Source organism: Callospermophilus lateralis, chromosome 10, assembly GCF_048772815.1.
Source record: "Callospermophilus lateralis isolate mCalLat2 chromosome 10, mCalLat2.hap1, whole genome shotgun sequence".
Lineage (NCBI taxonomy): Eukaryota > Metazoa > Chordata > Mammalia > Rodentia > Sciuridae > Callospermophilus > Callospermophilus lateralis.
Window position 1 is genome coordinate 50,928,328 of NC_135314.1, and position 576,716 is coordinate 51,505,043.

The window sequence follows — 576,716 nt, forward strand, 5'->3', positions numbered from 1 at the left end:
GAGGAGTTCATGGTTAGCTGTCCAGAAACCCAGAAGTGGCAACCATCTTCACAGACCCTGAATAGAAGTAGGCCTCAGTGTGCTCAATGAGAGCAAGACTGTGGCCCTGGGAGTCATTGTGCTTAGGTCATTCAGGAGATCCAATATAAGTGAACCTGTAGACTGATCAGCAGCATTTGCTCAAAGCAAAAAACAGAAGAAAGTTTTGTGTTGTTGTTTCTCCTGCTGCTGCTGCTGCTGCTACTATTATTCTTCAGTGACCTATGAGACGGCCTAGCATTAGTGTCATCAGAGATCCCAAATGAGAGCTTGGAGTATGGCACAGAAAATAAGTGTCTCAATTTTCCAAATGTGATGAAAGACATGAATCTACAGATTAAAACAGCTTAGCAAACCCCAGCAGGAGAAACTCAATGATTCCATGCCCAGACACATGGAGAGCTCTAACCAACCATGGATAAAGGAAAACACCTGCAGTCATCCAGAAGAAAACAATAGCTTATTAACAGATATGGAACCAGTGAAGTGACTGTGGAATTCTTATCCAAACTTATGCAAGATCGAAGGCAGTAAAAATAACATATTTGAAGTACCCAAAGGAAAAACATAGTAAAAATCAACATTTTTCATTTGGAAAAAATTCTTTAGGAATGATAGTAAAATAAATGTAATTTCATAGAGAGAAAAGCTAGGGGACTAGGAAAAGGTGATAGGTCAGATGTATGATTGTTGTATGGATTGGTGCAGAATAATTACAGGACCAAATTAAACATCTAATGATAAAATTTCTCAGGTAAGTAGGACCAAGAAGTGTTATGGATTAAATTCTATCCCCAGAAGACAGGTGTAGGTTCAAAACTCCACACCTAAGGACAAGTTTCTCCCCCCACCCCCAGAATTGTCATTATTTTGGTGTGATCACCTAAGATGAGGTCCTTAGGGGCTAGCTTGAGTTCAGCCTGGCTTGTGTCCTACAAGCAGAGCAGGGCAAGTTTTGATTCAGTGTGACTTATGTCATTCTATGGCTATCTTCTCTTCTGTTCAGTTGATATATGTGATGAAACATTTAAATTTTTGTACCTCTCACTGTGGCTATGTCCTATAGTTATTTCTTGTGGTTCCCACTGGGAGTTCCATTTAATATGAGAAAGGAACACCACCCTGATGCAAATCTGCAGCAGGGCAACTTCCGTAGAGTAGAGAATGATGCTACTGTGCCTCTCCATCCCCACCCCTCAGCTGGTGATGTCACAATGTTACATGCAGATGCACTGTGTGTTCAATACCATACAACACTGTTGGGGTTTTCTGTTACTTTATTCTCTTCCATCTTGTAGAAAAGAAAAAGTGGCACTAGCTTTTATAATTGTCACAAATTTGCTTTATCAGAGATCTTTCTGCCTTCATGGAGATATGAGCTCCTAATTTGGTGTCCTGCAGGTTGACCTGAAAGACTCCCCTCTCACAGGGCACATGTAGTGGCAACCAACTGCCTGGGCTCTTTATAAATTTCTGTTTCTCACAAATGTATACTAAAATTGATGTTCCAAAGATTAACAAAAAGTTGGTTTCAAAATATTCTCCCACTTGGTCCCTCAGGATGGGGCAACATGTGGAACCTCAGGAAAGCTAAGCAGGGATCCAGTTTCCTGAGCAGACTCTTTTGCCAATATTATTGTTAATTAAACCTTGCTGCATTCCCTCAGGGTTGGGTGGCAATATTATGTTTTGATGGAAATGTAGAACAGATGGAGGAAAGTTAAATGAAATCTTACCTTTCACAATGAGGAATGAGGAATGTTCTTTTTTTTTTTTTTTTTTTTTTGGTGGTGGTGCTCGGGATTGAACCCAGGGCCTTGTGCATGCAAGAAAAGTACTCTACCAACTGAGCTATATCCCCTGCCCCAGGAATGTTCTTTATCCCAGATTCCAGATTTGCAGTGGTCTGTGAATCCAGGATAAAGGTCTGAGGGTCTGCAGGGGTGGGGAGGTCTAGCCAGCTCCTCAATGGCTCTCAGCCAGGCCTCCTGAGGCTTTGCTGAGCTGAGGGGAGAGGCCCAGGGCCTGGTGCCTATGTCAGCCTCTAGCTGCCTTATTAGTCCTGCTGTTTGGGAAAGCCTTAGGCACCCCCTTCTACTCCCATTGCATGAAGAAGAGGTGCCAAGTCAGAGCTATCACCTCTGGATGGGCTTTTCTGAGTCACTCCAGCGGGGGTGGACAGGTACCCCGGAGTCCACCCTGAAGGTAATGGGCTCCCTCTAGGCCAACACCCTCTTTCGGTGCTCTTACCTGCTCACTATTCTTGACAGTTATGTATTTTTGTTATTTAAACAAACAGCAGAATAAAGCCAACCACAAGAGTAATCCTGAATCTAATGAGAATCATAATTCAAAATGAGCATTTTCTCCTCTTGGATCTTCAGTTACTTTGCAGATGAGAGGCAGACACTGGTTGCCCAGCAGTAGGGAATCTCAAGACAGATGCAGTGGGGGCCCCTGTCTGGCCCTGGCTTCTTCTCCTGTCCACCCTACCAGTCCTCCTACGCCCTCCCCAACATTCCCAAATGTGAGTTTTGAGGGATGTGGAGACTCTTTAGGCACAGAGCCCTGCCCCACGCACAAACAGCATTGCTCATCATTTTTTTCTTAACTTCAGCCCATAAACTTTCTCAAAGACAGCTCCTGGGTCTACAGCATCAAAATGCCTTTTATCCATGAGTGTTATTCCTCAGAACTCTCTTCCTCTTCCTGGTGTTTCAGCAGGATGCTCACAACAGCATTCTCACCTGCTCCTCCTGGTCCTAGCCCCACAGACAGAGGGACCTTAGGAAACTCCCTGGGACATCCATTCCTGTTCCTCAAATCCTTCTTCAGCTCCTGGAACCCAGAGCAGCAATGCTGAACACTCGGCTGTACAGAATCACCAGGAGCTTTGAAAGATCCATGCTTGAACCCCACCCAAAAATCAGACTTTGCGGGGCAGGCAAAAAGAGCTCTTAGGTAACTAAAATGTGCAGCCTGAACTGGACATGTGCCACATACCTGTGATCGCAGCTACTCAGGAGGCTGAGGCAGGAGGATCACAAGTTCAAGGCCAGCCTCAAAATTTAGCAGGACTCTATCTCAAAATAAAACATTAAAAGGGCTGGGGATGTAGCACAGGGATAGAGCACCCATGGGTTGAATTCCTAGTATGAAAAAGAAGGAAAAATCAGTCAGGGTTTAAGACTACTGGGCTAAAAGGTAAAGGTGAGAGGGCAATGCTTCTCTCCAGAAGCAGGCTGATAGCCAGGAGGAACACAGAATTCACCCATCACCACTTGTCAACCCCCAGGAGTGATCAGGCATGTTACCAGCTGCTGAGACCAGTAGGAGAGAGATATTTGGGTTCAGGATATTCACATGGTCTCAAAGTATACCAATGAAAGGGAAAGGGACCCTTTCTGTTAGGGAGATTCAGCTGGTCTGTCCTAGTCAAGGTGTTAAACCCAGAACCACTAATGCTGGGACAACCTCATGTCAACCTGCCTCTTGAGGTTGATACAGAGGAGATACCACCATCTGTAAAAAATTTTGCCAAAGATGTTTGACCTGAATCTACAATGAGGTTTTAATACTCCAGAACAGCATTTTTCTCAAAAGGTTCTGTGATGAAGTAAGTTTTAGGATGTTGAAAACAGATGTGGTCGTCTCCTGCAGGACTCATCAGGCCTTGGATGCCCTGGGGGACATGGGGATTCTCCAAGGACATGGGGATTCTCCAAGGATGCAAGGTGAGCACAGGATTTCCTAAACAGTTCCCAAGAAATTTTTTTTTTGATCAGATAATTTTTCTCCCAAAATAGTTTCTGATAGACACTGATCTAAGTTCATCTCATTACTTTACAGAAGGGAAAATGAGGTCCAGTATGGCGAGTGATCATACTTAGGGCTCTGTGGGGTATTAGGAGTGGAGCTGGGGTTAGAACCCATTCCTCCACCATCTCAAGGGGACTGGAAAATGGTGTTGGGTGTTTCCCGATGGCTTTTGAAACAGGAGGGGGCAGATACTGGCGACTAAATGGTGGCCTAACTTGTTTCTCCAGTGGATACAGGTCCCACTCCACCCGTTACATGGCGGCCACTCTGCAAGCCCTGAGTTGTGTGCATGACTCCTCCTTCAGCCTCGCTGCCTATGAAGCTCTAGAAATGAGGACATGTGTATCCACGGAGGTGTGGTCCTACCAGCCTGCAGTGCCAGGGCTGTGTGTGGGCAAAGAAATGAACGGGACAGCTTGGCACCAAAGCCACCCACAGGCATGAAGAAGAGAAGAGTATCCTGTCCTGCCTAGGAAATGCTTCACTTATCCTAGCAAATTAAGTGGATATAGTCCCACTTCTCAAAGCAAGCTCTTTACTTTCTGTGCTTGTGGAAAAGATAGTGAATAGAAAATGTTTCTCAGCTAAGAACAGGCCCATGGCAGGCTAGATGAGACTGTTAGCATGGTTTGCTATTTCAGGCTTCAGTGACTAAAAAAAGAAGCCCCAAACCATACAAATAATCATCCATCCATCCACTAACCATCTGCCTATTCACTCATCTGTACATGCAAGAAAAATATGCAAGGAACTGTAAAAGCAGTGGTCTGCTGATACATACATAACCACCTGCTGTCTGGAATCAAAAGTCCTGGCTTGTGGCATTTGCCAATTTCTGTGGTATAATATAATTTACCAATGTGGTGTCACCATCATGGAGATGAGAGAAGGTGCATGGTAGTGTACTTGAACTTGAACATGTAGTGTTCCCACAACAGATAACTTCAAGAGGTCAGAGAATAAAATGCACTAAAGTAACTATGGTGAGTCTTGGATATTGATTACCTTTGTTTTTAAGATAATTTATTTACTCAAAAATTTATACAATGCAATTTGTAATAGCGCTTGTTTTTAACAAGATTGAAAAATTCCCAGAGAATGAGCAGCCAGCTCTCCCAAGCCACCATGAGCCATTTCCAGCACACAGTCCATGTGGGCACAAGCCAGGAAGCTGTTCTTCACTTGGGCAGGTGTGAAGAGGTGATCAAGTGATTAGTGAGTCGCTCCCCGTACATCCACACTGGGGGAGACAGCCGCCTAATCTGTGTCTAAAGCATACAGTTTAAAATGACATCTTCAGTTGTATTGCAAACATGTCCCAAGAATCATTTCAATCCTTACTTTATTTTCCAGGACCACAGGATTCGATTAAATACTGCCTGCTTCTTGAACTACTTTCTTCTCTTGGCTCCTCTGAGCCCCTCACTCTTTTCCTCTGTTAGCTAAAAACAGATTGATATCCAGGTCAAAGGAAATAGCATCCGTGTGGGGGAAAAAGCATTACAGTCGTGGCACACTGAATCAAGGCAGCTCTGAAGAGTGGCCCCTATGGCAAATGCAGAAGATCTTTACAGGAGACGAGAGTCCACACTAGTTGTTTCAGGAGGCAGTTCAGTGGCTGGGCAGAAATCCTGAATTGTAAACGTGTTCTGGTGGGTGATTTAGTGAGGGTACTCCCAATTGCAACCAGGTCTTCTGGATCATTGCTGTGTCTCTGGCACCTAGAACCATGTTTGGTACTTAGTGGGAACTAAGTGATACAATATTTTGGGGCTAGAAGTCCTTTGCCCTAGTGTAAGTTATTTGCCACGCAAATATCTCTGCCTCTCTAAGCCTCAGTTTCCCCTTTATGTACTGTGGCAATAGTTCTTTTCCCTTCTATTTTGTAGGGGGTTGCTGCTGTAAAGTAAGACAAAGTCATGCGGGTGAGACCCTTCCATAGTGCTTGTTTTTGAGCCGTGAAGTCCCGTGAACAAACAGAGGTCAGGAGAACCACTCTTTTTCCACTGCTCCCTCATCCCTGTCACCCCCACTGACCCCAAGAGGCCTGGACGGGAGGAGGGGGGCTGGTGTTGCTAACCTTACCCCAGAGTAAAGGGTGCACTGCCATGTGTACAGCAAGAAGCAGGGGCCTGTCCCTCAAGAGGGCTGTGGTGTTTCTGGATGCCTTTTTAAGCAGAAATCACAGCACATTCTGACTCTGGTCAATGTCTTGGGTAGGTCAGGACAGTTCCTTGTTCATTTTGCTAAGGTCATTAATCTTCTTCCTTTTTAAGAATCAACTGTAATTTTTAAAGAATATTGTGTTGCGCTTTCAAAAGCTCCTTTTATTAAACGCTTCCTTTTCAGGGTTGTGGCCCAGCCACAAGTGTGTGGTTTCATCTGGGAACTGACCAGCCCAGAGGCAGACCAGCCCTCCCGCCTCTGTGTCCCTGTTTGCCTTTGAGGTACCAGGAGTGCCTTCTGTGGTGTGTTTTATAGGAACTGAGAGGACTAGGGAAAGAGAGGGTGATGGAGGATGGAAAGCCTTTCGCAGCGTCTGCTCCCACAGTTATTTACAGAGGAGCAGGAAGCTGGGGCCTGAACAGTCACAGGGTCAGGAAGTAAAGGTCTCCCAGTGGGCTCTGCGGAGGACGGGTGGGAGGTGGGCTTAGAGACGCAGCATCTCGAGCTCCTCCTTCATCTCTGCTCCTCTTTCAGGAGGTCCTGAGGCCTCTGTGGCACACCTCCAGCTGCCCCTGGGCACCTCTCCAGGGCCAACTGCACTCCAAGGATCCCCCCACCTGGGCCCCACTCATCTGGGATAACAGTACATTTTAGGGCACCTTCCAGTCAGATACTGGGAATTTTATGGGCAAAACAATCACCTAAGGGACAGTCCAGTTCAGGAATTTATTAAGCTAGATGAGAAGACAAATGGGACTGCAGAGATATCCCTTAGTGGGGACAGGGGGCCCTTCCTACCTTCAGTGTCTGTTTCTGGGCCTCCATCCATACACCCCAAATTTGCCCTAATGCTACATTCTCCCAATTGCCCAGGGTCCTCACTCCTCCCTCCTTTGCCCCTTCCTGGGGCATCTTACGAGGAGGGTGATTCCGGGCCTGGCCCCACTCTTCCCCCATGCTCCTACTAAGTCTACTGTGACCCCTTCCCTCCTGATACCAAGGCATGGTCTCCTCTTATTCAACTGGCCAAACAAAAAGTTAACAAGTGTCCATGATGTGCCAAGCAGTGTGGTCTGGTGCTGGAAGCACAGAGATGCCACAATTCCTGCCTTCAAGAGTGCCTGGGGGATGTGGGGAAAATGGTTCATTCATACACTGCTGGTGGGACTGCAAATTGGTGCAATCATTCTGGAAAGTAGTATGGAGATGCCTTAGAAAACTTGGAATAGAACCACCACTTGACCCAGCTCCCCAGTATATATCCAAAGGACTTAAAATCAGAATACTATAGGGACACAACCACATCAATGTTTATAACAGCTCAATTCACAATAGCTAAGCTATGGAATCAACCTAGGTGTCCTTCAACAGATGAATGGATAAAGAAAATGTGATATATATATACACACACACACACACACACACACACACACACATACATACATACATATACACATACACACATACATACACACACAATGGAATATCATTTAGTCATAAAGAAGAATAAAATTATGGAACTGGATATTATCATGCTAAATGAAGTAAGCCAATCCCCCCCAAAACCAAAGGCTGAATGTTCTCTCTGATATGCAGACGCTAACACATAATAAGGGGGTGGGAAGAATAGAAGCACATTGGATTAGACAAAGGGGAATGAAGGGAAGGGATGGGGAATGGGAATAGGAAAGACAGTGGAATGAATAGGACATAGCTTTCCCATGTTCATGTATGCACACACCAACAGTGAAACTCCACATCACGTACAACCACAAGAATGGGAAGGTGTACTCTATGTGTGTATAATACCTCAAAATACCCTCTACTGTCATGTGTAACTAAAAAGAACAACAACAAAAAATTACCCTGAGCAGCAGGGGTGGGGCTGAGGGTGGCAGATTTCGCAGGCTTCTGGGCCATGTTAGGTGTCTCCTACACAAACCCTGGGCCCTGGAGCCTGGGGAGGCTCCCGGCAGCACGAGTGCAGCAGTCGGGATGGAATGTAAGTCAGGGCCACTTGTGCTCCTTGCCAGGAGGCCCCACGGAGCACCTCCTTGCTACCAATGTCACCATCCTGTTCTTCTCCTTAACACTTTTCCTATAGCCTCTCATGTGCTCAAATCCTCACTCACGACTCTTCTTAAAACAGGCCCCAACGTTTTTCCCAAGCCTCATGGCCTCCTGCAGGCCAGAGACCATAGGGTGGTACTGGCCACCAGTCCTGGAGCCCCGTGTTCCAAGCCTCTCACTCCCTCAGGAGGTGTCCATCATCACACAGCTTTATCTTACAAGAAATCTTTGACAGAAGAGATTCTCCACCACACTTAAGGGGACACACAAGGTGGCACAGGGGACGGAAAGAGACTCCCAACACCAGCTGAAGGCTTTGAGCTGGGGCCCCACAGAAGAGCAGGTGGTGGAAAGGAGGTGGAGATGGGAGGGGCTGCAGAGGCTCTGGGCACATCCAGGGAAGGCACCCTGGGAAGTGCAAGGACTGGGCTGTTGTTCCTTAATCCTCAAGGGCCACTGTCTAGGTCTGAATTCAGCTTGCTTTCTGCACAGGTGGAGGTGAAGGTGCTCACACAGACCTGAGTTGGGGGGGTGCTCTCTGCGCTTCACACAATTCCCACGTTCTTTCTATTAGTACCAAGACACCCCTACCCAAGACTTCAACCCTCTGGCAGGACCAACAACCTACAACTCCCGGTCCAGACGCCCCAGCCTGAGAAGACTCAGGGCCACCACCCAGGCCCCATCTTGTCTCACCCAAACCATGCCTGTGTGGGCTGATTCCCTGGAACATGAGGATGCTGACTGTGTTCAGAGGTTTGTTTCCCCCTCCGTGTTGAATTGCAGGCTCTGACTAACTCCTTTCTATTGTAGAAGAGGCCAGCAGGGGCCAGAGGTGAGAGTAACTTGCTCACAACAAGTTATTGGCAAGGCAGGTTTCAGAATCCTAGTGGCTGCAGTCCCACCGGAGCCTGGACAGAACACAGCTCACATTTATCTACAGAGTTCAGGTGACTTCCTCATTCCCAGAAAACAGTACCTCCCTGTGTGGAGTTGGGAATCTGGGTGTGGGAGAGAGACTCAGAGGTCAAGTCAAGGTCACACCACCATGCTGTCTCTCACAGGGGCACATTTGGGGGAGGGGTTCTCATCATGTCCTCAAGGAGACATCCTTCACCCTAGTGTGAATAGAGGGGACCCCTTTCAGTGGACACGTGGCTCCCGCTCAGAGCCCTTGCCCAGGCAGTGAGACCTCCTCACCACGTAGGACGTGTCATCAGGATGGAGACGGTCCACGCTCGTCACCGCTATAACTCCAGAATCCAACCAATGCCTGGGGCTGTCACAACTGGGATGCCAACTTGAATTCTTTCCCTCTAAATCTGTGCTCTTTCCATGAAATCCAGCCCCTGTCCCCAGTGAGCAGAGGGTAGCCCTGGAGGAGGTTCACCACACTGGCATCATCCCTGGAAACAGCAGGGCTCTTAGCCCAGGGAGAACACAGGTCACCTGCCACCAAGGGGGCTGAGGCCCTGTCCTTCTTGCTGAGCAGCATCCCTATAGCCTGTCATTGTGTCCAGAGCCATCACAGAATCACTGTGGAACTGTGGGCTCTGGTAGGCATCCGATTTTTGAGTGAAGGGACAGAGGGAAGGATCTTGTTCCCCGCAAACAGCAGATGACCTTCCCTGGGGCTGCCAGGGGATCAGCCTGACACCATGGGGCACGCTGGGCTGTAGCAGACTGGGCAGGGTCAACATGGCAGGCCTACACAAGGAGCCTGAGCCTGGGCTCTCCCACTCTGGGGCGGGGTTGCTAAGGAGCCCCAGACAGGTCAGAGCAGAAGCAGGAAATGCCCAGGGCTAAAGGCCTTTGAGGGGAGAGTGGTTCAGAGGGAAGCCAAAGAGGACAATACAGAGGGGGCTGTGGGCAGCTGGGCCTACAGGGACAGGGCTCCTGTAGTGGACACTGTGGTGTGCTGCCCAGACCCCCATCAGGATGGGACCTTGATGCCCTGGAGTGTTGGCTGCTGATGGCTCAGAGTGAAGTCCTAAGGACTATCCTGGCTGAAGCCCAAACCCTGAGGCCAACGGATGCCCAGTGACTAGACAGGTGAGTGTTAAAGGCCTTGAGGATCCTCCTAGCCCGAGTCCTACCCAGAGTCTAGATAAAACAGCTCATATTTCTACAGAGCTCAGGTAAGGTCCTCATTCCTCTTTGCAAATCTATCCCAGCTCCCTGAGAGGGATGGGCTGAGGCCTGTGTTGGACTCCTGCACAGCTCTCTGCCTGACCCTGCTTCCCTCACCTCCCACAGCACTTCCCGGGACGCTCCTGCACAAGAATCCCCATCTCAGAGTCCATGCACCGGCAACAGCAGAAACCCAGCAGGGAGAGGTGGGAGTGGGATAGGTGCCAGCAAGACAGTGGGAGCCCTAACTGGGACATTTCAAAGCTGTGGGGTGGCAAGAGGCCCCTGGGGAGGGAGACAGGGCTGGGAGGAGAGGTGGAAGGGGAAAACCACCAAAGAGAACTGCCTGCACAAAGAGGGCTACCTGCTGCCCAGGCAGCTCACCTTGCCAGCCCAGGCCCTCTATATACGTCCAGTGGGAAGCCTCGGCCTCAGCTCTACACCTGTGCAAAGCTGTTCTGGGCTCTGGGAACAACCTGGGCTGGGCTGGGCTGGATGGGAGACGAGCCTCCTGGCTTTGACTGAATGTGGGTGAGGTGGTGCCCTGAGTGAGAGCAGGGTACCCTCATGCATGAGCACCAGGGTGGGGCCCAATGACCAGGCACTCCCTGGCTGACCATAGGACTTTCACAAAGGTTCTGGAGTCAGAGGCTGTGGTACTGGGGACCAGCCAGTGTGAGGGAGCGAGGGTGTTCTAGGGACTCCAAGATGCTTTCATATGGGTTACCCCTCCTTCCACTCACAGCAACGCTGGGAGCACAGCGAGCCTTGGAGCCAAGGGGGTTCTCCCAGGGGGTGTTCCATTGGCCCAGGGCATCCAGTGAAGACTGAGGACTGGAAGAGAGTCTTGCCTTCCCATCCAGCCTCTTCCCACAGAGCATAATAGCAATCACACAGAGGCAGTTTTAGCTGGGGGGCAGAGGCTTTGGAGGACAATGATCATGGCCCACAGGCGAACAAGAGCACAGGCACAAAGAGAGAGCAGTGGTTCATGCTGGGGAGGGTGGAGAAGGGACTGCCACCCAGCAGCTGGCACCTGGGTCAAACCTAGCTCAAAAATACAAGCACCTGTATCCACCTACCTTGTGATCTGGCAGTTTTGCTCCTGGATCTACAACATGAAGAACTTCTCGCCAGGGTCACGAAGAGCCAGGACAAGGATGATGGGGCTGGGGTGAGGGCGTGGGCCAGAGGTTTGGGCGTCCATCTACCTGAGCAAGGTGGGGGAAGAAGGGGAGGGCGTTGGAATGGGGAAGCAGAATTGTGGGGGTCTGACAGGTGGTGCTGAGTGGGGAAGGAGGGAGCCTCAGGCATTACCTAGATCAAAACATGAAGACTCCAAACAAGAGTGCCATGCTGAGAACACAGAAGGGTACACAGGACACACATTGGAATGATGGTCTGCTGGGGGCTGGGAGTGGGATGCAGTAGGAAAAGGGAATAAATAATAACAATGGAGGTGCTCACAGGGGACAGTGGTGTGCCATTAATTTGCTTCTGTTGAGGGGCCAGAAAGGCTCCCAGGCCCCACGCCCATGTGATCCTACACAAGCCAGTGCCCAGTGTCAGCAGAAAAGGCCTGTGGGGCTCAGGGTGGGGCTGGGGCGATGTCTGCCTTTCAGGAAGGAGCTCAGGGAGCCAACGGAGCACACACTGGAGAACCTACCTGGCTCCAGGGCTTGCTGCGCTCCCAGCAAGTACCTCTAGGAAGTACCTTGAAGCCCCTAGAACACCCTTGCTTGGCCTCAAAGGCATGCAGAGACCCCTCTGGCTCTGACACTGGGTGTTCTTCAGCTGGCTGCTGACTGTCTGCATGGGGGGGGGGGTCCTCTTCCCCCTCAGAATGGGGGTACAAGTAGACATTCTGTGGGCGCTGAGCTCACCCCCATGGACAGCAGCCTGCACTTCGCTCTAGAAGGTTTTTCTGCCCTGCACAAGCTACTCAGAGAATGGTTGGTCGGGTGCTACTTGGCGTGTCCTGTAGGGCAGCTCCCCTGATCTCTCTGGGAAGGCATTGGGACTCAGCCATTCTCCAGGTGTGACCTAAGGGCTGTGAGTCTGTATACCAAGCAGCTCGGCCTGGGAGGCCCGGAGAGCTGGGCACATGGCCAAAAGCTAAGACAAGACTGCAGCTGGCACAGCTACCAACTGACTGTAAGTGGAGGGGCTGGGGCCCTTGGAGGGAAACTCATTTTCTGCGGGGTCCATATAGCCCTCTAGAGCTAGTCTGCACCCCTCACTTTGCTTGTCCAGAATGTTGTGGGGTTTGGGGGCACACTGTGTGTATTGACAATAAATTTTATGTTTTAGTGTGCATGGACAAAAACTCCAAGTTGGTGAATGTTGGGCTGAGGTCTGCAGGGTTTGCTGAGATCTGGACTCCCTACTATAGCATGGATGAACCCCGCAGTGCTGCTCCAAACAGAGCTGGGGGTAGAGGTGCTGCTCAGAGACCTGGTCAATCAGTTACCCCCACCACCTTGGTTTTACAAAGAAAAACCTAGCCCTAGAGCCGGGAAGGGTTTATCCAAGGAACCCCTGAAAAATTACCCATGAGCTAGGGTGGCTTAGCCCCTGACTGCTTAAGACACACTCAATAGGCTACCAGTGAACTGTGGTCGCCTTTGACCTCTGCATCCCCAGACCTCTGCAGAGTGGGGTGGCTAAAGAGAACAGTGGACAGCCTCCAAACAAGTACCTGGCCGGGCACTGGGCTTAGGGAGATGCTACCAGCACATTGTATGAGCCCCAGATGTCTGTCATTTCTTATTTAAAAAGAATATCTTAAGTAATAATTATCAGAATTCTTCTTACATCTCTGCATTATTTTGTCACTTACCAAGTTCTTATATATCTCTTTTTCTTCTACAACCTTCCTTTGAGCCCATGAAGAGCCCCAGCCCCTGCTTATTACCTATGTCTAGAAATGGGTATGATGTGAACTTGCTTGTCCAAGATGGCTCAGCTAGTGAGAACAGAGGGTGGATTCAGAGATGGGTGCCTGTCTCAGGAGTGTGGCTCTCTCCACTACACCACACTGCCTGCTTGGAGATGTCTGTCCTGCCAAATCCAGATTTAGCCCAATTTCTGGGCCTCCCAAACTAAGATCAGCCGGTCAGAGTTTTAAAATTAGCAAAGGTTTGCCTTTTATTCAAAGCAGGGACCAAGCCCCAGCTGCCCCTGCACCTGGTGTGCACTAGGTCGGGAGCCCACTGCACCAACATGTTATTCTGTGGCTTGAGGAAATGCTGTTGATAGGGAGGCTGTCATCTGCCTGGCTTGACACACATACAAGAATAAACCTCAACAACCAGCCCACAAGCTTTCCAAAGGCCATTATCACTTGTGGAGTGGACCTTGTGTACACACAAAAGATGACAGTATCTGCAAGATGAAAGCAGGCTCTGGAGCTGCTATTATTAGATTACTTTTATTTAGAGAAACAGGGCACCCATTGGGAAAGTTGACGACTCAAAGCCTTCTTGACCTAGATTATATTTCCTTATGTCAGCCACAGCCAATCACAAGCTGAAAAAAGGTCAGCATACTACTTGCCTTAATTGCAAAGAAGTGTAGTTAAAGTGTGTGGCATTAAGATTAATGTTCATTTTGAAACACACAAAATATAGATGAAGATTAAAAGTAACTTAATTTTAGTATCCAGAAATATTCTCTTTTCAGACTTTTGTTCTTTTCATGAAAACCACTCAATAGTGAAAGCGTTCATGAAACAAATTAAGTATAGCACAATTAATTACGATTGCATTACACTGGTTACAACAGGACCCCATGCAGGAACCAGCACTCCAAGATTTGTCAAATGAGGCTTTGCAGGCCTGGCTGGGTTTCCTATGGTGTGTGATTTTGTCATTCACCACAGGTGGTTCAGCCACTGGGGTCAGAGGAGAGGGTGCTCCTGGAGAGGGATCTCAAAAGTAAGTGGGAGATGCTGTTGGGCTTCTGACCATTTTGAACAACGAGTTTATTAATTTTCTTTGCAATAACAAGAGACACTCATAGCTTTAGAAATACTTTAATTATTGAAATTACTGCAGAAAACTCCTTGATTATTGTTATTCTAAAATTCTCTAGCCTTTAATCCATTTCCCTCCCCACACTGAAAAGAATTTTTTTTTTTTTTTTAAATTGTGGTATTTGAAACACATGGCTTTTTAGGAGTTCAACTAATGAAATACAGAACAGGCTTGACCTTCTCCTCTCTTTTATACATACTGAGTTTTATGTGTGTGCATATCTGTTATGTACACAAACTCATACAGACGTTTTAAGAATTACATAGATTTATGTAATTTCCAAAATAAAGGCTCATATCATATAAATCTTATATTTTCCATTTATTTTTTATTTATACTGTAAGCATTTCCTGATGCATTAAATATTCCCTCAAATACGATTTTTAATAAAGTCTTCCATTATGTGGCCACAGCATACATCATCTATTTCGTTATTCAATATTTTAAGTGGCTTCCAGGCTTTTTCATGTTGTGTGTGACTCTGGCCCTGTCTCTTACATTTTCTTACAGTCAATTTCAGAATCAGAACTACCTTCCTAAGGTTTTCATGAGTATAATCAACAGCATATATCAATCCCCCTCATACAGTGCTTTGCTCGAAGCAGGCGCTCAATAACTGGTAGCTATAAATAGGAAACCAAGTAACCGAGAGAAGGACTGACTGTGCCACTGCAGAGGGCTGGGGAGGCCATGCTCCCCTCATCCACTCGGGGCTCAATGGAATGGGGAAGGTGGGGCTGGGAAGCTAGAGGCAGGGGTGGGGCGTGAGGGTGGTCCTGGGGGTGGGGGTGGGGTTGCTCCCAGGAGCAGACAGACCCATCAGTACCTAGAATGAAATCATTCTGCATTTTGAACCGAACAGACACCTACCTCCCTGATGCCCTCGGACACGCCCTCCCTTTGGTCTTAGAGACCCGCTGTGAGGCTGCGACACCTGATCAGATGAAGAGGGGACCTGGATGATATTGATCGCACTCCTCCTTCAGAAGCTTCATGTGGCTGAGTGCTGTTTGGAGAACAGACAACATGAACCACTGTGTTCTCAAAGATTATTTATTAGCTATTCTCATCCATGATGAAAAAAATAAAATGTAAACAAAATTAAAAATAAGATGAAAATCCTACAATATTTCTTGCCCCAGGACATCAGCTCAAGTACAAAATGGGACCCCAGAGCCTTCATGTCTGCAGCTTACCTACAGTAGAAGCCCTCACAAGAAGAAAGACAACCACACTGTAATGTCTGCTCGGGTACAGGGTCTGGTGTAGCATGACAGGAAAGTACAGTGATATATATATATATATTTTTTTAACAGAGACTAGAATAATTAGAAGCCTATGAGCAACACCCCTTCCGAGCCCACTCAGGTGCACCTGGGAACTGCTGGGCTATTCTTTGGAATGAGTCTTCCCAGGCCTGACGGTCGCACTGCATGTCCTTGGGGTGGCCAGTCTCTGTTCTTTGATGGTGGATTTGACTTCTTAGTACAATCAGGTCACCTGGAGTTGGTTTGGATGGATAGGGGATAATGGAATTCTGGGATGTTATTGGGGGATAAAGCTTTAAATGGTACAGCAAGGAAACTTTTATGTGGGCCCCAGCTGGCCCTGGAGGCCTTCCTCAGAGAGGTGGCAATCTTGCAGCCTGTGCCATGCCACATGAGTGTCTTGAGGGAGCACACAGCTCCTGAGGTCAGGACAGGGAAGGCCAGGCCTCCTCCGGAAGCTTCGGCTCTGGACTGCTTGTTAAAATCCTGGCTCCTTCATCCAGAGCTCAGGGGGAACCACAGTGGTACTGTTTATTCTTTCTCATAAAATAGAAGCCTGCCAAGTTAAATTTATATTTGGTCCAAGAAAGGCAGTTTCTCAAAGGATTCTGGCTCCTTGAGGACCTGGGCACCACTTTCTTTCCTTCCCTCTCTTCATATGCTGTCCCAGCCTACAGGAAGATGTCTGTGTGTGCATGCTTCTTGATGCCTGGTCCTCTAAAGGAAGAAGGTCCTGAGCACCAGCAATGCAAAGGCCAGTCTTCACTGGGTGGCCTCAGGACAGTGACCAGCTAGGTGAGAGATCTGCAGTACCATGACCCTGGAGGGTGTCTCTGCAGAGTCTTTCCAGGGGGTGATACTTCCCTGGGGCCTGCCCCAGATCAGAAGCAGGCGGTGCAAATGCACCTAGTCGTCCGGGATGGGGGTGTTGCAGTTCCCGTGGTAGATCTTGACGTGGCCCTCGCAGCGGAAGTAGGCGTCAAAGACGTCGCTGTAGCCATGGTCCCTCCACCAGGTGCACAGCTGCCGGTTCCAGGTACAGTCCAGCACGTGGAAGAGCTCGGGGTGCTCCATGCCGATCATGGTGAAGAAGTCCTGGTCCCCGAGGTGGCCGCGGAAGTGGTACTTGCTGGCCAGCTGCTGCACGTGCGCGGGCTCCAGCAGGCGGCTGTAGAGCGGGGACTGGCGCATGGCCTCCAGGCTCAGCAGCATCACCCCGCTGTTGAAGCCAGGGAGCCCATCGGGGGGAGGGCCCCCCACCCTGGTCGTGGGGTTCTCATGGCGGAACTGCCAGAATGTGTGCCTGTGAAGGGGAAAGGAGAGACTTAGCCCCGTGGAGGTGAGCCTGCCTGTCAGCCCTGCTGTCTGTCTCGCGGCATCCGAGACTCAAAATCTACTTCCCACTACCAGTGAGTGCAGAGCAAGTCTGACCCCAGGTCCCTGACTCCAAGCCCCATGCTGTTCCACCATCTATGCCACCTCAGGATGATGATGTTGGCGTCATTATCTTCATTGTCCTCATCATACACCTATACAGATTTAGCATGTGCTAGGCACTGTTCTGCGTTAGCTTATTTGCTCCCCACAACAACCCTAAGAGATGAGGGCTCTATGAGATGACACATCACTTCATAGTTGAAGAAAATCAGGCACAGAGAGGTTATGTAACTTTCCCAAAGTCACACAGCTGGGAAATAGCAGAATTAGGGGCTAAATCCTATCATCTTCTGGCTCCAAAATCCATATTCTTCAGATGGTAACAACTCAGGCAGAACTTTCTACCTTTGTCTGTGATCTTAAAGAGGAAGAAGGTAGAAAGGAGGAGAGCTCCTGAATGGTGAGCTGTAAAGATATAGGAAGTCAATCTCAGGCTGAAAGAAATCAATTTTCTGCTTTGGAATGACCCTTATTCAGGGAGGCCCAAAGTCTACCATATCTGAGAGGCTGGGCAAGAGCCAGGGACTTGAGACCGCTCTGGACACACACCTATGAATTAGGGTAAAGCAGCTATAGAGAGCCAAGTGGGCCTTGGCTAATTGGGAGGGGATGTCACTTCAATGTCAATCTCCACGTCAGATTTAGAAATCCGGTCTAGGTTCATGGTGTGTTAAAGCCAGAGGGACTGTCTACGTCCTCCATCCAAACACTTCCTTTTGGAGGAGGAAGAAAGAGCTAGAAATCTCCTTTGAGTGACATGGTTACAGTGCTGGCCACTCTGGTTTCTAGCCTCCTTGGTGTCAAGGACTTGTTGCTGCAAGAGTGGGCAGGAGAGGGCTGGGGAGCTGAGCCCACGCCACAGAGAGGAGAGGCCAAGCAGCACCACCCTGCCTTGGATGAAGGAGCAGAGCTGGAGGCCTGCTGTGGGCAGCGAGGGGCAGGGCTGGACCTGGGTCCTCAGAGTAGGGAAGGTATCAAAGCCTCACCCACCTGCTCCCCAGTCTGCAAATGCCACCCCTCTGCCTCTTGCAGAGATACTGACCCCAACCAGTGGCAGGACAGGGTCCGTGTGGTGACATGTGAGGCCGGGTGGAAATCAAAGAGAGCCCCAGCCCAGGGCACCTGCTGCAGGTCCATTCTCCAGATCCAGAGCACTTGTCATGTTGGGGAAGGGACAAGCCTTCCTTGTGGCCTAGCGTTTGATCCTGGTGAGGGAAAAGCTTTCCCTCAGGACACAACACTCAGCCATAATCAGACTGTGAGTGGAGCAGGGCGCTGGCGCCTGCCTGCTGATAACAGCCGCCCTGGCAAAAATAAGCTGCTAGAGCACACTGAGATGCCACGGTCCTTCCAGCCACAGGAGCCTGTGGACGGGATCCCGGTGTTGGGATGCAGTCTGGCAACTGCTTGTTCATTTTGCCATACTTCCTCCAAGTGGTTAATTTCAAGTTAGGATTCTACCGGGCAGATCTAAGCCACCACAGCATGGCAGAGGAGGGACCCTCCACCCAGGGTGCACCCCCACCAACTCGCTCACTCACCTGTCAAGGGGTGGGGACAGGTGCGTCTACCAGAGAGGAAGCATGGAAGCAAGAAGCAGGTCCCGCCCCCCTTCCTTCCGCCCACCCTACCCTCTCCTCTCTTCCCTCCCAGAGGACCCAGAAGAGGGCAGAGCTGGTCCAGCTCCAGGGCCAGGCACAGCAGGGCCTCAGGAAAGACAAAGTGACTGACAAGGGGCAAAGGAAAGTAGGTGTGGGTGAGATAGCACAGCCGCTAGTGGCACGTGGAGCCAGGAAGCAGGACGAGGACATGGTCTTACCACGGCCGAGCCTGTGGCTTCACTGAGCCCTCCATCCCCCACAGAGAGGGTACTAATGGCCTTCAGCCCTTCACCAAGCTGGGGGCAGGCAGGCCACCTATAGCCCTGGGCACCTGCCAACCTCTAGCCAAGACCCGCAGCCTCCTCACACCTTCCCTGCCGGCAGAAGGAGTGATTAAAGGGTGACCTGCTGGGCTCAGAAGGGATGCCAGAGGCTAAGGGGGGAGGACAGAACATCCTCTGAGTGAAGACCACAACCCTGGTGGCTCTCTGGAACATGAAGCCCAGTGTGGCCATACAGGCAGCACCAAGAGGCATTTTATAACAAAGGGCCAGGCCTGGGGCATCAGCACATTATGAACTATCAGGAGCAAAGGAGGGAAAGGAAATTGGAAATTCAAATTTCCCAGTGTGTTTGCCGAAGCAGAAACAGCCTGAAAAGGAACTGATGATCCTTGAAGCACAAAATGATGGTTCACAGTGTTCCAACCATCCCAAGCGAACCCACAAGAACACAGGGCACAGGGCACTCTGGGGAATGGCAGGTGCTCTGTCCTTTATGCCAGCTGCTTCTCCTGGCTGAGCCACACTGGCTCAGGCTCGGGAGAACGACATGATATGGGGATGCGCAAGGGCCAGAGCTCATGCAAGGAGTGCTTCAGTTACGTCGCGGGGCTGTGGGCGCTGGTCTTGCAAGGCGTTGCCATGGCTCCTCACATCTCAGAGGGCGGCAAAGCCCGCTGACATTCTTCTCAGACACTGCTGTCTGCACTGAACAGAGAGAGAACAGAGGTCCTCCGTGTGTCTGAGCCAGAGATTCTAATCTCCAAGGTCCCCTTATTTCTGACCGCCTCAGAACCCACAGGCTAATGTTCTAAGGAGCGGCACTTGGATTTCAATCTCATTTCTGAATTTGGCTGGCACAGCCTGAGGCTAGGGGCACTAGGGATGAGACCATCAGGGGATACAGCTATCGCTGGCACTTCACGGCTCAGGGGGCAAATCCAAGAGCTGCTCCGAGGCAGGTCACAGGGGCCTGGGTCTGACCACATATCTTCATGGGCACTGCCAGTGGCACACTCTGAGGCTGCAGGAAACCTCTGTATGAGTGTGGGTACCTGGCTCTGAATCCTGGAGCTGCCAGAAATTTCTTTGTTTAACTTCCCATGCCCACACCTAGCCACTTTGCCCTAATAGTGTAAACTCTGTGGCTTGTTCCCATCCTCCATGGTCACCCGAAGAGCCACAGCACAAGGGACAAGATTCCTCCCCCTCCTTGGAAATCATCTTAACTAATAATCACTTTAAAAGACCATTAAGACTAATGAACTAGCCTTCATGAAGAAAACCCATCTTTATGGAAAGGGTATTTGAAATAACTTTGAAAAGCAAGTCACTTCCTCCTTGAATCTTTCCCTGATGATCACAGTCGCTGCTCTCAGGGCTCCCACCAGAGGCCCTGGGCAGAGAATCTAATACCCATGATCCCCAGGAGAGAGCACAGGTTTCCCACCACCCTCAATCACAGGCCTCTTGCCTCTGACTTTTCATGACTTACTCCTCATGTGGTCTTCCTTGGACCTCGAGGCTCAAGAGTACCCCCACTGTCACTTCCAAGAAGGCAGAAGCAAGAATGGGAACACATGCTGAGCCCAAACAGTCTGCCTGAAAGTCCACAGGAAGGTTCTAGAAGGCTGTGCTGACTCAGGCTGGCTTCAGACTATAGGCAAAGAAGACTCCATGTTAGGCCTGAGATGCACAAGCGCCACACGAAATGTGGCACGGTGCCTTGCTGGGGCTTTCCCCCCAGGGGTTTTCCAGCCCTGAGTGCAGGTCTCTAGGGAGCATGAGGCTGGACCTCCCCTGGAGGAAGCTCGCTGCCTGCATGCTATCTAATCGGGAAAGCCTGGAAACTGGGAACTTATTTTCCCTGTGCCCACACATCTCTTCCAGGCCCAATTAGCTCTGTTTACCTTGGAAGGCCCCCATTTTCCAGTCCTTAAGAAGAAAGGCCAGGAGTAAAAGGTGATGCTCAGTGGCTGCCCCATGTTCCATCTACCTCAGGTCCTGTGACCTGGGCACACGGGTTCAGAAACCCTCAGGATGCCCTTCTAGCTGGCTAGGTGACAGAGGCTAATTCCTGGGTCCTTCTGAGTAAAGGCTAAGTCAACCTTAGGTATGAATCCTTCCTTGTGATGAAGAAACCCGCCCTGTGATGTCAACCAGGAGAGAACATGGACTTCCTAAAGCTGTCCATTTCCCTCGGGCAAAGAGTCACAGCTGACCTGTGTTAGGATATATTGATAGTGGGGTCTGAAGCAGACTTAGGTGTCCTATTCTGCTGGACAGAGGGTAAGAAATATTCCTGAAGTCACTGGGCTATTCAGTGATAGGACTCAAGGGACCCCTCACAGAAGCACAATTTACCTGAGCATGGAGAAACCAAGAGATGCCTGGTTCACATTCCCATTTAACAAATAAGGAAATTTAGGTTAAATGGCCCTGCCAATAGTTCATTTGTGGACAAACATAAAGGATTTGCCTATAGGAACCCCATATTCCCAGGCAAACCCTTTATGCTTGTCCACATTTCCTGTACTCAGAAAAGGCAACTGTAACCACCACCACCACCATCACCACCATCACCACCATCACCACCATCTCCACCATCTCCACCATCACCAACACCAACACCACTACCATAACCACTACCACCACCACCACCACCAGCACCACCACCACCAGCACCATCACCACCATCTCCACCATCTCCACCATCACCATCACCAACACCAACACCACTACCATAACCACTACCACCACCACCAGCACCAGCACCAGCACCACCACCACCACCATCACCATCACCACCACCATCACTATCAACAAGACCAACACCAGCACCACCACCATCACCATCACCACCATCTCCACCATTACCACCAACAACACCAACACCACTACCACCACCACCACCACCACCACTCCTTGCTCTCAAGACAGGCCCCATGGCACAGTGAGGCAGCGCTCAGAAGACTTTCCCACCCTGCAGGATGGCCCCCTCCACCTCACACATTCCCAGCTGGAAGGAGTGCGTGCCCAAATGACAGGGCTTGCATGGGGTGGTAGAAGGAGAGGACAGCTGGTGGGCCACGTGCCTGCCCTTATCTGTAGAACCTTGTAAGAGACATTTGGGTGGCAAGCACCAGTTCTGTTTGCAGGCCAGCAACTGAGTCTCCAAACTACAAAATCCCTCACAGAAAGACAGAGGGGTCAGCAAGCCCTCTGCTTCCCAGGCTGAAGGGCCCCTGGGTGGAGCTGGAGCCAGGAGCTGGGTGTTAAAACCAGGAGGTCTGGCAGGAGAAGAAAGAAAGTCTGGGGGACAGAGACCCAACAGACAAGCTGCAGGGGTTCATAAGCTTCCTCTAGTCCCTCCCTACCCTCTGGCCCCTCAAGAAGGACGGCCTCCACTCCAGCCTCCACAGGGCCTCTCTCTGCACACTCCTGGCATCTCTGTGCCATCTGCCCAGCCTGGGAATGGGGATTCAGGGGAGGGACAGAACCTGGAGAAAGTCTGAGGGAGAGGGTGAGTGCTGTCTGCTGATTGACAGGATTAACATCCATCCACACACAGGATCAGAACCGACTACGGTCAGCCCAGGGGTTGGAAGGCAATTGTATGCATTCCCAAAATCTGTGTCTTGGAACTTTGTCCCATCGGGGCCTTCGGCTGGGGGAGGGAGATTTTAGACAGGGCACTGGAGTGCAGCTATTACAAGAGCCAAATTTTCTAGAGAGCCACCTCTAGCACCAGCAGAGTGGGCACTTCCTTTTACCCACAAATCCACCCAGCTCTCTGGGGTAGTGTGCTCAGGCGCCAGAGCAAAGTCAGCTCCAAAGGCAGGCACTTACCTCCTCCCACTTCTGCAAATTCAAGATAGTGGGGCCCTGGGAGGAACCTGCTGCTGTTGCCCTGGCATCTGGTATCTCGGGCCCCTTCACAGGGATGCTCCCTATGTGCAGGTGTCTTTGTGTCCACAGTCCTCTTTTTATAAAGACACCAATAATTGGATTAGAGGCCACTTTACTCCAGAATAAACCTGTCTTAATTATATCTGTGATGACCCTACTCCTTCTGTAGTACCAGGGGTCGGAACTTGAGCATACAGAATTCTGGGGGACACAATTCAACCCATAACATGGCAGCAATGAAGACAGAGAAAAACATCACAGCTCACCTTCAACTATTGCCATACCTGAGGATACTGGTGGGGTCCAAAGATGGCAAATTCCCTGCCAGCTGAGAGAATGAGTCATGATGGGCTGGGCAGCCCTGTCTAGGAGGGTATCAGAAGGAGGCAGGCACCCATGGCTGGAGAAGGAAAAGGCAGAGCAGCTCGGAAATGTGGGCCTCGGGTAGTGGCATGGGACAGCCAGCAGGCAGATGTCCAGAGCCCACACGGTGACACGTCCTTGTTCTCCGAGACACAGAGGAGTAACCAGAGGATCCTCAAGAAAAGGAGGGATCAGCTACCAACCCCTGAGCATTTACAGAGCACCTCTATGCCCAGCAGATAGAGGCGTGAGAACACCCTGTATCCCAGAGATGCTGACAGTCAAACAGGGAGATACGATCCCCCATGTGAACTCCCCACAGTGGGACATCTGCAATCCAGAACCTAGAAGGCTGGAGTGGGCCACCAGGCCTATAGGTAACATGGGGGTGGGGTGGGGTGGGGATGGGGTGATATCCCCCATAGGTCAGCAGTGGGCCTCTAGAAGCAGAGGAGTGCATGGCGCTGGGGTTGTGACTCAGTGGTAGAGTGCTTGCCCCTCACTTGTGAGGCACTGGGTTAGATCCTCAGCACCACATAAAAATAAATAAACAAAATGAAGGTATTAAAAAAAAAAAGAAGCATCAGAGGAGTGCAGACTATGTCTATCTGTGCCCATAGGGAGTGGCCTTGCCTATCGCTGTGGGTACTCAGCCACAGAAGGGCCGATGCTACAAACAGGCCTGCCTGCCTGCCAGGCTCCTCTCGGGGTGTGGTGGCACCTCAGCAACCAGCTTCTGTCCACCCAGCCAGTTTGGAGGTTTCTGTTTCATCATATCTTCCTGCTCTGGGAGTCTGGCATGATAAAGGTGACCCACATTGTCTGTGGTTCCCAAAACTGCACCTGCTATGACCAATCTATCTCTGTGGGACTAGAAACTACCATGGTGCTAGAATCCTGGAGGGCAAAGAGCCCTGACAGAAGACCTCTGACCTGCTGTAAGACGGCACTCCAAGTACCAGTGATCCTCCTCTTCTCCAGAGCTCTCTGGTCAGCCTGGGGCCTTCCCAGGGCCAGGCCCAGCCAGGGCCCTGAGCTGCTGCTCCCGGTGGCCCTTGGGAGGTGTCACCTTCCTCCAAAGTTTCAGGCCTCTTCTCACATACCCAGGGAGTAGGCTTGTCTCCTCATGCACAGCTCCCCATGCCTGGCCTGCCTGGGTATCTTGGTCACTCAGATGTCTTCCCACACCTGTCCCGGGAGCTGTGGGGCCTGGGGAATTCACTGTCACGCAATCTCACACACAGCTGCAGTGCAAAGAGGTGCCGAGCTGGGCTGGGCTCTGGGTGGGCTGCATGGGGAGGACCTGGGGAGGGATGGAGGGCAGTGGCTTCCTTCAAGGTGGACAGAGCTAATAACAGCAAAGGCTGGGAGGAGTGGATCTGGGCAATAGATTCAGTCTCTATTGGTGCCAGCAAGAAGAATAGTGATATGAAAAAGTTCAGGTCACTAGCACAGAGTGCAAAGCAGGTATGACAGAATTCTGGAGAGTTCTGACATTTAGCAGGTGGAAGAAGAGGAGCCAGGAAAGATATATGGCCTTGGCAACCCCACCCACCTGTCCCCTACACTGACAACCTGCATGGCTGGTATAGACTCAGGCTTGGGGTTCTTTTTCTGCTGTTGGGATCCTGGAGGAGCCACAGGGCCACATGGACCTTCCAGCTGGATCTGCAGGCCCCAGTGTGCCCACTCCAACTATTTCTCACCTAGCTCTGTGACCCAGGTACCTGGTAGAGGTACCTCCAGCCAACCTTCCTCTCCCACTCCTCATCCTCTTTCAAAATGGTTCTTCTCTAGGCCTTCTCTACCTGGATGATGCCTTTGAAAGCCTTGCACTGGTGATACAAATTGCGTATTTTGGAGAAGTGGCTGCAATGCCATGCAGAGAAAGCAGAAGCCAAAGACCAATCATTGGCCGGGTGAGCACCCTGGCCAGGATTGCCATCCTCAAGGCGGTGACACAAGATCCAGATTCTGCAACATCAGGCCAATGACACAGAGGAGAGGTAGGTAGTGGAGGAAAGGTGGCTGGGGAATAGGCTGAGGCTGAGGCAGCCTCCTTGCACCATAGGGCCCATCTTATTGAAGGGGAGCTGACCTGTGCCCAGAGGTACCTGGCTATCGTCCTGCAAAAGCTGGAGGAAGCAAAAAAGCTGCTGATGAGAGTGAGAGGCCCAAAGGTTAGTGAAAACTGGGACTTCAAAGATGAGGAAAGGATGGAACCACTGGAAATCCAACTCAAAGAGGCTGAGCACACCACAGAGAAGCAGACAGAAGTGTAAAGAGGTGGCTCTTACTTAGCGATTATTGAAGGAGACTTGGAACACACTGTCAGAGTCCCGTTGCCCAGAGATGGATGAGCAGATCAGATTGATGGAGCAGAGCCTGAAGTGTGTGAGTGCCGCTGAAGGAAAGTACTCTCAAAAGGAAAACAAGTGCAAGCAGAGAAAGATTCTTACTGACAAACTCAAGGAGGCAGAGACCTGTGCTGAGTTTGCTGAGAAAACTGGAAAAGACAACTGATGATTTGGAAGATAAGCCGAAATGCACCAAAGAGGAGACCTCTGTACACAGAGGACGCTGGGCCAGACTGCTTGACCTGAATGAGAGCCAGAGCTCCAGGCCCTGCCGCTCCTGCCTCTGGGCTGGACCTGCCTGAAACCACCAGCCCAAGCTGACCTTGACTGAGGACTGATCTTCAACAGGAAGGCTGCTTTCTCTTTTCAACAGTCCTCTTATTCCAACCCCTTGTCTCTTTCACCAAAATGTCTCTGCCTTTTCCCAGAGATTCCAGCTGGGCTAGAGGCTGAGAGCCTCAGAAAAAGGGAATGAGCACCATGCCAAGTGACTTTAAAAGCATGTTGTGATGTCCATATTTTGTAATTGTTTTTTTTTAATTGTAATAGCAATCATCTATGAACCATTCCAAATAATTCCACACCTCTGAGGCAGCAAGCTAATTCCTTTCTCATTTTTGGAAGGTAACTTTCCAGCCTAATCCCTATTATTCTTTCCATAGGATAGAAAAGGTATGGGCCAAACACAGCCCAGGGAAAGACTCTGTTATGGGAAACCTCATTATTGTGCATGAAATACCAGCCAAACCAGAAAGGCCAGGACAAGTTAGCCGAAGACCAAAACCTACACTCTTCAGGTATGTTTTTTGGTTTTTGAATTGGCTTTAAGGTATTTTTGGAAAACTTTATTTTTATTTTTCACTTTTTCCATCAGAAATGAATAAACTAAGAAGGGGAGATTTCTGAGACTCTTCAAATTTTATTTATTTATTTATTTTGTGGTGCTGGGAATTGAACTCAGAGTCTGGCATGTGTTAGGCAAGGGATCTACCACTGAGCTAGATCTCAGACCAAATTTTTGTCCCATTTCTACCCTCTTCCCAACTACTCACAGAAGGGATCATGGGCCTCTCAATGTGGAGGTGACTGCTAAATTGCTCTTCTGCTGTCTTGAAAGAAAGGCTGTTTTTGCCACTGACTTGGCCGTATGAAGCTCATCTCATCACCCTTGTCTGCGTCTGAAGCTGCCGTTCCATTCTGCCATCTCATTGTGTTTGTACAATGTTTATGTACAACATTTTAAAATTTTATATTAACTTGAAACTTTGCTTTTTGGGGGTTGGGATATGCTGGCAGTATGCTGACCTTTCAAAGTTTCTTTCCCCACCAACTCCACTCTGAGCTGAGGTTTCTGTAAGGCCTGCAGGTGCACATTCTGAAGCTTACTGGTTTAATGTACTCTCCTTTGTTGTAGTCTCTTCGGGACAGTTAGGAGAAAGAGAAACCAATAGTGTTTTGATTCTGAATGTTGACGAGTATCCTTTTGAAATAAGGAACCCGTTCCTCCAAAACAAATAAACAAACCAAAAAGACAAGTTGCCCATTTTAAAATTAAAAACAAAATGGTTTGTTTTGGTTCACAGTTCTAGAGGCATAAGGTCTAGGGACCTCATATGGTGATGGCCTTATTGCAGAGAGTCCCAAGGTGCTGCAGAACATCACGTAGCAGGAGACCGGGAGCACATGTGTGCATGTAAACGGCCCACTCTGCCTCTCATTCAAAAGCTCTGATTGTGCAGAATGACATATCAGCAAGCACCAAGGACCTCAATCCCCCATCCACAATAGAAAGCAACCCTGCTGCAGTCTCCTTGGTCCCCAGGGATGCACATGACCCTACTCTCCAGGTGTCCACAGCTGCCTCCCCACCATCCATCACAGCCCTGCAGCTATAGTGTGGCACCTCCTTGCCCATCATTGCTACTCACCACCCACATCCTCTTCCTCTACCCCAGCTATAAGGACACCTCTGCTCCTTCCCTTACCTTGGCCACAGGTCTTCAAACCCCATTTTAGCTATACACTGAGCCCTCCATAAATCTTGTCCCCAGAGGCATCCTGCTCCAGTGATGGGGAGCTAAGACAGATCTCTCTGTGTCAGCAACACCCCGTCCTTACTCTCTGAAACCTTCTCATGGACCCCTTGGGACTCTGGGCCCACCTCTTCCTAGTCTCTGCACCAGCAGATGCTCCTGGATCTTCCTGGCTTCCTCTCTGGTCTAGCTGGCCTGAGGACCTCACCACAAGCTGGAAGCTAAAGAGGGTGAGAACTTGACAGTGTGCAGGAGGTCACAGTGACCTTCGGCAGAGGTGGCCAGTAAAGACCAAGAGGCCATGTAGGTTGGGAGCACATGAAAAGCAGGGAACAGATACAGGGAAGGCAGATGGCATCACTTTGTAAAGAGAGGTCAGAGGGAAGAACGGAATGTACACACCAGAGAAGGGCAGACAGAGACGTATTGGGGAAAGAGCAGGAATGATAACAGTGATGGTTAATATTTAGTGAACACTTATCATATGCCAGGCCCTGTTTGAATACATAACTGCAGAACTCTAATATTTGTATGACCAAATAAGGTCAATCCCATGGTCCCTAGCTTCTAATGAGGAAACTGAGGCAGTAAGAAAACATTAGCTCTAAGATCAGGAAAAGCACAGGAGCCAGGCAGAGGAGGTGCCAAGAAGAGGGGTACCCTGGGGCACATCTGAAGTTAGGGATAGTGAGAGACCTCAGGAGAGTGAGAGGTGAAAGATGAGCTGGGGTGTGAACAGGTTTTGAGGAAGAGAGAATTAGGTGCATGGGTCTCTGGGTAATACTACCAGAAATCAATAACAAGTGAATAAAAGGGTTCTCCAGAGTACTGAGGGCATGAGTGGGGGGTAATGGGTTGATAACTGGAATGTCCCTCATTCATCTTTATGTTTTACTGCATCTGAATGACAAAAGTTACCTTAGAACTGTTGGTTTCAAATGGATAGACTAATGAATGAATGAATGAACAAAGGACTTAGAAATTCTAACACTAGAGGGTAAAAACATAAAAGAGGAGAATGTTGAAGAAAGTGCTGGAATAATAATTTAGAAAGGCAGCTAAGGAGCTGAGTGTGGCAGCCAAACCTATAATCCCAGCTACTTGGCAGGCTGAGACAGAAAGATCACAAGTTCAAGGCTAGCCTGGGAAACTTAATGAGAACATGTCTCAAAATTTAAATAAATGCATAAATAGGACTGGGGATATAGCTTAATGGTAGAGCATCCCTGGGTTCAATGCCCAGAACTAAGAAAGAAAGAAATCATCGAGAGGAGAAGAGGAAGAAGGAAGGGCGGAAAGAAAGAAGAAAAGTAGAAGGAAAGAAGGAAACAAGAAAGGCAGTTGGGGAGAGGAGAATGTGCCCCTGGTCTGTCTGGAGAGCTGATGGGGGTCTTCACTAGAGGGAGCCTCCTGACCTCCCTCAAGGTGAGGACAGAGAAGGTGAGGCAGAGGAGCTGGCCCCATGAGCCCTGGAATCCCCGTCCATAGTCAGATGCCCAGTGTGACACAGGCTAGGCATGAAGAAGCCCAGATGGAACCTGACCCAGGCAGGCCTAACCCTTTGGACATCACCCCTCCTAGCACCAGCCGGAAGACGCCCAGCCTGCTCCCACCAGGGCTTTTATGTTACCATCAGGCAGCAGCTCAATTCTGACGGGAGCAGTGAAGACCTGTGAGCACTTGGGCAGGCCTGGGGCGCAGGCCCCAGCTCAGTGCCCTGGCCCTGCCCTTCCCTGAGTTTAGGCTAAGGGGAGAGATGCTAGTCAGAGTGAAGACAAAGTCAGAGAGTCACCTTCAGAACTGGCTCACTGCTTCCAACAGCCCCACGGCACTAGAGGTCACAGGAGAGAGTGCCTGGAACACACGGTGGAGTGTTTTCCGGGACAGCGAGCAGAACGCAGCAGGAGCGGTAAGGGTGGTTAGGGAGGGGTGTGTGGAATTTAACCTTGAGTCCCCATTTGAACTCAATTCATCCATACCAACACCCTTCACCCTCAGAGATGGGGGTGTTCCCCCCAAGAGCCAAAGGGTGTGGGGTGTCCTGGTGGGGCTCCCTGGACACAAAAGCACAGGATGGCATGGTTCCGCAGCAAGGGCAAGCAGGCTGTGGCGAAGTGTATGGCTTTTCAGGCCCAGAAAAACATCTGAGCAACCTTCCACTCCATCTAAGCAGAACTCCACCTTGGGCTGCCTCTACTTGATGTCCTGAACATCTGTGGCATGGGTCTCAGTCAAGGTAAAAAGAGTAATTGTCGTGCTAACCCCAAATTGAAGATCTCCTACTTGTCAGGCAAGAGCAAAGCACTGCAGGGTAGAGTGATAGGCCAGACCCAGGTCCTGCTGGCAAGAGTCTGTCAAGGGCAGTCCTTCCTAGATGTGCCATGGGTGAGTGGGATCCTCGGGGTCTTGTTAAATGCCAGTTCCTGCCCAGAAGCTGCATCTCTGACATGCTCCCTGGGAATGGCAAGGTCACTACCCGGGGACCCTATCAGGGGAAAAAAGAGACTCTTATCATTTTTATGAAGAGATAAAGATTACAAGACTAACAATGACATAATTTCATTCTGAAATATTAAAAAATTCTCTCTCTCTCTCTCTCTCTCTCTCTCTCTCTCTCTCTCTCTCTCTATCTCTCTCTTTAAAAAAAAAAAAAAAAGAATGTAGGTTCTGGGTGTAGGTGGTCCCAGACCAGGGCTCACATCCCGATCCTCTGCTTATTACGCTGGAAAATGTACTAAAACTCTCTGTGCTTCTAGCTTCTCAACTATAAAGTTTATACAAGGTCACTGGAGGATTTTATGAGGTAATGCAGGTGAAATGCTCAACACATCTGGATGAGATCATGGAAGCCACAGATGCATCAAATTCATTGAGAAACAGTTTTGAATAGCTATCTCATACACACACACACACACACACACACACACACACACACACCCTACCATCTCAGCAGGCACGGGCCACACACCCACCAGCAAAGTGACTTTGGTCAAGCCACTTCCCCTCCTGTTCAAGGGGCTACTTAGCTCAAGGACCCTTTTCAGTTCTGATATCCTCTGCTTTTGTCAGGATTAGGGTTTGCCAGTCATCCAGTCATGAAGCTTGCAGGGGTAAACTTCAAGGGAACATAGTGATTACTGAACTCCAGAGATAGGTCTCTTTTGCATGCCACCAGCATGCAAGTACAATACAGGTTTTGGTGTGTTTTGTTTTGCTTTTAGTTACTTGCTTTGTCAACATTTGTCAACAAAGTCCCGTACTTGTCCAGTGTTATGCATGTGGTTTTCAATAAGCCCCTCAGCCACATGCTGGTGTGTCAAGGCAGCACCCTGTAGGTCACTATACTGACTCATTTCTGTAGAGTCCTAAGTTTAGTCCACTGGTGTCTGTAGGAACAGGTTTCAGGAAATAAGGGTGGACTGCTCCAGGTTTTGTACCTTCATCCTTCTCTCCCTGGAGGTCTTGTTGGATGGTGGCTCACACCTGCCATTTTTACCTCACTATCTGGGCAGCTGGGCAGGAACAGGAGGAAGGGACAGTCAGTTTAGGAATGGCTCCTGTCTCCCCAGAACTTCCTTCTTTGTTATTCTGGCATAAAAAGACAACACTGTGGGAGTGGAAGTCAAAGCACAGAGAGAAAGAAAGACCTCTCCCTACACGTCCTAAGCCAGGGAGCACACTGTCCTACCACCTGCAGCAGAGCTGTGGACACCTGCCCTCCCCAGGTCACAGGTGGCATGGGTGGCACGGACACTGGCCTCAGCTAGGAAGCCCAGCCCCCCTCCCACCCACATGGAGAAGATCCCTGGGGCCTCTACTCAGGTGTCCCAACACCAGAGACCTCTCTCCTTACTCCTTCTCCAAGTCAAGACCTTCCAGACACACAAGTCACTTAAAGTAAGTTTGTTCAGAGCCTGTTGTGAACCAAGCCCTGTGCCTGAAACAAGGGAGAGCGGGAGCGCAGGCGGTACTCAACTTCATATGCATCACCTCAACCCCTCAGGGCCGCCACTGTGGCCAGAATTACTTCCAACTTACAGATGAGGGCTTAAGTAATATGTTCAGGGTCACACAGCCCTCCTGTGAGGCCAGGCCCAGAGGGAAGGTTGCAGGGAAGGAAGAAGTGGCCCTCCAGCTTGGCATTTTGCTTCAGGGGGCACAGCAATGTGAAGCATCTACAGGGTGAGCTCTTGCTAAGTTCAGAGCTGGAGTGAGAAATGACTTCAGAGAATGGTTTCACTTAGGGCTTTTCTTCTCAGGGAAGTTCTGGCTAGTGGAAAAGAAGACAAGAGATGGATCTAAATTTCACCAGGACAGCTCCAACCACCAAGAAGGCTGTGGCAGAGTTGGGGAACAGCAGGTGGCTGGTGTACTCTCTGTCCCAGGAGCAGGTGGAGGTACAAAGCCACTTCTAGGCCCTGCCCTGCCCCACATCCCAAACCTTACAGCTGAAGAAATCTGCAGAGGTCACCTGTGAACACAGAGAATAGAAGCAACTGTAAAAGGACACACTTCCCCAGGCTCACAGGCCCAGGACTCTCCTGCCTCCCTTCCCTGTGCATGCACTTTCTAGGGACATACTTATCCCCTTTTAAACTGGAAATGAGCCCCCTTGGCTTCATGCTGCTTCAGTCTCTTACAAATGATTCTCCTGCACCTCTGCCTTGCCTGGGGTGCTCCCCATGAAAGCGAAGAGAACGTGAACCCGCTCCGGGCCTCTCCCCACTTGTACTCTATTCAAGTGCCGCACAGGTGTGAAACACATGGATGTGCCTAGGGCTGCCTGGAGCTGACAGAGGTGTGCAGTCGATGCTTCTCAGTCCTATCCAGATGGACGATGGGCCTGGGCTTGAACAGAACAGCCAACAGGGATGTGAGTGAAGGTAAATAGTGGAATTTTGAAAGCCAGATGAAAGTTGGCATTAAAATTCGATGCTAGTTCAAGTCACTACCTGAGGACAATAATTAGAATTCTCCGAAAACACCATTGCTGCTGCATGATACCCCACGAGGTTTTCTTCTGGAATTCTCTGCCTGTGTAGGAGGCAGCTTTTCCTCCTTGAGGGCTGGCCACCCTCTCCCTGCCTTTCTCCCCTCAGGGGTTCAGGCTGCAGGACTGCTGACTCAGGAAGAAGGGCCCGACTTGTCCACATCCAAGCCAGCCGGGTGCTTATCTTCATCCAGCCCCCACCCCGTGGAGCCTCATGGCCACATGTCCTGGTGCCATCAAAGGCAGAGTCTGGGCTGCTCTCCAGAGGTCCCTGTGTAGGACTGTCTCGCTGGGGAGGCCACGGAACTTGAAGGCAGCGTTTCCAATACTGGCTTCTCTTCCCTACAGATCTCAGCCTGAAGGAAAAGCATGAAGAAACCCAGAGGTGGACAGGAGGCAAGAGGGAAAGACACCAATGTGCCCAGCACAGCCAGGTCTGGACCCAAGGAGGCTCCCTGTCACCAGCCAGCCCTGCCCCTCTATGCCATGCTGAAACCCACACTCACACCCAGGCCAGCCAGCATCCTCCATATCCCTTCCCCTCAAGGCCTCCTCCTGCCCTCCTGAGAAGCCTGGCCCCTTGCCCAAGACAAGCAGATGCCTGCTGGCACCCATGCAGGCTCAGAGCCGCTGCGCCAGACCTCCTGCCTCTTCTGTTCAGACCAAGCACTCACAGGACTGCAGCTCCCTCAGCCCCACACCCTGAACAGAGCCAGATACCTGTGCAATGTCAGGAAACGATGGAACCAAGCCCTTCGGTCTCACCTTCATGACCTTCCTCAGAGGCCACAAAGAAAGGTCGCCCAAGGGAGCCACAGGCTGGCTACAAGTCCCTTCCTCCCAGTGGCCCTTTCTCTTGAGGCCCCTGCAGGTATTGATTCTTCTCATCTTTGTACCTGCACTGGGGGCTCCTCTCTGCAGACTGGGAAGGCCCTATTGAGGCCATCCTGACTGGAAGGCACAGCTTCTCCCCTGCACACCGAGGCTCAGCTCCAGTCCACCTCTGGGAAGCTTTGCTCAGTAACCCCAGCAGACCTCTGCTCCCCTCTCAGAAGAACAGCTTGGTGAAGAGCACTGCTTCTCCAATCTCACTGTACCCAGGAAAAGTGTGTCTGGAGACCAGGTTAAAATACACACAGGATTTTGTCCCGCTGACAAGCTCTGGCATGATGCCAATGCTGCTGGTCCCCAGGCCGCACCTGTGTGTGGTGAGCCAGGATTCTGAGTGAGGGAAACTGTGTCCTACCCCAGCAATACCAGCACTGACCACTACACCTCCAAAGACCACAGCATGAGGTCTGTGGGAGGCCAAGAGGGTCAAATAGTCCCTGAAACCCAGTGGGCACTCATGGTGCAATTTCTCTTGCTTATGCTTCAGTTCTCTTCCTGGGGAGTGCGCAAGTGCCTCCAAAAACTGCTGAAGATGAAATGAAGGTGAACCCCTCGTAAGCAGCAGGTGGGGGTGAGGGAGTTGCCTTCCTTCCCCTCCAGTGGCTATCTGGCACAGAACCATGCCCCTGAGGTGGGGAAGGTGAGGGAAGGAGAGGCCTGCAGGGCTGTCTCCTGGACCAGGGTCCTCACAGCCGGTTCTGAGTACTCCTGTGTGCCTTGCTGGGGAAGGGGTTGTTTAGACCACGCTGGTGGGAAATCCAAGTGCCTTCTTTACTACTGCATCTAAGTATGAGTAACGAGGCTTGATAACTCTTGTGGGGAGCTGCCACAGAGAAAGTGTCCACACAAGTGCCCGTGGTTCCTAGATCTGCTGTCTCTACGCATCTGTGTGTGCATGCAGGGTAGCCTTCACAGGGGGACACTGCATATCCACTTTGTGAGTCTGATTCTCAAGATCAGCCACTCAACAGAAATGAGGTAGGTGCTTTTAGAAGCCACATTACCTTGGTCTGGCTGGGAAAGATCTACTTAGCAAAATGCTCCACCCCTGCCTTTTCCCTGGCCTTCAGAAACTCAAGCAGCTTCAGAAAAGGTATTGATTATTTCCAGGGAGTGGCAAAGGACTGAGGGACCCCAGCTTAATTTGTTTCGTCTAGTAGTGTCCCCCTAGGGTCTACACCAAAGGCAAGAGGACAATGAAGCTGACGTTGGCAGGCTAAACCCAAGCCTCCCCCATCCTAAGCACAGACAAAAACAACATCTTTAACCTTAATCAGAAAATGTGCTACTGCAACATACTTGGAGGATCACCTAGAGGAGACTGGAGGATGTGGTCTCAGACCCTTTCTGGCAGGGAAACGTGTCACATGGAAGAGAAGGAACATCTAAGTGATAGCATGTATAGTGTGCAGAGGGTTAAGTGGGGAGAAATGACAAGTGAGCCTCAGAAAACATGCTCTGATCCCAGCATATCTCCCAAAATACACACATGCACACATACATACACACACACACAGTGATATACATACATATGTACAGATATGCATACACATGCACACTCATGTAACGGTCAGAGAGACTGACAGACACACGCTTCTCTCTGCCCTTGGGAAACAAATTCCAACTACTCATCTAGTCTGAGGCCTCATTCTTCAGACAGATGTACAAACTGGTGAGGAGGCTATTCCTTCAGCTCTGGCCCTGATAACATTTTCCATAACTATTTACCAGCAGGGCTGAGGTTTATTTTAACAGGCAACTGAAATCTGAGCACTGAGACCCATTTGGTAAAGCCTGGTTTTCATAGAAGATAATTTTTCTTCCATGGATCTGAAAAATGAGAATCTTGATTGAAACTGTAGGTACCTACATAATCAGGAAGGCTGCTCAGTCTTCTGAATTCCAGTGGAATGTGAGTATCTTTGGCTGGAGGTCAGAAAGAATCTAATTGTATAATTTGTTCCCAAACTTCAAAAAAAAAAAAAAAAAAATAGAGATGAAAATGCTAAGACAGTGCCGTGAACATAGACAACCCCTCCAGATTCAGGTCCTTCTGTGTTTTACTTCGTCAGACACCCAAGAAATGCTCCCCTTGGATTCTGTCCTCTGAGAATCCCCATTTCTCCATTGTTTTGAAGAAAAGAACAGGAAAAGCAGGCAGGCTAGTTTTACCTGCCCCTGGGCCAGATCAGTCCCCTGAACTGGACCAGTGATATATTTAAGTTGGAAGCAGCCCTGAAACCAATCTCAGTGCTGGGCTGATTTTTATGTAATAAAACAAATATACATTCATACATACGGGAGCTAACATTTACTAAATGCTTATTACATGCCAGTCACCTTGTAAACAGTTTGTATGCATTATCTCATTTAGTCCTCACAAAAGCTTTGTGACATACATTACAAAACTGGCAATAGTTATGCCAGATGTCTCTACAGCACCATGTACATGCAAGCTCAACTCTTTACAAACTTGTGAGGAGGGAACTATTTATTATAACCCCATTTTATAGATACAGAAACCAAGGCTTGCCAGGTAAAGAATTAGTCAAAGCTGCCTGGCTAGTCCGTGGTGAAGCCTGGATTGCAGACCAGCAGCCTTGCCAGAGCCTCCTGTCACAATACCATGCTCTGCTGCCTCTCAGGGCATGGGGCAAATACAAAACACAGACCTGAGCTTCTCCTCTGAGATGGCACAGTTGCCCCCTGTCTGCCAGGGGAGTGGGGGAGAAGACAACCACACACACAGAGAGAAATCAAGAGGAGCAGAAAGCAAGCTTCCAACCAAATGTTGCTCAGAGAGAAGAACTGAGTAGGTTGAAGAGACTCAAGAAAGGCCTCTGGAAAGTGTAACTTGAGTGATGACAATAAAGAAGCACCAAGAAGTTCCCAAGGCCCAGTACCAGTGGGAGGTGGGGGACAACTCCAGGACCCACAGGCAGCAAAGAGTGACAGAGGAGACAAATACTGTATGACTCCATAAATATGAAATATCTAGAATAGATAATAGAGTATTCACAGAGGCAGAAAGTAGATTAGAGGTAACTGGGGGCTGGGGGAACGGGACACGGAGGACACGGAGAGGTTACTCAGTGGGTACAGAGTTTCTGTTTGGGGTGAAGCAAATATTTTGGAATGGGCCATGGTGATGGTTATAGAACACTGTGAATGAAACTAATGCCAGTAACCACACACTTTAAAATGGCAAGTGCTATGCTATATATTTGAGCGCTTTTATTTTTTTTTATAGTGGCAGAAGACCAGAAGCCTGTTTCACTGGCCCCTGCTGCTGAGTTCTTCCTTTGGGGTCTGACAGTCAGGGCCTTTGTGTCTCATCATAGAATTGGATTGGAATGGAAGCCTTGCTCTCTATCCCCAATGCCACCTGCTCATGGGCTCCCACCAGGCCTCTTTGCCCTCGATCTTGATCTGCAAGTCACCACTGTCCTTCAGTCCCTGCAGCATGCCCCAGAACAGCCTACTACAGTGGACATGTTGCCCTCACCTGGAGGGAGCTCTGCCCCCTGCTGCCCCCCGCTGCAGGTGACTGCTCTACAGCTACCGTGGATACCAGAAGGAAAACTGTGAGCAACATGGAATGTTCTGGAGGCACCCAGGACATATGAAAGGGAGGCGGGCTCTCAAACAACACAGTTTTCTGTGGAAGAGGGTCGGTTTTCTCCGTTCCTCTCCCTTCCCAGGAGATCAAAATAATAAACTCTGAAAGCTAAAGAAATAATCCTGTTCAGATTTTCACGAACAAAGTAGAACCTGGTGTAGGTGCACGGACTGTCTGTGGGGTAACAGCTGGACATGCTTAGACTGCGTCCTTCGCCACCCAGGCATCACAACCAAGAGACACATCCAACAGGTACCACCATAGCACCATGGGACCCAGCAAGGCCACCTGGGGCCTGCACTGACAGCCCAGACATGGACAAGTCTGCTGGAAGTGAAATTCATTATTTAAAATAAACTTGTTCATTCTGTGGGTAACATGTCTTCAACTGCATCAACCTCTACATAGAAAACTGTAAAACATTACGAAACAAATCAAAGAAAACCTAAATATAAAGATGTAACATATTTATAAGTTGAAAAGTAAGTGCTAACAATATTAGTTTTCCTCAAATTGACACACAGCCAATACAATTTTTAAAATGTGCCAATTTTCAACTGACATGTCTTAAATTTAAACGTAAATATAAAAAAAAGAAAACTCAAGAATAGTCAACCCATTCTTGAATACCATCAACAAGATGTGAGAACTTACTCAATATTAAGAGTTTAAATCTACAGGAACTCAAACAGCATTATATTGCCAGTAAGGTTTTAAAAGAGATTAACTACACTAGGAAATCAATAAACAGATTCATTTTTTTATGTAAAATTGACTTTTGATAAAGGTGGTAGTATAGAAAAGATAGCTTTTTAAATAAATAGGACAAGGTCAAATGGATATTGATAGGAAGAAAATAATGAGCTTGATGCCTACTGATTGACACACAATAATTAATTCCAAGGTCAAAAGGGCCAGAAGAGGACTTTTATCTTTTTAGACCTCCACAAAAGTGTCTATTGTAGTCTACCTTAAAATTGATTTGAAGCTGTAACTTATACATTATAGGAGGGCAGGAGAAGTTTCAGGGCACATCCATTATCTTGAGCCCTCTAATGCAAAGGAAAAATAAATATTAAAAGGTCACCATATGTATACTTTAGGTTAATGGAAATATGTTGAGTATTTCGAATTATTAGGATCACTAGCTTTCCTGGTTATTTTTTAAATCAGTGGAATTATTTCTAGAATGCATCTGTATTATAGCCCCTTGCTGTACTCAACTGTTTGTATTTTATCAATGCAAATAAAATATGAATTAATAATTAAAAAAAAAAATAAAATAAACTTGTTCACAAGCCCTTTCCCTGTGTGACTTCTCAAAGACAGAACTACCGGATGCAGGATTAAATGCTGTATTTGTTCAGTAAAAGGGAACTTAAGAAAAAGTTACATTTTAAGTGTGTAGCTCTGGTAAATATTTGGAATCTATTTCTTGCTGGGCATAAATAGAAGAGGGAAGAGAAAAATTCTTCCTGTCTTAAAAAAAAAAGTAAGACAGACTAAATGAAGTACAATAAATATCTTAAAATAAAAGGTTGTGGAAGGTTAGGGGATCTGGAATTCCCACCCCTGCATTCAGCCTTGGAGATGGTGGATGTGAAACAAATCTCCCCACAGCTGCTGTTCAGAGCTGCACACACAGGAGACTGCTCCCGGCAAGGAGTGTTCCTGCCAGGTCTGTCCCCGCCTCTCCTCAGCCCCCAACGACCTGTGGCCCTTTGAGGGCCTGACAGACAGGGCTCGTCTCTGGCTTCCTATTCATGCACTTACACATCTAGCATGGACAGGATCTTGTCTAGAAAGTGTGACCTGTTGGGAATGGAAATGAGTCACAGTGCAGCATTTTGACTGCCAGGAACACCAGATGGCCAGAACAGGGGCAGGGTTTGAGCCCTTTCTCAGGCGGGCCTTTGCAGTCTTCTACCCTGTCATCACAGTGACGTCACGCTCCTGCTCCTCACTTCCTAAGATTAACCCCAGCTCCTCAGCTCAACACAGGAGACTTGTCTGATCTGGTTTGGCCCCTGTCTACCCTCATCCTCAGGCCTCTGGCTTGCTCCCTGGGCTCCACCCAGGCCAAAGTTCCTCAAGTCCCTGGCCAAGGCCTCTTGGCTGCCAAGTCCTGCTCTCCTCTGTCCAACAAGAAATCTCTCCATTAAAACTGAGCCCAGAGGTCACATCCTTGCAGTGTTTACAATAATCCTATGTGTCTCTCTGTCCTATTGAGTTCTTTGGAGACATAGACTGTGTGTTTTTATACTTGAATCCCTGCTGCCTAGCCCAGTACCTGGTTCAAGGCAGAGACACTATCCATATCTACTGACATGAGTTATTCTAACAAACAGCAAGGATAAGCACCCACCCCATTCCCAAGACATGCAGGTTATACCTGGCAGACAAATGGCCCAGGCCTCTGCCAATCTCTGTGAAGGGTTTTGGAACAATCTTAGTAACACCCCAGCCTTGCCACAACCCACAGAACATCTCTTAGCACATCTTGACAGTGAGGCTGTGACTAATAAATACTGTGATCTCTTCAGAGCCTGCCAGCCACTTGCCAGGGCCCAAATGCACGTCACCATATTGGACATAATCTACTTAATTGATTTACAGCCTAGAAATAAACACTGCCTTCACTAAATCTCACAAATCACACTGGGAAAAAGCAGAGTCTCTCTGGCAGGTTGGTATTTATCTCTCAGGGCATCACCATGGTGAAATGGCTAAAAACATCCTGTACTGCAAAACCATTCCCACCCCATGTATTACTTTTTCTAGAAATGTATATAACTCTGACTGCTTTAGGTTAATATTTTTAAATGCTGATTAGATCTGGGAATACTCCATTTATACACTACACATTTTGGTGAGACTTGGATAAAGTATGGTGGTTATAAATGTATCTCTGATCAACATATTCCTGAATAAAAATGAGAACACCTGGTTCTTTATCTTAATAAAACATATAAAATTTATATGTCAGAAAATATGACTGGTGTGTCTGCTTCTACATTTTCCAATAGCTAGGCTATAATGAATGTCTTCTTTTTTTAATTATATGTTTAAAATCTACAATATGATGCTTTCATGTATTTGTAGGTAGTGAAACGGTTATACAGTCAAGCAAATTAACGTCCATCATTTATGGTTACCCATGTATGAGGTAAGAGCACCTAAAATATACACTTTTAGCAAAAGTCCTCAACATAATATAATGCTGACTCTGGTCCCCATGTTATATGTTAGAGCTTTGACTTGTTCATCTGACATAGCTGCCACTTTCTATTCTCTGATATGTAGCTCCTCATTTCCTCACCCCAGCTCCTCCCTTGCTACCTGTGTATTCAACTTTTGTTTGTTTTTTAAAGATTCCACACATATGCAATATCAGGCAGTACTTTTCTTTCTGTCTGGCTTATTAATCTTGTAATGTCTCCAGATTCATCCACACTGTGGCAAATGGCAGGATATCCTTCTTTTTAGAAGTTGAAGAATACCCCATTTTACATATATAAATGTGGTATTTATATGTTGAGAGCCACAGCCGAAGGGGCCCCAGCAAACTTTCAGACTGCCAGCTGATGATTGGCTCACAGCGGCCCCAGCAACATCTAGCTGATTGGCTCCTCTGCGGTGATGCTCATTGGGCTGTTTCCCTGCCCTTTCAGGCCACAGAGCTGCTCACTGGGGGACTTTTTTGGCTCCACCCACACGACCCAGCCAATCGGCCTCAAGAGCAGGAGGATTGTGGGAGGTGGAAGCCCCTGGCCCTGGCTGGTGTTTTGGGGAGTGGCTTGTGGGAAGCCGGTAGTGGCAGTTGGGCTCTGAGGGTTTTTCCTGAGGAGCTGTTTTGTTTGGCGTGTGTGGTTCTAAAAATAAAGTTAGTTTCTCTTGACAAGTGGCTCCTGAATTGTGCCCAGCCAGACTGCAGCATTTATACACATCACATTTCCTGTATCTACTCATCCATCCATGGATGCTGAAGCTGCTTACTTATCTTGGCTACAGGAATGATGTCATAATGAACAGGGAGTGCAGACTTCTTTCCAGGGTGATTTCATTTCCTTAGGGTACAGCTTCGGAAGAGGGGTCACTGGTAATATAGTAGCTCTATTTTTAACTTCTTTAGGAACTCCTTACTGTTTTCCACAATTGCCATATCAGTCTACCTTCCCACCAACATGTACAATAGAATCCATGAAAACAGGTGGCCATGCAGGAAAACTGTGGTTTAGGTCTTGGGCAACTAAAAAAAAAGGTAAAAGAAACGATGCAATCCTGTTCAGTGACCAAACCAGATGGCAGCACAGAATAAAAGAGTGTCCCTGGCATATCTTAGAAGAAGACAGGAGCTGGGGTCTGGCTTCTGATTATGAGCAGAGCCAGAGCCAGCCAATTGAACCCCATAGTCCTGCTCAACCATGTGCTCATGCCCAGCCTCTCTACCCAGGGAAGCATTTGATACTTTAGAAGTTCATTGCTCAAATCTATTCTTTGAAATTCCAAACTTATCTTCCTATAAAACCTATTTTCTACCACTGTTTGGGCTCTTTCTTATACATCACATCTGCATGTGCCTGGTGTTCAGAAGGGGACCTGTAGTGAGAGGAACATGGGAGCTTAGGCACTCTCAATGTGGTAGCCATGAGGGATTCACACTGCATGCACATAAGTGTGTCTGTGGTGGGTGGTGGGGGGTGGGGGGCAGGGTGGGGGGGATGACAGGTAGGGTATCAAGACAGAAAAATGGGGCTCTGAAAACACTAGTAGGGGGAAGGGATTCAATGATAAGAGGTAATAAGCAGAAGCTGAGTCTGAGTCTTAGTCATCATTCCCAGTCTCCTCCTCTGATGAAGTCCTCTTGGAATGACTCTCTTTTCAGGTAGGAATGAAGGTGAGCCGTTCCCTTGGGGGCAGGGGAGGGGGTGCGGGGGCAGCAGGCTCCTACTGCCCTGCTGAAAAGAGGGCCAGTACTCAGCGTTACATTTAAAGATCCTTGTGCATGCTCACATGTCCACTGAGCAGGGATCAAAATCTAAGGTTCCCAAAGGGCCAGGTACTGGGAGGTAGGGTGGGGGATGTCAAAAACCCAGAAACCCTGGGCCATCTGAAAGTAGCAGCCTCTGCTCAGCTGATACTGTGGGTTTTGGAGAGAAGGCAGGCCTAGTATTGTCCTGACTTCCGAGTTTTAAAGAATAGTTATGAAATATCTTGATTGTAAATGTTGATTAAAAAACAAAGGGCAGAGAGGTGGGAGGGAAGGGAGGGGGCAGGGATTAGCAAGGATGTGGAATGTGATAGACATCATTATCCAAAGTACATGTATGAAGACACGAATTGGTGACAACATACTTTATATACAACCAGAGATATGAAACATTGCATTGTATATGTATAATAAGAATTGTAATGCATTCTGCTGTCATTTATTTTTTAAAAAATCAATTAAAAAAAAAAACTCTTTTGCATGGTGCATGAGGTACCACTTCGCAGACTCTTTCCCATCTCTACAATTAGAATAAGTTGATTGGTTCCTTGTTTTCAAGTATAGCTACAGAATCATTTGGGTACGTGTTCAAAATGCAGACCCAGAGGCCCCAGACCAGTTGCAGCAGGATCTCCGGGGAAGAGGACTGGGACCTGTATTTTGAGAGCTCCCTGGGTGATCATGATGTGGTTTCATTGCATGTGGAAGCCCCTGGCCCTGGCTCATTTACATTTCTGCTTTTCACTGACTAGTTAGTGTTTCCCATGAGTAACCAAACATTTACTTTGTCTTATAGCCCTAGCTGACAATGATAAAATAAAATTTAAGAATAATAAAATAATAATACCACAAAAACTATGACCAGGACTTCCAAAACTTTAGTGAACGCTGGTGCCAAGAGTATGAAATTGTGTCTTATCTAAAAGGCTTATGAAACTTTAATATTCTTCTCTATAATATATCACGAGTTTCAACAAACCAATTTCCCCTATTCAATCTTGAGTAAAACTGACACTTCAGGAAAATGCAGTGCCTTTTTGCCTGTGATGTAGAGTACCAAAGTACTCCCCAAGTCCAAGCGTCCCTAGAATATTTACCAAAGTTTAAGAGGCACAAACTTATAAATCTTTATACAGTATTATTTTATTTGATGGAAGCCTAATAGCAAAATGCCACATAAAGTTCATGGCAGGAAGGCTCATGTGCAAAATTAATCAACAGGCTTTTATCTAAATTTCTATTCAAAGGTATGTGAGTTAACTTTGAGGAGCTAAATGTGTTAGATGGGAAGAAAATTATATCAAGAAATTATCCTTTAACAACATACAACTTTAAAAGGTTATTGGCTCAGGAGTGGCTCATTTGTATTTTTCATATAAGAAGCAGTCAACACAAAATTAAGTTCCTGAATTGCTCTAAGGTCTGCTCTGGGCAGCAAGGGCCACCTTTGGAGGGTTCCTCTATTGTGCTTTTTTGCAAGTGAGTAGCTCTGACTCCTCCTGAAATCACAGTGCTCCAAGGGTATGCCTACACATTCACACACTGGCCACAGCGCAATGAACCAGAGGCTGTGCAGCCATAAATTGGGGTCAGAGGATTAGCAGGGATGTCTACGCCATAGCAGCATCCCTGTGGCCATTCTGCCAATGCTGGCTGAAGTGTGAGGCAACCAAGGCATTCCCAGCTTTGCAGGACCTATCTTTTTCTTTTTTGGTGATGCCTATCTTCAGCATGTGATGGCTTGCTTCCAATTTCCCTATTTTCCCTTACTAGTGTCACTACTTTGTGCTTAAGGTTAAAGCATTCCCTTTTCCCAGAATGCTTAAGTTTTATTAAATGTGAGACTTCTGATTAATTCCACTTGGTTTCACAGATGTGCAGCATTTAAGTATTGATTTGAATGCCACAAATATTGATTTTCATGGAGAAGGAATGCTTTAAATTAAACATGGACTCCACATGTCCAACTCCCCAACTTGTCATTATTAATAAAATATTAAATAGGGGCTGGGGATGTGGCTCAAGTGGTAGCGCGCTCGCCTGGCATGCGTGTGGCCCGGGTTCGATCCTCAGCACCACATACAAAGATGTTGTGTCCGCCGAAAACTAAAAAATAAATATTAAAAAAAATTCTCTATCTCTCTCTGTCTGTCTGTCTCTCTCTCTCTCTCTTTAAAAAAAAAAAAAAATCAAAATGGATGGGGACATATCTCAATAACAAAAAGTAAAAATAAAAAAAAATATTAAATAATCAATAAAGTCACTTTATATTATCACTCTGAAAAACAATAAAACCTCTTTGTAAAAGCAAAATATATCTTCATTCCTCATTCACTAATAATGTTCAGGAAGGAGAAATGCTCTTGATTCATTTTGCACTCCCATCCTCAACCACTCCAAGGTTCTGGCCCTACACACATTTCTCTAGTGAGATTATCCTTTTCCTCCCTCTGAGCCTCAAGGTGGTGTCTAAGTTTCATTAGACCAGAACATTCTGGGCTCCAAGGCTCAGTGACTCTCAGTTGTGGTGGGGGAGGGGTGGGAAGAAGGTTCTAGGACTTGCATGAAGACTTGGTGCAACCCAGGTGAGACCCCTGCTGGCAAGGCGTGAAACTGCAGTGCTTCTGTTGAAGAGGAGGGTCTTCAGCCCTGGGCAGGTCTGGGCAGCTCCCTGCAGAGTAGCTTGGGGCCAAGTGGAGGGACGGACCCAATCCCAGCAACAGGAGCCACACATTCTTTGAATCTTTGTTTCACCACTGTCTCAGGCTGCCCCTTTGTGTAGGGACCGACGAGCTGGACAGCCTTCATCCTGAGCCCCAGGATGGAGTTGGGACCCTCAGTACTTCCTCCTCCCAGGCCAAGGAAGTATTCTCCAACCCATCCTCTGAGAAGGGAGCAGGAAGGCAAGGACATTGGAGCCCTGGACCTCTGGCCAAGCATCCCACAGACAACAGATAAACTGCTTCCAGATGATAATAAAAGTCAGAGGCTCCTCAGTGTCTTCTGTTGGTAACAGGAGTAGGAAATAAATCCCCCCACCCCAGGCACCTGGCTTTTGAATGAACTTTCTTCTACAGCTTCACTTCAGCAAGTCTGAATAAGCTGCCTCCACTTGCCTTTCAAAACCAAAGGGCTGCAAGTGCCACAGGCAGAACTGACAATGACATCAGTATTCCCACCAGTCCTCTGGGCCTCCCACTTCAAGCTGAGTTCCAAGCCCAGTCAAGATCTGTAATCCTCATGGCCTCGTGAGCATTCAGTGGAGATGCCACCTCCTTTCTCAAATGAGGAAAATGGAGTTTGGCATGCAGTGGGTGCCAGCCAGTGCTGGGGAGGATCCCTGCATGCAAGAAATAACCTTTCTAGATGGGCAACACGCGTCAGTGCCATGCACCTCTCACAGCTGAACCACACCACCTCGAGATAAGGCTGAAAACATTCCCCCTGACTAGGCCAGCTCTTGCAGGCCTTCTCACACCACTCCCTATATGGGGTCTGGGTTGCTCTCACAGACCTGCAGCTATAGCCAAGGAAGATTCTGGTGACCATAGAGGCAGCCCTGGGTGGACAGGTTGCAAGTCCAGTGTTATATAGGGCTCTTCTATCTATTCTTGTATTTCTTTACTAAATATTATTGTTTTAGTCAGCTTTTTTTTTTTTTTTTAAACCTTTGTGACCAAAAGACCAGATAAGAGTAATTTTGCAGTAGGAAAACATTCTTTTGGGGGCTCATGGTTTCATTAGTCTCAGTCCATTATACGGCCAAGTCCATTCCTTAGGGCCTGAGGTGAGGCAGAACATCATGGTGGAAGGGTGGAGGAAGACAGCTCAGGACATGGCACCAGAAAGTAGAGAGACTCCCCTCACTCCAGACAAACTATATACTCTAAAGGCATGACCCCAATGATCCACCTCCTCCAGCCACACCCTGCCTGCCTAGTTAATCCCCAATGAAGGATTAATGCACTGATTTAGGTTAATACTCTCATAACCCAGTCATTTCACCTCTAAAGCCTCTTGCATTGTCTCGCTCATGAGCTTTTGGGGACACAGCTCACATCCAAACCATAACAATGATAACAGCTCTCTGCATAAATAGTAAATAGAATACAAACGACTACATTTATGAAAACATCTAATCTGAGCAAAATATGAAAAAATCCTAAGACCTGCATATAATTGGAACTTTAAGAACATTTGACTACTATCAAACTGCTGAATCTAATTCTTGTTTTGCTCATTTGAGACTTAGTAAAATATCTCTTTTTTTTACAAAAAAAAACAAAATCTACTTCCTGTTTGTAAAACACATGTTCAAAGCACTTCTCACAGCTGAACCACACCAATATGGAAAACCTCACAAACCACAAAGAAAAAAACAACTCTTACATATAATTCAACCTCCATTTCAAAATCAATCTCTCTCTCTCTCTCTCTCTCTCTCTCTCTCTCTCTCACACACACACACACACACACACACACACACACACAAACTTAGAGTACTCCAGCCTAGGAAAGCAAATCCAAACATTGTTTTCTATAACATGCTACAGATAGTCACTTCCCACAAAGCATTTATTGGTAACAACAATGAAAGCAGCTATCATCTTGTGAGTCAAGCACTATGCTCGGAGCTTTACCTGTATTGTCTTTAGTTCTCACTAAAAGACAAGAGAATTATTACTGTTCCACGCAGTGGAATCTTGGCAGAGCTGGAATTTTAAGTTATCCCTAAGCTACCCCCTAAAACTCTTGCTCTCCGCATTACACTATATTTCTTCTATCCATTTTGCAGATCTCCATTCTTTGATCAGGAGCATAATTTTGAAAGGAAGGCATGGGTGTAGTGCTACCATCAATGTGCAGCTCAGAACCACCTGAGCACCTCACTACCAGCAATGAGCAAGCGGGAATGCCAGGTCTGGTTCTCCCAAGCTGGGGTAGGCATGAATTTTCTTCTTAGGACTATCAGAACAAAGGGATGCAAGCTGGATGATTCAGACTACTGAAAGTTATCACTCCATAGTTCTAGAGGTTGGAGATCAAGGCATCTGAAGGACTGGCTCCTTCTGAATGTTGTGAGACAGTCTTAATAGGCCTCTCCCCTAGCATCTGGTAGTGTGCGGCAATCTTTGCCCTTTCCTGTGTGGCAGAAGCAAAGACCTGATCTCTGCCTTCATCTTCACCTGGTGTTCTCCCTATGTGTGCCTATGTCCAAACTGCCTTTTTTTATAAGGAAACAGCCATATTGGATCAGGGCCCACCTTAATGACCTCATCACAACTAATTGTATCTGCAATGACCCTGTTCCCTAATTAAATAAGATTCGGAGGTAGGATCTCAACACATGAATTTTGGGAAAACACAGTTCAATCTATAACTAAGAGAGGTGTTGGTGGGGGATTGGGGTTGGCTTGTGGGGGAGGGCTTATGTGTGCATTCCACTTGGTTAGGAAGGTTCTCCAGGGCACATGTGCAATGGTACCCAGTATTTCTTGTGAAGGGGTGCACCTGTTATTGTGAATACATGTAAGCAATAGGTGCAGAGATGTGCTAACAGTGACCAGGTATGAGCATTACTGTGCCATCCCTGGCCCACACATTGACCACCATTGGTACCAACTTCAAAACTTTTTTCAGAGAGTCCTGCTGCCTTTAAGTTAGGAAAATTGACAAACAAGGCTTCTAATAATGCCATTCTCATTGAGTATTGAGACTGTATTACCTCAGTTACAACAGAATAGAATTTTTAAAAATATAAATTTAAAGATTTAAAGTAGTAGTCTCACTATATGCTTCTGGGGTGGGTTGGGGGTTGTAAATACAAGCCACCATTTGCTCACCCTGTGAAATCTTGATTATTTGAGTGTGCCTGCTATGCATGCAAAGTGTACATTAAGACTGGCTGTAAGGGCCTTAGGAACTCATTTCTTCTACAGTTTACTTGGCACTGCTGTTGCTGTGTAAGTGCTATGCAAATGATCAAATGATTTGGATGCAATATCTATCAGTAAATTCATATACTAAACCAGTTAAAGTGAGGAAAGGATAATAATGACAATTCTTAAAAACAAGACCATTGCTAATGAAGAAGATCCATGAACTAGAAAACAGAAGCAAGGTTGCTGATAGCTCAGCTCTCTCTTGGCAAAATCTACTTGCCACAGTCTGGCTGGGCACAAATCAGGCGCCACTCAAGCAGGAACAAACTTTATTTCCGAACTCTTACAGCATTCCACGGACACTCCCCGGGAACTCTCCCGAACGCCACCCACACGGCTCCTCCAGGAACACACCACACACCAACCGGAACTCCCTTCCCCGGGCTGCATGCGCACTCACTCTCGGAACCCCGAGAGAATTCAATGGGAACTCCAAAGTAGCGGGCACCCGAGGCAGCAAAAGCCATCCTATTACCAGACAGTAAAGGTCTAATATACAATTGAATACACAACCTGTTTCAATCCAACATCATCTTAATGGCTCGCCTCTCAACCATACTTCTGGTAAAATGCCAGGGGCCATTCCGACTCCTGTGGCTCTCAGCATCCTACTGGGATCCAGGCCGGGTTCTGTGAACTATTACAGCTAAATGCTGGAAAACATGGGGTTTGATAAATGCTGGATGCTTTGGGGTTTCCAGCCCTGGATGATCAGTCTACACCCATCCACTCTGCTCATTCCTGAGGCAACACAGGGCAGGGTCACCAAGCCTAGCCACCCCATCAGGACAGCTCATACATGCATGTCCCAATCACAGTCAAGTGAACATGTGTTTTGGAGTCTGACCTGGGTTTCAGTTACGGTCATGCTGCTCATTGCTATGTCACCAGGGGCAAGAGGCTGTTCCTCTTTGAGCTTAGTTTTGCAATTAAATAGCATTTTATGAGTAGCCTGTATAAGTCAGCCCTCTGTGACTGTGACAAAATGCCTGAGAAAAACAACTTAAAAGGAGAAGAAGATTTATTTTGGCTTATTCAGAGATTCAAGTCCATGGCCACTTGGCCCCATTGCTTTAAGCCTTTAGCCAGGCAGAACATCACAGTGGGGAGGACATGGTAGATACAAGCTGCTCCCTTCATGGCAGCCAGTAAGGAAAGGGGAGAGAGAGACAGGGGCTGGGGACAAAATATACCTTTAAATGCATGCCCCAAGGGACCAACCTCCACCCCCCAAGCCCCACCTCCCAACAGGTGGGGAACCAAGCCTTCAGCACATGAGCCTTGGGAGACAATCTAGATCCAAATTACAGCATAACCTCACACAGCCTGGCCCAAGTCCGTTCTCAGCCAGCAGAATTTCTGGCATTCTTCCCTTCCATGCAAGGATGGAATTCCTCAGGGAAAAATTTCCACCAGATTTGACCACAAATGTGGGATTTAAAGTGAGGTGAGCATCCAGTGGGAGCTCTGAAGACCCTCAACATTTGGTTCTGCCTTCTGACAGGCAAGTAAGAAAGCTGTGGCAGTTTATTTGGGAGGGAGGGGATGGAATACTAAGGGACATTAACACTCTTGTGCCAAGCACTGTTGTAAGAACATTATGTAGTTTTAAATATTTTAATTCTCACAACAGTCCTGTCACTAGGTATTATCCACATTACTACTTAACAGATGAGGAAACCAAGGCACAAAAGTTAGGTGGCCTGCCAAGGTCCCAGAGCCTCTAAATGGTAAAGCCACAACCCACACCCAGGCAGTGTGAACCCAGCACCCATGACCTAGACCACACTACCATGATGCCTTTGCCAGAATCCTCCCTCTTATTAACTGCTTTGGGATGCCCCACTCCTCCTTTTGCTTTGCTGTTCAGTCATTCACTCCAGAAACACCTACTCAGAGACCTGGAATACAGAGTTTGCCCGAGAGGGAAACCTGCACAGGACCTCCAGGACCACATGGTGAGGCAGAAAGGGGTTGGCCTGTAGGAAAGGACTTGAAGGTGTTCATGGCAGTGATATAGGACAAGGGGAGTTCCCAGGCTGTGGCCCTGGAATATCAGGACATGCCCAAATTGGCCATGGATGACAGGGAGGAGGTGGGTGAGGAGAAGCCCCAGGGGCAGGAACAACACAAGCAAAGATAAGAAGGCCATCATTTGGCACAGCCTCTGGAGTAGTGAGCATCCAATTTGGCTGAAGCATGCTGAGTCTGTGCCAGGCCACCAAGGCCTTGAGTGCCAAGTTCTAGGGATTAAAATTCCAAGTGCATTCCAAGATTCAATTAAAGCAAGCAGGTTGAAGATTTACTGTGGAAGCATCTCTGGATTCTGCCCTGTGATGGTGGCAACTTACCATCCTGCAAACACTGCGCCCAATCCCAGTGCTCTCCAGGAAAACTTCACGGGTCACCACCTTCTCTGTCTGCCTCAGGGAATCCTGAATTCAACTGCCTGGATTTGCTTTTCCCAAAAGGAGAGTCACACTGGTGTCCCCACGATGGATAGAGGGCCTAGGGCTTCCAGAGTGACCAATGACTAATGAGACAGACAGTCACAATTAGGACCACATTTAAGTTCTTTACATGCTCTGCCAAGTATAAGTCATTTTGAGCAACTGCTCTGTGTAAGGTACTGAGTCAGGATCTGAGAAGGACAAAGAGAGACCTCTGAATGGGGCACCCAGAAGTACATCACCCAAGGCATGGGGTACCTACTAATTTCCACTTCTCTCCCTATTACAAAATCAGCCATTAACCCCCTGCCACCAGATATCAAACACCCACCCCACCCACCCCAGTTCTGAAGCCACAAGCCAAATCATACTAACCTGTTACCCAGCCTCCCAGGCCACCTAACTGAAACTCCTCCCATGGGTCCCACTAGACTCAAATCATGGTCATTTCCCTAGCACTTGAGATGCATTTGTCCCCCAAAGCCCACAGGCAGTCATGTTATACAACCATGTCAGAAGCAAGAAAAAGCTCCTGCTAATTATAGTGCTGGGAAAACATCCTTTTACATGTTTAATAAAGAAGACCAGGATTGGACATGAATCCTAATCACCCCAAACAAACAGCACCTGATGCTGAAGCTGGCATGATTTAGGACAGCTCTATGCCCTGCATATCTATTAGGCTGTCACTGGGGAATCAAGTCAAATTAAGTAAAAACAGAGAAGAAAGGCAGAACACTGCCTGTTTAGAAGGGGACCTTGTTCCACAGAGAGGGTTGCCAACTATAGCAGGCATGGAAGCCAAGTTTGGGAAGAGACCAGGGTCTGCCCTGGAGACTCTCTCTTGGCTTGAATGGAGGTTGAATTTTGGAATGTGGATGCAGAATTCACCCACCCATTTCCACCTGTCAAAATCCTACCTAGCTGAGGTAGATGTGTGCTTGGTTCCCCCAGTTCCTCCCAGTGAGAGACCAGAAAGGGGGGAGCTAGAAAGCTCTAGGTGTGAGATAAGTTTCTTCAAATCAGAAATCAGATGTGCTGCATGAGATATGTAAGGTAGGAATGCAGCTTCTGGCAGTCAACGCTGGTTAAGGTCATAGTCACCCTGAACTCAGAGCTCATGCTGCAGCTTCCTGGAATCAGAAAAGTAGGGCTAGCTCCTTGTTTAAACTCTGTAATCCCTGGACCTCAACTTAGGGTGTTCCTCATTTAGCTTCTTGGAGGGTTTAGAAACAGCTATGGGGCTGGCAGCAGCTGCCTCTGTACAATGCTAAATGTCTAGCCTGGAACCTGTCCCTTCAACACTGCAAACAAGCTTCAAGCACCTAATCCCCAATATTAATCCTCCTGCTTACTGTACCTGGAGTGATTTCTGTTTCCTACACTGGCCCCTGGCTGATAAACCATGCCCGATAAACCAAGCTGCTCAAAGGCTACAACAATCATGTTGCAAAGGTTGCTGGAAGCAATGCTATTTAAAGGAGTTGCAGAGGTCTCACTTTGTCAAGTGCAGAGTGAGTAGCTCCGTGGCATAGCTTGTGGATGGCCCTCTGTATGTGTTCTCACCCCAGAGCTGAGATGTTTGTGTCTGAGGTTGAGGTGGGAAGGTGTAGGTGCAGGCCGGGCGGGTGAATGCCAGGACAGAGCTCAGTTACCAGGAAGGTAACTACTAGTGCTGGGTCAGAGGGTGAGAGGTCTGATGGGGGAGCTCAGTGTGAAAACTAGATGGGAAGCTGTCTGCAGCCTCCAGAGAGAATGGGTGAAGATAGGTGCCAGTGCCAGTGCCAGTGGTGAGGAGCTGGGCCACCTGGGAGACAGCAGGGAGCTTCAAGTTGAGGCAGTCGGAGCATCAAGCCTTTACCACATGTGCAGCTGGAATGGCTGACGCAGGTTATTTATTAGTGTAGGCTTGGTGGGACTGTATGGCTCAGGCATGGGGAGAACCAGCTGGATCTGGGTATATTGAGTTTTCTTAAGCTGAGGATTCCCTGTCACTCAAGGAGAGGGTGCTGTATTCTGTCAGGTGACATGTATTAAGAGATTTTGAGACTCAGGGCCAAGAACATGTGTTACTATAAACTATATAATCAATTCAAGTTGAATCTATTGACACATCTAAAAAAATGCACAATTGTAAGCAAAATTTCTGGGCATATAGTTCTACTATGTATTTTTCCCTCACACCTCTTATCAGAGTGCTTTAAGCCAGTGCTTCTCAAAATGCATTGTTCATATGAATCACACGGGGATCTCATTAAAATGCAAGAGTCTGCGGTGGGGCCTGAGACTGCATTTCTGGTCCACAGATCACATACTGAGCAACAAGACTCCACACACATCAGTCAAGATGTGAACTATTTACAGGTGCACTGCAAACATCTGTTCCCTGTTCACAGACGGAATGCACAACAGCAAGAGGTAAAGGCGCCTGCCGTGTGCGACAGAGAAGCGGCAGAACTAATGGCTGGCCTACCTCACATCCACTCACAACTTCATTTTCTGCTGTTCTACTCCCTCCTGAAACCCTTGGGAAAATATGACTTAATTTCCCATTTCTGTGGACTCCTAAAACTACACCAAAGGGAAAGCAAAAGGGAAAGGAAAGGAAAAGTGATCGAGCTCTGTCACCAGGACCAGGTAAAGCCTACGCTGGAGACGCACTTGCCTGCTCGTTTGGCCCAGAAGGACTTTTCTCTCTCACGCTTGGTACTCTGGAAGGAAAACAGGCAGAGGACAGCATGTGATCCATGGAGGAGAAATTCAAAGAGCAGGGAGTCACCGAGACTCCCCCAGGGTAAGACTCACCTGGGGTCACACACACATACACACACACACACACACACACACACACCACTGCTGCATGGTGGATGGTGAAAATGGAAAGGTCATGGTTCAAGTCCCTGCCTCCCCCCAGTCCATGCTGCCACCTCAGTGCTTCTGGGAGGGAGACCTCCTGCATGAGGCTGCTGTTCTCAGCCAGCTCCTCCCACCGCCTGCAAGGTGTGGATCTAGAAATGAGATGTCTTGTGTCTTCTCCACAGCCCTGACAGCCCAGCTGCCCTCACTCTGCTCTTCCCATCTACAGAACTCACAGACAGGCCACGTGGAGGGTAGCAGGGTCAGGGTCATGTGGAGAAGTGAAGGCTGCGGCCAAAAGCAGGGCCCACACGAGGAAGAATAGGGGTCCCTGCCCTCTCTCTCCTGTGAGGCTCCTTCCCGGCTCAGTTCCTGTGGGCAGTTGTCACTAAAGGCAACAGTTGAGGATGTTAATCCCAGGCCAACAGGTGTCCCAGGGGGTGACCATCCTGTGCCCACCCAGCACTTGAGGAGCCATTCCCCAGCCCCTGCACCACAGCCTCCAGTCAGAGTAACACTGGGGAATTTCCAGGGCGAACAAATTTACCCAGCTCAGGATAACATCTCTATTTCCTGAGAACTATAGTTTAGTGAGTTCTCCCTACACAGAGCTTGCTGAAGGTTTCTGCTGTGGGCTCCATGTCCTATATGGTGGCTACCAGCAATGAGTCAGATACTGTATGTCCCAGAAGCTTTCTCCTCCTTAACTAAACAGCCCCAGTCCCACCCCTGGAGCCAGCGTTCACCCAGGCACTTCCTGATGCCAGGTCAAGCCTCAGTTCCTCAGGGAAACATGGCCATTTTGACCAGATGCAGGCAGAGGCCCCTGTCCCCAAAGGAACACATATGCTTCTATGAGAAGCAGTGGTGGAGAGGGGCATTTCTAAAGTCCCTTCCAATCTCCTCCAGAACAGATACGTCCCCTGAGGGAAGAGAGCTCCTGGCCATCACTGGCATTACAACACAGAAAGCCACAGGCCCTCCCCAGTCACTTCACCACGGTGTGCAGGAAAGGCTGTGCCAATTAAATGAGACATGGCATGAGGGGAGGAACAGGGAGATACAACTAGACTGCACCCTCAGGAGCATCATGGCTTCCTCACCAACACTGGGCTGTGGCAGGGCACAGGGCCAGCTGGGGAATGAGGCTGGGGATGGTGCCTTTACAGATTTACCAAGGCCCCGTGGACCTGGGCCTCTGGGGCCACGATCTGGGGGCTAAAGGCAGAAAGGAGCTGCAGTGAGTTCAATTCCGTCGGTGCAAACCCTACCAAGTCCAAAGGAGAGGGGCTGGGCTTGCAGTTTGACAGCCCCAATCTCAGAACTCACCGTCATGGATAAAAACAATATCGTGTCCACAATGTTTCAGAATTCCTAAGAAGTTGAGGAAACAAGCTTTCAAGATTGAGCTCCTAGGAGGAGGACTCTTAAAAGAATCATGCTCTGTCCAGGGTCCATTATTAGCCACGTGACACCAGGTGAACCCTTCCCTGCTTTAAGCCTCAGTTTGGTGTTTGAAAAAATGGAGATAACATCTATATAAAGAAATTGACAGAAAGATTCTGTGAGAGATATCACATGATTATCATGCGGACCACAGACTGCTTTATAAGTATGGCTTTAATATTTCTTCTGAGGACAGGCAGTCAAAGGTGTCCAGTAAGGGTTGGGTGGATGGCATGAAACCATTGGGGCTGGAAGGGGCTGGAAACCATGTGAGGACAAAAGGCAATTAAGTATAAATCTGCTCCCAGCCCCCCATGCAGAGGAGGTGCCTGGCACTGGGGAGGCAGCCCTAACCACATCCCCTGACAAGCAGCTGGATCCCACCAAGGCAAGGAGGCCTCAAAGGCCTGTTTCTTCCTTGCTGCCCCAGAACAATGCTGAGTCTCCCAAATGCCTCTTTTGTTTCATGCAGCACAAAAATCACAAACATTTTTTAACTACCCTGTGTTTTCCTAGCTGTTTGCTCTTTTCTCAAAGGTCTTAAGATCACAGAAATCCATCCAAGAACAATAGCCGGTAAGCCTGCCCTGAGCAGTTGAAACAACAGGGCCAGGGGTTCCTGGTTGGAAGCGGCCAGGCAGGAGGGGGGACCAGGGCCTGGGCAGTGGGGGCAGGCTCTGTCCAGGCTCCCCGGGGTGGGAAGTTCCCGCTGAGCCTGCAGGGTTCCTGCTGGGTGACTGGGGCACTGGCTGCACTTCTCCAGGATCAGGTTCCACTCAAAACTCACTGGTCTCTTTTCTCTGAAAATGAAAAGCTTAGATTTCTCCCTTCTTCTAAGGCTTATGTCAAAGGCCCCAAGGACAGGAGGATCTGTTCAAAGGAGGGCAGAGCCTAATGTCCTTCAGAGGACCCTTGCCTTCCCCCTCTGGCACAGCAGCTGCCCCATCCTCCCGGGATGCCTTGCTGCCCCTCTGCTGCTCTGCTTACCCCGCACAGCCACAGAGAGGAAAGCTTGGCTCAGAGCCTTGGGCCTGAATGTCAACAATCTGTGCCTCTGTTTTCTCATCTGGAAAGTGGACGTGATATTTATAGAGTCATCATGAGGATTAAGGGGATACACCTTATGAAGGCTGAGCACAGTTCCTGGCACACAGGGTGCACTCCAATGTTAACTAACTAAAAATAATATTCTACAAGTACAAGCATTCCCGCATTGCCGCGGTTCCTTTAGCAAGCCATTGTTCCTTCTGCATTTTTCTGAAAAAAGCTTGGCTCAACAGCTGTGAAAGTGACCCTGGTTCCTGCTGTAATCTTCTCACTTCATTCCAGATCCCCTGACCTGTGCTCAGTTTCTAGGCTCTGAGTCCTGGAGGGGAGGACAGGCGAGCTCCAGGCAATTGTTACACTGGGAACTTGGAGAAGGAGGGCCGCCTGCCACGGATCCTGCACGCCACCCCCAGCCTGTCCCTTCTGGAGTCAGGGGTCCCAGGACTTCCCTGAACCCTCAGCTGCAGTCAGGCCTGTGTAATCCCCAACATGGGTCTGTGAGGATATCTGGCAAGTGTTGGGTCAAGGTCTCAGCTACATGGCCTCTGAGTGGCACTTGGCCTGCCTTGAGCCCTTCTCCTGGAATCAAATGCCTGGGAACCAGAACATCTTCACCCAGCCACCTATGCTTAGAAATACTGCACTTGCACGAAGACTCATTGAGCCACGGAGGGCCTTGTTCTCCCAGGCCACCAAGCCACCCAATATCCCTTTTTACCCCAAGGTATGGTCTTCCCTCTACTCAGGCTTGCCTGGCCCTGTGTAGCTATATCTCCCTAAGGCTTCTGCACAGAAATGTGGCTGAATGCTGCCCCATCTTGAAATTCAAAGAAAGGTCATAAAATTATGCATAATGGGGTCTGCATAATGCAGAGGAACTGAAGAAACTGGGTCCTGTGTCCGGGACAGGTGGAGACTGCGCCATGACCCTGACTCCCCTGCTCCTTTCCGTCTACTCACACCCTGCAGCTGAGCTCTGCAGACAGTTGCTCTGGGCAGCTTGTTCTGCTGAAAAGCTGCTGAGGGCTCCTTTGCTGCATGGCCCTGACTCACCTGTCCCTACACCCCACTGCAAAGCCCAACTGCCACACTGAAGTGCCCTGTTCCCCAAACCTCCCCTGTACTTTCTAGCCCCTGGAATTTGGGTCTCCTGGACACACGGGTCCTATCCTGAAGAAGGGCACCCAAAACTAGAAAGACCAAGGGCCTACAGCTGTGGCTGGGCAGGAAAAAGTGAGGGGAGTCGGCAGCCTGTGCTCACCTCAGCTCTGCCAGCAACTGGCCCCAAGACCCTGGACAGGGGCTCCCCTCTCCAGGCCTCGGCATCCTCATCTACAAACAGTGGGTGCTGGCCCAGTCACCTCCATAGGCGTCTTCTAGCACCTCGAGAAACTCCAGCCTCCAGGGCCCCAAGCTGTCATCCCCCACCCCTTGTCTTAGTTCAGGATATTACAGCAAAGCTCCAGAGACAGGGTGGCTTATAAGTAACAGATGTTTATCGCTCACAGTCCTGGAGGCCGGGAAGTCCAAGATCAAGGCACTGGAAGCCTGCATGTTTGGTGAGGGCCACTCCTAGTTCACAGCCAGCTGTCTTTTTGCTGTGTCCTCCCAAGGTGGAAGGGTCAGGGAGCTCGGGAAAGGGCTGTCTAGCTCCATCCTCCGACCCCATCATCTCCAAGGGCCCCACCTCCTAACGCCATCACCTTGGGAGTTAGGATTTCAACATATGAATTTGGGGTGGGAGGACATATAAACTCAAGACTGTTACACCTCAGCTGTTTAAAAGGGCTGAGGTTAAAATGCAGATGGGGACCCGGTAAGGCTCTGGTTTCCCCCAACCCATCTCCACCCTCTGGGCTCCAAGCAAGGTAGACAGACTGAGAGCCCAGGGTCTAACAGAAAGCACTCTGTGCCTGAGACTCTGCACTGGGCCCCAGCAGAGCCTACAATGGGCCATAAAGGGCTGGTTCCCAAGGACCTTCTGCTGAACAGCCAGGCTCAACTAACTCCACGGGAAGGGGCAGAGGACCTAGGAAACCACTGGTGGCCCTGAGCACCACAAATTAGCAAGGAAGCTTCCAGAAGGAGGGAGGAATCTTTTATTTTCACATTACTGATAGCACACAACATCACCCCATCAGCATGACAGTGGGGGACACATGCCTCTCCTGGCATCATAGGGCTAGGGAAGGAAGAACAGTTGATAGCCAACATCGCTGTGCCTGGGGCTGTTTGCAGCCCAGCAGTGATACTGCACTTGGGGGGTTCAAAGGCAGATGTGACCAGATGGAAGGGACCTGGGCATCCTCCTGGCTCTGTAATGACCAGCTGAGTGACCTTAAGAAAGTCACTCTTCTCTGGTCTCTTTCTCTTGCACTGAAAAATGAAGGAGCTCCATGAGATGATTTCTGTTCCCTTTCAGCTGTGACATCCTATCATTCCACTAAAAGAGGACCAGATCTAATCAGCTAGAGCTAATTCAACCAGTATTTTTAGGCATCTTCAAAGCGCAAGCTCTAACTAAAAAAAAAAAAAAAAAAAAATCTTGTCTTTTTTTTTTTTTTTTTTCCCCCGAATGGTTGTGAAGGTTACAGGTGAGAAAGGAGTGGAGGAGTCCATTCACTCATCACAGTGGACAAGCCTCCCTTCCCAGCACAAGGGTCTTGCTTGAAGCTCACCAGGGGCAATGCACTCCCCAGAGCTCGCCAACGCAGCCTTGCCAGCCCACCCTTTCCAAGATGGCTGAGGTAATTAGAGCGGGATAAATCTGGATCAATTGTCCCTCTTCCCACTGAGGAGGCTTTGGGGATTCTGGGAGAGTGTGGGGTCCTACTGCCTGAGTCATTAACTTCTGTGCTATAACAGAGAACCCTCCCTGGGACATCTCTGGAGGCAGAAGACAAGTAGTCCTGCTGAGGGCTGAGGGCTGCGTCTGAAGAAGCTCGTCAGCTGAATTATTAATGGGACTCTGAGTACTGCTCAAGTTTCCTGTGACAGATGGCTTGGCAAGCTGATGGTTCTGAGACCAATTAAGAATGAGTGTGGATTCTGAGGCAGCACCACATCCACGAGAGTCTTAAAATGTCTCCAGAAGATACCAAGGAAATTCACAGCCAGCTGTCTCCTGGGACACCAGCAGGATCCAGCAAAGAAGAAGGGATGCCAGAAGCTGCAAGGCCCAGGGCCACTGTCCCCCAGCCCAAGGCATCATCAACCAGAATGCTAATTACAGCAGAGGTCTGGGCCTTCAGAGGTCTCTGGTCTTTGGGCTCCTCGGGGTCTTAAGCCTTAGGAAAATAGTGTGATGTGACAAGAGGGAGCCAGTCCAGAAATTTAAGAAAAGGTAATTTCAACATAGCTAGACAAGACTGTGTGCATCAGGGATTCCCAGGCTCTTTACTACATTCCATGTATCTTGAAGAGGGGAAATATATAATCAGACTTCCATAGTCATGGGTTCTGTGTCCAAGAATTCAACCAACCAGACTGAAAACAGTGGAGGGAAAATATTGTGTTTATACTGAAGATGCACATTTTTTTCTTCTCATTCTTCCCTAAACAATATAGTATAACAACTACTTACACAGCATTTACATTGTGATCATAAGTAATCTAGAACTGATTTAAAGTACATGGTTGGGGGGGGGTTGTGGCTCAGCAGTAGAGTACTTGCCTAGCATGTGCGGGGCACTGGGTTCAATCCTCAGCACCACAAAAAAATAAAATAAAGGTATTAAAAAAATAAATAAAGTACATGGGGTATACGCACAGGTTATATGCAAACACTATGCCATTTTACATAAGGGATTTGAACATCTATAGTTTTAGTGGGATGGGGGATAACTGTTTCTCAAGCTTATGTGATCATGAAACTCTTCTCCAGGTAATGTTCTGGGATTGGCCTTCCATGGAATTTATCTAAGTGTGGCTCTTAGACCACTGACCTCATATATGGATGAAGATATAGATAAGATATATAGGGTGTGAGTGGTTGGTCACACAGTAACCAGATCTCAAGTGGCATCCCTAATGTTAAATGGCAATGTTTCAGGAACTTGGTACCTGCTTTAAAGCAAATTCCAAAGCTTTCTCCAGGTACTAACAAGATGATCTGGACCAGAAAGCTTCCAAGAAAACTATGGATATGAATCCAAGCCACAGGACTCCCCTGAAGTGGAAATGGGTTGCAATAACAGCATAGTGATCTCTGAGACTTTTAAGCCTGGCACCAAATAGCAATGTTTGTCCAAGATACTAATTTGCTTAATATATCTATGCTTTCCCTGCTAGACTGCACTCCCTGGAGCAAGGACCATGCCTGTCTTGTTCATGAATACTTCAGTGTCAGGCCCAGTGCCGGCTAGCAGACATGATACAGAAATATTTGCTGACTAACAGATTAATGAGGTAGTGCTTTAATGTCTACTTCCAAGGACCTAAGACATCTTGAAAATGAGCCCTCTTTTTTCCATAGGCAAGCATCTTATGGAGCTAAGACACCAATGCATCCCTTGGCACAGTGAGGCCACTCTCCCTGTGGGGATATAAACAGGCTCCTGGGATCCCAGCTCCCACTAGAACTCCCATAGTGTAGAAAGGGGCTGGCTCCAGAGAGACTGGAGGCTAGGCCAGCACTTGGGCCACTGTTCATGGATGCAGGACACACTTGATTCTCTATCAAGGATGCAGGGTGTACAAGGCGGCCAAGGTTATCTGAAGTACAGAAGGAAAGAATGATAAGTATAAACAGCATCTGATTTCTTGAAAACCAACTCATTTATTGCACATTTACTAAGCAGTTACTCACAAGGAAAAAGACCAAGTGAAAGGCTGGATTCCCCCCACCAATAAGTTGACAGCCCAGAATAAAAGAAAAGAGGTATGCAGAAGATGACTTGAGCAGACATTAAAGATGTCCAGGCCAAACGCTTCCCCAAGGATAGCGGAGCGTACCTGATTCTGATAGAAGGCTGCACTGACATTGAGTCAGGGGCCTGACAGTGATGCTTCCTTTCCCACTCACCAGCCTTCACCAGAATAGTCCTGAAAATACGAGGTAGGGAGGGCCTGGGCCTGGGTTCTTTTCCCCCATTCCTTCCTCTTGGAGACAGAGGGCTCAGGAGTTAGAAAAGCAGCCCATGGCTGACCCTCCTAACCTTAGGAAGGACCAGGAACCTGTGGAACCTCCTAACCAGGACTGTTCACAGGAGGGGTGAAGGAGGGAGTTGAGGCCTGGAAATGAGCACATAAGCCTGAGGAGCAGGGAGGACAATAGTACTAGCCAAGGAAAAGCAGCAGAGAGCTGTGACAACCATCCTCCTGGCCACCTGAGGGAAGGGACATCCAATCAGAATCTAAGCTCCATCAGTCCCTGGCAGCACCTATTAGACCACAATGATTTTCAACTGAAGTCTTGCTTGAACTAAGTTGAAAAGTCCATGCATATTTCCATCTGCAGGCCAGGACACAGGAACAGACTAACGGCCCTGCTGGCACCATCTGGGAAAAGAGTTTGAGAGCCCCTGTGTTAGGATAGCCCTAGGAAGCTGCTGGAGCTGCCTTCTCACACACCCGCCTCCCAGGACAGCTGGGAGCCTGACCAAGCAATCGTCTTCTCTGACAAGGGAAGAGGCTGGCAGGTGGCAACTGTGGGCAAGAAGACAAAAGAGCCCAGTCCTTTAATCTGCATCACAGCTCAGACTCTTCCCCTTGAAAGTGACAGGGAAAATAGAGTTGTGTGCTCCTGCTTGGAAAGAGGCCTGCAGATGGAAATATGCAAGCAGGCTGCTTTTTCTGGGTGTTTTTTTCTTTTCTTTCTTTTTTCTTTTTTGGTACTAGGGATTGGACCCAGGAGTGCTCTACCACTGAGCTACATTCCCCAGTTCTTTCTGAGACAAGGTCTTACTAAGTTGCTGAGGCTGACCTTGAACTTGCGATCTTCCTGCCTCTGCATCCCAAGTTGCTGGGATTATAATTGTGTGCCACTGTGCCTGGCTAGGCTGCTGTTTCTTGAGGGTTTAATGCCAACATTGGAGCCCTCTGGCTAAACCAAGGGTGGTGCACACCATGCATTTATACACTAAGAACCAGGAACAGGATAGACAGAGGAAAACAACTGTCTTCCCAGGAACCTGGGTAACAAGGATCTAAGAGGGGCCAGGTAGGCAAGGGACACCATGATATTGATTTTTGAGAAGTAAATCCCATTTTTGGGCCAGGGAACACGAGGTTCTGCACAAGAAAGAAGGGCTCCTTCCAAAACAGTGTTCTTAAGGAGTGGGCAGCCATGGTCTTGCCCAGGCTGGTTCATAGGTTGAGGATTCACCGTCTTCTGTTGTTTGGCTTCTGCCTGTTCCTGATCAAAGTACTGGGAGGACCTGGGGGGATGGAGCCTGAGATGAGAGCTTAGATGTGGACAGTTTAACTGTGAGGGGAAAGGGAGAAAGAAATTTTAAAAAAAGGAAAGGCCAATACATGAATATGTTATCCAGACTGGTGCTGTAGTCATGGGCTTTGTGTCCAGCCAGGCTCCAGAAGTGCCCTCCAACTGACCCAGGCCAGAGTGCTGACCACCATACCCAGCCCACGGCTCAAGGCTGCACAGAGACAGCTCACTCCCGGTCCCATTTCCAGGGCACCTGTGCACAAGTGGACTCTCCCAGATGGGAGAAGTCCTTGGGGGCCACTCTGGACTCTCATGGGACTGCTCCCTGCTGTAGCTGAACTTGGAGGTGGGCTGACAGCATCTGATGAGGGCCAAGCTTCTGTCCAAACCATATCACACGTTTATCATATCTGCTGAAAGAAAGGAAGCCCAAAAAAGAGAAACTCAAACATTCCTTCTCTGTTTCTTTCAGGACTTTTCTTGCCTATCAACTCTTTTTTGTCCCTCAGGGTCGGCACTTTTTTTTCTTGGTCTCCAAAGATGCTAAAGGTAAAAGTGAATTCTCAAAGAAATTAAATACCTATTTTCTGCTTTCCCTTTCAACATGTTTTTTGCTATTTGCTTACAGGTTTGTGGGTATAGCCCAATGATACAGCACTTACCTACCAGGTACAAGGCCCTAGGTTCAATCCCCAGCTGCACAAATGAAACAGAAAACAATTGCTTGTATCTCCCTTATGAAATGCCACCTTAAAATTTTTGCAAGTAGATGGACCCTGAGATACAAAATATAAATCAATAAAAACATATGAATTAAAATTTTGATTCAAGCAACTTTCTAGCAAGTTCATGAAAGTCCTTGGAATAAATGAGGAAGAGGTTGTGAGTACCACAAAACCACATCTAAAAATTCTTGCTTTGTAGTCAACAAATGAAAAATGTCAACTGTGACAAATGACCACATCACACACATACCATAAGGTTATTTAAACTTTCTCTTGAGCAAGCTGAAGCAGTTTTCTTTTTCTTTAGTGAGTTGAGTTCCACTCCTAACCCACACACCCTGTGCGACCCCAGGCCAGGCAAGGCCTTGACGAAAGGCTGCCAGACCCAAGCCTGAAGATGCCACGCAAGGTAGACAGGGGGTCAGGCATGGGCTCATTCCCTCCAGCCTCAGGTTCTGGGCGGCTCTCAGGTACAGGTCTCCAGAGGTTTGGAAAGGCACACCTTCTGTGCCTCGAGGAACTCAGGGTCCCCTGGGCAAGGGTAGGTCAGAAGTTACTACTTGTTGGTGACTGAGACACTGCAAAGCTGAAGTGTAAGCTTTTGCAATTATCTAACAGTGAAGAGCTATCCAAAGGGAATTCTCAAATATCTGAAATTATTACGGAAATCATGAAAAAGGTAATTGTACAAATATGGTTCATCCATTCATTCATTCACTTAGCAAGCGTTCACAGAGGCTGTGCGCCTGAGCCTGTGCCCAGTGCTGGAGACAAGAAGGTGATGGAGACTCAATTCCTGTTCTCTAAGAAGGAGCCCATGGATTTGGATGAGACCTTCCAACTTTGACATTCCTCAGTTCTGTGACATTCTTGGCAAAGAGCCAACAGGGCAAAATGATTTAAAATCATCCAGGGGACGGAAGCATGCAGGAACAGAACGTTCACTTTTGAGAAAAGGGAGCTACAGAAAAACAGTCTAGAGGATTCCTCCTTTCCCCCCTCAGTCTGACCCCATCATCCCCTCCCTGGAGAAAAAAGACTGTTCAACAACAACGCCTGTCATCATGCAGCTGGTGGGAGCCAAGGCTCAGGCTCTCAGAAGCCCTGAATCCCACCCTAGCTGTTTCAAGGAAACACTGCGAATCTGAGGAGAGGTGATGTGATTGTTCCACCTGCTATGATGCAATGATGACTTTACAAAGCAGAGGGACCAATACCCTCCCAGGGAAGCAGGAAGAACTAATCCTTCCATCTCCATGTGTTCTCTCCCTTAACTCAATTGCAGCAACCAATACCTGGGTCCATTTTGCAAAATGTTCTTTTTGTGAATTTTCAGAACAAGGCTAGGAAATTAAAAGAAGAGGTCCTGAGAGGCAGAGGTGGGAGGAATATGAGGGGCCTGGGAGAGCATCCACATTCCCCAAGTCTTTGCTTTAGGACAAGCCTTCCCCAATATAGCTTCCCAGTAAATCTGAATGTTCAGAAGTTTGGAAAGAGAGGCCTTGGGAAGGGAGGGACAGCAAAGCTGAAGCAAAGCTTTTGAAATTATTTAACAGTAAAAAGCTATCCAAAGGGAATTCTGAAATGTCTCTGAAATGATTATGTAAATCATCAAAAAGAGTTAATTGTGCAAATGTGTGACTTCCCATCACACAGAATGACAGAATATCAGATCTGTAGGGGAGCTTTGGTATTATTCATCCACCCCCTCATTCCTGTCTAGGAAACCCAAAGTTGGGACAAGTGGAAGAGCCAGCATGCCTGGGCACTTGAGGACTCTAAGCCATGATGGGACTAGGGAGGGCTGACAACACATGGCCTCCCCAGGGCTGGTGGCCAGCGGATTCAGAAACACTCCTGCTCTCACTTTCTAGTGTATAATCCAGGTCTGCTTATGGATAATCAGCCAGGTGCTGACTCCCAGGGAGCAAATAAGTAACAAATGCCTGCCTGTCCCCTAGGGTGTCTTATCTCACAAGCAGGTATCACACCCTACCGGGAAGTCCAAGCCAGGAGCCAGGGTGCATCCTTGACCCCAGAGTGCACTCCTCCTCCTCTACATACCTCCTCCTTAAATCTTACCAGGGCTCCAGGCAGGCAGCATTCACTCCCTTTTGATCTAATCTCCACTGAGGAGCCAGGGTGTCTGGTCCTCCATGCCCAACTCTCCCACCAGGCTCTGACCCGCGCACCTGTGCCTGGACTGGACTCTGGGTTCCCCAAAGCACTCAGGTCATTATACTCACAAGGTTGCCTTTACCTAGAATGTCCTTTCTTCCTGATCCACTTTTACTTGCCTTCTAGGAAGTCACCTCTTCCTGATGTCTCCCCGACTCCCTCTAGTGGGGTTCAGGTCCTCTCCCTTATGTTTAGGGCCCACATCATCTCAGCACTGGTGTTACTTCTTCCTTGAATGCCTCCTCCCTTGTTCTCCAAGTTCCTTGATGGTGGAGACTTTTATTTCTGTCTCTTAAGATCCTAAAACTGTGGCACACAATAAATCCTGGCAGTGACAGAGTGCCTGACCGCATGAGTGAATGCATCCAACGCCACTGAAGGGCCAGTACAAGTGTCTGGTCCCAGCGGCCAACAAAGTAATCCAAATGCCAGCAGAGTCATTTTAATTCTCTTGGAAAGTAAAAGGCAGCTAAGTCATAAAAATTTTTCATCTTTAAAAAATGACTTTATACAGCTCTGACTGCACTTAAGCTTGTTCAATCCTGAAAAAAATACTGTGTGTGGGAAAGGTGGTGTGCTTAGACAGAAAGAGGCGCCATTGAAAGATGTTTCCTACTGGGAAAAGCTGGGTTAGGACATTCATTGGCATTTCTATTTACACTGAAGCTATCTACCTTCTCCTGCCATTATTATTACTGTTTTGGTAATAGCTTTATTGACACATAATTCACCTACCGTGTAATTCATCCTTTTAAAATATAAAATCCAGTGGATTTTATTATATTCAGAGTTGTACACCTACCACACCATCAGTTTTAGGGCATTTTCATCACCTTCAGAAGAAGTCTCATACCCTGCAGCTATCACTCCCCCAAACCTCCTCAGTCACCCACCCCAGTACCATGTAACCACTTGAGCCCGTTCTGGATATTTCACATACATGGAAGCATAGCAAAAGGTCTTTTGTGGTTTTCTTCTTCCACACATTATAATGCTTCCCACATTCATCCATATTGAATGTATCAATTCTTCACTCTTTATAGCCAAATAACTCCATTATACGGATCAACCACATTCTGTTCATCTGTCTGTCAGCTGAAAGGCATTTGGGTTGTTTTCACCTTTTGACTATTGAATAATGCTGACGTGAACATTCACTTGCAAGTTTTCGTGTGGGCATCTACTTGTAGTTGTCTTGGCACTGTGCCCAGGAGCGGAAGGGACAGTAACATGGTGACTCTATGTTTAGTTCCGAGGAGCTGCCAGACTGTAACTATCTCACTTTGTATTCCTACCTGCAGTGAGTGAGGGTTCCAATTTCTCCACATTGTCACCAATGCTTGTAACTCTCTTGCTTTTTTCTATTACAGCCATCCTACTGGGTGTGAATTGGTATCTCAGCGTGGTTTTGGTTCACATTTCCCGATGACTACATGCACAATTTTTCATGAGCTTTTGGGGCCATCTGTATATCCCTCCTACCATTCTTCAGGCTCAGTAACTACTCAGTGTAATGCACTCAATCTCCAGGGTTTCCCAGTAAACCTGTGGTCCCTCTCTGAAGACTGCTGGGTACAGTTCCAATATCACCCACCAGCACTTGTGGAGGCAATTCTAGAGTCACTTTTGAAGGGATCGTGATTCTTTTCAAAAGAGACTACACAGCCTGTGGACTTTCAGAAACTGCTACATAGGGCTGGGCATGGGGCAAAAGTCAGAGATGAGGGTGAAACTTTCTGGCCCTCAAGGACTTCATGATCATGCAGCAGAGACACCAGGTGGAATGAAATTTTAAAAATGCTTTAGCAGAGTAATAAGCAAAGTGCTTTAGGAACAGAGGGCAGGGGAGAGGCGATTCCAACTTAGGGATGGAGTATATCAGCTTTATCAGAACTCAGGGCATGCCATGTTAAGGAATCCACAGGAGCCAGGCCTTGCAGGCAGGAAGAGAAGGGGCACATCAGGCAATCTGAAGGGACCTGATGTGAGTCAGCAATCATGTGAGTGAACAAATGAGCGGGTGCCCACATACAGCTCTCTGTGCACATAATTTCAGGGTGTGAAGAGAGAGGCAAGTGGATGGAGAAGATGCTGAAGCCAAATCAAAAGGGGCCTTCATGCTGTAAATAGGTGAGGATTTGTTCTGCAAGCTACAAGGAAGGAGAAGGGATGCATGGTCTCACTCAGTTGTCTGCAGGCAGGTAGACTCTTCAGTCTGGCTCCATGATCTCATCGGCACTAGCAAGCAAGGGCAGGCACCAGCAAGCAAGGGCAGGCACAGGCTTTGCAGCTGACTTTCCCAAGCAAACCAGAAACTGCACTTGGCCATCCCCAGCATGGCAATACAGCAACAAAGAATGACTTGGAATCTGCTATAGCAGGAAACTGCAAGGAGCTTTTCCCAGAAAGCCCCACTCTGGGGGTTACACACCTTCCCCACTCTGCCCTCCACTTTAGCCACAAGTCCATGTTGCCAAAGACAGCTCAACCTGAGAATCAGAAACCTCCTTCTGAGAAGACTGCCCAAGAGCCAGGACAGGGCTGGAAAGACAGAGCAAAATGAAGTGGCAAATCCCTCCAGTGAATACTAACAATGACCCCAGCATATCCAGGCTACTTTCACCACAAAGGATGTCATAGTAACAAGTAACAAGAACAATGGATTATGCCTGAGGATTGGACCCTCTATTTTCCAGTTCTGTAACTTTGGGCATATTCTGTAGAATGGGCACACTTCTCTCCTGTCTATCCCCTAAGGGCTTCAGTGAATAGATGCAGCAATGAAGGAAGAAGTCCAGGCAGGTGGTCAGCAAGGATCAGGGCCAAGGCAAAAGTTCTGGAAGCCAGTCAGACTTAGGAGAGCCAGGCAAGACAATCTCACTCGTAAGGAACTAAAGAACTCAATGGGGCCCATTAGGGCCAACCTTCCACATCCAGAGGACAGGGGAGCACAATGACCAAGAGCAGGGCTTGGGATGGGGATGTGGCCCAGGGGTAGAGTGCCTACCTATCATGCTTGAGGCCCTGGGTTCAATTCCCATTACTGGCGGTGGGGCGGGGAAAGCAAGGCTCTAAATTTACAGCCTGGTTATTACAGCCTGGCATGTTTTGCCTTCCTCTTCCTCTGCTTCCTCACCTGGAAAATGGGGACAGAAATAGTACTGGCCGCACGGAGTTGGGGAAATTTAATACCTAAGTGCCTAGGATAGTGTTGGCACATAATACACATTTATTAAATATGAGTGGATATTACTCCAAAGTATATTTCTGGTCACCATTAATTTTATACCAGAAGAAAACAAAGTTCTTGAGGTACTAATGACATCAGCCTTCACTGTGGAAATGATAATGTGAGCCTTCTGCATGCAGCAAGTCAGAGCTGAAGAGCCCAGGAGTAATGCTATGTTTTCACTTTCTTTACTTAGAGATTTGGAACTGATACCTACAATCCCAGAAACCCCAGGGAGAAGAATGTGTAAAGATTAATAATAACACAGTAATGATCCCTCACAGAGGTATGTAGCATTTTAAGATATACAGATCTCTAAACACCTGGGGCACACAATATGATTCTCAGTTTCCCAATGAAAAAAGGGAAGAAAGACTTTAATTTGATTTATTTAATGTCATGCATAATTCCTTTCATCAAAACTAGATTTTCTGATTAGCGAGTTCAGAAGTAGCTACATTCTATAAACCAAATCTTCCAGGTAATTGAATTCTAGTGAACCAAATTTTGAAAGATTTCATTCCAAAAGCCCTGCCCAGGTGGAGGCAGTAGGTGGGTGGTGGCCTAACAAGGTGCTAGGAGGCTGACAGAAGGAGGATGGTGCAGACGGAAATCAGGCAGAGCAGGGAGGGGAACTGTGATCTAGAAGGTAGCAGAAGCTCGAGGTGCCCCTCCCGCTGAGCAAGCAAATGGCTGTGGGGCCCTAAAGCCCTGATGAGAAGGGGAAAATTAATTTTTCCTGAATGGCACTGGCGTCACAGCCGCCATCATCTGCAGGTGACGGGCTCTGTCAGCTCTGTGGAGGAAAAAGAGGGGTGGGCTCTGTCTTCCTAATAAGAAGAAAGGAATGTGGAGAATCTTACGGGTGCCTCCAGAGTTCTGGAAGTACAGTTGGCAAACACGTGATCAAGACTGTCAGGAGAGATTGTCCCATAAGTGACAGATATCTACTGAATTTAAAAGAAGGTGTTTCCATCAAGAAAATCAGATCTTCAGTCTAGCATGAAAAGCATTTCAAATTTTAATCACCTCTGCTATAAATAACAACTGTGGGGAGGCACTCTGGGGTTCCAAAGGCTCTCTGGTGCATGTTATGCGACTGCTTACCACGCTGTATTGGTTACTTGGGCAGAGCTCCCTTCCTTATTTTACTAATATGCACATAGGTATTGTCCTAAGCATTTGATGAGTATTAATTCATTTAATAATCTACACAGCCTACTGCCCTCATGAGGAGTGACCCAAGACGATGACCCAAGGCGTAGTGATGCTAAATGGCCAGGACAGAACCATGTAGGTAGGTGAATGGCAGAGCTGGAATTCAAACCCAGGCAATCTGACTCCCACTTTTGCCTATGATCTTTTGACTATGCTCAGAAATTCACCCTCAGTCCAGTTTAAGGCAAGAGAAAGGCAGAGGTCCAGCTTTCTAACCTGACACCTGGGCCCTTTCCCTGGGCAAATACTGGGACCCTACTACCAGAACCTCTGGCAGGCCAGGTTCTCCAAGGGCCCTGAAAATCACTGCAGAATAACAACTCTGCAGCAGAACTCCACACATGCAAAGCTCAAGGCTTTTAAAATCCCTGGAGATTAGTCCAGTTACGTACCAGAGACATCCAGGGTTTTAGTTCATTTTTATTCCAATATAAAATTTCAGCTAACATTTTAAGTGACAATAGAGGCAGTGTGGTCTCAGAGCAGCCATAGAGAAATCGTATGAAGCTAAGATAAATGTCCCATGGCCACAAATCCAGCTGCCATGAAGTTCCAGAGTGCAGAGGCCTTAGAGCTACATACAGCTATTCAAATGTATAGCCCTCAGCTGGCAGGAAACTCAGAAGACACCTAGTCCCTGCCAGGTGGCAGGAAGAAGAAAAAGCAGCTCTTTGGGACAGGACGGCTTGGAAAAGGCTCACAGAAGTTGGGGCACCCTTCTTCAAGCTTCTGATAAAAATCTCATTGTGGTTCTGTGGCTTGAGAGGCCAAGCCCCCGAGCCTACCCACCAGGAAAAATTATAGAATCACAGAATATTTCTGATTTTTCTTCAAATGGACAAGAAAGAATACAAGCAAGGAAGGGAAAGCAAGGGAATGTGTGGTCTGAGCGGCCCCATCTTAGCCAACCCCAAACTAACGCAAAGTCTCTTCTACATACTGCCTTTCTCCAAGCTTCCTTCTTCTGTCCCTTTCTCCTCCTGATAGCCCCAGACATCCTGAAAACCTTGCTGTTTCTGTATCCAGAACAAGAGCATGATCTTTGCTGACCATCATGACCCTGAGGGACATCAGCCCAGGGCAGGGCTCAGGCAAGGCTGGGGAGTGGACACTGCTCATGTGCACACATGGGGTGCTCATGCAAGAGAAGCTTCAAACTTGGACTCTGGCTTCCTGGGTAAGAAACGTGTGTCTGCATAGCCTGTTCCAGAGGGACCTCCTTCCTGCTCTGGAAGACCACCCAAGAGGAAAGGCTTTATGTGCACATTCTCAACTAGCTGGTGCTGAGAAAATGCAGTCTGAAGGGGCGCATGGAAAAGGGCTACCAGCCCTGACAGAAGACAACTCAGAGGGACTGAGGCCTTCTCTGCAAACCCGAACACCTGAACCACTTCTGGGAGGAAGAGCGTGCAGATATGATCTGTGTGGCCTCAGAGTGCAGAAGGGGGGCACTGGGTAAGAACCTCAGGAAGCAAATTTTCAAGTTTAATATTCAGAAATGAATTCCCACAAACTTGTCCAATAATAAAATTATGGACTTCTTTGGAGGTGGGCAGGTCCCTCATTGTGGGAGGTGACTGAGCTGAAATCTGATAAATCAGATGCCCTCAGATTTATCTCCTATTCCCGAGATTCTATAATCATATTTTTTTAAAACCTACCATTGTCTGTTACAGGTAAGAAAGATACCTCAGCTCACTCTTCTCATTTTGCAAAGGGTTTTGAAATCAAGGCAAACAGGAAGTGAGGAGACCCATGCTACCCAAATCTATCTTTCCCTTCCTTCTCCAAACTAAGTCATTCAGCAAGAGGAGGAAGAGTAGGCATTTCAGTAAGAACAAAGAGGTGGCAGAGAGACTTGAAAGAGAGCGAAGCAAAATACCAGTGGTTTCAATTGCCAAGGGCTGGTAACATTGAGGACCTCCACGCCTCCCTGGAGAATCCAGGCTGGCTCTGAACACAGCTCCCAGGCCTCAGCACCAGGAGGTTGACACCCACAGAAAAGACATGACAGTAGAAATAATTTGCTTTGCAATAAGTAACAGAATGAGGTTTCTAGAAATTAAGGGAATCTAAGACTCAGACTAAAGACGCTTCTACCCACAGCAAATCCTTCCTATTACCCTGAATGGATGGAAGGATAGATGCATAGATAGATGGATAAATGGATGGACTTTGGTTGATGAGGGGAGGGAAAGACAGATTTGGGTGCCATGGATCAAGTTAAGTCTTCTCTGTTCTGATTTCTCCTCTACAAAATGAGAAAGGTAAGCTGAAGTGTCTTTCTTAACTCTGGATGGATGGATGGATGGATGGAGGGATGGATGGATGGATGGATGGATGGGTTAATGGATGGATAAATGGGTGGGTGGAAGAATGGAAGGAAGAAAGGCAAGCAGGCATATTCTAATGCGTCCATAATGATAAGAGAAATTTTAATCCAAGCTAGACTGCTGACATAAAAAAATGAAGCCCATGCCCTCTAATAACTAAGCACATTTCCCGTCTGATAAAGAAGCTATGCATGGCCTGACCAGGAAAAATGCACACTAAGATTCTCCAGTGATCCAAAACCCCATGAAAGAGGCTGAGACCAGCCATGCACAGCTCTGTTTAATTGCACACTGATCACAGTACCACCAAGGACATCAGTATGTTGTGAAGAAAAGTGATAAAAAGTGTTCTGGTGGAGAGATCCACAAAGGTTAGGGCAGAAATCCAGCCTCCTCCAAATATGACCATGGACTGTGGCAGGAGGGCCATGTACATGGCTCAAACATCAAGGTAGGAGCTGGAGTGCTCTTAAATAGTTCAATGTAGAGACTGTGAATATCTTTAATGTGCAAGTTCATACTACAAATCCCCAAAGAGGGAACTCAGTGACCCAGGCTGTAGGTGGCTGCCAGACCCTTCAAAAATCTGCTGTTTCCTCATTCAGGAAATATAGGGCAGGGTCTAGTCCCGCCCTAGACCTCAGATGTACAGAGAACAAGCAGGGCACTGAAGCCAGAGATCTAGGTTCTCATGCTGACCAAGTGGCTGAGCGACCCTTTTGGGGTCCAGAGACAGGCTACAATCCAGAAAGGGCACATTCCAAGGAGCAACTTAAGACAACTGAATACTGGAGCTTCAAAAATCTTTAACACCATATTGTTGCAAGCTATTTTCCAATTGTAATTTATAAAACAACACAGGTGGCTACTCACGGTCAGCTCCAATCTGGCCACAGTTTCTGTATCTTTGCCTTTGGACTTTCCACATTGATCTTCTGCACCATGGACAAGGAAATCAAAGCCGTGTTTTTAATTATGGCCAAGGGCTTGCAACTAGCCTGTAACCTCAAAGACCATTAATAGAAAAGGCCAGGAGTAGCTTGACCCAACGCAGGATGTGGTTCATTCCTGCCCGGCCTGCTCCCTTTCTAACCCAGCATACATTCCTTCTGGCTTTGAAGCTAGCCCTACCTCTACAGGAACTGTTCTCTGTTCTGTAAATGTCACCCACTACTGACTATGGTGAAGTAAGTTCTGGGTTGTGCAGGACAGGGAGAAAGGAGAGGGATCTGATTCGGCTAATCTATGCCCGTGCTGTATAACATGTCCATGGCATCAGTTCATTCTCAACTGTCTATTGAACACTCATAAGGATCTAGACAGTGAATCTCAAACAAGGAAGAAAGAAAGGGCACACACTCTTGCATATTAGGATCGGCAGGAGGGTGTTTTCAAATACATCTTTTCTGCCTGCATTGCAACATGAGAGTCACATATCTCCAAGTATGCCAAACAGGGAAATGGAGATATCATTTTACAACCAATACTCTGGGTGTATTCCCATTTTACAGTTGAGGAAACTGAAGCTTTAAAAGGTTTAAGTATGATATTCAGAGTATGGCCAGGAAGTGGTGGAATCAGCAGTCAAACCAGTCCTGTCTGACTTCAAGGTCAGAAACTACCAACATTCCAGTCTATCTATACCAGGGCAATAAGAGCATATGGCTTCCCAGAAAACTTAAGTGACTTATGGTTAGAGTTTATTTCCCTGCCCTTCATGCCATTATTGAAAATAATAACTAAGCTTTAAAACTCCAGATGTATTTAGCACTAGACAATGACTGAAGGGATCAGTTTCAGTCATCCCAGACTAGATTTGAGAGACAGGGAACAGAGAGGTGGGGCAGTGTTTTATTAGTCAGTCCAGAACCCAGACCTCAAAGTGTTCTTCGCCTTGTAAGGGGAGATGCACCTTCACAGGAGGCATCTGTCCTCCAAGCCATGACTGTTGAATGACCTAACATTGGTATTAAGTGTTGAGGAGTGGAGATTACAGCTGGCATGCTGGCCCTCAGGAAGGTTTTACAGAATTGGTGGCATCTCACCTGAACCTCAAAGAATGAGTAGAATGTAATGGAAAGGTAAGATGGAAGAACAGCACTCCAGGTAGAGGGACACCCATGAAAGGCCACAGACATGAATGAGCCCCTGTTTGGAAAACAGTCATTCAGTACTGCTGAAATAAAGGGCACAAACCACGTTGGTAGGAGGAGGTAGGGCTGGGGGGAGGGCAGAACTGTGGAGGCCCCCAAATGTGAGGCTAAGGAGCTTGCCTAGCATACAGCAGGTGCTCAACAAAGTTGGCGAGAGGGAGTCATCAGTTAGTTTGGGGACACAGAAGGCACAGGCTGACTCATGACTGCAGAGCACAGAACTCTTGCTGATCCAAGAGACCATGTCCAGCATGAATGTAAATGAAAGCCAAGTACACAGTCTGTCCAAGAAACATCCAAGAGAGCAAGCCAGGGCCCAGAGTCAGAGTAGACAGTAAGGAAGGTCTGGAGGTACCTCTTAAGTCCCAGGGGAACACAAACACTCTAGAGAAGGCCCAGACCCTCAGCTGTGGGTGTGGGGCCAGGCTTCTAGACTACAAACAGCCTCCAAATTCTAATGTTTCAATTCAGGGAGACTGATTCCACAATTGGTGTGAAGACAGTTCACTTGACATTCAATAGAGACTTTGCTTTGAATTTTGATCTTTTCCCTGGATAGTGACATGCAATTTGATACTCTCTCCATGTACTAGGTAAAGGCAGCAGGCTACAGGTGCCAGTCAGCCACCTAACTTGTAAGGTTAGGCCAATACTCCACAGTGGACTGCTCAACCATGATAGTTGGTAAGTTAGGTGTATTACATGCCTGTTTCCCTTAAGATATCTTCAACCTAAAATGGGTTTATCAGGATAAAACCCCATCATAGGTTGAAAGTCATCTATACTTGTTTGAGGGCAGGGGCTGTGGCTACCATAGTAGTCCGTGGACAATATCTGTCATTCATCACAGCTAAGCTGTCAGTCACCAAGTGAGCCTGGATAAACTGATGTGTTGGGATGCTCCTGGCACTGAGGTCAGGCTCGCATGAATTTCCCAAGCTTCTCTTGGGTGGGGCTGGGACCAGGCCATATCAGTGAGCTCCACATCCCCTGCTGACTTGCCCCAGGAGAGGATCCTCCCAGCTTCTAGACAGAGTCTGCTCTGAATGTGATACAGCCCATCCAAGAGGCAGACGGTGACATTTTCTGAACCCTACACTCTGGGTGGAAGTGATGCCCTCTCTGCAAGGTGGCTTCAGGCTCTCTGGAGCACAGGGAAGCAGGCAAGTCACCCTTTTACAGTCACAGTCACAGGCTGCGAGGTGCAGCCCCAGAGAGATTCTGATGGGTAGTTAATGTGCCCTAAAAGCGATTCTTGGAAATTTTTAGACTGGCCAAAAATCAATGGTGACAACAAAGCATTTACGCCTTTGTGAGGCAGTTGCCTGCCTCCACCTTTCCCCTTGACTTCCTCTGCATGGAATTATAGCCAAATCCCTGTGGTTAGTTCCCAAGATAAGAAAATTAGTCTACAGAGTTAGCACCCCTAATAAAGTTATTCTTTCTATTCGACCCAGTACCAAATTCAAGTTCATGAGCTCCGGAGTTGATGTGGACCACCATGAGATGTGGGGACAGGCCTGGTTTTACAGACTGCATGTACGTCTCCCCAAATTCATATGCTGACATCCTAACCTCCAATGGGATGGTGTTAGGAGGGACTTTGGGGAGATAATATGGTCGAGAGGGTACAGACCTCATGAAAGGCTAGTACTCTGATGAAGAGATGAGACAGCTTGCCTGCCACCATAGGAGGCTACAAGAAGACCCACGTAAACCAGGCAGCAGGCCCTCCCTAGGCATCTGATCTGTCAGCCTCTTGATCTTGGATTTCTCAGCCTCTAGAACTGAGAAACAAATTTTTGGTGTTCATAAGTCACACAGTCTATGTCATTCATTATATCAGTCTGAATTAAGAAACTGGGTAAGTAAGATTCATCTATAGCAGAGGGCAGTGGCATATACCTATACTCCCAATAACTCGGGAGATTGAGACAGAAGAATCACAAGTTCAAGGCCAGCCTCAGCAACTTAGTGAAATCCTGTCTCCAAATAAATAAATAAATAAATAAAAAGGTCTGGGAATATAGCTCAGTGGTAGAATGCCCCTGGGTTCAATCCCAGTACTGCAAAAAAAAAAAAAAAAAAAAAAAAAAAAAAAAAAAAAATTCATTAATAGAGACAAGAGACTTTTACTTTTCACCTTGCAAGTCCAGGTAAATGCCCAATTCTAGCCAATGGTGTTGGACCATCCCAGTGGTTCCAACAGATGATCAGTCCCCAAAAATGGTGTTATGGAGCTCTGCAGTGATTCCAAACACTCACATAGTTGGCTATGTGAGTGACATATTTTACTATGGTAAGAACATGGAGTAAACTTTCCCCTCCCCTCAAGAAGGTCACATCTTACAGACCCATATGTGAGCTACTGATCTCAATTACTGGACTGCAAAACACAGATGGTCCCAACTTACAACAGTTCAATTTAAAATTTTTCGATTTTACAACAGTGCAAAAGCAATATGCATTCAGCAGAAACTATGCTTTGAAATTTGCATGTCCCACGCAGGCAGTACTCTGTTCTCTTGTTATGCTGGGCAGTGGCAGTGAGCCGCAGCTTCCAGCCAGTCCCACTTTCCCATTATGAAGCAAACAACTCTACAGTAGACCATGGTGCTAAGCTAGCAGGTTCCATCAGGTGCCTTCAGTGCATTTTCAACTTACGACATGTTCAATTTATGAGCTTATCAGGCATACCCCCATTGTAAATTTAACAGCATTTGTACCTTATGCCTAAGAGTTTGACAGACACTTAGAGAGCCTGGACTCTGGCAGGGCTACCCTGTGTCAATCCAGAGCTTATACTGAGACAAAGCTACATTGTAAGCCACTTCTTAAAGATACAGAATTTAGGTTGAGATGGGCCAAGCCCTCCCAGCCTTCCAGCTAATCTAAGAAACCTCCCTGCCAATGCCAGCATAGCCCTCAGGTGTTCAAGGGCCTTATCTGTTCTCAGGGATGTCCTGGGGGTGAAAACCATCCCTCTCGAGAGCTGCTCACACAGAGCCACACAGCTCACTTTAACTAGGACTTCACTTTCCCAGAGGACCGCTCCATCCTGGCTGAGCAACAAGACTTTAATAATTCTGAAACTTATTATGTGGTTAGTGTAATTCCTGGGAGATTCATTCTCATTATTCTCCCCACAAAGAAAGACAAAAAAAAAGAAACGAAATCTCTTGGAAAAGCAATAAGCCATGTGATCCGTGAAGCCACATGCTGATCATTTCCTTATTTTAAATCACACCACCAACCTCAGCAGCATCTCTACCCCTCAGCCCTCCACGGCCCCTCCCCTGCCTCATCTTCCCCCCGAGTCTTTCTTCCTTTTTTTTTGTTTTTCACCACCCCTGGCTCTGCCACATCAGGCTTAGGTGGCCCAGGACAGCCCTGGTTTAAACTTGTTGTCCCACTGTGATCACTGATATGAAATGTACCCTATGAGAACCCCAGCTTGCTCTAAGTCTTCTATACCAAATGAAAATCAGAACATCTAGTTACTGGTACAAAAGGAGGAAGAATTAGTTATCCAGGAGAAATGCCACTATGCCTGACTCCAAGACCGGGGAAGTCTCCAGATGGGTCATAGGAGAGAAGAACCTGTGATGACACTAAGGTCATCCTCAAAACCACTGCTAGGAAGGCAGGAAGGTCTGGGGCCTGTGTCCTTGTGGGCTCTGTGAGACAACACTTGATTGTACAGGATGGTGACAGAGACACAGTGACACGAAGCCCCTGTATCACTTCCAGCCTCTCTCTCCCCAGCCTTCCCTTTGGATTCCTTTCCCCCTCCCCTCCCCTCCCCTCCAGTCTTCAACCCCCCAAAGCATCTCTGGACATTGACGGCAGTTCACAGATGCTCTTAAACACATTAAAGCCAACCCAAGAGCCAGCTCCAATAAAAGATGAGTATGGAGAGCTTTTTTATTTTCTTCCTAAATTACGCATCCAGAAAAGAATTTTGCTTGGGGCTTAATGTTTTGTTATTAGGTAAGTCTGAAGTTAATTAGAAAAGCATTTGATAGAATTTTAAATCATCAAAAAAAAAAAAAGTCATCTACTTCAAGGAATGGAAGAAAACATCTGGAAAAAGCAGAGTCTGAGAGGACCTGAAAACTGTCAGTGAGAGTACCGACCCACTGATGACGTCTGAGGTTCCAGGCCAACAGCAAGAAAGGTTTGGCCAAGTTTTTGTCTCAATGAACCTTTAAACTAGATTCTTAGACTGATTCTGGGGCACCAATGTGCTTCATTAGTCAGCAGATCGTGTAATTGTCAATATTTAATAATCAGAGCTTTTACATTAACAATGCAGATCTCTGATTCCTGTCTTAAAGTATGGGTAGAGAGGTGGCCTACGGGACCAAGGTCCCACTCTACATTCCTCCCAAACCCTGCCAACCCTGTTTTAAAGAAAAATAATCAGATGTGACATCTCTGGGCACATATTCAAAACAAATCTAGAAATATTAGGCAAGAGATGGGGTATAGATGGGTTCAATTTCTTTCCCCTCTCTTCAGCAGTCCATTTAAAAATATTTGAAAACTTATATTACTTCCTAGGGGCACTAGGAATTCTGAAATTACACTGCCACGAGCTGTAGCCTGAGCTCTGAATCACAGATGATTTCCTTCTTGGACCTGTTACATGTTACACTCACTAGATGATCACTTTTTCTGCCGAGAGCTAATCAGATGTTCTCTCATTTCATAATTTAAAAAAAAAAAACAACAGTCACCCACTCCATCCTACCTTTAATGGGACGCACTAAGTGGACTGGGGCCTGAGGCTCTTTTCCGGTCTGAGCAGGTGGCTGGCAGGCACCTGCACTTAGAGCTAATCCCATGCAACCCATTTGCTCCACAGATCTAGCTGACAAAGAAAAACCAGCATGTTGTTCCTCCTCCCGGACCATTTCAGTCTCCTCTACAACCAAAGGACTCAAGGACTCTACTCCTTCTTGTCTGCAAAAGCATATCACTTGATCCTTGTACAATGCCCTTCACTTTGGACAGTAGCCATCAGTGAAATATGTGTAGAGAGGTGGCCTATAGACCAAGGTCCCACTCTATATTCCTCCCAAACCCTGCCAACAACCTGGCAGGAGAGAACAGGTACGAGAAATGGGGCACCTCTCCACTGTTCCTCCTAAATACTGTGATCCATCTTTATGTCTTTACCTCACTTAGACCCTATCTTCCACTCTGAAGCAAATACATTATTATGAACATGAAGGTCTTGTTCCCTGCCAGCCCTAGTACAGTGCTGGAATTATATTGCCTTCTCTGTAGTTCCAAGTTCATGATCCTTTGGCCCATCGGGATAGGATGGTCCTGGCAGTCAGGGAAAGGTTCTCCATGCAGACACTGGGCTTCATCTCATTTACAGGGCCAAGGGGAACCACGTGGAGGCAGAGAAGCAGTCAAATGCACCAGAACCTCACTCCACAGTGACTGACGTTAATGCGGCCCCGTGAGTAGTTCTCCACAACTTTACATTTCCGAAAGTCCATCAGGGTTGGCCAGTCTGGCAATGAGTGCTCATATGCAGAGGCAGGGATGCGCAAACATCCAGGCAAATCATTACATACTAAGCAATTCTGGTTTTTAAATAAGCTTCCTCTTCTATAAACAGTGATATAAAAATCCCAATGACAGGGACACCAGGGAAGGCCAGGTTCTGGATCAAAAGGTTCCTATGAACACTCCTTGATGTAGGGGGCAATTCTGCCACCCTAAAACAGAGGATCACAGGGGTTCACATGATAAATAGTAAATGACTGATTTAAAGAAGTCACCCGGTGCAGGAGCAGCAGATAAGGGATTCAATTCAAACCCAAGCTTAGTTTAAAAGCTTGTTATTTCCACAATAACCAATTCTGTTGCCAACCTGGAGGCAAAGGGCTGGGAAGTGAATATCCATTTCATTTTTTCACTTGTAGAAATGCAGGCATGCACTGAAACATGACCTGGGATGGCCGTAGAGCATTTTGAAATTACCCTCCCATCCAGTTGGTCTTGCTTAACTCAGTCCTTTCCACATGCTGTTTGTCACAGAAGGTCCCCTTATACACATGCCACTGTGATTCAATAATGCAGTTTTTCTGGAAAGATGCTTACAGATAAGTCATTTTTGCTGCTTAAATTACAGATGAGGTTCTTTCAGGGAAATATTTATTTAATTTTAAAAAAAAAAGGTTGCACTAATGTGAAAAAGGATGGTCCTCTTGGGCCCCACTGTCCCTTGCTATACCTCAGCTATAGCACCTGCACAGGCTGGCCTCCCAGACAGGTGACCTGGAGAGGTGGTCCCAACAGCTAGGCTGCAAGCTTCTGGAGGTCAGGATTCAGGTTTTCTCTACTGCACAGCCAAGCCCTCTCTGGGTTTTCTACTGGACACTGAGCTCGGCCCACTCTCAGTGTACATCTTAGAGGCTCCACTCATAAAGCAAATGCAAACACCCCTTTCAAGAGATTGTTTAGAGGAAGTAAAGGTCACCCACTTCTTAGCATTTTGAAGGCAGAATATAAAACTGAGGGCACAATACTCAGCAGAGTTTTCAGGTCCTACAGCAGAGTGTCTTTGTGGCCTGTCCAAGGAATATCTCTAAACAGTAGTGCTGACCTGGTATTGGCGTCTATATTAATCCATTTTTCATGTCTATCATGAAATGTCTGAGGTAGAGTAATGTTATAAAGAAAAAAAGTTTAGGGCTGGGGTTGTGGCTCAGTGGTAGGGTGCTTGCCTAGTATGTGTGAGGCACTGGGTTCGATTCTCAGCACCGCATATAAATAAATGAATTTAAAAAATAAAGGTTCACCAACATCTAAAATATATATATATAAAAAGAAAAAAGTTTATTTAGTTAACAATTCTGGAGACTCAAGAGCATAGTGTAGTATTGGTTTGGCTCTAAGGGCCTCATGGTAAATCGCATCACAATGGTGAGAACAGGCATGGGAAGAAGAGATCACATCTTTAAAATAAGGAAGCTAGAGAGAATGAGGGGACTAGGCATGTTCCTTTTTATACCCCTCTCCTGAGAACTCACTATATTCCTGCAAGAACTACCTTAGCTCCTTCTGAAGTCAGCACTTCCAATGACCTAAGGACTCCCAGTAGGCTCCACCTCTTAAAGGTCCACACCACCTCTTACACTGCCACACCCAAGACCAATCCTTGGGGGACAAACCACATCCAAACAATTGCAGCACTGGAGCTTTGTGTCTTTACTACATTTTATCTGCCCTCTCTCCCCTATCCCTCCAGTAAAATCTCCTTGAAAGCAAGAACAATGTTTTCTACTTCACAATTCCTCAAAGCACTGAACCCTGTGGCTCACACATACAATGAGCCCAATAAAAATGAGAACAACGATGTTTCCCATGGATTGTCTTTAAAAAAAAAATCATAAAAAAACCTAAGGTGAAAGAAATTTCTATAAGGAGACCAGTGATGGGACTATAGAGAATTACTTAATGGCCAGCCAACCCACCACTGAGGGAGCTCCCTCTGATTAAACATCTGTTCTCATTTACTCAACAAACATCTCATATATGCCTGGCGCTCAGTCTGCACAGCAGGGGCAGGACACACAGCCTAGCCCCCTCATTCAAACCCTTGCTCATTCTTTCAGGAGACACCTGTGTTGGTGCAATGTGGTGAACCTTTTCTCACTGAACCACTCATCATGTGCAGGCAGGCAGAGGGCAGGAAAGGAGTTGGGTTTTCAGACATGGGAAGCTCTTGCATGTTTAACCCGGTCCTCATCTCAGCCATACATGCACATCTTCAGCAGCTGCCCTCCTAACACCCCACGTCTTCAGATGGCAACAGCCAGGGTGGGGGCGGTGGGGGACAGCCATCAGACAGCAACCACATCACCGGTGTCAAAGTCCCACTTGGATTCTTCCATATATAGCTTTTTTCCTCTCCCTTTAAAATGCACTTTTCATGGATGTCATTAGAAAATAACAACCCACAATAGACTTTCATGTCTTACAGGGAAGACCTGTCCCTTTATGAGTGGTTCCCCAGGGCCACAGCACTGCCTCCAGGTGACGCGGGCTATGTTAAACCAGCCCAGTTTTTAAAGAAAGCACTATTGAAAAAGATGGAGCAGATTTGAACCTATTTTTTCTTGTATTAGGCGCATGGTCTCTGTTCTAGTGCTACTTTGAGTTGCTTTTTGTGCAGGGTGAGAGACAGAGGTTTAATTTCATTTTGCTACATATGGATTTCCAGTTTTGCCAGCACCATTTATTGAATAGGCTACCTTTTCTCCAGTAAATGTTTTTGGCACCTTTGTTTAGTATGACATAACCATACTTATGTGGGTTTGTCTCTGTGTCCTCTGTTCTGTACCATCATCTACATTTGGTGCCAATACCATGCTGTTTTTATTACTATAACTCTGTAGTATAGTTTAAGGTATGGTATTATGATGCCTCCTGCTTCACTTTTCTTGCTAAGGATTGCTTTAGCTATTCTGGGTCTCTTATTTTTCCAAATAAATTTCATGATTGTTTTTTCTATTTCTATGAAGAATGTCACTGGGATTTTAATAGGAATTGCATTAAATCTGAATAATGCTTTGGGTAGTATGGCCATTTTGTCAATATTAATTCTGCCTATCCAGGAGCATGGGAGATCTTTTCATCTTTTGAGGTTTTCTTCAATTTCTTTCTTTAGTGTTCTGTAGTTTTCATTGTAGAGGCCTTCCACCTCTTTTGTTAGATTGATTTCAAGGTTTTTTGTTTGTTTGTTTGTTTGTTTTGTTTTGGGTTTTTTTGAGGCTATTGTGAATGGAGTAGTTTTCCTAATTTCTCTTTCAGTGGATTCATCACTGATGTATAGGAATATTTTTGACTTATGGGTGTTGATTTTATTTCCTGCTACTTTGCTGAATGCATTTATTAGTTCTAGAAGTTTTCTGGTGAATTTTTTTGGATCTTCTAGATATAATAGGCCCAAATCTTCACCACATCAACCTAGGATCTGACTTCCTTAAAAGACTCCTAAAGCACAAGAAGTAAAATCAAGAATTAATAAATGGGATGGATCCAAATTATAAAGCTTCTTCTCAGCAAAGGAAACAATTAACAAAATGAGGAGCGAGCCTACAGATTGGGAGAAAATCTTTACCACAAGCACCTCCAATAAAGCATTAATCTCAAGGATATATAAGGAACTCAAAAACCTTAACACCAAAAAAACACAAATAACCCAATCAATAAATGGGTTAAGGAACTGAAGAGACACTTCACAGAAGAAGAAACACATCGATCAACAAATATATATAAAAAAGTGTTCAAGATCTCTAGCAATTAGAGAAATGTAGATAAAAAATACTCTAAGATTTCATCTCATTCCTGTCAGAATGGCAATCATCAAGAATACAGGCAACAATAAATGTTGGCGAGGATGTGGTGAAAAAGGCACACTCATACATTGCTGGTGGCACTGCAAATTGGTGTAGCCACTCTGGAAAGCAGTATGGAGATTCCTCAGAAAATTGGGAATGGAACCACCATTTGACCCAGATATCCCACTCCTTATTTTATACCCAAAAGACTTAAAATCAGCATACTATAGTGATGCAGCCACATCAAATGTTTATAGCAGCTCAACTCACAATAGCTAGAATATGGAACCAACTTTGGTATCGCTCAATAGATGAACGGATAAAAAAATGTGGTATATATACTCAATGGAATATCACTCAGCTTTAAAAAAGAGTAAAATTATGGCATTTGCCAGTAAATACTTGGAGAATATCATGCTAAGTGAAATAAGCCAATCCCACAAAACCAAAGGCCGAATGTTTTCTCTAATATGCAGATGCTATTTCATAATAAGGCAGGGGGGCCCTAGGGAAGAATAACATTACCTTAGATTAGGTAAAGGGAGTTGATGGGAGGGGAGGGGATATGGGGATAGGAAAGATAGTAGAAAGAAACAGACATTATTACTGTATGTTTATATGTGACCACATGACCAATATAATTCTGCAACATGTACACTCAGAAAAATGAGAAATTATATCCCATCTATGTATGATATATCAAAGTACATAAATGTATCCTACTGTCATAACTAATTAAAACAAATAAAAAAGAAAGAAAGAAAGAAAAAGATGGTATGCTTTCCCTCTTCACTCAGTTTCAACTCTAACAGAAACTGACAGGCTCGATTTTGGATAATTTTTTAAAAAACCAAACACAAGAACAGGACCAAGAAATCCATCTTCAGGTGTTAGAGGATAGAAGAGAATCTAACACCTTTTATCTTCAAGTCCTAGTTTATGCATCCTAAGGCATGGTGGCAGGGCTCTCTGACGAAACCTAGTGAACAATGAATTTATATCAGCTGTAAAGCCTCCCAGACGTGCCAGTTACATGCACATCCTGATTTGAGACAATCTGGAGAGAGATGGAAAATGCTGGCTGGCTAGGCAAGGGAGCCCCCATCTATTTTCCTCTCTCATGCCAACTAATCTATGCTAAGGAACCTTCAGACACAATGACTCCATGGATTCCCACAATGCCCGCAGCTCCTCACCCTGCAATAGCAGGTTTGTTTAAAAAAAACTTACATGACATTCACACATGAAATGGTGTGACACTAAGGATCCGCTTTGAAATAATCTGGGGAAGAGGAAAAGTGAGTGGGATAGAGATGAAATAAGACTGGGTCGGGGCTGGTCATCACGAAGGCTGCATGGAGATTACAATATCAGAGCACCAGAGCATCATATGATTCCCTCTACTTTTGTACATGTTAAAAGTTTTCCATATCAGGCTGGGCTATGGCTCAATGGTAGAGTGCTTGCCTGGCGTGTGTGAGGCATTGGGTTTGATTCTCAGTACCACATAAAACAATAAATAAAGATACTGTGTCCATTTACAAGTAAAAAAAAAAAAAAAAGTTTTCCATAATAAAAAGTAGAAAATGAGTGATCCCAAGAATCTAGCAATGTTTAATTAGTTAGGTATAAGGATGGTCAAGACACGCTGTGAAGGGCTGGAGCTAGCGCAGAGACAGAGTGCTTGCCTAGCATGCACAAGTCCTGGGTCCATATTCAGCACTACAAACAAAGTATTTTTTTTTTTTAAAGATACACAGTAAATGAACCAAAAACAAATGCACAGGGCATATAAAACAGAAATTGATTTACATACACACACCAATAAACTTGTAGAAAATTTCTCAAAAAACAATATGCTGTTAGAGGATTTTTTTAAATAATTGCTTTCATATATATTTTTTTAATTTAAGGAGAGAAGGGGAAAGGTCACAGAGGGCTTAAAAATGAGATGAACATGGCCCATGGCCACAGTCTGGAGTCAGAAAGCAAAGACAGTGGCCATCAGCTCACCCTCTGCACAGGGGAGCAGGACCCGGAGACACCCCCGGCGCAGGGGTGGCAGAAGCAGGCTGCTAGCCCTGGCCCTCTCGGCCTCTCCCCTCTTCCCTTTCCTTCCTCCTCTGCTGTGACTGTACTGAAGTTCTGTGCACACATCTTCCCCTCCTTTGATCTCTTGGTTTTCAATTTTCTCTTGGGACATTAAAATTTCCCTGCTTTTGTAGACTAGTTATTTTCTCATTGTAACACTGTCAGTTTCTGTTTTGCAAATGCCTTATATTGTTTAAGGTATATAGTGAAAGTACCTTCAATTTATGAAGGTAATTTCCTTAGGGGAGGCAGGGAAGGAGGGGAACACAGTACCCACACCCTTGCTAACTTCAAAGAAGCTAGGGAAGACAGCATCCAGCCTTTTGGTCTTCAGAGTAGAAGGAGGGTGATAGGGCAGGGACTTCCTCAAACTGAGAAGGGGGTTCAGATGCCTAGAAGCTAAAAGATTAGCACCAGTTATGTTACCAGTAGCCCTAGTTTTACATACATAGAAACTGAGGTTCAATGATTATACGATTTCCTGGAGTCCTAGAGTTAATTTGTAGCCATCCTAGGACTCTGGATAACACTGCCACTACCACTGCCCAGTGCTGCTCCATATCAGGCACCGAAAACACATCGTCTAATTTAATCTCCCATCAACTCTGCCCTATATTGTGTTGTTCGGTGCTTTAATTTCCATTTTTCAACTAAAGAAACTAATGTTCAGAGAGGTCAAAGACTTGCTCAAGGTCACACAGTGATGGAGAGGCAGCAGTGGGTGCCAGTCCACATCCTTCCTCCCTTCTCCCCTATACTCCTCTGAGAGCTCTGCACCAGTCCTCAGAGTGGGATAAGGCAGCTGTAGAAGCTGGATGAACATTTTCATTCCAAGCTTCTGAAAGGAAGCTAGACTGGTATAGCACTGTCAATTTAAAAACCACGTGGCCTAAAGGATGAAAGAGTGGACACTATTAAAATACTTGACACAAAAGCAAATTCCTGCCTGGTGGCGTATTTGCAGCAGCTGACAGGATTAGCCTGCTGCTCCCTCTGTGAGGGTCTGGGCTCACTCCAGTGCACAGCAGGCATGCGGAGCCAGGAGAAAGCAACCGGAAGCCACCCCACACACAAAAAGCCACCCCCCAAAGCCAACACCCCTCATCAAAGCTGCCACTCAGAAGCTCCTCTGGCCAGCTCCAGGACAGAGTGACAAAAACCCAGGCTCCTCCTCTCTCTCCCCCTCTCCAGGGTCACAAGGAATTCTGTGACCTGAAGCTAAGCCATGCCAGCCCTCCTGACCCCAGAGGTCTCCCCAGTGACCTGGGCCAGTTGGCTCCTGGGTCCTGCAGGCCAGGCAGCTCAGGCCTGGCCTCATTGCGACTCTGAGGGCCGCCTCCTGCCCTTCATTCTCTGGCCCTGTTTTCCCTCACAAGCTTCACTTCTGCACCCTTTGTTCCTGCTCACTCAAGGATCTTGTAGGAAAGCCAGATCCCTCGCTCCTGCTAAAAAGGGAAGGTTTTAAAACTTGGAGAGGGGTAGGGCTGCCAGATTTAGGGAAACTCAAACAGGATATCCCATTAAAGTTAGATTTCAGACAAACCGTAATGATTGTTTAGTATAAAGATGCCCACACAACATTTGGAACAGACTTATGACACAAAACACTACGTCTGTTTTATCTGAAGTTCAGTGCAACTGGTATCCTACAGCTTAACAGGCAGCCCTGTGTGGTGGGGGCGGGTGGAAGTAGCAGGAGTCTAGAAGCACAAATCAACTGGTAAAGAAAACTCAGAATGGAGCTGTGAGGGTCAAGGCAGGAGGGAGGAAGCACCTTTGCTGAGGATCTCTCCACACCAGAAACTCCTCAGTGCATTATTTCATTTGAGTTTTTCAATAATTGTGTGCATTAGATACATTTACCCTCACTTACACATGAAGAAACAGAAGGTCAGAGAATCCAGTGACTAAAGTCTAACTTGCTTCTGCACACACCCCACACCATCTCTGCTGTATCGAGCTGCTTTCCTGATGGTGCAACTGCATAATTTCTATAGGCTGCAAAAAAAAAAAAGGGTCCTGACTTTTCTAATTCATTCATAAGGAAGCAACTTCACATGGCATATATCTGCAAAATATAATTTTTCCATTACAGAGAAAGCACTTGAGTCTTCTCTCCTTTTGGGTATTTATCCCAATCAAGCACATCACCCCCAAAGGACCCATCCAGGGTCTAGCTCTTGAAGAAGAGGCAAAGAAAGAGTCATAGTCAGGAAGTGCAGCATTCCATTGAAGATGACCATGTACCCCAGTTTTCAGATGACAAAGGACAAGGGATGTGTGACCCCATAAAAGATCCTAAGAGAGAAAGCACCCTCCATCACTTTTTTTCCCCCTTGTAGAGGAGACTGAACACAGGAGGGCTTACCCATTCATTGAGTCACATCCCCAGAACTTTTTATTTTTTATTTTGAGACAAGGTCTGGCTAAGTTGCTGGGGCTGGCTTTGAACCTGTGATCCTCCTGCCTCAGCCTCCAGAGCTGCTGGGATTACAGGTATACACACCATGCCTGGCCTCCATCACTATTCTAACAGACTAGAATCTCCATTGTCCAGAAAACAGTTAGCTAGATGTACAATTGGGGAAAAACTTGTAAAAAAGCTATTTGTCAAAAGGACAGTGGGAAATACTTCTCCCCACCTTCCTCTAAGCTTTGAACACTTGTGGCACACAATAGAGAGGAAGAAGTCATAAAAATGACTGGACATGTGCCCTTTTGAAGTACAGTAGCTGTGGGACAAGTGACTATAAAAATGGCATAGTTGGCAAGATCCACGTCTGCTTCTGCCCAGTGGGTTTCCAGACCAGAGCCCGTGGCCTGAGCCAGTCAAGTGGAGCTTCAGTGCTGTTTGTTTTGTTTTTAATTTCCCTTTCCCCTCATGGATGCTAGCAGATCCCACGTACAATAAATAACTTGTCCACACCACACTTGCCACTTAGGGAGACCCCTGGGTCATTGGAGGGCAAAGAATATAGGTGTGGGGTGAGTGGCCACCTCTACAGGAACCCATCAGGAAAGAAGACAGGGCACGGGTCCCACAGACTGTGACGACCAAGACCAGGAGGTGGGGCTGAGGCTGCCTGTGCAAGAGAGGGGCCCTGTTCTACCTGTACTCCCGTGGGCATGGCTTACTCTCCCCATTTCCCACCCTCTTTCTCCTCTAATCCTCCCTCCCACCCCTGCCAGGTGAAAATCCCAAAGCTGCAAATACTGATACCAGCCTTCCAGGACACAGGAGACTCTAGTTTTCTTGTGGAAAAAGGCAAAAATACTCCATTCCTTGTCTGCTGCCAGCCTCAGCAAATAGTAACAATGCATACTTTAAAAGATAATTCCACAGAGCCAGTAGGTGACAGTAGTCTAGGACAGTCATTCCCAGCCTTAATTAGTAGAGGCCTTTAGAAACGATTTGGAGGGGCAAAAGAAGGGTCACATAAAGGAGTCTGAATTTCTGTTCCTTCTGCAAGCCTGTGCCCTGTACACAGCATGCCTGGACACTGCATGGTGGAGGGCTCGCAGTACTCATGGTATCACCATAATAGTAACTGGCTCAATTTCATTTTAAATCCAAAATCTTTCAGATATTTCTTTTGGGAAGGCCAAATAATTAAGTTGATTTAAGTTTCACTGTTTCTAAAAATCTAAGATAGAAATTCTGGCCAACATTATCTAAATTAAGTGTGATGAGGTTTCTAGGTGTTCTCTTGGATTACATGAGAAGATTCCCAACAGGAGCTCGCAGGCTTCCCTAATCCATGGCACTTCAGTCAGCCCAATCTAAACATGTCAGGGGACCAGGAGGAACTGAGCAAGCCCTGGGAGCTCATCTGCAGATAAGCAGCCTCTGGATACAGGGGAAGACAGGAGGGTCAGAAGGTCTGAGACCACCAATGCTAGAGCTGGACAAGGGAGGTCCTGGAGCTCATCTGTTCCTCTGCTCGGAGGGGGAACCCCGGGCTCCTCATGCAGTGGCAGAGCTGCAACTAGCACCTAGGACTTTATGTCTAATGCCCCTATCACCTCCCTACATGGAATCTGGAACTCCAACACAAGATACTATTTACCTGAAGGTAAATTAAGATGGCAGCAATTTGCCTAAAACCCATCCTTGACCCTCCACTGCAGAATAAGATTCCCCTCCCCCCAGTGACTGTGGAGCACTTGGAAAAGGGTTATGTAAGGGAGAACAGCCCACAAGGCCCCAGGAATTATCAGCTCATTCAGAGGCCTTGCAGGAATTTCCTGTTATGTGATTTGAGACTTGCAACTAGCCACCACCAAGTGAAGGCTGTCTCTCCTTCCTCTCCCTTTTTTTTTTTTAATTTAGTTATTGGTTCTTTTTAGTATACATGAAAGCAGAATATACTTTAATTATAAAAGCAAGGAATATATCTTATTCTGGTTAGGATCCCATTCTTAAGGATGTACCTGATGGTGGGATTCACTGTGTTGTTTTCATATATGTACATGGTAAATTATGTCAGATTCATTCCACTGTCTCTCCTTCTCCTATCTCTCCTCCGGGGACACTGGAGCTTTGAGTCACTAGATGCCTGGGCCTGAAGCTCTCTAGTGACTGGGCCTCTCTCTAGGAACGTCCACAGGGAGCCGTCATTGGAGGCTACCCAGAGAACAAGTGGCCTGCAAGCCCAGGGGACAGAGGAATCCCAGCTCTTTCTGAGAAAACTTGGGCAGCTCTGGCGCTGGGTGAGGTGTCACTCTACCTGTTGGAGGATGAGTTAGCAATATGGAACCAAGGCCATGGGACTTAGTTTTCAACAATGCCTGCTTCTGCTCTTCCTCCCTTCCACCGGTAACTATAGTATATAAGCACACACAATACACAAAAGGGTAGGTGCCACATGTACATACCTACCCTGGTGGACAAATAAAGCACAATCCCTCTTATCCTCCCCCAACCACCCTGGCTTTGGGGATCTCTCCTTGGTTTTCCTTATAATTTTGAGCATTCATGTTATGCACCCCCAAAGCCTGCCACTTAGTTCTGGCTATCATCGCCCGTAGCCACCACTGGCTCATTTTGTTGCTATCTAGCATTCAACTAGATGAACACATTTTATTTAGCCATTATGTTGTCTAAAACATATAAGCTGTTTTTAGTTTGGGGCTATACAGAGAATATTCTTTAACACATCTGGCTCCCAGATGTGGAGTTTTTCTGTGACATGCACTTGACAACCAAACTCTGCCTCATGCAGAAGCCGCTTTCACCTAGGCCAGCTCATGCAATCAGTGTTCCCAGGAGATATTGCCTTTCCCTCCTCATAATGCCACCCAACAGCCCCCTCCCCCGCCCCCATCATGTATGAGAGGGGTCATGGCGATTCCAAGGCAAAGAAAGCCCAGTTGGTCACCAGAATGTAGGTTAAAACCTGACACCTCCTCTGCCAGCAAAGTTCAAGATTTTAAACTTCTGAGCTTAACCAGAACCAACAATTGAAACAACTGGGCTTTCCAAATGAAAAATGTCACAATGCCACCCAAAGTATTGGGGCAGCATCTCAGCTTAGGGGCCAAACTGCCTGCCCAGGCTATCCTCAGGAAGTAGGAATGTGTTCCCAAGGCCACAAGTGTGGGAAGAGTGCACACCGCAAACCCCATCTCTGTGGGTGGAAGAAGAGAGGACAGGGTGGGGAGGGGTCTCAGCACTACCTACCTGTACACTGGCTGCATCTCTCTGGCTATGCCAATGATGGCACCTGGCAGGAAATTGTCAAACTCTTCAAACAACTCCCGGATGTTGGTCTTATACTTTAGATCGAGGTCCAGTTGAATGATCCGCTGTATCTCTGGAGGAAGAAGAAAAAAAGAAAGAAAATAAGGCCAGGTGTGGTGGTGCACACCTGTAAGTCCAGAAACTCAGGAGGCTGAGACAGGAGGGTCACAGGTTTGAGGCCAGCCTCAGCAATTTAGTGAGAACTTATCTCAAAATAAAAAAGAGAGAGCTTAGGTTTAGCTCAGTGGTAGGGCTTGTCTCGTATGCTGTCCAGTGTTAAATTGCTCATTTCACTCTCAAGTCTCTGATCTGGATGATACACTATGACACCCCACATAAAACTCAAAAGTGTTCAGTGCTTTCTCTTTGGAGCATGGGGTGTTAACACTCCACAAAAGAGAGAAAGAAAAGACATCACCAGCTTAGGCCCCTCACTAGGGCAGGTGCCTGCAAGCAGAGAGGAGCTAGAGCTGAAGCATGGACTAGAAGGGCCATGCAGATTCCTTAGAGGGGTGCCTGATGCTGAACGATACAGGAGAGCAAGTACTATACCAAGGAAAAGGACTGGGCCTGGGTCAGAACACATGAGCTCAAGTTCCACTTTTGCTGCTGATTAAACCTGCGACCCTTGGAAGGCTGTTTTACTCTCTGAACCTCAGTTGCCCCATCTATTAAAATCGTGAGGGCAGTACTCATCTCATTGAGACAGGGAGGCTGGAGGATGAGTTTGGGGTGTGGGAAATCTTACAGGCTCTAGGAATCCAGAGTCTGGACAGCAGGAGACTCACTAAGGCTTGAAGCATTCAAGGAAGACTTCCTGGAGGAGGACTTACGCTGGGTCCTAAGCATGGGAAAGAAGAGGTTAAGTGACACCCACACCCACTCTAGAACATCAGGGTTCGCCCTTTTGCTCCCTACCACCTTTCCTTGCCTGGCCAGTCATAGCATTACGACTCTCTGAGGACAGGCTACCCTCTGAGGATTGGGACCACATCTTTGGCATCCTGGCCTCCATCCATTGTTCAGGGTTTGGTATTCAGCAAACACTCAGATATGTTTTTGGAATTCAATAGCCAACCTCTAAATTAGTTCACACACACACACACATACACACACACACAAAAAAAAATCACAGCTTATAATTCAAGAAAAACTGATTCATTTGTTCCTTGTTCTATTTTCCTTTGTGACGCAGAATCAAAACCTTAGTTGACATTCTACGTGACTCTTTTAGAAAAGAAAAAAGAAAAACATTATAGCAGATGAGAATCCAGTTGCTCAGGCCAGAGGAAAGCAAGAGGCTGCTGGGCTGCTCTGGCCCTCGCACAAGAGGGCAGGGGAGGGGAGCCGGAGCCTGCCAGGCAGACAGATGTGGATCCTGCTGCCTGCACACTGCAGCCCCCACAGGAGAGGAGTGAAAGGGCTGTTTTCCTTCCTGGACCTAAAAACAACAACAAGAGCGACAACCAAGGAGTCAGGGGGCAGCCTGGAGGTCTGGAAGCCTGTGCAGTGACTGCTGGTCTCGGAGACGGCGCCCTGAACAGGGGGAGGAGGAGAGACAAGCCTTGGCCAGAGCCTCGGGGCGCCTGCTGCCCTCTGAGGAGGCCCTGCACAGAGAGGGAAGGACCGCAGTGGTGACATGAGGAAAGGATGGGAAAGAATGCCCAGGAGTGAAAGCTGCAGTCACCAAGAAGTCATGGTAGACGGGTGGACCATCAAGGGCCAGCCATCTGGGGCTGGGGACACCCCGTGGCACACACATCTCCAGCCATTTATCTTCTTTCTTTGGGTCCATCTCATGTGCCAGGCTCCCACACCCAGGTTTCAGGCAGCTCTTACACATGGAAAAGCCGGGCCACAGAAAGTCCTAGAGAGACAGGGACAGGAGAGTACACCCTCCCCGCAGAGAAATCCCATGGTCCCAGTTCCGCAGATAAGAAGGGTGAGGAATCAGGGCCTTGGGCCAGGAGATGGGGCAGCTTTGAGGATCACAGTGGCAGTTCTGCGGTGTTGACAGGGTTATGAGAGCTGGGGAACCTCAGCCTCCTGGCCCAGGGAGTGCTTCCAGCAACAGCCACGATGGCCACCCAGAAGAACACTTTTCTCAAGGAGTTTCTCGGGGGCCAGCATCGCCCCAGCAAAACAGTTTATTTCCTATAATTGCCCAATACATTAAGCAGAGTTATTCCTTTTCTGAGATGAAAAAACACTGGCCCAAGATCACACAAGAAATCCATGTTGGAGTGGGGCCGCAGCTTCGGTCTGCTTGACTTGAAAGTGAGCACACTCCTTCCAGGGCATCCCAGTTCCCCTTCAGAGAGGTGCTAGGGAGGCACACTTTGGCTCTGCTACGCCACACAGGGGTCCAGGGCTACCAGAAAGGGCCAGGGATGTTGAGAGACAAGAATAATTCTGGGCAGCAAGCTGGTCAAGTATGGATTTTCAGGAAAGTACACAAGGACTTTATGGTAATGTTGCTGTACCTAAAGAAACCTCTGGTGGAAGAGAAGAATCCATCCACTTAATCCTAATGAAGTTCTTCATGGGAGTCTCCCACACACCATGTGCACCCTTGGGCCTTTAAGGCCACCTGAGTCCCATTTATTCTACAAGCAGCAGCCTGAATGACTCCCTCCCTGGGCTGTCTGGGTCGGCCCTGGTCACATATTGCCACCTCTTCTTTGTGCCCCTGAATGGCTGCTGTCCCTAGCCGTTGTTCCCTCTGCACCTGCTCACCACTCTTGCACAGAGGAGGGGGTCGTGCCAGGAGCGCAGAGCTAGAGACATCAGATGCTTCCTAAAGAGACCCTGCTCCCTCATCTCGGCAGATTCCTGTCATGTCTTAATGAACCTCTCCATAATCCGTGCACTTTCCCTGCCCTGTGCACACTGGCTGGAAGCGAATCCTGAAAGGTCCCAGGCAGCCTCAGGACCCAGGACTCGGAGGTGCGTTAACCGTACTTACAGTTCCTCATTCCTAGAGCACCATCCAGGAGCCTCTGCAGCTGTCAGCACTGATTCGGGGGTGCTTCACCCAATGAGGTAACTGACTAGGAAGGAAAGCAGCCACAGCTCAACACAAAGAGACCCCTTCACCCTGATGAGAAAGGACAGGCCCAGGCAGGGGACAGAGACCGTTCCTTTTTATTCAGGGAGGCTGGAAGCTTCCCACAGAGCCTGTATTGTCACACAGGCATCTGTCCAGAAGGTATCCTTTTATGAAACTATGAAATCAGATGCCAAGTTGTAACTGTCGACTGCTGAGAGGAGGGCCATGCTTACCAGGAACACTACAATTCATTAGCATGAGACTGCTTAAAGGGACTTGTCCTCTGGTTTCTGGCCATGGTGAAGCCATCTCCATGAGGACTATACCTGAGCAGTTTATTCATAATGATGAAGGTGCTCTGAGGTCAAATTGAGATTGCTGCAGGGAAGGGACAGTCATAGTGATGGCCCAGAGGAGATGCTGGTTGAAAGACAGCTGGTAAAACGGCAGCAGGACCACTGAAATTTAAGGAATGAATGAATGCGACACTTGTTCCCAAAGCCAGGTGGAAATGATATCTATCATGCACAGGGAAGAATGTCTGAGAAAGGCAGACAAGACACCTACAAAACTCAAAATAATGGCCAGCATCCAGGAAGGACATGGATGTGTATAAACAGAATAATCGAGAATGACAGATCTGAACAGACAGCCTGGTAATAACTAAGGCAATCTACCCATTTTACAGGTGGGGAACTGAGGAACAAAGAAAAAGAGGGGCTTGTCAGGGGTCACACAATCAAGTTAAGAGGCAGAGCTGATCTGAGAACTCAGGTCTCTGACTCCCCAGCTGATGCTCTTGTGCTTATTAGACCTCAGCCCATCCTTTCAACATGGGCCATAAACTCCTGGACAGCAGAAAACATAATATTGTGGCCTAAAGGTGCCCAGCACAACCAGCTCATGAGGTATCCACATTATCAGCCCACACAAATGTCAACCTGAAGATAAATAAGGAGTGTAAAAGAAAAGAAGTGAGACGACCACAGGCTCACATCTCACAGCCAGTTCTCTGGAAAGAGAATGTTGTTCTCCCCATTCAACCTCAGGCAGAGATGCTAAGAAATGAACCAATCTTTACACCCCTCTGAGAACATACCTTGAGTTGTGTTAAACTCAAAGGAAGACAGGAGCCAGATCCGACACTGCAGATACTGAGTGGCCCCAGGAGTCACAGGCTCAGTGCCTGGCAAGAGACCCTCAGCCACCAAGAGAAAGATGCTTGTCATCCACCTCCCGGTTCCCTGTTCTAGTCAGACCTGTTTTGTTTCTGGAAAAGTGTTTGCTGCAATGTCCAATTAGTTATACCTTCTAACCAGCCCCTCATGGTTAGAAATTTTCTTATGCATTTGCTTAAATCATATCAATAAGAGTGAAGCATCAATACATGCCAGAGGGAAGCTTTCCACGTGCAGGGTCAGTGCTGCGTGGGCCCCTGGCATCGGAGGCGCACACTTGTGCTGAGCATTCTCCTTGGGTGAACTCCGCTGCCTGCCCTGGAGAGGACAGAACCACATGAGCTCCCCAGATGACAGTCTGGCAACCCACTGAAGTATGCCACCTGAAAGGGGGAAAAGGATCCAGGGCTCTCTGGTCTGACACATAATTCCACTTGTGCTTCAGCTCCAAGGGACACAGTAGAAAATGTGGTCCCCACAATAAGGTGGAGGAGGGAAGAATTCACTGGATTAGACAAAGGGGAATAAAGGGAATGGAGGGGGGATGGGAGTAGGAAAGACAGTGGAACGAACCAGACATAATTTCCCCATGTTCATATATGATACACGATCAGCATAACTCCACATCACGCACAACCACAAGAACGGGAAGTTATACTCCATGTATGTATGATACGACAAAATACCCTCTACTGTCATGTATGACTAAAAAGAATCAATAAGAAAATGCTGTCCTTTCTTCACAAGGGGATGTGTCTGAGGCCCTGTAACGCCAGGCCCTGCTGGGGGGGCACTGACCTGCAGAAGGCCACGTTCATGGCATTCATAAAAGCAGGGAAAGTCCCAATCGACATTCCTGTCCAGAAACTGGCTGGGCCAACTCATCAGCTTCCAATTAAATCAGCCACAAGGCATGTCATCTGACCACGCGTGGAACTACAGCCCAGGGTGAGTGATCAATGACACCGGAATACGAGCAGCACAAGGGAAAAAACCCCAAAGAAAAAAGACGCCTTTCCTTTCCCTCTCCTCCCTCCCCAGAAACAATCCCTGGCAGACACGTCATCTTAACACACACAGAACAACATGTTCAGGAAAGGAAGAAGAGCGAGTAGGACGGCCACCCTGGGAAACAGGCAGGTTCCCCAAGCAGGCAGCTTGCTCCCTTTCTATCTTGAAACCGCTTCGGAGCTTCCCAGGGATAACTACATACCCATCAGAGGGTTTTCACTGGAGAACAGCAGCCCAAGCTTCCATGGGCAGGGAAAGGGTTTGAGAAGACGCGGGAACGATGACAACACTGAGCTATGTGACTCTGGCGTCCTGATACAGCAGACCTGGAAGCAGCTGCCGGGAGAGGGGGCCTGTTTTCTCGGTGTCCACTTTGAAATACTGCAGCCATTTGCCACCTGCTTTATCGTACTCTGGAGCTTTTTAATTGCTGTCTGGCAATACCTCTGTCCTTCAGGAGCCAAAGGGCAAGTGGACGAGGCGGAGACTTCCCCTAACTGAGAGGCTCATGACCCGAGAGAGGCTGTTTTGAGAACCACAGTCCCTGTGTGCCCCACCAGCTACACCAGGACGGCCCCACCCCTCAAGGGGCTCCGAGCACATGACGGATGGATGGCCTGCCGCTGTGATCACAGGCTGGGCTGTGTCTGCAAGGGGATCTGTGCTTAGAATTGGCTGTGGTGGTTCTCACATCCAACAGGAAACTTGGGTGATTTCCCAACTGGCCCTGGCCCTGGCCCTGGCCCTGGCCCTGGCCCTGGCCCTGGCCCTCAAAGTGCCCTTCCCTATTCACTCGCAATGGAAGGCCCAGCTGCAGGGCAGCTGGTGAACTATGGGAATAGCGGCTCTGAAGGAACACAGCAAGAGACACCAAGAGTCCAAGGCTGTGGACACAGATTCCTGGGGCTCCTCCAGCCTGGTCAGAAAAGCACTTCCTCTCCAGGAGCCGGGAGAGGGTGTCTGTATGCCAGGGCTCTGCTGAGGGCTCCTTGTTTCCTGACTCAGCTAATGAGTCTCCCCTGCACTTATGCTAGGGAATATGAGTACCTCCTACTTCCAAAGGAGAAACCTGGGGCTCAGAGAGGTTTGGCAACTTATCTAAGAAGGTCCAATAAGAAATCAATCATAAAAGTGCCTTACTCAACTGTTTGACCCATCACATACAAATTTTTGAGAAAAGTCCTCAGACATGTCTGAAGCTCCCTATTTAAACCCCATTATCTGAGAAAAAGGGAACACCGCAGCCTCTGCCCCTGCAATGTGCCAGGCCGTGGCCGCCCAGGGACTTTGAACATGTCGAGGATTGCCCTCAGCAGACTTGCCCAGGAGAGAAAAGCTTGGAGGAAGGACTATCCCTTTGGCTTTGTGGCTGTCCCCACTAAGAACCCAGATGGCACGAGGAACCTGATGAACTGGGAATGTGTCATCCCAGGAAAGAAGGGGACTCCGTGGGAAGGAGGCTTGTTCAAGCTGCGGATGCTCTTCAAAGATGACTATCCATCCTCACCACTGAAATGTAAATTTGAGCTATTGCTATTTCACCTGAATGTGTACCCTTCCAGTACAGTTTATCTGTCCATCCTGGAGGAGGATAAGTACTGCAGGCCAGCCATCAAGATGAAACAGATCTTATTAGGAATACAGGAACTTCTAAGTGAATTAAATATCCAAGACCCCGCTCAAGCAGAAGCCTACACGATTTACTGCCAAAACAGAGTGGAATATGAGAAAAGGGTTCAAGCACAAGCCAAGAAGTTTGCACCCTCATAGACAGTGACCCTGTGGAATCACAAAAGGAAGGGATTGGTTTGGCAAGAACACCTTTTGCAAATCTCAAGTCGCTTGTGCAGTTATCGGTCCCTGGGAGGGTTGGGCGGGCACCATCTTCCATTTCCGCCACTGGCATGCAGTTCTCAATTTGCTGAATTGCCTCAGTTTTTCATACAGGGTCTCTTCCTTCAGTCTTTTGTATTTTTTTGATTATTATGTAAAATTTGCTTTTATTTTAATATTGATGTCAGTATTTCAATTGCTGTAAAATTATAAACTTTTATACTTGGGTAAACCCCTAGGAGCTAGTTCCTTTGCTTGGATGCAGGCATGCTTCACTGTTCAGAGCTGTCCTAGCTTCCAGCGGGCTGTGTGAAAGTCCCTGTCCCTCCCTCCCACACCCTTCTCTCAGAACCTGGCTGTTGCTAATGCGCCTCTGATCCAAAGTCAGCAGCATCTTGACCTGCACCCCTTCCTTTGTGTTTATATGGCGTTTGTCTGTGTTGCTGTTTAGAGTAAATAAGCTGTTTATATATTTTTTTAATCCCATTTTTTTAAAAACAAGAAAAGCTTCTGCATCAAAGGTGGAAATAGCAGAAAACTTCGTGTCATCAATATGCATTAACTGAGACTTCTATGGACAGAGAAGGGTTCCCCATTCCCACCACCACCTCTCCCAAGACCCTCATTCTCAAGGATTTTGAAGACTACTGGGATTCCCCTTCATTGAACAGAAGCCAAAACCAAACCTCTGGAAAAGAAAGCGTAATGCCACAAATGTAAGCTGAAAGGAAATCTTTAATGACAACTGTCAACATGTATAAATATATCACACTCACAGAATCATCCAAATGCAATGCGAGGTTAGAATTATTATTTCTACTTGCCAAATGAGAAAACAGAGAAATTAAGTGAGGTAATCAAGGACACAGCTGGTAAGCAGAACGCATATTCAAAGTTCCAAAGCCCTGTGCTTGCTCTTCACCCCATGCTCTCCTGCCTTCCGGGTCCCTGGGCGCCAGGATCTGGCCAACAGTCAGCTCTACAGGCTCCACTCAGCCCGGAAGTCCCTGCCTCCAGTGTGCTAATCTATGTTTTCCACATTATCAGCTGGCCCACACCTCTGAGGGAGGGGGAATGCAAAAGGAAATGAAGCTCATAAGAATGATTTATGCAACCTGTTAGCAGTTCTGATAAGAGGTTTGGGGCCAGGAGGTTGATATTAATGATCACAGGCAGTTTTATATATTAGCTATACAACAAAATCTTTCTTGCAGCCCTGCTCACCTCCTCTCAGAATAAATCATGGAAACTGTCAGCAATAGGTCAGCCATAGTGTTGTTGCTAACTCTCAGCTCCTGTTTTGTGAATAAAACAAATTATTATGAAAAGATGTAGTTTTTGCTGCAGAGTAAGGTGGGTCTCCTTTGTCAGTCTTGGCAACTTCAGTGACTAGGTGCAATCATCTGCTTTAGGATTCGATGGAACTCATTTATTCATTTATTTTGATCTTGGCTGGAAAACAAGGGATATATACATACAACACGTAACATCCAGTCTAAATTTTCCTCTCCACTTCTATTGACCGAATGAAATTACAGCTCATACACCTATTTATGAAGTTCAATGTGCAAGGGAAGTGGGATTTTACATCTGAAAATCTTCCATTTCTATGCTATAGATGTCCATGGTCCCTGGTGGCCTTTCCACATGTCTCTCTGGTATCTGCCAGAGACTTTTTTCTTTTTGGTCTCCCAAACCTAGAGTTCCCCTTCCTGTTTGGAACAGTTAGCCTGAGGTAGGCTGTTAGTCTTCAGGAGCCAGCTTTCTTTCAGACTTCTGGAGATGGAAGCCATAGAACCCAATCTTCTTTGGGTGGAATTAACAGATGTTCTCTAAAGATGATTATACCACTGACCTGCCCAAACTGTAAGGGGTCAAATTCCCAACTCCCCATTTGAGGTTCTCTCTGGAGTCATGGGACTCCCATTTCTAACCTCCTGGGCCTGCTCTCTTTCCATTCTAAACACTCCCTCCCCATCACTGGCCCATCTACATTATGGATTTGTGTGAAATTAGGAAAGCTAGCAAAGGTTTCCTCCTTGGGCTCGCAGGTCCTCATGCACACTGGTCAGTGTGCACTCCCAGCTCAGGAAATGAGTGTCAGATCATTTAATCCTTAAAACAACCCCAGGGACAGAAGTACCCATGTGTATTGGGTTCAGCTGCATTTAACAGAACAACATGTAAAGTAACAATGGTCTGAACACACATAAGACTATGGCTAAGCCATTCAGGGAAAGACTGGCTGCTCCACAGGTATCAAGGGTCCAGGCTCCTTCTGCCTTCCCTTTCGGCTGTCCTAGGTCTGGTCTCCATCCTTTAGGTCACCTCATGGGGCTCCTGTAGACTTGGCTGAATTCCAGGGAACAGAAAGGAGGAAGGAGGAAGGACACCTCCTCCTGCTCCCTGCAATGAGGCAGGCCCTGTAGCTGCCTTTCTACAACTCTTCAACATGTCTTCTTGTATCTGGCTGCACAAAATTCAGTCATGGTCATACCTAGCTGCAAGGGAAACTGTGAAGGACATTTTATGGTATAAAGCTGCCCTCAAATAAATGGGACTCACTGATAAATAAAAAAGGGAGAAAGTTGACACAGAGCAGCAACTGCGGCTCCCCACTTCACAGATAAAGAAATAGAAGTCCAAAGAGATCCCATGGTCAATAATGGCAGAACAGGAACAAAGTCCGTGCCATCCAACCTACGCCCAGATCCCTGTACCTTTTTCGAAGTCCCCTTGCAGTGGTGGAGCTGGACTCCTTCTGGTTTAGTCTCCCTGGGGACCTCCATTCAGCTCTCCCCATGCCAAGGTGGCCCACCAGTGAGATCCAGACCTGCCAGCCTCAGTCTCTCACCCCATAGGGCTCCTTTCCTCCCTCACTGCCTCATGCTTCGTACCCTGCCTTACTCCCTGCACGGTGTTTCATGGGCTCCAGGCATGGTCATTTGTAAGAGGGACCAAGTCAGAGAGGGCCAGATCCCAGTGAACTGGGCAGACCCTCAGTAGTATCACAACCCCCAAACTGTTTCTGCAATGCCCACAGGAGTTCTGTGAGTAGGATGCCTTGTTTGGGGACATCCACTCAAGATGGCTGCTATCTCCTGAAACTGTTCTGATGGCAGACCCTGTTCCATGCTGACACTGAAAACACATTTCCTGCAGCTGCCTGGTTGTGTGCATGGAAGCTCATCTGTAGACCTCTAACTACAAATACCTCAGCAAGTACTCACAGCTGCCTTTCAATGTTCTAGCACCTTGGCGACCTCTTTTACATCTCCAATATTTCTGTATTTTGGCAGTAGTTCTTCTTGGTGTAAACTATGAATTTGCCATTTTATTCTAGTATTGAGCTGCCTGTTCCTTCCACCCAGAAGACCCATCCTCCTCCAAAGTGCTTGCAGTCCACCACAATCTTCACACTCAAGGTTAAGGTCTCTTCTGCCTCCTCCAGCTGAGAACAGTTGCTGGATCTATAGGCAAGAGAGTGGTGTGTAGCACTAACATCCTTCCAGTGACGAGAGCTGCCTTCTGGCAGTCCCTAACCACTGTCAAGGACTGGGACCACATGGCAGCAGCAGAAAAGTGGGGCTCTACACCATTCCTGCTGCTCAAAAACCCACATCAGCAACTTTCAAGGAGAAAACCCAGAGTTTCCACTTCATGAACCTGGACATGCCTCTCTGCACCTCAAATGCAAAGAACTACCCATTCACAGATCTTTTGCAGCAAGAGGAAAAATACAGTGGTCATCTATTCAGTGGCAATACCTACCCCTGTGAGATGGTTTGCAAACTGACTAGTCAGAGGTCAAAGAGTTCTTCAGGTTTCCGTGTCTTTTGTCAAAATATCATGCTATAATATTAATTTTTATGTGAATTTTCAAAAAAGGATGAACTATTTACCATTATTGATAAAATGATAAAGTACCTCAATGCCACGCATTATGCTTTTACATCTTACCTCAAATAATCTTCTCAGGTAGGATTTAATGTCCCCATTTCAGTTTCCTCTCCGGGAGATACACCAACACTTCCCTGCTAGCCTCCCTGTCTACTGAGGCCCGAGCAGCCCCTCCTGTTAGGAGTCTGAAGAGAACAAGACAAGGATTGAGGAAATCAAGGACCTGGCCCCTGTGCTGGGCGCCCAGTCTCCCATCTTCACTCAACACGTGAGTTGCTTTCCTATGAAGTATGCTCCCCACTCATTTCCACCAAGAAGCCCCCTTCCAGCTTTTCCCCATAACAGTCCACAACTGAAAAGACTCTGTCTACCAGATTGCATTTGAGCACTAGTTAATTCGTTTCCTTATTTTAATTAAACTTTTAAAGTTTATTTAGTTTTTCTTTTATTTTAATCAAATAAAGCTTACTTGCTTTGATTTTAATTAAAGATTTAAAAGTATAATGTCAAAGTGACAAAACTGCAGCTGAAAACCAAAGGGGAAAAAAGCCTGGTGTAGCGGCACATGCCTGTCATCCCAGCAACTCGTGAGGCTGAGACAGGAGGACTGCAAGCTTAGTGAGCTAAGTTGCTGAAGCTGGCCTTGAACTTGCAGTCTCAAAATAAAACTTTAAAAGAAAAGGCTGGGGATGTAGCTCAGAGGTAGAATCCTCCTGGATTTAATCCCCAGAAGAGAGAAAGTAACCAAGCTTTTAACTCCTAAGTATTTCAGCATGCACTTCCTAAGAAATGAGGACACTTCCTTCCGTGACAGTAGCACAACACCAAAACTGATGCACATCAGTATCTCATCACTAGTCCTATTCAAATTTTGCCAGTTGTCCAAAAACAAAAACAAAATTTCTGGTCCAGGATTACAAATAGTTGTCACATCTCAATAAGTCCCCAATCTTTCCTAGTGTTCTGCCAACTGGGACAATTTAAGGAATTAGGGCCAATTACTAAGTAAAAGGTCCCTTGATTTGGGTTCACCTAAAGTGTCCTTATGACTGGATCTGGGTCAGGCATCTATCAGGAAACTACAGAAGCTGTTGTGTTTGGATGTGAGGTGTCCCCCAAAAGTCCTATGACCATGCAGGTTCAGAAGTGAAATGACTGAATTGTGGGAGCTTGATATAATGAGACCATCCTGGTTTGAATGGACTGGCTGCTGGTAACTGTGAGGAGGTGAGGCATGGCTAGAGGAGATGGGTCCCTGGGGGCTGCCCTGAAAGGGTGCATCTGCCCTATGGTGCACATACACCTCTCCCCATCCACCTGCCTCTCTTTCTCTCTCTCCTTCTCTGCTTGCTCGGACCCAGAGCAAATAAGTTGTGGACTGAGACCTCTGAAACCATGAGTCCCAAAATAAACCTTTCCTCCTCTAAGCTGTTCTTGATGGGTGTTTTGGTCACAGAGACGCAAAGGCGACAGACACAGGAGCCATGCAGTGTTCTCTGTACCCTACCTTACTTCTCAGGAGGCACACCCTTGTCAGTGTGCCACAACACTGGGGATGTTAGTGTTGATTCCTGTTATTATTTTTCTCTTTGCAACAACAGTATTTTGTGGGCAAATGCTTTGAGACTATGACAATAGCCTATTCCTCAACAAAGTTACCTGCTTCCTTGATGTCCATTGATGATTCTTGTCAAAATAAAATATTACCAGGATAGTTGCCTATTGGTGACTTTCTGATGCTTTTGTTCCTACCAAAGTTCATGAGCTGGCATCCTACTGTAAAGCAAAGCTTTCGGGGATCCTCCCTTATGGTGGGCTGCACCAAGCAAAAGATTCCCTGACTGGGAGGTTCTGGTGCTGCCTGAAGGGGAATTGGGCAAGGAGGGAGCATAGAGTTGCTGATGCTGGGGCCTCGTGCCCATCATTTGAGTCGTCAGGGTGCCAATGCCCTCTTGGAAAGTCTCCAGCCACCCCAGGCTATTCTTAAGTCAACTAATAATTAAGTGGGGCAGAACTGTCCATCAGGGCCACTTCTTAGAAGGCAGAACCCTTCCTTTCCCCGTTCTTATTTTTTTTAAACAAGTTACGCAAGGGGCTCTATCTTATTTAATGAAACGGCCTTTGGTAATTTAGGCAAGTGAGAGTATGGTTAGAGCCTTGGCTCACAGGCCTGGCTTTACGTCCACCTATGGGTAAGCCACTTCCCCTGGGCATCAACTGTCCCAGACCAGTAAGACAAAACAGATGCTCTTGGCAACCCTTCCCAGGCCCACCATCCTATAATTCTGAACAGAGGTGGCCTTTCCCCCATGCTCACAACAACCTCTGCCTGTTCTCAGAACAGCACTGATCATATCTGGCACAGCAGACAGCACTGTACTGACCTCACCTGTGCCCAGACTTCTCCACAGCCAAGTGGGCCATGAAGCCCCTACTGTGTATAAGCACCACACCAAGTGCAAAGTTTCAGAATGAATGACATCCTTCCTAGTCTCAAAATGCAAATGCAGCAGGACTTTCATCATCTATTCTCTGACACTGTTTCAATCTTTTCTGGCCCAGATGGTGGCATGCCTGTCCACAAGTCACCCAGCAAACATGGGGAGAGTCTGCTCGTGAGGCGAGCGATAGAGCTGCATAGAGAGGACCATGGCCGTGGAAGGTGGCCTATGGCCATCAGGGGTCTGTGCCTGCCTTATGACTGAGCAGCCATGGTTCTACAGATCACCAGGCTTATGGTGGAGTCTCATGTGGATGCAGCTGAGGCTAGAGTCACTGAAAGACTCATCCAGGCTGGGCATCTAAGATGACAGTGCATATCACTAGCAGTTGATGCTGGATGTCAGGGAGGGGTCAGCTGCACTGCCAACCAAGTGCTTTCATGTGGGCACTCCCTGGGGTTTGGGCTTCCTCCATCATGGCAGCTGGGTTCCAGAGGGAGTTTGCCAAGAACAAGTGTTCCAGGAGACCCAGGCTGAAAGCCCTGAAGTCCTGCAATGTCACTTCTACTATATCTTATTTGTCAAAAACAAGCCACAGAGCCAGCCCAAATTCAGGGAGAGAGAACTATACAAAGGTGGAATACTGGGAGGCATTGTTCATTAGGAAGTCATCTTTGTAGACTACCCTTGCCCCATAATGGAATTATAGATTATTTTAAGTTTTCTCTTTGTACTCGTCCAAGTTTTCTACTACACACACACATTTTTATGATCACAGAAATAAACCTGTGCATATGGATTCTGGGAATAGAGCCCGGTGCCTAGAAATAAATTAATGCATAGAAATAAATTAATACCTGAAACTTTATAATATTGTAATATATATGATTAACAGTGTGTCAAATGTTAATGTACATGTTTATGTGTATCTATATAAACACACATAAGACTAGAAGAAAATATGCTACATCACTGTGATAAATGTGCAATTATTTTTTAATATTTTGCTTTTTTCCAAAATGGCTATGTGCTACTTTTAAATATAAAATATTTTAAAAGGAATTAGTTCATTACCACATAGAAAATGCCGATTTTTAAACCACATATATCAAATTTAAGGCATTTTACCAGGACCTCAACTTTCTGTAGGATTCCTTCTCCAGGTTTCCAGAGTTACCCATTTTTATAATCATTTTCCTCAGTCAAGACCAACTAAAAACTTCTGTCTCCTTCCTGCTTCAACCCAAAATAGTTTAATGGGCTTCCAAATGCATTTTTCAAAGAAAACAAAAACAGCACACTGGGAGTTCCTTCCACCTGATTTCTTTTTCCTGTCATTTATTTCTGTCATTAATTGTGCTTGTGCTCCATTTTGCCCTCTCTCCTCCAGCCAAGTCTGCGGCAATGACAGACACATTGAGGCTCTGAACAGATTGGGAAAACCCTCAAGTCTCCTGGAACGAGTGTTTCTCCCAGAGGCCGCTTTGTAGATGCACAGCACAAGGTCCAAGGGAATCTAACAAAGAGAGGGCAGCCACAAAGACAGGTGAGGAGAGATAAAGACCCCGAGAAGTTCTGTCATCCTCTGTGTCCCTGGAGGTGGTCCAGGCAAGTAATCTCCTCCCATCAGATTTCAATGACTGTCAACCTCACCACAGACAAGGAAGATTACTAAAAATACAGAGACCAGCTAAACCTAACACCAAAAGTAACTACCAAAGGACACAGGTGAGCCTTCTGGAAGAACAGAGGATCTGGGAAGGAGATGCCACAGGTGGGCCTGAATTCACCTGCTGATGCCTGTCTTCCCAAAGGAGGGCAGACTCTGATAGCCAGGCACCAGCTCCATTTGCAGAGTTCTCAGGCACGCATGCTCTGGGAGCCCAGGGAGGCACATCTGTGGAGTCAGTCTGCTATTTTTACCCAGTTACTTTCCAACCATAAACCCACACTTCAGATTTCATTGTTTTGGATGGATTAAGAAATCTGACTTGGCCTTTCTTGTGGTTTAATATCCTGCATTCCTGTATGAAGGAAAAACCTCCCATTTCTATGGAAATAAATAGAAATAGTTCAGGCTGGAGTCCTGAGTGTTGGTATCTTGACTGTCTCTAAACTTACACTGCTCTGAGCAACAGGGGTGCCATGACCCACGTCTTCTCTCCTCCACCACAGCAGCTAGAGGAGCTGAACAAATCTTAAAAGGATTTCCAAATTATTTCAATGGTAAGATCGGGCTGACCATGTTGTCATAAACACTGGACATACATTAAAAGAAAAAGCAGTGCTCCTTTTTTGTGAAAACCAGTTTGAGTTTGGTTTTCTGTTTAAAACTGTCACCTCTGTTCAAATCCTGAGTCCAGTTGTGATTAATGCTTGATAACTTCCATTCTTGTAATATAAACAAAGCCTGTCAAAAGCACTTCTAGCTCTGGCCAAGCTGTGATTTTCTACTCTGGAACTGTATACTTCTGCATCTCATAACAGGTGTGCAATGCAGCCACAAAAAAAGAAAAGAGAAGTTTCTAGAAGGGTTCTATTCAGAAGGAAATACCCCACCACCACCCCCAGAAGGAGAAAATGCTAGAAACATTCTGTTCAGAAGGAAACCAAGAAGCTGACAGCTGGGCACTACAACCCCAAATTTTCTACTGATCCAAGGGAAGTTCCAAGCCAGATCCTCTGAGTGAGCATTTCAACAACAGGGCACAGGGCCAGTGACAGCCTGCATGGTTCTAAGACACCAAATGCCTTTCCTGCTCATGACTGTCTTTGCATGCTTTCAATCAGATGTTTATCATCCTCCTGCACACCAGGAGACTGTTCATGCCCCTGCAGATAAGCAGGGATGAGACAGGCGAGGGCCTTGCTTTCCTGCAACTTAGAGACTAGACAAGATGACTTTAGAGAACAGCAAGTGCTATGGAGAAAATGAAATGGAATGCAGGGCGATACTGTGAGGGCTGCTGACAGGGAAGTTGGGCAGACAGGGAAGGAAGGGCTTTCCCAAAGGTGACACCTGAGCTGAGACCTGAATGATGGGGACACAAGAGCAAAGATCTGGGGAAAGAGAGCACAAAGGGCACTGCTAGTGAAAAATGTGCATTTAGCATATTCAAGTAAAAAAATAAGGAGGGTAACAGCAAGGGAGGCGCAGGGGTGAGCAATGAACAGAGGAGTGAAGCTGTGGCTGGACAGCGGAGCAGCACCCGACCCAATAAGGGGTTCTGGGGACAAGGAAGAGTGATTTGGTGGCCTTCTGGGCTGATTGATGCCCCCACTTTGGTGATTTGGCACCTCTCCGGGCCTTTCTCCCAAACTAGGTGAACAACTGGGAGACCCCACTGGGCACTCTGGCTCTCTAGGCTCTGCTCCCCAGGATGATGGTGCTCAACTTGAGAGATGACACAGAGCTCTCCTATTTAGGGGGCTGCATCTTCCTGCACTTTGGTCCTGACTTCTGTGAGACCATTCCATTCTTATTCTTTTAGGACTTTTCACAAATGCCCATATAAACACTGATTTGCTTGTTTATTTATGGTTGGCCTTTCCCATGAAACTGTAAACTCCATCAGGGCTTGGAATATGCCAAGTAACAATGTTTCATTAACAAGGGAGGACAAAGGGTGGTCTCAAATGACTGTAATGAGCCAAAAAATTCCTAACCTCTAGTATTGTTATTTTCCATGTTTGATATGTTTAGATACACAAATAGTTACGACTGTGCTACAATTGCCTACAGTACTCAGTGCAGTACCCTGCTGCATAGGGTTGTGGCCTAGAGCAACTCACAGCCTAGGTATGTGGTCGGCTACACCACAGAAGTTTGCGTAGGTGCACCTGATGTTTGCCTGGCAAAATTGCCTGATGATATATTTCTCAGAATATACCCCCAACACCAAGCAACACATGACTGTACTTAGCCCAGTGCTGGGCACATTCAACAACTATTATTTTTAAAATGGAGGAAATATGAGACTCTTTCAGAACCAGATCTACATGGTAAGGAGCTACCTCACTTAAGAAATGTAGTATGTTATGGGGCAACTATTAAAAAAAATGCTTTAAGGCAATCAGACTGTGTTTTGGGGGGCCTCGGAGGTGGAGTATCACACGCTGCCAGGGAAGGGATTCCAGAGAAGCACACGCAGGGTGCAATGCTCAGCCTGAGTCCTGGGAACATAAGGGACAAAGCCATTCCAGTATTAAGAGAGCCTGCAGGTGGACAGCACAAAGAGAAGCCATCCAGTGGAAAAGGAAGCTGCCTGGCACTGCGGCAAGGTCCTGGAGACCCCTGGCCAGGGTCACTGGATGGTGGAGGTGCCAGCCTGCCAACCAAAATTGAAAGCATTTTAAATTTTTATAAGCAGGGTAGCAATGCACAGTTGAGCTAGACAGGAACAGAGAGGAGGAGCCACCAAGAGACATGCATAAAGCAGAACAAGTGAGACAGTGACAGTCTGTCAGGGAAATGAGGACGAAGGGAAGTCTCTGACTATTCCTTTGTTTCCAGCTCAGACCACCCACCATTTGCCAAGATTTGGAAAGGGCAAGTTGGGAAGGGAAGACAATCAGCTGTGTGTTGTATAAGTTGGCTTTGACACACCTATCTGATACTCAGATGGAGATGCCCAAGGACAGTGAGGATATGGGTGTGGACTTATTATAATTAGGGTTCAGGTAGACAGGGTAGTAGCAGATGTTACTAGTGTTCACTGACACCCCTTTCTCCTGGTCCTTGCAGTTAGGTGACCATACGATTAGTTCCTGGCAAGTGGACTGGAAGCAGACGTGATGGGTGTTACTTCTGCATCTTGTCAGTAAGAATCCACTGCAGAAGTTCAAGCATTCTTCTCCTGGACCATGTGCTCCAGATGGCATGACCACAAATGGAAGTGGCCTGTCTCCCTGGGTCATTGCTTGAAAGGTGCCTACAGAGTCACTCCACCAGAATGAAATTTGCTTGGGAAAAAATACGCATTAAGCCGCTGGAATTTCAGAGTAGACCTGTTGTGAGAGCCCAGCCTAGCCTAGACTTCCTATTACAGAGGTCATCAGTGTATGGGGAACCACTGAAGTCTAAGATGGATAAGGAGAGCACACAACTTAAAGTTGGAATAATTTTAAGGAGATTTCTTTAATAAGAGCCACCCTTCAGTAATGACCTGTAAAGGGGGAAGAGGCACCCTTGCAGACTCTAGGGTGCATACCATAATCTTGGTTGGAAGAGGGCTATATAGAATGTTTGAAATTGCCTCTCCAGGAAATTCTGATATCTGTTTGCTCATCCTTATCTGAAAATAACTGGTAAGAAATCAGAGAAGAAGCAGATCCTGACTGCAAACCCCAAATCTATTACTCAGACTCAAACACAACCTACAGTGTGCACCAGCAGTATGCCCCTCCCTGACTTCTGACAAGCCGGTATTATCTGATTAATTTCTCCTGTTTATTAAGCCCCCTGTCACTCCCATTTCTTCCAATGCCAATGAGGCAGCAGGGCTGGGGCAGAGCATGACTAATTTGTATCTCACAACACAGGCAGCTCTCTCACTTATGCCTACCTGACAACCCCCAACAAGTTTGGTGTTAGAACTGACAATAGGAATAGCTCAATAAGAAGATGCAAAAGTCACTGTTTCCACAGCAACACTCCTGACCTCACAGAGATCACCCCTCCAGGGTCTGCTGGGAATGGGTTGGGAGGTGAGGACAAAACCAATGGAAGGGACTCTCAAGTCCCTGCCTGGGGGGGGCCAATTTCCAGGCCTGAGGACAGCTGATATCCCTCTCCAGTATGTCAAGAATGCCACCTATACACCAGCATGCTCAGCCAGGGTTCCCCTGTCACAGGTTTTGTCCCTACCTCAGGCTACAGCACATGCTCTCCCGCCAGCCAGACATCTTCTCACCCTCTGTAGATTTTCCACATAGAATTACTTCACCCTCACACTCCACTCCGGGGACAGTGAGCTCCACAAAGCCATGTGCTAGTCTTGCCCATCTTTCATTCCAGGAACTATTTTAAGATGACCTTGAACGAATTCAGGACTCTATCTTGAGCCTTGTACTGTTCATCAAGGAGTGTTAGAAGAAACAGACCTACTAGGCCTGCCAAGGTCATGAGCAGAGACACAGGACAGTAAACAAGGAATGTGAGGAGTCAGCCTCTAACAACCTGGGAAGCAGGATCCAGGGGCCAATCCAAACTTGGTGACCTTCAACAGCGGGTGAGCCTGAAGCCCTGCCATGACAGCATGCTACCTGATCACTCAGGTTCATGGTCAAGAGACTGGCCTCAGTGGTAGCTTCAAAAATGAGGAGATAGAAATGGTGTCTACCTTGACTTGGGAACTGGTTACAGGAGTCTATACATTTGTCAAAACTAACTGACCCATACACTTAAGATCTGTGCATTTCTCTGCATGTAAAAATTTTATCTCAATAGAAAATACAAGGGGTGTAAGTCTGACTCCATTTTCTGGATAATTAACTGTTAACAGCGTTTAAGCCCTCTCCCTCTCTCTTCCCCTTCTGCCCACATGTGGGCAAGCTGGGAAGGAAACCTAGATGCTCCTTCCTTTGGTTCCAGCAGGAGGTTCAAATCAATCAAACCCCAGCTCCCATGGAGCCCTCACCCCAGCCTTACCCCTAATCACCATCAAACCCTCAAGCCACCCTCATTTTGCCTTTCCGTTCTTTCTCATTTTGCCTTTCCGTTCTTTCTCATTTTCAGACAGTTTGAGAGGCTGCCCTGCTCTCCCCAGAAATCCCCATCATGTGGTGTCAAAATTCAAAACAAATCTTGTATGGGGGTCTCTGCTTGTATGTGAAATGGCCAAAACCAAGGGGTAACACACGTACTGCTTCTCTAGCTGGAACCAGCTACATGGACGGCTGGAGTATTCTCATTATAGAGGTGAGAACACCCCCATCCCTGTACTCCAGTGTGCATTTGTCCCTCTCACTGTGTCCACCACTAACATAAGCCAGGCCTTATATTTAGGGGAAACGGAGGAACCCACAGTAGGTCTAAAAGCAGGAATCTGGATATTGCATAGTCTTAAAATATTTCCAGGAAAGAACACACAAGAAACTGGGGTTGTTTCCTGTGACTGAAAGCTGCCTTTGAATTCCAGAAACAAAGAACAAGCCTTCTTCACTGAGGTCAAGACTTGGAATAAGCATCGACAGATAAAAGCAGGTTTTAGACAACATAAGAAAGAATTATCTAGAATCAAAACATGCCTGAAGATGAAAGAAGCTGCCTCTGGTGGTGGCAGCTCCCTGTCACTGGACAAGCTGCTCTCTGGGATCCTATGGGAGACTTGAGAAGTGATGATGGGATGGTGCCTTGGAGTTTTCCCAGTCTTGAAACTCCCTGACCAATTCAACAACTCCCTCATCTCTGCTAAAAACTGCAGTGCTCAACAGCCTGAACAGAAAGGAATATGAGAGTTAAGGACTGGTTTTCAGTCACGTTCTATGTGAACTCAACCTGAATCCTGGCCAGTCAGTTCTCTTAGAGCTTCACATGGGCACAGGAGGTTCAAACCAATCAAACCCTAGTTTCCTGTGTGCACATGCGTGTGAGCATACAAGTGACGGCCAGGAGGGCTGGAGCCACAGTGACTAGAAACAAACCCCAGGATGGATACTGCCAGGACATAAACTCATAATCCATCCCCCCAGGGATAGAAATAGGAACAACCCAGTAAGCAGTTTCCAACTGGAAACTCAATTTCATTGTTCCTCTCAGGGAACTGGAAAATGGCGATTTCCCAAATTTCACTTAGAGTAGTAAAGACATGGCACAAATTTAAAAGCAAGTCAGGGTTACCAATTCCTAGGAGTGGCTTCTGCCTCAGAACCCTGCATCTGCACCCACATGCTGTGTGGCTTATGGGGGGAACCTGAGGATGCCTCCTGCAACTCCTCATCAGCATGGCTCTTCAGGGCCTTTATTTGCTCCTTTCCCTCCCATTCTGTCTCCCCCATATATAGGCAGGGCTGAGTGAACTGGGTGATGGAGCCCCTGCTGACGGACAGGAGAATCTTTCATTAACACTAAGCAGCAGGAGCCCTGAGACAGCATCCCTACCACACTCCATGGAAGAAGAGGAGCAGAGAAGAGGTGCAGGGAGGAGAGGCAGCACAACCTTGATGAGCTGCACAACTCTGTTGCTAACTCCAGCTCCTGACATCTGCACTGAAACCAGGGACAGGAGGGGCACCAGTCCCTCGCTGGCAGGAGAGGTCACTTCTGCCCTGGAGGCCTGGCTCATAGGAGGGCCAAGAAATAAATGGTCACCAAGGTTTGAGGATGAACTGCCCCTCTGGCCTGCCTGGTCCTTGAGACTGAATTCCATGGCCGCAGCCTCCCCCGAGTCCAGAGCCCTTTCCTGTTGCTCTTGTCATCTCATCAATCCCTTTTGAATAATTTCCTGTTCCTTTTTCTTTCTATGGGGCTGTACTCCTCTTCCTGACTCTGTAGGCCCTGGAGATAAGCAAACAAACAGATAAGGGTCAGCCTCGGAGGCTCTCATGGCCCTTCCCAGCCCTCACAGAGCAGGGCCTGTCTGGCCAAGAGCGGTGGCAGTGATCAGAACACACAGTGCCACTGCAAACGTGACCAGACTCATGAACCCACAGCTCTACACATCAAAGCAGACTGGAAAGTCCTGCACTACTACCCCAGCCCTGCAACTCACCTCTGCTTAGCAGGAGTGACAGGTACTCCTCAGCCACACAGGTATTCCCTTAGGAGAAACAGACCCCGATTACTTCTTTCTCAGGAGTTTGTTTCTAAGACATTTCAAACTAAAGACCTTTAGCTATACAAAAGAAGTGATGGAGCTCATCCCTACTCAGCTTATGAGGGTGGACTAAACCAAAATATGAAATGCCCAAATTATTTCAAAGAAGCCAGTTTGGACAAAAGAGTTAAGGGTGGAGCACAAGGCGCAAGATTCTAAAGACATGGCCACATGACAGCACTATCTACATGCAGGTCAGGGGTCTGGAATGAGAGCCCACTCTCTCCAATAAATGAGAAATAAGGTGTTGATTTATTCTGGAAGCACACATAGGGAAAGTTTTGCTTCTCCTGAGGGCTGAGTGCTTTCTCTACTAATTGGGCCAAGTAAATAATGATGATGGCTATGGGGCAAAAGTGTGTCTTTTGCTCCTGTGCATACCTTTATTGTCTTTTCCACCAGACCTATTCTCTGATCTATTTAACCCTAGGCCACAGTCTGCTCATTTGTTTAATTTTGGGTTATTTCAGTGAACACCTCCTCCCACATAACAGGGCTACTTAAGCTCTCCCTTGTGTTATTATTACCCTCATTTTGGAAAAGGCGGCTAGGGCCAGAGGGTAAGCACCTACTGTGATACCTGACAGAGCAGAGTTTGAACCAGCTGGGGTGCCCCACTACCACTCGCACCCTCAACCACACAGCCATGGAGATGGGCAGGGAAGATGCACAAATCACCTCATTTACTCAAAGACAAAGTTAAGCTCTCAGGCTAAATTCTGAGACTAGGTCTTAAAGTGCTTTAGTATTGCTCTTAAGAGCCCTGGTTCTTCAAGATCCAATAAAACATGTTATTACAAACACTGGGATGTAGCATTTCCATTCTAAATGTTCTAAGTCTCAAACCATTCTCCAAATAAATCAAGTGGGCAAGTCTCAGGGCCACAGAGCCAGATCCCAGGAAAGCATGGTGTGTCACCCCCATGCCAACAGCTTATAAACAGCCCTGCAGAGGAAGAAACCTCCTACCTCTCTTCACCCTCCTCCCCACTCCTGGAAACCCAGCAAGAAGCCAAGGTCTGCTTTTCCCATCAGGAGAGAGAAGAGCTTACTCCAAAGAGTCACTGGTGAAAGGAAGGAAATTTAAACAAAAGAACAATAAAAGACCTTGTATTTTTCATTCCTTTATGTGAAATTTGTTTTTTTAGACAACAACTATTTTTGACAATAACAACAATTAGCTCCCCATAAAAGGTCAGAATTAAAATCTAGAGTGGGACTGCCAAACAACGCCCTAGACTCAGATTTATTTAGTAAGGGTCTTTTGGTGTGCTAAAGTGTATACCAAGGATAGAAAAAAATTCAAAATCTATAAAAGAAAAAAAAAATTAATCATGTTACTATAGTTTATATCATGTTTTCTCTACTTCATCTGCTTCTTTTTCTATAAAACTCTGTGAGGTACATATTATTATCCCCATTTTACAAATCAAGAAACTAAAGCTCAGACAGAATAAACAAATGATGGAGTTCTCACATCCAGTTATTGGTAAAGCTAGGTTCAGGTTTGGGACTATAAATCAATCATCTTGTTTCACTTACTGTGTTTCCCACTAAATTCTTGGTACTCAGGCTAAGGTTGGTCTGCTCTTGGGCTCCCTGAGAAATGGCTTCTACCTATTGTGGCTACAGCAAGAAGGCCCAGTTGGAGGAACCCAAAGTCGTCAGGGAGTTTACAGGATTCAGGTGACTCAAGTTCCTCCAAACTGGGATGAAAGCTCAGAACCAGGTGAAGTGATGCACACCTGTAATCCCAGCAACTTGGGAAGGTAGAAGGATCGAAAGTTCAAGGCCAGCCTCTGCAACTTAGTGAGACCCCATCTCAAAATAAAAATTTTAAAGGGCTGGGAATGTAGCTCAGTGGCAACAAGTGGCCATGGATTCAGTCCCTGGTTAGCAAAACAAAAAACAAACAAACAAAAAAAAAAATTAGCTATGGGTACAAATATGAAGAAATTACCAAAAGACTCAGAACATAACTGTTACCTACCCTGGTTCCTACAAAAGGGGAAATTTGGGACCAGCTCAGACTCTACCCCTCAAAACCCTATGACTTGAAGGGAACTAGTGTGAGGGGTAGATGGCCAGAAAACACTTGAAGACCCAAGATGTTCCATAGTTAAAGGGCATTGTGATCCACCTGGTGGACCTAGGCACAGTGAGGCACCTTATTTGGGGAGCAAAACACCAGATTAGATTCTGGATAATATCCTAACATTAAAAGACAGGCTAGATTTATAATCTAGGAAAGAGTTGGAGAAAAAGAAAATAGAAAAAACTTATGGCCTAGTTTGTGCAACACTTTCCAATCCACATAAATTCATTTCTTCTCCATTTTTGACCTATGAGATCACTAGGAACAAAGGCAATCAGCAAAGCAGAATGCACAAAGGGTACTCCCTTAAGACCACCTATGCAGAGCCCTATGTTGGTTCAGTACAAAGAAACAACACACAAGTTTATCAATTTCCTCATTTTTGCAATGACAGATTGTACAGACTGTCACAAAATTGTACAATTTTTCAGATAACACCTTCTAGAAAACAAGTGTGGAATGAGTAAAGGCCTTTGGCAGGCACCATGTATGAGTCCTCCATACCTCAGTTGACTTCTTCTTGGGTTTCAAGCTGTCAAACATCATTAGCTTATAACAAGGGCCAAGAAAATAACACAGGACTTCACTACCTTTGTCTTTATCCAAAAACATTAAATCCCAACTCCCCTTGTTGGTTCTCACTGTACCTCAGACCACCTTAATGGTTTCTCAATTCAAGCAGTTTAAGAAAACCCTCAAAATGGTTCAGAGGAACATCCCTGAGCAGCGTGTGTGCACACACGCACGCACACACACAAACCCTGCAAGTCTTTCTAATTTAGGTCTTCTTTCCCAGAAACAAGGTCAAAATTCCCTCCCCAACCTATACACAGCTTACAAAAATTCTAGTGTTTGAATCTATTATAGGCACTGTGGGCTGGGTAAATATTCAGAGGGAATTTACTAACACTGAAGGCAATACTTACTTCAGTTAAGAAAAAAAATCTGAAGTTACTCTTCAGATCAAAGCCTTCTCACCTTCACTAAAAATATATATAATATTATTATACATACACACACACACACACACACACACACACGGTGTACATTAAAAAGAAGAGTTTCATAGTTTATCACTGTGTCTTAAATAATCATTTCAATTTTATTTTCCCAAATGGAGGCTAGTTTTTATTTTTTTATTATTTTTTTTTAATGGTATGTTCTACAGACTGTACAAATCAAAGGTTCTGAGCAAGGACAGCTTGGCATCCCTCATGTTTGTCCTGTGCAGAGCAGTAACAGCTCAACAAGTGACTTTACTTCCATTAAAGGTGGTGGGGAATGGGAGAAAAGAAAGAAGAGAAAAGGAAAAGGATGGGTGCCCTTCAATACTGAGGACAAAGATCTGTTCTGGGAACTAGAACAATAATCACGGTTTTGGAATGCTCAGTGTCTTTGAACTTAGAATAAAGAATGGAAAAAGCAGCTCAGTTGGGGAATGTTCCATCATGATAATCTGATTAGTGAAACATGAATCTCTGAACACATTTGAGTGCAACTGGGAATGCTGAAGGGGCATGCCCCAGAACCGACATCATGAGGACAGAAAAACCTGCCACTGGTATTTCTGGGTCCTGGTTGCGGGGAAAAGCTATGGTCTAGAGGGGTTTAGAGTTTGGTTCCTTCCCCCTCTTGATTTCGTGGTTACTGAATGGCTATGGTAATAAGGTCAATTTATGCTTTTAAAAAAATCAGCTTCCGACCTTGGTGCGATGTTATAAATTATATGAATTGTCCACTCAGTGGTCATGTGGTCAACAGAACTGCGCAGACTTGGCCTGGGTGGCACTTGGACACCCAGCCTCCCAATACTGAGGAAACGATAGGCCAGGATCTTCATGTTCCTCCCCCTCCCCTTCCTGGTACTTGAAAGTAAGCTCTGGTTCTTGTTGCATACCCATCTCACACCTGAACTACCCCCTCCTTTCACGGCAAGCTCTGAAGCCCCTCTATTGGCTCTTCCTGCCTGTTTCCTATCACTTTGACTCATATCCACAACCTCTTTATTCTTGTGTGACCACCACCTGATCTTTAAGCACTTGAACTGTAAAGACTAGAGGACAATTCCCCATCACTCTGACACCTCTCATGCGAGTTCAACCTCCCCTATCACTTAACAAGTCTGAAGCACTTAGCTCCTCAATGCCTGGAACTACTTCATTAGCTGCCTTCTGCTGTATACTACATTTCCCAGAATTTCAAAGCCACCACAGATCTGTTCCTGGACTAGGTAAAACCCTCTAATGCTAGTTCCCTGACCACAATACTCCTCACTGGGTTTCGATGTGCTTCACAGATCCTCAAGTAGACTCCATTCTTTCAAGTCAATCCCACACGAGAATGAATAAAAAAAGCATTAAGTAGCCAGATGAAAATGCAAATCATGTTGCTCCACAGTTAAAACTCCAGCAAGGGTTGCAAATACCACTGTCCTCAGGAAAAAGTCCCAGATACTTGCCATGGCTATCAAAGCCCCCTGCATCGCTTTATCACAGCTGTAACAAATTAACCATCTGATTAGGCATCGGAGTAATGTCTACACTCAATGGAAATTCTGTGAAGATAGACACAACCTCACTTTTTCTAATTCATATGTCCACAGCACCTAGGCAGGTGGCAACAAGGGCAGCAAATTTGTTCTCACTGAGCCCTCTGGTACCTGAATATATTTCAGAACACTCTGGAATCTCCAATATCTTTCTAGGTGTCTTCTTCAACTGTTGCCACCAACCCTCACCACACACCTCAGGGAGGGGCCTGAAGACTGGGAAAGGGATTCTTTCTGGTCAGAGCAATTGGCTCAAATGGAATCAAGTCTACAGTGGCTCAAGGGGAGAATCTCTGCCTACACTAGGTCAAGGGCAGCAAGTCCCCATCTACATTGGCTCCAGGCAAGTAAGTTCCCATCTACACTGACTCAAGACACACCATGAACAGAAAAGGGAAGCACAGTGATCCAAGTGTTGGACTGGGCTCTTGCTCTTGCCCACAGGCCTCCCTCTTGGGGTTTTTTCGGTTTTCCTACCCGTTCTTTAAACCCGACAGACAGACAGACATACATACATACATACATACATACATACATACATACATACATTTATTTATTTATTTTAAAGCTTGCAACATTGAGTCCATCATCCAATATGTCAAAACAGAAATTTATTAAGACCCAACTCCGCTATCTGAGAGGGGTGCCTACACATGTATCATTATGCAGAAGGCAGCTAATGAAGCAGCTGAGCGGGTGGGGAAAGAGGAAGACCAGCAGCGTTCTCTATACTACTGAAGTTGCCCTACTGCAGACTGACACCAGGATGGTACCCTTTCTCGTGTTAAAAGGAATCCCCTGTGGGACCACAGAGAAATACTTATAGGTCACAGCCACAGTGAAAGGTACAAGAATTAAAATGTTTCACCACAAACATCAACTGAACAGAAGAAAAGATAGTCATAGAAGGACATAACTCACGCTGAATCAAAACTTGTCTTGCTCTCCTTCAAAGGACACAAGCCAGGCTGAACTCAACCTAACACCTAAGGACCTTATCTTGGATAATCACACCATAATAATGACAATGCTGGGGGGAAAAAAAACAAACCAAACCAAACCTTGTCCTTAGGTGTGAAGTTTTGAGCCTAAACCCGTCTTCTGGGGATAATAATTCAATCCATAACAATCCCTTGTTCTACACCTGAGAAATTTTATCATTGGGTGTTGAACAGGGTCCTGTAATTACTCTACACAAATCCATGCAACAATCATACGTCTGTCCTATCACCTTTTCCTAGTCCTCTAGCTTTTCTCTCTATGAAATTATATTTATTTTACTTTCCATCTTCCTGAAGAATTTTTACCAAATGACAAATTTTGATTTTTTTTTACTATATTTTTCCTTTGGGCACTTCAAAATTGTTATTTTTACTGTCTTCAGTCTTGCATAATTTTGCTAAGAATTCCAGAGTCACTTTAATGGTTCGATGTCTGTTAATAAGCTCCCTGTTCTTCTGGATGACTACAAGTGTTTTCTTTAATCCATAGTTGGTCAGGGCTCTCCAGGTGCCTGGGCATGGATTTCATTGAGTTTCTCCTACTGAAGTTTGCTAAGTTATTTTAGTCTGTAGATTCGTGTCCAATGGCCCTCAAGACCTAATAATGGTCTGTGAGGGCCTTCTCTTAGCAGGAGCTGCACCCCTGCGCCACTACACTACTCTCTCTACGCTCTCTGCGCACCGCTAAGCCAGAAACCAACTAAGGATGCTAACTAAAAAAATAAAATAAAATAACAACCCCAACAAAACACCAAAAACAAAAAGCAAAACACAAAACAAACAAACAAAAACCCAAATCAAAAAACCAATAGTAAACCACCACAAACACCAAACACTAACCACCAACCACCAAACGCACTAACTAGCTGGGAGTCCGACAGGTCACCACCAAGAGCTTCCTGTGCTTATGGACAAAAACCCACTCACGGCCACTTTCTTATATACCTGGTTTTTATATTCCCTCACAGTGGCTCCTTGTGAGGGCAGAGCAAGAAATGACCCAGTCACACCTGGGCATATTCCCCAGGGGTCATCTCACTTGGGGCCTCCTGGACCTTTTTGACTTTCATGAGAAGAAGAAAAAACCCCAGAAGCTTTTGTTTCCGTGGGTTATGGAGACTGATATTTACCTATGTAGACATGAAAACCGGTATGATGCCTCAATGGTCTATTCATCTGGAGTCTGAAAATCCATAATAACTTTCAGCTTTTAAAGACCCCGTCATATCTACACTCAAAAGTATTCAATTCCCCTTTCTTCCAACCCACAGTGATTAGGATCCAAGGGATGGGAGCGCTTCACTCACATCGTGATGCTATAACAAAACGCTCTGCTCCCTAAGATGCTCTAGAACTAGGCATTGACACCTGTGGGGTTGAGAGGGAGGGAGCGTCCATCATCATTTCCCCACAAGGTTCTCATCCCATTTCTCACTGGAATCCCCTGGAACACAGCAGGTTGTGGGTTGGTATGTTCAAAGTGATGAGAAATCAAATAGAGAAGCCGACATCCTAGAACCAGCAAGTGTCCTTCCCATTGGGTGAAGAAATGGAGGCATTCCCACCCACCTGGGTCCCTTTCCGCTGCTGTTAACAAAACCCTTTAGACTAGATTATTAGCAATAGAAATCCACTTCCCACCACTGGAGACTGGCAAGTCCAAGGTCAGGTGCCTTGTTGCTGTATCCTCACATGATGGGAGGGGCAGACATGCTGACCACATTCTCTCAAGTCTTGCTTTCTGTTTGTTTTGTGTTTTGTGTTGTTTGGACATACTGGCCATTTAACCCAGGGCCTCGGGCATGTCAGGAAAGTGCTCTACAGATGAAGTACTTCCCTAGTCCCCCAACTTTCCTGGTGGTTTTTTTTCCTTGTTATTGTTTTTATTTTATTTATTTATTTTTTGGAAGACAGTGTCTCACTAATTTGTATCTACATTCCTCAGGTCAGGCTTCAACGTGTGTTCCTCCTGCCTCGGTGTCCTGAGTTGAGAGCATTACAGCCTATTATGGTTTGGGTGTGAGGTGTCCCTGCACAGGCTCCTGTGCTGGTGCAGGAATATTCAGAGGTGAAAAAGTGGGAGTGGGAGCTGTAACTTTATCAGTCCCTCCTACATAGAAAGGACTGGCTGGTCACTGTAGGCAGGTGGGGCATGGCTGGAGGAGGTAGGTCACTGGGGCCATGCCCTGGGTCTGTGACTCCCTGTGACTCCTGCCCCACCCTCTTTCTGTCTCTGCCTCTTTGGTGCCCTCAGGTGAGCAGCTCTCCTCTGCTGGGCCTGTCTTCCCTGATGGGCTGCCTCACCTTGGGCCCAGAACAATGGAGCTGGCCATGTGTGCTCCCAGACCTCTGACCCGTGATCCCCAGGTTCACTTTTCCTCCTCTATGTTGTTCATGTCGGGTGTCTTGACCACAGCAATGGAAAAGCTCATTAAAACACCACCATATGCCACTGCTCCCAGCTTGTGTGTGTGTGTGTGTGTGTGTGTGTGTGTGTGTGTGTGTGTTGGGGATGTGCTTGGAAGTGAACCAGGTCCTTGCACATGCTGGAGAAGGGGTACACATCCCATCCCATGGGTGGAACCCATGGCCTAACCACCTCCTCCAGGCCCACCTCTCAATGCTGTCATGTTGAGGCTGAAGGGTCAACAAGAATTTTGGACAGATACACACATTCCAACCACAGCACCAGACAGACAAGAGCCCAGGGAGTTGGTCCCCACCAGATGTCCCCTGTCAGAGGGGAGTCTTTCAGGTTGACCCGAAGGACACCAGATTAAAAACTCAGATCTCCATGAAGGCAGAAACATCTCCGGTAAAGCAAATTCATGACAATTAAGACTAGGGCCACTTTTGTTTTCTACAAGATGCAGGAGATTCATGTAGCAGAAAACACCAGCTGTGTTCTATGGTACTGAACACACAGTGTCTACACAGGTAACCACTGTGACATCAGCAGCTGAGGGTGTGGGATGGAGAGGCACAGCAGCAGCAGTCTCTACACGACTGAATTTGCCCTGCTGCAGATTCACACCAGGGTCATGTCCCTTTCTCATGTTAAATGGAACCACAAAGAAAGGGAGCTACAGAGAAATACCTAGAGGACAGACCCCAGTGAGAGGTGCAAATACTAAAGTTTTTCACCACAATCAACTAAACAGGAGAAAAGATGGTCACAGAATGGCTTAAGTCATACTGAATCAAAACTTGCCCTGTTCTCCTTATAAGGAAGCAGGCCACACTGAATCAAGACTTCACCTGCTCTCCTTGTAAGGACACAAGCCAGGCTAAAGCAAGAGCTTACCCTAGCCCCTTATGACCCCATCATAAGTAATTACATCATAATACTGCCACTTCAGAAAAAAAGACCTCATCCTTAGGTGTGGAGTTTTTAATCTATTCATGTCTTTGGGGGATATGATTTATTCCATAACATGTCCTGGTCCTACCTGTCTGAGAGTTCTTATCAATGGGGGTTGAATTTTGCTGCATCATTATTTTTTTTATTATATCAGCACTTTTTATTAATTATTTTATTAATTCTATGGTAGCATTGTTTATTTTTATTGGTTGTTCAAAACATTACAAAGCTCATAATATATCATCTTTCATACATTTGACTCAATTGGGTTATGAACTCCCATTTTTACCCCAAATACAAATTGCAGAATCACATCGGTTACACACTCACATTTTTCCATAATGGCATATTAGTGACTGTTGTATTCTGCTACCTTTCCTATCCCCTACTATCCCCCCTCCCCTCCCTCCCATCTTTCCTCTCTACCTCATCTGCTGTTGTTCAATTCTCTCCCTTGTTTCCATCCCCCCTTTCCCCTCACAACCTCTTCTATGTAATTTTGTGTAACATTGAGGGTCTCCTACCACTTCCATATGCTTTCCCTTCTCTCTCCCTTTCTCTCCCCACACTCGTCTTTGTTTAATGTTAATCTTTTCCTCATGCTCTTCCTCCCTGTTCTGTTCTTAGTTGTAAGCATTTGATGCTACGAAACTCTAAGCAATGTTTTCATTGCATTGCACAAACTCTGATATGATGTATTTTAATTTGTTTGGTTCCAGATATTTTCTCAATTTTTCCTTTTAATAGTGAAAACATATCTTAAAGAGCTTAAAAAGATAAAAACAGCCTCTTCTATTTACCTGTCTATTTGTTATTTGTTTATTTTTCTCTTTATCCCTGATGACCAAGTTTCCTTCCAGTATGATTTTTCTGTCTGAAGGACCAATGATTATTTTAGCTAACAAGTCTGCTGGCTCTTAGCTTTACTTTATAAGAAGATATATTTATTTTTCCTTCCTATCTGAAGAACACGTTTGGTATACGGGATTTTGGTTTTACTTTGTTTTTTTCTTTGGGCACTTTAAAAATGTCACTTCACTACCTTCTGTCCTACTTAATTTCTGATAAGAATTCCATAACCACTTAAATGGTTCCCTGTCTGACGTTACGGTATCATTTTGTTCCAGTTGACTTCACGTGTTTTCCTTTATCCTTGGTTTGTAAGTATTCTCAATGTGTCTGGGCATGGACTTCTTTGGGTTTAGCCTACCAAGGTGTGCTGAGCTGTTTAAATCCACAGATTTATGTCTTTCATCACATTTAGAAAATGGAGCCCTAATTTCTTTCTGGGCCATACTCTACCCTCTCATTTTGGATCCCTGATGACATTAACCATAGACCAAGTCACAGGTCCTGAAGCTCTATTTAGTAAAAGTCACAGCAGCAGCTACAAACTTTCTTCTCTCCATTCTTTGCTTGGAGCAAACTCTCTTGATCCTCCAGGTTCACCTACAGGGGGCTTCCTGGGTGCCCACACAGGGCAGCTCTCAGGGCTGTGGTCTTGTTCTCACTGATCACAGAGGCCTGCTTCTGTTCAGAGTCTGTGAAGATGGTTCTTACTTCTGGCTTTTTGGACTGCTAACCCTAAGCTCCTCTGAGTTGTGCACTTGCACTGACCCAAACATCCTTCCCACTCTCCCCATGACAAGGTGTCTTGTTGCTGTGCCCTCACACAATGGGAGGGGCTCAGTGTTGAACACACTCACTCAAGCCCTGCCTTTGTTTGTTTCATTTTATGTTTTGTGTTTTTTGGACAAACTGGCCATTGACACCAGGGCCTCTGTGTTTCAGAAAAGTCCTCTACAACTAAGGTACTTTCCCAGCACTTTTAATTTTTATTTTTTAAGCAGGTCTCACTCTGTTACTCGGGTGGGCTTCCATGTGTGATTCTGGCCTCCTCTCCACCTCTGCCAACACTGTCCCTGCTCAGCATCCATAACTAACACCCAGAACTGAGAACCACTCCTTCCATCAACCAGCAATGGATCTTGGAGACAGTATAATGGTGGCAGACTGGAAAGACACCTTTGGGGTGAATGTCAGGTAGGAGGAAAGCATGAGGCATGCTCTGGAGCCTTTCTCCTCTTTTAACTCTGAATTAATAAGTTGGTTCAAATTTCTTTTATAACTTTGCCACTGTATTAAGAAATAAGGCCCAACTGTGCACAAAATTTTAAATTAAGGGTCACATCAGATGAGAAAATAGAGGTTATTAAAGTGTGCTTTTTAGAGACTAAAATGTCAAAGTAATGAAGAATATTGAATGAGACAAGACTAAATGGATGAAAAGATCTACCTTGCTCTTAGATGGGCAGAATTAATATTATCAAAATGACTATACTGCCAAAAGCACTATATATAGATTTAATGCAATTCTGATCAAAATCCCAACGACATTCCTCATAGAAATAAAAAAACACTCATGAAATTCATCTGGAAAAAATAAGAGACCCAGAATAGCTAAAGCAATCCTTAGCAGGAAGAGTGAGGCGGGTGGTATCACTATACCAGACCTTAAACTATACTACAGAGCAATAGTTAAAAAAAAAAAAAAAAAAAAAACCAGCATGGTATTGGCACCAAAATAGACTGGTAGACCAATGGTGCAGAATAGAGAACACGGAGACTAATCCACAAAATTATAATTATCTTACATTAGACAAAGGTGCCAAAAATATACATTGGAGAAAAGACAGCCTCTTCAACAAATGGTGCTGGGAAAACTGGAAAGCCATATAGAACAAAATTAAATTAAACCCCTATCTCTCACCATGCACAAAGCTCAACTCAAAGTGGATCAAGGACCTAGGAATTAAATGAGACACCCTGTGTCTAATAGAAGAAAAAGTAGGCCCTAATCTCCAGCATGTGGGATTAGGCCCCAACTTCCTTAATAAGACTCCTATAGCACAAGAATTAAAATCAAGAATCAATAAATGGGATGGATTCAAACTAAAAACCTTCTTCTCAGCAATAGAAACAATCTGTAAGGTGAATGGAGAGCCTACATCTTGGGAGCAAATTTTTAGCCCTCACACATTAGATAGAGCACTATTCTCTTGGGTATATAAAGAACTCAAAAAGGTAAACACACACAAAAAAAATTAATAAATGGGCTAAGGAACTAAATAGACACTTCTCAGAAGAGGATATAAAATCAATCAACAATATATTAAAAGAAAATGTTCAACATCTCTAGCAATAGGAGAAATGCAAATCAAAAGTACTCTCAAGATTTCATCTCACTCCAGTTAGAATGGAAGCTATTATGAAAACAAAAAACAATAAGTGTTGGTGAGGATGTGGGGGAAAAGGTAAACCCATACATTGCTGGTGGGACTGCAAATTGGTACAGTAATCTGGAACGCAGTATTGAGATACCTTGGAAAACTGGGAATGGAACCACAGTTTGACCCAGCTATCTTTCTACTCACTGTATACCCAAAAGACTTAAAAACAGTATACTACAGGGACACAGCCACATCAATGTTTATAGCAACACAATTCACAATAGCTAAATTGTGGAACCAAACTAGATGCCCTTCAGTAGATGAATGGATTAATTAAAAAAATGTGATATATATACACAATACAACATTACTCAGCAACAGAAGAGAATAAAATCATGGCATTTGCAGGTAAACGGATAGAGTTGAAGATAATGCTAAGTGAAGTTAGCCAATCCCAAAAAAATAATGCTGAATGTTTTCTCTGATATAAGGAGGCTGATTCATAGTGGGGTGGTGGGGGTGGGGGAGCTGGGAGAAATAGATGAGCTCTAGATAGGGCAGAAGGGTGGGAGGGGAAGGCAGGGGGTATGGGGTTAGAAATGATGGTGGAATGTGATGGACATCATTATCCAAAGTACATGTATGAAGACACGAATTGGTATGAATATACTTTATTTACAAACAGAGATATAAAACATTGTGCTGCATATGTGTAATATGAATCATAATGCATTCTGCTGTCATATATAAGAAATTTTTAGAAGTTTCATGAAAAAAAAGACTAAATGAGCTATAATTTGTCAGCTAAGCAAGTCATTAATTGTCACTTCATGGGCATTTTTAAAAAGCCATAGCACATTTGAGGACAGGCAGAGGAGTCAGCAGAGGGAAAACTCTTTTGTGTGGGAACTAGTTTGTTCTTTCTTTAAGCTAGTGTTGGTCAATTATCTCACGGCCTAACCATCTCAGAGTGAAAAAAAAAATCAATATGCACCAAGGCAATTATGTTCTGCACTTCTTGGTACTGAAATGGCAATGAGTTTTCATGGCCCAATTAGCTTTTAACTTAAAGCAATAACAGCTAGTCTCTATTTTTTTTCTAGAATATTTATTTAAAACAAAAAATGCAAGCCTATTTCAAATTGTTTTAGGGAATCCTAAAAGGATAGGCAGAGAGTCAAATATCAGTGACATGATATTAAAATGTTACTCTGATGTTTATTCTTGGGACACAGTTTTCAGAAAGAAAATATATATATCTGAAGATAACCACAGGCATAAAAAAACAAATTATAGTCCTTAAAAAGGGGAACAATTATATATCTGCTCCACCCAGGCTCACACTCCTTGCTGTTCCCATGTGCCATGAGCTCCACATTGCTCAGTGCAGCCCTTAACTATCACCAGATTTGACACAGCTGATAGCTCTCCCTCAAAATGGTCAACACACCCCTCCACCCCAGACCAGGAGCTCACAGGAAAACAAAGTCACTGTCTCTTCTAAGTACTTTCAGTTTCATTTCTTACATTTAAATCTTTAATCTATTTTGAGTTGATTTTTGCAACTGGGGAGGGAAGTGGGGCCAGTTTTATTCTTATCCAATTTTCCCAGAAACGTTTCTTAAAGAGATTGTTTTCTCCCCAATGTGTTCAATGTGTGTCCTTGCTGCCTTTGTGGAAAATTTGATGGCTGTAAATGGTGTCTTCTCTATCCTGTTCCATTGGTATCTGAGTCTGCTTTCATGCCAGTGTCACGTTGCTTTAGTAATTATTACTTTGTAGTATGCTTGGAATTCATGTAGTATGATACCTCCAGTTTTCTGATTTGATTATTCAGGGTCTTTTGCATTTACATGTAAATTTTAGGATTTTGTTTTCCTGCTTCTATGAAGAAGTCATTGGTACTCTGATAGAGATAGACTGGATCTGTAGTGCTCTGGGTAGAATAGACATTTTAACAATAGCAATTCTACCAATCCATGAAAATGGGATATCTTTCTACTTATATGTGTCCTCTTGAACTTCTTTCCATATTTTTTATAATTTTCATTGTAGAGATCTTTCAGCTCCTACATTATTTAACTTTTCTTTATTATAACAAAAATACTGGTGGCAGGCTAATTTCATTTCAAAAAGTGTTATTTAGCTCCCAGTTTTAGAGGTTGCCTGTCCAAACAGCATGGCACAGGCTCTTGAGGGTGCCCCTTGACTGCATCCTATGATGGAAGGCATGCATGTGTATTTATCTCACTCTGTATGGTCTGTCCCTGTCCCCTTAATAAGCCACCCTTCATGATAGTTTCACTGTAATGACCAAACTTATCTAATTACTTCCCAAAGGCCAAACCTCTAAACAATCTAGTTTTGGATTAAATTTCCATCCTCTTAATACCACTAAAATAAGACTTCAGGATTAAATCCTGCAAGAATTCAGGGAGACAAATCATTTTCAAATCATAGCACCACCTTTATATTCAAAAACAAACAAACAAAAAAGCTAAAAAAGAGATTTCTGGCTATTCTTGCTACAAAAAAAAATGATAAGATGGATATATACTATTTACCCTGATTTGATCATTAGATAATTTATAAATATACCAAAACATCATCTGTAGCCCATAAATATGTACAACTATTACATGTAAATTTAAAAATTAAAGAAAGGAAAGAATCCAGAGTCTTCCCCCCAAGGCCCTGTAGGCATGGGGGTAGGGAGCACCCCATGCTGACTCCCACACACACCAGTTACCTTCAGCAAAAGCTGGGAAAACAGTTAACTTGCTCTAAGACTCCATCACTTGCTAATCATAAGCTTTACCCTCAGCTTTCCCTTATCCAAAAAATCAGACCAGCAGAAGTTGTGACTAATTCATAACAAAATATAACCCAATAACCACTCAATTGCAGCTTGGGGATTCAGTGTATGTCAGATTTACCCAATTCTGTCTGGCTTGGATTACAAAAATTAAATTGCATTTCCTGATTGTGGAGCAACTGTGATGAAACATCCCAGAAGTATGCTTGGAAAAAAAAGGGATGCAAACTCAGGAGACAACAACTAGCACAGGTGATTCATAGAAAGGATGAGTGACTCCAAGTAGGAAGTAGACTCAAAGAGAATGATCACACAAAACAGGACTTCCCTTCCTACACTCCCTGAGGTTCAAAGAAGAACTGATCCGGGAAAAAAAAAAAAAAAAAAAAAATTGCCCTGACATCTCATCATGGGAAGGCTAAAGTCCCAAAGAAGGAATTCTAGGCCATTGTAAGGAAAGGTTATTGAGTCTTTATTAGATAAAGAGTCAAGGGCCTGGAAGTCAGAAGGCTGAGATGTAGGAATATCCCAACCCAAGCCACACTAGAAACAGCAATAATGACAAACACATATATTACTTATTATGTGTCAGGTACCATCTTTTCAAGCCCAGCAATGTTTTCCCAGTGCTCTTAACTATTTAACCATTATACAACACCTAACAAAATCTTTAAACACAAACACCCCTGTCGTCAGAGTTCTTCACAAGGTGTTAGCATCAACAGTTCTTAGGAGCCAATTCAGGAAGTTACTCTTTCATCACAGGGAGCAAAATATTCCTTCCCCTCACCACTAAAAACATTTATCACTATGGAAAATGCAGACAAAAGATGCAGAGTCCTCAGATGGTAGTTCAAAAACCAATTCTCAAGTTAATTAGGAAATACTGGTAGGCATTTTGCCAAGTACACTAGAAAGAACAAACCTCTATAAAAATCAACTGATATCGACTTGCTGCTTGGAAGTGAATTTTGATCATTTACTGCTGCATTACCAGGGACTGAAATCAAACTACAAGGATAAATGGAGATTCGTGGCTGCTCTGTTTAGGCTCAGAAAGTCAAAGCAGGCTAGAAGGAGTGAGTCTGACCCACAGGTGAGGCCCACTGGCAGGACTAGAAGAGGAATCAAACTAAACAATGCAGTCAGCTTCCTTGGTCACTGGCTCAGGGATCTATCATTATCTGGGGAAAGATCCCAAAGATCTTCAAAATAACTAATGTGGCTATGTATACCTGCATATAAAATTAATAATTTCCAACAAATATTCCTGCTACTCTTGTAAAGGTCTAAGTGACAGCGCCTACGGGGATACTGTCTTCCAATCAGGAGTCCAGGCTTTCCCTTGAAGGTGGGTGTCCTGGAAAACTTCAGGTGGCAGAGATCCCCAGCCTTGCAGCAGGCTCATGTTTTACTTAAATTAAGTCCCTGCTCTTCCCTCAGTCTTGTGTGTTTATTGAAAATGACAGCATTGGGCTTATGAACCATGATGGCACTTCCCAAACAGGTGTTTGAGGCCCATATGTCATTTAGGATAACGTAGAAAAGAAATATTCTGGGGTCCAGTTCATTTGGGAAATGCAGGTTAATCAAAGTTAAACAATTTCCTAACTGCATTCTCAAAATCTCCAGTATGACTATATATGCTACGAATCTACAAGAAGGGAGTCGCTGCTCTGTGTTCCCACATATTTTTCCATCTGCTTTTCACATTTCTTATAAGGGCCTCTGGAACATGCAGTGTAGGAAATACTGCTCCACTCCTTACAAATCCAAAGCTCTAGAAGCCTGGAAGGTCACGAAGTGCTGGCCTCATTCATACTGGACCCAAACTCCAGCTCCTCCCAGCCATGCTTCTTGATATGCTTCCTTGTTTGTAAAATAGGATAAAGGACTCTCCCACAAGGGCAATCACATGAGAGAATTCATCAGAGCACACAGCATGGTTCCCTTGTAGTATAGCACCAGTGGAAAGAATGGTGATAAAATTCTATTACTCCCTTGAAATCAAGGTTGGAAATTGCTTTCCCCAGTACTTACCAAAAGATCTGCTACAGGATACAGAACTTGCCTTTCATTGCTACCAATTTGCTTCCTTCCAAGCAAGACCTTTGGTGACCCACAGCTGACTCCTGAACACCTAAAACAGGAACTTGGGGCTACCCCATGCCATGCAGCAAACCTGGAAACTCCTATCTACACTGGGCTGGGAAAAGAGAGTCAGTCAGCTTTGTTCACTGTGGCTTCTTCAGTCTCATCAATCTAAAATGACACAGGCAACAGAAAGAACTGAGGGCCACAAGGGACGCCTGAGCTCCAAGCTCCACCATGCCCTTGTGTTCCACCACTCAGGACCTTCCAGGGCCCGAATCTCCCTGGGTGGTAAAATTTAGGAGAGAAGAAAATAAGATTCTCCCATGGATATGTACAGCAGAAGACATCCAGACTTATCCAGAACACCTTTTCTGAAACCCTACCCAAGACCAACTCCAGATCTGCTTTGTCAAAAATCTCTTTCAGTGCCTATAATTTATTTTAAGAGTCTCTGAGTGCTAGAAACCAAGCAAAGCATTTGAAAAGCCATCCTGGCTCATTCTGATCCTCTCCTTTTTCAGATTCACTGGGCTTGATGATCATAAGCATAATTTCCAGCATCTTATACAAAGCATCAGCTCTGGGTTCCTCTGGGAAAGAGAAGTCAAACTCACTGGCTTTCAAAAATCAATGACTAGACATGGTTAGGACTGTCCAAGAGTACACGTTAGGAAGGGCCTCAGCCCAGCAAAGAGAGAGATTCGATATATCCTGGGAGCCCCCAGCCCACACTCTCAAATCCTCTGCTTTGGGGCATCTATTACAGCAGCTAGTCTCAGAGAGTCTCTCTCAGGCCCCTCCCTTTAAGTCATTCTACCACATCCTCAAATCAGGAAACAAAACTAAGCACCAACTGCCCAGACCTTCTATCCAAATTCTATATTCACTCTACCCCAAGTCCTGTCTTGATGTTATTCCTTGTGGATGATTCATTCCCCTCCTGTCCCCCTGCACTGAGAAACTGCAGTGGCATGTCAGGCTTCTCTTTGACAAGGCTTGTTTTCACACCAGTGGCTTTTTATTCTTAGAGCTACATCAGTAGAATTTCTGTCCTAGCTGGCCCCTCTAGACCCTCTGGCTGCACTGACATACATATTTTAGGACTTGACCAGCCAAGGAAGAAAGGCACCATAACCTGAGGCCTGATGGACCCAAAGCTTTGGCATTCTAATTAATTCCAAGTGAGACATAGCTACTTCTCTGCTTCTCCCTCCATTAAAATACATAACTGAGAATCAACTAGCAACCAAGAGCACAGAGCATAAAGAGATTGATCAAGCCAACTTCAGACTTACTTTGCCTCATTTGTTAGAGCAAAGAACTAGAGGGACATTTGACACGGTGGTGCATACCTGTAATCCCAGCAACTTAAGAGGCTGAGGTAGGAGGATCATTAAGATCAAGTCCAGCCTGAGCAAATTAGCAAGGGCTGAAGTTCAGTGATAGAATGCCCTGGGGTTCATTCCCAGTTCCCACCCCACAACACGCACGCGCGCGCGCACACACACACACACACACACACACACACACACAAACACACCAACACACTAAAGAGACACTCTCCAAAAGCAACATAGAAACAGAAGCTATAAACATGTGCAGTGGCAACACATGCCTGTAATCCCAGCTGCTCAGGAGGTTGAGTCAAGAGGACCATGAGTTCAAAGCCAGCCTCAGCAAAAGTGAGGTGCTAAGCAATTCAGTGAGACCCTGTCTCTAAATAAAATACAAAATAGGGCTAGGGATGTGGCTCAGTGGATGAGTGCCCCTGGGTCCAATCTCCAGTAACAAACAAATAAGCAAACAATAAAATAAAAACATTGAGAACTAATCCTAAAGTTAACAGACAACAGAAAAGGGCAGAAAGACTAGGGACATAGCTCAGTAGTAGATTTCTTGCCTGGCAGGCCTGAGGCCCTGAGTTCAATCCCTAGTACCATTAAAAAAAAAAAAAAAATAGGGCATAGATTGCAAAGTCATCTTAAAGAGCCATCCTTAAGTAGGACCCTGCCCAACAAAAATTGCCAGTAAACCTAACAGAATATGCTATAAAATCTAAAAATGTGCAAATGTACCAATCAAAAGAAAAAAGAGAATATCAAAAGCAAATGCTGTCTAAGCATAACCAGAGGAAAGAAAGACATAACCATGGGCTTAGAGCATTCTGGTCTACTGCCCACCATCTATCTTATTTCTTGAGTTTTCACTCCCATATGTATAGACTTCCCCAAAGGTGAAAACCTGATAGTTCTGAGACCACTGTCCACTTGGGATCCATGAGCCCAAGCTAACAGGATTTCCTAAGACTGTCAGATCTAGAATTCCCAGCCTTCCCCAGCCTTCCCCATGCAGACACATCCACTTGTCATCCTGAAAGAGGAGCAACTTGAGATGAATTCACAGTGAAAGCAGGTCAGGGCTGTTCCTAACTAACACTCTACAGTTTGCATATACTTCATCATGTTATCAAAAAACAACATCTTTTTTTTTTTTTTTACTACGCTGTATCCATGGTAAGAAAAAGATGATATTTTTTGATAATCTTGGAACAAAGGAGGCTTTTACAGGTGTGACACAAAACTCAAAGTCACAAAAGATTGACACATCTAACAACAGAATGTTTCAAAAAAATCTTCATAGAAAAAAAGATAGCTGAAAGACAACTGAAAAAAATGTTTTCAATATGTATCAGGGACAAAAATGCTTATTTTCTTAATAAAATACAGAGCTCATTGAAATTTTTGTAGTTCCAGCTACTCAGAAGGGTGAGGCAAGAGGATCACTTGAGCTCACAAGCTTGAGATCAATCTGAGCAACACAGCAAAACTTTACTGGGGGCGAAAAAAAGCATCCAGGGTATAGGGAAATAGAAACAGGTATAAGCAACACACATACAGGGCAACAACCCATGTAGGGCAACCTGCCAGCATCAAATTTAAAATGCACATGCCCGTCACCCAGCAATTTCATTCTAGGAATTTTTCTAACAAACATACTGAAAAACAAAATAAGTGTGTGTGTATGTATGTGTGTGTGTGTGCGTGTGTGTGTGTGTGTGTGTGTGTGTGTGTGGTGTATTCTTGTTCACAAGTAACATTATAAATATATAATATAAATAAATATTTTAAAATATGGTGGTTATTATCTTATTCACAGTAACTAAAATAATACGGTGGTTTTATCCTGTTCACAAGTAACTATATCAAATATATAAAATGTTACTTGTGAACAAGAAAATAAGCACCATATTATTTTTTCTAAAGTAATTATTATTATTATTATTTGTTCTAATTAGTTATACATGACAGTAGAATGCACTTTGATACATCATACATAGATGGGAGGATAATTTCTCATTCTTTGGGCTGTAAATCATGTAGAATCCCACCAGTTGTATAGCTCTGTATGTACATAGAGTAATAATGTCTGATTCATTCTACTATCCCTCCTACCCCCAGACCCCCTCCTCTCCCTTCACTCCCCTCTACCTAATCTACTCTATTCTTCCCTATCCCCTACTTATTGTGAATTAGCAACTATTTTTTATAGCTTCCTACAGTTACTTTCAAGCTTGTCTTTTGTTTCTTCTAACATGCTCAGTGCACATTTTTTAAAAAATCTGTGTCTGATAATCCCAACATCTGAAGTCTTTGAGGGGTACCTTCTGGCTGTCTCTTGTTTTTGTTGGTTCTCATTCTGTACTTTGTTTTCTTTGCACTTAATTATCAGAGAAAATACTTGGCCTTTGGTTTTGGGCTCATTTCTCTTAGCATGATACTCTCCAGCTCTATCCATTTACTGGCAAATGCCATAATTTCATTCTTCTTTAAGGCTGAATAATATTCTATCATATTTATATACCACATTTTCTTTATCCATTCACATCTGTTGAAGGTCACTGAGATTGGTTCCATAGTTTAGCTATTGAGTGTTGAGCTGCTATAAACATTGATGTGGCTGCATCACTGTAATATGCTGATTTTAAAATTATATATATTCTATACATATATAATATTTATGAAAATCATCTTATTCAACAAAAGACTAGATAAATTAATTATGTGCAATGAAACATTTTATAACTATTAAAAGAATGAGGCATCCCTATGTACACTGATTCAGAACTGTCAACAGGATGTATTGTTAAGTGAAAAAAATGACGTGCAAACCCTTCCAGAGCAGCAGTCAGGATGAGAAGGAGATTTTCTGGTCTATCCTTTTGTACTTCCTGGATTATGAGCCAACAATTTTCAGCCAATTTTGTGTAATAAAAAGGCAAGAAATGAGTAAATTTCACCGATGCAATAGAGCTGCACACACTGATAGCAAAAACATCTATCATGTTATTAGGTGAAGCAAAGCAAGCTGCAGTCAATGTGAAAAGTCAATCTTATTCAATTTAAAAACTTGTGTTGCATGCTGGCATATGTGTGTTTGCAGGTACATACACAAACCCGTTTACAATGTTCCCCTTGAAAAGGAGTAGAATTGGGGTAAGAAAGCAGGTTAGCTTTAAAGATACACATTTTTAAGATTTTCCTTAACTGACTATCCACACTGTTTTGTTTTGATGACTGCATTCCGTATTTCTAAAAGTTCTCTTTCAAATATGCTAGGTCATTTTTTTATAGTTTCCTGCAGTTATTTTCAAGCTTGTCTTTTGTTTCTTCCAACATGGTCAGTGCACATTTTTTTTAAAAATCTGTGTCTGATAATCCCAACATCTAAAGTCTTTGAGGGGCACCTTCTGCTGTCTCTTGTTTTTGTAGGTTCTCATTCTGTACTTTGTTTTCTTTGCACTTAATTATTTGGGGCTGTTTACTGCTCATAGTCCTTAAAAATTATTTATGAGAATGAAGGTGATCAGAACAACTTTCAGTTAAACTCCTCTGGGGTTTCTGGATCATCCAAATCCCTTTTTCCAGATAAGGTCCAGCCCTGAAGTCAGGCTGTCCAAGCTCCAGTACCACTCTCCCACAGGTGCTGCCCCTTGGGGCAGACAGCCTGACCCCTCCAAGCCCAATCTATCCTGTGCGTGAGTTGAGGACTTGTACCTTCTCCCTTCAGCCTTATAGGGGAAAGATGATACACATATTAAGGGCCTGAGCACATGTCTAGATCTAGGGAAGTCTTCTGTAAATTGTGGCATTCATTATTACTATAGCATTTTGCAAGATGAGGACCATAAGACCCAGCTACTGTACTTTGAGGCATTTATCCCAGAGAAGCAAAAATCTGTGTTCACACAAAGACCTTTACACAAATGTCACAGCACCTCTGTTCATTATCACCAAAAACTGGAAACAATCCAGACGTCCCTCTGTGGATGAATGGTTTTGCAAACTGTGCTGCATCCAATCATAGAACACCCAGCTCTAAAAAAGAATGAATTCCTCAAACATGCAGTAACTTTAAGGATTCTCCTGAGAATTATGGTGAGTGAAAAAAAAAAAAAAAAAAAAAAGGCTGATCCCATTTATATAATATTCTTGCAATAACAAATTATAGAAATGGAAAGCAGATTAGTGGTTGTCAAGGGATGGAGAAGTGGGCATGGCTATAAAAGGGTAACATAAGAAATCCTTGTGGGGATGGAAATGTCCTGCACTTAAGACTGTATCAATGGCCATGTCCTACTTGTCCTGTTTATTATATTTCATTAAGATAATACCATGAGGGGAAAGTAAGTAAAAAATATCTGTATTCTTTCTTAAAACTACATGTTAATCTACAATTATTTCAAAACTGAAGGTTTAATTTTGAAAGAGAAAGACTCAAGAGTTAATCAAATGAAACATGCAGCCCTTGTCTTAATACTGATTTGAAAAAACAAATAATAACATTTCTGAGACAAGTGAAGAATGTGAACTCTACGTAAATATTACCATACACTGTTAAATGTGATAAAGATACTGTGTTTGTATTTTAAAAGAGTACTTACCTGTCAGAGGCACTAAAGAATAAAATAAAAAGATGATACCTGGTTTGGGGAGAAGGCAATGTGTGGGAATGGAGATGAAATAAGATAGTTGAGTTGACAACAACTGAAGCTGGATGGTGGGAACAGGGGAATTCATTATGCTCTTCTCTCTAATTTTGTGAATACTTGAAATTTTCCATAAGTAAAAGTGGAGGTGGGAGAAGGCCCAAGAGGATGCTTAATGCCTTGCTTTAAGCCACACCTTCAGTAAGAAGAAAAGACAGGGCTTTAACAGGGTCTTCAGATTCACAGACCACAGGCTGAGCCAGCCCCATTCTGGAAAAACCGCTGAGGGCAGGGCCACAACTGAGGGGTGAAAGGCTGCCCCTGCAGGCTTTGGAAGCCACACAGGTCTAAAAAGCACCACCATGGCTAAACAAGAAAAATATACAACACGGCCACCTCAGATGGAGCCCAGGATGAGTGTGGGAGGGAAGCAAGAAACAAAGCTGAGCCAGGAAGCTGAGGCAGGAGGATCATGAATTCAAAGCCAGCTTCAGCCACTTAGTGAGGTCCTAAGCAACTTAGTGAGACCCTGTCTCTAAGTATATTTTATTTAGAGGGAATGTTTCTCAGTTATTAAGCACCCCTGAGTTCAATCCTCAGTACCAAAAAAACAAAACAAAAACAGAAACAAAAAAAAGTTAAATGGGGACACAAGCTAGTCAAGAGGATCTGGGACTACAACATCTCAAAGGATATCTAATAGCCAGAGGAACTGGCTGGAAAAGAAGAGAAACACAGGCCTGCAATTCAATCCAAGATGGTTAACCAACTGGACCTCGTCATCAGCAATTGCATGGGATGAGTATGGAAACTGAGTATTCTTCCGGGGGACAATGCACTAAAGTAGAGACAAAGAGAAGACGCACCAGGGTCATCAACCCCAGAGGTGCTTGGCAAGTGCACTGGTGTGTGGGACTTGACATCATCCAAAGAGGCAGCAGCCACTGCCCAGCTGAGACCCAGGCTACCCAGCAAACCCCTTGCCCAGGCCTGCGCTGCCCGGCTTCCACTCTTAACCCCCAACCTCAAGCTCTGGCAAACTCCTCCTTACCCCCCTCAAAGCTTCCCCTCTGAACTCTGACATAACTGACAATCTAGTCCATTCTCCATGCAAATCTGCTTCATGGGTCTCCCAAAATCCAGACATAGCCCAAGTCTGCTACACTGACCTCCAACCTCTTGCACTGTGGGTATCCACTCACTTGGGTTCTCTCTCCAATAGGGCAAAACAGTGCACCTACCCTAGTGCATGGCAGAGGAAGCCAGACCCTTCCGTGGTGAGAGGAGGCCTAGAATGCAAGCTGGTAAAACCTCGTGGCAATAATAAAAGCCAGTTGACACCTTTGACTAATGGTCAAGAATTTTAAGAGAATCCTAAAAGGTAAGAATCTAATGTAGGGGGTCAAACTGAAGATGTTACTGTTCAACCAATATGACAACTATTTTTATTGGCAAAGAAAGAGCTTCTAGCATTAAATCAGTAGAAAATGGTCTATGACAGATTACTATTTTTAGCACATTATGACAAATGAGCTCAGCTGTCCTTCAGAAGAAGAGGACTCAAACGCTTCAGATATGCTCTAAAAGAGCTGCCAGAAAATAGTTTTCACTGAAATCACTGGACACATGTTTACAACCTTTGGTCAGTATTTACTCAGATGTTTTCACTCAGGCAAGTTCCTGAATATTTGTTTCTTCCACAGTTTTCTTCCACATGAGAACTCCCGAGCTCATGCCATGCTGAACGCTGTCAGTCAGGGGCATCCTCCGCTAAGCCAGGGGCCAAGTACGTCTGAAACAGGATGGAGAGATGGCCTCCCTGAGGGGCCATGTCTGAAGAAGGTGAGGGAGTGAGCCCAGGGGTATCACTGTGTGTGGCGGGGATGGGGTCCCAGCAAGGGGAGCAGGGGGGAGCGGGCCTGTTGTGGCCCAGTAGAGTACATGAAAGAGCACCCAGGAGCTGAAGCCAGAACCCCTTCAAGGAATGGAGAGAGTGTCAGGCCCAGAGTCACACACAAATGCCTGTAAGGGATATTGCAGGCAGAACAAAATAAGAAACCAAGAGCCCAGGGATCAAAAACCACCCTGAGGACAATAAAATGGCCACACAGAGCATGGTCTGTGGCAGCCAGCCTGCACCTGGATTCTACCTAATCCCTCAACCTACAGGCGAGGATCTGCCTGCCACCTGAGAAGCAGGGCCTTGCCCATGGCTCACAGAAAGGTAGAGGTACCTAAGCTCTGGGAGCTGTAACCTGGTGGCTTTCAGGCACTCAGAAGAGATCTGCTGCTTCCTGTTTCCCAGGATAGCCCTCCAGAAGAGGAGGAATCTCATGTTCAGGCCCAGTCCCCTCAAGAGTTGATATCACCATCCCTTAGTCATCCTCTGGGTCACGCTCCTCTGAAATCCCTGGTTGGTCAACGCCACAAGGTTGCTCCATCAGTAGTGTGCCACCAGAAACACACAAGCCTGTCCCCAGGACCTCTGCCATGACTCAGCAACCAGAAAAAGCCTTCTGACACCTAGACCCAAGGCAAACTCCAGGAATACCCAAAGCTACTTCCAATACCCTCAGAAAGTAATCCAGGTGGACACAACCAGGTGAGTAAAATGCCACCCTCAATTACAGGTGCTATCAGCTATGCTGCAGGGAAAGGGAAGATTGACAGGAAGTGCCTTTTCTCTGACACTACAACAGAGCCACATTCACGAATTTAATTATTATCCTTATTTTAGAGCAGTCTTGTATACAGGGAGTTCAGAGGAACAACCCTCTCTCAGAACAGGAATGGGAATTCCTCAAAAAGGCATTCCGTGGGGTCATTTGAGTTTAAGAAATGCTGAATGTTTTAGTCAGCTTTTTCATTGCTATGACCAAAAGACTCAACAGGTACAACAACAAGTAGAAAAAGTTAATGAGGGGCTCACAGTCCATAGATGGCCAACTCCATTACTCTGGCCCATGGTGAGGCAGAACATCATGCCAGAAGGGTACGGAGTAGGAAAGTAGCTCAGGACATGATGATAAAGAAGCAGAGACAGCTCTCGCACACCCACAATGACCCACCTCCTCCAGCCATACCCTACCTACCTACAGTTACCACCCACTTAAATTCCTATCAGGAGATTAATGCACTGATTAGGTTAAAACTCTCATAACCCAACCATTTTACCTCTAAACTTTCTTGCACTGCCTCACTCATGAGCTTTTGGGGGACACCTCACAGCTGAACCATAATGCTGAGTTACACTAGACTTTTTTTAACCTTAGGACTTCTGGGAGATTTTGATTTGCTGATACTCATTTGACCTTCCAAGAAGAAATGCCCTAAAATTGTCACTTTCAGAGCAACTCTGAGCCAGGTACCAGGACTCTTCACACACCATCCAGTCCGTCTCCCCACATCCCTATTCATCGTCTCCACTTCATGAAAAACTTGCACTCAGAGAAGTTAGATTATTTGCTCAGAGGATTCAGGAATGGCCCAGGGACTCCAAGAGGTTTCTAAGACACTTAGACACATCAGAAACAATGGCAGATGAGAAATTCATGCACCAATTTATCATCAGTTGGGTGCAAAGCAGAACTCTGGGAAAACAAGCAAGAAATGTGACTTAGGCCCAAAGTCTTAGCAAGACCTCACTCTCCTCCAGCCCACGGTAGTATGAAGGGAGAAAAGAGAGAAGAAACAGGGCTCCTTGCCCCCGTCCCACTGAGGTCAGCCCTGGTTTAGCTCATTTCTGCCTCAAGAGTCAAAATAAAATTTCAGAAAGAAGGAAAACCACACTCATGCATGTGACCTCCTACCCAGGTACTGCACCCACTAATAGATAGGGTCCTAGAAGCCAACTGACCTTGCCTTGCTATGGACTCAGGGAGGAAGCAGGCTATCCTCTCCCTATATCAGCCAGCCAGAACAGCAGAGGGCAGAGGGACCACCTGGTCTATCCTCAAGTCACCCAACCTGAAAGCAAGCAGCAGCCACAGGGCTAACTGTGGGAACCAGCACTTCCATACAGGATCAGGGAGTTTAGGAGGCTTTGTGTTGGCTTTCTCCAGTGGTGGTAGGAAAAAGGCCACTCTTGCCCAGGTTCCAGGACGCACACACATCCCATCAGAACATGTCTGTCTCATGCTGGATAAGTGAACATCAACAGTGTCCTGATCTGAGTTCACAACTGCACAAAGTATAAAGTTCTATAAACCAGCCCTGAAAGCCTTCCGTGGCTGATAGGAAAGAACGGTGAAAACACTAAACCCCTCCCATGGCTCGCATGGAACAAAGAAATCCACACTAAATATGGCTTTTACCATATCTGCTGAATTTCACTTAAGGGGGGAAAATAAAGAATTTTAAGGGCCTTGAACAAAAGGCCATGCACTACCTCAAATATAGTTATATCTCTCATTCCCTTGGGAATCAATCTCAATTCAATGTTCAAAAGAAAGCAACCACAGGGGCTAATTCACACAAAAGTGCAAAGGACTGACGGGCAAGTGGTTCCATGGCAGGAATATTTGCACTGGATTTACCGGAACCTGTAGCCCCCATGGGAGCTGAGTGGAAGACTGCCCGCCCCAGCCACTCTCATAACTGCCTCACTTCCTTGTGCTCTGAACCCACAGAGTATCTGAAACTTGCAAGTTAGTAACTGCTCCTGTGGAGCCAGAACAAAGACCCCTCTACAGGACTGGGCTCTCATGGAGAGAGGGAGACTACACAGCTGGGGGCACCCCTTACCTCATCGTCTGTATGTACCGGCTCAGTACACAGAAGCAGATGCACTCTCTGGCTGCTTGAGACCATGAGTCTACCTGAGTCTCCCAGGCTGCCCACAGTGCCCACCCACAGACTCTCAGGAAACTGCAACTGGACCCAACATCTATGCCTCATAGACACATCAGCTTTCCTAAAGCAGAGGTCCATCAGCCTCATCCATGTCAAAAATGCCCACAGAGGCTGTCTCAACCCTCCTCCTGGTCTTCTCTCCACTTCCCATGTGTGCTAATGAACTCAATAATAACGGGAACTACGCTATTTCCCAACACACCACCATAGCCTTTCCCAGCTGCCCATCCCAGCTTCCTGTTCTGTCTGCCTGAACCACTCTCTACCCTGTTTATCACCCTATAAGGCACAACTCAGGTGCCACCTCTTCCATGAAGCCTTCCTCATTCCTGTCAGATGCCTACGACCTTTCCTCATCTGAACCCCCACCTCCACACTGTGTCAGTCTTCAAGTCCTCTGTTCTAATTGTTGGACCCTGCCCTATAACATGAGCCAACAGACTCCCTGAGACTCCCAGAGCAGCTGGCACTGCATCCTGCCAATAGCAGACCCTTGGCCATAGCTGTCTACCAACGCATGCTGACCACAGGACACGACAACCTTCCAGGGTGCATGTGGGACCACAGAAAAGTCTCCTGGGGGACTCTGGCTGGTCTGAGGCACTGCTGATTGTCTGGCGCCTGCATGCCCTGCCCAGGAGGCCCGACCACAACCACAGACCACGCCTCTGGGCCCAGCTTGCCAGGGCAGCTTTCCCCCATGTCACCAGGCTGGAGCCGATGGCTCCTCAGAGCAGTGTGACAATGGGAAGGAAAGCTGGCAGTCCTGAAGGAGCTGCTTTTTGCTCCCTCCAGCTCCAATTGGGCAAAAATGTTTTCCTTTCCACAACATAAAATGCTTCCATTGGTGACAAAGCTAATACCAACAGAAGGAGATAAAAGCCCTGTGGGTGTGAGAGAAGAGCAGAGAGTGGCTTCAGGCTGTGGAGAACACATGGACAGGCTGCTGTGGGAACGACAGAACCAGCCAGCCAGCCACATAACCCCTCAAACAAGCAATGGAAAGACAAACAAGCACTGACCAAAATCCGAGCCAGTATGTCCCGCCTGGCAGGGCTCCTCTGTTCCTCCTGGGGCACCACTCTGCCAATGTGGTTTTGGGTTGCACTGTTCCAAAGGGAGCAGTCAGGGCACACACAACACATGAGACTGCTGATCCCAACCCTGTCCCAGCCAGGTCCCAAGTGCAGGGCTGCAGCAAGAGGGCAAGAAGAGAGGTGCGGAGGCCAAGTTCTACAGTGGTACAGGGGCAGGGACAGGGCCTTAGGTCAGAACATCAGAATGGGCATGGGCAGAGGGATTGGAAACCCAGGGGGAGACCCAGCTCACTCCAGGACTTATCAAAGTGGCCTAAGTCTCAACTTCCCATTTTCCTCTCCTGTCAAGCAAGGTGCCAACTGACTTGAAACTTCTGCAGCTACCTGAACTCCAGGAGAGGTCAGACCCTAATGGACCTAGAAAACTGTATAGAACCTACCCGTACAGACAACACAGAGGGGAGAGGGGAGCTGACACACCCTGGCTTTGTAAAGACCACCTGTGGCCTCATAATTCTACCCTTGTCCTAACAAGACGATCTTTATGCATGTAGCCAACCATCACAGTTTAATTTATGGTATTAGAAAGAAAAGAGTAAGCATCCTGCTAGCTGAAAACAGGGACATGATAAATGGATGAATCAAATTTCATCCATTCATTGAACCATTCCAAAAATTTTCAAAGATTATAACTGTACAGATGTGTGACATTAACTAGAAAAATGATAACATAGTTTTACTTGTATCATTTCCTTCACTTTTAGTTGAAAGGAAAGTTCAATTTCACAGCTCTACATATAAAAAGCTCAGAATGATCTGAATATAAAGAATAACTCCAACTTTGCCTAAATTTTAAAAATGGCATATGTGGGGAAAATGCTAGAAGATGATCAAGGAATTAATATTGATGGTATTTATATGATAGTAAAGAACAGCTTTCTTCTATTGTTGTTTTGTTTTGGTTTTTGTTTGATACTGGGGACTGAACTCAGGGGCACTCAACTACTGAGCCATATCCTCAGCCTTATTTTGTATTTTATTTAGAGACAGGGTCTCACTGAATTGCTTAGTACCTTGCTTTGCTGAGGCTGGCTTTGAACTCACGATCCTCCTGCCTCAGCCTCCCGAGTTGCTGGGATTACAGTCGTGTACCACTGAGCCCAGCTAGCTTTCTTTTGTTTTAATGTTGTTCTCAGATATTTTATGAATGGATGTTACTTTTAAAATAGAATAGTAAGTAAACAGGGCTAGGGGTGGGTTCAGTGGTCCTGGTTTAAGTCCCCTGCACCAGGAAAAAAAAAAAAAAGAATAAAAGTAGTAAATCTATTTTTAAAGTAGTTTAGATACAGAAGGTTGACCCTTATTCTATGGAGGGGAAGAAAAGAGAAGTTGAGACAGAAAGAACCTGCATTTCAGGAACCCTACACAAAAACTCCAGATCCAACCTTCCTGGATGTGGCCCAGGTGCTCAGGTCCCACCCACCCCATCCTCACTCTTAGAAAAAAGAATACTAGAAAACAAATAAAATAGTAGCAGGCTTGGAGGTGCAACACCTGTGACTCAGGAAGCTGACACAGAAGGATCACAAGTTTGAGGTCAGCTTCAGCAACTTAGAAAGACACTCAGTAACTTAGTGAGACCCTGTCTCAAAATAAAAAATAAAAAGGTCTGGTGATGTAGTTCAGTGGTAAAGTGTCGCTGGGTTACATTCACAGTACAAACAAACAAACAAAAAAAAAACCAAGGAAAAAAGAAATGAAACAACCAAAATAGCATGAATGCAGCAATTACTCTAGAACAAAATCATTAACCAAAGCACAGAACAATAATTTCTAAGATTAAAAAAGAAATATAAAAAAAGAATATAATAAAGAACTTCCACTATCTCAAAACAGTACTAATGATGTGAAAACACGGTGTCCTTCCGAAAATTGCAGGAATTCCAAATGACCTACCCAGTAGAAACTTGGCAACTCCACAGAGTGTTGAGCGGCAGCCAGACTTCCTAGTAGAACACGCCCCAGACGCCACAGGAAGCTCCAGTGCTGCCCATTTGTTTTATGACTATCAAGTTTTAGTGATTGTCCCAAAGTCTCCTTTCTTAAGAAGTAGATCTTGGGCATAAGCAAAAATGAATCTCTGGAAGCACATTATCATTCAGCTAAAAAATCCAAAAAGATTGGAAGCTTGGGCTGAAACAACTAGCTGCACCTTCCCATGCCAGCCCCAGGAGGGCCACAGCCCACACATGATGGGTCCCATGATGAACCACCTATTAACCCATGGCAGAGCTCCCACTAGAGCCTGTTCTCTGAAGACATGGCCCCCAAGCAAGCCCAAGCTACCCAGCTAACAAAGTAGGAGAGGGCCAGAATAGCCTTCCTGGCTAACACTTCTCATCATAAAGCCAGGGTGGCCAGGCAACTCTCTAGCTTGTCATCTAGCCCTTCTTTATTTAGCACCTGATTCTCCCCATAACTGGAGAGAGCTGCCATTCACCTCCTGCTGGGCACATCAAAGCACAACCTGGCTTAGAGCTCAGCTCCCAGCAGGCAGGGACCTGGCAGTGGACAGAGGGAGGGAAGGAGGTACCATAAGTTGGGCAACAGGCTTCTTCTTGTACCTCTTGTTGTCCTCTGGCATCAAGGCCAATCACACATGCAGAATGACAGGACTGGTCAGACTAGATCCTTACCACCCTTCTAGCTGAGCCATTTCAAATTGATTAGCCCATGGAACTCTTTGACTAAACAGAATCCTATGCCAAACTCTGATACACAAAGCAAGTCAAGAAAGACACTGAGAAGTAAGATGGGGTGCCAGAGTGGAGTGGGTGATGATGAAACTCATCTTTCCCTGGCCCCCCAGAACAACACAAACCCTAGGGAGATTTTTATGAGCCCTGGATCAGAATGCAGGCTGCAATAGCTCACTGGTGCAGGCCTCAGTCTACAGGTGAGGAAGCTGAGGTCCTGAGAAACAAAGCAGCTCAGCCAAAGGCACATACATGACTGGTCAGAGATGAGACCAGCCTCCCCAAGTCTGAGCGGCCCATGGCACCTGCACCGGGCTGATACAGTGGTCTCATACGGGCCACCTAATGAGAGAGAAGTAGCTGCTATTTGCAGGACTCTAAGCCAGGCAGACCTGGGTTCAAATCCCAGCTCTGCTACTTAGGTGGGTCTATAACCCAAGGCAAGGGAAGCAAATCTTTAGGCAGCCCTACCTGCCACCTCATAGGAATGGGGTAGGATTTGGTGGCTTCACCTCATTTTCTGTAAAGGATCACAAATGCTAGTTCACCCTGTCCTCCTTTCTCCTTCACCCCTGCTTGGTGCCCCTGAGTCCTTGTCTTATAACTAAGAGACCATTCAAAGACCTCCCTGATACTAGAACTCAACTGTGGAGTTTCAGTCAAAACAGATGGGCTTGCTTTTCCCTGCGATATGATATCGCCATCAGGAGGTGAGGTTCAACTCTCACCTCCTAAGTCCCTGGTTGACCAGGCCCTTCTAGTCTGCAAGTGGCTCTTGGCTTCTCCTTTACTTCTGGTCTGCTAAGCCAGAGCAGCAGACCTCTACCAAGTGGCCTGGCTGTCCCCTTGGCTATAAAGTCCTATTGGTTGGGAAATTGTTGGGAAAGCTAATCAACCACAATTAGGAAAACCGCTACCCCAAAATACCCCTTCTCACTGCTAAGAGGCATACAACATGGATGTATGACCAGAAACTAGATGATATCTAGGGCTCCAGAACCAATCAAGGATCACTAGAAAGAGAATCCAAAAGCCAGGGACACCCCACAAATAAGGCCCCTCCAATGTTTCTGGCAAAGGATAATCAACCTGCTAGGAATTCCTCACAAGCTGCAACTATTACAGGCCACACATTATTTCTTCCCTAGAGGGGCAGAAGCCCAGAAACTCCTCTAATGTGCATAAGAATTTCAAAAAAAAAGTTCTACTAGATCCACAATTTGTACCTCACATATCCAGGTTTTATCTTTTTAAAATCAAAAAGGATCACAAATTTAGATGATGGACAACCTAGTGCTACCTGGCATCTTACAGATATGCAAACTAAGCCCTGGGGAAGTGGGGAGCTGTGTGCAAGGGGCAAACTCAGGGCCACAGTCCAGGTCCCCTGTGCCTAGGGACACTACACTGCACAAATCGAACTATGTCTTCATGACCTGACCCCAGGAGCCACAAAAATCAGGGACCACCTTTAATTCTAATTGCAAAAATTGCCCACAGGGCTTGGCTGACTCCTCGCCCTCTCTCACACATCTTAGTAGAGCTCTTCACCTGAGACAGGGTACCAGCCACGCAGGAACCAGGGAAATGCATACAGAATCAGACAACGCAGGGCTGTTGCTCCTCAGTCCATGTTACCTTTGGGCATGATCTGATGCATGGCAACTGAGAGGAAGAAGATGGCATCACTGTAGTAGGTCCCTGAGCCAGCACTGAAGTGTTTCTGCATGGCCTCCACCACAGGGAAGAGCTTGTCCGTCAGCGCAGCAACATCGTGGAAGATGACCTGTAGTGGGGGCAAGAAAACTTCAGCAATCAGCCAATCCGCTCTCACCCTGGGCTCCAAGCACCCAACACAGGTCTGAGCCCAGGAATCAGAAACAGACAAGTCCTCTCCAGGGTCCATGAGAAGATGATGATGGGGATTGGGGTGGGGGCAACTAAGAGCTAAGGAAATGGGGAACAACGAGGCTACACAGAGACTGTTCTACTAAGGGGACGGGGATACCATGGGGGAGGGCAGACAGGGAATGGAAACAGTTCCCAGTTGCCTCTGCTTTTGAACCTCAAGCTGAGTCACACCAAAGGCCAGCTCTGTGCCCAAGGACAGGAAGCGATAAAGCCCCTGATCCTGGAACTCTCAGCCTCAGCATGGCTGGATGGCTAACACTGCTTGGTCACCACCACCTCCTAGTGGCCACTGTACGTGTGCCACAGGCCCATGAGATGCTCCAGTTCTACCTCCCTTGTCCAAAACTGCAAACACTGAGAATACTGGCAACCAGAAAAAGGAACCAGGAAAATGCTGAGCACTGAGGCAGACTTATCTGCCAACTCAACCTGCATTTCTTGAGTGTTCAGAAACTCTGAGGGACTATGAGAAGCGTAAGAAATAACGAGTTGCCACTAACCCTCAAAGCACTTGGAGGTTTGGAGGTGCCACCAGCCACAGCTCTGCAAATTGCTCTCCCACATGCTCTCTGATCCCCATGACAGCCCAAGGCTTCCGAGAGACAGGCATCAGTGTTGTACCTTCCAAATTACAAATGAGGAAGCAGATGCCCAGAGAGGTTCCACTGCCACAGTCACATAGCTAACAAATGCAGAGTCAGGACTTGACTCTGGTGTCCAGATCAGCCCCAGGTTCCTTCCTCTACGAACACATCCTCTCCTGATCAGTGACCAGCAAGGGAGGGAGACGCCGTGTCCTAGAATGATGGTAGACAGGAGTACTGACAGGACCCTCAGTTGGTTTTCCTGCCTGACACTATTCCTGAAAGTTAAAAGTCCATCCCACACCAGCCATAGCCTCGTACGATATCACAATACCATATGCTCTGCTCACATCCGTCTTGCAGGTTTTTCCCATTGCTCCAGGTGCCCCAGAGCACCTGAGTCATTCCTCTACGCCCAACAAGTCAAGAAGCCTGGATGTTTCCCCTCCTTCCTCTGCCCATCTGCTGGTGGCCCCCTCCTCCTGCCCTCTTCCCTGGTACCTGACAGGACAGGACAAGCCTACTAGGTGCCGCCTACATCACCACTACACCAACTCCCAGTCCAAGAATCCACCTGAACAGGTGCCAGCAGCAAAAGGGGAAGCCACATGATCACATGACTGGCCTATTCATGCTGACAGCGGCCCGACCAGCAGCAGAGAAGTCAGCAGTGGGCAGTGCCTGAGAAGTTCTCAGACTGGTGGGCTCCATTCCATCACCTACTGCCCTGGTTTTGAGCCTCCTGCACTCCCTGCACTTCCGAGCCTTAGGTCGTCTTCACAGACCTGAGATGATGCTAAGTTGCTCCACCTACTTTTCCCTAATTGGGGTTCTATTTTTGGTCTTCTCAGAAATATCTCTCTCATTTCTGTTTCTCTTATATCTCTCCTTAACCAATATTTCTCTTAGTTTACATGGTTGCTTTTGTCCTTAGGTCTCCTTAAATTTCTAAAATACTATCAAACTTGGAAAAACATTTATACCACCTTGGTCCTCATTATTCACTAAAACTTGTTTTATATAAACCTTGTTTTGTTTAACCTTGTATTGTTTTATAAAAATCCTTTGGAAATTTCCAGACATTTCTAAGATACTGGTTGAGTTGGCAGATGAGTCCCTTTATCCCTTTTCTGGGCTTTTTGTTGCTGCTGTCATTGCTGCTGTTGGGTTTTTTGTTTCTTTGTTTCACTTTGACCTTTTCATGTCCATGGCCTCACGCCTGAGATGGGGAGTGAAGACCAGTTCCTGCTATTTCCCAATATAAATCCTAAATGACACCCTGTCTGTGACCTCTCTGACAGGCTTACTTCACCTGCTCCAAGCAGCCTTTGCTGTCCCTCTGCAAATGTTCTCCAAATAGACAAAATTCACCTCTCTCTTGCTCTCAAAGCCTCCCATGCACCCTGGTGCCCTCAGCTGCAGCCCAAACTTCCCAGCAACGACTAGGAGCTTCTATAATAGTGGTTTTGCCTACCTCCCAACACTGCCCTTTGGGATTGAACAGAACTGAACCAGGCAAGGGGTATCCACCTGCTGGCCACCCCTTTATATCCTATGTCCTCCTACAGCTGTCCTTGCTCTTCCCATGTCTGGAACTCCTTCTCCCAGCCCCCATCTGCCTGGTAAACTCCTATCCAGTCTTCCAAGCTTCCTCTCCAGCTTCCCATAGCCTCCCACAATCCACCAGGGCCTTCCTGCACCCCATTTCACACAGGGCTTCACCGCTCTTTGGCACTTTCTCCCCAGGTCTTTGTCTCCATATCTGCAGGAGGGGACACTCCTTGAGGTCAGAGGCTGTGACTGCCCCATGCCCTGTGTCCAGACCCTGGCCATATAAATGCAAGGCTATCAACATAAGTTTGCTACAGAACTGCACTTAGGGCAAGTGACTAGGCTTCTCTGCCTCGGCTTCTTCACCGGTAATTTGGGAGTGACAACAACTACCTCCTATGCTGGCCCATAGGGTTATCTGGAACAAGCATCCAGCTCAGGGGTTGTGACACTGCTTTTATTCCTAAGCCTTAGCATCCTGTGCCTGTCCTCTGGTCCCCTGAGTCCCCACTCCTCACAGACCAGTCACAGCTCTGAGCCAGCTTTTCCTCTGAGCCTCATCCCCTCTTCTCCACCACTGGGAGCTGGAATGACACAAGAAGCTGGAAGCTGACCAAAGGGCTCTCACAGAAGAGGAGCCTCTACGTCCATTCAACAGGGAGAGAAAGGCTGCGCACTGTGCACATAGCAGGGCCTGCTGCAGCCACAGCCAAGCTCGGGGAGGTAGAGAGGAATTGGCAGCCAGCGTCCTCCCCACCGGCCCCACATCACCCCAAAGCTTCCCAGGCGACAACTGCATCTATCAGCATTAATAGATTTATGAGGACAAACTGTACTCAGTACATTTGTTCTAAGAGCTGTACTGTGAAGCCTACTCCAATGAATATTTCATGTAATAAATCTACTTAAAGATAAATTAATATGTTCCAGGGAATATACTTATGCAGCAAGAAGCAAATCACAGACACTGCAAGTGTGAATCAAAATGCCCAGTCCTCCCCAAGACAAACAGGTCTGCCAACTGTGACCTGCCTAAGGACGGCATCAGGATCTGGCATACTCTGGAGCCCCCAGACCAGGGCCTGGCGCCTCACCAGGGGCAGCAACAAGTAAAGAGAGGAAAAGAAAGTGAGGGAGCCCGGAGCCCACCCCTTTCCCTTCCTCTTCTTTCAAGTCCCCTAAGGAGCTATAGAAAGAATTACCATACAACCCAGGAAATCAGGAATAAAAAGTGGCTCTCGTACTAAAGGCAGTCAGCCAATGAGACAATGCACAGCAATGGCGTATGCCAAATGAAATTTATAATTTTTAGGGACGTAGTCAAATCATCATTCATAACCTTTATTAATTTATTTATAGACACATACTTAAAATTTAAAACCCTATTTAAAAACATTAGTTTCCCACCCAGCCTATGAAATAATTTCTTTCTGAAATCCTTCACTTGCATCAACAAAAGCACACTTATCCACCTGAGTGAGGCTGACCATCCAGAGCATGTCACCCTCACTAGGCGTCCAGAGGATGGGACGCGGCCCCCAGTGAACCCTGTAGGATGTTGGTACTGGAAGTGCTACCCAAACCCACCACACTGCCACGTTCACAGCAGCAAGACACTGGCTTTTCCATCAGCCTATAATCATATATTTGTAGCCACTTAGTAATCCCCCTTTTATTAGTGATCTTTGAAATGTTTGTTTATAACAATACTTCACACTTATAATTCTGAGGTCTGCCTCCCACCAGAAACAATCAAGTTCGTGTTAAATTTCTCTGCCTCTTTTCTTTTTAATACTGTCCAGGGACTTCTAGAACTATCCAGATTCAGTAATGACTAAAGTTTTTTTCCCCCCTTCAGGCTGAAGTATCCTCAAACTGCACTTCGTTGTTCAAATCAAAGTATATAATGAGAAAGCTGTGTAACTTTAGAAAGAATTCTGGAAAGGCAATTTTCAAGAGTGAGGAGGGAAAAAAAGAGACTGCCTCATACCCCACCACGCACAGCACACTCCAGACAAATCCAACACAGTCCTCCCCAAGACAAACAGGAAGCCCAAGTGATCAGCCACAGTGGAGCCAGAAGTGGGCACCTCAGCCAGCCTGGCCCAGTGCTCACGGGCACAGAGAGCTCTGAGGAGCAAGGCCACAGCTCCTCAAAACATTCACTGGGCATCTAAGGCAGTGCCAAGCCCTTAGTTCACAGTGAGGAAGGTTCATTTATCACCTGGTGAGCCCCACTGGGAGCCAGGTCATGGACACGCTCTCAGAGCCAAGAAGGCAGATGGCAGGAGTTGGCACTGAGCACAGAAAGACACCAGGTTCCCAGGAAAGCCTGAGGTCTGTTTAGTATCTTTCCTTTTACTGTGCCTTTCAGCCATAATATTCTGCCTCACCTCAGGCCCAAAGCAATGAAGCCAATGACCAAGGACCAAAACCTCTGAAACTGAGCCAAAATAAACCTTTCTTCCTTTAAGTTGTTTTTCTCAGGCATTTTGTTCCAGTAACAAAAAGTTAACACAGCTGTTACCAGATTGTCCAGCTGTAGGATCTGTTACCAGACTGTCCAGCTGTAGGATCTTCCTCAGACTCCTTGATTTGTTCTTCTTTGTGTGAGAATCATTCAATGCATGACCTATGACCTCCAAAGAACACTGCAGTTTTACAAGTGACACTCAAAAGGAAGCACCTGAGCAATTCCTGCTTCAGACAGGCAGGCAGGTGGCCTTGGTGGGGGTCCTGCCCACCCTCCCATATGCCATCCCTGTGCAGAGTCTCAGTCCTGACTGGCCCCCTCACTGTTCTCCTGGCTCTCAGGGATGGAGATCCCCATAAGGAATACCTGAGCTCACTCTGCTAAGCTCAGGCCTCAGACCTAGGGCAGACACTACCTGCTCTCCTAGGATCATGAATGTCCCTGTCCAGTGTTCCCCAAGACATACACCTACCTGTAGAGGGAGCACAATGGGAAACCTAAGAGGCACACAGGCCAACCTGTTAATACTCACAAATTTATTTTGATAAATATGTAAAATACTAGAAAAATAAGCAAAATAAAAACATTTTAGTACTTTGATTTCACAGATATTGCCTAAGAAGAGACTAAGGAGAAAAAAGTAAGTCAAAATATATATTAAGTACATAATAATACTGTAGGCAGTTCTAGGATATTGGCAAAAGCCATGAAGGAAACACTTAAATGACCTGACTTTGGAGTCGCTGCTTGTGTCCAGCACTTCCTTCTGTGGACAAGACGATGTGTTTAAAATGTCGAGCACAGTACTAGCAGCCAGGAGGTTCCAGTGACTGAGTCCCCTTCTTCCCCATGTTTCCTAGGTCTCGACGACTGATGTCAGTCCTGAGCCAGCTGACTCTAAAGTCCCCCACTAAACCCCCTCCTCTAAACCCAAGCGGTCACACCTGCCAGAGTGTGCCCAGGACACGCTACTTCTCTAAGCTACTCCAGGACAGGCTCAGCTCTGGCAGACAACAGGCACACAGCATGAGATGGGCACACAACACACTGGCACCTGCTCTTCATGAGACCATAAGGAAATGAAACAAAATATACGTCAGGCAGCAAGGAAGACAAACATGAGCTCATCTGATTCTAACAAATGTGTCCTTCATGAAGGAGGCAGCCAGAGCTTTAGAGGTGAAGTCACTTGTCCAAGGCAACTAGATGGGTGCCTGAGACCCAGACTGAGCGCTAGGCCTTGATGATGTCAGAGCACACAGGTGTCTGGTGGGAGAATAGGCCTCTCTTACTTCCTCACCATGGGTGGGGCTATCACTGAGCATGGTACTGCAAGCTCCCTCCAAAGAGGTAAATATCTCTCGCTGCCTTTAACATTAAACTCCAGTGTAGACAAACTCATCATTCCCCCAACCTAATTGTAAGCCTTTTCCTGGACAGATCCAGAATCCCTGTGCTGTTCACCACCTCCACGAGCTTCCACCTCCCTCCCCAGGCCAGGAGTTCAGCCAGGACAATGACTTCCTCAATGCTATACTCCACACATGGCCAGAGTGATCCTGCAACTTTCACTCGGCCAACACCAGAAGCCTGCCATCAGTGCTCCCTGCCCGCTGTACTCCCCAGGCCCTCCCCACCTGCACCCCGTACCTAGCTTCCTGCCATCTTCTTGCCCAATGTGCTCAAAGCACCTTCTCCGTGAGGTTTCCCTGTCCGTCCAATTAACACTCCCAACAACATGTACTTCTTTAAAAAAAGAACCTGAAACAAAAAAACAGCAAGATGGTAGGACTTCTTTAACCTATATAAGAGGAACAGAGACGTCTTACATTTTTTGTGAAATTTTCTGCTTTGATTTGTTTTATAATGTAAAATTTTAATTCATAAAAAAATAAAATACTACATAAGAGGAGGGAAAGTAGGATCATACGATTTAAGTTGGCTAGAAAAACTCCGTAATGATAACCTGAGGGAGTGAGCATTAAGCACCCTGCCAGGTCCTGATTCTCACAGGTTCTAACTTGTGGGTTCAGGATCATACAGGGTTATGAAGCATTCCTTGAGAAAAATCAAGGAAGGGATCCCAAGAATAATTCAAAAAAAAAGAAAGTTATACACACAAAGATATCATCTGTGGCATTATCTGTAGTACAAAATAATCAGAAACTCACAGAACAGCTTATAAAAGAAATATGACAACAACTGAGGCTACAGTCACATGAACAATAAGCATAAGACTGGCCTGTGATCCCAACAACTCCAGAGGCTGAGGTGGCAGGACACCAAGTTTGAGGCCAGTCTAGCAACTTCATGAGATCCTGTCTCAAAATAAAGCATTAAAAGGGCTGGGGATGTAACTCAGTGCTAGAGTACCCCTGAGTTCAATCCCCAATAACAAAAAAAGAAAAAGATCTAAATAAATAAACAAAAGACAAGATAGCAATATGAAGAAGTTATGCCCTACACCACCACATGTGGACAGTGGACAGAATTCCCCTGCCATGCCAAAATCAGGCCTACAAGAGACAGGAGCTCCAGGGGCACAGGGGGGAAATGAAGATGGTTTGTGAGAACATGACTTAGTGTCAGACCCTTTGCAGAAGCAAGTCAAGAAAGCTCTCCAGAGGTCCCCTCATGCCCACTTCCCTAAGCATCTTCTCTAGATTCTCACAACCCTCTCCCCTCTGCAGGCCCAGGCTGTGTCTCTAAACTGAGCACTGTCCTGGGCCAGTGAGATGCCTATTCTCAGGCTACGACAAATCCTCTCGAGAGTCCCACAAATTAAGTCCAGATGTGCACATGTCCAGAAGAGGGCTCAGAAGCCAACAGTTCCAGAAACCAACAGGTCAAACAACAAGGTGACATTTTATTTCCCAGAGCCAGCTACTTAAGATAAAGCTTCTGCCTTAAAAACAAAACATTTTACTTTGCATTTGCTCTAAAAAAGTTTGCCACTCTCCAAGAGAACCAAGTGAATAAATAACTTCAGTCACTCATGCTTCTGGTCAGAGCAAACACCACTGGCTGAGTCTCAAAAACAGAGAAGGAAAAATAAGAGACCCAGAATAGCCAAAGCAATCCTTAGCAACAAGAGTGAAGCTGGTAGCATTACTATACCAGACTTTAAACTAAACTATACCACAGAACAATAGTAACAAAAACAATGTGGTATTGGCACCAAAATATACTGGTAGAACAATGGTACAGAATAGAGGACACAGAGTCTAACCCACATAACTACAATTATCTTATATTAGACAAAGGCACCAGAAACGTACATTGGAGAAAAGATAGCCTCTTCAACAAATGGTGCTGGGGAAACTGGAAATCCACAAGTAACAAAATGAAATTAAACCTCTATCTCTCACCATGCACAAAACTCAATTCAAAGTGGATCAAGGACTTAGGAATTAAACCAGAGATCTTACACCTAATGGAAGAAAAAGTAGGCCCAAATCTCCATCATGTCGAATTAGACCTCAACTTTCTTAATACAACTCCTTAATAGCACAACTTTCTTAATAGTGCAAAAATTAAAACCAAGAATCAATAAATGGGATGGATTCAAACTAAAAACCATCTTTTCAGCAAAAGAAATAATCAGTGAGGTGAAGAGAGAACCTACAGAATGAGAGCAAATCTTTACTACAAGCACATCAGATAGAGCACTAATCTCTAGGATAAGTAAAGCACTCAAAAACCTTAACACCAAAAAAACAATAACCCAATCAACAAATGGGCCAAGGAACTGAATAGACACTTCTCAGAAGAGGATATACAATCAATCAACAAACATATGAAAAAATGGTCAACATCTCCAGCAATTAGAGAAATGCAAATCAAAACTAAGATTTTATCTCACTCTAGTCAGAATGGCAGTTATCAAGAATACAAACAACAATAAATGTTGGTGAGGATGTGGGGGGAAAGGTACACTCATACACTGCTGGTGAGACTGCAAATTGGTGCAGCCAATCTGGAAAGCAGTTTGGAGATTCCTTGGAAAACCTGGAATGGAACCACTATTTGACCCAGCTATCCCACTCCTCAGTTTATACCCAAAGGACTTAAAAACAGCATACTACAGTAACACAGACATAACAATGTTTACAGCAGCACAATTCACAATAGCTAAATTGTGGAACAAATCCAGATGCCCTTCAGTAGATGAATGGATAGGGAAACTTTGTTATATAAACAATGGAACATTACTCAGCATTAAAAGAGAATAAAATCATGGCATTTGCAGGTAAATGGATGAAGTTGGAGAATATAATGCTAAGTGAAACAAGCCAATCCCAAAAACCCAAAGGCAGAATGTTTTCTTTGATATGATGATTCTGACTCATAATGGCAATGGGGGAAGGGAGCATGGGAGGAATGGAGGAACTTTGGATAGGGCAAAGGGGAGGGAGGGAAAGGGAGGGGGCAAGGGGGTAGGAATGATGGTGGAATGAGTTAGATATCATTGATTCTAACTCAATGAGTTAGACCCTAAGTACATGTATGAAGACACAAATGGTGTGAAAATACTTTGTGTATAGTGACTTGAGAAATTGTGCTCTATATACATAATATGAAATGAATTGCATTCTGCCATCATGTATAACAAATTAGAATAAATAATTAAAAATAAATATTACTCTTAAAAAAAAAAACAGAGAAGGAAACAAAACCGAACTACCTGATGTCACAGCAAAGGCTGTGAGGTAGTACCACGCCTAGCTGTAGAGGATGCTAGTGTGGCTGGAGCGATAGCAACCAGGAGAAGAAGGCAGAGAGGTGGGCAGGGGCCAGAGCCTGCAGACATTACAAACCCATACACAGAAGCTCCTGGCTCTGCAAAGACTCACCCAACTGAATTCACCATTTGGCAGCTCACTTTTCACCATTTGAGGACAGGAGGCCCTGGCCAGGTTGAGTCTTCAACTCTGTTGAGACTTAACAGATGGAAACAAAGTATTCAAATACAGCCCAGGGAAGCCAAAGAGGAACTTCCCACCAGGAAGCACCATCCAAAGCATTCTACAAGGTGGTGGGTGCCTCTGAGGCTGGACAGCATGTCTTTCATACACCCTGTCTATTAGCCCCCTCCTGGCTCAGTAGGCCTGTACCACGACCCGCTTTGCACAAGCCCATTTGAACAGCAAGACATCCACCCACCCACCCCTGTCCCGGTCAGGAACCCGGGACCCTAGACACAATGCAGATGTCAGCAGTGACTGGCCATACCCAGGACTTAGGACTAGAGCCCCAGTCCGCACTGAACACATGTGAAGCTCACTTATAACAGGAAGCCATCTGCCAAGATAACAAACATCTCACTTCCCAGCCTCACAGACCCACTTCTCACTAAGGTATTTCTCAAGTACCATCTTCTCAGGAGCCATTCCCCAGAACTGTGAGCTTCTTCCACTTCTACTGAGATACCTGGAGCTACAGGGTATGATGCTTACTCAGTTGCCCCTGGGCTCAAGCATCATCTCACTCTTACACAACATAGAACACAGCAAAGGATGTGAACTGGGGGATTTCTGTGCAAATAAAGATGAGCCTGAGCTCACACAGCCCAGGTTCAGGCATGGGAACCTGCCCCAGGATCCAAGCCAATGCAGGATAACAGGTGGTGACCCATGGAACAGGACCATGTGACAGTGTGCCAGGGACAGGCATGGCCACAAGACCCAGCCAAGTTTAGGGGTCCTTTACACGCAGGTTCTTTAAACACACTCATTTGCTTTTATCATTGCATCAATATTTTGAGGTAGGTGATATTATTCTGTCCCTTGTATAGATAAGGAAGTAATTCAAAGAAGGTAAATAACCAATCATTGCCTTGCAGTGGAATGAAGAACAGCCAGACCCTGACTAGGCCCAGCTGTAGACTCATTCAAGAAATACACACCACTCTGTCATGAGGTCACACAAGGAGGCAGAAAGAAATTAGACTTGATTTCTACCTCTAAGGCTCCCAGTCTGGCAAATTCACCAACACAGCAGACAAACAAAAAGGATCAGCAGCATCAGAAAAACAGCAGGCCTTCAGAGAAGACAGATCCTCCAAGTGGGATTTTTGAGCTGGACAGTAAACCAGCAGAAAAGAAGGCATCTAGAAAACCTACCATGTGTCTTCTAGACCAGCTTATATAATGGGCCCAGAAATCCTTGCAATAGAAACAGCAGGACTGGCATTGCAGAGTACAGGACCAAGCAGGAGGCAGCAAAGTATTTCCTATAGCACACAGCTCCCACACAAGGTCAGTTGCAAGGGAAGCCTAGGACCAGGAGACAGGCATCAAGCTCAGAGTGGGCAGGAAAGGGCAAAGCAAGGGACAGGGGAGCCATTCAGAATGGCTCTGGGCCTGCATCTTAGGTGGCCCTTCAGCTTCATTTTGGAACCACCACTCAGGGGGCATAAATCATAGCCATTCCTGTATACAAAACACAGGTAACTGCAGGGCACCAAGGTGGATGGGATCCAAAATAAGCATCTGGCTAGGAACAAAAACAGAGTACGAGTAACAGAGACAAGCACTACCCAGAACTATCCCCAGAAGCAAACAAAAGGGACAGTAGGCAGGAAGACAGTGAGGCACAGGAACCCCAGAACCCCAGGTCTGGCTGTAGCCCTGTACAAGTTGTTGGACCTATTTGGGCTCCAACTTCCCCAGGGTAACATAAAGGGACTGGACTCCCTCCAACTGTGACCTCCTGTGACCTGCTGCCAAATGAGGTGGATGGGGTTCAAATATCACAGTCCTCTAACACGTACCAAAGAGAGGCTCCCAGCTGACTCCACAGTGCAGAACCCAGAGGGGGAACCAGAAGAGTGTCCCATGCAGGCTCTGGGATACCCCTGCTCTTCACAGTCCTCTTGGAGGCCCTCGACCGGCTGACAAGGGGACATGGACACATGTGCAAGGCCCCAGCAAGCATAAAGGCACCCCAGCTCTCACACAGCATTCCCTGTTGCAGAGGGTCAAGAACAAGTCACCAAAATAAGCAGGCATTACAAGCATTAAGGCACCATGCTTAAGAGTCAGAGGGCTGGGTTTCAACCTCCACTTGCCACTTGCAGTTGTATAGCTCTGAGCAAGTCACTAGGCCTGCTCTGGCCCAGGAGCCTCACCTGTGCAACCTCTTCCCAGGGGAGAATACTTCCTCCTCCCAGGAAGTAGGATCTAGCAGGGTGCCTGCCACTCAGGAGCCAATGGTGTCAACTGCTGCTATCATTGACAAAGATGACAAAGAGCTGAGAGAGCTTGGGAGAGACTATGCTCCTCATCCCTCATCCTCCTCAGGACTGAGGATCACCTTGGCTTCCAGAAGAGGCCAAGAAACTAAACAGTATCTCACTGGAGATACCAGCCAGGAGGATGTGGTCAGGGCCATCCCAGGGACTATCCCCAAAAGAGGTGAAAATGGCTTCCAGGTCCTCATCCTTTACCCTCCTGTTAAGACAAGGTCTGGAAGGACAGGTGCTTTGCAGCTTCCTAATACCCACTTTACACACACCAGTAAGAAAGCTCCAGGTACCACTCAGAGCTGAAATGTCCCTCCCCACCTGCTACTGTTTCAATAAGTATCCCCCAAACGTCTATGTGGTAAAGGCTTGGTCACCAGTCCATGATAGGGAGAAAGTAGAATCTTTAAGAGGTCTTCGGGTCACAGGCATTGTGCCCTTGAAGAGAACACTGAGACTCCAGCCCCTTCCTCTCCCTCTTTCTATTCCCAGTCATAAAGTAAATAGTTTGCTCCACCATTACCATCTGAGCAACCCCACCAAAGGCCTAAACACAATGGGCACACCTGATCATGGACTGGGATTCTCAAATGATGAGCCAAAATAAACCTTTTCACTTTATGATTATCTCAAGTATTTATTACAGTAACAGACAGCTTGACGAATACACAATCTTGCAGATGAGAAACTGAGGCTCAGAGACACTAGAGTCCTTATCCATGGAAACTAGGACAGGAGAAAGACTAGAACTCAGGATCACCAATCCCCAGGCAGGCTCTGCCCACATATTTAACTGAAAGTGTATGCCAGGGGAAGGGGCAGAAAAGCTCATTAAGACACTGCTTACCAGCTGAAGACTCTGGGCAGATCAGGTAACCTCCCCAGCTGTCTAAGGTAGGAGAGATAGCAGGACCCCTCCCATCTCTCCCAGGCCAGCATCAGCAGCATCGGTGTTTCTTCAAGCTAAGCAAAGGGGATGGTTCTGAAAGAAATCTCCAAAACACCAGAATCTTCCTGGCTGGTCTCAGGCTGAACACATTCTATCAGAGAACTCTTGTCAAGAGGTACAAAGGAGCTTTCTTCACAATCATGGGGCCCTTCTGTATGGCCAAGGGCTCTGAATCCTACAAGTCTGAGAATCTTCTCACAGAATATGTGAGGAGCATCAATGGGGTCTCTCAAGCAGCCCCACCTCGTATTTCCTGTGGCTACAGGACACAGCACATGCTTGCATTTACACATTACTGCCCACTTGCCTGGCATCTATCTCCTCCGGCCCAAAAAGCTTGTGCTAAGTCTTGTGCCACACAAGATCCTGTCCAGCACTACCCACCAGAAACACAGAGTGATGCAGGACACTGCCTCGGGCCTGCAGCCACCTGCAGAGGCAAAGGGTCACCAGGGTGAGGGGGTCAGAGGTGGATCCCCTACACAGAAGACACACAGAGCTTCCTCTTGAGGAGTGAAAGAGTTAAAGAAAGGAGGGAGGATGTATGTTCTGGGGGGAGGAGGCACCTGGGCACAGTCCCACATGTATGAAGTGGTAAGAGGCACACTGCACCTCTAGTTGTGGAGCCCCGGGAGAGCCAGGCACTCCCAAGATGGAAAGGCAGGCAGTCCCTGCTCTGGAGTCCTCCTGCCTTATGATTTTGCCAATCCAGAGAGTCGTACAACCCCTCAGCCAGGCTGTCCCTGCTCTGTCTATCTACCACAGAAATGCATACTCAAAGCCCCAGGAACCCCTGGAACTCTCTGCCCTGTGTCTTCCTGCCCTCCAGACCACAAGTGGGCGGGCACTCAAAAGCCGGGCGGGCACTCAAAAGCCGAGCCGGCACTGTGCCTGAGCCTGTACGGGTTTTCTCAAACCCTAACCAATCCACCTGTCTGCCTATCAGAGCCATCGAAACTCCTCCAGAATCCCACCTGACCAGAACCAAGGAGCCTGACCATGTGGGCAGGTCTCACAGAGCTCATATCCCAGAATGTCACAATGATCTAGCAAGAACAGGGCCACTTCATCACATCCATGAGGTAAGAGCCACAGAATATGAGGCCTGACACCCTGTTCAGGGGGATGAGGCAAGAGCCAGGGCCATGAACAAGCTCTGGGATATGTGGTCTATGTGGAGAGTAGAGGTCTCCCCAGTGGACTGGCCTTTAGAATCATTTGTAGTTTACCCTTGACTAATGCCCAAAAAAGATTTGAGCCATTCATGTGCAATCAGACCAAGAAAACCAATCAAAAACTATCAAGAGAGATAAACAAAACATCAAACACGTCACAATAAACAAGTTTGAATTGGAACCCCCTAGAAATTAAAAAACATTCACAAAGAAAACTCCACCCCACCCCACACACACTCAAAGACCTTCCATGTTGCCTACAAAAGACTACAAGCACAGACTCCAGTTTCACCATCTTGGCAAGAAACTTGCACTGCTCTGAACAGTCGACGGTGAGCCAGGCAAGCGCTGCACTAAGTGGAGGAGTGGTGCTTGTCAGGGGCTCTTCATTCCAGCAGGAAAGAGAAGGCATGAATGAAACTGAAAGTCAACTAAGGCACAGTGTTAGTGCCTGGAAGACGCAACCACGTGTTAAGGGCAGGGGAGGGTCTGAGGAAAGAACTGTAGTTTGGGGAACTGCAGAGGACTCAAAAAAATATGAGGCCCTCCTGAAATAAACCTGGGCCGAAGGCTGTTTTGCAAGCTGCATTGCCCTCCAATTGAATTAACAAGTGTGTGCCTTCTAAAATGCTGAGAAAAGGTTTCCTGCTCCCAGCACACCTACTAGAGTCTGCTAGTAGCAGGTACCACTTACCAGCTGCCTGCCAAGTGCCAGGCCCTGTGCCAACACCTCTTTATCTCACAGCCACCTTGTAAGGTCAAGTGATAGGATGAAGGCTCAGAGGGCCTACATCTAAGCGCCACAATGTTTCCAAATGTCTCAGGCCGGATTTGAACCCAGACTCTAGACATCTCCCTTGCCAACCAAGGACAGACTTTGCCAGAGGCAGAAAGGGCAGTGAGCAAATGTAAGGAGCAAGTGTCTCTGCCCCCAGATACAGGACTGGGGAGGAAAGGAGGGGAGAGAGCACACCTGTTGTCCCAACCTGGGGCCTGGCCTTGGGGTCAGCAGGAGGACAGAGGCCAGACTCTGGGACACTGCAACCCAACAGCAGAGGATTGTTTTAATTGCTTTAACAGGGCTGCTTAACAGTAATCACCCCAAATAAATAAAACAAAGGCTTTAATTTAGAACACATTAAGTTAACAGCAGGCATCTGCCAGCTGACAAGGTCTGAATTAGTTGCTCAAAACAGGTACAAAGGTGTTTCTTGGGGTCAGAGCCTCTAGGTTAAGCCCCCTGTGGGCTCAGGGAGAGGGGTGGAAGGTGATATTGCCACTGGTCTCTGGACAGATCCTCTACAACACACAGGCCAGGGGGAGTGGTCAGGGGAACAAAGGCAAAAGCCCTGGACAGGAAAGGTATGAGAAAGGGCAGGGAATCCTTCCAGAGGGCAGGAGCAGGAAGCCTGGGGTCTGGGCCCCTCAAGCAAGTAAGCTCCCAGGGCAGGGGCTTCCCTCTGCCAGAAAGAGACCTGCACTGGGATACTGGAGATTAGTCAGTGAGGTGGGACTCTGAACCCAATGACAGCTAGGAATCCACAGCTCCAGCTATCAAGCCATCAGACCTGCCAGAGCTGAAAGGAAACCAGGCAAACCATAACACCCTGCCTCTTGAAGACTCTGGACCCAGCTCCCCACTGGTGCCAGTGTACACAGGCCACTCCACCTTCAGGCGGCGCTAACAGGAGCATTTCCTACACCGGAGTCAGAAGGTATGATGGGCCCCCAAAAGAGCTGTGAGGCCACGTGGGCAGCTCCGGACGGTCCCAAGAAGGTGAACCATAAAAGGCAAGGAGGCCTGTCCACTCCAACCTCTGCCGGTGAGGCCAGATCCAATCACCCCAGCTGCCACCTTTTTTTAAGGGCCTTATCAAAGCAGGTTTATAATGGCACAGGAAAGAAAAGACCTCCTACTGTCGCCACAACGACTCCCTCTCTTTAGTCCTTCTCTCTAAAGCCAAGAGGCACAGTCTCAGAAGAAAACAGACGCGCTCCACTGTAGCAGAGGCAACGGCGGAGGCGGAGGCGGAGGCAACACAACCTCGCAGGCCCGGGGATCCCAGCACGCCAACGCGGTGCCACGGCGCCCTCCAGCGGCCGCCGCCGGCCCTACCGCTGCCGGGGGCCCCAAGGAGGCCAAGCCTAGCATGAGCTACACAGCAACACCTCCTCTAGGCCTGGAGGCCAGGTACTGATTGTAGCCATCCCAGTCCTCCCGTGAGGTTTCCAGCTCACAGCTCCCGGGGTCCTCCAGCACAGGACAGCTAGAAAGCTAGCCCCAGGGAGGATTCCGCCTCCTGGTCAGGCGGGGCCTCCCCTCCCCTGTGAATCTGATCCAGAGGAGCAAGGGAGACCTGCTTGGGCCAGGTGAAGAGAAGCGGCAGACTCTGGACCCAACCTTCCAGAAGGGACCCCAGGCTGCTGGTAACACTCAAAACAGAGGAGGGAAGGGCCCAAACTGGTTCCAACCCCTGCTATGAAGCGCTAAGTAAGTCACTGCCCCTCTCTGGCCCTCTCTGGCCCAGGCTTTCAGATTAGCACCTGACGCTGCGCCTGGAGCTTCGGAGTTCCTTTCCCGCTCCCACCCGGGGTCTGCACCCCTCGAGCGGGTAAGAGGGCTCCCAGTACAGCACAGTTTTTGTGCAGAGGGATGCTCTTACCTGGGGTGGTTTAGTAGCGGGATGACACAGATTGCGAGGTGGGTTACCGCCAGCACCCACACCTGTGTGGAGCTGCTGGCTCCTCCTAGTCTGAGCTCAGCTAGTCTAGACCTCTCAGCCTAGGTCTTTCACCCCTCCATCGCCAGTCACAGTGATGGGGTTCCAGAGGTGTAGGTGAAAGCACTTTCACCAACTCCAAAGTGCTGAACAAATGTTATTATTCTTTTAGTCTTCATATTAGCAGTACTCTCATTGATTTGGAGCATCAAATTACTCTGTGCATCTTTCCAAACAGTGTTCTTGAGAGTATGTACAATATCAGAGATATTATAAAAAGTTGCCGCAGTCTCTGGCTGGGCACAAATCATGAGTCTCCACACAGCTTGTAGATTCAAACAGCAATTCTTTATTCCCGAACTCACACCGGCAGTCTACAAACACGTTCTGGGGGAATCCACGTTCTCTGCCCAAATCCACACTCTGCCCAAATCCACTCCTCCTGGGCTTCTATCTCCCGAAATATACTGTCTGACCCTAAGAACTCAAGAGGAACTCAGCAGCAGGATACGCCCTATTCTAAAGGGGGAACACCCTAATCTCCTATTATGCTAAACTGCCCTATTCTAAAGGGGGAACACCCTAATCTCCTATTATGCTAAACTGCCCTAGTCCTTGAGCAAGGTCACCTTTCAGAAGTCCTTCCACTAGACAGCATGGGAGTAAGCTGGCAAGGAGATTGTCATACCTACTTGGCTGATGGCTCCCAGCAAAAAGTCTTTCAGGTAGGCAAGGAAAGTATTTTTTCTTATAAAACACATTTTGGTTAAGTATATATGAAAAATACCAAATACATTAATCCAAATGTATTTATCAACATGTAATCATCTCATCATTAGTCATTAAGGAAAGGCAAATCAAACCCAAAGTAAAATACTCCTTCACATCCACTAGAATGGCTGTAATCAAAAAGATAGTAACCAGTGCTGCTGAAGGTGTGGAGAAATTGGAATACTTTTACACTGCTGGTGGGACCAACCGTTAACTAGTGCAGGTACTTTGGAAAAGTTCAGCAATTATAAAAGGTTAAAAAGTTAACATACAACCCAGCCATTCTATTCTGAGGTCATACCCAAGATATCTGAAAACATATGTCCACTCAAAAACTTACCAAAAAATGTTCACAGCAGCACTATTCATAATAGTCTACAAATGAGAACAACACAAAATTCCATCAGCTCAAGAATGGACAATGTGGTATATCCACACAAAGAAATACTATCCAATTATTAAAAGGAATGGCATGCTACAATGTGGACTTTAAAAACATTATGAAGGACGCCAGACATAAAAGGCTTAATATTGAATGAGTCCATTTATAACAAATATTCAGATTAAATGAATTTATAGACACAAAGCAGATTAGTGACTTCTGGAGACTAGGAGCAGGAGGATGGGAAGTGACTGCTAATGAACAGTTTGTCTGTGAGATGATGAAATGTTCTGGAATGAGTGATCATGGCTCTATAACCTTGTGAGTATACTGAAAACCACTTAACCGTATACTTCAAAGGGAAAAATTTTTAGTATGTGAATTTCATCTCAATCTTTACTTACAAAAAAAGAAATTGTCTCTTTAAAAATGGCCTGGGGGAACAGAGAGCAGCCAGGAAGTCCTGATGAACTGCTGATGCTCAAAGTGAGAACATTTCTATCAGTGCATTAAAGTCCAGCAGAATTGGGCTGGGTTTGTAGCTCAGTGGGAGAGCATTTGCCTGGCATGTGTAAGGCACTAGGTTTGACTTTCAGCACCACTGACAACTTAAAAATAAATAAAATAAAAGTCCACTGACAACTTAAAAAAAATAAAAATAAAAAGTCCAGCAGAATTTACAAACCACCCCTGTATCATTTCATCTGTGACGTCCCTGGTCTATGTTGTGAGATATGCCTTATAATTTCAATACACTTGTGGAAATACCTAGAGTTTATTGCATTTAATACAATAATATATAGTTAATGTATTATAGTTATTCCCTACAGACCTATGATTATAAAATCTCTCAAGAGAAATGTACCTTGGCATACAAACTACTCCAGTTGCTTTCATGAGTATATTAAAATTTAAAAGAGTCCCTAATAAATGTACTTGGTGAAACTCACGCTGTTCTCTAAATGACATAAAATGCCAGCATCATCTCAAAGAGCCTCTCACTTCAGAACACATTTCTAAGATCACCTCTTTCCCAGAATGTCATAACATAGCGAAAGTTTTCTCACAAAGATGTAAGACACCTGTTACTGGGTTATCAGCACCAGTCCCAGTATCACCTGCTTCTCATCAGCCTCCTCAGCAACATAGCCAGCACTGGGGATCCTCACTTTGGGACTTTTCTCAAGCCCCAGCTAGGAGCTTTTTCAAGCCATTCACAAGTTGGTTTGTTTTACGGTGTTGAGATGGAGCCCCAGACCCTCCCATGGTAGGTAAATGCTCTGCCACAGAGCTGTACCCCCAACCCAAGTTTTGCTCTTGCAACAAAAGACCTGGGGTGCCCTCACAACAGAGCTCTAACATCTTTCTGGTCACTCTCAGTGACTCCTAAATACCTCCTCCTGGAATCCAGCAAACACTTGTAAGTGAGGAAAGCTCAGCTGTCTTCTCCTAACTTGTCCTCAAGCATGTGCTACCCAGTTTCAGGACCTGCAAAGGGTGAGCTCTGACAGAAGAGCAGACCATTGAAAACCCTTTCAGGATGTCTTGGGTTTCATCCACACGGCCATCAGTTAGTCCACTACCAATACTTATTGGGAGCCAAAAGGTACCCAGAACCAAGTGGAGATCATAATGGTGCTAGGGAGAGAGACAGCACCTCTGTTTCCATTGTTTCAGACTTCCACTAGGAGAGGGCCCTACCAGACCAACACCCTGGCCTCCTGCACCCACCCTACGCCCCACTCCCCATCATACCCAGACTACTCCTTAAGGCAACAGGAGAAGCTCATTTGATGGGTGAGTTTGGGTGGCATTTCTGCCCCGGGCCCTACCTCTCTTCTTCTCCTACCTGTCCCTTCAGTGAGGCTGGTGGCTGTCCACAACTACCTGCCCCTCCAGAAGTCTGTCTGTTTCTTGGTTCCAGGTTAGGGGCTGCTTGCTCACTGTGTCTGTCACTTTCAGCTCAGAAATAGAGATGGCATTTATGGGTTTCCTAAAACCTGGTAGATAAAGAAGGTTGGGAAGTTCTCTGCCTTCATGGAGTGTATATTCCAGTAGGGAGGAGGCTGGACAGAAGTACAGAGGACATGTGGAGTACTCTAACACGTGGAGACCACTCCCACCTGAGGCCTCTACCTTGCAGTTCTCTGAAGAAATCCCCACTCCCACACAGCTTCCGCCTTCCTTCCTTTAGGCCCTGCTGGCATGTCACCTGTCAGTGGACCTTCCCTGAACAACTCCCCACCTTTAACACCCACACACTCCCTCTCCCTTATCCCAAGGAACTTACCACCATTTGACTCCATCACCCACACCCCCCTCCCAGGACCCCAGAACATAAGCTTCATAAGAGCAGGGATTGTTCTGCTCCTGCTGTTCATAGGTACCCAGCAGAGTGCCTGGCACAGGGTAAGCACTCAAAGACACCTGCTGAATGAATAAACAGATGAATGATGGCTACAAAAGACATGTGCAAGGTGATGGGAAAGATGGAGGCTGGCATGAGAACTGCCTTAGAAAAGGGGTTCAGAAGATGAACAGTCAACATCTGAGAGGATAAATCAGATCAGTGACAGTGCAGGAGAATTACCCATAAATACTGCCATACTCCCGGGAGGGTATCAACAATGGCTGGGTGGGCCTCACAGGGCCCCTACAAGAGATTGGCCACATTGCGGAAGAGGGATGAGATGACCATTGGGTCCTGTCAGTGCCAGACAGGAGGCCTGCTCACTATGATTATTCTCCAAGTCAGCAGAGTAGCACAATGTCATAAGACTGGACCCAAAACCAAAGCCACAGCAGCACTGAGCCAAACTGGACTAAATACAGCAACAGATGTAATGGCTAGAGCTCTGGTAGACATCTTGAATCAAAAAGACAAGGGATACTCCCTAGAGATGGTGAAAAGTGAGCTAGAATGAGCCCCTGTGCCAGTCAGGTATGCCTCCCACTAGACTTTGTTAGATGAAAAATAAGCTCAAATAGGTACAAATCTTATGCTAGTGTAAGCCAGTGTTATGTGGGGTTTTCATGGTATGCTGTCAAACCTAAGAAAAGGAAGATTCATGAAGGAATAAGTCTTGATCTAAGGCTCTACCATGTGAGATTCCACTTGACAGCGTGAGACAGCAGATGGCTCAGAAGCAGAGTGAGCAAAACTCCAAAAGCAGGGACAGACTTTCCTACAGGTCAGGGATGAAAGGCTGGATGAGTTCTAGGATGCTGGAATGATCTGAGTGGAAGGGAGCCAGGATAAAAGTAGTATCTTAGCAAGGTGAAGTAACAGCCTTCCCCAAAAAAGCCTGGATAAAAGAAAGCAGTCAGTCCAATGGTATGGAATGCTTGCTATATGCCAGGATCTGTGCTCCCCTGGCCAGTCTGCAGAGGTCAGAGGCCTGAGCCAGCTCTGAAGGGTCAACAGGAGATACCATGCATTCCCATACCAGCCTGCACAGCTCCATCCAAACAGAGATTCTCAGATCCCACCAGAAAATTCTGACTTTCAGGCTAAGGCAGGGCCCAGGTCTCTACTTTTAATAGGTGCCTCCATGTGATTCTGATACAATTAAAAATGGACTATAGGGTAAAGCAGATCCTTTTCTGGTGCCTGGAACATAGCAGGTTCAGGTGTTTGCTAACAAATACTTCTAGCCTGATATAAGGATAACAAACCGATTTTTAAAACGCTTTCAATAACAGTCAAAACAAGTTTTGGGGGGTATGTAAATGATTTTTAGCTAATATTTAATTAACCAGAATGTAATTAATAATAATGTCATTAATAATGTTTTCTGATCTATCTCTGCAACTATATCAGCTAAAAATGTTTTTGTGTCATTTGAAAATGGCCTGAGAAGAGATCTCTGGGTATAGGTACAAATCTTATGCCAGTTCACCACAGCCCTGCTCTGCATCTTGCAGACATGGTAGAGACCTGAGACTCCCCTCAGGGAGAGGGAGACCCCCAGGTTTCTTCACATGATTGGGTGGCCAAGGAGCTACCTTCCTCTTCCCAAGGTATTCCAGCACACTTTAAGTCAATTCTCTCTCAGAGTAAATTGCTCTCTGGACCTCATTTTACAAAACACAAGTGTTAAAGTGCTTCTAAAGTATGGCACAAAGAGAAAAACGTTGGCTTAGGCCACTGGTCCAGCCTCATCTGGGTCAGTAACTTACCAGGTGGCCTTGGCAAGTTTTTTCACCTTTTGTGCTAGATGCTCTTAAAGATCCTGTCCAGCTCTGACACAGCTTGGTAAGGATTTATACTTTCCTTCTTCCTAATCAATACTGAAAAAAATAATTCTCTTCATATAAAAGTCACTCACATATGTAAAACATAGTGTTAATGCTGGGGACACAGCATCTAAGAGATGTCAAAGTCAATATCCATAAAGAGGTATATAGTCTAGCAAGGTACACAGATAATTAATTTAATAATTATACAAATATCACTGCAATAAACATTAGCAAAGTGTCAGGAGCCGTCCATGGGTTGCATGTGGGTCACTGTGCATAGTAGCCTAATGAGGGGATAGGTCTGGCATTGGGAACCTCCCGTGGCACCCCCACAGAGATTGATCATCTAATGCAGGTGAAGTTTCCCAGAAGTTCTGTCAAAGATCCCTGAGATGGAGTGACCTGCCAAGTTGTCAATCAACCTGCTGACTACAAGACATCAAGAAGCAAGACCCCGCCCTTGAAACCTTATCCCTGCCTTTGATGTACACTCTTAAATAAACCACGGGAGTCTCGTTCCAGAACCCATATAGATTAAATCTATCAGGGGCTTTGCCTTTTGTAAATATATTTCTGAGTATTTGTGTTTTGTGATTCACTAATTTGAGACTTTTAAGTTTTAGAGTGCTTGGATTCTCCTGGGCAGAAAGAAGAACCCCACAATCAGATGCTGGCCGTCAACCCCTGATACCAAAGAAAAGTGTTAGAACTATAAGAGTGTGTAATGGGGGCTCGAGAAATGTTTACCAAGGAAAGAACACTAGAGTTGTGATCTGAGAGCCCAATACCAGTGAATGATGGGGAGGGGAATATTCCAGGCAAAATGAAAGGCATATGTGGAATGAGTGATTCATGAGGTAGAAAGAAGCATTCCAAAGCTATGAAGAATTAAAGTCCCAGATAAGTTGAAGCAAACCTTGTTAGAACCAGACATATAAAGAAAAGATCACCTTTTATCACAAATGTTAGATTCCAAAAATATGAATTCAAAAATAATGGGCACAACATGATCACAGGACTGATAACCCTTAACGCCCATTGCCATCTAGCTAAAAGGCCTCCACCCTCACCACTCATACCTCAACAGGGAGGTAGCAGTTCCTTCAGGTCATATGCAACTGCCTCCAGGCCTTGAGTGAGGGTGGTGGCTGGCAGAACTAGGACCCACAAGGACAGGGGGTGAGAGCAGGAAACACTCCCAAGGCAGGAGCCTGGCTCTCAGGATAGACCCATCTGAGGGCCAATATTTCTAGTCCCAATATTTCTGCCAGACATCATACAAAGAGACAGATGATTAGAGGAAAAGAAGAAGACACACAATTCAGCTGGGGTACCTTGGATAACTCCAAGAATGGTGTGTATCTGAAGAAGGTCAAGATTTGGAATGGAGGGGCTGGGGTTGTGGCTCAGTGGTAGAGCGCTTGCCTAGCATGTGTGAAGCACTGAGTTTGAGTCTCAGCACCCCATACAAATAAGTAAAATAAAGATCCATCGACAACTAAAAAAAAAAGATTTGGAATGGAGAAAGCACCCCAAAAATGGGAAGACATATGCAGAGGTACAAGGGCTAAAACGTGCTGTGCATGCAACAAGAGCCATGGCTGAACTTGGGATAAGGCAGGTAAAGAACTGACTCAGCAGGTGGAAATGACAATGATGGCCTTCAGGGTGGTGTTTATAGACTTGGTCAAATCCCAGATCTGCCCATTCTGGCCCTAGTACAGAATTTTCCTCTGCTCTAGTACAAGACTTCTCAAATGTTAGTGTCCTAAGAATCATCATGGGACAGGCTGACCTACCACAAGAATACAATTAGGTAATTTGGGATAGGCTCCAAGCCAAAACCCCGCATTAGACATTAAGAACCAAAGATACCTCCAGTCACAAGCTCCAGGACCTGGGTTCTTGGCCTTCTCCATCATGAAATCCTAGCCCAGGTGCCCTCCCCTGGCCATGGTGAGTATCCTGATGGGCTAATTTGTCCTGTGCAGGGGACAGAACCTCAATGCAGGAATGAAGAGATATGGAGATTTGGACTTGGCATATCCATAGGGTCTAAAGACATTCCTAGGGAAAGTGAAGGCTGGGTAAAGAGTGGCCAAGAGCCCAAGAAAGAAGGGATATTCTGAGCAAAGGACACAGCTTGTGTAAAGGCACATTCAATACTGTTAAGATATAAAGTGCATGTAGAAGGAAAGCCAGAGAGGCTGGTCAAGTTCAAAGACAGCTGGGACTTGAAACTGGAACTTGAAACTTTAGGCAACAAAAAGCCACTGCACACCCCTGAACCCTACAGGAACCTGGTAGCAGCTCCCCCTTTAGTCACCAAGCTGGACAGGAACAGTAGTGGGACACTACTCTTGCCTCATTCCCCTTCCCCCACCAACATCAATCTCCACTCTAAGATCACCTACTTATTACTCCTATCCAAATATCAGACTTTGGAGCACCTCTGTACAACTACTGGCTCAAAATAAGACAAGCAAGTTGATGAAGGCATCAGAGACTAAAGGCAACAACAATCCCAGAAGGGCAGACCCAGGTGGTGAAGTAAGTGGATGAAGAGGTGGGAGCAGCCACAGAGCAGGTTGGCTCAGCCTGGGGCAAGGCAGGTAACTGTGCTCTCCCCAGATCATATCCGTACCTCTTGGAGCTTTCTCTTCCTCAAAAAGAGGAACCCACAATTTCTCTAAATGGGTTCATGACCCTTGAGAGCAGAGAAGAAAGGGGCACAGGGAGGACAAGAGAAGATTCACACTGGCTTTCACTAGATATGACTGAAATACCTTAAGCACTACAGAGAAGCGCCAGTTCAAATTGGAAGGCTTCCAGAGGCCTCACCAAGACTCTCTTGAGTCGACTGCTCAGATGACTACTGCTGCCTTCAAAAGACCAGTTCCACCCTCAGATGGAACCTATAAAAGAGGTGCAGGCTCTGAAAGCACTATTGAACTGGCAATGCGTGCAAATCGGGGTTTGCTGATTCTCCAGGGGATAGCAATGAAAGCAGGAAGAGGGAAGCCAGACCATCAGTTAAGGCTGCCGCTCCACTTCTGCACCAGTTGAACTCATTGGGCTCTAGCACACACCCCCACACAAGCCCTCCAGCAGGATGTGACAAAGTTAGAGTATGGGCGTCACAAGTGGGCAGTGCCAGGAAGCCCCCAGCTCCGCCAGGTGCTCTGGAGAGCCACCTGGAGTGCTCACTAACCGCAAATGGGCGTGGGCTACACACCAGGAACCCCTAGCTGTGGTCCCGCTCACCTTGCACTTGAAGCCGGCGGCGGGTGGCAGCAGCTCCCGCAGCAGGGCTTTGGCCACCTCGCGGCTGGCCTCCTCACTCACGAAGTGCAGGTTAAGCACTTCGTGCGCCTCGAACTTGGCAAGACGCAGCAGCGAGCGCAGCGCGACGCGAGCCTTGGCCTGAAGTGCGGCATTGTGCTCTGCCTTGGTGAACATCATCAGCAGGTGGTAGTCCACCGGCCCGACCCCGCCGCCCTCCAAGCTCTTGGCTTTTGGGCCTGGGCCCGGCGCCACGGAGCCCCGCGCCACCTCCGGCGCGGGCGACGAGGGCGCGGAGGGGACACCAGCGCGGGACTCCTTCAGCCTCTTGGTGGCGCTGGAGAAGGTCTCGCGGCCCGAGCCTAGGTAATAGAAGGCAAAGACCGCAAGCGCCGCAGCCAGCAGCAACGCGCAGTAGTGAGACCGGACAGCGCCCAGGCGCGCCATGGCCCGAGCACACGGGGGCCAGCCTCGGAGGAGGCCCATGAGCCAAGAGCCAGGGATTCTACAGCCTCCTAACCCCGGCGACAGGAGGCGGCCATGGCGGGGGCGGGGCCGCGCTACCCAGAGCCAGTGACCGGCGTCGAAGCGCGGGAGGCGGGGTCAGGGCGTGCCCAACCGCCGCCGGGTCCTAGGTTCCGAGGGATCAAAGCGCGAGGGCCGGCTAGGTCCACCACGCGAAGTGGGAGGGGTGGACTGAGGACCCAGGCGTGGAGGAGGCCAGCTAGCTGCACAGTCTGTGAGAACCAGCTCCTCGAACTGGTGACTTGGCAAGACAGCAGCGAGCGCAGCGCGACACGGGCCTTGTCCTGAAGAGCGGCATTGTGCTTTGCTAGATGGCGAAGGTGAGCCCTGAGGGAATTGCGCCCAACACAGGACCATCGGTTAGCATAAAGATACACTGGACGCAAGAAGAGGGAAATATTTTCTCTGTACACATTTTCCCCCTAATATTTTGGAGGTTTTATATCCACTCCCACATCCCTTCACATCTTGGATACTAGCTGTGACTAGGGAATTTAACAAGCTCCTTTCCCTTTCATGCCGAAGGAGTAGAGACACCCGAGGTGGAAATCTTACCCCACTTGGCACCTCTGGGACACACCAGAGGTAATCTACGTGAGTGGCCAGTAGGGGGACCTTGCTGCCTAACACATTGTGGTCGTTCAGAGACCCTGAGATTGTGGTATCAACTCGCTTTGTATTATTAAATAGACTTTTACACTTTATAAAGAGCCTAATATGTCCCAGGCAGCTTTGCAAATTCTTAACTGAGGCATACTGACGAAACTGCTCAAGGCACACAGTTGGACACTGCCAACCAGATAGAAACTCATTACTTTAATATTCTAAGAAATGATGAAATACCAAGAGTTCTGAAGTAAACACGTACAGGTATTTGGAAGAGGTGAAGACAAAGTGCATGGGCAGATGCATACATAAATTGTTCTCTGCCACTTTATTACCACGTGCCATTACTTCTGCAAGTGTGAGTGGAATCCACCTTTCTCAAAACTACAGTTTTAACTCTTGTCCTTTCCAATTGGTGCAAGACTTCTGGAAAACATCAGACCTCTGAAACAGGTCTGGCAACAAATTCAATACATAATACTCACACAGCAGAATTACCACAGCTGAGTAGTCATTTGATCCTCCCAACTCCCTGAGATAGAGGGATTTACTAGCAAGGAAACTGAGATTTAGAGAAGTACCCAATCTAGTTGAAAAGTAATGCAGGCAAGATCTCATCACAAGTCCTACTGTTTCCAAAGCCCAAGCTTAACTTAAGCCAATGTCTTTGAAAAACAGTAATTCAAGCTCTGGGTTGTGTACATTTTACCAGCAGTGAAGAGAAGCTCTGGAGTGGACAATGCAGTCTGGAACTCCACTACACCAAGCTGTCAGACTTTAGGTAAGTTAGTGAGTCACTCTGAACCACATTTAAACCCAAATATTCAGGAGGGCTAATATCTGCACCTTATAGAGTTATGAAAGACAAAGAAAAATCAGAACAGTCCCCAACACTTAGTATAGAATAAATCATACTAGAGACTTTACTCATTTATAAAAAAGTCTCTATCCATCATCTACAATAGTTTGGCTACAATAGCTTTTCTGGGGTATTTATAAATACTAACCCCCAAATCTCTTAATAATTGAGTCTCTAAATTATGGAAGAACTTATTCTGGAATTGTGCCTTTTAGTCCACCACCTACACTATCAATAAGTTTTGGGTATAGGTAGGGAACCAAAGGCACAATTCCATAATTTTATCTCACTTATGCTAGAATTTTATACAACGAGCTTTATTTTTCAGATATTTATAACATCACCACTCCTGATATTTATACAAAATAAATAACAAGACCACTTAAATTTTACCTGGGAAGTCAAGAGAATACTCAAAGAGCCTATTTTTATTTTCCATGGTGTAGCTCATGAAAGCTTCTTTCCCTTTCAGTTCTTTGCCCATAAAGAAAAATCAATCTTGTGACTTCCTAAATTGTGCCTTCCTATATTGCTAACTGGAAACAACAGGTTCAAGGCAGCCACTGGGTAGGGTATTCAAAAGATTCATATACCTGCTACCTTACCAATCATAGTAGTACGTGAGGATACAGCATTGAAAAGACAAAAATCTCTGCCCTTTTACAGCATATCTTCTAGAGAAAATAGGACAAATAAGAAAAAAATATGTCAATATGTGCCGCTTTCTTAACTTACACACAGGATATATCTGGGTATATCATAACAGGTCAGTAGACAAAACCCTCCATGTATGTATAATATGTCAAAATACACTCTACTGCCATGCATATCTAAAAAGAACAAATAAAGATGCAAAAAAAAAAAAAAAAAAAAAGAAAGAAAGAAAAAACCTGGTAAACCCCAAACTCAGTTCTAACTTTGACTCGGATCAAGCTGATTTCTAACCAGAGATTAGGCAAGTGGCTTTTCCTGTTGTGTAATCCCCACATCCTTAGATCTGAGAAGATTATCCAACCTCTCCTTCCACTTAAGATTTGGTTTACAGGTCACTGTCTACAGGAATGGTCTTGAAATCTCCCCATCCAGTGTTTGAGCTAGGTACCATCCTGAAGGACTCCACAAGGGCTACCTACCTACTATATATTCAATATATATCCCAGTCCAAGTTTTTCTGCGATAATAAGGAAATATTCCAAGAAAACAGGAGGTATCATCTACTTTTTTATAATCACAATATCTCCAACAACTCAGGACTCTGTTTAATAAGCCTCAAAATTCACACCTGTAATCCCAGTGACTGACTCATAAGGCTGAGGCAGGAGGTAAAGCACCTCTGGTTCAACCCCAGTACAAAAAAAAAAAAAGTTATGTGTATATATCTATCCATTATATATATATATAAAAATCAACAAATATAATCAAATCATATAAATATACGTATCCACCCCTAAGATATATTTGCATAATGTGTGCATATACACACACACACATACATCAACCCATCAAACCAGCATTTTCACTTCAAGGAATTCATCCTAAGAAAATAATTAAGAATGTACTAAAATATTTAGCCACAAGAGTATAGCAAAATTAGAATAAAATGATCATCACTGAAATGGCTAAACTAAAACACTGTTATTTAAAATGTTATATTTAACAAACTACATGTGAAAATTTAAAAAAAAAAAAATTGAGCTAGGCACAGTGGTGTATGCCTGTAGTCCCAGCAGCTCACAAGGCTGAGGCAGGAGAATCAAAAGGTCAAAGCCAGCCTCAGCAAAAAAGCAAGGCACTACAGTGAGACCCTATCTCTAAATAAAATATAAAATGGGGCTAAGGATGTGGCTCGGTGGCCTAGTGCCCCTGAGTTCAATCCCTGGTACACGCCCCCCCAAAAAAAAAACAATTGAGAGAAGCCCTACAGATTTGAAGACTCAAGACATATTAGCCAACTGTGAAGTATAGAACTTATATGTGTTCTATCATCTGCCCTGTTGAAATCAAAAGTTACTAGCCACATTGGGAGATTTTTTTAAAAAAAGAGAGAGAGAGAGAGAGGGAACTTTTTAATATTTTTTTAGTATTCGGTGGACACAACATCTTTGTATGTGGTGCTGAGGATCGAACCCCAGTCACACGCATGCCAGGCGAGCACACTATTGCTTGAGCCACATCCCCAGCCTAATACTGAGCTCTTAAAACATGATACTATGACTGAGGAACTTAACACTGTCTAATTTTAAATAATTAAAATAGTCACATGTGGCTAGTGGGTTCCATTTTGGATAGCACAGGTAGATGATAGAATTATGGATGATCATCTTCATTACTTGATATTTAAATACTTTTCTACAAATAAAATTGTTTTCTCAAAAAATAGGCTGTTTTGCTTTTGTTTAAAACATTCACTATCAATATGTGTTTTCTTCACAGGATTCTTCTGAAAATAAAGCTGAATAAAGCAAGATACATATAAAATTGCATGTGTCTATTTTCAATTAATTTTTAAAAGGAAAGGCAAAAGCAGGCAATTCACTTCATTCTGTTTACAGCTTTCCTTCAATCCTAATTCATACAGAAACATGTTGTTTGTTTTTTTACTAAAAGGGTGGAGTGAGAATGCATTGCCTAGATTAGGAAAGAAAATCCTTCTGTGGTTTCTAGCCAACAAATTAGGGAGCCTAACAGCTCTGTGATCAGAAAGAAGAAAATACTTTAAAATGGATTTCTTCACTGAAATAATTGGCAAATAACATGGATCAAGTTGAAAAGGTTAAAAAGCATACAGTACCTTAAATATAACAGATATGTTTAGAGTGTAGTTCTCAAGAAAGCATTAAAAAAACTATGCCAGAGGTGAGATTTTTATTGACTTATTATTGTAATTTTTCAGCATACAAAGTACTTAATCAAGTATATTTACAATTCTTACATAATGTACATTTTAGAATAACTATAAAGAAAATGTACTTTGCTCCATTTACAATAACAAACTACAGCAAAACTAAATTCATGAATTAGATACAAATACAAATACATAGTAATAAACAGTAAATGGGAGTGTTGGTTATACATTCTTTAAAATAAACCTTTTCACAGGTAACAAGAAATATTACACGTAATAAGTTTTTATGACTGGAATGATCCAAGAATATCACAAAGCACAAGTAAACACTTGTAGAAAAGTAGCTCATCATTTCCAAAAATTAACCTTTAGCCTTTGTGTAACATGGTGCCAACAATCTTTATAATGTAGCAAGCTTTCCCTGTTTAACACACAAAATAGGGACGGGGATTTGAGGAAAACAGAAAAGAGACAGTGAAAACAACCACACAGAGAAAATGGTATGTAATCAAATATTGCCTTGTCCTCACATTCCATTTTAAGTGGATGAATTTACATAAACAGAAAAACCATCTTTATATGTGTCAGTATTTAAACTGAAACCAAGCCTCTTTTAGTTACCTTTCTTTGAAAGCATCAAGGAATTGATAAGTGGTGAATTAAAATTAACTTTTATTAATGTTTTGCATTCAATAATGTTTTTATTACAAAAACGTGGAATGTCCTGCAATCTGATATCTTCAAATCCCAATCTATTCCTTCAAACTTTGTATCAAGGTTCTCCAGAATTATTTGAAGCATTTGTTATTAAACAGGAAAGCTGGCAGTCATTATCAGATTTTGCTGCTTTACAGCGATTTCAAATAATTTCATGATACAAGTAAAGCACCTCTGACTTGTAATCAGTCAGATGTGGGTTATGATGTCAGCTCTGCCACCAACTAGCAAACCAAGTGACCACCTCTGTAAAACAGAGGTGCAAACTAGGATTAAAAAGCAGACAATGCTGAAGCTCTTAAGATTTCAGAAGTCCCTACTGTGAGAATCAGGTGAAATAAAGAAATGTCCAAGTAACATTACAAGTAGTAAAACACACACAAAGAGATGTTTTTATATTTTCACCTTACCCATTCATTTTATTTTTTGAGGAGCCCTGAATCCAAAAAGGATAGTGACTACTAGTCCAGTGCTCTTTTCACCATATCATGCAGTCTGAAGTCATTCTAGACATTCGAGTCTATAAAAAAAAATATCATTTTCTTGCTCTTGTCCATGGTCAAAAGTGCCATCAAACAGAGGAGTTAATTTGACAATATAAGAGTGATTTGGGAATGTCTGATTATTCAAAATGGGTAGTAAATTTAGTCTTAAACACAATTTGGTTCATTGTAACCATACTTAACACATGTAAAATTAAATTTTTAAAATTTATTTAAAATTTCTGATAATGCTAACATTATCAGAAACTGTGAAGTTCTAATTTTTTATACCAAAATGCATTTATAAAAAATTAAATTGAACATAATAAATTAAGTCTGTTTGGAAATGTAAACACCAAAGTTCATTAAAATCTACAGTGAAGACCAGTAGTAATTAGACACACCGTAATACAACAATTCTAGGAAATTTCTGAATTTCTAAGGAGTGTACAAAAAAATAGTTTTTAAAACTTTAGAAATCTGACACATGTAAAATGAAGCTTTGCAAATAACTGCTCAATTACCTTTAGTCTAGCTCTAAAATTAAACTGTACTTTTATAAACTCTGCACAATTGGTGCTATTCCTAATTTGATATCAATCCATTTTTAAGTTAATGAGCTAATGATAATAAGCTAACAATAATTATAAAGAATCAGAAACTAATACCAGCAGATTGGTTATGGAAAAAAATAGAATAATTACAAAGACTAAGAAGCCCAAGAGTATTAACATTTTTTATACTATAATTTCTCATAATACACTGAATAGTTCATAGCATAACACAATTCAGATTTGTTATATACTATATAAAATCTAATGGTAGACACAGCAAATAATACCTAAGAGTCAACCTACCTTGAAACTATTAATTTAAAGCCTTGCTGTTTACTCCATTATTATGCCAAATTTAGTACAGATGGAGTCTCAGCGCCCTCAAAAAAACTAAGCCGCAGAAATGTATTTTAGTATTGCCAGTCTCCCTGCAATATCAAAGATTTAGCTTTCTCTGAAGATATTCAAAACCATGAACATCTTCAGTACACTTCAAATGCATCTCTAACCATTAAATATAAGTAGAAACTAATTACTGAAACAATAACAACTCACGACTCCAGGTAAAGGAGGTAATGGGTCACAAGGAATTGCCCTCACAGCCACAGAGGTTCCAGGGGTGATCTCAAGCACCAGTGGCTGCAGACAAAGGGAACCAGCAGACAGTGTCCTCAGCCAAAGGTCAGGAGCTTTAGGAATGAAGTCTAGAATTCAAAGAGCAGACTCAGCAAAGAAAAAGTGAGGCTTTCTTTTCTCTTCTCCATCTTCCTTTCTTTCGGTTTAACACATCTCTTCCTTGAGTTTTTAAGACAATTAATTTCAAAGGTTGCTCTAATAAAATGCTACAAATAAGACTTGCCTTTAGATAAAGTACTTGTAAAACCAGATGATATGGAACTCTGAGGTTAAATGAAAGATTTAATGTTTCTGCTATGTTGTAATTAAAACACAATGATTTGGAAATTAGCATTTCCTCAGGAGTAACTCAAAAATATATTTCAATCCTTATTTAGTATATAGTGGCAATTATTAATGAGCATTACATATTTGCAATTTGGCAAAATTATGAAATCTCTTTCTGTGATGTGATTTTTTCAATATAATTCCTGCCTAGATACATTCTGATGTGATGTTTAATCAATTTATAAGACTCTTATTAATGGAAAATGTTAAAAAATTATATAATTAAATATAATTTCTCTCTTATACGTTTAAAACCCTTTTATTTAGAAACTGAGTTTCAATAATAATACTAATGTATAATTTCTCAAAAATTAGGTTTAATTGTTGACAATGTTGTAAGGAAACATAAGGTAAATTATTCTATACTGTTAATAAGACATGTTAATCAAAGATGGAATCAAACGAATTTGTAGCATATGAATGGTAAGCTAGTATATTCACAACATTTTGGCACTCAAGAGCCTATGATTGATGTGACCAAACTCTCAAACTATATATATGATATAATTTAAAAGAATGTATACTGTTTACAGTACACAGGATAGATGTAGGAAAAAAAATTTAAAATTCACTACTATATATTTTAATATAAATTGAGGAAAAATGGCCTTTTTTCTCCTTTACACAAAGAAATTTTTCTTTCACCAGAAACAACAGCAAAAATGTATCTTAAAAGGACAAATTTCAGCCAGACTCAGTGGCACACACCTACAATCCCAGAAGCTCCAGAGGCTGAGGCAAGAGGATCACAAGCTCAAAGCCAGCCTCAGCAAAAAGTGAGGCACTAAATGACTCAGTGAGATCCTGTCTCAGTAAAATACAAAATAGGGCTAGGGATGTGGCTCAGTGACCAAGTGCCTCTGGGTTCAATCCTTGGTACCCAAAAGAAAAAAAAAAAGTGGGGGACAAATTTCAACTATAAAAAAAGCCCTACATCATTTTATAAATTGACTTTTCCTTTTAAAGTTATCTTTTGATGAAAGCATAATTTTGCAACAATCAAGTAACCTTTGAAACAGTTTTATTACATTGATAAATTTGTCAAGGTCTTACGACATCACCCAACAATGAAGAGCTGTAACTTTTCAGCAGGAGGGAGAGTTGAAAAAAATAGTAAGAGCTTCTTTGCTTCAGACGATGGAATAAATCTAAATGACTAAACTATGGTCTACTTGTACAGGCATTACGGATGTTAAAATACTGGACAATAACCCATCACCTAAGAACCACAGTGGCATTTAAGAAGCCTATACTCTAGTTCTGGTAACTAAACCGTATGATGTATGTATGGTAACTAGGCTACCAAACCCACCCACTCACCCACACTCATACCTAATTCTGAACCACCAAAAATCATCAGGGAATTTAAAGACAAGGCATATTCTTGAGGCAGGCAGGATAATTGGCTCCACTTGATGCAGACATGCTTGACTGAATGATCCTGGGCATGATGCATGGGGGAAAAGAAATATATATATATGTATCTCAATGCTACCACCAATTGACCCGAAAAAAAAAAAAATTTTTTTTTCCTAACATCTTAAAATCTTGTAACCTAGAGATAGCCTAAACCTAAATTAAACTTTTATCTATAAAAAAATAGCCAGGCTTTTTTTTTTTTAATAAATGAGGTCCTAAAGTAGATTCTTCTCCCAACTATGAGAGATCTATGTTTTAATTTGTAAAAATATGAATGAATGGTAATTTTTTTCCAAACCATTCAATATCTACCAAAATTAGGAAGAATTAAAGCAGTAAAAAGTTGTGAGTTCTTAGCTGTACATATTAGAAAGTTGCCAGATTTTGTATTTTTCTCCTTATTAAAAAAATTCAGAATTTCTGTGAATCTTGCTGGAAACGATTGAGTTTCTCTGGATTATTGGATGCCATTTGTGAAAAATCACGAAAAATGTCCTGGTAAGTTTCATCACCTGCATGAAAGTAAAATAAGAACACTTTTAAAATATGCACAAGTATTAATAAGACAATATTCATTTTTATGACTAATAACTATAATTCATTAAAAAATTGTTCAGGTGAGCATTTTGGGGAGAAGAAAAAAGGCCAACTAAAATAATGCCAGGAAAGTATATAATGAAAGGAAAAAAACTATACCTGAAACAAGCACCTCAGATGCAGCCAGAGGAAAGCTCAAAGTTAGAAAAGAGCATAGATGCAAGTGTTTTAAAGCAATGTAAAGAAACACATTTATTAACACATGAGAAATAAAGATCATTCTAATGAAAGAATAAATATTTCCTTTGGTAAAGGCCAAAAGAAATGATCAAAACCAAATACTAATGTTTCTGATGGATGCAAGTTATTAACAAGACAAACTGACAATCAAGTGGGGGGGAAAGCTTCCTATTATCTTTTAATTAGAATAAATTTAAAGTAAATTTACATGTAATTCTTCACTCAAACTTCAATGCTTAAACTGACACATCTAATCCACTACTTACTAAGCTTATAATAAGCCTAGAAAAGAACTATATAATCATAGTTTCACATTGTCTGAAGGTTTTTGTTCACTGTAGGTCATATAAGCAAGAATGCTATGATAAAATGACAATGAATACTAAAGACATCTGTTAAATTAAAGAAATAAGTATATGAGTATTCAAATATTCTTGTAGAAATAGAAATTATAAATATTGACATTATAGAACTATAGACACATACAAATTAATCCCTCAGATGAAGGATGTTTTCAAGATAAAACATTCATCAAGAATGCTTCTTTCAAAACATTAGCCTTAGACAGATACATGGCATAATCATTCTCAGGATTTTGAGCATAAAATATTATTTTAGATGATTAGTTCTGCAACAGGATTTTGAAATCATTCCCATAAGATAACTTGCATCCATCTTATAACAAACACATTGCTACAGTTGTTAATAGTACTATTAACTTTTGTCAATTTTAAAATTCGAGATTGGTGAAACAATAGATGTCACACCAAAAGCTAGAGAATTAGAAAACTGTTGGGAAAAGAGGATAAAGAGCTAGTAAAAAGACCTAATGACATAACCCAGAATTTTCAATAAAAAATTTAATATTTTTAATATTTAGTTCCTTTCAATATTTAGTCTGTGTAAAAAGAAATTTATTAAAATCTATATATAGTTTTTATTTAACCCTGGAAATTTAATCATGATTTGAAATAATCAGTTAAACCTAATCAATTTACTTTAAAAAGAAAAAGGGTGAGGAGACAAGAAAATTTTAATGGGTTGGCTGAGAGTAACATGGAACCCATGTTATTGTTAATAAAAACTAAAGGTTGATATATTGGAACTGGTAAAACAATCCAATTATACACTTGATTACTTAAAAATTTACTTCCACATTAAAAGACAAACTACAACCTATTCCCATTCTTAACCATTCTAAAAGATATAAACTGAGAAGAGAGCAACTTTAAATAGCAATTAACAAATCATACAAAATATTTCAAAATTTTTCCTATTTTTAGATGTTGAATTAAAATATGTAAAATATTTATTGTAAACATTATAAATATTTTTAAAATACTATTTAAACTAGATAGTCTAGAATTTTACTTTCCAAGAAAGTGTAAAGTGCAGATTATAATACAAAAATACCACACTGATTTTACCATTCAACACCAGAAGTAACTTAAAAGGCACACATTATACATTCAAGAAATAGGAAGAAGACCTAGCAGATGCTAATGCCAAATAGTTTACAAATAGCACCAGATGAGCATTCTTAAGTATTACAACAGTACAATGGCAATATATGGCTTCTACAATTAGCAATGCATATTTTGTATAACAAGCTGTAAGGTTTTTTTTTACAGTTTTCTAGTTTTTGTTTTTAAATCATCTAGTACCTATTACACAAGTACATTTTAGTAGAACCATTGTACCATGCAAAACAAATTATAAGACCTTACATTCACTGAATTAAATGATTCCTTGAAGAAAAATGTTGGTGCTATATTATTAATCATTGGTTTCACTGACTGAATACGTTTAAAAGAGTTAATACAATACAAAAGAAGGTTCCATTTTCACACAAAAAAAATTTTTTGCTAACATTTAGTTTCTAACAAAACATTAAATAATGCACTGTTAATATACTATCTTTCTTAGACCTCAAAATGTGTTGTCAAAAGCAAATGTTACAAGAACAAGTGACTAAGATATTTAATATAGCTAACACAAATTGAACTTCAGTGTGATTATTCAAAGTTTAAACATAATTTTAAGTACTTGGAATTTTTCCCAAGGCAAATATAATTTGTATACACTAGAACATATAAACAAAACTCAGAATATCCTGCCCTGGAATGTTTCCAGAAGTATGTTTGATAATTTATTACAAATGATGAGCAACCGATCACCCAATATTTGTAATGCTAAGCTAAGAATATTCTTTAAATTACTTATCCACATTTTTTTTTCCTTTCAGACAATTAGCTTTTCTATGTCTGGACAGGCAGATCTGAGTTTTTCTAATGTAGACTCATGTGTTTCCACTGATAGTTTAAATTCATTTTTAATTTTTGGTATTCAAAATATCCATCACAACAGCAGTTATGATGATTCAAGACACCAGGACTTTGTCATAATATGAACTCCCTCAAAAGGACAGCAACATGTGGAGACCCACCCCCATAATCCTGTCTTTTCTGGGCTAGCAACAGTTTCTTTCTGCAACTGATTTGATCAATGGTTCTCAAACTCTGCTGTCTAGTACTCTTATAATCAACAGTTGTTCCCTAAAGCAGTGACTCTCAACTGGCTGAGAACTTGCCAACAATCAAGAGGAGTCACAGAGCCAGAAACTGGGAACCACCAAACTGATTTCCAACAACAGAAAGCTGGGTATGCCATATCCCTCACCTCCTCAGGCCTCCTAAGAGTTCTGGAGACTGCTAAAGAACAAATTCTCCCTTCAGTAACAGAGCGCTCTTAACAGTGCCCTGCAAAAGTAGGGAGTCCCAGGTCCTCAGGCTTGTAAATAAAAAGTTCATAAATGGGATTTCCTAGAAATAGGTCCATGATTGCCAAACATTGCATCTGAGTCTTTTAAATGGTAGAAATCTTCATTATCAAAACTGAAAATTCCTGTACCTATAAACTACACAGAGTTCTGAGGTTTTCTATTACTAAGACAATCCAAAAAAATAAAAGAAAAAGAAAAAAGAATCCAAATAAAGCAATCAACCAGTCTCTTTAGAAAAAAAAAAAAAAAAAAAAAAAAATATATATATATATATATATATATATATATATATATATATATATATATATATAGTGATAAGAACAAGAAAACCAAAGAGCTGCTGCTAGAGCCAAATATATCTCTCTACAATTAATAATGGAAAAGAAAGTTACCAGAGAGCAACTGCTGTGCCATTTCACTATGTCACCTGTATAATTTTTTTTCTGCTTTAAATAATAGGCCTTGCAAATGTGTTAAAAATCTCAGTATTGTCGAAATGATCCTCAATCCAAAAAAAGTCTCATTTTATTCTGATTCACACTATTTCCAGAATAAAAGTTGTAACTTTTATACTATTCACACTATTTCCAGAATCCTGACCTATTGTTTAACTTCTAAAATTTGGGAATAATAAAAAAGCTTGTTTTAAAATTAGCCTTTTTTCAAATTTTCATTAAAATAAATTGGAAAAAATAATTTTTTACTGATGAAGGGAAGTTCACATACTTATATATAAATTTATACATAAGTGACAGTGAAAGAGATATTAGAATGCTCTCAAATGATGGAAATAGCCACCCAAGCTATTTGGGTAGAACTAGAAGTAGTAGCAAGAACTTGAAGGTTCTGTCTTTTCAAGCTTACAACTCCAGAGAAGAGTCGTCCACTGACCTTCTGACTAATCAATTGGGAAAACTTCATCAGCAAACACCTTAAGGAAAGAGCAACTGACCAAACATTAAAGTTTAAAATTTCAGGAAAAAAAAATTGTTTAACTTAAAATCTTGAAGTTCACTGTTATCTCACAAATATCAGATCATATCCTTTGATTAATTTTTATTTTAAAGTGCTTAAACACAAAGGCCTCAAAAATGGCCTATTAATACTATCACTTAAGTATATCTGTTACAAAATTATAACTTATTTAAAGTCCAACATTCAAGTTTAAAACAAATGGGTGAAATCTAGAATTAACACTAGAGCTTCACCCAAAACAGCATTCTTACATCTTGGAATATCATGAGCAAATAATACATATGATCCATAGGATTAGAGTTGGACTCCCTAGATTACAAGTATCTAGCTGAAATGCCTCTATTCTCAAAGTCCTTACTTATTCCCCATTAAATCAGGCCAAAAATGAGCAATAAACAGACAGTCCTCTGAGAAAAGAATGACCCACTGATACATTATATATGAATCTAGTTAAAATAAAGCAAATGGATGAAGCTAGTACAGAAATCTTAAAACACTTCAACAGAAAGAGGAAATTATATTACCAGGTCACTTTAAAAATGAAGTTACCAATATTCAATTTTTTTAAAAATCAAAAATATACTAATATAAACTGAACATTTAAAGTATTTTAGTCATAAATTCATGAATTGTTTTACTAATATGTATATGAATTTGAAACTAAAGATTCAATAAATATTCTTTTCTTTGTGAAGAACGTCTAATCAGCACGTGTTCATAAAAGAGGAATATGATCAGCAATGCCCTCCTTTCCATGACATCTCAACTTTGCTGAAAATTACTCAGAACAAAGTTTTAGGTGATCATGAGTTGAAATTTCTCTAATGTCTACTTTGTCATTGGGTTCACAAAATGCTGTTCTAAAAACTTCCACTTATCCAACAGATATTTTACAATTACTTGGGGCAAAGCTAAAGATATAAATGAGACCTTATTTTTCATGATTTTAAATAACTCCACTCCCATTATAGACTTTTAACCTACTGGTACATTGTTACTTTAAATCTTCAACTCATCTTTATATGGAATAGAAAACTTTTTGATTAACCTTTCCTTGTTATTTTCCATACTGATATTTTGTATGCAGACATATGGTGATTTGTTGTTTTTCTTTTTCTTTCCCTGAACACAATGTATAGAAATTCCCTGAATAACAGAAAGAAAGTAACTTTGTTATATTCACTAAAAAAAAATTCCAAAAAGAAATCAAATAATTTGCTGCTGTAAGTATATAGAAAGTATTTTCATCATTCCATTCAGGTCACTGGAATGTATGTGGAAGACATCTGTACAGCAGATGAGGAAGTCAACAGCCAAAGTGAAACACAGCAAATGTGCACTGTAATAGAAATAGCTGTGGATTCTCAAGGGGCTAGGATCAGCCTCCCAAGAATTCAGAAGGTACAGATATAGCTAACAACTCAAAATTTACAAGTAGGTTATAAAAATTCTATAGTATCACATTAAAGAACTATGAACTATGAATCTTCCAATTGTAAACTGATAAATTCCTGAATGCATTTCTTATACTGCATTTCAGTATGGTTATTAGTGGAATATTGACCTGGCTGTCCATAAAGTCCTTCTGATTCCCGCATTTCTTCGTTCATTCTTGCTAAACGTAACCTGAAATTAAATAAAATAATCTTTTAGATGAAGGTATGTGTGAATCATATAAGCAGGTAATATATGTGCTGATGTAATTTTTTCCCCTTTACCAATATTTGCCAGTATGACAAATTGGCTTTTTAGTTTATAAGACCCAGTTATCTCAGATACAATATCTCCAGACTTCAGAGAATTCCTGGCTTCTCCAACAAACTATCAAATTATAAGTGCCAACTGTTGAAATTATTCTTCTAAATTTGTAAGCAATGTTTACTCTTAAGTGGGTAGTTTACAATGTATAAATAGCACGTTACCTCTAAATACTGGGAACATATTTTTTGACATCCAAAAACTGTAATAAATGACTATAGGTTATGAAAATTCTTCCAAGATTACCATATTGGCTTTACATTCTTTGGGGGTTATTCTTCCTGACAGAAGACATATAGCATTGGATGAAGAGGACAAATATCCCCTCCCCCCGCTGCTTTTTTTAAACTAACTTTAAACAACATTTTAAAATAGTAAAATTTTCTCTTGGGTACCTCTCTTTTCCTTTGTACTCCTTGCCTGGCCTTCTGGGCCACCATCTACTGCTTTCCCAGACCTCTATCACTCTAGGAACTGCAGCATCTGACGTGTGCTTTGCCTGTCATCAAAGTTCCACAATTCCCTTCCTTTCCTCTCTCAACCACTAGAGGAATTAATGATAGCTTCATAAATCTTCCTTTAATATGTAGATTTTTAGAGAGGGAAGAGTGTTTTGTTTTGTTTTGTTTGTGGTGCTGGGGACCGAACTCAGGGCTGGCCTTGTGCATGCTAGGCAAGCACTCTACCAACGGAGCTATATCCCCAACCCCTGGAACTTTTTTTTATAGGAATTTTTTTTTTATATAGGAATTGCCTGGGAAGCTACATCCAGAGTAAGTTTCTCCATGCTGTTTCAATCTTTTCTTTTTAGTAACTATTTTTTTTTCCTACTCTAAATCTAGAATGGCATCATAATAGATCTACATTTTCCTACAGTAGTTTCCACAATAGCAATAACTCCTCCAGTGGGAAAAGTGTGCTCTGCTGTTTTGTTTTCTAATTTGGCAGTTGTTAGGGAGAGTGACACAAGGCAAGCCAGAAATCCTCATTGGGAGCTTGGGAGCTCAGGAGCTCAAGGCAGTCATGGGAGTCAGTAATGTGAAAGGGCTTCTACTCTAATGAGAGGGGAAACACCAATTTAGAGCTTCATGTAGTCCAGAGTAGAGTGAGTTAAGTGACTTAATATAAAATATACTTCTGCTATCCATATAGCAATGAAAAACAGGTGACAATCACATTTCCAGATTCCAAGTATAACAAAATATTTTGAACTAATATATAAATCAAATTAAAACCTCAAAATTCTTTTTTTAAGTATTTATTTTTTAGTTATAGGTAGATGCAATATCTTTATTTTTATGTGGTGCTGAGGATCAAACCCAGTGCCTCATGCATGTTAGGCGAGCGCTCTACCTCTGAGCCACAACCTCAGCCCTAAAACCTCAAAATTCTTTAATAGATCACATTAAATTTTATTCAAATCCTCAAAAACATGTATTTTTATCTTAAAAATCAATCAAGTATTTATGTAAATAATTTTTGGAGGAGGAGAGAAAAGGGACACTGGGAATTGAATCTAGGTATGCTTTACCACTGAGCTACATCTCCAGCCCTTTGCCCTTTTTGTTTTTTATTTTAAGATGGGCCCTTATTAATTTGCTTAGGGCCTTGATAAGTTGCCAAGGCTGGCCTTGAACTTGTGATTCTTCTGCCCCAGCTTCTCAAATTGTTGGGATTAAAAGTCTGTACCACCATGTCCAGCTCATGTAAATAATTGTGGTTTTTTTTTTTAATTTGTTCTAATTAGTTATACATGACAACAGAATGCATTTCGGTTCATTGTACACAAATGGAGCACAGCTTTTCATTTCTCTGGTAGTATACAACGTAGAGTTGCACCATATGTGCAGTCATACATGTACCTAGGGTAATGATGTACGTCTCATTCCACCATCTTTCCTATCTCCATGGCCCCTCTGCCCCTTTCCCTCTACTTTACCCAATTAAAGTTCCCCCATTCTTCCCATGCCCATCTCCCTCCATTATGGATCAGCATCCACTTATCAGGGAGAACATTTGGCCTTTGGGTTTTGGGGACTGGCTTACTTCGCTTAGCATGATGTTCTCCAACTCCATCCATTTTCCTGCAAATGCCATAATTTTATTCTCTTTTAATGCTGAGTAATATTCCATTGTGTATATATACACTACAGTTTCTTTATCCATTCATCTATTCAAGGGCATCTAGGTTGCTTCCACAGTTTAGCTATTGTGAATTGAGCTGCTATGAACATTGATATGGCTGCATCACTGTAACATGCTGATTTTAAGTCCTTTGGGTATGGACCAAGGAGTAGGAAAGCTGGGTCAAATGGTGGTTCCATTCCAGATTTTTTTAAGGAATCTCCATACTGCTTTCCAGAGTGGTTGCACCAATTTATAGTCCCACCAGCAACGTATGAGCGTACCTTTTTCCCCACATCCTTGTCAACACTTATTGTTGCTTGTATTCTTGATAATCCCATTCTGAGTGGAGTGAAATGAAATTTTAAGAGTACTTTTGATTCACATTTCTCTAATTACTAATGAAGTTGAACATTTCTTCATAAATTTGTTGATCGATTGTATATTTTCTTCTGTGAAGCGTGTGTTCATTTCCTTAGTCCATTTATTAACTGGGTTATTTATTCTTTTGGTGTTGAGTTTTTTGAGTTCTTTATGTATCTTGGAAATTAGTGCTCTATCTGGTGTACATGTAGTAAAGATGTTCTCCCAGTGTGTGGGCTTGCTCTTAACATTGTTGATTGTTTCCTTTGCTGAGAAGAAGCTTTTTTACTTTGAATCCATCCCATTTATTAATTCTTGATTTTATTTCTTGCCATTTAGGAGTTTTGTTAAGGAAGTCAGGACCTAATCCGACATGATGTAGATATGGACCTACTTGCTCTTTATTAGGCACAGGATCTCTGCCTTATTCCTAGGTCCTTGATCCACTTTGAGTTTTGTGCAAGGTGAAAGACAGTGGTTTAATTTCAAATTGCTGCATATGGATTTCCAGTTTTCCCAGCACTATTTGTAGAAGAGGCTATCTTTTTGCCAATGTATATTTTTGGCACCTCCCCGCCCCATATTTCTAAATATTACCACCCAAAGGCAATGCAACCTCACAAGTTACTAACATCAGTGGAGCTGCCCTCCCTACTTATAATCCTCAAATTCTCAAGGTAGGACAATCATTACCTATTATATTACCAATCCCAACTCCAACCTAGTACTATACTGAGAGTTAAAGAAAAGATTTCAAAGAAGTCACTGATTTGGTTTCTACTGATCAGGCAATGTAGCAAAAGTGGCTAAGAGTCAAAATTCTTAGTTTCAAGTGAATTCAGAAATCACTCACTGATTTCTCAAATTATCTGTAATTTGGCATCCTTATCTATGAGGATAATAAGAAAATCTTTGCTATAACTACTCTTCTGAAAGGGTTAATATCTAGACTATATAAAGAACTCAAAAAAACTAAACACCAAAAAACAAATATCCCAAATAATAAATAGGCAGTAAATCAAACAGACACTTCTAAAAAGAAGAAACACAAATGGCCAACAAATATATGAAAAAATGTTTAACATCATTAGCAATTTGGGAAATGCAAATCAAAACTACACTAAGATTTCATCTCACACCAGGCAGAATGGCAGTCATCAAGAATACAAAGAATAACAAATGCTGGAGAGGATATGGAGAAAAAAATAGCAATTTTACACTGTTGGTGGAACTGTAAATTAGTTCAACTACTATGGAAATCAGTACGGAGGTTCCTCACAAGACCAGGCATGAAACTACCATATGACCCAGCTATACCACTCCTTGGTATTTATCCTAAGGAATTAAAAGTCAGCACGCTATGATGATATGTGAAGACCCCTGTTTATACCAGCACAATTTCAATAGCCAAACTATGGAACTAGCCTAGATATTCATCAGTATATTAATGGATCAAAATAATGTAATATATATAAATAATAGAGTTTAATTCAGTCATAAAGAAAAATGATGTCATTTGCAGAAAAATGAACAGAACTAGAGACCATTGTGTTTATCAAATAAACTCAGAACATCATGAGTCTCATGCTTTCTCATATGTGGAAGCTAAAGAGGAAAAAGGAAAAGAGGGCAGGGATCTCATAAAAATCAAAGAGAGATCAGAAGAATAAATGAAAGGGACCAGGGAGTGGGATGAAAGGAGGGAGAGAGAAAGAGGAAGGGAGTGATATTGGCCAAATTATATTGTTATATTGTATGCATGTATAAATATGAAACAACAAATCCCACCATTATGTACAATAAAATATATAAATATATTGGTATAATGTACCAATAAAATATGTGAAAAAATAAAGATAATGAAAGTAATATTGCTTTACCTCAATGGAAAAGTGCCTGCCTAGCATGTGAAAGGACATGGATTTGACCCCCACTACTAGGAGTTGTTGTGAGAACCAAAACAGTTTGTGCATTTGACATGCTGAGAGAAGTACATGGTACAGAACAAATACCAACCACAATTAAAATTCAGAAAAGCATGAATCTCTGTGTTAACACCCTGTATAAGTAACATACTGCATGGGAAATAATCAAGTAGAAAAGAAATACTTACAAAGTTACTATATCAGCATTGGCCGCATCCACAGCTATGCTCAAAGGGTCTTTCCCTTCTTCATCAGTGGCATGCTGATTGGCACCTCGCTTTAGGAATAAACATACCTGCCTGTTTAAGGAAACAGTGTTTTTGAAATATTGCCAAGAAGAATAAAAATAATATTAATCTTAAAAAATAAAAAGCTTAAAGAAACATTTCATTATAAAATTCTTGATTCATTCTACAAATGTGTAATGAACACTGGTTTTCATTATAAAAATTGACCAAGATCAATGTACATTTTGAAATATTTTCATTTATATAATCTTTTTTTTTTTTAGAGAGAGAGAGAGACAGAGACAGAGACAGAGAGAATTTTTTTAATATTTATTTTTTAGTTATCGGCGGACACAACATCTTTGTTTTTTTGTATGTGGTGCTGAGAATCGAACCCGGGCCGCTCACATGCCAGGCAAGCTCGCTACCGCTTGAGCCACATCCCCAGCCCACATTTATATAATCTTATACAATCTGGTGCACAGTGGGATATATAAATTATGGCCCATATCTTTAAAGAATATCATTTAAAAAGTATACAGATTTTGAGAAACTTAAAGAAAGGTCAGTCAAAGCCATTATTTGAGAATAAAGGAAGGTCAAGGCTGATAAAATAAGACCTTGCTGACTTTCAAATTAAAGTTTAACATTAATTTTAACTACTTAAAGAATTTAATTATCTAGTGAAGACTGTAATAGGTGAGATAGTGAATTTAATATTTTTCATCCTTTTTTAAAATGTATGCAATAGTCAATATGCCTGCCTTATTGATAAAATGTACCCAAAAAGACTAAGAACCATCTAATGGCCCAGAAAAATAACCCAAAATCAGTCACCTCATGGATATGTTTTTATGTTATGTATCAATTTTAGCAAGTTTTCAAACTGATAATCTCATGCTGTGTCTGGAAAACAAGCACATTCATTCGTGTTGTAGTTTTGATGAGAGCAAACTAAACTGATCTTTTTCCCATGGTCATGTCTGTATCTTTGGGTGTTATTTAAACAGAAGCAACATAAGAAGAAAAATCAACATGGCATTTTATCCAGCTGCTGAGTGACTTAAAATGTGAACCCCAACAATGTCAAGCACATTGGTCTGTGGTATAGAACCATTTTTATCTGATCTTTCCTATCTTAGAAGCAATAGTAGACTGAGCAAAATAATGATATCTTCCAGCCAGAGGATTTGAGAATTGATGTGGATTGAATATATTTTTTTCAAGTGTTATAAATTGTGTGATATTTTCAATATATGAAAATCTTCACAAGAAACTAATTTTGTAGCATTAAAAAAGTCAACACTTGTGCAATGCGAAGTTTGTGAAGCTTCTGCTGATGAATTAAAATATACATGCTCAGTTTATTTTTTAATCAATCTTTGTTGATAAAGGGAAAGAAAATAAGTCATAATAAAAATAAAAGATGTTATTTTAAAAAATAAAAAAAGAACAGCTTCTTGCCCATCTAGGAAATAATAACTAGAATAAAATGGTAAGAAGTTTATTTAAAAATCAATTGCCTATGACACAAAGTTTTGGTATAAAGCCAACATCTTTCCCTCATTCATACTTTATAATACAAAGTACATTTTCATGGCTTTATTGTCCTATGAGTCTTTTTTTTTTAAAAAGAGAGAGAGAGAGAGAGAGAGAGAGAGAGAAAGAATTTTTTTATTATTTATTTTTTAGTTTTCGGCGGACACAACATCTTTGTTTGTATGTGCTGCTGAGAATCGAACTCGGGCCGCACGCATGCCAGGCGAGCGCGCTACCGCTTGAGCCACATCCGCTTGAGCCACATCCCCAGCCCATCCTACAAGTCTTAACACTGATTCAAAAGCCATAATGTCATTTGCCCAAACCACAAATTTACTTCATAATTTACCTAGCTACCCCACATAAAAATTAAAAATTCCAAAGTTACAAAATTCTGCAAAAGTAGAATTGTGGGTGTGTGCACTATGTAGATATTGTATATGAACATGCATTAATACACAAACACAGACTTAAGTTGTCTAACAAAACCACCACAATTGTAAGAACCAAGGAGGTTAAATACTAAAACTGTTCTATAAGTTAAGGTCAACATAAGCTTTGAAATTTTCTTGTCTGGAAACTAACTGTAGTTTGTTTTTATTTCTGAAAAAAAAAAAAAAAAAAAAACTTGGAACTTTCAAATTTCAACAGAACAATTATTAGTCATAGAAATATATCTCCTTGCAAACTAATGATCTCAACCTGAGAAAAAGCAAAACATTATTTCAAAATAATTTTTCAAATAACATCTACCTAAATATTTAAACACTATAGTTACCCTGTGTGCCCTAAGACAGTGGCATGGTGTAGTGGTCCCCGCCCTTGGACATCTCTTTGGTTCACATTAGCACCATTCTGTAGGAGGAACTCACATGTCACCAAAGAGCCCTTAAAGAGAAAAAGAGGATAATGATGTTCAAATGCAAACAATAAGAAACAGTAATACATTTATATTTAAAAACAGCATAATGCCAGGTGTGGTGGTGCAAGCCTGTAATCCCAGGTACTAAGGAGGTTGAGGCAGGAAGGTGACAAGTTCAGCCTGGGCAACTTGACAAGAAAACCCTCTCTCAAAATAGCATAAAAAGGGTTTGGGATGCAGCTCATTGGTAGAGCACTTGCCTACCATATGCTAAGCCCTGAGTTCAATCCCCAATAGCCATTCCCCACATCCACCCACAAGTATTTTCATTTACTTTATTCAAATAGAACTTCGATTTATTCTCCCATACAAAAAATACTGCCCAGCAAAAGCAAATAAATGATAGTTTATATTATTTTCTTCCCCAAAACTATTTCTAATAGGGATTTATTAATAGTTGACTACTTTCATTATCAAAATTCTCTTCCATTAAGCAAAACAAAACAAAAACAACTAAAATAATCAATTTTGATGCCCAGGACTTACTACTTAGTACTCAAAGGTTCATTTTCTTTTTGGAACATAAAGCTACTTTTTTTTTTTTTTAATTTTGTTTAGTTGTTGATGGGCTTTTATTTTTATTTATTTATATGTGGCACTAAGGATCAAACCCAGTGCCTCTCACATGGTAGGGAAGTGCTCTACTACTGAGCCACAACCCCAGTCCACAAAGGTTTATTTTCTAAGCCATCTCTTAAAACAAAAAATTAAAAATACACACACACACACAAAGCCAGTTCAAAAAGCCAAGTTCAAAACTTATACTATTTTATATTTTACTATCAATGAAAACCTCAATGTATAAATTCATACCCCTAATACAGCCTGAATAAGTGGTGTTGCTTTGTTTTCCTCTGAGTTAGCCCAATTCACATCGGCACCATGAGCCAAAGCCTCAGCCATTTTTGGAAGGTTTTTTTCATATGAAGCCCTATAAAGCTGAAGTCCTGGATTAAGATGTTTAGAGTCGAGAAACCCAGAAGAATCTTGCCTTTCTCCTTCTGAAAAGCAAACACAAATACATTAATAAAGATGAATTCTTGGCAAGAAAGGGGTGAATTGTTTAACAGGTATAGTGTTTCAGATTTATAAAATGAAAAAAGAGTTTTGTGGATGAATGGTGGCAATGGTGGCACAAAGTGAATGCATTAGATTATAGATTTAAAAATTAGTTGACATGGCTAATTTTATGTTGTGTGCATTTTACCACAGTTTTTTTTTAAAAAGTGAACTCTTCCGCTTACCACAATGTGAAAATTGTGACATAAGAAACCACTAATCTATCACAATAAGCTTATAGCAGATTTTCACATAAATTCTTATTTCCTATAGACTAATCATTGAACATTCAACCTTCTCTCATAAAGACATCAACTGGTATGCTAGGCCAACTCAATAGATAGTCTAATTACTCTGTTAACCTTGGCTACATTTTCAATAAGCATGGATTCAGGAAGCGGCAAGAATCCCTAAAGAATTTCAACACTAGATAAATCTCATTTCATTTCTAGATAATCCAGTACCATCACAATTTGCACTGTAATCAGTTCAAATCATATGAAGAATGCTTTCTCTCCTGAGAATTCCACAAGATCAAAATCACTGAACTCACAGAAGAGAGAATAAAGACAGAAGAAAGCACTGGTCAGAGGAAAAACTTAATGGAGAAGTCATTGCTGATCTCCTTTATCTGTTAAGAAAAGATAGCCACAAGGAAAGATAAAGACAAGAAAAGATAGCCACAAGGAAAGATAAAGATAAGATACACAGTGCTTGTGGGTTAAAAATTATCCTTAGCAATTGGGAAGGCATTCTGAGAATACATCATGAGACCTGGAAGACTGTACCACTCAGAGAGAATTTTCAAATATGAAGAGAAATAGTTGCTTTCTTGTTTAACAGTTTTATTCCTCACTTACTACCTTCTAAATGACTAACCACTTCTTTATAAACTATTTAATCAAGAGAAGGCACTTACCAAATGCAAACTAGACCAATTAACACAAATTCCATCAAAACTCACCAGGCTCATATAAACTACTGGCTGACACCATGGAGGGCAGAGATTCTCTCCCATCATCAGAGCTCTGCTGGATCCCACTGTCATTACTTTTGACTGTTTTAAAAAAAAAATCAGCTAGTGATTAAAGTTCACATCATTTAGATAGCAAACTCCCGCAACCAACAAGGTTTTAAAATGAGCTCTTACATGTCAACATGAACTTAGCCACCACTAGTAAAATACATTTAGTACAATTTTAATCCATCTGAACACTTAGCTTATTGTAATATAAGTCAATCACAAAGCCTGAAAATAAACTTATTTTCAGAGTTTTGACATCTCATTCCCCATAAATTGTTAGGAGTAGTAAAGAGCTTAATTTATTGCATGACTAAAAGTAATGTGTAATTCTGAGACAATGGGTAACATCTAGAGAAATGGCCACACCGCACAATGACCACTGCACAGACTTGGAATGCTCCCAAGAGCAGTACTTACTACTACGCAGTTTTGAAGAAGTATCAAAGTAGGAGAAGAGTGAATCTAGCTCATCAGGACAGAACAGAGACTCCCGCCTGGCCTCGTCGCTATTTACAGCAACCACTGGGGACATGCAAGTTAGCAAAGCACAAAGCAGGCCATAAGAAGGGAAAAGGGCAGGAGAACACGTTACTGGGAAAAATTTAGGAGGAAAAAATAGGAAGGAAATCAGGTAGTTAATCAGATACTTAGGGCTTCTGGCATGATAGATTTATAATTCCCCTCTCCCCTTGTATTTTAAGCAGTTTTATTCCTTTGAATATACACATTACCTAGAAATGTGAACTATCTTGGCATTATTTAAATTTAACTGTTTGAAAGACATAGAAATCCAGTTTTTCCTTTGAATTTAGGGAAAAAATAGGTTTTTAGCATTTAAGATACCTACAATGGCTATTAATTCAGAGATGACTGACTTCACTCAAGAAAATTTATATTCACAACAAGGGAGTTGTAATACCTGAACTTTGGGTAGATGCTCTGACTTGGTCAGCAGGCCCAAGTTTAGAAATGCTCAGCCTCTTTTCTTCACAACCTTTGGAGACAATCTTTTTTTCCTGCTCAGGAGGTGATGATGATATAGAATATTTATCCACAAATTTCCTTTCCACATACTTTGCTCTGATATATGCCTCCTTCTCCTGTCTGGTATACATAAAAATGTCATGATCCCTTAGCACAGCTAAGTATTTTCAATGAATGTAATATTAATAAAAACTGAACCTGTGACATGATATAGCATGTTTCCCTTCCAAATATTTAATGAACTGACTTCACAGTCAAATGAAAAATAATAACCTAACTGAAAAATCAGAAGTATTAATGTTACATTGTTTTATTTTCTTAATATTGTGCACATTTATTTCTATATATGCACTCTCATTCTATTTGCAGAATAAAAAAATTAGGAAAACTATAAAAATTTATAGAAATTTATTTCATTTTTACTGACATACTCAACTATCACTACTACTGATGGTCATAATTTTCAAAAAATAACTACTTTAAAATTAGTTATTTTTAAATTAGCAATCCTAATTTATAGGGGAGAAAGATGTCACAATTTAAACTTCTGATTTATGATACAATCATAAAATAGCGAATCTATTCTACAGTTTTTCTTACACATGTCCTTCTAAAATGCTTTCATCTTTGGTTGAAATAGGATATTTCAAGGCTTAAACTAACTCAGTCATGCTTTAGCAAATATTAAGATTCTGATTTAATTGACAGCGACTTAGACAGCTAAAAATCTCAAAATAGGATTATGGCAAATAAAATATAATGCCAAATAAAATAAAATTAATGCCAAAATAAAGAATCCTAATAACTAAAAACAGCATCAACAACAAAAATTATGTGCCTTAAAGCACTGACTTCTGGCTACTGTTTCAATAGCGTCCTTACATAGGACTGGAAGAGTAATTTCAGACACACCAGAGCTGCCTTTTTTCATTTTTGATTCTTCAATGTCATAATACCATGAATGAAGTATGTGGTTAACAAACATTTGTGGAACCAAGTCAAACAATGTAAAAGTATTCATTGTAGGTAGTAGAATCTTGATCATTGGAGATTTCTTTTCAAATGCCTGCCACTTATAAGACTTTGGACACTTTTATAGCTAAAAGCTTTTACATTTTTACATCAAAATTTCATTTTTTATACCTTTATTTTATTTATTTATTTTTATGTGGTGCTGAATATCGAAGCCAAGGCTTCACATCTGCTAGGGGAGCACTCTAACACTGAACCACAACCCCAGCCCTCGATATTTCATTTTTTAAGAGTCTTTCTCATCCAAGGACTACAGTTGATTATCTGCTTAATAAAATATATAATATACCCAAAACAGAGATAGTCACATTTGAACTGTCACAATTACTTTTAACTTTCTGTCTTGATGTGGACTATAGTGAAATAAAATCATAGCTATATTACTGATTTGGGGGGCAGAACATTGAGAGAACTGAAACAATACCTTTGTCCTGGTTGTGGTTTCTTTATTCCCATTTTTTCCACATTGGCTTCATAAACACGATTTATAACATCATTCCCCAATTCACACATAAGCTGTTTAGCAGGAAAACAAATGAGCAAACTATAAATTAAAATTCATTCAACAAAATTTACAGTTAAAAATAAACTGAGAAGTGAGAATATTATTACTTTGCCATTGTTCATCAGAATACCTTCCCTAGGACATTACCACTCTTACTAAATTCTAACCACACACACATGCGCACACACACATACCTGTCTATCTATCTACATATCACAACTACTGTGTCTATATGTCCATAGTAGGGCAAGAAGTGTGACAACAAGCCTTACCTATACAGTTAGCTATAGTTAGCACTAGCCAGTCTTAGTACAATAATTTAAGATTAAGTATCTAGTCTTTTCAGTTTTCTCCTTCCACTTCCTAGAAACAGACAAATCCATCAAAGGTACAGCTTTATTGAAATTATTTTTGGACTTTTCCCTCTCCTTGGTTCTACTTCCAAATAATGACTGGTTCCTTGGTGTATGTTCCAAAATCTCAGATTTTCCTTTGTATCTGCACATTCACCTCTTTAATTCAGTTTGAGCTTTCCTCACCTCACTAACAAATCATATCTGTAGCCTCTCGGTGAATCATACTGCATCTAGTTGTGCCCGATTCCAGGCTTGATCATCAGGCCAAACATGCTTACTATGCCAAGATACAGATCATGCAAATGCTTTTCTGAAAAATCACATCTGGGTAAGAGAGATATTGCATACATATTAGGATGACACAATCAGTGATTGCAGAGAACAAAGTCAAGATGTCGGGACATGTGAGTTGATGAAAGAGGGGAAAGGCCTAGGATGAGACAGGAAGAAGATAAAAATATGATCTAGACCCAAGAATGGGAGCAAAGCCTGATAAAGGCACCCTCAGCAAGGAGGCACTAAGCAGACAGGAAAAAAAAAAAAAAAAACCTTATCCTTTCTCTTTCCTGTTCCATACTCATGAGCCCTTTCAGAATCTTTTTTCTTTTGCGGGGGTACTGGGAATTGAACTCAGGGTCACTTGACCACTGAGCCACATCCCCAGCCCTATTTTGTATTTTATTTAGAGACAGAGTCTCACTGAGTTGCTTAGTGTCTCACCATTGCTGAGGCTGGCTTTGAACTTGAGATCCTCCTGCCTTAGCCTCCCGAGCTGCTGGGATTACAGGCATGCACCACCACGCCGGGCCCCTTTCAGAATCTTTTTATTCTGTGATGTCCTTCTTCTGTCATGACATCCTCTCCTTGCTTCTATTACTTCTCCCTTTATCTCAATTTTTCTCCCCTAGGCTGGGAATGTGGCTTAGTGGTAGAGCATTTGCATGGCATAGGTAATGCCCTGGGTTCAATCCCTAGTACCACTAAAAAGGGAGAGAGGGAAACCAATTTCTCTCCTCTGACTCCATAAGCCCTGCTATCCTTTATAAAATTTAAATGTGCTTTTACTTCTTTGAGCAATTATTACTTCTAGTTTGGGGGAATTTTGTGTTTGTCTGTTTTCAGTGCTGGGGACTGAACCCAGGGCTTTGTTCATATTAGGCAAGCACTCCACCACAAAGCTAGATCCCCAGTCTGGAATGGATGATTTTGTCATAGGAATGAAGAATAATAAAGAATGCATTATTAATGATATTTTTATATTATTGACCTAGAGCACATTTTTCATTTTAAAAATAAAGGTACTATTATATGTTAGCCTTTTAAAAAAATCCATGCTAGGACTGTAAGAAAATAGATATATCATTGGATGAGAACTAGCAGAATAGAAATCAACCCTATGTACAAAAATTTATCATAAGGCAAAGGAGAAATAGCAAAATGATAAGAAAATATTGTTCAGTAACTGATGTTTAAAAAATTGGGTAAGAATTTGGAACACATTTCATACTATCCACTAAAGAAATTCACACACTATAATTAAAGTTTATAAAATATCCTCATAAAAATAAGTTAATGTCACCAAATTCTATTTTAAAAAAATAAATTATAGGAATTCTTATTTTTCAAAATTTTAGATTTATATGCTATTATTCTATCATTTTCTTCAGCAATTTTAAGATACTACAAAAGGATGCAATAAAAGACAAAGACTATTTGGCAAAGTGATTACCATTTTGGGTACTTTTTCTTCCTTTTGCTTGTTATTTCAAAGCTTATCTTTAATATGTGTGTTTTTGGGTTACTTGTTTTGTTTGTTTGTGGTACTGGGGATCTAATGCAGGGGCACTCTACCACTAAGCTACATACATCCTGAGCCCTTTTTATTCTTTGAGACACAATCTAACTAATTTGTTGAGGATCTTGCTAAGTTGCTCAGGCTGGTCTCCAACTTAAAATCTTCCTGTCCCAGCCTCCTAAGTAGCTGGGATTATAGACATGTGCCAATACGCTTAGCACATGTTATTTCAATTAAACAATAATTAAAGGCTTACAAGCCTTATCTAAGTTGCAACCAATTAATTGTTCCTTTCTCCTATGTATACTTGCCTAGGAAAAGATTTATAGAATAAAGAAATATCAAATCAAATGTAATCTCAGTATTGTGGCATGCTAATCCCTTTAGTAATACCATCTGACTTTTATTTCTTCCCCAGGAATCCTTTTAATATTCTATTTACTGTCCTACTTACAGTCTTTTAAATTTAAATTTTACTTACCTGCATCTCTATAACTTGTCTCATTTGTATAGGGGAAAATTTCATTTTCTTCTAGAAAGGCCAGACTCATATTTAACGCTCTAATACTAATAATGCTTTCATTTAAAAAATTGGACTAAATGGCAGGTGCTTGTATCTGTCATCTAACATCTTTATTTATATTTGCATTCTTTCCCCAAAAATGACTTTAAGTTTTGCAACAGTAGGGAACCCATCTTCTAATAGATTTCTATCCCTCCATTATGGATGGCACAGTATCTGGTGAATTCATTGAAAAAAGAAGCCAATAATCAGACAGTAAAGTTTTAAATAACTCAAAATTGAAGTAGACTATTTTCTTTTTAATTTATATGTAATTACTCTAATTTGCTCAAAAAGTTTCGGCCATCTTTTAACATCAGATGGATGTGTTTCACACAATTTTTCTTAATTTTCTAAATTGATTCCACTGAATTTTTATCACACACAAAGTAAATGTAGAAATAAGATTTCTGCCCCTCACCCCTCACTTTCTTGTCCTCTGAATTCGTAACAATTCATAGAAACTAACTAAATAGGGCTCTACTTTACAAAACAATGTATCATTTTTATTTACATGTTTACATAATAATTTCACAAAGTAAATTTCTTACTTTACATAACTGACAGATTTACCAGGTTTTCAATGGATAAATACATTAAAAACAAAATTCTGAGACAGAAAAAAATGTATACTCCAATCTTTAATCTATTTTCAACAATAAGGTAATTTAGACATGGAAATGAAAGAGTATATACTATTAACTGCTAGGAATTTTGTAATCTTATCTGAAACTAAATTACTGTGACATTTTCATAGATATAAACCTTAGACCAAAAAAAAAAAAAAAAAGAATGTCTTGGTTTGATGACTCCTATACTAACAAATAGAATAATTCACTGTGGAGTTTATCTATTATATTTTAATAGGAATTTGATTATAAAAGGTTAAAATTGTGGCACAGAAAAAAAGACTGCATTATTAATATAAAACTATCAAATCTTGCACATTTATGAAATTTATTAAAGTATTTTTTTTGAAAAACCATAAAAATATAGAAACACTGGTTTTGTAAAAGAGTAAATTGACTAAAGATTTAAGAGTTCTACATACACTTAACAATTTCAAAAATCTAATATAAAAACACCAGATTTTCCAAAATAACCTCATATGTAGTGTAGTACAAGTTAGTTCATCCATAACAACAGTAACTCAGATTTGTAAACCAAGATTCTGAAATCATCACTTTTATGTGAAAATAAATATTTTCACGCAAATATTCATTTTACCTTTAAAAGTTCAGGCTCCCAGGTATCTAAAGTTAAAGATCGTACTTTTGAAAAATGAACCCCAAGACTCCTATATTAGGGGGAAAAAAAAAGACTGCATTATTAATATGAAACTATCAAGTCTCTTCTCGAATATTTATGAAAACACTTTTTCTCTTTTAGAATGGCAAAACCCCTAACTACAGCCTTCAAAACACATGCAAACAGGGATTGATCTCCTGGTTAGTAATGAATGGTGAACTAAAGTCCTCAAAAGCACTTCACACAAACCAGAATTTTATCTGCTTTACAGATAAATGGTACAAAAATACAAAACAGTAGTAAATTAGAGAAATGGAAAAAATCTTCTCACAAATGGAACACAATTAACTTTTTTTTCTTTTATTTTACAATGTGTTTATCCAAAAGAAGTCTCTCACTCTAGACAGACAACCCACCGATGAATTCCAGAGCACTCGATACACAAGGTGATGCCCAAGTTGATGCTGGCCCACCGCGGATCTGCCAGACCACAGTCGCAACAGCTGGCGTTTCCAGGGATACACTGGACCCGCTGCAGTGCACTTTCTCCTTTCAATAATTTCTCTTTTGACTCATTTCCAGAATCGAGGCTTCCTGTTGATGGAGATGATTTCTTATCCAGCTTCTACAAGAATTAAGAATTATTTGTTTTTTAATTAAAAAGAAAAAAGACGGCAACATTATGTTGCATGCTACATGCTCCAAACAAAAGCTTCCAGTCCCTAAGTTTTAAAGGTCTATGCTGGGTATAATCCAAGCACTCTTCTAGGCCCCAGAGACTGAGGGGTGAAAAGATACATGCTCCTCTATCAATGGACTTTCAATCTAGTGAGGAAGAACAGAAACATTTAAAATCATATATAATGACAAACACAATAAACATATGTACAAGGCATGAAGGCAAAAAGAAAGGGGAGCACTAGATTAACATGCAGGATACAAGACAAAGACTACTAAACAAAGACATAAGACTACTAAAACTCAAGATAAAATAATATGTTACGCCACACTCTTCCAAGGTATTCAATTAACTATAAGCAAATTAATCACTACAGTGAATAATTAGACAATGTATGTTCTTATATAGTTAAGTACTGAAGAACAGATTGATCACATAATTATGATTACAAAGTGACTCAAATTTTAAAAATGATTAAAAATTTCAAGAGATATTATGTGAACCAGGTTGATAAGCAAAAAGTCACCTTGTTAAGTGCACAGCAAAACTGACACCAAAATATAATAGTATTTAATAAGCAATTTTTTATACAAGTAAAAAAAAAATGACCATACACAAAGATGGGGTTCACAGGTTCTAAGAAATTAAAGATAGGATCTATACAAAAGGTTTCCGGATTTAAAAACAGTCAACATTAACAAAACAATATGTTAGTACAGGAATGGCAAAACCCCTAACTATAGCCTTCAAAACATGCAAATTTGGTTCTTATTTTGTCCTTCCTGAAACTCAGCTTCATAGCCATTTGGTAGGGCTGAGCAAGGTAAGTGTAGAGATATTGTATTTCAGAGATGACTGAGCTGTATGAGTCAATCTGCACGGGACAATCTATGTAACAGCACAACTCTGGGTAAGCAGGATGTCTGCACAGGGAGGCAGTCCTGCAAGGAAGATAAAACCTGACAAGGACGAGGATGGTATCTAAGGCGTATCACCTTACTGAGGTGTCAGAACCTGAGAAGGGTAAAAGAGCATCAGAGCAGGGCTGAGAGGATATGTCTAGGGGCAGATGGCAGCTGAGAAAATATTGCTTATGCACCAGGGGATTAACCAAAATGGATACATAGAAATAAACATAAATGGGAGCCATATTTTTCACTGCTAAGAAAAGCACTATTTATTTGGAAAAGGAGAAAGCCTAGAATAAATCCTGTTATAGTAAATGAGAGCTGGAGGTACCGATAGACATCCTAATGGTTTTCAATATAAATAAAGAAACCTAGATGTAAATTATGTATATGCACACAAATTCTTGGCTTCTAAATATCATTCTCCACCAAAAAGAACTATATCTTTGCAATCAATTTCAGGCTGGTGCAGAGAAAGTATGAAAAGATGAGCTTGGAGCATTTTGTCATGCTAGGAAGAAGTACTCAATGAGCAACAGAGACAAATCAAAAGAATACAGAAGACTCCAGGGCTAAGGTTGTGGCTCAGTGGTAGAGCACTAACATAGCACGTGCGAGGCCCTGGGTTAGATCCTCAGCACCACATATAAATAAGTAAATTAAATAAAGATATTGTGTCCAACTATAACCAAAAAATAAATATTTTAAAAAGAATACAGAAGACTTCAAATTTGGGTCAATATGGGCAAAATAAGTAATGATAGTAATGAATAATATCACTTTGAATAAAACAGGAATACATACTAAAATAATTAAATTTTGACATAAATTAAAGCTGAATAAAGAAATATTTATAATCTTGAAGATCCTCCCCAACAAAATATGTATTATCTACCAAAGTTAAAAAGAATGACCTTAGACTAAAGAAGAATAGTAAGATAATACCTTTATCAAAGTTAACCTTACCAGTAATGAGACAAATCAAAATCATGTGGGCTATGGCTGTAGCTCAGTGGCAGAGTGCTTGCCCAGCATGCATGAGGCAGCAAGTTTGATACTCAACACCACATAAAAATAAACAAATAAAATAAAGGCATTCTGTCCCTCTATAACCATATATTTTTAAAAATCATGTGCCATTTGAAAGGACGCAGTAAGAACATAGTAGTTTTTCACCCAGTACTAAAAAAGAGAGTGAGTGAGAGACAGACGAGAGAGAGGAGGAGGAGGAGGAGGAAGAAGGGGATAGAGGAAGTTCAAGTTAACACTGAAGAACTTTTCTTGTAGTAGGGGGATTAAACCCAGGGGCACTTTACTGCTTAGTTACATCCGCAAATCACAGAATCTCACTAAGTGGCTCAGGCTATCCTTGGATTTGGGCGCCTCCTGCCTCAGCCTTCCCAGTTCCTGGGATTATAGGCTTGTGCCACCATGCCTGGCACACAGTATCATTTATATAATGAACCTGCTTAAGTTGCATAACCTCACAAGTAAAAATCAGATAAATCTAAATGAAACATTCTACAAAATAACTAGTCTGTAATTTTCAAAACTAAAAGATCAAGAAGGTCAAATTGGGGTCTAGGGTTGTAGTTCAGTGAAGAGTGTTGCCTAGCATGTGTGAGGAACTGGGTTCAATTCTCAGCACCACATATAAATAAGTAAAATAAAGTCCATCGACAACTAAAAAATATTAAAAAAAAAAAAAAAAAAGAAGAAGAAGAAGAAGAAGGTCAAATTGGGCTGGGAATGAAGCTCAATGGTAGAATACTTGCCTACCATGTGTTACACCATAGGTTCAACACCAGTACTGAAAAAGAGAGTGAGTGAGAGACAGAGAAGGAGGAGGAGGAAGGGGAAGAAGGAAGTTCAAGTTAACACTGAAGAACTTTTCCTGTCTAAAGAAGACTTAAGAGACATGACAACTAAAACTACTGAATTTCTGCAGTGAATCTTTTCGCTATAAAGAACATTATTGGGACAACTGTTTAAATCTGAATGATACTTGAGAATTAAATAGAAATAATGTATCAAGGCTCATGTCTTAACTTGGATAGCTTTACCATGATTATGCAGGAGATATCTTGGGTTGTGAGAGTACTCATTAAAGTTATGAAGAATGATGAGGCATCATGTTGGCAACCTATTCTCGAGGGATTGAGAAGGGAAAGGTTATTTGTAGTGTACTTAGAACTTGTATGTAAATTTGAGATTATTTCAAAGTTTTAAAATATAGCTGGACATAGAGGCACATTTCAGCAACTTAGGAGGCTAAGGCAGGAGGATCCCAAGTTAAAGGCCAGACTCAGCAACTTAGAAAGACCCTGTCTCAAAATAAAAAATAAAACAAGGGCTGGGGATGTACCTCAGTGGTTGAGTGCCCCTTGGTTCAATAGCCAGTATCACAAAGATAGATAGATAGATAGATAGATAGATAGATAGATAGATAGATAGATAGATAGATCTGTTTTATCAGAACATGTTTGATAATATTCTGAGAGATCTGAAAAATATTATAAGCAATAATCATACAGGAAAAGGATGTCAGTCTTATAATGCAGAAATCATGTTGGTTCCTTTCCTAATTTTTGTCTATATGCTAATGTTTTTATACCACATTAGAGAAGCTAAGTACCGTAATACAGCATAACTGGGCAAGCCACCTCAAAGAATATAGCACTGAACGTGATGCCCACCCATGAAAGTTGAAGGGATGATTGTTTAAGAAACAGATTTCAGGGTCCCCTCCCTAATCCTATGCCATTAATGGACTACCCTCTATACATAAACACAAATGACCAAAAGCTTAGTCATGGGAGTAAAACATCTCGAAACGGAGTTCACCTGAAAGGTGAAAGGTAGGGAACTAGTATATATTTACATACTGAATGTTGAGATACCCAATCCCTTACCTCTATATGGGAGATCTGAGAATTTTCTATGGAAAACCATACCGGGCAAAAAAGACTCCAAAGATCCTGACTATGATTGTTGCTTAACAAACATTTTACACTTAGGACATGCTTTCAGTCAACAAAGTGCTATCTATCTATGTGTTCAGAAGTTCTAAGAAATATGCAGTCCTAACTTATCATCATGAGCAAATTACCACAGTCAAGGAAAACATCCAACACAATGGTTCTCTATCTTGGCTGCTCATGGAAATCACCTTGGAAGCTTTTCAAAATATTGACTCCTGGGTCCCATTCCATTCAATTGTTCTGGGATATACCAAAGCACTGAAAAATTTTTAAAGCTCCCCAAGTTATACACAGTGTACAGTGAAGGCTAACAACTACAGCTCTAACACTGCATCCATATCTAAATAACAGGTCTATTTTTAAAAACATTCAGTGAACAAAAAAAAACTCTTGGAAATTAAATATATGCTAGGAACATGGAAATATTCAACAGGTTAATAAGAGTGAGATTTCCCAGAAAAAATGAAACAAAGAAAGCACACACACACACATTACAACAAAATCACAATACCAGCCCATAAATTCCAGAGAGAGAAAACAGAGAAATTGAAGAGGAAAAATACAAAATATCAGTAATAAGAAAAGCTCTACAAAAATAAAAACATAAAAAAATAAATAAAACAAAAAACTCTAATGGCAACACTGGGAACTTTTTTATTTTTCTCTTTTTTTTTCTTTAACAAAACAAACAAAAATACAATGCTATTATTTTCAACCTAAAAATTCCATACCCAGCCAAACTATCAAACAAACCTGAAGACAGAATAAAGACATTATCATGAATGCATAGAGTCACAAATGCCTCACTTTCAGGATATACTTGAGAAAGTATGAAGTTTTTCTTAAGTCAAAAAAGAGAAAGAAATGGAATATGGGAAAAAAAAAAAAGACAACAGAAATGGTTGTATAAGAAAACCCCAGACTAACAGGTATGCTGCAAGGCTTAAGGGGCATTCATCCAAACTAAAGAAGTATGATTCAGGTGACAGACTAAATATCATACTGAGGGTGAACTTCACCAACAAGTCTCTGCTATATTCCCATCAGTTGTATCCTACCATGGTCAGGTGAACTAGGCTATTGAAATTCCTACTCTCTCTGTCTTAATGTTTTGATCAAGTGAATTCCCCCATTTCCTGCTCAGGAAGATATTTGCTTTGATCTACTCTTGGGAGTCACAAATTGATTATAATGAGCTCTGAAATATAACTTGGAGAGTACTCCCTCCCTTTCCCTAACCATACTTCTAACAGTTGTCTATCACCTGTGTCCTGCCAGATGACCCAATGGCAGTGAGTTTCATTTTTCAAGATTTACTTGTGCATGGCCTTGCCCAAAAGAGTTTGCAGATTCTTTGGGAACCTGAAGCCAGAGTATAGCCCACGACTGTATACTCAGTTTATCTTTCCCAGAGAGCCTTCAACAAAGAGACAATGATTCATTTTTGCTTTTACTCAGTTTTAACCTTAAAAACCTTTCATGATAATTATTCTATTTTATTATTCATTAAAATTGTAAAATATTTTGGGGAAAAACCAAGATATTAGAATGCCTATTCCAACCTGGAAAATATATTCAAATATTAAAACAAAGATATATTCAAATATCAAAATAAAATGATACATAAAATCAAGAGAAATAAAAGATGGATGGTGGAAGGAGACCTTCATTGTTATACAAAATACATGAATGAAGATGTGAGGAAAAAAAAATAGTGTTACCCTAGATTAATTAGCTAGAGAGAAGTGATGGGAAGGAGGGAAGGGGTTGGAGAGATAGAAAGGATAGTAGAATGAAACAGACATTATTATTACTGTGTGTATATATGTGAATGCATGACCAGTGTGATTCTACAACCTGTATACTCAAAAAAAATAAGATATTATATCCCATCTGATTGAAATGAATGGTATGTCAAGGTCATTGTACTGTCATGTGTAACTAATTAAAACAAAAATAAATAAATAAAAGACTGATAATGAAAAAAATAGAGAGAAATAAAAGACAATGCATCTAGATTTTAAAAACTCACTTAAATTACATAAAATCACCCTCCATAAAAAAGGATGTTATAATTATATAAAAGTGAAACTAAAATGTAAAGCTTTTAGACAAAATAACACTTCTACTAACCTCTGATTCATCACCCTTTTCTCTATAAGCAGTTGCAATACTGGTCTGAACAGCCTTAATCCATGCCTGGCGCAGCTTTTCAGAATCTGCCTGGAGCATACAACTCCTAAAAGGAAATAAAATATTGTTTTCTCAGAAACTAAATTAACCAAAAAGAAAAGTAAAAACAAAGGAAACTTATAGCTTTACTTTTTGTCCACTTCGCTATTTAATAATTTATCTAGCAAAAAATAATTTCTGTTGAAAGGTTTTATTTTATATATCTTTAGGACTAAGTACCTTTAAAAGAATTCAAAGTACCAATGAAATGAATTCTCTCTTGAAAACAAATCATTCATCACTGCACATTAAATCAAAGTAAATAAACTTCTAAATTTAGCATAACCTTAACACTAACTTTTTAAATTGGAGACAGTATGAAATGATGGTTGATATGTGATTGTATCTTATTATCATAATAGCTGAAATTTTTTTATTATGGGCATATAAATCATCTTTACAGATTTCAAGGAATATGAAATAAGGGAAGAGTTACATAAGTATCTGCTTGTAATATCTGTAATCATTAATTATTGACACTTATTTTTAAAACATTTTTTTTTAATTCAACACACTCATGAATCAAACACAAATTTCTCTATTCTGGGAAGTTTTTTAAGACCTACTACAGAAAATAAAAGCAATTTTGAAATCCTACAGAATAACTTACTTTGTTGGAGAGACTACCTCAAAGCAGAACCGTCTTTCTATGTCTTCACAATGCTTTACTGTGCAAAGCCTGAGATCTTCAACTACTACCGTGGGGTTATCCTACAATAAGGAAACAGAACTTACACATTTATCCACTTAGTTTTTAAATAATACTACCACCAACAATTACACACTTTAAAATATTACTTAGAGTAAATGATCTAATTGTAAAGATTTATATTTATCTTAACTGTTGATACAGATGAGGCTATTGACACAGATAAAAATAATGGAAGTAATTCTGTCCTATTAATTATTTTATCTGCCTCCCCAAATTATCATAGATTAAGTGAAGCAGTATATATAAAGAGGTTGGTCCAATGCTTGACACTTAGTAGATACTCAATAAATGTTCTTCCATTTTTATTCATATCCATTATTCTCTTAGTCTCCACTCATATATTACTTTTATAGCTTTTTTTAAAGCTTCTTTCCCCCAAAAGAGAAGCCTTTAACAACTCATGTTTTAGACAGCTCAAAGGTAAGACATTTATAAATCCTTCTTAAACTATCTAAGAAAATAAGAAATATTTTATCACTTCCTAGTGCTTAATAAATAACACAAAATTAAGTTTATCAGAGTAGAAGAAACCATGAACTAGCTAGATAAAGAATTTATAAAATACTAACCTGTTACTATAGAACATAGCAAGTAAAATTTCACGTGTCATCTCAAGACTGCAGTAAATATTTGAAATTTACAGTTTACAGAATAACATTCATAAAAACTAACTAGATGAAAATCAAGTCATTAATTACAAATAGTTTCAATAATTTTTAATATTCTCAAATCTTAAGTAATCTCAGAATGCCTTTCTAAAAGTAAAAATACCTCACCCTTAAAACAAGGTTCAGAAAAACAAACATACAAATACGTTGTTAATAGATTGAAGGGTTTCTATTTAAATTACTTGGAACTTGCATTTTAATTAATGTTATTTTTAACCTTTCAAGATTATCACCATTGGCCCTAAGATGATATTTCTTAAAAGACACATTCTTGCCAGGCACAGCAGCGCACACCAGTAATCTCAGTGGCTCAAGAGGCTGAGGCAGGAAGATCACAAATTCAAATCCAGTCTCAACAATTTATCAAGGACCTCAGCTACTTAATGAGACCCTATTTTAAAATAAAAAATAAAAAAGTGGGATGTAGCTCAGTGATTAAGCACCCCTAGGTTCAATCCCCAGTACCAAAAAAAAAAAGAACACATTCTCCCCTTCAGTCTCAAAACAGTGCCATGCAATGGTGGTGGTATTTCCATCATACAACTAGACAAAGACATAAGGAAATGAAAGTAACAATCCTAGGTAGGGCACAGAAAAGTCCATCCCAAAACTAGGAATTAAGAATTCAAAATTCAAAGCCACTCGCTTTTAAGGATCAAATGTTGTAGTTTCCACACCAAAGTCTTCTTATACATGCCCAAACATAAAACTAATGCACAATAATTTTATACATAGGTATTTATGGATTTCAGTGCTCATCAAAACAAACAGATAAAGAATTTTTAAAAATTGAGGACTACCACCCACCTTAAACTTTTTCTGGTAAACCAGTTGATTATTCTGTATTGAAAACCAGCGTCTAAATAAAGACAAAATAGATTAAGTTTTCATAAACAGGATTTACTTCTGGTTTTGGTAGAAATGAAATATTGAGAAAGCACTGGAAATCAGTTTATAATAATTACATATTGAGAAATGTACTGTTTTGCTTAATATAAACCAATAGCAAAGTGTAATAACTACTGAAGATACAAAACAAGCATCTTAAAACCACAGATTAGGAAAGTAAAATTGCTATATTTTGATTTATTTTATGTCATAAATTTATATTTTAACAAAAGCTGTTATTGTTTATAATATCACCAAATAATAAATGTTTTAAGTATAAATTAACAGTTTTTTGAGGTTCTTCAAAAATAACTGAATCTTCCCCCCAAATAATTATATTCTTTATAAAGTTAAAATGAACTTATAGGACAAATATAAATATCCACTTATATATATTAAAACATTACAATAAATGCTGCTTTATTGTCAACATTTCAGGAGATAATTCAGCAAGTGTTAATTTGATAAGCAAAACAGAAAACTAATCCTTTTCAACCGGTATCAAACAGGAGATAATCACCAATTAACATGGTCTTACTTTCATATAAAATACTTCAAAGCAAAACAATCAAAGTTATTACTACAAACAATTCACCCAGCTATTTATATGGTTCTGCTTATTATTGTAAATTATCAGGAAAGCAACTTAATTGCAATTTTCTTTAGAAGAAAAAGCTAAGCTATGTATGCCATACTTACTAATTCTAATTTATTAAAACACCAAAAAGACCTAAAGACTTATAAAAAAAAAAAAAATCACAGCCAAAAGCCATTCACAAAAAGGAAGCAAAACTTCTCATTAAGCATGAAAGGTAAAACACTAATAAAACTTGAGTCATTATTTTAAAATTAGTTTCATGTGAGATGATTTTTATCATAACATTAGTTATTAATCTATTAGCAGATAGAGATTCTACCTTTTCGTTGGTACTAATACAAAGCATTAGAAAATTATATTTAGATATCTAGAATTTCTATTTTTAAAAATTTAGTTACTTCTCCAAAGCTGAGAAAATTATTAGGAGATGCTTTTTCATTTTTAGGACTTTTACTAGATAGATCATTAAGTTTTCTCACCACTTAAAAAGGTATAACCTTTTTATTATTAAAATAGAGAGATTTGTTAAATAAGCATCTAGACAAAACAATGTGGGTTGCCTCTAGATCCAAATCATCAAGAGGCAGGCTAGAAAAGGAAGAACTTCTGGGTGCCTTGGTTTGGGGACAGATAGCTGGTTAGAAATGTTAAAAGAAACACCTACACACACAGAATGGTGCAGCCCTGCCACACGGGATGACATGCAATGGAAACCATCTCTAACACTGATGGAAGAGCTCTCTGAAAAAATCATTTGAAGGAGGTGGATAAGCAATATTTTTTAAAAAATCTTAAGTTTTATATCACAATGATTCTATTATATAATTTGATAAAAACTAGATTGTTTCATTAACCAATGGAAAAACACCCATATAAACCATGTAAACTTTTCATGCTTCTGAGGTTTTCAAAAAATAAATGTCTTTTCACCTATTGCATCTTAGGATAACAACAAGATACTACATAAAAACTTGTATTTTTTGTCAAAGGCCATTCCCAATTATTAATTCTATGGACCCTATATACTTTTAAATTCCTGTTTCCCTACCATTCATCTGCTTCTAGATGTCAGTCTCACATCATCAGGTTTTATACACTCAGTAAAGACAAAATAAATTCATCTGAATTTGACATCTCCTAAGGAAAAAAAGGTATGTAGTATATCCTAGGTTGAAAAAAAAATTAATTAAAAATATCTGAACACCTGTGACACTATCTCACCTCCAATGCCAATAAAAATAAAAAATAAAATTGACCAAGCTTTTAATCAGATAAGTAAAATATTTTTTTATTATTCTGACAGAATAATCCTAGTTGCTTTTAATATTTCTCAGAAAAAGAAATATGAGACAAACAGTTTATGATCTATGGAATATAAAAAATACTTAATAATTTAAGAAACTGAAAGTATTTCTAAAAATAATTAAATCCAGAAGAGAGAAACTTTGGAAAGCTTTGTGCTAACAATATTACACAGTATTCTAAAAAATTAGTTTTTTGTGCTTAAAACTGAGGACAAAGCCAAACAAAATATAAGACAGTGTGTAAAACAAAAAAATTGTTCATTAAAATAAAACAATAAGATACCATTTATATCTGTCTCAAATTGAGTATAAATAGATCAAAATATTAAAATTTATTAAAATTTAAATATTAAATTTTACGTATCAATGAAAGCTTCCAGATGACAAAATATGGGCAATAAATATATATACATATATATTTATATACACATATATAAATATATCTTTTACCATGTTTGATGCAGAACCACACTTGAAATCAAAAACATGGATAAAAGCTAAACTTCTGAATCTGTAGAAGCTTTATTACTAAAAACTATACAAATGATGGGTTCATGTGCATATTCATATAGGTGGCAAACAAGTAAACAATTAACAAAATAAAAGCTTAAATACATATGCACCTTTATTTTAAATTCAATTTGTTTTTTCACAGAGAGAAAAATGTGGGAAACAAAGAAAACCTAGGGACTGACAATGTATTCTTTCAACATAATATGGTTGTTACCAAAGGAATTAATTCTAATTACTACACAGGTTTTTAAAGAGTTTGCTGGTTTATTTCATATTTACATATACATGATTGTGTGTATATATGTATGACCTAAATGTATTCATATTACTCAATCTGCAACTTTGGGTAATTATAAACACATCAAATGTTCTTTTACAGATTAAAACAAATTGAGGATATGGGCGATTAAAAGGTATAATTCCATTTCTCAAATAAAATGCTTATATTTTCTTCCCAATTTAAAATATAGAGAGACTTTTTTTCCATTGCAAGTAATCCTACTGAAATGCAGGTTAATGATGAGCTTTCTCGTGCCAAAGAAAAAACTGGAGTAAGATGAGGGTAAAGGGAAGGAAGCCATTTGGTACCTGATATGATCGGGCTTTTTCCTGTCATGTGAAAAAATGGGGGAGGATTAAAACATAAGGGAAAGGTGGTAAAAGAATGAAAACGCAAATGTGCAAAATAAGCAAAGGACTAGCATGATACGAAAATAAAGCAAGAATTAAAAGAACAAGCTTAAGCTTATAACCTAACAAAACAGTCAAAAGTATCTACTGCATTTTATTATGAACACAAGCATTTGTAGAATTAATTCCAACTCTTAGGAATCTGAAATGCTAATATTTTAGAAATATTCAAAAACTTGCTTCAAAGTATTACCTTACAAAAAGTTCTGGTAGGACTTAGTGTACTTCTTTATTGTTATTTTCTGACTCTGTGATCATGACTATAAAATACAGATAGTATTGCCACATCTTATTAAGATGCTCCTAAAAATTAAGGGAAATGATCACTGGAGATACTTCTAAATAAACCTAGGACAAACAGAAACTTTTCATAAGAAAAGTGGAGTCACTAATGAAGAATTTCAAAGATCACAGAGATTACTCAAAAAAGCCTCCCACCTGCCCAGACTCATTTTCATCAAATGACAGCAGAGATTCTCTAAGGCCACATATTAAGTATGATTCCTCTTTAATTGATGTATATTTATATTTATTTTAAAACAAAAAGGCAATAAAAACAAAACATATCTATACCAGCAGTGTATAGAACACTTTGCTTTTAAAAACTTTTATGTTCTTAGGTGTATTTTCTAGTTCAAAAGACTTCAGCTTCTTTATTAATCTTCACAAGTTATTACTAAATAAATTATGCTGACATTTACTTATTTTCCATGTTCTCATCTTTCCTATTTATTATGAAGAACACAAGAAAAACATAAGCTCTAACAGTCCACTAGGCTAAGCCTGAAGTGAATCTGCCATATTGAAAAAAGTAACTTGATGAGGAAAAATAATTGTAGCCGACTTCACAAGTGTTCAGAAAATATATACAGTTGTCCCTTGGTATCTGTGGGGGATTAATTCCAGGATTCCCTCTCAGATATCAAATTCTGTGATGCTTGGGTTCTTTTACATAACCTACACATCTCCCTAAGTACATATATACAGATACACACACACACACACATTTAATTTTCTTTTTATTTATTTATTTTTTAGTTTTCGGTGGACACAAACATCTTTATTTTATTTTTATGTGGTGCTGAGGATTGAACCCAGTGTCCCGCACATTCCAGGAGAGCGCATTACCGCTTGAGCCACATCCCCAGCCCTAATTTTCTTTTTAAGAGACAGAATCTCGCTATATTGACCAGGCTGGCATCAAACTCCTAGCCTAAGCAATCCTCCACCTCAGCCTCTTGAGTAGCTGGGATTACATCCATGCCACTTTGCCTGGCTCTCCCAGCCACCTCTATATAGCTTAAAATATATAATATAATGTAAATGCGATATAAATATTGTTTAAGAAATAATGAAAAGAAAAAAAAGTTTGTATATGTACAGTATAGACTTAATTTTTTTTTCCCAAATACTCACATACTTGTGTGTGTGTGTGTGTGTGTGTGTGTGTGTGTGTATTTTGGTACTGGGGATTTAACACAAGAGTGCTCAGTTATCAAGCAACATCCCTAGACCTTTTTTATAGTTTATTTAGAGACAGGGCCTCGCTAAATTGCTAAGACTGGCTTTGAACTTGTGATCCTCCTGTGGCAGCCTCCCAAGATGCTGGGATTACAGGCATGGACCCCCACACTCAGCTCCAAATAGTTTTGATCCACAGTTGGTTGAATTCATGGATGTGAATGCACAGATATGTAGGGCCAACTGTATTACAGAGGTGTATAATTTGGAGACATCAGAAATTAGAAATCTAAAAACCAATCATTTCAGCAATCCATATATGATCTAAAATTTTTAATTCCTATGCTATTTGGGTCATATCAAACAAAATAAATCAATTTGTTAAATTTCATATAATAGACTATTTCTTTCAAAAAAGATGTAATTTATGAAGGATGGATGAGGTTTTAAAACTATTCAGGAATATCTACATACCATAATTCCATAAAATTATTATATGTTTGGTACCTTACAGAAACTAAAAAAAAAAATTCCCTGAAACTAATTAAACAATCCTTAAAAGAAAAAAACAAACTGAAGCAGTGAGTAGAAAAAGCTTTATATCTGAATAGCTAGATTCTTAGACATTTTTTAAATTAAGGCATAAATATCACAAGTACATAGTTTTACTCAGAGGCCAACAGAATATAATAAATCAAGCTGAATGGAGAACTAATTAGAGAAGGAGGGTAGACTCTAAGCCAAACATGAAAAAGGAAAAATTATTTGTAAGTATTTCCTGAGACTGGATTTTTTGGTAAATCTCATTGAAGAAATTTAGATACATTCTGAATTTGTAATATTAAAAAGCAGAAGGAAATTCTAAACAACATTTAATAGATTGTTCTTCTCTCTTCTTCCTTTCATAGAATTCCTTATTGCTATGATTTAGATATGATTTGTCCCCCCAGAGGTTATGTGCTAGAAACCTGGTCCCCAGTATGGCAGTATTGAGGCAAGGTGGCACATGCCTGTAATCCCAAAGACTCAGAAGGCTGAGGAAGGAAGATCACAAATTTCCAGGCCAGTATTTGCAGCTTAGCAAGACCATATCTCAATTTAAAAAATAAAAAAGGACTAGAGATGTAGCTCAGTGTTGTAAAACAAACCTGGGTTCAATCTCCAGTACCAAAAAAAGAAAAAAAGTTTGGACTTAGTGTTAGGTAATGAGGTCACTGGGAAAAGAATTGATGCTGGTCTTTTGGACTAAGTCAATTCCCAGGAAAGTGGGCTGTTATAACAGAGAAGACTGGATCATTCCTACTCTCTGGCTTCATCTCATCATAGGATCCGGGCACGCTCCTGCCACTGTGATACCATCCATCATGAGGTCCTCACCAGAGGCAACCCAACTTTACAACATGAGCCTCCAAAACTGTGAGCTAAATACATCTTTCTCAACCATTTCTTTAAAGGTCCATTTCTTTATTGAAAATTAGGATGTTAAATTATAATCTATAATTTTAATCAATAACTATCACTACATATAAATGGTACCTCCTCTAAAAAGCAGCCTAATTTCCAAAGGCAATATCTTTTTCCACTTTGCAAATTGTAGGCAACATGTCTACAATTGAGGATTTAACAGTTACTCCCTATTCAATTTTATTTGTATTTTAATATCCATGTCAATTAATAAAATTCATTAAAGAAAATGAAGAAGTCCACACTTAAACCAAAATTAATTTTCTTCTACTGCCCTAAATGGCAATGCAATTTTCCCCTAACACTTAATGTACATGCAGTCTGAGACCATTTCTCATTGAAATATTCCATGGAAGTTCATTTCTTTTCTTAACATAATACTATATTTCTATGTATTTACTATAATTTCATTTTGTCAAACTTTAAGGAGGTTGTTTTGAAGTCTGAAAGTTAAAATCAATTCTAACATTATATATTAAAATCATGTTGGTGGAATAATCTTTATTACTTTAAGATTCACCAATCAAATTATTTTTTAAATTTCCTAGTCTAGCTAAAGAAATTTTCCATTAAAGATTCAAAATATTATTCATTTTTAGAGCTTGGAAAACATAATTTAACTCTTCATTTTTACTTTATAAAAATTAGAAACATTTCTAACCAAATCGTTTTAGTTAGACCTCCTATATTCATGAATTATTTTAAAGAGGTTTACTACTGAATATAATAATTATTTTCCACTTTATATTTAATTTTATATAAAGAAAATTATTCCAAATAAAACCAAGTAACACTTAAGAATTGGGAAATATCAAATGCTCAATAAATCACTGACATCTGATGAATTTTTTTATATAACCTCAAACCTAAGAAATAAAAATAAGTGCACTAGGACAATAAAACATTAAGTGTTTCTATTTAAATTAGCAAAACTGTATACTAAATTATACTTAGCAAGGAAAGTCTATTTATTTTGTTAATGCCCTTTTTTAAAAAAAAAAACAAAACCAACCTTCTCTATCACTACATGAATTCATACCTTGTTTGAATAATAAAATATGTACATTTCAACCAAGAATATAATAGTAAATCAATTACCCAGAATCTGAACACTAGTCAAAATTATAGCAAAATTTTCTGACTACATTTTGTTGGGAGTAAGGTGGATATCCTTAAGTAAAAGATCACTGATATTCAGAAGAATGATTCTGAGTCAAGCAATCTTTTGCTGCTTTAAAGTCTAAAATTATTTTGCTTTGTTTTATATATATAGAAAAAAGTAGTTTCTTATACATTCATTCTGGGTTCAATGGGTACAATGCCCAGTACAAAAAAAAATAATAATCAAATAAAATTCCTCGGCCAACACTAAGTAAAAATTTATATAAACATCAGAGAGAGGAGGAACCAAAAGAAAAAAAGCTCTCACTTATTCTATTCATCAATTATATTCAATACATAATTTGTACTGCAATCTATTTTGTTAACAAATATTGGAGGTAGCGCACATTCAAAATTTATTGTGATGACCTAGTCACTATAGACTAAGCATTATAAATACTCTCCTTGGTTCCTCCTTTAAGCCTTGCTTGAATTTTAGAATTAAGAATTAACCTTTTCATTTTTCACCTGCTTCTGCGAGCCTTCTTTTTTCAATGAACTAGGTTCAAGAAAGTTACTATGGAATTTACAGACTTAGAATTATAAAGAAAGAGTTGCCAGATCACAGAGAAAGTCAGAAAACTGCAAATATGGAAGGAGCAAGACAAGCATTTCAAGTGTATTACCTGTTCCAAGTTTTGAAGGCATTGCTGGCTCGTTTGAACAGGTATCCTTCCATAACAATGCCATTTGCAGCATCTACGTTGTATTCTAACTTGGAATCATCACTGGAGAAATCCTAGACAAAATAACACATAGAAGTTCATGTGATTTATGTTACACAGAAAAATAAATGTATCCTAGGGAAAAAGTTCAAAAGGGGGGAAAACTAGTTTCTATTAAAAACTGTTATGACAATATTGATAAGAAATGGGTAGGGGAAACTAAATGCTTAATAATTGAGGAATGCTTCAACATATTAAAATATTTCAACTCAGTTGACTGATGTGTAATGATGGTGTAAAAACAGATGGTTGTATAGAATATACTGTAAAAGAGAAAACAATATAAATTGTATTGAAAGTAAAAATAATAAGCATACAAACAGACAAGGCCAACAACTAAATATTACACTGGATATTATGTTTAAAACTGCTTTCATTTTATCCCAGTATTTTATAGTGATATGTGTTAATTTTTAAAAGAACTATGGATATATTTAAATGTGATTATTTAAATCTACCACTATTTTCTAAATATATTGCTACCATGGCAGTTTTTTTAATCTAATAGGAGTAATAACTCTACTATTTAGGAAGTTCAGAAATAAAAGAATTATGAATTTTTTTTCCTAAAATAATATTTGGTTTTGCAAAGAAGAAAGACCTTAAGACCACAGTTTGAAGTGGGGATACTAAACTCACTTTTTTTTATGAAGACTATGGAATCACTCATAGTCTTGTCCAATCATTCTAATTACTCAAGTCTATATTGAATGCAATTCAAACTTTCAATTCTCCTCCAAAGATTCACACAGTTTGGAAACCAGAAATCCAATTATTTAAAATATTTCCTAGTAAATTCCAAAGTATTTTCGATAAAACTGCAAGATTGCTCCTCTCACATCAAATTTAAAACTCTAAAAATCAGTCTCAGAACTTTCAAAGTCACTCCTGCACCAATGATTAAAATTAGAATGCTACCTGTCTTGAGAAACATTTTGGCAGAGGCTGGATGACCACCTGCTGAGAGCTGAGATGTGAAGGACCTGCATTGGAGGGGAGGCAGAGTGAGAATCACCCAAGAGCCTTCTAAATCTGTCTACTAAGATGTGAAAAGGAAATAGATCGAGTTCAGATTTTTAAAAATTAAATAAATCTGATATCTTTCAAACTTTAACCATAAAAAGACATACTATAAAATAATAAAATGAAGCAGAATCTATGTCATTACATTTTCTCTTTTTTCCTTGAAAAACAAATCAGAGAAACTTCAATTTCTTCATTTAAAATTTAATTTATGCTATAATTTACTTTTTACTTTTATTTTTACTTCAAGATGATGGGGATTGAACCCAGAGCTTTGCACATGCTCAGCAAGCACTCTACCACTGAGCCACATCCCCAATATTAGGCCATAATCTATTTAATTATGCAGATCAGATTTAAGATAGTAATAGAAATAATTGACTTTTGTAACATTCTAAAGGTTTTATGTGTAACATCTGCAATTTTTTTTTTTTTTTTTAACAACCTTGATGCTACTTAAAACATAAAATAATGGGGCTGGAGGCACAAAACCTTCTAGGCACAAAGCCCTGGGTTTAATCTCCAGCGCTGCAAAAATATAAATAAAATAAAATATAAAATAAGTCTTCCTTGGATGTGCAATGCATTACAAGTAAGTGATTCTCTATTTCTCAATTATATTTCTTGAGACAAATTGTCTTAATTACTACTAATATCTATTAATATTTAAAGTACCTAAAAAGTGATAGATTACAGTATTTAAAATGTAAAAGAATTCATAATGTAAGCAATTAATAATGTTGTGTGAAACATACACTGTTAGAATATCTCTGAATCCATTAGTGATCTGACAAGTAGGAAGGAATATCCAAAGGCAAAAGATTAAGTAAATGAAAACTGGAAGCCAAACAGGCAAACAGCAAGGAATTCCACTTTCACCTTGAGGGCATTTGCTATCAGGAGGACTGGCTCTTTCATGTGGAGTTCCAGGAATAGAAGGGAAGCTAAAAGATGCTTTTCTATTGAAATTGCAAGCAAGACAAGACAGACCATTAATACTATTTACCTTTGAGATTATGATAAAGATTCTAGCCAATAAGATGACAACAACAATAACAACAACAACAACAACACACACATACACACACACACACACACAAGTAAAGACTTGAAACAAAGTAGCATAACTTGTGGATAAGATTTTGTACACATAACATTCAAAACAATCCAGGGATAAATCACTATTAAAAGGGAATAAGCAAGATTACTAGTTTGCAAAATCACTACAGAAAAATAAAATTTAACCTAATATAATAACAGAAGGAAACAGTGAGAAAATAAATTTTTAGACAATAACAAAAAAAAGAGTTTCAGCACTGTTAGTGATCAAAGCAACACAACCTGACATTTCTTAATGACTTCTCTGAGGAAAAGAACATAAAATAATATTGAAAAGTGTCCAGGATTGTAATATTGAATTTATTATTTACCTAGCCATAATGTTGTGAGGACAAATGTGATAATCTTGTTCTGATCTTTCATTTCCTCATAACACATGAATACAAATAGTAAATTTGTGAACGAATAGGAAATACATCATAAAGAAACAACCCAAAGTCAGGTATGATGGCACATGCTTGTCATCTCAGCTACTCAGGAGCCTGCGGGAAGAGGATTGCAAGTCTAAGGCCAGTATGAGCAACTTAGTGAGACCCTGTTTTGAAATAAAAAAATAAAAAGGACTCTGATTTGGCTCAGTGGTAGATCACCCCTGGGTTCATTCCCTATTACCCCCCCCCCGCAAAAAAAAAAAAAAAAAAACATTCACAAGAAAATGTGCAATCTAAGTTTAGGACTAAATCTAACAAAATATACAAGAAAATCATAAAACCTTATGAAAGAAAGAAAGAAAAGAAAAAGAAAATAGAGAACACCACACAGTCATGAATTAAACAATATTATAAAACAAAGATATCATTTTTCTCTCAAATTGATTTGTAGTTCTAATGTAATCTCAATCAAAATGACAAAGGCTGTTTTTATGGAACCTGAAGAGTGGCTACCGAAATTTACATGGAAATGCAAAACTAGTGTGATTCATTTTTTAAAAAGAAGTCAGAAAGTTACATATCAAGACTTACTATAAAGCTAATGTCTAAGACAGCACAGTATTGGCATAATTAAGACAAAAGACTAAAAGAATAGAGACCCTGAAAAACAGCTTCAGATATATGGAACATGAGGTATAACACAGGCTATACGACAAAACAGTGTGGAAGGAAACTTTTTAATAACTAATCTGCATCAACTAGCTACCAATGGAAGAGTAAAAGTACCTACCATCATATACAAAAACCCAATTACACATGGATTAGAAATCTAAGCATGAAAAACAAATCTATGCAGGAGAGAACTTTATGATCTTAGGATGGGAAGGATTTATTGAATAAGACACAAAAAGCACCAAACATAAGACTGAAAAGCTGTACGAAAATTTAAAACATATACATGCCTCAAAGGGGCATATATCCAGAACATAACAAAGGATTTAAAGAACAAGCCACCTGGCAGGAAAAAAAAAAAAAAAAGAGAAAGACTAATAGATATTTCACAAATAGGCTCCCAAGTGACCAACAGATACAGGGTAAGGGAATTGAACTCACTAGTCACTAAAGATGTATAAATTAAAACCACAATGAAATGCCCTTATCTACCCACTAAATGGGTAAAAAATTAAAGCCCTCTCAATACAATGAGATGGCAAGGAGCACAGTACACTCTCAGTACTGCCTGCCAAGAATGGTGCAACATTGAAAAACAGTTCAGCATTATCTACTAAGGGTGAACATACATATTCTCTCTGATACAGTTTCACTTCTAGGTATAAATCCATCGTAAATGTTACATATACTCTAAGATGCGAATATGAATGTCCTTTCCATCATTTTTTCTTCAACTCATCAATGCAATTCTTTAAAAATTCTAAATAATTACATTAAATATACTGTCCCTTAAATTTTAGTTGACTAGATTTTTTTGTTTTATTTTGTGTGTGTGTGTGTGTGTGTGTGTGTGTGTGTGTGTGTTTTGTTTTGTTTTGCTTTTACCTGTAATGCAGCCTTGCGTCAGCATTTAAGGGCAGAAAAAAAGTAAGTATTTATAATTAGCAAAAATGCCACTATTTTCTTTAAAGGAAAACAGTTGTATATGTTTTAAATTAAATTAATCTCAGATTTAAAACTTAACCAGTTTGGGTCCTTCAGTACAACACTGAATTATGTACTCAATTGGGAAAGATATTAAAAGATATAAACTATCCATTAAATGATTTTAACTTAAGCAAATATTCTCATATTTCTGCAAACACCATGATCTTTCATTTTAAATAAAAATGACTGGTCTCCGTATTTAACAATCTTTTAATGGGAATGTCATTAAAACAAGTTGCTCATCCAAATATGATATTGTACCTACTAAATATACCGAATTTTTATTCACCAAATTTAAAGTTACTCAACCAAAGGTTAATCTAACTTTAAAGAAAATATAAAGTCTCATCTGACAATAACTTGAAAGTAACTAATTTAAAGATAGTCTGGTAGAAAAAAAATTCTTTATTTTTAAAATATGATTTCTCTTTAGCATAAATAATCCATCAAATTTTCCTTATTTTTATTACTGATTTTGTTTTTATTTTTTCCCATTTACATCTTTTATGTCAAATCAAGTCCACAGTATTCAAAATTCTAAATAAACCATAACAAAAGTTCATTTACTCATCAATACCAAAAGAACAAATTTAAAGAAGGGAGAAAGCATCTTGTCATATACTTGTATTATTGCATTCAACTTCTCTCTCCTTTTATTTTCAGACTGCTTCCCAAGAAACATTATTGACTATATAAGATAAAATATTATTCGGGTGAGTTTCAGGCATGTCACACTCAACTGCTTCAGCATGAAGGAATAAAAACTATTTAATACTGGAAATTTCATTTTTAAAAACATATTTTTCAAAAATACTAGTTTAGCTAGTAGGAAATTTAACAAGCTATGCAAGTTAAACATCATTCAGCACCACATGAGGTGGGAGTGCTGCCTAGGGTGACTGGCCCTGGGAAGTCCTTAACATTGAAACTGAGCACACACACGCCACCCCACACACCGCCCCTTCACACACACACACGCACACACACTTCATAGAAGGGTGGTGGTACCCAAAAAATGAATAGTGTTTTAAATGCTAAGGGCCATCTTTTAATTTAGTTAAAGCCCTGAGAGATTAGGTTCTGAATAAACTGGTTTAAGAGCCTGACTTTAAAATATTTTGATCTGAAATGATAATAAAACATATACCTTAATATCTGAAAACTATTTCACTTTTTGTGAAAAGAAAATTTATGAAATTATGTAAGAATGCAAAGAATTTGTTCCAGCACTAAGGTACCTTGCTTATGTCAATACTAATCAAACAACCAACTAAAATGGAAATTAATCTTCTTAAACTTTTCCTCTCAAGTACCTTTTGTTGAATGGTGGAATGTTTTTGCTCCATTTCTCTTTTCTCTTTTGCTGCATCCACAACAAGTCGATCTAACTGTAAAAGCAGAAAAAGAAAAAAATTGTAGGCATAAAAAAATCAAAGAAAAGAAAAGGTATGAGCATTTTTCCAAACCATATTCCAAGTTATTTTGTAGATAAACAGCAATATGTCACTCGATTGAAATTTACCTAAAATGATATTTTAGCTAAAATTTAAAGTAGAAGTTCCTATTTTTATGGTATTAAATCCTTTTCGAGAAGATCCATGTCTCAGCAAGGAAAAGAATTTTGAGTACAGTCAGGGTGCCAAGCACACATGATAGGAGGCCTCCTCCTGGCCCCTGCAGTGATGTGTCAAGTCCTTGAATAAGAAAAATTACTCTAGTTTAAGTTGCTTATGTATCCTCTCAAGTAAATTCTGCAAGTTATAATCAAAGTTATAAAAAAGAGACAATGGTAATTTTTCCCCAAACAGCAAAAAGTAGTGCAGCTAAATTAGTGCTGTCAGCTTTACAAGTTCATAATAACGGATATGCCTGATCATTCAAGATGCTTCATGATTTCAAGTTGGCTTCCTAATGGTATAAGCAAATCTAAAAGGTACAAAACAATTAACTAAATAAAAGCAATGATGATGATGATGATACTAATAAGTAATTAATAGTCCCTGAGTTTTAGATGGTATTATCTACCACTGAATTATTGAAAGAATATCCTAACCTGCCCCCTCCAAACAGACCATATTATTCCACACACACTAAGGAAGTGTGACTTATCAGATGCTTTTCAAGGGCCTACAAATTTGTTTGATGTCTGTGAGGGCAAGAAGGAGGAAATTAAGTAAAACTGAAATTAATAAAAGTCTAATATATATAATGATTTCAATTTGCCAACTCCAATTTAATTCATAGTCTTTATAAATTATATTTAATGTACGGTAAGGTTACAGTCCAGTGTATGATAAATTGTTTTTTTGTTGTTGTTGTTTTTTAAGTTTTTGATTACTGTATTACTTTAATACAACCAATCAGTGTTCATCATCAGAACATGAAAATACAAAGAATAAGTTGTTTTGATATCCCTGTGTCTTTAGCCACAAAGAAGATTATCAGTAAATAAAAAATAAATCCAGTAGAGCAAGTTTGAAAGGCTGAATGAAACAGGCATCATGGGTTCTTTTCTCATATGAGAACTCCATCAGAGTTTAACCAGTAAGGGTGCGGTCACTCCCCCGTGGTATGCTGGTTAGCTCAGAAGCAGTGGCCTGAGGGGCTGACCCCTCGTACCATCCCCTAGAGCACATCCGCGGCTGGCCTATTGTAAGGAATGCCTAGAACCTAGGAAGGCCTTACCTTCCCCTAAGTCTGTACTGTCTATATCTTCCTACAACACCCTACCTCCCCACTATATGATAAAAAAAAGACCAGCTATTTCTAATATCTACTTTCTCCTTCTTCCTTAACAATAGAACCCCCAAATTATAGCATTCTGGTATTAAGGCTGTATTTCCCAGGTTTCCTTGTAGTGAATGTGAACTTATGACTAAGCACTGGCCATTGGGAGGTATATAAAGTAACAAGTACAAGGAAATGTCCTTAAGGAGGCAGAATGTGTCTTTCTTTCCCTTTTCCTCTGATGTTAACTGGTCTTTTTAGTATGATGGCTAGAGCTTGATCAGCCATTTTGAATCATGAGATAGAAGCAAATTATGTACATATGGGTCCTGAGAATCAAGTGACTGGCCATCATACCATGCATTTGATTTTTAGAAGACTTTGACTTCTTTTAGAAGAAATGAAATTCTGTGTTAGCTACAGTATTCTCAATTTTCTATCCCTTACAAACAAACCTTATCCCAACTGATATACACAGGGCACATAGTTAACAGTCTGGTGACTTGTTCTTTCTTTCCAAAGTTATTAGAGATGATGTGTGATTCACAGCACAAGCCATACTTGCCATACTGCCCCCACACCATCTCCACATGCATCACACACACATACTTTGGTTAGTGATTGCAATTCTCATTTCACTCTGTTTCTCCAATTTCCCTAAACTCTGTTTTTCATCCTTAATCACCTCCCTTCAAAAAGTATACTGAACCATCTTGGGAAAGAATACCACCTAAAAAGTTCAAGAAAACTCATCGATCAATAAATAACAATGTCCCTAGGGGTTGGAGGTGTGGTGCAGTACTAGAAAACTTGCCTAGCTCACTGTAGGCCTTGGGGCTCATCCCTAGTATCAACAACAAAAAAGAGGGGACTTCAAACATATTTAACATAAAATTCTGATCAAAAGTAAAAATTAATTTCTATACATATAATATTCTTATGCACATACTTAATTCTAAAACACACAGATACCCAAATATGTCTGTGTGCAATGAAAATTTTTCAGCTGTATAATTCTAAGTTTCTAAAATGCCACTATTCAAATACCAAAATATAACTTTTAGAAAAATGAAAGCAAGTCAGAACAATAAAACTCAATTAATCAAATATAAGAAATTTAAAAATAAATCCAGCTATGTGTCCTTAAAAATAGACACATTATTATTACATTCTCCTTTTTAGTACCCTCAGATAAAATCTATAGCATAAGATTATTTTTACCTTTAATTTCATCCTTGGTTACACATTTAACCCATGTATATAGATTCTGCTATAGAATCAAACTTCTTTATTAAGTAAATGAAAAATCAAATCACCCAATATGCTGAATTTCTTTCAAATACAAATATCAAGGGCTGGGGATGTGGCTCAGTGGTAGAACTGCTTGCCTAGCATGCATAAGGCCCAGAGTTCAATCCCCAGCACCACCACCCCCCCAAAAAAAATCATATATAATACAGAATCAAAAAATACAGTTCAACATTACCTGTGCTCCAAGATCTTTCATGTAGGGCCCAAGTTCACTAAATAGATCATATCCTTGATGAAAGAAGGCCAAATGGGCATACATAAAGGATAACATCTAAAAGGGAAAAAAAGTGTCATTTTAAAATCAATTCCTTAGGTAAGTATTTGGGACTTTTTTAAGTCTTGATCCTATTGAATGTTTAAAATTTATTGTACAAGTACTCAAAATGTAAAGCCTACTTAAAAGTAACTAAGTCATTTTTCTTAAGAGTATTTATTAAATATTTGCAAATACTATCAGAAAAAAATATATATTTAAAATTTTTTCCAGTGGTTTAAAATTTTAACAATGCCCAAACTTTTAGTTGTTTTATGTTTTATATAGATGATCAAATTTTGTTTATTTTATTCAAATAATCAAATTTTTAATAACTTCACTATCTTTCTAGGAACAATAAAAAATATCAATATGTTCCTTGAAATCAATTCACTGGCAAACCTTAAGCAAATAAGACACAAAAAGATAAGAAGCGGAAATACATAAAGCTCTTAAAGCAATCACAAACACTTTATAACCTACAAGATCATTAATAACAACGTAAAGTAGGGAATGCTCAGTTTGTTTCTCAAGATACCAAAAATAAACTGAGTCAATATACTTTGCCAACATTGAAATTTCTTTATATTCATTCCACAAGTTCAAAACTGACATTAAGGGTTGAGCTATTTTTTCCAAGTTTTTCTATATTTTACTTAGCCAAAAGAGAAAAATTATTTTTATTTTTATTAAGTTTTACATGGAAAGGAATTTTATAATTAAATGTGAAATATTAAGAAAATATTCAAACATTCATGTTATTTTTAGCAATCTCAAGCATCTGTTTAATTCTCTGAAACCTAAAGTAGGTCACAAGGTCCTTAATTCTCAAGAATCCTCCACAGAAAATTCTGTTTCTAGGAGAAAAAAACAATTATACAAAAGTTGAAAACACAAAACTCACAAAAAGAGAAGCATTCTAGAATTAGATCATGGTAATGAGTACATAACTTTATGAATATAATTTTAAAAACACACAAAGTTCTTTTTAAAAAGAGGATAGGCAGAAATTAATAGCTAGGACTACAAAAAATGTAAAATCTGCCTATACATCAAAACTCATATTAAAAGATAAATGACAAACTAGGAAAAAAAATATAACAATGAGTTAATAACTTTAAGTAAGGGATGCTACAAATCAATACGAAAAAAATGAATACTCTAACAGAATAAGAGAAAAAGAACATATTACAAGTTATGCAAGTGGCCAAAACAGTATGGTAAAAAAATGCTGAAACTCATTTGAATTAATGAAATGAAAAATTCAAAAATGAGATCACAATTTCTATCTACCAATCAGGGAAGAGAGAGGAAAACTGTAATGCATGGAGAAATGTTTATACACACACACACTATTAGTGGAAATATTATATAACCTTTGAAATTAAACAATATTTTTTAAAAACCTTACCGAATGTTTAACCTCTGTAAGTAATCCCTTCTCTATAAATCTATCCTAAAGCAATAATCAAATTACTCATTAGAATGATCACTAAAATGCTATGTTTTAATGTCAAAAACAAGGAAATTACTTAAGTATTCACTCATAGGTAAAGGTAATCTACAGGACACTCCATGTGAGTAAACTGAAACCTGCACAGCATATCAAGTCTTACCACCTGTTTTTGGATGGCCCGTAAGCTAAGAATGGCTTTTATGTTTTTAAATAATTGGAAGAAAAATGAAAAGAACATAGGAAATTCATGATATATAGAGATTATATGAAATTCAAATTTTTGTGTCCATAAGTAAATGGCTTATTGGAAACACAGCCATAACTATTCATTTATATATGAACCTATATCTGCTCTCTCATTACAAGGGCACAGCAAAGTAACAGCAACAGAGATCACAAGGCCTGTAAAACCTATCATATTTACTACCCTAGCTTTTACCCCCCCACACACAAAAAAATAAAAAGTTTATTCATCCCTAGTACATTTAAGTGGCAGAATTCTACCTGACAAAAAAAGCCATCATTAAATATTACTGTCCACCCATTACTGTCAATCTGGAAAACAAGCAGAGTATAAACAGCGTTTAAAAACAGTAAGTATAACCTAATTACCTGGTAAGATACAACATGAATAATAACAAAGTTTAGGGAAAATCTAGGTGAGAACATTTAAGTACGTAGTTTTGGAAGAGAAAAAAAAAATTATCTGCTAACAAATTCAAAGAGAACGTATTATTTTGAAAGTTCTCAAAAAAGAGTGCCACACCACATCTATACCATCCCGCTGCTCACTTTCTAGTTGGCTTTAAGATCAAAGGAGGAGGCAGGGATTAAGAAATATATATCATTGTCACTGGAGACAAAAAGGTTAAGGAAAAAACAAAACAAACCAAAAAACAGTGATCCTCAAATTTCATCCCATTCATTTTGTAACTGGACACCAAAGAACAAACCCAAAAACTGACACATCAACTTTAAGGAAAAAATTATCCAAATGATACTACTTACTTAACTACTCAATCTCAAATATTTTAAAAGTCTATTTTATGTGTTGTACATATACTAAATGCTCAATGCAATTTGGTGAATAACAATTATAAAAAAGATGAAAAGACAAAACTCAAGTTTATTTACAGAGAAATATGCAAAATTATAGAGAAATATGCAAACACTTTAAAATAATTATGCAGAATTTTTTTTTTTTTTTTTTTTTTTTTTGGTACTAGGGATTGAACCTAGAGGCTATACCACTGACTAAATCACCAGCCCTTTATTTTGAGACAGGGTCTTGCCAGTTTGCTGAGGCTGGCCTCAAACTTGTGATCCTTCTGCCTTAGCCTTCCAAATTTCTGGGATTACAGGCATCTGATGATGAAGACTGATTGGTTGTATTAAAGTAATACAGTAATCAAAACTTGAAAAAAAAAAAAAAAAAAGCAATTTACCATACCCTGGACTGTAACCTTACCTTACATTTCAGAATTTGCTTTGAAATGTATAAAAATGAAATACTATAGCTTTTAGGTTTTGAATTTTCTCTCATTCCTATTCTTAGAATTTTTTTGCACAAGGAAAATTCTGAAATATTCTCATAGGCTTTTACACAAACCATTTGCAGTTACCCACCAAATAGCACTGAGCATTTAGTATATGTACAGTGCTGTATTAAAATAATAGAAAATAAATGCATTCACAGTGCATTAATAGATGAGGCACATAAACTACAACATGAAGGAAACACAATAAGTCATTTCTGTGATATAAGATATACAAATAAAGACCAAAAATAGCAATTATCAATCAACCAAGTATGTATATACTAGATGCTGCTATAAATTACCTGGTAAGTAATTATATAGTTTTACATTAAAATATTTAAAACATTATTTCAATTAATATCTTACTGATTTTAGGATTTCTGATCTCCTTTTTGATTGAAGAACATTAATCTAAAGAAAAATACACTTGGTTAATCATTTATGCATTATTTAAGAAACTAAACCATTTTTCAATATTGTAAAAACTGTTAGGTATCCTGATGGTTTAATACTTTTCCAAAATAAGACCAAAGCACAAGTTTTTAATATTTTGACCCTTTTTCTGCAAAAAGTTAAGATGAACATACCAACAAAATTCTCAACCATTTTTAACTCAATAAAAACTTGGCTATTTAAATTATAATATCCAAGCGATAGAACTATTTTGATATTTGAATTCTGAGAATTCCATATTTTACTGATCCTCCTTATCTATCTGCACATCAACATACAGCCTGATTGCAAATTCTTCTCACTGTATCACCATATCCTCTACTCTAGACAGTTGAAATAGTCTATGAACTAGTCTCTGCTTCCCCTCAACTCTGTACAATCCATGATCCACGTGGGCACCAGAATGATCTTTGGAAAATATAAATAAGACCATATAATTTAAAACCCTCTATGTTCCAGGTTGTGTCAGGCAAGGCCCAATGTGATAAGGTCCTAGCCTCCCTCTCCAACTAGCTTTCAATTACTTTCCCCCTGTTGGGCTGCAGTTGCAGCCACAGTCCAAGACCTCCCTCCCACCAGCTTGCCTCTGTACTAGCTCTTCTGTCTATATTCTGGATGTGCTGCTTTCATGGGCTTGAGGCTCTCTCTTACTACTCAGCCCTTAACTACATCATCCTCCAAAGGTCTAATGCAGTCCCTAGCACACTGTCTAGCACATTGGCGTGATTAATTTTACCCACAGCATTTAAAACTACCATATGTTCCCTTATTGTTCCCCCGCCCCACGCTGAAGTATTAGTTCCATAAGATCAGGATCTTTGCCTTAATCTTAGCTTTAGTCCCCCAGGCAGCACACATTAAGTACTCAATTCCTTAAATAAAATAATGGACCTTAAATATTGTAATTAGACTAAACTTAACAAAAGACAAGTAACCAATAGATTTGCATGTCATGGGATCTCTCGACTCTAGAATCATTTACTCTTTGCTAGTACTGTTAAAAATTTATTAATAATTATTATTAATATATCCTTCCTGCTGAATTCTCTACTTTATAATTTTAAAGCTTTGACTAGAAAACAAAAAAAGAACAAGAAAAATCTATATAACCTTCTAAAAGCCTAAATAACCTCAGTGCTCTCTGCCACTGAGGTACATCCCAGTCCATTTTATTTTTTGAGACAGTATCTCACTAAGTTATACAAGCTGATCTCAAACTTGCAATCCTCCTGCCTCAGTCTCTGAAGTAGCTGGGATCACAGGTGTGTGCCACCATGCTCTGTTCTAAATAACTTCTTTTAATTAAGCATTCGTTTCTTTTGCATGTCTATTTCAAACCCCACTGAGTTTTGAGCTCGAATATTAATGTTCAATAGAAATAGAAGCAGAGAAGCCTAAGATACAAACTTTGAAAACTATTAAAACTGTTAGAAGTACCTGTTTTATATGCTTTTTTTTTTTTCTATTTGGAAACAAAAAACTGCATTTGCATTCTTGAAAAAACAGTACATCCAAACAGAGACATTAAAGCATAATAAACTTTATATCTTTGGATATTTATTACTATTCTATAGTCACAAAATAAAGTGAAACAACAGTTCTCATCAGAAAAATCAAATATTTTTCTGAGGCGGAGAGAGGTTTGAACACCAAAGGAAATGGATAATTTATGAGGTGTAAGTTTGAAAGTATTGAATATTTTAGCTAAACTCCCCTCACATGTAAAAATTCATAGCATTAAGTATTTTGCTCTTTCAAAAAAAAGTTTATTACCTATCTGTTTTTCAACCACTGGACTAGAAGTTAGGGATACAATCTTGGAATAGAAAAGATACATAAATACATCTTTACAGTAAATGTGCAAAGTGATCTAAATGCAGTAGAGGCAAGAATGATTCATTCTTGGAGAAATCTGCATAATACTGACCATAGGGATGACAGTCAGTGACAGGGCAGGTAAAGTCACTGTTAGGAAGGCCAATTGTACAAGAATACCTCAATGCTCCATACACAAAACAGCAAAGATAAGGAAAATCAGTTTAAGAGGTAAATGAAGGGCGTTTCCAGAGTAGTTTGTAGCTAGATATGCTAATTTAGAATAAAAATGGCTAGTATGATTCTCCCATTTTGAACTTGTAAGAGGCTAAGTGAAAGGAAAAGACAGAGAAGCATTTTTAGAAGGCGACAGATTTTAGTTTTAGACACACTGAGAATGGGGCACTTCTGTTAAAAAATAGATTTTTTTTCTTCCATGTACAGGTTGAGCAATTCAAGCAAGGGACATGATGAGGATGTCAAAGAATAAGAAAGTAAGAAAAGAAGAGAGATGACCAAAGATTAAACCCCAAAAAGAAGACTGAGAATTACAGACAAAGGAGAGAAGGCTGAGAAACAAATTGAAACTGAAAAAAAACAGAAGTTAGAGGAGAACCTAAAAGGGGTTTAAGGAAATCAAGGCAAAAATATATTTCAAAAAGGAGGATATGGTCTACCATCTCAATGACACAGAAGAGCCAAGTAGGATAAAAATTAAAATATGCCTAAGGAATAAGACCTTTGTATGAGCCACTTCAGAGAAGTGTCAGAGGTGGTGGACTCACATTGTGGCAGGAAAGGGTATGAAAATGAGGTAGGATACAGGACAGAGCAAACACAGATTGACTCTATTCTACAGAAGCCTTTTACCCACAAACGGAGTATACTGCATTTTAAAAAATTTAACCTTCCACCTACTGAAAAGAAATTTAACTAGAAAAAAAAATCTTAAAGTTCAGTTTCTACTGTTTTGCCAAGTTTCTGTATACAGATAAATATTTTTTAAGAAATACCCTATAATCATCTTTTTTTTTTAAAGAGAGAGAGATGAGAGAGAGAGAGAGAGAGAGAGAGAGAGAGAGAGAGAATTTTTTAATATTTATTTATTTTAGTTCTCGGCGGACACAACATCTTTGTTTGTATGTGGTGCTGAGGATCGAACCCGGGCCGCACGCATGCCAGGCGAGCGCGCTGCCGCTTGAGCCACATCCCCAGCCCTATAATCATCTTGAAGTCAACAATCTGTAAAGACATCACTGTTCCGTAAAAGGAGATCTGGACGAGGGAATTCCCTAAGCTTTTAAGCTTTAAACTCCATGATGAAGCAATATAATGTACATATGAAATAATATCTTATGCCTTCATTTTTCATGTGTCTTGAATTCCTTTGGAAACCTACTACATTCAAACTAGTTTTAATTATACATTGGACAAAAGATCACAAGGAATGTACCAAATATGGATCTCTAGGGTGTTTTGTTTTGTTTTGTTTTGTTGTTATGGTTTTTGTGGAGCTGGAAGTCAAAACCAGGGCCTCGAGCATGCTATGTAAGAGTTCTATCATGGAACTACAACCCTGGCCCCAGATCTCTGATTTTTAAAAGTAGTATCTAATGCAAAAATATGAGAACACTACTTCCAGAAATATTTTTCTTTTGGCAATACAGTGAGCCTTAATACCTGTAAGAATCTACTCTATAGAAATAATCAGAAATGTGGCAAAGGATGTATATATAAAGATGCTAACATAAAATTAATAAAAATTATATTTTCACTATTACCAGAAAAAGACTGGCAATATTCTAAAAGTCTGATAGTCATCTATTAATCAAATTGACCTATCAACTCCATAGAATAAAATATATATAGCAATTTAAAATGCTTTTTAAAAACATTCCAAAATAGGGGAGGTTATAATTAAGTTAAAAGAAGAATTCGAAATCAAAGACATACATGTCCACACACATGGGTGTATGTGTACACACAAAAACATTTAGACAGGTGAATTTTTTTCACAAAAGATCACAATTTAATTCTAAACTCAGTGAAAATGCTATTTATTCTTTTTAGTCCAATCAAACACAACACCCTATTTAGTAAAACTGAAAACATATAATAAAATACATACCTGAAGCACATAGTCAAGGGCTATGTGTCGAAAACACTTTCTTGTGGCTGTCAGAATGTTTGTGGCTTCCTCAACTTCATGCTGCTTATTTCTTTGTACTTGAGCATTTTTTACTAATGCATTTTCTTTCTCTTCACTGACTTTTTCAAACTGCTTCTTGGCATCTTTGAATTTTCTAAGATCTCTAAAAAATAAAAACAATGAAGCTTTCATGAAACTTTCTTGATCAAAAACTTTGACAAAATAGCTTTCGAATTTAATTCTTATGTTCCTCCAATTATTTATTTAATTGTGCACTGATATTCACTAGCTCTTCCAACTAAAATGTATATTATTTTCCACTAAGGGGTTGAGTATCCTTTTCAGAAGTATGCCTATGACCAAAAGAGTTTCAGATTTCATAGTTTCCTGTTTGGGGGAATATCTGTATAGACTTTAGGCATTCCTAATTCAAAAGTCCAAACCCCAGTGTTCAAAAAGTTTCAGATTTCAGATTTGGAGTATTTCAAATTTTAGATTAGGAGTATTTCAGATTTTAGATTAGGTATGCTCTACCTGTATATGTAAGTCCTGATACTGCAAGCTTACATTTTATTGTAGAAATCTATATAACTTGAGGTAAAATTGTATAATGTCAAATTAACATAACAAAAACAAAGTAAATTTTTTTCTGAAAATAAATTCATAGGCATGTGCCATGATTTTATCAGATAATTTTTAAATAGTAATATACATAGCACACTTGTATAAAATGATGATTCCAAAATCCTTTCCCAAATATTACAATTCATTAGTCTTTGTGATTAATCCTGGAAAGTTGAAGGGCTTTTTTTTTTGGGGTGGGGGGTTATTTTGTTTGTAGACACACCTTCATTTTACTGCTACAAGGAAGTATCAGGTCAAAGGACACCAATAAGTTTCACACACACACACATACACACACACACACCAGTTTCTAAAAGAATTATAGCAGTGACAGCCAACCACATCCCTTTCAATATTAAATGTGAAATCCTTGATTTGATAATGATTTTAGGTACCTAATATAACATCTCTTCACTTTCACTATTAGGGAATTAGATAAAATAACTTGCAGATGAAAGGTTTTTTAATTATAATAAAATATATCTAAAAGAGACTTTCTACACTCTCTAACAAAGATGACATAAATTTTTATGTATACATTCTATGAGGACAGTCTGAGTGTTAATCTATTATGAAGTAATTATAAAGATTGTCAGGGCTGGGGACATAGCTCAGTTAGTAGAATGGTTGCCTTGCATGCACAAGACTCTAGGTTCAATCCTTAGCACAACCAAAACAACAACAACAAAAAAAGAGTCTGAGATATCATCTCCAGGATAAACTCTTAATACTATTCTGTTACTATTCACATCTTATAATCTCTATAATTTATTCTGACTGCAATATTATAATCTTATAAAAGTCTCAGGAATTAAAAGAGGAAAAACTACATTATTAACATGGGAAGACTTTTTTAAATTTTTTGTTCAGTTTTATTTCACATACAAAATGTGATAACTGACATAAAAGGTCACATAACACAAAGTATGTGCTTCCACAACTCATTCTCACATATTACATTGATCTTCTCTTCAAAGAAAAATACCACAGAACAAGAGATAACTTAGTTTTCTCATGGTTAACTAATAGTATTTTAACCACATTTGAGTTTTATGTATATACATAGGTATATACATAAACGTATTTTTATAGATAGATACATATAAAGGCTACTATATTTCTAATTTACACCCATAACAGCCTTAGCTATGTATTTGGAACACATACTCATGATATAAATGATTCACTGAAAGACATGCTATCTGATTCCCTTATATTATTAACTCAGGAAAAAAATGCCATATTCATTACACAAAGCAAACAAAAACTCCAATATTTTCAGTATTTTATTGTCCATAATTTTGTTCAAGATACCAATCCCCAGATGTACTCATTAACTGGTTATTTTTCCTTCCTCTTCACTGCAACTAACTTACTCTTTAACAAAGTTCTGAAGTTGTGCTTTAATTGATCTCTGAGTTTGGTCAAACAGGATCTAAAAGATAAAATATAACATTGGGTAATTAGAAACATAAACAAAATAATTTTCTTGTAGTTTTATAAATATGACATCAATATTCCAAATCTAATAACACCCATATTTCTTCTTATAAAGACAACAAAAGATTTAAAAAAGAAGTTCAAGCCAATTTTAAGCTAATTTCATTTGTCTCAAAAATAAACATGCTTCTATTTACAAAGGAAAATAAAGCTTCTTTAACACTGAAATAGAATGCTCAAACAGTACAGTGGCCTGTTTCCTTAATTCTAATGCAGGCTTTGGATGACAACCAAAAAAAAAAGAATATAAATTCTACTCCTTCCACAGCTGATATTTCTTACACCAATATATGGAAGCACCGCATAAGCAAACAACTCTAGAACTGCCTGATACCTTAATTAGAAATTACTTTTGGAAAGACTAAAGGGTGTAAATAAATTTTTTAAAAATTGTTTCGCTTATTTTCATGGGTGCTTTGTAATTATACATAATGAGATTCATTATGCCATATTTGTACGTGAACAATTTGATCAACCTAACATCTTCCCTTTCCCTCTCATCTTCCCTCCCCTGAAGTACTTACTCTACTGATCTCTCTTTTATTATATTATTATATTATCATTTTAATTAACGTGTTATGATTATAAATGGAAAAGCTATATATATGTATATACATGCTGTGTGTATATGTGTGTGTGTATATATATATATATATATATATGTATGTATAATGTATATGTATATGTATATGTAAAACTTGGTGGTATATTCAAACATGGACACAGCATAATTTGGTAGCTTTTACTACTCAGTACTTCCCCATACCCTCCCTTTTTCCCTCCCTCTCAAACCCCTTCCTCCACTCTTTTTGTCTTCCTTCTATTTTTGTCAAATTCACTCCTCTTTTTTTTATAAATTCCTTTTTTTTTCCATATCTCCACATGAGAGAAAACATTTGACTCTTATCTTTCTGAGTCTGGCTTATTTCACTTAGCATGATTTTCACCAGTCCCATCCACTTATCAAATGATAAGGTGATATATTTTTAATTCAAGTAAAAACTATAAAATCCTTTGGGTTAAAAAAAAATCACTAAGATTAGAGCCAAGAATAAAGTCTTATTCCTAAGGACAATATTTTGCCCTACTTAAATGATATTCCATACTTTTAACAGTGTTTGCTCTGATTATGGTAAATTTCACAGGACTTGTCACTGGAATTCCAAGTACTTCACAATTTACAGAATTATTTCATTCAGAGTTTGAAAAAGAGATCATGAACAGAAAAAAAATCAATATTCAAAACAAGAAAAATTCCTGTGTCCTTCCATTAATTAAAAATAGCACCACAATTTCATTCTCTCCAAATCTGGACTTAGTACAGGGTTGTAAACTCTGTCATTTATTTCTAAGAAGAGAATGACTTTTTTCTGTTATATTAAACCCAAAGTAAGCAGAAGAGAGGAAATAATTAAGTATCAAAGCAGAAATCACCTAGTTAAAAAACAGAAAATCAATATAGAAAAGTCAGTGAAATCAAAAGTTGGTTCTTTGAAATTATAAAACTGATAAATCTCTAGCCAAAGTGTTCAGAAAGAAAGATAATGACAAATACTTTGAATACTAACAATAGAGGTTACTTCACAGCAGGTTGTTTAGGTTTTAAAAGATAACCTATGGGGGTGGGGCACAACTGTAAGTCTATTACTTGAACTGAAAATGGACACATCCTTCAAAGACAAAACTACCAAAGCTAATGCAAGAAGAAACTGATAACATTAGCAAAATTAAAGAAATAGATCTATAAAGTTATGCACTTACATAAAACATAGCAATCCCACTGCTAAAGAAATAAAAACTTAGGTTCACACAAACACCTGTACACAAAACTTATGGCAGTTTCATTCCAAAAAACAATGGAAGCAACCCAGTGTCCTTCAACCATGGAACAGAGAGACTATGGTACATTCATACAATGGATTTCTACTCAGCAATAAAAAGGAACAACTATTAATGCAGACAACATAGATGAATCACAATGCATTTTGCTAGGTAAAATACAAACCATATGATTTTTTTGTGTGGGGATGGGTCTCACTGAGTTGACTAGTGCCTCACTTTTCCTGAGGTTGGCTTTGAACTTAAAATCCTCCTATCTCAGCTTCCCATGCCACTAGGATTAAAGACATGCGCCACTGTGCCTGGCCAAACTGTATGATTTATATGGCATTTAAGAAAAGATAAAACTGTAGGAATCAGCAATTTCCAGTAGAAGGAGATTAGGGGAAGGGTTGACTGGTACAGGTGAGGAAGAGTAATGGGAAGACATTCTGAGGATTGATGGACTGTTGTGCATCTTGATTGTGGTGTGGAGATCCAAATATATGCATCTGTCAGAGCCATAAAGTTATATATTGAAAGAAATCCATTTTTTTACATTTAAAATTAAAATAACTACAAAAGATGAAAAACATAAGCATAAATATTAACACAGAGATTTTCTAAGTCCATTAAGAAATAACATGAATAACTAGGTTGATTGAAAAGAAACATTAAGAAGTATAAACCAACAAAACACAATACCCATGCTCCTCAAGAAACACTAGCAACATTCTTATGAAAATCAACCATCTAGTAGTAGGGCATAAACTAAGCATATGGCATTACATGGAACATACTGACTGACTTCAATGAAATTAAGTTATACTATAAATTAACATTAGGAAGAGTGAACTACTGACACAAGGCAATAATATAAATAAATCTCAAAAATTTCACTCCAAGCAAAAGAAGTCACACATGAAGTTCTAGGAAAAATAAAACTACTTTATGGAAGAAAATCATATTAGCACTTACATTTGGGGGTGTAGGCTGGGACTCCCCAATAAGAGGTATGAGAGAAACTTGGATAATGGTAATGAGTTATATCTTTAAAAGGATGAGTTACAAAAGTGCATGCATTTGTCAAAATTCATTGAATGGTACACTTAAGATTTTTACATTTAATTTTATTTTAATTTGACTTCAAGAAATATAAAAATAAAACTCAAAGTATGCATAGAAGTGCATTTAAGAGTAAAGTATAGCACTGTCTATAAGTTATTTTGTACTACATCAGTTACAAGTAGATTGATGCCTGCATAGAAGGATGAATAAATGGATAAATGTGTGATACAGCAAATAAAACATAATGTAAATGCCCATTGTAAAACTTATTCAACTTCTAATTAAAAAGTACCAGTGGGGAAAAAGTTACACATACACCCAGCCAAAATAATAATAAAAAAAAAAAACCTACAGAAAAACAGCTTTACTGCTGAAAATTACCAAACATTTATTGAAGAGAGAATAAAAATGCTACACAAACTCTTCAAAAAAATTGTATCAGAAAAAGTATTCTTATGAGGAACAAAACCAAAGACACTGTAAAAAAAAGAAAGCTACAAACCACTATCCCTCATGAACATAGATACCAAAATTCTTTATATGATAATGAAATTCAGCAATATATAAATAAGTATAATATATCATAAATTGGGATTTATCCCAAGAATGCAAAATTGATTTAACATTCAAAAATCTATCACTATAATTCAACAAATTAACAGACTTAAAAAGAAACTATATAACACAGAAAAACATAGCAAAAATTCTAATATCCATTCCAGACTTTAAAAATTAAAAAAAAAAAAAAAAGGAAAACTCTCAAGGATCTAGGAATGTAAAGGGACTTCCTTAATCCAAGAAAAAGTATGTATGGAAAAACCTCTAGCTAACATGGTATTTTATGGCAGAAAGGTATTTACATCCTAACGTCTATCTAACATTGCACTAGAAATTCTAGTAATGTAATCAATCAAGAAATAAAAGCATAGAAGCTAGAAAGGAAGAATATGAAACTATCTTTATCCACAGATATGATCAATTATATGGAAAATACTATGGAATCTACCAAAATATACTAGTCAGTTTAGCAAAGTTGCAGAAACAAGTTAATGTAGAAAAATGGGCTGAATCTGTATACTAGCAATGACCAATTGAAAACTGGACTTTAAAAAATACTGTTGACAATAGCATCAAAAAAAAACAAACAGGAAATCCTTAGGGACAAATATGATGAAAATATGCAAGTCTTATAGAGTAACTACTACAAAACATACTCAGAAATTAAAGAAAGCAAATAAATATATTGTTTTCATGGATTAGAAGACTCAATGTTAGTAAGATGTTAATTCTCACTAAATTAACCTATAGATTCAATGGAATCCCAGACCTAGAATAGTCAAAAGATCTTTGAAAAAGAGGAACAAAGTTGGAATACCCATACTATCTTATTTCAAGACTTAATATGAAAGTTACAGTACTCCAGGCAGTATGGTATTGGTGTAAAGATAGCAAAAAGATCAATGAAACAGAAATGACCCACACATGCAATTTTTTTTTTAAATAAAAGGTAACATAGGGAGAAGATAATTTATTGAACAAATGCTGTTGGAACAAACAACAAGAGGGCCATATGAGAGAAGGGGTAAGAATTTCAACACTTTCCATGGGACATACACAAAATTTTGCTCCCAATGGATCACAGATCTAAACTTCTAAAAGAAAGCATCAAACAAAATCTTAGTGAGTTGGGTTAGGAAAACACAAATTAAGATTATGGAAGAAAATAAAAATAAATTGAATTTGCCAAAATTAAAAACTTTTGTGCTTCAAAGATATTGCTACAAAAATGAAAAAGGCAAGCCAAAGCTTAGGAGAAAATATCTATAACACATATTTGACAAAAGACATGTCTGGGGTACAGTATAGAAAAAACTCTTGCAACTCAATAATAAAATAATTCATTTTTAAATGGGCAAAAGAAGATCTACGAAAACCAGATAAACGTTCATCATTATTTATTAAGAAAATTAAAATTAAAAAAAAGAAAATTCAAATTAAAACCATAATCATTTTTTAAAGTGACCATATAATTTACTAATGAGCATATGGAACAACTAGAACTCTCCCACACACTGATGGTATCAAGTGGTACAATCAACTTTGGAAAACAATTTCCAAATTTCTCAAGTTTTCTTTAATTTCTTTTAAGATAAAATTTCTAAGAAATTTAACATACAAAATATTATGATAAACACTTATAAAGGAAATTCTTTTCTCTCAGCAATGTTTTATAATTCTTTTATAAAAACTATATTACCTGTACAAGTTGTAAATATTTACACATAACCCTTTTTACAACTAGCCAGTCTACCCCTAGCTATTTACACAAATAAATATTTACAGATTTTTACATATATTCTTATAAGTAACTTCACCAGTAACAGCAAAAACCTGGAAATGGGCTAAAGAAGACTAGGGGTTCAGTGGTACAGCACTTGCCTAGAATATACAGAGCCCTGAGTTTGATACCCAGTACTGGGGGGTTGGGGAGTTTAAAAAAAAAAAAAAAAACGCTGAAAACAAATCACATAATTGTGTTCACATGACTAAAATATGTCCACAGATTCTTTTTTTTTTTTTCCCCTTCAAGTCTGGGGTCTTAATCTGTTGCCCAGCTTGGCCACAAACTCCTGGATTCATGCAATACACCCACCTCAACCACCTGGGTAGCTGGGACTACAGGTGCATGCCATTGCTCCAGGCATTTTGACACTCCTTCCTTCCAAAGAAGATGCTATTTCTCTCCTTCAGTGTGGGCTAGACATAGTGACTTACTTCCACCAAACAGTAATATTGGAAGTGACAACGTGTGGCTTCTGAGACCCGATTGTAAACAGTATTGATGTTTCCTCTTTATGCTTGCTCTTAGGTCATCTGTTTGGAAAGTAACCAGCTTCCATGTAATGAAAGCACTCAAGCACCCCTGAAAACATGGCCTTGGTGAGGAACTGAGGCATCTGGCCAAGAGCCATGTGAGTGAAATATCTTGGAATTGGATCCTCCCAGACCCAGTGAAGACTATGACTGTAGACCAACCAACATCTTGACAGAAATCTCACAAAAGATCCAGAGCCAGAGCCCAAATTCCTTGCCAAGAAACTATGAGAATATATGTTTTTGTCTAAACCAATGAGTTTTGAGTTAATCTGTTAAACAACAATAGATAACTAATAAATTCATCAACATATGAATGAAGAAGCAAATTGATCTACCTATACAATGCAATAATTAAGCAAAATAAAAAGGATCTATACACAGTGGAATATTACTTAGCCACAAAGAAGAATGAAATTATGGCATTTGCTGGTAAGTGGATGGACTGGAGATTATAATGCTAAGTGAAATATACCAATCCCAAAAAAACAAAGACCGAATGATCTGATATGCGAATGCTAACACAAAATAACTGGGGAATATAAGTTCACTGGATTAGACAAAGGGGAGTAAAAGGGAGGGGGAGGGATGGGCAATAGGAAAGTAGAATGAATTGGACATAACTTCCCTATGCTCATATATGAACATACTACCAGTGAAACTCCACATCATGTGCAACCACAAGAATGGGAAGTTATACTCCCTGTATGTATAACATGTCAAAAAACACTCTACTGTCATGTATAACTAAAAAGAGACTGAGTCTCATAATTACATTGAGTGAAAGATACCAAAACAATTTCCATTTACACACAATTATAGAAAATGCAAACTAATCAATATTTGATAGAAAGTAGATAAGTGATTGACAAGAAAGGAGTTAAAAAAACGAGAAGACAATGGTTGTGCAACTGAAGTGATTCTGCAATCTGTATATGGGGTAAAAATGGGAGCTCATATCCCACTTGAATCAAAGTGTGAAATATGATATATCAAGAACTATGTAATGTTTTGAACAACCTACAATAAAAATTAATTTAAAAAAAAAATGAGAAGAATTACTAAGCAGTAAAAGAAAACGCTGGGGCATGATTGTTACATTCATTAATTATGGTGATTGTATACATCATGGAGTTATATATGTCAAAACTTTTAGAACTGTATACTTTATGAATTTGTCATTTATTCCTCAATAAAGCTGTAAAAACAATCAATATATTCCAAAAGAAAAAACATTTTTGTGTGTTTTATTATCACCGTTTTAAAATCTTATGAACATTATTATCTACATCCTCCAAAACACAGGGTTACCAAAATCAAATTTTATATACCTTTGAGTAGAGTGAGAAGTATTTCAGGAAATTATCAATAATCTAACCTATGTATTTCCTTTTCTTTTTTTTTCCCCAGATGGGGTTTGGATCTGTTGCTCAAGCTGGTCTCAAACTCCTAGACTCCTGCCTCAGCCTCCCAAGCAGTTGGAACTACAGGCATGTGCCACCATGCTCTATTTTAGCATATATATATGCTAAAATATATAATACACATCTCCATTTATACACACACACACACACACACACACACACACACACATCTCCATTAGAGGGGGGGAAAGTATGGTGCTAACTATAAAGTACAAAAATATTTTATTATAATGTACAAAATTATAAAGTACAAAATTAGGCAACTAAGTAAAAGCTCTGTCTCCTACTTACCAATTTCAGGCCATCCAGCTACCCAACAGCTAACTCCAGTCTGCTGGTGTCTCAATTCCTAAGTCACTATCAATCTATACCTTGCTAAAGAGAATCCACAGCATTTCTTTTTATATGCTAAAAGTAAACATCTATAAAAACCACTAACAGAAAAGTTAATGTTCCATTCCGCTTCTGGAAATTCACAGTATTACTCCTAGCAACAAATGCATGACAAATAATCAACAAAATGTCATTTGACCCATCTGCTAATTATATAAAACTTTACTAAAGTGCATAGAATAAGACATAACTATTTAAAACTAACAGCTCATACTCAAGTTCATACTCAAGCTCATACCCCATTCATGTTCGAACCCAGTTAAAGCAATAATATCTCTGCTGTATTTAGGAAAGGATGAAAGCTGAGATGTACTTCACAGATGACAGACCATCCACTCCAGGAAGTTTACTATAAAAACAGGTTACATATCCATAGTTAGCATTAGCCTTGTTTCCAATTCTTATCATTTATTTAGGTGCCACTGGCTCTAGGAATAAATTTTGGTAGTTTAAAGTCTTTTTGATTCATTTAAATATTATTTAGCTTCTACAGCACTCTCTTCTGATGATTCTACATGGCAATCATTCCTGTCTCTTCCAGAAAGTGCAGAAAACAAGGCTATCCCTATGGATCCATTGAAACTTTTGGTTAATCTCATTAGACTTAAAATAAATCAAAAGGACTCTTTCTTTATTATCATCAGGAAAAGGTTCCAATAAGTAAACAAATGCTTATTATTTGTTTTACTTTTTCTACACCTCTGTACTAATCTGTTTCTCTAACCACTTCTTTCCTCACTCCTAGGGCAGTGGTTTTTCCACTGTCTTAGGCAAGTACTGAAATCAGATAGAAAAATCAATAGAACACAAACACCCAAGCTTGTGGAAGAAAGGTAAAATTCCTCTGTATTTTTAATAAGTCTTCTAGGTGGTAACTGTTATGCAAAGGTTGAGACAAACTGCTCTACCCCAAGGTTCTCAAATTGGTTGCACAATGGAATAGCCTGAGGAATTTTTAAATATCTAGATGTTGAGATTATTAGAAACACTGAAGAGAATGAGGAATTCGCATTTTTAAATTCTGATTTAAAAATTGAATCTCCACGAATGCATAAGCATCATCTACATCACCTGGTGCTTGTTAGAAATGGAGAATCAAGAGTCTGCATTTACCTTGATCAACAGGTATCTTGTTTACTGAAGGCAGCACACTGTTTATCAAACTGACCTGCCCACTGGAATGACCGAAGAGGTTTAAAACTGGTGAATTCTTGGTTCTTAATTCCCAAAGGTTCTGATTTTTATTTGGCCAGATTGCAACTGGTTCATCTACCACCACTTTGCTGAGATGAATTCAAGAATGGCAGCTATATCACTAACTCACTTTTTCTAAAGTGGAAAGGGTATTCTCTTCAGTGGATATCATGGCAAACACAGTCCCTGGAAGTGGGCAAAAATAACGTAGTCCTGAGGAGCAGAGGTCAACACATTTCTTCTGTAAAGGTCTAGACAGTAATAAGTTAGGCTTATAGGCCATGTGGTCTCTACCACAATTACTTGATCCTGCTGCTAGAAGTCACAAGTAGCCATGGACAATACAAAAATAAATGAGTATAGCTGTGTTACAATAAAAATTTATATGCAAAAAATAAAGCCAGCTACACATTAAGAAGTCTGACACATTGCTGGGGAGAAGGGCCAAAAGCAGAGAGAAAAGTCTTAGGGGATGAAGAGATTCCAAAAACTAAAGAAATCCAGCCAACTCCAGCCTCCCTAGAGGAGGTATCAGAAACACTGGCTTCTTCAGACACAGACAAGCCACCTAGCCAACACCAGCTAGGAGAGAGGAAAACTACCCCTCCAAAGTTCTGGCCAAATAAATTATGGTGATTGTTTTGAGTTACTGTTTAGGGATGATTGTTAAACAGTAAATAACATGTTGACAGTCATATACAAAATAGTGATGTTTGTAAGTTTTGTGGTGATTTTAAAAGTTGTAATCCATTTGGTAACTATTTGGAAGTTTACTGCTGTTGAAATTGTATTTTGATACTATTTATATGACTTCCTCTCTTAACTTTCTGAATATACTAATTTTCACTCTGACAAAAGCATATTTCTATCCCCTGAATAACCCATTTGAATTATTCAAAATTATTTAAATTTTTAATTACAATTTGTCATCATTTCTTGTCCTTATTTTTCACATTTTGCCTACTAACAAAGTATATGTGGTTGATGCCTTAGCATCACCATTATTTGGTATTAAGTGTTCCTACTAGAATATATTGATTTTATTTTTTTTCAGCAGTTACTTCTTAGATACTATTATGGATTTTTATGTTAATTAACCAAACTCTGGCTCTTCATAAAATTTCATCGTTTTCATTTTTAGTTATTAAAAATGGCAAATACAGAAATGCAGAATCAAGCATCTGCATTTACCAGGATCAAGAGGTATCTTGTTTACTGAAGACAACACACTGTTTATCAAACCAATCTGCACCCTGGAATGAACCAGGGAAGTCAATGAAGATGAAATTAGATGCACATATATTCAAATAGGTTAGAGGCCATTATAGATTCAAAAGTATTTTTGGAAATTTGATTTTCTGGGCTGGGGCTCAGCGGTAGCACACTTGCCTGGCATGTGTGAGGCACTGGGTTCGATTCTCAATACCACATAAAATAAATAAAGGTCTATCAACAACTATAAAAGAAAAATTAAAAAAGGAAATTTGATTTTCTGATCATGCATACAAGTAATATTCACTGGATTGACTAAAATGAATTAATATTTTGCCTTATTTACTGAATGTTTAATTTTACAATCTCTCAATAAACTTAAAACATTTTAAGAATGTACAAAATTACACACAATATATATTATGTACTTAATTTCTAAACCTTAAGACATACACTATCACGTTTCATCTTTTAAAAGATTTAATTTAGGACTGGGAATGTGGCTCAAGCAGTAGCGCGATCGCCTAGCATGCGTGCGGCCTAGGTTTGATCCTCACCACCACATAGAAAGATGATGCATCCGCCGAAAACTAAAAATTAAATATTAAAAAATTCTCTCTCTCTCTCTCTCTCTCTCTCTCTCTCTCTCTCTCTCTCAAAAAAAAAAAAAAGATTTATTTTACTATTGTTTTCCTACTATGATGAACAACCTTTTCATTAAACACTTACCTTCATTATGAAAGTCATTTCATTCAGAAGACAAAAAAATAGTTCAAAATCCTCTTCTTCAACCTAAATCTCTTTTTACATCAAAAATTTATTAAATAAAACAATGGCATAAGCAAATCATACAGAAATGTTAACAGAAAATGGCCATTTCATACAGAAAAAGATTTGTACTCTTAAGTCTACAAAAATACAAAATAAGAAAGTTCTTCTATGAGATTGGTTACAACATCAGAATCAAGCAGCTAGTTACAACATTACCCAGTTAAGAACTAGAGCCAGAGTGGTTCATACAACTGTATAACTGTACAATATACCAACCTACAAGGAAAAAAAAGTCAAGAATTTTGTTAATTTTTAAAAAAAGGAAGAAAAAAGAAAAGGTGCCATATTTGAATAAAAAATTAACAGATGCATTTGATGGCACCAGGAAAAACAGCAATAATCACTAACCCTGAAGACTACTACCTTAAAAAGGTGCTCTGTGAGATTCTACACATTAGTAACTGTTCAAGTCAACACCAGTAGTTAAAATCTCTGAACACATTATCTTGAAAATATGTTCATTGTTTTGCAAAGTAACAAAATTTCTAAGGATCAAGTTTTGAAGATGCTAAAGAAAAACTCTGAAACAAAGATATTCCAGACACATCAAAATGATAAATGAATCTAAACAAGTTATTTGAAACATTCAGTTTAATCTGTTACTGGATTTTTATAAAGAAATGGTATGAAATAATACTCTTCACTATTTCATACAGAAATACACTGGCTTCCAAAGAAAGAATTTGCTGAAGTTTATGAGTTACAGATAGAATTCAAAAAGCTTGGGAGGAATATTTCTCAACTTTTTTTCCTTCTGGGGACTGAACTCAGGGCCTTGAGCATATTAGGCAAACATTCTACCATTGAGCTACACCCTCAGTCCACACTTTAAAAATCTTGATCAGAAATTGCTTGAAGCCATTTCATGCATGAGACTGATCTTCCTTCCTTCCTTCCTTCCTTCTTTTAGTTTTTTAAGTTACATTCATGGAAGCAAGTTTTTCAATTAATCTTTTTAAAATTTAGGAGTGTTACATATACTAGATATAAAAACATGTTTACGTGTATGTATGTATACATGTGTAAATGTATATAATGTGTATATTTATATGTGTGTGTATATACACACACATATATAATATATATACACATATAATATATATATATACACACACAAACACATAAGTATATATAAAAGCCTCCATAACACTGTGCTTTATTTTAATATAGTTAATGAACACTATTTTCAGTAACACCCGTATATCCTTAGGTTCCCCCTGCAGTTTCAACCTTCAGTTTCAATCTCTACCATGAGATGAAAGGTCAGGAAGCACTGAGACTACTGTTTCTCATCACCTAAAATCATTAGTTAAGTGAATGAGTGGACATCTCTAGCATGGAAAATCTAACAACGAACAAACAAAAAAATACCAAACAGGAGTACACATTTTCAGACTTTATGCAGAAAATCATCTTTAAGGTTTTATTCAATGAAGATGATAATCACACAAATACTTCAAGTTCCTTACACCAGCAGTAAATGACAATCCAAGAATCATCAGTGAGGTCAAAAAACTATTCTAGTTCCAGGAAAACACATCAGTTTTCAAACCAACTCTAATGTCTAGTGGAATATAGCATACAGTGACCTGTCTTGGAAAACTGTGTGTTGGCATCTTACAAAGATTTTGAAGACCAATCCCAGAAAGTTCTCATTCTAAAGGAATAAGGAAAAGTTCTATCCATTTTTACAGAGGAAATAAATCACAAGATTATCCAGTAACTTAAAAAAACTAAATGATTTGTATTATCTAACCCTAATGTATATTTGATCTTTCCTTGACTAATAACCCAGGTAGTTCTATTATTTTCATACATTTATTTAAGTTCACAAAGTCATTCACAAACAACATCTCTGAAAATCCAGACTTTCATTATAATGCAAACTGATGTACCAAAACTCCAGAGTTAAAAGGTATTACAGAATGTAAAGCAGGTTCCACTGATTATTATCTTTTAGAAAGCACTTTTTTCTTTAAGTCTCCTTTATTGTGAAATGCTATATAATTACAATTCCATTGTACAGCATGCTACTAAAATAAAGCACTTTATATAAATAGGTTTTAATAAGACTGTAAGATTATATTTAAACACTTTAATAATCAAAAAGCTTAATAGTTTTAGAATTTTTATAATTAAAAATAAACTAGAAACACTCTTCATTTTACAGAGAAATGTAAAGCTTAGAAAAATTAAGTGACTCCCCCAAAAAGAGAATTATATAAGTACTGGGGATATAAACCTAAACAAGATGTGTGGTCCCTATACCCAGTCTAATTAAGGTAAAGCAAAATAGTGCTATCATGAGAGAAAAGCTTTGCCACATATTAGAATTCTGGTTCAAGTATACTGGGAAAATTGAAAATAATAGTTAACAAAAAACAAAAGACCAGATAATACAGTCAAGACAGCAAATAAGAAGGAAAGAACTGTAGAGGGATATAGTCAGCTGGTAGAGTGCTTGCCTCCCACACACAAAGCCCTGGGTTCAATCCCCAGCACTATCAAAAAACAGAAGAAGAAGAAGAAGGAAGAAGGAAGAAGGAAGAAGAAAGAAGAAAGAAGAAAGAAGAAAGAAGAAAGAAGAAAGAAGAAAGAAGAAGAAGAAGAAGAAGAAGAAGAAGAAGAAGAAGAAGAAGAAGAAGAAGAAGAAAGAAGAAGGAGGAGGAGGAGGAGGAGGAGGAGAAGGAGAAGAAGGAGAAGGAGAAGGAGAAGAAGAAGGAGAAGAAGAAGAAGGAGGAGGAGGAGGAGGAGGAGGAGGAGGAGAAGGAGAAGAAGGAGAAGAAGGAGAAGGAGAAGGAGAAGGAGGAGAAGGAGAAGGAGAAGGAGGAGAAGGAGAAGGAGGAGAAGGAGAAGAAGGAGAAGGAGAAGAAGGAGAAGAAGAGGAGCAAGAACAAAAAGAAGGAAAAAAACAATGGCTCACAATTTCACTGCTATATCTATTCACAGGCAAATGCCTGACATGCTGTTATAGGAATAAAGGAATAAAATTAGAAAGGCACTAGACATCTGGTGTAACATCAGACACAGTTCTCCATGCATACAGGTGTAAATGTAAGTACAAAAGTTCACCAAGAGGCAGGCAGTGATTTGCCCTTAGTGAACAAATTACCTTTCTAAAACAATGTGAATTTTACAGTCAACAGAGATTCTGCAGTCTCTGTAGCTCAAGGAATAGTTAAAAAATAATAATGATAAAAGATTAAATGCTCTTGTCTATTTGTTGTGCTTTGTTATTTGTTTAACAAATCTTTATTAATTATATGACTGTTGAAAACCATTAGGAGTTTTTATAAATGTATAACCTCAGTCTACCCTGCCACAAGTAAATCCCACCAACCACGTACTCGTTTAGGTAGTAAGTACCAACTGGGGATATAGCTCAATTGATACAGTGCTTGCCTTACACGCACAAGGCCCTGTTTTCAATCCTCAGCACCACAAAAAAAAAGAAAAGAAAGAAATGAACAAACAATAAGTACATATATTTAAGACCATATATGTTGACACATATATGTGTATAAACGTATATATTGTCTCTGTGTGATTATAAAGGGAGGGTAAAGTGATAGAAAGTGATCATTGGGTTTAGAAGTTTTGAGAAGTAGTGACCTAAATGAAGTGAAGAAGAAGGAATATTGTGAAGAAATCTGCCACACATGTAGCTGAAAGAACATTCTATGCAGAATGGCAGCAAATACAAAGGCCCTGAGATGAGCATTATTTCATGTTTGAAGACCAGCCAAGAACTAGAGTGGCCAGGCCCAGAACAGAGTAGAGATAAGATCAGAGAGTTTTGAGCAGGAAATTGATCATATAGGGTTTGGTATGCTCTGGGTCAGATATTATTCTGAATGAACTGGGGAACCATGGGAGCAGAGCAGTGTTGTAGATTCATTTATATATTTCAAAGCTTGTTCTGGCTTCTGTCTCCAGAACTTACTTCAGAAGGGCAAGAAGAGGAGCAGAGACACAAGCTGGGAGGTTATAGTAAAAGCCTAAACAAGAGGGAATAGTATTTTAGATTTGGAGGTGACAGAGAAACTACTGATAGTTGGATATGGGGAATATCTGGATATTGAGTATATGGAAAAAAGAAAAGCCACAGAAAGATGTTTTAAGGGGGGCTGGGGTTGTGGCTCAGTGGTAGAATGCTTGCCTAGCCACGTGCAGGGACCTGGGTTGGATCCTCAGCACCACATATAAAGAAAATAAAGGTATTATGTCCAACTACAACAATAACAACAAAAACAGATGTTTTAAGGATAAAAATTAAGTTGTACAATAATTATCCTGCCAAAGGAATTTTCAGAATTATAGCCTTTAGGATTGGTATGCTGGCTGCCTGTTGGCTCTCATCTCCACGTTCAACCTTCCACAGCGTCCTCTTCTGAACTGTCAAGAGGCTAGATGTTTGTAAGGCATGTTTCCTGGCCCTACCTGCACCCGCAAGCTGGGAAATTAATGTCTGCCAGTGGAAACTGATGGCAAATTATTAATAGGCAGGAAAAAAGTGAAAACCCACTTTCTTCCTGTTTCTGCTCTGACACAGCCTCTGTAAACTGTGAACTACTCCAACTTTCAGCTTAATGGTGGGACAATTGCCTGAGGCCATGGGTTCATTCTCCAGTACTGCCAAGTGCATGGGGGTGGGGGGAACATGCATATTATGGAGAAAACATTTATTCTGTCAATTTAAAATTAATAACATTTTGATTTTGAGTGGTACTGGGGATTGAACCAGAACCTCACACATGCTAGGCAAGTGTTCAACCCCTGAGCTACATTCTCACTATCTCAATTGCCCATTCTCCTGCCTCAGCCTCCCAAGTAGCTGGAATTACATGCATGCACCATTGTCAAATCAATAACTTATAAGATGTTTAAATCTAAAGATCTTTTAATTTCAAGAGAAATCAAGAGTACTAAATATTATTCTCTAAACCAATAAAGGCAAAAAGAAAACTAATAACTGGAACAATTGGTATAAAATATTAGAGATAAAGCCACTAAACTCTAAGAAGATAGTAGAAAATCTTGATGACCTTGAATTTGGAAGTGAATTTCCATAGGTATGACCAAAAAAAAAAGCCAAAAAAAAGAAAAACTGGACTTCACACTTCATCAAAATTTAAAATGTTTGTATATCAAAGCACAATATCAAGAAAGTGAGAAAGAGCTAGGTGCAGTGGTACACACCCATAATCCCAGTAGCTCAGGAAGCTGAGGCAGGAGGATCACAAGTTCAAAGCCAGCCCCCTGTAACTTAGTGAGGCCCTGAGCAACTTAGGAAACCTTGTCTCAAAATACAAAATAAAAAAAAGGGCTGGGGATGTGTCTTATTGCTTAAGCACCCTGGGTTTAATTCCTGGTACCAAAAAAAAAGCAGGGATGGGTAAAAAAGAGAGGTTGGCTAGGTGGCTTAGTGGTAAAGCATATAGTTATAATAATATAATAATAATATACTTATCATGTGTAAGGCTCTAGGTTCAGTCCCTAGTACAGAAAAAAAGAAAAGAAAACCTACAAAATGACAGATACTATTTGCCTAATATTTATTGGTAAGGGTTTAATATTCAGAAGATATAAAGAACTACAAATATACAACTCAACAACAACAGAAAAAACTTTTAAATGGACAAAGGAAGGTTGGAGGTATGGATGGGTGTAGAGAGCTTGCCTAGCACGTATGAGGTCCTGGTTCAATCCCCACCATTGCTAAAAACAAACAAACAAAAAAAGACAAAGGAGATGAGCAAGAAAGGAAGAGTCTGTAATTCCAACTGCTCAGGAGGGTGAGACAGCAGAAGGATCCTAAGTTCCAGGCCAGCCTCAGCAATTTAACAAACCCTGTTTCAAAATAAAATAAATAAATGAATAAAAATGGCTACAGATGCAGCTCAATGGCAATGGCAGAATACCCCTAGGTTCAATCCACAGTACTGAAAAAAAATTTTTTTTTAATAAATAAAAATGGAAAAAGAACTTTAATAGACATCAATGGCATAAGAGCAAAAGATACAGAAATGGCTAATAAGCACAAGACACTCAAGCGCATTATCATAAGGCAAATGCAAATCAAAACCAAAATGAACTACCACTTCATTCCTTTCATAATCCAAAAAAAAGGCAATTTCATGGTTCTTCAAATAGCTAAACACAGAATTATCACTTGATCAGCAACTCCACCTTAGTATATATTCAAGAGAATTAAAAACAGACACTCAAACAGATACTTAATCATGTTGATATGCGTGCAGCTAAAATCTGGATTACAATTAAAATAATATATAATTTCATCCTTAATATGTTGACTGAAAAAAATTTTAAGATTGAATTAACTAAGAATAAAAAATTAATGTAGTAATTGATAATATAATTATTGATACACTTACTATAGACAGCTATTTAGTGCTTCAAAATTTATTACATGACAGCTATATTAAGCTTTTTGAAAAATATACGAGATATTCAACACGTTTTTAGAAAGTTTATAAAGCAATTTCATGATATTCCAAATGCAATATAAACCCTCACTCTTGAAGGATAAATGTCCTCAGACCTTAAATACACAATAAATAGTTCAAAGATTACAGTACTCTTTAATATTGGCAGTTAATTAGATAAAAGGGATATATTTGGAAGTATCTTAAGAGAAACAGCTAAATTTAAAATGAGTTTCTACTTCTTTATTTTTAAATTTAAAACTAGCATAAAAATAAAAAAAAATTTAAAATTAAAAAAAATTAAAACTAGCAAAGACAGAAATTAAAGGGAAAAAATTAGCTTTAATCAAGGATGTCCTTCATTAATAATAAGTTCCCCATATTAGGATGGGAAATATAATACAGGCCCTTTCTCTCTCCCTCACCCACACACAGACACACTGAATATTTCAGATCCACCCAATTAAAAAGCTGTTGCTCAAAGTCACCAAATTCAATGTTGTTCGTTTCACAAAATACCGCCAAACCCAAGAAACGTACTAAATAATGATCATAGTGACACCTACTGACACTTACTGTGTGAAAATTTATCATTTCTTGAAGACTGTCAGAAAATTTGGTCAAACTTGTCTACAAGAAAGAAACCAAAAGAAAATCAAGTCATTTAAGATTCATAAAAATAGTCACAAAAACTGTAACTTTAAGCATTCCTCACAGAAAAATTGAGTTACACTGTAAATAATAACATTTACTTCCAAGGACAATCTCACTAGCTCATAAGTATGCTCTGAGTCTACACGTAATAACATATAAAACCTTAAAAAGTCAAGGAATTGGAGTTGCCCCACCAATGGTATGAATAACCCTAAAGGTAAACTTGTTTGAGGGTATCAAGACTGCCCCTTTAAGCATTTATGGATCAAATAATAATCAAACCACATCCATTTCTTCTCTGGTTATTATTAGTCATGAAAGAATTGTAACACTGTACAGTACTGTGGGGATCCAAACTAATCAGAAGCTATATAGCCCCCACGCAGAGAGTCAAGTCCTGTTTGTGGGTTAACATTCTCTGCTTGAGCTTATAAGCAACTAAAGTGATTCTGCTGTCCCTACCCATGCCCTCTGGCAGATGTTTCAGCTCACCTAGCAGCAAGCAGACTTAGTAAATGCCAAAACACTGCAAAGCTGAGTTAGGAGACAGATACCAGATATGCACAAAGCAAATCAACCTTTAAGGGCTAGCTTAGAAAACAGGATTACATTACACAGCACCAAAGGATGATAGCTTTTTGACTTCAAATTTTAAGTATCATCTTAAGTATCACCGTAATTATTAATATGGTAAATGGGTATATAATTATGTTTTGTTACATATGTCACATTAAAATGTAACCATACTAACCTCAACTACAGCATCATTACTAGAATACTGTGCTAGGTCTCTAATCCCATTCATGAACTGTTTATTTGCAACACAAAAGGCTTTTCCAGTATCAATCATGGCAATACAAAGCTTCACAAGCTGAAAAAGAAAAAAAAAAATTTTTACAAATTACTTTGTTGAAAAGTGTTGGCAAAAACCACAAGTTAACCTAGCTAAAGACAAGAAATAAACTAATGCTTCATTAATACAACTAAAACAAACAGATTGAAATATTTTCTTATTTTCCTTTGGCTTATAAATTCACAGAAGAGTTGTACCAAAAAATTCAATCTTTAGGACCTAGAGGTTATCTGATAAAACAACAACAACAAAAAGATCATTTCATCAAGTCACATTCGATCCCATAAATTAATTTATTAAGTTCCTCCTAGAAGAAAGAAAGAGGTAAGCAAGCAGTGTGATGAAAAGTAACCTCTTTTTTATTTTTAACTGTGGTATGTTGGAGGAAAGGTGAGTTAAACTGGTATGGTGGGTTAGTCATGCCTACTGTTCTGGGTAGTGTGCTGAGTCTCAGGACTGATCCTTCCTGCCTGTGTGTGTGTGTGTATGTGTATGTGTGTATGTGTGTCTCTCTCTTTCTCTCTCTCTCCCTCCCTCCCTCCCTCCCTCCCTCCCTCCTAATTTCCTTCCTTTCATTTTTCCTTCCTCTCTCTTTTTCCCCTTCCTCCTTTCTTTCACTCGGACACAGAACATTTTCTTTAAGCAAAATCTTGGATGAATGTCAAATCTTAAAAATAAATAAAAGTGGAACTCCTCTGGACAAAGAAAGGGCAGATACTTAAAGGGGTAGGAAGGAAGAACACCAAGCATAAAAAGTAAGAAAAATGTTTTAGAAAACTCATGAAGAAACTCAAGAGCATAATTTAAATCCACTGCCCTAATGTTGAGAGGAAGAGAGTTAATGTAATCTCTGCTTTCAAGGAGCTCTAATTCTAACCAGCAGGCAAGCAGATCAACTCCATAGAACAGACACCAGTGCAATGACAAAACCAAGAACAACCCAAGGAAAAACATCTGACTTGAACTGTGTAGATCAGGAAGAATTCTTAGAAAAGATAGCACAAGATATTGCTGAACTTCTAAGAGTTTACATTGGAGAGGGGGGCATTGCTGGGGATCCATCCCAGGTCTCATACATACCAGGCAAGTGTTCCACCAATAAGCTACACCCATACCCCAAAGGCTCTGATATATTAATGTACATCTAAAAGATGCATTTCTCAAAATGATTTGACCATGAAATTCTCTTTAAAGGAAACATTCCCATAGAACCAGTGTTCCACAGAACCCACATTAAGAAATGCTGGCAGGACTGGGGATTAAGCACAGTGGTATAACACTTGCCTAGCATGTGTGAGGCCCTGGGTTTGATCCCCAACACTGCAAAAAGAAAAAGGAAAAGAAATGCTGCCAGAGATAAGTCTTTAAAACGGTGTGTTATTTAAAAAATAAAATATCTTACAAGGAAAACAATCTAAAGTTCACAAGGAACAACCAACACACAGTGGAAAAAAATTTTTTGAAAAAGTAATAAAATGAGAACATTAGCCTTATATGATATTAAAATATATTACAAAATATAGTAACTGGAAGCCTAGAAGTAAATGTGAATAGACAAACTGATCAATGGAATATAATACAGAGTTAAGTATTATATTATATTATATTATATTATATTATATTATATTATATTATATGAAGTATTTGATTAAAGTAATATTCTAATCAGTGCCAAGGAGGGGGCAGCAGGTGACTATCTAAAAAATGACATTAGGGGCCCTGGATAGCCAAGGAATCAGTTGGATTCCAAATCCTCAAATTAAATTCAGATGGAATAAAGATTTAAACATAAAAAGTGAAATCACAAAACTAAGGTAAAATAGAAGGTGTTTTTTAATATAATCTCAAAATGTGAAAAGTTTTTCTGAAAAGGATACAAACCTAAAAAGCCATATGAAAAAGAAATTGATAAATTCAAGTGATAAAAATAAAATATCTATAAAAGAAAAAACAATTAACTTAATCAAAAGACAACAATATAGGAAAATAATATTAGCAACAAATCCCAAGGAACAAGTTATCCTACCATAAGAAAGGATATATATTTTGAAAGCATTCTGAAAACCCAATCATACTGTAGGGGGAAAAAAAATGGGTCGCAGACATGCACAGATAATTCCCAAAAAGGACATACAAATGTGTCTTAAATCCATGAAAAGATATTCAACCTCACTCATAATAAAAGAAATGGAAATTACAATTTTTTTACAAAACAACTAAGATCAAAAAATTTGATAACATGCTGTTTTAGAGAGGGTAGATAAGGGGAAGTAGACATTTTTATACATTGTTAGTGGGAATATAAATTGGTAACATTTCTTTGAGAAGTAATTCAGCAACAGCTGTCAAAATTTAAAACAAACTCTCTAGTCTGGCAATTTCACTTTTTAAAATGTATCATACATATTTGCACATAAGCCACAAGACACATCTGAAGCAATGCATTGCAGTCATGATAAAAATATCAGTTGCTAGATCAAGTGTCCATCAGTAAACAACTGGATAAATAAATTATAACGTATCCATATAATGTAAAAAAATTCAGCCATAAAAAATTTGGTCAGGGTAGGAGTATAGCTCCCCCAGTGGTAGAGCACTTACCTAACATGTACACAGCCCTGGGTTCAATCCCCAGCACCAAAAAGAAATAAAAAAAGGAAACAGGGAGAGCTTTATGATTAATAACAAATAGCATTCAAAATATATTAAGGAAAAAACAAAATGTAACACAGTATTAATATTTTTGTTGGGAGTGGAAAGAACCATTTGTACGGAAGAGTGAAAATCTATATAATTTTCATATGCTTAGAAAATTTCTGTAAGGACACACAAGAAACTAGGTCGATATATTCCCCTAGCAAATAGATTAGAAGATGATTAATTTTCACTGGGTACACACTCTTTTACCTTTGATTTTTTTACTAGATAGATGTTATTACTTATTCATCAAATTAAATAATTCAAAAGTAATTAAAATTCCTTTTCCCATAACAGCAGAGAGAGACAGGTTAATAGACAAGGTTCTCAGCTCAGTCTTCTTAGGTTCAAATCCTGTTGCCATACATAACCATCTAAGTGTGCCTGGTTGACCTAAACCTCAACAAATTTTAATTTTCTTTTCTGTTTAATACTTAATGATGGTACCACATCATATCAGGTTGCTATAATAAGGTAAGGTAACACTCATAAAGACTGAAGCACAGCTGGTGCAGTGGCTCTGGAGGCTGCAGAGGATGAGGTAGTAGGATTAGAAGTTCAAGGTCAGTCTCAGCAATTTAGAGAGAATCTGTCTCAAAATTTAAACAAATAAAAAGGACTGGAGATGTAGCTCAGTGGTAATGTGCCCCTGGGTCCAATCCCCAGTACCAAACAAAACAAAAACAAACAACAACAACAAAATTTGGCATGAAGTATTACAGGCACATGGTAAGTACTCGGCAGAGATTTGTGCTTCCTTGTCAGAGAAGTTATTTGCTTTTATTTTGTTTTTTACTAAGAAACCAAGTTGAGCATCTTCATTTAAGATAAAGAGGTGGTAGAGAAGGGAGAGAAGAGAGATGGCTAAAGCAAAATGCTGAAGAGGTAGAGAATTTTAAATTGCATAGGAAAAGGTATACTTTTATTACTCCAGTGGGAAGAAAAATGAAAAAGATATGAACAGATTCTAAGTTTCTAGATAAGGAACAAGAAATAAATATATTCCCATCCAAGCAGAATAATGGTCATTCCACTAAGAATGAAGAACAAAATAGTAAACCTTGAGAAAATAGTTAATTATTAAAGAGAACTACTAAAGGTAGCAAGAAAGGGATTTGACAGGGTTTTAGAAAAATAGTTTTGCATATAGAATTTGAGAAACCTGAGGCTCCACCAATTGGATTTGACAGTTATATAAAGTCTCCTATAGGGTTTTATTAGCCCAGATATGGGGCAGAAAGTCATACTTAAGACAGTGAAAATTCTGCTGAGCATGGTGGCATGCACCAATAGTTACAGCACTCAGGAAGCTGAGGCAGGAGGACCACTTAGCCCAGGAGTTCAAGAATAGCCTGAAAAATGCAGCAAGATCCTATCTCAAAAGGAAAAGAGAGAGAGAAAGAAGGAATGAACTCTGTAGAGTGCTATGTAAGGGAAATGAAGGTCTCCAAAGAGGGGAAAAAATAATGTAAAACTAAGAAGGGAATGGAAGGATTAATAACAGCATTATTCACAATGGCCAACAAAGAGAAACAAACCAAATGTCCATCAATTGATTCTAGATAAACAAATGTGGTATAAAACAGCACATAATACAACCATAAAAGGAAGTATTGATATATGCTACAATATTGATGAACCCTAAAAACATTACATTAAGTGAAAGCAGCCAGTCACAAAAAGCCAAATATTATGATTCCATTTATAGGAAATGTCCAGAAGATCAATACATTTCTTTTTATACCTAAATAGTACTGTAGGATTATTGGACATTGGACTGTTTCCACTTCAGCTATTCTGAATTATGCTGCTGTTGTGACCATCAATGTAAGTTTTGTGTGGATGTATGTTTTCGATACCCTTGAGAATATACTTAAGAGAACTGCTGGGTTATATGGGTATCTGTGTTTAATTTTTGAGGAGCCACCAAAATTATTTTCCAAAGAGGGTGTAGCATTTTGCATCCCCAACAGCAATGTATGAGGGTTCCACCATTTCCAAACCCAAACTAAAACTTTTATTATTATTTTAACTATCCTGATGGGTATGAAAGGGTGAAGTTGTATCTCATTGTGGTTTTCATTAGAATCTCCCTAGTGACTATTAGTATATTTTCATGTGTTTATTGGCCATCTATATAATCTTCTTTTTAAAAAAAATGTCTATTTAGATCGTTTTTCCATTTTAAAACTGAATTTTAATTTAATTTAAAATTATTGAATTTTAGGAATCCTTTATAATAATCCCTTATCATATATCTGATTTGCAAATATTTTCCTCATTCTATGGGTTATTTAATTTTCTAACAGTGTTCATGAGAGCACAGAAGCTTTTGTGTTTAATCCAGTTTTACATATTTGCTTCAGTTTTGGGTAATAAAAAAAAAATCTAAGAAACCATTGCTTAACCAAGTTTAAAATGATCTTTGCCTGTTTTCTTCTAGGAGATTGGAAGTGTTAGGTTTTTCCACTTTGAATTAATTTTTGTATATTGTGTGAGGTATTCAGCTTCCTTCTCTCTCTCTCTCTCTCTCTCTCTCTCTCTCTCTCTCTCTCTCTTTCTCCATTTAAATTTTCAGTTGTTCCAATACTGTTGAAAAAAGAAGTCTTTCTCAAAAAAAGAAAGAAAAACTATTCTAAAAAACTAAAAAAAAAAAAAAGAAAAAGAAATGTCCAGAAGAAGCAAATCCACAGAAGTTGCCAGAGAATGAAAGAAAGGGAACACTAATTGAAACTTAGTGTTAAAAGATACAGGGTTTCTTTTTGGGATACCAGAAACATTTTGGAATTACACAGTGGTGATAGTTGCACCAATAACACCAGGACTATACTAAAAAACGCTTTGAAATGGTGGATTTTATGTTAGATGAATTTTATCTTTTTTTAAAAGAATATTTATTTTTTAGTTTTTAGTGGATACAATATCTTCATTTTATATTTACATGGTGCTGAGGATCGAACCCAGTGCCTCATGCATGCTAGGCAAGCACTCCACCACTAAGCCACAACCCCAGCTCAGATGAATTTTATCTTAATTAAAAAATTACAAAAAAAAAAAAGAATGTTGTAGTGGATTTTAGAAGGATCTGAAATATCCCAAGTAGACTGATTGAAAGACCAGAAGTCTAGATAAGGTTAAAGAATAGGAGCAGTAGTGAGGTTGAGAAGTGGAAGGACTGGAGACTCAAGTGAGACAGGCTATCAGCATTCCAGATTTCAGAGATTACAACTATGAATGATGAGCCATAGAATAGTGCTGTGAAAATAGAGATCAGAACTAGCATAGGAGTCACCACCACAGGAGCCAGAGAGAGAGAAAACTGACAGAAGCAGAACCACCCGCATCATGCAAATATCCAGAGATAATAGTGGTGAATGAGATTATAAGAAATAATCTAATTTACCTAAGAGTAAATTTCAAGATAATCAAAATTATCAAACTACTATCCTAATTCATTATTCAACAATTTTTCAATAAGACTTTACAATGTCATGGACACTTTGCCAGATGACAGGAATAGAAACAACTTCTTTGCTATCTCTGAGTTGTAAGTAACATCCTAACACTCATTTTTTCATCTGTAAATTGAAGATGCTACCAACTTTGCAACACTGTTATGAAGATTAGGGACAGTATGAGTAAACATAGAACTTTGTGCCCAGTAAGTACATAATAGATGAGTTTTTGTTGTTGTTGCTTTTTTTTTCTTCTAAAGACAGTCCCAATTTCCAATGAGCTAATAGTTTGTTAAAGAGACACCATCATCTTTACTGTTTATTTAGAATTCAACAAGAACCACGTAAGTACTTTATGTGTATTAACTCACCTCACTCTCATAATAACCCGATAGATAGATGCATAGATACCCTTATTTCCCCTATTTTGAAGATGAAGAAACCGAGGCACAGAAAGATTGAGAAGCCTGCCTACTAAATGGTAGAGCTACTTTCAAACTCAGGCAGCCCCTGACCTTGTGCTCTTAATTACTAGCCTCTGCTACAAATCAAAAATTACAATAATATTTTAATAGTTTAAATGGAAGTACATGTGAAAAACAATGCAATACAAAAAAAAAAAAAAAAGAAAAGAAAAGAGCCAAAGTTTGGTAGCATTGGAGCTGAGATTTAAAGGATATCCAATTAACAGAGAGGAAACAAGCATACCAGAGGAAAAAATACAACAGATATGGGAATTATATCTAGATAGCAACTATGATGCATTATAATGTTACCTTACAGAATGGACAGGTAACTGGACCCAATAAACAATGCCACTCATCAAGCATTATTCTCTAGAAAGAATCTAACTATTGTTAGTATATATTATAAGCAAAATAGATACGAGCTAAGCCACCAAGCTAGTTCAACCTGTCACTATTATTTACAATGATACTATAGGTGGAACTTGCCTTGCACAAAGTTATGAAATCACTGAACTAGTCTTGGAGCACCTCCCAGAGCACAACTTCCCCATTACTCCTTCAATGCCACCAACTTTAATAATAACCATATAACAACCAATAACAACCATATCTTGGTTCTCTCAGTCTCCCTTCTTTATGCCAACTCTTCATTTCCAAAGTAAAAATGATAGTAGCTTAAGAATCCAGGAGAAGTACATTTTATAAGGGATCAAAATCTTAAATCAGAGAAACATGAAAGTAACTAAAGAAATTTTGGTGGAGAGAGGAGAGGGAAAGGTGATATTTTAAATAATGTCAAGTTTCTACCATGCCCTTAGTAGCCTTTTGGATAAGGATGCTAATGGGCTTAGCATTCTTAGCACTGAATGCCAATATTTTAATAATTTAGTTTAGTTATTATTTATTAGATTACTATTATTTAGAGTATTTTGGTTTTAAGATTCTAACAGTTTGCACGAACCCAATCAAATGATATAAAGAAAAAAAAGAGTCACTCACTCATAAAAGCAAAATGATTAACAAAAGCATTGTCAGTGCAGTTCCACCCACATGCAATGTTTCGTATGATTTATATGCAGTTCTTCTACTTAAAAAGGATAATCACATTCATTATACTACTCTGTCATTCTCTGAAAAGCCTTGCCTTTCTATATACCCTCTTGTAAACCTACCACAAAATCAAAACTACACACATTGGGGATGGGGATGTGGGTCAAGCGGTAGCACGCTTGCCTGGCATGCGTGCGGCCCCGGTTCGATCCTCAGCACCACATACAAACAAAGATGTGTCCGCCAAGAACTAAAATAAATAAATAAATTTAAGAAAAAAACTACACACATTGCATAAAACCACTAGAATGGAATCCTAATTAGAATTAGTTACACTCCATATGTGTATAATATGTCAAAATACACTCTGCTGTCAGGTATACCTAAAAAGAACAAATTACAAAAAGAAGAAAAAAAAAAAAAACTCACTGGAAAAAAAAAAAAACACAACTTAATATTAATGTCTACTTTCAAAACTGAAAACTTAACTTCAAAAAGTACTTCAAAAAAAATGTAACTCCTCAGAGTAATAAAAAAAATTAATAATAATAATAATAATAATAATAATAATAATAAAAGGCCCATACAAATACATTTTATTGTTTTTTGTTTTTGTGGTGCTGGGGATCGAACCCAGGGTCTTGTACATGCAAGGCAAGCACTCTACCAACTGAACTACATCTCCAGCCCTACACATACATTTTCAATAGAAAATATTTAAAAATAATATACTTAGTCAAAATAAAAATATTTATTTTTAAAACAAATGGAAGCTTGCTACTCTTGCCACTCTTCTCAGAAATTTCTAAGTGGCCTGTGCTCCCTCAAAATACACAGATCCTGAAGCACAGTGGTACACAAGAACAGCCCTGAACTAATAATAGAAGCACAAGAGTTCTAACAATCTTTCTGCCTCTTTTAACTTTCAATTTGAAGCAAGTCTCCTTTGCTTTCTGGGATTTGGTATCCTCATCTATAAAATGGGAAAAAGAATATTTGTTCCACCTACCTCACAGAATTATTGTAAAATTCAAAGACACTGTATATTACAATGCTGTAAAAATAATAGAATCTAATAAAAAAATAACATTATTAAACTTTTCCAAAATTTTAAGACAGGAGGATCACAAGTTCAAGGTCAGCTTCAGCAACTCAGTGACACATTGTCTCAAAAATAAAAACTAAAATTATTTTTTTATAATATTACTGCTTTACATAGTTTCTATACTATCTACATTGTATGTTAAAGTAAATATTTCATGATTTTTAAAACATTTCAAAATGTTTCTCACAATGCTCAGCCTAATTAATATATATCATACGAAGTGCAGTCCGCCAACATCCATAAGTATAACTTTGAATCTAGTTAAAAACACAGAATCTCAGTATCCCTGATCTATTGAATCAGAATCTATGTTTTTAAAAAAGATTCCCCTGGTGATTCTTATGCACAGTACAGGGTAAGAAGCAATACTTCACATAACAATACCATTTATAATAATAATTACACAAAGTATTTTCAAAAAAAGAATTTCAAACATATGCATAGACTTACGTCTAGAAATTTACAGAGATATTTCTCTAAGCAATAGTTGCAAAGGAATGTTCCAACAAACGGATCAAAAGCCCCATCTTACTCATTCTAATATTTTTGCCTGGTACATAACAGACAATGCTTCTTGGACAGAAATTCAAAAATATTATCAATAGTTAATACAGAAGGTGGGAGTCAATGTACATTTATACTTATATAAAACACGACTATATCAATTATTAAGTATTTTTAGCATTTGTGTCATTAGGTTAAATATGAAATTACTATTTTAAATTTTATTTATATTTGAACCCAGCTGTACCTAAATTTATAAATAAGAATAGTCATGGGCTAGGGTTGTGGCTCAGCAGTAGAGCACTTGCCTAGTACTTGCAAGGCCCTGGGTTCGATCCTCAGCACCACATAAAAATAAATAAGTAAAATAAAGATATTGTGTCCGTCTACAACTAAAAAACAAAAAATTAAATAAAAAGAATGGTCAGGTATACATGAAATTCATTAGGCATTAAAAAAGATACATACGATCTTTTGGATGGAGAAAATAGTCTAGAAATACTAACTTCTAACCATATAAAAGTTGTTTAGTGAACTTTGAATTCGGAGGAGAATATAAATTCTTCTCTGGCACTTAGACTTTGAACAAGCAAGCCAATTAATATCTCTAGCCTTAATTTCTTCATGTGTAAAATTACAATAAAAGAATTTACCCTTATAGAGAAACAAAGTAATGTTCTTATTAATGGAAAACAAAAATAGATACTTTAAAAAATTAAAAATGTTAAAATTCACCTTATCAAGTTTTAGTTCCAATTCTGCCACATCTCCTTCTACTTCTTCCAAAGCAGCCCTAGAAAAATTAAATGCAAAATTAAGTTACTTTATTGTTCAAATGTATACTTTACTCTTGAAAAATAAATTATCACTCTATATAAAAAGGTAGATATTAATGTTTAAAAATTATACTTCAGCTGGGTACAATGGTACACATTTATAATCCCAGCCACTCAGGAGACTAAGGTAGGAAGATCACAAGTTCAAGGTTAGCTTCAACAACTCAGTGACACACTGTCTCAAAATTAAAAACTAAAAAGGGCTTGGCATGTAGCTCAGTTGTACAGCATTCCTGCGTTTAATGCCCAGTACTGAAAAGAAATTATACTCCAATGAAGTAATATTAGAATATATACTTCATAATAATGCAATAAAACAAACAACATAATCATTATTTAAGACAATGAGATAATATCTTAAACTGATTTATTCAAAGCATTGTTATTCAATTAATAACACTAATTAAAACTATTTAGCACATATTTTTTGAAATATGAATAAAAGTTTATAGGCCAGATGCTGGAACTAGAAAGAACACTAACCAAATAAAATCACCAAAAATTTTGCCTCCAAAAAATTTAATAAGAGATTTTTGGAAGCCTCGAATCAGATTTCTAGACAAGAAAGTACATGTAACCAAATGGTGAAGTATCATTGACAACCAAAGGGGCTTTTTAGAGATAATTAATAAAAATATTACTTCATAATTTTGTTTCCAAAGTATTACAGTTTCAAAAACTCAGCACCAAACATTGATAAATTTTAGACTAATCCTTCTCCTAACAACATAATTTCAATACAGAAAAATTAGCAAAGATCAGATTATGCAAAAAGCAAACAGCAAAAATAACAATAATAATCAGATATTCTTCTTGACAAAAGGTAACGATGAACTATTAATACTAGTTAGCACTTGACAGATATCACACTACAGGGTAACATTCCAAATCTGTTTGAAGCAAAATAGTAGCAACTAAGACTTGTAAGGATAAGAAGATTTTACACTAAGAGTAGTATATAGAAAATATAATTCACCTACTTTAAATCATCTCTGCCATTTTTGTTCTCTGGGGTTTTTTCCCCCCTTGCAATGCTGGGGACTGAACTCAGTACCTTGCACATGCCAGGCAAGGTCTCTACTACTGAGTTATACCCTAGCCCTTAGCCATTTTCATATACTTACTTGACAAATAAGCAATATTCCAATTGCTATTTTAAGAATTAACCAAAATTTGTTTTAATTGGACAGTAGTGTGAGATTAGGTACCCAAAAAGCCATTATGAAGGCTAAGACATTCTCTGGCAAGAGAGCTAAGTAAAAGACAGGTAAGATACCAACTTTATTTCCATAGCTACCCACTTCGCCTCTGTGTGACCTCTGAATAATCAATCACTTTATCAGCTTGTGATTCTACTTCTCCATCTGGTTACATTATTTTTTAAAGATTTTAAATCTCCAAAATAAGAAAATAACTATAAATTATTCAGTAGAATGATGCCATTATAAAATGAGATACTCCAGCATTAGTTCCAGAAAGCAGGAGGTGGTGTGCCTCCATAGCACAGAAATAGAAAGACTTCTCCCCTAACAGTTGGCCATTGTCTTCAGCAGTGTTTTACAAACTACACATTGTTCACTTAGCCTAGAAAACATTTCCCCTTCACTTTAATCCTCACTCCCTTCACCTACTTATCATTTAAACTTACTACACCTAAGAACAAATTTATCTGTACAAGGATATTCGCTGTTTTTAACAGGCTGGAAACCTAGATGTCCACCAATAGGAATATGTAAATAAATGATGGTATAGCCCATTATATGAAGAAGCAAATTTTTAAATGAGGCTGATTTACATCTACAGATATGGGTACATGCACATGGTAGATTGTTACACAGGGGGAAAACAAATTACAAAATTACATGAGTCTGAGCCCAACTTTGTTCAAAAGAAAAACTGTTGAGATGGTTTTAGGGAAATATCTGGAAGCATATTTATCAATCTAACTCTAACTGGAAAAAAAGCATTAGAAAGTATAAATAAGAATTTGCATTTTTACTTCTTCTATACTGTATTACTATTTTCAACAACTATGCATTCTTAAGTAATTTTTTAAATTGACAAACAAGGGAAGGAAATGAGTTCAGATATCACCTCTCCAAGAAGGGTCTTCCCCCTTGTAACTTCTCCTGTCACCTACCCCAGTGGGATAACATTTGCCCCTGTCCCTACAACACCTGGCACACATCTCTGCCACTGTGCGCTTTTCTCACCAGTCTGAGCTCCCATAGCAGTGCAGACACCCCAAAGCATTTGCTAAGTTAAGGAAGGAGCTCAACAAGTATTTACTTTAATTTTCAGAAACTCTTCATTTGCATTTTTAACCTTTATTTATCTTGACTCATTCTTCCATTTTTCAAGCAAATTGGTTCAAATAACAGCTTAAGATTTGATTTAATGGAAGGGGGTGGCTGGAGTGTGGCTCAGTGGTAGAGCGCCAGCCTAGCATGGGCGAGGCCCTGGGTTGGATCCTCAGCACCACATAAAAATTAATTAATTAATTAAAGATATTGTATCCAACTACAACTAAAAAATAAATATTAAAAAAGTTTTATTTAACCATTGGATTTTACTAAATAGTTTGATAGAAATTGTATGTACATTTTTCAACCTTATTTTTTTTTTTAAGTATAATTTATTTATTTATTTTTAATGTGGTGCTGAGGATCAAATCCAGCGAGTGGTGTACTGCAACCCCAGCCCCTCAATCTTATTTCATTGTTTACTTCTGTTAATTTACTTTTGTGAGACAACAGTTGTAAAGAAAGGTGTGGTGTTACATACAACAGAAGAGAAAATGCCTGGGTTTTACCTATCACTTGAAAAGGCCTTTGTAATCATATATTCAAAGAATCTGAAAGTTTATCTTGGAAGTTCTTTAATTCAACATATTACCTTCTCTTTTTGAAGAAAAAAAAATCTCTGCCATTCATCATCTAAGCTGTTTGTGCAAACTTGTAGCAACAAGTTGAGTACCTAGTGTCTAATGTAGCCTGTCATTGTTGAGTATTTCTTAGTATGGAAAGATAAACATAGGCTGAGGAAGGAGGATGACAAATTCAAGACTGTGTCTCAAAAATTTTAACAGTGGGGTTTGGTGGACATGGGGAATGTAACTCAGAAATAGAATGCTCCTGGATTCAATTTCCAGTACCAAAAAGAAAATCATGCATACAACAAAATAAATTTTAAACCTTAGTTTTAGCTATCTATATCCTAAGAAGCTGAATAAGTCCCAAATTCAGAAAAACAGGCACTTTACTTTTACTAACACCTTCATTCTTTTATCTAGTCATATATCATAGTTTTTTAAAATCAACTTAGAAAATGATTAACTCAAAACACAAAACTAAAAGAGAAAATACCCCAGCAGTAAGTGTTAACACTGAGCCACTTAGAAGTGGTTAGTGATCATTTGGGCTGTGAATTAAATGAAATTCCATAAGAAACACAAAAACAACTTACCCCACTTAGATATCACTGAAATAGCAAGAAGTTTTTTAAATTACTGTTTTTTAAGAGTATCCACTCAAATAAATAAATAATGTGTAATATATGTATTATACTTTCTTTACAAAAGAAAATTTGAAAGAAAAAGGAAATGTGGTATGGAATTATTTTCCTCATCCATTTAAGATTAATAAACAACAAAAACTCTTCAATATTGGCAGTATCCTTAAACGGAATTAATAAAGTAAACTTAAGTCTTATGGTGATATGATCTAAAATGCAACAGGATAGTCAAGATCATTAATATAAACACATAAATATCCTGAAACAAAGATGGATGAGGCTCTAAGTCATGACTACCTGTTAAGAATCACTCAATAGAAAAGAAAGTAATATTCAATAAATACTCAAAATATAATTTGCAGGGCTGGGGGTATAGCTCAGTGGTAGAGCACTTACCTAGGACAAGCAACGCACACACACAAGGTGTGGATTTTGAAACTAACATTTGTTTTGTTTTATTACATAAAACAAAACATTCCTAAAAGTTGCATATCTATCTAATAACCATTTAGATACTCAGAAGAACTGCCTACATGTGTCCATCAAGGTAACCACTGTCCCTAAGCAACTTCTTCTTGCAGGCCTTCACCACCTTGGTTAATGATGGACTACTCTTGGCAAAGAAAGAATAATAGCTAGATCAAAGATAGTCCACTGACCCAAAGGCAGCCCTGAGATTCATTAAGTAACAAAAAAAGTGACAAAAAGTCCCCACCCCAAGATGGCTTCTGAGGTTTTGACCAAAAAAAAGTAAGTATTCACCCAAAAAACCCACTTTTTAAAAGAAACCTCTCATAAATCATTTTGTGACATGAATGGCCACCCCTTATTCTGTTCGGTAAACTCTGGATCCTTTATACTGGGTCTCTGTAACATCTTTATATGGATAGACAGCTGAATGGAATTATCTTTTTAAAAAAAACTGATCCCTACTTCTTACTAGCTATAAAATGATGCACAAGTTCTTTGGGTTTCAATTTCATCTATAAAATACAGACAATAGCAGTCTCTTCTGTAGGGCTATATAACCAATTTTAAAGTACATGTGAAAACTAGGACAGCATCTGATACTTTATAATAGCGAATACAAACTATAATTATTTCCAATGTTAAAGAAGTTTTCTCCTAACTTCCTCATAACTTCAGTCTAGGCCAGAGGATTATCTGATAAAATGTTATTTGGAAATCCATTTGGTTTCCAGGGTTAACAAGGTGGCATTCTTTTAATTCCTCTTGGAGCCTACATATAGAGAACAACTATATAACTGGCCCAAAGGAAAGTTAAGGTTTTGGACATACGTGTATTATACAGCAATAGTAAACTATCTTTTAGAAGTCTTTTCTTTTTTTTTTTTTTTTTCAGAAATTTCGATGGATGGAATTAAAAGGTTTTTATTCTCCAGATATTATCTCAGAAATATTATAACTGCTCCTACTTGCTCAGATTGAACTACTAAGCAAACCTGGCAAGATTCAGATGGAAAAAAGAATAGTGGGGGGGGAAAAACTGGAAATGGGAACCAAAAATTTAGTCTAATTCTCTATCAACTAATACGAATCCCTGAGAAATAATTTAATTTCTCCAAACTTTAGTTCCCTTATATTCACAAAAAGTGAGAAACAGACTGCACATCTTTAATACGACCTTAAGATCTAACTTTCTATTATTCTGGAATAAGAATTCACAGGAAATGAGAACCCAAATTTGATCGTCTTTTCCCAAGCAAGATTTCCTCCAGGCCTTTACTGTACTTTGTTTGAGAAAGAAAAGAGACAAGAGACAGAGACAAAGACCAAGGGAAACTTCTAGTCATGAAAACCCCTCCAGATTTTATATTAATAAGTTTCATTCTTCTCTCTATATACTTCATAAGAGGCAGGGATATTAATATTGATGAAAATAGTGGGTTTTTGAAAGCTGTTCAGCTTCACAGTTTATAGGGAAAAAAGTTATATTTTCCACCCACCTTCTGTACCACCCTCCTAAGCATGCACCATTATTTTATATATATATTACACATTATCTTGCCATTCCCAAGAGAAGAAAAAAAAATTTAAGAGGAATGATAACTAAAGAAACATACTCTTCTCCCCTTGTATTCTCCCCAGTCAATATGCAATATACAAAGTAAAAACATGAGGGCCTGGGATGATTATTAAAAACACAGCACAAAGTTGAGATACATTCAGGATGGTCCAGGTGAATGAGTACTGCTTGCTTAAATTATTATTCAAACATCAATTACCCTATTAATCCAGCTCCTGAATTAAAAAAAAAAAAAGGCGATGCTCTTAAGACATCACCCAGATCATCCTCCTGCACAGAGAAATGGGGGTGGAGAAAGATGTACAGGAGTTTCTGTTCCTAGGGCTCTGGCTTCTCACCTCATCAGGTATACGATTTCAACATTCACTTCCAACATTTCTTGTGCATAACAGATAGCAGCTATGTACAAAGCTATTTCTGTGCAATGGCAAGTATTCATTATTTATGTGCAATGGCAAATATTTATTATTTACAGGAAACTAGTCTAAGGAAATACTAGTAACATTTTATTTTGATCAGATACAAAACAATTCTATATTTTTTCCACCATTAAAAAAAAAAAAAAAAAAAAAAAAACCAGTACTAGTTTAGAAAGCTATATCCATTTCCTCCTCCTCCTCTAATATACTGCATTTCCTGTTAAGGGAGTTGGCATACTCAAGTGGTGAAATGTCATTATAATTATAATAGGAGTTAACATCATTCTTCCGTGCCACTGAAAAAGGTAACAACTGGTTAACAGTCCCTTCCTCTTTTCACTGCAGGGGGTGTTTACTAAAATGAAGGTGATAGTTCAAATATAGGTGTAAGGTCATTTTAATGGGGGGGGGAGATTTAAAAAAAAAAAAAAGAGGGTTAAGGGGAAAAAAATTACATACAAACTTACAAACTATACAATACTGTCTTCAACTAGGTCCAGAAAATAACAGCTAAAGATCTTCTTGTCTTAAAATGTGCAACAAACCTAAGCAGATTTTCCTCCAAAAATAAAAAAATAAGTTCACTTTCTACCAAGTCACTCCATTCCAAAGAATTGTTATCACTGGGGACGCTACAGATGTAGGTGAGTGGTAGAGCACTTGCCTGGCATGTGTGGGCACTGTTATAGGTTTTGACATAATAGGAAAATTAAATACTCATTATCACTGTTTAAGGAGTTAAAATCAAATTTAACCAAAACAGGCAAACTTCAGGGCTTATCTCATGGAGTGTAAGCAATACCTTTAGAAAGAAGCAGTGGGCACTATAAACTTCAAGGTTTACAAAAGCAGGAGAGGAGATTTCCATGAGCAAAAGAATACTGTGGCTGGTGTTTATTTAGTCAGAATGATCAAACATCTCAAAGAAGATGGGACTAACAACAGACTCTCAAGGAGAAAAAGAAGTAAGATGGTAGGGGCATTTAGGCCAGGCTAACACAAATTGTCAAAAATCAGAGACCTGCTAAATTTCTGTTTACATGGCTGTTTCTCACAGCCCTTTACAGGGACTGGGAAGGATCCCTAAGGCACAGGACATCCTGGAAATCAGAGCAAGTAGTTAACCACAAACCCAGCCTCTCAGGGTTCTCTCCAGGACATATCAGAGTCTGCTCAATAACCACATTACGGGCTGGGGATGTGGCTCAAGCGGTAGCGCACTCGCCTGGCATGTGTGCAGCCCGGGTTCGATCCTCAGCACCACATACAAACAAAGATGTTGTCTGCCGAAAACTAAAAAAAAATAAATATTAAGATTCTCTCTCTCTCTCTCTCTCTCTCTCTCTCACTCTCTTTAAAAAAAAAATAATAATAATCACATTACAACTTTCCCAGATTCCTCTTTTCACAACCAAGTATCCATTACATTTTCTTGTGTATTACAATTTGCATAACACTTTGTATGTTGTTGAGAGCCACAGCCGAAGGGGCTCCAGCAAACTTTCAGACTGCCAGCTGATGATTGGCTCACAGCGGCCCCAGCAACACCTAGCTGATTGGCTCCTCTGTGGAGAAGCTCATTGAGCTGTTTCCCTGCCCTTTCAGACTACCAGCTGATGATTGGCTCACAGCAGCCCCAGCAACATCTAGCAACATCTAGCTGATTGGCTCCTCTGCGGTGATGCTCATTGGGCTGTTTCCCTGCCCTTTCAGACCACGGAGCTGCTCATTGGGGGACTTTTTTGGCTCCGCCCATGCGACCCAGCCAATCGGCCTCAAGAGCAGGAGGATTATGGGAGGAAGAGGTTGTTGTTGGGGTGTGTGGCTTGTGGGAAGCCGGTGGTGGCAGTTGGGCTCTGAGGGTTTTTTCCTGAGGAGCTGTTTTGTTTATCTTGTGTGGTTCTAAAAATAAAGTTAGTTTCTTTTGACAAGTGGCTCCTGAATTGTGCCCAGCCAGACTGCGGCAGTATGTGATATTGTATTTGTTATATTAAGAGAAGAATATAGAATAGTTATGTGAAATATAAAGAGAAAAAAAGAAGAAGAAATAGCAAGAACCTCAAAATCTTCAATTGGAAGATATTTTAGTAAACTACTGAATGACAGAGCCATTTAATGAAAGTAAACCATCTGGGTTTAGAAAAGTATTTTATACTGTATTTCATCCCTATTAAAATCCTGCAATTTTACAATATCTGAAAATAGAACACAGAATACTATTTCAGGGCTTAATAAATAAGCTCAGTCTTTTAAAGGCAAAGTTCACACCATAAAGCAATTAAACTTGTGATAGTGAAGCCCTTTCTACCCTAGCAGAATGAACTACACTACTACCACCAACTCCACAGAGCACCTTGTGCTCACTTCAAATAGAATGCTTTACTTTCAATACGATGATAGTTCAATTATTGGTCCTCATGTCAAGCTTGACATGTCTCAAATGCAGACACTATGGTTCATCTAGCTACCTATGCCTAGTTCAGTCATTATAGTTCAGTAAATATTGCTTACTGAGGAAGGATGCTTGGAACATTTTAAAACAACCACTTCATCTGGAAGTCAGGGCTACTCATAACAATTGTATAACCTCCATCTCAGTGTACATGTACTTATGTGATTTTTCCAGTTCTTTCTCCTCCAGCCTTGTAGTTATTCCAATCTGCCATGCCCTTTCCAACCTCACACAGATATTAGTAATCTATATGTCTTCTGAGACTTACATTTATTAAAAATTCCAATTTCTCTCAACTTTAAACATATATATATATATATATATATATTTATATATGTATGTATATATATATAATGGTTAGATATGTCTGAACCAGAGAAGAGACACATTATGACTTATTTTGTCTAGACTCATTCTGCTAGGTGGAAAAGATTGTAGAGAGAAAAAAAAAAAAAACATAGGAAGCAAAAAGACTAGTCAGGAGGTTGTATAAGTAATCAAGATAAGAGAAAAGGATGGCTCAAACCAAGCACTCACCAGTGGCGAAAAATGCTCAGATTCTGGATACATTTTGAAGGTAGTGCCAAGAGAATTTTCTGATGAATGAGGTGTGACACGCAAGCATTTGCACAGGTGTACTAGTACACAGGTAACATATAATCAAGCAAGACTTCAAAGTTTTGGGCTACAGCAGCAAAAAGCATAGAGTTGCAATGGAGATGGGGAAGACTATGAGCAGAACATATTTAGAGAAATCTGGAATTCAGTATAGGACTTGACTCTGAAATATTTATTAGATATATAACTGGTGACATATACATAGATAAATATAGGAATCTGAAGTTTGGGGGGAAAGTCCAAGTTAGAGGCATAAGTTTAGGAATCCTGGGCATATAGATAATGTCAAAACAGTCAAGATAGAGTAGTAAAGTCTGGGGCTTTCAATATTAAAAGTCAGAAACAAAAGGGAAAACTAGGAAAGGAAACCAAGAAGAAACAGTTGACGAGAGAAAAAACAAAATACAAAAGAAAAGTGAAAAAAAGTGTATCAAAGAATAGGGAATTGATCAACTGTGAAAAACTACAGACAAGTGAAATAAAATGATGGCTAAGAATTGGCATAAATTTTAAATCAAATTAAAATGGCTAGAAAACCGTTTTTTCAATGTTGAAAAACACTTCTGGTCTGATACCCACCACCCCCCCAAAAAAACACACACACCATACCCTTATTTGTTTGTTTTTGGTATAGAGATTGAACGTAGGAGCACTTTACCACTGGGCTACATCCCCAGCCCTGTCTTATTTTGAGGCCAGGGTCTAGCCAAATTATCAGGATAAACTCAAATTTGTAATCCTCCTGCCTCAAGCCTCCTGGGTAACTGGGATTACAGGAAATTACCTCAACATAAGAAAAGCCACATACCAAAAACTCACAGTAAAAAGCGTACTCTATGGTGAAAGACTGAAAGCTTGCCCTCTAAGATCAAAAACAAGGCAAGGATGCCATTTTCATCACTTCTATTCAACACAGTACTCGAAGGACTAGTCTCAACATACAGACAGACATAGGTGTTATGGTTTGGATCTTACATGTCTTCCCCATATGCTCATATGCTAAAGGTGTGACTGCCAGCCTGGGCTATAGGGAAATAGTTAACCACCCTTAGGAGGGGAGGTGTATCAAAAGGAAGATGAATCATTGGAGTCAGATCCTTGAAGGAACATTGGGACCTGTGTTCTTTTGCCTTTCTCTCTTTGCTTCCAAGCCACCATAAGGTGAAGAGGACTCCTTCACCACATGCTCCTACCACGATGTACTGGAACACCTCAGGCCCAAAGCAACAGGACCCTATGACCATGCACTGAAATATCTGGTACTACAAGCTAAACCTCTGACCTTTCCTCCTTATAAATTGACTTTCTCAAGTATTTTTCATAGTAACAGAAAGTTAACTAACCCATAAAGAACAAATAAAGAGAATAAGAGTCCAGAATTTAACCACACACATACAGTCATGATTTTTGACAAGGATGCCATGACCATTCGATAGGGAAAAGACAGTCTTTTCAACAAATGATGCTGAAAATACAGCATTTACATGCAAAGAATGAAGTTGGACACTTACCTAATGCCATATACAAAAGAATCCAATGACCCAAGAATAAAACCTAACACTGTTAGAAGAAACCATAGGGCAATCATGACATTGGATTTGGTGATGATTTATTAGCTATATCAAGAGCATAGGCAATAAAAGAAAACAGGTAGCATGCATGAAAACTATATAGTTTTACACATCAAAAACAGAGTAAAAGGGCAATCCACAGAATAAGAGAAAATATTTGTAAATCATATCTCTGATAAAGAATCAAGCCCAGCATATTCCTAAAATTCAACAACAGAAAAAACCCCTTCATTTGAAAATGGTCAAAGGACTTAAATAGACTTTTACCCAAAGAGGATACATAAAGAGCCAATAAACACATGAATAGATGCTCAATGCAAATCAAAACTACAATACCACCTGCTATGATTTGAATGCTTGTGTCCCTCCACAATTCATGTTGAAACAATCTCCAATGCAGTAGTTAAGAGATGGGGTCTTTTGGGAAGTGGCTGAGTCATGTAGGCAGAGCCCTCATGAATGAATTAGTGCTCTTCCATGTTGTAGCACATGTCAAAATTCCCTTTAAGGCTTAGATGGTATTTTTTTTCTGGTAGATACCATGTTTTTATCCATTTATCTGTGGATGAACACTTGGGTTGCTTCCATGTTTTATCTGTTGTCAATAATGATTATATGAACATGGATGTACAAATATCTCTGATAGCCTGCTTTCAATTCTTTGGAGCATATGCTCTGAAGTGGAATTGCTGGATTATATGTTAGTTCTAATTTTAATATTTTGAGGAATCACCATGGTTTTTCTGTTCTTGTTGCTGTAACAAAATACCACACACAGATTGTGTAATAGAAATTTATTTCTCACAGTACTTTTTTAAAAATATTTATTTTTTAGTTGTAGTTGGACACAATATCTTTATTTCACTTATTTACTTTTATGGTGTGCTGAATATCAAACCCAGGGTCTCGCACATGCGAGGCAATTACTCTACCGCTGAGGCACAACCCCAGCCCCATATTTCTCACAGTTCTGAAGGCTGAGAAGTCTAAGAACAAGGCTCCAGCAGATTCAATGTCAGGTGAGGGCTGACTCTGTTTCTCTAGGATGTTGCCTTATTGCTGTGTCCTCAAAATGAAAGAAGGGATGGGAAAAGGGCACACTAGGGATGGGATGGGAAAAGGGCACACTATTCAACCTCTTTTATAAGAAACTAATTCATCCATGAGGGCTCTGCCTTCGTGACTTAACCACTTCTGAAAAGAACTAGAGGACACTATGTTAAGTGAAATAAGTCACACACAGAAAGTTACAACTACCTGTTTTCACTCAAATGTGGAATCAAAAACAGTTGATCCCATAGAAGTAGAGAGTTGAATAGGGTCCCTAGAGGCTAAGAAAGGGTAAGAGAGAAAGGAAAGAGAGAGAGGCTGGATAACAGGTACCAAAATAAAGTCAGAAAGAATAAGTCCTAAAGTTCTATAGCACAGTAATGTGACTATAGCTTCCAACAATATTATGTATTTCAAAATAACTAGAAGAAAGGAGTTCAAAGTTCCCAATGCAAAGAAATGATAAGTGTCTGATGAGACAGAAATGCTAATTACCTCAATTTGCTCATTATACAGTGTATATAATAATCACACTGTACTCCATAATGCACATTTATTATATATTACTTTAAAGTTTTTTTAAAAATTGGCTTATTGTGTGAGGTGGCATAACTTGTTGCTTGAATTGTGAAATTTGCAATTCTGAGTGTAAGCAGAGATAACTTTTGAGCTGTAAGAGGTCTCTGTAAAATTGATCTTGAAGATAATAACAAGTAAGATCTTAACAACTGCCTTTGAAATCAGCAGCAGGAATATAAAAATATTAGCTTCATACAAAAACAAAAGAAATGATTTGTATTCAATCAACAAATATTACTCGGGCATTCACTGGATGCCACAGTATACCAGGGACTTGAAATATGGATGTAACAATTAAAAAGCCTTAGCTTTGGCTGTGGCGTACACCTGTAATACCAGCAACTCGAGAGGCTGAAGCAGAAGGACTGCAAGTTAAGGCCAGCCTCAGCAATTTAGTATACACACAAAAAAAGTCTCAGAATAAAAATATAAAGGGCTGGGGGTGTAGCTCAGTGATAGCGCACTCATGGGTTCAAACCTCAGTAGCAAGGTGAGCAGGAATCTCTGTTCTCATACAGACTAGGTGAGGAGAAGATAATAAATGGATATAAAAACTGTATTCGTGTTATATAATATGTTCTAAGCACTTCCAAGAAAAGTAGAATAAGAGAACACAGAAGGAGGTTCAATTTTAAATATGTAAGAAAAATTAATGGGGCTTGGTTTGTGGCTCAGTGGTAGAACGCTCGCCCAGCACGTGCAAGGCCCTGGGTTCAATCCTCAACAGGAAGAAAGGAAGGGAGGGAGGAAGGGAGGGAGGGAGGGAGGGAGGAAGGAAGGAAGGAAGGAAGGAATTGGCAGGGGAGATGTGAATTTTTAAAAAAATTAAAATTAAAATGTAATAAAGGAAAACAGTTGATTAAATGTGATTTCTGTTATATCTCATATAAAGAGAACTTCGTATATACTTAACTTTAGACCTTAAAGCATTCAAATGTTGTTTCTTTTAACTAGTCTACCCTAAAAGTCTCTCTTGATTTAAAATTGTATTGATTCTGCCTTATCTTCTTTTGTTGGGTTACTCCACAATCTTGATTTCTTATGTCAGAACATTTACCAATTCATTAGGAACCTATAGTTCACAAACAAAAATGCCTGCCATTTATTTAAAAGTTAATACTGCTTAAGAGAATGAGAAGATGAGCCACAGCCTGAGAAAAAAACATTTACAAAACACATTCTGACAAAAAATTATTGCCCAAAAATATACAAAGAACTCTTAAAATACACCAATAAGAAAACAATCCCAATTTTAAAATGGGCAAAAGACATGAACAGACACCACATAAAAGAAAATACATAGATGGCATTTGGAAAGATACTCCACATCACATGTCACTAGGGAATGGTAAATTAAACAAGATACTACTAGACCCCTATTAGAATGATCATAGTTTAGAACACTGACAATACTAAATGCTGACATGGATATACAACAACAGGAATTCTCATTGCTGATGGGAAGGCAAAATGGTACAGTGACTTTGGAATAAAGTTGGCAGTTTCTTATAGAATTAAACATACTCTTAATCACATGATTTTGCAATTATACTCCTTCATATTTACCCAAAGGAGTTAAATAAAAACTTACATCCACACAAAAATCTGGACATGGATGTTATAGCAGTTTTGTTAATAATGCCAAAAGGTGAACCAAGATGTCTTTTACTAGGTGAGTATATGAAATGTTGAACATACAGAAAATGGAATATTACTCAGCACTACAAAGAAATGAGCTGTCAACCCATGAAAAGGCACAGAGAAACCTTAAATGTAAGTGAAATGTAAGTGAAAAGGGTCAGTCTTAACAGATTACATGCTGCATAATTCCAACTATGACATTCTTTTAATGTTCTTATTTGTGCATTATACTTATAAATAATAGGGTTCATTTTTATATAATCATATATGCATGGAACCTACCATTCTTTAAAAAATAAAATATGCACACAGAAAAAGATCAGTGGTTGTCAGGGGTTAAAAAGGAGAAAGAGGCCGGGTGGCCCATGCCAACAACCAGGGAGGCACGGGTAGGAGGATCACAATTTCTAGGCCAGCCTCAGCAACTTATTAAGGCCCTAGCAACTTAGTGAGACCTGTCTCAAAATAAAAAATAAAAAGTGTTGGGGGTGCAGCTTAGTGGTAAAGTGCCTCTGAGTTCAATCAAAAATAAATAAATAAATAAATAAATAAATAAATAAATAAATAAATAAATAAATAAAGGGCTGGGGATGTGGCTCAAGCGGTAGCGCGCTCGCCTGGCATGCGTGCGGCCCGGGTTCGATCCTCAGCACCACATACAAACAAAGATGTTGTGTCTGCCGAAAACTAAAAAATAAATATTAAAAATTCTCTCTCTCTCTCTCCCTCCCTCCACTCTCTCTTTAAAAAAAAATAAAAATAAAAATAAAAAAAAATAAAAATAAAAAGGGTAAATAAAATAGAGTATTTTTAGGTTAGTAAAACTATTCTGTATGATTCTATAATTGTAAATAGATGTCACTGTACATTTGTTCAAATAGCAAGAGTGAACCCCAACATAAACTATGGACTTTGGGTGATATTGATGTGTCAGTGTAGGTTCATTGATTGTACAAATGTACCACGGGTGCAAAATGTTGCTAGTGAGGAAGGCTGTGTTGTTTGTCAACGCAGAGCGTGTACGGGAAATCTCTGTACTTTCTGTTCAATTTAGCTATGAACCTAAAAGTACTCTAAAAAATAAAGCCCATATTTTTTAAAGAAAATATTGCCTTTAGTCAGCACAAATAGATTCTTTTTACAAAAGTAAAGATCAAATAAGTCATTTCCTGATGTCTGGATCATCAGCATTTATAATTTTAAAATATTTTCAAATGTATGATTTTATTCAATATTATTCATCTGATAAATGCATAAAAGAAAAGAACTTGATTTAGAAAAGTAAGATACAAAATGATTCGGGGTTTGTTTTCCCCTTTCTATTGTTGTGGTGGCGGTGGTACTGGGAATTAAACCCAGGGTTTCATGCATGCTAGGCAAGAGTTCCACTACTGAGCTATATACCCAGCCCTTTATAAAATTTTTCTTTTGGGATACAGTCATGATAAATTGTCCAGGCTGGCCTCAAGCTTGGGATCCTTCTGCCTCAGCGTCCCAAGAGGTTGGGATTACAGGCGTGCACCACTCTGCCTAGCTATGTTTTTGTGAAGAGTAAATTTTAGAACTATTCCCAGTCATAGAAGATAAAGTTTTAGGGCGGGGGGGAAAAAAGAACCATAAAAAAGTAAATACAAGCCCCAGATTGGGAAGAGAGATTTTCATTAACAAAGGATTAGAACTTCTGTATAATACTTCTACACATCAAAACAAAAAGGACAATTTTAAAAAATAGGGTGATGATAATCACTGTTACTTGGAAGGCTGAAGGAAACAGATCACTAGCTCAAGGCCGGCCTCGGCAAGTTAACAAGAACCTGTCTCAAAATCAAACATTAAAAAAGTCTGGAGAAGGGGCTGGGGATGTGGCTCTGAGCGGTAGCGCGCTCGCCTGGCATGCGTGCGGCCCAGGTTCGATTCTCAGCACCACATACAGGCAGAGATGCTGTGTCCACCGATAACTAAAAAATAAATATTAAAAATTCTCTCTCTCTCTCCCTCTCTCCCTCTCTCTTTTAAAAAAAAAAAAAAAAAAAAAGTCTGGAGAAGTAGCTCAGTAGTAGAACACCCTTGGATTCAACCCCCAGTATCCTACCCCACCGCAAACAAAAAGAAAAGCTGAAAATATGACTAGACAACTTTAAAAGAAAAAAAAAGGAGCATCAATGGACAGGTAAGTGAAAAGATGCTGAACCTTATTATCAGTTAACACACAAATTAATTTAAAATCACAAAATACCATTTCACACCCATCATATCAGCAATACAGTTAAAGCATGGCTACACCAAATATACAAGAGGACACAAAACATATACAGTCTCTTATATAGCTAGTAGGAGTATACCTTGATAAAACATTTATTAAGTAATTTGACAATATCTGGTAAAATCAAAGATGCATGTCCTTCACAGTTCCACTCACTGACTTTCACAGATGTGCATACATGCATAGGAAACATGACAGTAACTCCATGACAGTGGTGTTCATTCTTCATAAAGAAAAAGAGGAAACAATCTAAATATCTATCCACAGGAGAATGGATTTATACAATAAAGTACTTTCCTTCAAAGAATTCTAAATGCCATGAAAATAAATAAAGCAAAAGAACATTTGTTCAGTCTCACAGTTGTAACACTGAAAGTAAAAACATGTCCAATAAAACAACAGTTCTTTCATCCTATATTTAGCATCTACCTTAAAATATGAATGGAAATTATTCTGACCTGTAAAACCAATTTACCTTCAAGAAAATAAATATCAAAATCTCAAATCTTTATCTATATAGTCCAGATCTCTTCTCAGAGCTATAGACTGCCTAATGAACATCTCCACCTGAAAGAACTAAAAACTGGGCATCTTCTCCACCAAAATTGCTTTTCTCTCTCAATGAGCAGCAACTCCATTCACACACATAAATCTGGACACTACCCTGTACTCCTTCCTCATGAACCATTATCCATGATGTTCTGTCTTACCATTCTATCTCCTACACACTTTAATGTTATCCCTGCTACTTCCACTACCTACCAAGAGCCAACCATCACCTCCTTTCACCTGAATTGCAATAATCACCTTCTAAAGCACCTCTGCCCCAATAAAACTAATTATACAATACACTGTAATGAATGTTTTCAACAAGAATAAATATGATCAATAAACTGTCACCTACTACTTAACCTTTTTATTTATTTACTTGCTTATTTATTTTTGGTACCAGGGATTGAACCCAGGAACACTTAACTACTGAGCCACATCACCAGCCCATTTTTGTATTTTATTTAGAGATAGGGTCTCACTGAGTTGCTTAGGGCCTCGTTAAGTTTCTGAGGCTGACTTTGAATTCACAATCCTCCTCTCAGCTTCCCAAGCCACTAGGATTACAGGCATGCACCACCTTGTCCCACTACTTAACCTTTCTTAATGGTTCTCCACTGTCTTCAGGTTCAAGTCCTTAATGTGACTCAAAGGCCTCTGATCAGGCGCTTGTCAATGCCTCCACCCTCCCCATTCTACACTCTTTCATATATTTAGGCCTTTGAATCTGCAGTTCTGTCAGAAGCCCTTCTCTTAAACTCCTTTCACCTTAGTAACTAACTCCCATTTTGTCCTTCACCTATCAATTTAAATATTCCTAATCATGGGAATGCTTTTTTGCCTATGCAAGATAGGGAGGTCTTTCTTATCTGTTTCACAGTCCCCAGGTTTTAATTCAATCAAGCCACTTAACACACTGTAAGTGTGCATTTGCTTTTCCATAATCCTTATTGGATAATAAACTCCATAAGGGCAGATTCCCTATTAAAGCTTTAAAACCTAGCTCAAAGGATTTATAGGCTGCATTTCCTTTAAAAAGCAAAACAACTGCAATTTCTAGTACTTTGCTTTTAACCTGCTTTAGATAGTTACTCAGTTTACCTTAAAATTCATTTTCAAAATTGTTAAAAAAAATTTAACTATTATTAGTTTGGTTTTTGTTGTTGTTGTTGTTTTGGGCAGTGCTGGGAATCAAACCCATGGTCTTGTGCATGCTGGGCAACAACTCTACCACTGAGCTTATCACTGCCAGTGGTATAGCTAGTGGTAAACACTTACTTAGCAAGCACAAAGGCACTGGATTTGATCCCCAGCACTGCAAAAAAAGAAGCTGTCATTCAGAAAAGAACATTAATTCCTATAAAGGTGTTTACCAACCTCTGAATGTTATATATAGGGCTATGGAAAATACAGAGACACTCTATGATAACTGGGAGATATTTGTAATAGACTACTGAGTAAGAAAAGCCTGGGATAAATTTCTCCATGTGAAATTGCTAACTCATTTCTTTTATATTCTAGGTATTAAACTTTTTAACCTTTCGTCAATTGAAAAACTTAAAATAATGGCTTCTCAATGTTGACTTAATTCTCAATTAATTAATCCAAAAGGTGAAATTTTGTTAGTTTACCAGCCATCCACATTTCTTTTTTTTAAAATGCCTATTTATGATATTAATCCATTTTCTACTATGATAGTTTTGCAATTAAAAAATTGAGGTGTTACTGAAATATACTTAAAAGTCACACCCACTTAAATACATAATTCCATAATTTTTAGTACATTCACAGGGTTGGGCACCCTTCATGATCTAATTCTAGAACATTTTCATCACCCTAGAAAAGACACTTCATCCACAACAGTCTCTTCTGATTCCCCTTGACCCTGCTCATAGCCCTAGGCAAACATTAATCTACTTTCCATCTTAGTAGACTTCTCTTTTCTGGACATTTCATTTAGTTGGGATTGTAAGACATTTTTAAAAGCTATCTAAGGCTGGGGTTGTCAGCTATTGCCCTTCTCGGACTATTCCCTGAAGACCTCAAAAGAGCGTACTACAGGGATACTGCCACATCGATGTTCATAGCAGCACAATTCACAATAGCTAGACTGTGGAACCAACCCCGATGCCCCTCAATAGATGAATGGATAAAAAAAAATGTGGCATTTATACACAATGGAGTACTACGCAGCACTAAGAAATGACAAAATCATGGAATTTGCAGGGAAATGGATGGCACTAGAGCAGATTATGCTAAGTGAAGCTAGCCAATCCCTAAAAAACAAATGCCAAATGTCTTCTTTGATATAATGAGAGCAACCAAGAACAGAGCAGGGAGGAAGAGCAGGAGGAAAAGATTAACATTAAGCAGAGTCATGAAGTAGGAGGGAAAGGGAGAGAAAAGGGAAATTGCTTGGAAATGGAAGGAGACCCTCATTGTTATACAAAATTACATATAAAAGTTTGTGAGGGGAATGGGAAAAAAATAAGGAGAGAAATGAATTACAGTAGATGGGGTAGAGAGAGAAGATGGGAGGGGAGGGGAGGGGGGATAGTAGAGGATAGGAAAGGTAGCAGAATACAACAGTTACTATTATGGTATTATGTAAAAATGTGGATGTGTAACCGATGTGATTCTGCAATCTTTGTAATGTTTTGAATAACCAATAAAAATAAATAAATAAATAAATAAAACTAAGGCTGGGGTTGTGACTCACTGGTAGAGCACTTGCCTAGAACATGTAAGGCACTAGGTTCGATTCTCAGCACCACATATAAATAAATGAATAAAATAAAGGTCCTTCAACATCTAAAAAAAATTTTTAAAAAAGCTCTCTAAATACACAGAATTTAAAACTTCTTTTACATATACCAAGTATTTCCCCATCTTTCATTTGACAAATCTATTTCCAGGCTTTGTCTCTGGCTTTTTCTAAGGGAAGACTATCCTGATCTCAAGTTAACATACATCTTCATGGTTTTTAGTTTGTTTTTGTTAGTGTGTTTGTTTGTTTGCACCAGGGACTGAACCCAGGGGTGCTTTACCACTAAGCTACATCCCCAACCATTGTTATTTTTTGAGACAGAGTCTCACTAAGTTGCTTAGGGCCTCACTAAGTAGCTGAGGCTGGCCTTGAACTTGTGATCCTCCTACCTCAGCCTCCCATGTTGCTGGGTGAATTACAGGCATGTGCCATCACGCCCAGCCTCATGTATATTTTCCAGTAGTACTTACACAGCTTCAATTTTAACACTCAAATCATTACTGCATATAAAACTGATTCTAGAAAAATGGATGTATTCCCCTCTAAAAAGCCAGTTGTCTCCTATTATCAAGTAATTATCTTTTCCCTTTGTTTTGAAATTGTATCTTCATCATTCCTAAATTTATGTAGATCTTGGTCTGTCTCTGGATTTTTTTTTTAAGAAATATTCTTTTTTTTTTAAGAGAGAGTGAGAGAGAGAGAATTTTCATATTTATTTTTCAGTTTTCAGCGGACACAACATCTTTGTTTGTATGTGGTGCTGAGGATCAAACCCGGGCCGCACGCATGCCAGGGGAGCGCGCTACCGCTTGAGCCACATCCCCAGCCCTGTCTCTGGAATTTTTAAAAACTCTGCTCCTTTCATCTATCTTTTTCAGGATCCACATCTGTACTTGAATAATACATTTTAAAATCTGGTAGTGGATATTGTCTTCATTGTTATTATTTTTCTTTTTTTTTTTTCTTTTTAAATTGCAATTTTTATTAAGACAAAAATCAGAAAACTTGCAAAATAATTTGAAGAATATTTACCTGGAAATGAATTTTTTTTTTATTGGTTGTTCAAAACATTACAAAGCTCATGGCATATCATCTTTCATATATTTGATTCAAGTGAGTTATGAATTCCCATTTTTACCCCAAATACAAATTGCAGAATCACATCAGTTACACATTCACAATTTTTACATAATGCCTTCATTGCTATTATTTTTCAAATATTTCTTAGAACACATGTGTTCTTTCATATAAACCTAGAACACTGATGTTGTATTTATTATGAATTAATCTATGAAGAATTTACACTTTTGCAATGTTGAGTATTCATGTAACGTAACGGATATGACTTCTTAGTCATATTTTCCCTTTTGTCACCAAATTAAGTTTTATAGTTATTTTATAATTTATAAAATTCCACATATTTTATTTTAATTTCATTTATTTATTTGATATATTTTGTTATCTATTTAAATGGGATTCCCCCACCATAATTTTTTTATCTGTTTACCAGTATATAGGAAAGTTACTAACTTCAAAGTATAAACATATTACATTTTCATTAATTTTCATTATATTTGCCTTATACTTAATTAGAACTAAATATTATAAGCTGAAAAAGGCACACAGGCATAGGGTCAGAAAATATGCCCATCTCTGACTATACTCAACTAGCTTAAGTTTCCCAAGATAAAACCAAAGACAATTCCAAATAAACAACAGAATGAACTACACAGCCATCTTCCTGAGATAATCAAGCATGCTGTAGATAAAGGAACATAACCCTATTCTACCAAAGTCTATGAGATGTAACTGCCTATTTAAAAAAGGGACTAACTCCCTAACTTTGAAACACTAAATTTATCTCACGGACTTACATGTTTCCCAAGAAAAAAAGAAAGCTGTCATGTCACAAAAATGCATCCTTGTTAATTAAAGAGGAATCTCACTAAATGTGGAATAAATTATAATAGGAAAATCATAAAAATATATTCAGTAGTGAACTAGGAATGATTTCTGTGTTATTTTTGGTTTTTTTGGAGGCAAAGGGGCAACTATATTGCTTTTCCTTCTTTTAGTCATTTGCAGACACTTTAAGAGACACTAAAATCAAAAAAAGGACCTATAAATTATACTAATAAAATCTTACCACATTTATGTTTCTGTGATTGGGACTGTTAAAGGCTGGCTAATACTAGTGCAGGAAGTGGAAAGAGGCAGCACTGCTTCCTACTGTTCTTCTGTTTCTTTCTGATAATGTGGTTGTGTATCTTACACATTTCACTTCTGACAATGTCACATTTATGCATAGGTGTACTTTCATGAAGACAGATTAGCCCTTATCTCAACACAGGTAATTACCGCCCGCCTCCAATTTTTTTTTTTTTCAGTACTAGGGATGGATCCCCAGGACTTACACATGGTAGGCAAGAGCTCTACGACTGAGATGCATCCCCAGCCCTTCTTCATTATTCAAGTTATACTTTTGCAACCCATACAATCAAAAAGAAACAGAAAAAAATATATTCATAAAATTAAACTATTAACCTGAGGTTCATGTAAACTTGTTGGTGTTACAGTGGTTTATGGTGAATATGTATTATTCTGATAACTCCCCATTTCATTATATACAGTAAAAAATACAAAACATCTAATAAATGAGACAATAAACACAATCCTCATTCCGGCATGACCTACAGCAATAATCAATCAACTATTAGAAGGGTGTGACATTCCTTTTTAGAAAATTAAGCTTAGAATTTCTAGCATGCAGACAATAGGATAGAATTGATATACCTTCTAATCCTCTCATTAATTTACTATTATACTGGCCCATCTACTTTATATCTGACTTATTTATTATCTAAAAAACTCCAAATAATATTACCTACCCTACTTCTCTTAAAAGAGTTTTAAGAAGACTAAAATCTCTGAGCTAGAAGACATTTAGAAATAACAGCCAATTTTAACTCCTCCATTTTAAAAACAGAAACTGTATCAATTTCATTAGAGCACCTAGAAAGAATTAGATCAATACAAAAGAATAAAACTTTAAGATAAAGAAGTATTGCTAAGAAGTAATTTCTGCAGAAGTTTAGAAAGGAAAGAAACAGTGAGGGATAGAATGAAGATATGACTATTTAACAAGGAGATTTAGGTTTAATAAAAGGAGGCAGAAAGGGCTATTATTAATAAAACAACATAACAGAAAACCACCTGTTGTGAAACCAAAAAATAGCTACGATTCCATACCATGGGCAAGAATATATATTCAATACCATGGGGAAAAAAAAGACAAAATGAAAAGCAAAGCCCACAATTTCACTGATCCCAAGCAAAGTGCAAATTTTTAAGTTAAATCAAAATTTAGAAAAGTCCTATTAATAGCATATAAATGGCACTCAACTAAATCTCTGAGTCTTAGCTGAGGCTCCAAGGAAATATCTGCCAACCACTTCCATAATCCAAAATAAGATACCAGACTAAAAGTACAAAGCCTGCAAAGGAAGTGATTTTTTAAACAAGAGGTGTGGGGAGGCCTGGGAATGTAGCTCATGGTTAAAAGAGTGCTTGTCTAACATACATGAGTTCCTGGGTTCAATTCCCAGTACTGAGAAAAAAAGAGAGAAAACGAAAAAAAATATATATATATTTGCCTGTAGGAGATATCTGGACTTTATTAGAAACAAAAATCTCCCGCAAAAAAATAAATAAATAAAAACAAAAGTTTCATGATACTTAGCAGATCACCCACCTCCAACCAATTTTCAGTAAGGGTGGGATAGGGAACATTTGGAGAGATCAGAGATAGAAAGTAAGGACAAGAAAATTTTTTTTTAGAACAATTGTCTATTACTGATCGACAGGTTCTTCTTCCCCACTTCTACTAATAAGGTGGCTTTCAGGAGAACACTCTGAAAACTTGATCTCTCTCTTTTAGAGTTTAGGGACTCTGTAGACTGATGATGTCTCCCACCCGTGAAAATGAAATATTGCATCAGACTAAAGTGGTCCATGGCAGCAGAGGAGACTTTGATTGCAAAGTAACTGCAACTATCCACTGACAGCAGGCCAAGGTGTTTCCTACACAAAAGTTGTGAGTTCCTTGAAAGTTGTCTTAGGTTTAATTAAGATTGGGTCTTAATTTCTCTCAGAATTGTTTGTATTTTTCAGTTTGTAGATCCTGTATATCTTTTTATGCTTTGTGTGTGCAATATTATTGTTAAGGGCATTTTTAAATTTCAAAGTTTGATTATTCAATAGGGGTATATAAAAATGCAGTGATTTTAGTATATTTATCTCATATTCTACAATACTGCAGAACTCATGTAATACTTTTAGGAGAGTTTGAAGATTCTATCACAAAATTTCTACATAAATTGTGTAATTTAGTTTATAAGTTATTTCATAAATTATTTCATTTCAAATCTGAGAAAACTATCTATCATTGCCTACTATTACAGCTAACATCTTTTTTAAAAAATATTTATTTTTTAGCTGTAGTTGGACACAATACCTTTATTTGATTTATTTATTTTTATGTGGTGCTAAGGATCAAACCCAGGGTCTTGCACATGCGAGGCAAGCGCTCTACCGCTGAGCCAAGGCCCCAGCCCCAGCTAGCATCTTTATTACAATGTTGAATATAGCAGTGAAGGCATATATTTGTCTTGTTTCTCATCTTAGAAGTAAAGCATTTAGTTTCTCACTATGAAGTATAATGGGTTTCTCACCATTTAATACAGTAGGATTGTTAGAGATACGCTTTATCAGGTTAAGGAATTTCCCTTGTATTTCTAATTTGCTAGGAACTTCTGCTAGAACTCTGATCAGGAATAGATACTAGATTTACTACTGGCATATTCCTGAGTACACTGAGATGATCACATGGGTTGTCTTTTTATTTGCTTTGTTGTTAATGAGGCTAATTATACTGACTGGTTTTTGAATCTAAACCAACCTTGTATTCCTGCACTAAATCCCCCTTGACATCCCCCACACACCCCCAACTCCTGGTACTGGGGATTGAATGTACTTCACCACTGATCTACATCCCCAGTCCTTTTTATTTTTTGAGACAGGGTCTCACTAAGTTGCCAAGGCTGGTCTTGTACTTGTGATCCTCCAGCTGAAGCTTCTTTAGTGATTGGTATTATAGGCATGCATCACAATGCCAGGCAGACATGTTATTATTCTTTTTACATATTACTAGATGTAATTTGCTAAAAATTTTAGAATTTTTGCACCCATGTTATTGAGGGATATTGGTTGGTATTTTTTCTTTTTGAAATGCCTTTGGTTTGGATCAAGGTAATATTGTCCTTAAAGAATGAGTTGGGGAGTATTCCCCACTTATCTATTTTCTGGAAGCATTTGTGTAAAACTGATATTATTACTTCCTAAAATATTTGGTAGAATTCACCCATGAAGTCACACCTAGGACTGGAGTTTTCTTTCTTGGTAGTTTTTTAACTACAAATACAATTTTTAAATAAATATAGAACTATTGTTGATATCTATTTCATCAATCAAAGCTGTCAAATTTAAAGGCAAAAAAATTCTTCATTTTATTTTATTATTCCATTAATATCTATAGAATCTATACTGCTATTAAACATCTATTTCATGATTTCCAAGTGACTGAACTGCATCCCAAGACAATGTTCAAAATATCAATGTATTATTTTAGTCCTGCTGATATATCTACTACCCAACAAGGTAAAATTCACAATGTCTGACATTCAAAGAATACGACCCAGTTATAAAAGTAATAACATTTCTTACCTGCTAGAAATGTTTATTGATTAACCATTGCAAATTTGAAAGATTTACTTGTTCTACAATGACAAAATAATTATAAATACCCAGTGGGAAACTATACCTTGCCTGAAAAAGAGAGGAAAATGACTGAAAATTATTGTGCTGTTTTATTATTGTTTAATATGTTAATAAAGAATTTTGAGACCTTTAGAATAGTTATCCTTATTGGTCTACATCAGAATGATCTAGAAAGTTTTTTGAAAGTATCAATGCCTGAGTCCTATTTGTCACCAAAAGTTCTGATTCAGTAGGTCAAGGGCAGAGTCCACACAAAGGTATTCTGGACAAAGCTTCCTGTATGATTCTGATGCACATCTCTGATTAAGAATTGTCTATTTGCATAGATGACATCTCAAATGATCTATTGTACATTAAAATAAACAGAAACAAAACTAAAACATCTTAATAGAAAGCAAAGGTTTTAAGGTCAAGTCATGAGTCATTTTTTATTAGGATCAAACTCCACTTTGATATCATCTTTTACTTCAATGACCAATTCGAGCACCTGTAACCAGAACACAGCTGTTGGATTTGAATCAAAAGAGATGCCATTGTTTCTAACTCTGCAGCCCCAGTAAAGCAGCACTAGTAATGCAACAGTACTGTAGTCATGGGGAAGACTACACTCTACTTACACAATAGCTGATTGATAAGCAAGAAATCTCTACAACAGTGTTCTGCAACTAACTGTGAGCAGTGGCTTGAATTAAACAGTTCTCTAATTTGTACAGAATTTTTCTAGTTTTCTACCCTACTTTAAAAATTTGCAGTTTTTAAATAAATACTACAAAAGAAAGGTTATTTCTTAATACCTTAAAATACTGTGTTCTCGAGAGATTGAGAAACATAAAAATTTTTGCTAAGAATTCTTTGTCTAACCAAGTATTTAGAAATAAGTTCTTTCAGTATATTCATCTTGACACTATTATATAAAGAACTCCTCTATAAAGTAACAGATGTTTTGACTACCAGACAACTTTCACATACGATTTAACCTTCTGGTTCATTTTTTGTGTCAATAAGACAGATTCCAGTAGTCATATCATTTTTAACCTCTTAAAAAAGACACAGAAATAGGTGTATTGCACTTCCACGTACCCATCACCTCGTTCTCACCCTAGTTCTCACAATTATCAAAACCAAAATGCTAGCTTCATAAAGTCTTATTGCTTTTATAGCTGATGTACTTCTTTTTCTTTTTTTAATCAGTACATGTTAATTATATATCACAGGGGATTGAATGTACTTTACCACTGATATACATCCCCAGTCCTTTTCATTTTTTGAGATAGGGTCTCACTAAGTTGCCAAGGCTGGTCTTGTACTTGTGATCCTCCTGCTGAAGCTTCTGGAGTGACTGGTATTATAGGCATGCATCACAATGCCAGGCAGACATGTTATTATTCTTTTTACATATTATTAGATGTAATCTGCTAAAAAAATTATAATTTTTGCACCCATGTTATTGAGGGTGCATATTCATACATGCATTCAACACAACATAATTTGATCAATTTCATTCCCTATTAATTTTTCTTACCCTCACCTTCTCCTATATTAATAGTCTCTCTTCTATTCAAGACATCTTTTTTCCTTTTAGTTTCCACACGTGATTCTCGAGTCTTATTTCACTTAATGAATGTTCTCCAGTTCCATCTATTTTCCTGCAAATGACATAATTGTCTTCTTTTTCATAACTCTATTGTGTAGATATATCACATTTCCTTTATCCATTCATCTGTTGATGGACACCCTAACTTGGCTATTGCAAACTGTGCTGTTGTGATAAACATGGGCATGCAGGTATCTCTAAGGTATGTTGACTTTAATTCTTTATGCTGAGGAGTGGTATAGATGGTTTACATGGTAGCTCTATTTTTAGTTTTAGGAAAAACCTCCATACTGATTTCCATATTAGCTGCACTAATTTCTGCATTCCTACCAACAGTGCATAAGGGCTCTTTTTCCCCTCCACATCCTTGCCAGCATTTATTGATATTTGTATTCTTGATGACTGCCATTCTCACAAGGATGAGACAGAATTCTCAATGATTTGTGTTTTCCTGATGGCTACAGATGTTGAACATTTTTTCACATAATTATTTGCCATTTGTGCTGCTGCTTTTGAGCAGTATCTATTCAATTCATTGGCCTACTTATTTTGTTGCTGTTGTTTTTAACTTTTTTATACATTCTGGATAGTAATCCTATTGTAAGAGTGGCTAGCAAAGATTTTCTCCCATTCTGTACACTGTCTCTTCACTCTGTTGTTTCCTTGGCTGTTCACAGCTTTTTACTTTGACACCATCCCCTTTTATCAAGTTTTGCTCTTCTCTCCTGAGTTACAGCAATCCTGTTGCCTAGGCCTGTATCTTGAAGTGTCTCCCCCATGTTTTCTTCTTGCAGTTTCAAGAAGTATCAGGTCTCCTATTTAGGTCTTTAATCCACTTTGAATTGACATTTGTATAGGGTGAGAAAGAGAGACCTAGGATCTAGATTTTTGTCCTACATGTGCATAACCAGTTTTCCTAGAACCATCTGTTAAAGAGGCTGTCTTTTCTCCAACATGTTTTTTGATGCCTTGTCCAGAATCAAATGCCTATAGCTGTGTGGGTTTATTAATGTGGTTTCCTCTTTATTCCATTGGTCTACCTGTTTTTATGTCAGTGCCATACTGTTTTTGTTGATGGCTCTGTAATATACTTTGAAATAGGGTATTGTGATACCTCCAGCATTGCTCTCTTTACTCAGGATTACTTTGGTTATTCTGGGTCTTTTGTTCTCCCATATGAATTTTAGAATTTTAGAATTTTAGAATTGTTTTTCCTAGTACTGTGAAGAATTTCATTGGTATTTTGATGGGAGACTGCCCTGAATCTATCTGTAGAATACTTTTGGTAGTACAGACATTTTAACAATATTAATTAAGCCTATCCATAAGTATTGGGAGGTCTTCCCATCTTCTAATGTCTTCTTCAATTTTTTTCAGTGTCTTTTGACTTTTATTGTAGAGGTTTTTCACCTTCTTGGTTAGGCTTATTCTAGGGGTTGTTTGTCTGGCTGGTTGATTTGGGGATTTGTTTTGTTTTGTTTTGTTTTGCTTGTTTGTTTTTTTAGCAATGCTGGGGATGGAACCCAGGGACTTACACATTCAAGGCAAGCAAGTCACACCACCAGTCCATATTCCCAGGTTATCATCGTTGTTTGTTGAAGTTATTGTGAATGGCATTTTTTTTCCTGATTCTTCCCAGTGGGTTCATTATTGATATATAGAAAAGCTACTGATTTTTGTATGTTGATTTTTCTATCTTGCTATTTTGCTAAATTGTTTATCACATCTAAAAGTGCTCTGGTGGAGCTGTTATGGTATTCTAACTTCATTATATCATTTGCAAATAGAACTAATTTGACTTCTTCCTTTCCTATATATATATCCCTTTAATATCTTTCTCTTGCCTAATTGCTCTGGCTAAAATTTCAAGAATTATATTGAATAGAAGTGATAAGAATGGATATCCCTTTCTTGTTACTAATTTTAAAGAAAATGCTTTGGTTTTCCCCATTTACTATGTTGTTGGCTTTGGGTTTGTCATATATAGGCTTTATAATGTTAAGGTAAGATCCTTCTTTCTCTAGTATTTTTAGGGTTTTTATCATAAAGAGGTACAGAATTTTGTTGAAGAATTTTTCTGCATCTACTGAGATGATCAATTGATTCTTATCCTTGATTCTATTCGTGTAGTATTACTATTAATGTAGTATATTACTACTGATTTGCATATGTTAATGCTAATAAATCCCATTGTATTATTTGATTGATCTTTAACAAATAGGATTTTTAAACAAACCTCTTTACAATATCACATATAAATTAATTTCTTAATATATCCAATATGATAAACTTTCCCATATTGTTTCAGAATATACTTATTAGTTTTGTTCAAAACCATCTTTTTGTTCCTTACTGTAATACACTAAAACATTTTGCCTGAAATGACAATGTGCAAATTTGAAAATGTCACCTCTAGTTTCCCATTATGTATGACCCACCAAAATCTTTAACATGACATACAATATCTTGTATGATTTGACCTTTACCCAAATCAAGATCCCAGACACAACCAAGATCTCTCCAGGCTCCATGATAATCCAAAATTTTCTTAATGAGTAAATCAACCCAATGAAAAACGGATTAAAGGAATAAAGAAGGCACAGTTGACTAAAAGCAAAAAAAAAAAAAAAAAGCAACCACTGCATATATCTTGACTGAATACTGAATTAAAGAGGGAAAGAAAAAAAATCTAGTTATAAAAGATATTATTGGCATAATTGAGAATATTTGAAGGTATAATTATTACTAGCATTGTAAATGGAGTATAGAAGTATTTTCTTACTTTTAGGAGATGCATACCAAAACTTCAAATGATTCAAGGAAAAAAGTATGTGTTGTGTGTATATATATGTATGTAAATGTGTATGCAAAATAGAAAGGGACACAAAAATATAGATAGAGCTAATGTGCTAAAAAATATTAACTGGTAAGTCCAAATTGAGTTTATAGGTGTTCACTGCACAATTGTTTCAACTCTTCTGTAAGTCTAAATATTTTTAAAATAAAAAGTTGTGGGGGGAAAGTGGAAAAATGTATTGCTTTCTTTTCCCAGTAATGTCTGGATTTTTGCTGATAGCACTGATTATTGTAAGCAATACTTCAAAAACAAAGCAAATCCCTGGGTTTGATTCCCAGCACCACAAAATAAATAAATAAATGTTCAAAATAAAAGATAAAATGTACTAGTAGTCCTCACAGATTTTTAAATTTTTTAACTGGTACATAAATATATAATCATTGTACATATAGCATACCATGTAATGTTTCAATACGTGCATACACTATGGAGTGTTTAAAGCAGGCTAAACAGCCTAGTACATGTGAGGCCCAAGGTTTAATCCCCAGCACCATAAGAAAAAAAAAATACTTTATAAATCAAGTTAAGTATATCCATCTTCTCAAAAATTTATTATTTTTTAAAAACATTCAAAATATTTTATTCTAGCATTCTGAAATATACAGTATGTAACTGTTATACGTAGTCACACACCAGAACTTCTCACTCCCAACTGTAGCTTAGTACTACTGATCAACCTTTCCCCATTCCATCCTCCCTCTACACTGTAATAAATATCTTTTGACATAGGCAATGTCATATTATACATTCTAATTATATTCTTTAATCTGTTTTCTTTCACTTATATCGTAGACATCATCTGCATAGACTGAAATCCACACTCTTGCTCTTTTATGAAAGGCAGAAAAATGCAATGGTTTAGAGAGGGGTTGGCAAACTTTCTTTAAAGGATCAAATAATAAATACAGTCATCCCTTGGTATCAGCCCATCCCCCAAAGGACCCTCAATGGACAAAAAAAAATATCTACAAGTAATCAAATTCCTAACATAAAATGACACAGTAATTGCATATAGCCTAGGTACATCCTAATGTATACTTTAAATAATCTCTAGATTACTTATAATACCTAATACACTGTAAATTTTATGAAATAGTTGTTATACCATATTGTTTAGCATGTACAGACAATAAAAGCCTGTGTATGCTCAGTACACATTTTTTTTCCAAATATTTTCAATCTGTAGTTGATTGAATATGCAGATGTGGAACCCAGAGATATGGAAACCAAACTGTACTCAACACTGCAGCTGTAGCAAAAAAAATTTTTAAATGCCATAGACAATACATATTTGTTCCAATGCAAGTTATAGCTGTGTTCCAATGCAAGTTTATACAGGATACTGAAATTTTACATAATTTCATGTGCCATAAAATTATTATTTTTTAACTTTAAAAACATATAACCTGAGCTGAGGCTGTAGCTCAGTGGAAGTGTGCTTGCCTAGCCTGTGTAAGGCACTGGGTTCTATTCTCAGCACCACATACAAATAAATAAAATAAAGGTCCATCAACAACTAAAAAATATTTTTTAAAAAAAGTAAAACCTGAGCTCACAGGTAGAAATTATGATATGAATTTGCAAGGACCAGTGAAGAGAGAGAAAAAAAAAGAAGAAAAAGTGGGACCACATGTTTAAAAATTATTTAAAATTTCAAAGCACAGCATCCCTGGGCAACTACACAGATTGCACACCCATGAAGCATGCAGGCCATAGTTTGCCAACTTGTGGCTTAGATTCTAGTAGATGCAGAGTGCAACTGACTGAGTTCAAATCCTTCTACCACTTAATAGCTGTGTGTCTTCACTATGCCTTAGTTCCCACATCTGTAAATGGGAATAATAATAGTATATACCTCATATAGTTGTTATTAGAAATAAGTATATAAAGTACTTAAATTGGCCCTAGTATAAAGCACTTTATACATATTAGCTATCATATTTTAATAGCTAAATATTCTACTTTGCCAACATTTCACATAATTTTGCCCTTTTCCTATGTGCTGATAAACATTGCTCCGATATCCTTGTTCACATAACTGCACACACTTATCATATTATTCATTAGAAGATATTCCAAGGTATATGCCAAATCAAAATATATGTATTTTTAAATTCCACCCAAAAAATTGGTATTAATATGACCTTCAAAACAAGCTCTACCACCAGATGCAGTGGTACATGGTTGGTACATGGTTGTAATCCGAGCAACTCCAGAGGCTGAGGCAGGAGGATCATAAGTTCCAAAACACAGGCTAGACTGTGGGTTAGCAGTAGTGCACTTGCCTGGCATGTATGAGGCACTGGGTTCGATTCTCAGCACCACGTATAAATAGATAAATAATAATGATCTATCAACAACTAAGAAAAAATTTTTTAAAAAAAGTTCAAAGCCACTTAACAAAACCCTATCTCAAAAAATTAAAAAGGTGGAGATGTGGCTCAGTGATTAAGCACCTCTGAGTTAAATTCACAGTACTATAAACACACACAAAAAAAGGCTCTACCACCACATCCTCTCCGGTACTATAAGGATCTGCATCCAGTCAGGCCTTTCTACACTTCTAACTCACGAATCATAAACAAAATAAAATAGTTTAAGTCACTAAATGTTGGGTTAGTTTGTTACATTCCAGAAGCAGAAGCAAGATCCAAAATTCAAGGCCAGGCTTATGGCAATAGATAACCAGAATAATTTAAAGGCCAGGCTTGTGGCAATAGATAACCAGAATAATTTAAAGTAGACACTGGGCTGGGGATGTAGCTCAGTGGTAGGGCACTTGCCTGGCATATTCAAAGCCCTGGGTTCAATCCCCGGAAGGAAGGAAGGAAGGAAGGAAGGAAGGAAGGAAGGAAGGAAGGAAGGAAGGAAAGAAGGAAAAATACTGATTAAGATAAGAGCTCCAAATCAATGTGTGCTTCAAAAGTTACCTTCCAAAAGCAATTAATTGGAGACTTTGAGAAGCAACTTAGAAACACTTTTTTTTTATTTTCTAATAAGACTAAATTTATTCAATAACCTAGTAAAAGTTTTGATTATAAGTATCCAACAGTATAAAAAGTACAAAACAGATCTGTAGATTTCTAATATATTAATACAAAGTGCATGACTACATACAGTACATCCTACAGGCAAAGAAAGGTGGAAGGGGAAAAAGCAGACTGTGGTTGAGGTCTAGTAATAAATAAATAAATACAGAAGTAGAGATGATCCATATTACAGTATATTCTACCACCAATACTGCAGCCAAAATGTACAAAAAAAAAAACATTTCAAAATAACTCAGGAGAATGATAATGGCTGGACTTTTGTAATAAACCTCAAAGGCTATGGGAGAGCCGACCCAATTCACTGTGTAGTCTGTGCATACGGTAGCTTGTAGCATGTAGGTATTTTCTCAAAAGGAAGAAATATAAGTTTAGATTAAGAACTATAAAACTATAGGGTACCCATAAAAAGTGGCTCACTCCTTACTGTGATGCTATCCAATTTTTATAATCCAGTTTTAAAAATAAGCACTGAGTCATGTTATTACAAGGCAGGCAAATATTCCTCCCTCATGTATGGAAAGTTTGAACTGGTGCTATTTTTTTCCTGAATTTTTAGAAAAGAAGCAATAAGAATACTTTGGTTTGGGTTCAATAAGAGGCTTTTAATAAGGATTTTAGAATTAAAAGCTCCAGTTTCAGCATTATCTCAATGTTCAGAAAGCCTGACTATAAAAGAAGTCAAACCCACACTAACCCCCTTAGCATGAACCCACCTTTCTTCTTAGTAAATTTTACTTTTAAATAGTGAAAAAAAAAACCCAAAAACCCCAACAGGTTAAAACAAGTCAAACACCTACTCTAAGCAGATAGAACCTTCACAAAGGTCAACTGAAATAATCCAGAGCTAAAACTGAATCGTGAAGATTTCAATGAAGTCACCAGTCATGTAACACAAATAAAGTCAATTATTTACACACTCGGGCAAGCCCGACAAGCAACGTGCCCAAGAAGCATTAACCTTTGTTTTGTGCCATCCTGAAGACTTGCACATAGTTTAACATTTTTAAGAGTGTGTTTTCGTACCCAAACAGGCAGGTGGATCAATGGTACAGAATAGAGGACACAGAAACCAATCCACAAAATTACAACTTTCTTATATTTGATAAAGGGGCTAAAAACATGCAATGGAGGAAGGATAGCATCTTCAACAAATGGTGCTGGGAAAATTGGAAATCCATATGCAACAAAATGAAACTGAATCCCTTTCTCTCGCCATGCACAAAAGTTAACTCAAAATGGATCAAGGAGCTTGATATCAAATCAGAGACCCTGCACCTGATAGAAGAAAAAGTTGGCTCCGATCTACATATTGTGGGGTCAGGCTCCAAATTCCTTAATAGGACGCCCATAGCCCAAGAGTTAATAACAAGAATAAACAAATGGGACTTACTTAAACTAAAAAGTTTTTTCTCAGCAAGAGAAACAATAAGAGAAGTGAATAGGGAACCTACATCCTGGGAACAAATCTTTACTCCCCACACTTCAGATAGAGCCCTAATTTCCAGAATATACAAAGAACTCAAAAAATTAAACAATAAGATAACAAATAACCCAATCAACAAATGGGCCAAGGACCTGAACAGACACTTCTCAGAAGATGACATACAATCAATCAATAAGTACATGAAAAAATGCTCACCATCTCTAGCAGTCAGAGAAATGCAAATCAAAACCACCCTAAGATACCATCTCACTCCAGTAAGACTGGCAGCCATTAGGAAGTCAAACAACAATAAGTGCTGGCGAGGATGTGGGGAAAAGGGTACTCTTGTACATTGCTGGTGGGACTGCAAATTGGTGCGGCCAGTATGGAAAGCAGTATGGAGACTCCTGGGAAAGCTGGGAATGGAAACACCATTCGACCCAGCTATTGCCCTCCTCGGACTATTCCCTGAGGACCTTAAAAGAGCATACTATAGGGATACTGCCACATCAATGATCATAGCAGCACAATTCACAATAGCTAGACTGTGGAACCAACCTAGATGCCCTTCAATAGATGAATGGATAAAAAAAATGTGGCATCTATACACAATGGAGTATTATGCAGCACTAAAAAATGACAAAATCATGGAATTTGCAGGGAAATGGATGGCATTAGAGCAGATTATGCTAAGTGAAGCTAGCCAATCCTTAAAAAACAAATGCCAAATGTCTTCTTTGATTTAAGGAGAGCAACAAAGAACTGAACAGGGGGAAAGAGCATGAGAAAAAGATTAACATTAAACTGAAACGAATGAAGGGAGGGAAAGGGAGAGGGAAGGGAAATTGCATGGAAACGGAAGGAAAACCACATCGTTATACGAATCACATATATGAGGTTGTGACGGGAAAAGGGGGGGAGGGAGAGAATGGAACAACAACAGATGGGGTAGAGAGGGAAGATGGGAGGGGAGAGGAGGGGGGATTGTAGGGGATAGGAAAGACAGCAGAATACAACAGTCACTAATATGGCATTATGTAAACATGGTGAATGTATAACTGATGTGATTCTGCAATTTGTATTTGGGGTAAAAATGGAAAAGCATAACTCACATGAATCAAATGTATGAAAGAGGAAAAAAAAAAAAAAAAAAAGAGTGTGTTTTCCACGGTGTGGTAATGCTTTTGTACTATTCATATAAGATCTCATCTATCCCACCTACTCACCTCTTCTCCAAGAGGAGATTTCATTCTGCTTGAAAAGTTTCACATAAATTAAAATCTTTAACAAATATTAATATGAAGGAAGGTGACACAGGATGCAACACATACAGTCAAGCTTCTCTCTATATAATTAGAAATTACTTTCTCCATCAAGGTATTTGCACCAAAAAGCTCAGTCTGTCCTGCTTAATCATCAGTAGTACAGGTTTGATTCATCAGAAAGTTGGAGAGAGTCAATTATATCAAAATTATTAACAACTACCTCTAGGGGGCAAGACATGTTATTGAGTTATGACAAACCTACTAACATGAGGGAAAACAAGTGTAGCCAGCCATCTTTAAAAAATGCCCCAACCACTGCTTCTCAATATAGAAAAACTAAAAACTACATATGGTTTATCATACAACAAATCCCATCTGTGTCCCCTGAAATTCCCCTAATTTAATTCATTAGAAGGGGATTATTAAAAAAAAAAAAGACTTAAAGAGCACTTTACAGCGGCATTCAGCTTTCCTATGAAATACTCAGCATCTTAAATATTATGTACATTTCTTTTTTCTTTTAGTAAGCTAGACACTGGCTTCAAAGTTTATGGGACTGGAGGAAAAAATAACCCATTCAAAACTATTCTAGAAAATTGTCTTTTGGCAGAATAGCAGGTATCCAAGTTAAAAATAGTAAGGTCAGTTTGTTGCTTTGTGGTCTCTTCAAAATTTATATCATTTTTGTTCCCCTTCTACATAAACCTCAGTCACCACTCCTGAGTGGAGCTGGGCAGAGGTTTGGGCCCCTGCTCCTCTGGCTTCTCTGCAGCTGTCTTCTTATTGCTGCAGCAAGCCTTGAACAGATGTGTGTCAATGAGGACTTCTCCAAACGGCCTTTATAGATAATCCCACAACAAATTTTCTGTCTTTTCCTGTAAGTAAGATCTAAAAAGGAAAAAACTGGTGTTCTATTAGAGCCAGAAGCCATTTCTGTATCTGAGCCATCATCTGACTGGTTACTGTAACAAGGAGATTGAGCTGGGGAGACACTTGAGGTGCTACTGTGAGCATCAGAATTGTGACGTTTAAATTCCTTCTGCAGTTTACTGATCTGGTTGCTTTTTATCCTGTTTCCAGATAGAGTTTTTACTTTCTTTGGTTTCAAAGTAGTCTTTAGACTAGGTCCTGCCCTTGCGTCTACCACATGATTCCAGTTTTTTTTTTTTTTTTTTTGAACCTGCTGGTAACTTCTTCCATCTTTTCACAAGCAGAACACAGGCATTACAGATGTCTCCTGAACGAGTCTCATGCAACCCAAAACAGCTCTGGAAGTCCTTTTCATAACGTTTACTATCAGTGAATCGAGAACTGGAGGACTTACTTAGCTCTGCAAATACAGCAACCTTCTATACTTCGGTACATCTTTGGCTTGTGAAAACCAAACATCTTTTCTTCTGGGCAAAAGCCTTCCCAAAACTGCCGATTCACGCGCAATAGCGTCCCCGAGGTGCGGAGTGCACACCAGGCCAATCCCCTCCAAGCGCTCTGTCCTCAACTGCCTTCTTAGAAACACTTTTTAAAATCACTTAAGACTCTTAGTTATAACAGTTATGAATGGATCAGTTACATTTTATTTTTAAATACCTCCTTCTGATTCAAGTAGTCCAATTTAGATTTTTTTTTAATTGAGTGCAGTACTGGGGGACACTATACCACTGAGCTATAACCCCTGCACTTCTCATTTAAGAGTCTCTAAATGGCCCAGGCTAGCCTCAAACTTGTGATCCTCCTGCCTCAGCCTCCCAGGGTACTAGAATCACAAGTGTGCCCCACCACATCTGGCTTAGATTTTCTAAGTAGACAATTAAATACAAAATTATCAGGAGTTTATCAACAGGGAGAAAAGATGGTTAACAGATACATGGGTACAATCAAAGAGATTGATTGTGCCAATATTCTATAGCACAACAACAACAATTAAATGAATGTTTCAAAATGGCCAGTGGAGAACAAAGTTGAATATTTCTAACCCAAAGAAATGATAAATGTCTGAGATGTTAGATATGCCAATTATGCTAATCTGATCACTTTACATTATATACATATAAATCAGTACAATTACTGTGTCAACTATTTAAAAAATTAACACTATGTACATATGTGTGTATACACATAGAGAGAAAAAATATTTATTAATAGATTTAATAAACCATTAAAAAGTAAAACTATGGTGATATTTACCAGATTAACTAAGATCAGATATAGTGAAAATGGTTACAGTTTAGAATAGGAGTGAGCATTGAGAGTGGGTAAGTGGGATGGGAAGATAATTTAGTTTACATTTTGTACCCTCCTGTATTATTTGGACTGCTTAAAAGAAAAAATATATATACATATACATACATACATATATATTTAGTTTATGATTTCAAAAAATTAAAAAACTAAAAAAACTGTGAAAAGAATTAACAGATTTAACATAAATGATAAAGATGGAAATAATAACAACAACAAAAAGACAAAGAAATGACACCGTGCTAAAAAACAACCACCTAGTGTTCTATACCATTCTGAAAACAGCCTTTAAACATCAAGGAAAATCAAAAGGATTTTCCAGCAAATATTGAGATGGTTAAACAAGCCTTGAAAGAAATATAAAAGTCTTTAAATTAAATGATAAATGCTAGAAGATATCTTTATTTTATTCTTTGTTTTATTCATTAAAAACTACCTGAAAATAACTTCTAAAACTCATTCTCCTTCCTTAAACTTAATAAAGTCTAACTTTGTTTTTGTTTTGTTTGTTGGCACTGGGGAGGGAATCCAGGGGTGCTCCACCACCCAGCTAAACCCTCAGCTCTTTTTATTTTTTATTTTGACAATCTGGCTTAGTTGCAGGGGCTGGCCTCAAACTTTCAATCCTTCTGCCTCAGCCTGCTGAGGTACTGAAAGTACAGGTGAAAACAACCACACTCAGCTACCTTAAATTCTTTTGAGTTAAAAATCCAAAGGAAACCAGCAGTGGAACAGTCCTGTAATCCCAGCTATTGGCCACTCCAGAAGCAGAAGCAAGATCCAAAATTCAAGGCCAGGCTTATGGCAATTTATTGAGGTCCTATCTCAAAATAAATATTTTTTACAAGGGCTGAAGTGGTAGAATATTTACCTAACATACAGAAGGCACTGGGTCCAATCCCCAGTACTACAATCAATAAAAACAAAATGAATAAATTTTTAACTTCCTATGAAGTTTCTCAAGGAGCAAAACTGAAATCAAACTAAAGCAACATATCAACAAAAGAAAAAAGAAAAAGAAAAAAGACAGGAAATGTTTTGTTTACTTAAAAATAAACACATACATTATAGTTTCATCAACTTTGATTTTCCATGAGTCAAAAGTATACATACTCTACTCACATCTGCTCACATTTTATTCAAAATGACTCTAAAATGCATAAAGTTAAATTCTGATATTAATCCTCCTACTGCCCATACTCCGCTCCCTTCCTTCAATTAAACTGTTCTGCCATGTTTTATACCTCAGCACTAGGCCACATTTTTTGCTTTTTGCTTTTTTTTTTTTTTAATCAATGAAAAATTTTGTATTTAAATTCAAGTAAAGCTGGGTATGGCACACACACCTGTAATCCCAGCTACTAGGGAAGCTGAAGCAGGAGAAGCACAAGTTCAACGCCAGCCTCAGCAACTTAATAAAATCCTGTCTCAAAATAAAAGATAAAAAGGGCTTTTATTCTGGGGATGTACCTCAACGGTAAAGCATCCTGGGATTCAATCTCTAGTACCAATAATTAAACAAATGCATAAATACATTCAAGTAGGAGCTGGGAAGGTAGCTCAGTGGCAAAGTGCATGCCTAGCATGCACAAAGCCTTGGGTTCAATACCCAGTAGTGCAAAAATAAATAAATAAATTCAAGTAGGTCTATGGCATCACAAAAAAAAAATACACAGAAGATTTAAGTGGAAAAACTGACCATATTCCAGTGAAGAATCTTGTATTATTTCAAGTATACACTGTTGTAAGACTATAATCAAGTCAATCTCCTTTTACGAAATTCTTTCTCTGATGTAAAAACAGTAATATAATCACCCAAATATTTCTCAGTTTTTAACTCACATTGCTTCTCATCTAATCTTCATTCTTATAGATACAATTCAAATAGAAACAAGAGTTCATGTAATCTCAAATATATTCATATATGTGTGTGTGTGTGTGTGTGTGTGTGTTTATGTATTCAGATAGAGAGATATCATCACAGTAATTGTCTTCATGACTTATCCTTCACTCTGACATCATTTCAGACTTAAACTTTTACTATGTTGGGTCCTCAGGCTTTTGTTGTTCCTTCCACCTTCTTAAATACTCCAAACAGAAATTTGCATATGTTCCTCTCTTTCCTTTTCTCTCTCTCTCTCAGCTCTTCAGTTTCAAATGTTGTTGTTTTTAACAGTCTTACTATATTGCCAGACTGGAGGGCAATGGCTATTCACTGGCATATCCCACTACTAACACTTAGTGCATACATGAAATAAGCAGAGTCCACTAAAGCCCAGAACTGCTGGGCTCAAGCGATCCTCCTACCTCTGCCTCCCAAGTGAATGGGGATATACGAATGAGCCATTGCTCCTGGGTCCTTTGCTGCTTTCCTTTTACAAAATTAAGGGAAGTTTGGCCGTCTACTTTGTTTCATCATCTACAACATGGATGATTTTATATTTACAACTACGTGCTGAACTCTTATATCCTTCATTAGTTCTAATATGCTTCCAACCAATACAGTCGTCCCCCCTTATCTGCAGGGGACACATTCCAAGGCCCATAATGGGTACCTAAACTGTGGACAGTGCCAAGCCCTATATATACTACACATATTCCTGTATGTATATAACCATGATAAAGTTTAAAAGTGAGGTACAAGAGATCAGTAACAATAACTAATAAGATGTAGGATGATTATAACAAAAGTAATAATAAAAGTTATATGAATATTGGTCTCTCATAGTGTCACACTTCTTATAATGACATGAGGTGATTACAATGCCTATATACTAAGATGGCGAAAGATTTATGACATAGATAGTGTTGGGTTACTCTTAGATAAAGAGATAGTTTCAAGTAATCCTGGATTGAGGCAAGATGATGTCAGTATTAGGATGTCAGGAGAAGACACCAACAGTTGGGGATCTTCAATAGCTGAAGAGTTTTGTTGATATTGTTATTGTTGTTGTTGTTTGCCAAAAACTTTTGGAAGAACATTGTACTCAGAAGTTGCTGTCTCCACAATTTATCCTCTGGTGTCTACTTTGCACATTTATGAGTACAGGTTCTATTGGGTATTTTCTTCCAGAGGAGCCAAATTTCCTCACTGAAAACTTGCTTTGCATGGTATCCTCATCCAGCTTCTTCAGCTCTACTGAAAATATGGGAGCAGCTTCTTCATCAGTAGATGCAGCCTCTCCAATAAGTTTTATATTTTTCAATCCAAATATAAACCTCAATCTGTATAATCATCAAACCACATCCCAACTGGTTTGGTGTCACTCCTTTTAGGAAATCCTTTGCTGAAGTCTTCACATAGGCCAAACACTTTCTGCACAACACCCTGCCATCAATCAGAACATATTTTCAGTTCATGTCTTCCACACACAAATTTAATGCCTTTTTTTTTATCTTAAATAAGCACTTACTACTTACTACATGTCCATAACTTTCACAGTGAGAAATGGCAGGAAAACTAGGATGAATTTCTTTTTATCTTCATTAATTTCAGAGACAGAAGATTCATTCTTACCACAGATCTTAGCAACCTCAGCATACAATGTTTGTTTTTTGTTTTTTTTCCATTTTTCTTCTTTGTAATATTGGAGGTTGAACCTAGGAGTGTTCTACTACTAAACTACAGCCCCTTCCATTTTTAAATTTTTTTAAAAATTTTCAGACAGGGTCACAATAAATTGCCTCAAATTTATAGTCCTTCTGCTTCAGCCTCCTGAGTCACTGGGATTACCAGGTGCCACTATGCTCAGCAGCATACAATTTCTTTTCTTTCTCCTGGTAAATCAAGAGTTTTCACCTTTTACCTAAGGGCATATCCAAATTGCAAGTATAACAAGGAGCAGGACAACAGGAGATTTCAAAACACTACTCAGAAAGGCAAATATTTTAGAACTTGTGAATTATTTCTATATTTTTCCATTTAATTATTTTCAGACCGAGACTGAGAGCAGATAACTGAAACCTTGAAAGTAAAACCACAGATAAGGGAGCCTCTAAAAATGAGTGGATTCACTTCCAGGTCCATCATTTTGAAACCCTACCATTAAGAAAATTAATTAACCTTTCAAAATATCCAGTTTGAGATTTCTTACAAATGTTTTTTAAAAATAAGGAAAATAATTCTTATTCCATTGGATATTTCAACAGTTGAATAAGAGAGTAATCATAAAAGCACCTAGTCTGAGGTCTGGCACATTCTAAAACCTGTGTTCCTTTATATCAACTGAAGTGATATTACAAATGATGAGTTAGAAGCTTCAATAAGAAATATCAGAATTCCCATATTTTAATACTAAAATTATAATTCCATTCCACCACTTCAAAGATGAAAACTCTCTTCCTCTTATTGCTTGGCCCACTATATTTCTGATGTATAAATTGCCATTTAAGAATGTTTTCAGTGTATGAAGAGTTTATCTGTTATAAAAGTGGAATGCAAACTGGCAAATCAGCCAGGATTGGCACCAGTTTAACCACAAAATATAATCAAAATATAGATTGTGACATTCTACCCAATGTCTTTCACCAGTAAAAACCTACACTCGAATCCATCTTTTTAAGAAATTTTTATTCCTAAGTTATTGAACAAATATATCTGAAATAGAATCTACAAATGAAAAACCTCCAGTATGATATAAAATAGACACTGATAAAGGATAAAAATCAATATAAAGGCTGGGGTTGTGGCTCAGTGGTAGAGTGTTTGCATAACATGTGTGAGGGACTGGGTTCAATTCTCAGCAATACATATAAATAAATAAAGGTCCATTGACAATTAAAAAAATTTTTTGAAAAACTCAATATAGTAGACAGATATTACATGGTTGAAAGCTTACTAAGGCCAACATTTTTATATTTGAACATTGATCAACACAAAAAATTTTTCATGATTCAGAAAATTTTAATTCAACCTTTTATTTAAAACAAAATATTCATTTCCTGAGTAAGCTAGAATATGTTTAAATAAAGGAAAGAAACTTTATTGCAAGTTTATGAATTTTTAAATAACTACATACAATTTAGCACCCAAATTCAAACTTTAAATGTTGAATGTTTTGGTCAAATGAAAAATTTCCACTTAAAAAAAAGTACACTTAGACACATTTACATTCTTGTAGATTTTTAAATGAACAAGATTCTGACCTTTAAGCTAATATTAGACTGGTGTTTTAAAAACTAAAAAGGAATCCAAAATTATACAATGAAATAGGCCCTTCAATCTAAAAACAAAAAAAACAAAAACTCGTTCATTGGAATGTACAAGTAACCACTGGGTTTATTCAAATTACTAAAGACAATGTTGCAACCACAATAACCTTCTCTCCCTATTTCAACCAGTCCCCCTCCCATGTTCTCATCCATTTAACAAGAAAATGAATGTTTTAAAACTTGAACAGTGGTAAAAATTTTTCTTCAGCAAGATTTGCCTTTTGCATTCATCCTGCAGCACTCAAGGCAGTTATGTGCACACACTATATTTAAATACTGTATGATTCATTTGTGAAAGAAAATAAAATTAAGAATTAGTGTAAAGATGGTTGGGTATGGTGGCGCACACCTGTGATCCCAGTAACACTGGAGGCTGAGGCAGGAGGATCACAAGTTTGAATTCAGCCTCAGCAATTTAGCAAGACCCTAAAAAAATTAGTGAGACCCTGTCTCAAAATAAAAAATAAAAAAGCACTGGGGATTTTGTTCAGTGGTGAAGCATCCCTGGGTTCAATCTCCAGTACAAAAAAAAAAAAAAAAATTAATGTAAAAATGACACAATAGATCAGGACACTACAAGTGCAGCTGCCTTGCTATCAATAAAACAAAGCCAGCTGGGAGTGATGGCACACCCTGTAAACCCAGCTACTGAGCAGCTGAGGCAAGAGGACTGCAAGTTTGATGCCCCCTGGGCAACTTGGTGAGAACCTATCTCAAAATAAATTTTAAAAAGCAAGGCAGGGATGAGGGGTGCATACAGGGAGGTAGGTAAGGGGTAGAATACTCCTGGGTTCAATCCCCAGTGCCACAAAAAAGTTTTTTAATTTTTTATTTGTTTTAATTAGTCATACATGACAGTAGAATGCACTTATATACTTTGATATATCATACATAGTTGGGATATAATTTCTCATTTTTCTGATTATACATATTGTAGAATCACATTGGTCATACAATCACATATATACATAAAGTAATAATATCTGTTTCATTCTACTATCTTTCTTATCCCCACATCCCCTGCCTTCCCCTCCTTTCACTTCCCTCTACCTAATCTAAGGTAACCCTATTCTTTTTTTTTTTTTTTTGTATTACAATTCTTTAATACACATATATACCATAATTTTGTATCTCTGTTTGTATATAAAGTAGGTTGACACCCAATTCAAGTCTTCATACATGTACTTTGTATAATGATGTCCATCACATTCCACCATCCTAGATAAACGTTTTTTAATTTTAAATAAAAAAGCCCAGCCCTCACAAATTTTCTATTTTGATATGATTTCCAATACTCATAAAAATGAGTACTATTCCTACACATATAAATAGACTTATGAAACATATTATTCAACTACTACACAAATCTACATAGTAACAGATAATAGAAAAACTACAAATATTAGGAATGTGAATAATGAGACTTCTATTTCTTGGCATTCTTCCTGCTACTACAAATCTAATCTAGCCTCAACAAAGTATACAAAATGCTTGAGTTCTTGGAATATTGATATTTTTTTTCCCTATTTGCAGCTGACAAATAACTAGAATACCAGAAAAAAAACTTCTGAAAATCTCTAACTCTATTAAAATATATACTACATCCAAGTTTAGCAAAAGTTCACTATACTGCACCACAAAATTTAATGTTTCCCTTATTTTGTATTCAATGATTCTTTTTTTTTTTTTTTAAAATACTTATTTTTTAAGTTTTTCGGCAGACACAACATCGTTGTTTGTATGTGGTGCTGAGGATCGAACCCGGGCAGCACGCATGCCAGGCAAGCGCGCTACCGCTTGAGCCACATCCCCAGCCCTCAATGATTCTTTTATTTTAAAAACAAAGGCATTACAAGGTTTGTGATCAATGCCAAATGGCTAGAAGTATCTCCAAATCATTTCTCAAATTGTTTATTTAAAAATATCAAATTTCAAGTGTGAAATAAAGGCAGCACAAAGCTGCATTCTCTAAACAGAAAAATGCTGTGATTACTTCACTTAAAAATAAACAGCTGAGTCATATTAATAGAAATGTCACCAAAAGCAGAACTTTCTAAGGTACTCTTTAAAAATTAATGCATTTGTAGCCCATCCCTGGAAATTAACCTGCAAGGCTGTTCTAGACAATCCATTTGTGGATGAGTCCTTCAATTCACCCATAACATAAAAGTTTCAATATCTAATAGCAACAATAGTAATCAAACCAAGTTTCTTTTGCAAGCTATAGCCTTAAGCTCCAAATAAAATTAAAACCCAGAAAAGATCAAAAGTCAAAGTGTTCTAAAATTTTCTCTAAGAAGTAGGTGTTCCTTCATTTTAGATGTCTTTTTTCCTTGCTTTTCACTGAAAGGAGAATGGGAAATCAAATTAACAGTGATAAGGATGAGAACAGTTAGTTCCCCGGCAGAGGATGCAAGAATTTACCATCAAGAATTGGCAGGGAGATCGGCAGGCACATACATACAGACATTCAGAGGAAGCTTTCAAAAAATGTCACTATCTAAAGGAAGTTTTAAGGCCTTATTTTGTTGAAGTAGAAGGCCAGCCCTGCAAATGCACTGTAAAATAGAATTACAAAAATTTCCAACCTCCAGAACAATTCAAGAGTTCCCTAGGAATGAGCATGTATTCTGGTCTTACTCAGAACTACTGCCTCTCACACAGAAGGTAGGGTAATCCACAGTGAATAGGAATGCCACCAGGTCGATTTATGTGACAGATCCACTGGGAGCATCCGACTGGGATCCAGGGCCCTTTAGGGCCGAGGCGGCTAGAAGAGTAACATAAATGCAATCTTCAGGGCCCTCCTACTTCCGTTCTCAAAACAGAAATGCACTGCTTCTCCTAGTCCTCGCCCTTCAGCCCAGTACCTCCCCACAGCCTAGCCCCCTTCAAAGAGCTTATGTGGAAAGAAAAGCAAAAGCAGTCACGAACTAGGGTCGATGGAATGCGGTTGGTCAAAGCACCCCCAACCCCGACTCCCGAACAAATCAACTGCCAGCGCCTCCCTGAGCGCTTCTCTGGCAGGAGACTAGAAGCAGGAGACGCAGACGTCCCAGCTCGCCCCCTACTCCTTCCTCCCCCGGCTAAGGGGAGCGGAAAAGCGCAAAGAGGAACTAAGTGAACTGCAAGAGGATGCCCTGAAAGCTCGCTCAAAGAGGGGGTGGGGAGGGGGTGGAAACCAAGAAGGAGCGGAAGGAAGGGGAAAGGAAGAGCAGCAAGAAGAGGAAGGGGGCGAGAGCGCGCGCCCGCAAAGGGGACGAGACTTCGGGAACGCGGCTGCACCCCGTTTCCTCTAGGCGGGAGAGGGTACACCGGGTCTCCGGGGCGCTCCGCCCCAGGCAGAGGGCAAGGAAAAGACGGTGAGGAGGCTCTGGCCCCTTCTCAGCCACGCCTCGACCCTCGGGAAAGGCCGGTGGAAAGCGACAGTGCCCTCGCCGGGTGGGAAGCGAGACAATCGCCGCTCGCCCCGTCGGAAGGCAGGGACTGCGGGGCCCTCCTCCCGTTCCGCGGGGCCAGCTTTCACGCCCCCACCGCCGGGGGAGGCGGCTCTGGGGGGACGCCGGCCAGGCGCCGTGCCGGTTACCTGAAGCGGGGCGAGTCCTTCAGACACTCCTCGAAATCCACCGTCATCTTCATCCTACCTCCGCCTCGCCTGGCGGGCAGCGCTAGGAGAGCCGAGGGGCCCGCGGGAGCGGCCGCACTGGAGACCCAGACGGCTTCAGTGGACTCACGGCCGCGACTAACACTGCGCGGAGCTGCGGAGGGCGCCTCGCCCGCTGGTCATAGCATCCGTGAAGACAGCGACCGCTCGTCAGGCCCCAGTCCGGCCCCTCTTCCTCCCGCCCCCAGCAGAGCGCTGGCCTCGGGGAAATGGCCCGGGAGTGACAGCCACGGCCAGCCAGCCACAAACCCGGCGGCTAATGGGCGGGGCTTCCGGCAGCACCGCCTGCGGGCGCTCGGGCAACGTGCCTGAGCGACAACAGCTTCAACCAATGATCAGCTTGACCGTGGGCACCTCCTTGCCACAACCGCCCCCGACGGCCAACCGGGATGCGCGGGCGTCGTTAGGCGGGACGCACCGTTGCTGGGAGGCTGGCCGCTGAGGCTCCTTGGGAAGGAAGTCACGTGACATCGCTCCGCGCTTCCCTCCTAGCCCCCGCCTCTCCTCCTGCTTCCCCAGCCCCGCCCTACTGAACTGCCAGCGCCAAGGATCCGCCTCCTGCAGCTCTGAGAAGATTTGCTCTTTAAAGCAGCTTTAGCAGAAATCTGAAGAGGGCAGGGGCAGAAATTATAAAAGGAAGGGATAGGCTAAGCCACTGCTTCTTTTCAGGTTAGACAAACTGAGGCCAGGAGAAGAGCGAAGACAGCTTTAATGTTAACATCCATCTTTCACTTATTGGTTCGATCGCTTAATGATTTAGAAATTGCTCCCATATACATCTTTTCATATAACCAGAAACCACTTCCTGAAGGAACTGTCATTTGGGATGGGCGTCGAAAGATAGAAGGATTTAGACAAGTTTGAGAGGGCATTTCGTGTGAAGGAATGCTGTCAAAACAGAAGACACCCCTCCTTACACTTTTCTCCCAGTAGTTTTCGCATGTTTTACGATGATAGGGTTCTGAAAATCAAACTTATTGTACTCCACTTTGCAACACCTGCCCCTCTGATACGCTTTTTCTAGAAGCCCTTTAAGATACTGGTCACCTGTTCCTACAAGACAGGTATTTACCGTATTCCTTGATTTTAAGATGCTGTTTAACCTAGGTCAGTGGTGCAACTTGTAATCCCAGTGATCGGGGAGGCTGAGACTGGAGGATTGCAACTTTGAGGCCAGCCTTAGCAATTTAGCAAGACAGTTAGCAACTTAGTGAGACTCTGTCTTAAAATAAAAAGTACTGGGAATATTGCTGAGTAGTAAAGAGTCCTTGGTTTCAATCCCCAATTCAAAAAAAAAAAAAAGAGGGGATGTATCCATAATTATGCATAGGTAGTAAGAATCTGGAAGCAAAGTTCTTGGATTTACCTCTAGCTTTCTCACTTTAAAATGAAGATAACACCACTGATCTGATAAAGTTGTCTACTTAACAGTGCCACTTAGTAATCACTCAGTAATGTTGGTTACTTTAATTGCACCACTTTCTTCTCTGGTGCCATAATCAAAGGTTCAGTCTAAGACGTTTTGCTTTCACAGTCTAAAATCTTAATATAACCATTAACCATGTACCTAAGTATAACATTACAGCACACTGTTTTTCAGAACCCATGTTTATATTTTGATCTCTTTAGCATCTTTAGAAAGTAGCAGTATAATGTTAAGACATTTCAAAGTATATGCAAGCATTTTGTATGTTTGCTCTTTGGTTATAAACTTGATTTTTTTAATTGAATTGCATACCTCTGGAACCAATACAACTTCTCATGGATATCTATAAACTATTGATTGTTAAAAGTTCAGTATTAGTTACATAGCTGGCCAGGCCACCTTTTCTAGTATTGTAACTTCTGGTCAAATTTACCAAAAGAGTTGGCAATTTCTACTACCATTCAGTTGCGTGTCTAATTTATGACAACTATCTGCATACACAATAATTTACTATTTTAATGCTTCATCACAATATTGTCTTTTAGAGGTTACCTAAGGTGACACTTTGGAGGACCAAATTAAAACTCAACTGCATGGCACCACATATGCAAACAACTAAGCTAATTATTAAATGAACAAATTTTTCTGTGGTTGCATAAATTTGTATATGTCCAGCTAGTGATAATACATTTTTTCTTCTCTGCCCTGTGATAAAGCTAGTATTTAGGAGTTTCAACTTTAAGATAGGTCCTAAATTAAGAAACATTAACTGCCGCTTGGGCATGTGGTGAAAGGGGAAGTTGGGAGTGGGCAGGTGACAGTGGGAAAGATGGCGTACCAGAGCCTCTAGCTGGAATACCTGCAAATCCCACCTGTTAGCCGCACCTACATCACGTCCTACGTTCTCACCACAGCCACTGTGCAACTGGAATTGATCACACCTTTTTAGCTGTACTTCAATCTGAATTAATTTTTCAACACTTTCAAGTATTGCAGTTGGACACGTATATTTTTCTTGGAAGATGTATTTCCCAATCAGCCCAGAAGGACAAGAATTCTGAAAATTCTTAGATCACCATCTATTTTGAGGACTATTTTTGATACATCAGATGAGGATCCAAAGTATAAAACACTACCTGAAGAAGGGCTGGGAGGCTTTTCCTGGGTGAGGGCCAGGTTCTTGGAGGTTAAAACAGCCATGCCAATAACAAAATCCAGCTGGAAAGGAGTTGGTGAAATACCAATTGGGATTCTTTTATCCTTTGTTGTAAAAGTGTGGACAGTTTTGACAGCTTGACAGACTTTAACTCCAGAAGCACTTTATGAAATGGTACACTGACTAATCCAGAAGACATTTCCAGCAGTTTGCCAGTGGTTCCTCACTACACTGGTACTGAAAGTGCAATCTCTTGGAGCCAAAAAACTGGAGAAACAGATATCCTGCATCCTCTAACAAGTGCATAAGTACTTAAATTCTATGCAGTAAGGTAGGGCTTTTTCTTCCTCTTCTTCTTTGATAGACAAGGCCATGGTGCAAAAGAAAAGTTTCAGAGAGGACAGAATAAAACTGAGTTCCATCTCTCTTTAGCTGTTTAAGAAAAAGAAAGAAAGAAAAAAGAAACATTAAAAGTGGAGTGTGTAGAAGCAGTGGATCTTAGAATAGAAGAAATTCAATATTATCATCCTTATCCTATAATAATGGAAACTGAGGCCCCAAGATATAAAAATAACTTGTCAGGTGACTTAGGCCAAACACAGACTCCCTGATGCTAGACCCTAACTACTAACTGCCTTCCCTCCCCTTGAGAATTCTGCCTTTGTAATTGTGGCTCTGTGTGCCTAAGCAGCATCTCCCTTTCATCTCCTCTCTAAAATATGGCTCAGGGCTGGGGTATAGCTCAGTGGTAGAGCACTTACCTAGTATATGCAAGGCCTGGGTTTGATCCCCAGCACTGCAAACAATCAAGCTTGCAGTCCAAGTGCCACCTCCTTCTGGAAGCCTTCTCCTTTTGCTGAAATGCAAACCTCTCCTTTCAACATACAGTGAACCTTAGTCACAAGCCTATAAAAGACACAAATTATCAAACCTTATATCTCAACCAAATTTATTTTTTCTAGCCTTCTTAGTCCCCTCCTTCAAACCCTCTGGACCCCAGACACATACATCCTTTCCCAGTATTCGTCTGACTTCCCCTTTGGATACTTTAAAAAGAAAGTACTGGAGATTAAACCCAGGGTCTAGTAATCATTCCATCACTCAGCTACAGCCCCAGCCCTTTTTAAAAAAAAATTTGAGACAGGGTCTTGCTAGTTGCCCAAGCTGGTCTCAAACTTGTGACCCTCTTGCCTCCGCCTCCCAAGTAGCTGGGATTACAGGTGTGCACCACTGCATGCAGCTACCGAAAATACTTTCGACCATATATCCTCTTGAACAGAGATTGTGCAATCTTCCCTGCCTGATGTTTCTGAGTCACTATATATGTTCAGCAAGAGCCTAATTCTTGACAACTTACAACTTATGTTCCATCTTTGTGGAAGAATTACTCCTTGTTTGAGGCTGATGCAATCTAGCCATACCATTGTCTTGCTTTTCTTGTTGCTATCATTCACCAAGTTCTAGTAATCCCCTGATTTAGCCTAGTTAATTGCATTGGGAATTCTCTCAAAAAGAGGGAGTTAGGATGAGGGCCATCATGGACAGGTACTGGAACAGGAAAGTGCAGGAACCCAAATGCCTCTAGAAATTGGTTTTCCTCTTCTGGAGTCTGTATCCTTTTTCTCCACACTCTGAGGCCCCCATCAAGTCCCCTCTCTGCTCTGTAATGGGCTGTTCCCCTGTTCACCTGGCTTGCATATAATTCATCATTGCTAATGGTTCCTTCTACACATTGGTCATGAGACAGCTACAAGGACCCAGAAGGTAGTGTGAATGAAGGTGGCCAAGGGTAGATAGTATGGAGTGGTGGATACTGTGGTGAACTGAAAGCATGTAGCCTGTGTCCTCATCGGTTTTTTTACACACCAGACCTTCAGGTTTTTATAAGAGAAGCCAAGTAGACAGATTTTAATGTAGAATCTCCCTATTTTCATATAACGGAAACCTTTTCAAAATGTTAAGAAACATTGCACAACTCATAAAAAATAAATGTAAGGGCCACTTTGCAACTTGTGCTATTTATTTCTTGACAATTCTTCATATAGTCCTTCAACCTATGTTCCTAGTGTTGTTAACCACTTTAATGTGTTTCCAAATTCCCAAATCTCAGGAGAAAAATCACATTAGCCCTGCTCACAGTTTCATCTTTTCAGGCCACACAGGTTGTAGATCCCTGGCAAGCCAACAAAGGAAATGGAATCACTTAAATTTGTCTTTTGTACACAGCTGAGAATAGGAACAGGAGCTACAGGACAGTTGAGTAATAGACAAGGCAGTTTCCCTAAACTAGAATGTTGATGGCTGGGCCCCATAAAACACCTAGTGAACTCTCATGTTATTGCAGGACTTTAGCTCCTGACTCATATAGTCCTCCACCCCAGCTCCTGCCATCAACTAAGATGACTTTGATATTCACTCATTCTTTCTTTCATTCAGTAATATCCTTTGATACTTGGGAGGCTGAGATAGGTGGATCACAAGTTCAAGGCTAACCTGGGCAACTGAGACCCTGTATCAAAATAAAAAAATCAAAAGGGCTCAGTAGTAAAGTACCTCTGGATTTAGCCCACAGTACCACAAAATAATCATAATTAAAATATCCACTGAGCAGGTACTCTAGCTAGACCTTACTGTGGGCTCTGAGCTTGACAGGTAAAATAAAGTCTTTTGCCCCTAGAGCTCTGTATGTTAGGTACATGGACAGTGGGCTATTCATACTCCCACAGTTAAATCTCCTGGGGAGGTAAATAAGGGTTCTCATATCTCTGCAGATGTGAGGAATCTTGAAAGAGTAAGATCCAAGAAAAGACAAGGAAGATCTTTCCAAGGACCTTTAGTCACAAGGAATTGTGTGACTAAAGCACAGAAGCCAGAGAAACACATGGTCTTCAAGGGCTATAAATAGAGCATGCAGCTTTGGAAAAGAAGTAAGAAATGAAGCTGAAGAGGGAAACAGTAGCCAGATTACAAAGGACCTTGTATCTCACAATAAGTGCCTCTGAAAGCAATGGGAAACCACTGGAAGAATTAAGTGGCTTCCTGGGAGTGACGTGGTCTGATTCACATTTTAAAGGGGACTGGGACAAGGGAGTAGGCATTATTGGAACTGAGACTAAATGCTGTAAGCAATTTTGAGATTTTCAACCAATGCAATTACAATCAAGAGATGTTTAGGACCTGGAATAGGCCTGTAGTTCCTGCACTGGAGAGGCTGAGGCAGGAGGATCTCTTAAATCCAGGAATTCAAGCCCAACCTGGGTAACCTAAGAAGACCCCAGCCAAAAAAGAAAAAAAGAAAAAGAGAGATGCTTGGAAATACAATTGAAAGGATCTGAGGACCAACTGAATATAAGGGAGAAGTAAAAAATTAAACTCCTAGGACAATTTAGGATTTCAGGTATGGGTAACTGGGTGGGAGGTGGAGCCATTTATAGATAGAGGAGAAAGTTTATCTGTCTCAAATATGTCACTTCAGAAAATCCTTAAATGTTCCCACTTAAAACCTTTTCTCACCCAGAACATTCCACACACAAGCTCAACCTTAGATGTCCCCAGTTGTCATTTCACACCCCACCCTCCTTCTATATTCTTTTTCAACTCCCAGGCTGTCCATATCTACCTGGTCTATTCTCCCAACACCCTAGAGCATTCCCTGGCAGTTCCACACACCCAGTTCTGGATCAATTCAAAATGTCCCTTCTGCTTTCCCTTCTTTTACTTGCTGAGCAAAACTGTGGGAGATACACTCATGCAATCGTGGGATCCATTTTGCCATATTCATACATACACATAATATAATTTGATGAAAGAATTTATATTTTAAAGCAATGGGAAATCTTTGGAAAAAATTAAGCAGCAGAATGATGTGATTCTTTCTGTGTTTTAAAGGAGCGGGCCTAGGAGTGAGGCTCTGGGGTTTGAGATCTGCTCCTACATTCACCACTCGATTCGTGGGATCTTTGGCTGTCTGTATATTGATCTGTGGTCCCTTAAACCAGGTCCACCTATCTCCTGATCTGCAGATAACCTTGACTCTTTACAAAGAAAGAAAGCCTTTCAGAACCCTCTTTCTAGTCCCAACCCATGTACTTATCTACATTCCCATCTATGTCAGAGGTAGATGCATCTCTTCCTATCTTGGGCCAGGGACTCCACACCTTTGTTTTGAGAATCACCCTGTTATCTCTTCTTTCTCTGTGTCATCAAACTTTCACTCAACTGACCATTTTTTTTTCTCTTTGAAGAAAAGAGAGAGAAATGAAATCATATACCATCTGTATCAGAAAGGGTTGTTTTGGTATGAGTAAGAGAAACTATATGAGTTAACCAAAAACAAAGGATTCATGATCAGATGAACTGGTTTCACCCAGAACCCAGATGGCAGTATTTCCGAGTTTTGGGTTTTATTTCTTGGTTGGTTGGTTAATAGTAGGGGATAAGCTACGTCCTTTTTTTTATTATTATTTTTTTATTTTGAGACAGGGTCTCACTAAATTGCTGAGGCTAAACTCAGATTTGTGATCCTCCTGCCTTAGCCTCCTGAGTCACTGAGATTACAGGTGAGCGCCGCCATACCCAGCTTGCATGTGATTTGGAAATGGCCTGTAAAGCCAACCTGGATGTTCCCTCCCATCCATCCTTTTCCATATATCTGCTTTCGTCTTCTGCACACCTGTAGCTTACTTTATCTGAATCTCCAAGAGCCAACTCCCAAAACAACAGGAGAGAACAGGTTTTATCCCTTAGCACAAATTCTGAATTTTTTGGAGGAAAATATTGGCCTAGATTGGATGGTGTACCCTATCAAGGACCAATTGACTACAGACAAGGCAGGCAGCCAGGTACAAACATAGCTTTCGGAAGTCCAGTGACCTTGAAGGTGAGAGATCAGTTAGCTAAAAAGGAGAATTGTGAGTTGGATAAATCTCTCTGGTTATTGCCAAATCCCCCTCCTTGTTCTATAGCTAAGACTAAGAGGGTAATCTCAACTCTCTGGCTCCACATTTTCTCTTCCTCATTATTCCCCTATCTCTGCATGCTATTCCCAATCCCCTACCCCCACACCATCAACTGTCTTCATCCAGGTCACTGTTTGCCAAACTCAATGGATACTTTTTTTTTAGTACTTGGGACTGAATTCATGGGTACTCAACCACTGAGCCACATCCCTAGCCCTATTTTGTATTTTATTTAGAGACAGGGTCTCACTAAGTTGCTCCGTACCTCGCCATTGCTGAGACTGGCTTTGAACTCACAATCCTTCTGCCTCAGCCTCCCAAACCGCTGGGATTACAGGCATGCACTACCACGCCCAGCTCGAGGGATACTTTTCAATATTTGTTTTCCTGACATTTTGTCACTTGACAATGTTGGCAACTCTTTTCACCTCGGAAACTCACACACTGTCCTACTTAAAAATTGTCAATGGTTTGTCATCACCTAGTGCTATAGTGTTTAAACTTCAACATGAATCCCTTTGTTTAAAAGAAAAAAAAATCTAGCAAGGTGTGGTGGAGCATGGTTGTAATCCCAAAGGTTTGAGAGGCTGAAGCAGGAGGATTGCAAATTTGAGCCAAGGACTCCACACCTTTGTTCTTAGAATCGCCCTGTTATCTCCTCTTTCTCTGTGTCATCAAACCAAGGAGCACTCAGCTCCAGTGAGTATAACTTGAAAATCACACGTCCATAGGAGAAATTCCAAGTTCCTTAGTTTTATAAATATTCAACACCTGCCAACCTTTCCACCTGCTACCAGTGTCTAATCCAAATGGATCCAGCAATCCATGAGGAGATTTGCTCACCTGCCTTGGTATGCCACTTTCTCAGCCCCTGTTTAGCACATGATGTCTCCTTTTCCTGAATGGATTTTCTCCCTCTCCCTGGTGAGTTTGTCTTCATTATTTAAAATTTGGCTTAATGAAGTATCCCTGGGTACTTCCCCGTCACATCGACAGGACATCTCCTTGGCACTCTGACTGTTCTGCTCTCTGTTATACATTACTCTGTTGGAACAGGATTTGGGTCAGCATGGAAATTTGAGATTTGTATGCTCCTATAATCACAAGACCTCCTGGCCGATGTCATGATGGTCTTTTCATCTTTGCAGCTTTAGAAGCTAGTCCAGTGCTTGGGACGTAAAAGGAAACTAATCAGTTAATATATTCTTCTCCCAGTGTGATCCCCTCCGCATTCAAATCCTTACAATTACTTGTGTCCATGAATGTGGTTACCCATCAGATAATGAGCTCATATAATGTACCTGTCTGTCATGGAGATAGAATTAAATAAGATATGATAGCAGTGCCTGATTCAGTAGTTTATAATAGTATGACAGGACTCTCTGTGTCATTTTGTTTGTTTGTTTTAATATACACAGTAAGGCCCCACTTACTGAATCAAGGCTTCCTCACCAGAATCTGACTGTGCTGGTGCCCTGATCTCATACTTCCAGCCGAGAACAGTGAAAATTACAGTCATCCCTCAGTACCCACAGGTGATGGGTGCCGTTCCCCTGAAGATATCAAATCTGCAGGTGCTCAAGCCCCTTCTATACCATGGCACAATATTTGCATAGACCCTATATGCATCCTCCCGTGGATTTTAAATTATCCCCGATGATTTCTGATACCTGATGCTGTGTAAATATGCTGTACTCAATTGTTATACTTTATTGCTGTACTATTTAGGAAATCATGGCAAGAAAAGGGTCTATACAAGTTCAGTATATGCAGGGTTTCTAAATATCTGCAGTTGGGGCTGGGATTGTGGCTCAGCGGTAGAGCGCTCCCCTAGCACGGGTGCGACCCGGGTTCGATTCTCAGCACCACATAAGAATAAAGGCATTGTGTTGTGTCCATCTACAAAAAAGATTCTCTCTCTCTCTCTCTTAAAAAAAAATATCTAAAGTTGGTTGAATCTGTAGACATGGAACCTGCATATACAGAGAGCTGGTTTTTATTTCTGTTATTGAGAGGCCACTCAGTCTGTGACACTTCATTATAGCAGCCTGAACAAACTAAGGCAGAGACCAAAGAGTTTTGACAATTGAATGTGATTCTGGATCGGGGTGGGAGAGAAACTAGCAATAAAGGACATCATGGGGGGAAAATAAACTTCCAAGGTGGGTTGTGGGCATGAATCTCACAGATGATTCTGATGAGGTCTTTGGAACTGAAATTCAAGATCTAGCTAAGCCTCCTTTTTGAACTCTAAGACCAAGCATAGAGATCAGCAATATAGTAGGTGCTCACTAAATAGAGGTACCGTTGGAACTGAAAGAAGTTTTTAAAATTCAAAATGAGACCATTTTTATAGTTTCCAAGTCAAGACGCTGAGGTAAGAAAACAGGTGTAGGCTAGCAGGGCCTGGAACAGAGGTTGACTCTTGTCCCTTCCTGTTGCATCTGTATTTCAGCTAACCCCACTGTTCCTATTCCCTTCTACCCCTACCCTGCTATTATTACATAATGAGAAAATGTCCTCTCTGCCCAACTTCAACCCCACAGATCCAGAACACAGATTTCTAAGGATTTGCCTCCTAACATTTTTACATGGCTGCAGTCTGCTCCCTAGGATGGCTCCTGGAAGTCTTCCTTCCTCATAACCTTCATATTTATTTGATGCTTAGATCCCTGTAACTGTTTCCATGCACTAGCTCTTGAATTGGTGCCCTTCTTCCAAATACCAATGCATTGTCTAGGTCCCAGTCTTCATTATTTTTTGCCTGGATTATTCTAAATAGCATCTTAACTTCCTCAGAAGCTACTTTGATCATATCACTCCTAAGCTCATCATACCATTTCCTTGGCAGGGCACAGAGGAGCTGTCTCTGGCCTTTCTCACCAGCCCACTTCCATCCTTGCACTCAAACTCCCACTTTCATACTCCAGTCTTACAGACCAATGTGGCCATGTCCTGTGGGATTAACAAACAGAAATGAATGTTGGCTGGTTAAGCAGGAAAGGAATTCCATAAAATGCTGTCAGGAATCTGGGCACAGTGGTGCATGCCTGTAATCCCAGTGACTCAGGAAGCTGAGGCAGGAGGATTGTCAGCTTGAGGCCAGCCTGGACAACATAGTGAGACCCTGTCTCAAAATAAAAGATAAAAGGGCTTTGAATGCAGTTCAGTGGTCGAGTACCCCGGCTTCAATCCCCAGTACTGAAAAAAAAAAAATGCTGTTAGGTGTCAAAGTATCAAAAGAAACTTATATTAACTAGAGAATTAGATTGACCTAATTATTTTGTAATATCATGTGCTTGTATGAATATGTAACAATAAATCTCACTATTATGTATAGTTCTAATTCACCAATAGAAAACATGGAAGAATAAGCTTTATTACAATAACCCCAAAATGGAAACAGCTTAAATGTCCACCAACTGGCAAAAGGATAAACAAATTATGATATATCCATATAGTGGAATACTACTCAGCAATAAATAGGAATAAATAGCATGGATGAATTCCAAAACTGTTACACTCCCTGAAAGAATAAGACACAAAAGGGGATTTCATTTCTGTGAAATTCTAGAAAACGTAAAGCTAATCTAAACACAGAAAATATTATATCTAGACAGGAAGTGGGGGAGAATTGAATACTATAGGGTAAGAAGGAAGATTTCTGGTGATAGGAATATTCTATATCTTTTTTTTTTTTGGCTTAGGAAAACATACATTTATTATCTTACAGTTCTGCAGATCAGAAGTCTTAAACTCAAGGTGTCGAGAGGGCTACATTTCTTCTAGAGGTTCTAAGGGAGGATTCTCTTTCCTTGCCTTCTCAGTGTCTAGAGGTTGCCAGGAGGAATGTTCTCTATCTTTATTGTGGTGGTAATTAAATGAGTGTAGACATTTATCAAAACTCATCAACCTGTACACTTAAAATAAATACATTTTAATTTATATAAACAAAACTTCAATAAAATTGATTTAAAAATATATAAAAGGATTTATTGGGTACTGTCCAAGATCACCAGGAAGATAGAGATCTAGGTTTGGCCCATGAAAACAGACCAGAAATAGTCCTTTGAAGATGCTGTGCCTCTGCCACCCACCCTGGATACTACAGTCTGACCAGCTCCATCACTACCATGGGACACTGCCACTGGAACCAGCCAGAGCCTTGGGAACCAAGGTGCATCTCCCATTGCTGCCACTCCTATCCCCAGAGGGAATTCTGTGTGACTTCTGTGCTTCTATCTGTGGCTTGAGTCCAAGTATGGGGGAGGTGCTTCTCATGGATCCACCCTGGGTCACAGTCCTCCCTGTGTGTGAGGAGGGTTGGGAGAGAGGATGACAGCCATCTTTCTGTTTTGACAATGACAGTTGACTGTGCTGCACAACATGGAGGATTCCTCAGACATTTGGGGCATTCAAAGGGTGACTATAGGGCTGCCATAATAAAATACCAGACTGGTGGCCTAAATAAGAGAAATTTATTTTCTCATGGTTCCAGAAGGTGGAAGTTCAAGATCAAGGTGTTGGCAGGTTTGATGTCTCCTGAGCATCTGCTCTTGGATGTCTTCTTGCTGTGTCTTCACTTGGCCTTCCTCAGTGTGTGCATCCCTGCGTGTCTCTTCTTACCAGGACACCAGTCATTTTGGATTAGGGATACACCCTATGATCTCATTTAAACTTCATTTCCTCTTTAAAAGCCTACCTCCAAACAGTCACATAGGGATTAGGATATGTGAATTTTGGCACAATACAGTCCCCAACAGTGACTAAAAAAGAATGATATGTTCATTCCTTTAACCAACCCCATTTTCTTACACATGGTATTTTCCGTATTAGAATCAGCCTCTCTCAGGTCTTCAGCAGAATAATTGCTGCCCACCCTTCAAAATCCACTTCTCTGTCATCATGTCCAGGACACCTTCCCTCTGGATTTGGGCCTCTTGCCCGTACTCTCAATGCACCCTGGGTACACCCCACTATAACACTTACCCCACTGTCCTGCTGTAGACCCAGTTCCAGGGCAGGCACTGATCCTTTCATCTGTGTGTCCCGGTGCGTAGGACAGTGTCTGCTCTTACAAGCTGCTCCACAAATGTAATGTGTTGAAGGAGTATCCTGCCATTCCTCTTCCTACACATCCCGCCCGAGTAATGACAAATTGCCAGTTTCCCAAGTGTTCCATCTTGTTTCAGGCTTCCGGGCCCCTGTACATCCTGTTCCCTTCAAGAGAAAAGTGACTAGTTCCCCTCCTTGTCATCCCCAATGCGTGTGTGTGTGTGTGTGTGTGTGTGTGTGTGTCCACGCATGCACACATATATAAGCATGTAGTATAAGAAATAATATAACCAATGCCCTGTACCCACCACCCAGTTTGTGAAATAGAACCTCAGCAGACTGTCGAATTCCAGTATGAGTTTCCGCCAGATGGCCTCTCCTGACTAACCCCTCAGAAATAACTGCTGTCTTGAATTTTATACGTATTGTTCCCTTTTCTTTTTGCCTAAATGATATATTATTTAGTTTTATACATTCTTGAACTTTATATAAACAATACAATATTATATGTATTCTCCTGTGATTTTTTCTTTTTTTTTTTAGTTCAAAAATCACATTTGTGAGATTTATCCATATTGATCCTAGAGTTCTACACCATTCCTTTTCACTGCTATATGAATATACTTACATTTGTTCATTGTCCCGTGGTCATTTGAGTTGGTCATTAGTGCTTTGTTTTCAAAACCATGTTGCCGTGAATTTTCTTGTCTGTGTCTCCTAGTGTGCACTTGACCAAGGGGAGTTGTTGGGCTGTAGGATATGTGTATCCTCCTGCATAAGTAGGGGAAGCATTTGGACTCTTCGGCCATTTGTATTACCTCCATCCTTCAGGAACTCCTATAATATTGTCACTAAAATTTGCTAAGATGTTGGGTCAAATGCTTTAATTTTGACAATACAGTGGTGCAAAAACCATCTCAATGAGTTTCTAATTTATAATATATCTCTTATTATATATGTTTGTGTGCATGTATTGTGTGTATGTATGTACAGTATACATATGTATATATATATATATGTATATAAATGTATATGTACATATATTCCCTGATTATGAATAAAAATATCTTCACATGATTCTTGGTCATTTATGTTGCCTCTTTTTTTTTTTTTTTTTTTTTTAGGTAAGCAAGAGAACAGGAATTTTATTAAAAAGGAAAGTGAGAGACAGATGGGGCAAGAGTGCCCTATGTTGCCTCTTTTTTGTCTGTTGCTTGTTTTATTATAGTACTGGGTATTGAACCAATTGCTTTGCACATGTTAGGCAAATGCTCTATCACAGAGCAACATCCCCAGCCCTGTGGTGCTGATGAAAAACAGAAATAATTAATTTAATGTAATCAAATCTATCTTTTCCTTTATGATTTGTGCTTCTCATGACTGAAGTAATTCTTCCATATCCTGAGGCTATGAAGATAGTCTTTTATATCATCTTCTGAAAGTTTTGTTTCTTTCATGTATTTATTCCCACATGCAATCAATTATTGTAAATGGCAATGATGATGATGATGATGATAATGATGACAGGGTCTTGCTGTGTTCCCAGGCTAATCTCAAACTCCTGAGCTCAATCAACCTCTCCGTCTCCTGAGTAGCTGGAACTATAGAAACCACTGTGCCTGGCTCTAGGTACCCGGTAGTCCTGGGGATTAATATTCTCTTTCTCAACCACCCCCCACAACCCCTGACCACTGTCCTGGGGATACACCCAGGGCCTCATGCATGCCAGACAAATGCTTTACCACTGAAATATATCCCAGACCAGTACTAGGAACTTGACCCCACAGGTCTTCTATCACTTAGCTATATCCTCAGCCCTTTTTAAATTTAAATTTTGTTTTGAGATTGGGTCTCACTAAATCACTGAGGCTCGTGTCAAACTTGCAATCCTCTTGCCTCAGCCTCCTGAGTTGCTGAGATGACAGGCATGTGCCTGGCCCCCACTCCTAGGGACTTGTTTTTCCTTCCTTTCTCCCTACCCCTTCCTTCTTCTGTGCTAAGATTGAACTCAGAGGCACTTTACCACTGGGATATATCCCTGGCCCTTTTTATTTTTTATTTTGAGATAACATCTTGCTCAATGGTGCCTCAGCATCCTGAGACCCTGGTATTACAGGCATGTGTCACCATACCTGGCCCTAAAGACTTTTTTAAAAAAATATTTTTAGTTGTAGATGGACACAATAACTTTATTTTTGTTTATTTTTTATTTTTTTTTAATATGCTGCTGAGGATCAAACCCAGGGCCTCACATGTGCAAGGCAAGTGCCCTACCCCTGAGCCACAACCCCAGCCCCTAAGGACCTTTTTTGAAAAACATTATTTATAACTAATTGCTACAGCTGTATGCATTGGAAATTCCATCTTTTAGATTACTTTTTGTTTGTTTACACATCTATTTCCTCTAATAGCTAATGAATTCTTTAAAATCAAGGAAAGTCATATTTTTCTTTGTACACTCAGTGACTAGCATGGTTCCTTGCCCTGCAGATATTTGATAATACTGCTAGATTTGCCTCTATATTCTTAAGTTCCTAACACCATGCATCTCCTGAACTAAAGGGAACCTAGAAGCATTGTCTTGTTTAATCCCTCTATTCTACAGGTAAGGAAAATGGAGGCCATCAGGAATAAACCTGTGCACTTGAGACCACATGTGCATTAAGTGCCAGAGACAGGACTCAGTGCACAGTTCCCTGTTTCTCCTAAAACCCAGGCACTAAGTCCAGCTCCCTTACCATGGTCACCTAGTACCTGAACAAACTCAGAGCATTGTTAGCTAGAACAGAGAGCAAAGCCACAGTGAAAAAGGATAACCCATAGAAATAAAAAAGGAAAAGACAAAAAAGTTCAAGAATGGTCATATTACCATGTGAGAGAACTACATATGGACAAAATTTTGAACTTAGAAGTCAAACACATCCAAATTAGAATGATATACCTTTTATACCCGTATCACATAGTTTTAAAAAAATTAGAAAAGATTAATGCCTTAAACACAATCATTAGAACATAAACTCTTTGAGAGACGAATGACTGCTTTGCTCGTCACTATATTTCTATTATGTGCCTCAGGGTCTGGCAAATAATTAGGCTCAATTAATATTCAATAAAGGACTAGCACACCTACAAAATATGAGCTTTCTTTATTGATAAGGGTGGTGGGCAAATCCAAGCCCACTCTCTGATACACACACAGATAAAGAAATGCCTATTCTGAAAAAAGAAGCCTGGCTTGCAATGCTACACAGTTCGGAAAGCTCTGGGTCATGAGGAGATAAATCATCTTCAAAAAGAAAAACAGGAAACACGTGTAACACGGGAAAAGATTAAATAAATATTGGTGAGACTATACAGGTAGAGGTTTTCATATACTGTTGGTAGAGGCATAGAACTTTCCTGAAGGACAATTTTGCAACATATATAAAAATTTTAAATATGTTTATCTTTTGAATTTTTCCTAATGAAAGCATTTTGCAGCAGGGCATGGTGGTGCAAGCCTATAATCCCAGTGGGAGGAGGATCTTAAGTTCAAAGCCAGTCTCAGCAACAGCGAGGTGCTAAGCAACTCAGTGAGACCCTGTCTCTAATAAAATACAGAATAGGACTGGGGATGTGGTTCATTGTTCCAGGATCCCTGAGTTCAATCCCCAGTCCCCCCACCCCCTATAAAAGCATTATGTACCTTTGTACATTATGCACATTTGCTGCACTGCTATTTTCAGGGGGGAAAAAAAGGTGTTATGACCAAAATTTTCACTAATAGGTATATTTTTAAAATTATAGTATATTGGGGCTGAGGATATAACTTAGTGATATAGCTCACATGCATTAGGCCCTGGGTTCAATCCCCCCATTCCTCTATCCTGCCCCCCAGACAACAGGATCCATATAGTAGAAAATCATGCAGTATATGTTAATCTTAAAAAGAGAGAGAGAGAGAAGGAAATAAATCCTGTTAGCAGTACTTATTTATTATATTCCTTTTTGTTGCTCTCTATTTATTTTATAAGCCCATTTTCTATCATTATTATTGTTGTTGTTATTGTTGTTGTTATTATTATTATTATTATCATCATTATTTTGGTACTGGGGATTGAACCCAGGGGTGCTCTACCATTTAGCTACACCCCCGGTCTTTTTTCTTGTTTTAATTTTGAGACAGGGTTTCACAAAGTTCCTGAAGCTGGCCTAGAACTTGTGATCCTCCAGCCTCAGACTCCCAAATAGCTGGGATTACAGGCATGTGCCATCAGGCCTGGCACACATACATTATATTTGTAATCAGAAAATGAAAAAAAAATTTAAATCTATCATTCCAAGAAATGTGGACCTAGAGAGTTTCAAATTTTAGCCAGTTACTTTATTTTAATCTTTTATATCCTGCATATATCCTGAATATTTTAAAAAATAACACAGTTAAAATTAATTTTTTTTTTTAAAAAAGTTAACCTTATAGGGAAGAGAGTAAGAAGTTATGCCCAGTCTCTTGTTTTCACTCTATTTGTTTGAGATTTTTTAGTTTGGTGGTTTTTATTTTTTGTTTGACAAAGAAAAAAAAAGTGCACTATAATATTGTTCTAATTAACTAAGGAAAGAACTCATACTAGTTTGTCAAAAAGACAGGCATTTTCTTGAGTTCCACTCCTATGACTTGTAGCCAGCTACCTTGCACTTCCACTAAACCTCACTGTGATGCTGGATTCATGGCCTTGGAAGTACTTGCCCATGAGTATGTATTATCACAAGGACATTTTGATATTTCCTTTTAGTGATATCAAATACATATTCTATTTTCCTATTTATTTAGCTTGGGATAGAACCCTGGGCCTCATGCGTGTTAGGCAAGAACTCACCACTAAGATACACTCCCATCCCTCTTTAGTCCCCTCAAACCCCCTCAAAGGAGGTTTCCTAGGGATCGAACCCAGAGCCTTTCCTGTATATGCTAAGCATGCACACTACTTCTGTGCCACACCTTCAGCCCCTGCTTTTTAAAAAATGAATTGGGTCCCCCCAAATAGGGAGAGAGATTTAATCCAAATTAGAGGGGGCTATAGTTTTGTTGCTGTTGTTTATGGTTTTTAAATTTTAAGCATTGCACATGGTACCAAGGGAAATGCAGCGAAGAGAAAGCCCCTCCCACTCCTGACAACCCAGGCACACAAGTCTTGGACGTCATGCTTCTCTCCTTGGTTACCAAGCATTCCCCCACAGCATTACCATGAACATTTGCTGCCTCTAGACTCTTGGGGACAGTGGAGGTGCTGGGGAAGTAGAGACAATAAAAATAAATTTGGCTTCTTCCTTCATGTGATAAAATTGGGACTGATAGATAAAGCCAAGCTGTTGACTTACTTGGCTAAAATTAAACACATTTGAAAAAAAAGTTTTAATCAATGATAGGAATACAGCCAACTATGCCTCTTACTAGAAAAGATAACAAGGTGTCACGAGCCGTCAGTGGGTTGCATGTGGGTCACTGCACATGGAAGCCTTGTGGGTAGAGACATCCATATCTGAGAATGGCCAGTGGACATTTCGTCTGGTCAATTGCCAAGGGACAATGTGAATCTCTTTCCTGCTCTGCCATGGCCCACACAGCACCTGAGGTGGGTGTGACCTGCCAAGATGTCAACCTGCTGACTGCAAGATATCAGAAAGCAAGAATCCACCCTTGAAACCTTATCCTGCCTTTGAAGTACCTCCTTAAATAATCTACCAGAGCCATTTTCCATTTGTGTACTTCCAGAACCCATGTGGACTAGATCTATCGGGAGCTTCATTTCCTGTAAATACGTTTCTGAGTGTTTGTGTTTTGCAACTTACTAATTATCCGTGATTGTAACTTTCAGGGTGGCTTGGATTCCCTTGGGCAGAAAGAACCCCACAAAAAGATGCTGGTTGTTGTTTCCCTCCAAAAAGAAGGTATCCACCTCAAACTGTTAAATAAAATTTGTAAATGCCTCACCTCAATCTCTCATAATGACAAGGTGGCTTGGTGGTGGTAAAGTAACTGGGGAGGGGGACAAATTTTATTTATTAATCACTTTGAACACACTGTCTACATCATAGTCTATACAAGTCAATAGTGCATTAATAACTCAAATAAAACTTGTTTATCTATTTATTTTGCAGTACTGGGGTTTGAACCAAGGAGAGCTCTACCACTAATGCATATACCCAGACCTTTTTAAAAATTTTTTTTTAACTGGGGATTGAACCCAGGAGAACTTTATACTAAGCTACATTCCCGGTCCTTTATTTTTTATTTTTCAAATTTTATTTTGATACAGGTTCTCCCTAAATTACTGAGATTCTCACTAAATTGCTGAGGCTAGCCTCAAACTTGCAATTCTCCCATCTTAGCCTCCAGAGTTGCTGGGATTACAGGCAGGTGTCATCATATTCAAAAGAAAAGACTTTGTAAAAGAAGTTTTGTTTCACCAGAGGGAAGTACTCATTGTTTAAAAAGTCTACTGTTGACATTACTAATAGCCTTCTGCACCAGAATAAGTGCTTGCCAAAATGTTATATGTCCAAAACGACACATACAAAACACCAGATGTGCATGCTCTGGAATGTGATGGAATGTTTCGAGTTGGTAAAAACAGCCAGAAACAAGAAATGTATTGCTAGAGAAATGGCAGCACCCAAGATGCTAGCAGTCACCCGCCCTAAATCCCCACGTGCACTGCTGTTGAGGGTATGGTGGTTTCCCCATGATTGGGCACAGCATTGCTACATTCAAAGAACAGAAATTGTCCAGCTCCCTTTCCAAGGTGCCACTGCTCTAGTCCCTTATGGTTCTGACTCCTGGCTCTCTCACTTCTCTCAAAGAATTAAGAAGATTTATTAGAGCTAACTGAATAGGTTGGCTAGAGCCCATGGCATGCTGCCACTGACAAGCTGGGTGTGTGGCACTACTGCACTGGCCAAATTGCCACGTACATATCATTAGCCAGAATCACCCCTTCCCTCCACCCCAGCACAGCTGACCTGCTAGGCAACCATCTAGAAAAGAAGGTCAGAAGAAATGACTGTTCAGAGGGTATGTGGGGATCTCTAGTCTTCTGACGGACATGGCAGCCCTCACTTTCCTCCTCAGTAGATTCCATGATTGGCAGCTGAAAGGGGGGCTAAGGTAGGCAGGGGCATTGCACTGAGCTGTGGGCAGCTTGTCAACAACTCTCGCGTCTCAAAGGCAGCAGAGGTGGGTGGCACTATGGAGATAAGCAGTTCACACTTCCCATTCTTCCTCCTACTCCCTAACTTGAACACCCAAGGTACTGTGGAGCTCTGGAGTTGGCCCCCTGCAGTGTTGTGCGATGGCTTGGCTCTGCCGCTGCTTCCCTAGGGTTGTCCCTAGAGGAGTGGTTGGACTGTGCCCTTTAACCCACTGTGGTCACAGCAAGATATTTGGCAACACACCCAAAAAGGGAGGATTCTCTGCAGCTCGAGTCATAATTTTACAGAACTGTAAGGACATCAAAGATCCTGGAGAGGACTCACCCAGAGTGACACACCCAGCTTGCAGGACAAGAAGAACAGCAATGTTTCTCAAACATGTGAAGCTAGGACCCTTGGGCAGAAATACATGAATTGGTGACTGATAAGTGTGTCTGACAGATATGCATTGGAGGATTGATATACATATACATGCGCACTATGATCCTAGCGACTTGGGGGGCTGAGGCAGAGGGTCATAATTTCAAAGTCAGTTTCAGCAACTTATCAAGACCCTGTCTCAAAATATAAAAACAAAACTGGTTGTAGGTGTAGTTTATTGGTACCATATATATAAATATATAGGTATATACATATACCAACACACATACCCCCCACAATTGAAACAGAAATGTCACAACTCATGACTTTTTAAATGCTATGATCTGTTTTCTATTATCATTTTAAAAGCTGTTTTTGACCCACCAAATTGGTCTCTGACCCATTAGTGAGTCACAGTTTGAAAAGCACTATTCACTAAGCAAAAACTCTTTGTACTCTTCCATGATGAACTAACTCACTTTCAGCTATGTAGTAAAAGTTTCTGAAAATAAGAGTGATCATCACTCTTAATTCCAAAATGGGCTCACATTCTTGGCAAAGCCCTTTTCAGAAGACTGTTATTTTCCTTGCTCCTCATTCTCCGTACACAGCCTTAGTGAGGCTTTCCCAACCTAAGTTCTGGTATGTCCGCCTTTGGCATCAACCTTTCCAGCATTCGCCTGTTGCCAGTAATAGTGACAGTGAACACTAATGCCATGCCTACAGTGTGCCAGGCACTCTTCTAAAGAGCTCATCTCTGTTTCACTCATTTACCCCTCACAATGGCCCCAAAGGTGGGGTTATTATTATGCCCAGCTGACAGGGAGAGAGGGTGAGTAACCAGCCAAAGACCCACAGCACCCGACACAGGGCCAGGATTGAAGGCCAGCAGCAGTGTAGCTCCAGGGGCTGCATCTTGGCCACGATGCCACACTCCCCCACCACAGTCGACAGTGAGCCCAACTGCTTAAAATAGTTTCCGAGCCTTCTCATGCTATCCTATATGCTCCAGCCTGTGGCGATTTATATGACCTCACACAGACTGTTCCCTTTGTCTATAGTGTGTCACCGCCTGCACCCGGCTACCCGCCTCAGGCTTCACATTAGGCCTTCCTTCCTTCCCTCACACCACCAGAGCTGTCTTCTCTCTGTTCCCAAGGCTCTTTTCCTTCTCCCCTCTCTCTCATTCATCCAACTCATTTGATAAATTATTTACTGAGCACTTAACCCGAGGCAAGGAGATAGAATAGCAAAGGAGACAAAATCCCTGCCCTCTGGAGCTCATGTTTTCTACAGAGGATGGGTGGAGATCATGAGCGATTAAATGGTATATCTCATGGTGATAAGAGTTAATGAGAAAAATAAGGCAGGGTAAGATGGGCAGAGTATGTTACAGGACAAGGGACAGGTGTTTATTTTTATATTGGGAAGTTGGGGACAGACTCATAGAGGAGGCAACTGCCCAGCTGAGAACAAAGGAAGCCTGAGACAGCCCAGGGGAATTCTAGGAGAGGCACAGACCAGGAGGACAGAGAGCCCATGCCCCGAAGCCCAAGTGGAGTGTGATCTGGGTGTTGGAAGAACAGCCAGGAGGTCAGTGGCTGGGGCAGAAGGAACTGGAGGGATCAGGAGAAAGTGGGGAACAGGGGCCCGATCTCATAGGGCCTGGCAGGTCTCTAGTTCTGTCTGATTATTTACATAATCCCACTTAATCATCATGTGAGCTAAGAAGCCACTGGAGGGTTCTGAGCAGAAGAGTGATATGTGAGTTTTCTATTCCTGCTGTAACAAATTTCGTGGGTTAAAACAATACAATTTATTATTTTACAGTTCTGCAGGTCAGAAGTTTTACTTCACTGGGGTAAAATTGGGGTATGTGGGCAGGCCTGCATTTCTTCCCAAGGCTCTAGGGGAGAATCTGTTTTCCTGGTCTTTTCAGCATCTAGAGAGGACCCCTCCCTCCATCTTCTCCAACCATTCAGAGATGCATTCACATCTCCCTCTGACCACAACAAGGAAATATCATCCACTTTCAAGGATTCATGTGGTTAGATAAGGCCCACTTGAATAATCCAAAACAACACTCCCCATCTCAAGGTCCTAAATCCCAAATGTTAAGCCCTTTGGCCATGCAAAGCATAGATCCCAGGGATTACAACAGGACATCTTTGAAGGCGGGGGAATTATTATGCCTATAGCAAGAGTCATGATCTGACTTGTTGGAAGAGGATCACCCTGGCTCCTTTGTGGGGAATTGTAGGGGGCAAGGGTGGATGTTGGGAGACTTGTTATGAGGCTAAGTAATCCAAGTGGGGGTTGATCAAGATCTAGATCAGGGTGTCAGCAGTAGAGGTGAGAAGATATGATCAAATTCTGTTTTTCTTTTTTTGGTGAAGATGAAATTGGTATGATTTGCTAATGGGGCTGGATGTGAGAGACAGGAGTGAAGAAGAACTCACCCATGCCCCTTTAGAGTACCTGATATAGGTTGTTGTATTTATTGAACTTTCTTCTCTATTAGACTGAAAGTTCTGAGGGAGAAGGCCCCAAATCTGGCTTGTTCATTGTTGTGTCCTCTCCTCTGTAAACATGCTGATACTGTATCAAACCATTGTTATGTCAGAATTTCATTTACATAATCCCATTTAATCATCAGAACGCCCTATGAGGTAGTTACTATTATTATCCCCACTTACAAAATGAAGAAACCAAGGCCCAGAGAGATGAAACAATTCACACTCTAGAAGATTCAGGATTAAGTATATATTGAATAAATGAATTAACTTGAATTAAGATCTGGGGTTAGCTAATTATTTTGACTATATATGGAACAGATTTATAAATATTTCCAGGTTTTAGCTATAGAAAAAAAAACATGTCAAAAAATAGCAAAAGTTAGAGCCACTAATTTAAAATTTTTCAAACTATACAGTCAATGTTGGCTGTGGTTGAGTTGCTATAATGACTGAAGCAGACAGTAATTTCAGAAAAGTTTTGTAACCACTCTGGAGGCAAAGAACTTAAAAACAGATGACATCAGGCAAACCATGATGGTGCAGTGGAAAATGCCCAGACCTGAGAGCAAAGAGACTTTAGTCTCAACCACTTATTTAGCCAATACATTTGAGGTATTGATTTCATCTTTCAGAGACCAGCTCAACTATAAAAAGGATATAATACTATCTGCCTCCTCTTCCTTGTAGACTCCAGGGAGAAACTAAGTGTTTTCATTCAATAAATACAGAGCGTATGATGTGCACCACCGTTGATGCCCGTGGTTATCATGCGCAAGACAGACAAAACCTCCTTCTCATGGAGTTTGCATTCTGGTGAAAGGAGAGGCTGACACAAATAAAAACAACAGTGGAAATTTTCAAGAATGATAAATGCTACAAAGAAAATTAAGGGGAGAAACAAACAAAAGAAATGGCAGGAGCTTATGGAATGATCAAGGAGGAGATAACAGTAGACAGAGACCCAAATAAAATGAGAGAACAAGTGAGACAGTATTCTGAAAAGGCAATCCTGGTGATGGGGGACGGGATTTTATTTTATTTTATTCTATTTTTTTTTTACATTCTGATGTGGAAATGCATTTGGGATATCTGAGGAATGGCAAAGAATGAACCAGGGGGAAGAGTGGTAGGTTATAGATGTTGATGGTAGATGTCAGATAATGGATGGCAGATGATGCTGGTAGGGGCCAGCTCCTGCAGAGGCTTGCTGGCCATGGCAGAGAACTTCATTTTATTATGCAAGAATAATGGGGGGACTGGCGTTGTGGCTCAGTGATAGTGTGATCGCCTAGCAAGCGCGGGGCCCTGGGTTGGGTCCTCAGCACCACATAAAAACAAAAGTGGGGGTGTTGTGTCCAACTACAACTGAAAAATATATATTGAAAAAAAAAGAATGGGAACAAAAACATGCAAAGAACAACACAAACAGAAAATGAAGAAAGTGTAACATGCACTTATTAGTACTTGAGTCAAGAGCCTAGACTCTGGTGATTATGGGGTTAGGAATCGTGAATGCACCACTTACTGTGTGTGCCTTGGACAGGCTGTTGACTTTTTCTGGGTGCCTCAGTTTCTTCATTTGTAAAATGGTGGTAACAATAGTTCATATCCTATTAAGGTTTTGAAATTGAAATGAGATTTTTACACATATAACCCTTAGAATAATTTCTAAAACTAAAGGGCTCAGTGAATGTTAGTCATTACTACTATTAGCAATTGAGATGTACAACCAAATGAGTTTGTTAATGTGGGCTTCTCTGTTTCTGAAGCTGAGATTTATTTTTAAATGGGAAATTTACATATGAATGTAAAGAAAAAAAACCACATTGTTCTTATTTATCTATTTTTGGTGCTGGGGATCAGTCCAAGGCCTCATGCATGTTAAGCACCCACTCTACCGTTAAGCTACAATCCAAAGTACCAAGAAGAAACAAAAAACATTTTTTTTAAAACAGAAAGCTTAATATATATGTGTATGTACATATTATATAAAGTGTTCTAACAGACACTTAATAAATGAAGTTAGCCTTCCTCAAAGTTCCAAAAGTAAAAGTGCTTAAATATAATGGATTTGAATGAGCACACTGAAGGGATTTATCTGCCCTTTCTTTCTCTGGGTCCATGGAGTCCTGGTGAGGACTGCCTATTGGAGTCTCCCTATAAATGATCAATGTCAAGTTTTTATTGTATTTGTTAATTTTCAGGAAAAGTGATTTCAGTTATAGTAAAACCCTTTACACATAATAACCTAGTGGTGCTATGTCTGCCATTACAGTGCAATAATAAAGCAGTACCATGGTTTCACCAGTGTGATATGATTCCATCTCCATTAAATTCACACTAATTTGTATTTTTGTCAGTTCTTTCTAACTTACACTATTTAGCAAAGCCTAGCCACTGCCTGAAAGTAAGGAAATGAGAATAATGTGTGATTGAAACAAATCAGATTAAGAGCAAAGCTATTTTAAACATAGCTGCCCAGTCACCTACCTTTCTTAATTTGTTCTCTTGGAACTAGATAGCAGCCATAAACAAAATTCTTTTCATAACTGGATTAAGATGCATGTGGATAACAAAACGTTATTAAATAAGCCTTCCTGTAGCAGTAATAGCTTGAAAGAAAAGAGACAGATGAAAATTTCCCGGGAATTTTTGAAAAACTGGCAGAGATGTTTATCAATTGGGTTATACGAGAAAATATCCTAATAAAAAATACACCGAAAAAGTCCTTGTACAAAACAGCATTTTTAAATATACATGAAACAGCATTTTGAAAAGTACATAAAAATATTTGTTTTTATTTTTAATCTGTCTAAATTCAGGCACCCAGTGCCTTCAAGAAGTTATTTTTGGTGATGGTACAGTGTTCTGACACCTTTTCCCTAAGTAAAATTGACACATCTGCTGAAATTAACAGCTTTATCTCTATGGACCCACACATCCCTGAAAAATATAAAATATCATTGTGTTTTCCTGCTAACCAGCATCTGGCAGCAGACAACGGTTCAAGCCAAACCTACTCTAGTCGTTTTGAAGATAGGGTTATCATGAGCAAGACATTAATCCTTATCACCTTTGAATTTTAAGACCCTGTACAGGATGATTAAACTGAGTTCAAACTAAATAGAATCCCCCAAACAGACATTTCTGCCTGATGCAGTGGTGCATGCTTGTAATCCCAGTGATTTGGGATATTGAGGCAGGAGGATTGCAAATTACAGGCCAGGTTCAGAAATTTAGCAAGGCCCTAAGAAACTTTAGTGAGACTGTTTCTCAAAAATTAAAAAAGGGCTGGGGATGTAGCTCAGTGGCAAAATTCCCCTAGATTCAGTCCCCAGTAAAAATAAAATAAATAAGACGTTTCTGTGGTTGCCCAAATCCTCTTTGGGGATCTGATTGTAGCCTTGCATACCTTGGCAAACCAGCAAATTTGCTTTGTGCTCAGATCTAGAGACAAGAGAAAGAAAAAGCAATGTAGCTGGAATGTTTCCTTACATCCAACTGAGAAATTGGTCCAAGGTACTAAAATCTATGCAAACTTTATTCTTGCTCCCTCTACCCACATCTACTTGTAGATTGACAAAGAGGCTCCATCATTACAGATTGGAACTACACATTAATGCATTACTAATTAATATACTTTAAGATTCAGGAGTGATTAAACATTTGCTGTGTAACTTCCTCTGTGTTAGAAAGTTAAGAAAGAATGTAGGGGCTGGGGCTGGGGCTGGGGCTCAGTAGTAGAGTGCTTACCTAGCATGTGTGAGGCACTGGGTTTGAGTCTAAGCACCACATATAAAATAAGTGAAAAAGATAAAATAAAGGTCCATCAACAACTGAAATATATATAAGTTAAAAAAAAAAAGAATGTGCTTAGTCCAGGAGAAAATATGACAAGAGTACGAATAACAACACAAAGCAGAACATGATACAGGAGAAATAAGTATAATTTAATAGGAATTCAAAGGAAATAGTTTAAATCACATATGAAAAAGCTTAATGTGGGAGGTGGAATTTGACCTAAAAGAAATGACTGGGATGTCAAAGGGTGGTTTCAGAGAAAGCAAGGGCTATTTTAGAGAAAAGAGGAACAATAGCTGAACTTCACCCAAACCCAGGGGACATAGAAGGTAGAAATATGGATAGAAAGTAAAGAACCTAAGGTCAAATTAAATTATTTTTTATGTGGATACTGGGGATTGTGTGGTAATTAGGGTCTGGCTAAGTTGCTGAGGCTGGCTTTAAACTTGCAATCCTCTTGCCTCATCTCTGGAGTAGCTGGGATTATAGGCATGCGCCACCAACAAGCCTCAAGAGACCTTTTTTTTGTTTTGTTTTAATTTTGTTGTTGTTGTTGTTGATGGACCTTTATTTTATTTATTTGTGTGTGGTGTTGAGAATCTAATTCAGTGCCTCACACATACAAGGCAAGCCCTTTTCCACTGAGCTATAACCATAGCCCTCAAGAAACCTTTTGAAGGAAACATTGTCAGAGCTTTGTAACCTAGATGCTCTCCTAGAAGCCGAGGAGAGCATCAAAGGTGACTTGATGCATACAATGGTTGATAAGAAGATTCCCCTCCAGAATCATGGAATTGGTTGGTAGAGAAGGTTTGAGTTTAGTTTTGTACACACTGGGTTTAAACAAAGAATGTAAACTTAAGACCTGCTTTTTCTCAGATACCCTTTTGAAAAATTTGCTTTGACTGCTTAGTTCCAAAATTAGCTCTGAGCCGCCTGACTCTATGCTCAAGTGTTTTGTTATGGAGCATTAGAATATCCCCTCTCTAGATGCCCTGCCATTTTGCTGTCTAAAACTTCATTTAACAAAAAATAGGGGTGGTAATTTTAAATGTTTTTCTAAATAGCACCCCTTTTTGCCATTGGTAGATATTTTAATTTGTATTATAACTAAAATTAGGATGCAATAACTTTCATTAACAGGATGTGTGAACAAAGAACCATAAAGTTTAAGGTTTCAACAATATATACCAAAGCCTCTGATTCTGAAAAAGATTTCATAGTTGTGCCATCTGCTTGGAGACTAATTAAAGGTTTAAAAATAGATGATCTTTTGAAGGCAAATAACATGAAACTAATGGAAAATATTAATATAGATTTCACAAACCCACACTATAGAAAATAATGATGTGTTTTAGGCATTGCATTAAGAACAAACTGACAAAATACCACAATGAAGTACTTAATAAACTATGTGTAGTGTAGGAAGGATTATTGATTATGTGCTTTCATAGGTCTCATTTCAATTGTTACTCCTGGTAAAATATTATCTTAAAATACTATCTTCTAACTCTACACAAGAGGTGAAACTTCTGTACCCATTTCCTAAGTCTAATTTCTAAAATATTATTGTAAACATACAAATCCCTGCCCCACCTTATTCTTTTTTCTCCATCTTTGCTTTTATAACTAACCTTGAATAAGCTGCTTACACATGCAATGTCTGTTTCCACACCTTACACTCAGTCTCTAGCCCTCTCTGCAATGTGGCTTCTAGTCTTACAAGCCCATGAAGTCATTCTCACCAAGGTTACAGATGATTGGGTGACCCTTAACCTAATGGTGTCAGCTCAATTGTTTTGAGAGTTTGAGTTAATTTACTTAGCAGTATCTCTGAAATGTTAGACACATGTTCTAAACCTATATCCTTTATTGGCCTATCTATATCTAACTATAGGAAAATCCAGCAAATTAGATCTTCTCATTATTTAAAATAACTGAAAAGTTCAACACATTTTTACTTACATGCTTTTATGTAACTAACCCAGAAAACAACCTAAAAGAATAAGTATTCCTTTCCTTTACACCCTCACCAACACTTGTTATCTCTTTAATTCTTAAGAAGAATCCCATAAACATGTGTAATATTATTTTCTAGAATTTGGGCAGAACAGAAAGCTAAATGTTGAAGAAATGGTTCTCGAAATTCATTCAAGGGGAAGAAAAAATAAAACACAGGCTGGGAGAATGTATTTGCAAAAGATTTCGCTGATAAAGGAATGTTATTCAAAATATAAAAAGAATTCTTAAAACTCAACAATAAGAAAATCTGATTTTTTTAACGGGCCAATGATTTGAACAAAAACTTCATCAAAGATGTTGTCCGTATGATAAGTACGTTAAAAGATGCTCCAGCTGGGCATGGTGGCACATGCCTAAAATTCCAGCTACTTAGGAAGTTGAACCAGGAGGATCACAAGCTTGAGACCAGCCTGGGAAACTTAGTGAGACCCTGTCTCAAAATAAAAATTAAAAAGAACTGGGGATGTATCTCAGTAGACCACCCTTTTGTTTAATTCCCAGAACCAAACACACACCCCAAATAAACAACAATTTCAAAGAGGTACTCTGTGTCACATATCATTTAGGGAAATGCAAACTAAAACAAGATACCATTACATACATATTAGAATGATCAAAATATGCAACACTGTTGCATTATTACTGTTTGCTGAAATTTGGAAGCAACCAAGATGTCTTTAATAGATATGAATAAACTGTGAAACATTCAGACAATGGAATTTATTCAGCACTAAAAAGAAATGTGCTATCAAGACAGAGACATGGAGGAACTTGGCATGGTGGCCCAAGCCTGTAATCCCAGCTTCTTGGGAGGCTGATGAAGGGGGATTACAACTTTCAGGCCAGTCTAGGCAACTTGGTGAGAAGCACCCACATCTCAAAACCAAATTAAACAGAGCTGGGGATGTAGCTCACTGGTAGAGTGCTTGCCTACTGTGTGTGAGGCCCTGGGTTTGACACTGCCAAAAACAAAAAAACATGGAAGAGAAACTTCAATGCATGTAATTAAGTGAAACAAACGTGAAAAGACTTCATACTGTAAAAGTCCAACTATGTGACATTGGAGGAAGATGGGACAAGTAAGTAGTGCACAGAGGATTTTCCAGTTATTATATATTTGTTTAAAAACCAAGAGTGAACCCTACTGCAAACTATGGACTTTGATGCAGGATTTTGATAGTGGATGGAGGCTGTTTGTTGGGGCAAAAAGTATTTGAGAATTCTCTATATTTTCTGCTCAGTTTTGTTGTGAGCCTAAAACTGTTCTCAAAAACAAAATTTATTAAAGTCACATAATTTTCTTCAACTCATGTTCTATTGGACCACAGAACTGGACTTGATATTCTATCCAAAATCTTTAAAGCCCTTCATAAGACAGGGAGGTCTGCACACAATTCATCCTGGTGTGAAGATTTTGGTAATTTCTCATAGCTAGAACCAAAGACAGAAAGCTGGAACTGAAAACAAACCTTTTGGCATCAAGGAAAACAACCACTTTAGCCTGCATACAAAAGTCAGTAACTACCCTCAGATCTCCTATTTTGAAAAAATCCCTCCAATGGGCTTTTGAGGGCAGATTGTATTTCATAGTATGATAATTAATGTTCATAAGAACAAACAAGACCCAACAAGAAGCTAAGTGTGGTGGCTCACACTTGTAATCCCAGCAGCTCAGGAGGCTGAGACAGGAGGATTGTGGGTTCAAAGCCAGCCTCAGCAACAGCAAGGCACTGAGCTGTCTCTAAATAAAACACAAAATAGGGCTGGGGATGTGGCTTAGTGGTTGAATGCCTCTGAGTTCAACCCGACATAAATAAATAAATAAATCCAACAAGAAAAGCTTGTCTAGGGTCTCTTGGTTTGTGAATATTGGAAAGTACACCATTCTCTACCAAGATTTACTTCTAAAATGTTTAAATATTAGAGTACTGTTAGTAGGCCTCAGTTGTTTTGAAAAATTTTACTTGTGCACAAAAGCATATTTTCAGATTATCCTGAATAATGATTTGATTCTTAATTCCTTCCAACTCTGAAAAAATAGAAAAAAAGAAGCCAAGACAGCACCACAGTGTTTTCATCCAAAGATAGATTTATTATGAAAATGAGGACTCACAAGAACTGGGTTCTAATTCCTCTGTCAATAACCAGTTGGGTAATATTGACTTTGTTTGAATTGTCTTCTCTAAAAAAACAAGGAAATTAGACTATTTGATTTCTAAAATCCTTTCTGGTTCTAACAGTCACACAGTAAGTATATAAGGAAAGAGTAATGGTAAGAACAAAGTGAAATCACATTATGAACAAGTATTATCCTTGCATTATTCAACAAATATTTGTTGAGGCTTCTACTGAACTGACCCAGGACAAAGCTCTGAGAATATTGTAGTTAAGTAAAAGTGTCTCTGTTTTCATGAAACTTTCTATTTAGTTACAAAGTCAGGCAGCAATCAAGCAAACCAACCAGATAAGAAAACAAGGATTTGAGGGGCTGGGGTTGTAGCTCAGTGGTAGAGCACTTGCCTTGCATGGGGGAGGCCCTGGGTTTGATCCTCAGCACCACATGAAAACAAAACAAAAAAACACAAGCATTTGAGGATAGTAGGAATAAAGTCATATGAAAAATTACTAAAGAATATTTTAGGTTGGGGGACTTTCTAGGCTGGAAAAGGGATGGGAGATTTAACAAGAGAAACAAAAAAATTAAGCAGGAGAGGGCACAAGATTTCATCTAAGAGGTAGGTCGGGCCAGTACATGTGTTTTTTTTGGAAACCATTCTCAGAAATCTCGTAGAGGGGCTGGGGTTGTGGCTCAGGGCCTGGGGCTGGGGCTCAGCGGTAGAGCCCTCACCTAGCTCGTGTGAGGAGCTGGGTTTGATCCTCAGCACCACATAAAAATAAATAAAGGCATTGTGTCCAACTACAACTAAAAAAAGAGTTAGACACATTACTGAAGGGCTTTCAAGAGGTCAGCAACACCTGCTGCTGTGTAGATTGCGGACTGGAGAGGGACAATATGAAAATGGAAAAGCATGAAAAATTAGCTTGTCACAGGAATATAAGAAATATGATGTGGCTTCACCAAAATGTCTATGGTAGGAGACTGGAGGTGAGATTTAGACACATGATGGGATAGTCAGTAAGCTTCCTAATGGACTGGATATCTTTACTTGAGAGAATGTGATGATTGAGGGAGGTGGGGCCAAATTATTGATTTGGGGTGGGAAATAAAACAATTCAGAATTTGGGGGGACAATAAAGAGCTATTTTGAACATGGTGTTTTTGATATGCGTAAGACATATAAGCAACAGACATGCTAATCTCTATGTTCTTATTTCACTTATATATTTTGCTTTTGTTTACTATAACTATGTACTCTTTTTTCTAAGAATTATCTTTTATTTGCCTTTTTGTGCACACTGCACACCAGAATTTCTGAGCACATGAACACATTTATACTTAATATTTATTTTCTCATAAATAAACATCCTTTCCCTTCAACTTTTTATTTATCAGTGTGTCCTCATGCAAACCATAAAATTTCAGGTAACTAGATGTACAGAACAATGCTTGAAGCTCAGAATAACACCATTTTGTGATTTGGTTGACTGGGTTTTTCCTGGGGCTGCTTTTAGGTAGAGATTAGTAGGATCCACTAGAATGGATTATGTACTTTGTGATTTACCATGAAAAACCCAAATCCTATTTTGTAGCATACCAGTAGGGAAGTGGGTATCTATTTGATACTTGCCAAAATTAGCACTGGATGACAGTATATTTCCTGAGATAGTTTCAGGCTTGAGTGGGACTGACAGTTCTGTCCTTCTCTTCCCAGCCCCTTCTTGTCTCCTAGTAAAGTGACTTAAGAGATTTTTAAAAAGGCAATATTCCACAAATCTGATTCAACTTCTGAAATACAAAATTTTGTATTAGGCAGTGATGTTAAAAAAATATATCATTTGACATTTGATTTTTGTGGGAATGTTCCATCTTTTTAGTGGTAGGTGACTAAAGAGCTCTTAAATTTGGTTTTAAGGGAATTCATACAAAAATCTGCTAGGTAGCAGTCTTGCTAAGTTCATCCTCCCCAGTCTCCTGCCAGAAAGGCCTCCTCAGGATGGCTGGAGGATGAGCGTATGCCTACTCCTTCCTTGTTCTCCCAAAGGAGTGTTCCTTCTGCTATGATGCATATCTAAACTTGACAATCTCTAATGGTAGTAGTCTTAGGTCCATAGTCCCCATTTAGCTTGGCAAGGTGCACTACATTAGAGAAAATGCTTGTTTTTCAAGAGGGTGTCTCTTTTATATAGGGAGATAAAAAGAAAATACATTGTCTTTCAATAATTGCTTACATACCGGGGTACTTCAGAGACCACTGAATGTTAACTAGTGTGTAATAAAACTTTTTTCTTCCTGGGTTAGTTCTGTTACTGGTAACACTTTCAGATTGAACCATTTTATTTGAACAAGGCATACTGCAAAGCTGTTTATAATTCCTTTTGCTTAAAAAGAGTCAAATGAAAATAAAATACAAAAAATCAGATTATACAATCCTATTTCTAGTCAATACTATTATCAATCCCAAAAGAATTGAACAGAGGAGAACAACAATTTACAGAAGTTCTCTTCCAATCCCAATAATTCCCATTGGTAATAGAACTGAAATGCTGAATACTTGGCAGACATAGACTGAAAAAAATTTCAGGCTGGGCAGTTGATATAAAATCATGACTGAACATTTGCCAAATCCACCCTCACTTACCTATTCTCATCATTACCTCCCCCCAATAATTCCTCAAATAAAAAAAAAACCCAGATGAATCAAATCCAAATTTAAATTATAAGAACTAAAAAACAAATTAACCAAGGTTTAGGGGCATGAGCCACAGACTTGCTATCTGGCTTCTATTTTTTGTTGTTTTTCCCAATGAGTAGCAGATGTGCTCTTGTCAACTGGCTATGCATGCAAGAGCTGATGACAAGGATGAGATGTTTTGGAGAACTGCTTAGAACAGCAAATTTTGGAGCAAGAGTCATATCAGTATTAAACCACAGCAGCTTATAAGTAGCCACATCAACCACACCCTCATCTGTCCTGGATACACATTTTACTGTTTCTTGGATAAGTTGCCAAAAGTTAAAGTGTTATGTTCGGCAAATTCTAAACAAATCATTCTCTTCTTATTCTTGGAGGAAGTTCAACTTTGATATGTTAAAAACTCTAGCCTCTTCCCCTCCTTTGGAATATTATTTGATGGACAAGGTGGGGTGGTTATTGTGAAGTAAGTTTGAAGAATGTGAGGTTAAACCAAGATTCTTTCTTTAATCAAGACTTTTTAAACGTTTTATTTTTCTCTTTTCTTGTTTCTTGTGGTTTTAGTGATTGAACCAAAGATGATGTATGTGTTAAGCATGTGTTCTACAACTGAGCTATACCCTAATCTACTATTGGACTCTTTGGTGTAAGATACATTATGTCTACAAGATGGTAGGAGAATAAAGTATATAGCATGTGCAGAGCTTTTACTTGCTCATGGAATTCTTTTCATGTAACACATTGGGAAATGCCGATTAGAAACTTTTTTTTTTCTTCAGTGTTGGCACTGAAACCAGGGCCTTCACACATACTAGGCAAGTGTTCTTACGTGTTGGTTTTTCATGGCTGGACTGGTATCTGACTTCCTAACATTGATTCAATAAAGAAATCACAGTGAGTATTGAACAGTCTGCTTGGAAACAAACTTGTGTAATATAACCAATCATGCATTTAGACACTCCTGAGCACTGATTGTGCTCTTGATTTTCCTAAATGCTATAGAACTGCAAACAGAATAAAATTATCCTCAATTTTTCAGACTAAAATAAAAAACAGAAACTCAAACTAAATACCTGAAATATAATCCGCTTAAATCATACAGTATCAAATCAATAATCCAAATAAAGTTTATTTGTAAGTTACAATTTTTAAAATGAATTTTCTACAGTTTAAAAAAAAAAATTGATAAAGACCATGAAAATTTAGTCAGATCTGGATTTGAACCTTGTCACTTAGCAGGTGTGAGACAATGAAAAATGAGTAACTTGGCCAGGAGCATTTTCCTTACTTATAAACAGGTAAGAATGAATGCCTGCTTTGCATGGTAGTTTAAGAATTAGCTAGGGACCTAGTACTATGTTAGGTAAGTGCAAATAATAATAGGTTCTCATTAAATGGTAGTTCTTATTATCAATTCTACTACAACTAAACAAACTACTGAGCCACAAGAGAGTCCAAGGTCTACTTGGTTAGTGGAATATGATCTTGAGATAGTTGGCTAGTAAAATAAAATCCACTCACAGTATATGACACTGTATAATACGTGTAGCACATACTAACTGAAGCGAACAATATGAACAAAATGAAAGTTTAGGAGAAAATGGCATTTTGCTTTAATCTTCAACTGATTCTTATTTTAATATCACATTATACCACTAAGTCTTAGATTTTAAAAACACATTTTCCCTACCACGTGGTCCTGGGATTTAACACAGAGGCACTCAATCAGTGAGCTACAATTACAGGCCATTTTTATTTTGAGACAGGGTCTTGATAAGTTGCTGGGATTTTAAGTAGCACCCACTTTAAGAAACCATTTCTGAACTTGGAAAACACACTAGTTGATACTAAAGAGTTTAGCAGAAGAAATAAGGCTGAGAGTAGAATCTACCTTGGCTAAAACTAAATACAGATTACTTTCTAAGCTTTACTTTTTAAAAAATTTAATTTTTTTGCAATATGGGGGAATCAGACCCAGGGCCTCATACATGCCAGAAAGGTACCCCTGAGCTATACTCTCAAGTCCACAAAGTTTCATTTTTTGCTTATCCAATACCAGGTCAATTAGGAACTCATAATTTGACAAAAACATTCTTATTAGTAGTGTTTGACTATCTAAAATCTTACCAACCATGCTATCTGACAAGTCTTACTCCTATGAGATAATTATCTACTCTCTGAAACTAGAAATAAGTTTTAAGTTTCAATAAATGGTTTGTAGGAAAAAAAAAAGAATCAGTTGTTAAAAAGCCTTAATTTTTCTTCACTGTACAGCAGCTAATTCTAGGAGTATGTGAATACTTTCTAAGAACTGAAAAAGAGGAAGCCAAAAACAGAGGTCTGGGTGTATGAACATATGTACACACTTGTGTATAGACTAAACACAAAACAGAGATAAACATTGTTTTGCTGATAAATCAGTGGTATTACTAGCTAAAATGATTAAAATACCACACTATATTTCAGAGGTACTTTGATTAGATTCCATGACATTCAAAATAATAAGCACATTCTTCTAACAGCAAAGAATCCTCCCACTTTTTATTTACTTCAACATACTGATATTTCCATAAACCTGCAAGTGGAAGATAAGCTGTTCAATAAAAGCCATTTCATATATATATATATATATATATATATATATATATATATATATATAATATACAGAAATTATTTTAAAAGTCTACTCAGATAATGGATTCTTTTGGTACTAACAAAAAATTAAGATACAAATAATTGACTAGAAATGAAACCATCACTAAATCAAGATACACAAGAACTGCACTTCATTTCAGAACCAAACAAAAACCAAATAATTCCTACTGTGTTAGAAGAATAAAGTACATTTGTCATACTATACATTATCATATTCCCTTAAATCAGGAACTATTTAAAAATTTTTAAATAAAAAATGTTCAGGCTTAATTCTGTCTGTACATTCAGGAACAATTATATCACTGGTTACATACATTTCTCTCATCATGCAAAAAAGCCTCAATTGTTTTCTAATGTCTAATTAAGTCAAATGAACTAATAATAGCAATTTAATTACCACACTGTAAATAAGAGAGGTGTAGAAACTGAGCAATTGAATTTTATTTCCTGCCTATAGTATTGTTGCTACTCAATTGATTTTCTTCATCTATCAGAAGAACTATTAAACACTAATGGCCAAAATGAGAATGTCATTATTGTAGCAACTTTGTGTTCCTTACAATCATATGCCTATGTGTAGAAAGGAGGAGAAAACAAAAGCAGAAAGTTAAGAGGTATGTAAAGGGAATACTGATGACTATAATTATATTTATTGAAAAAAACCCAAACTGATCTGGTCTGCTTAGTGTACCAAAACAAGCAGTTAGAGCAGACATTAGTGCAAGTTTAACCTGATAGTTTATTTGTCAAAAAAAAAGCTAGTTCTGAGGAGAAAAAATTCAATCTTTTCCTTGTAAACACAAAGAAACAACAGGAATTTTAAAGAGAGTAGGCCAGAATGTGTATCAATAATACTTAAACTTTCTCAAACAGAAAAATCAAGTTGAAGACAACTGTTAAAATATCTTTTAGCCTGAATATATATCAGCCTATATATCTTCTTGTTCCAATCAACTTTTGTTAAAAATAAACAAAAACCCAACAAACTTTTTATAAGAGGTATCACATCTAGTAGTGATGAAAATAAATTAGTCCCCCTCCCCCCCAAAGACGCTGTTTAACCTCTAAAGCATAAAAAGCTCTACAATATCTTATACAAATTAACCAGTGTTCTTACAAAACTAAAGCAGTTTAGGACTGATGACATTACACTGTATTTGTGGTGAAGTACGAGGCACAAGAATATATGCATTAATTAGGCATTTTCAGTCTAATCAGTCTCTAAGGTTATCATTTAATTCTTGGCAATATATAATAACTGGTATGCATTTTGGTACTTAAGTCATGAATTGTGAAGAACAAGAAGCAGTGTATTATAGTAAAAGGGTTTGTATTTGACAAACAACTGCAATGTTGAACAAATCTCTTCTATGAATTTTGTGATTTGTTTTGCTGTTGGTCATTTGTAGTAGATCCTGCAAAGATAAAGGGAAAAAAAGTCAACATAATTTGCTGCATATTGCTAATCCTGGAACTATTTGAGCTTAAGCCCCTTTCCACTGATATGGATAATAAGCAAACATAAAAACCTGTAGGCCTAATTAGACTGATCTGAAAAAATCTTTATGCACCCCTTAATATTCTAAAGGGGATATCAGGAATATGTATATATTTGGTGATAGGACAAACAGGTTTCAGATTGAATAGTTCTGTGTGTAAATTTCAGAGGAGAGTTTAATGATAATACAAATACCTAAAGCTAAAAAAAGAAGCTTTATCTTAAAACTATAAAATATTACACCTTAGACTCTGCACACTTTTTTTTCTTTACAAAAACAGCAATAAAACAGGTGGAAACAAAGAGAGAAAGGGGGTAGGTAAAAGGAAGGGGAAGAGGAAGAAGACTTTAAATGCTCAAGAAGTAATGGATTTTATAGAACCCAGAGATTTAAAAGCTGGCTTAAAAAAAAAAATTAAGAGCCCCCAAAGAATTTCATAATGCTAAGCAGAATTACTCCTTTGTAAATAGTACACTGAAAAAAAAAAAAAAAACTAGTCACTGAGCTATAAATTCTAAAACTTATACTTACATAGAAAAAGATACACATTAAATGTGTGAAACTTAATGTCTTATAGGCAGAGATGGACAAAGGCTCAGAGTTATTTTTCAAAAGCTAGGTTTAAAAAAAAAAATCTGGGCTGGAATTGTGGCTCAGTGGTAGAGCACTCGCCTAGCACGGGTGGGAACTGGGTTCGATCCTCACCACCCCATAAAAATAAAGGCATTGTGTTATATCCTCAGCATCCCATAAAAATAAAGGCATTGTGTTGTATCCATCTACACCTAAAAAATAAATATTAAAAAAAAATCCCTTTATTCTTTGACAAAGTGGTGCTGGGTAAAGACTTCCAGCAGTAATGAGGGGTATTTTCATTAAGAGTTGACACTGAGTGAGATACAACTGCGCCTGACTGTAAGCCTAGCTACTCAGAAGGCTGAGGCAAGAGGACCATAAGTTCAAGGCCAATCTGGTAATATGATGAAACTTTCTCAAAAAAAAGAAAAGAAAAAGAAAAGGAAAAACTGGCGATGCAGTGGAAGAGCACACATTAAGTTCAATCCCCAATATCACACACACACACACACACAAAAAGCCAGACACTGTGGTGCATTCCTGTGCATCTCAGCTATTCAGAAGACTGAGGTCGAAGAATTAAGTCTGAGGCCAGCCTCAGCAACTTAAAAGAAAAACTGCATCTATTCTAAAAAGAAAGTCGGGTATTGAAAGTCTGAGAAGTTGGTGAAAAATTATAAACAAAGAAACGTTCACTTGAACACATCAACAAAAGAAATCCACAAGGGCTGAAGATTTAGCTCAGCAGTAGGGCACTTGACCATGTGTGAGGCCCTGGAATCAATCCCCATCATCACAACGAAGAAAAAAATAAAGGTAAAATGGGAAACAAAGACCCCAGGGCAATTAGGAGTTAGGAAAGCAAAAAGTAGGTAATATATTTTTTAAAAAGAAGAGAGATATGTAACAAATACTCCTTAAGATGACATCTGTTCAAGTTAAACATAAGCTAAACAGACTATAGCATATACAATGGAAATGAAATGCTATATGAATCATACCAAAAGGCTAAAGCATAATATGGATAACAAAAAATATTGTAATCCTGACACTATATAATAAGACAGTGACTCATCAGGCTGTATCATAGAATTACTCATATTTAATACTATGCTCACCCAAACAATATAATAATTGCTTACTTTCCTGTAACTTAACTATCTTAGGCACCACAAATAAAATAATTTACACTACTGAAAAGCAGTAGTTTGTGAATACAAAGTGTAGGTAGTAGGTATCAAAAAACTTCACTGATAGTGTAGAATATTCACCTTTGTTAAATACCAGAATAACCGATGATCAAAAATAGGGTCTGTGGGTGTAGTACAGTGGTACAGCACTTGCCCAGCATGTGCAAGGCTCTAAATGCCCAGCTTTCCTGGCAAGGCTCTTCCCCTGTGAGTAATAGAGTCAGCCACCTGTGGATGAGATCTCTGAAATCATGAGCCCCAAATAATTTTTTCTCCTCTATGATGTTTTTGTTGGATATTTAGGTCATTGCAATACAAAAGCTGACTAAAACAGCCAGTCATGGTGGCACACAGCTATAATCTCACCATTCCAGGAGGCTAAGGCAGGAGTACCCCAAGTTCAAGGCTGGCCTCAGCAATTTAATGAGACACTGTTTCAAAACAAAAAAATAAAAAGGACTGAGGATGTTGGGCATGGTAGCACATGCCTTTAATCTCAGCAATTTGGGAGAGTGAGGCAAATTTGATCATAAGTTTGAGTCCAGCCTCAGAAACTTAGCAAGGCCCTATCTCAAAATTAAAACAAAATAAAAGGACTGGGGAGGATAGCTCAATCCCCAGTACTGGAGCCCGGGGGTGGGGATAGGGAGGACTAGATAGATAGATAGACAGATAGATAAGATAAATATTCTTGTACAAAGCCAAGTAAACTATAAGAAAAAATAGACATATATTGTAACACGAGCTCTTAAATCAACTCTAGGCATAAAATTTTCTTTTGAAATTGGCCACAGGATTAAAATTTTAGAAACACTGGCATAATAATAAAGCTAATCAGCAAATTTTTCGGAGGTTTTTGATAAGTATAAAGCCAAATAAAGTATATTATCTTAGTCACAGAGATCACAAGCCTCAGTGATATTTTTAAAACATCTGACCTTGATTTGATTCTTCAATATTCATGCTTTCTCCATCTGCAGTCTCTAACATTTCTTCATCTTCATCATCATGTAGATCTTTTGAAATTAGTTGTCTAGCTAATTTAATATTCAGTCCTTCATTGTAGTGAAGCTTCCTCTTCATTTCAAATTGTCGCTTTTTTTCTAAAACATACAAGAAGGAAAAAAAAAAAAAAGCTTACAAAGTCTTGACTCAAGGATTTGCCCAAGCCTATTTTCCAAGTAAAGTTTTACTGGAACACAGTCATATTCACTTAGTTTTGTCATGTTTAAGGCTGCTTTTGTGCTAAATGGCAATATTGAATCATTTAAAAGACCATAAAACTTATAGAATCTAAAATACTATCTGTGCACTTCATGGAAAAAATTTATCACCTCTGCTTTAAAATGGTTCAAACACATCTCAATGGAAGAACAGGAATAAGACAGAGCCATTGCAAATTGTTTGTAAAAAAAAAAAAAAAAAATGTGAAGATACAGGAAAATTTTCTAGCAAGAACTGAAAGGGCAAAGAGCAAGCTAGGACACTATATGTTATGTTATGTTATGTTATGTAGAGAGAGAGAGAGAGAGAGAGAGAGAGAGAGAGAGAGAGATAGATAGATAGATATGGATGGATGATATGAAGCCTGTACACATATACAGAGAAAATAAAACTCAATGATTAATAGTGGTTATTTCTGGGTCAAGGAACTATGAATAGTTGTAATATTTTCATGATTTCTATTTTTGTAACTAAGAAAAAATTTCTTTAAAAAAATCCTTATTATCTGTTAAGAAACTGCCATGATTCTAGTGTTCACCACAGAAACAAAGTTAGCTGCAACTCAACACAACTGGTAAGCCTCTTACTAATAGCACTTTAAAAAAAAAAATAAAGAGGGAGGGAGGGAGAGGGAGAGGGAGAGAGAGAGAGAGAGAGAGAGAGAGAGAGAGAGAGAGAGAGAGAGAAAGTTTAATATTTATTTTTTAGTTATTGGCGGACACAACATCTTTCTTTGTATGTGGTGCTGAGGATCGAACCCGGGCCGCACGCATGCCAGGTAAGCACGCTACCGCTTGAGCCACATCCCCAGCCCCACTAATAGCACTTTAAAAGGATTCTTTACTGCTGTGTGCCAGCGAGCCCAGATTTTTAAATTTCTAAGACCAATAATAAAAATGAAAAAGGGGGTCAGTATGAAACTGCCAACTGTTTACCAATGAAAATAATATCACCACTGTAAAGATTTTATTGAATTATTGCTGGACACAGTGGCACAGACCTGTAATTCCAGTTTACTGCTGAAGTAGAAGGATTCCAAGTTTGAGGACATCCTTGTCAACTTAGCAAGACATTGTCTCAAAGTAAAAAATAAAAAAGAGATAAAAATGTAGCTCAATGGTAAAGTACCCCTATGTTCACATCTCAGAACTGAGGGGCAGTGAGAGATTTCATTGAATTATTTTAATTTCAAAAAAGATATAGAGACATCACTCAGAATAAAGGTATTCAAAATACTTTCTTATTGTCCTGTAATTCCTTAAGTTTTCCTTGCCTTCACAGAAAACAGAAATGAACCACTAACAACATTTTAAAACTCCAGACTTTTCTCTTAATACATATTTTGTAAAAATGAATTATATACTAAGTAAGTCCATTTTTAAAGTCTGTTTTTCATTTATTGTATCAGGATGATTATATACCTAATATTCCCAGGACAGTCTCATATTAACTTTAATTAGTGTTTTTCAAACTACATTATGCATCTTTAGTAAACTACAATCAACATTTAAAAAGACGAAATAAAACAAGATAAACTGAAATGTTATCACATAAAGCACAGTAAATTTGTGCAAATTTTACTTTTTTAATTTTATGTGTACAGATATAAATGGATATTGGTAAAAATACAAATGGCCAAATCATTTTTCAACTCAAAGATAGGATGTAGGTAACCCATTACTCCACATTCATATTAAAAGAGAAATTGTCAAATACTGCCAACTGTTTACCAATGAAAATAATATCACCACTGTAAAGATTTCATTGAATTATTGCTTTTCTCCAGCAGTGGGGATGAAATTCAGGGCAAGGAAAGAAAGGTACCACAATGCTATCTATCTATCTGTGGTACTGGTGTGCTTTACCACAGACCCACATCCCCAGTCTTTTTCATTTTTTTGAGAGAGTGTTTCGCTAAGTTGCTGCAGCTGGCCTGGAATTTGGGTTCCTTCTGCATTGGCCTCCTGAGTTATTGAGATTACAGGTATGGGCCACAATGGCTGGTCATGAGCTGTTTAATTTGTAGTTTCTTATTTCTAGGACTTGATATTACAATATTTTTCTCTTTGTGAATTATATTTCTATTGTTTAAGAAAATATTTCTTTTTAAGTCTATAAAATAGTGAACTTATTTATTTATTTTTTTTTTGGGGGGGGGGGTGTATCGGGGATTGAATCCAGGGGGTTTAACCACTATGCCACAACTCCAACCTTTTCTTACATTTTATATAGAAACAGGGTCTTACTAAATTGCTTTAGGGCTTCCTGCCTCAGCCTCCCAAGTTGCTGGGATTATAGGTATGCAACACTGTGCCTGGCTTAAACTTGGTTTTGTTTGTTATAAATTTGGAATATTCAAAATTTATTACATCATTTAAAAATATAAAAATATTCATTTCATAGAAAGCTGCTAATATAAATGACCTCAATCTTCTTTGAATATATATTATACACACACATGTGTGTATTTTTCACTACTAGCAATTGAAGCCAGTGGTGTTTTATAACCCTAAGCTACTTTCCTAGGCCTTTTTTAAAAATTTGAGATAGTGTCTCACTAAGTTCCCAAGGCTGGCTTTGAATTTGCAATTCTCCTGCCTCAGCCTCCCAAGTTGCTTATTATAGGTGCATGCCCCCACACCTGGCTTCTCTGAATATTAGTATTTATATTTGTAATCTTTATATGGCAGAGCAACATAATGCAAGGAGTAAATGAACATTTGAGTTTCAGAACTACTTCTAATAATAGTCAATTTATATGAACTCAAAAAGTGAATTATGCTTTTTATCTACTTTCCCTTTTTATGGGGATTATCTCGATTATTTTAAGTTTTTAAAAGTTAACATTTACTAAGCACTTATAATATGCCAGGATCAGCAGTAAGTGCTTTAAATGCTTTATTTCATTTGCCACCAACAACTCTAAAATTAGACTTTTTTTTTTTTTTTTGAGATGGAGGTCTCACTGTGCTGCCCAGACTCCAGGGTAGCTGGCACTTCAGGTAAGCACCACAACACATTTAACTCTAAAACAAGTATTCTTATGGCTCTCATTTTAGAAATAAGAAACCAAGGCTGGTCACAGTGGCACACAAATGGAATCCCTGTGACAAGCTGAAGTAGTAGAATAGCAAGTACAAGGGCAGCCTCAGCAACTTAGTGAAACCCTGTCTCAAAAAAATTAAAAAGGGATGGGGATATAGCTCAGTGATTAAGTGCTTCTGGGTTAAATACATAGTAACAACAACAACAACAACAAAACAATCCCCCAAACCAAAACTAAACTAAACTGAGGCTCACAGAAATTAAGCAAATCAGCCAAATGGCATATCTGGAGCACAAACATAGGCTTGTCAGACTCCACAGTCAATAATCTTAATTGCTGTGCTATCAATTACAAGATAATCTAAGAATCTATCAATAAGCAATGATTTTTTTCAGACATGTAACTGTTTAAAGAACAGTGATTGATTTGATACTACATGTACTAATATTGGGATGACTAAAAAAAAAGAGGAAAAACTAAAAAGTGGGGAAAAAATTCCCTATATAATTTATTAACTCTTATCAGTGGGACCTGAAATTATGAAATTAGTCAAATGGCACCCCCTAGAGGCTTTCTCATGTAACTACAACTTGAGGAAACCCCTAATTACCAAGATCATCCAAACTCTTCAATATACATTAAAAAAAAAAAATTCCCTGTTTTTTGAAAAATAATGAGGAACCAAACCTAGAAATAATTTCTATTTGAAATCCCATTTCAAAGGCTTTTTTGGGGTATATTTTGAAAAAAACAAGTCAGGAAGACATTTAGAAGAAATAAGTGAAAATTTCTCTTTTGAACAAATATTAGGTTCACACCATCAAATTGGCAATATTCTGAAGATAAAAAGAATAGCAAATTATACTTAAGTAGCTATACATGACAAAGATTCTGACAACTAGCAAATATTTGGAGTCAATTCTAATGTTTCTAATTTTACTTATAGTACAGTAGTCCCCACATTGTAAAGTTTCAGTTATTTTGAGAGCATGTGTATGTTTTTTCTTTTTTTTAATCTTTTACCATATACATTTAGTTTTCTCTTTTTTGGTAGTGCCAGAGATCAAACTTGGGGTCTCATGCATTTTAGGCACGTGCTCTACTACTGAGCTACATCCCCCCAGTCCTTTGTTTTTTTAAGAAAAATTGAAAATAAACCATATACCATCATTCCTCAGTATTTGAGGGTTTGGTGCCAGGATCCCCTACAGATACCAAAATCTTCAGATGCTCAAGTCACTTATATAAAATGTCGTAATAGTTACATATAACCTCCCCACATCCTGTATAATTTAAATCATCTCTAAATTACTTAAAATGCCTGATACAATGTAAATGCTATGTAAATAGTTAATACGATATTGTTTGTTACAGTGAGAAAAAAAATCTGTATGTGATCAGTACAGACTTTTTTTTCAAATATTTTTCAATCCATGGTTGGTTAAATCCATTGATATAGAATTTGTATCTATGAAGGGTCAACTGTATACAATTTATTAATTATTGGGAAGACTTCATTTACATGTTCACGAAGTATAAAAAGTTAACAAGGTAAAATATATTCCTTCTTTCCCCACCTCCACAGATAGTCACTGTCAGTTGTAAAAACAGAAATTGGGAGTAGGCAGCAATGCCTTAACTGTGTAAATACTGTATGGACTATAAGAGCATCTTCCATTCCTGTTTAAAAAAAAAAATGGCTGTTTCCATCTCCTTGGTCAAATATGACAATGCTGCTCTTTTTTTTTTTTTTTTTTTTTTTAAGTGGTACTGGGGATTGAACCCAGGGGTGCTCTACCACTGAGCTACATTCCCTGCTGTTTTTATATTTTATTTTGAGGCAGGGTCTTGCTAAGTTGCCTAGCCTGGACTCAACTGGAATTACAGGTGTGCGCTATTGCACCTCTCTTTTTGTTTTATGGACCCTATATAGATATTCACTCTACACCTGACCATCTTGGCACATTTGATAAAATGTACCACTATCTTAAAATAGAAAAAGAATGAGCAAGAAGGAAATGAGCTATTATCTACTTCAAGATCATTCAAACACTCAATGACTCTGAGAGCATTACATTTCTGCACCGGCTGTACTGGGGGTTGAACCCAGGGGCACTTTAGCTTGGAGCTACATCCTTTCTAAAAGATTTTAATTTTTTAAAATTCTGAGACAGATTCTTGCTAAGTTTTTGAGGGTCTCACTGAATTGCTGAGGCTAGCCTCAAACTTACAATCCTACTGCTTCAGACTTCTCAATCCCTGGGATTACAAGCATGTACTACTATTCCTGGCAGCATTAATTTAACATGTATTCACAATGTACCAGACACTAAAAAGTACAAAGAAAGGAATACTTACAATGGCTGTAAAGATGACAAAAATGTCTCCGGAATATTTTAAATTGGGAGGGAAACATTATATAATAAACGCACATTGGTAGAATGTGAATTATAAAAATACTGCTTTCCATTTTCTTACCATTCACTTCCCAAAAATGAAAACCATTTTCCAATCTTCCAAATAATTTTCTTTTTCTTTCTTTTTGCAAAAATTATAAGCTTCATGCTGAAAGCAGAAAAGGAAATAAATTACCTTGTTCTTCAGGTGTGAGTTCACTATCCTCCTCTCCACTGCTTTCGTGTTCCCGAGACTGATACTTTGGTTCTGAGCCTTCAGCAGCAGATAATCTATATAACAATCATTTACAAAGAAGTTAAGACTGTGATACCCTTATATTATTTGCCTTAATCAACTTTTGAGACTCATGAAAACATCTGAAGATCATTAATATATTAGCTATAACCTGATATGGAAAATGAAAAGTAAATGAGTAAAACTGGTTATAGAAACTAATAAGCAAAAGGAACAGTGGGATGGGTACAAGAATCAATGATAGAAAAGGAAGAGAGCTTTTAGGAATTAGCTAAAAATTAAAACTCAGATAACATAATATTGAAAAAACAAAAAAATCCACAGGAAATAAGACACATTTCAACATGTTCAGTTTAGGTACTCTAATCTTCCTGCCATCTGTATACATTTATTTTAATCCAAGAAATGAGATTATAACAGTTGGTATGAAAAATCTAGATAAGGACTGGGGATGTTCCTCGGTGGCATAACATATGCTTAGCATTCGTGACCCTGGGTTTAATTCCCCAGAACTGCTTCCCTCACCCTCTGAATCCACAAAAATTAAACTTAAGCTTTTATATTTATAGAAGTAAAGCAATGTAAAATATAACTTTGTACAATTAAAAACTATGTAAGTGAAGGTGCTTTACTACTTACTTCTTAGCTAAGACATCTGGAGACATGGCTTCAGTGGTTTCTGAATCACTATATGCATCTTCATCCTCACCTATCATACTAGAATGACAAGCATGCTGTAATTAGCACGTGCAATTATTTTTCCACTAGAAAAAGAAGTTAAGAAAACATAACCCTATCAACTTAATTAAAATATCAATATATTCACTACTCAGTTATCAAATTTTTGAGACTTAAGTTTATAGTGTTTCCACATAAATATTTCAAAGTATAGCATTGACTGGGGATGTCGCTAAGTGGTAGAGTGCTTGCCTAGTATGCATGAGGTCCTGGGTTCAATCCCTAACACCGAGGAAAACAAAAAAACAAAACAAAAAAAAACAAAAAACCAAACTCCCCCACCCAAAACAAAAACTCTGAAAGTACAGCACCAATTTAAAAACAAAAAACAAAAAACAAAAAACTGATTAAAAAAACAACCATAAAAAATAAATTCAAAAACTCAAATCATTTGATAAAATTATGAAGTTTCAATTATTACATCCAACAGGATAAAACGAATAATGAAAGTAAACTTCTGTCTGGTTTTAGAATATGTATTTACACATAACCATTAAGACAGAGATAGGGCTGGGGTTGTGGCTCAGTGGTATAATGCTTGCCTAGCATGTATGAGGCCCTGGGTTCAACTCTCTGCACTGCATATAAATAAATAAATAAAATAAAGGACCACCAACATTTAAAAAAATATATACACACACGCGTGCGCGCATATATACGTATGTATGTGTATCTGTATATGTGTGTACACATTTGTATATGTGTGTACGTGTGTACACACACACACACACCAAGACACATGATCTATGCAGACATAAGACTAGGTAAAATAATAAAATTAGATATTAAACACCTAATTCAGGAAGTTTGAAAGCTATTTTAATTTTCTCATTCTGTTATCTAGGAAAAAATATACCTCATGTCCCTGCAAAAATGGGCATCCTTGGGGCTGGAGAAGTAGCTTAATGGTGGAGCACTTGCCTAGCATTTGTGAGGCACTGGGTTTGATCTTCAGCACCACATAAAAATAAAGGTATTGTGAAAAAATTCTTTTTTTTTAAAATTTTTTTTTAGTTATACATGGACACGATATCTTTATTTTGTTTATTTATTTTTATGTGGTGCTGAGGATTGAACCCAGTGCCTCACATGTATGAGGCGAGCACTCTACCACTGAGCCACAACCCCAGTCTCCTGTGAAAAAAAATTCTTAAAAAAAAAAAAAAAAAGGCATCCTTAATTCTCAAGCCATTGAATGTATATGAAGCAAAACTCAATTTTATATATATATATAAATAAACTGCTGGTTTATACGTTCTCTGGTTAAGGAGAGAAGTGCTATAATTTAGATGATCTTTTTTTTTTTAACCAAGAGAAGATGAATTAAGTTCATCTATATTATTGGATTTAATTAAGCAGAAAATATACATAATTTGTCAATTTATAGATATGTTCTACAAGAAAATTCTAGAGTATATTATAAAATTTACAGATTATGCATATAACACACAAAATCTAACTTTTTGTATACTAAATAGTGTGAGTGAGATTCTTAGGTAGTGTAACATACTCTTTCTATAAAAAGTATCCTCTTTTAAATATAATGCTTAAAAATGCCATCTGCAGTGGTGCATACTTGTAATCCCAGTGACTCCAGAGGCTGAAGGCAGAAGGTTCATAATTTCAAGTCCAGCTTTGGCAAGTTAGTGAGACTCTGGCTCAAAATAAAAAAAAAAAAAAAAAAAAAAGAAAAGGCCAGGGATATATATAGTTCAGTGTAAAATGCCCTTGTGTTTGATCCCCAGTACCAACCCCCTCCCCCCCAAAAAAACCAAAAAAACAAAACCCAAAACAAAAACAAAAACACTTAAAAAGAAATGGAAGACTGGTTGTAACTCAGGGTTGACTGCCGAACTAGCGTATAGGAGGCACTGGGTTTGATTCTCAGCACCACATATAAATAAATAAAATAAAGATCCATCAACAACTAAAAAAAAAAAAATAAAAAAAAAAAAGAGAAAGAAAAGAAATACAATTCATGAAAAGAATGGTAAAACTGAATGAACTGATAAAAGCTGTGAATATGTATCTGTGTATACATACAGCTTTAATTACTTAGGGATCAACCAACCTTTCAGCAACTCTTAGAATAAAGTTATGGGTAAGGCAAAATGAAACAAAGTCAAATATCCCATTCATTTAGATCCAGCAAAAAAATAATGGCTACATTTTTTTTTTCTTAAATCATGTCCAATCTGAATTATTTTAGGACAATTATCTCCAACTAACACAGGTAAGTAAGGCATGGCTACACCATGTTTACTGAGAACAAAGAAAGCCCTGATTTTGGATTCTGGTTCAATAAAATATGTTTTAAGGTATATACCTATAATTAGAAGGTATGAACTTTTTCATGTCTTTCTTCAAATTTTATTAGTATTCAGCATCATTTTTTGTAACTACCTTCATTATTTCTCCTTATTCTAGTCGCTTTCTTTAACATCTTGTTTTGTTAGTATCAAATCATCCTCTAAAGTTTTCATCCACTGGTTTAAAATACCATATTCTTTTATCTCTATTTTAATGGTGACTTATGAATTTATGTTGTTTTATTTCAATGACAAATTATTTTAGTCCTAGAAATCTTTATTTTTCAACCAAATTAGGGCATAATCTTATTTACTTATTAAACTTATTTAGAATATCCATCTTCTCATGCTTTTTTGTTTTCTTATTGGATACTACAGCACAACATTATTTACTAATTCATTAAAAAAAGTAAAAAAATTCTGAGACTCAAAAATCACAATGTAATTATATGAACTAATAGATTAGGTAAGCTCAAAAAAAAAAAAAAAAAAAAAAAAAAAGAATGTGAGCTAAGTGTAGTAGGTCTATAATTTTAGCTCTAGTCATCAGGTGGCTAGGACAGGAGGATCCCAAGTTCAAGGCCAGCCTCAGGAACTTAGCAAGACCTGGTCTCAAAAAAGGCAGGGGAACAGAGGTGGCTGGGGATATAGCTCAGTATAAATCATCCAATCTCCTCTATGGATAGGGGAGCAGTGGGGTGCATGAGAACATGAAAGAGTAGTAATGAGGTAATGATAACCATCTGTCGGTTCAGTGTGTTAGGAAAGAGTTACCATCTATGCAGTTATTTTCTGCAAAGCAACAGAATAAGTTTCTAACTTTCTACTTGGGAAGCAAATAAACCCAAATATCATCTTCCTTTCAAGAAAGATAAAGCTCACTAATCTATGTGCATCACTAGCAACTAATAACCACTAAGGTAAAACAAATACATGTTTACTATTAATGTACAAAATGGCATTCAGAATTTTAAAGTGATACAAACTATTAATAAAAAATTATGCAACTGTTTTATTAATTAGTGTAGTAATAAATGATATAAAATACAAATTCAAATCAGCTGTTATCTAAAAACTGCAATCAATTAAAGATGGAAATAAATTTAAGAAGGAATAATGACTGTGTAACATTACCTGTGGTAAGGAGTGCTTGGTTCATCTATTTTCATTAAACCATAGTCTTTGTCTGCTGGATGATATGTTGCCAAGATGTTCATTTCATCCCACTTCTGGGATTTTTTACTAAAATAAAGACAAAAAGAACGCTTAGTATCCATATATTATAAACAAAGTATTCAGAATATATATAAGGCATTCAAAATACTATCACATGCTTAGTCTTTATCTGGCTTGTAGAATTAGAAATAATAAAAATCCAGGATTAATGAACCACATTAGTTACATATTTTTGATTTACTAGATATCAATAACTAATTTAAAAAAACATAACAAATATTTTCTTGGCATAATTTCTTCGGGGATATCTATTACAAATGAGAACATAAAACTACAGAGAAAACCTCATCAAATTCTAAATCAAAATCTATACTAAGTTAAAATTGAGAATAAAATTATAGCTTAATCTGCTTTTAATCTAGAAAATTAGGATTTACTTAAGGGAAACAGAAATGCTTTAGGAATAACTGATAATATCCATTCAATAAAGTGTTTATGCAACTACTAAAGTGCTTAATAATTAAATGTCTTAATTATAAATTCTTATCCACCCATTAAAAAGGTCCTCAAAAGTCTAGTCAACATTATTTTTTTTTACATTATACAGTTTGTGAATTTTGTTATGTAATTGAAAATAAAACTATTTTAAAAGAAAATCAATGTAAAATTTTAAACACTGAGTCAAATCACCATTTCTGCATTTGGTCCAAATTGGATAGATTTTACTTTACATATTTTTGATTTCCCTCTTGAAGAATGATGTACTTAATACCATATTCCCTTCTTCATGTTCTCAAATGGGTTTCCCAAGTCATTTCAACAATTACACATCCACTTCTAGCAGGTAAGTATGATTTTTTGTTTTCTTGCTTTCTACCCTAAGACTCGGGTGTCCACATTTCAGACTAAGAATATTTTTTTATTGCAGTAAAAATATACATAATGTACAGTTCACCATTTCAACCATTTTAAAGTGCAATCCTGTGGCATGAAGCATATTCACACTGTTGCACAATCATCACCACCATCCTCCTCCAAAAACTTTTTCATCTTCCCCAACTGTAACTCTACAGTTGAATACTAACTCCCCATATTTCCCTTTTGCCCAGCTCCTGGCAACCACCATCTTACTTTCTGTTGTTATGAATCTGACTACTCTAGGTATCTCACCTTCACTCAAATCATACAGAATTTGTTTTTTTGTAAAGGAACTTAACATAATGTCTAAAAAGTTCATCTATGTTCTAGCTTGAGTCAGAATCTTTTTTAAAGCTGAATAACATTCCAGTGTAGCCAAACTAAGCACTTTTGATTATGCTTCAAGTCTTAATTACCCTTCATTTTCTCAATAGGCAAAAGTTGGCCCAGATATTCCACAGGTGATCCAAACTACAACTCCCGTTTTTCTCCAAAAATCAATGTTAGAAATTGCCTATTTTTTTCACTTTGAAATGGTCAAAACCTTCAAAGCTTGAAAGAAAAATTTAAGACACATGAGTTGTCATTTTTAAGCAGAGAAATAACATTTTAAATGCTGTGGTATTCATTCAGCATAGGACTCACAGGGATATCCACTCCATTCACCTGAATTTTTAACTAACCAATTTAAGTGTCACAAATACCCAAAGAGAGTCACTTGACTGAACTAGACTGAGTAAAAAGGATCTTGCTTTAATAACACTGATTTCCACAGATGCCTAGGATTCTATCCCAGTAATAACTGGTATTGTGGCAGAAAACAAAACAAACTCAACTAGGAGACAGACATTTAAGGTTTAAATTTCAGTTATCCTTCACTAGTCCTATGACTATAGACAAGTTCAGTAAACATTCTCTCTTGGGTTATGTTTACATAGACATTATAATAAGAGGGGAGTTTAATAACAGTTCTTATGACTTAGAATTGTTGAGAGAATCAACTGAAATGATGTCTATAAAACCAAATTATAAAAGTACCATGCAAATATAAGGAGCTTTTATGATTTTAAAATGAAATCTTGGGTTAAGAATCCTGAACAAAGCCAGGTGAGATGGAACACACCTCTGATCTTGGTGACTCAGGAGACTGAGATACAGGTATCCAAAGTTCAACGCAAGCCTCAGCAACTTAGGGAGGAGAATGTCTAAATAAAAAGTAAAAAGGGCTGGGGATGTAGTTCAGTGGTGGAGCATCCCTGGGTCCAATCCCCAGTAGAGCAAAAAAGAATCCTGAAACAAGGTCTTCCTTAGCACAGTACAAGATGGGTTCAGATATGGCATCCTGAAAAGAAGTTTCAACTGCGCTTGAAATGATTTAGATTTAAGGCCTGCCACAGAATGAGCACTTTTAAAAAGCAATCTGCTTTCCATTTCCAATTAAATCTAGTTTTAGAAATTTAATTTTGGTAAATATTTCTATCACCTACAAATTTTTGACTTAGAAAGCCAATTATCAGGTTTGCAATATCCTAAGATTTAAGATAAGAGAAATAAAATAGTCAAGGGTATTCTAATTCACAGGATAATGAAAAAAAAATCTTAAAAAAAAAAATTGGGGTAATGGGAATCAAACCCAGGGCTTCATAAGGCTAGAGAAGCACTCTACTACTTTTTGAGAGAGGTCTTGCTAAATTGCCTAGGCTGGTCTCACACTTACGATCCTCATACCCCACCCACCTGAGTTGCTGGAATTACAGGCCTGTGCCACTGCACCTGGCCAAGTACAAGTTTTAAGAGTAGATTTTGTGAAAGAAACAATCCAATTAATAAGGAAAGCTCATGTTGTAACTAAATGTTCCCTCCTAATAAATATTTCCTACTAAAGATGTGAAGGAAAACTAGGATATCTCCATTTACATCACGGGCAAACAGGCAAAACTACAGTGTAGAGATGTGTATTTAGATAATTATCAGAACTAAGTCAGAATGATTATTTCTATTCAGGAAAAGGAGAAGACCGAAATGGCAGCGACATTTCTGAGTTAATAGAAACATTTCATTTCTTGGGCTGGGGATGTGGCTCAAGCGGTAGCGCGCTCGCCTGGCATGCGTGCGGCCTGGGTTCGATCCTCAGCACCACATACAAACAAAGATGTTGTGCCCGCCGATAACTAAAAAATAAATATTAAAAAATTCTCTCTCTCTAAAAATAAATAAATAAAAACATTTCATTTCTTGATCAGAATGGTAGATACAAAGGTGATTGCTTTTTATTAATTTATTTTTATTTTTTTTTAGCTGTAGTCGGACACAATACCTTTATTTTATTTATTTATTTTTTTTATGTGGTGCTGAGGATGAAACCAGTGCCTCGCATATTTTAGGTGATCACTCTACCACAACCCCAACCCCTTATTAATTTCTTAAGCTTTAACTTTACATTTAATACGCTTTTCTGGATGCATATTACAAGAATACATTTTAAAAATAAACTTAAATGATGGGTGTTGGGTGCTTCCTAATCTCAACATAAAACAAGTTATTCCTAAATGGTAAATGAATTAAAAACGACAATTTATCATCATTATTTAAGATACAAAAAGAATGAAGATGGAGCACTAGTGAGGGGAAGAGACATTATTAACACCTTATAAATCTGTTTTGCAAGATAATGACAGGAGAAAAAGAACTACAGGACACAGTAGAAATTGTCTTTTCTTAAAATTAAGACTAAAATTTAATAAGTACAATCCATGCACCCTAAGCCATTAATAGTTTCCTGTTTTACTTTTTCTTCAGTACTGGGGTTTGAATCCAAGGGTGCTCCATCACTGTGCTACACACTCAGCCCTTTTTATTGCTTTTTGAGAGAGAGTCCTCCCATGCTGCCCAGGCTGGTCTTAAACTCTGATCCCCTGCTGCAGCTGGGATTATAAGCATCTGCCAACATACCTGGCTATGTTTTTAACCTTCTTAATGATTGAATAATAATAAAACACTTAAAAAACCTAGGTAAATAACATAATAAAACACTTTTATTATAACATAATAAAATACCAAATTTAGATATTTAAATTGAATCCAAGATTTTCCTATTTTAAAACAAGGCAAAAATGGGCATATCAACATGTATTCTATTCACTGATGATTTTAGGACAATTTGCTAGGATAGTGTTTCTGGGTTAAAATTTATCAAGGGCTTTGTGGTATAGCTCTATGCTGCTACACAGCCTTTTTTTTTTTTTTTGCGGGTGGTGGTGGTGGTGGTACTGGGGATCCAAACCTGGGCCCTGGGAGCACTCACTCACTGAGCTACCAGCAGATTCTTGTTATGTACCAGACTGGAGACTCAAGTGATGCTCCTGCCACAGACTCCCAAGTAGCTGGGACTCAAGGCATGTATCACTGTACCCAGCTTTCTATATAGCTTTTAACAGAGAAGACTATTTGTGAAGTCTCTAATAATCACTAAAACATTGCTAGGGCTGAGCATCTGTGGGTTTGTTTTTACACTTCAGCAAGTATAAAATAGTATTTAAAAGCTGTTTTGTATTTCTTTGCTCATTATCTAATAAATAGTATGACAAATGCTTATTTTGCTTTCCTTGTGTGAATTGTTTATATCTTTTGACTATCTATTGGTAATTTTCTCCTGTAAATTTGAGTGAATTCTGTAGATTCACATAAATAACCACATTATATATATAACCCAAAATTTCCCCAGCCTGTCATTTATTACTTTCCACTGTAAATGAAAATTAAATTTTTATATATTCAAAGTAACATTCAACCTGTGCATTTCCTTAGCATAAGAGAAAAAGAAATCCTTAGAATTGTTCTTATCCAAAAAAGATAATCATCTTACAAAAACAAGCATTTTAAATAAGGGTCTAAAACAAAAAGTTCCAGCCAGGCACGATGGTGGTGTATGCCTATAATCCCACTGGGGAGACTGAGGCAGGAGGATCTCAATTCAAGGCCAGCCTAGCAATTTAGTGAGGCCCTAGGCAACATAGGGAGACCCCATCTCAAAATAAAACAAAAAAAAAAGCCTGGGGATGTGGCTTGGCATTCCCTGGGTTCAATTCCCAGATCCAACAACAACAACAAAAACCAAACCAAAACAAAACAAAAAAACAGCTAAAAAAAATGCTAGGAATTTTTTAGGTGGAAAATTAGTGAAAAAAAGAAACCACGGGGTATGGAAATTAGCATCCCTAAAGTTTTGGTAGAAACTGTGGAGAAACGAAACTCAAGGAGCAAACCTGAATTTAATCCCGATACCATAATGAAATGTATGACCTTTTTGGATATCTCTGCAGACAAAAATAGGGGAACCACCACTTATATGGCAGCTCTGCTGTGATGGTGAAAGTACCTGCTGGTTTCAGTTTCCTCCCTCCCTCTCGGGTAACTCGTTTTCCTACAGCCTAAATCTGGTCCTGAAAAAGTCACCATTTTTAATTTTGTTAGCTAATGAGATGCCATTTCAAAGAACTACTTGTACTTCTTGTCACTTAATAGTTCTATGATTGAAATGAAATCGCGGATTTTGCTTCAAGGTGTTAAACCTCTAATTGCACATTTCAATAAATGTTTTTCTTTTAATAAAGATTCAACATAGGTTGACAAAGCACAAGACTTTGAAGCTTGATACCACTACTGAACAATTAAAGTAAGACATATAACAATAAAAACTATCACGAGAGAGCAAAAAGTAACTTTTGGAAAACAAACTTTGTTTTACTCAACAAAGCTTTGGATATAATATTCCATGTCCCTTTAATAGGCAGAAAGACGAAGTTGGAGCATGCTTATATCTTACATTATAACAAAGAAAATCCAAGCATAAATTTTTCAAGCTGAATTTACCTGTATTATCTAAGACTACTGTAGAAGTCAGATTGAACAGAGTAGCAAATTCCAAAAGAGATAATATAAAAACAACCTGAAATGTGGGGAAAATTAGAGTTCTAAGTTCTATTATTCTTAACTAACAGAGTAATAGAGTAACAGTTTAGGGTTAAACACTTTAAATTTATTAACTCATTTAATACTTAAAAAGGTATAGATAAAAATAGCTCACTGAAAATCAAGGGTAATAAAATCTGCTAATGAGTGGCAGACAAGATCTGAACCCAGGCAATCTGGTTCTTTTTTTTTTTTTAAAGAGAGAATGAGAGAGAGGGGAGAGAGAGGGGAGAGAGAGAGAGAGAGAGAGAGAGAGAGAGAGAGAGAGAGAGAGAGAATTTTTTTTTAATATTTATTTTTTAGTTATCGGTGGATACAACATCTTTGTATGTGGTGCTGAGGATTGAACCCGGGCCGCACGCATGCCAGGCGAGCGCGCTACCGCTTGAGCCACATCCCCAGCCCCAACAATCTGGTTCTTGATTAACCACTAAACTATAATACTTTTCACATGATAGGCATTAGTAACATTTAACATCATATTTTCATAACTCAAAATGAACATTTTCACACTTTAATTTCTGAAAAATAATACATCTTAAAATAGATGGCATCTTATAATCATAACTGGCAATAATTTTTCTTTCTTGATGGTATATCTTAGAACCAATGGTATCTTATTTTCAACAAAATACTCACACATACTAAGTCTGTCAGGTTAGACCTTCACAAGTTGTGTACTACATTTGAGATATCTTGATATCAAAGAATAGGAATTCCACAATCATAGGACAGTGGTGTTCGAACTAGTTGAAGTACAACTGTGCTATGGTGTACTGAGATTTATCTTTGCCTAATTATGTGGATTTATGGATCCTGTTTGGTTTTAATTAACCCTCAAAAAATGGTACCAGACAAATGGAACCTGAAGAAACTACTCACTGAAACTAAAAAGAACCACTGCAAAATATAAAGAGAACTATAAGAAAACAACAGCACTGAGTCAACTAAAAAGCCTATTACTGATGACTTGATTAGTTCTAACTAGAACTGTATCAAAAAATAAAAAATGCTTAAGTCTATTTGAGATATGAACCTCAAATTTATAGACCTCACTTTATGTGTATATTGAACCTTGAAAGTTATGTGTTGTTAGTACACATATGTGTATATGAATTATGAACATATATATTTGAAGTGTTTTAATTTTTTCCCTTTAAAAAATCTCTTGGTAATAAATCTCTTTATAATAGAGGTCAGAGATGAAATAATTGCATTTCACACAGTAAAGGCACCAACAGAAGGTAGGGTTCCTCGTCATTATTTGTGCATTCTCTATGTGGGGATTCACTTACTTGCTCAAATTTATTTGCAATCCCAAAACTAGTATTGGAGGTGCCTTAGTGGTTGCTCACAAACACAAGCAGACTAAAAAATTTTGGGGTTGTTCACTGTACATATTCCCAGTTGAAGCCAAAGGCAATGCCTGGACTTCTTCTTTCAGCTTTTGAACTGTAAAAGTATCTTTTTCATGGTCTATTTAGTACCATGGGGTTTTTGTTTTGTTGTTTTGCAGTACTGGGAACTAAAACCAGGGGCGCTCTACATTTTTAGCCCTTTTTATTTTGAATTGGGGTTGTGGTAAGTTGACCTGGCCTCAGCCTCTCAAATTGCTGGAATTACAAGTGTGTACCAACACACCCAGCTAGCACCATGTTTTTGTATTTTTATTGGTGAATGGTTACCAAGAACAAAGTTCTGGCTAGTGTTCCTAAGAACAAAGCTGTCACGTGACTTGGTAGATAAACTTTTTTCAGGTAATGGCCATGAATTTAAGGCTAATGAATCAATATGTTAAATAAGATGTCCTTAAATAGAAACACACAGAAAATAAGGTTATATATTGATCAGTTGATGAAAATGAGACTAGAGGCTTGTAGAAACCAAATCCCGCATTTTCCCTGGCAGCAAGGGTTTGGTATTTACTAATTTAGCACCTATGAGGACTTTACGAACATAATTACTGCAAGTAATGATAATCAACTTAGATTCTTGCCTTATACTCTTTGATCATTTTCACATAGACCATTACATTATCTTTATGAGCGTCTTAATTTTTAAGTGCATTGTAAACTGCAAGAGCTATTTATTTTCAGTTCTTTTTATACAAGACGGGGACTGTTGGAATCCTATGTGAAGGAACGTAAACACTATAGAAAGTTCAAATGTGTTCAACTTTATTTTTATTGTTTTTGTTCAAAGCAGCTCTCATAAAGTTTCTAATATTGCTTGCAATGAGCTGTAACATAAATAATAATGTATACTGTATTACTAATATAATTAGTTTCTGTGCTTTACAGTCATATAACACTGATCATGAAAGAGCTCATTTCCTTTGCCACCTGAAACTAAACATTATGAACCTCAATGAATTAGGGCTTCATAGGTTCCTTTGAAAACAAGGATATAACCCTCCACTAGTCAAGTCAGTCCCTCACCTTGCAAAAATCCCTTTTAAGTGAGTCTGCCTCTCCAAAAGTGACCACAGAAGAAGCGATTGTACCTTTTTGAGTCAGTGTAGTATAGTAAAAACCTGGATCTAAATGACAGTCAATTACAGAGAGGCTAACCCTAGAGTGGGGGTCATGGATTAGAGCAGATCAAACTTGAGATAGAGAAGGAAACAAAAGTTAAAAGGAAAAGAATAAGATACATGATAGCTGGACAATATGAAGCTCACATTGAATAACAGCTAAATAACATAAAAGCCAGTGAGAATCATATTCCTGCTGCTGAATACTCTTCTTCAGGCTGCATTGGGAGTGTTGTGTATTTTATTTATTTTTTAATTATCTTGGTCTTCCTGCTCGTTATGTTCTATGTTCTAATGAGATTCTGTTCTTTAATCTCATGATCTCTCTAACCATGACACCCTCAATCTCTCATTTAAAGCAGTTTCTCCAAATAGAGGCTGGAAAACTGAGGGAAATAAAATTCAAGTGTCCAAAGGAGTGTGCATGTAAAGGTGAGTTAATGTCCCTTCTGATCTTAAAAGGCCACCATTTTAAATTACACTGTTAGTACTTTCTTCAAGGTAACACAAATCCCCATAAATATTTGCCTCCATAAAATAATAGTTCCTTTTATGGTCCTAAATTAGATCATTCCTACAGGTATGCCCTAGTTTTAATATTCTAAGATTTCATAAACATCCTTATTTTAGCTTTATGAGTAACATTTCAATAACTTTCTTAAGGCCTTATTTCCAGAACGCAGAGTCCTTATAGTTCCAATATCCTATAACATCCATGATCTCTTACACTTCTCACCCAGGAGTATATTTTATACTTTAGATACTACACTGCAACATCTTTTTTTCATTGAGTATTGTACCTTAGATATCTTTCTCTGTACACAAAATGCTTCTCATTCTTTTTTTTTTTAAGGCTAGCATAATGTTCCATTATACAAATGCACCACAATTAATATTTCACCAGCTCTTACTAATGGACCTTGGGTTGTTGCCAGTTATTTACATTACACACGCTACTTAGAGTGACTATCTCAACTTGCTCTTCTCTGAACTGCTCTGAACTTGGTACTTCTTAATAGGAACAAAAACTAGAAACAGCCCAAAATCTAGTTGCAGATGCATAAATATTTATCAATAAATAACTTTCCATTAAACACAGATCAAAGACTTGGAAAATTTTGGTTTCTTTTACTGTAGAGATAATGACAAACCAGGAACTCAGTAAGAGTGGCACGAAGCTTAATGGGCAAACCGTCTTTTCTTCTGAGAAGTGTATCAGCTTGACCCTAGATCCTAAAGGTAAAATACACTTTTCCTATGGAAAAATTTTAGATGCCTCCGAGATCAAGTTAAGAAATAATAAAAGCTTAAGAGGTGAAGCTTTGAAATTCGGATTAGATTCTCTAATGCTGCCAATTGTGGAAAGTTCAAAGGCTATGTTTGTTTAAAAATACTACATATACACATATACTTTAAAAAATGAAACGAACAATAAATGCCACAGCTCCTGCCTTCTCTGGAATCACCCCACCCGGCGCGGGCCGGAGGAGCAAAGCCGGGCGGCGCCGCATCCGCTCAGCCTCTCCCGCCTGCAGCGCACGGGTCGGGTCCGGTAATCGCGGCGGCGTCGGCACTCGCCCGCCCGGGAAGGAGGGGCTTCCCTGACCGTCCCTTCCGGCTCTCACCTCAGCTCCTCTTCAACGCTCCGGTGGGGCTGCTCGGCCGAGGCCACCACCGATGAAGTCGTAGACGTCTTGTTCTTCAGGATCCCCTTGATGGGCCGGTGCGAGGCCGTCGAGGCCGCCATTACCGGTCTTTCCGGGTGTCGGCTCAGGGTCGCTGCTGGCGTGGGGTCCGGGAAGAGAAGGTCGGGCGCTAGCAGAGACTCGCCAGACAGCCGCGAAGCCCGTTTAGGGCTAACGCGGCCGCACCCGCTGTCGCAGAAAAGACTACCAGCGTCTCTGTCAAGACACAACGACCCCAACGCCCCAGCCAACGCCGCGCGGCTGGTGACCCTCCGCCGCCGGCACTTTACCTACCGACTGCGGAGAGAGGCCGGCCTACTGCCCCAGCCGGGGAGCGACGCCGACGCCGAAGCCAAGCGGGCCCGCCCTCTCGCGATATCTAGGGAGGGGGCGTGGCAAGAACAAAGCCGGCTTCCTAGCCCCGCCCTCTCTGCGCTCCCGCTCTGCGCACCTCACCCCAGCGAAGCGCTAGGAGTTGAAGACAACCTTAGAAGAGGTTCCCGGCTTGCTTCTGTAGACTTTCACGTCTCTCAAGCAGCCTCTCTCCTACTACCTTATGAAGCCGTATTGTTATTTCTTTTTTATGTCGGAAAACAAACTCAGAAGTGACCTTACTCCCCAAAGACGTTAGCTGACTTTCAAAGAAATGGTGTCTCCTTTTCTTATTCAATCCTTAGGAAAGCTTAACTCCCTATTGTAAAATCATTGAATATCAGCGTTGGAATGGTCCTTAAAGACCTATTATGAAATTATAGGATATTGCCTTTATGAAATCGAAGAATGCCCAATTTGGAATACCCTAACTTATTTTTACCACTGAAGAAGTTAATGGACAGGAAGGGGGAAGTGACACTACCATCACCGCCTATCCAGCCTGTCCATATCATTTGAAGACACGGAGAATGCCGTGTGATAATGGAGGACGGGGGTGATAAGTCTATAAGCCAAGGAACAAACAGCTGGGCGGGGCAGAAATTAGGAGAGAGGCTTTCAACAGGTTCTCCCCAAGAACCTTTAGAGGAAGCCAATCCCACTGCACAATGATTTTGGACTTCAAACCTCTGGAGCTGTTTAAAGCCATCTGGTTGTGGTAGTTTGTTGTGACAGCTCCATCCACCTCTTTCCTCTCCTACCTTCAGTTCCCAACTTGCTTATGATAGGACTTTTTCCCACTACCCTGTCCCCTCAGGCTTCTTCATCATCTTCATGATAGGCCAAAATAGACTGCTGCCCTGAAATTCCACCTCCAGCAGATCAACCCTTGAGGACTCAGACTAGAAGGCCTGGAAGAATCCTTATCAAGCAATCCCATGAGTTGGCTCTCCAGCCTTTAACTCAGGCAGGGGCCAGGAGCTTGCCACCCTCCAACACAGTTCATTTTTCCTTAGGACAGCTCAGACTCAGGATGCTTTCCTTAGATTGAGCTGATGCCTGATTCCCAGCAACATCTGTCTGCTGAGGCTGGGGTTAGAGGGCAAGGTTCTACCCTTCCTTAAGCAGCATTTTCAAGTGTCTTATCTCTGGGCTCCAAATCTCATTCCCCCAGGGCCTTGAGGACAATGCTCAGTTCCTATCCTTGGGATTGCACTCTTCAGGAACAACTTCAGGGTTTGTGAAAACTATTCTGTTTTGATTTTCTACCTCCAAGCCCCTCTCAGCCCAGAGCAGGGCCACAGTAGGGAAAGAATGAAGATGGAGATAATGAAGGGGAAGTGGACAGGAAGGGGAGAAGGGAAGCAGCTTTGCCAGACATAGAGCTAAATGAGTTCCCCAGAGATTTTCCCCAGACAGAGGCTTCCACAGCTACCCTTGGCCAAGGCCTCACTTTTGTTCCTAATCAAACATCCTCCACTGCCTTCTCTCTCTTCCCAAGCTAGGACTGTCCAGTAGATCCGGTATCACAGCCTTGGAGACCAGGGACAATAGAGTGTTCACAGTAAAGGAAGCAAGATGGCCGCATCCTTTTCAGCCTGGATTCCAACACCTGTGGTGCCTCCTTTGTCCTGTCAGCAGGTGCCCAGCTCAGCAGTGGAAATCCTGCTTTTAAAGGAAAACACAACTTCTCTCCAGGTTCTGAATTATTGGGCAGATTTGCTTTGTTCCCACTTGGGCCTGGCAGTCATCATGCTGAACCCGCCAGTGGACCCATTATGAAGCAGTAACCTTGCTTGGAGATCCTCTAATGAGAAGGGCTCCCGCAGTATGATGTAAGACAATGGAATAAAGGTGATGGAAAATTCACTGAAGAACCTAAAAAAGTTTTTCTCATCAAAGTTAAACTTTTGTTTTGGGGAAAGAACGATGGCCAGTGTCTCAATAAGGGGTCCTTCTTTCTGCCCAGGAATCCAAGCCAAGCTAAAGCTTAATCTCAGATAATTGCAAATAACAAAGCACAGATACTCAGAAAAATATTTACAGGAAATGAAGCTCCCAATAGATCTAGTCCACATGGGTCTGGAACTAGACAAAGACAAGATGGCTTCAGTGGTTTATTTAAAGGGGTACATCAAAGGCAGGGATAAAGTTTCAAGGATGGAATCTTGCTTCCTGATGTCTTGCAGTCAGCAGATTGATGGACATCTTGGCAGGTCACACCCATCTCACGTGCTAAGTGGGCCATGGCAGAGCAGGAAAGAGATTCACATTGTCCCTTGGCAATTGACCAGAGGAAATGTGCACTGGTCATTCTCAGACGCCAGATATGTCTGTCCAGGAGGCTTCCATGCGCGGTGACCCACATGCAACCCATAGATGGCTCGTGACACTTTTGCCTCCTACTATTTCTTCTACTTCTGACTCCACTAAAAGTGAATGCAGATGAAATTGAGGAACATAAAATATTAGTTTGACCAAAATATTGTGAGTGAGAGTCTAGCCTTGCCTTACATTTTTAGAATAGTTGAATCACTTCATCTCTTAGTATGGCCCAAAAAAGATTTCCAAATGTCTGGATACAGAGCACTCTCTCCAGGCCTCTGCTAAGTCTTGCTTTCAGACGAGGTCATCTGGACCAAACAGCTCAAATACTGATTTTGGCTGTGCTTGTGTTACATTTCCTGTGTGTTGAGTGTTTGGCTGCCAAGAGATGGATTGGGGATGGAATCTTCCATTCCAGATTCAGTTTCTGGAAGTCTGCCCAAGGCAGATCATACACAGTATTTTAAATAAATACAATAAACAGGATTATCTGGCAATTATTTATGCTTTCTTTTTGAAGACTTCATCTTGGTTGCCCAACCCAATCCAACCTATTTGGAGGAGGAGAGAGATACTTTTAATGTACCCCCTGTGTGGCTGAGCCAGTTGGCTCTCTGTCCCTTGGAATAGATTACTAATGCCAGTACCACTGGGCTTCCCACCAGGAATAATTTCAAAGCCAGAAATGGTTTCAGGGTCTGGTTCCACCCAGACTGCCTAAATTATCAACCAGAATTCCCTGAGTGGGGAACGGATGATGGATGGCACCCCCACCCCAACCTTTTAAAAAACTAACCAAAGGTGGTGACTTAATGACCACTGAGTCAGCCTCCATACTTTGTTTGCCAAAAATAGCACATCATTGTTTTCCTTTCAGGTAAACCATCCCCAGACAGGAAAAGCACAGATTTTGTAGTACATTGTAGAAATTCACAGCAGGAGGGGTGAGATTATTTAAACAAAATACAAAAAAGTCTTTGAGAGACAGAGCTCAGGAGCACACCAAGGACAAAGGATTAATCATTTTCTGCTTTAAAAAAAATAGCTTTGATTCACAACCCTGGGAGGCTCCTCTGTTTTTCTTCAAAGGTATCTTAAAAAAGCGTTCCCTAACCTCACCAAAAAGTCTCTAAGTAGCCAGGATTCTTTTCTAAGGAGACTCTCAATGCACATGCCCCGCTTGGGACACAGTAATATAGTAAAAAAGGCTTCTGATTATAAACAATTACTATGAAGGCATCAAAATATATCTAAGATTTTCATGTACTACCAGGTTGTGTGGTATATGTTTAATTCATCCCTACATGTTTCCCAGCCCTTTAAAAAATAGGTAAATGTATGGCTGTGTGCTGTGTGGGCCATGGCAGAGCAGGAAAGAGATTCACATTGTCCCTTGGCAATTGACCAAGGAAATGTGCACTGGTCATTCCCAGACGCCAGATATGTCTGTTCCAGCCCTTTAAAAAATAGGTAAATGCAGGGAATCTGAACAAGTAGTCTTTTAAAAAACATATGAGACAAAAACTGGAAAGAGAAAGGAAGGCAGGATAAGTGGTGTGATGAGGCTTGGAATGGTAAATATGAAATGAGAATTATTTCTTTGGCTAAGCTCTGAATTTATCTTATGCCTTCCAGAAGTCATTTTTTTTTCCTGTGTGTGTGTGTGTGTGTGTGTATGTGTGTTTGTGTGTGTGTGTGTGTGGCTGGCTGTAAATCTACCATAAGTGTTAACTGGTTTGGTTTGTAAACTATTGCAAGAAGTAAGAAAGAAATACATGTTATAATTTCATTGTGATGATTTGACCAAATTTTATCACATTTTATATTCAGAGTGAGTAAAATCATGATGGGGAACAGAACATATGTGATGTTGGTATAAATTCTTCATAGGAAATCTTTTTATTTTTTAGAGGTACTGGGTATTGAACCTTGGGGCACTCTGCCCCTGAACTACATCCCCAGCTCTTTTTATTTTTTTATTTTGTAGTGGGGGTCTCACTAATTTGCCCAAGTTGACCTCAAACTTGGAATTCTCCTGCCTCAACCTCCAGAGTTGCTGGGTTTACAGGCATATACCACACAGCCTGGTAATACATGAAAATCTTAGATGTATTTTGATGCCTTCATAGTGATTGTTTATAATAGGAAGCCTTTTTTACTATATTACTGAATTTGTATTTACTTATATTTTTTCTAGTTTACATTTTCAAATATGTGATTTTATTATTTTTGATTATTGTAACAGTCTTCTGATTGATTTAGGAACCTCTACTTTATTCCTTGTCCATTTGTCTTCATACTACTCTCATATTTTAAAAAGTTATGCGCACCCAGCACATCCCAGGCACACAGGAGGCTGAGGCAAGAGGATCACAAGTTTAAGGATCCCCTCAGCAACACAGTGAGGCCCTAAGCATCTCAGTAAGACCCTGTCTCAAAATAAAAATTTAAAAAGGGCTGGGGATGTAGCTCAGTGGTAATGTGCCTTTGAGTCCAATCCCCAGTACCCCACATCCCCCCCAAAATAGGCTATGTAAAAATCCTTAATTTATAGGCCTTAAGTGTTAAGGCATAGGGCAAACACATCCCCCCCCCCTTTTTTGTTTCTGTTGGTTTTTTTGTTGTTTTTTGTTTGTTTTGTTGTTGTTTGTTTTGTTGTTGTTGTTTGTTTGCCTTATTTCAGCCCTCAGTGGCTGCTTATTGCATAAGCAAGTCTAAACTCCCAGGGCCTTCATAGTCAGGCCTCATCTATTTTTCTAGGCTCCTTTTCACATCTTCTTCCTTTCCTTTGTCTTCTTCACATCAGTCACACTGTTCTTCTCAGAGTGCCAGTGCCCCTCAACACACAAAAGCTGATCCAGAACACAGGCAGAAGAATAAGAATACTTGAATGAGCCAGGTATGGTGGTGTGTGCCTGCAGCCCCAGCTACTCAGGAGGCTGAGGCAGGAGGGTTGCTTGAGCTTAGGAGGAGTCCAAGGCCAGTGTGGGCAACAAGACAGACCCCCCTTTCAAATAAACAAACAAAAACCACCTGACTCGTAGATACACTTTTGTGAAAACAGCAACTTTGTTTCCCAGCCCAGAACCAAAGCTGGGATAAACACAAAACTAGATGTTCATGTCTAATAATGAATTTTGTAAAGAAAAAGCTCTAAACCTAAACTGAAAAGAAAGGAAATAACATATGTTTCTTCACTTATTTGTGAAGAAACACACTTTACTAATTTGTGTGAACTGCTGTTCCTCATCCTTGAGTTACCCTGGTTCAAAGGTCACCTCCCTCCCTGACTTCATGCTTGCATTTCTCTGTCTTATGGTGTTGTCATTCTTTGGGTGTCTGTCTCTCTCACTGTGGCCTCTTTGGGAGCAGGTGCATGTCTTTCTCCTTTTACTCCCCAACAGAGTACTTAATGAATGTGGTGTCTGCCATAAGAGCTCTCAAAAAGTGTTGGTTGAATCAGGAAGTAAATGAATAAGTTGTTCTAATAGTCCCTGCCCTAATGGTGTCATAAAAGCATCAGTCTGGGCTGGGATATATTGCAGTGGTACAGCGAGGGCCTAGCAGATCCTGGGTTTGATCCTAGCACTGCAAATAATAATAATAATTTTTTTGGTTCCAGGGAATGAGCCCAGTGGTGCTTAATCAGTGAGCCACATCCCCAGCCCTTTTTTATATTTTATTTAGAGACAGGGTCTTGCTGAGTTGATTTAGGACCTCAATAAGTTAATGAAGCTGGCTTTAAACTCCTGCTCAGCCTCCTGAGCCAGTGAGATGACAGGCGTGTGTCACTGCACCCAGCTAATAGTTTCCTGGAATTTGATTATGTCTTATTTTACATGGCAGCATGAGGTATCAACAGGCATAATGCTGGGAAGAAAATAGCAGAAATAAGAATGACTGCTGAAGAGACAGTGCGGCAGTCTGGCTGGGCACAAAATAACCGAGCCGCCACGAGGCACCTGTAGGTTCACCTGTACTTTATTGCCGGAACTCTCACCCGCGCTCCACGCGCTCTCCCCGGGAACTCTCTCCGCCCTCAACTGAGCTTCAGGAGAACTCAACAGAAACTCAACGGGTGCCCAAGGCAGCAGGAGCCTCCCTATTGCCGGACAGCAGGGGTCCATATACAACTGAATACACAGCCTGTTTCAATCCAGCATCATCCAGTCACAGCAATTATACACAGCTTAACTTAATTATCATCATCTTAATGGCTTGCTGGCGTCACCTCTCAACCACTCCTTCTGGTAAAATGCCAGGCGCCATTCCAACTCAGCTGTGGCTCTCAACAAGACAGAGGTTAAAAAGAGGAGGTTGTTCTGTCAACAGTCAAAACCCTTTACTGTGGGCTATTACATGTCAGTTCTTTTCTAGGTACCATCAATATTGCTCGATTTCACAAAATAAACTGCAGTACATATTTGTTTTTATTTCAGGTTTAGTGCCCTTTCTAAAAAACATTCTTCATTATTAGACACAAACACATTCCTAGGATCATGTGTCTCTCCCAGTTTTGGTTTTGTACTCTGAGAGCGAAGTTGCTATGTTTTATACAGGTAAATCTTCCCATTTGTGCCAATCAGGTATCTTAATAAGTAGGCCTGTGCTCTGGATGGGATTCAAGACCCTGTGGGTTCTCCTGTGACTAAGGCAGGTGTGGGCAACTCCTCAATAGGAACCACAGTGCTCTCCCAGGAAAAGTTGGTGTCTCGTTTTCTCCCCATGGATTGGAAGCCAGGAGAAAGCTGCGTCAAGAGAGACTGCAGGGAACAGCAGGGTTGGAACCAGCAGCAGGGGCCACTTGGGAGTTGGTTTCTGTGCAGATGTTCCGAGGTGTGAAATATAAAGCCAGAAGTGCCGCGAGGGCTTCTAATGCTCCTTTTCCATAACTCCGTCAACAGCGTTCTAGGACACAAAAGAACATGTTTCCCAAAGAGACTTATATATGGAGATTTTAAAGCCAGAATCTTGAATGAAAATGAATTGAAAATAAAACCAAAGTGGGTAGGGGGTAGGGTATAGCTCAGTGGTGGATCACGTGCTCAGCAGCGCAGGTCCTGGGTTGGATCCTCAGCACTCTCCAAAAAAAAGAAAAAAGGAAAAGAAATCCAAAGTGAAAACTAGCTTTCCCTCCATACTGTTGTTTTCTAACCAACTAGAATGTACCTTCTCATCACCTGTCATTAATGGTTTACTAACTTGGAAGTCCAGCCTTGTGTAAAACAGACCCCTATTCAACACAAATTTTATTTGAATTTTATGAAGGCTTATCACATTCCTAATATCCTGACATTGTTAAATACACTGCTCAGCTGTGCTTGTCAAAGGCAATTCCATTTCCACATTTCAAAAGTCCAGAAGCATGTCTGTGTTAGGAAGGGCTGCAGAGCAGGATTGTGGAGCTTTGTGGGTAACCACAAATGAAACTCACTTTGATCTCTCTGGAGCCCGTCACAGAGGGCAGCAATGAACAAAGGCTTCAGGGTCACAGAGAACACACGAAAACATTAATTGTTTTTGTTTCATGTTTTCTCTTCCTCCACAGAAAATTTACATCAATGAACAAGAACAAAATCTCCCAATTAAGTTAGCATACTTATTTAATGTGAAATTATACTTCTTGAAAGATTAGAATATGATGCAATTAAGTCATTGTTAGAATAGCTTTAAATAAAATTCAGCAAAAATGTCTTTTGCTCTTCCTACTGCAAGCTCTGAACTACTCTACTTTGAATCTTTCCAGGCTCTGGGATCCAGCCAAGCCCTTGCCTCCTGGGACAGCTGCTTTCAGGAGCCAACTAGGTCAGCCCAGCCAGCTCTCAGGAGTCAAGTGGTGTGGTGGACAATTCCTTTCACACCCAGGGCGGGTTCGGTCACTAGACTTCCCATCTCTGTCACCCTCAGTCCCCTGGACATGTAGCCTCCTTCTCCAGCATCGTGCACAGCCTCTGAGTGCTGCCTCGGTCATTTATTCTGTGCACTTTGGCCTCCATTCCTCACATACAAACCGCATCCACTCAAAGCCATGCTCAGAATACTTGAAAACAAGAGGGGGATGGGCTTGCCCCAACCACGGAGATCAGAAGGTGCCTCATGCAGGTCTGGAGAAGGCCTTTGCTGTGCCGGATATTACTTCTTTAGTTTGGGACTCACTGGAGAGACCCAGGAATGGCTCAGGAGAGTGACTGCCTACAAATGGTACTGTCAACTAGTATCCACTTACTGTCAGTTTTTCTGAGACCCCCAAATGTTGCCCATACTCCTCACCTTGGCACCATTCTGGTTTTTCATAGTGGCTGACAGATACCCATGGGTCATGGTGCAGACAGCTGGGAAAGAATTGAGTTCTCTTCTTGACTCCCAAAGCTGTGGCTTCTTTGGTTATCTCTCTCCCCATCCTGATCCACCCCCCCACCCCCACTATGGTAAAAACTCTTTCTTCAGGTTCATGTCAACTAACTCTGTATCTTGTCTGCCCCTTCCAGTCCAGTTGCTGCCATCTAGTAGACTCCTGTCAATCTCTAAATTTCATCAAGAACTTTGGTTCTTTCTTTTTCTCATTTAAGAAATATCTATTATCTACTGTGTCAGTTTGCTGCATGTACAAAGTTGCATGAGACATGATTCTTGACCTTAAATATATGTTCACAATTTATGAACAGATATAAAATGAGGACTCACCACACTAGGTGGCAAGTGCCTAAATGCACATACAGCTAGAAACATATGGAAATGTTGTCTATTGGTTTTCTGTGACTGTTGTCACAAAATAGCATAAACTGGGTAGCCAAAGCCAACAGAAATGTATTCTCTCATAGTTCTGGAATCCAGAAGTGTGCAATCATGGTGTCAGCAGGGCCCTGCTACCTCTGAGGCTCTGGGTGAAATTCTTCCTCTCTCCTCTGAGCTTCTGGAGGGCACAGATCTTGATATTCCTCCACCTGCAGCTGTACCATTTCAGTCTCTCCCTCTGTCATCACGTAGTATCCTCCTGTGTGCTTCTGTCTTCAAGTGGCGTTTTCCTTGTATGAGGCCCATATTGTATTAGGGCCCATCCCTAAAGATTTCGTTTTAATTTTCAATCTGCCAAGACCTTGTTTCCGAATAAGGTCACATTCACAGGCACTGGGGGTTAGGATCTCAACATATCTTTTGGGGGGATGCAGGTCAGCTTATAGTAGTAAGGTAGGAAGGGAAACAAAGGAAGGGCCAGAGAAGGCAGGGTGGATGGACTTGGTGAGTGGGCATATTGGAGTCATCGAGTCGGGGAGGGAGAAAAGTGCCACATCATCTGGAACCACCTGTACTGATGAACTAAGGCCTGAGAAGATGGCACCTTTGAAAACTGCAAGTGGTTCAGCCTGGCAGGCATAAAGGATGCGGCAGGAGATAATTCTAAAATGTGCAGGAGCCATGTCATGGATCTAGTCATGTCCCCACACAAGTGTTCCTGCATTCCTCTACTCTCTTTTTTGGCTGGTGGCAACGAGTCATCTGAGATTCCTGCTTCCCCATCACTTCCTACTGCTTCCCCATCACTTCCCACCTGTAGTTGATCTCTGAATCCATATCATTCTGCTTCCTAAGAGTCTCCTAAATCTGCCTTTATCTTCCATCACCACTGCCTATTCCAGGCCCTCACTGTGTCATAAATCAGTGCCCTGGTCCACTCTCAGGTCCTCCCACTTTCAGGCCCCTGCTTCCCAGCATCTTCTTCTGTTGCCAGAGCCATTGCTCAATATTCTCAGCACAGAACATTGCCTTTCCCTGCTAACCTCAGCTTGTTCTTCCAAATGCAATTTCTGATTTGCTCCTGAAGGAAGCCTTCTCCACCTATTCCAGGGCAGGGTCAGGTGGCACTCCTCTGCACTCCTATGATCTTCCATTCTGCCCTGATCACAGCTTCCTAATCATATGTGGTCTCTGAATCCTATATTGTATTGATTAGTTTTCTTGTTTATTTTTTCCTCTAGACTGTGATCAATTTCAACTAGACTCCAGATTGATTCTCCTAAAAGCAGTGTACCTAAAATACCCCTTTCAGCATTGGTGGGAATAGTCTGTGCTTCCCGCACCCTTTTTACCTAATATTTAGTATTTTTCTTTTTCTTCCTCTTGATGGAATTGCTGGATTTCCACAGACATTAAATGTGGACTCTAAGCATTTCCCTTCAAAGAGGTAGTGTTCACAGTTACCCGTGTTGGATGCTAAGCAGCCAGGCCTGAATGTGGTGGGAAAGGAGCAATTAGCAAGCAGCTGGGAGCAGATTGAGATTACAAGGAGACTCTGAAGACTGCTGTTGTAGGTGGATCCCATGCTTGAAATAACTTGCTTTTAGTCACTCATAATATTTAATATAAATTAGTACTTATAGATCATAGTATGTATGATTAGTATTGAATAATATAATTATATTATTTTTATATATTATTATATTAAATTATATCCCAGTATGGTTATTTTTGTGTGTGATTTTTAAGGTCTTAATGAATAGTAAATAAAGGAAGACTAACAGCCATAAAGGAACTAACCTGTACCATAATTCATAAATGCTGCAAATCTGTTATGAGCTAATTTAAAATAAAAATTCTGAGGTGACTTTGATCATAATATTTTTAGAAAGCCTAAAATGCCAAAAGGATATAAACAAAGAGAACATATTTTTAAAACTATCCATGAGGCATTTGGATGCTTACGCCAGCCTTTATACCCAAAGGTGCACTAACTTCGTTCCTTTGAATCAGAAGTGGGTTGTATAAAGGTGAATAAGACAGAGACCCTGCCCACCATCTAGCAGGAGAGGCAGGCCAGCAAATCAACAGTTAAAAATAAGGGAGATAATTTAGGTAAATAATTTTTTTTTTTCAGCACTGGGGAAAGAATCCAAATCCTTACATGTGCATGGCAAGCACTCTACCACTGAGCTACACCCCCAGCTAATTTATGTAAATAATTTAGGGTTGACACACATACATCAGATTTATCTTTGGAGGTAGTAATTCTAAAAACAAGAACTAGCTGCCTTCATGCCAAAACTAATATATGCATATTGGAGTTCTTAAGGATAATTCACATAATGAGTCAAACCAATCCTCAGAGCAGAATCAGAGCAGAAAGCTGAAAATATTGAACAGGGTACTAATCTTTGTCCCTCAGGCAGATAACTTCCATACTATTTTTTGATTGTATTGAATTTGGTGGTTTAATGCAATGTTTTCTGGGATGTTCCATAGATTCTGTTTTTAGAGAGTTGCTCTATTTACCTGGATAGTTTCCTTTGAGCTTCTTTTATTGTTCTGAAATGATCATTCTTCCTCTTTAAATTGCTTTGTTTTGTTCTTTTTTTTTCTTTCAGTTTGGTATTCAACATGTTGGTACTCATCATTCTGTGCTGATAGTTATCTCTTAGGAAGTGTTTGTCGACTTTTTGTTGCTGTGACAAAATACCTGAGAGAAACAGCTTAAAGGAAGAAAGACGTGTTTTGGCTCATGATTTCAGAGGTTTCAGTCCGTTGTCAGTTGGTCAACTCACTGCATTGGGCCTGTGGAAGGCAGAACATCATGGCAAAGGACATGGCAGAGGAAAGCTGCTTACCTCATGGCAGTCAGGAAGGAAGTTGGGAGAGGAAGAAAGGAGAAAAGGAGTGGTATGGGGATAGGGGAGAAAGGGACCAGGAACATGGTCTAACCTTCTAGGATGTATCCACCCCCACCTCTGTGACCTACTTCTTCTAACCAAAACTTCTAGAAGTTCTAACCAAACTTCTAACTAAAGTTTCCATCACCCCCAATAATGCTGTCAGATATGAACCCACCAATGGATCAATCCACTGATAAGGTCAGAGCCCTCACAATCCAATCACTTCCCAAGAGTCCCATGTCTGAACATCACTGCATTGGGGAGCAAGCTTGTAATACATGAGGCTTTGGGGGGCATTCCAGATCCAAATCATAACAGGAAGCAACTTATTGGTTGGTCTTTGTGACTTTGAGAGAGATGCTTTTATGTAATATGGTGGTGAAAGTAGCTGTGGCAATACTAAACATAATTAATGAATAATATTAGTTGATAAAGAGGTTTGCTAGAGAGTTGGGAAAGGTCCTCTAGGATAGACTACTCTTTGGCAAATCACTCATCTTCATAGAGGGATGTCACTATCCATCACCCCTTACTGTGCATAATTCTTTGCTGTTGGTTGGCAGTGAACTTACTTATGAGAGGATATGACACCTCAGGGCTTTTATTTGTTTGAAATGAAAAAATTCTTTCTCCATTCAGTAGCAGGCTGAATATAAAAAAAAAATATATAAAGACACTTTTTTGTTCTGTTTCAAAATAGATTTCAGAAAGGGTGACGTTTTCAAGGAGAAAGAAGGAAGAAGGGATGAATAACCAAGCTGGGGTACTCTCTATAACTTCCATAGGAAGCACAACAACTGGACACAGAAAACTCACTGATTAAGAAGACAGTAATGTTTTTCAGTTGTATTAAGTACAAGAGTCATCATTCACCCCTCAAATCACAAGGAGGCAGCATAGTCTCATGGGAGGAGGGGGAAGTGGGTTTTGGAAGCTCTCATTCTTCATGCTTCCTGTGCTGCCTTACCCAGAAAGCTCCCAGGAGCTGGGACACTCACAAAGTCATTCAGTTCCCCTCTTCCTGATAGAATTGTCCCTTTACCATATGAAACAATATCTCCCTCATGCTAAAAATAACCAGAGTTTGAGTCCAAGACTTCCATGTTGATCATCTCATGTACCTGGTGGCCCTGGAGAGCTGGAGGTTTTCCTCTCACTCATGTCTAATAGCATAAAGTATCGTCAAGCTTAGCTCAAGTTGGCTTCTTAATTATTCCATTAATAAACCCTCCGCATTCAGTAATTTTTTTTTTTTTTTTTTGGTACTGGGGATTGAATTTAGGGGCATTTGATCATCCCCAGCCCTATTTTGTATTTTATTTAGAAACAGGGTCTCATTGAGTTGCTTAGAACCTTGCTTTTGCTGAGGCTGGCTTTGAACTCTTGATCCTCCTGCCTCATCTTCCTGAGTGGCTGGAATCATAGGCATGCGCCACCACACCTGGCCCATGCAGTGATTATTGATTTGCCAGATGTGACTCTGACTTTATACCAGATGGCTTCCTCCCCACTCCACCCCCCGCCCCACCTCTGCCCTTTGGTCTCATGGAAACAAACCACTATTTCTTATAGGATATGTTTTGTTTCATTTGAGAGGTAAAGGAACAAAATGAAAATAAAAAAACAAAAACTAAGACCCAAATCATCCTATGAGTAAATTACTTCTCGAATAGAAATCAGGGTCCAAGTTCAAGTCATAACTATAACTAAGCATATTGTTTCATCAAGACACTTCATTTGACTTTTAGTTTCAGTTTTGGAAAATGAATGTGTATATGAGGGGGTGACATTCCAGTGGTCAGATATGGGAACATACCAGAAATAACACATTGGGAAATAATCTAAGATGAATATGTTCAGGCACATGGATGTAAGACATTTACCTCTGGGTTCTGTTTTCACTTCTACGATTGATTCTTTCTGGATCCTGGGACATTTATTAAGTCTCTGAATTCACTAATTCATTTGTTCATTCATTCATTTAACAAATATTTATTGAAGGTCTTACTATGTGCCACACACTGTCCTAGGCTCTGAGGAAAAAGCATATAAAAAAGGAAGGGTTTTTGCTTTCAGAGAGCCTACATTCTAATGGAAGAGATGGACAATAAATACATAAGCACATAAGTAAGCAAGACGATTGAAGATTATGAGAAGTGGTAAGAAAGAAATAAAAAGGGAAATGAGATGGAGAGTAACTGGGGCACTCACCTTAGGTAGGTGCCTCCTGAAATGCCATCTGAGCTGAGACTTAAAATGAAATGCCAACAACCTCAACTTCTGAGCCTGCCAAGGTAATTATTAGTAATTTATAGGTGCAAAAATGACCCATCTAGACTGTTTCCAATACACAGTATCCTTTGTTGACAAAATGCCCTTAAGCAAAATGCTCCGATGTCAGCCTCACTTTTGTGCATTTCCATAGCATCTTCCAGTGGGTTGGTCCTGGTTATTGCAGCCTCTCCCTCACTTGGGAAGGGAGGAAGCAGGGACTTCTTCCTCTGACTCCTTTGATTCTTTGATGCACACACTGGTTCTCACCAATTCAGCTTGACCCAGGCTACCCAGGCAAAGAACAAAAACCCACTTAGTCACAGCTGAGCTGTGCTGGCAAAGGAGGGGCCACCTACTTCTTCCAGCTCTGCTCAGGCCAGCCAGGGCGCTCCTGAGCCCATTTGTCATCTCCAGGGATAGAACTTAACTCAGAGAACACTGGTCCCAATTTTGTCATGGAAGGAGTGTGAAACCAAAGGCTTGGATAAAAACAGGTGGAACTGATGGCTGCCTATATAACATGACTAGAATTTTTCTCCACTGACTTGTCCATAATTCTTGAAATGCCACTGCTAAAAGTTAGCTTGCTTCTGCTGAGGCTGGCTTTGAACTCTTGATCCTCCTGCCTCAGCTTCCTGAGTGGCTGGGATTATAGGCGTGCACCACCACATCTGGCCCATGCAGTGATTATTAATTTGCCAGATGTGACCCTGACTTTATACCAGACTTTTTTTTTTTTGGTCTCATGGAAACAAACCACTATTTATTAGTTGGAAAGGGTTGTTGTTGTTGTTGTTGCTGTCTCTAGGTTTCCCATTGATTTTTATAATTTGGATTTGGAGTGTCCCCCAAAGGACCAAGTATAAAACTTGGTCACCAGCCTGTGGCACTATTGGGAGGTGGTGGAACCTTTGGAAGGTGGGGCCTAGTAGAAAGGTGAGTGGGGTGTACCCTTGAAAACTTTGGAATGCTGGTGTCTGTGTGTGTGTGTGTGTCTTTTTGTGTTTCCTGGCTATCATGAGGTAAGCAACCTTCTTTACCACTAGCCCCCACCATGATGTACTATGCTACCACAAGCCCAAAGCAAAGGGACAAGCAATCATGGACTGAAACCTCTGAATCCCTAAGCCAAAGTAAACCTTTCCTCTTTATAGGTTGTTTATCTCAGGTATTTGGTCAGTGATGAGAAGCCAACTAACACATCTATTAATCCAAATTTTTGGAGGAGGAGGTGACTTGTTAAACATTGTAACTTATTATCTTAAAAGCAACTTAAAAGATTCTAAAAATGACAAGAATCAGGTTACAAGTGTCATCTCAATCCAGGACCTCATCTCATCCAGAATCACCCCACCTCGGAAGTGGAAAGCTCAGATACCCTTGCTCAGGGCATGGCTCCTAGACTTCCAAACTTCCCATTGGGTCACCTCCCCCCACCATTACATTGCTCTCAGCTTCCTGGAAGCTTCTTTTTCTATGATAGGCTCACAGTCTGTCATAAGACACGTGAAAAGAGGTAGAGGGCCATGATTGCGAGTGGGGTCTAGGGATGATTTTATAACTTCATTTGACAATCAGTGGTGAGTTATCACCCACACTGATTATCTGTAGATTTTTGAAAGTGGTGAAGGTAGATGGTAATCAATGCACAGTGCTTATTTGATAAATCTTCATCCTTATTACATTTCTAGATAACCACACTTGGTTGTGATATGGGACATTCCTAGTTCCTTTGGCCCAGACAGTTCTGTTGAGCATGGTATCAATATGCACATCTGGAGTCCTCATCTCTTCGTGGATCTTTCTGGGGGCCTGAGGAGCATGTTTCTTGATGCTCACTCTATAGATGACTTTGCAAATGGTAAAAGTGTATTCTCATGTCACCTCCTGGTTGGTGGCAGAATTTGCTACACCCAAGTTGGAGCCTATGTCTGTTATTACCTTCCATTCAGTGAAGAAATGAAACAAGTAAGCTAAAAAATAATGCCCCTCTAAAGATGTCAGGTCCTAATCTCTAAAATCTGTAAATATTTAATTTGGAAAAGGGTCTCTGCTGATATGAGTATGTTAAGGCTCTTTACAGGGGGAGATTATCCTGGATTATGCAATGGACCCTAAATGTAATCATGTTTCTTTATAAGAAGGAGGCAGAGGGAGATTACACACACACACACACACACACACACACACACACAGAGAGAGAGAGAGAGAGAGAGAGAGAGAGAGAGAGAGAGAGCAAAAAGAGGTATGAAGATCAAAAGTAGCACAAAACAAGGACTGCTGTTAGCCACCAAAAGCTGGAAGAGGTAAGGAATGGAATCTCACCTAGAGCCTCCAGAGGGAGGACCAGTCATACTGATTTTCAATTTCTGGCCTCCATGTCTATGAGAAAATAAATTTCTGATGTGTTAAACCACCAAGTTTGTGATGATTTGCTACAATAGCTACAGAAACTAATACATTACCGTTGCAGCAAAAACTACCTGTGATCCCCTGCCCAGTTGCAATTCCCTCCCTCCATTCTCTTGAGGTAGCCAAGACCTTGAATTTGATGATTATTAGTTCCTGACTTCCATTACACTTTGATTAATTATGTACATATCCTGAAATAATATCATTTTGTATATAATCAAACTGAATCCTTCCATATATTACTTTTTTCCCAATGTGTTTTATAGACATATATGTTGATGTACACAGCTCTAGTTAGTTTTCACACTTATGTAATATTCCATTTGGGTGCACATGCATACCACAATTTTAAAATAAATTCTTCTGTTGGTGAACATATCAGTTATCAATTTTTCAGTCTTTCAAAATGGTGCTACAATAAACATTTCTGTACATGTCTCCTTGTGCTCATGTGCATAAGTACTTCTAGAATATTGATCAGAGAAGATAATTTTATTATATATATATATATATATATATATATATATATATATATATATATCATAGCCCTTTTTGTTTTTTATTTTGAGACAGTGTGTCTCTAAGTTGCCCACGCTGTTCTGGGATGTGTGATCCTCCTGCCTCAGCCTCCTGAATTGCTGGGATTGCTGTGCCATCATGTCCTGCTAACTTCATAATGAACACTTGATGGGTTGGATTTTGACAGCAGGACATTTCAATAAAAGGAACAATTCTCCTAAAGGTGCCAAGATGGGAGGTGTGGGGAGTAGCTTTTGGTTCTCTTAGAAAAATCAATGGTTCTCTGTTGAGCAAATATGAATCACCTGAGGGAGTTTTTTGCAATCTGTCATCTACTCTCTCCCTGTTCTGGGATGTCTCCCCAAGAAATTGATAAATTCCCTTCAGGGGATTGTGGAATGAATTGGCTGAGAACAGTAGACTGGGTGCCTGAGAAGGAGCCGAGGGAGAGGAGGCAGGAAAGCAAAACAGTGAGGATGAAATGCCAGGGCAGAGGGAGCATGTCAATCAGGGCACAAAATTTCCCTGAGCAGAAGCTGAGTACCTTCCCTCTACAGATAACCAGAGGTATCGCTGGGACTTCAGCACTCACAGGCTAAGAGATTTGGGTATAAAGTTTGCATGTTTGATTGCACACATTGAGCTGCAGCCTCTGGTAGCTCTTGTCTCCAGGCTCCTTCTAACCTTGGTCACTGAGAGAGTCATTTTACAATTCAACCAGCTATTACTCCCCCTGGATCTCTGGATGCACTGAAGATTTTGAAGAGTTGGCTTAGGATGTCATTTTTATATTTTAATTATAGTTAGCAGACTGAAAACTTGGGAAAATAAGGTGTAATACTTCCAATGCATTTATAGAGCGTGACACGTAAAGTGAGTAAAATGAAAAATTATATACATTATTTTGGTATAATGAAAGGTTTAGAAGGAGACATAAAATAATATAAAGGGTTGGTATTATAAGTAGATTTATGGCTTATTTTCCCTTAAAAGGTACAGGTACTCTCCTCTCAGCAAAATTTTATTATTCTATCTCCTGGCTTCCTGCCACACTACTCCTTGGCATTTCCAATTAGTTCACATCACCTTTTCTGCTGGAAGAATTAGTAAATGTTGAGTCTATTTTACTATCATAAATAGTCAAAATAGTAATTTGATCATAAAAGTTGAACATAATTAACACATTTGAAAAATCTTCACAGTTAGTGACTGCTTGTTTGGGGAAGTCTGTTAGGAGATAGACAATGTTTAGATAATCATAAAAATACTTTCTAAATTATGTAACATCTCCCTTTTATGTCTCTTAGAAGCATAGAGAACCTTGTTGGTAGTATATTCTGATTAATAGGAAGTTTTAAACTACAACATATCCTATATTCACAAATTATGCTCTTATCTCAGATAGATTATGGGTATGGTGGGATGGGAGAATGGTTCAGAAAGCCTCAAAATCTGAGATAGTTGTTGGAAGAAGAGGCCTATTTTGGGGAGTGTGGCATTAGACTTTACCAGAGGGTCAGAGTAGAGTAAAGGGAGGTTTTAGGGTCTGTATATATTTTAATGCCTACTATTAACAGCAGCAGCAAAAATGTAAAAGGAAAAAAATATCACCCATAATTCCACCACTCTAACATAACACATTAATTGCTTTCATTTTCTCTGTTCACTTTTAGCACTTGATTTTATGCCATCATTTCATGTAGCTATAAATACAGCAGAATTAAAATGCTGTATTCTTTTTTTTTTTTTTTTTCACTCAACATTATGTTGCGAACACCTTTGTCTTAGGGCTATTTTGGTTGCAAGGAACATTTATTCAATCAAGTTAAATTATCTCAGAATAAAATGTGTGCCTGTGCACCCAAATCAGAAACTTGCAGAAACCAACTTGTATCAAATCTTGCAGAGACTCAAAGGCAGAACCCAAGATAAGTAAGTTCCACAGGAATGGAACTAGGACATGGAAAGCCATCAGTCAGTGAAGTTGCTCTGTCCAAGGTCTTCGTGCCTGGGTAGGGACTCTGCTTATCTCTGCATTTCTGTCCACACTCTTATAACTTTAGTTATAACATCACCAATAATGGTTACTGTTAACTATATGACCTTACAGCTACAGAATCTTCAACCATCCTTTCACAAGATCTTTTAAAGTCAAATCCCAATGTGATTATTGCATTTTATCTTTCCCAGTCAGTTAGGCCACAAAAGTCAAAGGTTTTTGTTCAGCCTGTGGCCCTGGCTGTCTCCAGCTCAGGTGAACACACCCAGTCCAACCAGGCATGGTGGTGGAATCACATGATACAGACTCTGCAGGAGCACAAGGACACCAACAGGGCTCTCCCAGTAGTGAGTGTGTGGGGGTAGACACCAACTCTCGTGTAGCTTTGTAGTCCTCACGTTTTAATGAATATGTGACATGGCATCAAAGGTCTGTTCCATAATTTATGATCCCATTTTTCTGCTGTTAGTTTTAGTTTGGCTTCTTTCAGTTTGGAGGGACTGCTACAAGTTAAACTTTGATGACCATTCTTTGTCATCTTCCCTTTCATCTAAATTATGGAAGATATTTTTAAAATTACACAGGAATTACATTCTCTGAGCAACTTAAGGACATAAAACATAACTTGCAAATTTTTAACTTAAAAAGTGCATATTTGCAAGAAATATACACTTAGGTATCTATGGGCAAGTAATAGGATGTGAAATCTGGGATTTGCTATAAAGCACTCTAGGGAAAACAATTGGTTCATGGTAGGTGATATCTGAAGCAAGACAGGTGGCACGCTGATGACTGCTGAAGCCAATGATGGGCACAAGGGGATTTGTTATGTACTATTGTCTCTATTGTGCTATTGACTTTCCAATTCCCTTTTCTTTCTCCCTCTTCTGGATCTTTGTTATCTTTCCCCATGTTTCCTCAAGATACTTGGTACCCACAAGCTGCCCTCTGGGATACCAGATACTTTTTTCAGGCTCATTACTCCTGATAACCTGCTTCTTAGGTTTCTTTTCTTTCATTATCAAAAAACTTAAGTCCGGGCTGGGATTGTGACTCAGTGGTAGAGCGCTTGCCTTGCACATGCAAGGCCCTGGGTTTGATCCTCAGCACCACATAAAAATAAATAAATAAAATAAAGATATTGTGTCCAACTACAACTAAAAAATAAATATTAAAAAAAAATTAAGTCCATCCATCTATCCAGGTGTTCAGTAATTCATTCACACAAAATCATTAAGCCTATGTATGGGGCAAGACCCCAAAGAAATGCAAAGTGTAGTCATTTTGTTTTGATGTGACCAGATGGCTGTTAAGAGGAATGAAATCACAACTTACTTTGTACCATAAGATAAAAGACAGATGGCAGCTTCACACTCTGAGGATTAACTGCATTTTAGAAGTAGTGCCAAGTGCCCAAGTGAGGCAGGCAGTGTGGTAAAAAGTCCAGGGTGCAACAGCTGGCAGAGCTACCTTCTACCTCCTGCTACCTCCTCCTTGCTTTTCTGTCCAATGTTTCCAGCCTTTTGGAATTTCAAATTGGAAGCTACATTTTGAGTTCATATTTATTTAGCTAAGTGAAAATTGTATATATTAAGATCCTTGGAATTTTTGGGACCTTTAATATAAAGCACTACAGTCTCAAATGATCAAGGAAATTCATAGTTTATATTCATGTTAAAAAGAAGCAAAAATGGAATCAAATGGCTTAGTTTCTATTCATTTCCCAAAACATTAATAGATTATAAAATTTATGTCAGCCGAGTGAAATTGCAAGATGATAATTATGAGGTCTTTCTAGTTTTAAAAGTCACAAGGTAAAAGAACCCAAGTCAAGGTGGTTGTTGCCTCCCTGGTGGAACAGCCCCAGAAGGATGCATTACCTTGGTTGTCTGTGTTGTGCAGGGATAAGAACTTTCTAGAACCTTCCACAGGCCTCTACTTTTGCCCTCCTTGCCTTACGTTATAATGGCATCTTTACTTGTCTTTCTCATTACACTATGAGCTCCTATGGGAAGAGCATAGTTCTGTATCTTTCAATAAAGCTGGGCCTCAGAAAATATCAACTGAAAGATACACAAAAGAAAATATCATTTTATTTTTAAAAAATCTTCTCAATCACAGATTCACCTTTTTTTTTGCACAGACCCAACCAAGGATTATCATTTTTCAGTCTGCTCTGAAGACTTCCTGGTGAGAAAGTAAAAGCTTCAAGAAAACTGCCTACCAAAGACTCAGAAACCCAAATCATTCCCCCAGAGGAGCATCTGCTATAGAATGGGGGCACCCTGATCCAGGTCACTAGAATATGCCTTAGCCATCAAATCTCCCCTTCCAGAAGAGGATTGCTACCTTTAAACTAGGGCAGTATAGGGCTTGGTTTTTCTCAATATGACTGGTTAAAGATTTCTCTCTCTCTCTCTCTCTCTCTCTCTCTCTCTCTCTCTCTCTCTGTGTGTGTGTGTGTGTGTGTGTATTCCCCATCCACCACCCTTTGTTCTGGGAGTTCTGGGGATTGAATCCAGGGCCTTGCAAATGCTAGGCAAATGCTCTATCACTGATAAATACATGTTTATAGTGAAAATACGACAATAATCAATCCAATTCAGAATCCACTGTGAGCACAGCAGGTCAGCAACAAGTTTATTATTGGGCTGGCAAGGTGACAGGGTAGGGCATGGCAGTGCTTGGACCAACTTTCCTTGAGTTTCCCTCCATTGGTTTCCGCAATCAAATGTCCCTTCTGGTATTTGCAGTAGCTCGTCATGGATGGTTGCTTTGTATTAACGAGGGGAGGGGTGGGAAGGGGAGCAGGAAAGCAAAGCAAAAGAAGTAACCTGGAATACACGCAGCCTCACTTAAAAGCCTCCTCCCAGGAACTCGGGGCAGTTCTCCTGATCTGTCTTAGTCATTTTCTCAATACTGATGTTATTAGAGGTCAGGATACTTTTTAGATAGGTCACAGTTTCTTGGGGGAGATATGGGTTTCTTCCCAAGATCCAAACATGATCCAAATGAAAAAGCCAGATGATGGTGGTACAGGAGTACACGAGGGCATAGTTCTCATAGTCGGTAGCCAGGACCCAGTACGGTGCTGATGGCATCACTGAGAACCAGAAGAAGGCACAATCAGGATGGGCCAGGGTGAGAGAAACCTCCTCTCCAGAATGGGTCTCTGGGGATGCATTTCTTTAAGTCAGTGGATAGTAACTACTTTCAGTTAAGGGAATCATATGCAGGCTTTGAAAGATACTAAGCTCACTTTCCCCTGCCCGTCTCTGGATTCAGACATGCAGGTGGTCATTACTTTAAAGGCTCCCCAGTGGTTCTAATGTGCAGGCAGAATTAAGAACTATTGTTATGGCCATTCTCTCCAGTAGCAGGGGTGAACAAGGTGTTTGGGTGGACCCCTTGGACCAACAGGCTGCACTTAGCACCAACATACATGGAGGTACCACTTAGCTGAGCAGAGTCAAGAATCTCAGGCCAAGAATCCCCAGGCTCTGAGTCTGTACCACCCAACTTCCTCTCAGACTGCCTAAGGGAGGAGGTTGAGGCTGACATTTTTGTTTTTTTCTTCTAGTATAAGCTTCACAAATCTTTCTATTCCTAAAAATATAGTAAGCCAATTGGTAACATATTCTGAGCTTTTCCTCTCAAAATACCTATAAAGATTCATTGATTAACATCTGTAAGTGTTGGAACCCAAGATGAACAGGGTCCTTAAGAGGAAAGATGGAGGATTTATCCTCTCCATCTAGATCTAGAAACTCCCTCTGTGAACTTGACCTCCACAGTCAAGGTCCAAGCCAAAAAAAAACCCACATAGCTCAGCTTTGGAATGCAGTCAAGTGGGAGAAAGCTATGTGCTGACCTCATAAACATAAAAGGTTTGGACACACATGCAGTCAGGGGTGATTCACTTTCCTGAGTTCCAAGCATCCCGGCTTCTCCACTCAAAAATAATTCTTATTTGCCAGATCAAAACCAGAACTCGGCACTTGTGAATGACCTGAGAAGCTGCGGGTTGAAGGAGGTGCTGTGTAGTGGGTAGAGTTTGTCCGGGTGTCAAGAACACAGCAAGTTATCAGGAAAAACAGAGAGCTGGCCAGAGGACCAGCTTTCTGTTTATAAATTTGGCAACAGAAGGATGTTTGGAAAAAGCCTCCATGGGAGCTCGGACTGAGTGTTGTTTCTTTCTAGCACTGTTGGTGCCCTGCCTGCCTGCCCGCCTCACTCACCCAGAGAGAGTTATGTTCATCTAACCTTTACCGTGAGGGTCAAGCACTCTGCACATTCCTGGCTGGACCAAGTGCGTCAGCACTGATTGATTTTGGAAAAACAGGCCACCCACCTCTTCCAGCACAGCATCCTGTCCCACCTGCACATACCCTGTCATGGACATTCTGTCTTCCTCTTACAGGGTTGAGAGCTCAAGAATAAATTTGTCCAGATCTCTCTTCTCAGCACAAGAAACTTCCACATTTCTTTCTGTTAGAGAACTCTGACACTCTCCTGTTGCTTGAGGGTGTTGCAATGCACTCAAGGGCCTCCTGAGCCCTCTCCCCCATTCTGTGTGCTCTCTCCCCCTCTAGGCTTCTGTATCCAGGCATCTCTCACACCATTCCCTTCCAACCTTTCCCATAATCTCTCATATACCCCACAAGGCCTGTGCAAACATCTAACCTCTCCAGCCAGAATCAATCTTATCCTTTGCATCTTCCCTGGTCCGTAGCTCCTGCCCCAGGTTTCTTCATGAGGATTGTAGGCATGAGACTGAAACTTCATCCCCAACTCCCATCACTTTCCCAATCATGTCATGGGAAAAACCCTCAACTGAGAGTTTGGAGACTCTACCTCTAATTAATTCAGTGTCTGCCCACATCACTCAGCCCTCTTCCCTGCAACTTCTTCCTTTGTAAAAGTGAGGAGAGGAATGAAAATGTACACAGCCCTTGGAAGTTTCTGGAGCCTGCACAATCCGATTTCTTTTCATGGCATTGGGCAGTCCGCACTCCCCGCCCGCCCCCCCGCCTCCCGTTTAATACATGTGAAGTTATTTGCTCCTAATTGTGTGTGGGAAGAAATGTTTTCTCTTCCTAGCATTCCTTTCTTGGTCTATAAATAAGGATTTCCTCTCTGCCCCACTCTAGGGACTTGGCTGGTATGGAGGGGAGGGTTGGCAAAGGTGGGGAGTGATAATGACTTCTTTTACAGAGAAGTGGATACTTATACTGGTGACTTCGGTGTCAGTTCTATAGGTAGAAAGAAGGGCCCCCAAGTATTTTCAGCTTTAGAAAACCTTTAAGTCTGAGCTGAATTCTCCGGGGTATCCACATCAGCAACAATATTGACATCTGGCATTTGCTCTGCAGCCTGTGTCCATTCCCCAATTAGCTCAGAACTCAGAGGGCAGAGCCTGTGATTCAATATCTCTGAGAGTCCCAACAATGTGACTAGAAAGGGACAGAGCCAGGACTCAAAATAGCCTTGACTCTTGCAGTCCCTTGCCTCCAGGCTTTGGGCATGCTACTTGTTCTGTTAACAACTACTAATTTGGAGACCTCAGTCTTTTTCTGAGAAACAAGACTAGATTGGGTCTCCAACTGCTCACACCTATTATTTTTTCCATTTGCACCTTATCTACTGGAACACTGACCATAGTTTTACAGAAATCTCCAGAATACTTGTCACTATCCACACTGGAATGTACTCTTTGTCTACATTGCATCTCAGTGCCTACTCTCAGTGCTACTATCTACTTATAGCATATAGTAGGTGCTAAAGAAATTATTATCTATCCAATCCTTATGGATGACACTTGAATGTGACCAGAGTATTCCAACCCAGGGCTCTAGCCTTCAATTTGCATATCTCCTGTCCCTGAAACTTCCTGAGAGAAGTGGATACTTACACTGGGAAAACTTAACTCCTAGTTTTGCCGGCTCTGTGAGGTTGTACACGGTGGCTTCACCTTCAATTTGATTCACAGTTCCATCATATCTGCAATGAGTTGAAGGAAGGAAGGAAGGAAGGAAGGAAGGAAGGAAAGAAAGGAAGACAGAAAGAAAGAAAGAGAGAGAGAGAAGAGAAAGAAAGAAAGAAAGAACAGACAACTCATTAAAATCCAAAAATCAACAAAAGGCAAGATCTGTGCTATTACGGACCATGGTGGCCAACATGGTGCTTTCTGGTGTGAGAGGCTCTCAGAGGTGGCTAGATCCTGGCAATTTTCCTGCCCTTTCCTTTGTGACTATCTGAGACCCAGCGATGGCTGACAGTGGTAGAGTGATAAGAAGCGACAGTGGAAATGCTCTGGGACAGGATAATGTGTTAGGACCTCTCAATTCTTTTGGACTGTCTGCCATTTGCCTTTCAGGCCATTTCCTCTCCCAGGTTCCAAAGAGAACCTGAGTATAAGAGAAGGGAAACACAAATCATGAGACCCATCATACAAAGAAGATTCACTTCTTTACAAATGAGGAACCTGATCACTGAAAATAATGCAAAAGGGGAGGGAGTCTGAGTTCCACCAGCTTTTCTCTCCTTGGGCCTCAGTGATGTCATGTGACACTGTCCCATCAGGGGGCCTGAAACCCCATCCACTTTAGCAAGTGCCAGAGTGAGTGGGGACCTGATACTACGGGCAGTAAAGCATGTTGCCAGGAGATACTGACTCACCTGGGTGATTCTCAGGTAAGCCCAGATCTCAGAGACTCTAAATTGAAGAAATGCACTTCTTACAATTGATGCCACCTGATGCTTATCATTGGCAGTGTCATTTCTTTCTTATTGGTATATAAAATGGTGGCATATCTTAAAAGTGATGGCCTTAGAGTGAATGAAATAGTTTCACCCTTATGAAGGGACCTGTTCCATTTCTGGATGACTCCCAATGGCCTATGAATGAAGCTGGGGGGAGGGGGGGGCCAGAAAAGGGAAGGTGCTCAGGCATCAGGGATCTGGCAGAGCAGCTGCCCCTCCATCCGTCCTTGAGGAAGGCAGGCAGAATAAAAATAGAGCAGTTGTATGTGTTAAAAAGCTAGTAGGTTAGGGGCTGGGGTTGTGGCTCAACAGTAGAGCGCTGGCCTAGCCCCTGTGAGATGCTGGGTTCGATCCTCAGCACCACATAAAAATAAATAAATAAAATAAAGGTATTGTGTCCAACTACAAGTAAAAAAAAATGTATATTAAAAAAAAAAAAAAACACTAGTAGGTTACTGAGATGGTTAGTGGGGACGGATGTCATAGAGATCAGGCAACAAGTGGCGGCAAGGGAGGTTGGGACATGTACTCTGATATTCCTGCAGTATTGTCTGCCTGTCACCACGTAGGGCCAGAGACCATACCCTGCTCTCTCACCTGGAACTCAGGGAGCTGGAGAACATGGTCTCCTTATATCTGTGGATGGTAACTTAGCAGCACACCAGGCTCTTCCCAGTCTGCTCCTGTTACCTTCATTTGCGTTTTGCTCCAGAACAGTTTCAAAAACATGGGTCTTTGATCACAAACTCACAGCTCAATCATGGGGAGATGCGTTGCTATTTTCAAGGATGTAGCGGCAGCCTTACCATGAGACATAGTGTTTATCAAATGATTGCTACATGCCCCACACTGTTCTAAGAGCTTTATGGGTGCCACATCATTTAATGCTCAAATAGCCCCATGGAGGTAGGTGCTATTATTATTGCCTGAAGAACAACCCTAACTAATCCCAGATCACATACTAATTGGAAGAACCAGGATTTGAAACCAGACAGCTAAATCCCGAAGCCTGAGTTCTTCATCTTCCAATGCTGTGCCAACTGTTTTGGCTTTCAGAGTCCCTGATACTGGCTGAGACCCTCTGCCATGGCTATCCACATTTGCAGCCCTCTTAGAAGGAGAAATTGTACCAATTTCCTGAACTAAAAACTTTGCTCCACGGGTTCTGTGTCTTAAACAGGTGTAACCCTAGAGGCGAAGCAACCTAATACTCAGGATGCAGTTGAAGAGGACTCCAGGCCAACTCCAGAAGAGAGGCAAGGAAAGCCCATGGGTTTGGGATACATGTCATTGTCTGACTCTTGGCCTTAAAATGGGCCAAAATATTTAAACTGAGGTCTTAACAACTTTGGGGCCTGCTATAGTTTGGGAAAGTGTCCCGCAAAGGTTCATGTGTTAGCCCAGGCGCAGTGGCGCACACCTGAAATCCAGCAGCTCGGAGGCTGAGGCAGGAGGATCAAGAGTTCAAAGGCAGCCTCAGCAACAGCAAGGTGCTAAGCAACTGAGTGAGACCCTGTCTCTAAATAAAAATACAAAATAGAGCTGGGATGTGGCTCAGTGGTCGAGTGCCCCTGAGTTCAATCCCCCTACCTTCAAAAAAAAAAAAGGTCCATGTGTTAAAGGCTTGGTCCTCAGGATGGCATTATTGAGAGGTGGTGGAACCTTTAGGAGGTGGGGCCTAGTGGGAGATCCTTAGGTTATTGGACGCATGCCCTTGAAGGGGACTATGGGACCCTGGTCTCTTCCTGTTTTTCTTTTTTGCTTCCTGACTTCTGAGGTGAATAGTTCACCCTGTCACACATTCCCACCATGATGCGTCATACTCACCAGAGGCCCAAAGATGGGGCCACTTAGATCTTGGACAGAACCATGAGCCAAAATATTTTTTTATTTTTATAAGTCAATTTCCTTAGCAATTGCATTTTGGTGAGGGACAGGTGACTTATACAGGGCCATAAAACTCCTGTGAGGTCTCTGGGCATCTGTACCCCAAGTCCCATAGGAGGGCTCTGAGATGAGATAGAGTTTTCTTTGTGGCCCTCAAGATCCCTATTTTCTTTCTCTGGTTTAGCAGGTCAGGGAGTGAGAGCTGAGTCCTGGCTCACAGGAAGGTCAATAGAGGCTGGGATGACCACAGAAGGCCTTTGTGAGCCCAGGCTCTTCCGGGCTGGGTTACAGTAGTTTTCTTGGAGGTGAAACATTTCTCAGATCTTCTAGAGAACAGAAGGACAGCCCTTCACTCCCAGCTCTTCTTTCATCTGTGTCTTGTGTTCCCTTCCCCATTTCATTTCTCCTGGTTCAAATCTGTTTCATCACTTATCAGCTGTGTGGCTCTTGGACAAGTTACTTCACCTCTCTGTACCTAAGTTTCCTCATTCATAAAAAAGAGGCTAATAATAGGACCTATTTCAGAGTTGTTATAGGAATCAAATGAATATATATTCATTTGCAAACAGACATATACACATGCTGTATGTACACATGCACAGAATAGTGCCTTGCACATAAGGGAGTTTCTAATAGACCAAGCTGCCTAGAGATGGGATGAACTGTGACAGAAGGCAATGAGCGGGCACTTTCCAGAAGTATCTGAGCAAAGCTGGGTGCCCTGTCAGTAGCTGGTAAAGAAAAGGTTTTTCTCTTGCTTTCAAGATCAGACAGGTGGTCCCAATATCCTTTGCTACCAGAATTTCTACTTTGCTACAAGGGCAGGGATGCTGACATTTGGGTTTACTCCTGAGTCCCTAGTGTCTCTTCTAGTGTCTAGCATCCAACAGATGCCCAGCAAGTGGTTAAGGAAAGGAATGAGTGTATTCTAGTTCTAACTGTCCCTGTGTGGCCCCAGAGATGGTCCCTTCTCCCCACATCCAACTGCATAAGCACCGGCCACTCCAGGACAGTGTCCTGGCCTGGCACCGTCACTTACCTCAACTCCTGGTTTAGCACTTTGATTTTTCCGGTTTCCATTAGCGAGTAGTTGGCTTGGATGCACTTTCCCTTCTCAAAGCTCACTGGGATCTTCTCAATTTCATACCATCTTCCAAGATACTGCAGAGACAACAAGCAGAGCAAAACCCTGTGGCTCTCTGGAGACCTGCGAGCTCTTCCCCATTGTTGCCTTCAGAAGCAAAGCCCTTTCCTGGGGGAAACCAGGAAAAATGGACTGCATTGTTCCCAGCGCCAACTGAGCAAGATATTGATTCAAATGGGAACAAGCGCATCGGATGTGTGGATTCTGGTTGAATACTACATTCTATTCCTAAAGGGCTCTTTATTTAGATATGTTCTCAGTGTCTGTCCTATTTGGCCAAAATCTGAGTGAAATTTTAAACTCTATAAAAGGGTTTGGTCTGGATGGTGGACTTGTCTTATGATTCTCCAAGGCATCTTTGAATTTTGGGCAAAGGTAGAAGTGTTGGTTGTGGAACTCTAACACTCCAGAGTTGGCTCCTCTTTCCTCGCATGACCCTGAACAGGGGGTTGGTCACAAAGCCTCTGGCAATGCTCAGGATTTGTAAGACATGAATCCTCTTCAGGTACAACATGTTGACTTTAAGAAAGCCCCTGTGCCCAAGAGGGGAGGGGGTACAAGACACTTTTATGCTTTCAGGCCCATCTTGATAGAGACTGTACTAATTTACAACCTCTGCAGAGGGCCCTTTGGCACTATCTAGCAAAACTAAAAATACACATACTCTTTGGCCCAGCAAAGTCACTTCTGGGAATACATCTCCTACTATTTCAAAAAAAATGATACATGTATAAGGTTATTCATTGCAGTACCATTTGTAACAATAAAAGACAAGCACAGTCTAAGAGTATTATTAAGGGACTAGATGAATGAATGGCGGGGCATCTGTCCGTCCTATGGAATTTTATGATCCTCTTTTAAAAGAGTGATATTCAATGATCTCTAAGAGACATTTAATTTAAAAAGAACCAGGTACAAAATGATGTTCAACTACTTTTGTATAAAAACAAGGGAGAAAGCTTATTATGTTGGCTTTCTGTTGCTGCTATAATAAATTACAATAAGCTTCAAACACAGATTTATTATCTTATAGTTTTGAAAGCCAGAAGTCAGACCCTAATCTCACTGGCTAAATCAAAATGTTGGCAACATTCCCCTCTGGAGGTTCCAAGTAGAATGGGTTTCCTTGTCTTTTCCAGGGTATAGAGGCTGCCTGCACTTCTTGGCTTGGAACCCTCTTCTTCCATTTTCAAAGTCAGCTAAAGCAGGTCAAATCCTTCCCATGGCTTTTCTAACTCTTATTCCTTCATCAAACTTCTCTCTGATCATGGCTCAGTAAAAACAAAAGCAAAAAGAAAACAAAACAACAACAAAACTGTAGTAATCAAGACTGGGTGGGTACTGGCATATACAGACATATAGATCAATAGAATAGAATTGAGAGTCCAGAAATAAAGTCTCTGCTTTTAAGGAGTTATGTGGTTAGATTGGCTCCACTTGGATATCCAGGCTAATCTGGCCATCTCTTTTTTTTTTTTTTTCTTTTAAGAGAGAGACGTAGAGAGAGGCAGAGAGAGAGAGAGAGAATTTTAATATTTATTTTTTAGTTATTGGTGGGCACAACAACTTTGTCTGTATGTGGTGCTGAGGATCGAACCCGGGCCGCACGCATTCCAGGCGAGCATGCTACCGCTTGAGCCACATCCCCAGCCCTAACCTGGCTATCTCAAGGTCATTATTTAGTCATATCTGCAATCCCTTTCTCCATGAAAGTAACATATACACAGGTTCCAGGGATTAGGGCACAGACATCTTTGGAAATTATTATTTTGTCTATTATAGTTTTACATGTATTTTTTTTTTTTGGTTTGCATATACATTATTTGCAAAAAGATAATACACAGTTTTTACTGGTTGCTCTTGGAAAGGGAAACCAAGGCACAAAGGCAGAAGGGAAACTTTGTTGTATACTCTTTAGGACTTTAAAAATTTTGAACCGGGTGCATATATTTACCTAGTCAAAATATTCATTGAAATTATTTTAGAAATTTAAGAGTGTAATAACAAAATTAGAGAGATGCACTAACCTTCAAAAAGTCAGAACATGAAAAGAGAGCATCCTGCAAACAGATGGCACTATTGCTTCAGTCACATGGCTCTCTGCTCAAATATATGCCCACATTTATGGCCATAAATTTCCCATTCATTTATTAAACCACAACTTTCAATTAAAGTCACTGAACCTAACAATCATTTAAAGAATCAATGAATAAGGTCAACTGGTTTCCTGAGCATTCTCATTTCTTTGCACATTTATAATAGTTGTATTATTGTTCAAGTGAATTTAGTGCTCCACAATTAAAACTAAAGAAGCATGATTCTCCAAAAGAGAAGTTCAGAGATGAGAAATTGATTTTCATGTTGTGCTTGCATGATTTCATACTATTTCTGAGAAGTCCTCTTAATCTTTTGGAAGTTTTTCTATCAATAAGGAGTTTTCAACATTTAGAAAGAATCCTCGAAAGAAAGAAAGAAGTAAAACTCTGTTTACAGTTGACATATTCTTGTATAGAAAAATCCTAAGGAATCTTTACAAAATACACTTTTCAACTAATGAGTTCAGCAAGGTTAAAAAGATATAAAATCAATTTATCAAAATCAGATGTATTTATATGTTTGCCATGAATAATATTCAAATGAAATTAAGAAAATTTTACTTAAAATAGCATAAAAAAAAATATTTAAGTACAAATTTATCCAAAGATATACAAAACATATACTCTGAAAAACTATAAAATATTGTTAAATCAAATTTTAAGTAAATGGAAGTATAGTCTATGTTTATGAATCAAAATATTTAATATTGTTAAGATAGAAATACTCCTAAATTGTTCTTTAATATCTATGCAATCTCTATGGCTTTTCTGTATAAACTGATAAGCTAATCCTAAAATTTACATTAAAAATGCCAGGGATACAGAACAGTCCTAAAAGTAAAATTGGAGGCCTCATACATTCTGATTCTAAAACTTACTACAGTGCTATAACAGCTGGGCATGATGGTGTACATCTGAAATCCCAGCGACTTTGGAAACTGAGACAGGAGGCCACAAGTTTGAGGCCAGCTTTGGCAACTTAGAGACACTGTCTCAAAATAAAAATAAAAAAGGGATAGAGAGGTACAGTACTTTGGGATAAACTTCCTGGCATGCGTGGAATGCGTGCAGCCTGGGTTCAGTCCTCAGCACCACATACAAACAAAGATGTTGTGTCTGCCAAATACTAAAAAATAAATATTAAAATTCTCTCTCTCCCTCTCTCTTTAAAAAAAAATAAAGAAACAAAAACATCCTTTTATATGTAATTTTGTATAACAATGAGGGTCACCAAAATCAAGGGAGAGAAATGAATTACAGTAGATGGGGTAGAGATAGAAGATGGGAGGGGAGGGGAGGGGATGGGGGATAGTAGAGGATAGGAAAGATAGCAGAATACAACAGTCACTAGTATGGCAATATGTAAAAATGTGGATGTGTAACCTATGTGATTCTGCAATCTGTATATGGGATAAAAATGGGAGTTCATAACCCACTTGAATCAAATGTATGAAATATGATATGTCAAGAGCTTTGTAATGTTTTGAACAACCAATAAAAAAAAAGAAAAGAAAAAAAGAAAGAAACAAAAACAAAAATAAAACACAACAACAACGAAACTATAGTAATCAAGACTGGGTTGTACTGGCATAAATACAGACATATAGATCAATAGAATAGAATTGCGAGTCCAGAAATAATCACTTGCATATACAGTAAAGTGACTTTCAATAAGGATACCAGGAATAGTCAATAGGGGAAATAATAGTCTTTTCAACAAACCATGCTGGGACAACTGAATTCTACATGCAAAAGAATGAAGTTGGACCTTACATCTCACTACATACAAAATTTAACTGAAAAAGAATCAAAGACTTAAATGTAAGATTAAACTATAAAATGCTCCAAACAAAGTATCAGAGTAAATCTATATAATCTTGGGCTAGACTGTGAATTTTTAGGTATTACACCAAAACCAAAAGCAACAAAAGAAGAAAGTAGATAGATCGGCTTCATCAATACACAAACCTTTGTGTTTCAAAGGTTCAATAAAGTGAAAATTTTTCAATAAAGTGAAAAATTGCACAGAATGGGAGAAAATATTTGCAAATCATACATCTGATAATAGTAAAAAGGTAGAAACAACTCAAACGATGAACAGATAAATAAAATATGCTATAATCCATATACTGCATATTATTTTGCAATAGAAGAAATGGATTACTGATACATGCTAAAACATGGATGAACCTTGAAAACGTGTTAAGAAATCAGTCACAAAAGTCTATATAGTGTATGATTCCATTTCTGTGCAACGTCCAGAAGAGGCAAATTCACAGAGACAGAAAGTAGATTATTTGTTGCCTGGGGCTGGAAGGGCTGGGGAGAAAGGGAACATGACCATTAATGGATTTGGTGGGGAATGATGAAAACATTCTAAAATTGGTTATAATGATGACTGGGCAATTGTGAATGTAATAAAAACTACTAAAGTGAAAAAATACTTTTAACAAGTGAACAATGTGTTTGAACTAATCTCAACAAAATCTTTTAACAATTCTATTTCCGTTCTCAAAGGACTTTTGTAAATATAGATCAATTATAAATATCAGAGTGTCTCAAACTTTTTATCCCCAAATTAAAATGTAACTCAGATTTCCTGGATCTTTCTGTAAAGCTTCTTTGTAGTCTGCCAGGGTTTCATGAACAAAGAGATCAACCCTTAAAATATTAGTGGAGCAAATCCATCCCCCCTGCCTACATCACCTGTGGGAGCTTTGTCAGTCCTGCTGATGGTGCAGCTGCCCAACCCTCTCAGGCTTCAAGCTCTTCTCTCACCTCCACCTAATCCATCCCTCGTAGGTCCCAATATGCATTGACACTGAGTTGCCCATGACTGATGGTGACTTCAGCATTATTCATACTAAATGTGTAGCTTGTAGGGGATGGTACCAGGGGTTGAACCCAGGAGCCCTCAACCACTGAGCCATATCCCCAGCCCATTTTTATATTTTACTTAGACACAGGGTCTTACTAAGTTGCCTAGGACCTCACTAAGTTGCTGAGGCTGACTTTTTGAAACTGTGATGCTCCTACGCTAGCTTCCTCTCTCTGCTGCTCTTTCTGCCCCCATCCCAGGAAGAGAGACCATTTAAGGGGGAGCTGGTTATATTAATATCTTTTCAGTGCATGTAACAAGAAAGCCCCCTGGGGGGGTTGGGGATGTGGCTCAAGCAGTAGCGCTCGCCTGGCATGCGTGCGGCCCGGGTTTGATCCTCAGCACCACATACAACAAACAAAGATGTTGTGTCCGCCGAAAACTAAAAAATAAATATTAAAAAATTCCTCTCTCTCTCTCTCTCTTAAAAAAAAAAAAAGAAAGAAAGAAAGAAAGCCCCTTGGGGAGTTCTGGTCTTTCCTGGGCCCTGTTTGAGTAATGCTTGGGTTTCCTACCCTATGGAAAGTCAACTTTTGAACCCTATTTGTATTTGTTAGCTATGTTGCCTGGGAGGGAGCATCTCTGTAGAACAGGAATAACAGTATTTAGCACCATAGTCAATGCTCCACCCATATCCTCCCAGCCCCACAAGGCAGGTTCTCTTCAGCTGCCTTGAACAACTCACTATCCCAGAGGGCCTGACTGGTGCCATGGGAGCTCCTACGGCCTGCTGGCATCCATTCATGGGACAAATCAAGATGCATTCTATTGATTTCCTCAGAGGATCACCAGCAAAATGGAAACCCTGTTGTTCACCCTTTATTGCTTCTCTGCCATCTGAGAGCACTTTCCCACGTGCTTCCTTGTGATTCCTGGAATCATGGGTCAAAACTCCCTGTCCCCTGTCCTAGCCTCAAGAGTTGGCTATGGGGAAACCCCAAATAAGTTAAAGTACTTGTTCCAAACCTTGCTGTGGAGATTGAAGCAGAATAATACAACTGAACCTTGTAGGATGCTTCTTATTCAAACAAGACAGAGCAGACCAAATGGGAGGTTAGCCATTTACCACACCTTAGTTACGTCAAAGTATTCCTGCACCGAAGGAGTCGGGCATTTCCCAAGATGGAATGTTTGTCCCTCGGCCGCAGAGAAGAGACCCAGAAGTGCAGAAAGCAGCAACAGCATCTTGGCCATCTTGGGGCTGGCGGCTGCAGAGGGAGCCTGGAGTTGGGGGAAAGAGAGCAGTTGTACCCTCCAGGGAGGCACCAGGGCAGGGGCTGGTCCCTCAGGAGGCAGCCCCCCTCCTCCTCCACCTCCTAAGCCTGCATCCTTCAGGGGCAGCCTCTCGATTGTTCAGAGCTGAGACCTTCTGCCTGCGTCATGGACCTCCACGCACACACCTCCTGCCTGTCTGAGAGTGAACTGGGATTGATTTGCACCCCACCCCCACCTCATTGTGCGTTTCCAGGGTGGGCAGAATGTTTGATTCTCTTTAGAATTATCCCTAGGACCTCAAAGTGTCAGGCCCAGTAGGTACTTATTGAATGAACAGAGACAAGTTCTAGGGTGGGGGGAGATAAGCAAAGGGGGAGATTGAAGCCTTTGAACCACCTGTGGAGGCAAAAACCGAAACAACATAACCATGTGCAACATTAGGTGTCCTATGAGATTCATAAGGGATCCCCATGACCCTTGCCTTTTCTAATCTTTTTTTTGGTACTGGGGATTGAATTCAGGGGCACTTAACTATTGAGCCCCATCCCCAGCTCTTTTTTGTTTTTTATTTAGAGACAGCTCTCACTGAATTGTTTAGGCCTTACTAATTTGCTGAGGCTGGCTTTGAATTCGAGATCCTCCTGCCTCAGCCTTGTGAGTGGCTGGGATTACAAGCATGAGCCACCGCATCCAGTTTCTGCCCCAAGCTTACTGCGCTGCTCTACCAACCCAAGAGCGGTCTGAAAATCTTAACAGGGAGCAGCTGTCAGGGACTCCAGGGCTGCTCTGACCTGGTTTAGATTCTGGCTTTGCCACCTACCAAGTATAATTGTGTCCAAATTATGCCTTAGTTTCTTTGCCTGTAAAGTGGGAATAATAATCATGCCTATCTTATAAAATTTTGTGGGAATTAAATGAGATAATATAGGGAGAGTACGCAAGACAATGTCTTACACAAAGTACATGCTCAACAAATGCTGGTTATGGAGAGTGGAAAAAGGATCCTATTACACTATATTTTTTTAAAAAAATATTATGTTGAGTGTTTTTCATAGTTGATGGGCATCTAACCAAAGAAGGACTGTTAGCTGATGTGAAATCATGCACCAAGCATTTCTACCAAAGGATCTTCTTGTGGCAGAGGATGGCTTTGGGGAGCAGAAGGAGCACTGGCTCCCTTTGTGCAAGCTCTGGGCCTCTGGGGCTCATCCCTGCTTCCTTCACTGGCTTGCTTTGGGTCTGTTCCCTTCCATGTGACTCCTTGCCTGTAGCTGCCATGAGCTATTTCCAGCTCTCTGCCTTTCTCCCTGTGAAGAACTGAGTCAATGTAAGCAAAATGTTCTCAGATTTGAGCATTTAAAAGGATGTGTCATACAGGAATAATTATAACCACTTTATTATGAGTCTCTAAACCTCCAAATAACTTTAATAATCAATAGCTTTTCTTCTGGAGGCTTTTTGTTGCCTGGTTTTTCAAAAGAACAGTTATGTAATGAGTGAAAGCTGCCAGCTGGGGTAGGATGGGAGGGGTGGCTGCTGAGGCTCCCTGGAGCAAGCCTGCGGCAGGACCACTTCCCTTGGTTTTTGAGGCTCCATTTCCCATCAGCTCCTACTACTGTGTAAATAGCACCTGTCTTCTAACCTCTGGAAGATGGAGAGTTTGTAGAAAGCTGGCCGAAACCCACAAATGTTTGCATCCATTTTCAAGAGATTCTTGGAACCTCAGGAGCTCTACCAGAAGCCCAACTAGGGAACTTGCCTGGAGCAACATTTGACACACGGTATGCACTTTCTATAAGGTGCCCCAAACTGAACAGGGCCTACCCTTTCCTTGCCAGATGTACAGATGGGGAAGCTGAGGACCAGAAGAGGGCAGAGCTGGGACATGGTCCAGCTCTGCAGGACCTGAACCATGCTCTCTCTTGCCTACCTCTTTGGGCTTGCTTGCCTCTGTGACCTGGAGAGTGTCACTTCACCATGCAACTGTGACAAAATTCAGTTTCCTGTCTTACTGTGACAAATGTCTTATTACAAAAAGTTCTCTTGTGGGCTGAAACATATTCTGGAGCTCTGTAGGAGGATTTCAGAAAGAGGCTAACTCCCCTTGATCTCAAATCTCTTCCAAAGACTCCTTTTGGTTGCAGGAGCTTTGCTCCTGTGATTAAAACTTCTCAAGGGAGGAAGGGTTGATAGCATCCACCATGTTTTTCCATGTTCCTTCCATTATGATTCTCTAACACTGACCATATTGGTAACAAATATGCATGATCTTGGGTAAAACACAGATTATTTGTGACATGTTATGTTTTTGGATCTTCATCTGATACCCATAGGAAGATTATCCTAATGAGAACTTTAATTCTAAAAATATGTATAATTTGAGATGAAAACTCTGGCACTTGCTTGTAATCCAGCAATTTGGGAGGCTGAGGCAGGGGGATTATAAGTTCTTAGGACAGCCTAGGCAACTTAGCAAGACATTATCTCAAAATGAAAAGGACTTGGGATGTAGGTCAGTAATAAAGAGCCATGGGGTTTAATCCCCATTACCAAAACAAATAAATAAATTTAAATATTAATATAAATTAAATAATTTAAAAGTAATTCTTGTAAGGTTTCTGTGCATCCATCCTGGATCAGGTACTGACTGTGGAAGAATTGCTGCTCACATTCACCAAACATCTTCCTGGGAAACCTGGCCTCCGTGGGTGAGCCTGTTCTGCACTGAATCTCTGTACCCTATCATCTGGAAGCAACTTGGGCTGACATTCTCCTTGTACCCCATGAGGTCAGTTTGCCTGGTAAATTATAGAGCCAGAATTTAAGCTCCAGTCTCCTAAGAGCACCCGAGTGTCATTCTGGATATAGCCCTAATCTCAAGGAACTGCAGAACATTAAGGATAAGAGTTTGAGATTTCATATGATAAAATAAACTGTGTTTTTGCAGGTAAATAAGTCTTTAAAACTCATTTAGCTTAGTATCCAACAAGAACTGCATCTTTCAACAAAATATTTTTGTACCCTATTACTAAATGCAGTTTTTCCTCAAAAATTAATTTCCATTGTCTCATTTCATAGAGGAGGGCACAGGGAAAGGGAAGACTTTGGTATATGAGTTGACCCTGAGCTTGGTCTTCTCATAGGCCAGTTGCTTAGCACATTTGAACCTTCATTTTCTCACCTGAAAAATGGCACTAATTTTACCTACTTTGTAAGTTTGAGGAAAAATGAAATCAAGTCTGTAAAGGTTCTGCACAAGATCTTGGTCAGAGTTAGTTATACTTTATAACTGAAAAGGGGCAATGGAAAGTCAAGCCTGTTTCTATTTTAAGCATTATTTATCATAAGTGAAAATTAAAGCTATCGTACATACCTTATTTAAAAAAATCAAGACGAAGGCAGTTTCCACATGCAGAATCACCCAAACTGAGGTGCCTGTCTTTGTGACTGGCTTCACCCGTTATTTTATAAGCTTCCATTGATGTTGACTCGTCATGCATGCCACACCCCCTACAGTTCAGGAAGGCTGGCCTAAAAGCTTAGCTCTGTATGAAACACAAAGATGGGACCTTGTGTCCAGCCCCTCCCCCAATTTCCTTCACAGCTGCTCCCTGAAGAAGAAACAATGAGATATTTTGTGTTTGTGTGTATGTGTGTGTGTGTGTGTGTGTGTGTGTGTATGAGAGAGCATTTTCATTCAAAACATCTTTTTGGCTTTGTGGATTTTTTAATTTATTTTTTTTTCAATTCAGAATGCACTTTTAGCTCTGGCAAGATGAGTAGTAATATGCTTTCAAACATCTGGTATTTATTTTTCATTTTTGTGTAAATGAAAAATCAACAATCCCATTTCCTGAAATGGAGCAGGGACTCCACCCCATGTAGTCCCTGGACTGGAATGTGGCTCAGGTAACAGAGCCAGGTTATGAATCACCGAATCACCATCAGCTTACTATGTGAACCACGGCAGGTTCCTACTTGTCTGGGCCTCAGTCTCCCCAGAAATGGAAGTGTAAGGGACGTACAGGTTCTGAAACAAGTGGGGCTAAAGTCAAGTACAGTCAGGGTGTCCTCTCTGTGCACTGTATGACCCTTTCAGCTACATTCTAGGCAGCCAGATATTGTCTGGGTAGAGAGTGGGATGTGGATTTAGACCCAAGGAAACTTTCAGTTTGTGACATCTTACAGAGCACAGAAGATACCAAAGAATAGTAGATTTGGAAATTGGATGAGTGGAGAGTGTTTCATTTCTATCTTAGGGATCTTGCAGTGCAGACTGCCAAATGATGAATTCCACTGGCATAGAGAACGTTCCAGCTTGACTTATAGAGTTTAACTGCTAACTATTCAGACTCAGATATCTGCCAGATCTTCAGCCACTCAACTGGAATCTTCCTACACAGCTGCAGTTGAAATATCAGGAAGCCACCCCAGACCCATATCTGGGCCTAACATGCATATCTCCCACACACCAAGGGAGGTGCATGCTCTGTAAGGACCTCTCCTTTCCTGGGCACCTATGATTTCATAGAGATCCAGAGCCAAAGAGCATCAGGGACAATTCATGCTGTGAGTGGCCCCTGGGTGGGCAGGGAGGGAGGAAGTGCTCACCAGAAAACCAGAGCCTACTCAGATCCCCTGAGACCTTGGGGACCAGGCAGTTCCTAGTCTCCTCTGCATGGTGTTTTAGCCAACAAGGATCTGTCCTACTTTGTCCTGTTTCCATTTTGGTGCCTTGACAGATCATCATTACTTACAGCAAGGAACTGACTCTGTGAGGATCTCAATTAGAGGCCTCTTCCCTGAGAGCGATGGGAAGAGCACAGGCCTGTGGACCAGGACAAGGAGGTCCTAGACCCAGCTGTGGTCTCACCTGGCCATTGCAACACACTCTCCTGGCAAAATGAAAGTGGCAGCCACCTTCTTGCCACTTTACTATGCTGTGACTGGGATGTGGCAATGGCATGGGAGGAAGGCAGGACCCCAAGCAGGGCAGTGGATCAGACAGGAAGTGAGGGGAGGGCCTGACTAGTTGGGCACTACAGAGCTCTTGGATCCCTACTGGGTCCGGAGCCCTGGCTGCTCTACTTCCCACACCAGCAGCTCTCAACAGGGCCTGTGGGCCTCCTGGAAACTACCAGGACTTGCTAGGTTCCCATCTCTTATCCTCTTGTGCCCTTGCCATGGGGAAGGAGAGCCCAGAGTGAGTGTTTGTGGGGTGGTGAGGAAGGAGGGAGGAGCTGGTGGGGGGTGTGTTCTGCTTTGCAGCTGTGGCCCAGGCCCTCCAGCCTCAGGACCAGGAGGGGACCACACTCCCTGCTGAAGAGCTTCTGCTGCTGACTTCAGAGGAAGCTGTTTATCTGGATCAGAAAATGCCAAACACAGAATCTCTTTTCTGCATTAGGCTACTCTGGTGGGAATAATAAGGGTTGAGCAACCCAGAGTGTGATTATCAAACTACATTATGGTCACAAAGGAGCAGCTGTGAGGAAGCCAAGAGGCACAGATGCCCCAAGGCAGGATTTAGAGGTTTTGCAAATTCCAAACAGTTTTCCCCATGAACTGTAGTAACCCACCATCAGGCAGAAGAGATGCACTCCAACTCCAAGTGCATCCTGTCCTCAGAGCTTGTTTTGACACAAGAGAATTTCATCCATGTGTTGTTTATGTGATCCACCCCATGAGCTTGCCCAGCATTCAGATCTAGTGGACCCTAGGTGAATAGGATGGTCAGTGTCTCTGGCACAAAATGACTGCTTTAAAAAGGGAATGTTCCATGATTCCAGGGAGAAGTTTATTTGTAAGATCCCATTAGTCTGATGCTTTTACTAGAATGAAGCCTTAGTGGTGGTGGTGGTGGTGGTGTGTGTGTATGTGTGTGTGTGTTTTGGGGTGCTGCTGGTGATCTAAGAGCTGAAGCCCTTGGGCTTCAGGAGAAAAGCAGCCTTTGGTGATGAGCCTGTAGTCATCTGATTAGAACCAGCCTTGTGAGAGCCCTGAGCCTTGTGGAGAGGGAAGGGGGAAGCTCCTGATGCTCCTGACAGGCTGTTCTGGGGGAGGAGGAGGTGAGCCCTTCAAGCATGTCAAAGCAGAGCTGGGACTGAGATGCATGCACACAATGGTGGTGGGCTTCTTCCCATGCATGAATCTGCTGCTCCTCCGGACTCCTGCCTGTCAGGCTGCCTTCCCTAACTCCTGTATCTCCTCTTGTGCATGCCCTACCGAGGGTGGCCTTGGTGCTCAGTACCTACTGTTGCCCAGAAATAAGCGACACAAAGAGTCAGTTAGCAGTCCACACACCAAGCCTCTCCTATCAAAAGGCTCTAGAATTTGCTTGGTGGTACGCACACAGCTTGGGGTAAAATGAGGAAGAGAGCTGGGAAAAGAGGAGAAGCAGAGGAAGAACAGAGTTGTGATTTGGGGTCAGAAGTGAGCTTGAATCTTGTTGAGCCCACATCCCTGTTTTGGAGAACCTCTCCTCCATATTCTTAAAAATTTGCTCGATCCCTATGACTCAGGAGGGACTGACTCCTTCCCCACGCTGTGGGAGAAGAAGACCTTTGAGGTAGGCCTAGATTTTAAAACAAAATTCAGGTTTTCAAGTTTGTGAGCAATTGAATGAAATTTATGACCCTGGACCTTATAAACAGAGCAACCGTCCCCACTGCGGCCACTGTAGTGAGACCCCAGTGCAGCAAACATTCTGGGCTCTTTCCTTGGGATGTTCTTTACCTCAGAATACCGAGGAGTTCTTGTTGCTGCTGGGCCCTGCTCTTGCTGTGCTCCTGCCTCAGGACTCATCCCAGCCCCCTTCCTTCCTGCAAATCCAAGCTCAGATGTCACATGCAGTTCCTTAAATGGCCTTCCTGACCTTTCAAAAAATAGCAACCTGGTCACATTACTTTGCCTGCTTCATTACATCCGCATTATATTTCTACCTGAAAGTTACAATTCTTTTTTTATATGTTTTCTTATTACTGTGTTTTCCCACTAAAGAAGCTCTGAGTGCAAACGGCTCCCTGCTGTGTCCCGGCTGGAGCTCCAAGTGGTTTAATAAGTATTTGTAAATTGACTGCACATTAACAAAGATTTTCATGGGTATTCTAAGATACACAAAAAGAACTAGAGATAACATTCTGGATGTTTCTATGTGAATTGATTTTCTGGGAATTTACTAGCCTGTAAATTTCTGTCTTTTCATCCAAATATCATTTGTCTCTAAGAATTGTGGGTTGTTGAACACGTGATCAGCCTTCTTTAGTTCCACAGAAAAAGTACTTCCCTCAGCTTTGTCAAAAGACAAAAATCACAATAAATTCAAAGATATTCACAGCTTCTATCTGCAATCCTAGAGTTCTGTTTTATAGAACAAGTGTGTCAATGAGCTGAGCAGAAGAGGGTGGCTTTATAGACAGAAAAGGGCTGAGGAAAGCAGAAACACAACAAAAAGCAGAGTGGTTGTTTCAAAGTAACTTTTCTTGTAAAAGTTGAAGGTGAAGGGATTTCCTTATCATGCCAGCTAATACTGGCCTGTTTTGGGAATTTGATAGCTTGTGTCTCTCTCCTGATTTCTTGGAAAGTTAGATAAACAACTTAGTTCAGCTTGGTGACCTGAACCTTTTGCATGAATGTTGTGCTGTGGTTGAGGCTCAGGCTCAGGATACAGATTCAAGATCCTGGCAGGTGGAAAAAGACATAGAACACAGTCGAGATAGGAGTTAACCTTTATTTTGGGTGACAAGAGCTCTTAGACATCCTCTAGTTCCAGCTTCAGCCCTCAGCCATTTCCATTATGCCCCAAGCCAGTTCCATTTAGTCCCCAGTGAGTTCCATTTAGTCCTCTGTTTATATATAGTCCAAAGAAAGAAGGCACACTGCCAACGTGTTACATCAGTGGGCGCATGCTCACAAGCAAATATTTATAACTTGAGTACATATACTGACTCAGAGTGTTTCTGACCTTGGTTACACAAACCATAACATAGCTGATTCATGGCCTTGGCTACATACTAAAAACATAGCATAAAACATAACATAACATAGCCCGCCAAATATAATATAGACTGCCAAATAAAACATAGTTTGCTGGAAGCCTCAGCAGGGGAGCCTAACTGTAGCCATTTGAGGTTTTCCCCCCAAATCCATCCTTTTAGGATTCCTCACTCTATGATCTATGCCTCTGAAGTCTTCTGCAATGATCCTTTAGGGAGGAAAGCAGAGACCTGAATCCGCAGGCCACAACAATACAAGTGCAACAACATACAACCAAAAGACAAGTCCTATCATCAAAGTCTTTTCCCAGCCATGTCCATTTTTTCAGGGACATGGTCTGGATTTGCCTGGCAGTCCAGCAGCAGAACTCACAGGTACTTTGGTACAAACCCAGCAGGAAGAGGTGTTTGCTACTTTGGCGCTGGTATGTACCCAGTTTACAATAATGAAAGAGAGGACATAGAAACAAAAGGAGGAAGCAGTTACAGGCACTAGTACAGGTAAATCACATCCACCTGGGAGAATGCAGCTTCCATTGAATCTCTAACTGAGTTGCCCATTGCTGTTCATACTGACCTGTAAAATGAGTCCCTTGGTCACTCTCTAGGGTGATGGGTCAGCCATCCACACTGTCAACACTGTCAGGGTGCTGAATGTAGTATGCTGATTCTCTTGACCACCAGGCCAGGCACACAAGCCTGTAGCTGTATCCCCTGCCTTCAGGTGGCCCCTTCTGACCTTAGTAAAGGGCCAATGTAGTCAACCTTCCATTGTGTCAAAGGGTTTTGTCTCCGCATTACCTGGCCATCCGTGGCTCCAAGGTGTTGGCAAATGGACACTCCTGAGCACAAACCGCACATGCCTGGCAGACCTCCACCAGGGCATCCTACACTGAAGGCAGGCCCCACAGTCTTCATACCTCCATGCCGGACCTGCATGCCATAGGCAGCAATGCACCCGACTGCCAAGTCTGTGAGAGGCACCTGCTCTAAACAGTGAATCCTTGCCATAGCATCTGCTTCATCATTCCCTGGGCTAGTCAGGGAGTCATGGCCATTGATATGCTATGACCACCTGTTCCTGGTGGCTTATCTCCCAAGGCTCTTGCCACAGAGTTTGCCCGCAATACATAGCACAACCATCAGTACATATGACTGTGGGGATATTTCATTTGCTATCAACATCTAGACAGTGTGCAGCTCAGCTCGCAGGCTACTTTGTCCTGCACCAGTAACAAACTAGACAGTGTCTGTTTCTAGCTCCACAGCCACTGCCATTCACAGAGGCAGTTGTCCATGCCTGGAGTTATCAGTGTAACAGACACTGGACAGTATAGGTGCCTTACCTCCAACGTATGGGCTTGATTCAGGTTCAACTACATTCACCTATATAGGTTATGGGCTTAGCATCTCCTGAAGTCTCTTGGTCCCTCCTGGCTCCTAGCACATCTTAGTCACAAGATTGTGCATGATCAATAACATGTAACACATGGGGAATCTTGCCTCTGTCAGCTCCTGGTAACTTTAAATCTCTCAGGCTACCACAAAGCCACCAAGGGCTCTCTTGGCCTCTGTCCAAATTATTTTCCCAAGTCTATCAACTCTGCTCTATAGGCAGATCATGCCTGGTTACCTGGGCCGGCCCTTCCAGTGGCTGCCCATCAAGCCACCAGCTGCTGCCATTTCATTTTCTGCATACCACTGTCTGGGCTTGCAGGAGTTATTCTTCCTCCTCCTCAGACACCATCAGTGCCATAGAGGAGGCCGAGGGGTATTTTCAAGGTATGAAGATCCTCCTTCAGCAACCATACTCTGGCTCTTGAGTCCTCTTTATCTTGTAACTCCCTCATCTTGGCAGTTAAAGTTGCATTAGTTTTTGCTCTCAAAGTTACAAGAAACATTTATCTCACAGCCCCAGGGGCTGTGTGTGCAGCTCCTCAGGCGGTTTCTCCATCTCATCTCTACCTCTACTGCCATCTTTGTCCTTGGTTGTGGGCCAGCCCCTGGGCTCCACTGCTCAGTTCATAGTCTACCAAGTCCATGTTCACTGCAGGGCAATCAGAAGTCTCTATGCTCACAGGGACCCCTTCCACCATATCCCAACTCTACAAATGAGTCCATGCTAATAGGGGGTTGGCAACCAAGTGCTACATGCTGCTTGGTGGCCATAGGCCCCTTCTGTCCACTGGAGTGATGGATCTCTCACCTGTGGAACATTCTATTGACTACACCGGGGGTCATCCTGAAGGGTGAGGCTCAGGCCCAGAAAGCAGATTCAAGATCCTGGCAGGTAGAAGATGCAAGACATAGTTGGGATAGGAGTTAACCTTTATTGGGGGTGTTGGGGGTAGCCCATAGCCATCCCCTAGCTCCAGCCAGTTCCATTATGCCCCAAACCAGTTCCATTTAATCCCGTTTTTATATACAGTCCAAAGAAAGAAGGCACACTGCCAAGGGATTACATTAGTGAGTGCACGCTTATCAGCAAATGTTTACAACCTTGAGTATATACACTGACTCAGAGTGTTTCTGAGCTTGGTTACACACTAACCATAACATAGCTGGTTCATGGCTACATAATAAAAACATAACAAAAAAACATAACATGCCTGCCAGAAGCTTCAGCAAGAGAGCCTAACTATAGCTATTTGGGGCCTGCCCCAACAATGAGTAACTCTGTTTTGGTATTGTCTGTTGAGCCCAGTAGTTAGGCTCTCAGTCTGAACCAAGGCCTCTTAGAAATTTTATTTAACAACTCCAAATAGTTTTCAACAAACTGATGCTGCTAAAGTTTCCAAAAATGAAATCTGCTCATCTTTCTATATGTTTATCTTACCCCTCAGAGTGTCAGCATTTGTGGAGCGTATATACTAGACTAGTGTAACCAAGTCCCCATAATGAAATAATTAATGTATTTTTTTTTTTTTGAAGAGGCTTGATCCATTCTTCCTAAAGTTTAAAAAACAGAGCACTTTTTTTTTTTAACTCAAAAGAAAATCTGAACAAAGCTTCTAGCTTTATCAAAGATTATAGAAGTTGTTTAACTAAACACTAAATTCATAGACCCCTGCTAACTTTCCTTAGATAATGCTTCTGGTGCCTGATCACCTTGGGAACAACTGTGTTTTTTCTTTTTCTTTTTTTTTAAAGGGATTTTGAGATAACCTTGCCCAGCTCAAACTGGCTGAAGCCTCTGACTCCTTCACTTGGGCCTGCATTAGTGTCAAGTGGTCAACCTTTTGAATCAAAAGGGCCCCAAACTCCACCCTCAGATCAAGTTAACTTTCTCTGAACATGCATCTACCAACAGTGGTGACCCCCATAGGAACAGAGGTCCTTAGGATTAAAAGATAAAAACTCTCAGGGGAAATAAGACAGCCAAGGTAGCTCTAAGAATTAGGAACTAAAAAGCAAACCAATCTTAAAGGCCTTAAACTAAGATAACACACCAGGAGACAGGAGGTTAGGAAGTCAGCTCAGCCTTCAAAGACTATGTGGTCAGTGGAGACACCAAGAGGCCAGAGCCAAGAGAAACAAGATCATTAAAATCAAACCCACCAAGGAAGGGCAATGATCTACCCTGTTCCAAATCCCAGTTAGGAACTTTCCCATATGATAAGGAGAAAATTCCAGGTGGAGAGGGCGCCTGTGTGGAACAGTCACTAAAGTAAACTATACCTTTACCTCATTAGCATAGTACAATGCACAACGCCAGGCAGAGACTTAAAATGGTAAAAAGACTTGCAACACAGGAAGAGGTAGGATGAAGAAGAGTGCAGGTGTTAACTAAAGTTCCTCCTCTACATGTGATAACACCAGGAAACCAAGTTCCTGTCTTCCCTGTAAAAGCCTTAAAAGCTTTATGCCTTTACCCTTTTTTTTTTTTTTTTTTTTTAATTGAGCCAGCCTGACACCCTTGGTTTGTGCTGCTTCCCTTCTGTTCCAGCAAAAAGTTCAATAAAGAGTGTTGTGGGTGCAGTTGTGCCTTTATCTGATTCTTCTGATGGAGACAAGAACCCATTTAGCCAGTGACTCTGAAGAGCCATGAAGTTTGTTTATGCATGTGTTTACTCCTTCTCCCCACCCCACCTCAGACCTCGCTCATTCTTCATCCCACAAATACCCCAAATACTGCACTCAGGGAGATAGATTCGGGTCTGGGTGCTCCTCTTCCTCACATTGGGCCACCTGTGACTCTCCTGCAAAACTTGTCACTTGAAGGTTGATAAAATGAATAGCAGGAAAAGGAGCCAGGTTTAGTGACATTAGGAATCATAGCATGAGAAAAATCATATCTTTCTAGGTATCTGTTTAATTTTTCTTGTAACTGTTGGTAAATGGTATCATTTGAGGGAAATCCTCTCTTCACACGTTTTGGGAACTAAGTCACAAGTAACATAAACAAATAGATGTTGTTACAGAACTGGGGGCTTCCTAAAAACTGAGGCAATGTGAAGACCCCCCTCTTCAAATCCTGATTCTTGTGATCAAATCAGAAAAATTTCAGACACATCACTCAGAGTAACGGAATGAGTTTATTGAAGAGATAGGAAAAGGGAAAGGGGACACTCTCAAGGGAGAGAGTGGTTCCTCTCAGAGTGGAGAGGGATAATGTACTTCAATTTTGTGGGGGAATCCCAGAAAAGTTTCTGGAGAGTTCTGCCCAGGTCCACCTCTTGACTTTGAACTGACAGCAAGGTGACATCAGACTTTCAAATCCCCACTGTCATGGCAACGCTAGGTTACTTTGGCCCATGCTGACTGGTTCTAATTGGATTCTTACAGATTTTATGGTTAGGAGGATCTATCCTTATCTCCCAGAGTTTCAGGATCTGGTCACAAAAGTCTCCTGGGTTCCTCCCATCAACATTATCTTGGGCTTGCATTTCTTCTGCAGTTAACAGGTAGTTCGCTAAGGAATGTGACATATCCTGTCCACTTAAGCCAGGCAGGGCTGCAGGTAAATTTCTTCTTGAAAATGAAAGATGTGGGGGTCTGCACAGTGGGTCCATTTTATAGACTTATTCTCTTAACCTTGTGTTACTACCATCTTCATCTGTCTGTCCCCTAACAGAGCTATGTTCTAAGCAAGTCTTTATTTTTAAATTCCACAATAATAAACATTTGTTCTAAATGATTAAAACATTGTAGGACTCCTTCAGAAAATACCAAAATGTAGGACTCCTTCAGAAAGCATGAGTGCTTCATAATCCCCCACCTCAGCAAGAACCATTGTTGTGCTTGCATTTGTTTTTCTAGGTCTACTGTACAGATCCTAATATCCTAATAGCAATAATATCCAGTGTTCTGAACCTGTGCTTTGTAAATGTAACAGTGCATCTCTCTATATTAATACACATGGGTCTACCTCAGTCTTCTACCTGCTACAAAACCTAGCTTTTTTCCTGACATTACTTTTTTTTTTTTTTTTTTTTTTAAGGAGACAGCCTATGGCTTTACAGGAAAACAATTCTTTGGTTGGGTGATCTTTCATCATATAGATGATTGCCTCGGTGCTTTCACTGTAAGACCTGCAGCGAAGATGAAATTATTTTGGTAAAATTTTTTGTGGCAAATAATCGAGAACTATCTGATCTCTTAAAAAGAAAGAAAGACAGAAAAAAAAATGCTCCCTAATGAAAACTTCTCTATTTCTTAATAAGTGGTTCTTTCAACTACCAGAGTTCTCTTGTATGTGTTTCTAAAGTGATTTTTTTCTTTTGTCAGTTAAAATAAAGGGGAGCTGGGTAAGGTGGCGCACACTTGTAATCCCAGTAGCTCAGGAGGCTGAGGCAGGAGGATCCTGAGTTCAAAGCCAGCCTCAGCAACCTAGTGAAGCCCTAAGCAACTCAGTGAGACCCTCTCTCTAAATAAAATACAAAAAAGGGCTGGGGATGTGGCTCAGTATTTAAGTGCAATCCCTGGTACCAAAATAAATAAATACATACATACATACATAGGATATACATAAAAAATAAAAGGGAAACACTGTGGTACTTCTCATGTGAAATCTCACCCTGCAAGGTTTCCAAAATGCATATTCAAACTCTGAGACTCAGATCACATATCTGCTTTCTGGTCTTTCTGGAGTCTGGCACACCCTATGCAGCACTCCTCATTCCACTTTGCATTTTCATAGCAGGCGGGGCTCTGTCCTCAGCTTGGCACCCAGTGTTAGGCATCACCTTAGTGCTCCCATCTCCTCCTGGAGACTGTCAGGTTCTTCAGATCGGATAGTTGGCACCTTGCATAACACCTGGAACGTAGCCAGTATTTACTGCTATTGTGTAGATGATTCAATGAATAATAGAATGTTTAATTCTCGGAACTTGAAGGGACTATTGTTGTGAAAGAAAATGAAGTAACTAATGCTGAATCTTTCTGAGTTGGGAAGTTGCAAGAGGATGGCACCTGCACCTGCTAAAGGTTAAGCTGCAGAATGTTCTAGAAGATTTGGATGAATAATAGAAGTCAGTGACCTCTGGCTTTCAACATTTCTCAGCTGGGAATACCCTTATTCACTCACCAATCAGAATGGGTTTGCAATTCAGGATTTCTGCCCCCAACCAATGAACTGCCTCTAAAAACCACTGTCATGGTAATAACCCCCCTGAAAAACTCCTCTACATTGGCCACTATTCAGGGATGCCCTGATCGGTGTACCACAACTGCAATTCATTGTTTCTTAAACCAGTCTATTTCCTTTGACCTCTGCATCAACCCCCCTTTTTCCCCTTTAGTTCATATTATGCACTTCATGGTTTATTCAGATGTCCTCTTTCCTCTCCCTCCCGCCCCCTTGTGGTCATTTCCTGTATCACTAGGAGCTGGAACCAGCTGAGGGTTGGTGGTGCCAACCATCTGGTGAACAGGAAGCAATTCCACTGCTGAAAACAGCAACCTGATAAGGCACACAGAAAAGAACAGGAAGGCAGGAGGCCTGGGTCCTGGCCCTCGCTCTGTTACTAACTCATTTATCCATTCATTCACTCATTCAACAATACTCCGCAATGCAATATGTGCATAATACATGTTTGGGCACTGTTCAAGTCCTGTGGTGATGAAGAAGATAGACAAAGTTCCACTTCTTGTGGCACTTACTTTACAGAGGACAGTCAGACCTACCGGCATACACGAGAATATCTATGGAAGAAGATGGTGACTGGTCAGCAGTGAAGGGTGGTTGATCCCAGTTTGGTGGTTGGGAAGGGCATCTTTGAGTACTGACATTTCAACTGAGGTGTAAATGATAAAAAGGAACCAGTCATTCAAGGATAATGGGGAAAGCATTCCAGGAAGAAGAGCCAGTGCAAAGGTCTTAAGATGGAAAAGACCTTATGTCTTCAAGGGACAGAAAGAATATTGTGTCTGGCATAGAGAATGCAAGGAGGAGATGAGTGTGGAAAGTTGGGGAGGAGCTGGGTAATATCTTGCTTTGAGGAATTTAGATTTCATTTCAAGTATAGTGAGGAACCATTGGGAGGTTTTAAGCAAGAGCACGATCGGATCATTCAGCTTGTTCCAAGATGGATTGCTGGATACTTGCAGAGGGATCAGCTGAGAAGCTATTGCAATTATTCAGGGGACAGCAAACAGTGGTTTGGCCTAGAGCAATTGTAATAGAAATGGAGAGAAGTGAATGGATTTGGGATTACTTTGGAGACCAAGTAGACAAGACTTGTTGATGGATTGAATGTGGAAGATGAGGAAAGAGGGAACTCAAGACGGACTCCTCGATTTCTAGGTTGAATGGAAGATGGAAATTCTGAAGATAGAGATTTGGGAGTCATCAGAACATAGATGGTCTACAAAGTCATGGGACTCAATGGGGTCACCAAGGGGGGCCATAAAGAAATGATTAGTACTTTCTAACCTTTAGAAATTGAGCAGAGGACAGGGAGTCAGTAAAAGAGACAGAAAGGAGAGAGGATGTTGAGCACAAAGAGCCAAGGGAAGAAGGAAGGAATAATCAGCTTTTATTGAGAAGTCAAAGAGTTTAAGTTCAAAGAAGTGACTGTCAGATTGAACAACAAGGGGTGACCTTGACAGCAGTTGTCTCTGGAGTAATGGGGATAGAAGCCAAATTTGGGTAGTTTGAAGAGGGAAAGAGGAGACAGCAATACTCTCTGAAGTTGAAGGAAAAGAGAGAAAATACTTGGTAGATGAAAGCAGACATGGAGGTTAAGGGAGAGGTTAAGAGCAAGCATGGGGATAGATAGGGTGGTACAGTAGAGAAAACCCTGACCATTCCAGAGAGAAGGCAAGAGAAAAACTGTGGGAGGGCGGGGATGGGATCCAGAGCTCAGGTGGAGGAGGCACTGACTCTGAGAAACAAAGGGGGTTCTGCATAGAAACAAAAGAGGAGGCAGAGTAGGTGCTGAGATGCAGGTCTGGGGAAGGAAGCAGCAAGATTTTCTCTTCATGCGATGGTAGTCAGTTGCTCATCTTACTGAGATGTGCTGAAGACACAGTCTGCTCTGGTCACGGTGGGTGGGCTTCCCTGAACACATCCACTGGGCTGTTCACACCTGCCTTAACATCTACTTGGTTCATAAGGGCCTCCGTGGGTAAGGCACAGAGTTCAATTTAGAGCTGATGAGAACAATAACTCCTAACTATGGAACATGCACACCAGGTAGATGCTGGCTTGGTGCTTTCTGTCACCACATCCTGAAAGGCAGGAGACGAGAAAACTGAGGGGCAAAGGAGAGAAAGTGGTCACACAGCTTTTCTCAAGGGATACAGTGAAAATTTAAACCCTAATACAAAATCATACACTTAACCAGTATGTTCTGTTGTCCCAGCAAAGAGAGAAAGGGAGAGAAGGGATCAGCTAGGAGATTGGTCAAGGGTCACCGCCCTTAGGTTACATACCTGCCCACCTCCTCAGCAGAGCAATGGTGATATGAACTGCTCAGTAATTCCTGAGAAATAGCAAGGGCTGGGTTTTCTGTAGCAGGCTTGGAAGCTAGCATTCTAAACTTGACAAAGCCCACCCCAAAGCAGAGGAACTGGGCCCACTGCCATCAAGTTCTAGCAGCTGCAACATCTGCAAGCAGTTTACCATTCACTGATTGAACTCTCAGTCAAGTTTTTGTGGCCTTAAGTTTTTCCAGATGTTTACTGGGAAATAGTCTTTGTCCGGTAATCCTTTCCTGTAGAAAGCAAAGTCAGGTCTTATGAATACCCAGAGGGCCAACAGAGCTACCTCCACACCTTCTCATGTGGACAGAATTCAGTTAGACTTTTTAAATGCAGAAGGAGCGAGATTTCTGTTTTGTTTTCAGTTTTCTAAATAGGACCAGCAATAGAGACATAAAGCTTGTTCCTACCTTTTATTTATTCAGGAAACTTAAAAAATTTCCCCAGCTTTCAGCAGAAGGTTTGGCCAATAGGTTGTTTATGATATGGAATCTGTGGATCCCTATCGGAAGTTGGATGGAATTGTATTTTAATGTAATTGAATTCCATTTTGATCCTCTGTCTCCTAGGCATTTATGGATTATTTTTTCCAAGGCTAAAGGTGTCCATGAACCCTGCCAGAAGATCTCTGGGGTCATTTTTTGAATTGTAACTTACTCTCTGGGACCTCAACCTCCTTCTTGTAAGCGAGTCCATCTGAGTGTGCAGGAGCTAAGGGAGTCTCCCAATACAGGGTAGAGAGGTTGAGGAATAGGAAGCAATGGGGCCATCACATATGTGCTGGGGCCCAGGCCAGTGGAGGGAGAGATGCAAGCTCTTGGGTCTCACCTGCTACCATTGTCTGAGCAGAGGGCTGCAGCATCCACACACTCCTACATGGATTTGGGGACCACCACTGAGAGGCAGCAGCAGTCTGCAACCTGAGATGTCTGAAAGCCATGTGCTGCTTTGAGAGAGAAGAGAGAGGCCTGAAGAGAATAGCAGCCAGATGAGGATGGAAACCTGGACATCCGTCTAATCCCTGTGTCATTTCCATGTCTGAACACTGTTTCTGACAGCAAAGCGTGATGCTGAAATAAATTCTGGGGAGGAGGTATCGAACATGAACCTGACAGAAAACATTTATTCCATTGAGAAAAAGACCTCTCATGGGATGTCACAGTTGATACCAAAACAAGTATTGAAGTCTCAGGGGCTGCAGCCCCAGCCACCACTGTGTGACTATCACCCAGCCTGGAGCGCCTGCTTGGCTTGTTTCAGGCAGCCTCATTGTCCCCCAAAGAGTTGTTGGTTTTTTCTCAGAGGAACAAAGAAAACATTCTGTCCATGAGAATGGCTTTCAGGGTTCTCCTGATTCAGCACTGGAAAGAAAATAGGAGCATGTTGTGGAATCCAGTTGTGATATTCACATAAAGACACTGGTGGCAGAGCCTCTGGCACCCAAGTTCCAGGTGGAATATTTCTACCTCAAACAAAAATTGAAAGGAAAGAGGAGGAGGGAGAAAGCATCTTCTATTAACCTGCTGAATGGTGCTCAAGTACTGCCCAGGTGCTCTGTGTCACCTCCTTCCAGCAGCCCTGGGTCATGGTGTTGTCCCTATAGTATGTTCAAGTTTGATCCACTTTCCTTCAACATCGGCATGCTGTCAGAATCCACATCTGTCCATCCAACTTCCTAAATTTCTACTTCCACCCATCTCCCCTTCCCTGGTGACAGTGCCTTAGCTCAGGCCTCCATCTGATTTGACCTGAGCAGATACAGCTCTCACTAAGCTCACACTATGTGTCACAGCCTGGGTGGGAGTGGTGTGTGAATCTGAGTCTTGTACTTAAGGAATTTTCTCTGTTGAGCCAATTTGGAGACTTGCAGATATTTCCCTGAGACTTCCTTCTGTCTCCCCCACCCCCAGTCCTGTTCTCAGAAATCAGCTTTTTATTAATTTAACAAGTATTGAGCGATTCCTCAAAGGACTAGGCGTTTCCTAGACACCAGAAAGATGTGATGTACAAAATAAGTTCCTTGCCCTTGCGGAGTTTGTCATTCTAGCTCCTTTTCCCTCTTAATAGTCATTTTGGCCTCCTGTCTACAGCCTAGGGAATGATCTCTCTCTCGCCTAGAACAGAGGGTTGCTGTCTGGCCTTTATAACACAAGGTGGACATGGCCATTTGCCAAACTCGTGAAGATTCAGCAGTCCTGATTCTTGTCCTCAAGTGTCCTGGGCAACTGCTTTTTGCCTGTGATAAGACTTATGTACCTCACTGCTCTGGCCCCCTCCACCCAAGCAAAGGATTAGGCATGAGGTGCCTTTACATATTAGGCACCAAGCTCAGTGTGCCGCTCTGACAACTTGTTACCAAAACAAGTATTGAAGTCTTAGGGGCTTATGATATGGAATCTGTGGATCCCTATCGGAAGTTGGATGGAATTGTATTTTAATATACCACTGGGGGGCCCTGGTCTCCAGGACAGAAAGCCTGTTGACCTGAGTGATAGCAGGGTTCTTTCTAACTGTGACGTCATGGTCTCGCAAGGATACGTGATTTACACACATTTTGCCTTTGACGATCTTTTCCCCTGGTATTTTCTGTTTCTTTGAACTGGACTCCTTTGCTATAGTTAGAAACAACAACCATTCAGGAAAACAAACAAATTTGACCTTTAAAAGCAAAATGTGTATAAGAAGGATTCGGCTCAGGGGAGCTGCTTCAAGTAGGAAAATTTCCATCATGAATAGAGCTGTGATTTTGTTAGAAGGGCCAAGAAGGGGCTCCTGTGAAGAAAGGCTGCAGGGCCTGAGGGAGGTTCCGCCCCACAGCACTAAGGGATAAATACATACTTTCTCTTCTTTTTTTCCCTTTCTCTACAGTGTGGTCTGAGATGGTCCTTAGGTTGTCATAGTAACTATTCCAGGTTGAAATTTCACTTCCCTGAGATTTACCCTAACTCACCCAAAAGAATCCAGCAAATCACATCATGTTCAAGCACAAGAATGGGATCCTAATTAGAATAAGTTAGACTCCACGTACATAGAATATGTCAAAATACACTCCACTGTCATGTATATCTAAAAAGAACAACAACAACAAATGAACCCAGCAAAGGACCTAAAGATCTAGGCTTTGACCTCACTATCCCTCCCTACTCTGTTCCTTTCATCCATCAAGCAAGGATAAGGGCTATGAAAATTTCCAGAGGCTGGTGCCTCCAGTCCAGGAAAAGGGACTAGATTTCCCAGGACTCCCATTTTAGGAGCATCATTTGAAAAGCTGTCCAAGTTCCTACTTAGGGATAATTAAAGTTGTGCTGCAGGCTGTGGTGGGGCGGATGGGATTCCACTGAGGTCCTATGAGACTGGGCTTGGAATTGGGGGGAAGGAAAAGGGGGAAAAAAAACCCTAAAATCAAAACAAAAACTCAAACAATAGTACAAAGGAAGCACTGTCCCTGTTTGCACATGGAGTGGCGAGGTCAGCCCAGCCAAGGTCACTGTACCAGGCCTCCCACAGCATCAGTGTTGGGCTATGAGGAAGCCCATCTCAGACCCAGGGAGGGTATGGGCCTGGGAAAATGTCCAGGGAATAAATGACACATTAGGACATCCTGCAGAGCAGAGGGATACACGCAGAGATTTGGAAATGTATGAGGAGAAAAGTGGAGAGCACTTTCTGGTCCTCCTCCAGGAGCCCTGCAGTGCAGACTGCCAAACGATGAATTCCACTGGCATAGAGAAGGTTCCAGCTTGACTTATAGAGCTTAACTGCTAACTATTCAGACTCCGATACCTGCCAGATCTTCAGTCCTCCCTGAAATCTTCCTACACAGCTGCAGTTGAAATCAGCAAGCTGCCCCAGACCCACATCTGGGCCTAACACACGTTATCTCCCACACACCCAGGGAGGTGGTAGGTTGCGTGCTCTATAAGGACCTCTTTTTTCCTGGGCACCTATGATTTCATAGAGATCCAGAGTTAAAGAGTGTCAGGGACAATTCATGCTGTGAGTGGCCCCTGGGTGGGCAGCGGGGGAGGAAGCACTCAGGAGACTGAACACATCCACCAGGAAACCAGAGCCTACTCAGATCCCCTGAGACCTTGGGGACCAGGCAGTTCCTAGTCTCCTCTGCATGGTGTTTTAGCTAAAGAGGTCCTGTCCTATTTTGTCCTGTTTCCATTTTGATGCCTTGACAGGTCATCATTACTTACAGCAAGGGACTGAGTCTGTGAGGATCTCAATTAGAGGCCTCTTGCCTGAGAGCCATGGGAAGAGCACAGGCCTGTGGACCAGGACATGGAGGTCCTAGGCCCAGCTGTGCCAAGATCAAAGCGGCAGCCACCTTCTTGCCACTTTACTATGCTGTGACTGGGATGTGGCAGTGGCATGGGAGGAAGGCAGGACCCCAAGCAGGGCAGTGGGTCAGACAGGAAGTGAGGGGAGGGCCTGACTAGCTGGGCACCACAGAGCTCTTGGATCCCTACTGGGTCCGGAGCCCTGGCTGCTCTACTTCCCACACCAGCAGCTCTCAACAGGGCCTGTGGGCCTCCTGGAAACTACCAGAACTTCCTAGGTTCCCATCTCTTATCCTCTTGTGCCCTTGCCATGGGGAAGGAGAGCCCAGAGTGAGTGTGTGTGGGGTGGTGAGGAAGGAGGGAGGAGCTGGTGGGGGGTGTGTTCTGCTTTGCAGCTGTGGCCCAGGCCCTCCAGCCTCAGGACCAGGAGGGGACCACACTCCCTGGTGAAGAGCTTCTGCTGCTGACTTCAGAGGAAGCTGTTTATCTGGATCAGAAAATGCCAAACAAATGGTGAGGTTGTGAGGAAAAAGGTTCACTTATACATTGCTGGTGGGGCTGCAAATTGGTGCAACCACTCTGGAATGCAGTATGGAGATTCCTCAGAAAGCTTGAAATGGAGCCACCATTTGACCCAGTTTTCCCATTCTTTGGTATATACCCAAAGAAGTTAAAGTCAGCACACTATAGAGATACAGCCACATCTATGTTTATAGCAGCTCAGTTCAAAATAGCTAAACTAAGGAACCAACCTAGGTGCCCTTCAACAGATGAATGGATAAAGAAAATGTGGTATACATATACACAAAAGAATATTATTCAGCCATAAAGACGAAGGAAATTATGGCATTTGCTAGTAAATGGATGGAACTGGAGACTATCATGCTAAATGAAATATGCTAGTCCCCCAAAGCCAAAAGCTGAATGTTCTCTCTGATATGCAGATGTTAACACACAATAAAGGGGTGGCTAGGGAAGAATAAAAGGACTTTAAATTAGATAAAGGGGAATGAAGGGAAGGGAGGGGGATGGAATAGGAAAGACAGGAGAATGAATCGGACATAACTTTCCTATGTTCATATATGAATATACGACCTTGGGGCTGGGGATGTGGCTCAAGCGGTAGTGTGCTCGCCTGGCATGCGTGCGGCCCGGGTTCCTCAGCACCACGTACAAACAAAGATGTTGTGCCTGCCGAAAAACTAAAAAAATAAAATATTAAAAAATTAAAAAAAAAATGAATATACGACCAGTGTAACTCCACATCAGGTACAACCAAAAAAATGGGATCCTAAGTAGAATAAGTTATACTTCATGTATGTATGATATGTCAAAATACATTCTACTGTCAGGTATAACAAAAAAGAACAAATAAAAAGTGAGAGAGAGAGAGAGAGAGAGAGAGAGAGAGAGAGAGAGAGAGAGAATGCCAAACACAGAAAACACAGATTCTCTTTTCTGCATTAGGCTATTCTGGTGGGAATAATAAGGGTTGAGCAACCCAGAGTGTGATTATCAAACTACATTATGGTCACAAAGGAGAGCTGTGCAGAAGCCAAGAGGCACAGACGCCCCAAGGCAGGATTTGGAGGTTTTGCAAATTCCAAACAGTTTTCCCCATGAACTGTAGTAACCCACCACCAGGCAGAAGAGATGCACTCCAACTCCAAGTGCATCCTGTCCTCAGAGCTTGTTTTGACACAAGAGAATTTCATCCATGTGTTGTTTATGTGATCCACCCCATGAGCTTGCCCAGCACTCGATCTAGTGGACACTTGGTGAATAGAAGGCCAGTTTCTCCGGCACAAAATGGCTGGTTTAGAAAGGGAATGTTGCATGATACCAGGGAGTAGTTTTATTTGCATGATCCCAGTGGCCTGATGCTTTCATCAGATCACTGATGAATATAGCCTTGGTGGTGGTGGTGGTGGTGTGGTGTGTGTGTGTGTGTGTGTGTGTGTGTGTGTGTGTGTGTGTTTTGGGGTGCTGCTGGTGATCTAAGAGCTGAAGCCCTTGGACTCCAGAAGAAAAGCAGCCTTGGGTGATGAGCCTGTTGTCATCTGATTGGAACCAGCCTTGGAGTTCAATGAGAGCCCTGAGCCTTGTGGAGAGGGAAGGGAGAAGTGCCTGATGATCCGGGGGAATGAGGAGGAGAGCCCTTCATGCAGGTCAAAGCAGAGCTGGGACTGAGACGCGTGCACACAGTGGTGGTGGGCTTCTTCCCATGCACAAGGCTGTTGCTTTCCCCTCCTCCTACCTCTCAGGCTCCCTTCCCTGATTCCCTCTGTCTCTCCTCTTGTGCCCCTCCCCAAGGGTGGCCTTGGTGTCAGAAGGTGGCCTGAATACCAACAATGGAGGGACAGTGAGTAGTCCCCATACTGAGCAGGGCTGCACCAGCTGAATATGGGGTCAAATTTGAAACCTGGGAAGAGAGAAGAAGCAGGGGAAGACCAGAGTTGTGGCTCAGGTCAGAAAGGAGCTTGCTTCTTGATGGCTCCACATTCCTTCCTTTGAGACCCCTTGCTTTCTCCATTTTTTATAATCTGCTCAGTCCATGTGGTTCAGGTAAGACTGACTCTAAACCGTACCTGCCTTTTGAAGGGCAGCCGATGTCCCAAAACTGGACACTCAGAGTATTCCTATGGGGACAACCCTTCATCCAGACAAACCGGTACTCCCTGGGGTGTCTGCTGACTCTTTCAGCAATTTTTTTTTTTAATAGTTCACTAGTGTTAAGAACCATGTAAACTCAAGAGTTCCAGGGACCATCTTAGCATAATATTTCATAATATTTTTTTCTTTTTGGTACCAGGGATTGAACTCAGGGACACTCAACCACTGAGCCACATCCCCAGCCCTATTTTGCATTTTATTTAGAGACAGGGTCTCACTGAGTTTATTTAGAGACAGGGCCTCGCTAATTTGCTAAGGCTGGCTTTGAACTCAGGATCCTCCTGTCTCAGCCTCCCGAGCTGCTGAAATTACATGTGTGCACTATGCTGGGCTCAGGTAGACCCTTTTTGAGAATGTAGCAAAGTAGAAGAAACTTAGATCCATCAGAACTTCCAGTTACTGAACCAGGAATTGAGAAAGGAGAACAGAGTTGAATATCTGGACTGTGAGGTGGTGCTGACAATTCCTGGGGACACAAGAGCTGCAGGCCCAGAAAAGCTAATGGTGTACTTTGGTCCAAGTCTGAAGGCCTGAGAACCAAGAGCTCGAAGTTCAGTGGCAGGAGAGGTGGACATCTCAGCTCAAGAAGAGAAAATGTGCCCTTCCTCTGCCCTTTGGTTCTGTTCAGGCCCTTAGCAGATTGGAAAGTGTCTGCCCTGATGGGAGTCTGCTATATTCAGTCTGCTGACTCAAATGCTCATCCCTTTCAGAAACACTCTCTCTCTCTCTTTCTCACACACACACACACACACACACACACACACACACATACACACACACAATGTTTTACCAGTTATATGGGCATGTGTTAGCCCAGTTCAACTATAATGTTGGATATGAAAGATTAAGATCCTCCTTGGTTTCAAAGAGGTAAATTTTATTTTATAAGTTTCCTCCTGCTCTTGAAAAAGATTAACATTAAACAGGGACGAGAGGTGGGAGGGAAAGGGAGAGAGAAGGGAAATTGCATGGAAATGGAAGGAGACCCTCATTGTTATACAAAATTACATATAAAAGGATGTGAGGGGAAAGGGAAAAAAAACAAGGGGGAGAAATGAATTACAGTAGATGGGGTAGAGAGAGAAGATGGGAGGGGAGGGGAGGGGGGATAGTAGAGGATAGGAAAGATAGCAGAACACAACAGACACTAGTATGGCAATATGTAAAAACGTGGATGTGTAACCGATGTGATTCTGCAATCTGTATATGGGGTAAAAATAGGAGTCCATAACCCACTTGAATCAAATGTATGAAATATGATATGTCAAGAGCTTTGTAATGTTTTGAACAACCAATAAAAAAAAAAATAAGTTTCCTCTGCTCTAATTTTCAGTAGTGGTGGAAAAAAAGGTCGTTAATAAGGTAGGAAAAGAATTAAGGGGAAAAATTAGTTTTGTAAGATTGTGTCCTTTCACTTTGGTCTTTTAAAGAATACTTCTTAAAAGAGTGTATAGGGATTTGATTTCATTTTGCTTCAACTCATACATTGTTGGTGGGACTGCAAATTGGTGCAACCACTTTAGAAAGCAGTCTGGAGATTCCTCAGAAAATTGGAATGAAACCACCATTTGACTCAGCGATCCCACTCCTCGGTCTATACCCAAAGGACTTAAAATCAGCATACTATAGTGACACAACCACATCAATGTTTATAGCAGCTCAATTCACAACAGCTAAAATGTGGAACCAACCTAGATGCCCAGCAATAAATGAATGGATAAAGTTGTAGTATATAAACATAGTGGAATATTACTCAGCATTAATTAATTAATATTACTGTTACTCAGCATTATAGCTTTTGCAGGTAAATGGGTGCAGTTGAAGAATATTATGCTAAGCGAAGTCAGCCAATCTCAAAAAACTAAAGGCCCAATGTTTTCTCTGATTAGTGAATGCTGATCTATGATGGGAGAGGAGGGGATGGGAAGAATGGAGGAACTTTGGCAAAGGGGAGGGTGAGGAGGGGTTATGGGGGCAGGAAAGATGGTGGAGTGAGATGGACATCATTACCCTAGGTATAGGTGTGATTACACAAAGGGTGTGTCTCTATGTTGTGTACAACCAGAGAATTAAAATGTTATACTCCATTTGTGTATGATGAATAGAAATGCATTCTACTGTCATGTATAACTAAGTAGAACAAATTAAAAAAGAAAAAAAAAAAGAGTATATAGGGAAGGAAAGACTTTATCTGTAACCCCAAATCAAGTCACATTTGAAAAGAAAGCTCTTCCTGTCAGGTTCCTCAACTGTGGTTAAGAATTGGGCAGTGGTTATGGAAAAATATACTGGGATTTTTAAAAATTTATTTTATTTTATTAATTAATTCATTTTAGTTATGCATATATGATAGCAGAATGTATTTTGATTCACTGTACACAGGGATTTTTTTAATTATTAAAAAATAAATTTTTTAGAATTTTACTTTATTTATGAAACAATTGTATATATTATTGGAATATAATGAATATTTGGATAAATGTTTATAATATGGGCTGATTAAATTAGAATAACAAATTCTTCACCTCAGGTAATTATCATTTTTTGTGGCAAAATCATTTAAAATCTCCTCTTTTAGCAATTTTGAAATATAAAGTGCATAATTATTTATTAACCTCAGTGCTAGATCACTAAAGCTTCTTCATCCTAACTGAAACATTGTCCTCTTTATCAACACCTCCCTTTTAGCCATCCACCAACCCTCTCTTAGAATTGTATTGAATTGAATTTACCAGAGTTAACCAGTAAATTTAGAGAAATTCCAGTGGATATTCCTAAAATTATGGAGGGACAGGTAGACCAAAAAGTGAGAGAGATGCTGCAATTATATCAGAGATCCTGCAAACCTCTGATGGTGAAGGGAAAAGTTGATCTAGCTGTACCTGGAGACCTCCTGAGACTCGGTTCTCGGAGTCTGACCTTCTGAATAACTTCCGCGTATAGCCTGGTTTAGTTTAATGGTCTTCTCTTCCTGGATGTCCGTGGCCTGTTGAGGTGTTATAGCCGCTCAAGCCCCCTCTAGGATTTACCTTGCTTTGAAAGCTCCCAACGTGGACCTGGAGGAAGGATGTAAATAGGATGTTCCTAGGTAACTTTCCCTCTCTTCTTTTTCCCTTGACCAGGACTTTCGGCCCTGAGTAGCCAAAGCTTCTCTGTAATTGTTATTTATGATATTTGCTCTGCTATCATTGTACCAGTTTTATATTTTGAGGACAGTTATGAGAGAAGGAAATACAGTTGTTCTTTTGTTCTATTTTATGCCTCTTGATGCTACATGTGTAAAATGGCCCCTGTCTGTATTTACCAAACACTACACAAAAGCAAAGTTTTTGTTTGGTGGCATCTTCTAATGTTCCTGCACGGGGATCAGACTTTGGACCAGGTCCATTCCATATTCATTCCACAAAGATCTTATTAAGTACCCACTTGCTGTGTGTGGTGGCTCACGCTTGTAATCCCAGTGACTTGGAGGCTGAGGCAGGAGGATCACAAATTCAAAGCTAGCCTCAGCAGCAGAGTGAGGCCCTGAGAAACTTAGTGAGACCCTGTCCCAAAATAAAAAATAGAAAGGGCTGGGTATGTGGCTTGGTGGTTAAGCACCCCTGGGGTCAATCCTTGGTACAAAACAACAACTACAAAAGCACCTACTTGTGCCAGGCACCATTATTGATGTTGGGGAAACTGCAAAGACTGAAACAGACAAAATTTCCATCCTTCTCAGGCTTCCGTTATAGTGGGGCCAGATGGCCAAAGGCCCCTTGTTGCTGGCCCAGTTCATTCATTCATTTGTTCATTCACACATGCATGTATTCAATAAGCCTCCTATAGTGGCTTTGTCATATGTCAGTTTGGCTAGGTTGAATCACATTTCCCAGGATTTCTTTTCCTGTGTGCTCTTGGATGTTAGAGTGGTCTACAGAAGGATCCTTGTGCAAGATTTGGAGCAGGGAAGGGTCAGCATCTATTCATAGCTCACACTGTAGCTTACACACATTGTCATCTATTCGTTGGTGGCCTCCACAGAAGAAAGCAGTGACCAGGCCTGAAACTGCTCCGTCTTTCCCTGGATCTCCAATTCCTGGGGCCAGCTGTAGGCATGTAAATCTCTATCACAAAAGGAACTGGTATTTGGCTGGTCAGCCCTGCAGTGCCTTCCCACTCTGTTGCACTCTCTAAAACCCTGTTCTCACTTTTCTGGTGTTGCTCATCCCCACCCTGCCGCACTGTGCATTTCACTTCCAATTAGCCAAGAAAACCATAACATAGCACTTAGATGAATATTCTACCTTACTTATTTATTCATTCAATGAACACTTTAACAAGATATTTTTACTGCAGATGTGCTGCCAGGTGCAGATAGTACAGTGGAAAACAGAACAGTTTTTGCCTTAATGGAACTTACAGTTCAGTGGGGAGAGACAGGGCAAAAGTTCAAGTAAAAAAAATATAGAAATTAAAAAAAAATGAGTGGGGCCGCGTGACAGTTAGAATGGGCCAGAGTGAACAGAAGGTTAGGAGCAGATAAGATGGATGGGAAAGAACTTTTTATCACACATATTCTCAAATATTACAAAGTCAAAAGGATATGGACCTATTAAGAAGCAGCATTCTTTAGAGAGATATTCATTCATTTAGAAACCACTCTGGAGTATTTCTTAAAAGGAATATGAGTATATATTGAAGCTAGATGTCTAAGAGACCTATGTTCAGAGGAAAGAGTCAATAATACAAGATTCAGCTTGATGCTGGGCATCACGGCACCCCCTGTAATTCCAGCTACCCAGGAGGCTGAGGCAGGAGAATCCCTTGAGCCCAGGAGTTCAAGGCCAGCCTGGGCAACATAGCAAGACCCTGTCTCAAAAAAAAAAAAAAAAGAAAGAAAAGAAAAAGATTCAGCGTGGAGAATGGAAGATGTTTTGTTCTGACATTGAAAGGGGGAAATACATGGAAAGCATATCCTTCACTCTAACAGACTATATAATAATTTATTTAAGAGTGTGTGCCATCAAAAATCTCTCAAGATAGGAATCAGGTGAGGGATGAGATGCAGGATGGATCCTGAAAGAACATGCAGGACATGCTTGGGACAAATGGCTGGTGCAGGTGTGAGCGTATGTGTGCACATGTGCAGAATACCTACTAAACCAGCCCATGATGGGGCAACAAGGGAGGGGACAGCTCTGCATATTTTCTGACATTGCCTCTGAACTTGTGGTAAATCTACTTGCCCACTGTGAGCATTACCTAAGCAAGGGAGCTGGAACTGCTCCCCATTTGAATCAGTTTTCTGGTCAGGAATTCCTGGTGGCCTTGGAATAATTTGTCATCAGACTGAAAGGACCATGAACTTCTTCCTTTTGTGTCTCCTTACAGCGCTGAATAAAGGGCCGAATGTCCAGCTAGAGATTCAGTACGTACTGATCCCTTGCACAAAGCTTTCCACCTGGACCAGGCCTGCTTCTACAGCGTCTAAGCCTAGGGTCTGCAGTGTGGACTCAGGATACAGAGACCCCAATGGAGAACTTATGGGTCTTCTTTAATGTTTCTTGTGATGCTTCCACATTCTTTGGTCTTAAATCTGGAAGAACTGTGCTCCTTAAGTTTGGAAGTGTGCGTATGAGAGGAAGAACTCAAATAAAAAACTAGGAGAGAGGTCAGTGCGATGAGGAACAGATTTTAAAAAGCCCTTTACTTATCATGTGAAGACATTGCTTTCAAAACAAGTATGATACCATGTTTTGGAAACTCTAAGTTCTCCTTACTGTTTTGCTCTCAGGGAAATTTCAGTGAGCTCCCGGTGCTATCTGTCAGCTTGTTCCAGTTTGCTTTAATCTCCCCTAGCTAGGTGCTGGCATGCTGATGGGCTGTAAAGAAAACATAAGAAGAAAATCCTTGGCTTCAATCTTATTTGAAAGTTCATAAGTCGCCCAGCAATCTGACCTTTCCTTCCTGAGTCAGCATGCCCAGAGTTTCTGTTTTACTCCAAGGAGAATAAATAGCAAACATTTCACAAATTTCAATTATGCAGGTTTTTACGTACATGAACCCAAGCAAAAGTCTCAGTTGTCCCCTTTAACAATGATATTGTTCCTTAGTCTTCCAGTCTGGTCAGAGTTAGCAGAGTCTTAGATATCATGGCCTCTAGTGTGTCCTTGTTATAATCCACTCACTTTGGTTGCTAATGGCCTTTACTTGACATAAAGGAAATTATCTATTGTGGATCAGGACAGCAAAAGAAATAACAGAAATTCAAGCAACAGGGAAATAAATATGGCACATGTAAAGTTTCAATCAAGGTCACCTAGTCTAAAATTCCCGTCAGAAAGTATGTCAGAATCTTTGCTCCCTGAAGAATCCTGGGCAGAAACACACTGAGAATCAGTCATCAGGGGAGCCTCCCCACAGCCTCCAGGGACAAATGACAGCCCAGGATCCTGCCTCCGGCAAAAAGACAGGCCTGCTATGCGGCTTCCTGCTTCCGGCTTCCGTTTGGACTCAGAGGCCCAGGCCTGGAGCAACCTGGGCTCACCATCCCACCCTTTGCAGGAGCTGGAGGAGATTTAGCTCAAAGGTCAATGTTTATTGCATGAAGCACTTAAAAATTCTTGTTATCCAGGCCTTTGCCTGGAGTCTTGGAGAGGATTACAAAAGAGGGCTTTCTTCCTTCAATTTATTTCTTAGGAAATTACCTCCAGCTCTGCCAAAGCCACAGAGGCTGCAGAGACTCCTTGGTGCTTCCTTGCATGGGACATTTAGCTATCCCACATGACTTTTTCCATTCCCATTTCCTGAGGAGGAAACCAAAGATCTGGGAAATGGAGATGGCTTATCTCTGACCTCTTGGTGGCCCTGTGGGAAAAGTGCCAAGTTACAATTCCAGGAACAGGCCTGGGACTACGAGCAGATGCTCACTTTTTGCTCACATTTTCTTGTTCACATTGGAACATCTCCTGTCAGGTGAGGGCCATGGTCCTGCTGTCCAGGTGCTTTGCCTTCACCCTTGCTTTGCTACCATGTTTTCCCTTCCATCTACCACCCATAAATCCATTTGCCATTTATCTGTCCATCTATCCATCCATCCATCCATCCATCCATCCTTTTACTCATTAATGCAAAATTAATACTTACCATATGCCGAGCTCTGTGCTATAAACTGGCAGTAAGATGTGCAAGAATAATCTCCACCCTTAATCCTGTGGTGTGTGGGTTCATAATCATCCTTGTCAATCTCACTTTCCACCATGGCCATTCTACTGCCCATGTCCTTCCTGCATCCTCATGTCACCCCTCTTTCATTTTCCAAAGCCACCCACCAAGCACCCTCACACCTCTGGAATATCCTTCTTAGTTTTGTTCACCTGACAAAATGTTCCTTCTCCCTGCTCATCTCACTGGTCACCTTCCCTCAGCAGAATGCCAGCCTCTCCCCCTCCTCTGTGTCACCCCTGTGTGTATTTTTACCATGGGCTTTCCACTGTCCCCACACACCTTACAACCACCTTTGCCTGTCTTTTGGAGAAATTGTAGGCTCAGTGAGGACAGGGACCTCGACTTGTTCATAGCTGAATTTCTAGACTCTGATGTATTTTTTGGGGAAAAATTAGTTGCATATCAGTTCTCTTTGTTTCTTTTTCTCTTTCTGTCCTCTCTGTCCACCCCCACTTTTCTCTGCACAACTTTTTCTGCATCTGAGTATTTTCTTTTTTCTTTTTTTTGAGAGAGTGTGAGAGAGAGAGGGAGAAGAGAGAGAGAGAGAATTTTTCAATATTTATTTTCTAGTTTTCGGCGGACACAACATCTTTGTTTGCATGTGGTGCTGAGGATGGAACCCGGGCCACACGCATGCCAGGCGAGCGTGCTACCGCTTGAACCACATCCCCAGTCCATCTGAGTATTTTCTGTTTCTCGGTCCATCTGTTTCTATCTCACACACACATCAAAGCATACATGTGGACATTCGCACAAATACTACATATGAAAGTCTCTTTTGAGCATCTGTCCTTCCAGGGCAGTGAAGGGGATAATGATTGGGAAGAAAATGAGGGGGGCCTTGGGTTAGGCTGGGGATAGAGAAGGAACCTTTACCTCAAGGGAAAATCTAAGCTATTCAGATGGCTCCTTGCCTGTGTGTAAGATTATAACAGCAACCACATTATTATCTACACACCCATGAATGTAATAATAAGAATGAGGAAACTCATTCTTCTTACCTTCATGTAATTTGGGGTTTCTCAACCTGTATTGCAGGATGTTGAGCTGCACCCTTAGTTTCTCTTTCATCAACTCCCAGTCATCATAATCAAGAATGTCTCCCAACATCATCAAATGCCACTTCACCCCACCACCATTGTAGCCCATTTCTCTCAGAATCTGAAGGCTCTTGCCTGCAATTTTTAGGCGGCTTCCCAGCATAACATTCCACAGGGTACATCAGCGGTCAGACCAGAAACCTCTGCCCATTTCCATCCTCCCTTAAGCCATGGGTCTGGCCTTTTATATCCAACACTGATGTCTGGGACTTCTGGTAGCCCACAGGGCACCTTTTTGCTGCTCCTTCTCCTGGAAAGACTCATTCTGAGACAAAACACAGAGCTTGTATTTTGGTCCCCATTCACTGGCTCTGCCAGGCTGCTTTGGGCAGTGCATAAACTGCACAACAATATAGCCATATATTATAGCCCTGGACACGTCCTTATTTCTGCCAATAAATAGTGGAATGGCACCAATGAATTGTTCTAAAATCACCATGGCCTGTCTTTCTCTAATACATCTGTGATTGAGGTGCTGCTGGGATAAGAGATTTCTCTGTAAAGCATCAGACCATTCTTGCCAAATGTAGTTCATTTTGTAGCAAAATCTGGCCACTGTTCAGATCAGACTGGCTGGCCTAGACTAGAAGGAGACTATACTGTTTTAGAAATACAGGTAGAACTCAGAAAACCTCTAGGATGGAAAAGCAGTTGATCGACTTCTCAGGATTGATGATCCATAGTTGCAAAACAATTTTTGGGACTTTGTGTGACATGAATACCTGGAACTATAAGGGGAAATCTGACCCCCTAATGAGCTTTAGAAGAAATCATTCCTATATTATCTAGGTAGCTTTATCTGGATGCTGCCTAACTTGTGCTGGTGGCCGGTGATGGTCTAAGGGCAATATTATAACATGATACCTAAAGCGTTAGAAATGTTAGAGTACTTAATCATTTCTGATTTGGTTTGTTACTGAGAAAGAGCATTTGAATCTGGTTTGAATTGTTTTCCAAATTCTACTTTGGGGCTAGTATCTTCCACAGCTTAGGTCTGGCCCTCCACACAGGATGCCATGCAGGTTCACAGCATAGCCTTGGACACTAGCAGACTTCCATGCATCCACATCTGGCTTCTCTCTGTGGGAAGGAGAATAATGGTGACTTCTAGATGCTCTTCATAAGCAGCAATTACCTTCAGAGAGGAATAGTTTCCCTTCCTGAGTACAGAGCACCAACTATGGTGATTTAAAAGTTTTATTATTTAATTATGTATTGCAGTTAAAAATAAAACCAGTGCTATGGTAACAGGAGTCTTGCTGTTGGTAGCTTCTGTCTGAAATTCAGGCACCTTCATGCTCCTAATCCTCCTCACTATGGAAGCCAAGGATTGGAGGAAAGAATTAGTTTGCCTTTGATTACTTGTCATCAGTGATGATACTCAACAGGGCAGAAAGACCAAATGATACTTGTGGGAAGCCCTGAAGAGGGCCTGGGAAACATGTTCAACTGAGGATACACAAGAGGAAAAAAAAACACTGAAAGCCACAGAGATAAAAGGCTAACTGACTGAGTCCTCAGAGCACTGACTGTTAAAATAACAAGGAGATGTCACCTTATACCTGCCAGGTTGGCTGATGTTAGAAAGCTGAATAATGCCAAGTATTGTGGAGCTGTGGATCTAGGAAATCTGAAATGCTGGGGAGGTGAGGCCCTAGCACAGCCATTTTGAAGAAAATCAAGATTTAGTGAATTTACACATTTTCAGCAATTCCTCTCCTAGTATGTCTCAAAGAAAATTTCATACAGCCCCAGGGGGATCATGCAGTGGATATTCATTGCAGTGTTCTTGGTGGAGTTGGAGGCAATCCAGGTGTCTGTTACTGGAGTAATGGAAAGATGAATCATGGTTTGTGCACATCTTGAAGTGCTGGGAAGCAATCAGAAGCAAGAGATTAGTTATAGGCATAATGTCATAAACAGATCTTCAAAATATAGTTCTGAGTTTAAAAAAGTACACGAAATAGGATAAAAACTATATTACCATTTTTGTAATGAAAGCATATGTGAATCAATAAAAAATATTTTATAAGAACACAAAAAGATGCCCATTAAACACATTAGAATGTTTACCTATATAGGGGACAAAAAAGGAAGGAGAGTTGGAATTGACATAAAAGGCAACATATAAATAAAATAAGAGGTGGATTTACATGGACCAGTGATGACAGTATTTCATGAACTGAAAAAGGCAAGGGACAGAGTCTTCCCTAAGGCAAAGCTCCAAAAGGAATCCAGCTCAGCAGATCCCTTGACTTTAGCCGTAGAAAGAACTTTTATGATTCAGTAACTGGAATATAACCCAAAGAAATGAGCAAAAGATATGACTAGACACTTAAGGAAGATACAAAATAGCTAAAAAGCACATGAAAATGTTCAACATCATTAATACTAAGGAAAACAAAAAACACAATGAGATGTCATTACATACCCACTAGAATGGTTAAAATTAAGAAGACTGCACTAAGTGTTCTGGTATGGAGCCACAGGATCGCTCATGTGTTGCTGGTGGGAATGCAACTTGGAAAATAGTTTTACAACTTTTTTATGAAGCCAAGCACACGTGAACCATATAACCCAGCAATTCCACTCCTAGGTATTTACTCAAAAGAAATAAAAACATGTCCACTTAAAGATCTGCTACAAAAATGTTGATAGTAGCTTTATTCTTACTGACCCATATAGGAAACAACTCACATATCCATCAATCAGTGAACAGATAAACACATTTTGATTAAACCCATACAATGGAGTACTACTCAGTCACAAAAAGTAACACACTAGAGATTTTTACAATAGTAGATGAATCTCAAAAGCATTATGCTAAATAAAAGAAATCAAACACAAAAAAACTACATATTGTATGATTCCATTTACGTGAAATTCTAGAAAATGAAAAAAAAAAACAACCCAATATTATGAAAAGCAAATTCTCTCTACAACATCCCCAGTGGATCTGGGAGTCCCAGGATAGGGGAGGGACTGGGTAGCAGGAGGGGAGTTGTCAGGGTGAAGAACTGCTTTTTTTTTTTTTGGTACTGGGGATTGAACTCAGGGGCACTCTACCACTGAGCACATATTTTTAATTTTTATTTTATTCTTGATAAGTTGCTGGGGGCCTCATTAGATTGCCCAGGCTGGCCTTGAACTTGTGATCCTTCTGCCCCAGCCTCCCTAGTTGCAGGGATTAAAGGCATGCGCTACCCCACCTGGCACAGAACTGTTCTTGATTGTGGTGATATCTTCTCAAATGAATATATCTGTCAAAACTCACTGAACTGTACCCTTAAAATTTGTAAATGCTATGCTATTAAATAACACCTCAATAAAGCTGATGAAAACAAATCTACGTGAACAGCTGGGCACAATGGTGCATGCCTATAATCCCAGCTACTTGGGAACCTGAGGTAGAAGGATCAAAAGTTTGGGTCCAGCACGGGCAACTTAGTGAGACTCTGTCTCAAAATAAAAATAAATAAATAAGAGCTAGAGATAGAGCTCAGTGGTAGAGTGCTTGCCTGGCCTGTGCCATGTGTGCGGCCCTGGGTTCAATCCTCAGTACCAAAAAAAAAAAAAAAAAGAGAAACACACACACACACACACACACACACACACACACACACACATACACACACGAAATAAAAGCTTCTTGGGAAAAAGATGAGAGAAGATAGGAGTTGAAGTGTTTCTGGGTGAAGTGTTTCTGGGAAGCAGGGAGAAAATGAGAACCAGAGAACCAGAAGGGAAGGAAGGGCAAAGACACAAGAGATTCAGGGAAGGCCTAGGCATGTGGCTCCGTGATAGAGCGCTTCCTTAGACAGGTGAGGCCTGGGTTCCATCCCCAGCTCCACACGAAATACAGAGACTAACAAAGATGCAGCAAAACCACCAGCAGCATAGAGACATCCTCATACAAAATCGAGGTAAAGAAAGAAAAATGAGCCCAGCTCCTAGAAAATATGAGAAACTATGATAGAATAATACTTATTGTTGTTACTTTTTGGCACTTCAACACTAAAAGTTGATTACAGTTTCACAACTACAGGAGCACACAAGTTTGGATTTGTAAGGATCTACCACACTGTTTTGATGATTACGGTCTTGTAGTAAAGTTCAAAGTCAGATAGTATAAATCCCCCAACTTTGTTTTTCCTTTTCAACATTGCTTTAATTATTTGCAATTCTCTATATTTTTTTTCAAATTAGCTTATTAATTTCAACCACAAAAATAACAAAACCTGTTGGGATTTTGGCATTGTGCTGAACCTATAGATTGATTTGGGGAGAATGGGCATTTGAATACACCAAGTTTCCTCATCAAAGATGTTTGAGAGTCTTTTTAACAAGTGATCTAGTCAGCCTCTGACAAGGGACAAGGATGGTGCGTCCAGTATCCCCAGAGCTTGGAGCAGGTCTTCTTCCTCCTTACTCCAGAGCAGCCCTGATCTATTATCCAACAGATGTGGCAGATGTGGTGTGAGGAAGAGTTGAAGCGACTTCCTTTTCCTCCCACTCCTTTATCCCAGGTCACACAGTGCACATCTCCCTGCCCTGCTTTAGATATTGAAAGGCTGTAGTCACATGTTCCTCAGAACCATCTCTCTTTTAAGTTAATTATCTATTGCTCCTTTTTTTTTTTTCCCCTCCAAAGGAGAAAAGGTTCCTGAGCACTTCAGCCTTCCCCGACCCTCGTGTGGGGCTCTGGTTTGTCAGGCTCCCTGGGGAGTGTGGTGCCACCACTCAACAGTCTCTAGAGAGACTGGTCACTCTTCTTTCTGGGATATGCTGCTTTTACTAAAGTGGCCTAAACTTCTTTTAAAATGTTCTCACCCTACTTTTGTTAACAAAGAGTTTTAAGAATTATGGAACATATCAGATATATAACAAATATTGAATAAAATGATCTCCTAAGAATTAGCCTCTGTGCTGGCAATCTAAAATTATGTCATATTTGCTTCAGTTTTGTTAAAGAAAATGCAACTTCATAGCTACAATTGAAGCTCCACGACTCTTCCCCTCTCCCCTGAAAAAAAACAATATGAGTTTGATGTTGTTTCTTTCCATGCATGTTTTTGTTGTCTAATTGTAGGAACTAGAAAATAATAAAAAAATAAAGCTAGCATTGTTTTTCTTGCTTTAAACTTCATATAAATTGTGATACATTGTATGTATCTTTCTAAGAGTTTTGAGATTTGTCAATACTGATTCATTTTTACTGCTATTTAGCAATCCATTGAATTTTCTATAATGTGTTTACTCATGCTTCTCTTGATGGGCATTGATGTTGTCTCCAATGTTCTCTTTTGAAGATGATATTGTAGTAAGCATCCTCTGGAGTCAGCAGCTGTGACTGGAATGACTAGGTGTGTGCATCTTATCCTTTACTGGACATTGTACATTGTCTTTTCTAAATAAACTTGTGGTCAGCTAATTTTATCATATGAACTCCTATTAAGAGAGGTCTCCCCCTTGTATTCTGTTTTTAAAAAGCCAGCATCATAGCAGGGCATCATGGTACCCACCTGTAATCCGAGTTGCTCAGAAGGCTGAGGCAAGGGATTGCAAGCTAGAGGACAGCCTAGGCAGCTTAGTGAAAACCTGTCTTGAAAGAAAAGAAAAGGCCTGAGGATGCAGCTCAGTAGTACAGTGTCCCTGGGTTCAATTCCCAGTACTGGCAATGTCTCCTATAGGTGCTCAGCTCTGGGCATACTGAAATGGTAGGTCCTTTGCTTTTGAGGAACTTAGAAATATACGAAGGCAAATCCAGGGCGGGGCAGGGTGTGTGAGTGAAGTGTTCCCCCATTGAAGCTCCATAATTATTTATGGTTAGTTCCTGCTTGGATGCTTGTTTTGTTACTTAGGAAGGGACGCAGAAAAATGAAATATCATGGCCACATACCACATGCCTGGTAGCATCTTTCCTTCAAGGATCATCTCCTTCAATTTCATAATTGTTTACACTCACGTAGTGCTTCAGAGCTTGCAAACTGCTTGGATATATATTATCTAATTGCTTCTTGTAATATTGCTGGGAGCCAATAAGGATGGGGAGGGTACCCATGATCATGTTCACTGTAGCAATGGAGCTAAGGCCTGGAGGGGTCAAGTGAATTGTGACACACCCCAAGGCTAGAAATGAAAGAGCCCAAGCTGGAACTCAGGTCTCTTGATCCAATTGGTATCCTGTCTTCCCAACTTATCACTGACCCCCTATAACTGGACAATCCTGTGGGGACTCTCTATCTGCCTTAATATCAGGCTGAAAGACTGACATGTGATAAAAAAAAAAACCTTCATCCTAGTAACCCAGGGCTCTGGGCCTCCATGGATGGCAGAACACTCTTCACAGCTGGATAGTAGGTGCCTCTAGTGGCTCCCGTTTTTCTTGTTCTCCAGGCCTGGACACTCACAATCCTTATGGGAAAGAAAGTGTGCATCCATGGTTGGAAGCATTCATTTTCTAAAAAATATAGTCTTTTTGTTTGTTTTGTAATAGTGGAGATTGAACCCAGAGGCCCTCTACCACTAAGTCACACCTCCAACCCTTTTTAATTTATTTTGAGGCAGAGTCTTGCTAAGTTGCACAGATTGGCCTTGAATTCGTGACCCTCCTGCTTCAGCCTCCAAACTATCTGGGATTAAGGCATGTGACTCGACACCTGGTGGAAACTAGTCTTACCATGTTTACAAAACAGGGTTCAGACAGCTGAAACCCCTCCCTGCTCCTTAAATGCATCTCCCCTTTTCCTCCACTGAACCTCTGCTCAGTTGACTCCCCTGAGGACTCTCACCTCCATTGCTAACTCACAAAATCCTACCCAAACACAGAATAGACAACATATAATTGAAGAATAAAGTCAGCAGGTGGATACTACCTGACTGGAGACTTACGGTAAAGCTGCAGTAATCAGGGCAGTGCAATATTGGTGAAAGAAGAACCATCAATGGAACAGAGTATAGAGCCCAGAAATAGACCCACACAGCCATGCAGCCAACTGATCTTGGATAAAGTTGCAAAGACAGTTCAGTGGAGAAAGGATAACCTCTTTAACAAGTGCTCCTGGAGCAACTGAACATTCACATGCAAAAGAATGGATGTAGACATAGATCTTATGCTTTCATAAAAATTAACTCAGAGTGGATCATAGATTTCAGTGTAAAATGAAAAAGTAGCATGCTACAAGAAGATAGTGGATTAAAGTCAAAGTGACCTTGGGTTGGCAATGACTTTAGAGATATAACCCCAAAAGCATGGCCCATAAAAGAAAAAATTGATAAGTTGGACTTTATTAGAATTAAAAACAATGCCTTCTGTGATAGGCATTGTTCAGATAATGAAATGATGAACCACAGACTGGGAGAAAATATTTGAACAAAAAATATCTGATAAAAGACTCTAGCTAAAAACATATAAAGAACACTTAACACTCAACAATAAGGAAAAAAACTCAATTTAAAAGTGGGTGGAGGGCTGGGGTTGTAGCTCAGTGGTAGAGTGCTTGCCTAGCTCCTGTGAGACCCTAGGTTCTATCCTCAGCACCACATAAAGATAAATAAATAAAATAAAAGTATTGTATCGGGGCTGGGGTGGTAGCTCAGTGGTAGAACATTTGCCTAGCATGTGTGAGGCACTGGGTTCAATTCTTAGCACCATATATATATAAAAAAAAGAGGTCCATTGAAAACTAAAAAATATTTTTTTAAAAAAAGTATTGTATCCATCTACAACTACAAAAATATATTTTTTAAAAAATGGGTGGAAAATCTGAATGCCTCACAAAAAATGATATATAGATGACACAACCTATGAAAAGATGTAAAAAATAATGTCATTGTGGGATTGCAAATTAAAGTAATGAGATAGTACTATGCACCTATTAGAATGGCAAAAAAAAAATAGCAAAAATCTCAAAAAATGACAACATCAAATGCTGGTGAGGATATGGAGGAGCAGAAACTCTTCACTGCTGGTAGGGATGCAAAGTGATAGAGCTGTTGTGTTTCATAGTTTCTAACAAAACTAAGCATACTGTTACCATATGATCCAGCAATCATGCTCTTTAGTGTCTATCCAAAAGAATGCAAACTTACGTCCACATGAAAACAAACACAAATGTTTGTATCTCAGCTATATTAATAATTGCCCCAAGTTGGAAACAAGACAAATATCTTTCAGTAGGTGAATGGATAAACAAATTACGGTACATCCATACAATGGGATTTCATTCATGATCAAAAGAAATAGGCTATCAAAATGCAAAAAGATATGAAGGAAACTTAAATGCGTATATGCTAAGCCAAAGAAAACAAACAGAAATGTTACATGCTGTATGATCACAACTATGTGACTTTCTGGAATGGGCAACAGTAGACAGTGAAAGGATCAGCAACTGACAGGGGTTGGGGGAGAGATGAATGCACAGGGGTGTTTTAAGGTTGTGAAGCTCTTCTATATGAGACTGAGTCTGTAACCATGGCTGTCACACATTTGTCAGAACCCGTAGAACTATACAACACAGAAAGACACCTAATGTAACTGTGGACATCAATTAACAGTAATTTCATTTTTATGCATCCCTTCCTAAGTAACAAAACAAGTATCCAATCAGGAACTAGCCATAAATAATTATGGAGCTTCAGTAGGTGAGCACTTCATTCACACACCCTGCCCTGCCCTCGATATTGGGTCATCAATGTAACAAATGTGCCACATGAATATAAAGATGCTAATAGTAAGAAAAACTGTGGTTGCTTGGGTCATGGAGGGAATTTTGTACTGTAACTTTCTAAATCTTAGCTTTCTTATCTGCAAAGTGATGATGAAATATCTGTTTGTTGTTTTTGTTGTTGTTTTTTTGAAGATTACATAAGATTATGCAAGCAACATCTGACCTCTTTACAGTGTTTACTGTATTCAGCCTTGTAGAATACAGGGGTCCTGTAGAGACAGGTTTTTTTTTTTTTTTTTTTTTAATCTATCCCCAAAAGCTCTAAGGGCAGGAACACACCTCAACATGGTGTCCCCTACAGGTGGGTGGGCGTCCCTTCAGAATGCAGTAGAGCAGGCCAGTGGACAGCTCCTGGGTAGGGCTGTGGGGCTGCTGGGCCCCACCTGGTCCTTGGCCTTAGGGGTCCTGGCAGGCCTGGAAAACCAGCCCTGGGACCTCCTAAGGCCATACAGTTAGAAAGTGGTAAACCAGAAAGTAAGGTCCATTTTCTTTCTTTCTTTTTTAAATATATTTTTTTAGTTGTAGATGGACACAATACCTTTATTTTATTTATTTATTTTTTTATGTAGTGCTGAGGATCGAACCCAGGGCCTCTCACATGCTAGGGGAGCACTCTACCACTAAGCCACATCCCAGTCTGTAAGGTCCATTTTTCACACTCAAAATTCTTTTCATTAAAACAGAGAGAGGAAAATCGACAAGGAATGAGGTGGGGCTGGGGCCGGAAGCAAGAGAAGGAAAAGCAGGGGAGACACTGTGGGATCAGTGCGCAAGGAGTTGGTTCCAAGAGCAGCAGTCCTGGCGTCAAGGCCCATCCCCGACCCTGTCCCCACTGAGCAGTGTGACTTGGTGTGATAAGGGCATCTGCTCTGTGAAGTGCAGATGAAACAACAAAATAGATATCAGGCCCTGTGGAAGAGGGTAGCATGCCTTGTAGATGGAAGATGTCCCCGTCTTCAGTCTTTGGAGCCCTGCCACTCACAGGTGCATGACTGTCTTTCACACGATGGGAACTTGTGAGCCTCAGGGAGGGAGCAATGAGAATTTAGTACCGACTTCTACATGGTCACCAGGAGAGTTGAACGGGATGAAACACCAGGTACCTATTAGGTGCTCAATGTTGGCTGTCTTGCCTTCTGTCCTACTTAGGGCTGGGGGGGGGGGGGGGCGCGGGGTCATCCATCAGTTCTTCCTTGTCTTTCCAGATATTCCTGAAAATTCAGGGTCAATGATCCTGGAGAGGGACCTATTCAGCTTGGAAGTTTGCGGATACCAAAACCAGCCTACCTGTAAGAGGAATAATGTTGGGTGGCAGGGGAAGGAACAAGAAAGGTCCCCCTTGGTTCCCCCATCACCCCACACAACTGTGGAAATTTTTTTCACATGCAAGGCTCCCACATGACCAAGGTGACGATTGCCTCCACAGAGGCCTTAGAATACCAACTTGGAATGAACCTTTGGGTCAGAATTATGAAGTAGAAAATGTCCATTAATGACAACCTTCTCCATGTGCCCTCACTGAAAAATGGGCAGATTAGTGTCCACTTTGTGGGGTTGTTAGCAAGATTAATTGCGATAACACATGCATAACATTTAGTGCAGCACCTGCAAGTATCAGTAAAAATTAAGGGTTGTGCTTCTGTTATTAGGGCACAGAAGTAGGTTATGTGCGAAGTGTTTTTTTATCCAGGATTATTATGTTATTCTCAGAGAGAAATGGGTCAGTTTTTGTTTTTATAAGGAAGGGTTAGGGTATCCATTTCAATAGGAAAGGGACTCTTTCTGCTTCCCACAAAGTCAAGGCCTCTAAGCCAGAGGCAATCTTAGCATCTCTTCAGCTTGCTGGGACAGTGGCCTGATCAATCTGAACTAAGAAAGAACAGAGAGACATCCAGAGAGCTTCTTGCATCTGAAAGAAGGTGACTCCAACACCCTAGGGGGATAACTTTCACGCCCTTCTCTTACCTGTGGGAAGCAGTGGCACTGAAAGCCTTCTGCTAGAAATGGTCCATGACAACAGATAAAGATTTCTGAGGAGGGAAAAATGATTAGGTTAGTGCTTAACACACCCACCCACAGAGACACCAAGTTCTATTTGGAGTAGGAAAGGGGTGGAAGCAAGAGGGAGAGATGTCTATTCTCCCCAGCAACTGCACCAAACCAGAGCTTTCTCTGCAAGCTTAATTGTCATATAAACTTCAGCTTAACAAACACGTTTTTAAAATGATCATGTGGCCAACATGAGAACTTAGAAAAGCAGCACTCAGCTTTGTAAGTCTATGTTAGAAGATTCCAGAAGCTGGAGGTAGCTGGGACAAAGACCAGCTCACGGGGGAAGACGTTCCATGGAAATAAGGTCTGGGATGATGTCAAGTTGTCACTCTGAACTAATGCAAGTGATGGTCTAATTGAGTTACTCACATCACCATCCAATAATCCTCCGATGACAAATTCTGAAAGACAATGAAAAATTCAATCAGCTTCAATAGAAAGCAAAAAGAAGGAGGAAAAATTCACTCTAGATTCTATGTCCCTACCCCAAGTTCAGTTCATTTTCTGAGTTCCCCATGTACAATTTTACCCAATTAAGCTTATAGCATATACATACATTTTTAAAATCTACTTTTGCCTTCTCAAAACTGATTAGCTTTCTCTACTGGAAGGCAGGAGTTTAAGAATTTTTAGATTTAGTAGTGTAAAAGTAGAAGCATTTCAATAATTGGAACAAAGTATATCCAGCAATTTATTTCAAAAAAATCTTTGCTCTTGCCACTCCTGCCTTCACTCCCACCCCTTGCCCTAAAAACACCCCCCACCTCCCTCTGACATGGGAAAACATTATTTATTGAGTGCTTTCCAATAAGGTATCTGATTTTATTGTCACGACCACCATGTGACAAATCTGGTATTCATTTCTCATTTAACTGATGAGAAAACAAAGACACAGAGAGTTGAACTTCCCCAAAGTCAAGCAGCCACCGGCTGTGGAGCTCTGGGGTCCTGACTCTGCTTCCGCATCAGGCCATGTTGTTCTGTGGTCCAGGCCAGGCCATTTCTGCACACCTGACAGGGAACACAGGTGCTTCCTCCTTGGGACGTGTGGCTGATAGCAGTGCCTTTCCTGGAAGCAGGTGTTGCTAGAGGTGAAGGCCGGGGATGGCCAAAAGGGAGGTTCCATACCAGAGGAAATGGATCTGAGAAACTGAGCCAGGACCAGTTGAGGCAAGCCAGGCAGGAAGGTTGTAAAATTTATGAAGCGTCACTCTCAGGGGCAGACCCGACCTTATAGTATTCTGCCTGTACAGCCAGGGTCATTAAGGTCGAGTTTTTAACTCCCCCTTCCAGGTGCAGTCCTTGGAAGAGGTCATTTGGGGGCTACGTTCATTTGGGTGTCGATTTAGTCAATCGGCTGTGCCCGTTGAGGGCACCCTGGGATCTCTCTGGTTAACTCCTATGTCCCGGTGAGTGAGTGGTCCTAAAGGGGTCCAGAGGAACAGTTCCATGTGTGTGTTGGGGCGCAGAGAGTGAGAAAGACAGAAAGGCAAAGGCAGAGCTGTCAGACCCAGCCCTGGCCTGGGGACAGGAACATCCTCCCACTCCTCTGAGGCTGTGGCAATTTGTAGGGAACACAACACTTACCAGTCTGGCCACTTTGGAAGCACTGGAGACAGACTCAGTGCCACCCTCAGGGAGGACCCTGGCTGAAGAGGGAGTGGCCAGAGGCTTCCCCACCAGAGGGAGACGGAGGGAGCTGTCCCTGAGCAGGCGGAGGCTGCTCTTGGGTTCCCAGGAATAAGTGTGGGAGCTGCTAAGGTGAGGTTTGCTGAGATCCTGACTCAACCAGTGGGGATAGGGAACAGAAAATAAACTTGTGACTTTTAAGTTAACAGAACCTTCTTTATAGTGACAGGCAGGGATTTGGGGACATTTTGATAATAGAAAAAAATCTTGCTTACATCCATCAACAAGGAAAATTCATAAGTATCTCACAAATATTTTTTGTTATTCCTTGACACATTAAAGACAATCTTGAAGGTCAAGTTTATTCTCAGGGCTGGCCTCCCTCTGGCACATCCCTCCTCTCCAGAGCAGTAAAACCCACCGGGGAGGTGCTCTCTTGGGAAAACACTCTTTGTTCTTGAGAGAGAAACAAAGAAGAAACATAATTCCATATGCTCTTTGGAAGTCAGTGCTATTAATGAAGGTGTTTTTTTTTTCTTCCTCAGGAGTGTCCTAAAATTTTTTCAACAGATGACTTTAAAGGTTCTTATGTTTCAAAATGTCCATTGGTTATATCTAAAGATGCTCTCTGTATTCCTTGTCTCCCAAGAGAGTTCCCAGGGATACATTCAATTCAGTGAAGAGGTTCCTCTGGCTGAGTGTGATGGACAGATCCTTCAGCACCCACCACATCCCTGTGAATGGCTTTGTGGGGGTCCTGGTTTGAATTAGCCACAGTTCCTGCCCTCCAGAAGCCATGTTACAGATGTAGTGAGAGCTAGTGTGCAGCTGGGTGAGCAAATCCAACAATGATATGAAATCACACATGAAACTCTTCACTTCCACAATTACCTAGACCATCGTGGGTGTGATAGGATCTGTACGACACACAGCTCCTGGGATGCCCAGTTTGAAGAGACTGCTGAGGGAGGGTCCCAATCTCATTTGATATTAGGATATAGGCTGCCCACTTTCCTCCCATTGGGAACTAGGGGCTGCAAATGCAGGTTACCTTGGGCTTTAGGTTTAACTGCATCTTTTAGTTCTTGGGGTTTTTTGTTGTTTTGTTTTGTTTTGTTTTTGTACCAGGGATTGATCCTGGGGGCATGTGACCATGAGCCACATACCCACCCCTTTTTATTTTTTGAGACAGGATCTCTCTAAGTTGCTGAGGTTGGCTTTGAACTTGCAATCTTTCTGCCCCAGCCTCCTGAGTCACTGGGATGGGAGGTATATACCACCACACCCGGCTTGCATATTTCAGTTCTGCTGAAAGCACAAAATGCTGTGCTCCACTTTGGACACACAGAGCACTGATGTAACCAGCCCCCACTGAGGCCTGCTATTGGTGGGATTAAGGAAAGCTTGGGGTGCTATGGGAGTGAGCCTCTGACCTCTTAGCCCTGTTCTGAAGGCCAGAGTCAGAGGGATCACGGGTGACAGAGCAACCTACCTCAGTGATGCAGAGGTTGCTTACAGGGCTTACAGGGAATGTTTGCTTTTGCTGAATGCGTGGTGTTTTGTTTTTACTTTGAGGTCCTTGTCTCCTTGACAATTTCTCAGCTCAGGAAGAGTTTTCCATTCAGCTTTGCATGGTTTGCTGTGGAGGCAGGGAGCTCTCCCATGTAAAACAGGCAGCCAGGTACAGTGGGAATGTTCCCCAGGAGCCAGCAGCCAGGGTGCTAGTCCACCTAAATGCTTCAGCGCAGCATTTAACCTCTAACCCTCAGTTCTGCCAGCTTCCAGATGAAAGAAAATGGAAGACTGTAGAATGGCCTTCTGGAAGGACTTTCTCTTTTCACATGGACAACCAGGACTCCATGAGAGAAGCTTGGCCAGGAAGAACAAGAGAGAGAAACACAGAAAGCCAGGCTGCTCTGGTCCATAAGGGGCCTCCCTTGATACAGTGTCTATATCTGTGAAGAATCATAGGTCAATTAAAAATGGGTGTGGGTGCCTAGCTCCTTTGCATGCGTAGCTCCTTCCAGTGTTACACACACATTAATTATGACCTCTGCAGACAACACAGGCTTTTGTTGCTGCTAGAAGTTCACCCTCTGTGGAAAGGGCCTGGTCTTTTCCATCAGCTCCATATCCCAAGGCACTCATCTCCCCACAGACCACAGCACCTTCTACACAGGTGACTGGGTGGAGAAAGGACTGTGGTGGGCCTCCTCCATGTATCCAGCCCAGTTCTGCGTCTCCTCAGCAACCTTGGACCTTCCTTGAAGGTTGATGGGCTCAGCCTCGTGGCAGTTCTAGGACAGCACCTTTCCACCTGGGATGCTGGTCTTCCTGTGGCTGCAACCAGGTCAATTGGCCCGTCTCCCATGGTGCACCTTGAGCAAAAGCTGGAGCTCATCCTCGGTGGAACCTTGTCTAATGTTGGAGAAGGGCGGCCTCTAGTGTTCATTCTTGATAGAGGCGCAGCTGCTTCCTCCTGCCTCTGTGAGGGTCCTGGGTTCTGTCCTGGCCAGGAGTGAGAGGGAGGTAGCTCAACTGGTTGTGGCAGTGAGAGGTGTGTAAACGGGCATATATTGGATGATGTACCTTCTGAAGGAGAGGGACTTCATAGAGACTGTGACTTTTGGAGACATACCATCTTCATCAGTACCACCCAATTTTTTGAGATGGGCTGTCACACTTTTCCCCTTAATTTCCAATAAAGTGCCACACAATGCAGGACAAAGTTCCCCAGCCCCTCTCCTTCTTCTCTTAACAAGGTGCCTTGCCTAAGCCTTCTATAAGGAACTATAGAGCATCAATGCATTACAGGACATGACATTCAAGGTATTTAGAAGGCAGAGGCTTTGAGAAATAAAATGGTTAGGAACACAGGGTGGGAAAAGTACACCCTGCCCTTCACACCATGCACACGCACATTGGGAAGCCTTGCGGTGCTTGTTTCCTATGAATTACAACCTATCTCCTGCTCTGTGTGTGATTTTACTAAGTTTAATAGGACACGAGGTACTGCACCAGCAAGACCAAATTGAGTACTATTTGCCAAGCCTGCTTCCAATTATAAGTAGGATACCCATCCATTTCTGTTTGCCTGGGACAGTCCTGGTTTATATACGTCACCCTGGAATAATTATTAATAGTAATCTCCTTCACTTTGAAGAGTCCCATTTCAATAGTAAATTATGAAGTCACCCTATTCATACATAGTCTCTAAGAAAGCAGGCATTAGGGGTTTCAGTGTAACTCAGTGGTAGAGCACTTGGCTAGCACTCACAAAACTCTGATTCAACCTCAAGCACTACAAATACAAAAACAAAAAGACATTAGGATTTAGAGAAGATGAGAGATAATGTTACCACTGCTAGGAGATTTGTTTTTTTAAGTGATCTTGGCATTATTAGTTCCAAGCATCCTGGCAGCCAGAATAAAAGAAAAAAGCTAAAGAATTAAGAAGTTGATTCTGTTTTCTAAAATGACATATATTAGGTATTTTGGAGGAACATTTATCAGGCACTAACTTTTAGAAGGAATTACTTACATAAATTGTTACATAAGGGACACTGAGTAACATAGGGATCATGTTCTCAATGGATGCTTTTGCAGAAATTTCTATGTGGTCATTTTTAAAAATTGTCTCTTAAGCCAGATGCAGTGACATACTTCTGTAATCCCAGAGGCTCTGGAGGCTGGGGCAGGAGGGTTTGCAAATTTGAGGCCAGCCTCAGTAACTTAGTGAGGATCTAAACTTAGTGAGATCTTGTCTTAAAGTAAAACCCTTCTGGCTCAGTGGTAAAACCCCTCTGAGTTTAACCCCTCGTACTACTCCCTCCAAAAAGTGTTAGCTCTTGAAAAATATTGTGCTTTCAGTTCTTTTTCTTGCTCTGTGAAAAATGGGGAGGAAATAAAATTCTTTCACAGAGATTAATTGAGATGTTATATGTACAAGTAACAATTAGGCTATAAAAATCAACACCAGTAATATTGTCTTGTCCCAACCTCTCCTTTTATTGATGAGGATGCTAAGGTACAGAGAGTGCATATGTAACATAGTGGCAAACCTGGACTTAAGACTTCTGTTTAACTCTTGATGCTAATATACCTCAAATTGTGTTCCCAGTGGCATACTCCTACAATCCCAGCAACTTGGAAGGCCAAGACAGGGTCACAAGTCCTAGACAAGCCTCAGCAACTTAGCAAGGCTTTGCTCAAAATAAAATTAAAAGGGCTGGGGATGGAGCTCAGTAGTAAAGCACTTGCTCCATCTGCTACTTGGATTCAATCTCAATATCACTAAACAGAACAAAACGAAACCCTCAAGTCCCTGTTCACCAAGACATTGGGATTCTGTCAGAGCACTAGTGATGGGCTCATGATAAGGATTCAGAGTGGGAAGATTATACAGAAAGAGGGACTATAGTTATTAACATGATTTTATTTATTTATTTTTAAACATTTATTTTTTAGTTATAGGTGGACACAATATTTTTATTTTATTTTTATGTAGTGCTGAGAATTGAACCCTGTGCCTCACGCATGGTAGGTGAGTGCTCTACCTCTGAGCCACAACCCTAGCCCCAACAGGATTTTATTTTTAGCCAAATAAAAAACTTCTTGTGGTGTTTGCTTGAATCAATCCTGGATGAAAATAAAAAGGCATCTTTTTTTTTGCAAGTAAAGAAAAGGCTGCACCAGGTAAACCAGGTGGGCTGGTACACACTTACAATTCCTGTGACCCAGGAGGCTGAGGCAGGAGGATCACAAGTCAAAGGCCAGTATCAGCCTCAGCAGCTTGGTGAGGTCCTAAGTAACTTAGCAAGACCCTTGTCTCAAAATAAAAGAAGAGAAAAAAAGAAAAGGAAAAAGGGCTGAGGATGTAGCTTAGTGGTAAGATGTCCTGACCCAGTACCAAAAAAAAAAAAAAAAAAAAAAAAAGCTGTTCCATTCTGATTTCCAGGGACACAGGCCTTTGGGCTAAATTCCAATAGTTTCCAGCATTGGAGAAGCCTGTTCAGTCTCTGCCTGTTCAGACCAGAGGCTCTCAAATTGTGAACCCTAGGTCAGCTGAGTCACCATCACCCAGCAACTCAATAGATATGCAAATTCTAAGATCCCATACCAGCCTCCACTGAATCAGAAATTGAGAGGGATTTTGCTCACATGAAGGTCTGAGAACCTGTGTTCTACACTGTTTTCAGGAGCCTGGACTACCCTCAAAAAGAGAATCAAATTTATGACAATTTTCCCCATTGCTGCCTCCAACCCATCCCAGGTTGTCATTTCCAAACAACTAACTCCACTTTTTTTTTTTTTTTAAGTTTATTTAAAAGGTATGACTACTGTACCTTGACTTGCTCTAAAATGAATAAGCAGCATAATTTTTCTCTCAATTGATGCATAATAATTGTACATATTTATGGGATACAATGTAATCATCTGATACACTTGCACAGTGTGCAATGATCAAATAAAGGTTACTAGGCTTACCTCTCCTTAAACATTTATCATTTATTTGTATTGGGAACTTATTTCTCCTACATAATTGGGTTTTGGTGCCTATTATCCAACTTCCCTCTATTCTCCTTTTCCTCTCTCCTTCCTGGCCTCTAGGGTCCACTATTCTATTCTCCACTTGCATAAAACCAACTTATTTAGTTTTTGCATATAAGAATGTGTGGTGTTTGTCTTTCTGTTCCTCTCTTATGGCACTTGACATGATGTCCTCCAATTTAATCCATGCTGCTGCAAATGACAGAATTTCATTCTGCTTTATAGCTGAATAATATTCTGTTGTGTCTGCACACCATATTTTCTTTACCCATTTATCTTTTTTTTTTTTTTGCAACAGGGATTGAACCCAGGGACTCTTAATTACTGAACCACATCTCCAGCCTCTCTCTCTCTCTCTCTCTCTCTCTCTCTCTCTCTCTCTATATATATATATATATATATATATATATATATATATATATTTTTTTTTTTTTTTTTTTTAATTTAGAGACAGGGTCTCAGTGACTTGCTTAGGGCCTCCCTAAGCTGCTGAGGCTGGCTTTGAACTCGCCATTCTCCTGCCTCAGCTTCCCAAGCCACTGGGATTATAGGTGTACACCACGGTGCCCGGCCTGTTTGTCTTTTAATAGCACCTGGCTGCTTTAACATTTTAAAGTAGCATGACTTTTGTTCAGTGCTCTGCCCAAACAGCACTTCTGACAATCAAGACCACCTTGACCAAATATGCCATTCATGCCCGATATGAGAGCTCTTTACATTGCAATCTGATGGGTCCTTTTAGTTTGGTTTTAAAGGTGGGGAAATGTTATCTCTTGGCCTCTGATGTCTATGGCTGATTTCCAACTAGTATAAACTAAAAGCATCTATTTTTTTAAAAGGACAATCAGTTCTCCAGGAAGTGAAAATCTACAGTAATCCAGACAATAGATGGCTATAGCAAGGACTCAGATCAGCAGCAGTTCCCTTCTATGAAGAGTTTTTCCATATTCCCAAATTGGTCTTAGAAGAAATAGTTCATCTGAGCCTGAAGGAATATTGACTCGCTTTTCAAAGAATTAACAATAATTTTGTTTTTGTTTTTACCTGCTCAGTCTGTCATGGCAGCAGACAAGTACTATGGGCACAGAATTATTGATGAGGAGAAGATAGGAAATAAAATGAATTCTGGCTGTACATACCTCAAATGGCTCTCTTCTGCTGTTCTTACTAACAGCGCTTTCTGGACCGTTCTTCCTTGAGCTTTATTTTGTATGCAATCTGCTGCAGGACAATTGGCATTTCTTCCACTCACATCACAGAGGTCCAAGACAGGCCTGAGTTCCTGTGCTGGTGGGCAGAAGGGCACCTCAGGCAGAGCTGACTCTACTCTCATCAGCCCAGCCCACCTGAGCTCTGGAACAAGCTGCCTGGGCAAAAATATAGGAGGGCAAGTGGGAGAGAACAACAGATGGGAAAGTAAAGAGGAAATAAGACCAGAATGAGGGCTGGGTTTGTGGCTCAGTGGTAGCTTAACATGTTTGCCTAGCATGTGTGAGGCACTGGGTTCGATTCTCAGCACCACATAAAAATAAATAAAATAAAGGTCCATCAACAACTAATATATGTATGTATATATATATATATATATATATATATATATATATATATATATATGAAACCAGAATGATTATTTTTCTAGAAGAGTGCTTTTGAGCCTATCTGGTGGGATTTTTAAAAAATATTTTTTAGTTGTAAATGGATCTTTTATTGTATTTATTTATTTATATGCTGTGCTGAGGATCAAACCCAGGGCCTCACACATACCAGGTAAGTGCTCTACACCTGAGCCCCAACTTCAGCCTCCTGGTGGGATTTTTAAAAGTTTCTCGACCCCAGCCAGATCCTAAACCCATTAAATCAGTATCTCTAGGGGTGGGATCCTTGTATCAGCATTTTTTAAAGCTTGAGGTTCCAAAGGAGGACTGAGACAGGAACTGCTATGATAGAACAATAAGCTGAGACAACAAAAGAACCCCTGGGCACAGTAAACTCTTATGCTTATAGCCTGGCACAAATACTCTCTACCCTTGTACCCTTCCCAACAGACATATTGTGAGACCCTGATAAAACCACAGAAGCAGAATTTTTGCTTCAGTGAATAGATTAAATTGTTACTGGAGAAACCTAAATAAACCTTGTAGCTTTGCTTGTTCTTAACTTAAAAATGACTGATTTTGGAGGTTACACATCTGGGCAATACATCAGCTGAGCAGAGTGACATATGCCCATAATCCCAGCAACTCAGGAGGCTAAGGCAGGAGGACTGCAAATTTGAGGTCAGCCTCAGCAATTTAACAAGACCCTGTCTCTAAATAAGAAATTTTAAAAGCTGGGGATATAGCTCAGTGGTAGAGCACCTCTGGGTTGGATTCCCAGTACCAAAACAAATGAAAAATTATTATCCATCAAATGGATAAATCCACTGATTAGGTTATAGCTAATAATCTAATCATTTCATCTTTGAGCATTTCATCACATGAGTTTACTGGGAAACACCTCATATCCAAACCAAAACAAGCTGCCCCAGCCCTGAAAAGTTCACCTCAATCTCACAATGCAAAATGCATTTAGTCCACTTCCAAGAGTTCCTCATAGTCTTAACAGTTCCAGCATTGCCCAAAGTCCAAGTCCAAAGTCTCCTCTGGGACTCAAGGCAAACTCTTGGCTGTGGGCCTCTGTAAAGATCAAATGCAAGTAACATATATCCAATATGGAGTTGCACAGAGCAAACATTACCATTCTGAAGAGGAGAATTAGGAGCATAGAAAGTGGGAATGGGACCAAAACATGATTGAAACCGATTTGGGCCAACAAGTTCTATAGAGCCATGTCTAGTATTGGGCCCAGAGCAGCAAGATATTCTCTCCAAAGTGTTTGTGTAACTCTGTACCTCTGACATTGCCAGTTACAGCCCATCTGGCCCCTCTCTTAACCTGGTTCTTTCCAAAGCTATCAGCTGTCTTTGCAGACATTCTAGGTTACAGGTATATCTCTAAGTCCCAGGGATCTGCATTCCAGCTTTGGCTTTTCTATTACAGCTGCACACATCCTCCTCTCAGGGATTGCCCACAGGGATTCAAACCCAGTTACTTTTTGCCTGACCTCCTAGTTCCTTCCATTGAAACCTCAGTGGGACCCTCCATGACCTCTAAACTCCAGCATCCTACATTCCTGCAGAACCTGTTTCCCATGAGCTCAAGCAGTGGTCAGGTCCCCTTAGACCAAGGCGGTAGTGGCCTCTCAGTGCCTGGGTGACTGAGTGCTTTAGTCAGATTTTTCACTCCTGCAACTGAAAGACCTGACCTGAACAACTTAGAGGAGGAAAGATTTATTTAGGGGCTCATGATTCCAGAGGTGTCAATCCATAGACAGCAGCCTACATTCCTTGGGTCTCAAGGTGAGGCAGAACATCATAGTGGACGAGTGTAGTAAAGGGAAGTGGCTCACATGATGATCAGAAAGCAGAGAGAGAGAGAGACTCTATTCCCTAGATACAAAATATAGACCCCCCAAAGTCATGCTCCCAATGCTCCATCTCCTCCAGTCACACACCACCAGCCTTCAGTTACCTCTCAGTTAATCCTTATCAGAGGATTAATAGACTGATTGAGTTAAGACTCTCACAACCCAATTATTTCTCCTCTGGATCTTCTTGCATTGTCTCACACATGAGCTTTGGAGGGGGGAACCTCACATCCAAACACTGAGCATAGTGAAACAAATTCTGAGGAAACAGCTTCCCAGGTCCCCCTGTGAAGCAATTTCTCTTACTTGAGTTTTCACTTCTGTACCCTTGAGCCTGCAGTTGGTGTGGTGCTGTTGATTCCTGAGATGCCCTCAAATAATCTTTCCTATAATCTCTGTGCAAAACGTGTAACTTCTCTTTACAGGTGGTAATCTCTTTAACAACCACACCCATTTTGATCCCAATTTACATGCACTTTTCTGGCCAAGTTTTGCAAGTTTCTCATATATATTCTTTTTTTAATTTTGCACCATTCTTACAGTAAACCAGGCTAAAAGCTCCCAGCAACACCTATGTCACTGGGCTGCCTTGAAGTTTCCTCTACCAGATTAATTAGTTCATCACCTTTAAATTTAGCTTCACAGAAACTCTCAAGATAGGAGCAAAATATAGACAAATTCTTTGTCAGAATGTAACATGTGTGGCCTTTAGTCCAGTACCTAATAGAGTCCCCAAACCTCATGAGTACAGTCTTTACTGTCTGCATTCCTATTGTCATTCTGGCCTTCTGAGCTCCTGCCAGAATCACTCATTAAGCTCTGCTTACAACATTCTAGGCTTCTCCATTCTGCATCTCCAAACATTTCCAAACTCCTCCTGCAAACCAGTTCCAAAGACTTCTGAAACCACACAATTAGTTTAGTCACAGCAATGACCTCACTTCTCAGTACCAATTTCTGTGTCATTCAGCTCTTCATTGCTGTGACCAAAATGCCCAACAAGAACAACTTAGAAAAGGAAAAGATTATTTTGTCTCATGGTTTCAGAGGTTCAGTCCATGGTTGATTTACTCTACTGTTTTGGGCCCTAGATGACTTTTCAACCCCAGGACTGCAAAGGCCCCAAGCATACTATTTACTGACCTTAAAGAAAGAATTTGGAGGACTCAATGGAGATGTTTTGGACATTTTATTTCTAACATGCTCCTAGGTGGCAGGCAGGCCAGGATACAATGGAGAGCCACCATGCCTACCAGCAAGAGAATATGTAGGATAGGGTGCATGTCCACTATGCAGGCGGATTTCCTCAGATGTTTTATGAGTACAGTTCTTTACTTTACAACCAGGGTCATTCTGTTTAGATCCTCTCTTGAAGGTAGAGATAAGGGAATGGCCAGCTTCCCCTCTTTCTTTCCTTTATTATCACATCTTTTAGAGACATTTTTATCTCACCACAAGCTTTCCTAGACACTGATTAGTGCTTAACTCAACACTCTACCCCATTCAGTGCCTCATTAGCCCCTCTAGGTCCCTCATAATTTAAGACTGTTCCATGTAGCCCTTTGGACAGGGCTCTGTTGGCACATTGTATCCATATCTTACAACAGTACAAAGAGCAAGAACTTATCAACTTATCAGCAAGCACGTTAAGGTAATTAAGGTAGTGCTAATTTGTTTAGACACTTGCGCTAAAGCATGAGAGATATTGTGTTTTTTTAAAAAACTAATTCTGTTTTATCTAATTCCATTTGGTATCATTTTTAGGTTGGACTACCCAGGGGAGTCCTTGGGCCACAGTCACAGGGAGTTCTGAGCAGATCCAATTCTCTGTCTGATTGACATGGTGTGCAATTTCCACTACCCAGTCCAGGAATAAGTTACTTTTTGCTAACATATGGAGAATAAACAAATGTTTGATAGATACCACAATGGCAAAGCAATTCCATCAGGCAATACACAGGCTACTGTACAACCTTGTGTTAGTAAAGTAGCTAGCCCAGTAGACTTGCCTAGGCAAGTGTTCCAGACCAATCTATCTGTTCGCACCTCAGGAGTATAAAAAAAATAAGATTCCTCAGAAACATACAATTGACATAAAGTGTTCCTTGGGTGACGACATCTGAGGGTAACCATACTTATAAAGGCCAGGTTCCCAACACAGTAGGCCTTACTATACATTTAAACTCTCTCCCTCCCTGAACCAAGGGGTCAATAAGGTAAACTCCTGGGGACTTACTTGTATAGTCATGGCCAACTGCTCCTTGTCTTGAGAAGCCAGCAGCAGTAAGTTGTTACTTAAGAAAAAAATGTTTTCTTAAACATTTTCAGTTTAAGAAAATGTTCAGTAAAGTGTCCTTTGTCTGTAACCTTAATGCTGGTGGTCATGGATGAGACAACAGAAATGGCTAAGCCTACTGATGTCTGAGTTTCTCATTTAATGTCCTCAGTGCCTCAGGCAGAGAGGGAGACCAGTGGAAAATCCATAATATAGCCTGGTCTTGAGCTCACTATTGTATGTATGGCCTGTGAAATGAGTTCCTTGGTCACTCTCAGTTACCTGTGGTATGCCATATATGACTCTTAGCCAGATTAGTCTCCTAATAGTTACTGTCTGGTTGGCTCTTTTGCTGGGGAGGGCTTACATCAAACCAAGTCAATGCATATTTGACTTGGCCTCTTCTGATAATGGGAGAGGGCCAATGTAGTTTATCTGCCAACACCAAAGATGGATGCCACCAAGAAAGTTTATCAAATGAGATTACAATCATTGCAGGTAGCATTGAGAACAGGGAAGACAGTCCTGGCATGCAGCAACCACACTAGACATCTTTATAGGTAGTCCCCAGTGTGTCACAGCTGTCCACATTATCTTTCAACCTGCAAGCTTTAATAGTCTAGTGGCAATTTTTTTATTTATCTGCCAGTTGTATGACCTTAACTAATACTTCTTGGTGTTAGGCTCCATGACAAGAGAAGCATAAGGAGCACACGTGGTTTTTCCAACTGGCTATAACAGTCTTCTAACCCCTTCCATAACTGTGACCAAAAATCCAATGAAAGTCTTATGTTCCTTTATCCTCTGCCATAAGCCCCATCCAAAGCCATCTGAGTGACATAGATGGGAAGTTCAGCAGGTTTCAGTGTGTCTGGTGTCCCAGGGGCCTGTGCCTGTTTTACTATTCATGTGGCTTGATTAAATGCCTCAGTTTGCCAGTCAGCCCAGTCCCATACTGTACTCCTCCTACACAAATCACTTAAGGGTCATAATAACTGAGCTGGCAGAGGGACAAGAGCTCCTCAATAACCCAATAGCCCCACAGATTGTTGTATTTGCTTTCCTGTGTTGGAAACTTTGTTACAGCCTGAGGTATACACTTTGTCTTACCTGACCAAACAACACTCAAGAATTTCACCAATAAGCCAGGGCCCTGCACTTTGTTGGGGTTTATGGTCCATCCTCTGCCTTGAAAAGGAGTCAAAAATATGGGGTTAGCTTTGGTGAGCCCTGAAAGAGAACCATATGATCATTATGGTTAGCAGAACCACCTGCTAAGGTGGACACCAGGTTGGTACCATATCATGACACAAGGTGGCGCTATGGAGTCATCCTTCCCTCTGAAGACAAATGGGGCTTGAATCCTAGGATTTTATCTATGACAAGAAGGCATTAGCAAAGTCCCATACACAGTGATAAGTTCCCACTTGAGTACTTCGATCTTCTAGAATAGTGGCTATGTTAGGAATAATACAGTTGCATAAAGATGAAGAAACACCTTATTTAATTTTCTATGATCCACTGTCATGTGCCAAATTCCAACCTGCTTTCTTATCCTGTGTGGTTGCAAGTTAAAAGTTAAAAGTACCGTGGGTTGGGCAAATTAGTTTACTTTCGCTATATCACATAAGGCCTCTACTATCTCTTGATGGTCACCTAGAGACAATATTGTTTGGTGTCAACAATTCAGTGCAATTCAGTGGGGTGCAGGCAAATATCAGGGGGTGTTTAGCATGCACTCTTTTTTTTTTTAAGAGAGAGAGGAGAGAGAGAGAGAGAGAGAGAGAGAGAGAGAGAGAGAGAAATTTTTAATATTTATTTTTCAGTTTTTGGTGGACACAACATCTTTTATTTTATTTTTATGTGGTGCTGAGGATCGATCCTAGCACCCCGCGCAAGAATGCACTCTTAATATTGTGTTTACAATGACCCATGCTTCATCTCCCAGCAACGCAAACAGAACTCTATGATAGTTTATAGCTATGTACCCCACAAAATATCAACATGTATTACATATTTGGGAACAGGAACCATGAACACTGGTTAGGGAATGGGTGGCAGCCATCCAAGCTGAAGAGTTATGGCTCTCAGACACTCTCTGTTTTTCCCTTGTATTCATCGATAGCAGTTAACCCCACCTGTGAAAGGATTACCACATACAGTGTACATTCAACTCCGGTTTCCAGCAATGCTGAATATTTCTGGAAGGCCCATGTATTGCCATTTTTATATATAGCCTCTGGTCTAGAGACATGACTCCGACCCCTGAACCTTGACCTCTCCCCTAGTTATCCCATACCCAAGGGCTCAAAGACTCCTCAGGGGGAGTAGTGGGCTCTGCTTTCATTATATCTCCTAACAGGAAAAGTTTATTTTTGTCTCTTTTTGGAGTGGATATTCATTTTGCCTTCCTTTTTCCCCCCTTATTGCAAAGTAATGACTGATGTACCTTGTCCTTTGGTGATTGCTTCCATAACTGTACCAGGGTGGCATTAAGTTGTTTGTCTGTTTTCCTTTCATCCAGTCCTCCTATTGTTAAGTCCACCCACATCTGTCTATGAAAAACAGAGAAAAGCCTTTCCAGTTTGGGTGGGTTTTATGGACTCCTGTTTTCTGCCGTAATCTTTCTTTCACCCTTTGGTCTGCTATCCATTGTGCTACTTTCAGGAGGGAATCCTCTGCTAACAGAGATAATATTGATACCATGGCACCATAAATGAATGGAGGGACCACGTGTAACTCTGCATCCCTCATTCTGACAGTAAATGTCATTCTGTCTGGTCCTGGGAAAGGCAGCACAAAAATAACATGTTTCATTCCCAGTCCCTGGAAACAGCTCTTTCTTAGAGGCTCAGGTACTTCTAGGCATAGCAATACTCCTGAATTTGGTTACTTATTGCAAGAGGCAAGAAGCAGCCAAGCTAGTTATAACCCACACTCTCATCAGAGTCACTGAGTAAAGCCACTGATACAAAGCAGGGCGAGTAGTTACTAATGCCATTTTAGATAATTCTATACCATTCAACATTATTCCATCTGCTCCAATGCCTCACAGGCTGAGCAGCCATGTAGGTAAGCTTTCTTCTGTTTTCTGTCTGAATGTGGATCCCCTAACTCTCCTAGTGCTCTGTAAATATCTCTCTGGAGCCAGGAGCAGGTCTGGATCTGCCCCCTTGGGCCACTCCTGCTGGGTCTTTAACTTTTGGACCATTGCAATTCTAGATTCTACAATAGTTTTGTCCTCTATCTTGACTTCTGAATCACTGGAAATAGTGGATTCCCTGAGTGGCGTCTCACTTCTGAGGGTCCCAGTTTTCACCAGTCACCAACATCCCATATGGACTCGGGCCCCTGATGTTTCCTCAGTGCAGCATAATGGCAGGCCATGACCTGTAGGCAGTCATCTGTAAACTCTAAAGGCTGAGACAGCAGATCCCTGCTGTTAATCTGTTAATCTGATTGCTTTTGAGTTTTGACCCTCCCTATGCTGAGTAGTGGAGCCTGAGTGGTTAACTCCTGCTCTGAGGCCCACAGCAGGGCTGTGCCGCCAATGCTGTGCACTGTTTGTCTCCTTCCCATTTCCTCTGACTATTTTGGTTCCTTTTGCTTTTCTATGACTGCTTTGGATGCTGCTCCCAACACTTGCAGCACCCCACTTTGCATTTTCAGGATGTTCCTATACTCATGCAGTGGTCCCCCTCTCCAACAGGGAGCCACCTCAAACCATACTGAAGCATGTGGCCCCCTAGGATTTCCCCTGCAGAATCCACACCCTTTCCCAACTCTAGAGTCAACTCCATACCTCTCCTTTTGGGATCCTGCCGACTATGCCAATTTTTCATCCCTAGTGCTGCAAACGCCCCAAGTATACTGTTTACCAATCCTGAAGAAAGAACTCTGAGAACTTGACGGAGAGGTTTTGGACATGTTGTTACTAACATACTCCTCAGAGGTCACAGGCCAGGATATAACGGAGGGCTGCCCATGCCTACAAGTAGGGCAACATATAAGAATATGTAGGATAGTTTGCATGCCCATTGTGCTGGTGAATTTCCCTACTTTAAAACCAGGATTATTCTAGGGTGTTTTTTTTTTTGTTGTTGTTGTTGTTGTTTTAATTTTCTTTGCTCTAATTAGTTACACATGAAGTAGAATGCATTTTGACACATCATACATAAATGGGATATAACTTCTTATTTGGTTGTACATGATGTATAGTTACACAGGTCTTGTAATCATATAGGTACATAGGTAAATAATGTCCAATTCATTCCACTATCACTTCTACTCCCATGCCCCTCCCCTCCCTTCACTACTCTCTGTTTAGTCCAAAATACCACTATCCCCGCCCCCACTCCTTATTGTGAATTAGCATCCACACATCAGAGAAAACATTCAGCCTTCGGTTCTTTGGGATTGGTTTATTCCACTTAATATAATATTGTCCAGTTCTGTCCATTTATCAGCAAATGCCATAATTTTATTTTTCTTTAAGGCTGAGTAATATTCCATTGTCTAAATATATACACCAAATTTTCTTTATCCCTTCCTCTGTTGAAGGGCACCTAGGTTGAATCCATAGTTTAGCTATTGTGAATTGAGTTGCTATAAACATTGATGTGGCTGTGTCACTGTAGTATGCTGATTTTAAGTCCTTTGGTATAAACCAAGGAGTGGGTCAAATGGCATAAAACCAGGATTATTCTGCTTATATACTCTCCTAAAAACTAGAGTTAAGGGAAGCAGCTAGCTTCTCCTCTCCATTTCCCTCCTTATCACATTCTTTAGAGACCTTCTTATCCCACTGCAAGCTTTCCCAGGCACTGGTTAGTGTTTAACCCAACAGTGAGACAGAACACAATGGCAGAGGGTGTGGTTGAGGAAAATTGTTCTGCTCTTGGTGGCTGGCAAGCAGTGGGGGAGAGGAGATAAATCCTTCCAGTGGCCTCCTTCCTGCAGCCATGCCCCACCTGCCTACAATTACAATATAGTACAGTAGTCTTTCAAAATATTTATTCCATCAAATGGATTAACCACTGATTAGGTCATGGCTCTCATAATCTAATCATTTCTCCTCTGAGCATTCCTATATCACTTAGAACATGAGCTTATTGGGGAACGCCTCATATCCAATCATACCAAGGTGCAAGGCCAGGAAGTTTGCACCGGATGATGGTACCATCTACAAAAGTCACTCAGCAAAAGTTAGTGATGCACATCCAGTAATCTGAGACTCCAGCAAGAAGTAACATCTTTTGAAATCATGTCCCTGGCCAGTGGAAAACTATAGGACTTTAGCTCACTACTGAGATGGCAACACCAAACCCAGTTGTAAAGTGAAATTACAGGCACATTATCCTGAGAAACCACTGCCTAGGGAAAGGGTTAGTCCCCCTCCCCTTCTGTCAGTTTTTCGCCAGGAAACCTAATTAATCATGGGTCCCAACCTTTTGGATTGTGAATAACTGTCTCTAAGAGTCTGACTATTCCCTTTTGAAATGTAAACACCTCTATCCAAGGCTTTCAAGGCTAGAGATTTGACAGATTTCAGTAAACATGTTACAGATAATGCACCAGGTCTTCAGAAATTTTGTTAAGAGCAAAAAACAAACAAATGATGATACAACAGGTCTAAGATGACTGTAAATATTATGAGAAACTGTGAATCAAGGCTCAGAATGTGGAGCTTGTTCTCCTCTGGTCCCGCCAGTGTAAAATAAAGTTTGGAGTTCTCCTTCTCTCCCAGTGCCATTTGCTGCTTCTCGACCAGTCTGTTTCCCACAACACCACAGAAAATCAATAATAAGTTTACATCTCCTTTTGTTTGGGGAGCAGCCTGGTCCCTCAATTATTGCTATCTCCCTTCAGCTGAGGCTCCAACGAAGCACTCAGAGTATGTGGCTCGGTCTCATTTTTCTCGTTTCCAAATCAAAAGATCCCACCTCTGGTATCACAGCTGGGTTGTGAATCTTCTTTCTAGCACTTACTTCCATCAAAAACTGCTATTTTCCTGTCTTTTTCACAAGAACCACGCGGTAGAATATGGGTGCCTTCTCATTTGTCTTGGCTTGCATTTTCTTTTTGGTTTTTAAGAACTATGATATATAGTCAGGGGTATCTTATGTTAAGAAATTTTAATCTGAACTTCTTCTGTTCAAAATTTCTTACTTCCCTTTGGACTCTCTATCAAACTCTTGAGTTGAGACCTCAGAAGAAATAATTGGTTTTATTATTTAATAGCAAACTCTCTGTCATTTGACTTGAAACTCCCTAGTCATGTCTGGCTGAATATGATGAACCAATGAGCTTCTTCATAATAAAATAATGACTTATGAGAGTCAAGAAAGAAAATAAACCAGAGTTCTCCACAATAGCATAGATGTTTGATGTTTTACTGAACAAATATGATGACTCTCTTCAAATGCATACCCCCAAGGCCCTGCTACTGAATGAAACTCATTTTTCACACCAGGCAGTGTACCAACTCCTGAATGATGAGTTTTGTAAAAGACATTTTATTCATGAAGCAGCCAAACATGAGGAAGTAGAGACCTCAAATCTCAAATCTACCCCCTTGCCAGGCATGGTGGCACACACCTGTAATCCCAGCGGCTCAAGAGGCTGAGGCAGGAGGATCATGAGTTCAAAGCCAGCCTCAGCAACTTAGCAAGACCCTGTCTCTAAATAAAAAATAAAAAAGGTGGAAATGTGGCTGTGGTTGAGTGCCCCTGGGTTCAATGCCCAACACACAAAAAAATCTACCCCCTCGAAGATAAGGTTTAGGAATATTTATAGGACAAAAATGTTGGGGGAGGTGATTGGAGGCAGGGAAAATACAGTGATAGTTGTCTGTGCATGTTTGATCCAACTCTATACATTTCCTTAATAAAAATGTCTTGTTTTCCTCATTTAGTGAGCTACTGCTTGGAGAACTGTAATGTTAATTTTAATTGACCACTTGATTGGATGCCTAAGATTAAGAGTGCTTCTGGGTGTGTCAAGATGGTGTGTCTAGGAATAATTGGCATATGGGACAGTGAAATGAAGGGAAGACTCTCCCTAATTGTGGGCAGCACTGTCCAGTAGGTTAAATGGAATAAAGGTTGGAAGAACAAGGAAGCAGCAGTAGATGCAAGCTCGATTCTTCTTTAACAGGTTCTTGATTGCCGCTACGGTCACCTGAGGACATCAGACTCCAGCTCTTTCACTCTTTGAAAGCCAACTCTGCCAGGGATTCTTTAGGGAGTTTCCAGAAGCCTTTGGTACAGAACTGGGGTATCATCATTGATTTCTCTTGTTTTGAGATTTCAGCAACTTAGACTGCACCGCTATTGATTCATCCAGCTCTCCAGCCTGCAGACAGCCATTGTGGACTATCCAACTTCTGATTGTATATCCTGTTGATTCTGGTCCTCTAGAGAACCCTGATTGATACAAGAATTATCTCCAGTGCTCTCCTTGCTTGCAGCGAGTAATAGACCTGGTTGTTTTTATCTTGCGTATTTAAAGAATGAAATTCTCAGTCAATGAAGAGGGAGTATAATAGAGCAGGATTTTTTTTTCCCCAGGGATTGAACCCAGAGATGCTGAACCACATCCCCCGACCTATTTTAAATTTTATGTCGAGGCAGAGTCTTGCTAAGTTGCTGAGGCTGGCTTTGAACTTGGGGTCCTCCTGCCTCAGCCTCCTAATCCCCTGGAATTACAGATGTGTGCCACCATGCCTGGCATGAGCAGGGAGGAGAAAAAAGGCAGAGCTCTCACATAGCAAGAGAGGACTCAATGGGGGTTGCCACTTAAGTGTATTAGTCTAGGGACTTACATAGCTACTGGGTAGGGGCATTGATCAGTATCTATGTTAATCAGGTATTGGAAAAGTGTGAAGGCAAGGCTATTGGTTCAGCCTGCAATATTCTGATTGATTAGCTCTTTAGTCCATTTATTCACTCAGGTCTGTCCCCTTCCCAACCTCTGCCTACCACCCTGGGAATGGTAGTTGAAATGTTTGGAATATTTCTACAGGTTGACTTCATGGAGTAGCCTGTACATTTAAAGAAGTCTCTTGGTGGTGGTGGAGTGCCTTTCTTAACTGTCTACCTGTTTTACTATCTATCTTCCTATTTTATCCACATAACCTATTCTAAGTTTCACAATCAAAGATTCATTAGGCTGATGCCAACCCCTTATTTCCCCTGTTTACCATTTACAAGGTTTCCTTTAAAAGAAGAATCCTGAGACCCTCCCCCCAAAATAGGTCTCACTCTTGAGCCTGAACTCCTTCTTCCTTTGGGTGTGTACCTGGCTCTGCTGCATGTTTTCCTGAATGAATTTTGTTTTCCTAAATAAGTCTCTACTCATACCTCTTTTGATGCATCTTAAAATTCATTTCTGTGGTTTAAGTCAGGAACCTACCAGGGCTGAGTTGAGTTCACCTTCTCCCTTCTGGGGACTCTCTTGGACCTCTGTAGTGACAAAATCTCAAAGTCATCATCAGCCCCTCAGAGACAGGCCTACGGATTTGGGTCCCCTTGCCTTTCTGGTGTAGCTACACTGATTAAAGATCCTTTCAAGCTTTTTACCAATACCTTTTCTGTTTGGCTTTTGGGAGGAAGGAAGTGTTCTGACCTGATTTGGATCCCCAGAGTCAGGCCTGTAACAAGCTCAGCACCACCCATGAGCTGTTTTCAAGGAAAACATGCTGTTCCATTTCAGGGAGGGACTATATTGTTGAACCTATTAAATATCTATCAATTCAGGCTTCATATTCCCCTTTCTAGCCTTTTACTGTATATTTTTCCATAAAACTTGGGTTTTCGGTTTTCATCCATTGGCTAGATAGATTTATAATGGGCACACCCCAAGCCAAAAGCCAAGAATAGTATTTCCTCTTCTTGGGAGGGATTTTTAAATCAACAAAATCCCTGCCCAAGGCCACTCCCCTTGAGAAACTCAGCCTGAGGCAAAGGTTACATGCTTAATCTTTATTGGGTAGGGGGATTTCTAGCAAAGTAAGAGTTAGGGAAGAAGAAAAGCAGGGACAAAGCAAATACAATGTCTTGTGTTCCCAAGCGGGCCAAAGCTTGGGCAAATGCAACAGGTTATTCCCTCAGGAAGTGCTTGATCAAGGAGGCTGGGATGCAAGGCTAGCCAAGCAAGAGTCGGCTTCCGCAGGATGTCAGGATGCCATATCTGACACCCAGGCAAAGACCTCAGGGGGTGGGGCAAACTCTAGGGTATTTTTTAAAATTCTAGAGACTATGTCAAAGGACAAAATTACAATTTGTTTGACTGATTTTTTAATTGGCTTTATTTTTCATTCTAGAATTGGGTAGTACTACAACCCATAAAATAGAATAAATATTTTGATGTTCGGAACAGAAGAGCATGGTTTTCTAAACAGAGAAGGGCTGAGTAAAGCAGAAGCAAAAACAAAAACAAAAAAAAACCGAATAATTTCAAAGTTACTTTCCTTTGAAAAGCATGGATAGGGAGACAGAACTATAGGAAAATATCTGAGAAGTTGACATCAGATTGTGTCAGGTTACTTCTTCTAAGAATTGAAGCAGAGGAGACTTATTATCAAGTCAGGCCTGCTTGAGAAATTTGGCCATTATGTGTCTAATCCTGATTTCTTGGAAGGTCAGATAAACAACTTGGTTTCAGCTTGGTGATGAGGTGCTTCAACATGAGTGACTCCATTTTGATGGTGTTTAGTCCAAAACAATGGCCTCCTGTCATTTTTATTTAATAAAAGTGACACCCAGTGTCCAGTGTCAAAATGAAAAGGCCTAAGTTCCTTGGCAAACGGTAGTTGAAGGAATAAAAAGACTGAGGGAAGTGGCCACATTGGAGTAGATAATATTCTTTTTAAAATCAAAAAGAAAATTTTTGTTGTGGTTCTGGTGATTTAAACCAGAGGCCTCTACCACTGAGTTTCACCCCCAGCTCTTTTTTATTTTTATTTTAAGACAGGGTCTCACTAAATAGCCCAGGCTAGCCTTGAAATTGATGATCCTCCTGCTGCAGCCTCAGGAGTTGTGGGTATGCACCATTATACCCACACTGGTGTAGATGTATAATGGGAGACCAGAAGAGACAAGGGAGCATGTGTAACCTGAGTCCTAGGCCAGAGGCCCAACTCTGGGGATCCCAGTGAATCAGCTCTGGCCATTCATGCCAGAAACCAAAAGGAAAAAGTAATAGTGAAAGGTGGAAATTTGTTCAATATAGCTGTATTGGGAAGCCAAGGGGGATCAAGGGTTCTCAGTCCTGTCTTCCACGTTGCTGCTGACATGAGCCCCCAGAGAATAAAGGGCTCTGGAGCTACATAGAGTCAGGCAGACTTGATTGAACTGTGGTCTATTTCATCATCATCTCAGGATCACATCATTATCTCAGGATCATGCAGAGGCTTGTCAGCAGCAATAACAAAGTTGCTGTTACCTTGGGTTGGTGGCCCATACCTGTATACCAGCTGTTACTGAAAGCCCAGTCCTTGTCCCCAACAACAATCCAATAACAAGGACACTGTTTTAACAAAAAGGAAAATGAAGTTTATTGCTTTGCTATCAAAGGAGAAATACAGGGGACTCCTGTCCCAGAAGCTGTAATTGCGCCCATCACCGGGAACAGAAGGCATTTAAAGAGGTGATTCAAAGACTTCATTCCACATGTTTTCTGTGGGAGTTGTAATTCACTTGTTAATTTGGAAGATGATCATTTCTGAGATCTGGCACCATCCTCAAAGTCTGAATTACTTCCTTCCTGTGGTGGGTGTTGCTCAAGAACAAGATGGGGAAGAAAAGTAATCTTATTTCCCTGAGCATACGGAAGGAGAGAGATTAGAGAGGAGAAGGGAGGGAGGAAGAGAAAGAAGCATGCATTTTTAAAAATAAGTCTCAGTGGCATAGCAGCAAGGGCTATAGTCAAAGCATAAAATGGACCACTATTACATAGCTACTGAGAAGGCAGAGGCAGGAGGATCACAAGTTCAAGGCCAGCCTTGGCAATTTGAATATAAGTTTTCATGTCTGTTGGGTAAATTCTTAGGGGTGGCATTGCTGAGTCATAAGATATCCATGTGTCATACTTTAGAGGAAATTGCCAAATTTGTCTTCCAAAACAACTATACCATTTCTAATTTCTAAATACCAGTTGCTCCACATCCTAACCAACATTTGACACTGTCATTTGTTATTATTTTGTGTTGCGACCTAAAGGACTGTTTACTTAGTTTCCAAAACTGGGCTGGCAGGGGATTAGAAAAAAAGACAGTCAAAAAAAAGCAAAAAAAAAAATCTGGGACTTTGTGGATCAGCCAACTTCTGATAGAAGAAGACTGAACTCAAGCAAACTCAGCACATTTATTATATTATATAGGTTTAAACACCAAAAGGATTTATTGTGAGAATGCATCTTCAAGAAAAACATAAGAGAATTTGAGGGTAATACAACTTAAGTAGGACTTATCAGCTTGCACCCATAACTCTCTAACTCTGGGCAGCAGACATTTGAACACAAGGCCATGAACTAATAAATTCCATGGCTGGCACAGAATCTCCCTTGAGCCGGGAAAACATCGATTGGGCAATCTTCAATTGGCACCTTTGCACCGAGAAACTCCCAAGCAAGGTGTCACCTCTGACTTTGGGCAGTTCAGAAGACCCATGATTCATTTGCCGCTCCTGACAATTTTGTTTTGTCTTTTCATTGTAGCCTGTCTAATAAATGAGCAGTGGTATCTCGCTACATCTCCAGTTTGTGTTTTCCTAATGAGTAAGATGTTGAGCCTATTTTCATGTCTTATTGGCCATCCGTAGGTCTTTGGTAAAGTGTTTGCTCCAGTCTTTTGCCTATTAAAAACAACAACAAAAAAGTGTTGTTTTCTTATTGAGTTTCAGGAGTTCTCTATACTGGATTCAGATCTATGTTTTGCAAATCTCTTCTTGCAATTCATGGCTTGTCATTTCATTTTCTTCAGAGCATCTTCCCAAGAGCAGTAGTCCTTAGTGTTGTTGTTGTTTTTTTTTTTCCCCTGAACTAGGGATTGAATCAGGGTGCTCTACCACTGAGTTTGTCCCCCAGCATTTTTTGTTGTTGTTCATTATACATGAACTTTCATGTCATCTGTGAAGAACAGTTTCATTACCTTCTTTCCAATCTGTGAGTCTGTATTGTTTTTTCTTTTTAGTGTTGAACAGGAATGATAGGAGTGGGCATCTTTGCCTTGGGATTCCTTTAGTATGGCAATCACTTGACTAAAGGCTCTTTTAGGAAGACTGGTGGGCAGCATCAGTGGGGGAGGGGACGCTGCAGACCCCAAGAAAGCTGAATACACAGAGCCTGTCTGCTCATCACCTCCCATCCTTTTAGTCAGCACCCCACCACTGCCATATCTGGTTCCCCTCCCACCTGTGACTCCTGTGCTTGGCCCTTATTCCTCAGCCCTGTGATCTGCCTGTCTTCCCCTATCTCCAGCTTCTAGTATCATCATTGAGTTTGCCTGGCAGCCTTTTCCCTTCCTCCATCCTGTGGTTCTTCCAGCCCCAGGTCAGGCCATAGGCCATTGCCCTTCCTCCTCTGTTCAGAGTGAGGCCCTCCAAGTCCAGGATCCCCAAGTCTCAAGGGACCTAAATGTGGTCTGCACTGGGATTCACCAGACAGGGCTCCTTTCCATTACCTGCAGCACCCATCTCAGGCACTGATCCCATGCTCCAACTTCATTCCCTCCCTACTCCATTTCCCGACTGCAACTCCTCCTGGAGTCACTTGCTTGGTGGTTGGTGGCAAGGACTTTGGAGTCAGACCTCATAAGTCCAAACCACAGCTCTACAGCATACCAGCAGGAAGACCTTGGGTATGCTACTTAGCCACCTGGTCACTCAGTTCCCTATCTGTAAGATGGGGAATTGTGGGTTAATTCATGTAAACCACATAGAACAGTGGATGGTACCAGAAAGTGCCTTATGTGCTGCTGTTACTATTACTATCATTCCTTCCTGTGTTCATTTAGGCATATGTTTGTGCCTCATCTTAAAAGCAAAGCAAGTCCCGACCTTAACGTTTCAGTGCCTAATTCCCTGAAAGAGTTGACCTTGCTCACCAGCTCCACCCTTCACTTCCTGGCACAGGTCAGCCCAGCTCCTGCCCTTTCTGTCAGGATGATGCTTTTGTCAATGGGCAAAGTCAGCAGACATCTTCAGACTACTCTTTGGAGGACTGGACACAGCCTCTGAAATTGGAAGTAGCTGAAATAGCCTGTTTCATGTCTTAGCACTTAACTCTCTGGGCTTCTCCTCTGCATGTGCTGTAGGCTGGGTTGCCTACTCTTTTCCCATGAAACCCTCTCTCTGCACTACCCTGGCCACTCCCCACAGTGCCCAGGGCCTTATGTTACAGTTGCCATCACCAGACTGGTCATGCTGTTTAACTCCAGTGCAGTGACTGGACTTTATTTTTTTGCTACTGGGTATTGAACCCAGGAGCACTTTATCACTAAACTACATCCCCAGTCCCTTCAATTTTTTATTTTGAAACAGAGTTTCACTAAGATGCTGAGGCTGGTCTCAAACTTGCGATTCTCTTGCCTTAGTCTCTCAGGTCCCTTTGGATCTCAGGCATACACCACCGTGGCCATCTTGACTGAGGCATTTTGATGCCCTGAAATATTTCTGGCTGAGGGTGTGTGTGAGTGGTAGAGCATGTGCTTAGCATGTGCAAAGCCCTGGGTTCTTCAATCCCCAGCACACAAATAAAAGAAATGTGAATAAATGAGTGAACCAACAAACAAAAGAATTAACACTGGGGATAGAAGAAAAGAGAGAAAGGAACAGAGGGAAGCCTGGTGCCCTGACCCCCCAGGATAAGGGGAAGAAGGAGAGGCAGCAGGACGTTGGGCAGAAGATGGGGCAAGAAGAAGATGCCGCTGGATTTTGGTCCTGTGGAGTGTGAGGGTGTTTGAGACAGAGAATTGCAGCAGGAGCCCCAGGAGTGGAGCCAGTGAGAGAGGCTGGTCTGGGTGCCTCAGAGCTGCTGAACTCTATTCATGTGTGACAGGATTCCACGTGGGGAGAAGAAGGTATTCAATCCTAGTTCCTCATAGTGGAGAATAGTGTTGAAGATCAAAGTCTTCCTGTGTGGCCCTTGGGAAAGCTGGGGTGGACAGAGTGCTGCTGGGCCACTTCCCATTCTGATAGAATATTTACTAACAAAGACTCATGAGCTGGGCTGAGACTCAACCTGGTCTGGGAGGAGGAGAGGGTGAGGCTAAAAGATGAGGTGGGGAGAAGGGGAAAGAGGAATAAGGGAGAGCAGAAGCCAGTCAGTGTCCAGGGGAGGACTTGACCTTTGAGCTTGACATTTACTGCATTGTGTACTGAAGATCTTCAGCCCAGATTTTCCTGGGCCATCTGATTTTTGATTAGGAAAATATAACTGGGCCTCCCTGCTGCCACTGCCCTCCCAGATAGTAAAATTCAACGAAGGCACATTTTTAGAAAAAAAAATAGAGGTGGGAAGTGAAGTGGGAATGGGGTGGTGACACTGTCTTTGGAGCAGTTGAGCAGCACGAGGAAGATCTTAAAAGGTATCTGGAAGGATGGGTGAGAGGACAGGTGTGGCCAATGGAGACAGAGCAAGGATCCCGCACAGGGAGGCACAAGGGGATGAGGAGCCCTGGGAAGGCAGGAGAGGTGGGTGCTGGGTCAGCACTGTCTGGGAGAGTTGCTCACAAGTGGGGCAAGGGAGGTCACTCCTTCTAGGAGCTCAGGAAGGCAGGAGGCCCTGGGTCACTCTTGGGTTCCCCTGCCCTTGGAGTTTTGCCACAGACATGTGTTGAGCCCTTACTTAGCTGACCAACTTAGAGAAGGTCACTGGGAGATGGTCTTGCCCAGTCCTGCTGGTTCTGAGCTCCTCTTCCGATCCCCATCTCCCTCCAGGGCCAATTCCTTCAGGGGAACAACCCCTTTGACCAGGGTTGTGCCAGGAATTGCTATGTCACTCTCTGTGCACTGCTGGGACCCAAGTGAGTTGGTAAACCAAGGGCTCAAGTGGCGGACCCTAGGGCTGGTGGGGTGGGGTAAAGCTGGGTTTTCTCCCTTGTCCCTGACCCCAGTTCCCAGGCCCTGTCACCAACTGTTCCTTTCCTTTGGGGTTTTCTCTAGGGCACTCTGGGAGCCTCTGGGAACTTCCCTCTTCATTGCCCTTCTAGGTTCTTGCCCCAAGAAATGGGGTAGGGGGAACTGTAGTTGGGATGAGGCTCCTGAATGAGAGCCCAGGGCTCTGTGCTTTCCAAGCTGAGGGTGAGAGTAGTCGGGGAGATCAGGCCAAGTTGGGTTCTGACCCCTTGCATTTGCCCCAGGTACATGTCTGCAGCTATCTGGATGCAGAGGAAGGAAGGCACAGAGTGGGACCCTGTGCACGAGGACCCTGTGGACACACTGTTCTCGCCATGATACTCCCCTCAACACCATCCCACAGAGCTCCCCAGGCCCAGGTTTGTACACACATGGGCAGGACCCTCCAGGGAGTGGCGAGGCTGCAGCTTTCCAGGAGGTGAGGAGTAGCAGGTGTGCATTTGGAGAGGGTGTCTGTGGGTAGCTTATGTGTTGGGGGGAAACTCCTGAGGTGGGGCTGACCCTGAAGCTGAAGCAGTTGGAGCTTAAGGAGTGGGATTATAGATCTGGAGGGTGCACGATCCAGGTCACAGGGCTTCAGAGCACACCCAGGTGTCCCTGGAGAGAAAAGATTGCACCGCTAACTTTCTAGTTGGCCTTGGGCCAGTCCCTTACCTTCTGGGCCTCAGTTTCTTCAGCTATTAATGAGGACTGAGACTATCTAATCCTCATTAACAGTTTATAATGTTTTAAAAGATATTTTTTATCCATTATTAATTAAGTAAAAATTTCCATAATTTTTACTTGAAGTTCCATGTGAAAAATACCGAGTGGATCATAGGAGTGCAGTGGGGTAAGTAACCCACAATGCCCTCAAGGGTCCTTGCAGGGACTTGTGGTGCCAGCCCTCTCCTTTGTCCTGTCTCCAGGGGCCCAGGGGCTTGACCGTGAACCTCAGGGTGGAGGTCAAGGAAAGCCCCGTATACTGACTCTGTGTTTAGCTTCCCATCAGCCTAATGCTGCAGCGGGAGGCTTCCAGGGGAGGTACAGCCTTCCATTCATCCCTTAACAGCCAGCGATACCGGGATGTGCATGGGAACTTCATCCCCTGAGCTCAACATGGAGACCTCTCAGGCCTGAGCCCTCACTCACTTCCCTTTTGGAAGTGCCAAGACCCCCATGCCTGTGAAATCTTCATAAATGAAAGAAGATATTTGAGTGGAGACTCTTAGGTGATTTCATTAGTGAATATTTTGTGTTATGGTTCGTGTGTGTTTAATGTGGTACTAGGGATTCAACCCAGGGCCTTGTCTCGTGTGCTGGGCAAGAACTTTATCTCTGACTATACTGCCAGTCCTTGTATGGTGTTTTGTTAATAACTCTATGGATTCAGATGACAACAAGTAAGAACGCAAAAAACTCCTTGTATTTGAAAACTACAAAAACAAAACAAAACAAAAATACTGGTGCTAAAATCAATATACTAATGAAACAAAATGTCCACACACAGACCCTAGAGATCAATATGAAGAATGTTTACTGGGAATGATCTGGGGACAGAGACCCCTGGAAGGAAGGGAAGGGGAAGGGAAGATGCAAGACTGAGCAAAGGGGAGTCACCTGAGGTAGGGGCCCAACAAAAGCTCAGCAAACCCAAAGGTCACATGGTTCAAATTGCCCTGCTTAGAGGCAAAGTGGCTGGGCCTGTATGCCTGTAGTGACCACTTCTTGGATGCATTCTGTCCCTGGAAGGAGGGGAGGCAGGACCCAGATTTGGGGCTATCTCCCACCCACACTCCAGCAGCTGGGTGGGTAAGTTCTTCATTCCTGGAGGGGAATCTGGGAGGCACCTCCCAGGGTCCACTCTGCAGATCTGAGTGTACATGAAGAACTCGGTGTCTGTTTAAGTGTTGGTCATGAATCCAGGAAATGAAATCTACTTGATAAGTGATGCTGGAAACATTGATTATAACCATGGGGAACACACATGGATTAGAATGTTATTTCATCTTACCCGACATTAATTTCAGATAAAGAATTGAAAGAAAAAGGAAACAATATACCTACTACTTATCAGCTTGAAGGAGAGGGAAACAAAGGTAAACTTAGAGGCTGCCAATAAAATGCTTACTAGATTTTATTACCTAAAACAAACATTTTACATTCAAAATTTCACAAAAATTACAAGGCAAACAACAAAACTGAGAACATGTTTGCAATAAACACACTGAAAACATTAATGTCTATTAATTTCTATTTTTCAGTTTTGTCAAATCTGTTGAACTATCTCTGCTACAATATATTTTTTAATTTCTAGCATTTCTTTTCAGATGCTCTTCAATAGATGAATGGATAAAGACAATGTGGTACATATACACAATGGAATATTACTTAGCTTTAAAGAATAATGAAATTACGGCATTTGCAGGTAAATGGATGGAGTTGGAGAATATCATGATGGTAAGCAAAATAATCCAAACTCCCAAAAACAAAGACTGAATGTTTTCTCTGATAAGTGGATGCTGATCCATAATGGTGGGGGGAGTGAAGAATGAAGGAACTTTGGATTGTGCAGAGGGGAATGGAAAGAGGGGAGGAGCTATGAAGATGGAAAGGATGGTGGAATGAGATAGAATTATTAACCTATATACACGTATGATTACACTACTGGTGTGACTGTACCATGTGCAGCCAGAGGAATGAGAAGTTGTGTACAATGTGTCAAAATGCATTCTACTGTCATGTATAACTAATTATAACAAATTTAAAAAAACAACTGGAAATAAAATAAAAGTCATTTTTCTTGGTTCATAGCTATTACACAAACTGAATATGGTTTTTTAAAAATGTTTTTTAGTTGTTGATGGACCTTTATTTTATTTATTTGTGTGTGGTGCTGAGAATCAAATCCAGTGCCTCACGCATGCTAGGCAAGTGCACTACCACTGAGCCACAACCCCAGTCCCCTGAATGTGTTTTTGCTCTGTTAATTTCATCTTATACTTTCCTTGTGAACTTTATAACTATTGCCTACTAGTGTTTTGCAGAGGTACTGCTTCTAATAAAACAAAGTGAGTTAATTTGAGATAATAAGCCATCATCTATAGGACAGATAGGATGTAATGCTGACTTACAGTACTAATACTGACCCCAATTAAATGAAAGGAGCAACTGTAAAATTATAGATATTGAAGTTATAACCTGTTACTCCCACTTTAAGACTGGTGATACTGGCCTTCTGGATGCTTAAAACCAAAAACTTGGAGACCAAAGTCAAGGAAGTAAAAGGGCCAGGAAAAAGGAGCCAACATTTTGGCTTTTGCCCTCTAAGGTCATCCAGGATGTACAGAATGACAGGACCCCTCTTTGGTCCCTGCAAGTCCATTGAACCACCTAATCTGCTGATTAGGGAGATTGAGAGGACCCTAGAGAACAGGAAGCCAACCAGGGTATATTCTCCAAAGAGGAGGGTCATTGGAGAAGGAAATGTACTTAATGCTTCCAAGAGAAGGAATGTATGGTCAGCAAAACACTTACCCATCCTGGCAGGTAGCACCATGGGTAAGGGAAAGCTAAAGGAGACAAAAGTCTTCACAAAAGTCCCCAAGCTTTTGTTGAGGAATCTCAGCTGACTCTTAAGAGTAGATATGATCAGTTGACCATGTGGGTCCTAAACACCTGGCAGGAGAGTATAGCCTAAGCACAGTTCTACCTGGATATTTAAAAGGAAAAACAATGGATTTTTAAATGTAACTTAAGACATACACTTGTGTCAGCCCTACCAAAAGTAAGTAAGCTGGAGGCTACAGATGAAGGGACCTTGTGTTGTTGTAGGGGCAGACAGGCAAGGCACCGAAGATAGCAGGAAACAGTTTTATTTAGCTGCAGCCAGGTTCAGAGGGCACAGCTTTTGCTGTAATCAATCAATCCCCTAAACCTTGAGTTCAGGTAGTTTCAGAATTTTATACCCAGCATGTAAGGGGAGGGGCTCAGAAGTTCCCAGTTTGCAGAAGTTCACGTAAAAGCAGGTTTTTCTTTCACTGTTCTGGGCAAGTTAACCCTTCAAAGACAACATCTGAGAAGGGGAGAGCTTCTTCTCCCCTCTCTTTCCTCCCCCTGCCAGCTGTTACTATGGAGTCCAGTTGGTAACTTCTTTTATCATAGAAATGTAGACATCTCATTGAAGCTCCAGCTCAAGGTCAGAGGCCTTGTTCACACATTTCCACAAACTACTATACTGGATATGTTTGTGAAAAACTAGTAAGCGGGTGTCCAGTTCCTGGAGTACTGATTTCTTCTCAGCCAGTGATCAAGTAAAACAGGGCAACATGAAAATTGGAAGTTTATCTACATTGAACTCTTTTGTAGAGACTCTTGCTGACAGTCCTAAAATTAGCCATGGTGAAGATTTCTGGAGAAGCCCAGTTAAGACTTTTCTGTGGAGAAAGGGGGTGCCATTACAGTGTGAGAGTGCCTAATAATAATGATCACAAAGGACTCTAAAGTCATAAGTTTGTCCTGAGTTAATTTGAGCCTGATCCCACAGACCTACAAATCTTCCTAACCTCATACATTGATAAAATTGATCTGTTTTCCACTGATATGATTATGAGTTACTGTCATCATAGTTTTCAGAGATTGGCTGAAATACTGATTGCTTTTGTGCTAATTGTTTATTTAAAAAAAGTAATGTCTTGCTCTCTTGTTTATTGTTGTCTTAGCATGATCCCTACCCCATGTATGCCTTGTCCAATCATCTGCCATCTGCCACTGTGGACTTCTGAAATGCTCTGATGCTGAATACCCTTACCTGCCCACGTCCTACCTGATGGAGAACAAGGACTTTGGTTACTGCCCCTAATTTTGACCTCTTTCAGCAGAAAGCAGCTTGGAGATGTCATCACCCAGTTTTCCATAGAAATGGAATATAGAAATTGGCAGTGGGGAAATGTAACAGTGGTTCACTTTATGATTTGAATATAGCCCTTGCTTCTCTGCCACTGTAACTTATTTTTTAAATGTACATGTTTCTTTCTCTTCCTCTCCCTGCTCTTCCCTAATCTCAGGTGAAACGGGATTATCTTCCCCATTTTAGGCAGATTTATCTGTCCTTGAGAATACACCTACCATGAATGAAGTAATCCAGACTTTGGGGATGGTACCAGAAGATCTCAGAAATGACTATCTCCCAAATCAACAAGTGAATTACAATTCCAACAGAGAACACATAGAATGTAGCCTTTGAATCACCTCTTTACGTCCCCTGTTACCCTTGATGAGCAGAATCTCAGCCTCTGGGACAGGAGTCCCCTGTGATTCTCCTTTATTAGCAAAGTAATAAACCTTCTTTTTCCTTTTTTCTCAAAACTGGGTCCTTGTTATTGGAATGGCATCAGGGACAAGGACAAAGCTTTCAGCAACACACACACATACATACACACACACACACACACTGTTCTGAACTTTTGATACTTATTTTCTTTCTTTCCTTCTTACTTCTTCTTCTTCTTCTTCTTTTATTTTTGTACCAAAGATTGAATCCAGAGGCACTTAACAACTGAGTCACATCTTCAGCCCTTTCTATATTTTGAGACAGGGTCTTGCTAAGATGCTCAGAACCTCACTAAATTGCTGAAGCTGGCCTCAAACTTGTTATTCCTGTCTTCACCTCCCAAGGTGTTGGAATTACAGGCATGCACCACCGTACCCAGGTGACACTTTTTCATACTACAGTATATCTTTGATGTCTTTCTTTGTCTCTTCATACATTTTGTCAACAGTTGGGGTCCAAGGAGTTTCCAGAAGGGAGAAAGGAAACTCTACTCAGTCCTGGCAGGTTCTTCACTTACACCAGTGAGAGGAATTTCAGGATGAGTCAAACAAAACAAAAAACAAAACAACAACAACAACAACAACAAAACCACAAGGAGAGGCTTATTTAGGAAAGCAAGGAGATTTATTCAGGAAAGTAAACAATAGAGCAGGTTACGCAGGCAAAAAGAGTGCAGGTGCTGGAGAAGGAGGATGCTTGGGGATCTCAGCCTTCTTTCTGAGGAAACTTTATAAATGTTGAACATGAGAATTATAATGGCTGGTGTCAGCCTCAGGAATTTGATTCCTTTGATTGTGGCCTGGTTCTTAGGATCTTCAGGTCGAGGTTAATAGACTGTACCCATATCATGGATCTCTAACAATGTTTCTCTCTAGATTACCTTTAATTAGTCTAAAAACACATCTGGAAGCAAACAAGGTATATAGACACTAGTTAACCTGACTTAGAGTGCTCTAAGATTTATGGGACCTTTTAAGAATTCAGGGCTAGAGGAAAATAGGCCTGAGGGGTAGAAGAAGGTGGGGTTTTTAGATTTAAAGCTATAGGGACAGCAGATGTAGCTCAGCAATGGAGTGCTTGTCTAGCATGCTCAAGGTCCTAGCTCCGTCCCCAAGGTACTAGGTGGATTAAAGCTATAGGCTCCCTTTCCGTCCTTGTCTCCTTTCTACCTGTCCTACCTCAATTTGATGTCTTTTTTTGTTGTTGCTGTTCAACAACTGAGCTAATTCCCAGCTCTTTACTAATATTTACTTTGAGAGAGGGTCTAGCCTTGAACTTGTGATCTTCCTGCATTTACTTTTTTTTAAAAAGCATTTTTTAAAATTTATTTTTTAGTTGTAGTTGGACACAATACATTCATTCATTCATTCATTCATTCATTTATTTATTTATTTATATGTGGTGCTGAACCACAACCCCAGCCCCTTTCTGCGTTTACTTCTTTGCAATCAATTTGCCAAGTTTTCTTCTTTAACCTCCTCAAGCTATACTAAATTCTAGATGAGCACAGAGGAGAAAAAAAAATCCATCTTTTACAATGTTGCTTTTCTATCTAACCTGATACATCTTTTTAAGTCATCTTTTGTCTTTCAGTTACAATAGTTTTCTCCATAATTACTCTACATTTTTTGTTCTCTAGATACCTTTACGTTTTGTTATTGTGATGTATGATTTTTTTACTATTGTGTTTTCTTTCTTTTTTTTGCAACTTTTTTATTTTTATTTTTTGCAGTTCTGAGAATCCAACCTAAGGCCTTGCACATGCTAGGCAAGCGCCCTACTGATAGGTCACACACAGATGTGAGCAGAGGGAACTTGAGATTAAGGGGATAATTCTATAAAGTGGGCCTACTATGCTGATCCCTACATGCTTTCTTTTTAAAAGCAATTTATCTGTGGGCCTATCCTGTTTTAAGTCATTACAATATGAAACATTCCTCAGCAAACAACCTGTTATCTGCAATAGAAATGCAGACCTGAATGGCTTTTCCCTGATGAATACAAGAACAGCACAGGTTACCCTGAAGAAGGGAACTTTTGTGACCTTTAAGCAGACCAGACTTCAGGACTCAGACAGATAGGATAATTAAAAGCAAAGCCTCCCCGCCATCCATAAAATCTGTAAGAACAAGTTCCAAATAGAACGGGTCAGTGGGGGCCAAGCTGACTCAGCCTGGGATCTTTAGCATGTTATTATAATGATAAAATCTTCCCTCCATGGGATAAGACCATGAGCAGTTTGGACTTGAAAGTCTGATGCAATCCTGCTGTCAGAAGTTGAGAAATCAACCTGGGCAGTACTCTCTGGAAACTTCCCTGGGACCTCCAATAAAACAGGAGGCCAGGAGATAGACATTGTCCCTCTCCTCTCTGGGGGGATCCACTTTGTCCCTTGAAAGACTCCCCTTTTCCTATCTCTTCTAATAAACTCATGCCGGTTACTATGTGCAACTCACCTGAAACCTTCTGGCATTTCTGCAAGAATCAGTAACTGAGAATATATACAGTCTCTTAGGCTCCGTGAAAGGCCTTGCTCTGCAACACCCCCACTGAGCTCCATCCTCAGCCCCTACCACTATAGTTCCTGAATGAAAAGGCTATTAATTTTCTCCCCAAATGTGTCTTGTACGAAACCAACTTGCTGAACTCTATTATTCTTTGGATCATTTTATGTAATCATCCTAACTAATCTAGGTTAAAAATGAGTGTGCCTGCAGCAGTAGCAGTTCAAAGTTTTTAAAATGTATACTTCGTTTCTTTTCTTGCCTTTTGGCCTCACCATTGCATTGTCTGGATGCAGTGTCCATGGTACCCTGGTGGACATGACTTTGGACTCTGCCTTCCAGCTTCGTGCCTCCCAACATGGTGAAGCTCTATTATTTTGTGTAGGGGCACATTCCCTGAGGCAGCCTCACATCTTCTCATCTGCCAGTTCTGCCTTTTCTTCGACTTTGGTCAGGCCTGGAAGACTAGGCTGGTCAACTTGGTGGTCTTCTGTTTCCAGCTCACCCCTCCTCCTATGGTAAATGCCCTCATGACCTTTCCTTTCCTTGTCTCTTCTCTAATTGACCTACCAGGATCCCATCCTGTGTCTAACACACTGGATTTAACCTGGAGATTGGAGAGGAAATAGAGTGTTGTGACAGGTAAGACAAATTCCTCCTGCCCTGGAGGCTGGCTTCAGACCGTGGTGACGTAGGGGGATAGAGAGCAAGAAGAGCTTCCTGGAACCCAGGCCACATGTGGCCCGCAGGCCAGTCTGTGGAGTCTTGGGATAAACTCTTCCTATAACTGACCTTGTTTTCATGAGAACATACCAAACTACTCACACTAAATTCTAAAATTCTATGAAGTGAGAAAGCCAATCACTTCTTACAGGTGTTGGGATCACAAGTCCCTGTCATGCTTAGTCCTTTGAGGACTAGAAACCCTTAGTCCATCTCAGGAAGTCAACCAGCTCCAAGGCACTATTAGACAGGGTAACTGGCCAGGGCTTCCAAACAAAGACATGCATGGTTTCCTAACCTTAAGCCACACACATAACCACCCATGAATCTGAGGTGACTTGTGAGCAGGGAGGACAGCACTATGGACAAATTCAGGAGACAACTCCCCAGCCTCAGCCCTTCAGACTCTGTGTGTTTCTACACTCTCTGACGGTCCACTTGGGCTTCTGACTTGGGCCAGGCTTACCTCCTGTTCACAGTGTGTGTTTCTGACTACATCAGTCTTCTCTAGTGATTTGCTCTTATGCAGGACCTGGAGCCCCACATGAGCTGCCCCAACAGTGTGGTCCTTCCTCCAGGCTGGCCTGTAATGCTGGCTACTGAGGTCTGGACCAGGCAGCTCGATGCCCATGTGAGGAGTGAAAAGGTGGACATTTGAGTGATTGGGAAGCAGAGAAGGGAGGGGAAGGGATGTCAGTAGCTAAAGGAAACACCTCTGAAGAAAATGGCTAATGACAACGCTGACAGACAATAATGAAAGACAAAGGGGTGATGCTAAAAAACAATCATATTCCCTTTGATTTAATTGAGAATTTCTTTCCCTCTTTTCCCCAATTAACGAAACATCACAACATCACAGTCTGGGGGATACCTGGAAAGGCCCCATCATTTAAAACATCTCTTCTAAGGACCAGGAATTCTGCCATTTGAAACTCTTTTTCCTTGGATCATGAAGGCTTTTTGATCTTTGAGACTCTTTTATAAAGTGTTGATATGCATCCAGTGACCTCCTGAACAAAGACCAAGAAACCTGGATAAAACTTCCATATTCTCATGTTCCGCTGCTCACCCGCCTCCTGCCCCATCCCCAGTACCCAAGACTCACTTGGCTCCCTTGGACCACACCTATTTCCTGACCCTCTGGGCCTTTTCACACCTAAGGAACATAATTTTGCTGTTCCCTATGTCTAGGTCACTTATTTTAACCTGTCTAAATTCTACCTCCACATCACCTAGGAACTATTTCTACCAAAAATATTTAACTTGAATCCAGTCATGAGGAAATTATCTGACATATCCAAATTTGGGAACATTTTACAAAACAATGGTTTGAACTCAGTAAACTATCATGTCATGAAAGACCCTCCTATACACCCTGGAGGAGGCAGGGTACTGTTTAGATGATGGAAAACTGAAGAGGCATAGTAACTAAGTGCAGTCCTGATCTTTGATTCCTGCCCTGTAAAGGGCATTATGTCAACAGTTGAAGGAATTTGAATAACATTAATTAAATAATATTGTTACCAAAATTAAATTTCTTGAATATGACAATAGCATCTAATAATATCATGGTTATGTAGGAGAATTGCCTTGTTAGATATGTGCAGAAACAAATATTTGGAAATGATGAGTCATGTTTACAACTAATTCCCTTTCTTTTTTCCCCCAGTACTGGGGATCAATCCAGGGGTATTTTACCACTGAAGTACATCCCCAGCCCTTTTTATTTTTATTCCAAGACAGGGTCCCGCTAAGTTCCCCAGGCTGGCCTTGAACTTGTGATCGTCTTGCCTCAGCCTCCCAAGTTGCTAGGATTACAAGTGTGCACCAACACACCTAGGGTCTGCAACTACTTCCAACTAATTCAGCAATATATACATACCTATATATTTACATACATACATATATACAAACATGTGTATTTACTGTATATGTGTATGTACATATATATTCAGGAGAGAGAAAGCAAGTATGATAAATTTATAAATTGGTAAATCTTGACTATGGATGTTTGAATGTTCATTATATGCTTCCTTCATTTTTTCTGCAAGTTGAAACTTTTTTTTTTCTTTTTTTCTGTTCATTGCTAGGAATCAGACCCAGGGTCCTGCATATGCTAGGCAGCTGCTTTACCACTGACCTATGTCTCCAGCCCCTAATATTTTCCAAATAAAAAGTTGGAAGAAAAATATTTTGCCTATCCTGAATCTGAGATGCAAGGCAGTCACTAGGTCCAGAAATCTGCTCCTTGGCCCCAACCTGAAGGAATAGTTCTCTCTTCCATCCTTCCAGAGCCCCATCTTGCCTAACTTGTATCATCTGACCCAAGCTGCCTTGGAAAACAGTGAGCTGCTGTTATGTAGCCCCTTCCCCAGGCTGTGAGCACCTGGAAGGCAAGAACTACAGAGACCTCAGGGGTTGGAGAGGGGAAAAGTCTTGCCACGTCCCAGCTTGGCCTGAGATCAATCCTCCTACCTCTGACCTGTGCTCCAGGTCCAGGGTCAGAGCATTTTCTGCCACTGTTGGGTCCTGACTTACAAAAAAAAGGGGGGGGGGGCTGGGGGGAGGGACAATTCCAGAGGAGAGGAATCTGTTTCAATGTGGTGCTATCAGGGTCCAATCAGGAAGCAGACTCCTCTGAGTGGGTGTATTAATCAGGGTTCTGCAGACAGAATATCTCTATGGATTTCTATCCAGCCAGCTATCTATTATCTATCTATCTATCTATCTATCCCCAGCACCACAGGTTTTAAGGAGTTGGCTCCTGTGGAGGTTTGGCAAGTTTAAACTCTACAGGAGAGGCTGACAGGCCGAAGACTCACGTAAGAGCTTCAGCTTGAGTCTGAAGACAGCCCACTGGCCAATTTCTCTTTCTAGAGACTTCAGTCTTTTTATACTAAGACTTTTTTCCTTTCTTTCTTTCTTTCTTTTTTTTTTTTTTTTTTTTTTGTTACCTGGGATTAAACCTATGGGTGCTTAACCTCTGAACCACATCCCCAGCCCTTTTATCTATTTTTTAATTTGAGACAAGTTCTGGCTAAGTTCTTTAGGGCCTTGCTAAATTGCGGAGGCTGGCTTTAAACTCACGATCCTCCTGCTTCAGCCTCTAACGCTGCTGAGATTACAGGCATGTGTCACCATGCCTGGTTTATTAAGGCCTTTAGTTGATTGGACAAGGCTCACCTACATTATGTAGGGCAATCTGCTTTACTCAAAGTGCATTTATTTAAATACTACTTTCCTCCCAAAAGAACCCCTTCACAGGAACATCCAGAATGGATACCTAGGAACTGTGGCTTGGTATAAAATAACCATCACAAGTCCATGCCTCATCAATTTGGCACCTATACATGTTTCCTTAAATGATCACTGTTTAATCTCCAAATAAAGATAATAAGAAGGTCCTACTTGGGCTGGGGATGCAGCTCAGTGGTACTAGCATGTTGATGCCCTAGGTTCAATCCCTAGTACTGCAAAATCATCATCATCATCATCATCATCATCAATTTAAAAATATCCGATTAATATGATACAACTATATCGACTACAACTTTTCTCCAGAAGATACAAAGTCCTTAGGTGCTGTTTATTTTTCTCCTTGACATTCTGCAACTTACACTCACACTATGATGGAAAGTTAAGGATTCTTAAATAATACAAGATGAAGTCAATACATCTTATGTTACATGGTAAAAGAAAGAAACAGAAGAAAACAAAGATATTTACTATACATATACAAACATTCATAACAAGGAAGAAATATCCACGACAACCACAGGCCTTGCTGCTGTGACCGGTCACATGATTGTAGCTGGCATTTACTACCTGCTACTACCCATTCTGTACTCCCTTTGACCTCAGCAAGCATTTCAGCTGTTGTGATTCTTTACCTGGTGAGGTGACCCAAACCATTCCTGAAGAGACTGGTCTGGATTATTATAATCCTGACTAAATTGGGTTCTTGTAATTTTCTACTGACTTTAATTACAGGGCATGGTAGATGCTAAAAGATGCCCTAAGAGCTCTCCTTTGTTTTAGCCACACTCTTTCTTTCTTCCACTATAATATCCAAGGATGTAGTTTTGGCCCTGTCTCCTCACAAGTGACCCTGTACAAAGCCTCTTGGCTATTTTGAAAATTTTTTTGCAGGTCCTGATTCCAGATCATCCTCAGGGAACTCTAGATTTTTCTCATTGTGTTCAGGCCAGTTCCCATCTTAAGTTCTGCCCCATGTACCTGGCGGGATCAGCCTAAGATGGGGTCAGTGAAGCTGTCCTTTGGCACCATTTTTTTTTAAATCTACCCCTAAGCATCAACATCTATCTTTGACACTGTTTGTCTGAGGATCAAAGTTACAGACAGTTTAAGTTTAAAACAAACAGTAACATAGCTGAACTTTGACTGTTCAATGAGAAACACAAACAGCCAGAACTCCTAATATTGTATTTTATCATTAGGTAGCTTTGCTTATCTCATGTGGGAGAGAATTTCTCTTCCCAGTTAAAGGTAAGCATTGCAAGAACACACACAAAGCCTGGAAGAGATTTCCAGGGGTGTCTCTTTTACACCATTAACTGAGGACTAAGAGGACCCCAGGGTATCCTACTAGTCGATTGCCTGAAGAGGACCCTGCATGCTGATACTGCCAAAGGAACCTTGCTGTACCAGCTGACTCAGGTGAGAGAAGGCTGACCCTGACAGTTGTCAGCAAAAGGAAAAGCTTTGAGCCTTGGGTAGGACCTAGGAGAGGGGAGCTTCCTGGGGAGGAGAGAGTAGGCTTTTGGAAAGAGGCCCTGGCAACCCCTAAATAGAAAGGCAACAGCTTTGCAATTTGATTTCCTTTTTGAAAAAAAACTAAGGTTCTGTCCTAGTAGCAATAAGCAGAAACAAAAATAGCATGCATTCATTGGGAGGAAAATTGGGAAAAAAAGAAATAAGCATATGAATTCATGCCTTGTTTTAAAAACTAGTTTACTGTAATATATTAAATATTCTTTGAAAAAAAAAAAACAGAACTTGAAAAAGCAATTCCAGCTTCTGTTGGGTTGTCAAAGAAACAATGCCCAATTATTTATAAATAATTCTGAATTCCAAATAGCCTTAAAAACTGGGTTTTTAGGGCTGAGAGTATGGGTCAGTGGTAAAGCATGTGCTTAGCATGCATGAGACCCTGGGTTCAATCCAGCATCATAAAAAAAAAAAAAAAAAAAAAAAAGACTGAGCTGTGAAAAAAAAAGATATATATATATATTTCTTTGAATAAATACACATTTCTTCAAAGAAAGAACTTTGGAACAATTGGTGATGTACTTCAAGTGAACTCTTTGGAGTAGGACAGACTTGGGAAGAATCTGTGTTGTTGCCTGCTAGCCGTGTTGCTGTGGACAAGTTGTTTGGGATCTTTAGGCCTTGGCTTCCTTAACTGTAAAACGGAAATCTTAGGTTGCTTTCAGGGTTAGGTGAAATAATACATAGAAGACACTTGATATGTGGCTGGTACAGCAGTGATCAGCCATTGTTTGCTAAGTTGTATTACTGAAAACAGGGCCTCCTCACTGGTCTATCACTGGATTCCAAGAACATAGCACAATGCCTGGAATGTAATAAAGGCCTAGTCAATGCACATTGAAGGAAGGAAGAAAATTTATAGGTTGTTGTAGCTTAGGGAAGAGGTAGGATCAGTTGTTTTTTCTCATCTCCTCAACTCCTCATACTTTTTCCTCTTTAAAGATCCCAATGACCTTAAAAGAATTTTGCTTACATTTCTAGACTACTCACCCTGCACTCCCACACAAACACACAAGCCATTGTGGCTACTGGGTGTAGTGGCACACACCTGTAATCTCAGTGACTCTGGAAGGTTGGAATAGGAGGATGGCAATTTAGAGGCCAGCCTCTGCAATTTAGTGAGATGGTGCCTAAAAAAAAAAAAAAAAAAAGTGGGGTGGGGGGTGGGGGGACTGAAGATAACAGAAACCAATTCGGCATAAACAAAAATTCACCTTCATGAAACACATTATTCAAGAGACAGAAATGGATGGGAAGTGGGGATATGTGTGCCTGATTCTGTCCCTTTTCCCTTCATGCTCTGCCCTTGTTTTTCTTGCCAATTCACTGCAGGGAAAAGGCAGCCCCTTCAGTTCTCATTCATCTGCAGAATTCAGTATTACAATCACGTTAAGATCAACTGTCAAGGTCTTTTTCCAACACACAGGCTTTTGCTTTAAAAACAGCACAGAATAATACACTGGTGTCTTTCCTTCACTATCAATTAGAGAAAAAGCTACTTGATATTTATAAATATCAGTAGATTAAGGGTATAGTTTCTAGCAAAAAAAAAATTTCTTAAAGAAAATTCATTTGCATCAAAACAAACAGAAACCCTGTGATGTTATGGTTCTCTGTCACTCAGGAGAACTCCACAGAGACCCCTTGGGCTCTTTGAGGGTTTGGAGGTGAATGGCTAAGGTCAGGATTTAACCTGCACTGACAGCATTCCACATTCAACCTAAGGGCAGAAAAGAAGGGGACCTATAGGGGGATGGGGCAGTACCAGATGGAAGGAGAGCGAATGATTGACTGACTTGGGCTGGTATTTGAGAAGGATATGAGGTAGGTGGCAATGAGGAACTGATCGAGAGATGGGAGTAAACACCTGCAACCCTTCTGGCCCAGGGCTCTCTGGAGATGCTTTCTTACTGAGACTTTCAGGATGCTCCCCTTCTGTGAAGCCTGTCCTGAGCCCCTGTCAGAATTCTGAGTACACCTCCATGTGCCTCTCTTTAGGAGACTTGCTAGACTTCTCATGGGTCAATTAGCTTACACACATGGCTCATTTCACTCTCTGGCAACAGAGATTGTTTTGTTCCCCCCTCCTCCTTGGCAATTTGCAACAGCGCCCTCTGAGTGTGGAGATGAAATGTGCAGAAAGCTGAAGAGCCTGTCCTGAGGGCTCCTATCTGGGCAGAGGATCTGTATACAGGCAAAAGGAGACAGAACCTTGGCACATGCTGGGTATGGTTAAAATAAGGAGATGATGAAAGTATGGTTCTACAGATCACATGGTTTGTTTCCCAGGAGATTTTTTTTCCCCACAATGCTTAAAAAGGAGGATAATAACAAGAGCAAATCTCAAAGGGAATACACTTGATAGACAAAGTACATTAACCACATAGTGATTTCTGATTTCATTTAGAATCCAATTATAAAAGTCCAGTTGCTCAATCAGAATGGTGACAGGCCTGAGAACATACATCTAATCAATTTGAGGTACTTTCTTAAAAGAGGTTCTCAGGAGAAATGGTTGGCCAACACACACACACACAGACTGTGAAGACATTCCAGGGCCCTCCCCCAGAAGGTGGCCCAGGTATTGGTGGGTGAGGTTTCTAAGAATAGCTTGAAGGTTGGACAGAGGGTAGCTCAGCCCCAGGCATATCTCTCAAAATGTGCCAAAATTTTGTGGTTTTTTATCTGGTTTGGAATTTCATGGTTGAGGTCAATAACTCACATATGTGGTCTGATAAGATGTGACAGAACATTCTCACAAGGACGGGGATTACACTTCATGCAAAACCTAAGTCATTCATGTAGGTAATTATGTAAGTGTTGGGAATCATTTCAAAGCTTCATAATGAATCACAAGGCATAGAAATAGAAGACTGGTAAGAGTCAAATAAGGAAAGAGGTATCCAGAACAACAATCCAATGGTACATTATTTGAGTTGATCAAGTTGGTTAATACGAAGGGTCCCCTGGGCACTATCATTTTAGGAGGTTTACAAAAGGTCCCTCCCTCAGAATTGCTGAGCATAACCAGGCATAGTGATGCATGCTTGTAATCCCAGTGACTTGGGAGGCTGAAGCAGGAGGATTGCAAGTTCAAGGACAGCCTCAGCAACTGAGCAAGACCCTCAGCAGCTTAGTGAGACCCTGCCTCAAAATAAAAAACATCATTAAGAACAACAAAAAAGGACTGTGGATGTAGCTCAGCAGTATAACACCTCTGGGTTCAATTCTAGCTTGCATGCACACACACACACACACACACACACACACACAAAATGTTAGGCAGAAGAATGGAAGAGTGGAGTATTTCTCCACCACCCATCGCCATTGATCAAAGATCATCCAGGAAGTGTTAGCTCCCTTGCACTTCCAGGTTTACTCAGGTGTCAAATGGGCAGTGGGCTGCTGCAAGGTCCCTGGTTGCAGTGACAGAGAAGCCCTGAAACAGGGAAATATGAGGTACAACTGAGGCAAACCGCTTGAGGTGTCTGATAAAACCTCAGACAGGTCAAATGTCCTTTGTCTCCCATAAACAGAACTATATTTTCACTTGATTCTCAATCCAAAGTTAGGATTTAATGGTTTTCCTAGGTGAAAAGGATTACTGCTTCCTTTAACTGCTCTTCTTCATACACAATCCTCAAAGTGTAACCTGGTGAGTCAGTATACAGATTTGCTCTTATCATTGTGGCACCGGGTAAAGAGTGACTATTCTGAAACACCTCACTAAAGCAAGTACTCTTAGTCTGAGAAATGGGTTCAAAGAATCAAATGCGTCCTCCTTTCAGGATTCTCCTAGTGTTGGAGGCTCTATGGGCTAGGAGCTGGGCTTAGAGGAGGAAGGCAGCCTCTGCCTTCAAGAAGCTCCTGAGACAGAGCTGACATAATTTTAAGGTCCCCCACCCGCTCTCCGGCGCCACCGCCAGGCTCCCCGCCCGGTTGTACTTCCCTCTCGTTTTCATCTGCTCTGTTCCTCTCCATTCCGCCTGTAATTTACCTAAACAGCTTTGCCACCAAGCTGCCTTTACTTCTCTCCTTAGCCTGTTTCCTGGAAACAGATGTCTTGGCGTACTGGGTTGGAAGGCGAACTTGGTCTGTGGCCGATTGCACCCCATGTCCTATTGTTGAAGATCTGGGAAGCTGCGCTATTCTTATTTTAAGACCCTTAGAAACAAACCTTTAAATAAATTGCACCGATCAAGAGAAATTTAAAAGCCAACCAACTACCAACCCTGATAAGCCCTAAAGACAACGTACGAAGGATAAGGAAGGCGTTTCCTCCTCATCAGGGTTTCCTCGTTTTCTGGAGCTGCACCTTCTTCCCGCCGGCAGCCGTGGGGCTGAAACCTTCCAGCACCCTCCACCTTTCCCCATCTCCCTCTCCAGCGCGGGAAGGTGGTGCTGGTGATTTACACCCGGCTTAGGGTCGAGATGGAGGGTGCAGGAGTGGGTCAACCTCGAGCTGGGTGCCTAGCAATTCCAAGCACCCCAAACTGGAGCAGGGCCAGGAACAGCGAGCGAGGATGAAGGAGGCGGCGCGGAGCGCTCCCCGCCCCTGCGTTACCGCCGTCGGGCCCCGCCCGGCGCAGCCCTAACGCACGCACCCAGTGGGTAGACGTATCTTGGTGCCAGGAGCTGGAGGCCACAGGAGGGGCCCTATAGACCGGATTTGAAAAGGAAACGGCGGCAGCGCCCCCACTCGGTTCTCCAGGCCAGGAGCGTGAGGTTAAGGCTAGCGCACCAACCGAGCCCTCCGCAGCCGAGCCCCCTGTCCATTTGGTTTGGGGTAAGAGGAAGGTCTGCATCTCTGTAGCGATGTGCCAGCGCCCCCTGCTCAATTTGGTTTGGCCTTGGGCGGCCACTGAGCCGGTCCGCGTGATGAGGGTGGGGAAGGGACATCTCGTCCTACAGGCCTGCCCTGCGGCCGCGGCGTAACGAGAGTGGGAAGTTGGGCCAGTCTCTGCAGACGCATCTCACCCGTCACCTTCCTGGTTTCTCTGTCCGCACCTCAGGGAGCAAGGTCGGGCCTTTATTATTTGGAATATTGTTCCCAGGAGGAGGCGCCGGGTTGAACACGCGGCCCTGCGACCCCCAGGTGAAACCCTCCGGCCTCAAGGTTCCCAGCCAGCGTATGTTACAGAAGGGAACTTGAGTCTTTAAAAGGGAAGGCACTGGCCCAAGGTCACACCATAGTCAAAGGCCCTGCCAGGATCGAAACCAGTAGTCCTGCCTTGCATCCTCGAATTCTAGACACTGCTCCCTCCCTGACCCATCTTCCGGATTGCCCGGTGCCAGGGTCCTCCACTAGACTCTGTTCTCGGGGGTTTTGGAGAGTGCCTTCTCCCGCTCGCCGCACTCTCTGGAAGGATGCTGGACAGCGGTCAGACCGCGGGTCCAGCTGCTTGAGCTCCATTTTGAGGAGCCATAAGTCAGGTCAAGCCTGGCCAGCGATTGCTGGAAGCCGGATGGGCTGCAGGACTAGAAAGAAGTGGGACCGGGAAGGTGGAGGCGCTGCGGAGGCAGGTTGGGGATCCCGGGGTGATCTGCCCGGGCTGGGCCGGCAGCCACAGCGGCGCTGGGGTGAGCGGACAGTGGGGCTTTGTCTGGGTGGTGCCTCCCCAACCAATGGGAGCGTGGCTCTGGCCGAGCCCCCTCGGCTCCCCGCCCTCGGGCCCGCAGGAAAGGACAGCGGCGCTGGGATTGGCTGAGCTCCCCCTGGCGCCGAGCGAGGAGGCGCCTGCGCAGCTCGGGTGCCCGGCTTTCAGTGAGTGCTGGAGCGCTCGGGAGACCGCACAGGTCAGGGCTTCCGAATGGGTTCCCGGGAAAGGACCCAGTTGTCTTTGCCTTCCAGCGCGCAGCCGCCTCGTGCTGCATCCTGCGGGGGGAGGTGGCTTTGAACCCTGCGCGTGTTTTTCCAGTCAGTCAGCCAAAGCCTGCCCATAATCAGCTGGTGCGGAGTCACTGTCTAACTGCCGGTTCTCCTTTGAGGGGTTGCAGAGACGTGCGTTTCATTCCCGGCCTGCAGGGTCTCTCCAGTCCGGAACCTCTATGACTCGGCAGATGCCCTTGGGCCACGTATACCCCTGGCAGGCTAGGAAGCTGAATTTTGAAATTTGTGTAGCTTTGATATTCTCCCAATACACATTTACAGAGCGTCCATTTTGAGGAGCCATGAGTCAGTAAGTCAACACGTGGCTGCAGTCTCAGTTCAGGGGTAGACTGGTTGAATGGGGGCTTGTGAGTGGTTATGAACAGCAATACCTCTAATATACCTTGATTCGGTGAATGCTGTTAAAGGGGTGCAGAGAGAAGGGAGGGGTTGATTTAGTGGATTAGAAAGGCAGCTTGAGGAGGTGCTATTTGTACGGATTAGGTCTTGGTCAGATGAAGGAAAAGTCAGATTTGGTATAAGGATGAGCAAGACAATGAAACTGGAGATATAATTTAGAGGGGCCAGTGAGAAGGAAGAGGCTCAGCTTGTGTGCTCTTTTTTTGAAGTACGGAAAGCACTTAGGAAAAGAAAGCTCCTTAATCTTTTCTTTTTTTCTTTTTTCTTTTTTTTTTTTTTTGTCATTTTTTTACATGCAGGCCAAAAGTGCTGGTAGAATTTTCTTTCATATCCCACATCCAATCTCAGTAATTGGGAGTATGCTCTTCAAACTAATGCCACACTGGCCCATTCAAATCACCTCCATGGTTCCCATCTGAGCCCACAATCTTTTTTATCCATCTCCAGTGAGCACTTGTTAACCTTTCATTGGTGTTGTATAGAATTCAAGCTGTGTGGCTGTTATGTCATGGCCCTAGATTACTGCCAGAGCAGTAATCTAGTAACTGGTCTCCCTGTTACTGCTTTTGTCCATCCTCAATTTACTTTTAACCCAATAAGAGTTATTTATTAAAATGTAAGTCTGATCATGGCACTCCTGCTTAAGACTTTCTTAGTTCATTTAAATAGTATGTGCCTACTGTGCCTAGGTGTTGAGGATAAAACAGTGAACAAAATAGTCAAAATTCTCAAAGAGCTTATGTTTTAATGGGACAGAAAGATACAGCAAATAAAGTAGATATTATATGTAGAATGTTATAATGTGTCAAGTGCCAAGAATAGGGAAAATGAAAGAGAGGAAGGGGAATAGAAAATGTCAGGATGAGGACTGGGGCTGTAACTCTGGCAGAGTGCTTGCCTTGCATGTGTGAGGCACTGGGTTCGATCCTCAGCACCACATAAAAATAAATAAAATATAGGCATAGTGTCCATGTACAACTACAAAAAAAAAAAAAATGAAAAAGAAAATGTAAAGATGAAGTAAAGAGGGGATTGTTGGAATGGGCAGGGGATGTCTTACTTAGTAAAGGACTAAGTGAGTAAGGAATAAAGGACTAAAGTGAGAGAATGGACCCTATGAATGTCCCCAAAGAATGTCCCAGTAGAGAGAACAGTAAGGGCAATGACCCTGAAGTTAGAGATTGCTTGGAAAGTTCCAAGGATAGTAAGAAGGTCGCTGTAACTGAATGAGATAAGAGGTCAGAGGCTCATCATCTGATGGACTTAGATCACTTAGGGCTTTGTAGGCAATCTGTATAGATTTTGACTTTCACTTTGACAAAAGTTTGGTGCAAGAGTTAACGTAGTATGATGTATATTTAAAGGATTATGCAGGATATGTTGAGTGACCTGGGTGGAGACTTTGGTGGAAGTAAATTGAAATGCTAGTTGAAATGCTATCGTAATAGTCTGGGCAAGAATTGTTGAAAGTTTACACTGCTGCTACTAAGTGGTAGCAGAGGATCCTAGATATATTGAAAAGGTAGGGTCTAGGATATGCTGGTAGCCAAGCTGCAGAGTGTGCAAGAAGAGAGAAGTCAAGAACAAGGAGAATTTAGAGGAACAGGTCTGCAAGGTGGTAGCACAAACTCTGTTTGGACAGGTTAAATTTGAGATACCTATTAAACCTTCAAGGGGACAGTTGTATACTTAAGTCTGGAGTTTTGGGAGAGGATGGATTGGAGAAAACATTTGGGATTGGCAGCAGGTAAACTGTATTAAAAGGTATATATGAGCTCTTACCACTCTTTACCCAGAATGGAAGTGGAGGCCTGGTCTCATTTGACTTTGGTAGGTTAGCTATCCTCCTAAGTGTGGAGTATGTGCTTTATCTTTCAGTTGTAAACATGGCAAATTTGACAGCTCTGGTAATTCCATCTTTTGGTGAAAGAAGTGAAGTGGTGCCGCAGTCCAGCTGCTGCAAAATAACCAGGGAGTGACGAACAACTTGTGTACATTGATACAGCAGGAGTGGGAGCCATTTATTGTAGGACAGGAGGGGTATATATACATCCCACAGGGCTTATCTTAATTAACATAAACTAGATACAGCAGTCAACCAATAAGGAATCTCCACACTTAATGGCTCGCTGGCGCCACCTCACAAACCACTCCCTCTGGCAAAATGCCAGGTGCCATCCTGACTTGTTTACAGACCCTAACAAAGTGGGAGAGGTATATATCCTTTTGTCATTATTAGCTCTGTAGTGTGGTACTCTCAGAATATGGGGCAAGATTAAGAATTAATTATAATACTTGGCAGAAAGAAACTACCTTCAATGAGTTTAGCCAATATTGTTTTGGTTGCAAGTAACAGAAGCTTCAAGCTTGCTTTAAAAACATAGGGAATAAAGACAGAGCATGCATTTTAGAATTGGAGGATAGAACAGCAGCTATTGTTATAGTTTAAAAAAATTTTTTTTAATTTGTTCATTTTTATTTGTACATGAAAGGAGAAATGTATTTTGATATATACATACATAAAGTGTAACTTTCCATTCTTGTGGAGTTACACTGGTTGTGTATTCATATATGAACATAGGGAAGTTTTGTTCGACTCATTCTTCTGTCTTTCCTATCCCCATCCTCCATCCCCTACCCCTTCCTTTCATTCCCCTCTGCTAATCCAATGAATTTCTATTCTCTCCCAACCCCCACCGCACCTTATTGTATGTTCACACCCTCATATCAGAGAGAATATTCAGCTGCCAGTTTCTGTTCTCACGACTAAAAGGCTCAGGAGTCACTCTAGTTAAACTGGGCTAATTGGGCAGAGAGAGAGAGAGAGGACACACACACACACACACACACACACGCACACGCACATGCGCGTGCGCACGCTGACCCCTTTTATTGAGGAGAAGCTATTCAAATGAGGCAAGGGGTCAGGTTTCAGGGGGCTGAGTATCTTCATAATGTCCACTGTCAGCAGGTTGACTGACTCCTGGGTAGGCCACACCCAAGAGAAGGGGACACACTCAAGGCACTTCCATGGAAGATTCTATCCTGAACAGGGCAAAGGGTTATATTACAAAGGAACAGGTGAGGGTAGCTTCACCCAGGGGGCTGTAATAAGACACACCCATGCACGAGACACCGACCATATTTCTGTGACTGAGCGCCTCAGTACCCAGCCGGGGAGTGTGACTCAGTCACGTGTAAGGTTGGCCTCCCACATTCAGCCTTTGGATTTTTAGGATTGGCTTATTTCACTTAGAATGATAGTCCCCGGTTTCTTCCATTTACCAGTAAATGCCATAATTTCATTCTTCTTTATGGTTGAGTAATATTCCGTTGTGTATATGTACTGCATTTTCTTTATCCATTCATCTGTTGAAGGGTACCTAAGTTGGTTCCATAGCTTGTTATTGTAAATTGAATTGAGATGCTAGAAACATTGATGTGGCCGTGTCAATAGCATCCTGATTTTAAGTCCTTTGGGTATATGCCAAGGAGTGGTATAACTGGATCAAATGCTGGTTTCATTCCAAGTTTTCTGAGGAATCTCCATAGTGCTTTCCAGAGTGGTTGCACCAATTTGCAGTCCCATCAGCAATGTATGAGTGTGCCTTTTCCTCCACATCCTTGTCAACATTGATTGTTACTTGTATTCTTGATAACTGTCATTCTGACTGGAGTAAGATGAAAGTGTAGTTTTAATTTGCATCTAATTGCTAGAGGGTTTTTTTTTCTTGTTCTCTTCACCTCCATCTCTGCTTCTTTCTACACACATGTGTTTTCCCTCTCTCTCTCTTATCCAGTCTCCCTCCTGGCCTCTCCCTGGCTAGTGAGGTAGAGTAGCTGCCTCTTCCAGCCCACAGAGACTGATTTGCATCTTTCACAGTACCAGGGGACAGAGTGATGGGTTCACCTTGAGTTTAGTATCTCTTGATGGCCAAGGTCCTCCATGGTCAAGGGGCGAGTCGCACTGCCCAACTATAGCTGCAGAGGCTGAAGCTTATGGATGAAGGGCAGAACTGAGGGGAAGGGGATTAAATAAGCAGAACAGATGCCAACTGCAGTGACTAGTATAGACAGTGTGATATGTCGCCTGAGAAGTGGCTATTACCCAAATCTAATCTGTGACCTGAGTGTCTTTCAGACTAATCAAGGTATGCCTTTGCAGAACTGGGCTATACACTTAAACATTTAGTTTTTATTGAAGTCACCATGAAATAAGCTACATGATTGTCATCTCTACCTTTATGATAAAATGGTGGTGAGAAAACTGAATACTGTACATGAAAGGAAAGTGAGGAACCGGGAGACGGGAGCTAGAAATGAAAGATAGAGAGCAGGTTGGGTTGGTATGAGGGAGTGGTGAGCCTTTCTCAGAAATGCCCTTGGGCTGGAAAGTGAAATTTTTCTTAAAATGGTGGCTGTCACCTAAGATGGCCATCCAAATGCTAAGTAAGGACCTTACAGTAACATTTGATGTTTCTATATAATTCTTTTAGATTTTTCTTCCAGAATGATTATCTTTCAAAGGAATGGTATGCATTTTTTTGTTTGTTTTGATGTGGTAGTGGTACTGGAGCTCAGACCCAGGGTTGCTCTACCACTGAGCTATGTGTCCAGTCCTTTTTATTTTTTATTTTGACACAGAGTTTCACTAAATTGCTGAGGCTGTCCTTGAACTTTTGACCCTCCTGCCTCAGCCTCCTAAGTGGCTGGGATTATAGGCATGTGCCACTGCACCTGGTGGAATGTGTCTTTTGAATGACGGCTTTAAAACTTATCAGATTCCCTTTTGCTTTACCTCAAAGAAACTCTCATTAGCTGTGCAGTTAGCATGCTGAACTGAGCAGGAGCTTTTAAGCAACACCGTACTAAATAACCAGAGGGAAATGCCCAAAGGCTGATATACATCTATCTGGTTGGGATCTCTGAACTCAAATGCCTAGTTTCCAGGCAGTTAACAAAGGTGATGTGGCAGTTTAAGATGTAGGTGCAAACCGAACTGAGTTCAAGCATAATGGAGCTGCCTTATTATGTTGCCTCTTACAACACTAGGCTGGGCTAGGGGTGCAGCTCAGTGGCAGAGCACATGCTTAGCACATACAAGGTCCTGAGTTCTATCTCAGCACCAAAACTTAATTAATTAATTAATTAAAATAATAGGCTCAAGCAACTAATAAAAATGAAAATAAATAAATAAATAAAACACTAGACTGGCCAAACAAGAGCCAAGTAGAACATGTTGGAGGCAGCTGTCATTGTCGGACTTCCAATCTGACATTGAAGTTCATCGTCTTAAGCTCATCCCTGTGTGGGATGTTTCCCTGCCTACACCCGGCTTGCCCTCCTCTGTGGGAGAGGGCCTTCGCCTCCCACTTGGTGGTGCCAAGGGCCCATCTAGGCTTCCTGTTCTCCTCTCTGCCAAAGGCTTGCCCCCTGTGTCCTGGTTTCCTGCAGATGTCCTGTCTCTTCTGTCTCCGTTAGGGAGATCCTCCACTGACCCACAGGAAAGCAGCCAGCTGTGTCCTCTGCCAGAATGTGACATAGTGAGCCCAGTGCCAAGACAAGAGCGCACACATACTTATAGCTGCTTATAGCTGCCTCCCCTTGCAGCTAGATCACATGTACCCACTCCACGGAGGCTAACTGCATTCTTTTCCAGTGCAAGGGGACAGAATGAAGGGCTCATCCTGGGTTTTCCTTGGGTTAGGCATTGACCTTGAAGAGGGGATGCCCTTGAAAGGAGACAGTTCCTAGCACTGGAAACATTTTTCTGAGATTTCAGATTTTCTGAGATTACGTTTATTCTGTGACAGTATTTTATGAATGTGGTCCTTGGAGCTAAACCTTTCATCTAGTCTGTATGGAGCAGCTACTTACTTGAGTTTCAAGTCTAAGGAGATTGTTCCCCACTCCTATGGGGACTGTGCCTTTCTCCTTGTACCCACCTCCACATTTCTGTTGTGTTTACAAACCGAAAGGCAAGTAGGTAGCTTTTCAAGTTTGAGAACTTATTATTCTTTTACAAAGACTAAAGCCCAGCACAAAACATCAAGATGACAAACAACAATGGCTGAGTCCTTGGGTGTAACAGTGGCTATAGCAGCACGGCTATAGCAAGGTGTTTCAGAAACTTAAAAAAGAAGAGGTTGGGGTGTGGAAGCTCTGTGGTAGAGCATGTGCTCAGCATGTGCAAAGCCCTGGGTTCAGCATGTGCATACCCCATACCCCCTCCACACACACACACAAAGGAAGAAAAAGAAAATAAAAAAAATCTAAATTTCTACCATTCGTCATATAAGAGACTACTTTGCAAATAGTGTGTTACTCAAGAGACTCAGTTTTTATGCACTTCAGGAAAACAAAATTGAAAGCAGTCCTCTATTTGGATATTATATTGAAGTATTTTTTTGCCACAGGCATTGAGCCAAAGGGATGGAAAGGACTCTAATTATAGACAATGCATTTGACATCACCCTGAGGTGGTAACCCCAACTTTTGGTTCTGGTGGGAGGAGATAGGGATGTATATGCTTAACCAGCTGGTCAGTATGTGGCACCTAGGTAAAGAATTGGAGCAAGCCAGGTGTGGTGGTGAATGCCTATACTCAGGAGGCCAAGGCAGGAGGATCACAAGTTCAAGGCCAGGCTAGGCAACTTAGCAAGACTCTGTCTCAAAATAAAAAGTGGGTCAGGGTGGGGATGTAGCTCAGTAGTAGAGCACTTGCCTAGTATGTGCAAAGCCCTGGGTTTAATCCCCAGCATCAAAAACAAGCAAACAAAAAAGTCAGAGCCAACCCAGGCCTGGGCTTCCCACAAAGGACCAGTGTCATGTCTATTCTGCTCCTGCCTGCAAGGTACTTACCATGAGAACTTCAGTTTGGGTCAAAGGCTGAATTTCTAACCCCAGAGTGCCCTGGAAGACTCTCCCCAGAGGCTCCCAAGTGTCTCCTTGGTTCCCTGCTTGTTTGGGGCACTAAGGATTCAGTGGTGAGCAAGATGGGCAAGGCTCCTGTCTCACTGAGCTTATGATCTAGTAGGGGAAGCTGCAGTTAAATAAGCAAGATAATTTTTGGATTAAAACAGATGCTACAAAGAGTGATCTTGCAGAAAGCCATGTGTGTGTTTCACAGGTGGATAATTTGGTGGGGGTCTTAGTCTGTTTTCTGTTGTATCACAGAATACCCAAGACTGAGTAATTTATGAAGAAAAGGTCCACTTTGGCTTAGAGTTGTGGAGGCAGGGAAGTCCAAGGTATTTGCTCAGTTTCTGAGAAGGGCTTTGTGCTCCTTTGTAGCCTGGCAGAAACAGCAGAGGTCAATCAGGCATGGGTTGAAGAGTAAAAACATGAGGGGTTTAGAACAACCAACTCTTACGGTAACTTACAGCAACAGAGACTAATGCTGTTCCAAGAGAGAACTCACTCAGAGAGGCATTAATCCCTCTGAACGACCTGATCCCCTCTTAAAGGACCCATCTCCCAGCACCACCACAATGGCAATCAAGTTTCTAAGGGGGAAAACAAAGCAAAACAAGTTTCAACATGAGTTTTGAAGAGGACAAACCATATTCAAGCAGGAAGTCAAAGATAGCCACACTGAAGCCATTTAGCCATATCAGCCATTTAGAAAGAGTGTATGCAGGAAAGAGCCGGCACAGGTGAGCGTTGGCTGCAGTATGGTGAGCAAAGCAGAGGGAGGCTGGGCAAGGTTAGGAAAGGTGCTAGAGGTCAGCACCAACAGGTATGGGAAGGAGGCTCTCAGCAAGGGAGGAACACAGTCACTCTGGTGTTACAAATATATCTCTGGCTGCAGTGCTCAGAGTGGAGTGTGGTGAGTAGGGGCAGGAGGAGAAGCAAGAGTCCACTGCACAGTTTAGGAGAGATCAACCAAGGAGACCCCGGCTGTTTTCCTTGCCTAAGGATTAAACACATTGAACACCTTCACCTGCCTCCTACAGGGAGCTTGCTGTGGTGGTTAGTTAACTTATTACTGACTACTATGGTTTGGTATGGTCTGAATGTGAACCCTAGGGTTCATGTGTTGAAATTTAATCCCCATTGTGAGATATTAATAGGGTGGACATTTAATCCATCTATGCTGTTTAGAGGTAGAGCTATGGGAGGTGATTAGGATTAAACAAGTTCATCATGATTGAATCGTGGTGGCTTTATAAGAATGAGAGAAGAGAAAGACCAGAACACACACACACACACACACACACACACACATACATACACACTCACACACATCTATTGCCATGTGATGCTCTGACCTATCTTGTGACTGACAGCAAGAAGGCCATTACCAGATGTGACCACATGTCCTTGGACTGGATCCATGAGCCAAAATAAACCTCTTTTATTTATAAGTCACCCAATCTCAGATATTTCATTATAGTAACAGAAAAAGAACTGATGTACTGACCTGTTGCCCTAGGTTATCAGTTAGGTTTGGGCTGGACTGGGGAGGCGCTGCTTCCTAGGCAGTGCCTTATTATAAGTAAGTATAGTATAACAAACTACAGCCAGGCATACAGAAGTGAGGCTAGAACTTATTGACCTTGAAAAGAGCAACAGCTCCTTCAGGCCCTGGTTGCCTTGTTAACCTCCCTCCCAAGCTCCCCTTCCCTCTCCTCTGTCAGAAGGAACCAGTGGTAAACTGAAGAGGAAGGCAACTAGTGTGCCTCCTGATCAACAGTTAATAATGCACAACTAGTCAAGGTGCTAAGTAGCCTTAAAGTGACACTAAATGATATGACTTTGTTGCAGTAGTTTGATTTAACATTGAATGGAAGAGATGGGGAAGTTTGTATATGTGTATGTTTTGTGGTTTGGGTTTTTTGTTTGTTTCTGTTTTTCTGTACTACTGGGGATTGAACCCAGGGCCTGGTGCATGCCAGGCACACACTGTACTACTGACGTACACCCCAGCCCTTTTCATTTGATTTTGAGACAGGGTCTTGCTAAGTTGCCCAGGCTGGCCTCAAATTTGTGAACCTCTTGCCTCAAATTTGTGATCCTCTTGTCTCAGATTCCCAGTAGCTGGGATTGCAGGTTTGCACTACTGTTCCCAGTGTGTATATGTTTTAATATAAAGAGGCTATCATTTTGTAGCTTCAGACTCCGTGCTATAATGAATTTCTGATGATTTAGACTCAGAGCCAGATCCCCATATTAGCTGGGGTGGGGAGGGAGGTGGAGAGCTGAGCTCAATGGTAAGTGGGGTGGGGCTGCAAAAGCTGCAGTAGAGGCACATGGGCACATTGGAAGTGAAGCCTGATGTCCCAGTCACCACAGATGGATGTTTTACTAGGTGTCAGAAACCTGGACAAGGGAACAGGCTTCACTGAGTTAGCATCCCCAAGGCACTAGTCCCTGACTCTACCAGCGGTTGCTGCACGGCCTGATTGAGGGTCACTGGCTGGTCCAACCTCTTCATGTTACAAGTGGGTGATTACTCATTCAGGGCTGCCCAGTGGGTTGGTGGCACAGCCAGAGCCAGAGCCCAGGTTTCCAGACCCCCTGGCTCCTGACATGCCATCACATGAGGCTGTAGCTTGAGAGGGAGGTGGAGGAGGGGCCTTCCTGGTACCAGGACTGGGCCTGGGTCAGATAGACCCAGCCCTGTTTGACTTTAACAACCTGGAAATAAAATAAAACAGCCTTTCCTGCTTAAACCCCTGAATGAAGTGAGGTGATGCTGAAGGTGCGTCTTGTGTTTCAGAACCACAGGAAGGAAGCAGACCATTGTATCACTTGTTGCCACCATGTTGGCCGCCCGCCTCTCCAGGACCCTGTCACAGCTCCCAGGAAAGACTCTAAGTGTCTATGATGGAGAACATGGAACAAGGTAAGCAACAAAGGGTGGAGTGACCTTGAGGGTCACGTTTTCCCCACCTGGGTGATGCTGGTGGTGATGAGTCCCGCTCTCAGCGATGTCTCCATGCCAGCTCCCAGCAAAGGAAACCAAGAGGTGTCCTCAGAGGAAGCCCTTGCCAGGCTCACAGGGCAAAGAATAGCTCTTATAATGCTCTCTAAAGCCATTTTTCTTTGAAATAACCTTAGAATTATACAAAAGTTGCAAAAAATATTATAAAAGCTCCCAAATTCCCTTCACATAACTTTCCTAAAGGAAATAACCACATTACAATGATCAAAATGAGGAAATTGCCATTGATCCAATACTATTAACCCAGTTACAGAATGTTTTCAAATTTTACCAGAAAGGGCCAACTGATAGATCTTTTTCTGGTCTCAGAATACAACCCAGAATCCCATATTGCATTAAGATGTCATGTCTCATTGGTCTCTTCCTATTATGGCAGTTCCTTGGTCTTTTTCGTTCAGGACCTAAGCACTCTGGAAGACTATCAGTCTGTAGAATCTCTCTCAGTCTGGGTTTGCATATTACCTTGTGTTTAGATTCAGATATGCATGGTTAGCAAGGAGCCTGCAGAAGGAGGTGTACCTTTCTCAGCACATCACATTGGAGGCACACAGTATTCATGAGGTTCATTTCTTTTGTCTTTTTAAAAATTTTACACAAAGTCAGTTTATTAAAATGTCCAGAGACTTCACTGAACCGTTGGTGTGATTTAAAAGAAGTATTAAATAAGTGAAGGGGTTTTTTGTTGTTGTTGCTTTTGTTTTTGAGACATATTGCCCTGGATGATCTTGAACTCCTAGGCTCAAGTGATCCTCCTGTCTTGGGCTCCTGATTGCTCAGATTGTAGGCATGTGCCACCATTCCCTGCTGAATCTTCTCAGAGACTTCTGGAATTGCCTTCTTCCAGGGGATTCAGTGGGCTCAGCTGCATTTTCCTCTTTTGCAGCCTGAGAAAGGAAAAAATAAGTGATACCTTTCTGTATTTTTTGAGGGAAGTGAGACTGGATGTCAGGTTAAATTCAAAGTCCCAGTAGCTAGAAAGCTGAGTGTCTTTAGAAGCACATATATATATAGAGGCTTTCTGCAGAATCTTTTTTTTTGTGTGTATGGTGCTAAGGATTGAATCTAGGGCCTCAGGCATGCTAGGCAAGCACTCTCCCACTGAGCCATATACCCAGCACATCTTGCAGCATTTTCTTAAAAAGCATTTGCCTGAGATCCAGAGCAGAGATTCAGCTTGGAGATGGGCTTCAGCTACTAGAGGTCACTCTGAACAGGGAACCATTGCATTTGAGAGAGCACAGAACCTTGTTCCTTTAAAGGACTTTTTCAAAAGATGATTTTCTGCATTATTATTATTATTTTGTTTTTTGGTATCCAGAATTGAATCCAGGGGGGCTTAACCATTGAGCCACATCCCCAGCCCTTTTAATTTTTTATTTATTTATTTTTTACAATATTTTTATTTTGTTTATTTATTTTTATGTGGTGCTGAGGATCAAACCCAGTGTCTCACACACGTGCAAGGCAGCCGCTCTGCCACTGAGCTACAGCCCTAGCCTTATTTTTTATTTTGCCAAGTTACTTAAGGCCTCACTTGTGATCCTTCTCCCTTAGCCTCCCAAGTCACTGGGATTACAGGAATGTGCCACTGTGTCCAACTTCAATTTTTTTTTCCAAGTGATTCATAAAAAAAAAAAAAAAAAAAAAAATGGCAAAATCTGTCTCACAGGTTGTTTTTAGAGATTTCTGGTAATTGTTTTATACAGAAGATAAAATAATCCCAAAGGACATTAAAATACTTTTACAAAGGTTTTGATCTCATAGGAAAGTTAGTTAAGCCTCTCGTTCATTTGAAGGGAGAGAAAAGCTGTCACGGGGTCATTCTGAATCTTCTGGGTGGATTGAAAAGTAACCTAGTTAGGTCAAGGGGCATGGGTGGGTGGCCAGGGACAGAGCTGAGTCAGAATACATTAAATGTCCTCAGGCATTAGCAGAGACCAGGAGGGAGACTCAGGTGCAGAAAGAGGCTGGCACAGTGGATGATGACAGTGTCAAGGAAAAAAACAGAAAAACTGGCCTGATCGTCTGCTTGAATCTCAGCTGGAAAGGACTCATACTCCAGGCCCTACCTGTAGGTGAATCCTGCTGCTCTGATAGCATTTTCACAGGTGACCTTACAAAGTTTGCACGCATTTGAATGTGACAAGCGATGGGGAAGTCAGTGCCTACCCCAGCAAGCCTACCATATGTGGACAGCTCTGTGTACAGTCCTTCATATTGGAGGAGCCCAGGGGACAGATATAATCACCAAGGGCACACCCCTAATGTCCCAATCTTCAGCCATACCCCACTCAGCTACACTTACCATCTAGTAAAGCAGCCCTTTCAAATTATTAATCCATCAACTGGATTAATCCAATGATTAGGTTACAGTTCTCATAATCTAATCATTTCACCTGTGAACATTGACACAGGAGCTTTTGAGGGATGCCTCATATCCACATTACAACAGTTGGCTTACCCATACATTCTCCACCCGTACTCTACTTTCTGGATCTTGTTACATGCACCAGTGCTTAGCTCTGTCAGTCCAGGTGTGACGCATAGTACTCCAGGGGTACTTGCCCCAGAGAGAGTGGAAAAGGGCTCTTCTGGCCTCATCCTGGGCTCCTTCCTGTCCAGCCTGGGCTCACACGGCTTCTTGTGGCAGCCACATCATACTTGTGATTCATGACTGAATTTTTTCATGGATGCTGCTGTACGACCACATTCCTCCTAAGCTGTCCTTGTACCACTGTCTGTTTCTTCTGAACTCCATCTTGTTGGGTTTAGACTGTCAAATTCACTCAGTGACTATTCTCAACAAAAAGCTGGGTTACTGGCTATTGTTACTAATTTGTGATGGGAGCAATGAAAAAAGAGAAACGCAGACTGGTAAGATAGGGAAAAAGCCGGAACAATAGCTAGGCATAGTAGTGCACACCTGTTATCCCTACTTGGGAGGTTGAGACAGGAGGATAGCAAGTTTGAAATCAGCCTCAGCAACTTAGTGAGACCCTGTCTCACAACAAAAAATCAAAAGGCTGGGGATGTAGCCCGGTGATAAAGTGCCCTGGGGTTCAGTCCCCAGAATGAATGGATAGATAGATTTTTTAAAAAAGAAGTCTAAGCTAATGCCCTGGTCAGCAGGAGATGGAGGAGGGGGGGCATCTCTTAAATTTAAGCCCCTGGATAACAGGGTTCAGAGGGGCAGCAGGTTCCTCCATAGACCCTTGAGGAAGCACTAGGTGCACTTCTTCCACCCATCTCATTCTGGTTTAGGCAGAAATAAGGAAGCTTTTGTTCTCAGAATCTAATGACACCCCTCCCACCCCCAGCCCTGTCCCCAGATTATCAAAAAGGGCACTGTCTGGAAATGTAATTTGTCTCACCTGCTGGCCTAGTATAGCTGTCAGTGGTTGTCCAGCAGAGCAGACCCTCCAGGGAAATACACAATCTTCTCCCACGGGCTTTGGACTAAAACCTTGGGGCCCTCTCGGCCCTGGTAGGCAGTGTATCAGTTAAGACTGCAGCACACTAACAGTATTAGTAGAAGCACTCAGAAATCTAGGACTGGTATGACTATAGAGGACCCAGGTTACTTATTTTTTCCCCTAGGGAAAAAAGTGGTTTTTGCCCTTTTAAGGAAGTAGGTTTTTGCTTTTTCAATTATTTTTGTGGTACTGTGGATTGAACTCAGGGCTTCACACAGACTCAGGTTCTCCACCACTGAGCTACCTCCTCATTTCTTTTTATTGTTTTGAGACAGGGTCTTGCCAAGTTGGCCAGTTGCTAAGTTGAACTTGTAATCTCCCACCTTAGCTTCCGGAGAAGCTGGGTTATAGGCATGCACCCCTATGCCTGGATTTTATTTTTAATTTTTGTGGTGCTGTGGCTCAAACCCAGAACCTCAAGTGTGCTAAGTATGCAATTCACCACTGAGCTACACCCAGAGCCAAAGTAGTTTTTGACCTTTGGTTGCAGGTTAGTCTCACTTAGAGCACTGTGGGGAGAAGAAAGCTTCTGTGCCTTACCCTGGGGATTCTGACTTAACTGGTCAGAAGGGCAGGCATGGGAATAGTTTAAAAGCTTCTTTGTAATTTCTTTTATCTTTCTTTTTTTTTTTTTTTTTTTGGTGGTGCTGGGGGTTGAACCCAAGACCTCATGGGTACAAAGCATAAGCTCTACTACTGATCTATATCTTCCCTGTTAGTTTTGAAAATTGTCTTATGGAGAACCTAAACATATACAAAAGTTGGAAATTGTATACTGATCCTTTATGTACATATCACTTGGGCTTCCGTAATTACACTGCCAGTGCTCTCTGAGTCACATCCCCAGCCCTGACCTGAATGGCACATTTTTATAAATTTTTTAAAAATGGACTACTTTGAATAGGTACTATATCACATGACAAAAAGTTCAATGGCACAAAATGGTAGGCAGAAAAAACAAATTCTCTCCCATCTCTTCTCCCCTATTGCCAGCTACTCACTTGTCCCTACCTCCTTCACTTATTATTATTAGTTTAATATTAATTTTAAACTACCACAGGGGCTGAGGGTGTAGCTCAGTGGTAAAGCATGTGCTTAGTATGCTCGAGGCCATGGGTTTCATCCCCAACACCGCATATAATAAAAAACAAACTAATGGAATTTTCACTTCCTGAAAGATAGAGTAGATGTACTTTTCTCTATTCCTCCTGCTCAGTACAGCTAAAAACCTTGGATGTTATATGAAATGAGCATAAAAAGACTCTAAAAGATGGAAAGAAGGCAGACCAGCTAGGGACCTTAGGATCCAGGAAATGAAATAGTCATTTTCTAGGTTTTCTTTCTACTTCACATACACCAGACATGGAACTGAAGCAGCTGGCAGCCCTGAAACACCAATAAGCTCAGACACAAAAAGACCCAACAAAAGCTTGCTCTCTCTCCTGCCAAGGAACCAGCCTAGCAAGACACAAAACTATTAGTCAATGATGGCTGTATTCCAGTCAAACACAGAAAAAGCTGTGGCCTCACCCGTTTCTCTCCAGCAAAGGTCAGTGGGGAGCCTAGACTTCTACCTCACCAGGCTGTGGAGAGGGACCCCAACCCCCAACTAGGGGCAGTGTCAGAGAAAACCAAGGAGGGACCAGAACCACCATGCCCACTCAGCAGGGATAGGCACCTCTGTTTTGCTCTTCAGGAGGGGGAGTGTTGGAGGAGGCCTTGTGAAGGGTAGAACGTTCTCCATCACTCTCAGTGATAAGACACACTCTCCTGTAAACTCTGAAGCAGAAACAGGACACTGTAACTCTACCTGGCCAGGGAGGTATCAGTGGAGGCCTGGTTGGGGAGCCAGAACTCTCACCTCCACCCAGAAGTAACCCCCAGCTCATTCTATGCAACTGGTATATCCTGATTCCAAAACCAAACACAGTACCAATAAAAAGATTAAAGAAGGCTACAGACCCAAATTCCTCATGAATATAAGTGTAAAAAAAATCCTTAAAATATGAGCAAATAGAATTCAGCATTGTTTAGAAAGAATTATAAACCATGAGCAAATGTGTTTGTTCCAGGTATATCAGAACAGCTCATTATTTGAAAATCAAATTAGTGAACTAAAGAAGAAAAATTGCCTGATCCTATCTATCAATGAAGCAAAAGCAAAAATTTAACAACCATTTATGATGCAAACACTCGGAAAAATAAACAGGAACTCCCTAAATACAGTAAAAAGCATTTACAATAGACCTGCAGCTAAGATCACACTTAATGGTGAGAATCTGAATGCTTTGCCCTGAGGGGGAGACATTTATTCTCACCACTTGTCCAACAGAATGCTCAAGTTCCAACCAGGGCAATAAGGCAAAAAACAGAAATAAAATCATACAGATCAGAAAAGAAGAATAAAAATGTCCCTATTTGCACATTACATAATTATTTACATAGGCAATCCCAAGGAATCCACCCCCCCACCACACACACAAAGGCAAACAAACTCTCAGAACTAATAAGTGAGTTTGGTGAGGTTATAACATACAAGATAACACAAAAATCAATTGTATTTGTGCCAGGTGCAGTGGCTCACACCTCTAATCCCAGTGGCTTGGGAGGCTGAGGCAGGAGGATTGCCAGTTCAAAGTCAGACTCAGCAAAAACAAGATGCTAAGTAACTCAGTGACAGCCTATCTCTAAATAAAAAACAAAATAGGGCTGGGGATATGGCTCAGTAATTGAGTACTCCTGAGTTCAATCCCTGGTACCTGCCTCCAAAAAAAGAAATCAGTTGTATTTGTATATACTACCAACAAACATGTGGATACCAAAATTTAAAACAATACCATTTGTGATTACTCAAAAAAAGCAGGGAGGGGGGGGCCAATGTGTGTTTGCAGTTTGAAGCTCAGTGGTATAGCACTTGCCTAGCATGTGTGAAGCCCTGGCTTAAATCCCCAGCATTGCAAACAAGAGAGAGAAGTACTTAGGTATAAATAAAACAAAAACATTCCCAGAGTTTGCTAAAAACTACCAACACTGATGAAAGAAGTCAAAGACTTAAATAAATGGAGTATTTAGGGGCATCTTCAACAAAGTGAGGAGGTCAGTTCTCTCCAACTGATTATACAGGTTTAGCACCATTTCTATCAAAATGCCAGTCACATTTTTTTTTTTTGTAGATAAAAACAAGATTATTCTTATCACTGATATGGAAAGCAAAAGAAATGGAATTCTTTCAAAAAGGAAAATAAGGTAGGGGCACAGAACAGATAATCCAGAAGTAGACCTACACAAATATGTTCAACTGGTTTTTGACAAAAGTTCAAAAGTGATTCAATGGAGGAAAGATATCATTTTTCAAAACATGATGCAGGGGCAACTGGAAATTCATAGGCAAAAACTATCCTTTCACCCAAGTCTCATAAAAATAAACTCAAAATGGATCATGGACTAAAATGCAAAACATAAAACTATAAAAGTTTTAGGAAAAAATATGGAAGAAAATCTTCGGGTTCTAGAATTAGGCCAAGTCCCGCATGACCCATAAAAGGAAAAGTTGATCAGTTGGACTACCAAAATGAAATAGTAGGCAGGTGCAATGGCACAGGCCAGTAATCCCAGCAACTTGGGAGGCTGAGGCAGGAAGATTGCAAGTTCAAGGCCAGCCTCAACAAGTTAGTGACATCCTGTCTCAAAATCAAAAAGGACTGGGGGTTTAGCTCAGTGGTAAAAAGTACCCCAGAGTTCAACCCCTAGTACCACAAAAAAAAAAAAAAATTTAAAAAGGAAAAAGAAAAAGGAAGAAAAACAGTTTTTTCCTGCATTTGATCCTGTTACAGGATAAAAAAGCAAATTACAGACTAGAAGAAAAGATTTGTATATCACATATGTAACCAAGGCCTGGTATCTAAAACATCTTAAGGATTCTCAAGATTCAATAGCAAAAGGCTAAATAATCCATTGAAAATATAGACAGAACACATGAAGAGAGGGCATGCAGGTGGTGCTGTGGTCTTACTGTTTGTATTCCACCTAGATTCATATGTTCAAACCCTTATCCCCCAGCTGTTGGTATTAGGAGTCAGGGCCTTTGGAGGTGACTAGGTCATGGACGTGGAACCCTTGGCATGGCATTAGTGTCCTTCTAAAAGAGGTCTAAGACCTCCCCTTCTGCCATGTGAAGTTATAGTGAAAAAGTCATCAGTGTATCTAGGAAATGGGCTCTTACAAGATATAGTCTGCTGATACTTTGATCTTGGTCTTTCTGACCACCAGAACTGTGAAAAATGTTTGCTACTTTATAAGCCACTTTATTGTTTGAGCAGCCCAAACTGATATTTTGTTTCAGTTGCCCAAACTAAGACAGATGGCAAATGAACACAGAGATGTTCCACATCATTAGCTATTAAAGAAATGCAAATTAAAATCACAGTGAAATCATCATTACACAGGTTTCAGCATGGCTAAAGCAAAAATTAGCGGCACTATTGAATGCTGGCAAGGATATGGAGAAACTGGGTTACTACATTTCTATTGGGAATGTCGTATGTTTGCTCCAGCCACTCTGTAGCTATAAACAGTTGAGCAGTTTCTTTAAAAACTGAACGTACAACTATCACATGACTGAACAATTGTACTCCTGGGCATTTATCCAAGAGAAATAAAAACGTAATGTTTGTACAAAAACCTGACTTAGAATGTTCATAGCAATTTTATTCATAATAACTCCAAACTGGAAACAACCCAGAAGTCCTTCAGTAGGTAAATAGTCAAACAAATGCCCAAGCCACAGAGCACTACTTAGCAATAAAAAGAGAAAGCTCCACATATACAACAATCTGCATGGTTCTCCAGAGAATTAGTTGAATGAAAAAAGCCAAACCCCAAAGATGACTTACTGTTTTCTGCTGTTAGTATAACATTCTTAAAATGACAAAATTGTAGAGAACAGATTAGTGGTTGAGGAGGGTAGGGTGGGAAGGAGTAGGAGTGGTTCTAATAGGGTCACAGGAACCATGTAGTGGTGTTGGAATTGTTCTGTATTTTTACTGTTTTGATGTCAATATATTAGTTGTGATATTGTTGTATGATTAGATGTTTGGTTTGTAATATTAGGGATTGAATCCAGAGGCACTCTACCACTGAATTACATTTTCAGCCCTTTTTAAAATTTTTTTATTTTGAGACAGGGTCTCATCAAGTTGTGCAGGCTGGTCTCAAACTTGCAATCCTCCTGCCTCAGCCTTTTGAGTCACTGGGATTACAGGAGTGCACTATCACACCTTGACTTTTAGTATAGTTTTGCAAGATGTTATCATTAAGGGAAATTGGGCAAAAGGTGCCTAACATCTTCCTGTTTTCTCTCTTTCTTTCTTCCTTTCTTTCTTTTTATCATATAAAATAATTTTTTATTTCTTCTTCATAATTATACATGACAGTGGAATGTATTTTGATATACTATATGTACATGGAGTATAATTTCCCATTCTTGTGGTTGTATACAATGTGGAGTTATACCCTGTATTGTTTCTTAACTGCATATGAATCTACAATTACTTAAAAATAGAAGGGTTAATTAAAATAACTATGAAGAAGTAGCATTAAATTCAGCAGACACTGAATTTGCAGAAGGCTTTAACAAAGATATATCTCGGAGAGAACATTTCACACTTGAATTGGTTTGAAACACTGCCTGTCTGTGTCACCTTGAAAAGCAGGAAGTAGAACTTTACTGGAGTGGGACACCAGTCAGTCAGGTTTTGGCAGGGCCTCCCAGCAAAAGTGCTTCCGGGTTGGCTTTATTCTCAGGATGACTTTTCCTGTACAGTAGTTACAGTAGCTACTGCAAATGCTGGCTCACTCTCTACCAGCCTAGCCACCTGGTGGAAACAGGGCTTCTCCCTCAGCTTTACCAGCAAGTTGTCCCCAGAGCTTGGAGTGGGGAGATGATCCATGGGGCTTTAGGCTAGGCTGGCTGAGCATGTCCTAGTTGCTTCTGCTGCAGGAATGAAGTCTAGGGCGGGAGCTTAGCCTCATGCTCATGGCTTTTTTTTCCTTGCAGACGCACACTGTTATTTTGCTCTACCTCCTTCACCTCTATCAGGCGCCGGACTTACGCCAGTGAGGTGGACCCGGTGAGTGGAAGTCCAATTCCCTGGGAACCAGCCAGATGGTCAGAGCCCTTACTTCTGGACCCCAGCTCCTGAGCCATCCTCACAGTAGGGTCTTAATATGTTAGGATACTGTGAACCACTTTCTCATTTATCCTTACCCTTAAGCCCCACATCAGTAGTGAGACCAACACTCCCAGACCTGCAGGGAGCTGTGATGAGGCACTCCCGCCCCTCTCAGCCAGGGAGGCGGAGACCTGCTGGGGAGCCAGAACTACCCCCGACCCAGCAGGTTGGGGCTTAAGGGGTAGACTCTGAAATCTCTCTGCCCTGGTTTCCATTCTAGCTAACTACATAGGGCATTGAAAACATGTCTTTTTTCTCACTGGTAACAGGGTGCAGTAATCATGCTTTCTATGTGGGTAATTGTGAGATAAGAAGGACACTGAGCCTTTCACACAGTCAGTATTGCACTTGAGAAGCAGAGCTCTGATGATGAAGATGATGACAATGATGATAATAGTGATTGTAACTGAGGGAACTGAGATCCTGAAACCAGAGGTCATTTCCCCAAGCAGCCTTGATAGTTGGCGGCAGAGTCTGGGTGGAACCTGGTCTCCTGATTCTGACTCCAGGTTTTTGCAGTACATGTTGTTGTTTACTGTTTCTCCAGATAGCCCAGCCAAGAGTGGAGGGCCAGGCCTGGGCTACTCAGCGCTAACTGTTATGATCCAGAGGGTAGGGGACCTGGTCACTCTGCCTGGGGACCCTGCATTCCTAATTTGGGGTCTGACCTTCTAAAATAGGTTGGCAGCAAAGCTGTCCTGATCACAGGCTGCGACTCTGGATTTGGGTTCTCCTTGGCCAAGCATCTGCATTCGAAAGGCTTCCTTGTATTTGCTGGCTGCTTGTTAAAGGTAAGAGAAGACCATTTTCTTCACCTTTATCCTTTATATGTAGTCACTCTTTGTAGCTTTTTTATTTTTTTTAATTGCTTTTCTAACCACTGGTTCATCTGTTCCTTAAAATAACCTGTACCTTTCCCACTGGCTTCTCATTGTTCTTCATAGCTTTTCCATCCATCCATTCAGCCAGCCAGCCAGCCATCTCTCCATCCATCCATCCATCCATCCATTCCTTCATTTATTTATTTGCCAAGTGTTAATGCTGTGCCTGACACTTTGCTAGGTGCAGTAAAAGAATAAGACATGGTCTCTGCCCCAAGGAACTCACTGTCTGGTGGTGAGAGGACACCATGCACAGTCACAGCTGAAGAATTAGAATGAAGAGCATTCTCAGGGACGTGCAAGAATGTTCAAGAGAGTACAGAGAAGGAAGGGACTGATTCTGGCATGATAGAGGAGGTGACATTTGTCCTGGGCTGTGGAGAATAAATAATGCTTTCATCAGTGGAAACTGGGAAGAATGACCTGTCAGACAGAAGGACTAACCCAAGCAAAGTCTTGGAACCATGAAGCTCCTTGGGACATCAAGAAAGATTTAGGGTGTATAAAGGGAAGCACTGGGACATGAGGCTACAAAAGTAATTAAGGGACTGTTCCCCTGATGTAGAGACTAGTTTAACTATCGTTACAATCCATTTTTTTTTTTTTTGAGCACCATAGTTATATATAATAGTTGGTTTCATTTTAGACAAAAATCATACATTCATGGAATTTGATTTAGTCCATTTCAGTCCCCATTTCCCCTGCAATCCAGTTTTTTTCTTTTTTTAGGGGGGTACTGGGGATTGAACCAGGGATGCTTAACACTGAGCCACATCCCCAGCCCCTTTTATATTTTATTTTGAGACAGGGTCTCACTAAGTTGCTTAGGTCCTTGCTAAGTTGCTGTGGCTACCTTTGAACTTGCCATCCTCCTGCCTTAGCCTCATGTGCTATCTAGTTTTAAAGCATGTCCCTCATTTAGTATTTTCCCTCTTGACCATTTATAGTTAAATCCACATCTACCTCAAGCCCTCAGGTTACCATTATTATCTCTTTAGATTTGTTTTTTCTGAACATTTTACATACACAAAATTATATATTCCATAGTCTTACACCAGGCTTCTTTTACTTAGCATAATATTTTTGAGATTCGTCCATGTCATTACATGTATCAGTAGTTCATTCCTTTTTATTGCTGAAAAATACTCTACCATATGGATATGCTGCACTTTTAAAACTTCCATTCAGTAGTTGATGAATATTTGGATTAAAATATTTAGATTTTTGGTCATTTTGAACAAATGTTTCTATGAACATTCACATACGTGTCTCTGTGTAGACATGTGTTTGTACCTGGTTCCTTTTACACATCACAATCTGGGGATTAGGTGTGCTCATTGCTAAGAAGTACAGGGCATTGCTGCTCCTTGTTTTTCTCAGTGGACAGAGCTCAAAGATGTCATATCTAATCATATACATATATACAAACTATGTCTATTTACATAGGTTTCTGTAGAGTGTTTTTGATTACTGATTGAAGGTATACAAAGTAATATGTTTAAAAGTTACTTGGATTAATTTTTGTTTTTTCTTTATCTTTGTATTATTAATTTAAAACACAGTGTGGTTCACTTTTTCATTTGTATTTTGTTTTCCCCATTCTTGTTGGCTTAATTCAGTTTTTTAAAAATATTTTTTAGTTGTAGTTGAACACAATAACTTTATTTTATTTATTTGTTTTTATGTGGTGCTGAAGATTGAACCCAGCGCCTCACATGTGCTAGGTGAGCACTGTATCGCTGAGCCACAACCCCAGCCCCGACTTAATTCAATTTTTGAATATGTGAAACATTAACCATAAAGTCAAAACTATACAAAAAATACAAAAACAAAAAACAAAACCCAGGTAACTAGAGTAGTTACTTTTCTCATTATCTTTTCTACCCCATTCTTTCATTACCCTCTTCTTACACAAATTGGAATGTTTGCATAGTGCCTAGATCTTTTGTGCTCTTTTTTTTTTTTTTAACCTAACAATACATATTGGAAGTCCCACTGTGTGACTTCACAGAGCTCTTCTTCACTTTTTTAGGGTCTTCACAGTACTGCATTATGTGGATGGATTATAATTTACTCCACTAGCCTCTTATGGATGCACACTTAGGTTGTTTTCTCTATTTTGCAATTACAAATAATGCCACAATGAATAACCTTGTACATATGTAGTTTTATATTGTTGGGGGTTTATCTTTAGGGTAAACTTCTAGGAATGAGATTGCCGTTAGGTTAGAAGGTAAATAAAATATGTTGTCATTTTTTAAAGATATTTCCAAATTTTGTAGGGCTTGTATAATTTTATATTACTATCAGTACTGTAAGTCAGTGCCTATTTCCACACAATGTTACCAACAGCTTACATTTGTGCTTTAGATTTTTGCCAATCTGATAAATGAGAACTGTATTTCAGTATAGTTTTGATATGTATATCTTTTTTGAGTGCCCCACCCCTGTTCTTCAAGGGCAGAATGTAGTCACTGTACATATATATCACCTGTGCTCTTATTCTGTTGGACAGAAATTAGTCCCACAGCCTTACCTGGCTGTGAGAGAGGCTGTTGAATGGAGTAGGTATTCTAAGATAATATGTACCCTGCTTAAAAAGTCACAGTTTGCCTGCTATAGAAAGGAAGAATGGGTGTTTGGAACAACTTGCTGTCTCTGCTCTGTGGGTGAGACATTTTCTATTTTGAAAACTAGAAATCCAGATGTTAGTCAACTTTCTGTCACTATAATAGAACACCTGAGATAATCAACTTATAAAGGGAAAAGATTCTTTTTGGCTCACAGTTTTGGAAGTTCCAGTCCATGATTGGTGGAACCTATTGCTTTGGGCCTGTGAGGCAGCACATCATGGTGGTAATATGTGGTGGAGCAGAGCTGGTCACCTCATGTCTAGGAAGCACAGATAAAGGGGAGGGGAACCATAATTTCCTTCAAAGGCATGACATCTCACTAGGTCCTGCCCTCTAAAGGTTCTACCACTTCTCAACATTGTTACCCTGAGACCAAGCCTTTGGGGGATGTTCAAGATTTGTGTGTGTTTATGCGCATGCATGCATTCATGCATGCCAGGATTGAATATAGGGCCAAGAATATGCTAGGCCACTGAGCTACATCTCCAGCCCAAAGAATTTTTCATAATAGCTTTAATATTTTTATAAAGATGATCTCTCTTGCTGGGCACACATCTATAATCCCAGCGACTCAGAAGGCTGATACAGGAGGATCAAAAGTTTGAGGCTTGCCTTGGCAACTCATTGAGATCCTGTCTCAAAATAAATAAATAAATATAAAGGGCTGGGCATGTAGCTCAGTGGTAGAGCGCCCCTGGGTCCAATCCCTAGTACCACAAAAAACAATAAAATATTGTCTCTGTTCACAATGTAAATATTCAATAAAATAAATAAGAATAAATAATAAAGCAATTCATATTGCCATCCTTTGAACATTGTTTCAAATCAGTGAAGGGTTTGTCTTTTGAATCTTTACTAATTTTGAATTATAAACATAATACAATATATTCACAACAAATTCAAATAATATGGAAAGGAATGACATAAAAGAATAAGTCTTCCCAATCTGTTGCCCCAAGATTGACTTTTGCTATTAAAAACAAAGCCTCAGCTGGGGATGGAGCTCTGTGGTAGAGTGCTTGCCTACCATGTGCAAGGCCAAGGGTTCAATCCCCAGAACCATCCCACCACCACAAGAAAGTGTCAGTGAGTAGCCTTTCATGTATATATTTACATGCTTTTGTTGGCAATGCCTTTTTTAAAAAATTTTTTGGTACCAGGGATTTAATCCAGGGGCTCTTAACCAATGAGTCACATCCCCAGCCTTTTTTTTTTTATATTTTTATTTTGAGACAGGGTCTTGCTAAGTGCTTAGGGACTCACTAGTTGCTGAGGCTAGATTTGAACCTGTGATCTCTTGCCTCAGCCTCCTGAGCCACTGGGATTACAGGCTTTTTTATTGGCAATTCTTAGGAAAAAATTTGTAGATGTGAAAGAACTAGTTCGGAAGGTGTACAGGCTTTAGATTGACTCCCCCAATGGGCTCTCCCCATGTCTCCTCCCTCAGTGCATCGAAGAACCTGCTTGGGATGAAGGGTGTGGCATGCATGGACCTGGGTTCTCTGCATAATGTGGACCTGCCTCTGCAGTCCTGGCAGGAGCTGTGATGCCACAAAATCATTTGGTGCCTTTAAAGTCCCTTGTCCTCTGTTTAGCACCTATGCCATCGTGCTGGTTTGTCTAGTGACACAGGGCCACACTTTGACTCCATAGCACAGGGCAGAGGCTGCTATGAGCTGCTGTGTGCTGCAGAAGAAGGACCTTCAAGGGAATTGAGCAAACACTGACCCAGAGATTGAGCAAACACTTCCCTTCCCTGGCCCTCAATTTCCTGATGATCTTAAGCCCTTCATGATCTTAGGCCCTTCCAATCCTGTAGCTATGATTCTATGATTTGGTGATTGGTACCCACAAGTAACACACAAGATTTTTGCTAGGTTGGGTCTGTTAGAGCCTACCTACCTTGGGACTACTTCTACCTGGCATCTCACAAATTATGCAAATCAGAAACCTGTCAGAGTGGCTAAGGACATAGCTTAGTGGTAGAGCTTGTACTTGGCATGCTTGAGGCCCTGGGTTTAATCTCCAACACTGAGAGAGAGAGAGAGAGAGAGATCCTGGATCACTTCAATATGCACGCGCGCGCGCGCGCACACACACACACACACACACACACACACTACACACCACTGTAGCCTATACATACCACATCCTTTTTCCCCATTCCCCTTCATAGAAAGTACCCTCAAGCTTGTTTATTCTTGATATTTTCACATATTTATACATACACACATCCCGTTTTCTTTCAATCCACCTGCATTAGGTTTTGCCCTATCTTCTGTTTATTTATTCAACATATTGTTGTTCAGCACTTACAATGAGCAGGGTATGAGGACATACTGCATACAGTTTTCTCTGTTGGACATACTGCGTACAATTCAGGGAAAAGTTTGTGCCCTTGTGGAGTTGACATTCTAGTGAGGAATGTAGACAAGGAATGAGGTAAATAGTAAGTTGCTTTTCTGTGGGATGGCCAGAACTATGGAGAAAAATAAAGCAGGAAGAAGGCAGCGCATGAGTGTGGTAGAGGGACGCAAGACCTCACCAAGAAGGTGCCTTGGCACTCCCTTGCCAGAAGGGATGAGGGATCAAGGGCTGCATATATCTAGGGGACAGCTAATCCCCAGGCCCCAGAGGAAGGGAGACTGGTATATTTGAGGCCACTGTGGCTGGTGCAGAGAGGAGACGGGAGCAGCAGGAGGTGAGGGGGTGCAGGGAGCAGATCTTCTATACACATAAAGGCTTGATGAGAGGCAATGTTTCATCGCCATCTGGAAAGACAAGTGAGACCTATGAAGTAAGAGGAGATGGCATGTCCAGGTACCACCATTGTTTGAGGTGCCTTGGTACCCAATGCCCACATGGAGGAAGGGGAGATGAGCTGGGAAAAGAAGGCAGAACCCAGCCAGGAGGGCCCCACATGTCTCTGACCCAGACCTTATCAAGGATGCCAGTGGCCTCCATTTTGCTAAATGCAATGACATCTTCTCTGATCACATTCACCCAGCAGCAGCTTTGGACCAGATTAGCCACTTTTGCTTATAACACTTTGCCTAGACTTTATGTCCTCTGGGTTCTTCTCATTTTCTTCGTTGGATCCTCCTCCTACCCATCTTGGAAATGTTTCAGTGCCTGGCCAGCTCCTCTCTCTGACATATGCCACATGTCCTTATACCCTGCCTGGAGTGTGAGACCACCTGATACTGTGTGCTGAGGGACTGACTCTGCTCTGCCAGGATGAACCCCTCACTCAGTGGTTTGAGAAGCTAGAGAGTGGGAAGGCTTGTGAGCTGTCCCCACTCTGGTACCAAGTGAAGGACAGTGGGCTTCAAGAGAACTTCCAGGAGAGCAACCACTTGTGCCCTGGAGTCTAAAGTGTGATGCTGATGTTCACCAAAAGAAGTCTAAAGGCCTGGGAATGAGGCTGGAGTGGCTCATCTGTGAGCAGAGCCCACAGCTGCATAGGGAAAGGGCTGTCCTTCTGCCCTGCAGGACACAGCTGTCTGGGCCTGGTGGACAATGGGAGAGCTGGCTGGAGTTGTCTTTAGGGCATTTGCCCAGTGAGACTGATGGGAAGGTCTGTCCTGAGGCCCAGGGATGAGGGAGAAGATGCCCATCTAGAAGAGGCATTCTCTTGGCCATAGGATGGTAGTCAGAGGTCTCCAGGGTCAGGGTCTCTGCAGAATCCACAGAAGAGACCCACGGAGGAAGAGCCCGCTCTTGGGTTTCTGCCAGGTCAGGGCAGCAACAGCAGATCATTGCCAGCCCCTGTGACCAATCTTGGGAGGGTTAGAGAGAAGGGAATAGAAGAGGAGGAGCTAGAAAGTGGGGAGAAAGAGGGAGAAAGAACCTCTGGCCTCCCATACTCCTTCTGGCCTAGTGAGGGGTTAGCTTCAAATAGGATACAAATTGGGAGTTTGGGTGTCCACACAGGGCTGGGCTGGACTGGAGTTATTTGATTAGTGGACTGAGCTGGACTCCACCAAAACAAAGTGCCTGCCTGTATCTGTGAATGAGTAGAAAAACTCTTAAGACTTACCTGAAATTTCATCCTGGGGTGGAAGAAAATAGCTGACAGGTGAGTTGAAGGGATTGAGAGGAAGAAGTGGATTGGTCAGAAAACCTCTGTAGCAGCTGCCCAGTGCTCCCATGAAGACCCTGTCCACCTCTCCAGCCCTCCATCCCCCACTTCCTTCTGTCTCTGCACTGACTGCAACAGATGGCTCACGGTGGGGTCCTCTTACCTCTTCCTGAAGGGCTCCATTCCCGTGAGCCCCTCTTGTTCATGTCCTTAGATGTTGTTGCCTTTGGAAGGTGTCCCTACTGCCCTCTCTCTGTGCTCCTGCCTACCTCCAACAGGATCCCTACAGCCAGCACATCTGTCAGCCTGCTCATCTGTCTCCTTCCCCAGAACATGACTCCAAGGACAGGGACACAGTTAATTTATCTTCATGTCTCTCGCTTCTCGCAGTGCCAGAATATGGCAGAGGCCTGAGAAATGTTTGCCAAATGAGTGACAGTTTTTCTCATGCTTAATAAAACCTGAATTTGTGTAGTGTTTTATAGTTTAGCAGGTTGCTTTAAGATTTCTTTACTTATTTTATAAATCTAATCAGTGTTCTTATTTTACAGCCAGAAAAACTGAGTCCCTATTAGGGACACACCTGAGGGCATAGAGCCTGGTTACTGACTAAACTGGAATTGGAACCTGGCTCTGGCCTCTCACCACGCGGAGCTTAATGGGCCCTTCTGGTCAAAGACAGCAAACTGGCAGCCTCTGGTCATACATGGCTTGGGGACATGCTTAGGCCCACATAATTTTTTTCCCCTCCAAAGTGAATAATTTGTCCACACATTAAAAAATCAGTCATAATACCAATTACTAGCTTAAAAATCTGAGCATCTGGTCACTCTGGGCTTTCAGACTCAGAAGGGTAACAACTGGCATGTGCTCTACTGCTAGGGTCCAATACCCACCCAAGTCTCTGAACTGTCAGCGCGGCCATGGAGCAAGGTTTTTTTTTTCCTGCTCACAGTACCCCTGTAGCACTTAGCTTGATGTTTAGAAGTCACCAGTGGTGGGGGGCAGGTGATGAACTACCTGCTGGTGGGCCAGCTTGGCCACACCTCCGGAGAACACCACGTGTTGTTGTCAGTAAACCCGAGGCTTTGGCAGGGACCCCGGTCAGCCCCTGTCTTGGCAGTGTCCTCATTCTAAGTCTGCCCCAGGGTAGGAAGGTGGGAGGTGAATGCAGCCTTTCTCTCTTCCCTAGGACAAGGGGGATGCTGGGGTGAAGGAGCTGGACAGCTTGAACAGTGACCGGCTGAGAACCATCCAGCTCAACGTCTGCAACAATGAGGAGGTGGAGAGAGCAGTGGAGACCATCCACTCAAGCCTGAAGGACCCTGAGAAAGGTAGGGGCCATTCAGAGGGGGGCATGTCCTAAATGTCCTCCTCCATTTGCTGGTATCCTGCCCAAAGTCTCCTTTATTTATTGTTTAAACTCTTCCTCCTGCTCAGAGTAGGAAGTGGATCGAGTTCAACACTCCTGTGCAATAGGGCAGTGTGAAACCCGCCAGAGGGCGATTTGGGGAATATAGGAGAGCTGAATGGGTATACACTGGTTTGGGCCAATTCAGCCAGTGCTCATTAGATGCCCATTCTAGGCCAGGTTCTGGGCTGTGTACTCAGGATGACCCAGGCACAGTCTGTCCCTGAGGACATACAGGACATTGTAGAGAGACTGGTTATGACATCAGGGAGCCGCACACTGAGAGGTAGGACAGCACAGGAAACCAGGATGCATCCAGTCTTGGGAGTTGGATGGGAATGGGTCAGTGTAACAGAGGGTAGAGAAGGCCAGTCCAGGAGCAGAGAGCATGGACAATGGTGGGCAGCAGCCCAGGATGCTGGGCCCTGGTGAGTGGTCTGGTCCCAGGGTCGAGTCTGGTGGAGGTGATGACAGCAAATGAGGCTGGGGAAGGAGGTCAGCAGGGCCTTGGGTGCTAGGCCAGCAGAGTATGGCTGCCCTCCTGAGGACCCTCAGGAGCTATCAAAGGGGTTGTCTGGAGGAGATGGTCTGGAGGGGTCTGTTTGTGAAACTCACTCTAATGTCACATTGGCAACGTGGAGGGTGGTTTGAAGGGGCATGTGGTTCAGAAGTCCTGGGCAGGGTGGTGGGCATTGGGAAAGGAAGGATCAGGCTCGAGGAGTGCTTAGAGGGAAAAGCTGGAGAGTCCTGATGACGTGGGCACTGGACAAGGGAGACGCAAGAGGTCTCTGTCCTACGTTCCTGGTGTCCTCAGTTGCAAGGGCAGGTTGAGGTGCGGGAAGACACTGAAGTGCCCATGGGACACTTGGGGGAGTGTCCAGGAGGACTTCTGGATATTGTGAATATTTAGGGGCCAGGTTTGTTAGAGAGGTTGGATAGCGTGCCCCAAAGCTAAAGGAACAGAAAATTTGGGGGGCCCAGTAACCAACAGGGTCAAATACTGCAGAAGGTCCCTGTCGCATAAGCACCCAGGTGTCCCCAAGTGTTTTCCATTTAAGCCACATGGAAGATCTTGATGGGAAGAGCTCTTCTGACCAACTCCAAGGGGCACCATGCATGCAGACCAGGGCAGCAATGGCTGGGACACCATTCAGCTGGCAGCTCAGGGCATCTGTGGAAGAGCAGAAGAGTGAGTCCGTGCAGTTGACCTTTGTGCTCTCACAGCCCAGGCAGAAATAGGGTGCCTCATCTAGCTCTCTGCTTTTCTGCACAGTGGGCTGGAGGCAGCTCTTCTAAGCAGTGACTCCATTCCCCGGATGGGGAGGGTGGAAGGGGAATGGCCAGAGCCTGTGCTGTGCCTTCTGTGCTGAGCACGGGTGGGTCAGGTGGAAATGCTGTCATCTCTGAGAATCCCGCCTGTGCTGTGTGGCTGGCTATGGACAAGCTGTTGCTTTACAGGTATTTTGTCACTGGTGTCCCCTCAGCAGGCCCAGTGCCTCCTTCACCCCCACAACATCTTTTTTTATGAGCACTGTTCTCTGAGGAGAGGCCTGTGAGTTGCTGAACTCACTGAACATCTGTTTAATAATTAACAGGCAGAGCCTGCACTCCTGTCCCATTAAGAAAAGGCAGGATGGGTCCCACTGGGATGATTACCAGCCCGAGTGCAGAGCCTGCCTCACCCCAGCAGTGGTAAATCTGCTCCGCCCTCTCTGCCCCCCCTAGGAGGTGGGAAATTGCCCCCATAAACCATCAGGCAAGAAAACAGCTGCAGTCAGCGCCATAAAGCCACTGCGTTTGCAGCCTGTGGGGCTTGTGGTGATTTAAACTGCTCATGGAAAGGAATTGCCAGGGGGGACCTGGTACAGAATGGCCCAGGACACTGGGGCAGAGCCACCTCCATTCCCTGTACTGGATTGGCCAGTTAGACTAGCCCAGCAAGGCAGGGTCCCCCACGCCCCTAGCCACACAATGGGAGGTGCTGTCCTCTGCCCTGGCATCTAGGCTTAAACCCAGCACCCAACACACAAACTTCCCTCCTTCCTTTTCCACATGAGGCATGGGGAGGGCTTAATAAACCACTTACCACAGCCTCCCTTAACCCATACTGAAGTTTTTGGAAAAGGATCTAAATCTTTTAGGTCCAAAAGAGAAAATAAATCTGTCAGATATGTGGTTGCATGCCTCCTTCTTTCTCTCCCCTCTTTCTCTTCCTTCCCCTCTTTTCTCCTCCCCTTCCTCCCTTCTGGCTCTGGTTGGCACCCATCCCCACTCCTTGGGCAGTGCTGGCTCTGAACTCCAGATGGCGCTCTCCCAGAGTTTTCCACCAGCTCTGGCCACCTCTGATTCACATCCTACCCAGAGAGGAACTTCTCAGAAGAGGTGTCCTTCCCCACTCCTGGATATTGGGGCACATTTTGATGGCAAGTTTGTTGTCTGTCACTCTGGCTCCATGGAACAGTTGCTGCCAAAGCCTGGGGAACCAGCCTTGGGGGTTAAGATGAATGGAATTGTCTTGATTGGAGTGGTCCAGCCATCTGCCACCAGCCCCTTTCCTCCCTGGCAAGACTCTAAGGGACTGGACATCTGGAACCTCTGACCACCCTCCCTACCCTCATCCTAAGGGAAAGCTGGGCCAAAGGATCAGAGGGCAGCCTGTGGGTGTGGTTTGATCTTGGCATCATTACTTACTAGTCAATCAGTAAACTTTACTGAGTACTTGCTGTTTATTTGGTAGTGTGCTGAGAAGCAGAAGGCAGCGTGCTGGCAGGATGAACTTGTGGATGGACACCAGCCAAGTGGCTTCAGGACAAAACAAAAAATACCTTGGGGGTATTATGCTGTGGGCAGGGAGGGCCCTAACCCCATCCTCATTCTGGAAGTGAGTGGGAAACTGGATTTACCCTGGGTTTTCCCTCTTTTTTATTTTTTAAAATTTTTTTAATTGTTGATAGAATTTTATTATTTTTTATTTATTTATATGTGGTGCTGAGAATCGAACCCAGTGCCTCACACATACCAGGCAAGTGCCCTGGGCTTTGCCTCTTAATTGAAGTGTGACTTGGGTGTGAACCATCACCCGGGTGGGCCTCACCTCCATCTGTGAAGCAAGATGCACTGTGAGCTGCCCCACACTCATGCCCAGATCCGACCACTGCAGGAACACAGATAGAACCTCAATAAAAGCTGCTCTCTCAGGTTGAGGAGTGGGGAGCTGGACGTGTTCAGATCTAGAGAGGCAGAATACACGGGAGGGTGGCTGGGAAAGGCCTTGTATACTGAGTTGCAGGATGGGAACCTTAGGAGCAGGAAGTGACTAATAGGAGGAAGATGGCCTGGCTGAGGGGTCATGGGTGGAGGTGAAGGACAGAGACCAAAACAGGGAGACCTGGGAGGAGCCTTCTCTATAGTACAAGAGTTACTACAGGTGGAAACAGGAAGAAAGAACTGATTCTAATGAACACAGCAAAGAAAAACAACGTCGGCATGGGGTTAAGTATAAGGGTTGTGTCCCCAGACAGTCCTGAATCCAAATCCCATCTTTCCCACCCGCTAGCTGGGTAACACTGAGCAAGTTGCTTCACCCCCCTAGGCCTCAGTTGCCTCCTCCAGATATGAGAATTGTATCTACTTTATAGGTCAGTTATAAGGATCAGGTGAGTTAATGGGCTGATCAGGTGAGATTAGCAAAGTGCATACTTAGTTCAGGGCTGTTATTCTGATACTAACAGTCCTCAGTGACTCCTTAGGTGGGGGAGAAGTGAAGGAGTGGAGGAGTCAAAGATGAAAGTAAAGCCATTAACCAAGGGGAGGAGCAGGCTTGGCAGCTTGGGAGTTTGATGTGTTGGTGGTGGCTAGGGTGAGATGGGGATCTGTGGGACCTAGCAGCTGGGGTTGTGGGGAGAGGGCTGACTCCTGAAGGGATGTGGGAACCATGGACATGGAGATGATGTTGGAACTATTCCAGAAAAACAGCTGTCACCCAGACCAGCAGTAATGCTGTGAGTTTATTTAGAGCATTGTCTGAGAGTTACCAGGTCAACTACTACCCCTTGTCAAGTCAGCAGAGCTATAATCAAGGAGTAGCATGCTTTCACAGGTCAAATTTAATTAAGCTTCTTTGTATAGTAGTGTCAGATATAATTGTTTTATTTTCAGGTGGAAAAAGTCAGGTGATATTGTCCCACATGAATCAAACACAAAATCCCTGGAAAATTCCACAAAGTACAGAAGTCTGTGTCATAATTCAGGAAGTAGGCCAAGGACTGGACATTGCAGGACATCTCTTTTTGGGGTATCAGGGAAGATGCTAGAGATGCTAGGGTGTCATTAATGCCAAAGGAACAAGTGAGCATTCAGGAGCACTAGGATTACTCATGTCCTAGATAGGTGGAGGAAACTGAAGGCTGGGGGTCAGGGTCCTCAGCACATGGCCCTGGAGACTAGAAAGGGAGACCCAGAGAGGGTCAACTGGACTGGGAACCCAGAGTGGTGTCAGAGGGGATGCAGAGGGCAGAGTGTTCATAGAAGCCTGGCCGTGGAGGGAAGGAAGGCAGACTGTAGGGTTAAAGAAGGTTGTTTAGGATATAGAGACATGGTATTGTAGATAGTCATTCACCCAACACACATTTATTGAGCACTTTATGTGTACAGTATTAAAGGGAAGGAGCAGGGAACAAGGAAAAAGCTGAAGCTGTGTAAGAGAAACAGGACTGATGGTTTCCAGCGTGGCAGTAGGGAGAGGAATAGGCCCAAGTGTTGGCCACAATTGCAGGGAGAGGCTTCCTGTTCTTCCTGGGGCCTGGGAAGAGGCAGGGTGGGGACAGGGAGAAGGTGGGAGCTGTGGGTTGCAGGAATGATTTTTATGTCAGTAGGTAGGCTTCAAGGTCAGGAGGTCAAGGTTGAGGTCGAGGTCGAGGTCAAGTTCACGAAGGGTGCTGAGAGGGGAGGCCCCAGTGGCAGGCAGCCATGGAGAGTTGGAATAGCTCTTCACAGAGGCTTTGTTAACCAGTAATTTCCTTTCCTTAATAAATGTCCTTAATTCTCCATAATTGAAGGAGAAGGCGCCAGAGGTCAGTAGATGAAGCTTAATTTGGGCACTATGGAAGGAAAGCAGCTAGAGAGTAATTACTCTGTCATTTACACAAGCTTATTTCCCTGATGAACTGAGAAAGCCAGGTCAGGCCCAGTTCCCACAGGCGACAGGGGAGCTCAGTGCTGAGACTGCACCTTGGGAGAAACTCAGGACTTTCAGCTGGACAGTGAACCCCAGGAGACAAGCTCTGAGGATTTCCACAACAGAGAGTCAGAGCCTGACTCTGTCCTAAGGCCCCAGCCTATGCAGCCCTTATGCCCCCAAAACTAAACCCCAAGAAGGTCCTCAAAACAAGGCTCTCTAATGCCTGTTGCCCCCAGTTCAGGTCCGGCTCTGCCTCAGCTTCCCAATTAAGCTTACATATGTCCCTTCTCCTCAAGGCCTCAGTGTCCCTAGCTGATTAGTTAGGAGACTAAATAAACTACAAGAACTCTCTAGGACCAGTATTCTCTAAGTCCACAAAAGTCAGCCTTCTCTTGTTAGACTTGCAGGAATCAGTCAACCCAAGTACACCATGACATGTGTATGCTCTGAGCCCCAGGGTGTCGCTCAAGCTAAGGAACCGGTCTCTGCTAGCAAAGAGCCCAGAGATACACAGGGGATATTAGTGAACTGAGTCATGGGCCTTGACATCTAACGAACAACAGTGTCATGGTTCAGAGGAGGAAGATGAGAATGGAGTCATTGTTAGGAGGGTCTCGGGAGCACTGGGCCTGACCCAGCATGGCTTGGCTGAGCCCCTAACTTATTGTGTGACCTTAAAGGTTGAGCCCCTTGATGGTTCTCCAGGGGGGGGGGGCTTGGTCTGGAAGATTTTCAAGTTTCCTTGGCTTCTGGAAAGAGGGAAGATATAAATGAGAACTCAAAGGCAGGAAGGAAAATAATAGGTACAGGGTGTGATGATGAAATGAGTGGCATAGAGTGGAGGTGAAGTGAGGCACAGGCGAGGGAACCCCGGCAGGGCTGGGTCATAATGGCCTCCGAGGATTGATTCAGGCAGAGGTGACCAGAGGCCTGGATGCTGCAGACTGAAGGTCATTCCAGACATCCAGGACTTCAGGTTGGTCTAACTCCTGTCCTTCTTCGGTGACTCTAGAAGTTTCCTGAGAGCTTTGGGAAAGAGGCCAGGAAAATGGGGAAAAGAAACAACAGTTGGGGGCAGAGTGGACTGAAGGTAATGGGTGATGTCTGAGGCTTTTCCTACATAGTGACCAAGTTTTGTCCTTTCCTGTCCAGGGATGTGGGGGCTGGTTAACAATGCGGGCATCTCGACATTTGGGGAGGTGGAGTTCACCAGCATGGAGACCTACAAGGAGGTGGCGGAAGTAAACCTCTGGGGCACGGTGCGGACAACGAAATCTTTCCTTCCCCTCCTTCGAAGAGCCAAAGGTGAGTAGAAGATAGCCCCTGCCTGACCCTGGACCTGCCATAATGAAAGACCTATCCTGCCAGAGGCAATGTCCATACTAGCAAGGCTGAGCTCCTGACTCCTGGGGCCATGCTGGGCCCACAGATGGTGGCAGGCAGGGATATGTGGCTTTCAGGAAGTAGAGCAGGTGATAGGTCAGCAGTCTATGTATCCAGGTATAGCAGGATCCGGCCACTCTTGGACTCTGTGCACAGGCTGCATATAGACGTCATTGTATCATAGCATGCAGTTAAATAAATGTTAGTGTATCCATTCTGTGGGTTGTTACACCAAAGCAAAAAATGAGACAGTTGTAGTATTAAATTTAAAAATAGTAATAATCAAGATTAGAAATTTGGAAAATAGACAAAATATCCAAACCATATTGGATAGCTGAATATAAGCAAACTACGCAAGAGTCCCTGGTTCTGATTTTCTCCCTGGAATAGCAAACAATTGAGGTTAAGACCCACAGATCTATCCCAAAGCCCCAGCAACAGCAGGAATGAACATAGGGGCAGCCATAGGTTTTAAAAGGAAACCCAAACTCTTCCATGACTTAGAGCTTAAGAGGTTTCTGCAAGGTGCCCAGGACAGACTGTGTGAGCCTTTTGGGGTGTGCTCCCAGGGCTGAGAGGGGATATGGAAGGTCCCTGTCACCCCAAGGCTGGGCCTTTGGCAGAGACTTTTCAAAGTCACCACTTTTCTAGTGCCCAAGACTCTGCCTTCATGTCATCAGCATGGGAATCCCTGCCCATGCCCCAGCCTGCTTCTCTTTGACTGTCTTGGGCTCCATCCAGTAAGGAGTTGGAGAATGGAGCACCCCAGCACCCTCTCTGAGCCCCAGGGCTTTCCGTATCAGTGCCAGCCTCAGCTCTAGGTGATCTACCATCCACATTCCTGCATTCATCTTTCGTGTTGCCACAGGTCAGCACATACTTAGCAAGTCACTTATCTGCACATCTTATTGGGTGAGCTGAATTTTAAGCTCTGTGAGGGTAAGGAGGAAGCTTTAGGCTGCCCAGCATCAGCCCTTGCCTGAAGAGAGCACACAGATCCACATGGGCACCGCTCTCCCACCTCCCATGTTCTGCCATTGCTTTTATCCCCAAGGTATGGTCACCAGGCTGGGCTCAGTCTGATTTTGAGTTAGTTGTGTGTTGTCCATTATGCTGTGCCCTCCTGGTATGCAGGCCTGCTTCTTGCTCATCTCTCCTCCCCTGTCCTGCCTGGCACAGCTGGGCTGCCAGGGAAGATGAGGGATGCTCACATTGATGGGTGGCCCAAGCTGGCCCTGGCTACCAAAAGAAAAGGTCCCCTGACCCTGGGTGGTTCAGAAGCAATTCCAGTCAGGCCTCTGCATCTCAAAGCAGTGCCACCTGAGCAGGTGTTTGTTGTCTCTCTCTGTAGGCCGTGTCGTCAACATCAGCAGCATGCTGGGCCGCATGGCCAACCCCGCCCGCTCCCCATACTGCATCACCAAGTTTGGGGTGGAGGCTTTCTCTGACTGCCTGCGCTATGAGATGTACCCACTGGGTGTGAAGGTCAGTGTGGTGGAACCTGGCAACTTCATCGCTGCCACCAGCCTCTATAGCCCCGAGCGCATCCAGGCCATTGCCAAGAAGATGTGGGACGAGCTGCCTGAGGTTGTCCGCAAGGACTATGGCAGGAAGTACTTCGATGAGAAGATCGCCAAGATGGAGACCTACTGCAACAGCGGCTCCACAGACACATCCTCCGTCATTGATGCTGTCACACACGCCCTGACGGCCGCCTCCCCCTACACCCGCTACCACCCCATGGACTACTATTGGTGGCTGCGAATGCAGATCATGACCCACTTGCCCGGCGCCGTCTCTGACAGGATCTATATACACTGAAGAGTGACCTTCTGGGGAGCCCTAGAGGGAGGGAGCCCTAGAGGGAGAATGGGGGAGGGAACTCATACAGTCACCTTTTGATTAACCACTTGTGGATTATCTCAAGTCCTAGGAGGCTCCATTTTAGCATTAACCAGAGGGGATAACTCCACCTGCCGTGTTAATGTGGTGAGTAGCTCAGGCCTTCACAAATGGGGTGGGGTGGGGGGCCCTAACTAAGCCTCAGGGCAAACATGGTGTATCTATCTAAAGTTTATTTCATACAAAGATTTTTGGAGAAATGTCTTTATATTAAAAACAGATTTATTCTAGAATAGAATCCAGGTTCCTTTACATTTTAAGCCAAAAACATCAGTTCAAAAAAATTTGATCCTTAAGCCTGCCTCATGAGTAAAGAAGGACAGATGTTTTTTTTTTCTTCTGTACAAATAATCTGTAGCTCTGAGAGAACACATGAATTAACCCTTTTATTGCTTAGGAGTGGCCCATGTTTTGTTTTTCTGCCACAGATGTACAAACCCTTCCCATTTGCATTCCGGAGCCACTTTGGATCCCTTTATCCAGGATTCCTCTGGCACCTCTGTCTTCGCCTGAGCTTTTGCATACCAAGTGCCCACTGTATACCTCTTTGCACATCCATGGTGCTATATGACCAGCGGGCAGCCAGTGATTGACAGTAGGCTGTATGGCAGGGGTGTGGATCATTCTGGAGATTTCCATTTGAGATTTCTCCACTGTCTTTAAGGACTTGGTCTAGACTTGTGTGGAAGTGCTCTTTAGTTGAGGGAAGTTTGTTGGTAACCTTGATTTTACCTGCATTGGGACTGGAGCATCAGTGCCAAGGCCAGTACTGTGGCACCATCTTCCAGGGGCGGTCTGGGTGCCTGTCTGTCTGTGTGGTACACACACACACTCACACATGTGTACTCACACATGTTCACTGATGGTTTGTTTTTCCGCTATGGCCATATTTATACTTCTCAAGTTTGTGTTTGAAGCCTACCATCCCTACAATTGAGCAGGACCTGGATGTTTGGACCCAAACAGGGACCACCATCTTCCAGATGACTACAAGCCTCTGGGAGGTCCTGAGTGCCAACTTTGAAAATCAAATTAAACTAGCATTTCTGCCTCTCCCAGGAAGAGCTAGGCCTGCCGCTAGAGGGAGCCCAACTCCTCTGCAGCTGAAGCCCCAACTCTGAACTTCCATGCAAGCCTGAGGCCTCTCAAAGGGTGTGTGATTCCCACCTGGGAGATTGCCTGGGGGGGAAAAAAAAGCAAGGCCCCTTTAGAAACAGTATTCCTGCCCTCTTGGCAGCTGCCTGGCTTGACCCTGGAGCATGGTGCCAGGAGAAAGCAGGGGTCTCCTAGCAGCTGGAACAGGCCGTGGGCACAGAGAGTGCCAAGGCAGGGTGGCTCACAAAGAGCAGATTCAGCTGGCCTGGTGGGCCTTTGTCCCCTGGTCTTCAACAGGGATGCTCTGTCTTAGCTCCTGTCTTCAGGGTGAGATAGAGAGGGCCTAGGGGGCAGAAGGGAGGCAGGGCCTCCAGAGCCCAGAGTGGACCCTTGATGACCATTGTATTTACATATCAATGAGATGCTGTTTTTGTACCACCGAGCTGGCCTCCAGCAGAGGCTTTCAAAATCACACTGTACACATTGGGAGGATTTGTTTTCGTGCTTAATAAAGGAAAATGGATTGATGCTTGAAGTTACACATGTACATTCACCCCTGGGAACTAGAGGGAGGTAGGGATGGCCACATGCTTTGAGTCCTGATCAGCAGTAAACAGAACTCTGGAGAAGCCACGTCTGTCTGTCAGGGTCTTCGGTCATAAGCAACTGCTGGGTTGGCTCACAGCCTGTTCTGGTTTTTAATTTGTATCCCAGTGATTAAAAAGTCCAGGGCACCTTCCCTCCAATCTCAGTGCTAATTAAAATTTCCTGTTTTCCATTCACCTTCTGGCAGCTTAGAACCTAGCAGGATCTAGTTTTGACCTTTACAAGAGATAAGTGGGGAGGGCAGAACAGGTTATTCCCATTTCATAAGTGACATAACTGAGACCCAAAGAGGGAAAGTGACTCACCTATCATCACAGTGGGCTGGGACAAAACGAGGTCAAAACAAGTCTTCTGAGTGGTGCTGTTCACCGTCATTGCACACAGTGGCATGCACAGCTGGGAAAGCTGAGCTGGTTAGGGTCTCTGAGCAACTAGAACCTCGGGGCTTGTGTGCCTACAGAGGGCTACCACTTCTTATTGGGGTGGGGACTTTCCACAAGCTGCCAGTGGCTCTCACTGTCCAGTCCTGCTGGGAACAAATGGTGTCCTCAGGCCCTGCCTTTAGTAGAAGCTGCATCTCCAATATCCTCGCCTTAGAAAGGTCACCTGCTCAGTGAGGCCTGGGGACCCATGCCCTGAGTCCTGCAGCTCCGAGCCAGGGCCTCGTGAAGTATATGCCCATCTCTGAAGCAGGAGGTACTAGTCAGCAAGGACTGTAGTCAGCAGCTATCCTATACTAGGCCCTGTGCCATGTTCCAGACTGAATTGCATGTCCCCTCTCCCAGATTCATATGTTGAAACACTAGCCCCACATGTGACTATTTGGAGTTAGGCCTTTTCAGAAGCAGTTAAGGACAAATGAAGTTGGAAGGGTAGAGTCCTAATTCAATAGGACCATCAATAGGAAGAATTGGTGGCCTAATAAGAAGGAAGACAGACTCTCTCTCCAAACCTCTCAGACTTCCAGAACAGTGTGAAAATAAATTTGTGTTTAAGGCCCAGTTTGGCATTTTGTTGTAACTGCTCAGGCTGACGGATGCAGCCAGGAACCAAGTACTCATTATTTTATGGTTTCTTCCTTAGGACTTGTGAAGAGAGAGGACCTAGCAGCCCCTGCTGGTCCTTGCCCCTGCTAGTCCTGTCTGCCACCCTCTGTAGTGTGACTTTGAGCCTCAGTTGGTGGTGCACGAATGAGGAGAGGACATTGTAGACAAAGCCTAGAGCTGTGGGGTGGGGCTTCAGGCTAGTCTCAGCCTGTTCACAGGACCTCTGCTGGGACCTAGGGTCTGTGCTGCAGCCATTGTGGACCCTCCTCTGTTGGCTAGAGGCTGAAAAGAACTTTTTGCAAGATGTTCCGGACAGTGCCTTGTAACTGAGTGCATGTTAAGTTGTGTGAGCTGGCGACAGTCTGGCCTGGTCCTGTCTATCACGAGGTGCTGGGCCACACCTTTGCCACCCATGGAAGAGAGTCTGCCAAAGACCCCCCACTTTTGAGGTCTACTCACTTTCTGTATTTCAAACAGCCCAGTCTGGTGCAGGTACCCATGTGAGGCTCCCAGGCTTGGGCAGCTAGATAGCAACCAGGCTTGTGTGTGTAGCGCTGGGCGCGACACCCAGTCAGTTTGCTGCCTCTTCTCACCTGATGCTCACAGTGCCCTGGCAAGCAGGCAGGGTGGGATCACAGGCTTATTTCACAGATAAGGGAACAGGCTTTCCCAAGTCTCTCAGCACGGGAGTGATAGAGCCCGTGGCCAAGCCAGATCTGTCTAACCTCCAGCCCAGAGCTAGTGATGCATGAAAAGCCAGGCAGATGGTACCAGGATCTAAAATAAGGAGGGGAAAAAATACCTCAATTATGTAACAGAGGAATCTTTAAGCCTATGCACAGTAACAACCACAGAGTACGACCACGCGGGCCAGCTCCTTCTTCCCTGCCCCCTTTGGGCCCTGAGTGCAGCTTCCTGGGAGACCATGTGCCAGAGGAGCCCACCAAGACAATCTGCCTTGGCTGAGCTAAAACTGTTCTCAAAGGGGCTTCTGAAGGCAGCCCTAGGAATACCAAAAGCCCTATCTGGGAGCTGCCCTCAAAGGGCTCAAGGGCCACATGAGCAGAGCCTGAGACCTGCAGTGGTTGGTTCTTTTCAAAGAGCTGCACAGCCCTCTGGGGCACTGATGGAGGCGAAATAACCCAGGGCATACGGGGCTTCTCTGGTGTGTGCAGGCACCCAGGAACAATGATTTGTGAATGGTGATTTCAGAAGCACAGAGTGAGGAACTATTGGTCCCAGAACTAGGGACTACGACCAGGGTCAAGGGCTAAGAGAGGTGGCTGTAACCCTCACAACCTCAGAGAATCAAAAGGGACCCGGCCATCCTCAAGCCTGGCTCCCAGGCTCCTGGATGAGGAGCCTGCGGGCCGGGGCTTGAGGCCCTCCAGTGACAAGTGGCTCATTACTTCCTGAGAAAGCATTTCCTTGATTCAGAAAAGTGTATCCAAAGACCAAGGCCAAATCTACTCAACTAACTTAACCCCTTTGACACCTGGCTCTGACTCAGACCTCCAGAGAACAATGTAAATCTTCTCAAATAGCTCTCTCTGGATGTTTGGAAATGACTATCATGCTCAAGAACCTCATTTGACAAGCTTTCCATACACCCTCTACCCAAACAGAAGATATCGGCTATGAGTATCCCACCCTCCTCCTGTGTTCTTGATGACACAGGATGTTCTTGTCCCCTTATCAGCCAAGACCTTTGAGACAGGTTTTAATACTGACAACTCCTCACATGCATGTAACCAATTAAATGGATGCATTGGCACAAATCTTTCATTCCATTATAAGTAGTTTAGGATTTAGGAAGGATCATTATTCCTATTTTACAGATAAGGAAACTGAGCCTCAGGAAGATGAAATGATTTACCTGAGATTACAGAGCCAGAAAAAGGGAAAACCAAGACATAAACCTGTCCTTTTGGTTTCTATCTCTAGGGCCCCAGTAATGGTTTGGATATGAGGTGTCCCCCCACAGCTCCTGTGTTCATGCAGGGATATTCAGGGTGAAATGATTGAATTATGAGAGCTGTAACCTAATCAGCTCATCCTAGTTTGAGTGGACTGATGGGGTGGTGACCGTAGGCAGTGTGAAGCATGGTTGGAGGAGGTAGGTCTCTAGAGGCTGCCTTAGAAGGATTCAACTTCCCTGTGGCCCCTCCCTCTGCTTCCTGGCCATCATGAGCAGAGCATGAGCTGGTGCTCCTCCACCACGTCCTTCTGCCACTACATCTGCCTCAATTGGGCCCAGAGCAATGGAGTCAGCGGACCATGGACTAAACCTCTGAAACATAAGCCCAAATAAACTTTTCCTCCTCTGAATTGTTCTTGTCAGTCACTTTGATCATGACTAACACAGACCCCTTCCAGTACCCCTGGGTTGCCTCAGTCTCCCCAAGAGCTGGGTTGGACTCAGCTCGGTGAAGGAGCATTGGGGTGAGAGGATGAAGAACAACTCCCTCCTACTACTCAGCATTGCAGAGAGTCCTGTGAAAGAGAGGCCCAGGGCTGGGGTTATGGCTCTGTGGTTAGAGTGCTTGCCTAGCACGTGTGAGGCACTAGGTTCAGTCCCCAGCACCACATAAAAAAATAAACAAAATAAAGGTACTGTGTCCATCTACAACTAAACATATTTTAAAAAGAGACACAGAGAGAGAGAGACGGGCCCAGACTTTCCTGTCTCTCAAGGCACAAGTGTCAGCAGCATCTGTGGGATCGCCTAGTGGCCTCAACCCTGATGGAGGACCTCAGAGTGAGAACAGCGGGGGAAAGAAGCATTCCCAGGACTGAGCTGGGCACCACCTGCCTCCCCATCTACAGAGCTGTCCGAGAGGGGTGTGAACAGGACAAAGCCTGGGAGACGTCAGGGCCCAGAAATACCTTGTGCTGCTCTCAGTGAGACTTAATTACTCTCTCACATGTCAGCCTACTCTCACTTATAAAATTATAGGTGAACTTAATTACAGCTCAGAGTCACCACACTGGGCTCTTCAGAAATAGCAGCAAGCGGACCGCACAGCTTTAGCTGTAGCCGTCTCCATTTTTGGATGAATTTCCCATTGTTTCCAGGGTTTCCAAGGGCAGCTGGACTCTGATATTAGGCAACAAGGGTGGGCATGGGCTGCACTGAGCACTCTCCTATACTGACCACCACCTTGCCGGCCACTCAGCCAGGGAAGGCTGTGCTGAGCCATAGGCTGAGTATTCCGTTTATTGGGTGGGTCACCATGCTGAGGTCTCTCCCCTGCTTACCTTGTGTTGTGCACTAAAGTCTTGGTTCATTCTGTCTGACCAAAGGTGCACAAAGTGGTGCAGGACTTGCCAAAAGTCACAAAGAGCAAGCAGGGTGCTGGATGAGAAAACAGGCCTCATGGAGACACAAGGTCACCTTCAAGAAAACAGGGTAAAGAGCAGTAGGCGCCTTGGGACTGGTGAAAGTTCAATGACAGCAGGAAGGGCATTGTAAACTTCCCTGCAGGCAGGTAGGATTGACAGACTCTTGTTCCTGCAGAAGAAACTGGTGAGAGACACAGGGTGAGTTTAGGGGCTTTGATGGGAACAGAGAAGCAATGGCTGAAGGGAATGCAGATGCCATTAATGAGCTTGTATCCAGAGGTGCAGCCCACACGTCACAGCCCTGCCCCCTACCCTGTGCCTTGGATTATTTGAGTCTCTGTTTTGTGCCAGGCCTTGGGTTGGGCTTAGGGCAGGGGTACACAGCAGGCTATGCACTGGCTTCCCAGAGCTCACAGTCAAGCCCAGTGCAACCCAGGGTAAAGGTGCCATGATTTTGAGGAGGAAGTGAAAGTCTTTATTCTATCAACTATGAGTGGAAAATGTAGTTATTATCAATCTACACTCTGCCTTCTCTGTCTTCTTCCCTACTTAGTCTCAGGTCACCAGCTTGATATTTTATGATGTAAAAGGAGAGGGTATGACCCAGCACCCAGCAGGGAGCTTTCTTTCTCTCTCTCTCTCTCTCTCTCTTTTTTTTTTTTTTTTTTTTGGTACTGGGAATTGGACCCAGGGACAATTTACCACTGAGATACTTTCCCAGTTCTTTTTATATTTATTTTGAAACAGGGTCTCCCTCAGCAGACTGGCTTGGAACTTGGGATCCTTCTGCCTCGGCCTCCTTAGTCACTAGAATGACAGGGCCCGGCACAGGTCATTCTTTACTTGGGATTTCCGTGATTGTCTCCAAGGAATAACAAGAAGTGAGTGTCCCCGGAAGCCTAAATGTCAACAGCATGAGATGGGCAAGCAAATGGTGCTGGGGACTGCTGGCACAGTGACCAGGCAGGGGACTCCATGACATGCTGAGCACGTGGCATAGAAGCTGTAGGCAGACCAGACCAGATGGAGACTCAGTCTGAGCCCAGACATGGGAGAATGGATGCCACCTCAAGGGCCGTGACTAACTGGAGTTTTCATCCCTGTCTGTGTAATAAAATGCACAATGAGATAAATATGCACAATAAAATACAGTAGAGCATATAAAAGGGGCCAGGATGCTCTTGGTTTTCTGACAAAGAAGGGCATACTTGGAAAGTCCCCAAGCAGGCAGCCCACAGAAAAGGGATCCCACTGGTGATGCCCTGTTAGAAATGGAAGGAACCTCAGAGACCCTGCAGCTGAAACAGGTTTTGTTGGAAGCTTTGTTCTGGGCGAGGCTGGTTAGAAAGATATTTGGGAGCTGGATAGACCTGACCTTGATCCTGTTCTACAACTTCCCGTTTGTGTAATGCTGTGGAGTTATCTGGTCTCTCTGAGCCCCAGGTTCTTTATGTCTCCGAGGGGGATTTCTTATATCTTGCTGATTAGGTGAGTGTACATTGGTGCAGGGGGAGGGGCTGCAGAAGTGCCCCTGCCAGTGGGGTCAGGGCCTAAACAATTAACCCTTCCTATGGCCACTCCACCACATCCTTCCTGAAAACTGCATAAACCTCAGGTGTGCCAGAGGCAGAAACAGAAAACTGGGGAACCCTCAAAATTGAACCACAGCATCCAGAGCCCTTTCTACTTATTGGTCAAGGGTGGGGTGGGAGGTGTTTAATGTCCTTTTCTTTGTGCCCCATCTGACAGCTGAATGCAGAGCACATTACAACCCTGTGTCACCTCCTTGCTAGAAATCCCTGAAGGGGACACTGAATGGACTAGGAAACTGTTGTCCAGAAGGGCTTACGCCTACAAGCCCCAGTAAGCCCAACCCAGGCACAGAAGGGGATATTTTCTGAAGTGCAAACCCTCAAAACTGTCTAGGGGGATCATTCCATTTCTTTGGCTTATGGAAGGAAATGGCCCAGTTTCTCTGCTCCCAGTTGCCTGTGTTTGGCACCATTTGGTTCTGTCTTACCAGGCCCTGGCTCCCTGTCTTTTCTCCTTGAGCATTCAGGGTTGAGAAGGGAGTGTGAATTTGTCTAGAATCAGGCGGCAGGAGATCTATGGTGAGATTTGATTCCCAACCTCCAGGGGTTCCCAGTCCTGTGGGGTGGGGGCGTGGGGGATGGAGTAGGTGCACTGTGCCACTTTTAGGAACCGTCACTCAGGACAATCTGGGCTATAAAAAATGGACAACCAGGGTTTGTGGGAACCTAGGGGAGGGAGAAGGAAATTCCAACTGGGCAGTTTAAAGGTGCTTCCTAAAGGAGGAGCTTCACAAACCAGGGGTGTTTCAACAGGTAGAAACAGGAGGCAGGGCACTTGGCATGGGGAAGGCCCAGCAGCTGCAGCTCAGGAAGATAGAATCATTAAAGGGAAAGTGCAATCATTTGGGTGGATTTGAAGAAGCATTTGGAAATAGGAGGCTGGGGAAAGGAGTGGGTGAGATCTCCAAGGACCCTATTCACTCCAAGTGGGACCTCAAAGGCCATTTAGATCCTTAGTTCCAAAACTAACTCTACATGAGTCTCCTGGAAAACTGGCTAAAAAGCAGAGCCAGTAAGCCTGGAATGGAGCCCAGTGGTCTTGCTTCCAAGAGGTAATGCCAAAACACAGCTGGGAAACCGATGGCCAGAGAAGAAGGGATGCCGTGTCCTGAGTTAGTGACAGATCTGGGGCTAGAACCCAGGTATGCTCCACCCTGGTCTATACCTTTGCCCTGCAGGCATGTGGGGAGCTGGAGCATCTTTGACCCTTTGGCTCCTTCATTCTTTCATCCTTCCGGTAGGGACCAGCAGCAAAGCACAAAAAGGCCTAGGGATTTGAAGCCCCAGGGCAGGGAGAGCTGATAAACTTTCCTTTTTTTTTAGTTGGACACAATATTTTTATTTTATTTATTTATTTTTATGTGGTGCTGAGGATTGAACCCAGGGCCTTGCATGAGCTAGGCAAGCACTCTGCCACTGAGCCATAACCCCAGCCCCCCTCCTTTTGTTTTTAAAGAATTTTGTGGGGTGAAAGAAAGGCCAACAGGCAGGGAGACAGGTGTGCTGTGAGCCAGCAGAGGCCAGGTGCATTATCATTAACAGGAAAAGAAGAAAATCCCCAGTGAAGATTTGTCCTTCAATTACACACTTGGATTGTGGCAGTGGCTGGCGATCTTGCTTCCCCTCAGTCTGAAGGTGTGTGTCCTGCTGTGGGCAATTCCTTTAGGCTGTGCTAGCCTGCCTGCTTGCTGTGCCCTCTGACCCCTTGGAGTCACCCACAGCTTTGCTCAGTGTCCTTTCCTTGGCCAGGAGGGGGCAGTCAGCAGCCTCTCCAGTACCCTTCCTGTCTAACGCGAAGCCTGAGAAGCATCTGGGAGGTGGTTAAACAGGATAGGGCTTTCTAGATCCATGACCCGTAAGTTCCAGTTCTAGTTTTCAGTTGTGGACTGAGGCACTAGGTCTGGCAGAAAAGAAACAGCATGCTCCTATCTCTGCTTTTTTTTTGCTCAAGTACCTAGTTCCTAGGCACCTATTTGCTCTAAATAAGCCAGAGGCTTACAGGGAGGGACTGCTACATGTTCTTAATATGCATTCTCCTCTTCTCTAGGAATGTATCCACCCATGTTTCACAGGGCACATGGCTGCCACAATAAAGACTACATTTCCCAGATCTCCATGTGGCTCAGGGTAGTCATGTGACTATGTTCCAATCCAATGGGATATAAACTGAAATGACACAGAAGCTTCCTGGACCCTTCCTTAAGATATTGTTTATAAGCACCCTTTGGCTCCTTCATTCTTTCATCCTTCTGCTTGGAACTTGCTGCCAACTCGGACCACTTATTATTTATTATATTCAAAGCTATTTATGGCATGGCAACAAGATAGTGTATGGATTCCAGACAGAGGGGAACCACTTTCCACCATTTCAGGTTTTACATTTTAGAAGAAATAAACTTATACCTTTTCTGCATTACTCCTTTTTCGGGATTCTTTCTTTGCAAGCAAACCAAATCCTACCTAAAATAGGTCCCTAACCCAGCTAGACAGAAAATGGGGAAGCCATTGCCTACACATGGGGCAGGAAGACAGCTGCGGTAATAGGTAATGAGCATTTGTCAAGCACTTCCTATATGACAGGGCCTGGGTTAAGCACATTATATGCATAATTCCATTTGATTCTCTCAATAATACTATAAGGCAAATTTTATAATTCCAATTTTACACCTAATTCAACTGAAACTTGCCCAGAAAGTGACAAGATTAAAATTCAGACCCCCTAACTGGCAGTAAAGGCCCTCTAACTGTTCCCCGGGCAATGAGGAGGGTCCCTTTCAAGCTGTCTGCAGCTTTCTGGACCTTATGTGGGCCACTGGGGTCACAGATCTTCTTATATTGGAAAGAAGGATTCACAAGACTGTGACTGCTTTGAAACTGACCACAAAACAGGTGAGGCAGGGAGCAACCCAAACTATAGTCTTACTCCCCAAACAAAATCTGGGCCTTGAAATGTGTCAGAGGACTAGTTCCTCTCCTTAAAAGAAGGTCTCCCCTCTAAAACATCCTCCAGTGAGCCCATCTCCTGTTTAGTGCTGAGCTAAGACTCTCAAGACTCCTGGCCCGGCCCCCCCCCACCCCCGGGCTCCCCCACTACCTGGGGACCATGGAGCTTGTGTTAGGGGATCTTATACAGCAAGCTCTTTTGTTTATTTCTTCAGCACATCAAACACAAAATGTCTAAGATAATAATGGATTCCATCCTGTCAGGAAACCCAGCTCTACTACCAGGTGGCCATGTCACCCGGACAAATGCTTTGTTCTCTCTGGGTCTCATTCTTCTCATCATAAAATAAAAATAATGGGCTAGGGATGTGGCTCAAGCGTAGTGCGCTCACCTGGCATGCACGGGGTGCTGGGTTCGATCCTCAGCACCACATAAAAATAAAATAAAGATGTTGTGTCCACCGGAAACTAAAAATATATATATATATAAAATATCAAATAAATAAAAATAGTAATAATAAAGACAGCATTTTTTCCTAACACATTTTTTCCCCTGGGATCCAGGCACAATGTGTTCTAAATGCTTTACAGCATGAATTCACTTAATCCTTATAAAAGCCTTTATATTGCAGTTGAAGAACCCGAGACATGGAGGAGTTCAGTTGCCCAAGGCCATGCACAAGGAGAAATGAGAACAGGTTTGAAGTCAGCCCTCAAACCTGTGTTTAGTAACACAGTCATTGCTCAGAAGGCCTCTCCTGCACAGACTCCACGTGGTAAAGATGAAGCAGGGTGTCTGGAATAGGGGAGGGTCTAAGCCCTCACCTTGTCCACCTGTCCTACCCTGGAAGCCCTCCCCTGTGCCCTGGGCAGTGTGAAAGCTATAAAACCCTTGGTGTCTAAGAGCCCATCTGGGTGGAACATTCTGAGAATGGCTCATGTCCAGGAATTGCTGGGGTTTGGAAGGATGGGGACAGAGTATGGGTTCTGAACAGAGAGGATGCGGTGCTCTGCCATCTGACACCTAGGACTGGAACTAAAGGCTCCATGGGAACGTGTCTGCTGGCTCTCAGCACTGTGATCAACCCTCCAAAAGGACCTGTATGTTTTCTAGGAGAGCAAAATCCTTACCCAGGAAAGTGGGGGTGCAAGAGCTTTTTGCTTGTCCAGGGTGGGTTGTGTGGTGCCCTGGCACCTGTCCCCAGCACAGCTCAGCCACTCTGCAGCTGCGGGCAGCCAAGTGGGAACTGGCTGGATCAGGAGTCCCAGGAAACTGGCCCCTCTCCAACACCTGCCCCTCCCTGCAGGCCCAGCAGCTGGACAGGGTTCTGCCCTCCAGGTTGCCCAAGTCAACCCTGAGTTGCCTCCGGCTCTGTCCTTACTGCCAGTGGGAGGAACCTTGGTCACTGAGGGTAAATGGTAAAGCATGTGCCCAGCTGTCAGTGCCTGTCAGTCCTCCTCCCCATGTGGATCTTACCAACACTCAAGCACCTGGCAGGAAGCCCACCCAAAAGCCCCACTGAAAAGTCACTCTGTCTGGCTCATGGCTCATGGCTCATGCAAGTGCTCAGTGCCCACGGGTGGGATACTCCTGATGGGCCAGTCTCGCATTGGCCACTGGTGAAGCCTGGCAGCCAGTGCTCTGTGGGGCAGTGGAGGAAAGCCAGGGCCTAGACCCCTGGAAGGACTTTCCCTAGCTCTGACCCACTCACTTCCTCTTTATTCCAGCAAGAGCTCTGGGCCTCTGAAACACCCTCCAAATTTTGATTATTTCAAAGGAGACCATGAGTCTTCTACTTGCCCAGTGAGATGTCGTTGATTACAACTATGTCACAAATTGCCCCCATTTCCTACCCCACACACCCACAGGGAGCCTGTCCTTAGGGCATATAAATAAGCCCTAAATGAAGCCACTTTTCTGCTTTCTTGCCTTCCTCTAATGACACCACATTGTCCTGGAAAGGCACTGTTTTGTGCTAAGGGTCAGACTTGCATCTGAAGTGGGTCTTCTCAGTTGTTTGCCTTAACAGCTGGTTTATTGTGTGGCTTTGGTCATCTTCCCTCCATCCTCTCTTTGATCTTCACTTCCCTGTGTGCACAATGATTCCTCAGAAGTGTCTTATAAAAGGTTCACTCTAAGATCTTGTTAAAGAAACAAACACACACATTTTTAAGTTCAAAATCGCTGACCTGATGGCTCACACCTGTGCAGGGAGTTTGTGTAAGTCTTGGCTGAAAATTTTTCTTTAACCTTCACCACCTCAATGCCCTGGTCTGATACATTTCTCTTCTCAGTCCCTGGGCTGAGCCTAGCCCCTGGGGATGAGGGGCACAAGAGACATCATGAGGCAAAGGACCTGCTGCCCTCACTAGTGACAGCCATGAAATTATTCTGCAGAGCTCCCTTCTCCTGGAGTTGAAGCCATTTCTACTCTGTCCCCTCTGCGTCCCCTGTCCAGGCCTCCTCCGTCCTGACAGTCTACAAGAGAGTAACAAGAGCCTTTCAAGCATAACAAAGCCTGGGCACCCCACTTTCATTCTGACACAAGAGAGAGGAATTATTTTCCCCAGTTACGGATGAGAAAACAGGCTTGAAGAGATAAAGGGACTTGGGCCAAAAACAAAGCAAAATTTTGGCAGAAAGATGTAAAACTCCTGGCATCTTGATAACAAGGCGGATGGGGACTCTTGCCCCCCAGCCCCCAGCTGGGACAGTGGTTCTGAGAGGTGTGATGGGGAGAGAAGAAAAGAGGCCAGCTGACCCAGTCCAGCCTCTGGGACTTGGGGTAACAGCCCAAGCAGTCAGGGGCAGGAAAGGGTGGGGGCGACTTCCCTCAGTGTCCTGGGTCATCCAACACTGCCTAGGGCTCAAGGGCCAGGACACTTCAAGAAATGGATAGAGGGTCCTGAAAGTACCAGCAGGGCCCTGATCTAGGGATAAACATACCAGCTGATGAGGGGGTCCTTTTCTGTGGCACTTTCCCTGACATTGGATGGGAGTGCTGTGTGAGCAGAAGAGCTGTCCCTGCCAGCCAGCCCACAAGGCTCTGGAAATCTCCCTGAGCACCGCTGGCAGCATCTTAAGAAAGTTCTTCTGCTGTTCCCAGGATGGGCCTCCAGGAACGCTGCATGGAAATCAGTGCTCTGGTCATGCCTTTCCAGGGTGTAATGCCTTGTGCTGGGAGTAAGAGGGGATTTACAAGGTGCAGTCCCTCCAGAGGCCAGCAGGGTAGATGGGGTAGAGAGCAGAGAACACCTTTGTCCTCATTTGATAAACTGGACAAAATAAGACTCAGGGAGGGAGTGACTTGTCCAAGGTCACAGCAGGTCATTAGAAGACCCAGGACTGGAACCTGAGCTGAGGGACCTGATGCATTAATTCTAGCTCGACTGTGGGTTTTCCTGCTCAAATAAGGCCACAGCAGCCTCTCTGGCCGGGACAAGAGCAGTGTAGCCATCCTTTTTTCCGGCATTTCCCCAGTGACAAGATGATCCTCTTCTAATCAGAAGGAGGACAAAATTCGTACAAATGACTTAGGGAAAAAGTGCTTTCCACGCCTCCTCCCAGCTCCAGCCAATCCTGGGAAGTGGGTGTTGGGAGGCCTAAGTCAGCAACAGGTTCTCTGGGGTATCTTGGTCAGGAGGACATTTCTTCTGGAGTCTTTCTTCTTCTGTAAGATGGGATGAAGGATGAAATTCATTATTCTGGAGCAACTCCTATTAGAATTGCCTGAGAAGTTTGTACAAAAACCAGACTTTGGGGCTGCGTTTGTGGTTCGGTGGTAGAGCGATTGCCTAGCACTATGAAGCACTGGTTTGTTCCTAAGCACCACATTAAAAAAAAAAAAAAAAAAAAATTAAATAAAGGTACTGTGTTCACCTACAACTAAAAAAGTAAAAAAAAAAAAAAAAAAAAAAACAAAAAAAACTCAACTTCACCTCCTGCCCAGAGGTTCAGGTCTAGGGCTGGGGAAATCTGTGGGAACCCTCATTGTTAAGTAGTTCCCTGGGTGAGACCACTAGACTAAATAGTCCAGAGGCCTTTCCTGCTTGATGTTCTCTTAGTCAGGAAGTGTGGCAAGTGCACTCTGACTCTGCTTCCTCCCCTGCTTTGTGCTTTATTGAAGGGTTCTAGAGGTGGAAAAGTATCTTGAAAAGATCACCAGGGAGCAGACTCTTCAGGGAAAGCACAAGTCCCAGGAGGCACCTGGCCAGAAACTCACTGTGGGTTCTCGGGTCTCCATGTGATATGTGTTTCCCAGGCCTCCCAGCTGGGGTAGATCAGGTGACCGACCTGATGCAGATATCTCCAAATGGAAAGATGTATCTATTGTGGCCAAGAGCCACAGATTTTTGGAAACTCCAATTCTATCCAAAGACTGCCTGGCTCAAAATAGTTACCTTCCCTCCTCATTCCAAAAGAACCCCTAACTTCCAATATGCCCAAGTGGCCGCAACCACCCCTGGGTATTTGCATGCTTGGCACTCACGTGCTTGCCCATATGGATGGGCCAAATGTCACTGCCCTGTTGGCTTCAGGCTAACCCAGCCATGATTCTTGGTGGCAAACAATAGAAGCCAATTCTGGCTGACTTGGGTGGAGAAGGAATTATTTGAGGGTATTAGGTACCACTGGGACTCACTGGAGAAAACCAGGCTTAGAAAAAGGTAGAAATTAATCTGAGGCCTTTCAGAAAAACTCATGCCATGGAAATTCCCCAAAACTAAAGAGGGGATTTAGATGCTGTGCAGCCCACAAGATGACAAATGCCCACTCCTATGTAGATGCAGCATCCTGGGAAAGTGTATGCCTCAGAGAGAGATTGGGGTTTGGGCTGTGGTTACATGTTACTTTCTTCTAGCCTGGTTTCCAACCCTGCATGCCTCCCATCTGAGAAGGACCTGCCAGCAATTCCTACTTTTCTCCACCCAATTGATTCATCATGAGCTTCTTAACCTGTTTTCCACACATAGCTAGTGGCGCTGCTAGCTTCTGTGCTGATTCCATCCCGGCACTCTGCTCTACTCTCACAAACACCCTATCCCATGTCTCCCCAGTCTGCCCCAGAAAAATGGCATTTGATGTCCAAACCATCTGCTGGGATCACATATTTTTCTCCAACCAATTTTCTCCCTTATCCAATTGATCAAGAAATATTTATCAGGCGTCTACTATGTGCTAGTCACTATGCCAGTACTGGGAGATAGGAAGACACTATCTTCATGGAGCTTATAGAGTGGTGTGGGACTCAGGCATTAAAGCCTCACACACCTGCCTTATTACCAACTGTGACAAATACTATGCAGGAGAATCTCATAAAAACTTTGAAGATTTTAGTTAGGGGGGACCTGACCTGCTCTGGGAGGCTTCCTTGGAAAGGTGACATTTAAGTTAAGATGTGACGGTAAATTAGCAGAAGGAAGGATAAGGGAGGAGGGAAGGGCATTCTAGGCAGAGAGAGCAGCCTGCGAGAGGGTTCTGAGGCGGAATGAAGCTTGTCTCCTCTCAGAAGTAAGTAGCTCCCAATGTGAGTGACGCAGAGTCATTCTACATACCCAAGGCTAGGAAGGTAGGTATGGGCTAGACCCACAGAGTATTGGGCCCAATCACAGATCTAATTTTTACCAAAGAGCAATGAGGAACTGTTCAAAAAATACATAAGAAGGAGTCAGGGCCTGCAAGCGCGTGAGGGGGCTGTGAAGAGTCCAGGTAATAAAGAGAACACAGTGCCCTGGACTAATAATTAGTGGCCACATAATGGAGACAAAAGAGCAAATTCAAGACATTTAGGGAGTGGATTCGATAGGATTTGGTGATGAGCAGAATTTGGGGGTGAGGGAGACCAGGTTTGTGATTTGTATAACCAGCTGGATGAATTTACAGTAATCTCGTTCCCCACTCGTGTCTCCTGGTGGTGGGGTGCCTACTGAGCAGCACCCCTGAGCTCTGGCTCCCTTGCTTCATGTATGACTGTGTTAGGGAGGAGGAGCTGGGCTGCTGAGGCTCAGAGCCATCTGCGTTTCTTGTCACCCCTGCCTGACATGGGCAGGTGTGAGTGGTTTGCTGTCTAGGTCACACAGTGAGCTGAATGGGACCTGTTCTGCCTCTTGGGTAAGACACTTGCAGGCTGGGAGGCCTATTTAGTTCAGGGAGGCAGAACCAACTTGACCATCCCAAAACCATGGGTCCGACCTGGAAATGGAAGAGAGATGTCATTTTCCTGATCACCTCAAAACTTAGAAGTACCATTTGCTGAGGCAAGGGATGCTGGAGGAAGAGTAGAGTTTGAGGGAGACACCATGGATTCGACTTTGGAGCCCTTTCCTGGTCACTGTAATTTCTAAACTTTGGTTAAATGTCTCACTAAATCAGTACACTTGCCCACATTCACCATTTTTTTAAATTACAATCTTGGGGACATTAACTGTATCAAAATAAAATTTTCTAAAAGTTTACTTCACTTTGGTAGATCAGCCTGGACTTACAGATCTGATTCAGATGATGTCTTCAGAGAGATGATGAGCCTGCGCCCCACCCCAGGGGATAGGATCAATGGTAACTGCCGTGTTTGAGTGCTTAGCACATGTCCTGTATCAAGCTAAGACCATCACATGTACTTTTTTTTATATTTATTTTTTAGTTGTAGTTGGACACAACACCTTTATTTTTTTAATATTTATTTTTTGGTTGTAACTGGATACAATATCTTTATTTTATTTATTTTTATGTGGTGCTGAGGATTGAACCCAGGGTCTCGCGCGTGCGAGGTGAGCGCTCTACCGCTGAGCCACAACCCCAGCCCAATCACATGTACTTTTCATGGTGTCTTATAGGAGAAGGACTTTTATCATTCCTACTTTACAAATGGGGAAACCAAGGCTCAGAGAGGACAAGTGACTTGGGCAAGTCCACCTGGCTAATGAGAGGTGAACCTGGGATTTCAAAATTCTTGCTCCTTAACACAACACTGAATTGGAAGATGGGCTAAAGATTTCTTTATTTTTTTGCAGGGGGTGGGGGTGAATCGAACCCAAGGGGGCTTTACCACTAAGCTACTTCCCCAGGCCCTTTTATTTTGAAACAGGGTCTTGCTGAGTTGTTCAAACTGGCTCCATACCCCTGCCTTGGTCTCCTGAGTGGCTGAAATTACAGGTGTGCACCACTGCACCTGGCTGTTCTGGAGGATTTTTAACCACCACAAGAAGCACAATTATTCTTATGCTCAGCTGAGGGATTCTGAGGATCTATTAATCGCTGCCTTCATCTCTCCTTCACCAAGGTCCTGGCCTCTGTTGCAGCCACCAGCCTCAGGGTTTCTTCCTTTGCACTCTTCAGTCATGTTTCAGACACCCCCTCCCCTCCTGTAATGAGGAGACAAGCTGTCTGGTAAAGCCTCTCAAATCTAGCCAGAATCATCTGGAAGAGTTTAGCAGGCAGGCAGGAAGGCCATTCTGAAATCAAGTTAACCAGGATTCTGCCTAAGGCCCTCATATGAACCGTACAGGGCAAGTACCGCTGCCTATGGAAAGCAGATGGCTCCTGGAGCTGCTGAGAAGTCACCTGGCTCTTTGTGGCCACTGACCTATCCCCATGTTCACTGGGAAGTAACGCTGTTGTGAGGCAGAGATGGGAAGGGCAGAGCAACCAGCCCACCCACCCCTCATCCAGTAGGTGTGGTCTCAACCCCTCGCACCTGTGTCCCAGGTGAGGGATCTTCATGGCTGCCTTCAGGAGTCTGTGTACTGTGGATCGAGCATGTGGACCTTTAGCTTGTGCCTCCCCCAGGCCTCCTGTGTAAAATTCCAACCTGTGGCGCTATCATGAGAACAGTGGTTTAATCCTTACAAAGTGCTTGACACATAGTATTATAAAACAGTTTGCTTTCATCACCATCACCAACATCACCATCACCATCACCACCAACAACACCACCATCACCATAACCACTACCAACACCACCATCACAATCACTACCACCATCACCACCACCAGCACCACCACCAGCACCACCACCATTACCACCAACAACACCACCATCACAATCACCATTACCACCATCACCACCACCAGTACCACCACCATTACCACTTCCAGCACCACCGTCATCATCATCACCATCACCATCACCATCCCCACTACCATTGATACTATTCAGTACTAGGTTTCCCACCCACATATCCTTTTTTTTTTTAAAGCAAAAACAAGTACCATATGTAATATTGTTTCTTTAATACTTTATATAAACAAGCTTTAAATAAATGCACTGTTAAGACATAGCCTCCTCCTAAGCAACAGTATCCTTGAGATCACAGATTTGATGGTTTCAGTTATATTTTTAAAGGTTCATCATAATAAATACATGCCTATGGAAATAACTCTTCACCCTGTAGCACTAAATGGTCTTATACTGACAGGTGGCCCCCACACCTTGCCTCTAGGGCCACCACTGCCAGCGTGTTCTTGCTCTGTGGGCTGCTGGTTGTGACAGTACTTTCCAATGAGCAGTTCACTAGTGGGGTTGATAACTTGTGGTCTCCCCCACCCCCACTGCATTCCAAGTCTCCTGCAGTTGTCATTCTGCAGAGGTTCTAGCAGCTCATCCCAGGTTTGCAAAGGAACTTCTTATAATAAGCTTCCTCCACCCCAGCCACCTCTTCTTGGGATTCGTGGAGCTGTCACTCAGGTATGTTTCTTCTCACACATTTCCTCTCTTCAGGCTAGGACAGCCTCCTGGTCCTTTCTCCCCACTCAGCTTCCACCTTGCCTCTTATCCTGACTCCACTGAGGGTGTCCTCAGAAGAGGGTTCCAGCTAGCCTCTGGTCCAGTTGGCCAGACTGCCCCAGGCTTCCAGAAGCAGAAACTCCTAAGGGTTTTGTCTCCACTAGCTGTGGACTCCTCATGCTTGCCTGCTTAGTTCACTCGTGGGTCCAGAAACACCTTTTCTCCAAACCTGACTAGCAGAGGCAGCTGCTCCAATGACTTATTAGGTGTTCCCTAAGATCCAAAGCTCTTCTTTCCTTATGTAGACCAGAGGGTAAATCTCCAAAGAGGCTTTCAGCTAGTGGGGAAGCCTGAGAGCTGAGAGGCTGTGCCATGGGCCAAGGAGAGGATGGAAGTCAGTTCCCAACTAATACCTGGGATGCTTTGCTTTTCTCTGACCCCATCCTGCCCGGCAAATGTCCTGCTTCACAAATGTCCATTTAGAAAGCCCCACCCTGGGAACTGGGGAGGTAACTCAGTGGTACAGCACCTGCCCAGCATGCATGAGTCACTGAGGTTGCTCCCCAGCACTACACACACACACACACACACACACACACACACACACACAGTTTCCAAACTATGTATATAATGAGATCCTTGAAATTGGCTGGCCCCCAAAAAGAACAGGAAAAAACAGGGAGTTGGGTACAAACTTTAGAAAACTGATGACAACATGATTCCCTCCATTGTATGGGAAAAGGGAAAAATACATATAAAGCAAACCCAGAACCTCTCCCTGCAGAGTAGAAAAGGACTGGTTTTCATTAAATGATACAACTTTTACTTTGTGGTCTATCTGTGCACCTTGGGATCCAGAATGTAGGAAATAGTCTAAGTTGTGTCTTCTCAAAACAGTAAGAGACTTTGAAGATTGGGGGTTCAGAGTGGCTTCTTTGCTCCAGTCAGGGAATCCTCCGGGGCCCTCCTCAGCCCTAGGTCCTATGAGCTATGCCTGAGGGCCACTCCCATTTGACACCCTTGACACCCTCTCCCTTCACTCCCCATCCTTGCCCCAATTCCTGCCCCCTAAGACTTTCTCACCTCACAGCTCCCACTCCTTGGTAGGGCCTTGAGTCCTTTGGCTCCAAGATAAACCAGGCTGTTGGTCTCCTTGGGTTCTGCTTTACTTGGGCTGGGTGCTGGTGGAAGGAATTGAGTTTTATAAAGCAAGTTCACCTTGCTCTCTGCCCAGCTGGCCTCCTCTTGGGATAGCCTGTGTTCTCTGATACACTTGCAGTATCTTTGCTCCTTCCCTATCAAGCTGATAGGTTTGATAGGAAGAGGCAGGGCAGGAGTATGGGTTAGAGAACTGAAAAACCCACTCTGCCCTCTACACATATTTAACTGATTAAAACCATTAATATCACTTTTCACAGTATGTATTTCATTGTACTGGCAATTAGCATCTTTTATAAATGACATTCATAAGTAGTTGTGCCAGCTTATGGAATTCTGGGGACAACGCTTCCAGAACAGTGATATGGTACACTTCCCACAAAATTAGACAAATTAAACATGTTTATGAACAATAACCCTCATTATGACAGCCTTACACAGTGGAATAGTCAGAAGGCAATACAGGGTTATTCACAACAGAGATTATAAAAACAATCAAATAATAGTTACTATAATCAAAATATTGTCTATCTGCTGGGCCCCGGGTTGGATAATTAAAAAGACGAGGTTTTTGTCCTCAAGGGATCCTGGCCCAGATCACTTTGGCTCAAGAAAATATTGTAAAAACCCTTCAAGTCCACTCTCCACCTTCCCTGATAGGCATCAGCAGCCATCAGATGGGCTCCGTGTGACTCAGACACCCTCACCTTCTGTTCTTCACCATCCCCCACCGCCCCGTGTGCTCAGACTCTGTGTGTGCCATGGGTCCCTCCATGTCCTTCATCTATATCAGTATTGGGTTTTGCTACTCAGTCAAATTCCTAAAGATGAGAAAGAAATGTGTTTATTCATTTAAATTGCTTTGTGCAAGGATCTGCTCAGCTGAACACCTGGATCGTATTTTGATAATGATGATGTTGATGTTGAAAATGCTTGATAATTCAATAACTATGTAATGTGGCCTATTTTTTTTAAAGAGAGAGTGAGAGAGGGAGAGAGAGAGAGAGAGAATTTTTAATATTTATTTTTTAGTTTTTGGCAGACACAACATCTTTGTTTGTATGTGGTGCTGAGGATCAAACCCGGGCCGCACGCATGCCAGGCGAGCTCGCTACCGCTTGAGCCACATCCCCAGCCTGTGTCCTATTTTTAAAAGGCAACTTGGCTGGAGCCTAACTAAGTAAACAGAGGAGGGTTCTTTTAAGAAAGTGGTACAAGAAAGGGCTTTGCAAACCCACCCAGATGAGAGAACAGCACTCCTCTTGGCAGTTGCATCTGCATTTGGCACTGTCCAGGTCACCTCCAGAATGATACCACGTCCCTGTGGGCCTCGTCCCGTCTGCTTCTGTCTATCATGGCCTAGGGCCCATCACTCCCCACTACCCTTCCTGCTTCCCTGGCAGGTCTGGTTTTCCTCAGTGAGCAGATGGGGCTGATATTTAGGGGGTGTTCAGGGTAAAGACAACTCTATTCCACCTGCTTCCATGCACCACCACCCCCATTTCTGGAAGCTCCTGGAGGAGGCTGGTAGGCATCCCTCTTGGAGGGAATGCACTCCAGTCTCCTGCACATTTAGTGATGTACTTTTTATCACAGGCCTTCTGGTAGCTCCACAGCCATCTCTGAAATTTCTGGGCCATGTCTCTGTCTCTGGCCTGAGATGAGTCAGTTGAACATTGCAGTGAGAGGTATTTTGGCAGCCTCTGCATTTCCATGTACCTTCCATGTGCCATTCTTGGCCAGGGAGCTAGAAATACCAGCCCATGGGAGCTGAGACTGCCTGGGACCACCTTCTCTGTAGATATTGTGCATGTAAGGGAAGGACCTTGAAAACCAAATTCTAAAATACAGAAGAAGCAACAGTGAAGAAAAGAAAAAAGAAAGAAAAGAAAGGAAGGAAGGAAGGAAGGAAGGGAGGGAGGGAGGGAGGGAGGGAAGGAAGGAAGGAAGGAAGGAAGGAAGGAAGAAAGAAAGAAAGAAAGACCAAGACTGATATATAAAATTAGAATTAATGGAATGACATTGGTTCCCAAAGAGGGGTTTGTTAATCCCCTGGTCCTCACAGGGCTGAAGACTTTCTTTTGGATTGTGAAGACATTTTGGATATGTCCAATATTCTAGGTATCTTTTTTGTCCTCTGGGTTTCACCTTGATAAACAGAGGGTGACTGGTATGTAGGTGGGGGTGGTATGAAAGAGAGATAGTAAAATATGGATATGAAAGGGAATTTTAGGTTTAAGGACTTGAAAGAGCGGGTGGGCTGGGGATGTAGCTCCGTGGTAAAGCACTTGTCTAGTGGTCATGGGCCCTGGGTTCAATCCCTAGAACCACCCATGAAAGGGAGGGGGAGCAGAGGCGAGGGACAAAATTTATATCAATCAGAAAAAATATGACTTTCCCACTGCCGTGGGTCTCCCAATGCAGGGCCCTTAAGAATCCTGTGGAACTGCTTCATCTTGGCAGTTTTACTCAGACAGACATATATTTTATATTCTAATTCCTAGTGAAGGAAGGAAAGGATATGGAGCTGGTGGGTCTGCAGATAGTCTGGACCAACGATTAGAGGAGCTTGAATTTCATGCTGGCTCAGTTGCCGGCGGCAATAATCTGTCTTTCATCTAATTCTTCTTGGATCCCCTGGACATGCTGGAAAGAAGCTGACAGTTTCAGGCTGGTTTGCTGGCTGAAGTAGCTGAGGGAATGGAAATTTGGAACAAGAACCAAACCACAGCAATCTGTTGGCCACAACCAGCCACAGTGCAAACTTCTCTCAATGCAATTCAAGTCATCGTTTATTACTGACTCTTCCCTGCTGGTCACCTGCTGACCATGGCTTACCATGTCACCAAACTGGTGGGAACAGATGGTCTAATGTGATGAGTCACCATAGAGTAGCACTGAACTGAGAGGATTCAGAGTGTCAGGACTGGAACTCCTTCACTCAATGGGTAGGAAAACTGAGGCACAGGAAGGAAGATATTATAGTTTGGGGTTCCCACTTCTGCTTCCCCAATTAGAGGAGCAAGGCCTAACAGAGGGCTTGGCCATGGAACAGGGGAAAGGAAAGGAGGGAGGGAGAGGGGACCTCCCAAGGTCACACTGTGGCTGTGCAGGATAGGCCTCCCCATGTAGGCCTCTCTCTAGAAGCATGCAGTCCACTGTCCTGATTAGTGTTCGAGTTCTAGTCAGTGCTCTCAGCAAGGCACCTGGCTAGCCTGCTGTCCAGAAAGCATCAGTGTCAGACCCCGATGCATCTGCTATTCCAGGCAGGGCCCGGGGAGAACCCCAGAGCTGTCAGGTAAGCTGCAGCAGAGGTGACAACAGGCTTTTGGTCTACCTCCCCTGCTGAGGGGCTAACCGTAGGGTATCCACTTAGGCTAGGATTTGGGGCCAAGGAGAGTCAGGGCGAGGACCTTCAGGATATAGCAGGATGGAGCCTAACAGACCATCCCAGCAAGGCATCCATGAAAAGGATGGCAGAATTCTGGAAAAGTTAATGAGGCAGGCCCTGGGAAACACATCCAGAGAGCAGAGGGGACCTGCTCGAGTTTATTCACTGTCAGAGGCAAAGACAGATGATCAGCCGGGTTTGGAATTGTCATAGGAGCAGTGGGCCTGAAGACAGAGGAGGAGAAGGAGCCTGTGCAAATCTCTGAGGCCACACAGTAATGCACCTGCAGACTGTTCATAGGTGGGGCAGCCTCAGCCAAAGCATGTTGAATAGGAGAGGGTTGTGGGGAGCTGTTAAGGAAGCTGAGTCCTCTGGACCATTCCTTGTTGGCTCAGACCCAGCTCCACTCTCTGCCAGCCATGGGAACCTACCTCTTCTCTGTCCTTTATTTTAGGAATAGGAAGGGCTCAGAGCTAGGTTTGATTGTCTTCTAAGCAGTCTCCAGCTTCAAGGCCCTGTCAGTGGTGTGACCTTTTGCCACATGTAGACATTTACTGGGTATCCCTAGTGTCCCAGGATTGGTGCTGGACTCAGTGCTTGGTCTGTGACCCCAGGGGTCTCAAATCTTTTTGGAAGCTGAGCACATTTGAGACACCCAGCATGGGGCACTCCAAGGCAGGCATGGTCTCAGTTACAACTGTGGGTGACCAAAAGCAGAGAGTCTCAGGGTAAGCTGGTCTCTTGGAGGAGATAAGACTGGATCTGGAACATGAACATTACATGTTGTGATGACTGGTTTGAATAAAGTCACTGTGGCAAGAATTCATAGGATTTCTTGCAAGGGCAGAGGGAAGGCAAGGTGTTGGGGTAGCTTTGGAGCTGTGGGATAAAGCCAGTGGTGTTCAATAATTTTTTTAGCCAGGTGTGGGAGCTTATATTTGTAATCTCGGTGACTCAGGGGAATAAGGCAGGAAGATCACAAGTGTGAGACCATCTTGGGCAACTTAGTGAGACCTTGTCTCAAAATTTAAAAAAAAAATAGTGCTGGATATACAGTGTAGTGATAAAGTGACTTGGGTTCAACCCTTATTACAACCACCAAAGGGAAAAAAAAAAAAAAAGAAGAATGTTTAGCAGAATGCTTCACCAAAGAAAAGTGAAAAGTTTACTCAGAATGTGTCAAACTGCTAAAAGCAGAGTCACTAGATCCTCTCTACTCCCTCTTACCCCAATATTAGCCTCATCCTCATCTATGAAAACGAATGGAACTATGAACACAGGACTACTTCAACCTTCTTATTGAACCAGCAGGGAGGCTGTGGCACAGAAAGCAAAAAGAATAAGCTCAAACTCATTTGCTAGCAGGAGCACAGAAAGATGAGAATTGAGATCTGTCTCCTCTTGTCAACTCAGAGTTGCTTTTTTTCTTTTCTTTTCTTTCCTCCTCCTCCTCCTTCTCATCATCTTCTTCTTCTTCTTTTTAACTAGATCTTGCAGAATGGAGCCAGGCTAGGGTTACTAGGGAAGCCATGGAATGTGTTTGGGCAGAGACGTTCTCTCTGGCTTTCCAGTCTGACAGCCCAGCTAGATCTACAATCTCTTGATGTTGTAATCCTTTATTGAGAAGACTAGCATATTGAATGACCTGAGAAGTATCTCCAGTGATGCAGGGTCAAAGAAACTGGTGGGATTTGTGGTTTGAGTCAGGTGGGACTGATACCATTGATAAAGTTTTGGTAAATAGATGAACATCAATGAATAAGTTTTGTGGAAGAACCAAGGCTTCCTTAAACAGAAATTCTGCCATTCATTCACAGGCCTAGTGACATCACTTTAATTAGGAACCACAAAATAATTAGAAAATCCCCATCTTTAACTCACAAATAATGCTAAAGAAGTTATCAACAGCTGGGCATAGTGGCACATGCCTATAATCCCAGCTGCTTGAGGGGCTGAGGCATGAGGATCACGAGTTCAAAAATCAGCTTCAGCAAAAGTGAGGTGCTAAGCAACTCAGTGAGACCCTCTCTCTTATAAAATACAAAACAGGGTTGGGGATGTGGCTCAAGTGGTCAAGTGCCCCCTGAGTTCAATCCCCGGTATCCTCCCCTACCTCAAAGAAAAAAGAACGGATCAACATCTTTGATCTTTGGAAGTTAGAGAAGAACTTCTGCCTGTCTTCCCTGGGTTTGTTGTGGCCAAGACTCCTTCCACCGTCTCTGCTGGGTCTCATGACAAGTTAGTTGTGGCTGAGAAGGATAACTGGAGCTTGGGGTGAGGTGAAACATCTAAAATGGGCAGCATATGCATCTGTCCTTTTTGTGTTGTTGTTTATACTTCATATACTTAAGCCTTATCAGAAAAAAGTCAGTTCCTGGTTGCAGAGTCAAAGCAATCCCCCAACCCCACACACAGTCACCAGCAGATAAGCCCAGCTCCCTAGCACCACCCACTATATTGTACCTGAACAGCACTTTACAAGTTATTCTTCACAAAAATGCTATGAGGCAAGCCCAGGTGACATTGTCAGAGGCAAGATTTGCCCCGATGATGTTGCTAGTTGGCTTCTATTCAACCAATATTTATTTATATGTATTTATGAATGATATTTGTTATTACATTGCAGAGCCAAATCTGCTGACTTGCTTTCCAGGGCTCTTTCAGCCCCCGCCAGGCTTTTTGTCCTAAAGATATAAATAAAAATGGATTTTCCAACTGGGAGCAGGTCAAATGACTTAATACAGCCAGAGACAATTCACAGCAACCTGGTAAATCCTACATGAGTCATTTGAATAACAAACCAGAAGAATTCTCAAGCTTATAGCAGAAAGAAATAGAATCACACAGCTGGAGAGAGCTCATTTATTGAGATCAGTGGCTTTTCAATATTTTTAAAAGCACAAAAACCATTCTTAAAATCAAGTTTGGGATAGGGATATAACTCAATGGTAGAGTGCTTGCCTGGTATATGTGAGGTCCTGGCTTCAATCCCCAGTACTGAAACAAAACAAAACTCTGTGTGTGTGTGTGTGTGTGTGTGTGTGTGTGTGTGTGTGTGTGCTCGCCAGGCAACTAGCTTGAACTTGAAGCCTCACTTACTAAGCCAGTATCTGTCTTCCTTCATTTTCTCTTGCACTAAGTGAATACCACAGGCTGAATAATCTATAAGAAATTTATTTCCTACTGTTCTGAAGGCTGGGAAGTCCAGTGTCACCGGGCCACATCTGGTAAGAGCTTTCTTGCAGAGTCAGTCCAAAGGTGGCACGGGATATCACGTGGCCAGAGGATCCTAGCTCAGGTCTCTCTTCTTATAAAGCCACTGGCACACTAGATTAGGTCCCACCCTTGTGACCTCATTTCACCTTCATTACCTCCCCAAAGTTCCACCTGCAAGTATCAAGTCAGGGTGTTTCCACCTTTGTAATACTTCACAGCGGGGATTAAATTTCACATGAGTTTTGGTAGGAACATTCAAATAATAGCAGCGTCTTTGACAAAACCCTTATTTGTAGATGTAGAGGCCCAGGGAGAGGCTGTTGAGGAATTGGCACCTAAGTTGGGAGTAGAATCCCAACCAGTATTATTCCCATTGAAGGGTCCTCAGGAAGAACGAGTTGATCTTCCCAAATCACTTTCTGGTCAGACCCCCGCAGTTCCACATATTTCTAAATACCCCTTATCCTTCCTTTTGCCTTTTCTCAAGCAAGTCCCTCTTCTCAGAATGTATTTCCACATGTGAAATTTACATTCTTTCCTTCCTGACCATTGCTGTGAAACTGGCCCTAAGGTCATAGCTAGTGACAGTGTCACTTCAGAGTCCCTCCAGAACCCTTGGCCACACTCAGGATGTTCTGCTTTGTCTAGAGCCATTTGAGCCTAATCCCACTCCAAGACTCCTTGAAAAAAGGGCCTGTCTCATCACAGAATCTAACAGAGTCCTTCAGCATTAAACTGCCTTGAAACTATGGCCTCCTTTGTGTTACTGTCAAGTAGAATCCTTTCTGCTTTGCTTGTTTGTTTATTTATATGTTTTTTAAGGGGTTTTGATGTATAGAATCAGTCTCCTTTTGGAGTACCCAAGTCCTGGCTGAATTCTTTTAAAGCTGTTCTTGTTGTTTATTTGTTTGTTTTGTTTATTTGGTACTATGGTAAGAGCTTTCTTGCAGAGTCAGTCCAAAGGTGGCACGAGATATCACGTGGCCAGAGAATCCTAGCTCAGGTCTCTCTTCTTCTTCTTGTAAAGCTACTGGCCCTTTTATAAACTACAGAGCCACATCCCCAGCCATTTTAAAAAATATTTTATTTAGAGACAGGGTCTCTCTAAGTTGCTTCGGGCTTCACTAAATTGCTGAGGCTGGCTTTAAACTCAGGATCCTCCTGCCTCAGCCTCCTGAGCCACTGGGATTACAGGCATGCACCACCACACCCAGCTTAAAGCTGTTTAATAACAATTAGAGAAGGCTATCATTTTGGACTAAGCCTCCCTTAGAGGCTTCAGAAAGAGCATGGCCCTGCCAACACCCTGATTTTATGGGGAGGGGGTGGAAGGTGTAGGTGTGGGACCTAGTTGAAGGAAGTAGGTCATGGAGGCATGCTCTGGAAGGCTTTATTTTTGTTCTTCTCCTCTCTTTTCCTCTTCTCTCTTCCTCTTTCTGGGCTACCATGAGCCATGAGCTGAGCAGCCTTCCTTCCACCATGATATTTCTGCTCCTTTGGTTGTTTATGTCAAGTACTTTTGTCATAGTGATGAACTGCTGACTAAAGCTTGCAGTCTGCTGTCTTAGAACTTACCTTTTGATAAGGAAGGCATGACAATAAACACAAATAAATAGATATAAAAATGGTATATTTTGTGGAGTGTACTGAAGAAAATAAATAGGTTCAGGTGAGCTTTCAGCTTTTACATTATGGTGAGGCAGACAGGAGGCAGATCTGTAGAGCCTTGGGATGATATTGGAAAAATGGGTTGTCATGGAGAAGGGCAGTCATGGACAGACCTACCTGGGTTGTTGAAACAGGTGCTGGTGGCTTAGAAGGGAACGGCAGCAATACAGGAGCAAAATGGACAGATTCAAGATGTATGACCAAAGGTGCTGGTTGGTTGGCTGTGGAGATGTGAGAAAGGGAAGAATCAAGGTTGAATCTAGATTTTTGGCTTCAGCTGAAAGCATTTATTTTTTAGTAGATCATGAAGTCATTAATTGAACTGAGGAAGATTAGTAGAGGTGCCTGTTATGGCTGAGAAGTAGGAATCAAGAGTTCTGTTAGTTTTGCAGTGTCAGACATCTTGAAATGCCAAGTAAGCCATTAGTTATGTGAATTCAATGCCAAGATGGCCTCCAAGTTCAGTGTCTTTCACCCTTTCCTGTGATAAGGTCTTTCCAAATACCAAGGCCTACAGTGAAATTGGAAAGTTTCTTTCTTCCAATTAGTAGCCTTGTCTTTCTCCAGGGTTCTCCTGACCATATGTCCCCTGGGAACCCCTGAGTAACTGCTAATATTGAGAGATTTGTCAAGGAGAACTGATGTGTTCAAACTCTTTCACAAAGTACATTGTGTTACAGAAGCTTCCTGTGACATCTTCAGAACAGAGAGAAAGCTCTATTGGGGCTTCCAGGATAAGCTGAGGTGGAAGGGTTGAGGGAGGATGTAGGTGACCCCGGACAGCATCCCCAGGGCTCCAGAATGCCAGCTGCTTGGCCAATTAAAGGAGAAACCTTTTGTTTTGCACAGTCTCATTTTCTCTAGGAAGATCTTGAAAAAAAGAGCCTGCACTGGACAAGCTGAGCCTCAGCCCACATTGCTGACTCAGAAATAGCAGCTGCGTGCCCTGGGAGCCGGCAGTTGTTGGCACAATCAAAGATCAATTAAAACATGCCATTCTGGTTTGCTCTTCCTACATGAGCTGCTCCAGGGCACTTCCTCTCACTTTCAGCTTGCCCCAAAGAGTTTTTTGCTGCCTAATTAACTTGGAGCCGAGTGGCCTAGAAGGATGTGTGCTGCACAGGAGGGAGAGGCATTGCACCTCAGGGACTCAAGAGTCAGGACTTGTTTTGATTTCACAGAAACTATTCCTGAGACTGTCAGCAAGTCACTTAACTCCCTGGGCTTTTGGTCCCTCAACAGTGAAACATCTAGTTTCACTCCCCCAAGTACCTGGACAGAAACAGCTAGTTTCTGTCCAGGTGTTTGGGAGAGTCATTGAGAATAAAAGGAGAATACATAGGACCACATTATGTGAACTGTAAACTCCTCTTCAAATGTAATAGCCTCTGTGAAATATAGCATAAAATATGTGTTTTTTTAACCCATCTTAAAGACAATCGTTTTAAAAAATTTAAGAAGGAATCATTTTTATTTGCAAAGTCATTTGGGAGAAGAAACTGGCAATCCTGAACTTCTGAAGTACCCTGAAGCTGATACTACTTCTCTTCTCTTGGGCCTCAGGGGTGCTATAACTGGGTGCCCTTGGAATGACAGCAGCAGAGGACTCTGGAAACCTCTGAGGGAAGATTGTCAGACTGAGAGAATAAAAATATAGGACATAGAGTTAAATCTGAATTTCAGATAAACAATGAATAATTTTGAGTAAAAGTGTGTTCCAAATATCACATAGGATAAACATATATTGATTTCATCGTTTATCTAAAATTCAAGCATAGCTAGGCATCTTATATTTTATCCAGCACCTCTACAGGATGCCTGGGCAGCATCAAGCAAGCTTAGAATGTCACTTGGATCCCCAAGATGCCTCACCCTTGTCTCCAGGAGACAGCTCTGCCTTACAGTGGGGTCTCCTTGCTCTTTAAGCTCTTTGGATTAAAAATATGATTTGTCTTTAATAATTCAGCACATATATTTGAGGGCTGCCTATATGCAAAAGTGTACTTTCCAAATGTCTAAGACAATATGTCTAGTCACCATGGACTTAAGCCTCAGAGAGGAAAGCTCTTCCCTTAGCCGAAGGAGAGGAGACCAAACTCATAAGATACAATGGGGGAAAGGGTTAGGAAGGTGTTAGCTGGGGAGCAGGACCAAGGAAAGAGCAAGGTTTGGGTTTTGCATAGCCAGCATGCCTCCCTCCTGGCTGACTACACCCTGGGGGGCTGGGGACCCAAACATCGTGTGTCTTTTCCTCATAAAGTTATCTCTGCTTTGGAATCAGGCTCTTCAGAGAGGTGAAAGGAAGCAGCCAGAGAAGACTTCAGGAGACGCCTCATTGAGAACAGCACATTTGAAACTCCACTGCGACTTGTCACTAGCAGCCCCAGAAGTGCACACAAAGGAGAAAGCAAAATCGGCTGCTGACCCTGCCACATCCCAGAAGAGTAGACACTTGCCTGGGCCTGTGGTCTCCCCTTCATCCCTCTGTCTTTGTCCATTTTGTGCTGCTACAATCGTGTGTCTTTTCCTCATAAAGTTATCTCTGCTTTGGAATCAGGCTCTTCAGAGAGGTGAAAGGAAGCAGCCAGAGAAGACTTCAGGAGACGCCTCATTGAGAACAGCACATTTGAAACTCCACTGCGACTTGTCACTAGCAGCCCCAGAAGTGCACACAAAGGAGAAAGCAAAATCGGCTGCTGACCCTGCCACATCCCAGAAGAGTAGACACTTGCCTGGGCCTGTGGTCTCCCCTTCATCCCTCTGTCTTTGTCCATTTTGTGCTGCTACAATAGAAAATCACAGATTGGGTAACAATAAACAAATAGAAGTTGATATGACTCAGTTGATATGGCAAGTCCAAAATGGAGGGGCCGCATCTGGTGAGGACCTTCTTGCTATGCATTATAACATGGTGAAAGGTTTCTCATGGGGGTGGGGGAGAGGCCTAATTCATCCTGTTATTAGGAACCCATGCCTGCAATAACTGACCCATTTCTACTATAATGGCATTAATCCACTCATGAGGGATGGCAGGGCCCACATGACCTCACGCTTCTCAGTATTTACATTAGAATTGTTTCTAACAAGAAATTTGGGGACACATTCAAACCATAGTGCCTTCCTTCCTGCTTTTTGTCATTATTGCTTGACCAACTACCACAATCAGGGCCTTTCACCTGATTCACAGAAGGAAATTAAGCAGAGCCCCATATAGGAGGTTTACACTATGAGGTAACGTAGAAGGGGAAGGGATGGGTATGGAATTAAGTCCAACTAGGGGATCCAGGAAGACTTCCTGGAGGAATTAGGCCTTGGTTCTGAGTCTTGAGGAATGCATAGTATTTGAACATGTAGAGCCAGAGAAGGAGAACGAACCCACACACAGGAAAGAGCAAGGTGGGGTGGGATGGGGGGTGTCGGGGATCCCAGAAGACATGGAGGAAGGCAGTGCTGGTCAGGATGACTTCAAGCCATCCCAAGGCCCAAGGGAAAGCAAAATTTGCATCATTCTGGGATGCTCAGAAAAACATTCTGGCCACTTGTTTACCTGTTTTCCCTTCTATTGAGCACATCTATCTCTGTTGGAGGCTCATTTATAATTCAGGCAACCTCCTTCAGAGGGAGCAGGTGTTTCTCTAGGATGAAGCACCTTGGGAAGCAGAATGTACAAATTGGCAGGGGGGGAGTATGTCACAGCACAGTCAGGTGGAGGCAAGGGCAGAAGGAGGAGTAGGCTGGTGGGCATGAGAGGACAAGGCAGTAAACCAAGCAAGAGCATGCTCCCTTCCCACCCAGCGCTGGCTCGCCTTTCCCTCTCTGCATATCTGCACTGATGTTGTCCTCTGCTCTGGGTTCCTCAGAAAGCCCAAGTATATCTGCTTTACTGGGGAGTGCGTTAGAGGTAGAGCCAATAGAAGGGCAGGATTTCAAGCTGGCCATAGCTTGATACTAAACAGTAGTTCATTTTGTGAACCCATCTCCGGAGAGGCCATGTAAGAACCACATCCTACACTCCTGCTGGGTCTAGAGGAGGAAGAGGAAGGCACCGGTCTCCACTCCTCCAGGCTGCACAAGTACAGGGCTTTTTGCATGTCAGGCTCAACAGGGAAGCTGCTGGTGAACAGTGTGAGACATTGTCGCATTGGGCCAGGGAGATGAGTGTTGGAGCCCACGTGGAGATGGTCACCACGCTAAAGACTGGGGCTGAAACAGGGGACTTAGGAGAGGCCCATGAGGACCTGGAAGTGCCTAAGAACGCAGGAACGGTCGATCTTGTCAGTGGCTCTCCCCTTAGATACTAGTTAGCGCATAGGCAGGTATCTGGTTGCTTGCAAACCATGAGAGCAGTAGTCAAACACAGGGTACCAGTAGAGGGTGGGAGCAGAGTGGGCTTCGAGAACGTTCACTTCCCTGCACAGACCAGAGTGGGCCTGGCTGTGATCCAGTCACCCTGAGAATCCATTTTGGCTGCTCATCTTTGACGGGAGGCAGGCCCCCAAGGGCCTCAGAGAGCAAATATAACCCCAAACAAAGACAAGGCATTAAAGGGACTCCTGAGGACTCAGCATTATTAATGGCCTATTCAAGCCAGGGAAATCAATAGCTGTTTAGAATGGGCTTTAGGGAAGAGACTAGTTTAGATTAAGAAAAAGGAAAAACAAATAGTTGCCCTCCATGAGGTAAAGGGGTGAGGCAGGGCTCCCTCAGCTTGACAATTCTTCTATAACCTTTTGATTGACACTTACAGAGAAGGGGGCCCTGTGTGTCAGTAGAAATTAACAACTAGATTGATTTTTTTAATCTAATTTTCCCTTTCCTATCCAGAGATCCTGAATTCTAAAAGAGAAGATTCTTTATTTTTCTAAAACTGATTAGTACTTCTTCCTCAAAGCACTCAGGAAACGAGAAAGGTTTTTAAAGCTTTAGAGGGTAAATTTGAAATTCTGGTGCTTTTAGTTTGGCAGGGAAAGTAAAAACAAGGCTGATTCCATTTGAATGGTCTGGTGTTTATCTAATTCTCTTCTCTGGGAGCCAGAGCTCTGCTGGATATACTTTCTGCTTCCCCCAGGGGAAGCAGGGGTGAGCATTATTGGCCCAGTTTGGCAGCTAGGAAAGCAAAGCACAAGACTGGGGAATGATCTGTCCAAAAGAACACAGTGACAGTGTGAAGTACGACAGTTCCCACTGACTTCTTGATGAGGTTCTAGTTTCAGAATAGAAACTACTGTAGACTCTGGATTAAGCACATCACATAAGACGGGGGGGGGGGGTGGGGGGGTGGGTGATGAGGACAAAGGGACACTACCGGTCATGGAGGACACTCCTTTAGGGTCTAAATTTCATTGTGTTCACTTCCTGTCAGCTTTTTTTTTCTGCTGTGACAAAAAGATCTAACCAGAACAATTTTAGGGGAAGAAAAGCTTATTTGGGGACTCACAGTTTCAGAGTGCTCAATCCGTAGACAGCAGGCTCCATTTCTCAGGGCTCAAGGTGAGGCAAACCCACATGGTGGAAGAGTGTGGCAAAGGGAAGCAGCTCACATGATGATCAGGAAGCAGAGAGAAAGAGAGACTCTGCTCTCCAGATACAAAATATATACCCCATGGGCACATCCCCAGTGAACCATTTCCTCCAGCCACACCCCACCTGCCTCCACTTACCATCCAGTTAATCTCATCAGGGGATTAATTCATGGATTAGGTTAAAGCTACGACCCAATCATTTCTCCTCCAAACCTTCTTTCATTGTCTCAAACTTGAGCGTTTGGGGGACAGAATGTAATAGTTTGGATGTGTAATACCCCCCCCCCAAAAGCTCATATGTGAGATAATACATGAAGATTCAGAGAAGAAATGATTGGGTTGTGAGAGCCTTACCCCAATCAGTGAATTAATCCCCTGATAGGGATTCACTGAGTGGTAACTGAAGGCTGGTAGTGTTGGGGGGGGAGGGTTGGTTGCGGGGGACATTGGGGACGTGGCTTTGGGGCATATATTTTGTATCTGGGGAGTGGAGTCTCTCTGCTTCCTGATCATCATGTGAGCTGCCTCCCTCCACTACACTCTTCTGCCATGTTGTCCTGCCTCAGCTCAAGCCCGAAGGAATGGAGCTGGCTGTCTACGGACTGATACCTCTGAAACTGTGAGCCCTCAAATATACCTTTCCTCCTCTACAGTTGTGCTGGTCGGGTCTTTTAGTCACAGCAGCAAAATAGTTCCCTAAAAACACTTCCTTGTTCTCTCAATCTGCAGGACTGAAGCTGAATGCTCATGTGTGGCCTGTCATCCCCTGATCCAGTGACTGCTCCCCTGGGGCCTCCCAGTACCTTGATCCAGAGTCATGGTGTTGGCATTCACCCCAGTGACCTGGCGAGGCCTGTGTCATGACCTAAGAATACTGGAGTTCAATTCCCCTTTGTCAAGAGCCTTCTATGTGCTAAGTCCTGAGCAGGGTGCTGAGTGGTCATGTGAGGCTGCACTTGGCAAAGGCAGGAGAGTGTGGTGCTGACTTCAGTGGCTGTGGCCTTTGGTGACTGAGGCAGGCCTGCCTGGGGAGCTGCAGAGCCTGTGGTACTGGGTTACTAGCAGGACTGTACCTGGCTTGGACCCAAACCCAGCTCTGTCACTTGGAGTTGTTGATCTTGGGAAAGTAAGTTAAACATTGCTGAACTTGAGGGGTTTTGCCTATAAAGTGATGGTAACGATCTCTACCTTGGCTGGGGAGGAGACAGCGGGTACGGCTAGAGTTGTATAATATGTGTAAATGCCTGGCACTCAGGAAGCACTCAATAATTCTGGCCATTGTCATGGCTGCGTGTCTAGTTTTACGTGTCTCTGGGTGATCCTATTGCATCACACTGGAAGCTGGACTGTCCTTGGTTTCCTGTGTCACTCCTGTTTAGGCTTGTAGCTGTCAGGGAGGTCCACAGGTGGAAAATTACAGGCATTTTGGAGTATGCCTCCAAGCATAGCCTGCTACAGTTCCCACAGGGAAATCAGGCAGCCCTGGCTCCCCTGTGTGCAGGGTGGGGTAGGATCATATTTGGACATGCTTGTTTTTCTTTGTGCATATCTCTGGGAATCCAAGAGAGCAGAGTCTATTGCTGAGGAGACAGTGTTTTCCATCTCTTGTCTTTCCCATTCGTTGCTATCTGTCTGTTGGACCTGGGGCTGGGGGAAGGAGATCAGATCTCTAGAAATTCTGGGTCTTCTCCCTGACTTCCTAATTAGGTAGGAGGAATTCCTTTAGGCAGGTGGGAATCATTAGGAGGAGGAAAATCAACATGATTCCTGGAAGAGCTGCCCACTCCTTTCCCCCTGACCTATTGCTTCCTACTGCTCCAGCAGCTGCTGCTCAGATGCCAGCAAAGCTGACCTTGACAGTGACAAACCCCATCTTCTCCCCTACGGCCCATTCCCCTGGGGCTGCTTGAACTGGAAGGTGCTGCATCATGCCTTTTGTGCCCATTATTTTTGGGCAAAACACGTAATACAGATGTATGAGGTTTGCAGGAGGCGGTGTCTGCCTTGCACTGGCATTGTGGATGAACCCTCTAGATGACTTGCTTTCTCAAGGTTGCATAAACACTGTCTTCCTCTTACAAGTGTTCTGTGTCGCCCTCCAGACTCTTTTGTTGAAGCCCAGGACTGTATTTGGAGATAGGGCTTTTGCAGAGGTGATTAAGTTAAAATAAAGCTATTAGGATTTGGCTCTGATCCAACTTAACTGTTGTCCTTATAAAAAGAGAAAATATGGACACACAGCAAGACTCCAGCAGTGCAAGCACATGTGTCTTTGCATGTGAGGACACAGCAAAAAGAAGGTCATTGAGGGTCAGAGAGAGGGGACTCAGCCCAGCTGACAGCTTGATCTCAGACGTCCAGCCTCTAGGACTATGAAAGAATAAATTTCTGTTGTTTAAGCCACCCAATCTGTGGTTCTTTGTTACGGCAGCTCCAGCAAACCAACACCCTTTCCATCAATGTACTGTCAAGTTTTTTTTTTGAGATTTTTTTTTAATGAGATTCTCTCTTTTTCTTGAATTTGAGGGACATCTTCAAAGGGAGATTGTTTTTGTTGGTGGGTAAGGTTTATCAGAAACCACTTCTTGAAGCTCTTTGAAAATTTAGGAAAGGATAAAATGGAAGCCTGATCCCACCAATGTGGGCACATTTCCACTGCAGATCTTAAACCGTAGGGGTAATGGGAAAAGATGGATCTATCAGTATAGACACAAAAGGTCGTGAGTTGATAAGATTCATCCTCCCAAGCAATGCCAAGAAAAATGAGAGATTATGATAGCAAGTTGTTCATCTTAAAAATTGATTTATAAGCATCATTAGAGAACTTGATATTTGTCTCACTGAAAAGACAATTTTTTTTTATTCAATAAGAAATATGTTTCTGCCAGTTATAATTCTAGTTAACCTAATACAGTGTGTTCTGGGCTTCACTTTTTCCTTTAGTTGTTGATAATTTGATAAACCTTGATTGCATCCGCCATTCTTTCTGGGGCGATAAAATTCTAGAATTTCTGATAATAATAACTTTCTTTTGAATAGCGCTTTCAAAGAAGACCCATAACTACCCTGTGAGATAATACACGTGTCATTACTAATAACTGACATTTGTGCTTTTCCTTTTTACAAAGCACATTTGTGCACACTGTCTCACTTAATTGCCAGGAAAGGTAAATGCAGAGAAATTAAGTGAATTGGTCAGAGATATACAGCAATTTTTAATGCAGAACTGGGGCTAGAACCCAAGCCAAGGCTTTTTCCATGACATCATCTTTTTCTTTACAACAGGCTGAGAGTTCTCTTTATAGAGATTTTGTGATTCCACAGTTACTGGGGTTGTCAGGGACTGAGTGAAAGACAAAATGAATCTTTAAGACAAAATTTTTAAAAATTTTATTGAATAAATAGTTTACATTTTACTATTAATTAAAAAATGTTTTTAGTCATAAATGGACACAATACCTTTATTTTATTTATTTTTATGTGTGCTAAAGACTGAACCCAGTGCCTCACAGCTGCTAGGCAAGTGCCCTACCACACAGTTACAACTCCAGCCCCTCAATATTAGTTTTTAACCCTTCTATGGTTTTGGTAGAAAGCAAATTCATGAGAGGTGACAGCTGACTTCTAAGGAGGTTCTTCTATCTTTATTGTTATTTAGGAGGAGACAACTATGTAAATGTATTCAGTTCTCAAAGTTCTGGCAATTCCCTACATAATCTTTAATATTCAGCTTTATTAAATACATTTTTAAAAATAGCATGTGAATAAGTTATCCATGTGCCTCATTTTAAATGGTATTTTTTCTCATTTTGATTTTCAGCACCAGTAAGGTAGGTACACTTCCTAAAAGGAACTTCCCATTTTGAATCTATTCTACTGATGCCCAGAGACATGTCTCAAGAGAAGCCCTGAGAGTGAATCCTGGCCTGTATAGACTTAGCTGCTGCTTCTATCTTTTTCAAAAGACTAAGGTTCCTTTTGAGAGCTGTCTATCTGCTGTTTGTAGCTACGGTGCCTCTTCTGTGTTCTTCACATCTTTAGAAAGATGAATTTCAGGGAAGTGTTTTTTGTTTGTTTGTTTGTTTGTTTTGTAGTACTGGGATTCAACCCAGAGCTACTCTAGCACTGAGTTACATGCCTTTTTATCTTATTTTGAGATAGAGTCTAAGTTGCTTGGATCCTCCTGCTTCAGCCTCCCCAGTCATTGGGATTATAGGAGTGAGCCTCTGTGCCAGGCTGGAGTCATTTTAATCAAAGCTATTTTATGAGTTTTCTGCTGCACTCAAGAGCCAATACAGACTGTGGTCTAGTGAACACTTTGAAGTTCCCAAGAGTGAAGGTAAATCATCTGGATGGGTGCAAAAGCCAAAAGCTGAAATGTCTAACCACCCTAGTGTATGTATGTGTGTGAGTGCATTGTTATATGCATGTGAGCATGTATGTGTAAATGTTTATATGTGTGTGTGCATGCATGTATGTGCACCTGTGTGTTTGTGTGCTGTTTGTGTGTGCATTTGTGCATGTTTGGTTTTTTTTGTGTACGTGAGTGTGCATGAGTGTATGCATGTGTGTTTGTGTGAGTTTGTGCATGTTTGTGTTTTGTGTGTGCATGCATATGTCTGTGTGCATGTGTGTTTTGAACACACACCTACACACAAACATACAAACCCACAAAATCACACACTTATGCACACACCCCAAACAGGAACACACACACATACGGAAACACAGGCACACATGAAAAACACATGAAAACAAACACATGCAAACTCATACACGTGGATAAAAATACACACAACACACAAGCACACATGTACACAAACTTACACAAAATACC

The 576,716-nt window shown here is 41.6% G+C and overlaps 5 protein-coding genes and 4 pseudogenes across 10 annotated transcripts; 4 read left to right on the forward strand and 5 right to left on the reverse strand.

Moving 5' to 3' along the window:
* Window positions 1–14,337: 14,337 nt before the first annotated feature.
* On the reverse strand, window positions 14,338–172,947 carry Xxylt1 (xyloside xylosyltransferase 1). Its single transcript, XM_076867976.2, has 4 exons — window positions 172,420–172,947; window positions 146,796–146,943; window positions 91,096–91,228; window positions 14,338–16,829 (listed from the first exon to the last, which is right to left on the reverse strand). Exons 1-4 carry the CDS (start codon window positions 172,921–172,923, stop codon window positions 16,433–16,435), a joined length of 1,182 nt encoding a protein of 393 aa, XP_076724091.1. The 5' UTR covers window positions 172,924–172,947; the 3' UTR covers window positions 14,338–16,432.
* On the forward strand, window positions 18,449–25,776 carry LOC143408687 (uncharacterized; annotated as a pseudogene).
* LOC143408667 (SUMO-conjugating enzyme UBC9 pseudogene) lies at window positions 97,687–98,183 on the forward strand (annotated as a pseudogene).
* A 4,330-nt stretch (window positions 172,948–177,277) lies between the features above and the next one.
* On the reverse strand, window positions 177,278–314,009 carry Acap2 (ArfGAP with coiled-coil, ankyrin repeat and PH domains 2). 2 transcript variants are annotated; one of them, XM_076867755.2, is made up of 25 exons: window positions 313,756–314,009; window positions 267,127–267,184; window positions 257,012–257,131; window positions 256,183–256,236; window positions 238,223–238,281; window positions 236,202–236,385; window positions 232,172–232,216; window positions 228,734–228,829; window positions 225,834–225,908; window positions 220,250–220,362; window positions 215,436–215,456; window positions 212,352–212,403; window positions 210,775–210,875; window positions 210,066–210,171; window positions 203,781–203,989; window positions 203,344–203,413; window positions 199,323–199,414; window positions 197,802–197,986; window positions 196,823–196,915; window positions 195,613–195,800; window positions 194,656–194,765; window positions 192,300–192,410; window positions 187,506–187,567; window positions 181,321–181,919; window positions 177,278–179,729 (listed from the first exon to the last, which is right to left on the reverse strand). In XM_076867755.2, exons 1-24 carry the CDS (start codon window positions 313,806–313,808, stop codon window positions 181,819–181,821), a joined length of 2,358 nt encoding a protein of 785 aa, XP_076723870.2. In that variant the 5' UTR covers window positions 313,809–314,009; the 3' UTR covers window positions 177,278–179,729; window positions 181,321–181,818. The 2 variants fall into 2 exon arrangements, with proteins under 2 accessions (XP_076723870.2, XP_076723871.2); XM_076867756.2 differs by lacking the exon at window positions 215,436–215,456.
* Window positions 303,431–304,109, reverse strand: LOC143408871 (SIN3-HDAC complex-associated factor pseudogene; annotated as a pseudogene).
* Window positions 314,010–316,088: 2,079 nt separating the features above from the next.
* On the forward strand, window positions 316,089–316,320 carry LOC143407816 (derlin-2 pseudogene; annotated as a pseudogene).
* Window positions 316,321–348,240: 31,920 nt separating this feature from the next.
* On the reverse strand, window positions 348,241–374,657 carry Ppp1r2 (protein phosphatase 1 regulatory inhibitor subunit 2). The gene is made up of 6 exons (XM_076867400.2): window positions 374,242–374,657; window positions 364,153–364,260; window positions 360,611–360,688; window positions 359,912–360,006; window positions 353,988–354,152; window positions 348,241–351,199 (listed from the first exon to the last, which is right to left on the reverse strand). The coding sequence occupies exons 1-6, from the start codon at window positions 374,361–374,363 to the stop codon at window positions 351,153–351,155; spliced, it is 615 nt and encodes a 204-aa protein (XP_076723515.1). The 5' UTR covers window positions 374,364–374,657; the 3' UTR covers window positions 348,241–351,152.
* Window positions 374,658–396,447: 21,790 nt separating this feature from the next.
* Window positions 396,448–413,295, reverse strand: Apod (apolipoprotein D). The gene is made up of 5 exons (XM_076868084.2): window positions 413,202–413,295; window positions 409,685–409,834; window positions 403,535–403,656; window positions 399,758–399,846; window positions 396,448–396,949 (listed from the first exon to the last, which is right to left on the reverse strand). The coding sequence occupies exons 2-5, from the start codon at window positions 409,805–409,807 to the stop codon at window positions 396,702–396,704; spliced, it is 582 nt and encodes a 193-aa protein (XP_076724199.1). The 5' UTR covers window positions 409,808–409,834; window positions 413,202–413,295; the 3' UTR covers window positions 396,448–396,701.
* Window positions 413,296–498,752: 85,457 nt separating this feature from the next.
* Bdh1 (3-hydroxybutyrate dehydrogenase 1) lies at window positions 498,753–539,199 on the forward strand. 5 transcript variants are annotated; one of them, XM_076868990.2, is made up of 7 exons: window positions 498,753–498,966; window positions 510,180–510,305; window positions 519,933–520,005; window positions 520,788–520,898; window positions 528,895–529,036; window positions 535,445–535,597; window positions 537,027–539,199. In XM_076868990.2, exons 2-7 carry the CDS (start codon window positions 510,223–510,225, stop codon window positions 537,494–537,496), a joined length of 1,032 nt encoding a protein of 343 aa, XP_076725105.1. In that variant the 5' UTR covers window positions 498,753–498,966; window positions 510,180–510,222; the 3' UTR covers window positions 537,497–539,199. The 5 variants fall into 5 exon arrangements, with proteins under 5 accessions (XP_076725105.1, XP_076725104.1, XP_076725106.1 ...); XM_076868989.2 differs by having other exon boundaries at window positions 498,753–498,955; XM_076868991.2 differs by lacking the exon at window positions 498,753–498,966 and adding an exon at window positions 499,089–499,189.
* Window positions 539,200–576,716: the final 37,517 nt, after the last annotated feature.

Coding starts and splice junctions, on each gene's coding strand:
- Xxylt1 (XM_076867976.2), bottom strand. CDS start 172,923: ATGGGCCTCCTCCGAGGCTGGCCCCCGTGTGCTCGGGCCATGGCGCGC. Junction 146,944..172,419: donor CCGCCGGCTTCAAGTGCAAG/GTGAGCGGGACC, acceptor CCCCCACTACAG/GTCATCTTCCACGATGTTGC. Junction 16,830..91,095: donor GAGATGCAGCCAGTGTACAG/GTAGGTAGTGCT, acceptor TCCCCTTCACAG/GCACACATTCTGGCAGTTCC.
- Acap2 (XM_076867755.2), bottom strand. CDS start 313,808: ATGAAGATGACGGTGGATTTCGAGGAGTGTCTGAAGGACTCGCCCCGC. Junction 257,132..267,126: donor TGGAACTAAAACTTGATAAG/GTGAATTTTAAC, acceptor TTTCTTTTTCAG/CTTGTGAAGCTTTGTATTGC. Junction 210,876..212,351: donor TTTACCAGAAAAAGTTTAAG/GTGGGTGGTAGT, acceptor TCCTTATTGTAG/GATAACCCCACGGTAGTAGT.
- Ppp1r2 (XM_076867400.2), bottom strand. CDS start 374,363: ATGGCGGCCTCGACGGCCTCGCACCGGCCCATCAAGGGGATCCTGAAG. Junction 354,153..359,911: donor ACTCACACCTGAAGAACAAG/GTAATTTATTTC, acceptor TGTATGTTTTAG/AAAAAAAGCGACAATTTGAA. Junction 351,200..353,987: donor TATTGAAGAATCAAATCAAG/GTCAGATGTTTT, acceptor TTATCTTTGCAG/GATCTACTACAAATGACCAA.
- Apod (XM_076868084.2), bottom strand. CDS start 409,807: ATGGCCAAGATGCTGTTGCTGCTTTCTGCACTTCTGGGTCTCTTCTCT. Junction 403,657..409,684: donor AATACTTTGACGTAACTAAG/GTGTGGTAAATG, acceptor TTGTCTCTGCAG/TATCTTGGAAGATGGTATGA. Junction 399,847..403,534: donor GTGCTAAACCAGGAGTTGAG/GTAAGTGACGGT, acceptor AACTCATTGCAG/ATATGATGGAACTGTGAATC.
- Bdh1 (XM_076868988.2), top strand. CDS start 510,284: ATGATGGAGAACATGGAACAAG. Junction 510,306..517,050: donor GATGGAGAACATGGAACAAG/GTAAGCAACAAA, acceptor TTTTTTTTGTAG/ATAAAAACAAGATTATTCTT. Junction 520,006..520,787: donor ACGCCAGTGAGGTGGACCCG/GTGAGTGGAAGT, acceptor CTTCTAAAATAG/GTTGGCAGCAAAGCTGTCCT.